This window comes from Podarcis cretensis, assembly GCF_951804945.1.
Source record: "Podarcis cretensis genome assembly, chromosome: 1".
In the NCBI taxonomy this organism is placed as follows: domain Eukaryota; kingdom Metazoa; phylum Chordata; class Lepidosauria; order Squamata; family Lacertidae; genus Podarcis; species Podarcis cretensis.
Window position 1 is genome coordinate 49,296,285 of NC_137170.1, and position 493,857 is coordinate 49,790,141.

General features: G+C 41.8%; 3 protein-coding genes and 5 long non-coding RNA genes across 22 annotated transcripts; 5 read left to right on the forward strand and 3 right to left on the reverse strand.

The window, feature by feature from the left end:
- Positions 1–4,308: 4,308 nt before the first annotated feature.
- LOC307221618 (serine/arginine-rich splicing factor 5-like) lies at positions 4,309–21,997 on the forward strand. Of its 2 annotated transcripts, none has more exons than XM_079986306.1 (9): positions 4,309–4,462; positions 4,858–4,915; positions 5,517–5,653; positions 9,701–9,771; positions 11,400–11,492; positions 13,408–13,480; positions 19,196–19,269; positions 19,669–19,779; positions 20,528–21,997. In XM_079986306.1, exons 3-9 carry the CDS (start codon positions 5,528–5,530, stop codon positions 20,775–20,777), a joined length of 798 nt encoding a protein of 265 aa, XP_079842432.1. In that variant the 5' UTR covers positions 4,309–4,462; positions 4,858–4,915; positions 5,517–5,527; the 3' UTR covers positions 20,778–21,997. The 2 variants fall into 2 exon arrangements, with proteins under 2 accessions (XP_079842432.1, XP_079842433.1); XM_079986307.1 differs by lacking the exon at positions 4,309–4,462 and adding an exon at positions 4,560–4,702.
- A 4,609-nt stretch (positions 21,998–26,606) lies between these two features.
- On the reverse strand, positions 26,607–58,905 carry LOC307221626. Of its 3 annotated transcripts, none has more exons than XR_013841431.1 (6): positions 58,293–58,905; positions 42,818–42,959; positions 41,577–41,720; positions 38,564–38,628; positions 29,430–29,647; positions 26,607–29,285 (listed from the first exon to the last, which is right to left on the reverse strand). It is a non-coding gene; the product is annotated as an uncharacterized lncRNA (long non-coding RNA). The 3 variants fall into 3 exon arrangements; XR_013841433.1 differs by lacking the exon at positions 58,293–58,905 and adding an exon at positions 46,813–47,035; XR_013841432.1 differs by lacking the exons at positions 29,430–29,647; positions 58,293–58,905 and adding an exon at positions 46,813–47,035 and having other exon boundaries at positions 38,574–38,628.
- LOC307221634 lies at positions 29,645–53,393 on the forward strand. 3 transcript variants are annotated; one of them, XR_013841436.1, is made up of 4 exons: positions 29,645–30,344; positions 32,757–32,823; positions 47,050–47,160; positions 51,708–53,393. It is a non-coding gene; the product is annotated as an uncharacterized lncRNA (long non-coding RNA). The 3 variants fall into 3 exon arrangements; XR_013841438.1 differs by lacking the exon at positions 29,645–30,344 and having other exon boundaries at positions 31,622–32,823; positions 51,708–51,768; positions 51,894–53,393; XR_013841437.1 differs by lacking the exon at positions 29,645–30,344 and having other exon boundaries at positions 31,622–32,823.
- A 127-nt stretch (positions 58,906–59,032) lies between the features above and the next one.
- Positions 59,033–64,365, forward strand: ZFP36L1 (ZFP36 ring finger protein like 1). Its single transcript, XM_079986291.1, has 2 exons — positions 59,033–59,241; positions 61,743–64,365. The coding sequence occupies exons 1-2, from the start codon at positions 59,185–59,187 to the stop codon at positions 62,694–62,696; spliced, it is 1,011 nt and encodes a 336-aa protein (XP_079842417.1). The 5' UTR covers positions 59,033–59,184; the 3' UTR covers positions 62,697–64,365.
- Positions 64,366–70,247: 5,882 nt separating this feature from the next.
- LOC307226738 lies at positions 70,248–212,655 on the forward strand. 10 transcript variants are annotated; one of them, XR_013843550.1, is made up of 8 exons: positions 70,248–70,988; positions 73,101–76,723; positions 76,950–77,057; positions 123,941–124,213; positions 128,647–128,711; positions 155,854–155,896; positions 159,405–159,457; positions 164,173–166,400. It is a non-coding gene; the product is annotated as an uncharacterized lncRNA (long non-coding RNA). The 10 variants fall into 10 exon arrangements; XR_013843555.1 differs by lacking the exons at positions 70,248–70,988; positions 73,101–76,723; positions 76,950–77,057; positions 123,941–124,213 and adding exons at positions 94,867–95,816; positions 96,469–96,634; positions 163,166–164,040; XR_013843556.1 differs by lacking the exons at positions 70,248–70,988; positions 73,101–76,723; positions 76,950–77,057 and adding exons at positions 94,873–95,816; positions 96,469–96,634.
- LOC307226759 lies at positions 109,916–111,074 on the reverse strand. Its single transcript, XR_013843562.1, has 3 exons — positions 110,892–111,074; positions 110,668–110,747; positions 109,916–110,044 (listed from the first exon to the last, which is right to left on the reverse strand). It is a non-coding gene; the product is annotated as an uncharacterized lncRNA (long non-coding RNA).
- RAD51B (RAD51 paralog B) lies at positions 139,764–476,113 on the reverse strand. Its single transcript, XM_079995582.1, is given in 12 exon segments — positions 139,764–145,112; positions 273,101–273,179; positions 290,937–291,046; positions 345,091–345,187; positions 464,956–465,139; positions 466,914–467,033; positions 468,514–468,650; positions 472,296–472,412; positions 473,842–473,870; positions 473,873–473,951; positions 474,153–474,267; positions 476,080–476,113. Coding segments are annotated over 12 exon segments (1,209 nt in total). The 5' UTR covers positions 476,091–476,113; the 3' UTR covers positions 139,764–144,981.
- Positions 182,176–190,195, forward strand: LOC307226756. The gene is made up of 3 exons (XR_013843561.1): positions 182,176–183,612; positions 184,012–184,103; positions 189,664–190,195. It is a non-coding gene; the product is annotated as an uncharacterized lncRNA (long non-coding RNA).
- Positions 476,114–493,857: the final 17,744 nt, after the last annotated feature.

Here is a 493,857-nt window from a genome sequence, read left to right on the forward strand (position 1 = left end):
AAAGGTATCTGAGCCTGTGTAAATGATCGGGATTCTTGCTGCAGTACTGTAATTTAATTGTTGTTCCAAGAACAAGATCCCTATTGAGCAATAATCTGCAAATTCACACGGGACACCTATATTTGTCTGTGGTTATCCAAGTAGCACCAAGGCTGGTTAATAAGAACTTTGCTTCAGAGTACCCTCACTTTTAAATTTTGCTGTGATGGTATCAGTTTATTATTTAACTGGAAGGTCATTACAATATTGTATACAAATCCAGCAGCAGCAATAAAATTAAATTTGCTTCTAGCAGGCCTTTTATGCATGTTTTAAAACATATTTGAGAAATTAGCTTCTTGACAATTCACTACCTTTCTGCACATACCCACTTTAGCTGCTTTACTTTCATACTATATGTATCTCAGGTGAACAAAATGATTTCTACTCCGTTCTCTCATTGGCATTTGGTCTGCAGCCTATAAGGTCGAATATAAATTTCCACTAACATCTTTAGTATTACTGGAGAATCTCTTATTCTCTGTAATCCTGCACCTTGCTGAAATTCCCTCTTCCACCCAGGTATGTATATGTGTATACAGTATATACCCACAGGTCTCAGGGCAGTTAAAGATGCAGAAACACTCCTCTTTTTCACCTGTCCATTATGAAATCTAAGCATCCAAAAGGCCCTTTGGAGGGAAATATATATTCAGTGCTGCAGCTCCACTGGCACAATAGATGTGCGCAAAACAAAGCTGCTTCTTCCCCTCCTGCCCGCCACCCTGTGTTCATCCTCAAAGTCCGCTCCAGAGGGTTGGGGGACCCTCTGGAGCAGATTGGGGATGGGGGAATGAGAAGGAATGGCAATCCCTAAGGCTGAGCATCAGAAGAGGAGGAAACTGGGAGTATCATCTGATAAACCTCAGCTGCAGAGAAAGGCAGGTGGATAAAAGGAGTAGTAGCCAGAACTGGTTTGAGGCCTGTGGGAGGGGCAGAAGCTGAGATGTTGCTGATAGGGAATTCTAGGAGCTATGGGACAGGGTGGGGGGGTAGCAGAAGCTTGTGGTCCTGCTGGGTGACCAGGTAGCTGAATAGTACAGACCTGCCTGCTAGAACTAACAGTGGAAGAGCCAGAAGGATGTTAGCTGAGCTGTTTCTACTGAGCACGGGGGTGGGCACTGCTGCATGCCATATGCTGCCATGCATTTTTACCCATCTTCTGAGAAGTTGAGCACAGGGATGCTAACATCCCACTACTATTTTGAAAGGTGAGTTTGGTGAGACTCCATAGTTGTTATTATTAATTATCAGTCATAAAATTTATGTGTCACCAGATCACACGGATGTTTACAGTATAAAAATACAGAATACATAACATAATAACAAACACACACACACCACACACAAATTCTCCAAGCAGACAAACATGCAGGCCCAGAGCAGAACCTAAGCTCTTCTCTACTCCCACTATCTGGCCCCTCAGGAGGCCGCGGACCCCATTGCACCTTTGCTGACAGGCTGAACAGGAGGCTGAGGATACAATATTTCCCACCATGTACAGATAATCTTACTGGATTAGGCAGTATCAGTCAAAGGGGTCTCTTGGACAGAGGGCAGCAGTAGCCACTATTAAACAGTGTCCCCAAGTATGTTGGTGTTACCAGTTGGGCAGAATTTTGCTAACCTCAGGGTGGCGCTGTGATCTAAACCACTGAGCCTAGGGCTTGCTGATCGGAAGGTCGGCGGTTGAAATCCCCACAACAGGGTGAGCTCCTGTTTGCTCGGTCCCTGCTCCTGCCAACCTAGCAGTTCGAAAGCACGTCAAAGTAGATAAATGGGTACTGCTCCAGCAGGAAGGTAAACAGCATTTCTGTGCGCTGCTCTGGTTTCACCAGAAGTGGCTCAGTCATGCTGGCCACATGACCCAGAAAAACTGCAGACAAACGTCGGCTCCCTCGGCCAGTAAAGCAAGATGAGCGCCACAACCCCAGAGTCGTTCGCGACTGGACTTAACTGTCAGGGGTCCTTTACCTTTTTATAAAACAATCAGTAAAGTTGGGGTGAAAATTTGGTAAACGGGGGGGGGGGGGGAGAGACACACACACACACACACTGTCAGCTCTAGGTGCCTGGCTCTGCTTATGTAAACCAGCAATTTCTTTCCTCATTCCACACTATCCTGATCCACCAGATTCTATCTTTACAACCCGTGATTTACCAGGCACCAATCATAGACCGGTATTTTGTAATTTAAAATTTGGCAATGCTATAATGCCAGCATTTACATTTCCCAGTATAGATAGATGACTGCCAGTTACCCCAATGGGGCATAAATAAAGTGCTTGTCTGTCTGTCTGTATCTCTGAGGCCAGAGAAACCGCACACATCCTCTCTTAAGATCTCAGCACATTGGTGAGCTCTGCTCACCTGCAGCCTGTCATTTGGTGGCATGGAAGTAAAGAAGCAAGCTTCCAAGTACGCCCTCAATATTATGACTAGGTGAAAATGTGTAACAGATTTCTGTGGTATTTGTCATGTGGACCTAGAAATGTTTGGAGTTGCCTTATCAAGTCAGACAACTGGTCCATCCAGTTCCGCACCGGCTACTCTATCAGGGCAACAGCTCCCCAGGGTTTCAGACAGGCACCTTCCCAGACCTGCCTGGAGATTGGGAACTTCTGCATAGCAAGCAGCACTGTGGTCATTCCCCAATGCCTATAAAAACAAGGCCACCTTTGTCAGTCACGGAGTACTTGGCTGCACACGTTGGTGAAAAGGAGCCATTTCTGTGCAGGGAATCAACAAGAGATTCTTATCACAGCCAATTCATATAAACTTGGGCAGAGAAGCCACTTAATTGTGGTTGTACTATCACATGCTGCATTAGTACAGTCTGTGACCGGCAGGACCCATGTGGGCCAAGTGAATGTTACACCACACACCAGTTATTACATTTATTGTCCATTTGGCAGGGTGGTGATATGAAAAGTCTCTGCCAATCCACAGCTTACGCAATGGTTTGCAATGGGTTGGGAAAAAACAATATGGTGGCATCCTTTTATGGAGCAACCTGCTATGTATGTGGCAACCAGTTATGTTTTGGAAAGCCAAGATTTAGGTTTATTAAATTTGTATATTGCTCCCCACTAAAAAAAATCCCTAAGTGATTTACAGTAAAAAAAAAATGCAATGAAGAAATTTTAAAAATGGTATTTAAAAACTGATGTAACAATATCATACAATATCACTGACGTTGCCGAAATGCCTGGGAAAACAAAACTGTCTTTGCCTCGTGCCAAAACTGGGGAAACCATTCCTCAGAGGCCACATACCTCAGAAAGATCTGAAGTAGTCTTGATAAAACAAAGCAAAAAAAATCTTCTGACCTATTTTGATAAGGAAATGCTGTGTTGCATATTTAGCTTTTAGTGATGTGGAAATGTTGAAAAGCTTGTGTGCCAACTGTGTTCATTAATATGTAATGAGGCACAACATCTTGTTTCTACTCCCCCCACCCTGTAATCTTTCTTGCGCAACATTTAGCCCAGATCAAAATATCAGACAGGTGACAATTCTCGTGCATTTGCCTTCCTACGCCACCCTCAAAGCATTAATGCAAAATAGAGAGAAAGGCATTTTATAATCATTTGAATGAAATTGCTTTGTTTTGATTTAGGCTATTGGTCTGTGAGCATCTGCAAGGGGGGCAGTCACTCCCTCTTCCCTGGGATGAACCACAATCACTAGATTCCCAGCTTTTTTTCTTTTTTAAAAGGGTATATTTATATAGAGCTATATAAAATCCCACCCCCCCACCCCTTCCCCAAGAGCTAGGGGCAAGTAACAATATATTTATTAATCTGCCATGCCTCTGGTAATTATATAGCTACAGTATTATAAACAAAAGCCCTTTGTATCACTTCAGGAAGAAAACGCAGCTCAGGCTTTCAGCAGGGAAGAATTCAAAGTAAGCATTTTTTTTATAGCTTGAAAGCACCCAACAGCAGCGAAGGATAAGGATCTTAGCTTGCATACGTAAACACTGCACAAGGAGAGCCCGGCAGCTGCTCTGGATGAATTAGCCTGGCAGAGAAGCATGGTTTGTATCCCCGCCCGCAATGACGTCCTGAAATGGCGCAATCGCCATTCGCGAGAGCTGATTGCCTAACACTCTCCCTCGGAAGGACAACACCTCCCGGCCTGCCTCTCTACCAACCCCCGCTCTCCACGAGGCCCCTTCGCAACGGCAGCCGCCTACAACTCCCAAGCGGGGCAGCGGGCCCTCCATCCGCGTCCAGCAAAGGCGTTCAAACCGCGGCCTCTGGCGCGTTGCCTTCTGGGAGTCGCAGTCCGCAAGCCGGTTGGCGAGAAAGGGGGCTTTGCGCAGCCGCAGCCGCCTTCTCCGCGGCTCCTCCTCAGGGAAGTAGCGCCGCCATTTTCTCTGGCGGACTGAAGCGAGCGTCGCGTCCGCGCACGGGAGGTAAGCGAGTTGAGTTGGACGCTGGCACCGCCGGCGAGTGCGCGGTTTTCCTCACCCGGGAGAGGGGCCGAGCCGGAGCAGGGGCGGGTGGGAGAGCGATGCTGCCCGTGGCGTCGGGGGATAAGAGCCAGCGGGCTCCGTTTTATCTGCTGTGGTAAACGGAGCGGAGCCAGGCTGCGAGGCCGAAGCTCCGCCTTGCCTGGGCCCTGCGCGGCGCCCGTTCCCTGCATTGGGTCCCGGGTGAGGACTCCCTCTCCCCATCCCCCGCCCCCCCAGGCGCCCCCTCGTCTTCGTCTCCACTTCTCTCGAGCATCTGCCGTTAACACTCTCGTTCTTTTTCCCTTCCCTTTTCCCTCCCTGCCTTCTGCTCCCGAACCGCTTTTGCATCTCTCCAGATCGGGCCTTGCAAGCGCATCTCAGCAGCCGAACTTTTCATCCATTTCCACTCAGAAGGTAATGATTGAGACGGACGATAAAGGAGCACATTTGTTTTTGTTTTTAACCCACCTTACTATCTCCCTCTCTGGACATTTATATTTTTATGTGCACGCGAAATGCCTTTATTATTCCGCCCCCCGCCCCTGGTTTTTTTTTTTTTTTTTTTGGTAGGTATCTTGAAAAGGAGGCTGAACGGCCTCTGATGCAGGAACATCATGAATCCTAAACTTGTTATCTGCTAAGGTGTTGCCTTATCTACTACCAGCTTCTTCTGGTAGAGCGTAGTGGCTTTTGAGTTACACAAGAGCTCAGCTTGAAGGGTTTCTATGCTCCAACACCAGTGGGAGTTGGCGCCAAGTGAGAGATGGTTTTAATTATTTATTTCTATGCAGTGGATGTTTTGACTACATGTTTTGAGAGTGTGCATTGGGTACATTTGTGATAAAACTATACTCTAAAGTTGTTTGCATCTATATTGGTGTGATATAGTGTTTTAAGAAATATGTTTTAAACACTGTCCTCAGTTGTCTCTTCTGTCCAACATCTGTGGGACTGAATTTTAGTATTGATATAATAAAATACCTAACGTGAACACAAAAACTTAATTTTTTTGCAGCTTAGGCTAAAATGAGTGGCTGTCGTGTCTTCGTTGGACGTCTAAGTCCACATGCTCGGGAGCGAGATGTGGAGAAATTTTTCAAGGGATATGGCCGTATACGTGAAATCAATCTGAAAAACGGCTTTGGTTTTGTGGTAGGTATATTCATATTTAAATATTTTCCTCCCAACCTAGATGACTGTAGGCAGTTACATTGTAACATACAAATCACAGGAAATCTGATTAGGCAAAATATCAGAAATGTTAAACTTCCATCTTCTCTTTAACCTTTTAGATCTTTCTGTAAATGGCTCTTAATATGTGCAGACTTCCTCTTTGAAATTGCTAATATGGTAAAATGGAAGGCTGCTTTTTAGGTAAGAATGAAATAAATTAGCTTTGCAATTAATCATAGCCGTAGGTTGTATATGCCATGGTTCCCTCACCTGAGCCTCTCCCTCCAACCCAACATTTCTCTCTGCTGCCATTACATTTTCCTTCCTACCCCAAACTCGTAAGAAAAATAAAAATATGGAACTTAAACTTAAGGTAAATACTCAGGATGGTTGGTTAACGCTCAAAGTTTTAAGTCGGGGAGAGAAAGGGGAAAACTGACAGCTTTCTTAATAGAGGTGAACTAGCCAGGTTTGTGTGGTTCTCTTTTTGGAATTCTCTGTTACATGTACAAAACAAGAGAGCATACTCTGAACACAAATTACTTACATCTTGAGGGATTCTTAGTATTCAGAAATTCCAGCAACCATTAGGTGATTCTCCTTTCAATGAGAAGCACAACATGGTTGGTGGGACTCATGTCGTCTTCCTGACCCATGCTATCAAGCAAGAGGAGAGAGGAACACAGAAAGAAAAGCAGCAATCTTCTTTTTTGTATTTGCCTATCCAAGAAAACTCAGTGGGGCTGTGGGGACTTGCATTTTCTCTTCTCTTGCTAGGCAAGCTAGGCAACTTGCCCCTTTGCAAGTAAAGGATACCTGGATTCTTTCCTCCTCTCTCTGAAATAGACAGAAAGGGAACAAAAATCCACCCAACTAGTGCACATCCTGATAAAGTTCCATTTGGGGGGCAGCATGTGTGACTTTATTCCCCCGCTCAACAAGCAGGAGACAGGGAACCTAGCTTGCAGCTGTTTTTCCCATGCAGGAGGGGAGGGAAGTAGTTCCATGTGCCACCTCCAAAATGATAGGTAAACAGCAGAAATCTAGTTATTTCCCCTTTTCTGCAAGGCAGGAAGTTGAATCCCACAGATGGGGTCTTCAGAGCTCATGAACAGTGTTAGAAACAGAGATGTGAAAGCTAGGAGTTACCGTATTTTTCACCCTATAGGACGCACCGGCCCATAGGACGCACCTAGATTTGGGGGGGGGGAATAAAGGGGGGGATTATTTTTTTTCCCCAGGCGCGGGGCTGGGGCGGGGGAAGCCCGAGCTTCCCCAGCCCCCAGAACAGGAGCCAGAGTGATGCCAAAGCTGAGCGCAGCTTTGGCATCGCTCTGGGAGCTTGTGCAACCTTTGGGAGCCCGGCGTGGCTTCGCACCGGGCTCCGGGGGTTTGCGCAGAGCCCGGGAGCGCAGGCAGCTCTGCGCAAACTTCAGGAGCCCGGCGCGGCTTCGCGCCGGGCTCCCTAGGGCTGCGCAGAGCTTTCTGAAGCCTGGAGAGGGAGAGGGGTCGGTGCGCACCGACCCCTATCGCTCACCAGGCTTCAGCAAAAGCCTGTATTCGCCCTATAGGACGCACACACATTTCCCCATCATTTTTGGAGGGGAAAAAGTGCGTCCTATAGGGCGAAAAATACGGTAAATGTCACCTTAAGCCTAAGGTTATGGGCGCCAGAACAGAATGTCTAGGTAGGTGTTTTTTATGCAAAGCTGGAAATGAATGAACTGCAGCAAAAAAATCATATATTTTCCATATGGTTTCATCCTCATCTGAAGACTGCAAAAAACAAAGCTATACTTCCTGCCCGCCCTCCTAATATTCTTATGTGGGTCACTCCAGTCTTCAGAGAGTGGCTCGAAGTCGGGTGACAGAAAAAGGTCTTCCTTTCTTTCCACTTTGCAGACAAGCCCTGGATTCCTCCTACACCCCCTTTCCTTCATATAAATAAATCTTTTTGGCACCACAATTAGCACACATTACAACTGATGGCAGAGACACCCACCTTGAGTGTCCAGTTCACAAACCTAAGACTTCATTGTCCTTCAATGATCCCACTCCAAAATTGGTTTCGATTTTAAGCATCACTGTGAGAGAGTGAGGTAGATAACACTTTAAAATGCACTACTTAAACCAAACCTATTTAAATCAATCTGAGGCTATAGAGTGCAAAACTGCCTTTCTGTAAGGCCAGCTGAGGTGGAACCTCTCAGCTTGCCTGTAATGATCTCTTGGAAGTCCAGCAGGGAGGATTTTCTCCTCCCATGCCCTCAGTGCCAGCAGCGGCAGTTTTAATCTTAAATATTAGGTGCAGCACTGCACCCAGATCTCAGAAACTGCTTACACTAATGAAATTCCCTGTTGCAAAACGTGCCTAGAACAATGGGAGTTTTGAACGCTGCTTATGGAGGTTGCATAGGTAGGCTGCGTTCACCCATCACAATAAGTAAGGGTTGATGGATTATAATGGTATACTGTGAATGTGCACTGTGCTGGTACCTGCAGCCTGATTTCTCCCACTTCCCTTATCTCTTGACATGAGAGAGAAAGGGAAAACCAGGAAGCTGCAATTGTTGTGACTTCAGATATGGGATCCTGATTTGTCGTTCCCAAACAAGGCAGCATCACTGCAGGCCTTTGTTGGCTTGCAGATCCTGACTTGTTTGGGAACTACAAACCAAGGTCTCTAGTTAGATATCACAGAAAGCCAAGCTTATCTACAGGTTCATGGGTTACTTCTCCACTCACATCAGGAAAAGCAGTCAGGCTTAATGTACCACCACATTGCTCGCTCACCATGAATCATAAGCAAATCTGGCTTCTTGTGGGAACACTGACATGGTTGTCTTGCCTGGAGGCAATATTTACTTGCCCCAGGTGAGTAGTAATTTTTCTTTTGACTTACACCATCTTCATCACTAGATTTGCCCATATTTTCTTTTGACCATAAGTCTAAATCACAGCAGCAAACAGCAGAACTAATGCTTTATTCAACCTGCATGCCATTATGCAGAATGTACAGTTCTCCAAAGCTTGCCAATTAACTTCAGGCATAGGTGGATGAAGTGGGAAGCATAGGAAAATATCAGGTGTTTTTGTAGTCCCACACCACTCTGTTAGGCAGCTGTAGCATATTGTGTGAGGCTGTTTGGTCTGAAGACTGATAGGAATTCATCACTAAACCACTTCTTCTCATCCCGTGTGATTTGACAGCATGACATGACAGCATAGGTGTGCATGCTGCTGGACACAAGTCAACCTGTATCATGAGTCCATTCTCATAATAGCACATCATTTCACCTGTATTTGGCAGATTTCCTATATAATGAACTTGCATCGTACAATGTTACAGTAGAGGCAAGCATTCTACTGTATTGGGTGGTGGTGGTCTTCTATTTTATGTTTTATTGTTTTTCTTATTTAAAATATTTCTACCCTTCCCTATATTTAAATATTTCTTTTAGACTACAGGGCAGACACATGTAGGCTAGCTGAACTAGTGTTCCACAAATGCCTAAGCAAATAGATGTTTTAGTAATTTAATGGTTAAGTAGGTAAGTTTTAATTTGTTACTGAAATGAGTCAGTAGCTTCTGTACCTCAGGGGGGAGGGCATTCCTGACAAGACCCATTGCCATGTTGCCACAGAAAAGTATCTTCTGCCAGAGGAACACGTAAGATGAACTCCACAGAACTTCAAGCATGGGCAGGCTTGTTCAGGGAGAGATGACCCTCCTTTAATTAGTTTCCAAGTTAGGGTTTGCAATTGTTGTTAACTTTCTCTCATATTCAGTACTCTTGTGCTGATATATACAAGTTGGGTCCAATGCATCTTTAGAACCACCTGAGCATGTATAGCCTAGCCCACTCACTAAGATCATCTGGAGGAGCATTGTTAATTGTCCTCTGTGTTACAGAGTCATGACTGTAATAAGCTGGAAAAAGGAATGGAAAAAATCCCCTATTAGGGCAATAAGATTTCACTCTTAAAGAACTGAATACATGATTCATTCCTCCTTTTCCTTCTTAGGAATTTGAGGATCACAGAGATGCAGATGATGCTGTTTATGAACTGAATGGTAAAGAACTGTGTAATGAAAGGTAATCTTTAATTATCGTAGAATTGTAGGGTTGGAAGGGACCCTGAGGGCCATCTAGTCCAATCCCCTGCAAAGCACACAACTAATTGCAGATAAATTGCAATTATGTCTCCTGCAAGTAAATTGGATGGTCTGCTGCATTTGATTTTTTTTAAATCTCTAGTGTGCTGCTTGTGGGCGCAGAAGGCTGGTAGCAGATCAGGATGCAGGATTACTGCCTTACTTTTTCAACTGCTTTCTTTGAAACTGAAGAGCAGAAAAACTGGTGCCTACTGTTAACAAAAGAGACCTCACAAGAAATAGGGCTTCCTTTGTTTTTGGCAGATTACTAACATCTGTTCATCCTAGATGTCACTCCCTATATTTATCAGAGCATTCTAATTTGTGTAGTTGGTAACCCTACCAAATATACAGTGTTTTGTCAGGGGCAACTTACCCTTTCTATCTCCTATGCCTATTCAGTTTACATATATGCCTTACTGAGACACTAAAAGGTTATATATTTCATTTTTTCAAGAGAGGCAAGGGGAAAGTTTGCACTCAATAAAATACTTTTTTTCAGCATCTCAAGAGTGGAACTGGTTTTCCATATGTTGTAGTTTGACCTCTGCCCATCTTTGGGTTTGTTTTATGGCTGACAGCTATCAGCAGCTTCATTCATTTAACTCAGTCTTCAAATACGTTCTAGAGTCAGTTCTTGATAAAAGGGAGGAGTTTTGCAATGAGAAAAGCGAAGTCCTAATTTGCACAACATCCTTGTCTCCCCCATGAAACTATATTCCTGAGCATCATTTGTAATTTACCAAAAGCAACTGGACTAAAATTACTATTGTAATTTCAGAAATAAAGTCATTCTAAGCTTTTTCTGTTTTTACCGAGTTTTCTAGTATTTCTATTAAAGCTACATTGCAAACTTTAAAGAAACACAGGCATCCATAGTTCACTTGCCAGGAACTCTTTGCCAGGATGCCCAGCAGTGTGCATGCATGTGCATACTCTTCCTAAACTCATTTGCACTACAGGTTGGAGAAGGTAAGAAATAGGGATATTTTCATGTGCAAGATGTCTTCTCCCTCCAGACTAGGCAAGCATTAGAGTTTGGGAGGGAGTTGGAGTCTTGCCTATGTATGCAAAGACTTGGTAAGCTAAGAAGAATCAGGCATGTCTCTCCTGCTGCTTCTTAATCATCTTTATTCCCCAGCAGAAATGAGAAAAACACCTGCCACCCCACCCAGCTCCATGTAGATGTAGGGTTGGTGGTAAGCACAGCTATTGCTTTGGCCTTCTAGCTAGCCTCTGTCAACCCCCAAACTAATGCAATTAAAAAGCTGGAAGAAATATGTGATCCTCTCATATTCAGTCATCTTAAATTGTGTACAATAGATGGATGTATGAGGAAGTTAAGATTTGGCAAAAATGAGAGGTTTTTTTGGTTACACACGTCTGAATAGACAAATATTTGCTTGTTTTCAAGTACCTCAAAATAGCTACATTTCATTTATGGAAATGCTTGGAGGAAGATGCCTATTTGCTTTGTGTATGTTTCCAGTAGAAAAAGATTGATGTGCTAAAGAAGCTATGTCTATTTTTCATTTAATATTAATATTTCAGTTTCATTTAATATTAAAGGGTTACAATTGAACATGCCAGAGCCCGAAGAGGGGGTAGAGGCAGATACCCACAACGGTTCAATTATTACCAATCCTATGGGGGTGGATCTAGGTAAGAAATATGTTCTTTTTACTGCAAAGTCACTTGTTAAACAGTTAATTTTAGACTATGAACATTCTCCATACACTCAGGATTCTTAACAGTTCACATTTCTAGGGGTAGCTGCATAACATTTTAAGGTGTTCTTAATGAGCTGTGGTTATTTTCCCTACCTTTCATTACCTTTTTAGTAAGACCAATACAAGGAATCTTATGCTAACAATCTTTTCATTGAAATTGCTGAATTCCATCTACCACCTTCAACTATAAGAAGGAGAGGTGTGTGCTGTTGAAGTCATTAATTATTGCTGCACCTTGCCTAGTGGGTGTATGGTTAGCACTTGATAGCTTTCATGCCCATTAATATAATTATGATGCACAAGTAGTGTACTCTCATGCCAGCAGCCAGAGTTTGTTATAGTTTGGTTTCAGCCTGTAGTACATTGGTCCTGTACAAGCCTTACTGAATGGAATGGGCTTTGTGTGACTAGTGCTTAATGGACTGTGCCCCTCTTTGCTTAACTTTGGCTGGGAGCCTAGGGGTCTATAGACAAGAACTACTTGTATAAGTTAGTTGTGCTCCAAGGTCAGTAGAACCTACAACAAAGCAAATATGATGTCTACATAGAAGACACTATAAGGCCAATATTTGTTTGAAATACACAGTCATTATAGAATGTATTTCTGTGATTCATGTCGGACAGTATATGTGGGGAAATAGTACTTTAAAATATGTTTCTCTCACATTAAACTATTTCACTGTATACCACATCTGCTGTTAAGACATCTGTTCATGAAATTGTTTAGACACTGTATTGATAATAATTGCTTTGAAATAAAATTTGCATTTTTGCATTTCATTCAGAGGCAGCCTTCTTGCCGTTCTCGTGCTAAACAGAAACCAAACACATTGGAAACTACTAATTTTGCATATTGAAGTATGCTGTTTAGATTCTCTTTTCTTTAGTGCAGTGATGTTGCTGCAGTAAGAGTGATCCAAGGTCGAGGCTAAAAGTGAACTTTACTAAAGTAGGATATGTGACTGACGTTCATGGGCATCTTGCATGGTAGTTACGTTCATGACATCAGGCACATGGTGCCAGACAAGAAGAGACTACTATTTCCAGTAGTGAAAAGTGGGACTCGGCCTGCCAGTTGGGGGATTCTGGAACTTCTTTTAAATGCTCTGAAGATCTGGATATTCTGAAAATGTGGGGCATTTAGAGGTATGCAAATGAAATGGAGTTGCCTCTGCTTAAATTTCCAAAAGATGCACTTGTTGTTGGTTGAATTTCATATTATATAAAAGAGCCATCATTTGGAGTGGATTTTGGTAGCTAGCCTGAACAAACTAATGTACAGTTCTCCAGTTGTTCATACTAGCACTTTATATTATTTGGGGGTTTGATGACAGTAAGCCAGATCTTTTATTCATGTAAAATTGGGTAGATAGTGCATCAGCTCCCACAGCTTATTGAAGTGCTATTGTGCTGTAGTAAGCGTGCAGTCTCCACAGCCTCATCCTCCTGGGGTGATTCATGCCTGTATGTTCATCATTTGATGTGTGTTCATAGCATATAGGGACTTTGAAAAATGTTATGTTAGGTGATAGCTTTGAAAGCTGTTTATATGCTGTCTGTTGCACACATGGGGTCATTGACTGATGAACACACTTGCGTGAACTGCCCCATAGTCATTTAGCATGTGTCTTGCAGTATGTGTATATATTCCACTTGCTTTCCCTATTACACACAATAAGCAACTGCCCGGTAGCCTTTTCCCCCATTTAAATAGAACACAGTCAAATTTCTAAAACATTTTCTGGTTTACTGAGCAATGTGAAGCAAACTGTCCCAGCATAATGCACTTTCATTTTCTGCATGAAGTATAAATGAACAAATAATGGAAAAATGTGTTTCTCTTGTAGCCAGTATGGACCACCTCTTCGTACTGAACATAGGCTTATAGTTGAGAATCTTTCTTCACGTGTTAGCTGGCAGGTGAGTTGGAGTTGACCTTAAATACTTCTTTCTTCTCAAAAACAAGTCGTCCCCTTGAAGGAGACACCATAAAATTTAACTTTGCAGCTAAAGCAGTCAGAACATTTTTATTAAAACTCAGGCTTAAAGTTCTTTGATTTGCATACCAAAAAATAAGCATTTAAGCAGCATGTTTTTATTTTTAAAACTGAAGAGCTGATTAGTGTTTCTTGGACAACTATAATCCTCATCTAATAAGAATTGTGAAAAATCTATTTTAAGACATAATCTTCATAATTAAAGGCATGTCTCAGTGGGAAGGTCTGTAGTTTGTATCTGGCTTCAATAGAATGAACAGAATGACTGCATGGTTGAAAGAACTCTGTGTTCATAATGCAGGAAATTTTATGTATTACTTAATTCTAAAAGAGGTTTGTGGCTTTCATTGCATAGCTGGTGTGTGTGTTAAATAACATTCAACATATACATAACTTCACATTTAAGTATTGCCTCTATTTGGTTTCCTTGCAAAGACAATGCTTTTTTACTCTTCCTAACTGTAAGGGGTACATGACTAACATAAACCTGAAAATTTCATGCCACAAATTAGTTTGCTTTTCAGGTGCCCACAGGACCCTTGTCTTAGAACACCAATTTCACATGCAGATTCAAAATATTTATTCTGAAATTGGATTTCCTCACTTTCAGTATTTCAGCTTTCTGGCATGTTTTCCATGCAAGTGTGGATGTGCTTGGGTAGGGAGAAGCCTATATATACCATCTTGAGTGAATATTATTCAAGTATTTTACCAGGTGTATACTGGAAAAAGTTGCTATCATTTGCTAGGTGGCACTTAGTCTGGCAGGTTTGCTATACCAAATAATCCCTGAAGTTCATTTTGATTCTACTCTTTAGCAAGGCAGCAAGCCTTCAAAGTACACCAGCTTCTGTTATCATTAGCCAGTGAATCTTCAGCTGCTTCACATACCTTTCATTCTAAATATTTAGTTGTGAAACAAAAAATGAGATTTCATTGAGCCAGTAAAGTAGAATGTAAATGTAGAATGTATTTTTATTAGATTTATTTATAATAGGTTTAGGCAAGTAGCATATTGTCAACTTAATAATCTGCTTTATTAGGTTATGGTAGCCTTCATTTTTAATAATATCTATGTGTAAATCACTTCCTACAAAGGAGGAATCTGCAAACTAAAGACTTCTTTTCTGCTCTTTGGCTTGCATGTATGCTAACATTTGTTGAGGCCCTGAACAATATTTCACCTATTAACTTCTGGGTATAATGGTTGTATCCACAGTGAAGACTAAATTTTTTGTTTAAAAAAAAAAAGCTGATTCTGGTGTCCTGAGTTCTCTTGTGATTTCCTTTTGACTAGTTGCTGTTGTGCTTAAATGAGGGGCAATTATTACCTTGATCTTAGCACTACTGTCATCAGTGCATGATTTGTCACTTTACCTAACCTCAGTTTTGTCTTCATTTTAATTTGTAAATTTCAACATGGAGAATGCCTAGCTTTTTAACAGTGCTCTAAACATGTGTTCGTCAAACAGGGCTTTCTTTGGAACCCAAAGGAAGAAGGAAAGGGAAGGAACAGGTTGTAAATAATTGCACAGTTCAGGAGCAAGATAGCTGTCAAGAGAATAATTGCAGCAAACTATTTAGCATACTGCACAATAGCCTTAGCTGAAAGTAAAGAAACAGGTTTACTAATATAGGAAATAAACCTGAGGCAAGTTAGCCTTTGTTAGCTGATGTAGTGAATTGTAAGAATAATGAAGAGCTTAGTGTAGGATGGAGAGGTCCACATGGGTGATGAAGGGAAGCCTGGCATATACATTTGGAGTTCTCTATTTGTGTGGAAATACAGAACTCAACAGTTGAGTCCACTGTAGAACAAAATACATATATTGAACTACTTGTGTAATTTGACAGGATTAAAATTGCTGCCTTTCCAATAAGTTGCTCAGGGCAACCTACAGAGAAGTATAAAACGTGAGATGCATAGGGTACCAGTTTTTCAGTCATTTGACTTACGATCCTGAAGTCTTTTGATATCAACACAGGACTTTTCCCATAGATCAGCATTACAGATCCCTTTTTGCATTTTAGGAAAGTTTTATAAAATAACTGGGTGGGCCTGTGTCTGGCAATTCATTATTAAAGTGCCTAAATTTGAACCAGTCTCTCTCACTCATATGAGAGATGCATGGGAAGAAATAACTAAAGGGAGGAGAGTTGAGCACACGTGAATCCCGATACGTTGCATTTGTTTTACAAGTAGCTGTGTGGAATGGCCCACTGGGAAAAATCCTGGGTATGAGTCCAGTGCCACTTATTTTTAAGAACTACTCAATTGTATCTAGAGGCCATCTCGCTGAGTATTCAGTTTCCAATAGAAGCCAGCCAGATACCTTCATGCCCTGCTTATATATTTCTCAGAGGCAAAGACTGTTATTTTATTCCCAATATCAAAAGTATACTGTCTCTAAACATGAAGGTTCCATCTGTCTACTATGAATAGTCTTCCATTTATTTGGTCCCAGCCAAGTTTCAGTTGCCATTGGTTATAAATGCATGTCACTTTTGTGACGCTTCATTCTGAGGCTTGTATCTCACAAAATTTCCCAGTACACTTTCTGGTGTTGGTAAATGCTGTACTTGTATTATCATTTGCAGCCATTGGGAAAGCTCATCAGGTCATTTGAGAGCAGCATGTATGTGCTCTGGTGGGCTATGTCTAATACAGCTACACTGATGCTGCCTGGTGGGTGGGTGTATGATGGTGTGGTGCAGTTCTTAATTTAATGGAAAATTCACTGATGTGATAGCACTTCCATCGCTGCTTTTAGACTGCTGTTTATGAAAAGCAGCTTGTATGAAGGCACTTCAAACCTTGCCTGGCTCTGCAGAGGTGAAATTAAAAATAGCCAGAACCATTTAGTAAGGTACTTCACACAACATCTTGCTGAGTGGAGCAACTTCTGTGTGATTCTGTTTTGAACATCTACGGTGCTGTATCCAAGTGAATGAATCAGGCCTTGGTGCAAATTAAGGCAAGGCAAGCAAACAAGGTATGTTTCTGTTCTGAACAGCATAAAAGTCATCACTTTGCTCCTGAGGGTTTTACATCACAAAGCAACATTTTCTGTTCAAATCTGTTTTGCTGCCATGATACAAACTACCTGCTGGTTTATGGGAAAGTTGTACTTTTGGGATAGGTGAGATTACGATTTGTATGAGAAACACTAAATTATTGCAGGCATTGGTTTATCTCAGAGGTTACTTAGTGCTTACAGAAACATGTTTTCTGAAAACATCATGACTTTATCCTGAGGAGATTCTGGCAAATGTTGTGATCAGAAACAAAAAAAATTGCCATGCTGCTTCCATGGCCATTTCTTTGCCTTCACTAACTAGTACATAATGTATGCCTGGCTTCATCATTTCCATAAGCTTTGAATAGTAACAGGAAACACTTTTTAATGCATCCTTTCCCATATCAATGAAAAGCTGTTTTCAAGGTCCATTGAAATCAGTTTCTGGTTGTCTTGTCTACCTTAGTGGGATTTTGAAAACTAATACTCATCTGCTCACTGTAGCAGTTGCCCTCAGATAAGTGCCTGTCCTGTGTCTTTTTACTAGCCCTTTAAATTTAGAGCGAAAAGTGGCAAAAGTGTACAACTGGGAGCAGTAGCGCAGGCAAGGTTGAAGTTGAGTCCTGATGTTCAAAACTTACTAACTAGCATCTCATGTTCCTAGCATGCAACCAGGCAAGCTTTAAGATGAGAGTGCATACATCTTCTTTTGAAGGCCAGCACATTCTGGTGTTTAAAAGTGTTCCAATCTCTTCCTTATTGATTATGACTTCTAAAATTTAGAATCCCAGTAACTTTTAATAGCACATAGTTTTTACTGCTGATTTTCCCCTAATGGCTGCAAGGTCTCCATAAGCCTAAAGCTAGGAAACTAGACCCCTTGGCTTTCTGTAGAAAGTTGTTGCTATACAGCTACTTTAGTCTTCTAATCTAAGGTTCGTCTAACTAAGTTCTCAAGAAACATACTTGAGCTGTGAACATCTGTAGAGACTATTTTGCTTGATGTTTATAGTGTACGTAATCTTACAATAGACAAGAAATCAAATTTCAAATACATGGTATGGTTGTATTTTTAAATTTAGATGCCTGCCTTTATAGGTTTATTCACCTGTACTATCAAAGCTAATTGAATTGCATAAGGATTAATGAAAATGTTTTTTGGCTTTGTCTCCTATTTACTGTGGATATAATCAGTTTGAAGTATTGTGAACATCATTTTGTATTGTATGTTGTGAACTTTGTATTGGGGAGAGTTCAATCCTACAGATGCTGAGTACCCTGATCTTGGCATGCGCAAAACTTTTGTGCTCATTGTGCGATTAGAAATTTCACCATTACTGGATTTTACATGTTGGAGGGTGTGCATGCATAAATATCAAGCAGATTTTGGGCTGGAGTGCTCAGTATGTTGTAGAATTGAACTCTGCCATGAAATGTCTGCTATTAAACTTATTTCATGTTAGGTTAAAGGCTCAGGTTTTCAGACTGTTTTATTCACATGTTAGTTTGTAAAAACTAAATTGAACTTTATTAAACACTAAAGTAATTGAGGCATCCTGTAAACTGTAGCTCAGTTTTAGGCTTTTTGTTTGTATTTTTTTTCACAAATATATATCTAACCAAGTTCATTTTGAACCTCTTTTAACAGCCTTGCTTTGGGTTAGCCCTCGTTTCTCTTGTGTGGAGGAGAAAGAACCCAAGAGGTTGGGGTTCCTAGTGGCTGAATTTCTAGGGCTTGGCCTGTTCTGAGTTTTCCCTTTGGTACCCATGACACACCTATCTTGGCGATGTAGATCTTGGTTGGCCCACAGCTCGATTGGCTAGCACAGGTCAACCTCAGGTTCTAGAGCCGCTTCCGGAGACTGTGTCCAGTGCTTTCAGGGTCTCTGGTACATCTCCCTGAAGCACATTGCTATGGTCCATTCCTCTGTCCCTCCCATGTAAGGGAGTTCCTCTTGGTCTGCTAGGCAATTATTGGACAAGCGACTCTTTGCTTAAGGTACCTGCTTATATCATCTGACCACTTGTGGTATGTTGTGGTAAGTAGCCTATGGCTATAAAATGTCAGCTATTCTTTGGGGCACTTTGTAAAGGTTAAGAAATAAGTCATAAACAACTTATTTTAAAATATCTTTAACACTTAGTTGTGTAGTGTTGCAGCATAGACTCAAGCTCAATTACATTAAATGCAAGTCTCTGTTAAAATAACACTGAGGTTGTGACACGAACTGATGAAAGCAGAAAAGTTGCGCTTCTGCCTTTTGACAGCTTGTGACAGAATCTTAGCATTAACTTAATAAAGACATTTGTGTTTAATTTGTATAGACAAGAGGAAGAATGTTTGCAGGCAAACCTTTTAATATACAAGTAAACTGAGACTTCATTTATGATCAAATGCTTGCATTTAATAACACCATTTGTGACATAGTTAATATATGTGGTAATCCTTTAAATGGTATGTTGCCATATCTGAGCAATGTGATTAGCTTAATTTTTCTCATTATAGCTGTAATATATGGGAGTTTACTATAATTGTTAGCCATAACAAGGAGACCTGTTTAAACACGATTTTTTTAGTTCTATGCATCATTTTCTAAGCTGAACTGTGACTTTTACTGCAGGATTTGAAAGACTTCATGAGAAAGGCTGGAGAAGTTACCTTTGTAGATGCACACAGAAACAATCCAAATGAAGGGTAAGATTTGAACTTTGCACCCAAGGTAGTTAGCTTGATTGGTTCCAAACGCAATGAAAGTGGTGTTAGTGTTGTTGCAACATACACAGGATCAGTAGAATAAAATGAAGCACTATACTCCTGTGCACTTCTATTTCCAGATTGGTTGCCTAGGCAACCATGCCACATTCTATTTGGCTAGGAATAAGTGATCATGTGGAAGTTCAAAGGAAGGTACAAGGAGCTTTATTTCACAATCTGGAATTAAGGGTTTGGGAAATTCACACCATTGTTTACTATAACACTGTTAATTTGAATATGAGCATTGAAGGAGGGCAGGATCATTGCTCTTTGGTAATCTAAGTAGAATAAGCTCTATAATTTTTGAACTTAAATGTCAATTTTGTTTTGGCTGTGCAGTGTGGTGGAGTTTGCATCATCCAGTGACATGAAGAGTGCATTGGACAAGTTGGATGGCAGCGAGTTGAATGGGCGCAGAATTAAGCTAATTGAAGATCGCAAAAGGCGCAGGTATGTCACCATATATGAAGATCTGATGGACTTGGCAAGAAACAGGGCAATCGGGGCAGGGGGTGGGAAGCAAGATGTTAGGAAAATGTTGCTGCCCCAAACCTTCTCAAGGTACGATTGAACTGGATCTCTGCCCAAGTATTTCCATGATGGGAGCCACAGGTAGTGACAAAAAATGCAGGGTGACAACACTTGGTATAAACAAATAATTTCTAAGTTTTATAACTTTATGGAGATAGCCAGAGTGATCCCCTCCCCAGGTTTGCTAGACTCCCACTCCCATAAGCCCCAGCCAGCATGGTCAATTGGCAGGAAAGGGAGATGGAGGACACCACCTTGGCGACCCCAGTGTATTTAGTTAGAGAAATTAGAATGAGAGAAATTGGAGTACAGACTGAGGGATCTGTATTATGCCTGCTTTCTACACTAAGCAAGCTTGTTTACTGTACAGTGGCACTGAGATAGGGATCAAAAAAGAGCCTTGAAATTCTCAAGATTTTTTGTAGACTTTTAAGTATGAGAGGGAGTCAGGGTGAATAAGCTACTTTGGGCTGTAACATTGCCTGTTGGATGAACAGAAGTCAAAAGTTCCATGTTTCTCTAATGTTAGAGGAGAAATACCACTATAGATGGCATTTTAAAAGATGACCCCGTTGTGTAGTGGGAATATGCAAGACTGGATAAAAAAAAAATTATGAATATGAATACTGGATATAGACTGTCATAAGATCTGTTCAATCTTTATCAGAAGCAGATCCCGTTCACGGAGTTATTCAAGATCTCGCAGCAAGTCTAGATCTGCAAGGTCTTCCAAGTCAACAAGCAAGTCTCGTTCTCGAAGCCGTACCCCTGAAAAGAGGGGCTCTCGAAGCCGCACACCTGAAAGGAAGGGCTCAGAGAAAAACCACCACTCTGGCCCGCAAAATTCCTCTCCATCTCCTCCCCCAGCCAAGAAAAGGTCTCGCTCTAGGTCGAGCTCTGCTGAAAGCCGCAGTTAAGGTATTTTGAGAGGTGTATAAATATTTCATTTCTAAGTCAAATTTTCTACAAGCCTGAATAAGATGCAAATGGGGGTGGGGGGAGGGACAATTCATCAGGTGAGCATAGACCTCTGAAGAGAGTATGTAAACTTGCCCTCTTTATAGAGTTAGATAAATTGTAACCAATAATAAAAGCAATTTAAATCGGCAAATTATAATTACCCACATGTACTATGTACTTCTCTAGGTGAAGCCTTACTGACTCAAGCAGTACACATCTGGGAGTTTTGTCCTTATTGTTGAATATGATAAATTTAAGACATGGACTGTGGTGCCACTTTTCAGAGTCCTTTGGCTGTGCTTCTTGTTTGCACATAGAATATCTTCTAGTTAACATTGAGTAAATCACCATGGATAGTTCAGCTGACTATTAACATGCTGTTTTGAAAAGTCCCATGCAACTTCCCAATATACAGTTATCCTTTAGTAGTGCACAGGTGGGTATCTGAATTGTGAAGGAATAATTTTTCCTTATTCTTAACGAGTATTTACATTTAAAGTAGCAAGCCAGGGAATGTGTTTTAATGTGTTATCTGGTTAAGCAGATGTTGCTGTGAAATTTTTAATGCTACTTTAGAGTAAGGTCTAGTCAAGAAGTACATCTTCCACACCAAATTTTATCTGGACAGGGTTACAAAGTTTCATAACCCACTTCATGATATAAAAAATCAAAACATAACGGATACTTTAATGCAGAAACTTAGAGTATTTAACCTGGCAGTCTTGCAAAGGCATTGTTTTACAGAGATACCCTTTGTGAAATAAAAATACACCAGTTTTACTGAAGTTTTTATTTTAATATTACAAAGAGAGCGACCAGAGTGTGACACTTAAATACTGCAGGTACATGTAGTATCAGAAGCAGTAAATTGTCAGATTTAATAGGGGAAGGTTGTTTCCAAACTGTCAAAACAAATTTCCAGTCAAGCTTCATGTAATGTGAATTCATTAATGCTAAAGTGTAAAAGGGCATTTTCCTTAGGTTTACAAAACATGATTTTGTTTTTGTTAGTAAGTAGTACTCTGTTAATCTTTAACAACTTTGTGATCACTAAACTATCTGGCTTCCACATACCTAAATGAGGGAATCTGCTTCAAATATTTGTAAACTGAACCCTAAAATGTTTAAATGTATTGGTGTGATACAGTAAATACAATAAATGTTTCTCCCCTGCTTACTGCAGCTTCAGCGGTCTTTCTGTGTTGCTCATTAAAGCTAAGTTTGTAAACTTTTTTCTTTGTTAGCAACAGTTTTATTTTCAATAAAATTGATACATAATAAAATGTTACTTTGTTGGATCATTGTTCAGACTCATTACCAAACAGAGTTACTCCTCTCCAGTGTTTATTTCCATTATCTTGGATTAAATAATTTTGAAAGATTAAGGGAGGTGTGTTTATCCGTGTAAGAAAAATACTTGCTTATAATAATTGAGTCCCAGCCTGAATACCCATAACACTCCAGGATTAACTTTTTTTTAAATGCTCTGTTTGTTATACACACTACAGGAAACTCATTTTTTACCAGTATCTCAGTTTATGGCTATAGACTTCTGCATGTAACACATGAGCTAGTGAATGCATCGTGACATCTCTCTCTTACCATTTAAAAGCACTTTGTGGGTTAACTGTTTTCATCGGTGTCATTTCCTTATTGGAAATTGATATGCCACTGCTACTATTAACAGAAAAAAAGCTGGGGGTACCTCTTTCTTTTCTCCACTGTACCTAAGAGCAGCAAGGGGAGTGGTTTAATCCCATTCCCAACCTGCAAAACTGATCCCAAGGGAAGTTGAGGTAGCTGCTCATAATGTCTGATGCCTTCATTTTGAGGATTCAGTGTTGTTCCCAATGGACTCCTAATTCAGAACAATAATACCTTCTAGCCTTCTTCGCGTATGTACTCTTCCCCCGTCCCCTTCATGTGTTGAGCAGGACATATGCAAGGAACACAAACAGTGATCCCGGTCATATGGCGCGTCTATATACACAAATGTGTGCTCCTTCATATACAGTGGTATCTCGGGTTAAGAACTTAATTCGTTCCAGAGATCTGTTCTTAACCTGAAGCACCACTTTAGCTAATGGGGCCTCCTGCTGCTGCTGCGCCACCGCTGTGTGATTTCTGTTCTCATCCTGAAACAAAGTTCTTAACCCGAGGTACTATTTCTGGGTTAGCGGAGTCTGTAACCTGAAGCGTCTGTAACCCGAGGTACCACTGTATATCACTCAATTTGTGGATAAGGCCTGGGCCCACCACACGTTAGTATGTCAGCTGCAGTGTTTTGGGGTGTTCTCCTCCTGGGGTTGGAAAGGGGTTAGTTTAACTTCTGGTTAAAACGGAATTGCTGTGTTGTGAAATGATGTCTGTATAAAAAGTGTAACCAACATGAAAAGTTTGGAATGCTCTGCTTTAGAAGTCACTGAACTCTACCTTCCATCAGCACCAGCCAGTAATCCGGGATGGATAGGATGTAGTCCATCTGTTGTTGATGTCACTGCCAGAGAGAAGGTATCTGAATTTTGCGCAGTGTCTTCCCCTCCAGAGAAGCATAAAATGCTTGATGTATCTAACAGGGTGGCTAATTTTTTTCAAATCACACTTAGCCCCTTTTGCAAATCAGATTGGAAATATGTTGCGTCAATTGCTTTTTTAGAACCTAGAACCTGCTGTACTGCAGGATTATGAATTTAAAAGGTGGCTTTCTTCTGATCATGCAAATATAACCAGGATATTGAACACTGAAGATTTAACACTAATTCTCCCTTTGGAAAACTTTCTTGAGTTGAGACTTTTTTCAACATACCTATGATACACACATCTTTCTCAAACTTCTACAACTTTTAGTTCGAATACTTGCTTTGTAAATCTGTGCAGGCTTTGCACTTCTTTTCAGTAAAGCAATTTTGTGGGTTTTAATTACCAAAGCTGACAGCTTATTTTGTTAAAAACAGCAATAAGGCTGATTTTCCACCTAGGAGTGGGAGGTTTGCACTGAGGGGAAGCTGTGCTGAACAATTTACACCACTAGGGGATGCTCTTGATTTTTTTTCTAGGCAATACTTTCTTTTGACCCGGATTTAGGTACATAAATCCAGAGTTGGGTTTAGGTTTCAGATATATATCAAGCACCTAGAATCCTGGAATCTCATGTATATATAAAATTTAGAGAGGACGTAAAAATGCAATAAGTAATGGATGGTTTTTATAGAAAGCTGTTTTGGGAGTAAGCTGCAAATAAACCATTAATATGAAAGGCCTGAGTGAGAATCAATTTTGTTTGGGTGAAATCTAAAGGCACATTTCAGTCACTAGATGGTGTTCATGCTGCAGCTGACTGATCACTATTGCTATAACTCTTTAAAAATAGCATGCAGGCTGTAAAGTTCACCAGTTCTGTTACAAGCGTTTTAAAAAATGACCCAAAATCAGGTCCCATGGATGGCAATAGGAGAATTAGCCACATGCTTAACTTTGGCTGGACTGCTGCACTATATATTTGTACATGTGCACATACAGCCTGGTTCTGTTTGTGTTGACTCCATAGTTCATCAGTAACCAAGTTCAATGGGGCTTGCTTCCAAGTATAGGATTCTAGCAAACGTACTTTGACCCAAGTCCTGCTGAGTTCAGTAGAGCTCCCTTCCAAGTAGCGCACTGTGAGAAAGGCATATATGATGTTGTAGTTTGACTGGTCTTGGACCTAAATTAGACATGGCGTTAATTATGTAAATGCAGTTCCCAAACTAAAGCACTTCACACAACACTGTTGGGATCTGGGGCAGAGTCTTGCCTCTCCGATGCTCAGAAAAGCTTTTCTATTTGAATGTAATTAAGGCTGTTGCTTATCTGAAATTCAGTGGTGGGAACTGCAGTGGTGAAATTGCCACACCTTCACTCCTCATAGCTTAGTGTAAGGTTGTTGTCTGATGGTTTGTTCTAGGTCATAAAGGATTTGCTAGAGTACTAGAAACAAGTTTATTAATCCAGCTCTGCATGTGTGATGTTAGGGTGGCTGGGACTTGTTGCTTTCTTCAGTATGGCATCCTCTTGATTGTGCTCAGCTTCCTATCTGTGGCCCAGCTACTCCCTAGAATGTTCTGTCGCGGAAGCTCTCTGTGTATTTGGTCATAAGTTTAAACCACTGGGGGATATCCCACAGCAATTAGCTTTGACAATTTCTCAGGAGCTCTCCCTCTTTTCCTGCTGTGGTTGACTCGTAATACAATTCTTGCCTCACCTTGTCCTGACCCTGCAAGCCATGTCTTGAATTACTCGAATCTGTCCTGGCTGAAATGTTTTTCTGCCCAGTCCCAAGTCCTTCAAATCGTCTTGTTCAGTCATTTGGCTTGATATTTATCCTTGCTTTCCAAACAGGTATTCTCTTTTAAGTCTCCTGTTGAAGATTTGCTACAACAGGTAACGGGCTTGCTTGCTTCTTAGAGTAAGGCAGCAAACTGCTTGAAGCAACTTAACTCTAAGCATGAATGAATTTGCTGTTTGTACTTTACAAGACTGGCTTCCATTACCTCAATGCATGTTTGTTTATATGTATCTTTGGTTTATAAGCCGATGCTGCAGGGAAACTGATTTGCATATTTTATTATAACAATGCAGAATAAGAAGCCAAGTCTACCACGGTACATTGGTATCTCGGGTTAAGTACTTAATTCGTTCCGGAGGTCCGTACTTAACCTGAAACTGTTCTTAACCTGAAGCACCACTTTGGCTAATGGGGCCTCCTGCCGCTGCCGTACCACCGAAGCACAATTTCTGTTCTCATCCTGAAGCAAAGTTCTTAACCCGAGGTAATATTTCTGGGTTAGCAGAGTCTGTAACCTGAAGCGTATGTAACCTGAAGCGTATGTAACCCGAGGTACCACTGTATATGTAAACGATAATATCAGTAAAATCATCCTCTTTCGTAAAAGCAGTGATTTCTGCTGAAATTAAATCACATTAATATAAATGAAGGAAACCCTATATTAAAACAGCTTTCCCTTTAGGCTAGAAACGCAGGGAAAAACTGAAAACTTTTACATACTGTATATGCTATGGCAGGGGTAGGCAACCTAAAGCCCATGGGCCACAAGCGTCCCACAGGGGTTGTTTAACCAGCCCATGAGCTGCCCCCAAACTGAGCCGCCCGCTTGGCGAGCCCCCGTGGGCTGCGCTAAACCAGCGCGGCACAGGAACTCACTTCTGCGGCGCCAGAAATCGCGGGCGTGCACACATGAGAGCAATCCGGCCCTCTGAGGGATCTCCGCTGGAGTGAACCGGCCCAGGCAAGGTAAATCCTGTGCTATGGCAACCCATCTCAATGTTAGAGTTTCATATAGATCTCTGATGGCAGGAGCAATGGGATTCTCTAAACTTTTCTATTATCGACATAACACACTAACCACATTTAAGTCCTGCCCTTCTTATAAGGAACTCAAGGTGCCCTGCTTTTCAGACTGGGTTCCTTCCTTTGTTTATGGCCATGCTGGTCAACCAGAAGTTAAGAAGATGTGGAATGTATATAATCTGTTGATCTAGTAATCCCATCCTTGGCTTTGCAGCTACATTAAAGCACTGCTACATTAGGTATGGAAGTACCCCTAATTCTAGTATGCAAGAAAGAGGCCAGATGTGAAGGATGTGAAGGAAATAAACAACTATACAGTATGACATTTAGAAGACATCTATAGGCAGCCCTGTTTAGGGAAGCTTTTAATGAGAAAGTTGTCTGCAGAACAGAGTTCAACTGGGTTACTTTTAGTCAAGGCCATCCAGACATTGCAATAAACTTACCCCAATATTGTTATTCCTCATAATAATACTGTAATAATAATTTTTTAATTTATATCCCGCCCGCCTAGCTGGGTTTCCCCAGCTACTCTAGGCGGCTTACAACACATTTAAAAACACAACAAAACATCAAACATTAAAAAAGCAAAATATCCTATACAAGCCACAAACAAACCAATAAATCAATATAAGTCAACAACAATAACAATAATCTTACACTAACCTGGCATTCTCTAAGTGTGTGTGTGTATAAATTTATTGCTTGTCTCTCACCACAAAGTCCCAGGGTAGATTACAACAATATACAATAAACACAAGTAAAAGAGTTCTAAATAAAAATAAAACAGTATAGATTAAACAGTACAGATTTTGGACTTCAACACCCCATTCGTCCCAGGAAACATGGTTATAGAACTGAGGGACCTTGGAGACTGGAGGAGACTGCTTGACCTCATCAATTTAATGTGACAAATATTTCTTTCGGATGTGCCCTCATCCAACCCGTATATGCCACACCACATAAGCTAAGTTTGCAAGCCTCCCTCTCTCTTTCTGTGATGTTTAAATCAAAGAAAGAAAGAGTAATCATGTGAAACTGATTAGACAAGGTAAGCCTATTTGATATTATCATTTCAAAATGTGTTAAGCAGCTCTTAGGATTCCCTTTTGATAGCCTGGGATGAGCTGAGTACAGCTGGGTTTAGAGAACAAAATAGCCAAGCCCATAGCTTAAACCAGGGGTAGCCAACATGAAGCCCTCCTGATGTTCATTTAATCCACAAAGTTGGAAGGGAAGCTGATGGGAGTTGTAGTCCAACAACATTTGGAGGACATAATGTTGGCTACTCCTGGTTTAAACTTTCTGCGTCAGCGTTCTGCCCCATTGCTGATCAAATCTTAAGGGGCCTTGCCTAAGAAATGCTTGTGTTTTCATTACAGTGCCACAGCAAAATCAGAATAGCAGTCAAGATTTCTAAATGATAGTACCCAATTAGAATGTGTATGTAGACATTTATAAAATGAAGATAATTGGGTTAAGTAGTCTACCTTGGGGAATTTGACACATCTGCCTGGTTCCACCCATTCAGAATCACTGCATATAAATTACCTCACTCTAGCAAATAACTGCTCTCCTCACATTCTCTTCTCCCTCTCTGTCCTCAGACCCTCAGCGACCTCTTTTATGATGACTACTTCCAAATCTGCCTTCCATCTTGGCTATGTATACTTGAAGGAGCATCTGCACCCCCATTGTTCTGCCCGGACTCTGAGGTCCAGCTCTGAGGGCCTTCTGGCAGTTCCCTCATTGTGAGAAGTGAAGTTACAGGGAACCAGACAGAGGGCCTTCTCGGTAGTGGCACCTGCCCTGTGGAACGTCCTCCCTTCAGATGTGAAGGAAATAAACAACTATACAGTATGACATTTAGAAGACATCTATAGGCAGCCCTGTTTAGGGAAGCTTTTAATGACTGATGTTTTAATGTATTTTTAATCATTTATTTACCGGTATTTATTATACATACATACATACATACATACATACATACATACATACATACACCAGAGCTCCTTTTTGCCCTTATAGTGTTATGGGGCCAAACAGTCATAAGGGACATCATTAGCATGTTATAAAGTATTCCCATTTAAGTGCCTGCCCTTGAGATAATAATATGCCTTTCTCCAGGAGGTTTTTTGGTGGATTCCACAACTTTGGAATTCCCTTCCCAAGCAAATCCAGGAGGCATTTTCTGTGAATTCATTTGGGCACCAGATTATTATTATTATTATTTAACTTAACACAGCTGTTCTGTTCTGAAACTACTATAGTTTCAATTATAGTAGTTTTAATTTATTGTCCATTTTAGTGTTTTAATTTGTATAACTATATTGCTTTTTAAGTTACTGTAATTGCTTTTTAATACATTAAAGAATTTGAGTCGCTGCAGAGTTCTGGCCATCTCTCTGCCACATGGTGATGATAAATATCCTAATTTCCCCAGTCAAACAATCTCCTCTCTATTTTTCAGTTACTGATAAAATTATTTTTATTCTCCTTTCGCCCCCCTCTCCATGATCCCAGTTGTGGGTGAGTTGTGACTCTTGCTGCCCACCTAATGCAGAGCCAGTTGTTAAAACCTGTCTTTTTCTGATCAACATTTCTAAAATCTGACCTGTTGTAGACTGCATTTAAATATGTGATACATGTGCAGGTCAATTTTGTTCAAAGATTGTCCTCTCCATTGCAGCCCCCTGCTCCTGCCATTCCTGGTTATTTCTTTCTTGGTGCATTTGAGATGTTATCAATGATGAACTAGTCATTCCAGAGACTAGTGTTGTACAACAACTCCCTGTTTATAGTGCTAATACCACTTGAGGCTCCACATAGAGGTCCGCTTTCACTTCTAGCCCTTACCATGAGGTGGCCTTCTGCTTGTATAAAAGTTCACAATCAAAGATGCTGTTTGCATCTTTGTACACAGGCCATGCTAGAGGTCACTACACGCCTCCTTAAGCAAACAGGGATCCACGCCAGCTGATAAATCATTTACAAGAAGAAGTCAGAAGCAAAGAGCTGGAGATTAAACAGGTCACTAGGTGTCCTGATGGAATGACGTGTTGGAAGAGCTGAACCAGCAGATCCTGGGACTGCAACCAATAAGTTTCCAACAAACGGGCTGAAATGCACAAGAAAAGAAAAAAGCACCCTTTAGAGATTGGTTAGAAAGAAGTATTACTGCCAGCATGGATTAGTGGCTTAGCATTGAACTCAGAAATCAAAGTTCACGTTGTTACTCAAATATGAAATCATGAGTGCATACCCTCCAAGTGTCCCTATTTTCCAGGGACAGTCCCAGAATTATGAAAACCATCCCAGCTTCTGATTTGATCCTGGAATGTCCTATTTCACCACCACCAGTGCTGAGCTCGGGGAGGATGAGTGGGTGCTTGTCCTCAACGGCGGCGGCTGTGAGGGGGCATCCCATTTCTTCTCCATGGCCACCACTGCTGACCTCCTCCATCAGGCAGCTCATAGCGGCTGCTGGAGAGTAGGTGAGGAGGAGAAGGAAAGGCAGCCACCACTGAGACCCAGCCCCACTTGGCTCCAGTATGCAGTCATGGGCAAGGGCTGTCCTGGGTGCGAAGAAAGGGGGAGCAGAGAAGACTGCAAGGAGTCTTGATATTTTTTAAATGATTTGTGTGTCCACGTCTAATCTTGCCCCTTTCTAAAAAGTATTTATTAGTGTGTGATTTTCTTTTTGTAAATCTACAATAGAATAGAATAGAATAGAATAGAATAGAATAGAATATGGATTAATGGGTTTTTTCAAGACAGTGGAAGGTGTGCGTTCCATTGGAGTAGTGGTGGTGAAAATGCTCGTTTTTGTTGTTTTACAAAAAACTGAGGGTCGAGGAGGATCATGTGTGCATGACAAAAGTCCCTATTTCCATCTGAGGAATGTTGGAGGGTATGTGAGTGGTTTGGGGAAAGTCACTGTCTTGCAGACTCAGAGACCTGTATGTTAACAGGACCCCTGGTGGTGGCAGTGATGCACTATCTTTAGGCAAGCAAGCAGTGGCCTGGTATGGAATTAAACTCCTTTGCAGCAGGCTGTACAGCAACCCAACAAGCAGGCCCCTTCCTTAAGAATCTTATTCAGATCTCCCCACTTGCATCTTGTCACAGTAAAAGTCAATAATATTCATGGCCGCTGTGATCCAAGCAGATGTGAAAGGTAAGTCAAGACCGATGTAGGAGGGTGTCAGCAGAAAGGAGAAAATCAAACCGTTTTTGTCTCTCTTGTTTCCGGAACATAATTATAAACTGCCGTGATGGTTGTGAGAGTCGCTTCTTCCCCCTCCTGAGCTTGACAATGCAATGGAGAGTGGGTGGGTTGAAGGAATTTGGAGGAATGCAGGGCAGAGGGAGAATAGGGGAACACGAATGGCAGCTTCCAGAGCAACAGCTTGCAAAAAAAAATAAAAATGACTGTTATGAACTGAAAATATGGAAACAGCTGCTGAGCACAGTGCAACATCTTCAAAGATTTGTGCAGGCAGGGCTAGGCTCCTTAGGGGAAAGAGCTTTCAAAAGTTCGGGAGTTGGAAATGCCCTCAGGTGCAGGATTTCTTTCTTTTTTTAAAAAAAAGGGGTGGGGGGAGAGGATTAAAATGTTCATACCTCACCCTTCCTTACAAGCCAGAACCATTAAATAAAATAAAAGGCTGTTAATGGTTCTCATCAAACAATGCAACCCTTCCTCTCCTGTCATAATATCCTCTCCACACAGACACACAAAAGAAACTACAGCAAGGATCCAAAGGAGATGCTTGTAGAAAATGTTGGTTTTATCACCTGGGCAGAGTATAAAGTTAGATTACGATCACAATTAATATTATTCATGTAGTGCCAAAAATGTGCGTGGTTCTTTCCTAAGTAATCAGGGCAGGCTCTACGGTTGTGCCGCAAGGAGGGTTACAATCTAAAATCTGATACAGGAGAAGACCAGAGGGAGTGAGGGTAGCAAGGAAGGAATATGCATTTTGTTAAGCTGGCATCCAACTTGCTGCTTAGGAAGAGAGGATGAGTACATTAACTAGAGGTATCTGCTAAAATGATCAGCAGTGAGGCTTCATAAAATAATCGTAACATTTAAAATAATCAGTGCTGTATCTCAAAAATGCCATGGTGCACCCGTAGCAGCAAAATCGGATGCCTTCATCTGCCCCACCTGCAATAAAACATGTCTCTCCCTGATTTGGTCTCTACAGCAGATGCTGTAACTCTCCCAATGGTTTGGTTTTACCCCTGAAGGCACAATCTTCCATTGTCTCCCGAGACAGACAGATGCCAACAACAAATCCTAGAACTGAGTTAATATCTTTTTGCTGAACGAGAGTAGCACACATTGCATACAAACATATATTTATTGTGTGGTTCCCGTTCCCGGAGTTGGAGGTGCAGGGGCAGGAATGGTACCCAGGGCCCCTCACCCTCAAGGGTTGAACATTCCAGTTGAGACATTGGGCCAGGGTGTAACAAGAAGGGGGCTTCAGGTAATTATGCAAGCCCCCCACCCCCTGGGCTTCTGAGAATCTTTTAAAAGAGCATGTTCTTATCACAATCAAAGTGAAGGAAGTGATATTGTTGCATACCACACCAATCTGAGCAGTATGAGATTCCAGGGGTTCTGGGCGCATACCCAGGCTTCGTGTTTCCTTCAGAATGAGGCACAGCAGAGACTGTGGTTTCTTTATGGTATATGGTTTATTTACACATGTATACAAACTGAGTCTGTGATGGAGGGGCTCACAGCATTAACGCCCGTGTGGCTCTGTCTCTCTGTTTCCAGCCTGCAGTTTTTGCATCCAGCTTCTAGCTCACACAACTCAACTCTCAACTCTGGCCTTATGTCTTTCTAACTAACAGACAGTTGAGGGAGGGAGGCCCACCCATTCCCCCTCTGCCACAGAGCCACTGTTACCCTATAAGGACCTATACTTTGGGGGCCGTTACCAGGCTGACCTGGCTATTCCAGCAATGGAATCCTTGCTGGTTCCAGGAATTAGAAGTTGCGCTCAGGCATACAGCCTACCCTGTCCCCAACTCACAACAATATGTTTCTATTCAGAAGTTTGAATTCAGGAGTTAAAATATTGAGTAGGTGTATGATTCCCATGTCTAGGATTGCCTTACAATAATTTTCTAGGGATCCGAGGAAAAATCTAGTTGGGCAGAATCTAAGAGGAGGCTCCCTCTGATTCTTTGGTTTTTTTAAACTAGATTTTGAACTAGTGGAGCATGTCTCACTGACTCCTCACATTTTGCTTCATTCCCTCCACCTCCCCAATTTTCTAATAGGCTATTCATCTCCTCTTTTTTAAAAATAGAAAATGAGGTTTTAAAATGTTGGACTCCATGGTATATTTCCACATATTTCCTCCCCCACATGCCATGTTTATTATGTCTCAGTAGAAATGGCGATGGGCCTTCCTTGAATAATGGCTTTTTACAGCCAAGGCCCTTCATGAATGACAACCCAGACATTTGTTATTCTGAATAGCTTGTACGTGCAGTGCTAAATGTAGTAACTTTGATACAAGTCTGGGTGAAGGATTTATGGTTTGTTTTCTGTTTTAATTAAAAGAGCACTGAAGCATCCTGCTAGAGTTAAGAGGGTGATACGGACTTTGGATGGAGATCTAAAGGAAGAAGTATGTCATTTCTGTTTCTTGAATGTGCCCCTTTAATTGTAATCGGCCACAAGCCAGGTAACCTATTAAACCCTTTGCCCCTTGCACTGCAAGAGGATAAGAGCATGTAAAATCCAGTAACTCTTTAACTAGGAGACCAAGCATTACTTCAGTTCAACAACAAATACTCTTTTGTTTCTTTGGCTCAAAGTTGCCGACCAGAGTATCTGCTTCACAGCCCACAGTACCTGAAAGAGCATTAGCTCTGCCAAAGAGAGACTGAGATACAACCTACCTCTTCCCCTTGCTTGGTGACCCTTCCTCTGGAGATCCTTGTACTCAACTTGTATTTCTTACTTGTCCCTCACAAGACAAAAATACAAACAATACCGACTTTCTCATCTCCAGATTTTGGAGTGTTTTCAGCAGCCCTTCCTTATGGCTTAGCTAACATAACCCTGTGGGGTGCCTGGAATATAGCCCTTTTCGGCCCTTGAGTCTGAAGTGTTTGGTCAGTGGAGATTAACATTTGGATGAATTCTGTCAGAAAAGGAAATGAGAGTGGAAATAGCCACAGTTTGCATGTTCAGTTTACATGTATTTGTAACGTCAAATACAAGAGGTATTTACTATATTTCTTTTTTTTAAAGTCCACAAATGCCTCCTAAGCTGATGCTCTAAACCACTACACTGATAAACTAGCCTGCTTCCCCCCATTCTTTAACTTTGCACACGCACCCTGGAAAAAGTGCTGTGGACAGCCATGTATGCTGCAGCTCCAGAGACAAGGAAGTGACTGAGACTGAAGCTTACAGGCCATCCTGGCCTAGGGCTGTGAAGCCAGAGCCAGATATGAGAAAATAAGGGCGGAATCGGGTTCAGGTTTGGGTTAAGCTCTATTTAACTAGATGTGACTTAGTTTTGAGCAGAAATGTATAGAACTGTGCTGCAAATCACTCGTTTGCATATCACTCAAGAATTATACTCTTGTCTTCTCTTTTAAGATACCCATCTTAGGTAAGAGGAACAACTTTCTTCCCTCTTTTCTCCTCTCTGTTTAGAAATAACTCTAGTTTGTTGTTGTTGTTCAGCTTGTTGGCTTTCCCCTTTCTTATTCCAGGAATCATTGCAGGGATTGGGGGAAGATGAGCTAGAGGCATTGCACACTGCTTTAGACCATTCTCTCTCCTCACCTTTCCCACTGAGCCTCTTGGGCTTGCCGATTAGAAGGTCAGTGGTTCGAATCCCCACAACGAGGTGAGCTCCTGTTGCTCTGTCCCAGCTTCTGCCAGCCTAGCAGTTCGAAAGCATACCAGTGCAAGTACTGCTGTGGCAGGAAGGTAAACGGCGCTTCTGTGCGCTCTGGCTTCTGTCACAGTATTCCGTTGGCAACATGACTCTGAAAGCTGTCTGCGGGCAAATGTCGGCTCCCTCGGCCTGAAAGCGAGATGAGCGCCGCAGCCCCATAGTCGCCTTTGACTGGACTTAACCATCCAGGAGTCCTTTATCTTTTTACCTTGCTACCAATACAGTGGTGCCTCGCAAGACGAAAAGAATCCGTTCCGCAATTCTCTTCGTCTAGCGGTTTTTTCGTCTTGCGAAGCAAGCCCATTGACGGCTTAGCGGATTAGCGCTATTAGCGGCTTAGCAGCTTTTAGCGGCTTAGCAGCTTTTAGCGGATAAGCAGATAAGCGGCTTAGCGGCTTAGAAAAGGGGGGGGGGAAAGTCGGAAAAATTTGCAAGACATTTCGTCTTGCGAAGCAAGCCCATAGGGAAATTCGTTTTGCGAAGCGCCTCCAAAATGGAAAACCCTTTCGTCTAGCGGGTTTTTCATCTTGCGAGGCATTCGTCTTGCGGGGCACCACTGTACAACACCAGGTCCCATAGATCCTTCCAAAACAAGAGGCTGCTGGGAGGGAAAGTCTGGCTAGCCAACGTGGTAGCTTCTAGTTGTTGCTGAACTCCACATCCTATCAGCCCAAGCCATCCGGGCTAGTAGTCAGGGATGATAGGAGTTGTAGTCCAACAACATCTGGAGGTCTTAGCTGTCAACGTTTCCCCTTTTTTAAGGGAAATTCCCTTATTCAGAATAGGATTCCTCACAAGAGAAGGGAAAAGTTGACAGCTATGCTGGAGGGCACCACGGTGGCTGTCCCTGTTGTAATATGTTCCATATGTTCTCCAGGTGGCTTACAAAACAGTAAAAGATATGCATAATAGAAAATTAACATAGCATTCCAAATCAAAATAAAAGTGTCAGTAATAATCATGACTGTCAAAGATTATTTTTTTTTACTCATTTAAGGTGCAGGGTTTTTTTAAAAAAACAGGCAGGCATAGCAACCAGGAGGCCAGCTGAACTGGGAACACAATAGGCTGGGGATGAATGGAAGTTCTTTTTGCACCAAAATACCAACAAAAATATCCTCCTAAGCATGCTATTTGCACTGGGTATAAAGGTCTCATGGATGCCAATTTGTCCTCATCTCTGCTTAGAACAGTGGTTTGACCAAAGCTACCTAATGTCTTTATGACTTGAAGTTAGATTTGAACTGGGGACTTCCCAGTTGATACTCAAAGCCACTACACAACATCACCTCTCAAACACTGACTAGATTATCTAACTGATAACAAGAAGAGTTTTGATTTTAGCCTGCATACATCAACCAGACACATGCATGTTAAAAGTATTTGCCTACAACTGTAGAAATACATGGGTCTCATATTTGAAACAGAACGACTATGGATTTCCAGAGGTGTTTTCAGAGTATGTAAAACTTCCCCGCATGTTGGAAATCTGCTTACAGCAGCAAATACATGAGAACCTAACGATGAAAGAGAATGGCCTCTTAAAATGGAACTGTTTCACTCACACTGTGAGTCAAAATGAGAAAGCACACAGAGCTGCGGAAAGTGAAGAAGGTGTTCAATAAAGTTATTCGAATCATTAAAAAAAGGACTTAGTGTGTGAAAAATTAAAAACAAAACAAAACACTAGACCTAAACAAGACGTGAGATGGCTGCTGTGTTAAGTTTCTTGAGAACAAGATCTGAAAAGTAGGTAAGGGAATATCAGGGTAGGTCCCTCTTCTGTTCATCTAAGCTTCCAAGTTATCCAGAACTCTTTGTTGGGCTACCTCACCTGCCTACTTACATCTTTACCCAACATTTGCCTCCAGCAAGTACCAGTTACAGCAACAGGATTTACTTCCAGGCCTAGTGTCGTAAGATCTGGGTGCCAGCTACTTTCTAATTTTGCCTGATAAGGGATTCTGTGCAGGATCAAAATTCCCATTCTCTTATCACCCCTTTTGTATATTGTGGATAGTGTTCAACACAGCACTAAATCTCTTAGAGATTTCTCCTTGCATAATGGAACTTTCTCCATTATTATTATTATTATTATTATTATTATTATTAACTGCCCTTCATCTGAAGATCACAGGGTGGTTCACAACATAAAAACACACCTCTCTTCCCTCATGCACCCCCTAAATCTGTTTGTTGTGGGTCCTCCAACCATCCAGAGCAGATTTGGGGGTGTGGGTATGCAGTGGGAGAAAGAGAAGGGAACTTCCTGTTTCACTAATAGTAAACCAATGAAGCACACAACTGTTTCATTGAACCCTGCTCACAATTCATTAAATCTAATATATGTTTTTTAAAATTAAAACAGAGGGCCAGTTCAATACATGGTGGTCTTCGCCCAGCAGATGCAGAAGCATTTCCTCTGACAACTATAGAATCCATTATTCTGACTTTTCTTGTCAAAATTAGGCTTGTTTGCAAAGAGTAGTAAGGCCAACTCTGTTTTTATAGGTGCTATTTTGGTTAGCTGAGAGCTCACCATAGGTTCAAATATACCGTATTTTTCGCCCTATAGGACGCACTTTTCCCCCTCCAAAAATGAAGGGGAAATGTGTGTGTGTCCTAAGGGGCGAATGCAGGCTTTCGCTGAAGCCTGGAGAGCGAGAGGCGTCGGTGCGCACCGACACCTCTCGCTCTCCAGGCTCCAGGAAGCTATCCGCAAGCCTTGCGTGCCCGGGGGAACTCCCCCCGGGTGCGCAAGGCTTGCGGGCGGCAGCCGGCAGCGCGGAGCACGGGGCGCCCTTTGGAGGACGCCCCGTGCTTCGCGCAGGTGTCCGCAGCCTGTCGCCCTGCGGGCGGGGCGCCCTGAAGCAGAGCGCCCCGCGCGCCGGACAGACATCCACAGCGTGGGGAGCCCTGCAGGAGTTCACCGCAGGGCTCCCCAACCTGCGGATAGCAGCCTGCCGCCCGTCGGGTGGGGCGCCCTGAAGCAGAGCGCCACGCATGCCGGACAGACATCCGCAGCGTGGGGAGCCCTGCAGGAGTTCCCCGCAGGGCTCCCCACGCTGCGAATAGCAGCCTGCCGCCTGGCGGGTGGGGCGCCCTGAAGCAGAGCGCCCCGCGCGCCAGACAAACATCGGCCAGCCCCACAAGCTCGGGGACAGCGGGGAGGCGCAGCGCCGCCATCCCACTGTTCCCCGACCTGGTTTGGGGGGGGGGGAAATAAAGGAAAAAAAATGTCCTTTATTCCCCCCCCCCCAAAAAAAGTAGGTGCGTCCTATGGGACAGAGCGTCCTATGGGACAAAAAATACGGTATATAGCAATGAGTCAGGAGACATTGGAAACTTCAGGGTAGAATTGTCTCTTTTCCATTCTTATCTCATTGGCATCCAGTAGCAAGCCAGGTAGGATCTTCCACACATAGGAATGGGCAAATCTGTCAATTTGGTTTCTCTTAGTTTTTCATTTTTCCATTCTTAAGTTCAGTTCCACATCAGCTTGAAAATTATTAAGAAATAAGTCCTAATGAAAATTCAGTGTTTTAGCATGAATTTCTCCTACTATACACATATTTGTGCAATTCTGCCTACTATACACATTTTGGCAAAGCAATTTTCACTATGCATCTTTATACACACTTCATTCCAGTACATGCATTTTTGGACACGTTACTTGGCTAGAGAACCGCTTTGCAAAATTCGGATAAGTGAATTTAAACAGCTGTGTTACTGTTTGTGCATTGTTTTGGAAAGTACAGATTAGGCAGATGAATTGAATTTGTTTCCCTACACTGTCACCCCTTGGAAAGACATCCATCAGGGACTGATTTGAATGAGGGCACATGCTTAGACATCACATGCAGGTGTCTGGTTATGACTATACCATCATATTGAAAAAGCATAATAAGCATTTGAAAAATAAGCCCACTTTGCCAAATCCCCACATACTGAACTGACTGTAGTTACTAGCCCCAAGTTAAGCATATTATGTTCTATGAACCAGGCATGTTCATGTTATACTGAGTACTGGAGCCGAGGGGGATTCTGGGACAAACTTTTTACAGTGTTTGAAAGCAAGAATATATTATATTACCATATGATCCAAGGCATTCTCCCTGCAGAAAAACACAAAAAGTTATTTAATGAACTCTGACCGAAGAATTTAAACATGGCACCATAAGCTCAGGTTTCGCTTCCTAAAAGAGAAACCAAATACAGAAGTGAAGACTTTTGAAATAAAACACAGGCTTATGGTGTGAGGAGCAGAGTTGTAGCCACATCCTGACTGCTCATGCTGTTTATAACCGGTGAAAGTCCCTCTAAAATTAACCTCCCACTGACATAACCCAAGCGTTATTAATTTTGCAACATCAATAACTGACATTCCTTCTCCCTTCTTCCCGGTTGCTCTTCTTATCTAGAGTCACAGAGTTTTTAAACAGAAAGGGAATACCCTTTCTCACCTGGTCTGTCATTCTTTTTGCATAAATCATATGTCACATTGACACACAGGAGACACTATAATACACAAAACACATGTTGCTATAGATCCAGCTGGTAGTAAATAAGAGCTCCAAGAATGTTTAGAGTTTTATGACACAGAAGCACACTTGGTTATATGCCAATGGTTTAAAAATGGGGGGGGGTTATTATTGTTATTAAATATCTTATCAAAAAATCACTCAGTTGCAGATTTTAAAGAAATTCTGAAAATTGACATTTATATTAAAACTGACATTTAATATAAGGGCCCACTTTCTGAAAGGAGCCCAGCGGTTTCCATGTCTAAATTCTCTAACAAAACTGACAGTGGAGTAAAGGCACATAAGTAGTGTTATGTACTGAAGTTCTCACCCTGGGCCAGCAGGGGGATATTGTAGATAGTTATGCAAATGAAGAATCGAAAGTGACGTTCAGTGATTGGATAGTTTTAGAAAGTTGTTACAGTAACGTGGTAATAGAGCTCTATATAAGCAGGCTGACTGAGCCCTTCAGTTCAGTTCTGTCCTGGCCTGTGAATAAATAAGAGCTGTTTGAAGAATCGCTATGTCGTCTGATATGTTCACCCACAACTTAACAAGTAGTGCTTCCACTGATAATGCAGATCAACATTCACTTTAGTTGGGAACCAATTTGGCAGTTTAAGACTTCTCAGAGGGGGATCAGCACACCACTGGCCTTCCACAGTGTCAGTAGCAAACGGCAAACCTCCGGATGTTTCTCCCAGTGAACTTCCAGTGCAGCCCTTCCGCCAGGGATGAAAGGAGAAACAGACTCTTAATTCCTGGGCTTGGCATTTGAGCAGCTGTGGCTGCAGGAATAGGAACTGGAGAACTGGAGCAGGGACACACATGGTTCAAGGAATGGTAGGATGCCAGGTCTTGAGCCAGCCCAGATTTAGGATAACTTCTTCTTTGGCAGGGCATCTGTTCCCTTCGCACAACAAGATTCATCTAGTGAAGCTTTCCCCATCAAATTCTTGATTTTTTGTGTAGATATTAAAGACATAGCAGAAAAGTTAGTACCCTTACACTAGGCATGTCCAAAGTCCAGCCTGGGGGCCAAATCCAGCCCCCTGGTCAATTTAATCCCCCGCCAAACAATTCTGAGTGCTTGCTGTTCGGCTTGTTCTGCCCAGGAGTCAATGCATCGGCAGAGAGCTGTAGCTCTCCAGCATCGACCCTTGAAACTGCCCACCTGCGCCCTGTTCTGTTTTCTGGCTGCTGGCTGGCTTGCACAGGCATCCTGCATGTGGCTCTCTATCGTGGCCACTGTGCAGCTCGCTCTCCCACCTGCCTACAGGCTCTTGCAAGGGCTCGCCATGCGAGTTGCTTTCATGCCCACAGGCGCTCTCGCCTGTTTATCTACCCCTCAACAACTTTGGGGTAAAATCCTTAAAAGAAGCCCAACGACTTTGACCGGCCCTCATGCATGTTCACTTCATCAAATCTGGCCCTCTTTGAAAAAAGTTTGGACACCACTGCCTTACACTGATCATGGGCTAGATTCAACTAAGTTGTTGCACTAGTGGAGGCAGCACAAACAAACTTTTCCTTCCCTTCCCCCCAGCACCCCCCCAAAAAATCTCAGGAAGGTCAGGAGAACCCCCCAGGAGAGCAGCTGGGGGTGGGGAGAAGAGTGGGGATTGTTCAGTAAAGGTAAAGGACCCCTGAACAGTTACGTCCAGTCAAAAACGACTATGGGGTGCGGCAATCATCTTGCTGCATGCCGAGGGAGACGGCGTTTGTTCACAGACAGCTTTCTGAGTCATGTGGCCAGCATGACTAAACCGCTTCTGGTGCAATGGGACACCATGACGAGTGCCAGAGTGCACGGAAACACCATTTACCTTCCCGCCGCAGCGGTACCTATTTATCTACTTGCACTGACATGCTTTCGAACTGCAAGGTTGGCAGGAGCTGAGACAGAGCAACGGGAGCTCACCCTGCCGTGTGGATTCGAACTGCCGACCTTCCAATCAGCAAGCCCAAGAAGCTCAGTGGTTTAGACCACAGCGCCACCCAGTATAAGAAATGCTTACACTGATTGTATTAGCATGACATTGAATTCCATCCAATGAACAGGATTCAGCTCAGTTTTACTCAGAATATTTCCATTTAAGTCTATTAATGTTACTCTGAGTAAAATTTGGCCGAATACCACCCAATAATAATACAGTGGTGCCTCGGGTTACATACGCTTCAGGTTACAGACCCGTCAGGTTACAGACTCCACTAACCCAGAAATGTTACTTCAGGTTAAGAACTTTGCTTCAGGATGAGAACAGAAATCGTGCTCCAGTGGCACGGCGGCAGCAGGAGGCCCCATTAGCTAAAGTGGTGCTTCAGGTTAAGAACAGTTTCAGGTTAAGAACAGACCTCCAGAACGAATTAAGTTCTTAACCAGAGGTACCACTGTATCAACATATAGGGTGGCATTCAACAATATGTTAAGGTGATCATTCCGTTGGGGCAAGCATTGGAATTGCGCCCCAACCTCTCCACATGCTGTTCTGGGGGTTATCCCCACTTACAAAATCCTCGGGTTAGGGGATCCTGTAAAGCAGATTTGGGGGTGGGGTGGCAGAGCTACAGAGGAGAGGAAAGAGACGTCCACTCACACAACATTGGATATCAGCTATGGGTACCAGTGCTTCCCACCCTCTTCATCCTACATTTTGAAACATCTAAAGGAATGAGGAGTAGATCAATTCTAAGAAATATAAAGAAATTAATGAGCTCTTCATCATCGTTTTGCTCAGGTCTTGATGAGAAAATTGCACCATTGAATCAAAAGCTTGATGGCTTCAGATCCCTGTGAAAGCTTGGTTACTTTCTCAATAAACACATGGTTGAGTTTCAAGAAGAGAAAGTCTCTGTCTCACATGGAAACTTAACTTGAAAAGTACTACTATTCACAGGGGACTTGAGTTTATTTCTGTGCAAATGTGTGCAGGAAATACATACCCAAACAGTGGCTGCAGGAGGAAGTCTAAGCCAAAAACTCCACTGCAAACAATTGCCCATTGTACAGGTGAACTATTTGAAATGAACTCTGTGAATCTGAAGTCATTCAGTGTCTTCTTAAGCTTTGAGAAAGAACTCTTGTCACTGGGTTTTCAGCGTGCCATAAAGAAAGAGACAAAACAGGTCCAACCTGGTCTATCTTGTGTGATCTGTGAGTCATTCTTGTAAATCTTATTAGTCTGCTTCAAAAGACTCTTAACATCTAATAATGAACAACAAAGAAGGGGAAGGAAAGCAGCAGAACACACCATCTTCTCTGCTATCACTTATCATGAGCTCATTTTGTCCTGGTTATCAATTATACTGCCAGAAGTTCAGCCTCCATTTAATTGACTTGATTCAGCTTTCTTAATATAGGTCTGCAAGATGCCTTATCAGTGGTCTCACCTAGCAACTGTTTCCCAGCAAAGAAAATATGCCCTCCCTGACTAACACTTCTCTGTGGATTGAAGTACACCTGATAATTTTAATTAGCCGGTTTAGAAAATGCTGAACTCTCTTGATGCACCGCTTAGGCACTCCCCTGCTTCCTCCAGGGGTCAGCCAAGCCAGTGGACTGGGCTGAACATGAAGGTGAATCTGTAACCTTTTGGTGATGAGGAAGTCAAGCTGGCCGGTCACACAGCTTGGGTCTTCCTGCCTGTGGCTTACAAGGTTGCAACCCAGAAATCCCACCTGCCTCTTTAACAACTCAGCAGTCACAAAAAGAGGATGCAGCTGCAGCTTTCCCTCCCACAGTGCCATTGCGCACCCTCCTACCTGCGACTAGAGCAAGGAGGACTCTGGTTTTGCCTCACAGCCGGGAGGGGTGGTACCGCAGCTGCATCCTCTTCTGCTGCATCAAATCTTTAAAGCGACAGGCAGATCTCCAGTTTACAAGCTGCCACCCTATGACAGGCTGTCTTCCAGCTTCTCTTAAGTGATCCCTGAAAATTATGCCTTAGAAAAAGGTGATTCACCTTCAATAGACTCACCTGCTCTCTAGCCAGACTACGAGAGGGCTACATTGCTTTTATGAGCTGGGTAAAAAGAATAAATCCCACTAGACGCAGCTTCTGTAAAAGCTGCAGCATTGCAATGCAGCAAACCAAATGCAGCCCACCCTCTTGAGACACATCATGCTGTTGCTGCCTGCCTGGGACTGTAAAAACAAAGAAGGGAGAAAGGGCAGGTCACAGTACCTTGGCTCATTGGTGAATCACAGGCCTTGCGTTTCCTCTTTCAATGTTTTTCTTCTTCTGGCTTTCACCAATTCCTTTCATCTTCTTCTGTATGCCTTACCTTGCGAGGCAGAGCCAGGTTAATCTATTTTACACTGCAAAACTAAAAATACAAAATGTTCTCAAGTTTTGCAGTCACTTTTGCACAACAACAGGCCTCTGTCGGTGTAAAATGAGAACGTTCATTTTAAGCACATCAGCAGATTGTATCGCTTTAGATAGAGCACGTTGTATTACAACTCTTAACTACTTCCATTTCTTTATCGCAATTCTGTGCCTACAGCATTCTTGCTGAATAATCACAAATATACATTCAAACGTAGAGGTCCTGACAACATACAAACATTCAAAAGCAGTTGTGTGGTTTTTTTTAAAAAAAACCCTATAACACACATTCCCTGTAACATTACTTATAATTTGTGTTTGCCATCATGGAGTTCATCTTCTTACAGAGTGTGTTACACACTTTTTCAATTCTTTGCTGATCTACCATGACAACAGATAATAATCATAGGGTTGTTTGGCCGAGTAAAATCTGAAAGCCAGTTCTTGCACTAGAACAGAATCCTATTTTAACTCCCCGAGATACCATGATGCCCTGTATCTAACGTTCACCACACTTGAGGTTATACATCTCAAACTATGTGTCTTAAAATGTAAAGCAGACCAAGAATTGCCAGGGCAGGTGTGAGCTCTATCACCACCTCTCTCTGATCAGTTTTTGGGAGTTAAGTAGTCATCAGGCAGGGAATTGACAACCTAGGCTTTTGCTGTCAGTGCACTGCAAGCAACTGTTGATATGCACCCACCAATCAAGTGTACAGAGTTCTGTCTGTCACATGCAGCTTCTCCAGTGACCCTTCCTATGTGTCAGACAGGGCCATAGGCATCCATGCCACCTTCTCAAGCCCCTTACCTTTTCTACCCCGAAAAGCCCATTGTGGGATGCTACTGTGCCACCTCAAGGCTTTCGACTTGGCATCTCACTGCCATGCTGTAGGGTTCAGGGCTGCTTTCCAGCTTTGGAGGAAGGAACTGATCCTGAGGCAAAGGCCTGGTGGCTGCTCTGGGGGCCTGGTACTGGATTCTACACTCTGCTGCAGGCTATCAGCAGAGCATAATGCCAGGGCGTATGCCAGCTTCCACGAGTTGTTTAGCCTAACCTACATACGCCTGCACAAAACGGTGCATTTCTGGTACACTGCCAATGTTTTGTTCTGGGCCATGGGTATTAATGCCTTGCATACATAACTACTATTTTACTCTCCCATGAAAACAAACCAAGCCCACGTTATTGTCAGACACCTTTTTCTCATATAGCCACCCAGCCCTTATTACAATAACAATAATTATTATTACATACTCCCTTGTTATTATGCACTGGTACAGGTAGCTTTTTTCCCACACATTAGTAGCTTTGCAGAGCTCCCATGAGTCACTTAGGAGTCTTTCTCAATGTCCCAGGACTAATTGTATGTGTTCTCTTGAAAGTTGCAGCTACTTTAAAGTAAGAGGTGCAGATAACACATCTCTTACATCATGTCTCCATCATTTTAATGTGGCTTGTGTCTGGCTTAGTCACCCACTTGTGCCATGACCACTTGTGCCATGACTTGTGCCATGACCCACACAAACAGAATAAAAAACATGGGCTGTGTATCGGGGCAACCCACCGTAGCCAAATATTAAAATGAAGATGGAGATCTTGACTTTTTTCCAGTGTGTGTAGACATTTTCACCCCGAGTAAATTGAATGGGCATGAAGCAACTTGTTTGTGGGCATTGGTCATGCCGTGTGTCTATTCAGTAATGGCATTGCACAAATGAGGGTACAGAATGGAGCATCCTGAGAATTACAGCTTTTGTTATTAACGAAAATTTAGAAGGGAGTCTCAAGGATCCTTAAAGCTGCAAAAACAGGTTTCAATGCATGTGAGCAATACCTGGTGAAACATCAGAGATCATGATGGGTGAATTGTCCTCATAGCACATTGAAAGATACCATTAAGCTACTCACCATTCATTCATTCATTCATGCAGGGAAGAAAATGACTGCACAGACTCTATTAAGCCATAAGCATTTCCTTAATCTGTCTCTCTTAAAATACTGTACCAAGGTTTCATCTTGAGGGCATGCATGCAATAAATAAATTATGAAGGAGTAGTACAAACCCAAGTTCTATGCATCTGCAAGTAGTTTCTTTCTAAACAGAGTAAATTTGGTTTAATTTGAACAGGGTTTCATAAGGCTCCTCTCTGATCTCACAGCTTCCTCACTGCCAAATGTCAAAATCCTGCTCCAAATCCTGGAGGCAGTTCTAGACCTAGTAAAATATATATAGTTTGAAAATATTTAAACATTGGCAAAACTGACAAGTTCTTTCACTTGCCTTCTTGGAAATTGCTGCAGCGTTCTTGCTGATGTTTTAAAGAGCGCCTCTTGCTGGCAAGGAGATCTAGTGTGGAAAATTTCGGCACAAGCAGGATACAATTTTGTCAGGATGGAATGTCCTATGGCACCATAAAGCCACCGCTGCATTTTAGGTTTATGAATATAGGCTCAAAATTATATCCTGCCTCTTCTCCAAGGAACTCAGGTCAGCATATTTGGAATAACCCTATTTCATCCTCACGACGACTTCATCCTTTTTATAATTTTTGATCAGTTGTATTTCATGTATTTCATGGAGTAATGAGTTATCAAGTGATAAATGAGTGGAAGAGCTCAAAATTACTACCACTATCTTACTGACTTTTCTAACACAACTGCACAGCTTGATTTTACCAAACATTGTTAGCTTGCTTGGAGTTTTGCAGTGAATTTTGATAAACTTTCTGGGTTTGGGCAAAGCATTTTTAATGTTGTTTCCAATATTTCTAGTCAGTCTCAGAACTGAAACCCAGCTCTGGTTCTTCTGTCACAAAGCACCAATCTAAACCCTCCCTTTATATCAGGGGTCATCAACCTAAGGCCCGTGGGCCGGATGCGGCCCAATCGACTTCTCAGTCTGGCCCACGGACAGTCCGGGAATCAGCATGTTTTTACATGAGTAGAATGTGTCCCTTTATTTAAAATGCATCTCAGGGTTATTTGCGGGGCATAGGAATTAGTTCATCCCCCCCCCCCCCAAAAAAATAGTCCGGCCCACCACATGGTCTGAGGGATGGTGGACTGGCCCACGGCTGAAAAAGGTTGCCGACCCCTGCTTTATACATAAAGATATAACTGCCATGTTGCTTGCCGCAACCCATTTAGAGATCTCCTTCCACTGGAAAGGCTGAAAAGAACCAATTCTGACAGGATGGCAAGGGAAAATTTGGGACCTGGCTCTTTCCAAGCATCTACCACAACACACAAGGGCTGTTCAAGGCCAAAGAAAACATGCTCATTTTTATACAATATGATCCCCATGACGTAAACAGAAGTGATGTTAATGTAAGACCTCAGGCCACCCTGTCCTGACATTGTTGTGTTGCTTGGAGTTTTCCACTGAGTTTGGGGATCTGAGTGACAGCCCTTCCACACATAAGCTGTAGTAAAGGTAAAGGTAAAGGTACCCCTGCCCGTACGGGCCAGTCTTGACAGACTCTGGGGTTGTGCGCCCATCTCACTTAAGAGGCCAGGGGCCAGCGCTGTCCGGAGACACTTCCGGGTCACGTGGCCAGCGTGACATCGCTGCTCTGGCGAGCCAGAGCCGCACACGGAAACGCCGTTTACCTTCCCGCTGGTAAGTGGTCCCTATTTATCTACTTGCACCCGGAGGTGCTTTCGAACTGCTAGGTTGGCAGGCGCTGGGACCGAGCAGCGGGAGCGCACCCCGCCGCAGGGATTCGAACCGCCGACCTTTCGATCGGCAAGTCCTAGGCGCTGAGGCTTTAACCCACAGCGCCACCTGTGTCCCCTCATAAGCTGTAGAGTAGCCTACAAATAGCTTATAGCCATGTTGGCAACACACCCAAGCAGATGGTCATGCAGCAGTGTGAAGCATGGATTGAGTTGTCATTTTCAGCATCCCTCTGAGTTTCTCATTTTTCAAAACTTAGGTTCAGTTTGCTGTATTTCTGCATCAGTTTGCAATTTTTAAAAGAGTAATCAATAAAGTTCATCAGCATTTTAGTATTTATTTCTCCTAATAAACATATTTTTGTAAACAATTTTGCACAATATAATTCATTTTATTGTTTATTTCCAGTAATATTTGCATTTTTATGCACACTTGCCCTGAATATATGCTTTCTGAATACTTTTTTGTTGTTGCTGGAGAATTGCATTATGATATCTGGAGAAGCACAAAATTCAAAAGGTACATGCATTTTTAGTTTGTTTATTGTTTCAGGAAGTGTGAATTTAACCCCTCACCCTGTCTAAAGCAGAATCATAGTGGGACCTATAAAAGTAGGGGAGTAAGTTCATTGGCAACAGCTCTGTGTCCCCTAATCATTCCTCCTCACTCGCCATACTGAGATGATCTCAACACTCCGAAGTGCACTTGTTGAAAAGCAAAAAACAGAAGGTGGCGCTGGAGGAATTGAGCTTGTGCCACACCTTCAATCTGTTTCTTTTTCTAAAATGACCTATTTTATTGTTATTGTGGATTATCAAAAGCACTTACGCAGCCCTGTGAACTTGTGTAGGGCTTGACAAACAGATAAGACAAGCTCCCTGACCTAAAGCTTTTATGGTTTAAGTAAGAGCAAGACAAACACAAGATAACACATGGGGACAACAACACTGGCAGAGCAGGGTGTAAGGATTATTAGGAGAGGGAAAGGGTGTGTTTTGAGGAGAGAACCGGAGAGGAGGTGGCTATGAGATGAAGATATCAGAACTAGTGGCGCAGCTATACAGCTAGTAACACATTTGCAAAGCTCAGCAGTGTCCTGTATGATTTCAAATTGGATGGGAGACTGCATGTTGAGATTTCCTGCATGGCAGGGGGTTGGACTACATGAGCCTTGAGGTCCCTTCCAGCTCTACAATTCTATGATTTTATGAAGTGCAGGAGGCACAGAGCAGGATTCCTCAGAATTGCCCGTCTTATGCTCAATGGAGTGGGTGTAAAAATGCATAAACACTACAGAGTTGGGAAAGCGCAACACTTTTATTTAGTATGTAACACTTCACAGAAATCCACAGGTAAAGAAAGATAGGCCTTTGCTCCCCAAATTACAGCCTAATTTTGACAGCCAGGAAGACAACTGTGAAAGGTGCATATGACAAAGGCAACCAGAAATGTGTAGGACAAGTTGCATGTCTTGGGCATGTGATCCAGGTGGGAGGGATTGGTCTGTATGCATGTCCTTCCCACCTCTCTTCTCAGGCCTAGGTCATACATGATTTTGTGGTCATTCCACCAGCACAGCAGCAGTGTATCCCTGGACCCAACAAAAAGTAATATCATGAGCTTGGGGTGGTACGTTGTATGCCAAACCCCTCTAATCCCTGGATCCAGCAAGTGTTAAAAACTAATCAAGCCTCCAAATTCCTGGAATAGCCAAGATAGCTTCCTGGTTAGGTGAGAGGGGATTAAGGGACTTGATGTGAGATGGCAAATGAATGGGACACCCCTCCCTTAACAGAAAAAGTCAGAGCTGAAGGCAGAGAGTTGGAGTGATGTGAGCTAGAGGAACAGCAGAAAACTGGAAGACAGGGAGACAGAGCAATGTTTGATGTTTGCTTGAATCCAAAGCTGCAGCTATGGGAGAAACAAGACCTTTTGGGGATGTTAATGCTGTGAACTCCTCCATCACAGGCTTAGGTTGTATATATGTGTAAATAAACCATATATCATAAAGACACCAGAGTCTCCACTGTGTCTCATTTCCTTTTTTTTTAAAAATAATTTTTATTAACCGACCAATCAAATCAAATAAAATCAAATCACATCACATAAATTCCGAATTACAAAGCCGAATTTTAATTTTTTTTGTTGGGGGTACCCATATTTCAGGTTCCGAAGGGGATTCCAATCATCTTCTTACTGCTACGTTAATATCCACAAATCTGTCCAAATAATGTTCATATTTCTATCCAGTCCTATCTTGCTGTTCCCACGTCTCATCTTATTCATATATTTTTTTTTTACTTTGTGATCTCTTCTGATAATCTCCTTAAGCAAGTAAACACCAGTTATAATCCTGTGTGAATTTTTCCGTTCATCCAATCACCATATCGAGATGGTTTCCATATATCATCACTTCCATAAATAAAAGCACTCTTTCCATCATTAATCTTTGCAAATCTGTCGCCTTCTTTTAGTCCTCTGAAGAGGCTCGCCTGCAATATGAAAGCAGATCCATTCCTCCTCCCAGACATAAGTCTTTCGACAGAACTTGCCAAAATGGCGACGCTGTTTTTTACTGCATCATCCCAAAGCTCTTATACTTTCCACGATCTCCTTAAAACATGCTTTTGGTTAGAAAATTATCTCCACACAGTCTTAAATCATCAGCTTAGGTTATTTAAGTGGCATTTCTGACTTGTGGGGGGGGGATTCTTGGTTAATCACATAGAAAAAAGAAAGGAAAGCCCCCCCCCATCCAGTCCCGTTGCCAACATACCGAGCCTTGGTGTGTCTTCTCATGATATATTCCTGTTTATCCGACCCATCTTCTTTATCAGAGATCTCTTCAATTAGCAGTCTTTACTCCCCATTCTTCCTTGAAATATGTGCATTAGCTTCCTCCTAATTGTTTCTTTTGAAGTTGCTGCAGCTAGAGGCGCGGATCAGAGACAGCGCCCAGGAGAGCCGAGGTCCACACAAGGGCTTTCTGCCTAGTGCCCCCACCCCCTCGAGTTCGGGGGTGGTATAGGGCACAGCAGGCAAGGGCAGTCCCCCCCACTCGCTTGGGGGGGGCGGGAGGCTGCTTACTCCCATCACAGCCTCTTAATTACCTTGTGTGGGTTGGAGAGATGTTATTGTCGGCCATCTTCCAATGCGCCCCTAGTGGCACCCCCCACTGTGTCTAATTTCCAAAAGGAAACACAAACCCTGGGTACCCCTGGAATCTCACACCGCTCAGAGATTGGGGTGACATGAACAGTTAGTATAGGATTGCTCAGTAGGAGAATTTAAAAAAAAAGAGGAAGGAAAGAGTACCCTGGCCAACTCTTGATCATTCAATGTGCTATTGTTGTTGCTCATTATACAATAAGACATGGAATGAAGCAGAGGCTTGGATTTGAAGTACAGTGGTACCTTGGGTTACAAGCACTTCAGGTTACAGACTCTGCTAAACTGGAAGTAGTACCTCGGGTTAAGAACTTTACCTCATGATGAGAACAGAAACTGTGCGCCAGCAGCGCGGCGGCAGTGGGAGTCTCCTTTAGCTAAAGTGGTACCTCAGGTTAAGAACACACCTCCAGAATGAAATAAGTTCATAACCAGAGTTGCAACTGTAGCCCAGAGTGCCTAAAGACCTCAAACTGGACCTGCCCCCATGTTCTGAACACCTGACTATGCCAAGGTTGCAGAATTCAGCTTGCAGAATTCTACAGACACTCTCTTGCCTTGCCTTCCATCCGCCTTTCCATTCTTCACACCTTTATTACAAGAGCACATCAGCTTTGTGCAACAACAGCTGCCCCCACAAAGCCAGAACACACAGGCACAAGGAGATTAGAGGGGAGACCTCTATTTTAAAGGAGCCCCCCCCCTTCAGCTAGTGTGATTACCACAACTCATGAGTTTTGCTTTTCCTGTTTTTAAATACCCCGCCATCCTTTCAAGCTTTTGCAGGAGAAGACATTCACCTACCTTCCTACTTTGGTTGCTGGTCCAAACAACCCTGCAACTATACTCTGATGCAGTTCCACAGGCATTATTCTGACCCAGCCTTGAGCCACATTCAGGTGGGCCTCTGTGCCACATCCTGCCCAGTGCCTCATCATTTGACTGCTCCATCCCCATGCCATACAATTTAAGCCTTTTGGTTAGACTGATGCCATTTCTTTAAAAAAAATATGCTGTGCATATACATGTCCCTTTGAAAACAAGAGACGCACACAGTGTCCTCAGAGCAGCATCCACTTTTCTACATCAGCATCCTTCAATGCAAATGTTATTAAAACAGCATTTCTGTCTTTTATGCATACATACCAAAAGTGAGAGAGAGAGACTAAAGTGTGTTTTAAGTGGAACGTGTGAAATAAGTCTTGGGATTTATTAGTTTCTAGTTGGTCCCAGATATAAGTCTCTCAAGATGACAGGAAAGATCTAAGCGTCTCCCTTTTGAAATAAAAAGAACATTCTCTTGGGAACACACATGCCATTGGGAAATACTGATAGATGCACATGTGCAGTTAGATGTAAGACGGTATTGCAATCCGTTTAGTTCACTGGTTACAGGAGGAGAAGCAGCCTAACTGGTAATTACTGTGGGTTTGGCTTTTGCAGGATGAAGCTAAAATGAAACTGGAAACGTTCTCATAGGTACTTTCCATCAGTGATTTGCTAACTGAAGAAACAGCGTGAGAATTAATGGAGATACATATAGGAAAGACACAGTAGAAGTGGGGTCTGAGGGATTGAATTGTAGAAATTAGTGTGGATTGTTAAAATATTGAGTTAACATCCAAAGAAAACTGGCTTAGGAAGCATTTTGATACAGAAAATGAGAGGCTCTTCTGTGCTATTTGCGAGAGGATGGTGGAAAGTGTAAGCACTGCAAAACAGACTTCTTTGATGCTACATCAACCTACTTCCTCTTCAGCAGCCAAAGAAGTGGTTATTGGTAAAAACAAGTTGAAAAGTTAGTTCAACATCCTACTCTATAGACACATTACACATTACTTGCATTTATATTTCCAGTGGAAACCTTAACGTGCCATTTACGTTCTGTTTATGTACAGGGCAGCATATCAAAATGACACCACCGTATTTTCCAGTTATCTTGAGACTGCCACCACCATAGTGAGTTTCACAATACTGCTATATTACACCTTGCCCAGGAAATCAAAGTATTCAGCAACCATTACAGTGTTTCACAAAATAACTGAACCCAAAGTGCTTCATGTACATTTGCCTTGATCCAACAGGAGGTGACAGAGGAGACACAAACAGGTGCTGCATGTCATTTCCCCCAGGCTAAGGAGATCAGCTATCTGTTTGAGGTACAAGCAGTCAATCAGATTCACTTCCCTCTTTCCTAGAATGAATGATGCTACTGAAGACAATGCAACAGGGGCTGCATATGCATTGCCCAAGTACTTTCATGTCCAGGAAATCTTCATGCACCACTTATTTGTAAACCTTTTGTTTCCTGTTAGATTGGGACAAACATCTTTATAATCATTACAACAACCCTGTAAGAGAAGCCAGTGTAAGTGTTCACATTTTATGGAGGGGTGGGTGCTGAGATTGAAGGAACTGTGGCTTGCCTAAAGCTGCCTTATGAATTCACAACTTAGGCAAGATTAGAACAAGGAGTTTCATGCTCCCTGTGCTAAGTCGCTCTGTTACCCCAACCTACATTATGGAATATGGTTGTATGGCCTGGTCTGGAGAAGGGGATCTATTTTTTTGTGTGACCTGGTTTTTGGTGACTGTACAGTACTATGCTGTCGGATTGCTAGGTTGAGTAATGTGGGACTGTTTTAAAATGTTATATATTTATTTTATTGCTGTGCTTTATGTCAACCATCTTGGGGAGAATTTCATTCCTGAGAAGCAATATAGAAAATAATTAAATAAAAGTATATGAACTAGGGCAGGCATAGGCAAACTCGGCCCTCCAGATGTTTTTGAGACTACAATTCCCATCATCCCTGGCCACTGGTCCTGTTAGCTAGGGATGATGGGAGTTGTAGTCCCAAAAACATCTGGAGAGCCGAGTTTGCCTATGCCTGAGCTAAGGCCTTACAGCTTCTGAGAAACTGTTTGACCCCCTTATAAGCAGCTGGCTCATAACAACTTGTTATGAAGTTATGTAATCTTATCTCGTTCTCGTTACTCTTGTATTACTCATAGGTATAAAGTCAAGAGATTACAGCTCATAATGCTTGTCTCGTGCTGTCTAAGGATTCCTGCAAAGTAATGGTATTGCCTACTCAGGCTTCCTGCTAACAATATGTACAGGTACACACTCCCTCCTATAAATGTTTGCACACTAAGCTGCCAATAATCTTTCCTCCACGGCCCTCCTCCTTCAATACTTTTTTTCACATCTACTAGCTTTACCTAACAGTGCATGTAAAAAAGTAATGAGTTCCAGTTTGACTCATGCTGGTAAATTCATACTGGTGTGACGCAACGGAAGTACAGCTAACATAAGAGGCAATGTTTGTTTTTCTTTAGGGCACATACTCTTTTGAAGGCGATTGGCCATCTTACAAAGATGATGGGCAGTGGCATGGAAAAAAGAGGGAACCTGATTGGCTAGGGATAAATGAAGCAATATTTACCTAACCCTGAAAAACAAAAAGGAAACAAGAGGGGACTTCCAGACCGTTGCTATTTTAAGTCAACAGTGGGATTCAGTTGCATACTGGGAAATTCAGGTTGTGCAACTGTAGTTGGTTGGGAGGTCTTCCAAAATAAACCCACTTGCCAAAAAAATCAATTTTTTTGCAATAAGGAAAGTGAAGAGGGAATGCACTGGAAAGTGTGGGATAACGTTTCCTTGACACAAAAGATTTGTCCACACATCCTCTTGTCCCCTGCCTAGAAAGCACGGGTCCAAGAGGTTTTCCACTTGTCCCATACTTTCAAGGCATGGGTCCAAGCGGTTTTTTATTCGTTCAACTGCTTTTGGGAATACCTGCTGTTTACCACTGAATCAGAACAAACGTCAATCTGCAGAAAAACTGCTTGACATTTTTTTCGATTCAGCAGTAAACAGTGGGCTTTTCCAGGGGAATGCAGTGGGACAAGCAGATGTGTAGACGAGCCCCATGTCATGTAACCTCCCTGGAAACAAATCAGGGTGAATGCTCAATAAACAGGTGGTCTGGAAAAGCCCTACAAGTTCTATTGTGACATAGAATACATTAAAAGCCATTATGCTGGGCCCATGTGATGCATAAAACTAAGGTATCCACATGTTTCCACCTGTGGGGTAAACAGCAGCTGGGAGTGTTGATTTTAATTGGGAAAACAGTGGACTGTGGTCCCAGGCCAGTTTCCCCCCCTCCAGTGGTTACACACACACACACACACACACACACACACACTATCCTGACTGTGGATATCCCTTTTGGTGACAGGTTGTGCTCTCATGTTTTATTCCTGTTCCATTAGGATATGCCTGGTCAGATCAGCCTGCTAGTACCTAAACACAAAGCCTTGTGGGACTACAGATGTATCCCTGGGAAATCATTGCAGCAAATCATACAAAATGTTTTTAAAATAGTAAATATAATTTGACTAACCTATTAAGATCGAATGTGACTGGTTCATCATTCTTGTGTATACACACAAGATCCATTTTAGTGAGATTTAGTTAGCCACATTATACCTGGTCAGGTAATCTGTCCATCTAGTTTATTATCTCCTCAGAGTCCAGGCAGAGGCCTTTTCAAATCTTCTGCAACTTTACAGTGGTACCTCGGGTTACAGATACTTTAGGTTACAGACTCTGCTAACCCATAAATAGTACCTCGGGTTAAGAACTTTGCTTCAGGATGAGAACAGAAATCGCGCGGCAGCGGCAGTGGGAGGCCCCATTAGCTAAAATGGTACCTCAGGTTAAGAACAGTTTCAGGTTAAGAATGGACCTCTAGAACGAATTAAGTTCTTAACCCGAGGTACCACTATATATCATTTTAACTGGAGACCTAAGGCAAAGAACCTGAAACATCCTAGATGCAAGGCTCTGGGAGCTTTGCCAGCAAGCAGCTTTGCCTTTTTTTGTTGCCCTGCCCTCTTATTCTAAACTGATCTTGACAGGCAGAGATAGGCCAATAAAAATCCAGGCTCAAATCATTTTAGTGGTGAAGTAATTATCTGTTCCAGCTTCCTCCTTTGAATTTAGCAACTGTTGGAAAGTCCCTGCAACGATAGCTCTAAACTAATGATTAAAATAGCTTATAATTATATATTAAAAAGGTTCTGAGCCCAAGGAACAAGCATGGGGCACAGAGCCACAAAACAATGGCAGAAGAGAACCTGCTCCAGTTGTTCCATTTATTCTCACTTTCAGCAACAGAATACAGCTTTTTTAAAAAAAGAAAGAAAGAAGAAAATTGGTTGTCTCTTTAAATACAGGAAACGTACATTGCTCACATACTTTGCTCTCTCTCTCATATTTTGGTTATCTTTGGCTGATCAGCGAGGTTAAGGAAAAGGGAAGATGAGTTTCAAGCCGTGTTTCCGAAGTAGCACAGGCGACAATGAATATACATATATAAAGAGTGACTCATGTTGGCTGTCTACACTTGTAAGCAGTGCCGTGCCAATGCCAGTTCACATGAGCTGGCATAAGAACATAAGAGGAGCCTGCTGGGTCAGGCCAATGGCCCATCTAGCCCAGTATCTTGTTCTCAGTGTGACCGACCAAATGCCACTATGGTTGTAGTGCAGGTGGAAGGAGATTGTGAGCACACTTCAGAAGCGTGCAAGGCTGAGTGTGTCCTCCAGTTGTGTTCACATAAGTAACTGTTTATGTTAGATGGCTAACCAGTGGCCTGTTAGATGTTTTTAGACTACAACTCCCATCAGCCCCAGCCAACATGTTCAATGATCAGGGATGATGGGAGTTGTAATCCAACATCTAGAGGGCCAGAGTTTCTGTTATGTATAAACAGTAACATCTATGTTCCTTCGAACTTAATCTGTTCCAGGAGTCCGTTTGACTCCCAAAACCATTTGAAAACCAAGACATGGCTTCCAAGTGGTTGCAGGAGCTTCCTGCACTAAATCAGAAGCCATGGAAGCTGCGTTGGATGCTTGGCTTCTGAAAAATGTTTGCAAACCGTTTGGGAGCCGATTTGTTCCAGAGCCAAGCCGTTCCAAGTACCAAGGTACCACTGTATTGTGATTATACAGCATTAATTTAGCCAAGCTATGAGTATGGGAGCCCCTCTCCCCAATACTTATCCTATGTAGGCCGCAAGAAAATATGAAGCATCCAAGGAAGAGCCTTGTGTGGGACCACAAACAATTGCAAAAATAAACTGAGGCAGGGAGGGGTGTGTGTGTAGAATTTGACCAAGGCACATTTGTTGGAATCCCTATTTGCTTAATTTCAAATCTGTACGATTACCACAGCTGAGTCCTCTTGGAAGTTTAGCACATTTTGCAAGCCAGAGCTAACTCACAAGGAAAATCCATAGCATTCATTCCGATTTACTTCTGAGTAAACTTTTTAAGGTTTGAGCGCAAGTTTGTAAAACAGAGTTGAGTGGCCATCTGTCATGCATGGATTCTTTAGTTGAGTTTCCTGGGTTGGACTATGTTATGTACTGAGTTGAATAGGATCCAAAATGCAGCAGTCTGATTGGTCCTAGAACAATGCAGCAGTCTGATTGGTCCACAGGAGCCACCCAATCCAGCTCCAGGTGGAAGTGAATCCACAACCTGCTTGGCCTACAGAAGAATCCCGGAATTAGCCAATCACGTGCAGCCTATTGTGTAAATAATGTATATAAAGCAGATATTGTGGGGGGAACTTCCATTCCTCCTCACCACTATGAGCTGAATAAAGAGCATGAAATCCACTCTCGACTGCCAGTATATTTCAGACTAGATGTCCCTTCGGGCTCCCTTTCCAACTGCATGATTCTATGAACACGTAGGCTTCACATTCTAGCTGCAGGCGCGGGAACGGCTGCTCCTTTTCGGGCTTTACGCGCCACACGTGGTAAGATCCTTCCGCCTCTCGGGCCTCTCCGCACTTCCGGAGGCGGCCATGGCGAGGAGGAGCTTGCCATTGCGCTCCCCAAAAGGGAGGAGCCACTTCCGCGTCCTTCTCGGCTCGCCTCCGCCCCTCCCCATTCGAGCAGTTTCCATCGCTTGCGAGGTTTCCCGGACAAAAGGCTTAAAGCGCGGGGGTGAAAGGTGGTAGCCCTGCAGCAATGGCCATTGTTCACGCCACCCACACAGTTTCTTCCTCCTTCCCGCCTCGTTCCCTTGTCATCTGGCAACTGGCTGTTATTGGGAGGGAGGGAGGGAGGGAGGGAGCAAAAGTTTCGGAAAGAGTCCCGTTTCCCTTGGGAGAAGCGGGGCAGCGCGCAAACGCCAAAATGAGCAAACATCCTCTTGCTAACTAGTAACACGTTTGGAGTTATTTATGTGAGAGCGAGCGCGGGTTATTTCCTACAGCGGAGTCTTGCCAGTTTTCCACAAAACGGAAAAAAGGCGTAACGCAGGGAGGGAGGGAGGGAGGGAGTGCGAGTCAACACGAAGCGACTCAGCTTGTAAAAATGCAAAGACGGCGGAGGCGGCGGCAGCAGCAGCAGCAGCAGGGCGCTGTTAAAAATGGAGGCAATCAATTTCAATCAAAGCAGGCAGCTGCGAGCCTGCCCAAACTGGAAGGCTCTTCCGAGTTGGAAATCGCAGCTACAGCCCATACAATCTAAAAGGAGCTTCAAATGTTCCCGGGGAGGTTGGGGGGAGAAAAGAGAAAGGAAAACGGGGGAGAGAGATCTGCAAAGTCTCGCTCCGAGAGCAAGTGGCCTCGTTGCGCCGCAGTGGAAAATGCACTGGAGGCGCGCTCTTTCATAACAGCCCCTGCATTTTGAACTGTGGTGCCATAAACATCTGAGGGCTTGTGTGGGTGACCCTTTGCTGTAACATGAGCACATGGAAATAGGAAGGGGGGGGGGAGGAAACAGTGGTATTTCCACTTCACTCTAACCTTCTGTTCCACAACTTAAGGGCAGCGAGAGAACTGATTTAAACTCTAATCGCCTTTCCTTCCCAGATGCAAATCGTAGAGTTCGGCTGAGAGTCACGTTCCAATGCATGTGTCTTTTTTCCTAAGCGGAATCCCGCCAAAAGAAAAAAACGGAGGGCACCATCTGCTAAATAATTAAAAGAAATGGGGGCGGGAACAAAGGAGAAAGATGAAAGCGGTACCACTGTAGAAAGCCCGTCGTTCAAAACATCCCCTCCCCCAATTTGTAGTTTCTCAAGCGTGCAAGACAGAGAAAGAGCCTTTTATAAGACCTTTCTAAAAAGCCGGTCGCCCTTGCAGAAACAATTCGCCAGTGTTGGGATCAAAATCAGTAGCTGAAAACTACCGCAATGGGGTCTGTAAAAAGAACAAAAACGAGGATTCTGTCGAACAGAAATCTCTGAGCTGAGCAAATACCACTAATTCACTATTCTAAATCCAGTGTTGTAAAAAGTAGGGCGAGCACTCCCTGTCCCTTACTGATGCTTTAGTTTTAAATTCATTCTCCGCGAGGAAGAACTTTTGCAAGTTCTTAGTTTTAGACACCAGGCTTACGCACGCTTACGCGGAAGGCAATCCTTTTTTTTTTTTTAACAGAACTTACTTCCAAGTAAATGTGCCTCAGATCACACAGCCTTGCCCTACTCAGCTCACATAGAAGTGAGCCCAACTCCAGTTCACTCGGATTTCCTTCCGAGTAACGTAGTCATAAGGTTTCAACTGCCATCAAATATACTTCCCTTTACTTGTGCGCGCTCGGTGTGAAAAGAAAGTCTAAAGTTGACTCCCAAGTTTTTGCTTTTGCTTCCCTCTAAACAACATGGAGGAATGGAGGAAATGAAATAGCGAAGACGGGCACTGTAACAGCGCCCCAGAAAGCTGCTTCAAAGAAAGACAAAAAGAAACGGGGCTGAGAGCAAGGAAATTTTGCAAGGAAACAGTTTGATCCCGCCTTTAAGGAAGGAGAAGGGAGGGCAGACCGGAGTGGTTGAAGTGAATAGCGTCACATGTTGCATTCAAGTCCTGACAAAAGAGTCTTATCGAGTCCTCCCCCCGTTTTCTAATTAGAGGTAACTTGCACAAACACTGTACTTCTAAAAAAAATCCCCCCTTTTAAAAATAACAGAGATCGCCTTTAAAAAGACCCTCCTCCCCCTTTTCGCCCTTCTTGAAAGTTTTTCGCCCTCCTTGAAAGTTTTTATAGGTTTGACCGCATGGGTGATTCAGACTCTACGTCAGTCATCTTCCCTCCGCCTTCTTCCTTATTTAAATGAATTTGGAGCTCCTCCCACGGGGTAAGGTCTGAAACTTTATAAATTGAGCTTTACGCAAAACTCTTCTGGAAGGAGAGAGAAGGGAGAATTGCTGGAGCTGGAGGGGGCTAGAGGAGTACCCAGGGAAACTGGAGGCTGTGCCTTACAACACTGTGATTCATTTTATTTTTCTATTCTAATATACTTATTCCACGTCTTCGCCCCTCCTTTTGGTAGCTGAAGATGTCTACAGCCCTCGTGTCTCCAACCATCTTCGAGCTGAGTGAAGTTTTATGCAAAGTAAGTTGTAGCCCCTATTATCTCTTAAAACTTCTCAAGGGAATGGTCTCTCACTCTGCATCTGTCACCAGCCCCCGTCCCGTCCCGTTTTTGGTCCAATATTCAGCGTTTTAGGAGCCTAAAGTTTTGCTGGGTGTTGCGTGTTTTTAAGCAACGCAAAGTTTTGTTTGGGAGTTGGTCTGGAGCCTTGACGAGTTATTTAGGCTGCAATTCTGAGCACGCTTACCTGGGGGTAAGCTTCATTAAACTTAATTGGGCTTACTTCTAAGTAGGCATACTTTAGATTGCTTTGTTAGGGAGATTTGCCTAGGAAGAAGTTAAGGTAGGTTATTGCGCCAAATCTAGTAAAATGCTGTTTAGGGTGCTGTCACAAACTAGCCGCCTTCGCTTCCCGTGTTTTTGACTTTGTTGGACTCTGGCTTTTCTTCCGTTTTTTCAAGTTTCAAATTTGGGTGCCTTCTCGAAGAAACTTGTTAGATGTTTTCAGTGACTTGCTGGGATTGCATTCCGAAATGGTTGCCATGCAGTTTGCCCTCCTGCTTTTTGGCTCAAGTTTACAACGGCTGGTCCTTATTCCTTATAGAAGATTGAAAGCCATTCAAATGTATGAAAGCTTGTTTTTAACGTGTGCAGAAGTGACCGGCCCTCTTATTTTCGTGAACCAGAAAGTGTGTTTAAGACGGCAGCCCCTTTTCTTGTGGGAGTTGCCCTTCATCCTAGATTCTGTGCAGTACTTTGAACTAAGGCGTGCCGTGGTTCAGTTTAGACTTTTGCTCATGTTGTGGAATGTGAAATTTTACCAACTTGTGCATAGGGAGCCGAAGGTCCCTATTGCATTTCAGATAGCAAAACCAACCTCCGGAGTTCACTGGAACTCTTAACGCGTGTCTTGGAAAGTTTCTTGCTTGCAATGACTTGCTCAGCCGCACGTCTAATTGCTTACTCGGGGTGGGGAAAGATGGCTGTGGACACTTTTCCCCGCAAGTGGGATCTGTTGCTGTTTTTCACGTCTACTGGCTTCTCCTTGGTTGGAAAGGAGAAAATCGGGTGTGTGTGCGCGCGCGCGACTGGATGGAGATGTGGAACTGGGGCTTTTGCAAAAGAACGTTTGCAGGCAAGTCACCGGCCCTTCCCGCCTCTAGTTCTGCAGTTTGCTGCTTCTTACAGCCAGCAGTTTACCAGGCTTATCTCTCATTCCACTCACGCGGCTGCGTTTTTCTCTTTCAAGCGGCCTTATCTTTGCATAGCCGAAGTCTTTGCCTGTATGCATTTCTCCTACGTTTATAACCAAGTTGGAGGAGAACTTGCTGGTGGGTGAGATCAGTGTTGTGGGAAAGTTAACAACTATAACTAGGTTGCAAAGCACTACTTCTTTGAGAACAATGTCACATTGGAACGAGTAGTTTAAATTCTGAAGTTGCACAGCTGATTGTGCTTTTTCATGGACCCCTCATAACTTCCAAAACAGAGCAAACCTGGGTGTTGGTTTTCCACTTACCATTAAGTGTGTTGAATATGGATGCACAACAATGACTTTTTAAAAAAAGTCTCATAGAGTAAACATAAACCGGACCAAGCCCCGAGTCTTGCCTTTTACGAAGCATGTCTCCTTCCTTGATGCTTTCAAGCAGTTTAAAACTGAAGCTGCAGACTCTTTCCTGCCAAATGGCTAATTGCAAAGGAATCCTCTTGCGGTTATGGGTGAATTTTGCCATGGATCACATGAAATGCAATTCCTGTGCAGGAGGTGGAGCAAGAGGGATGGGATTAATTTAGATTAGTAACTAGCATGTTTCCCAAAGTCTCACGCCTCTTTTCAGCTTGAGTCTTACACACTTCCCCCACCACAGATTTTTTTTTTTTTACTCCAGAGTGGGATCTGTTGTATATAGCAATATTATTATTATTAATTATTATTATTATTATTTGTTTGCCTCTATTCACTTCTCTCCCTCCTCCTCCATCCTTTCTTACTGGAAGGGGCATGGAAACAGGGGTTGAAGAATGTGCTCAGAAATTTGGGAGTAACTAGGTTAGGCCTTTAAGGCATAAATTGCATAGTGGAAGTATTGAATCCATGCCTAGCTCGGAAAGGAGCATGCTTGGGGGATGTGGCTGCTTAAGGAATAGTTGGATAGGCCTTCGCCTAGGGCAATGAAACAACATGTATTTCATTGTGGCATTATGCTTGGATGGAACAAATGAACCTGAAGCAAAAGCTGTTGTATAGCAGCATTGTTTACTGTGCCGCTTTGGAAGTATTTTGACATACTGTATAGCTGTTCTCTGATAGAAAGAGGCTCATCTTTTAGATTGTGCCTTTCATTTTCCTTGACCCAACCTGTGGCGCAGAACAGAGTCTGGGGGCTTTGGGAGAGCCTATTATGCACATAAGGAAACTGGGAGGGAGGCATAGATGCCAGGTTTTAGGCTGCATCTTGCTGAAAGGTTCTTGAGGAAGTTGGGTTGTTGACTGGCCTCTCCTTTTCCCCCTGCTATAGAGTAACAAGATGCTGAACTACAGCCCTTCTGGTGTCGGAGGGTGTCTCTTGGACAGAAAGGCAGTGGGAACCCCAGCTGGCGGGGGTTTCCCCAGGAGGCACTCGGTCACCTTGCCCAACTCCAAGTTCCACCAGGCCCATCTTCTCAGCAGCCTCAAGGGGGAGCCAGCCCCAACTCTCGGGCCCAGGGAGAATCGCTTTCGGGACCGCTCCTTCTCTGAAGGTGGCGAGCGCTTACTGCAGCAGAAGCAGCCTGGCGGACAAGTCAACTCGAGTCGCTACAAGACGGAGCTATGCCGCCCCTTCGAGGAGAACGGGGCCTGCAAATACGGAGACAAGTGCCAGTTCGCCCACGGCATCCACGAGCTGCGAAGCCTGACCCGCCACCCCAAGTACAAGACGGAGCTCTGCCGCACTTTCCACACCATTGGCTTCTGCCCTTACGGGCCTCGCTGCCATTTCATCCACAACGCTGAGGAGCGCCGCGCTGTAGCCAGCGGCCGAGATCCTGCCATGGCCGACAGACCCCGCCTCCAGCACAGCTTCAGCTTCGCAGGCTTCCCAAGTGCCATTGCTGCCAACGGGCTGCTGGACAGCCCTACTTCCATAACCCCTCCGCCCATCATGAGTGCTGACGACCTCCTGGGCTCTCCTACTCTGCCTGACTGTGCCAGCAACCCCTTCACCTTCTCCAGCCAGGAGCTGACCAATCTCTTTGCTCCCAGCATGGGGGTGCAGATGCCTGGTGGTGGTTCGCCCACTGCTTTTCTCCTCAGACCCATGTCGGAGTCCCCCAACATGTTTGACTCGCCTCCAAGTCCTCAGGACTCTCTCTCTGACCAGGAAGGCTACCTGAGCAGCTCAAGCAGCAGCCACAGCGGCTCTGACTCGCCCATCCTGGACACCTCGAGACGCCTCCCCATCTTCAGCAGACTCTCCATCTCTGACGAGTAACCTGGTGTTGCCTCTCGGCCTCTTCTAGCCTCTCTTCTTACAATTTTAAGCTTGTAATCTCTCTCCTTTCCACCTCAGCCCCCACCCCAAAATCATCTTAACATCTCTGGGTTAGATGTTAATGCAAAGATAGTCCACTTGCCTAAAGTCCACTCACTGGCTGAAACCACAAGTGCCAAAATTACAGCAAAAAGTGATAATCGTTTACAAATGTAGTGCCTTTTTTTAACATGTTCACTGTGACTATATTACCTCTCCAGCTGCAGAGGGCACCAGCAGCCTCCACAGAGCTCTGTGCATTTCCAGATGTGCAGGGAATATCCGGAACCAGCAGCTCCTATCACTGGCCATGATGCAGAATCTTCTTCCTTTCCCCGCCCCCTTTCTCTAGCCAGTGTTTTGTAGACATATGGCATGTGGACACCTGTTAACATCCAACCCTTACCACCTTTTAAAGACTAACCTTGCCTGAATCTACTCAGGTCAGCCAGAAGAACAGCTGAGAATGGACAGTAGCTGTCACATGCATGGGACTTGGTGACTGGAGAGGGAAGCCAGATGGACAATGAAAGACTTGCTTTTGGTGCTACAAGTTCCCCGTGTGTACATGTGACACCTTCAAAAGCGAAACAAAAAAAATGGGGGGGGGGTGTCTAACGGTGTTCATTCCACACATGCAAGTTCTGTGTAAACAAAGTTCCAGTAGTCATAGCTTTAATGGTTTTGCTCTAGATTACAATAGACCTATCCATAGAGCACTCACGCCAAGCTTTTTATTTTTATTTTCCTGGGTTTTTAATTTTGTATAACTTTTCAGAAATTGGAGAGCAAATTTTGCTTGTCACTGCACAACAATATAAAGCTTATTTAACTTATCAAAACGTATTTATTGCTGAAACCTATGCTTTTTTGTTAATTTTGTTCATATTTATCTGGATGAATTCATAGAATATATTCTTTTATGTTTAAATTATGATCTTCCATATTAATCTTAAGATTGTGAAGTCTTTTTCTTTCCCCCTTCCCCACAGTTTAATATATTATACTACAATGACATTTTTTGTAACTTTACACTTTTTTGGTTATTTTATTTTTAAAAAATGAAAAATTAATTTAAAAAAAATGCAACAGCTGTGTTTGGATTATTTATTTTAGATCGTTCCCCTTTTTGTGTCAGACTGCAAATTGAGTTTAATGTGCTTCTTTGCCTCTATGCCCCAACAAGGCCTTTCCTGGATGGGATGAAATTCTGACCGCACTGCTGTCATTGAAGGCTTCGTCAATGACTTCAGTAGGGTCACGATTTCACTTCTGGCCTCAAGAATGTATACGCACAAGCTGTGCTGTGAGACGATAAAATGGAAGACTGCTTGCTTCCTTTTTTGTAAGTACTTAAAGGAAAAAAAAAGGTCTACCCTCTGGTTTCAAGTGCCTATCAAAAGACATTCCAAATGCAGTTTGTCTTTGCATTTCTGTGTTCCAAGAATGGAGTGTTTCCTCATTTAAGGTAAACTTTACTGGCACAAAGAACACATTGAATGTAATTTTTCCCATTACTGTTCACTACATTGCCTTTTTTCTTTCTTCCTTTGTGTGAGTTTATTTAAAGAATCTTTTGTAACGACTGTTTGCAGTTTAAATCAATAAACCCCAAGTGTTTTTTCAAGAATTTGATAGTGAAATTGGTTTTCCTTGCAGAAAAGTTCAATAACTCTTCAGAACGAGGTCCAGTCTTGACAAATCCTCTTGCACCAGAATAGAAGTTAATTTGCACAAGAAGTCCTGACTTTCCTTATGATCTATAAGTGATTAGGCTGGGCTAATATTTATGCATCTTATCTTTGGCTTGCACTTCTGCTCTTGGATGGGCTATTTTTATATAAAATAAAAAAATTCTTTCCAGTAGCACCTTAGAGGCCAACTAAGTTTGTTATTGGTATGAGCTTTCGTGCGCATTCACATTTCTTCAGATACCACCTCTGAAATGTGCATGCACACGAAAGCTCATACCAATAACAAACTTAGTTGGTCTCTAAGGTGCTACTGGAAGGGATTTTTTTATTTTGTTTCGACTACAGCAGACCAACATGGCTACCTACCTATTATCTATTTTTATATAGTAAGTTATTAAATAAATACTGCTTCAGGGATTCAAACATGTTTAACTCCTGCTTTGAGAGCATATTGTGTTGGCCAGAAGAAAACAGAAAAGTATTGTCAAAATGCCAAATAGTTCAACAAATAGCAGAGTGAACGCATTGGGTGGTTTGCCTTCTAATCTGAACTTTATCTTGAGCTTCCAGGAATTGTTGAAAGCATGTCATTGCCCTCATACACTTCCTTTATGTGCCAAATGTTCAAGAGCCCCTAAGAACCTCTCTCCACCTGCCTCTACACAAACACAACTCCATTATTTGTTCATTTTGCTAAATAGGAGTACCAAGCTTATCGGCACCTTGTGACAATTTCTCAAATGTCTCAGGCAAGAAAAAAAGGGTTTCTTAATGCAACGCATGCGCACACATTCTTCCAAACTGCTGGATTTGTCTTGCAAGCCTCTGGGATTTAGTAGTCCCAGTGTCACCGTGCAATAACAAAGGGACAATCCAGAGCTAAAGAACAGGGTAGGGGTGGGGACTGCTTCAAAAAAATGTTAATGGGTAACAAAAGTGACAGGAACACAAACCAAACATGGTGCTCCTGCACTCTCAGCCCTTCAACAGTAGGGTTTGGAAGAAGATGCTGCTTGTCTGAATTGCCTTTATTATCTTGCAAAAATAACAGTATTGTGGATTAACACTGACTCCACTAGATACATGAACATTTTGGTTCAACTAGGAAGCAAAACAACTTCTAGAGTGGGGAGCAATGTTCCATCTTTGCAGAAAAAAATACTACTGTGGCAACTTAAAAAACAACACAGGTAAATTGCACAGGCTTTCATAAGAATCAGAATTGTAGAGTCGGAAGGGATCGTAAGGATCATCTAGTCCAAGTCCCTGCAATGCAGAACTATGCAGCTGTCCCATATGGAAATCGAACCTGCAACCTTGGCATTATCAGCACCACACTGTAACCAGCTGAGCTATCCAGAGCTCATTTTTTCAGATGCAAGAAGTGTTGCCCAATATTGGCTAGGGGAGGGTCAAAAAATTTAAGAGGCACAGTAGGACTCTTATGCCTGTCATAGACTTAAGCTCACCTCTTGCAATTCATGGCTTCTTGACAATTTTGTGATAGAGTAATGGCAAGTGACTGTTAGTCACCCAGGAAGTTTCATGAAGAAGGATGACCAAGACAGCTGATGATGAAAAAGAAGGGCTTGCTAGAAAGGGTGCTGTGGAACAACAAGACCCCCCCAGCACCTAAAAAGGACAAAGAATGTGTGCTGCTATTAGCGGATGGGCTGAAGAGTCTGAATCTCCCTGAATGACTAATGTGAAAGGATTTGGAAGATGGAATGTAGGTTGAAAAGTAAAGATCTGATTAAAAGATAATGGATGTCCAGAGCTGAAGAAAGTAGAGCTTAAATTGCGCCTAAAGACAGGAAAGTATCCAGGAAGCAAACAGGCTTTTGTGGGTCTTTGAGTCAAGGGACATCAGGTTACTTTTGCAGAGTTGCATAGCAAGAAGAAACATGCTAGCTGTGACTTCTACAGTTACTACAATACAGTGGCCTGTTGGCATTTAGGAAGCAGAAGCGCATACCTCCAACATTTATCCGATGAAAAAGAGGGCCATCCTAGTCTATTATTATTATTATTATTATTATTATTTTATTTATTATTCCCCACTCATCTGGCTGGGTGGCCCCAGTCAATTCCCTATACAGGGCTGCCTTCAGGTGTCTTCTAAAGGTAGTATAGTTACTTATCTCCTTGGCTCAGGTCACATAGCTCTATACGCTTCAAAAAATTTCTGATGAAAATAGGGTTATCCTAAGGGAAAGTAGGGCATTATTGGATCAAATCAGAAACTGGGACAGCTTTTGTAAATCCGGGACTGTCCCTGGAAAATAGGGACATTTGGAGAGGTACTGAGAGGTGATGCTGTGAACTGAATTTCACCTATAGGCTGAACTAAACAGTAAGACTTCTAGTATTCTGCTTCTAATACAAAGTGTTTCACAATTAAAAGGTAAGTGAAAAGGTTTAGCTTGAATTCAAGTGAAACCAGTGTCTTGAGGAAATTTTAGTAAATAGGCCTTTGACTTGCCTGGTATCATAACATGATGATCTTCCCGCTGTGGTTGTCTTCCAATACAAGAAGGGACGTGTGCTGCAATAAACTTGGATTTCCAAAAATGACAGCTGATATGTATAAGAAGCTTAAAAGGAAAGGGGACAAAGCTGATTCTGATAAGTCCTTTCTGTCAAGGCAAGATAGAACAAATGCAGCCTTTTAGAAGCAATTTGGATCAAACAGGAAAGGGGCCACCATTTCTCTGCATGTGAGAAGCCATAGCACATGAACTTCCAAAAGTAGCTAGTGGTGTATATGTAGGAATTGGATTAGCTAGAGAATCTTGCTTGAAATAAGTTAGGGAGTCTGGGGGGAAACACATTTCTCAACTCTTCCCTTCAAACACTCCTTGAAATGCTGGCTGAAGGTTCCATGTAAGAAGGAAAAAAAGTTCTGTTAAGATTGTGCTGTTCCCTTCGTTAAGGGGGAGTGCTGGTTCACCCCATGCATGACAACAAAAAAGGCAGATCTTGGGACTTGGTGGACGACTTCTGCCCACCCACATGCTTTGCTGGTGTTTGCTGCTGCAGATTGCAATGGAGCAAGGTATTTACTTGCACTGCATTTCAATGTCTTAAAAGGCCTGCTGTAAACCAGATTGCATTACCCAAGAGCATACCCCTCAACTGTCCCATTTTAAGTGGGACATCCCGGACTTACAGAGGCCACCCAGGCCTCCTCTCAGCCCACCAGCCCTTGCCCTCAGCACACTCATGGTGTGCAGGACACAGCAGATGTGCCGAGCGAGGCAGGGGAGAACGGAGAAGGAGCCGCCAGACTCCTCAGGATGCAGCCTATGTCCCCCTGTGCCCCCGTGAACTCGGTGCGCCAACCACCTCAACATGGTGGTGAGGAAGCACCAAGGGTGAGGCAGCGAGTGGAGAGGAATGCTCCACAGCAGCACAAACGGCACTCGGCTGTGACGTGCGCCCCGTCGTGGCTGGGAGCTAAGCAGGTGCCCACAGGCCCTGAGTGGCAACAGCACTGCCTTGAGAGCTGCTACCTCTGTCCAACGTTGGAAGAGAAGAAGGCAGGATCCAGATCTGGCTCTCTCCACACCTCCTCGCTGCTGACTGGCTGCGTTCCCCACCAGTAGCTGTCTTGAAGGAGAGTGTATCCAATCTCAGCCTCAAGAAAACCTGCCTGCCAGGGTGAGTTGGAGATTCTGGCCTTGGTGACCCCTGGAAACCCTTCTGCCTCTGTGCTTCTATGAGTCTATTATTCTCTTAGTGCAACTACAGATATGGTCAGGGAGAGGAAGGGGGTACTGGAATAGGCAACAGTATTATCTGAGCATGTGCAGAAGGCATTTCAGTGCAAGATGCACTTGGGTGGGCACTCTCGTGTGAGTTACATGATCCGCTTGGGAGCGTGGCCCCAAAAGTTGTGTTTCCTGATTTTCTTCTGCAGCATGTTGGAGGGTATGCAAGTGTGTAAAGCAGCACAGGCTTGATCTTACAACCGCTTGGTTGACTAAACTATGTCTGGTCTCTACCAAAGGCTACACTTATTCCCTAGACAACCTTTGTTTTAAATAGGTCTTTAAAACATCCTAAATGAATACCTGCTGTGCTCAGACTGAACGCTAAGGGCAAGAACAGCTGTTGATTTATGGCCTCCCCCACTAAACCATGGGGGTTCTAAAGGAACCCACTGCAGCGTTTAAACAGAGCCAAAGGCGTTGAACACAGTTCTGCAATAACAACAGAGGAAACGGGATTGTGGGTCGGTTGCTGCCAGGCATGATGTGGTTTTATGACGTTTCCTCATGGGTATAACAGAACTCCTATTTGCTGTTGCTGTTTTATGGGGCAGTCTGGGTTGCGCTGGGTTGTTTGCACCGCAGATCTTTTGAATTCCACCACTTCGTTCTCAGGTTCCTTCCTCCACCCCCAACCTCCACTTCTTGATTCTCAAAGTATTATTACCTGCCAATCTTTCTTGAAGCAGTTTCACTCTAAACGACTACTTCATATGAACACTCAGAGGAACATGAGAGCTCTTGCCTCTTCAATACCTGCTACAAATCAGCCTTTTAGAAAATAGTTTCATCTTATATCCCCTACCACACACCCCTTCTTGCTCAATACACAGAAGTGAAACCTGCAGTTAACTGTCTTAAGATTTTTTTCAACTGTCTGTTTAACATCTGGCTGCCATCTTCACCCCCACAGCAATCAAAGCGTGCCATAGCAATTGGCATTTCCTCACTTTCTAAAATAATTGGAACCAGGAAAGCCATCGTTGGGAAATCTGTAGCCACCCAGATGCTGCTAAACTACAACTCCCATCATCCCTAAACATTGGCCATGCTGGCTGAGGCTGATGGGTGTTGGAGTCCACTAACATCTGGAGGGCCATGTTTCACATCCTTGCAGTAAAGTCATTCCGTTTTTAATATAAAAAACTAGCATGCTGTGGTACCGACACAGGGGCGAGTGCTTTATGATGTGAACACATTCTTGGGTTTGTCTGTTTGTTTCTATAGCAGTTTTAATTTTCAAAGAGCTGCAGTCTATCACCTTCAGCATTCTTTAGCAATGCTCTGAGAGCAATCACCATTACTTCCTGCTGGGAATTTAATGCAGGTCAAAGCTTAATATTTTCTCTGCTGGGTTGCACTGCTTCTCTCGCACAGTCTGCTTTGCCCTTCAACCACAAAAAGAAAGCATTAAGAACAAGACAGAGGCGTACCATAGTCTTGACTGCATCTCAGAGAAGTACTTTGGCAGGTTTAACAACAGCTCCTATATGCTACAGTTTCAAGAGCACAGGAAAGGTGCAATGTTGATTTGTTCATGCTCTTTCCATGTAGCACCACTTCATAGGGTTCTTTAAAATGCAGTACTGATATTTTTTTTTTGCAACAGGGATGTTGGAAATAATCTAGTCCAGCCTTTGCTGTGGTGCTCTCCAGGTATTTTGGATCACAACTCCCACCCGCCGCAGCCAGGTCATGGGTGCTCGGAGCTGTAGTTCAGAAATGCCTGCAAGGCCGGCAGGTTCTTCGTTCCTGCTTTAAAAGGGCAGTTGTGAGAAATGCTGAAATCATGTACATGAAACACTTAGTGAAAAATATGTAATCTTATTGTTATAATATTTATTGGTAATTAGGTATTTTTATGCCTCCCTTTAATCAAACTCTCAAGGGAGTTTACGAGAAGGAATAAAACAATTAAAATGCAAGTGCAAAAGAAGCATAGTTAACTAAAAGGATACACACCTCAGAGGGAAGCTCATTCCATAGGTGAGGGGCCACCACAGAGAAAGCCCATTCATGGGATCCTACCCCATAAATATCACTAGGCATGATATTTTTCTTCCCCACTGGCATCCTGGAGGTGGCATAAGCTGTATAGACACTATGTATTTAAAGTACATGACTTTCCCTGAAGAATCCTGACATTGGTAGTTTGTTAAGGGTGCTGATAATTCTAGCACTGTGAGGAGTAAACTACAGTTATCCCCCTGTTCTTTGGGGGAAGTCATGTGCTTTAAATGTATGGTGCAGACATAATCATAGGATGGTGCACCACTGACTTTTTCTAAAGGTGTGGATCTGCTAATAGTCAGCTTCACATAAATATTATTCTCCTTTGGCCCTGTGATGTATTTTTATGGTATGGATGAACCACCGGGCCTTCTGCTCGCCAGAGGAATAAAATTAATTCTACAGTGAACTGCGATGACAAGTTCTTGACAGATTTCTTAATACTAGAAACAAGTGTTCAATATGTATGACAAATAATTTACTGCCTCTTTTATGTGTAGCAAAATGCTTGCCCTCTTGTTAATGGACTTCATCCTCTTCCTTTAGTTTCCTCTCAACCAGTTTTGAATAATGAAGTAATGCTAGTCTGGGTAACTTAATATAGCTATAAGATAAGATTTTAACCAGGAAATGCAGTGCAATGAAGATCATTCAGAGGCCTGTGTAAAATGTGTCATTGTTTTTTGTCTACATCGTTTAGAAGATTGATGCCAAGTGTTTATGGTTGCAACTGAGATCGGCGTAGGAGTCTGTTCAAGTCTTGCTTGGATTCAGATGCAGTAAGTTCACAAGATATTTCCCCATTCCCTTTGACTCTCTTGCCTTCAATCAGCACCCAGAGCAACACAGGGTGTGTTGGATTCTGGGTAGGTTTGTTTGCTGAAGGGCATCTGCAACTGCAAGACATCAAGTAATCTCTTACAGGTGTGAAACAGCTACCACTGGCCAAACACCAGAGAGGCAACACTCATACCACATCAGACAAAAAAAGTTGAAGTAATTCGCACATTCAGTTATGAGTCATTTGGATGATGAATTCCACAGTAGACTGATGCAGCAGCAGCAACAGAATCCTTTAGTGACTTACAGACTAACAAGTTTATTGTGGCATGAGCTTTTGTGGACTAGAGGCCACACTGCTGCTCACCTCATTCACCAGACTTCATCGACAACAAACTTCAAAGGAAGCATTTAGTATGAAATCACAGAACTATAAATTATAGCATATTCAATTATGTTAAGGCTAAATCAGAAATGTGGGTTTCTCTCCCCACCACCGTAGGTGTTTAATCAGAACTCATAGATGGAGAGACAGTATTCAAACCAGGGACTGCTGCTGTAAGTTGGTGTCTCTGTTCATTTCTGGTACAGCAGGGATGGGCTCCCTTTTCATTTCATCGCCTTTTCCCTTGTGGCCCACTCTCTGTGGGGCTGCATGCTGATTGTGGGCAGGGCCAAAACAGGCACACATGCATAGCCTGCAGATGTACACAAATGTGTAGACTCTCACCTCCCTTCAGCATGAGCTTATTTTCAAGCCAAGTCGCTATGAGGGGGAGGCAGCAGACAGATGGGCAAGTTATATCTGGCCCTGGGGCTACTGGTTCGCCTCTCCTGTTGTCCACATTTGAGTTTCGCATGGAAATGACACAGCTCAGACAAACTGCTATCTCTTATATTTCATGGCCTTTAACCCCAGTATTTACCATTTGTGTCTCCCCCTCCCCCATATGCATATCTGTGTATGTCTGCCAACACTCCACACATCTGAGAAACAGCACCGTTCTTAAAAGCCTATACTATAATAAATCTGCTAGTCCTTAAGGTGCCACAAGACTCTTTATTGAGTGTTGAGCTATCAAATGACAAATATGTGAGTCAGCTCTTGTTATGAGGGCAGATAAAGGACTTTGTATAACCTTGCAGATATATTCCTTACCCTAACCACGACTAATGTTTCAAGTATTCATATTTCCCCCCAGTCTGTCTTGAATACGGATGACAACCCTACAGCAGAAGCCGCCTTCTGTCTAGCAAATGTATAGTGACCTGAGAAGGAGAAGGAAGGGTTAGCGTGAGAAAGAGAGAGATGAAAAGGGGAGGAGGTGGGAAGGTAGAAGTTGGTAGTCCTGAGAAGTATGTCCTACATTCAGCCGATCATAATCTATATTGGATCTGATCTATTTCCTGGATATTAACACCAGGTGGGGCATGTCACCACATGACACAAATATTTGCCTGCTCTAGCATGCCCTGTTCCCACACGTTAAGCTCACCCTCCTTGCCATGCAAGGCAGAATCACAAGGCACCCCCCCCCCCAGAAAGCCACAGAGAACTGTATGTTCTCCTGGATGTTTTTAACCACGCACTTCCTCTTATTGGTTTATTTTGTTCCTGTGCTGGAGCTGAGGCTTGACTGGTGGATGAGAGCGTGGGGTTTGTGGCACTGACTAAACACACCACTTCAGGCAGAGGGCTGCTTCAGCGTGCATGCGCGCGCGCACACACAGCTACTGTTGTTTCCCTTGCTTCTAACCCAAGCTGCAGCTGTCCCAGAACAAAACTTTACAGAGAAGAGGCATACCAGGCCAAACCCAAAGTCCCTGTAGCCCATTGTGTTATCCCAGTAGCAGCCTATGGGAAGAAGGCTGCTGGCTTCCAGGAGAGAAATTCCCAGTTGTGCAATGTTATTTTATGGAAAAGGAAAAGAAAACAATTATTTAGCCCGAGGAGAAAAAGAATATATTATGCAAAGTTTATTATAGTTAATTGCAACTTTGGTTGTAGGAAAATTGTAACTAGGTTAAGATGACCTAGAAATGTGCACTTCCTTCCTTATACCAGTACTTAGCAGTCAATTAACTAATCCCAGTTGTCTTTGTCCATGGAGTTTTCTTGGCTGGGATACTGGAGTGACTTGCCAGTTCCTGCTCCAGGTGGTTGGACAGTGTTCCCAAAGCTACCAGCATGAGTTTGAGTAAACTGCGGGAGGCAGTGGAAGACAGAAGTGCCTGGTGTGCTCTGGTCCATGGGGTCACGAAGAGTCAGATACGACTAAACGACTAAACAACAACAACAACAACAAATCCCTGGTCCAAAGACAATGTCTGTGCCCTTCACAATAGCATGTAATAATCAGGGCTGGCTCTACTATTGGTAGAGTGAGGCAACCACTTCTGGCCACTGACTCTGAGTGCCATAAAAGGATAGCGAATTGTTAGTGATTTGATTTTTAATTATTGTGTTCTTCCTTCCAGGGAGAGGCAGTACCAAAACAACTTGGTTCACTTAGGTAACTATACAGCTTGATTTGTAAAAGGGGTACGTCAGACAGCAAAATGTATTGGTCTAGCCCTGTGCACTGATACCGGCATCCTTGGAATCAGATGAAGTCCCTACTTCTTGACTCAAATAGTAGACCTATTCAGCTTTTCAAGATCACCATGTAATAATTGAAGTTCCTCAGAACTGAACTGTCCTTTGTACATTTGGCTTGTCATTGCAGTCAGCTCACAGCTCTGCTTAAGCTTTGTAACCATCTGAACCGTACATGTAAAGCAGTATCATATTAAAGTCATGGCTTCTCCCCCCCCCCCAAAAAAAAAAAAGAATCCTGGGAACTGTAGATTGTTAAGGGTGCTGATAGTTGTTAGGACAGCCCTATTCCCTTCACAGAACTACAATTTCCAGTGTTGCTTGGGGAGAAGATTTGACATCAGATTCAGCAGTCCATTTTGCCCTCCATTCGGATATTGGCCAGATACAGATGATCATGATTAATCCTTTTGCTCAGTCCTATTTTTCCAGAAAAAGAGGTGCCAAAACTCACCATGAACACTTCCATTGTTCTCTTATAATGGCAATGGCGCCCACCTGAGAGGTGCTGGAATGGAGTTCTGGTGAGTTCTGGCTGAAAAAAAGGCCCTGCTTTTGCTAGTGCATGCAACCTCATTTCCAGAGCTGGTAACTATAGTTTCCAAGTTTGGATGAAAAGACAAACTATGACTAAGAACAGACTTCCTGCTTTTGATTGATTGCACTGTAAACAGAGGAGCAAAAGTGGCTTTGTGAACAGGCAGAAGACTTGTTCATATTGTGTTTTATTAATCTGAGATATGATCATGTAAATGTGACTGCTGTTAACTGGTCAAAGCTATTTACCGGTTTTGTTATTCTAAGCTGGGCTTGAACTCCACAGATGACTTACAGTAACTCTTCCAACCAGTTCCATCCCTAGCCCAACAATCACACAACGCACCCTCAAAAGCCACAGCTTTTTCAGTTGTTCTGTACCATACAGCTAAAAACAACCTTTAAAAAAATAAGACTCAAAAACCAAATAATTTTGCATCTGGAAAAAGATCTGTGTATAAAATAACTCCAGCAAATTAAAAGGAACACCAGACTTCATTCCCCATGTCATTTTACTAATACAGAACTTGCTTTCTAAGGAATACTATTTGTTGTATAATACACTTGTTGTCCATAGTTTTCCTACTGCTTCTTCTGGAATTCTAATCCATGGTCTGAGGAAAATTAGGGCGTTGCACCTATCTACCATTCCCAGCAAGAGGGTGGCAGGGCTGTTGCTGATTCATTGCCTACAGATTCACATCTTCTGCAGCATATAGCTCAAAGAGGTTAGCAGACTGACTTCACACATTGCAGAAGGTGGGAAACTTAAGTATTAAGATAGCAGCAGCAAGTGTTGAAATATTCACCACTGTAAACATTATAGAATTATGCAGAGTCTGGAATATGAAACAAATAAACTTCAACTACGTGCATCATTTTCAAAATAACAAAAGTGACTTCCTCTTCTTTTTGAGTGTAATCCAAAATTGCTTCCCTCTATGCAACAACTTATGAATAACTTTAGTTCCTACTCCAGATCACCAATAATACAAATGAAGCGCCTACAATCCAAGCTCAACATACTTAGTGTGTGGAGTGGCCAATTCTTGCAATTGAATTTGAGGAAGACAGAGGAGTTTGTCCTGTAGGTAACCAATCTTACCACTGGATCTCTCAAAAAAAGGGGAAGAGGTAATAAAATGGCAAATGCAAACACAGTAAGTGTGAAGTGATGCTAACAATGACAAAACCGCTAAATTCTGATTATGATCACATGACAGAAAATTTTTTGAAGGGAGCTTTAGCATAGTGACTAGCTCAAATATCAACTTATTCATAGGCCCCCATCTGCAATGAGATCATGGTAGTCTACTTTACAGTGTTATCGTAGATTACTGAGATAATTATGTGAAGCATACTGAGCTCTCAAAAATCACTATATAAATGTATGTATTATGCAGGAATATATCCCTTTCCCCCTCTTGATGGCCTATTAGCATAACCTCCCTTAGCTAGGCATTATCCCTGATATGAGGTATTCCCTTTCTCAGGCATTAAGTGTACCTTGCACATTTCAGACCAAAATAGCAGATTCTCTGCTACCTGATATACACCTTGCGCACTATCAAGTGATCAGGAAAGAAGCAAAACAGGTACTACAAGGGCAATGACAAAGCAAACACCCCTCATAGATAAACTCTAAGTAGACACACCCAAGTCTCCAGGGCTAACAGCCCCATGTAAACTGAGCATTTCAAAATAATGTGAATTGGATCCATAAACAGGCTGATAACCACTTTACTTATTTGATCTGGTATATATGATATAGATTCTTCCTCTCTCCCCTGCAGTTTCAGGCTATCTGCAAAAATGTTGACTGAACCTCTGACAGGCCACCATACATGTCTGGTGGGCAACCTTGCACCTGCACAGCTGCTGATCTTTAATCTGAAACCAGCACAGGCTTGGTTAATGAGGCTGGAAAAAAGGGAAACAGTATGCCCTTTTTTTTTGGTAAGGACCTTCAGGCTAGACGTGTGGCTCCCAGAGATTTTACAGGTGACTGTCCTGCCTCACGCCCAGCAGATAGAGGCTCTTGTGTGCAAGTAAGACAGACATCTTTATGCATGCAAGTAAGAGTACAGGATTTGGCAGCAGACATAGTGTTCAAGAGTCACAATCCAGGAATCAAGCAAGACATTCAGAACTGGACAGAAGCATCAAAGGGGTCCCAACAGTTTCCACACAGTTGAGGCACAGCGGGCAGAGCCCTGTTCCAACTCCAGTTCCCCCCAATCAGCTCTGTTTTTTTTTCTACCTCCTCCTGCATTGGGGCATCCTGACTCAATCCTGTGTGGGAGATTTTTTTGCAGTCAAACCTAACAGTGCATATCTATGCTAGTTAGTAAATGAAGGGGTTAAGGGCCACAGAGTTGTAAAGTGCTAGAGAGAGGAAATGGCTAGGTCACACCCCCTCACCTTTGGGAAAGGAAGTTGTTTTGTTTGTTTCCTGTTCCTCTCTCACTCTTCTGTCTGAACTATGTAACTGACCACATGCATGAGATTGGGGCTCCCTAGCTCAGACTCCATGCTTGAAAATACTTTTTGTTTTTTTGTACTGAAGAAGCTTTTACCTGTGATGTTTCTGCTGTAATTACTGTAAGTAAAGCTTTGAAACTTAGGAAAGTTTGTGGTCTATTCACTCTGAGAAGGGTAGAGGCAGGGGGAAACTGTAAGCACTTAACACTGGGACATTTAAAGGTCTAACAACTTATATTTCCCGCACTTTGTAAACACTGCATAGATTTGTGTTTTAAGCTCTACTGGGGGCTGTTCTGGCTAAGGAGTGAGCCAAGCCCCTCCCCCATTTATTTTTTTAATTCAGAGGGCGAGCTGGGGGCAAATGTGGAACTTCAGGAATAATTGGTATTCACCAGTTATTTCCCAGTATCCTGGTCCTGGTAGCGCTTCGTGGTTCCTGACATCGATTCCTGTAAGTAAAGTAGGGGGACAGATGAGATGGTTAATAGCATAAATAAAATATTAGTTCTGACTTTTTCTACATTTGAGTTGTTTCTTTGCAGCCATTTCTTTCTTAAACATTTTTGTGTGTAGTAATCATTAGCGAGGAACAGTTTGCAGAAACCCCTTAGAGGGAATGAGGGTGAAGGAAAGAATGAAGTAAACAATACAAAATAAGGAACAGTGAGGGGAAAAAGGGAAAAAATGTTGGCAATGACCTCACGCTAGCTAGCACCACTTGCATGATATCTAATCGAGAACTGGCTTTAAACAGCAAATATTGTTTTAAAAAAGTTTTTCAATTTCCTGAAATCATGAAGGAATTAATAGGGCATCTTTGCTGCTTTTTAAAATTATTTTTATTTTTAAAAAACTGGCACCAGAACACTTCAAGATATTTCTCCCCTGCTGACGCTGCCCCAGGCTGTTTACAGCAGTTAAGTTCATAACATGGAATAGTGAATTGTTGGAGTGATATTTCCATATAGCAACAGTGAGGAGCCTGAGAGCTTCCACATGTTTCTTGACTCTAACTCCCATCAGCCCTAACCTATTGGCCATATTTAGGGCTGATGAGAGTTTGCTTTATTTTATTTAACAGAATTTGCATACCACTTAATTGTAAATAAAACCTCTTAAGTAATTCACCACACACACACACACTCAAATATATATACATTATAAACTGCATACATTATAAAATAAGTAAATTGTAAGCTAAAATTACAGCTTAAAATATGTACCAACTTTACATGTCTAGGTAGTCTTGCCTAAGCAAAAATGGCAAGACTACAAGCAGGGCATCAACAAGAATATGGTAAAAGCTTAATAGCAACGAGTAGGGAATTCCAAAGTGTAGGAGCTTTCACACTAAAGGCTCGATTCCTTACAATGAACATTATGTGGAACTTGTAAAAGTGCCAGTTCTGCAGATTGAAATGGTCAAGTGGCACATATCTGGTTAGGTGATCTTGCAAGTAAACAGATACCAAGCTGTTACGAGCTTTACATACTGATTCTAACACCGTGAGTCTGGCCTGGTAACAAATCATCAACCAGTACAAGAATCTGAGGAGGGATGTTATATGCTCTCAGGGTCCCACTCCTGTCAGCGATGAAGCTGTAGCACTAACAACAGTTTCCAGACTCAAGTGCAAGGGAAGCCCCACAGAGAGTTGGGATTCAGCAACATCTGGAAGACCACAGATTGTCCATCTCTGCCTCACACACCCACATTCTGTGCTGCAACCCAATAGCAATCACTGCACTAGTTAAGGAAATAACTGCATTTTCTCTAGTGGAAAATCACAAACGCCATTGGGAAAATGAGGCAACAGAAGCAGAGCCTGAAGGGAAAGTGTCTAGATGGCCCACAGCAAATGGGTCACAACTGCATTTAACATTCTAAAACATGGTTATTTGAAAGGCCTGTAAGAAAAAGAAATAGTTTAACATTATTAAAATAAACAGGCTTGAGGAATTCTGCAAGATGGAATTTTTTTGTTGCCTGCTCTTCAACCATGATCACCATTCCTTGGCACCGACTCTGTTGCTGCCATGTACATACCTCAATAATTTCAGGTTTTTGTGCTGTTGGCATATTTTAAGCAGTGCAACACACACTGGTTGTTGAAGGACATACTAAACGTGTACATAATTTACTGGAACAGGGATAAAAATGGAATTATTTCTTAAAGGAGGCAATCACTTTTTAAAACTACAACAGACTTTGAAGTTCTTATGTGCAAAATGTCTTACAGTCCTTAATCCTTTGTAGATGTAATCGTCATTCAACCTTTATAAGCAATGTACCACCAGTCTGCAGTGTCTTTATGAAATATGGTTTCTTTACACATATTTCATATATCAAGCACACAGCAAAAGGCACTTTTTCTTGTTGCTTGCATCAGGCCAACCGTAATCACTACCCCAGAAGCTGCTGGGCAGAGAGTCTTATGTTTTGCTGATGTCTTGCCATTATCAAGCAAATCAGGCCACGTTCAGCCCTTTGTTTCTTCAATGACCCACCCCCAGTGAGCCCAGTTGCCAGGCTGGCTTCATGAGGAAACTATCCTGTGATTATTTCCAGCCCTTGCTAAATTCATGAATCTATGAGTTTGCTCAAATTCTTAGCCAGTGTTTTCCAAAGTGGGCAATTCCGTCCCCTGGGGAGTGCTGGAAAGATCCAGGGGTGCAATAGTAGTTGCCTCGGGTGCACTTGGGGGATGTTGAACAAAAATAAGGGGACAGTGGAAGCATAAAGAAAGAAGAAGAAATTGAAAAACTGTTCATGCAAGTTTCATCTGTTGTGTAATGACGCTTACTGCCAGGTCAGACGCTGTTGCAGGATGCAACAACGCCTCTCCTGGATCTGGCAAGGGAATTTCCCATGCTTGGGTGAACGCTTTTCAGCTTCACTCAGGCCTGGGAAGTGGATCACAGCTTGCCTGCCTATTTGACCAATGGTAGGCAGGCTGTGACGCCGGCCCTGTCCCTTTGCTTAAAGAAGGTAGATTCCAGGGGGGCACTGAGTATTATTATTTTTTCTGAAAAGGGGGCTAACTCTTCACTGAATGTAGAGATGGCCGGGGTGGGGGGTTTGCTCTCCCCCCAAACTCATAATAGTAATAGTAGTAGTAGTAGTAAACTCATAATAGTAATAGTAGTAGTAGTAGTAGTAGTAGTAATAATAATAATAATAATAATAATAATAATAATATATTATTTATACCCCGCCCATCTGGCTGGGCTTCCCCAGCCACTCTGGGCGGCTTCCAACCAAATATTAAAATACAGTAATGGATCAAACATTAAAAGCTTCCCTAAACAGGGCTGCCTTCAGATGTCTTCTAAAAGTCAGGTAGTTGTTCACTTCCTTGACATCTGATGGGAGGGCGTTCCACAGGGCGGGCGCCACTACCGAGAAGGCCTTCTGCCTGGTTCCCTGTAACTTGGCTTCCCGCAGTGAGGGAACCGCCAGAAGGAAGACAGCATAAAGTGTCATTTCCCAAGAACTTGGCAAAGCTTTTTCAAACCCTGAGTCAGGGATCAGTGAGTGCTCTTCCAATATTCCAGTTGATGCAATGTTACATTGAAAAGGCCAAGTATATCTATCCCTTTGCAGGCAGCAGATGAACTCAATAATAAGGGAGCACAAGACAATCCTCTGGCCCAAACCTAGCAGCAAAGGTGCTAGAAAAGTGAGCAAATGTTTATCAAGGTGCAATGGCAAACCACACCAGTTTGTGTGGTGAGTGAGCAGCACACTTTTATATGTATCTCACTTGCAAGTGGTAAGATTGCAGGAACCAGCTTGTTTTTCAAGGAGGAAGTGGGTAGATATTGTCGTAATTAGAGTACATGTTTCTTCTTGTGGATACATAACCCATTTTGCTTGTTAAGAATTTTGTTCGGGTTCAATTATTACAAGAGCAGAGGTGTGTTAGGTTTGTTCCAGTGCCCTAGGTAAATTATTATCATGCCTATTGCAGCTTTTTCCATGCCCATTGCAATATTAGTATTGAATGTTTCCTAGTTCCAGGAATTTAGCTGGGGTTTAGCAGTCTCGATGCAACTAGGGGTGGGGAAAGGGGATTTTAGGAACAGACAGTGAGATTTCCAGGAAGGTTTGGAGTACTGATAGTTGTTTCTTTTTAAAATAATTACTGATTTGTGCTGGGGCATGGCTGGGATCCAAAGGATCACACATCCCCCCGTCCCCTAGCAACCCTGCAAACGAGAGGAAAATGCAGACATGCTTTTGGGCCCTACCTCAGGAAAAGAGCCTGGGCTTTGCAAGCCAAAGGTCCCAGATTTAGTGCCCTGCAAGGCCAGTGAAAGGTTGAGCTGGAAGCTGATGTGAAAGCCATCTAAGGTCGTAAGAAGATCCTGCTGGGTCCTGTTGCTTTGGACCATTGTGGCAGAGCACAGCCATCATGGTTAGAAGCCTTTGACTGTCTAAGACTCTTGAGCAGGGTTGGGGAAATTCAAACCAGGGTAAGGCCGCTGACTGACTCAGGTGGCAGAATCCACTTGGGCAGCAGATTCCGATGCCAATTTTTCTTCCCCCTTGTTCCTGATGTAGATCTTCTGTCACCCTTTCTTCCTTGGTTGGGGGGCGGGTTTCCATTTTGGGATCTGCCTCAGGTTACAAAATGTATTGGGCTGGTCCTGAGCCAGGGGGTGCAAGATCTCTGGCCCTTGAAATTCAGCAGGCTATGCCCCCTCCCAGGCCACCCTTCTCACTGGCCTGCTTTGAACCCTCCTCAAGTGCATTTGCCTTACTGGAATGTGTCATTGAACTGTGATAGTGCCTCTTGCTTGCCTGCATGGAGAGTGAAGAGTTTAGTTTGGGGTGTGTGCGTGTATGTAGAGAATCCTGTGGTTTTTACGTGGCAGGTTTGTAGCCTATTGTACAAAGGTAACGCCGGTGGCGCTGTGGATTAAATCACAGAGCCTAGGACTTGCTGATCAGAAGGTCGGCGGTTCGAATCCCTGCGATGGGGTGAGCTCCCGTTGCTCGGTCCCTGCTCCTGCCAACCTAACAGTTCAAAAGCATGTCAAAGTGCAAGTAGATAAATAGGTACTGCTCCAGCGGGAAGGTAAATGGCGTTTCCGTGCGCTGCTTTGGTTCGCCAGAAGCGGCTTAGTCATGCTGGCCACATGAACCGGAAGCTGCACGCCGGCTCCCTCGGCCAGTAAAGTGAGATGAGCGCCGCAACCCCAGAGTCGGTCACGACTGGACCTAATGGTCAGGTGTCCCTTTACCTTTTAAGAGTCGCCCACTTTTGACTCCACCTACTACTGGCATGTGCCCCCCCCCATGAGGGAATGCAACCCTTGAGTGGAACACAGTTCCCCACCTCTACTCTAGAGAGCCACTGTGTGTCAGAAGAAACAATATTGGGTTATATTGACAGTCTTACCTCGCATAAGGTAGTTTCTTGTGTTCCTATCTTCCAAGCAGCTTTACTCTTTCAAAAGGCACTGTCAGGCTACAGTTATACACTCCTGTAGTTTGATCTGAGTTGAGTGAAACCAGTGGGCTTAACTTCCAAAGAAACATAGATGGGATGAAGATCCATTATGCATGCACTTCAGTGAATATGACCAATTTCTTGATAGGCTGTGCTTAGAATGTACAATCTTCTTGGCCATCACCAGCCAAGTGTTAAAATATTCCGGCCAAGAAGCATGCATGCTTAGGTGTTCCAAATTCAGCCCACAATACTGCATTTAGGGACCAGATGCCTCATCTGCAGAAAGGAAACTGGACTGTTCAAGCTGCAAATTATCAAGTGAGGCTTGACACTTGAGTATTGTGTTAACCTCTGTGGTGCTTGGGCACCTTCTGTTGTAAAACTTTTTAGAATCAGCTCCAGAAAAAGTGGGAGCTTTGATGTTCCACGTTTGCTGAACTCTCAGAGAGAACCACCTAAACCTATTAAGGAAGTTATCCATTATTAGTGTTAAGAATGGCAATATATCAGTGTGTTTCAGAAAATAACAGCTATTTGATGAAAATAACCGTTAACTTTGCAAAACACCCCTGGGTAGTCCATTATCTGTGTAAGTTCTCTTTTCATATTTTGCAGGAAGTGGTGGAAAGTTGATTTGAGTCTCCTCACACATTTGCTCTTCACCACTTCTTGTGACATGCCCAGCAAGCAAAAAACACTATGCCGAGGAAGTAATCCATTACAGCCTGGTTGAGTCTGCCCTTACATTTTAACACATTTTGGGTGCTTTAGTCATGCTTAAGGAAGTGGTCTAGGCTTCTCTTGCAAACAGAATATAAGTTCAGATTGTTCACAAGTGGAGAAACTTGTAGCATATAATGAGCAGTGGGGCTTCCTTCTGGCTTTGTCTCAGGCAACATGGTTCACATGTATACATGTTGTATTTATAGTCAAATTATCCCTTGGGTATATTAAATACCATAAGAGGGACTGAAAGAAATAAGCCAGAAACCCATTTTCTCAAAGTTCTAGTGAGAAAGGCCAAACTGTTATAATGAGGTATTTTAAGTTGTTTTTATTAGCCTTAAATAATATAGACTTACTCTACATAGAGGACTGTTTGTTGCTCTTTAGTCTTTCTCAGAATTTGAGATATGTAGAGTTGGTATTGACCAGCCCAAAATAATTTCAAGAACTGGGAAGTTAACTAGGAACTGACTGAGACGTTTGAGTTCCTCCCGCTTAAAAAGGTAAAGGGCCAGTCGTGTCCGACTCTAGGGTTGTGCGCTCATCTCACTTAAGAGGCCGGGAGCCAGCACTGTCCGCAGACACTTCCGGTTCACGTGGCCAGCGTGACGAAGCTGCTCTGGCGAGCCAGCACCAGCGCAGCACATGGAAACGCTGTTTACCTTCCCGCTATAAAGCGGTACCTATTTATCTACTTGCACTTAGGGGTGCTTTTGAACTGCTAGGTGGGCAGGAGCTGGGACCGAAAGACGGAAGCTCACCCCGCCGCGGGGATTCGAACCGCCGACCATACAATCGGCAAGTCCTAGGCACTGAGGTTTTACCCATAGTGCTTAAAGATACCTTAATAGGCATCCTATTCAACCAATGATGTAAGAAATTCCCGTACCATTTATTATGGATAAAACAATAGGGATCTATAGAAATGTAACTGCAGTTTTATCAAAATGGTAGAATATCAGTCTTATGTGAACATTTTAAAAACCCGAAACACCATTATAATCATAATCAGATTTTGCTGCAAGAGAATGGGGATCATTTTTTTAAATATCAAATTGTGTTTTTCTTCCTTTTGTTCTCTCAATGCAATCAAGGTGTCTGTTTGATTTTGGGCATTGTGGCTTTGAATGAAAGAGTAGTCTCTAACATTTTTTTTTAATGTACAGAATGTTTTTTTCACCATTCAGGAAAGTTTTTGAAACTCTACTCTCATATGTGCTGTAAACATAGGCTGTAAAGCAGCAGCTTCTCTGCTGGTAGCGGAGGTGATGGGATGCCCTTGGGGGCTTCTGCCGCCTGAGGCAGTTACTTCACCCTGCTTCATGGGTGGGCCAGCTCTGAGTGACCCTCGGTGAGGATCTTCCTGAGGCAGCTGTGGCCCCAGAGAAGTAAATGAAACATGGCTAGTTCTCCTCTCCCATTCCTAGCTCCAGAATAACCTGCAGAACGTTTTGCCCTAGGGCAGCTGTTCTCAGTCTGTGGGTCCCCAGATGTTGTTGGACTACAACTCCCATCATCCCTGAGCTCTGGCCTTGGTAGCCCGGGGTGATGGGAGTTGTAGTTCAACAACATCTGGGGACCCACAGGTTGAGAAACGCTGCCCTAGGGGATGGTCAGAAGCAGAGAGGAACCACTTGAGAGAAATGGCCAGGCAAGATGGCTTACCAGGTTTGGCTGCTAACTGCAGCTCCTGTGAGAACCTATAAGGAAGGTAAATCATTTCCCAAGGAACTGTACGCATTTGGGCTAAGGATAAAATAACATGGGGCTTTTCCAGATAATGGTGTAATTGCTCAATAGATGTGCTGTTGTAAGCCACCTGTTGTAGAAAGAACAAAAATCACCCACTCTTTCATATAATTCATATTTTATTGTTGAATTTTTTTTTTTAACCTGAGCTTGCATACCTATTGTGATGGTCAGCACTGTGTGGCAATGAGGCAGTTTGAGTAACACAGACACTTTCTGGATAGTTTTTACCACAGGGACAGAAATCCTCCATCTTCTGTACGACCATGGCCTTTGGTGAACTCCCCCCTCCACTTTTTTTGCATTTCCTTACTTTAAAACATATTGAAGGTCCGTGCACTCCCCCTCTGTACTGCTCAAGACCAAGAGTGCCTATGAAGCTGTTTAAAAACCAAAAATAGAAAGTGCCGAACAACAGCAAGGATTGGGACCGAGATGGCTCTGGTTGCCCTAACAGATGATCTTCGTAGACAGCTGGATCGAAGTGGGTTGGGGCTGCTGATTCTTCTAGATCTGTCAGCAGCTTTCGACATGGTCGATCACGAACTTCTGGACCACCGCCTTGCCGACGTGGGGATCCAGGGCACAGTCCTTCAATGGCTGCGCTCGTTTCTCTCTGGTCGGGGACAGAGGGTGGCGCTTGGGGGGGAATTGTCATCGCGCCACTCCTTGGTGTGTGGAGTACCTCAGGGTGCGATACTCTCCCCGATGCTTTTCAACATCTTTAAGCGCCCCCTCGCCCAGCTTGTCCGGAGTTTTGGGCTGGGTTGCCATCAGTATGCTGATGACACCCAACTCAATGTGTTGATGGATGGCCATCCTGACTCGGCCCCAGACACACTGACCAGATGTTTGGAAGCTGTGGCTGGATGGTTATGTGGGAGCCGGTTGAAGCTAAATCCTTCAAAGACAGAGGTCCTGTGGCTGGGACGGGACGATATGGGATTGGGGGGGGGACAACTCCAATCTCTTGCGGGGGCAAGAGTGCCAGCACCGTCCATTAAGAGTTTGGGTGTAATCTTCGACACCTCCCTTTCCATGGAGGCGCAGATTGCAGCTACAACAAAGGCGGCATTTTTCCATCTCCGCCAAGCTAAGCAGTTGGCTCCTTACCTCTCTCGCCCTGACCTAGCCACTGTGATCCACACGATGGTCACCTCCAGACTGCATTATTGTAACTCGCTCTACGTGGGGCTGCCCTTGAGACTGACCCAGAAACTCCAGCAGGTGCAGAATGCTGCAGCGAGACTCCTTACAGGGTCTTCGCTGCGAGATCACATTCACCCGGTGCTATACCAGCTGCACTGGCTCCCAGTGGAGTACAGGATCAGGTTTAAGGTGCTGGTTTTAACCTTTAAAGCCCTATACGGCCTAGGACCCTCGTACCTACGGGACCGCCTCTCCTGGTATGCCCCACAGAGAAACTTACGGTCTTCAAATAAAAACATCTTGAAGGTCCCAGGCCACAGAGAAGTTAGGCTGGCCTCAACTAGAGCCAGGGCTTTTTCGGCCGTGGCTCCGATCTGGTGGAACACTCTGTCACAAGAAACCAGGGCCCTGCGGGACTTGACATCTTTCCGCAGGGCCTGCAAGACAGAGCTGTTCCACCAGGCCTTTGGCCAGGGCACAGCCTGACTCCCTCCCTCGGCAATCTTCGCGGAGCTCTCGCCCAGTGGTTGCCAGTGGCTTGAATTAATTTTATAATGAATGATTTTAGAGTGTTGTTTGTGCTGTACTTTTGTACTGTTTTATTGTTGTTAGCCGCCCTGAGCCCGGCGGGATATAAATAAATTTTATTATTATTATTATTATTATTATTATTATTATTATTAATCTGTTCCAGTTAAACAATGCATTCCCTTCCTACAAAGCAAGGCAGAAGGTTAGGGCCCCTCTCTTATGGAATAAGCTATTATTTCAGCTGCTGGTCAGTCTTTCTTTGTTAGGGAAATGCTTGTTAAAAGCAATGGGTGATTGGCTAATGTTTCCTTAATGGGAGGGGCTAATGGTTAGAAAAAGGCCTCTTGAAATCCAGAGAGTGTTAGCAATCAGGTTTGGGAGGTGGAGACCCTGCCCATGCAAGGAAAGGGGCTGGTCTAAGGTACCTGTGAGGAGGAAGATGCAGGGAGAGAAATAGGAGATGGCTGAAGGAATCTTGAGAGGAACCTCTGACCACTTGGGAAACAAAGGAAGAATACAACAGTATGTAGCTCAGTGTAAGCTGCTGGGGCATTTAATCAGTGTAGGATAAAGCTTTGAAGTCCTACTAATGCTAGTGGTGGGCAGTCCCTAGAGTTCTGGTGAGATGCTAGTGGATCTCTAACCATTGCAATGCCTCATTTCTTCTCCAAAACACTGAAGTCAGCAAATGAAACTCTTTGGAACTTGTCAACATTTTTGGTACTTCCCCTGTCTCAGTGAAAAATGTCACTGCACAAGCAACTCTTTTGACATTTCAGCACTTTCACTTCCAGTCAAAGGCAGAACCAAGAAATGAAGATGCAATAAAATAAACTTCAAAGCACAGCAGTATCTCCACGTAGTTCAGGAGGGGGTCAGTCCGATGGGCATAGAGAGGTAGATCCCTCCCGTAATTTTATAATAAAAAATCATAATACATAATATGGAAATATAACATGAGAATATAAGCAAGGAACCTTGTTGAAAATTACATTATTAAAGTTAATTAAAGCATCAGCTCTGCTGAAAGACTGGCTCCATTGGGCTGCTACTCTTCCTGGACTGCTTCCATTCCAGCTGGTCATTATAAGAAGAACTATTCAACTTTAAGAATTGATGCCTGAGGTTGCTTTCTTTCTCACCCTCTTCCTTCCCCACCCCCTTTTCCTTTTGTGTCATGCCTTTATAGATTGTAAGCCTATGGGCAGGGTCTGTCTCATTTCAGTTGACTGTTTGTAATATGTTTTGGAGCCATAATCTTTGGAGGCTATCCTCCAGATGTCCCCCCTCTCTTCTTAAGTGAGGCAGATGACAAGAGAGCCTGCTTGGTTATGGTGCTCTGTCTATGTGATGCTCTCCCTAGCATTAAAAACAACAACAACACCCCTCAAGGTGGCTTGCAACACATATTTATTTTGGGTGTTTGTATCCCCATCCTTCAACAAATTTGCAGGCTTCCTTACAAAATATTTTTTAAATAAAAGATAACAGGAGAATAAACAGTTTAAAAATTAAAAAGACAACAGCAGTTAAAAATAAGAGGGAGGAAAAAATATATCCAAAGGGTCAGTAAAACAATAATCACTTGCCAAAAAAGGATTGTTTCAGGAAACACCAAAGAAACATGAGAGAGTAAGTGAGTGAGTGAGTGAGTGAGTGAGTGAGTGAGTGAATGAGTGTGGGCATCCTTAGGCAGGACATTCCAAAGCCTAGGCACAACCTCAGAGAAAACCTTTTCCTTTGCCCACACTAAAATCATCTCACATATCTGCAGGACACAAAGTACAGCCTGGCTAGTTTAATAAGCAAGCAGAGGTGATAGGTTTCCAGGTATCCCAGTCTTAAGCCATTTAGGGCTTTAGATAATAGTAATTGCAGTGTTTTAAAAAATGTTTGATTTGCAAACTGCATAACAAAATATGGATAAGTAGGAAATTTGAAGAATAGGTGTATTTTGGTTCTTGTATTGTTTTAGAAAGTGTGAATTTTATAGATTTAACTTTAAAGTGTGCACTGAATCAATTTTTTTCTCCATCCCTATCTGTAACCGTAGTCAAGTCTGCTTTCTCTAGAAACAAGTGCAGCTGGCAAACCAATCTAGGTTGGGTAAAAGTCCTGCTGCTACCTGGATATACAGGAGCAAAACCAGATCCAGGAGAACTCTCAAGCTGTGAACCTTAAATTTTCAAGAAGAGTGCAGCCCCATCTGACGAAGATCAACAGATCTGCTAACCAGGAGCATCTCTGTCTGCTCTTGCCTTATCTTGTTTGGATTAAACATCAGTTTGCCTGCCTCCAGTCTGTTACAGACCTCAGGCACTGATTCTGTACAGGTGTCCTCTCACTTATGCGGGGCTTATGTTTCAGGGCCTCTCACGCATTTGTGAAATCACATAAAGTAGGGAGCACCCTCTAAAAAGCCTCTGAATGCCTATCTTTCCCTACACTCCAGCTCTCTCTCTCCAATCCAGACCAAAATATCTAGAGTTGAAGCTCTGGAGGATACGCAGGAAAGCAGCAGCTGCTGCTGTGCTACCCCGCACACCAGCTGTTCGGCAGGAAGGCTGAGCAGCCTAAACAAAGCCCCGCTGCGGCCTCAGGTCTCTTTGGGGCTTCCTCTGCCCTCACTGACATCCTCCTTCGGCTCCAGGGAGGATTTCCTTGTGAGCCACAATGACTGTGATGGCCTGGGAATCCGATTCAGAGGCTGAACCGGAGGAATCCCAGCCTGCACAGGAGTCCCCACCTCCAGGGCCGGCTGAACTGGGGCAGGGCCTTGATTCTGAAGCGCCTGCACCTGTGCTGGATCCTCAGGAGCAGGCACCAGGTGAATCCACTCTGGATCCGGAGGTGGTTGAGGACTCAGTGCCTACAGGTGAGTCTCCCCCTGGGTCCAGTAACCCTTCAGCCTCTCCTGAACTGCAGAGGCTCAGGGCAGAGAGGCGGAGGGAATTGGTTTCTCCCAGGAGGAGTGCTCGCCTTAAGGCCAGGAGAGGTGGGTCTCCTGGGGGCCGGGACTGCCCCTGGCCTCAGAGAAGATAAAGGCCAGTCAGCCCGGTCCCAGGTTGCAAGAGCAACGTCATTGAAGAGCTGTTTCGGCCAGCACCCAGTCTGGTTCCCCCAGAGTTCCTGTCCTTGCCCAGCTCCTCGCCGTGGACCCCGCTTCACCCGTGGAGGACTGTCTGCCGACCCTCGACTCAGGTCCTGGACATTGCCCCACGGTAACCTCCCCACTGGACCAGCACAATGACTCTCCAGCTCTCTCCTGCCATTTCATGGTATGATTCTATTTATTTCCTGGCGCTGTGCATATATGCGCGAGAGTAGAATGCATGAAAGTGGGGGGTAGGGCTGGGCGATGTTAGGCTTTCAACATCGCGGTGTATCATCAGCCAAACATCACTGTTTGGCGATATACTGCAATGTTGAAACAAGCTGCACAGGCCCCAGCCTGCGAGGTGGCAGGTGAAACTGCCACAGCTCTCACTGTGGGAGCTGAGGCACTTTCACCCCAGCACCTCACAGGCACCCCAGCTAGCCCCGGCCTGCTACTCTGCTGGGGGGCAGGAAGACTCCTGCCACCCCCACCTCCCTGCTGAGCGAGCCCCGGTGTCTCTGCTGCTCGTATATGAGCGGTAGGGACATTGGGGCTCCCTTGCGAGACTCAGCGGGCGGGAAAGCTCCAGTCCCCCAACTGAGCGAGCCCGCCAACTCCCCAAGATGGAGGGATTCCTGCGACAGAGTCTGACAGGCTCCGTTTACAGGACTCCCTCCATCTTCTCCAACGCGACGGGGCGGGCGAGCAACCTCTTTCTTCTGGAGCTCACCCCTGCCCCCCTGGTAGAGCAAGCCCCCTGTCCCTCCAGCGTGTGCACAAGCTGGAGGGATGGGGGGGCCTTCTTTGCTCCTCAGCCGGGCAGAGAGAAGACTCCCCCCCCCAGCTGAGGGAGCCCTGATCCTGCTGCTTGCACACAAACAGGAGAAGGATCGGTGCTGCCCAGCTGGGGGAGCCCCGATGCCTCTCTAGCTTGCATGCAAAACATGAGAAGAAATGATTGGGGGCAGGGGCACTTTAACAGAGACCCCATCCTGCCGCCGCCTTGTGCAAGCTGGTGGCAGGTTGGGGGCTCCATAAAACTGCTTGGCTGAGGCAAGGGCAGCTGCACACTCCTCAGCGGAGTAGTTTAAATAAGCGGAGGGAGGAACAAGCTGTATCAGCACCTCACCAATGCAGCTTGTTTCTCCCTCTGCAGTGGTGTGAGGGCAGACCATGATGGCAGTTTCACTCATAGGCAAATTGCTGGTGAAACCGCCACCGCTCCTGAGTCCCTCTACCTCTGCCTCCAGCTCCCAGCTGCAGCTTGTTTCTCCCTCAGCACACTGAGCGCTGGTAGCAGAGGGACTCTGGAGGTGGCGGTTTCACCCACGATATACTGCTGAGTGAAGCCGTCATCGCAGTCTGCCCCTCATATTGATATATTGCCCAGGCTTAATAGGGGGTGCTTGTACTTCAGTGGCCTTCTGGGAAAAGATAATTTGAATTTGCTGCCATCAATGATTTTACACTGAAGTATTTAATACATTTGTTAAATTTATAAACTGCATGTATCCCACAGTAAGTCACCATAAGATAAATGCTTATCTTAAACAACAGAAATTCCCACATATAGAGAGCATAATATTTGCTCTTGGATGCATTGTGGGAGTGAGGATATGACAAACACTTTATATAAGTTTTAATCATGGGATCTCTCAGTTTTATAATAGACCTATTAAACAGTTGCAGAATTGAGAAACAGTATTTTAAGCTATCATGTTCTAAATTATTACTAATACAGTGGAACCTCGGTTGTTGAACGTAATCTGTTCTGGAAGACCGTTCGACTTCCGAAACGTTCAACAACCAAGGCGCAATGGGCGGTCGGCCATTTCAATGGAGAAAATGGAGAAACGCACCTTGGAAGCCATTCGACTTCCGAGGCATGTTCGAAAACGGAAGCAATTACTTCTGGGTTTTTGGCATTCGAAAACTGAAACGTTTGGCTTCTGAAACACTCAAAAACTGAGGTTCCACTGTACTTCATGTTATACCTGAAGCTCTTTGGCCCTGGAAGCCACTGCTAAAGTGGTCACTACTACCATGTATCAGGGCCTACCTGCTCTGTAGATAATAGAGCACTGTTCTCTAGGCCCCACCAGGCACTAGAATAATTTCTATGTAAAACCTCTTCTTTTTATTTAAACTGTGTTTGCAGCCACAATCCTGCTTTTGTGCTGTTCTTTTCAGCTAATTAGTGAGCCTCTGCCAGCTTGTTGTCCATCGCGAGGAGTTCACTCCTTGTTGCTAGGGCACACTGACATGCACCAGTGGTACTAGTTTCAAAGAGATGTGGGGGACTGTAGAGAGAAAGGGCTCATCAAACAAAATGTGTTCTTTTTTCTTTTTTTTAATCCATCCTTTTTGGCAAGGCTGAAAAGTTTGCAATGGAGGAAAAAAAACTGGGTGAATGATAAGGCCTTAAAAAGCTCATTAATTTGAGGCAAGCTAAGCTATGCTGGCAAGTTATCTTATCCTTCCTCAAAATAGACTTTTATCAAAATGGGAGAGCAAGGACCTAAAAGGGTTTGTGCCTTAAAAAAAGTAATTAGTTCCTAAGGATTTTGTTGTTGCTAGTAATATTATTGTGTGGGTGGGTGTTTAAAGATAGAGCTGTAGCCTGTTGAAAGTGCTGTCCCTTCACAGCAACCAGCAGTGTCCTAACTTACTTTTTGTCTTATAGCCTGGTCTAGATTCTAGCCACTTAATGAGCCAATGTCATCACATTCTGTTAGCATCTTTCATTATTGCTAATTTCACATGCTCATAAAGCACATGCTAAACCCCCTCAATATTTGGACATCTAACTGCTGTAGTGCTTTTGACTTTCCCCCACCCCCATAACAGGAAGAAAAGGCCCTGTGATTTAAATCACCATCTTGTTTAAATCACCACCTTTATAGGGATTCTGCTGTAACCCAAATCTGACACATGGGTCTCTTGTCCTCATGCCAAAACTCCAAGTCCTCAGAGAAAGGGTGGATACCAGCATAAATGACTGAGGACTGCTTCTCAGTCCATTTGGGACTCATTTTTCATGAGTGGTGAATTATTTATTTATTGTCACAGTGAATTGAAAAATGGAGGGAGTGTTAAATTGACCCCTGGGGATTCCACCGTTAACACAAACCACAGCTTTCTCACACACCATAGCTACAAATAATCGTTGCTGATGCATTTTCAGTCCTGTGCTAAACTGGAAATTGGGCCCAAGTCCAATATCGAGAGCTTGGAGGATTACTTCATTATCTTTTATGAGGAAAGGGAATAAAATATGGCAAAAGGCAAAAAACTGATATGGTGTGTGGTGAAAGAGCTGCGATTGGTTAGCAGCTGCAGGAAGGCTTGACTTAAAATGGGGCCATGGCTCTAGGGGAAGATGGGCAATCTATGCCTATGTCATCCATGGCACCATGCCCAAGATAGAGCCAGGTAGCTCAGTGGTTGTGTGGTACAGAAACAAAAACATGAGGAGGTGATGGTAGGCTGTAGAGTTAGCCAAAACTGTAAGTAGTCATCCCAGGACAGTAGCATTTGGGCAGGAACTGGGCAGGCTTCAGCAACTGGGTGAGGAGCTACAGATAGGGGTAGGGAAGTGGAGGGGGGAGAACAAGACACAGTGAAGAGAACCCATTGATATTTATGCTGTAGAGCTGTGCCCCCACCATGTCATCAGGGGAAGTAATGCTTCGTTTCCCCATGTGCTGTTTCCATTTCTTAAATTAGACTCCTGGGCTGCTATTAGCTAGGGGAGAAGAAGACAGATAGAATACAAATACCTGACTTTCTTCCTCTTAGTAGGTTTTGGGGGTGATTTAAATTGGGGAAAAAGTAGGGTTGCCATATTGTATATTTGGAGCAAATTTGTTGAACTTTTTTGGCAAAATCTCAAAAATGTTTTGGAGGCATTTTTTGGCGAATTCGCAAAAAAACCCCTACATTTCCAACATGTGTTTCCATATGCCCAGGTTTCCCCGGACAACTTGGACGGTTTTTGGAAATTCCGCCCAGATGCTATTTCGGGTGGATGAATCTCAGCTATGTCCAGGAAATTCCAGACGTATGTCAGCCCAAGGAAACAGCATGGTAGGGAAAGCTTTCTCCCAGTACTGCAGCTCTGATCCAACTCCCTTTTCCTGGCAGCTGCTTTTAAGTGAATACCAAGACGTCAGGAGATCAAATCCTGCACCTCACATCTTTGGTCCCAACAAAACAAATGTACTGAAAAGAGTGGGGAGGGGAGGGAGAGTAAGTGAGAAGCTTCTAAAACATGGTCTGTTGTCTGCAGCTCCTGAAGGAAGCCCACACAAAGAGAGGGTGCTTTTTAGGGGTTCTGTCTGCTTTTGACCGTCTGCTTTTTTAATGGCACCATCTCCCTCTGAGCAAACAGGAGTTTGGGCCTGGGGCCTGCCATGGACCCCTGATAGGGATCTCTTCAGTATTTATCTCTTGACACTCAGCACCCATTCACCTGTAGCTGTACACAAGTCACCACCACCAGCCACTACCCTTCTCTTCCTAGTCACAGGGTCCTAGTTCTCAGCTCCTCCAAGAATTTCATTCCATGTTCAGACAAAGCAAGAAGCAAGTTGTGCAGGTGAACTGTAGAGGTGTCTGCCTTCTCATGGAATGCAGAGTGTTATTTACGTTCAACAGATGTTTTAAGTTCAGATCTTTAAATAGGCAGCCCCTCCTTTTCGTTAATCCCTTCTCCCTTCTCTGCTCCTATAGTTTACCCCAAGCCATAGGAACAAACAGTGTCCCTTGTTGCATGAGGAGGACAGGATTTTCCACATGGCAGCTCAGCCTGAGAACAGTGCCTGAATGTTTGATCTCATTCAGGTATCAGACATCCCTCCGCAGGCTGCTGTAAAGCAATCCGTTCCAGCTGAAGGCTTTTCTCTGAAGGAGGATCAGTTGTTAGAAAAGACAAGCTGAAGCAGGGAGCTGGAAATTCCAGGAGAGAAAAGACGCCACATGCTAAGGATTCTTTACTTCCTTCATGTGTACACACAGAGGGAGAGGGAGAGGGAGAGGGAGAGGGAGAGGGAGAGAGAGAGAGAGAGAGAGAGAGAGAGAGAGAGAGAGAGAGAGAGAGTTATGAAACCCACAAGCTTGCCTACCATGCAGTTTATCCATATGATCAGTCACGGACCAATTTTCAAAATTAAGTTCTTAATTTTATGTTACTGCTCATGGCCAAATTACAAGTGACACTGAGTCACATGTAGTTGCCCCTGCTAGCTAGGAGTTTTATTTACAAAAAGCAACCATGGGGGTGGACAGAAGAACAGAAGAAGGAATTGTGTGTGTGGAGGGGGGCATGTTTAAGTTTTCCTTTCTTGTTATTTTCCACAATGAATGTCAAAACTCCCCCCATCTGCTTTCTCCCTCACAGGAGGAAAGATACGGATTTCTGCCCTTCTCCATCTCTCATTCCCTTGTAAAGTCTAATTCAAACAATCACCGCACTGTGTCTCTTGCCATCCAATGATGGGAGGTGGAAGAGGGAAAATGCACAGCACAGCTGATTTCAGTGTAATTCACACTAGAAAAGAGATAGAAAGCAATCAGCGTCAGCTCTGTCTTTCTTAAAATATTTAATCTGGCCTTTAGTATACATGCATTCTGCCTTTTTATGCAAAACAGGATTTTTTTAGGGTGGTAGGGATAACTGGCATATATGCTTAGACATACAGCAGCTCATTTAAATAAAATAAAATAAAAGTTTGCTGTTTTACTTATATAAAGCATGAGGCGTGCATTTTATGGTAATACAGTCGTTCCTTGGTTCTCGAAAAGAATGTGTTCTGGGAGTCTGTTCTAACTGTGATGCTTGGCTCGTGATATACCACGATGTTGAAAACCTAATATCGCCCAGCCCTACTAGAGAGGGCTTCATCACTGGTCCAGATCATGACTGGGTATGCTGCATGCCACTGCAGGCCTGCCCAAAGTGAATTGACACACTCACCTGTGTACCCTGAGCTCATTCTGGAGCTTTAGTTAGACAACCTGTTTGTCAATAATAATTAGCCTTTACTGTTCTCTGGACTTAAGTGCACACCCTGCCCCCTTGATTATTTTTATTTTTAAGCAGTGATTAGTCTTCCTCTTTGTCTTTCAGTGCAACCACAGTTCAAGTCCCTTAACCAAATATTTAGCAGTCCAGCTTCTGGGCATGTAAGGACCTGCCTGAGATCTTGTTGAGCAGTTGCCAATTAATTAGACAATGCTGGGCTGATCAGACCAATGGCCTGACTCCCTATAAGACATCTTCACAAAGTATGCACTGCAGAAGAAGAAGGGAAATGGGAACCGGATTTTGAGAAGTGGAATGCACACGATTGGGAGTAAATGCAGCTGTGTGTACTCTGTGCTTTGCTAGGGGTTTACTTATGGGGTAAAGAAGAAAAGTAAGCTGAACAAGGCTATCGGCAGAAGGAGAAATCTGAAGGATGAAAGAAAAGTGATGCAGTTTAAAGGAAGCATCCAAGGAGTAAGGAAGTTTATGTAAAGCTTGATAGCATTAAAAGAGGGAAATGAATGATACTTTTTAACCCCTATATGCAAACCCCTGGCAAATTGCATAGTACATGCATCTGTATTTGTTTACAGTTTCGTTGTATCCTCAGTCTCTCAGGTTACTTCCCATTCCCTCAATTGCTTCCCTTATTTTCAATTGTGTGGCTATTTGAAGCTGCTGTATTTAACACTTTATTATGAATTGTTTGCTGCCGTGAGAATTTAAGAATGTGATTGGGAGGCCCTGTGTAAGTAAAGCTTGCTTATTTGTTTATTTATAATAGTGCGGAAGTGTGGGGTTTAATTTTGATGTACAGTTAGTGAATCATACTATTGGCTCCTCTGTCCCTGTATTGTGTGATACTATGAGTGGCAGTTGCTTTTTAGGGTCTTATGTTGGTGCTTCTAAGATTAGTTACCTGAGATCCTTTCAACTGGAGATGTCATGTATAATTCTGAAGCAAAAAGTTGTACTTTTAAATACCTGGTAAAGTATAAGAGCTGAGTTAGTAGATTAAACCAAGACTACTAAGAGATATATCCCCAGTGTCTTCTATGATATTCACTGACACAATTTCTGAAGGTCATTTTGCAGATCAAACACAGCTTTATTGTCCCCCCTACAGATGCATTGTCACCATCCTACAAATGCTGCTCCTCTAAGTGGCTGCCTGTATCATTTGTGTGGTCAGGCCTGGCCCATGGCAAGCATCTCATCTGGCTGTCAAGAAGGATAACTAACCATTGGAGGGTTTTGTGAAGAGCCTTAATATGGCCAAGGCAGCTGGAAAGGTAAACAAAGAAGGGCTGATTCATGCAACCATTTTTAATGTGGTGAAGCCACCCAATTTATTGAGTTTTTTTGGCATGCTGAGCAGTCTTGGTCTGGTATCAGGGGAAGTTCAAGAGCTGCCATTGTTTTATTTACTTTATTCCAAAGATAGAACCTCATGTTTATATGAATACAAGATGCCTTGTAAAGTTCCAAAAATAGTCTCCACTTTCAGCTGAATATATCAAGCCTATTCCCTAGAAAGGGGCGTAGTCGTAACTGTTTTTCCCGTAATTCCTGGTGTGGCCAGGAAGCTAGAGTAGAAGTTTGGCTATGCAGTGATAGTTTTCTTTCTTTATTTTTTGCCCTTTAAAATATTAAAATTAATTTTAATAATTTTATCCCTCATAGATTTTATTGCAAAAATCTATACTGAAGCCTAAACCTGATCTGTATGTCTCTTTTCCTATCTCATTGTCTTGTCCCCAGCTTATTATAGTGTCTTCCTGTCACTATTTCCCCTAAAGTGTGGTGTCTTTTGAGTTACCTTGTGGTGAAGATCCACAGGGAAGATGCCATCTAAGACTCAGGGAACGATTCAAATACTGTGTACCTCGGTTTAAGAACAGCCCTGTTTAGGAACTATTCGGTTTACGAACTCCGCAAAACCGGAAGTAGTGTCCCAGTTTGCGAACTTTATCTCGGTCTAAGAATGGAATCCAAACGGTGGAAGGGCACTGGCAGCAGGAGGCCTCATTAGGGAAAGTGTGCCTCAGTTTAAGAACAGTTTCAGTTTAAGAACAGACTTCTGGAATGGATTAAGTTTGTAAACCGAGATACCACTGTATGTTGGAACGGCAGGTGAGCTGAAAAATGCAATTTTGCCAAATTTATCAGTTTGTGATTTCTCCAATTTGGATTCTGCCTACAGTCCTAATTCTGTATTTAGCCAATGGTTTGTGCATCTTGTCACTTGGAAATGCTCCTGCTATTAGCTGAAGTGAATTGTTTCCTTTAAGCGTTTTACCCTATTTTATATTTGTGTTTTAACTTTAATATACAGTAAGCAGCCTTGAGCATATGTTCCTGGACTACAGGGTAAGCTATAAAATGTAAAATAGGTAAATAAGGTCACAGAGCCTGGGCACACAAGATACTAAATTCCATTGAGCCCTCTGCCCCCTGTACACACAATGGCCCACACACAAGTTTCTGAAGCCATGAGCCTGAAAACCACATCTGAAGATGTCTCAGCCCTTTAGTTATATTCCCTTATTTACATATCTCGACTTGTGCAGTACATGGCTTGTGTTTACTTTGTTGCCATGCCTTGTTTTTAACTTTGGCTTATGGTTGATGCAATTCTAAAACAAAACTAAAATCTCAACATGACTTATGAAGTACTATCATCATCTTTTAAAATTCTGGGATTTAGCAGAATTGTTTTTACAGTAATTGACCAAGATGAAAGATGATGCAGATGTGTCATTTCACCTAGGAACTAAATGGCTGACTCTGTAACACAGCAGGGCAAGAACAAAAAATGCTGCATACCAAGGATGAGGGTTCAGAGCCAGGGAAGCAAGAGGATTCTCTGCTTTGGAGTCCATTCTTTGAAATGTGTGATTTTTGTCCTTCACCATGATCCCAAAGGTGTAGTGTGACTCACCCATCACTGTAGGAACTGCAGTCTCACCTGAAATCCACTTGCTCTTGATTAAGGAATTCAGAAAATGAACTCTTCTCATCTTCTGCAAAACTAATTAGCATTAAATAAGTAAATAAATAAATTTATATGTATACCGCCCTATACCCATAGATCTCAGGGTGGTTTCCAACATATCTGTCACATTTTATTTGTACTACTAAGTCTTGATGTAAATAACATCAAAAGTGCTTGAGAAGGAAGCTGATGATTCATATTCCCTACTATTACACAGTTGCTGCTGTAATATAGGTGGCATCTTCTGGGGTTGAGTACATTCTTTGTATGCAGAAGATCCCAGATTCAATTCCTGGTACATGGCCAATTAAAAGGGGAGGTAGTGCTGGGAGGCAGGCACACAGCGCACTCAAAACGGAGAGCCAGACACCCCCCGTTCAGGGTGGTAGTGCCAGGAGGCAGGCTGCACCGGCAAATAAGCTTTGAATTTTAAAGGTGTCTTATTTGCAGGTGCGTCTTATATTCAGGCCAATACAGTATTACTAAAATTTCTATATTGCCCTTCATCCAAAGATTAGAGGCCAGTTTACAATATAAGAACACAAAAATGCATGACATAACAAACAGAAACAATAAATCCTTCCCCATGGTTTAAAAGGCCATAGATTATTTAATTAGCTGCAGGCCTACAGGCCTGGAAGAAGAGGAATATGTTTTCCTGGCACCTAAAGATATGTAACGAAAGTGCAAGGTGAACCTCCCTAAGGAGAACATTCTATAAGTGGGGAGCTCCTGCCCTCTGGACCTCTCGCAGAGGAGGCACACAAAGAAGAACCTCAGATGATGATTATAGGGGCTGGTTTAGTTCCTATCAGGAAAGAAGCCCTTGAGACACTGCAGTCTTTACCAGTTTAAGGCTTTATAGGTCAAAACCAGCACTTTGAATTGAGCCTCTAAACTAATTGGAAGCCAGTGCAGTTGGGCCTGGATTGGCGTTATATGCAAAATCCATCTTGCTCTGGTGAGCAACCAGGTTGCTGAATTCTGCGCAACTGACATTTCTGAATCATCTTCAGAGGCAGCCCGATGTATAGCACATTGCAGTAATATAACCTAGAGATTACCAGAGCATAGATGACAGAAGTTAGGCGGGGCATGGCTGGGCCACCAGCCAGTGCTGATGAAAGGAACTTCATGCCACCAAGGCCACCTGAGCCTCAAGAGAGAGCCATAGATCCCTAAGTCAATGGAAACTGACTGGTTCCCTTATCTTACTTGGTTTGGAGGCATAGGTTTTGACTTGGTGATGGTGTGGATTATTGCCCCTCTCTGTGACCTGCCTGACCCTCTGGCATTACCTTCACCATCCCCACTCTCTGATGAAACTGACAAGGTGGTGGAAGAGGTGGGAAGACATGGATATATAAATGCTGCCCTGTCACTTTCTTTTAAACATTCAGATATTACTACCTGCATCAGTGCTGATGCACACAAAGGCTTCTTTAAAGAAACCCCTCTCTTGGAAGCAGTAGCAATAGTGGCAAGAAGGGAGAAGAGCAATTAGAGAGAGAAGAGGGCCACTGAGTCCTCTGTTCCGCTTCATTCCTTGTGTCCCTTAATGTTGAAAATTCAGTATGCAATTTATTGTCCCTACAAGGGAAAGCAACTCACACAAATGCATCACACAAGGTTCCCAGTGCAACTAACTGACTGTGGATCTATTGGCATGTGAGTTCCCAGACCATGCATTACAAACTTGAGGTGGGCTGCTGGAGTGAGGAAAACACAAACCATGCACATACCATACATTTAAAACACATTTCCCTTCTCCAACAATTATGGGAACTGTAGTTTGCTCCTCACAGAGCTACAAATCCTACCACCATTGACAAACTACCGTTCTTAGGATTTTGGGGCGGGGGGAGAGGAATGTGCTTTGCATGTATTGTGTGTTCATAGTCACATTCCCCAAACATAATAATAATAATAAATTTATTATTAATACTCTGGGCTGGGTTTCCCCAGCCACTCTGGGTGGCTTCCAACAAAAGATTAAAAATACATTAAAACACTTATCTTCCCTCCCTTCTAGCCCAGCAATGGGATCCTGCCTGCTTAGTAGGTGCAGGCTTAGCTGAGTGAGACACAGCTCTCTCCCACGGTGCTATGGCTGAGGAGGCACACAAGGGCAGCACCTTTTTGTTAGAAGGTGGGAACTAGTTAATACGCAGCTGCCATCACTCTTGATTCACCAGAGCCTTAGTTTGCTAAGGTCAGTGAGTGAGGCTGCCAAGCAGGCTTGAGATTCCACACACCTCTTCCGATAAATTAAGTTACTGGCTTCCAGGACATAACTGCTGATAGGAAAGAAACAGCAAACAGTGTGGCCATGCCAAAAAGAAACACACAATCCAGTAAGTTATATCAGGATAGTTTCTAAAACAGTTGGGCGTATGAATAGAGAGGTCACTTGGACCTATCTTTAGAATTCCATTGGGTACACTGAAGGCCAAGCTAGATGATACGTTAACTTCATAGCCATGCCCTTAAGTACACTGTATCTTGAAAGGACCTAATATGTTACTTACATATAGCACCCTAAACAACACTGGGCCAGGTTATTGGAAACACTGACTTCCTATCTATAGCCCTATAAGAGCATTATAAGATCAGTCATGCTGCTGCTCAATGATTACTGACTTGTAATGCAAAGGCAGGCTTTCTTATTGATTGTACAGGATCTATAGAATGTCCTCCCTGTTGACATTTGAGATTTGAGAATCTGTATTGGCATTCCACCAGCTCTTGAAGACACATCTGTTTATACCAGCATTTCCCGATCCCTTGACCTGGATCTCCTGTTTTTGCTGTTGTATTATTTTTATGATACTGCTTTATGGTATGTTTTAATCATAGATTATAATTAGTATATTTGCCTTTTATATTTTGTAAACAGCTTATAAGTCAGTTTAGACATGGAGCAGCATATAACAACAACATCAACAAAAATAATAAATGGGGTTTTTGGGGGGGGGTTAACAGTTTTCCTCCCACACTGGTCCCAATCAGATTGGTACACCTGTGATTGCAATTTGTGTAAGGGGAAAAAAGCAAATGGGAGTCCCCCCCCCATCCTAATTGTTAGCATGCAGAAAGGGGGTGAGCCAAGTCAGGTCCTTGGCAATGGGCAAGCTGCCATGCTAGGTTCCTGATCTGAATCAGGCCTTCTGTGCTTGCAATTTGTGTAACAAAAACAATCCTGCACTTTAGAGCATAGATACGAGCTAATAATATCATCTCGTTTGACCCCCTCAAAAATAGTGAGGGTTATTACTTAATAAATAAGGGCTCATCGGGAGAAAGAGAAATGAAGGTTTTTATTCTGAGCTCCCACGTGCCCTGTGATACCTCAAGGAAACCATGGAGTCAAAGGGAATTTAGGTTGACCAATTCATGTATGCAAATGCTCACCTCTGCTTTTCTGCAGCAATGTGGCATCAGGAGTTGGTAGTTTGCAGGGAGGAAGTGGTGGAGAGGTGAAGATGTGATTAAACCTGGTGCGGGCAACCTTTGGCCCTTTAGATGTTGCTGAACTACGAGTCCCATCAGCCCTGGCAAGCGTGACCAATGGGCAAGTATGACAAGAGTAGTAGTTTAGCAACATCTGGAGGGAAGATTGTCTTCCCCTTGCAGCTTCCCCAGCTGTTTTTTCTCCTGTAGCCCCTTCTCCAAATAACACTTTGAGTCTTTGGAGAAGGAGCTGCATCAGCTAGCAAAGTACCTTGAAGGCCATGTTTATACTTCAGCAACAGCTATACCACCATTATCTGCTAGTTAGGAAATGTACCGGTACCTTTCCAATTCCAGTTTTGTCTGTGAATACAGAACATGAACACTTGCCCTCAAATAGTTGCAAATATGGCTTTCTGTGCTGAATCAAAAATGAGTTTGAGTAATAAAGAAAAACCCAGCCTCTTAATCTGTATATCCAATTTTCGAATCAGAGGCGAGCAAGGGAGGAGCCGGCCTCTTCCTTTCTGTTAACTGCAATTTTTACAAGGCTACGGAGTGGATACAGTTTGGCTAAAGTTGGTGGGAGTTTAGGACAGGGGTTGTGGATTTAATTAACACCCCCTTTCTTCCTGCTCCCTCAGTAATTTGAGCACTGTGTATCACTATTCTAATCCAGGACAATTAACAGTAACTTTTAAGTGTTTTTATGTTCTGAACACACTTGAAAATAAATACTGATTTAAGCCCTTCTTTCAGCTGAACGTTTGCCAAAAGCCACATTATTCACAGGTCCCACTGTACATGCAGTTACTCAGCTCTGTCCTTTGTCACCTATAAAATCAAAAGCTCCAGTTTCTTCCATTCTTTCACAGGGGCCCCAAAGTGTCTGGGACTTGGCTGTGGGAATGTAGGGGTGTTGAGGTAAACATAAACCCTTTCCTAGAAGCTAGGCCTCATAAACACAGACAGTGGTTGATGGAATAACAGCTTCACACTAGGCTGGATATAGGGATTTGCCGCTAAAATGTTGCTACAGAGCTCAACAGCACTCAATTTACAAAACCTGAAATCCGTTTTATTTGAGATCCAATGGAAATTCTAATTTGGACCCTAAATGGAATCCACACATGCAAATAGGGCATCTGCAGTAGAGATGATGGTTTGTTTGCAGATTCCAACATGGCCCTATAATGAACAGTAAAATAAATACAGACAGTTTGAGATCCATAGAGAACAAGTAGTTGACCCAGTGTCCTTTGCAAGAGAAAAAAAAAGCAGCAGCTAATAGCAAACTTCTGGAGCTTGTTGATCCTGTGTCAGTATTTGCTGCAAGTTCCAAATTGTGAAATCTCTCCACGATGTGGGACAGATGTTGTGGCAAAGAAAATAAAAACAAACAGACATCAGGCTGGGAAAGGCAGAGACTAAAATGACACCATGTTCTAATTCCCTGTGGGACAGCTCCATGCAGCTTTCCAAATGACTGGACCAATGAGCAATTGGAGACTGAACAAGTCATATAAACAGAGCAGCTCAAGGTCTGCAATCAGTTCTGTGGAGTGTCTACAGTGTGAGCAGCAATTCCCGAAGGCAGGGGAGGAGGAAGGAATATCTTTGCTCCGGTGTCTTCTAAATGATCCTGACAATGCTGTGTCCAGAGCTGTTTGCGTAACAAAATGTACTCAAGTGGATTTTTTACAAAGCGCACTCTGGTTCCTATGGCAGTAGATCAACAAAAGGATATTCAATTAATTCAGGCGAAGGAATTCCCTCTTGCAGAGGAACTAATTCAGAAGTGGAGGTAAGATAAGGGCAGAGATGTACCAAAGGGAAATAAATGGGTTTATTGTCCTTCATTCAGAAGAGAGGTATAGAGGAATCAACAGCAGCTGCAGCTAAGACAAAAAGAGGAAAGACTGAATAAATAGCCCAAAGAAGATAAGGACATTACATGCATCCTTCAGTCACTTGGACCTGGAAAAGTGACCTGAAAATACCCTAAACTTAATATTAATAAACTCCCTCTCTCATAATACTAGGATCAGGGTCCTCCAAGGAAGCTGAGTATTGGAAGATTCAGGACAGGACAAGAGGCAGCACATACTGAAACTGAATAATTGGCTGCCACAAGATGGTGTGGTGGCCACCAACATGGACAGCTTTAAAATGGGATTAGACGAATTCACAAAGGATAAGGCTGCCAACAGCTACTCCTCACCCTGGCTAAGTGTCCTTCCCCCAGTATTGGTGACAGTATATTCATAAATAACAGTTGCTGAAGAATTCAAATAGGGAAAGTGTTGTGCTCAAGTCTTTCAGGTGGGTTTTCCATAGACGTCAGGTTGGCCACTGACATCAGGAATCACAAGACAGAGAAGCCAGTAGGAGAACACTTCAATCTCCCAGGACATTCAATACAGGATCTCAAAGCAGCTGTCTTATTACAAAAGAATTTCAGAAACAGACTTGAAAGAGAAGTTGTTGAATTACAACTTATCACTAAACTGAAAACTATGGAGAGACATGGTCTTAATAGAGATATTGGATTCCTGTCTCATTATATATGCTAATCATCTGCATACTATCCCTTGCTTTTTCCTGTAGGACTAATTGCAGTTAACAGTCATCAACAGGTTTACCATACCCATTGAGTCAATCACCCATCTCCTACTACCCTCCTGAGAAAAACCCCACCCCACCCTCTCCTCCCACTATATATAGTGGGACTTCTGGTGACTTCTGTTTTGGTGTATCTGAAGAGGTGTGCATGCACACGAAAGCTTATACCAAGAACAAACTTAGTTGGTCTCTAAGGTGCTACTGGACAGTTATTTTATTTTATTTTATTTTATTTACATATTTCGACTGTGTCAGAGCAACATGGCTACCTACCTGAATCTAGGTTGGCCACTGTGAGAAGAGGATACAAGGGCCTTTGGTTTGAGTCAGCAGGGCTGATGTACTTAACTTTAATAAAATATAGAGATCTTCTCAAAACACTTTCTCAAATGGGTTTCTCATGTTTTCTGATCAGTTTGAAATTGCCGTTAGAACAGTTAGGAGCTTTTCCTTTCCAGCAAGAACCCAGCCACAAATATAAAGGGAACATTCTGAAGCTGAAAGTTTGAAAAGAACACAGGGAAGATATTATTTTACCTGAATTGTTCGTTTCATCTCCAACTACAGCTTGTAAAAGCTTAGTAACAGCAGGATTGTGTTATGTGGGGAAAACCAAAAACCAACCTTACTTAACCCATAGTTACTTAAAATATATCCAACAATCAAAAACAACTGCCTTCCACTCTTATTAACTTAATGACAACAAATTATCTAGTTTAAATGGCCCAATGTAGTCAGGTTAACAATTGACCAATCTGCTGATCAAATCAGAATGCTGGTTGTTCTAGACAGTGGCTTTGCACCACTTCAGAATGGAAGAGGGGAAATTGTGTAATTGTGTAAGCCTTTGTAAAATAAAACTCTCCAAGTTGGACCCAAGCTAAATTAGTTGAACTTAAGGTAAAGGTAAAGGTACCCCTGCCCGTACGGGCCAGTCTTGACAGACTCTGGGGTTGTGCGCCCATCTCACTTAAGAGGCCAGGGGCCAGTGCTGTCCGGAGACACTTCCGGGTCACGTGGCCAGCGTGACATCGCTGCTCTGGCCAGAGCCAGAGCCAGAGCCGCACACGGAAACGCCGTTTACCTTCCCGCTGGTAAGCGGTCCCTATTTATCTACTTGCACCCGGAGGTGCTTTCAAACTGCTAGGTTGGCAGGCGCTGGGACCGAGCAGCGGGAGCGCACCCCGCCGCAGGGATTCGAACCGCCGACCTTTCGATCGGCAAGCCCTAGGCGCTGAGGCTTTAACCCACAGCGCCACCTGCGTCCCCCTAGTTGAACTTAAGTGCACTTAAAATCAATGGGGCAAGTTAATCATGACATACTGTAGTTTCCCAAGACGTCAATGGAATTTAAGTTAAACTAACAATTTGGATCAATCCTTCTATATACAGCATGCCAGGGGAAAGAATCCAAAACTAGCCTTTTCCACTGGAATATGATTTCTAGCTGCAGGAGATTTTTTTTACACATAGAAGCATTCAAATATGTTCTCCCACCATCTGTATTTTGAGTTCCATAAGTGCTGTATCATGTGCTGATTCTGAACATGTAAATCCTTATCAGAATCACAGCATCACCATCACAGGACCTGAAGAAATCTCGAGAGCAAATTAGTTCAAGCTTCTATGGTGAAGCAATGTTTGCAACAACTTAAGCTATCTCTCACTGATGCTTAAAGGTAAAGGTACCCCTGCCCGTACGGGCCAGTCTTGACAGACTCTGGGGTTGTGCGCCCATCTCACTTAAGAGGCCAGGGGCCAGCGCTGTCTGGAGACACTTCCGGGTCACGTGGCCAGCGTGACATCGCTGCTCTGGCGAGCCAGAGCCGCACACGGAAACGCCGTTTACCTTCCCGCTGGTAAGCGGTCCCTATTTATCTATTTGCACCCGGAGGTGCTTTCGAACTGCTAGGTTGGCAGGCGCTGGGACCGAGCAGCGGGAGCGCACCCCGCCGCAGGGATTCGAACCGCCGACCTTTCGATCGGCAAGTCCTAGGCGCTGAGGCTTTAACCCACAGCGCCACCTGCGTCCCTCACTGATGCTTAACTTCTCATAAATGCCAGTCGGTAACTTGAGAACTTTCCTAAGCAATGTATTCCATCACCGTCACCAACAGCAGGCTTTCCATAGGCCAGTAATTTCCAGTTCTGGATATATTGTGGAATCTATACCTTTTACAGGATATTCTACTTTCCTTTTTTTTTTAAAATATTTTTTATTAACTGGCCAATCACATCAAATTAAATCACATCATATAAATTCCGAATTACAAAGCCCAATTTTTAAATTTTGTTGGGGGAACCCATACTTCAAGATCCAAAGGGGAATTCAGATCATCTTCTTATTACTGCGTTAATGTCCAAATCAGTCCCAATCAGTCCAAACAAAGTTCATAATTCTATCCAGTCTTATCTTGGTGTTGCCACATCATATCTTGTTCGTATAATTTCTCTTTTTCCTTTACGATCTCTTCTGTTAGTCTCCTTAAGCCGATAGCAAGTGTAATAATCCTGTGTGGATTTCCCGTTCCTCCACTAAGTCCAGATGGTTTCCATATATCTCCTTCGTAGATAACATCACTTTTTCCATCGTAAATTTTGGCATTTGTCGCTCTTAAGTCCCACCGAGGAGTTGATTCACGATATGTAAACAACTCTATTTCTCTCTTTCTCCTCCCAGACCCAAGAGCTCCCACAATGCCTCACAAAATGGCGAATGGCATTTTTTCCTGACTGCGTCACTCCAAAACTCTTAGCTTTCCAGCTTCATCTTGAAACATTGCTTTGGATCGAAAGTTTATCTCCACACAGCCTTAAATCCACAGCTTAAGTCCTTAATTTTTGACTCATTAGGGGAGGGGGATTCTTGTTAAGTCACATAAAAAGGTAGAGGCAGGTTTTTTCCCCCCTCCCCCCTCAGTCATTACCGTATCTTGACGTTCTTCTCGTATTTTATTGTTGTCTCTTCTGTCAGCAGTATTTACTCCCCTTTTTCCTTGCTGTATGTGCAATTAATCATGTCCAAATTATTTCTTTTAAAGATCATTGCAACCAGCGGCGCGAATCGGGGACGGTGTTGAGGAGTGCCGAAAATCCCACAGGAGGGCTTTGTGCCTAGTGCCCCCACCCCCACAAGTTCGGGGGTGGTATAGGGCACAGCAGGCAAGGGCCGTCCCCCCCATAATCCTGGGGGGGGGGTTAAGGAGGCTAATTACCCCCATCATAGCCTCCAAATTACCTCGTGTGGGTCGGAGAGATGTTATTGTCAGCCATCTTCCGATGCGCCACCTAGTGGCCCCCCGGATGTTCTACTTTCCAGTGTATCTTCTCTGGCCAGAATTCTTGGACCGTGTTAGCTAGGGCTAATGGGACTTGTAGTCCAAAACTACAAGTTGGGGTAGACTGACTTGTGTCTTTCTCTTTTAAGTGAAGCTTGACGTGAGACATTACTCCATCTCAGGCCTAAAGAATACAAAGCCCCAGTTGTTTCCAGTGTCCTAGACCTAGATCTTTTGTGTCTGCTAATAGGACCCAAAATAATATTTGACATTTTGCAGCAATGTCACATTGCTGACATATTTGTGCTCACATGATTGACTCTACTCCCAGCTTCTCTGTGCTGCTGTTTAGCTATTTATCCCCAAACTAACGCATTTTGATTTTGTGTGTGGATGAAACTTATGTTTTATTTTCCTAGCCATTGCTTGTTGGTAGCAAGCATGCTTTGCCTTGGAAATTCTCATGTTTAATCCTTGGCATTGCCATCTAAAACTATATTGGGCCTTGTAGAGCCACTGCTAGTTAAATAGACATGCTGGGATAGATGATTCTGTGGTCTGACTTAATACAAAGCCGCGTCATATAATACCCCCATTTATCAAGAAGATCACAGAATCATAGAATTATAGACTTGGAAGGACCCTTAGGATCATCTAGTCCACCCCCTGCAATGCAGAAATATGCAGCTGTCCCATATGGAGATCGAACCTGCAACCTTGGCATTATCAGCACCACGCACTAACTAACTGAGCTATCCAGTTGGTGGATTTTACTGCAAGCCTCCCAAGTCATTTCAGCCTACTAAGCTTTATTGTCAGCTATTGATCTGAATGGTTTCCTTTTTGGCTACTCATCATAGTATTAATATCACTGTTAAATACTAAATTTAGGAAAACATGAATCAATATTAGGGCTTGTTTGTATGACGAAGAGCTTAATTTGAAACATTTTTCTTAAAATGATGATAGTGTTGGGAAGCATGTATGTTCGGTTTTTTTCTTTAATCCTCTTCTTGTCTCTCTGAAGTTTGTCATTTCCCAAACGCTTAAGTACCATCAAACTACAACATCCCAGCAGCCCATCAGTCCACATATATCTGCATGCAGTGATTGATACTTAAATAACTCAGGGCAATGTCTCAGCACATGAGACAAATCTATAGTATTTGCAAATGCTGATGTATAGATGCAGATTTGGGTCTCTGAGCACATTAAGATGGTGAGTGGCTCTGGTTTCACTGGCACTGTGCTTTGGAGCATGCCCAACAACCCTGTAGATAAAGGTATTTTTAAATACGTTTTAACAAAATGAAGGAGGGTGAAAGGAGTCCTGGGACCAATGCAAAAGACCCTGGACATGCTTAAAGCCCCTGAGCCATATTCTAATAGTACCCTTAGTATACAGAGACAGAATCATGCAAATAAGGGCCTGTAGTCAAATATATTGTGCTACGACACCCCTATGTACTTCTCCATATTGGTGCACATATGAAACATATCTGGTTAACAGACCACACTTTCTTCCTCCCTATGTAAGAGCTTCCACTGAAAGAGGAAGAGCGAGCAACAAAATGAGCATGTACTGTCTGGACATCTTTTACTTGCAGAAAGGGGAACTTATGTGTAACTTGCATAGGGAACTTGGGGGGGGGGTCCTCTTCACTTGGTATATCCAGCCAGATAACCATGAATAGGATTACCTGAAACACATGAGGCAATCAAGCCTAATGCTGCCTCTAATGGAATACAGTGGCATTAACTTGAGTGAATTCTTCATTGATTCCATGGTGATAATGTTGCACATTGCATGCATACGCTTGCTTCCAGCATTTATCTTAAAAAAAAACCCACCCCTGTACAAATGAGCTCCATATCACAACAGATTACAGGGGTGCACCCAGCATTCCTTTCATAGTTAAATTGGGTTGCATGTTTTACCAAAACTTTCAAAATGGGGTGCTTAGTAAGTAAAAGGCATTTTACATGCTCATCACTCTGGAAAGCCTGTAGGCATATATGTATCCTCTCCACCATGCATATAGTGTGTGGTGTGGCTTATGTGCCTGATCTTAGAAAAAAGGGTACAGGAGTCATTTGCATATGAATGTATGCCACACGTCATATGCAACATTGCATCCATCAAAGTCAAGCAAATATGCACATCCCATCCGACACCCTACCACACATCTAGTCCCGAGAATGATGAGCATCTGAACTAGCTCTTACTTTCGTGATGAATGAGGGTGGAATGTTTTTACCCTTCAGAAAACCTCTCTAAAGCCATTGCTAATATGGTTTGCATCCAATAAAATTTGTACAGATTTACAATTGCTTATTCATTGAGCATTGAGGCTGACCTTAAGAAAAGAGAGAAAAATCACACATGCAACCAAAAAACAAAACAAAATGCAGCTGGCCGGTTTAAAGTCAGCCAAAGAGCAGCCTACTTACTTTCTTCCTCACATCAGTATAGCATAGTTCTGGAAATGACTTTTATATGCTATTCATAGCAGTGTCTATATTTGTGTGTTGTGGAAGAAAGTGGAGATAGAACGAAAAAAATATCCAGTTATAGTTATCTATCCATATAATCATAAATCATATTTCCTACATTGTAACTTATTCCTCTTGCCTTTATCCATTCGCAACACTGTTAATAACAATGATAATTATATAATCTTCTTTAACTCTAGGATTCTATTCAGACTTCATAATCTTCACAAACATCTGTGGAGTATCCTTATCTTCTTTGTTATGCAGTTCCCGTTAAGCAAAACAAACCTTGACAATATCCATTTTCCCATGCTTAATCTTTTGGCTACTGCTCTGGCTTCCTAGTCCTACTAGGCCTACTAAATACTGGAGCGACAATGAGCCTTATACCTGTGAGACTTTAAAATTTTATCCTGCAGAGGAAGATAACCTCTTAACAAAATACTTAATTCTGATGAAGTGTCAACAACATGAGAGTCAAGGTTACCTTCTTCCTCTCTCTCCCAATGTATCATCTCCAGAGAGGAGGTAGCAGATTCTGTGCTGTACTTGACCCTAAGAGTGCCACTGTCAGAGAAGAAAATACTTTTGTTATTTGGTTGTTTGTTATGTAATTATTATTTGTTATGTACTAAGGACAATTACACACCACCATTCTAGCTCAAAAATTGAGCCACTCAATGTAACTTACAGGACAAAGTAAAAACAAACCTTCCAAATGGACAATCTACTGAGGGTGAGTTTACCAGGCAGTGTTTCTTGGTATGAGAAAAGGGACTTACAAAGGTATTCTACTCCCTCTTTTTATGAAGAAGCTTAGGAAGGGATGTACTGTAACAGGAAAAGGAAAAGCTTCATGGGTTAGCAAAGCACAAGTTGCAAAGAGTGCCTCTATTTAGTTTGGAGAGGCTCCTTTAAAAGTATATTCATATTCATGCTGATGTAATACTTAAAATGGGTGCTTGACAACATCTACAAAACATGTCAAATACGATGTCCTACAACATAATTTCATTGGGTATTTCCAGAAAACTTGTTTATTGAGCAGGTTAGGGAAGGTTAGATGCTGCTGCATCAAAGCCAGTTTTACCCCACAGTTTCCAGTGCATTTTCCTATTACTTTTCTTTTTGCAAAAGTCTGATCTTTGAGGGTAACTGATTCATTTCACAATACCTCCCAAACAATCGTAACTGCACAACCTAAATTTGGTGGTATGTGGCTGAATCCCACCCCAAAATAGCAACTGGCTGGAATCCCCTTTTATGTTTTAAGTGATATCAATGGAGGTGCTAAGATGCATCAAGTTAATAAAAAGCCCACCAGGAGGGAAAATTAAATATGTCACAAATTTCTGCATAGTAGAATGGCATCCTATAGATAGTAAACTTTGTAAGTTGCAAATTTAACTGCTATGATTACAGGAAGGAACTAGCTAATTCTAAGGTCCAATTCATTTGTGCTCTTTGGCTTCTTTTTCACATTACTGCACTTAGGTAGTGTTAGATTCTGGACTTAACGGTATTATGCCACACCCCCTTTGAGACGATAATGTGTGGAAGGCCATAGCTCAGTGGCAGAGGACCTGCTTTGCCATGCAGAAGGTCACAGTTCAAACCTCAGCATTTTCAGACAGGGCTGGGAAAGTCCCCAGTCTGAATCCCTGGAGAGCCACTTCCAGTCACTGATCACTGCTGAGCCAGATGGACCAATGGGCGTCCTATGTTATTCAAAATGGATTTTTTAGTTAGTTAGGTAGTTTTGTAAACTGCTTAGAGGTTTTCCTATACTCAAGCAGTATATAAATTTTGTTAGATAAAATAAATAAAACAAAATGTGGAAAGCCAGCACTGTAATAATAATAATAATAATAATAATAATAATAATAATAATAATAATTTATTACTTATACCCCGGCCATCTGGCCAGGCCTCCCAAGCCACTCAAGGTGGCTTCCAACAGGATATTAGAAACACAATAACTAATAAAACATTAAAAGCTTCCCTAAACAGAGCTGCCTTCAGCTGTCTTCTAAAAGTCAGATAGTTGTTTATTTCCCTGACATCTGATGGGAGGGCGTTCCACAGGGCAGGTGCCACTACCGAGAAGGCCCTCTGCCTGGTTCTCTGTAACCTCACTTCTCACAGTGAGGGAACCGCCAGAAGGCCCTCAGAGCTGGACCTCAGTGTCCGGGCAGAACTATGGAGGTGGAGACACTCCTTCAGGTACACTGGGCAGAGGCCATTTAGGGCTTTAATGGTCAGCACCAACACTTTGAATTGTGCTCGGGAGCCAATGTAGGTCTTGGCGGCCACTCCCAGTCACCAGTCCAGCTGCTCCATGTAGAGTGCATTGCAGTAGTCCAAGCGGGAGATAACCAGAGCATGCACCACTCTGGCGAGATAGTCTGCGGGTAGGTAGGGTCTCTGGTAGACAGATGCGCTGGACACAGAATAGACCTGTGCCTCCATGGACAGCTGTGAGTTCAAAATGACTCCATTTGGGGGCCTTTCTGCTCATTCTTCAGAGTGGGTGCCCTGGACTTCCGTCCCAAAGGCTTCTTCTTATGGCACCACTGTTTATTTGTTTAAGAGCTCAGAGGCTGCTTGTGTGACCAGTGTAAGATTGGCGGAGGGACCCTGCAGTTCCAGTTACATTGGAAGGAGATAGGGCACTTATGATTTCTCAGACACATTGCAAGCTTAATTAAAGCAACAGCCAGCCAGTGGGAATTTTGATTCCCTAAGGGCACAGTTAAAAACCCCACCCTGTTGCTGGGTCTTTGTGGATCCACTGCCACACCCACAATTGCTCATGCCTGCTGCAATTGAAGGAGGGGATAATGATCAGACCTGATCCCTGTGCAAATTCCAGGCTGGCACAAATATTAGGTCCATATTGGAACTGGATGCTGTTGCATGATAGTAGGGAGATTGGCTCAGGTTCCAATGGACTGGTTTGATCCCACCCTGAGAATGCCCTATTGTGGGGCTTTTTGCTGGCCTCCACCATTGGGCGTACCACCAGTGGGCCTCCTGCCCACCCATGTTTGGTAGCCATTAGGGGGAGATTGCTGCTCATAGAGCTCATTCTGATTGTGGGTGGTAAGATTTGCCTAGCACATGGAAACAGGTAAACTGAAATCACTCTGTTTTAACAGTTAAGATTATAGACGGTCACCCAACTGCAATAAGATACCCACTCTCGTCTCATCTATACATGCACATGAATACTCCTTGGTCTTAGCTTTGGCAGCACATAAGGGATGAATTTTGGAACACAGGAAAAAGATTGTACAGAAGCGTCCAAGGGAGGCCTGTACAGGGATGAGGTGACGCTGTCTCATCCTGTGCCAGCTGTGCTCTTAACAAATCTTGTGCAGTAAATTAGAGCAACCTTGGGCCTGTTGCAAGTTATTGTGCTAGGAACTCTCTCAAGGAAACATCAGTCTGGAATTTGCAGTGTGGGCCCTGAGAGATAACATCCACTTCCTGGGAAAGCACTAGCATGGAATAACAATTAACCCCCGTATTAATTATTGCATTATTCTCTTAATAATAATACATTGGCTGAGTGTTTTATGAAGCTTAAATAATGAGCTGTAATCAAGAAGAGTATTAGTTTATCATTACTGGGGTGTGTGAGAGAGTTGAGTATGCAAGCTTGCTTTTCATAGTTGGTGACATGCTGTGCTGGAAAGGCTGAGGAAACAGATTAATGGATAAGGCGCAGGCTCTCCCTGGTCTGCTAAGGCATTGCTTTAAAAAAGAGAGTTCAACATAAGGTTGTTGCTAAGGCTGCTGAACTAATCGGGGCTCAACAACAGGAACTGTGCTGCAGTAACACTGAAACTAAGCAGGTGTGGACCTGGTCAATAAACTGGGTGAGAGACTTTTGTGAGCCCCTTGCAACATACTTCTTTTAAAGGGAGGGACCCCAGCCAAAGTGGCAGAGCACATGCTTTGCACTTAAAAGGTTCCAGGTTGAATCCCTGCCATCTCCAACCAAAAAGGAATGGGCAGCAGGTGATAGGAAAGGCCTGGGTCCCTGGAGAGCGGCTTCTCCTCAGGTAATGCCGGGTTAGATGGACACGTAGTCTGACTTTGTATAAGGTAGCTCCCCATGCTTCCTGATCAAGGAAAACTTGATACAACTTGCTTCTTCTCTGAAGCCCGTCTGCCTGTAGCTGGCAGACAGACCACTGGCAGCAGCACCCGCCAGCAGTGGGGTCTGTTGCCAGTTAGCAGGCCATCCAAGCTGAATACCATCACCCTCCATGTGTGGTGGCTGACCATGGGCTTCACAAGCCTTCTGTTTCTGCTACCTGGAACTACAAAAGCAAGAGGGCTGGTCGGGTCCTACAGGATCACACTACAAGGCTGGTGGGCTGTGGTCGACTTAATAATGCAGGAACAACATGTTACTATAGCAGTTGGATTTTTTTTTTTAATACCAGAAACCATTTGTGCCATGTGGTATGACAAGTAAGTGACATTTACACACCTAGGGGAAATTCCAAACATGCTACGTTAAGGGCTGTCTCTCTGTGTGGTTTAACCAGCCATCAGCGGGCTTGTAGCTGGATTGGCATCATGACACCAGTGGAGGAGGGAGTGTTTAACCCATTACCCCTGCACTGTGCTCCTGCTGAAAATGGCTCCCCAAATCTGCTGTTTGCCCTAGGAGGGAAGATGGGGGAAGTGGGGAGAGGTTTACATTTTAAAGCCACCACCACCTGTGCTCTGGTCAGGGTGGTAGGGGCCTGGAAATCATGCTGCATGAACACATTTGTTTTTTCATTATGCAGTTACCTTTTGTCCCAGGACAAAACAACAACAATGCTACAATAGTGGCAACACAACGTTAGGTGCTGCTTAAAGCAAAAAGGAGGAACAGTGGATCCCTCCCTCCCATGCTTATAGGGGACTAGAAGTTGATATCAATGCCAGACTAATTAATATAAAAGAAAACACCATGAACGTGTGAACAAGGATGGTATTTGGACCACTCTGTGGCGAAAGTACAGGAAAACTCCTGAGCAAGGCCCAAAGCAACTGCCTTCAATGGGTTAACACAGGATGTATGTGTAATTTGGCACACACTATGTATAAACAGGAAAGGAGCTGAAATGGCTGGCTGCACTTCAAGAACATATACTCTTCAGTGAAAGATATTTCCCTCCAAAGGCTAATGAGGTAATCTGAGTCATGCTGAGTTCCCGCCCAGGCAGAAATTCCCCTACATCATGACCAGCTTGATTGCAGTGACCTATTCCCAGGGAAGCAGGAGCTGTTTGTGTGCCATCAGCTGATAAGCAAGGGTTAAATCCTGCTTAGTTCAGCAGCATTCAATGCAACCCCCTTCCTGATTCTGGAAGGGATTTGCATCAAAAGTCCTGCTAAAATGGAGTGGGGTGGAACTTGTTTTAGCAAGTTTTGCTTGCTGCCACTTGTCAAATTTGGTCCATGGCGCTGATCCTGATAAGGTTGTGGCCCAAGGTGCCAAAAAGATTCCCCACCTCTTCATTATAATATTCTAAACCTAAGTATATAGAGTTTTATTTGACAGTGGCCCAGAAAGCCTATCCCATTCTGGTCACTCAGTGAAATCCAGATGGAGTATCTGCCACCTATGTCCAGACTATTTATAATATTAAAAATTAGTGGAAATTCTTATATACCCATTGGAATTTCCCCCCTGCTGTTGCTGACAGGACACACAATTTTATTAGTGAATGAGCCCTCCATATATACATACACAGCCACACAGGGTGAAAAGCAGGGTTAGCCAGAGTTCCTGGTTGTGTGGAGGAACACCTATGTGTTCTGCAAGCATATAGGGCTCCTTTGCACAAATGCCAAATGTGTGGCTGACAAGAACATCAGTGTTGCAGGTGCATGGCTCTCTCATGTTCAGTGTGGGTGTTGTCTGAACACTCCTTTACTGAACTACAATTAGATTGCAGCAGCTGGACCGCAGCAAGTGCAGTCTTGAAACACATGTGGGGATTGGGAAAGGATGGGTGTAGCCACTGCCAGTTAGGCAAATGCAAGAGATTAATGAGTGCTTAGGCAGCAAGTTTTCAGAACTTCCCTTTGCTCTAAACTCAAGAACCCTTCTTTGGCTGTGCAGACGGGATATTGAAAACCTGCTTGTAGTCATTTGGGTCGCTGCACAGCTGCCTGCATGGAAAAGCAACAGAAAGCAGCACAGCCTTGCCATGTCTGGAAACGTCTGATATATGGAGGACATGTACACAATATAAAACCCTCTCAGCCACATTAAGGTTGCTGGATAGATTCCAAGGTTTCATCTGCTGCTGTATGTGCTTCTTGAGTGTTTTGGTACTCACAGAAACCTCAGACAGATGTCAGCGATATCTCGCCAAACAGATAACAAAGCTGGGCAGCCAAGTTATTTCACGGCTATAGTGACATGTTCTGGCCAATGCATTCTTTTTGAGAACCAGACCAAACTGAGCCCTTGGTCATCTGGCTAACTGCAAAGGGAATGCTGTATAGCATTCTCCCCAGGAGGGTGTGTCCGTGGGACAGGAAGAACGAGGCAATGGGCAATTCCCCAGTGCTTCCCCCCACTGAGCTTATGAGCCCTGCCCTCCATTCCTCTCCCTCAACAGTCATTCACAGCTGTTTGTTTTTTTTAAGTTGATCAATTTTCATATTTCTTTTTTTGGAATGGGTTTGGATAAACCCACTCCAGACAGATTAGCTAACTGTATGCTTAGCCTCACTTTCCAGCATAGCTCAGGGGTCCAAATACCCTGGATTATTTTGGTTTTTTTAAATAAAAAATTATGTTGCGGTTTGCTTGTTCTGTACCTCCCAACCAACTTATCTTTTGGTTTATATAATTACTACTTGTTGTTAACTCATGAATATGCCTCAGATTTGGGCTTCCTTTTTGTAAAAAAAGAAAAGAAAGAAAAAGGCAGGTATAGATTGAAGTGTGACATTGAAGTGCATCACAAGCAAAGGAAGGAAGATGTCCTGCATAACCAGAGTTCCTTTCCTGAACTGTTTTTACCACAGGACAACTAAGGAAAGAAAGAAAGAGAGAGAGAGAGAGAGAGAGAGAGAGAGAGAGAGATATTTTGGATGGGCTGAGATGATTTAAGTTCTCTATTTGTAGCAAGCATCTAGTGACTCAAAACAGACACTGAAAGAGTTCTGAAGGGGTTAAGAAATAAGAGGTTGTTATTGCAGGAAGTTCTTATATTTGGAATAATATCCTCCCAAAGGAACATTTTGATATTTTCTTGGGATCAAGGAGTCCATATACAGTATACTGTACATGACTAAACACCAACAGTAGTGACAGGAAAGCAACAGCTTTAAAAGAATGCATTGTTGCACTTGCTATCTGATAACTATTAAGGAGTCTGGGGTCTGGATGGAAGATGGTTACGGGGTCAGAATGAGTGTTTAATGTTCCTTTATGGTCAGTGAGCAAGCTGTGCCAGCCACATCATTTGTTACTTTTTGGAAATAACTGATAAAAGCCCTAGGATTGCTAGGTCTGACATAGCTGAAGAGTCTCCTTGAATGTAAGGAAGACAACTCATCTTCTTACCCATCCCAACTAAAGGTACAGGCTAGTTGGTATAGGTGTGTCTGTGAAGCAAACAATAGAGCTGTGTTTTGTAGATAGTTGGAAGGGAGAGCTAAGAGTTAGCCGTGATCTCTAAAAGCATATTGAGGTGCTGCTGGAATGTCTCTTGGGGGATCTGATTAAGGGCAGGAGATTTGTTGTTTGTAGGAGTGCTTACTCCATGTACAACCAAACTTCACAGAAATGTCTGTGAATCTATGGATCTCTTATCCAAAAGGCAGCCAAGCACCTTTGACTTTATTTAATTATTTGTCATTAAGATTTATAGCCCATCTTCCATTTGAGTTATCAGATTGGATAACTCCTCACTGCTCAGGAAAGTGGGGAGCATGAAACAATATATTGTTATTTAGCAGCAGAGTAGTATTACTTCTACAGCGTATCAACTGCTAAGCACCAGTAGAGCATAAAATGAGTCATGAAACAGTAGGGAAAAGGGCAGGGAGGGAGATTCATTAATTACATAGAGGTGGAAATCAAAGAGGTTATAAATCTGTGTGACACTAGTAGTAAAGTAGGGCAGAAAGTCTAAAATTGCATAACATTTGCAAGTGAAACATGGCTCTGCTCTAATGAACCCGACAGAACTGGATGTGGGATGTCAAGCTAAAAAGAAGGTGCTGCCAATGATGTGGGTTAGCCTTTGCCAACCTTGTACCCTCCAGCTCTTTTGGACTACAACTCTTATCGGCTGCAGACAGCACTGGAGTTGTGGCTCAAAATACCTGGAGGGCACCAGGTTGGTGAAGGATGATGTAGGTAGACCTTCTGTGTCAAGGAATGACAGTAGAACCCATGCCAGCCCTCGTACACAGATAGGGAAAGCTGCTGTGGACAACCATGAATGCCAAAATATATTTCTGCCCAAATTCCATGCCAGGATAGTGTAACCAGGTCCAGCAGGTCATGCGGCACAATGGCAGTTTCTTGGGCACCTCAGTTTCTTGGGCACCATGGATAAAAGTCAACCATTACAAGGTGCCAATGTGGAATCCTTCTTTCTCCAAGAAAGACAGATTCAAAGATGGTGAGAAAATTTAGCCAGGAGAGGAATAGGTCTTAACAATTCTGGCAAAACACATACAGTGGTACCTCAGGTTAAGTACTTAATTCATTCCGGAGGTCCATACTTAACCTGAAACTGTTCTTAACCTGAAGCACCACTTTAGCCAATGGGGCCTCCTGCTGCTGCCGTGCCGCCTGAGCACAATTCCTGTTCTCATCCTGAAGCAAAGTTCTGAACATGAAGCACTATTTCTGGGTTAGCGGAGTCTGTAACCTGAAGCGTATGTAACCTGAAGCGTATGTAACCTGAGGTACCACTGCACTCTGTTTTAATCACTGCATTACACAACACACAATGCACTCAAGAGGTAATCAGGAAAGTGGCGTTGGACGCTTGCACATCAAGGCTTCTCTTTCTTTGCATCTGCCCTGCAGCCATCCAGGCACTCCCAAAATCTGCTTTCGAGGGTTGGGAGACCCTCTGGAGCAGATTTTGGGGGTATGCTGGAGGGGAGGGGGAGAAGAAAAACCAGAATCCCGGTTGCTGAAATGGATTTCCATCGCACCAGCAGGAAGAAATAATTGAAGCTCTCCCATTAATCCCAAAGCTGAGTATATAAAACTATTTATGATATGCAATTTATTTGACAAAAAACACAAAAAGATATTCACAATCTTAAACAATCAGTTAAATATAATACAATAGGTAAACAGGCTCAAGCATGACCTGTTCCGAAAGCACAAGTTTCTCCCTGTGTGTCTGCTGTACGTGGCTCCCATGTCACTCCTACCATATTTAGATTTGTTCACCCAAAATATGATGCGTTGCCTGTATCTCAGGTTGAAATCACTCTGTTGGCCTATGGCTTTTCTGTTTACTGACACAGTACAGTTAAAGCAGAGAACTCACGGCTCCATGATTTACTTTAGAGTCCTGTGTTAATCCATCCACCAAGCTCCCCCCCCCCCGCCCCTTCTCCTTGGTTTACTACAGTCTCTTCCAACTCGTGATAGCAGCATGGCCTCTGAGTGACCCCAGATTAATGTAAATATTTGGCTTTCATTGGAAGGAAATGTGACATACATTTGGGATGGAAGCTATCCAGAGGCTGCAGGCTTTGGAGGCAGCCTTGTGGGAAAGCAGGCACTGTGGTGGCCTCTGCAAAGTATTTCGCTGCTGAGTGTTTCAGAATTCTCATCCCCCCCGCCCCGCTCTTTACTGCAGCAAAGAGCAGCTTTCAGGCTACAGCAGCTTGACTTTCAAGTGCTAAATGAGCTGTTTTTCCAGGGGGCAGCCAAATAATTCTCCATATGCTGGCCAGACACAAGAGACTGGAGGGCTCTTTGCTGGGCGTAGTGTGCACCAGGGAAAATAGCTTCAGAAAGAGATAGCATCTCTGGCTGCTGTTGCCGGGGAAACTGAAGATGCACTCACATGAACAAAGGCAGCAAATGTCCTTCTTCGACATTCCTGAAGGGATTATTCAAGAAGCACATGGCTTCAATACTGCCTCCTCACTGCTTGAGGGAATCCAGGCAGTTCAGGCAGCACCAATAAAAGATAAGCAGCACGAAAGGAAGTAACCTGTCCAGGGCTTTGGTGCTACCACAACCAGTTGAGACTCATGGTTGCTAAGCCTTCTCATCTGCTCTGACCAGCCACAGTCAGACTACAAGTTGATTGTGGGTTATGGAGATGTGGACTGAGCCTCTGCTTCAAAATGCCTCTGTGCGCAAGAGCACTCATTCCTCCTTTTCTCATCCAAGTGGATTGTGTTCAGTCATAGGAGTCTCTTCTGTGCTTTGTTGGCACAGCTCAGTGGCAGAGCATCTGCTCTGTATGCCGAAAGTCCTAGGTTTTGGGAAAAACTCCTGTCTGAAACCCAGTTGAGCTTCTGCCAGTCAGTGTAGACAGCAGTGAGCTAGATGGACCAGTGGTCTAACTCTGTATAAGGCAGCTTCCTATGGGCCGTATCCAATACTGCTGTTCCAGTTGTGCAACAAACATCTGTTTGCACAGTGTAACTTCTATCTCTTCCCCCCTCCCCCTTAGTATTCCCTCAAATCTGCTCCAGAGGAACCAAATCTGCTCCCATGGAACCAATTTTGGAGATGTATAGGGAGAGGAGATGGAGATGAAGAGGAAGAGGAAGTTCCTGTTGTGTGAGAGGAATGCTGGATGCAACCCTTCGTTCCTAACCCATTTCATATGCACCCACCTGGACCCTGAGCTCATCCTCTTAGGCCCTCTTTCGTGTCCCTCCTCCTCAAGAGATCCAGAGGGTGACAACATGAGAATGCAGTGGCTCCCTGTTTGTGGAATGCTCTCCCCAGGGAAGTTTGCCTGGCGCCTTCATTACACACCTTTAGGCGCCAGGCAAAAACATTCCTTTTTAAGCAGGCTTTTGATTGACCTGATCAACATCCTATACCCTTTTAAAATGTGCCTCTTTTTGGAGGGTATTATTGGGTTATTGTTTTTATTTTTATTTTATATATTATGATCTTTCTTGGGAACCTGAGACTTCCAGGTGAAGCACGATATATAAATTCAAACAAACAAACAAATCCTTCTGCATACTCCACTTTTTAAAGTCATAATATCCGTTGCTAACCCATTACGTACTGCCCACATCAGTAGGTGGAGTTTGAAGGAAGGTATCCGAGTTATGTTTTTCTGTCCCCTCCCTTCCCTCCCAATAATCACTTATTTCTCACACTCCTTTACCTTTTCATGTTCTGCACAGATACTTCTATACCTCTGTGTACCTTCATTGGGGGCCGGGGGAATCCCAGCAATTGTGCAAGTGCAAATTTCACCAGTCTTACCTAGCCAGTTCTGTTTCACAGTGGGCAAAATGGTGTGTGGGAGATCCATTTCTTTAGTTTATTTTTTAATAATGAGGTATTGCATAAGAGTGTACAAGTGATACAGTGGTCTTGTGCAAGACCTCAGTATTAACTTTAAACAAAACAAAATAAAAAGCCTGACCTGTGTAATTGTGATTACAATCTTCCACATAACCTCCCACATTACCTGTAGAAATCTTGAGAGAATATCTCTTTCAAACTGAGCATGTAGCAATCAATGGAAAGGTTTTTTTCCCTTTGGTACTGTGGACCACCAGAGGCAAAATGGTTATGTTGTGCTCACATAAGGAGCAAGCAGAAATAGAATCATAGTTGGAAGGAACCCAAGGGTCATCTAGTCCAGTGTTTCCCAAACCTGGGTCTCCAGCTGCTTTTGGACTACAGTTCCCATCATCCCTGACCACTGGTCTTGCTAGCTAGGGATGATGGGAATTGTAGTCCAAAAAAACCATGGAAGACCCAAGTTTGGGAAACATTGATCTAGTCCAACCCAGCAATGCAAGGGCAATAGAGAAAATCCACTGAAATGTCACAACATATGACAAACTGCCTATTCCGAAAAATGCAATAATGAGTTTCCACACCAGCAATGACTGCAGATACATAATGGGTTCCTGGATTTTCTGTGGAAAGGGGAAAAAAATCAGATTAATTGTTAAAAAAAACACCCAAAAAACCAAAACTTATGGGCTGGCATTTTGATAACAGCACATGTGGATACTACAAAAAACTTGTCAGTGGAAACAGCACTGATTCCACAATAAACTGTTTGGAGGTTCCTTTTTATGGTTATCTTTCAGTAAAAAAGCTGAGCTAAACATACTCAAGATGGAAACACATATGAATCCATGCTCAACAGGTGGTTAAAAGACATACATTTTCTGCTGAAGTAATTGTGATTTTTTTCTGACAATGCAAGTGGGAAATGGTTTAAATACCCTTTGACTGTGTACAAGAAGAGGCAGATATGACATTCAAAGCCAGACCTAAATTTAGAGTACTGGTTTTTTCTTTTCCAGGGCTTATGCTATTTCACAAAGGGAAGGTGATGGTGTTCAGGGATATCTGGGAGTCATGCCCTCTGTTCTGGAAAACCTAATCCCAGATATATGCTGCTATCTTTGTGGTGACTCAGTCATGAGAAAAGTGCACAGGCACGTGGACTAACACATGATTTCACTGAGTTTTTACATTAAAAACAGGTTGCAATCCTTGCTGATCTTTGTCCCAAAGTAAGCCTTCATGCAAAAGGGATGCAGGTTGTTAAGTTGTGGGCGAACATATCAGACGACACAGCAATTCTTCAACAGCTCTTGTTTATTCAGAGGCCAGAATAGAATAGAACTGAGGAGCTCAGTCAGCCTGCTTATATAGAGCTCCAGGACAGTGTAACTGTTGCAACTTTCTAAAACTATCCAATCACTGAACGTCACTTTCGATCCTTCATTTGCATACAAACTATCCAATCACTGAATGTCACCTTCGATCCTTCATTTGCACAACTATCTACAGTATCCTCCTGCTGGCCCAGGGTGAGAACTTCAGTACATAACACGGGTGATGCTGTGGCCTAAACCACAGAGCCTAGGGCTTGCTGATTAGAAGGTCGGCGGTTCGAATCCCTGCAACGGGGTGAGCTCCCGTTACTCGGTCCCTGCTTCTGCCAACCTAGCATTTCGAAAGCCCGTCAAAGTGCAAGTAGATAAATAGGTACTGCTCTGGCGGGAAGGTAAACGGCATTTCCGTGTGCTGCTCTGGTTTGCCAGAAGCGGCTTAGTCATGCTGGCCACATGACCCGGAAGCTGTACGCCGGCTCCCTCGGCCAATAAAGCGAGATGAGCGCCGGATCCCCAGAATCATCTGCGACTGGACCTAACGGTCAGGGGTCCCTTTACCTTTACCTTTAAGCCTTCACGCAGGTACAGGAAAAGGTTACGCTGTTTTTAAGCAATGCAAGTCATGATAACAACCTGTGCATAGTCAAGTGAGAATATTCACATTATGTTATATATGGGCCGTCGCTTCATTAGCTAACTACGAATATAAAAATGTTTCAAGCAGACATGTTTGAGGGGCGTGAAGCCCTGTAGTACCCCCTGAGAAAGAAATGCTGCCCCAGAATGCATTTAATGTTCAATCTGCAAGGAGTTAGAGCTTCACAAACCATGGACTAACAAAAGCTAGGCTAGACTTGGCAAGAGGTGTTTGTACAAGGACAGCTGGAAAATATCCTCCTTCTTTTTCTGTTTATCAACAGGATATTGATGCTTGAAGACTGCTCCTTGTGAAGACTCCTTTTCCTTGACAGAATAATAAGCAAACAAGTCTTAGCCTGCTGCCTGTAGGGAAATGGGTTTTGTTATGGAAGGAGAGCGCCCTGCGCTAAAACAACAAACAGAAGAATGGCTGTGTTTGTTTTTCCATATGCTGGAGGTGAGGGTGCAGCCACCACAGGCCTGCCTTCATATCCTCTCCAACTGACAGAGGAGGGTGAGGCAGAGACATATACAAACAGAAAGACTTTCCTGAAGTAATTTAATAGAGGATGATATTCCTTAATCCTTCCTATATAGATGGCCTCACCCAGCCCGTATAAAAACATTGTATACATGAACTCTGACACAGATGTTCCTCCATGCTTACAAACCTAATTCACAGGCTTGTTTCCTCACCAAGCCTAAGTACCTGATTTAATTATTGCACAAAATAGTCGCTCATGATATGCCTGGCTCACACCCAAGATAAGCCACTAACGTGTATCTTCTTTGATGGTCAAAAGCACATTCATTATAATAACTATGCAAATATGCATTTCAGACTATGCACCACAATTTTTTTTTAAATCAAAAAAAAATGTGCTACAATCTTCTAAATAAATTAAAGCATCTTATATAATTCAAACTATAAAAACGTAATAAAGCATAAATAATTCAATGACTTCAATTACACTATAACAGTACAAAATACAATTTAAAAGAATAATAAATTGAATTGGCAGTGGGCAATCTTTTTGTAAGGGACGCAGGTGGCGAAGGGACGCAGGTGGCGCTGTGGGTTAAAGCCTCAGCGCCTAGGGCTTGCCGATCGAAAGGTCGGCGGTTCGAATCCCTGCGGCGGGGTGCGCTCCCGCTGCTCGGTCCCAGCGCCTGCCAACCTAGCGGTTCGAAAGCACCTCCGGGTGCAAGTAGATAAATAGGGACCGCTTACCAGCGGGAAGGTAAACGGCGTTTCCGTGTGCGGCTCTGGCTCGCCAGAGCAGCGATGTCACGCTGGCCACGTGACCCGGAAGAGTCTCCGGACAGCACTGGCCCCTGGCCTCTTAAGTGAGATGGGCGCACAACCCCAGAGTCTGTCAAGACTGGCCCGTACGGGCAGGGGCACCTTTACCTTTACCTAATCTTTTTGCAACTGGCAGTTCCATTCGCTCAGGGACTGCGTGCTGGATGGGGGAGGCCAAATTATGCACATCCACACTCTTTTTCCTGTCACTTCTATTTATCAACATATTTCTATCCCACTCACCACCCTTGGCCAGTTGCATAAACCTGCTGCTACTCTAGGCAGATTTCAGGATCTTCTTTGGCTGGTTGGGTAATGGTGGTGGGAGGGTTCAAAGGTGGAGCAAGTAAAAGCATGTGTGGGCTTCTTAAGAAGTCCTCAGGTCTGTTTCTGATATTTTACACCCCTTAGCCTTTTATCTCTTTCCTTCTAACTTGAGGGAGGCTCTTGATTGGCATAGGAAGGCATGCTGGAATAATAATAATAATAATAATAATAATAATAATAATAATAGATTTATTTATACCTCACCCATCTGGCTGGGTTTCCCCAGCCACTCTGGGTGGCTCCCAACAGAATATTAAAAACATGATAAAACATCAAACATTAAAAACTTCCCTAAACAGGGCTGCCTTCAGATGTCTTCTAAAAGTCAGATAGTTGTTTATTTCCTTGACATCTGATGGGAGGGCGTTCCACAGGGCGGGTGCCACCACCAAGAAGGCCTTGTTCCCTGTGACCTCACTTCTCACAGGGAGGGAACGCCAGAAGGCCCTCGGAGCTGGACCTCAGTGTCCGGGCTGAACAATGGGGGTTGAGATGCTCCTTCAGGTATACTAGGCCGAGGCATAGGCTTCAGACCCCAACTGCAAATGCATATTCTCTTAGGAGCAAGATCTGTTTCTCCAAAGTTCACTTTGTCATCCATGTACACAAAAGTCTGTTCTTATAGGTCAGAGGAAAAAGATTGCAGATGAACAAAAGTCTGCCTATTGTAATTATTCAGGCATATGTTTCTGGCAATACTTGAAATGTAGCTTTATTTTTCCCTCTTGCAAAATATGGTATGTCTGATTGAATTACAGTAATTAGCCCTATGGGTGCACCTATAGATATAAATGAACATATACACTTCTATGTTGTGGGTCTTGCTTCTGCACCCATTTTGGTTAGTTCCAGAGACGTTGGAACAGGCCAGACAGTAAATTTTCCTTACCCCAGTGCAACACAATTAAACTTATTAAAATGATAATAAAAGGCACCTCTATCTTTGTGATGTCCTTTGGAGAGAGGCCAGACTTGCATACCAGACTGGTACATTGCCTATCTGGAACCAATATGGTTATGTCTCTTGTTATAAAAAGAAAACCTTGAATTGGTCTGACTTTTATCAATCCAGCTTTGTAGGTTAGTTAAATAAAGAAGTTTGGTTCACATCTGAGCACAAGTATCAGAGTTGAAAATAGCATTTGCTCTGAAGACAACACATTCTTGTATAATTTAGGTTTTGATAATATGTTGCTGTAACTTCTGTCCAGATATGTTTTTTAAAAATAGCAATTGTTTGCATTTGATATAGTTTTATTAGACGTTGCTAATTTTATTTTGTTTTCATGATAGTAGATTATGTTTAGTCAAAATAATGGCAGAAATTGCGGTGTATGCATTTTTTTCATGTACTGTACAGTAGTTGAATATTTTGTGGAGTATAGTCTTGTTTTTATTTGATAACTGAGAAAGAAAATCTCATTGAAAGGAAAAAGGGATATAAATGTCTTCACCTTTCAGCATCGATCACTCTTTTAGGAGGCCCATATCACCTTACGCTTGCATCCTAGCCTTGTTGCTTCAGCTAATTCTAATTTAATTAGGGTTTCTCAGCTCTGCATCAGTAGTAAATACTTTAGATTTGTAACTTTATCTTGCATTTTAGAATGTTTCTAACCTTGTTCATCTTCTTTTCGGTAATGCTTGAATAAGTCCTACTGAGAAAAGGAAATGTATTTGGTATAAAATTTTCCGTGGGCTGATATGAAGGAGGACTAATTGTCTCCCTTAACACTGGAGTAGTTGTAGAGGGAACTGAGATGAAAAATCTAATTGTCAGACTTGGTGTCTGCTGCATGGAACTCAGGCTCAGATTTCCCCTTTGGATGGAGCAAAATTGTCAAATCTGCAGAATGCCTCTCACCTCTGAGTGACCACAGCCAAGAGTCTACACACATTTGGGATTAATCAGGGAGAAGGGCTTTCAGGTCAGCGGTCATAGTTTGCTTGATGGTTTAAGGCTCTGCACATCTCACTGAAGACAGGAGAAACACACTTTACTTATGGTTAATTACTGCAGGCAAGCCTGAATTACAAGAATTGCCAGTGCCAATGACTTCTTTCTCAAACCATCTTTCTGTTCTCTCCCAGTGTTATGGGAAGAGCAGTTCTAATGTCAGCCTGGGCAGCAGCCTGAGAATCTGATCCCTGGGTGGATCAATGGGTGGATCCAGTTGATCCAAAACTACCAGTGCCCCACCCAAAATGCCCTGTTCTGGAGTTTTCCACTGGCCACCATTAGCAAGAGAACCACTGGCAATAGCTTCATGCCTGATCAGGGGAAACTGGGGGCCGTGCCACAGCAGAGTGTCCTGGACAGCACATTTCTCCACTGATGGAGGCCAGCAGAGTCTCTCTCTCTCTCTCTCTCTCTCTCTCACACACACACACACACACACAGCACCACCAGCGATGGTGTGTGGGTTTTAGGATTGCACTGTTCGATTTTAATACTTCAGATATTTATTACCAAGTGTTATAGCAAAGACCAACTATTCTGTGGAATTGTTCATGTCAGGATGATGCTCCTATTCAGAGGATTACATGCAGAAGATGATAAAGGGAGCAGTGGGGAAGGGAGATACTGTTGGGCGGGGAATGGAATCCAGGTCCCTGTGAACTCTGCTCCTCCCCCCAACTTTCAGGGACTTGATGACCAGCTATTTAGTCATTTCCTCTTAAGATGCTTCCAAAGTGCGTTACCATGTTTTATGGGGCTTTATGGTTTTGTCTGCTATCGTAATATTTTCATATCTGTGTGTATCTATGCAATGTGGCATTATCTTTTTGTGAATCGCTTAGAGGCTGTTTTGGTATATAAATATATGAAATAAGTTAAAAGTAAAATAACCAGTAAAAACAATTTGTTACTCCTACTAATAGTAATAATAAGTAAATAACGGGACTGTGCAACTTACTTTAAACCCACTTTAAACATGCAACTGTCAAACTGTGATGACAGAGTGATCAGCAGATGCACAAATGTATACAGATATCATTCTACGGCTACGCAAATGCATCTTGTACAGGAGGGCATAATCTTGTCCATGCAGAGGCCAGCTTTGTGAATTGCATTTCTAATATAAAAGTTATGCAACAAACACAAATTTACCACTACATAGCATACAGATACATGTAGCAGGTTTAGGTTGCAGGTTCCTGCCATCAATACACAGAATGCCAATCAAACATTTGTTCTCGGTATCTTTTCTCCTGTTCAGTGGTAGATGGGAAGCAACTGATAAAGAGGATGGCTTTTAATGGAGGAAAACACTAGAAAGGAAAGCATTAAGAAATTGTGTCCTCTCACCACCATATGGGCCTCCTCCTCTTTTAGGTTACATCTTTTTTTAAAAGAATCTAGGGGGAAAACTGCATGCAACTTGGTATCACGTGAAATTCATCCTTCTGCGGTTGGTCAGGTATGTTTGTATGCTTCTTTCGTTTAACACAGACATAAGCACATACAGTGGTACCTTGGGTTACATACACTTCAGGTTACATATGCTTCAGGTTACAGACTCTGCTAACCCAGAAATAGTGCTTCAGGTTAAGAACTTTGCTTCATGATGAGAACAGAAATCATGCGGCGGTGGTGTGGCGGCAGCAGGAGGCCCCATTAGCTAAAGTGGTGCTTGAAGTTAAGAACAGTTTCAAGTTAAGAACGGACCTCCAGAACGAATTAAGTACTTAACCTGAGGTACCACTGTACAGTCATACCTCAAGTTGAATGTGCTTCAGGTGCACGGAGCGCGTTACTTCTGGGTTTCACCGCTTGCACATGCGCAGATGCTCAAAATGATGTCACGCGCATGCGCTGAAGTGGCAAAACACAACCTGCGCACGAGCGCCACCGTGCCTTATGTTCCATTCAGGATGCGAACGGGGCTCTGGAACGGATCCCATTCGCATCCTGAGGTACCACTGTACTTTATTCATTGATTTATTACATGCCTATTCCATCTTTCCTTTTCAGAGTTCATGCCCAGCATACATGCTCCTCTGCCCGCCCTCACTTTATTTTCACAGTAACCCTAGATTAGAGTCAAAGATAATGAGTACCTTAAGGTCACCCAGCGAACTTCATGGCTGGCTGAGGATCTATACACAGGTCTCCCTGCATCCAGTTCAATACAGTACTCTAATGACTGTGCTACGTTGGCCCATTGCGTCATTCTGTGCCTGAACGCATTTCTTGAAGCCACATCTCAAGCAACTGTAACTCCACCCCACTGCTTACCTTCCACTGCAAAGGGATTTTGCTACTGCCCCACCACCTGTCTTATAAAAAAGGCTACAAATTTTCAGACCTCTGGGATTAAAAGGAATGAGGGACTTGTCACCACCTTGGCATGAGACTTCCCCAATGGGAGGCAACAAGGTGGTGGGAGGGGAGTTCAGCGCACTTTGAAATGCAAATTATTTCACACTTTGGTGTTATGACTAATTCAGTTCTAAAATGAGCAGTGAGTTATAGCATGTTAATGGCAATGAGAGATGAGCCAACAAGACACCCCAGAGGGTTTGTGAGTGACAGAAACCATCCCTCAGCACTTCTGCATAACTAAAAGCTGTCTGGATCAATAGAAAGACTCCAGTTACAAGAAAGGGGGCATCTTAAAAATAACTTGTTTTGCCTAACAAGTGTTTTCTAAAATTAGATATGGAAAGTCACTGTGATTTTCCCAGTAAGAACAAGTCTGTGAGAATTGGCGGTTGAATAAGGATAACTGGGAAGTTATTGATTTTTACCTCTTTTTAGAATGAGTCTCCGGTAACCTGACTTTTTGCCACAATCAGGTGTTGTTACAATGCAGGAATGTAGAAAGTGGAGTTTTCCAAGGGTCAGTATTGAGACCAGTGCTTTTTAATATGTTCATAAATGATTAATAGTCAAGCAGTGAGGTAGCCAGGTTTGCTGATGATGCCAAATTGTCCAGGGTGGTTAAAACAGAAAGGGATTGTAGAAATCTCAAAGGATGTCTCAAAACTGGGTGAATGGGCAGTAAAATGAAAAATGGAATTCAGTATGAACAAATGTAAAGTGATGCACAGTGGGGCAAAAAAATCCTAATTTCACACATACACTCATGGGGTCTGAATTGCTGGTGACTGACCAGGGATGAAACACCTTAGGGTTGTAGGAAAGAGGTCAATGCAGATGTCAGCCCAATGTGTAGCAGCTGTGAAAAAGGCAAATTCCATGCTAATAAATGTTACGAAACGAACTCAAATAAAACTGCATAGGAAATAAAACTCTGGCTCTATTGAAACACCTTTGTTGTATTTCTTAATCAATACTGTTTTGTCTATAGTAAAAGAGAAGAAATTGCAAAGTAGTCGAGGAAAATTTTCTCATTGCCAACTTTCTCCTTGAGTACTCGCTAAACAGCCCAATCCTGCAAACTGCTAAACAAATGCTAGCAGCTAGGGCTGTCAGCTGGTTAAAGATTTTTAGCTGATTATACAGTGTTAAAATTTGTTAGTTATCAATAGATTGAACTTGCATAAATTAATATATGTGAAGTGAACACTCTGAAGTTTTAATCTTAGGCAAGGTGCCATATAAAAAACTAGGATGAAGCATCCTAGGTTTCTCAGTGTTTACAAGTGAAAGTCAAATTAGTGATCAGTCATGCTCTATAAGCTGAATGCTTTAATTTCTGCATACAATGGTCTTCATCTTTCACTGCAATATGGGAAGTGCCCATATTGCACTCGCTGAATGGTTCAGATACTGTATGTGCATGTAGCAACACGTGTAAGGCCCATTTTGGAATGAACACTGAAAATACACAATATGAATGCCATTTGGCAGGGCAGATAATAGAATCATAGAACCATAGAGTTGGACGGGATCACGAGGCTCATCCAGTCCAACCCTCTGAAATGCAAGAAACTCTTGCCCAATGTGGGGCTTGTAGCCATGACCCTAAGATTAAGAGTCTCATGCTCAACTGATGGATGGTATGATTATGTTTCATTCCAGATATTAACAGCACCTCAAATTTATGAGCTCCAGTAATTATGATTTATGAACCAAGCAAAGCTTCTACTTAATTTAGAAAACAGGCAAAGCCCTTGCCCAATTCATGAACTCTGAAATACTCCCCCCCCCCCCATTCATAAAAGGCTTTACTTATTACATGGTTTAAGCAAATCCATTGCTGCTCTCATGAATTAGGCTGAAGCGCTGCTTAAATCATGCACAAATTTCACAAATTAGGTCAAAGCACAGGCCACTTCCCGGAAAACACAATATTCTTATCCATTTCACTGGTTAAGTGGTTTTACCCATTTACTGTCAACATTTAATGTAGCATAATGAAAACTTAAGTATTTGTGAGGTTAAAGACATTTCCCTTTTCTTGCCCTGGCATGTGAAATAGTAGCACACAATGTTTCATGCAGCAAAGCAAGATTACCATCTTTGTTGTGGGTTGTTCAGTCCTCCACTACAACTCAGTGATGCATTTGTGTTGTATACATTTGGGTTCCCTTAGAGGGGAAAGCATCTCAAGGAGATATAATTGCAAAGAAGCAGGATTTCTAAACATACACTTCTGTGTAGCATGTAGGCTCTTAATCACGTTTCCCTTTCTGCATGGAAGTGAATTGGCATTAGAGAGCCCTCAGAGTCCATGACAACCAATGATGTGGGGAAATGAGGACAGAGAGACAAAGCAGATGGGGAGTGGAAGGATATGACGGTCTACTCAGAAAACTATCTGTCAATGCCCTGGGTCACAAAATATTTATTATATGTGTACCCTGCCATTCCTTCCAAAGGAATCCAGAGCAGAAAACAACAGAGGAATAAAACAATACAACTGAAAATAAAATATGAAAAACAGTTAAGAACATCTAAAAACCTTATCTCCAGTGGCCTGGTTTGCACATAATGCTAAGTTATGGTTAAGATTATTCATACTTAATGTTAACCATGGGCGCCAACTCTAAGGGTCCCAGGTCCCTTCAGTGCCCCCAATCAAATATTTGTGGGGGCTCCCCTTCCCAGTTGATAGGCATTGTTGCCTTTCTTTCTTTTCCATGTTTAAACTTCATTTGCCAACCAGCTCTGTTAAGGAACTTGTAAAGGGTTGCTATATTGCAAGAGAGCTGGCATTGGGCAAAAACCTCAAACATCATTTCTGCCAACCCTTGTGACTGGAGCAGAGAGAGAGAATGCAAACTGCTTTCTCCACGGGGCGAGTTCATGGAGCTCTGCTAGGACAAGAGCGGAAATGGCTCCTGGTTGCTTTTCATTAAAAAAATAAAATTAAACTAGGACTCCTCTCAATTAAATCCCTCCCAAATTCACAATTTCAACCACATAAGACACACTGTAAGAGCCAGGGGAGGAGGGAGAGGTTTCTTTTCTGCTGTCCCTTCTTCCTCTCCACCCTCCCTCCCATATCACTATCATTGTCTGGGTCCCCCCCAATATTTTCTTCAAGTGGATGCCTCTGATCACAGTTAATAAACCATAGTTAAAGCTGGGATGTCTGGCAGACATTCACTTAAAACTTGGTTCATAGTGTTCTTCACTCACCCAGGAGTGAAGGAAGGCGTCGTGACACCAGGGGTGGGGGTCCCTACGTAGGGCGCATGTGCTGCAGCCGCAAGCAGACGATCCCGGCATCATCCGTACGGCGCTGGAATGGCGGCACCAGCAAACCGCTACACAGCGCATGTGCAGCTTTGCTACCTACAGCGCCGCCGCACATGCACTGTACTTAGCGGTTTGCCAGCAGCGGTGCTCCAGTGCTGTACGGACGGTGCCAGGATCCTCTGCTTGCGGCTGCAGCCGCGAACGGAGGATCCTCCACATGCGGCTGGGGCTGTGCGATGGCTGCTTGCGCTGCCTCAAGCCCCCACGGGGTGACTTCTTGTCACCTCCACAGACATGGCACCCGGGGCGCACCCCCCCCCCCGTTGCGACGTCACTGCACTCACCACTCTAGCTTTTGAGAGATGAAGGCTCATTGACTATTGTTAAGGCAGCCTGAGTTCACATGTAATGCTAAGATATGGTAAATTCTAACTAAGATTTATAAACCAGCAATAAAAACTATAAAAACTTGGTTAATGAGAGACCTTTAACCATAGCTGATAAACCACAGTTAAGCTGCTTGGCTGAGTTCACACATAATGCTAAGCCATGTTTTAATAAACAATAGTTAATAAACCAGGATTTAACATTATGTACAAACTATGTCAATATTTCCTATTTGAGACAGATCAGTTATGAAATGTTGAGTTTGGGATTCCTGAGCCATTATTTGTCAGTTGAATGTACCTGAATCCTCAAAACTGAAATTGGGATTTAAGGTTTGAGAAATGCCTCACAGATCCTGCTTCAGAACTGTCAGTTTTTGCAAAACAAGCTGCCTCGCACTCAGTTCATGGAGACAAGTACCTATGTCCTCTCTGATTTTCTTTGTTTGCATGTGAATGAGAGAGAAGTTAGCTAGAGCACAAGATTGTGAAATAATGAGAGCCCTGCAATTAAAAGACCGCAGTCAGATTTCATTAAGGGAATTTTGCATCAGGAAGCTAGCCAATATAACAAGTGCATATAAAAATCACCAATCATTGCTTTGCAACCTTGTATTCACAGATTAAGCATGCAAATCACAATGCATGTAACACATACACAGATTGCAAAACAAGTAGGAACATATCCTTCCAGTAAATGAAGATAATATGTTTCCCTTGCCAATGAAGTTCAAAATAAAGATCCCATGAAATGCACTGAGGAATTCTGTCCCACAACTGTGGAACAACCTTCTTCCTTGGACCCCTGCCAAGCTCTGAATAGCATTGCAAGTATTTGTTTGGGCAGGTATTTGGTGCCAAGGAAGGGAGGGAAGGATTAAAAATATCTATGTATCAATTGTACTTATTTGACCATCTGGTGGAGAATAGGACCTGAACCAATGGATTCAGGTTACAAGAAAGGAGAGTCCAACTAAACATCAGGACTAAACATCTGGCAGTAAGAGCTGTTTGACAGTGGAACACACTCCATCAGAAGGTGGTGGACTCTCCTTCCTTGGAGGTCTTAAGCAAAGGTTGGGTGGTCATCTGTCATAGATGCTTTAGTTGAGATTTCCACATTACAGGTAGTTGGACTACATGATCCTTGGGGTCCTTTCCAACTTTACAGTTTTATGATTCTATGACGTTTGTTTAATGCATTGTTTCTAACTTGGAGCTACTTGGGACAAGGTAAACACACAAATTAAATAAAAATACACACATCCATGAACTCTGCAGCCTTTGCTTTTAGGGTATTACATAGCCAATCCAAATTTTTAAATGAAAATCTATGTGGCACAGGACACAGTGCTCTTTTACTGACTTTTCAGGTATAAGTGATTAGGATAAGATGGGCATAGAGGGAGGAGATCACTATAGCCATCTTCAGGCATTCACGGCAGATGCATGTGGGCTTGAATGTTTTGGGGGCAAATATGTGTGGGTGTTTTGGGTGAATATGCTTTACAGGGAGGATTCTGAGCACATTCAGCTGACTGTGTTTAGAATACTGTATGTATTTAGATCTTCCCTCTCAACATGGGGAGATCTGAAGCACAACAGGCACTTGTGGAGATGTGGGGGGCAGGGCAGGTGTCCAGGCCCCTCTGCCCATGCTGAAGCTACAGACATTTAGGCAAATGCCTAAATAGGACTACTGGGAATAGCGATGTGGAATGTGGAGTTGTCCCTCCTGGGAAAATCCTTGGTTTTTACTGTCAATACCAGCATCTATATTCTCATTACAAAGCAGTTAGGGAAAAAACCATTAGAGGGGAAAAAGTTTTAGTTGTAAGGGAATTTCTTAACATTCATTCATTCGTTTGTTTTAACGTTTTTGCATAAACAAACTTAGCAGAATGTCTATTTTTTTTTCAATTCCAGTGAAGGCTTTTGTAAGAAGTAAAGCTGTAGGAACTGTTTCTTTTTAAAACAAGCGCCTCTGCTGAAAACACATAAACATTGCCCATAAGGTTTGGATGTTGTCATGGAGTCATTCATCCACATAAAGGCTGAAGATATGTGATATACTCCTAATTTGCCCTTTCTTTCACAGTGCACTAAGATCCCCTCATGTATTTAAATATGGGAGTATCCTTGTCTTCCAAAGCAGGGAGAGGAAACAAATGCAACCCTCCAGCCTTCTCTTTCCAGCCTTCAGAACTCTTATTGCAGCCACATCCCTCACTGCCTCAGCTCTTCAAGTGCTTTTGCCTGGCTGGAATGTATCATTAAACTGAACAGAGAATAGAGGTTTGTGTCTTTATACAAACCTCTTGCAGCCTACTGTTGAAAGGTAAGAGTCACGTCTGTATCCCCACCAAGTTTTGACTATGGCCTCACCTACCACTGTCATTCTGCCTTGGAAAGTTGCCCACAATGGAATGTGGCCCACCGTCTGAGAAAGGTTTTCCCACCTCTGCTCTAAGAGTTATTGCCTCTAGAATAAGCAAAGCTCATGGAAACTTCCTTTCTGCTTTGTTCACACCGAGGAGGGATTTTGAAGCACAGTCTCGGAAATGAACCAATGTTTAACAGCAAGAGGGTTTCTTGACTACTCAGTCATTTCTCCTACAGCACGTCCTGGGTAAACCAATTCATATAACCACATGGCTATCATTTGATCAGCTTTGACCTTCCTGATGGGTACTGATTCACATACTCCAAAATCTCTAACCATAATACCCGCAGAAGCAATTATTGATAAGGGTAAATGCATAAGGCTGTGGATAACATAGGTGGCTCAAGGCTTAAATTGTTTCTGGGCAGAGTAAGGATTCGGTGTTTCTGTTCTTACTGGAGCAAGGCAATAAGGTTCTTCTTGTAGCTTTGGGCTGATGTGTTCTCAAAGGCCCCTGAGACTGAGATCAGTCTTACCAGACGGCTCTGGCCATGTTAAGATTCAGATGGTCATGTACTTCTTTGGAAGCCTTTGATGTAATTGACTGATTAACCTGAACTATCAAATGTTTCAGTAGTGTTAATCTATTCAATTGCTATTTTCTAAAATAAAAAGGGGGAGATGTGTAGACAGTGGCATTATATGGTTTAGTAACTAGGGTGGCACTGGACCTAGTTGTAACTGAGTGGAGTTAGGAGTTTCTTGTTGCAGAGAGACACAAAGTTTTTGTATAGCTTTTTTGCTTTCCAGACTCAACACAAATAATGTTTGAAGGCACAACATACAATTCCACTGTTGATACCAGATTTAATCCTGTCATCTGCCTGGATAGGATGGGAAACTTAATGGAAACAATATATAAACTGCTATGAATATTTTGGAGAAATAGCATATATGTGTAAAATAACTAAATACATGTTATTGGTTTTAAAACTAGTGTAGGATTTCTATTCATCAGTTCCAATGAGTGCTCTGAGACTTTATTCTTGAGGTTGTGATCTACAGATAACATTTACTAATGGAAAAGTAAAAACTATTTAACTTAGTATTCTAATTTCTTCTTGTTTAAACAAGTCATCCTCTCTACTGCATTAACTCCTGATACATATTTAAAATATCACTCCATCATCTCACAGCTTCCTGTTTACTAGACCAAACAGGCCCAGCTTCCCCACTTTCTCATGAAAACTTTTCAGACTTCATTTGAAACTGTAAGAATAGAAAGTAGACCCTCTGTTCGAAACAATGTAAATTCGAATTGTATATTCTAGGCCACAACCATTCTTCTTTAATGACCTACGGAGAATTGCTTTTATTGCTGTTCATATGAAAAATGCACAGTAGGAGAGGCTGGTTCCTGTTTCATTTTCATTGCCCATGCTGCCAATTTCTTCAGAAAATGCACCCGTTATTTGTGTTTTAACTGCTTCCAGCTGCACTTCCATTCCTTTGACAATTTGTTTTTGTGAGGCTGTGGATATTTTTGCACATGAATCTTTACTCACAAGCATGGGCATAGCCAGGATTTTTGTTGGGGGGAGTGGTAGGCCTTTTGATGGGGTGGGGCGCAGAACCTCAGTTAGCTATGTCTTTTTACTGATTTATTATTGATTTGGGGGGGGGCAGCTGCCCCCTGCCCCCCCCTTGGCTACGCCCATGCTCGCAAGAGAAGGATGCACTGTAGAGTTTGTAATCTTAAGACTGTGAAGTTGTACTTGTGTATGCATATTTCACTATAGGTGCCACTGCATCATGGGTGTTCGAATACTGAAACTGTTGAATAGTTTTCAGTAAGGCTGCTAAGATTTTTGGAACAGGGTTCTGAATTGTCAGCATGACAGTATTTGAACCGAAATAAGCTTTGAGTGAATTTCAGCAGCAAATTATGAACCCATAGATGTTGTACTATTGGACATTGGAGCTTTCTTTCCTTTTGAGGATTTACTCATTGGAAGTACAATGCATGTCAGCCAATGGGGTAAAAGGGAGTAAAATCTCAGGGGACTGTGCATGAAGTCACTAGACATAACTCAAGTACTGATGTTCTTGCAAGAGATAAGTCAGGTACAAAGCGGAATGGGCAAATGAAGCTTAAAGAAGCAACAAAGAGAACTGTAAAGCTAAGCAATCATCTGCTAAATACTCTGCTCAGGCTGGTATTTCCCTGGCTATCAGGCCTAATTAAGAAAACCTTCGAAAGGGAAAATAGAAGGTTCAGTTGGAAAAACTTAAACTCACATATTCTGTCATGTGAGCTGAAAGCCTTTTGGCAGCTGTAGCTTGGAATTACATGGGAATGGGAGGGAGCAGCAGCTATACGTGTGCAAATTAAGCCGAGGAGTACACACTGCACATGAAAAGGAAAGCAGACTCTATTATGAAGAAACAATCCTGCAGTTTTGTGAATTACTTTCCCTTTTTCTAGAGCGGTGGGCTTGTTAAGCCTGTTGGAGCAAAGCGTCCTGCAGCATCTTAAAAGACAACAAATTTAGCATTGCACTAGCTTTCATGGACTGGAGATGGTCATATGAAGTCTTAGTAAGCAAATGGCAGACCAAGCAAAAAGCGGGGAAATAGCAGGACTCTTGTGACACGTTAAAAACTAACAATTTATTACGGAAGCTTATGCCACGATACAATTATTAATCTTTTAATGTGCCACAAGTATCAAAACTTTAAGTAAGGCCCAGTACTATGTTGGTGGCCAGCAGTGATATTTTTTTCTTAGAAAAAGAGGTGCTGAAACTCACCATAAACATCTCCTTCGTTCTCTTATAATGGCAATGGCACCCACCTGAGAGGTGCTGGAACTGAGTTCCGGCTGGGGAAAAAAAGCCCTGGTGGCCAGCATTATATACTGACAGCAGACTGCTCCACTTAGCAGTTTGGCCACTGCATTCTGCATTAGCTTCAGGACCACCTTAAGGGCTGCACCACATACAGTGCTTTGCAGTAATCCACTCTTGAAATACAGTGGTACCTCGGTTTAAGAACAGTCCTGTTTAAGAACGATTTGGTTTACAAACTCCGCAAAACCAGAAATAGTGTCCCGGTTTGCAAACTTTACCTTGGACAAAGGACGGAAGCCGAATGGTAGAAGAGCACCGGCAGCGGGAGGCCTCATTAGGGAAAGCGCACCTCAGTTTAAGAACGGTTTTGGTTTAAGAATGGACTTCCAGAACAAATTAGGTTTGTAAACTGAGGTATTACTGTAATACTGATACAGTGGTACCTTGGGTTACATACGCTTCAGGTTACATACTTTTCAGGTTACATACTCTGCTAACCCAGAAATATTACCTCGGGTTAAGAACTTTGTTTCAGGATGAGAACAGAAATCGTCCTCCGGCGGTGCAGTGGCAGTGGGAGGCCCCATTAGCTTAAGTGGTGCTTCAGGTTAAGAACAGTTTCAGGTTAAGAACGGACCTCTGGAACGAATTAAGTACCTAACCTGAGGTACCACTGTACTACTACAGTACTACTACTAATAATAGTACACTTCCTAGCAGTGAAAGGCTGCCAGTTAAAGGACCAAATACTAAATCTTGAGCTTGCAGTAACAACACCAGCGAGGGAATGGCCCCAACAGAGTTGAGCACGTGCCTCAAAAAAGAAAAGAGCCTAGCAGCTACAGCTGCAGTTGCCAACCTTCAGTCCTGGAGATATTATGAGAAGTGTGGAGCGATTGCTAGCAGCCTACATGGATTTGTTAAGGGAACTAAGCTGCTCTGGCATGTTCTTGTTTGTCGATGTTATTGGCAGGGGAATGTATTAGGCATAATTATTTTGTTTCACACCCAGGCTGGACATTCTCATCACTACCTATTGAGAGATGAAGTCTCTGCTGGCTCTGTATGTCCACAGCTGACAAACAAATCAAGGCCAATTTATAGGTAAATTGAATTTCAATTACTGAAGTTGATACAGTTGATACAAATCCTTCTGGAAGTTGTTCACTAACTTGAGGCTCCTAATCAACACTTGTGACACCTGAACATTGAACCATGTTACCACAGAGGGACACAGAAACATATTGATTTTTAATTCTTATTTTTTGAATGCACAGATGCAAGGCAAATCTTGGGGACTGTGCACATCGCTAGGATCTAGGCTCCAACAAGGCATCCCATCAAGTAACACATTACATCTTTATGTGAGAAATGAGACAGGCCCTTTCCACAAAATCCCATATCCCCCATCGTGCTTAGGACTCTTGGTCTCATAAAAGTGCAAGCAACTTAGTATGAAAATAAACTCGCTGTATAGCAGTGACATCAAGTGCAATTTGAGGCTGTGTCCCTTCCCCTTGCACTCCATTTCACTTCGTTGTTGTTTATTTTCCCTCAGGACAAGACTTTTTATTTATTAGGACTGGATTACATAGTACTTACAACTGCCATCAGATCACTTTGCAGCTGGATCCTCTTCAGTACATTTATTTATTTATTTAAAAATGTTTTTTATATATATATATATACTGTGGGGAGACAGTTTTGTTCCAGAGTTTGAATATTGTAAAAATAAGCAGTGGAAGGAAGAATATATTATCTTCAAATGCCTACCACTTTTATCAGAGCTTGTAGCAAGGATAATGATACTAGGCTCAAATCTTTGGGCTTCAGGATCACAAAGATAGGGTCCAATTTGAAAGCAAGTCGAGTTGTGGCCTGTACTTTGACAGCCTTTGTTTTTGCTCTTTGTAGGTGCAAATTGTCAGAAAACTGCAATTTCCTGTTCAAACATGCCCTCATCTTGCATGACATTAGGACTCTAAACTTTAGAGCAGAGGTCAGGGGTCAGCAACCTTTTTCAGCCATGGGCCGGTCCACCTTCCCTCAGACCATGTGGTGGACCAGACTATATTTTGAAAAATAATAATGAACGAATGCCTATGCCGCACAAATAACCCAGAGATGCATTTTAAATAAAAGGACACATTCTACTCATGTAAAAACACGCTGGTTCCCAGACTGTCTGTGGGCTGGATTTGGAAGGTGAATGGGCTGCATCCGGCCCCTGGGCCTTAGGTTGCCTACCCCTGGCAGAGGTGATAAGGACACAGGCTGGAAAGCTTGTGCCTACAGCTGAGATGAAACCTGGGACACCTGAACCTGTGAATTCACTCTGGCCCCTTGGGCAGCTGGTTCCACTCTGTAAGGCAAGTGTGCCCTAGAGTTCCGGGGAGACGTCACAGAGCTGCTATAACTATAAGATCTGTAAGATTGCCCTCTCATGCCTTCTGGAGCTGTGCTTGTGTTTTCATCTCCCTTTTTTTGGTGCTTCCTTGAAGCAGACTTAACAGAGGCCCTAACCACCTTGGAAATAAAGCCAGCGTGCCTCAAAGATGGCCAGAAGCAAAGGTGCTGTGTTTCTCCCAAACCGCTGCACACCAGGGAATTTGTGGCTGGCTGTGCCTGCTGCTTGCACTGATTTCTTAAGGCAGAAGGCAAAGAAGTGGCCAGTTAGGCGATCCTGCCCAGAATGAGGGTTGCAGGACTCACCAAACAGAGCAGAGCTGGTTGGAGCAAAAAGATACAGTGCACCAAACAAAATGGCACTCCTTTTTTGATAGTTTAGTTAGGAGGCTTGCCAAACTTCCTGCTCTAAATTTTTTTGCCGTGGCCTAGTGGAGAGTCAATCTCTGGCTACAGCCTTCTCTCCACTCACAAGAAATGGATAGTGGACAAGGGAGGACAAAAACCTCACGAAGAAGATTGAGATTGGGACAAACAAATGGAGGAGATTTTGTTTGGCTATTTGAAGAGGAACAGGCACAGGAATGAAAAGCTGAAGAGGCAAACCACTGGGACAACCACCACACAGGGAAACTCAGAGGAGTCAGGAAGGAAAACACAAAGAACAACCCAGACAGCCCAAGACACTGGTCTTCAACTGGTGGGTCGGGACCCACTAGTGATTTATGGACTGATTCAAAGTGGGTCACAATAGGAGCACTACCACCATGCAACTATATAGTAACAGATTAAGAAATGTGTCCCCAAATGCATGTTTGGGTTAAAAGTGGGTCCTGGTTATGAAAAGGTTGAGGTTGAGGATGCAGTAGAGGAAGAAAGAGAAGAGGAGACACAAGAAAGAAGAAAACACTAGCAGATCACTTAAAATGCCCAGCTAAAGGATTTTCCCAAGAGAAGAAAAGACCCAACCGAAAACAGCAGGGTAACTGAAGGGCAGAATGATTCCACCCCTTAAAAGAGGAGGTAAAAGGCCTCGCCTGTCAGGTCCAAATGGGAAGTGTCACCCTCACAATAAAATGTTATCCAGCCTAATAGAGCCAAAACATGTATGCACTGTACTGTAAACAGACTTGTACAAGGCTTACAAAGCATGCTTCATGGAAACGACAAACAACAAAGCAGGAATGACAAGCAACAAAGACTGTAATGGACGTTTGCAGATATAGAAGTAGCCTTAAGATTTAAAATGGGGACAGAATATTGTCTAGAATCTGAGGCATGGGACTTAAAGGGGGTGGGGAAACTGCTTTTCTTCCTTTTCTGCCAAAAATCTGCCAACAACTTGGTGTAATTTCAAGTATCTCACTCAGTTTCTCTATCTTTAAATTATTTTATTTACAAAGCAGTGAAGGAAGGGATAAAACTTTAAATGATGAATGTTTATAAATATACCAGTCCCTTGGGTGAAATATCTCCAGAGAAAATGACAGAGGAAAATATTTAAGAGCTTTGTCCTTGCAAAATCATTATGTTCTGACAGTACAGGAGAATCTAGTTAAACAACTCTTGCATTGTAGAGGTTTTTGTGTGTGTGTTTTAATTTTACGTACACTCTATACACATTCTCTCTTTCTGCCCTCCGCCCCCTGAAGATTTTAGGCTTACACAGACCATGGTAGTTCCCCGGAGACCTAAACATCCTTCTGTGGAATTTTCCTTGCCATTCAGCCTATTGTGCTACTGAAAGGTCTTGGAAGTAGGCATGTGATCATTTGGGGGATGGGGGTGGGAAGAAAAGGAAAGGAAGAACTTCTGTGTCTCTGAATACTTCCACAAAATATTCACTGGTTATCTAGTTCAAAAGATGTTCCTGCTCTATCCAGTTAAACAGTTAAAGGTAGGCTATGTCATCAAAACAGGAAGCTCCCTTTTCCTTTAAGTTACTCAACCCGTAACACAGAAGGTGGGGAACATTCCCCCATTCAAGAACTAATTTGCATTTTGTTAAAAATGGGGGCTCAATGAAACAGAACAATGCAGTTGGTAGCTGTAGCAACGAGTTCTTTGTGACTGGAAAAGACAGCCAATGTGAAGATATGCTTCGAAAAGATTATCTTTGGATTGACACTATCCTGTCTACGTGTGCATTAAAAATAAAAACTTTGGCTCTATTGATGGCTTGAAAGACAAAGAGAGATAGTTTCTGCTTAACTAAATGGGTTTGTGCCGAGTAACAGTCATGTGATGATATGTTGAGCTCTTTAGCATGCACCAAATTCTCCCTCCCTACTTGAGTAAAATAATTTCCTATTCATTTCAGTGAAGGGGCAGTTCTGTGCTTCCTTTGTGTTTCTCTCCACTGAAATGAATGGGAAAAGCCTTACTGTTTACGTTACTGTCTTACTGTCCCGAAATAGCAAAACTGTCCATTCCTCATCATTTTGAGAATACTCGGCACCTAGACAGTAGCCTAGCCAGGCTGAGTAGTGGATATATTTCTCCAAGAGATCTCATCTTAACCATGCTATCTCATTTTCACCTTGCAGTTAACTCTCACCTACCAGCCAAATAGATTTGGCTTGCCTTAGGCTGGGACTGAGGTTTTGCTCTACAGGAAAAGCCTACTGATATGGCCAATTTGCAGTTTCCACTTCAGCTATGAACAAGTTGCTCTCTTCTGTAACAACCCAACACACTGACTAGTGCCATGGGTAGGCAAACTAAGGCCCGGGGGCCGGATCCAGCCCAATCACCTTCTGAATTTGGCCTGCGGACGGTCCAGGAATCAGTGTGTTTTTATATGAGCAGAATGTGAGCTTTTATTTAAAATGCATCTCTGGGTTATTTGTGGGGCATAGGAATTTGTTCATTATTTCTTTTCAAAATATAGTCCGGCCCCCCACATGATCTGAGGGACAGTGGACTGGCCGCCTGCTGAAAAAGTTCGCTGATCCCTTGTCTAGTCCTTTGTAAAAACTAGTAGCAGATAGACTGTTTACACTCCCTTTGCTTTTTTTTACTCCTGTGACTAAAGTATGGAAGACAATGTAGTCCCTAGGTAGGATATTGCCTGGCCTTCTTGGGGTGTGTAGGTTGGCTCCTGTGTGCTTAACCAAAGTGAAAGAAGCAATCTAAGTGGATCCATTTTAAAAGCAGGTATCTTTCCATCTGAACTCTATTGTAACATGGCAGCTAAAAAAGTTCTCTTAACATCATCTCTGCCATAAACCTACTAGGTGACGAGCCACTCTCTTTCTGCTCCATATCTGCAATGTGGGGAAGATAATGCCGATCTACTATACAGGAGTGTTGTAGCAGTTACATCAAACTAATATTCATGAAGTGGCTATTTGTTACTGTGGTTATCGTTAACTCATAGCACATTGACTGCTGGACTGACTTTGCCACCAAAACGGGTCTTCCCTTCATTTCCACATTTTTCTGCTGGTGAGATTCAGGATGACACCACAGCTGAGTGTGGCTTGAATTGGCTGGATGTTCCTCTGCAAAACAGCCATGTGAATATATCCTTCCTCTCACGTATGGGCAAATTCTGTCATTTTTTCCTATTAGTTTGGTATATCCTTTAATAAAGCAAGATTGAATGACATTAGCTAATATTTGTATAGTGCTTTGAGAATGGAAACCAAGTAGTGGTGATTCATGTTGATCTTTTAGATTTTACTGGTAATGTGCTATGAAAATCATGCCGTACACATTTTGAAGCATTACAAAGTTCACTGCAGCTTCTCAGATCTCAGTAGATGAGCTTTTGTTGCATCAGACAAGAGATAGGGATCAATATAAAATGTACAGAAAAACACACAACTATTAACTGAAGAAGGAAGTCGAGTGTGCTACTTTCCAATATGCAAATGTTAATTGAGGAGAATGTGTAAGATTACAGACTCCGGAGTTCGTTATCTATTTAGAAAAATCTAGTAGCCATCACATGGAACAGTTGCTTCAGACCAAGAAATAGTATTTACACTTATCAAGCACGTGTTCCCTGTTCTAGTTGCTTGCAGTCCTGCATATTGTAACTGCTGATGTGTACTAGGGAGTCTCACTGGGGAAACTGGATAAAGCCATTTCAGGTTCATTTTTAAAGGTGTCTTTCCTCACTTTTATGGGTTGCAGCGCTGGACTTGTTCCTTCCCAACCGCAATATGGTTGGTCCTTTTGATCTGAAACATACAAGAAATAAAACCAGTTTCAGTGACAACATGATGTACTGTGCACAACTGGGTTTTTTTTAAAGGAAGTTTGAATGATGGCATTTCTGCCTATAAAGAGATACTAGATTCTTGGCCCACTCAGAAATCAGCACTATCTAAGACTGCAACATAATGAATTTTCTTGTGTTAGCTAGTTTCCATATGCTTCCTTATCTATCTTCTGCTTTTGATCAATGCATTATCATTTTTGCAAAGGCTGCCCAACTGCTCCAAATGCTTAAAACACCAGACCACTTGGCAGGGAGTTCACCTGAAATAGCATCAAATAAAATGAAAATGAAAAACTAGAACTGTGTTGAACAAGACACTTTGTCCATTTTGCATGGCTGTTCTCTTCAACACTTTTGGCAACCTATACTTGTAATAACCTGATATAAGATGAATATATTTATTAGTCACTCCCCCCCCCCAATGAAGGCAACTTTTAAAAATGAAGATTGAAACCAATGATAAATCAGCCCCAAATACACAAATAATATATACATATAAAGATCCAACTCCATCCCAACCTGCTAAAATTAAGACCCAAAGGCCTGTGTGATTAAGAATAATTTTGCTAATGATGGCATCAGGCATGTCTCCCTTGGGAGGGTACTCCATAAAAGAGAGGCGCCACCACTGACTGGCAACCCATATGCTATAGTACGCAAGTCAAACTATATTATTATAATTGACCTCACACCAGGCGCCAAAGTAAAGGGGGATGCTTAGAAGTGCAAGCTTCTTCATTAGCCATGGCATCTAGTATTAAAAGGGGTTAAATTCCACAACGATGACACTGAGATTAAGAGGAACAAGCCAAAATTTAGATATCCCCACTGATGATGATCTAAGCAACTTCTCTGTTCATGAGGCAGACTTGTGGGTGGTAACTGGCACGTCTCTGTTGAAATGGATGAAACTTTGCTGATTTTTATCAGCTAAGGATGTAGACCCAGGTATGTTCACTACATATCTCAGCTCCCAGAGAATATGTGCTGATGGCAAACTGCCCTCTCTGCTAATCTATCCAATCTCTGTATTAGAGATTTTCTGAAGGCAAAAGTATTTACTAAGGTTGCACGGAGGCAGGAGAGTTTAAAGAAATTTATCTTGCAACCTATCACCAAACTGCCCTGGTACAATGTTCAGTATTATAGGGTTTTCATCTACCTTGAATTTTACAATACTGGCCTGGTTTAGATGATAATCTTCCTTGGTCATCTCCCATGTTTAAGATTGCAACATCCTTCTCCACCCACTGGGCACAGTTGTCCTGACAGACATATGAGCAGGTTTCTATAGCATGTATGTGCATAAATCTAATGCACATAGGTTGGAGCAGTGTGATGGATATCTCAGGTGGATAATCTGGGAACTGACCACACAGTCTTGGTCTGCATGTTGTCTTTTATGCATGACAATGCCATTAAAATGTTATACTCATGCGTGGTGGACTTGGCTGGAGTATTGGAGTACATTGTCAGCAATATGCTCTGCTTCTCCTTTACATCTGGAGGTGTGGCAGTGACTGTGTTGAACCGTTGTTTTGCCTCAGTAATGGACTGAATGAGAGTCAACAGACTGAAGCTCAGTCCAGATAAAACTGAGGTACTGTTAGTGGGCAGTCCCCTAGACCAGATGGACAAAAGGTTGCTTGCTATTGATGGGTTTATACTGCCTCTGAAGGAGTGGGTACACAACTTTAGGGCACTTCTGGGCTCTTTGCTGTCGCTTGAGGCTCAGGTGGCCTCAGTGGTGTGGAATGCCTTCCATCAGCTTTGGCTGGTGGCCCAGCTTCATCCCTTAACTGGATAGGGATAGCCTAACTTCTGTTGTCCATGATGTGCCAACTCTAGGTTAGATTACTGCTATGTGTTATATGTTTCAGAAACTATAGCTGTGCAGAATTCAGCCATCAGGTTGCTTACCAGGGCAACATGTTTTGAGCATATTATACCAATTCTGGCTCAGGATTAGTTTCTGGGTCTATTTCAAAGTGCTGGTTGTGACCTATAAAGCCTTAAACAGCTCTGGACCACAATAACACAAGGACCACCTCTCCCCATATGAACTGATCCAGACATCATCATCATAAACATCATGAATTTGTATACTGCCCTATACCCGTAGATCTCAGGGTGGTTCACAACATATAATTACAATATTAAAAATCAAAACAAAATCATTATATGAGGCCCTTCTTCATGTGCCTCCTCCAAGAGAGGTCTGTAGCATGGCAATGCTGGAATGGGCCTTTTCTGTGGTGGCTCCCCAATGGAATGCTCTCTCCAGGGAGGCTCGACTTGTGCCTTCATTACATATCTTTAAACACCATGCAAAAACATTTCTTTTCAACCAGGCTGATTAACATTCTATGACTTTTTGTTTTTTGGGGGGGTGTGTGTTATTGGTTGGTTTTTGTTTTTGCTTTATTATGTACCTGGTATTCTCACTTTGTATTCTTCTCTTGTGAACTGTTCTCATATCTTCACACGAATGGTGGTATACAAATTTAATCAATAATAATAACATAAGTGGGACAGACATACAGTGGTAACTCGGGTTACATACGCTTCAGGTTACAGACTCTGCTAACGTAGAAATAGTATCTTGGGTCAAGAACTTTGCTTCAGGATGATAACAAAAATCATGCTCCGGCAGCGCGAGGCCCCATTAGCTAAAGTGGCGCTTCAGGTTAAGAACAGTTTCAGGTTAAGAACGGACCTCCGGAATGAAGTACCGTATTTTTTGCACCACAACACTCACTTTTTTCTTCCTAGAAAGTAAGGGAAAATGTCTGTGCGTGTTATGGAGGGAATGCCTACGGGTGGTGTTTCCTTGCTTTCCTCCTCTAAAAACTACGTGCGTGTTATGGTCGGGTGCGTGTTATAGAGCGAAAAATACGGTACTTAAGTACTTAACCTGAGGTACCACTGTATTGAGTGGGCAAGGGAGGAAAGCAATTGCTCTTCTCTTGCACAGGAAGCAGATCAGCTGAATTATCCAAAACATGGCTGGTACATGGCCTGAGGTGCAGTAGGAAAGGTGACTGCTCAAACGTCCCTTGAAGGAAGATGCTGAAGCCTGTACTAAAGGTACCCTCTAAGTCTAAGATCATCCACTCACAGCTATGGGCAGCTAAGGGCAGAATAGCAACCTGGAAAAGCATTCAGTTCTTATCAGGAGAAAAATATTCCAGGTGATAATGAATGACTGCAGATTAAATCTCTTTGTTTGGAAGACAGCTTAGTCCAAAGAGAAATGTTTGCTACTAATAATTACACTGCAAGGTGACATAGACCTAGGCAAATATGTGCTGCAGCATGCTGGATTTCTTCAGCTGATCATTCAAACAAGCTCCATTGTAGTGCTGAAAAGTAAAGTTCCCCCAAGGCCCCCCACAGGGCAACATGCACCTAGATGAGCTCATCGCTATTGTTCAGGAACAAAGCACTGAAGTATGTCAATAAAGCTGGGTAAAGATGCTGTTTAAATGAAAAGGCATTGAGTCACAGGGCCCATGGTGAATCTAATAGTGAAGCCCTGTGTCCAATGGAAAGTTGGGGAGAGGGTAGCATGTGGACTCTGCAATAAGGAAGGGAGCAAGTGTGTTTAAAAATAAAAAATGAAGCACTTGTCTTCTTTGCTGTCCTCTCAGCATTCTCAGCCATATCACCAGCCAGTAAGACTATGAGATCATCATACTAGATTAACTAGTTATTGACCAAAGTACCTGGAGTCTAGCAGCTAACCTGAAGCTTTCGCCTTGTTCAAGTATCAGAACTAATGTTTCAGACATATTGCTAGCACTGCCACTGCTAAGTAGGGATAGCTGTAGGGCAACCATAACCCAAAAGAGGGATCAGAATTCTGGTCTACTAAAGAGTTCTGAAGTAAGACTTTTTCCTATTGCCGAAACATCGTAATGGGAGTAACCTTAGCAATGAGCTTAATGTCCTTCCCACTGGAAAGTTGTAAAACACGTTGTTTTTAAACACCACTGCGAAAACAACAACAACAACAACAGATTAACTCTGGAGAAGATTCCTGAGCTGGTTGGGCCAGGGAGAGAGAAATGAGAGACAAAAATAGAACACAGGACTGCTTGACCTATTAGGTGTCACCCAATGGTAATTTATTATTGTAAGCAAGATCTCTATCAGAATGTTAACATTTGCTGTGGGTTCTGCTTTTATCTGTCTATGGAATAAAGAGGCTACTCTGAGATTGTAGAATAAGACGGACTCGGTGACCTTTTCATGTGCCTCAGTTTGATTGCTCTAGCTACGACCAGTGGGGAAATTTATCCCGCTTCAATAGAGCCCATTAAACTACATCTTGCAAAACCTTTACCTGGTTATTTACATAATTAATTTTTTTTGCAACCCCATTCGTCTCCTCTGTTACAGTCAGCAACAAACTCAGAGGCATAAAAACCCCAAACTTATTAAGAAATTTCTCTGATGCTGAGATGCGTGGCGTTTGGTGGCCGAGTCATAATAAAAGTATGCTGCATGTGACCTAACCATTGGTTACGTGTATGTAATGACCTCACTCCCACATGCTTGCACAAATGACAGTATGAGCAGTAGTGAAGGCTTTAGCAGAGCAGCACAGCCACTTAAGCAGTTCAGCACTCACTTTAAGAGAAAAAGCTTTCTAATTTCCCCACCCATGTGAATAGGAAAAGACTGCTCTGTTAGTGTTTTTCCTAATGTATCTCAATCCTGGAGTTTCTGAGAGTTATGTAGCATCTGATCTCTGACAGATTCGCTTGCTGTTTACACTGAGAGGTGGTGTGTGTGTGTTGATGTATAAAGAGCTACTAGCCTATGGCTTGCATGGGAGAAACTGGTGCATAATATAGGTGGTTTGTGCCAATATAATAAGCTTGGATGTAAAGAAAACCCAGAGGAACGTGCAAGGTAAAGTGGGGACTGCACAAATATTTCAAGGTACAAATCATATGGAAATCTTGCCAGGATATACTCTAAATGTGTGCACAAGCCATCAAAATGTTGGGGGGCAGTACTCTAAGGAAAACTAAATGGTCTAAAAGTTTGGAATTTGGGCAACATAAGAAGACTTAAAGAGGACCCAAGTGGAAAATCATTATGGAAAACCATATACAGGTGGATGGATCCAATGAGAAAATGACATGTGCTTTCTGCTTAGATGAAACATGTGGGAACTGGGGCATATGGTATTCACGAGACATTAGATACTGTCTATGCTAGATGATTCAGCACTTTTCCCCCTTTGGCTCAGCTCCAGCATAGGCTACAATGGCTTCTGAAGCCAATAGTCTTGATGCTTGCTTGGAAAATAAAACATAGAGTCTTTTGATGCTTGCTTTGACAATATGATAGGGCTGCCATACATCCAGATCTCAAAGGCGTAAATGACGTCCGGGGGAAATTTCCGAAATGTGGCGCTTAATCCTGTATCTTAGGCAAGTCAATCTTTGAAACAAACAAACAAACAAACAAACAAACAAACAGCTCCAGAACTTTGGGGTTTCCTAAATATAATCTCAACAATTTTCGGGGTGTCCTGGTTTTTACTTTTTGAAATATGGCAACCCTACAATATGATGAGGGTCAAGGTGGCATATACAGAGTAGACAAAAGGAAAGGTGTTAGTGGCTCTTTCTAATTCGTAAAGCTTTTCATACAGTGTTGCAAGCCCACTCTGAAAGGTTCCCTCAGCCCTCCGTGAGCACTGTGTACTCATGGTTTATCTTATCTGGAACATACTTGCACAAAAATGCAAGGGTTTGGCAGGGCTTAGGCTCTGCAGTACGCACTGGAACAAGCCTGGCCCAATACCTGTTAGAACGAGGATTAACATTATCTGAATATTAAACCTGGCCCCATTTAGAAATGTATGAATAAAACACAAGCAAAAAATGGCACATTATCAAAAGTGTTTTATGTTAAGAAAGAAAAATGCTTCACCATGGCCCAGCCTAATTTGCCTTCTTAAGGCACAATTCTAATCATGCTTACACAAAAGTCAGTTTGACCAAGTTCAACGAGAGTATTGCTAGACTGGAGTTTACAGGTCAAGCCTACAACTCTTGCACAGCGCCCACACCATGTCATCTTTATCAAAATGCCAGTCCATACTCTTTATTTCCTTCTTTCCTTTCAGTTTAATCCAGATTTCCCTGTATATGGAAAATCCATTAAGTAAAAATAAGCTATTATACATCTCTAGTCACTGTTGGTGTAGAGGCTCATTAGTACAATTTTGTGGGGCGTGGGCAACAACAACAACCACAGCAAATGAAAGTGGATGCTCAGACCCGCCAAGTGTCTCTATTTTCCAGGGACAGTCCAGGATTTACAGTAGCTGTCCCAGTTTCTGATTTGATCCCGGAATGTCCCACTTTGCCTTAGGATGTCCCTATTTTCATTGGAGAAATTTTGGAGGGGATGGATGCTGCTCCCCTCCCCTGCAAAGCACAAGTCTCCATTTTGCCAATCGTGAAGCAAGATTGAAAACTAAGGGCTGGTAACATTTGCCGTTGCGCTCTTCTGGTGTCTTTCTCTGTTTGTCTTTATTTATTTAATGTGCTTGCACAAGTACACAAATACCTGTGTGCATGACCAGAATGGGCAAGTGTATTGAGGAGAGGGGCAAAATACACAGCATGGATACGTTCCTTCAAACACCACCTACTGTGTGGACAGTAAGTGGATGAACAGCAATGCATATCCATAACTTGGGGGGGGGGGATGTGTGGAAGTTAACATGCCAGTCGTACAAACACTAAAAACGATGCATTTGTGACACAAAGCCCTGTCTGGAGGTATCCTTGCCCCATGGTACGTGCGCTTAGGATCAGTGCCTTAGTAAAAGAATCATTCAGCACAGTATATTATTTTATGTTTAATAACACTTTGTTATAAACGTCTTTTTTCCATGGTGTAAATATTCCACAATCTGGCATGGTTTTCCTTCCTGATTAATTATGCCATTTCCCCCTCCAAAAGTCTGTTGAGAAATTTACTCTTTTATATTCCTTAATTCTTTGCACAAGTTCACGGAATCATAGAAGAGTAAGTTGAAAGGGACCCCGGGGCCATCCAGTCTAACCCCCTGCAATACAGAAATCTTTTGCCCAATGTAGGGCTCATACCCACAACCCTGAAATTATGAGTCTCATGCTGTACCCACTGAACTATCCCGGTGCAGATTCAACATACTATTTTCAACAGTCTGCATGCTGTGGAAAAACACACACGGAAAATACAGATATAAGCAGATGGTTGCTAGCTGTAAATGTACCATATTTTTCGCTCTATAACACGCACCCGACCATAACACGCACATAGTTTTTAGAGGAGGAAAATCCATAGACATGCCACCCGTAGGCATTCCCTCCATAACACACACAGACATTTCCCCATACTTTTTAGGAGGAAAAAAGTGAGTGTTATGGTGCAAAAAATACGGTAATTCTAGTCATTTGAACTAAGATATATTAAAGAAGAGTTTGGATTTAAGAGGCATACTCCTGGATGGATGAACTGGTAACAAGCACTTGCCATTTTAAAAGCCCCACACAGACATGCCAGTTTTAAGTAATACTTCTGAGAGAGACCAGCTACTCCAGCAGAGGATTTCTAGGAGCAGAAATCAGGAAATGGTTAAGTAAAAGCAGGTGGAGCACTTTGAGAGCAAAGCAGGAAATAGCAGTGTGTCTGAATGCATTCAAAAGAATGTCTCTCCCCCTCAGCCTTTGGGCAGCTGCTGTGACTAGCTATCCACCCACGCCGCCTCCTCCTCCGCTGCCCTTATCTCTATCGGCCCCTGAAGACACACAGTCTTGAAGGCCACAAACACCATTGGCCTGAGTAATCCTCTGCAATTCTGAGCCAGGCCCTGGGAGCATTAGGAGGAAGCTGCCTGGAAGGCAGAAGAAACAAGAGACCCACCCAGTGCATTAAGGGCTGAATGAGCAAGAAAACACCCTGTAAGTGCCAGAAGCTGTTCCTGAAAGAAGCTGCCTAAAGCCGAATGCTCCCAAAAAAACAAAACAAAACGAATATTCAGGAAAATTATAGCACATTTGGAACAGGCTACTTTCAGTCTTACAGGGCTTTAGACGTAAGGAATCACTTTCTTCTAAAAACAACGCTCTCTGAGATGGAACCCAGGAACTGTTTGTTTTTCCCCTGTTTGGAATATGTTTTCTTTCTAATAACAGTTTAGAATGACGAATATTCATAGTCCAGTCGTACCTCAGCTCCCGAATGCGTTGGGAGTCAACGTTACAGCAACTGAACGATTGAAACTGGAAGTGAGTGTTCTGGTTTTCAAACATTCTTTTGGAAGCCAAACATCCAATGGGGCTTCTGCAGCCAATCAAAAGCCATGCTTTGGAAGTCGAACGTTTTGGATGTCGAACAGACTTCCGGAACAGATTCTGTTCGACTTCCAAGTTACAACTGTAACTGATAACTGCTACATCCATCAGATGACAGAGCAGCAATTGCAGCAGCAGAAGCTCCCAAGTTCTAAATATCTTGCTTTCCCACCTCAATCCACCTGTATTCATTGTAAAGTCAAGATGGCTGTGTCCCATTAGTATGAAATTCAATATGGGGAACCTACCTTGTGAGAAATTTGTCTAACTTTCAGAGAAAGCCAATTAAACATGGTTGAATTAGTGTAAAATTTTCGCTTCAAACTTCAGACATTCCACTGACTTTCTGCCCCCGAACACCAGTGTTCATTTCTCTCTTTGCCAGCTAAGCTACTGTTTTTTAAAAAGAAAAGAAAAGGGATATTGCATGAGTGAGCCTTCCACTGCTTGGAGGGAGGTTAACTTTATATTCCCAAGCTTTCAGGGTTTTAAAGCCCCCAGTTTAATCTGTCATTGTACTTGTCAAGGCAGGAGGCTACCAGGGCATGGATCCCTGTGAGAAAGCCATGCGGGTCCAAGAATGGCCACAGCTGGCAAGCTAGGTGTAACTGGAAAAATGGTACTTGGCTTACTGTGAACTTATGTTCCCAGTGACACATGGAGGGTAGTCCTGTCATTCTCAGGCTTGCTCAACAAGCAAGATCAAGAGTCTTCAAACTGGTCCTCATCTGGGGAAGGATCCTATGTCTACCCAAGATGCCACCCATTTGGGCGATGCCACCCAAGTGCATGAGCCTTCTAAGGAGTTGCTTTATCAATTGCCAGGATCCAACCTTTCCTCATCTGAGGTGTCAACAGGTCTGTCAAGAGAATACAAAGATGGACCTTGGCTTCTTTAAGAACTTCATTATTTCCTAAGGAGGATGGGAGCTTGCATCATTCTATATGGCACCGTCATGCTCTAGAAGTTGTTGGAACAAGTTATCTGCCAGGGAGATTTCACTACCCAGCTTTAGCACGGAATTCTGCTTTCTATGGCCCAGGTCCAGTGCCCCTTGCTTGCTGTTACATGATGCTGTGCTTCACACTGCAGACGTCTTGGCAAAGACTGGTGTGTCTGGGTGCGTGCGTGCATGCATGCACACATCATCTGATTACTTTATTGGTAGTGGTGATCAATTGCAGCCCAAGGACTACATGTAACTTTTATATGCCATGTGATACATGTGTAGTCAGTTTTTCCTGTCTGGAAAATAGCTGTTGTGTAATTTCTGTTCCGCTTTTCCAGCTATTGAGTGCACCCATTAACTGCTCTCACATAGCCAGGGGCCAGGGGTATCGTGCCCCCATCTCAGTTCTACTCCAAAATTATGCCACTGTGGCCATGCTCAATAACCATGCAGCTTTCCTAGCAGGCTGCATTCTGTGGGCTCATCTGTTTCTCCTCCTAGCTACAAGAGGTATCTGTGGTCTCCCAGATGTTGCTGGACCACAACTCCCACCATCCCTGGCAACTGGCCATGCTAGCTGTGACTTATGAAACCTGGAGTTAAACAACATTTAGAGGGCCACAGGCTCCCTATCCCTGCTCTGCACCTGGAAATGGACACCTTGCCCCAGGGGCAAACTTTGGTAATTTTTGGTAATATGGCGTCCTGAGTGAGCCCAAAATTTGGCACCCTCAAATGGGTCTTCTCAATTATGGATCTCCTTCATTTTGTGCCTCCTCGGCTCAGCACCCTGTGCTGGGGAACTGCCCGTACCCCTCTAAATCTGACACTGCTCATTCACTTCTGTTCAATGTCTCCACTCTCTGGGTAGATTAAAGGTAAAGGTAACGGGACACCTGACAGTTAAGTCCAGTTGCGAACGACTCTGGGTTGTGATGCTCATCTCACTTTACTGGCCGAGGGAGCCTACGTTTGTCCACAGTTTTTCCGGGTCATGTGGCCAGCATAACTAAGCTGCTTTTGGTGAAACCAGAGCAGTGCACGGAAACGCCCTTTACCTTCCCGCCGGAGCGGTACCTATTTATCTACTTGCACTTTGATGTGCTTTCAAACTGCTAGGTTGGCAGGAGCTGGGACCGAGCAACGGGAGCTCACCCCGTCGCGGGGATTCGAACCTTCCGATTGGCAAGCCCTAGGCTCTGTGGTTTAGACCACAGCGCCACTCGCATCCCCTGGGTAGTTTAGGAAGGGTCTTTATGGTGTCTGCGCCTGATATAAGGAACTGCCAGTCTCACTGCTGGAACCCTTGAATAATGTGTGGTCCTCTTCTCTTGGGTTGGGATAACAATCTAATCTCAGTTTCTTCTTTCTTCCTCTTTTCTAGGGCCCACAACTATGATTGAGGTCAACACTCCCTCACTGTCCCAGTACTTACCACAGATACCCCTGAGGTTCTTGTAGAAGAATCGTGACTTAAAATTTGAGAACAAAAGCTATCTTGCAATTGCATGGAAAATGAGTTCAGCAAAACGTAGCAGACCAAACCCCCCCCCCCAAACTTCTTGCTTGCATAAAATCCCAGATTGTGCTTCTGCAGTTCACTTTGTGTCCATTCTGACTTAAAAGAGGCTTTCAATAGACTTTTGAATGCAAGGACTAAGGGAGGGTGAGAAATTAGAAAACTTTTCCTTAAATCTTTGCCCTCTTCAGAGCAAGCACAGACATGGAGAGAATGGCAGATATGCATGGGAAGCTCAGTACCTCTGACCTTGTGACCTTTGAGTCCTGTATTCCAGGAAATGTATTCTTCCTTTGCCTTGCCCCCCTTTTTTTAATGTTTGTATTTACTAGGCCCCTCCTGGGATCCCCTGGTCTTCTCTTTGCTGATGATCCTGTCTTGTGGCTTTAAGGGAACACAGCTATTTGTGGATCAGCATTCAGACAACATGGTTAAACATTGCAACAAAACGGTCAATTAAATGTTTATGAAGTCTCCCACAGTTCTGCCAGGGGAAAAGCAAGCAAACAACATTGTGTAATTCAGACTCATTCATCCACTTGCCTGAAGCTCCGTGACACAGTGAAAGATTATCTTGCATTAATCCTGGCTAAGTTAACTCAGTCATTCTTCACCCACTACAAGGCAAAGGACTTCATCAGAATCCTGCCTATCCAAACATTTGTTTTGCCCATTTCAGATTTTTTTTTTTTTAAAAAAAACCCTGCTAAGTGAATTTTTTCATTAAAAAATTAAAAAATTAAAAATGAAACTGCATTTGCTTGAGAAACAAGTAGCTTTTCGGACTATATGCTTTCAGGTATGTCAAAATGGAATTGTTCTTTAAAAAAAAAAATATTACTTTTCCAACAATTTAAACACTACAAAAAAGAATACAATACAATACAAAAACACTACATAACACTAACACATTCACATTAAACTAACAAAACAAAAACAATTTAAAACACAAATAATTTCAGTATCTTATCTTTCATTTACTTATTTCCGTGACCTCCTCACACCTCCCTTTTTGTATTCCACTTCTGTTAATTGTTTCAGCAATTCCTTTGCATCTTCCTCTGTTTTCTATCCTATAATTATCTTAGCACATTCTAACCTTATTTTTTTTCCTTTAATACTCTATTAATCTATTTATACTTAATTCCTTATAACATTCCTACTAAAGCCATATAACTTCATTCCAACATTTTTCTAGCATTCATTAATTTTACAGTATTTCCGTAAATAATCTTTAAACTTTTTCCATTCTTCTTCCACCGACTCTTCTCCCTGGTCTCGGATTCTGTCAGTCATTTCCGCCAGTTCCATATAGTCCATCAACTTCATCTGCCATTCTTCCCAGGTGGGTAAATCTTGTGTCTTCCAATACTTCGCGATGAGTATTCTTGCTGCTGTTGTTGCATACATAAAAAATGTTCTATCCTTCTTTGGCACCGATTGGCCGACCATGCCCAGGAGAAAGGCCTCTGGTTTCTTCAGGAAGGTATATTTGAATACCTTTTTCATTTCGTTATAAATCATCTCCCAGAATGTCTTAATCCTTGGGCATGTCCACCAAAGGTGAAAGAATGTACCTTCAATCTCATTACATTTCCAACATTTATTATTGGGAAAATGGTAATTTTTTGCAAGCTTGACTGGTGTCATGTACCACCTATAAATCATTTTCATTAAGTTTTCTCTTAGGGCATTACATGCCGTAAATTTCGTACCTGTGGTCCATAACTGTTCCCAGTCAGCCATCATAATGTTATGTCCAACATCTTGTGCCCATTTAATCATATCAGATTTCACCATTTCATCCTAAGTGTTCCATTTCAACAGCAAGTTATATACATTCTTGACAAATTCTTAATTTTTGAATCTAACAATTCTGTTTCCAATTTTGATTTTTCCACCTGGAAGCCAACTATTTTGTCCAAATTGTATGCCTCCATTATTTGATAATAATGGAGACAATCTCGCACTTTATTTTTCAATTTTTCAAAACTCTGTAATTTTATTCTGTCTCCATCTTGTTCCAAAATTTCCCAATATTTCGGCCATTTGGCCTCCATATTGAGTTTTTTCTGTGCCTTCGCTTCCATTGGTGACAACCATCTTGGGGTTTTCTTTTCTAACAAATCCTTATATCTTATCCAAACATTAAACAATGCTTTTCTAACAATATGATTTTTAAAAGCTTTGTGTGCTTTTACCTTATCATACCACAAATAAGCATGCCAGCCGAAAGCATTATTAAAACCTTCTAGATCCAACACGTCAGTGTTTTCAAGAAGCAGCCATTCTCTCAGCCAGCAAAAAGCAGCTGATTCATAATACAGTTTAAGGTCTGGCAGGGCAAATCCACCTCTTTCTTTAGCATCAGTTAATATCTTAAATTTTATTCGAGGCTTCTTGCCCTGCAAAACAAATCTGGAAATATCTTTCTGCCACTTCTTGAAACAATCCATCTTATCCAAAATTTGCAATGTTTGAAACAAAAATGGAATTGTTCTGCCATGTTGCACATATTAATTTTTTGTTGCACAGTTGACAGTGGAAAGACAGTTTTTCTGGGATTTTGAAGAATTTCAGGGGGTACCTGTTAAAATTCAAATAAAAACTTCAGAAGTGCAACTCGTGCAGAATTGACTGAGAATGGGTCGGGATTTCCTAATATATTTTGGAACATGGCTTCTTCTTCTTCTTTAGCCTGCTCATTTTACCAGAAATGAGATTTCTGCACCCAGAAAAATGAGAGTATGTGAATCAATACAGTTGTACTGATTTTTATTTTAGTTATTACACTGCTGTAGACTCAAGTCCTGTTGCTGATCTGCAGTTATTGCTCATCTTCCAGCCTTGAAACATTGATTACCACTTTGATGAGTATATTGGCATGCTGATAATTTTCACAGTTGCTTCTGTATCCTATATTGTAGTGTCCTTACATAATATAAATATTGCTTGGCAAGGCTTATCCTTTATTTGCATCCAAAGGTATTAGAATGCTAGGAGGAATCATTATTAATTTCTTTCCACTGCAGTCTCAGCAATATTGCAAAGCTGTGGTTTGCACCACCCATTTTCAGCCTGGTTCGCATGGTGTGCAAGCCAAACTATGGTATACCAAGACCACAAGGATGTGCAGGCTCCTGGAGACGAGCCTGCAGTACTTGCTCCTCTAAAGTTCTTTTTACTCTGTACTGTGGAGCATGTTGATTTTCCACACAGCTGAAACACTCTCTTTTATATGGTTAAATAAACAGAATATTCTGAACTGCATGAAAGGAAGGCCAAACTAGACATGAAGTGGGAGATCCCTGTTTGGATCTTCTAATGTCTTTCATTTTGCTATTGTGTGTTTGTTAAATTGGGGTTCTTGTATTGAGAGAAAGGGGTTAACCCTTCCCATCATTCTGTTTCCCCAGATAAATTTTCCCCAAGTTTCCTCAAGTTGCTATTGGGCACAGGATAGAAAAAAGTATCTGTGTTTATTATTGATTTATTAAAATATTTATATATCACTATGCATTAAAAAAATCATAGTGGTTTACAACCACACATATATGCAATGAAAACCATGCACATATTTAAAATCAAATATCAACTATTACAGAAATCTGAAATCTGAATTATTAATTGCCTGCACAAGCCTGGCAGCATATGAAAGTTTTCAGCAGACATTTAAAAAGATTAAAACAAGAATCTCTATTGCCTGAGCATTCCAGAGGACTGGGTCAAGGACAGTAAAAGCTCAGTTTCTTGTTGCCATCAGATGACCCTTGCCAACTCAGAACAACCAACAACACAGCCTTATATACAGTGCCCTGCAGTAATCCATCATTGATCAGGTAGTATCCAGTCAGGCCCTATGAACTGGAATTAATCCCACAACACTGGGTTTGATGTTGGGTTGGACATGTCAGCACACGTTGCCACAATACCAGTCTCTAAACCACTGTGGAGCCGAGCAGCATTGTCTTCCAAGTGTTTAGCCAGCCAGGCAGACACTATGTGCTCCAGAGGTCTGCCCTCCTCTGAACTACATGGAACAACTCTGCTGGGCAGTTCCTTGATGATGCTGTTAGGCTGGGTAACTCCAGGATAAACTGAAATTGTCAGAAGGGACAGACTTCTGTCTGTTAACACTATTTCCAAACAGAATGCTGCTGTGACTCCAACATAGCAATGCAATGGAGGCAGCAAAGTAGGATCTCTTTGCTGTTCCCTCAGCCATGTGGCAGGCCCAATTATAAGCTAGAGCACATGTTTGGTTGGTTCTAGAGGGAGATTGATGCCAGTTATGCTCCAGCCCTCATCCAGTCTGTTTCATCAACCATGACAGAGCAAAGTGAGCTTTACAGTGTTTGAAAGAGTCCACAGGAGAGAGACTAGGGCCTCAGCAGGATCACCTGCTCTATCCACTGGAAAGCCTGTCAGAGCAGTCAGGAATCTATCAGGTTCCACCAGTCTCTTGGGAGTGGGCCATTCTAACTGGTCCCCCACCTGGGAAGAGAGATTGACTTTGGAGGAACAGCACAGAGGAAAGATTCTGTGCTGCAGCCTAAGTCAGCTCCCTCCCCTGCCACTGCTTTTAGGCTAGGAAAAATACTTCCACATCACATTCAGTTTAACCAGAAACAAACACTCCAACAGTTCCTCCTTTCACTTCCAGTTCCTGAGAAATCACTGCTCTATTTTGTCCTTTAGTGAAATTTGCAGGGAGTCGGAGATTTATTTTTTAATGCTACTGTACTCATATATCCCCCTCAAATCTGTCTATATGGGCAGCAGACATTGCTGAATGTGTTTCAGTTGCAACTTTTATATAATTAATACAACCAACCCAATGTGAGAATAAACACATTTTTAAAAAGGAAACTGTTATATTAAACTAACACAACTATTCCATAAGCTAGCGTAGGGCAGGATATTGCCAAATGCATGACTATAGCACAATAAAGGCAGAACTTTATACCAGAGGGATGCAAGATTGACTCTGTTTTCATGGGGGATATGGGTGGGTTGTGGAATTATGCAAGGGAAGCAGTCTGTTGGATGGCCATCTGTCATTATGATGTAGTTGAGATTCCTGCACTGCATGGGGTTGGACTAGATCAGGGGTTGGCAAACTATAGCTCCCAGGCCGGATCAGGCCCGCTAGGGTTCTAAATCCGGCCCGCCTGGCCATTTAAGAACCTGCCGCGAAGCCGAGACTCCAGGCGATGGCGACGGAAGAGGCCGAATGGCTGCATCTCTGCCAATAAAACGCTGCGCCTGGTTTATCTCAGCGCGGTGCGGGGACATCTCTGCCAATCAAACACTGTGCCATGCTGAGGTAAACCAGGCACAGCATTTGATTGGCAGAGACGTCGCCACTCGGCCCTGGTGCTCCTGTGGTTGCTGCTGCTCTGCATCCCCGTGAGGGGCAGCAGCGGTGTTCCTGGAGGACAGCCGGTCTGGGCTAGGGCTCGGGGCCGCTGTGGGGCTCCCATTGGCGGCTGAAATGACAGTGGAGGACGATGAGGCCAGCGGCAAAGTGGCCCAGGCGGCAGCCTTCACCTCCGGGGAGCAGGAGGACGAAGGGGTGGAAACACTTGCATGGGGCGGCAGCTGCAGTGAGGCACAAGCTTTTCCTTGTCTCCATCTCCGTGTTCCTTGAAGAGGTGCACTGGGCAGTGCGCGCCACACTTGGCCAGCTCCTGCAGGCTCCCGGCTTCCGAGGTGCCCAGCTCCCACAAGCGTGCCAGCCCACTCTCCAAAACTTCCTGTCCAGCCCCCAACAGTGTCCGAGGGACAGTGAAACAGCCCTGTTTAAAAAGTTTGAGGTCCCCTGGATTAGATGGTCCTTGGGGTCCTTTCCAACTCTACAATTCTGTGATTCTAAGTAACTAGGTCAGCATAAGGAGTGAGCTACAGAGATCAGTTTGTTTTTAATCTGATTTCTCCTTTTTATTCTTAATAAAAATTCATATAATTTGGCTGTTGGGTGCTGAAGTGTGGTTTTGCAAAACACTATGGTCCAGATAATATCCCACATACCTGGCCACTGGGCATATGCCGCTAGGGCAAAAAAGGAGGTTTCATTGAGAAAAGAGCAGGCTGCATGAAATCCTAGGGTGGGAGAGGCAGCTGGATGCCAGCCCTGTTGTCCTGAGTAAACTGAGAGGAATCTGGCTAGGAAACACAGAGTGCATTGTCTTGGGAGCCTGGGTTTTAGTATTTTACAGTTCTGTCTCATCTGGGAGCTATAAGTGTGAAAGGGAGTGGTTGTGGCAGTGAGTAGCTGGCCGGAGGCAGCTGGCCAACCCTACAGGGCAGTTTTGCAGCAGTTGCACAAGGAAGGGCATAAGTAGGCTCTCCTAGCCTTTCCCCTTCCATTATAGAACAAAAGCTTGTTCTTGGTCTACAGCTTGAACCTGGGTTTGGACTTCCTGCTGATCAAGCCCAACCATGGCTCAGCACTGAGCAGCAGGAGAACCTGGAGAGGAAGGCAGCAGCTGCAATCTCCTCTCCTGCAACCCACACATTACATGCAGTCTGGGTTTATTATATTTTGCTTGGGAGGGATGAGAAAGCTTTGAATTTTTATATCTTATTAAGTATTTTTTGTTTCAGGGAAGGTTGATTACACTGACAGAGGAATAAGAATGTATTTCTATGTTGATAGTTCCACCCTTGGGAACTTGAGCTCTTAAATCATCTGCTTAAATATGCATGTGTGCATTTCTCTTATGTTTTTACCACATGCAAAGGTTGGAAAAATAATCTGTGTCTTAAATAAGAGGGGGGAAATGGAACAAAAGCAAACAGCAAGCAAAAGAGAAAAAAGAGAGGACATGCATACAGTGAGAAGAATGTCAAGAGTTAATCCCTGGTGTAATACACTGGAGGGTAAATTCATGTTGTCAGAGGAACAGTTCATGCAAGATTTATGTGTCCCCCCCCACCCTCCGGTGAACTTTAAGGTAAACCTCAGCCAGCGACTGCTGCATTCCTCATAAACCCCTAGCACAGCCCGCTGCTGCTTTTCCAAACTGCTTTCTCATTATTCAATAGCACATTTTTCCACAGCATTCTGCTCTTGTTAATACTTGCTTGCTGCATTTTTTTTTTAGTTCTGCTGTAAAAACACCTGTGTTTTATTAAGACTCAAAAATTGTGTTCCGCCTCCTTATTTTGACTGCAGTGGCATTAACCCTTTCAGAAGTATGATTTTGAGGACTGCTGCTGAATCCAAAAAGAAAGGCGCTTAAAAGAAGAATGGGCCATCAGAGAAAGTGACACAGGAAAGCATGGCTTTGTGTGGGGCTGGGGTAACTATGGCCTTGTGTAATGCTTGCTGCCATATCACATAGTGCAGCTTGGGTGAATGAAGGAACCCAAAGGTGTGATCTTGCAACAGAAGGAAAGGCAGGGATGGGGCTAGCAAACTGCAAGTTGACTACGGCCTGGTTTGCACATCATGGCAAGTCAAAATATGGCTTACAACAGGTGTGCAGAACCTTTGGCCCTCCAGAGGTTGCTGAACTACAATTCCCATCATTCTTGGCCATGGGCTATGCTGGCTGGAGCTGATGGGAGTTGTAGTTCAGCAACATATGCTGGGTCAAAGATTCCTTGTTCCCTGCTTACCAAGCCTACTCAAATGTGTGGGTTCCCATAGAGGCCCCTATAGCTGATTTGTTCATTTGTCTCTTTTTTTTACTTGTACTGAAACTGGGACTCATGTTTAAACTCTCAGCTCTCTGGGAGCCTGCATGCTTGTGTAGTCCCAGTAAACCACCATCTGGCTTACTGTGACATGAGAACCAGCTCAGTGAAAGGAAATCTGTGGTGATGTGGGACAGGTGAGAAAGGAGGGCAAGGCCTCAGAGGCTGTGGAGTCATTGTGACATTTTAGTAAAAGTGAGCTCTGAGAGAAAGAATGCAAAAGTGCTTAAGGGTGATGACCTAATCTTTGCCTTCTTAGTACAAAGAGTCAGATGGGTGCAAGACAGAAAGACGTGATCCTTGTGCTGTCAGATCTGTTCAAATCAAACAACCGCATGCACCTAGAATCAGGTACATAGTGCTGCTCCACCCATTTGGGTCACAGAAGGGGAAAATTGCAAAACCAGCACCGGCTACATCAGCAGCACCACTCAAGGTACAACATTTCTCATAAAAGTCACAAGGAACCTTTTCTGTTTTCAGGGAAATACGCCTCCTGTAGCAGCAAACAGAAGCAGGAGAAAGTCTTGTGCAGATGCCTCCTTACTGCTGGAGTGCAGGAATGTTGGCAAAACGAATTCTTCTTGAGATAGGATGAGTCCAGGACTCAAGGCATGAAGGAGCCACGACAAGAACTGAAAACCTCTCACCTCCAGTTCCTTGACAGCTTAATGGATGTAGGTAACAGAAAGTTTTAAAAGGTAATAAAAACCTTGGTGGCTTGAATGTTTTGTTAATTCTGTTCTGAGTTGTATCAGAATTACAGGGTAGTATTGGCACCTAGTTTTTGGCAGTTGTTCTTCTCTCCACCTTTATAACTATTGTCTTCAGGCTACAAAGCGCATATTATGGTGTTCACGATAGTCACCTCTTACTAATTTCTATGTGACATTCTTTTACTCATATCTATAGATGTTCTACAAAAAAAGAAATTTACCTTGTAAAAGAAAGTTATGCCAAAGGGCTCATATTCCAAAACTGCAAAAAGGGGATGAACAAAAATGAGCAAAATCAGCTTTGATGGGATTTACCAGCAGAGTATATAGTAGCATAACTCAGAGAGGTTTCAGCTCAAGGGACATGGAACTCATCTGTTAGAACCATTTATACATGTATGTGTCTGAAGACTAAAATCACAGTGCTCAATACATGTAAACAATGTTCAAGCCTACTTCAGTGTGACTGTGTATAAACCTGACTTGCACTTACAGAACTTCACTCATTGTCAAAGCTGTAATTTGCATTTGCTTGTATACTGTGGTTTGGAACCATTATATGTCAGACTTGAAGAATATGCGCAAATTAAGGTAATCGCATGCTATCACCACTAATTTACATACAAATGTAAACATCCAAACTCATGAAATATGTTGGGCCCTGTTATTATGGAGAGTAAACAGCAATGACTCGCCTGTTATTTACACAGCCACCCAAACAGGGCATTTTCTTCCACTGTCACCCAGCTGGGCAACACAGCAAGGGGTAAAGAAGTCAGTGTCTAACCTATGTTCCGAAATGGGCTCATAATCATGCTTCATAGGTGGCCTGGCCACCTGGATTATGACTCGACAGTAATAGGGGGTTTGTTATTGCTGATGTTGTGGTTGTTGAGCCATGTGGCATTCTTTTTTCCTTTTTAAAAATAAGGCGGGGGGGGGGGGATGGAGCCACTTAGGCGTTCTTTTCTCAGAGCTATGAACATTTTTCTTCCCACTACTGGAATGACTCTAGCTACAGATGATTCTTTCCTCCTCAAAGAACTAGCTATGAAAGGGGAAAGCTTGTTGTATTACAGGTGGCAACCATTTTGCATGCGTCCAATTGAAACAACTGCCGACGTGCAAGTCCTTTTGGATCCAGAAGAGGGCAGAATGGGGGATGTAACAGGGCAGAGCGGGCTTATGCATACTCTGCCAAAGCGTGTGGGGGCCAGGAGTGGAACCCCCATGCAAAATGGTTGCTACCTGTAGTCCATTTTATTTTGTTGTATGTAATCACTTTTATGGCAGATTTGCAAGAAGTGTCAAGTGTTGTAAAGCATATTGTACTGACCTTGAGGATAAAGTCATCAAGCTGCTATGGAAGGTAATCTGAAGTACAAATCTGAGTGAGCAGCACTCATTTAATTTCACCGTTGCCCCATATTGTCTCAGCATTATCTCTGTCATTACACTTGTTTAATGTAGCCAGGATTAGCTTCTGATGAAAATGTCACACAATCAGGGCTGTAGCTGGGGGTGGCAAGTATGAACTAACATAAAAAATAGACTTTGATGAAATTATTACTGAATTTTCTTCAATTAAAGGGAGAAAAATAAAGTTATAATCACATCAGACTTCATTGAGGAGATTGCTACTTAAAGCCAGAGTTGGCCTAACTTGACTTTCATATTTTTTCCCAAATAACAACTCTTGTGAATAAAAAAATGTAACTTGTGACTTGTGAATCATAATAGTCTTCTTACTTTATATTAACCAAATAAACACAGATATTGCAAAAGTAATGCCATTTTACATCATATAGTATTATAATGTAAAGTTATTATTCTGGAACAATTCAGTATGATATTGTTTGTAGATTTCATTTAGGCCTATCTGTGTATTGTTTTTACAACTGAATTACATTAAAAAAAACCCCTGTCAACTCACATCAAAATGTCATTTTCTTTGCTGAAACCTTTTATTAAGAAATAATAAATTAAATATTGGAATTTCTGTGAAAGAATTCATTACAAGGTTAACTGCATGAGGAATTGAATGGGTGGCTGGGGGTGGGTTTGAGGAGAGGCGGAAAGAAGAGCTAATCTGTCCGTGGCTAGGAGGCACAATCTGGACATTTCTGCTGGGGCAAAGATCACCTGGCTACAGCTCTGCACACAATAGCAAAAAAACATTTTCTAGGTGATGGGGTACAATGATATAAATTAGCTAGTTACAGTGAAGGGGGAGGTAAAGACAAATGCCCTTGAGGAGGAACAATATGATCTTGTCCAGACAAGGCCAAACCTTCAAAAGCTTGTTCCTCTTGCAAAAATACCAGGAAGTAGAGTGCAAACAGGGAGTACCAGATGAGGTATGGACTGTTCATGCAGAAATCAACAGCAAATGACAAACAAACAAAAACCCCACCACTCAACCCCCCCACCCACTACTCTGCTTATTTGTATGCACTCTAAAGAATGCAGCTCAGCAACAACAACAATGGCACATAATTCTTGCAAGCAAAAGTTGTTCCCATGCCTACCAGGTATAAGAAATGAATCAGTCACTACATTAAAAAAAATAATGTTAGTAGGTTAGGAAATAAGCATAATCACCTATAATTTAGACATGCCTAAAAGAGGACACACAAAAAGTCACAAAACTGCAGTTTAAGACAGCCACTAATTTGTGTCATAATGCACAGCACTTAGTGGAGAAGAAAGAGGCATTCACTTACACTGGCTACTGTGCTATGGAGCATGATGGTTATATACATATTGATGTGTGAGAGTAGCTTAATGAGCACAATTCTATTGCTTGTTAACTTTGAAGTAGGTCCCACTGTATTCAATGAGAGTTATTTCTTAGTAACTAGTGTTTAGAACAGCAGCTTTAGTTTGTGCTACTGGTCTGGACTAAGGTTACCAGATTTTTTCCAAAGAATCCGGGGACACTTTTTTCTTTTTGAAAAGAGAGAAAAAAAAGTTATTAAAAAAAGATTTTTTTTTAAAAAAATTAAGAAGTCATATCTTCTCTTCTGTGGTCTCCTCTGTTGCAAGGCCTTCCTCTGGGCTCTGGCCTGCAATCTTGGAGTAGGATCAGGTTGGGCCTGGGCTCGGCCACGTGTCCTTGCCTTCCCAGTGCTCTCCTAACTATCCTCAGTGGCGGCAGCAGCAGCGGCATGGCAAAACCGGGATTCCCCTCTTTCTTCTCCTTCCTCTTTCTCTCTCTTCCTTCTCCTTCTTCTCTCATCCTTCTCCCTGCATCGGCTCTGGGGTTTTCCTGGTCCCAGAGCACCGCTGGGCAGTTGGCCAGGCACTCTCACTTCTGGCTCGATTTGGGTTGTGGGGGGGGTGTCAGCAGTTCCCCCAGTTGACGCGTTCCCTCTCCGCGTTCCCTGGTTCCCTCTCCGCAGTGGCGGTGGCAGCAGCAGTCTCAGCAGCCCGGAGCCAGCCTGGGAGCGCAGTTGGCTCTGGCTGGCTTCAGGAGCTGCTCATTGCTCTGGCGCCCGCCATTTTGCCTCACCGGAAGTCCCCATATGATGTGTCTTGTGCCGTTGAACCAATCACGCAACATTCATTCCCTACTAATAAACCTATAACACTTAAAATATAAATCCGGGGACATTAAATGAAATCCGGGGACACTGAATGAAATCCGAGGATGGATTTTGTTCGGGGACAGATTTGTAAATCCAGAGTCTGTCCCCGGGAAACATTGATGTCGCCCATTGCCCCGCCCATTGCTTTCCCCAGGGAAACCCAATTTTATTGTTGAATCAGAGCAAGCAGCAATTTGGGTTTTCCGCAGATTGTTGTTTGCTCCAATTCAGCGGCAAACAGCACCGCCAGGGGTGGGTGACAACCCTGTCAGACACAGACCTGGAAAGCCTGGTCCTGTGCCCAGAAATGCAGAACAAATATAAGTATGGATGGGCCCTCAGGGGAGAACTACGGACATTGTTTAGGTAGAGTTGATGCTCCTGAAAACCAGCTGAGAACTGGGATTGTGAGTGTGTCAACATGTTAAGAGACTTTGGCTGTCTACACACCCTCAAAACACATTCAAAGCACATTCTTCTCCTCAAAGGGTTCTGGGTATTGCCTGTGTCCACAGCACCTGGTTTGGGACTCAGACTAAGTAGGAGTGAGATGAAAACCCCATTTCCTATGGTTGACAGAAGGATGGAGATGTGAATCTGCATGCTAGTTAAGTTCACCCTTCCTAATGCTTCTGTCTGCCACACCGCCACTGTCTTGGGTTTGCCAGTGTGAGGGGAGAGAGGGACTTGCAATCACTACACAGACTTATTCCTCCTGGTATCCTCACAGAGCTTCTGCTGCCTTAAGTACCAATGAGTCTTAAAGAGTAACTACAGCTGAAAATGGAATCCCTTCCTCTTAGGTCTCTGCTCTAAACAACTGAAATACTGGGAGGCTTGAGGCAGATTCTGCCTCTGAGGAAAACATGGGAGTCTGTTCAGACCTTTCTAGAACCTTGGTTAGCTAATCTGCCCTACATTGCATATTGAAAAGTGAGATATGGGAGCACTCCTAGGCTGTATAGAAGTAACTTTGGAAATGGTACTTGGAAAATGAATTAGCCGGCAACTAATCTGCTCTTATCCGTGTTTCTGTGAACTGGATTCTTTTATTCTGTCTTCCAAAGCTGAGATTTTAGCAGATTTCAAACAGAATAAAAATAAAACAGAAAATAGGCATATTTGGACTGATTACTCAACAGGGGTCGTTTGTGACAGGAAGTGCAGCTGTGTGACTAATAGGCCTGACTTTTTCTTGGCTTCTTTCCCCTTCAAAATTCTTGTTTACTGCTTGAGTTCTAAAAAAAAAAGAAAGAAAAAAAAGGCAAAAGCTAGCAATATTCCAGGAAAAAATGGTCTGTGCAATAAGCAAAGGCAGTAAATTTTACAGAAAATCAGGGCTACAGAACACTCCTCCAAATATTCCTTCCAGGCTCCTGACTCACGTCATCTCTCCCCCTGCTTTTCTCAAAACATATGTCTAGCAGATCCCTTTTTCTCCTGAGGGGAGGGGAAGCATATGAATCATATTTTGAACATTTAACTCTGGAATTCCTGAGAAGAAAACTAACTCCAAGGAAACAAAGGGACTTTGTGCATTTTGCACTTTATCCATTGCTATTGCTGGTTCCTAGAAGTTTGAAAGCACCTCCGGGTACAAGTAGATAAATAGGGACCGCTTACCAGCGGGAAGGTAAACGGCGTTTCCGTGTGCGGCTCTGGCTCTGGCTCTGGCCAGAGCAGTGATGTCACGCTGGCCACGTGACCCGGAAGTGTCTCCGGACAGCGCTGGCCCCTGGCCTCTTAAGTGAGATGGGCGCACAACCCCAGAGTCTGTCAAGACTGGCCCGTACGGGCAGGGGTACCTTTACCTTTTAATAATCATTTTTCTTTAATCAGAAGTTGGAAAACACTTTTGCACACTGTGAAGACAAGAATCTGATCTTGATATGATGGGAAGGTTCATAGCATCACATGAAGCATAATCAACAAAGCTGATAATGTTATTGGTGTAAACTAAGAGGTAAAGAAATGCCAAGGTATAGCATTGAACGCATGAGGGATCAAAGATATGAACTGTGGTGAGGGAAATTTCCAGGAGTCAAGAGTGCCTATGGACATTTCCATTTACCCCACACTTCCTTAGAATTTGCATTGGATCAGTGGCACTGGTCTGAAAGCTTTTCATAGAATAGAATCATAGGATCATAGAGTTGGAAGAGACCACAAGGGCCATCGAGTCCAACTCCCTGCCAAGCAGGAAACACCACAAGAGCACTCCTGACATATGGTTGTCAAGCCACTGCTTAAAGACCTCCAAAGAAGGAGACTCCACCACACTCCTTGGCAGCAAATTCCACTGTCGAACAGCTCTTACTGTCAGGAAGTTCTTCCTAATGTTTAGGTGGAATCTTCTTTGTTGTGGTTTGGAACCATTGCTCCGTGTCCGCTTCTCTGGAGCAGCAGAAAACAACCTTTCTCCCTCCTCTATGTGACATCCTTTTATATATTTGAACATGGCTATCATATCACCCCTTAACCTCTTCTTCTCCAGGCTAAACATGCCCAGCTCCCTTAGCTGTTCCTCATAAGGCATCGTTTCCAGGCCTCTGACCATTTTGGTTGCCCTCCTCTGGACACGTTCCAGTTTGTCAGTGTCCTTCTTGAACTGTGGTGCCCAGAACTGGACACAGTACTCCAGGTGAGGTCTGACCAGAGCAGAATACAGTGGCACTATTACTTCCCTTGATCTAGATGCGATACTCCTATTGATGCAGCCCAGAATTGCATTGGCTTTTTTAGCTGCCGCGTCACACTGTTGGCTCATGTCAAGTTTGTGGTCAACCAAGACTCCTAGATCCTTTTCACATGTACTGCTCTCAAGCCAGGTGTCACCCATCTTGTATTTGTGCCTCTCATTTTTTTTGCCCAAGTGCAATACTTTACATTTCTCTCTGTTAAAATTCATCTTGTTTGTTTTGGCCCAGTTCTCTAATCTGTCAAGGTCGTTTTGAAGTGTGATCCTGTCCTCTGGGGTGTTAGCCACCCCTCCCAGTTTGGTGTCATCTGCAAATTTGATCAGGATGCCCTTGAGTCCATCATCCAAGTCGTTGATGTTGAATAAGACCGGGCCCAAGACAGAACCCTGTGGCACCCCACTAGTCACTCTTCTCCAGGATGAAGAGGAACCATTGATGAGCACCCTTTAATTTATGTTCCAAAGTAGAAACTGTCAGGTGTAAGACCCACATGATTTGAAGAACTGTTACAAAAATTAAGCCCTAAAAGGAACACAAGAATGAAATGAAAATCTCTTCTGGGGTTCTGATCTACTTTAACTGAGGTTATTCAAGAGGGAAACCTAACATAACATACTTGCCATGCAAAAACCACTTGAATACTGCCATGGATTTCATCGAGTATAGATTTTGAAGACTAAACAGAAATAATAGAAAAATCTGCTCTTGGTAAAACATCGCTGGTAGAGGAAGTCAGAAGAGTTACATTCTTTCTGGTTTGTATACTCTTTAGATGCAAACATAATGAATAAAGCAGGATTGTCTCTATTTCAAATTAGCTCAGAATGTATGCTTCATGCACCACTTAATGGCAACTGTTGCTGAGGGGGGAAATTCATGCAAGTTTATAGAGCACTTGGACAGAGCCACTATAGAAATACAGAAGACTAAAGTGGCCCAACTGTCCCATTGAGGGATATTCAGCAGGGGTAGCCAACATGGTGCCCTCCAGATGTTGTGGGCTACAACACTCATCATCCTTGACCATCGATTGTGCTATTTGGGGCTGAGTTGTAGTCCAAAACATATAGAGGGCAGTGTATTTGCTACCCGTGGTGTAGGGCATGAACTGAAGTTTAGAAGCAAATACATTTATATTCAGCAGTAACAAATGATTCTTCTTCTTATTTCAGTTTGACCAAATATTTTAAGTGTTTCTCTTTCAATGCAATGGCAAAAGATTGCAAAGAGCTCAGAACAGTTGCATTTCAGTCAAAAGGTGGTTGCGTTTCTCCAGCAGCACAATGATTCAGGGGCATACATCTGGTAGAGGGCTTAGCGATTCTTGAAACAAACTATGGTATATTTAAGATAGAATAGTATGTTCTACCTGAAGGGTACAGAAACTCACATTTGCCTTTAATCTCTTCTTGTTTTTTCTGCCACAATCAGACTTCAATTCCAGATGTTTCCCTTCAGGCTGGTTTGGAGCATGACAGGGTTGCTATTTTCATAGAATAAATAGTCTGGGATGTACATACAGTTACAGTCTACACACTCAAATATGCCCATTCTTGGAGATTGCTAACATTTCATTTCTCACCGGGTGGCTAACATATGGGCTGCCAGCATTTGGTGTAGCATTTTCCATGCACTGCATACATTCCAATGTACAGTAGAAACTGCGTTTCTAGGGGCTTAGTTCCAATGAGCTTTCAGTTGCTATTGACATACATTCCCTTTTTTGAAAAGTCCTCACATTTAGTTAAGAAATGTTCAGGAGAAATAGGCTGTCACTTTTCCAATAGCGAGCTATTTTTGAAAAGTCTATTAAAATCACTTTTAAAAGGCAAATACATTGATTGCTGAAACACCTTCTTGTCAATCTGGCAAGAGTAAAAGTACGTTTATTGTCTCCATCACCATTAAGAGATCAGGTTTACTGTGGCCAGTTCAAGCCTTGGTAAAACTCCATGGCAGTCAAATAAGAGTTGTGGCGTGGCTGAATTCTCTGTGTGTGTCAGCTGCCACATCACAGAGTCTGATGTCAGGGCAGAGGTCTGAGGCAATCAGGTGGCAAGCCATAAAATATGGTTTTTTTAAGTTTAGTCCTGTTTGTTTGTGTTCTGAATATCTGTGTCTGATGTAAACACTTGAGCAGCCAAAAAACTTCCAGAACAAAGCCTGTAAACAGCTAGATGTGATCCAGTAAAGATTTACTTGTCCTATATGTCTCACCATGTACTCACCTGACATTTTTCCCACCAAGAAAAGCTAAGAAGGGAGTGAGCAATGGGAAGAAAAGTAATAAGGATATGATGGATTTGCAGGATACCGCCTCCCCCTGAAAAAAACCTCCACACGTTAGTGGTGTGGTAAAACTGAAGCAGTGTTATTTTCCCTTCTTCAAACTGGCACAATTTCCAGCATGTTGATGATACTGAACCCATTTCAGCTTTTGTATGGGGTCAGGTATGTGTGTTTCATCCTTATCTTTTCCCTCACTCTTTCCAGGCACAGTCCACAGACTTTAAAGATTCGTGTCCGCAAACCTTTTTTCCCTTCTGAAACTTTCCCTGTGAAAACATACACTTTAGCACATCAATTCAAGTTTTCTGCAGGTTGCTGTTTGCTTTGAGTGGGTTTTCGCAGGGAAAGCTCCAGAGAAAAAAAAGGGGGTTCACGGACATGGATTGTTAAAGACTGTGGACTGTGCCTGGAAAGAGCGCAGGATAAGCCCACAGAGTCCACAAACTAACACCAAATTTTAGGGGGGGAGGGAGAGAGTTGAAGCGAATCTGCAAAAATAATAATAATAAATAAATCCCCTCAGATTTACCTTTGAATTTTGATGGTTACTATTCTCCAACTATGAGTGCTTGGCAAGTATTTGCTCTTCAGCATCAGCATTTGACTTTGCAAAATTTTGCAGTAGCAGGCAGTATTTGCCGTCTGACACGAAGCTGCAGTCATTACTTTATGATGCCAGATGTAATGAGAAGGTGAATCATATACCACATAGCACAACACTGAAAAAGGGGCAAAAAACCTCTCCCTCCTGATTTGTTAAATAACTGATTTCTACATATCCCAGAATTCTCAAAGCGCTTCAAATGTTTTTCTTCCTCAGGTGATACTCTTTCTCAATAGCTTCATAAACATCATATGTCCACATGAGCAATGTAATTTTTGTATATGAGGGTATACCTCAGTAGCAGAGCATGTGAAGAAGAAGATCCCAGAAGGTCCCAATTTCAATCCCTGGCATCTCTAAGTAGGGTTGGTCAAATCCCCTGTCTGAAACCTTGGAGAGCTAAAGTCAGTCAGTGGAGACAATGTTGAGCTAGATGGATCAATGGTTTCACTTAGTATAAGGCAGCTTCCTGTGTTATACAATAGATACACAAACAGAAAAGACTGCTGTCTCTAAGCAAAACTATTATTTTGCACTCAACATCTGACAATCCACTTGACAGTGTTGGGCATGTGGCAATCAATGTTATTGACAGCAGATATGTAGTTATCATCAGTATTTGACACCTGACTTTCAACAGAATTTAGAGAACTGGATATTAACTTCATCCATCTAGTCAATCAAAACAGTTGAATTTTGCCTTCCAAGTCCAGCACTCGAACCATGGACTACAGTGGCTATCAAGCTAAGAAATGGCCCACTCTGAGATTGCTCTAGCTGTAATTTTTGAACGGCCTTCAGAGAAACCAGATTCCAATTACCTTGAATTAAATGGACTTATAAATGAAACTCTTTGGCTGTTTTGAGTTATATTTCCGAGAAAGTTATCCTTAAAATGTGGCATAAGTTTCTTTCCACGGAGCTATCATCTTGGTGTTTTTTTCTGGAATTCTTGCTACAGCTGCATGATCCCTTTTGTTATCATTGACAGGCCAATATTCCCAGAGGCTCAATTTAAGAACTGAGAGGTACCAATGCTGAATCCTGCCTGGAAGCCATTCACCTGGATTCCATGCTGCCAAATTCCAGGTGTGTGGTTGCTGGCTGTGATCACCTCATGGTGAGGGAAAGGTACCCTACAGACACCCAGAGGCATTTTATTAGTTCACGTGTTCCAGGGATGAGTCCAGGCATCTAAAATAAGATCTGAGGCTCAGCCCTAGCTCAAAGTAAGCATTAAGTTAGTAAATTAATAAGTTAGCAAGTTAGTAATCTGCAGAGTAGTTCAAAATCTCTGGGCTTTCGTGCTGGCTGTAGATGCAAAGCCTGGCACTGTTGGATTGTGCACAAATTCACTGATGGATATGTGTTCTAGTTTTTTGATTTGTAATGTTGCTATTGTACAACTCCAATTGTATAATGAAAATATACACGTGATGTCTACCCAGTGCAAAGCAGCTGTGAAGAAGGTGAATTCCATGTCGGGGATTGAAAATGGTAGTGTTCATTACCACAGGATAGTTACCAACTTGGACAGCTTTAAAAGCAATTCCCCTTGGCATCTGGGTTGGCCATGGGGAGAACAGGAGGCTAGACTAGATTTAGTGTCGAAGGCCTTAGTCAGATCAATAAATGCCATATACAGTGGTTGGTTTTGCTCTCTGCATTTTTTTTTTAAGCTGTCCAGCGGAAAAAATCATGTCCACTGTTCCCCTAGAAGATCTAAAACCATTTTGGGATTCAGGAAGGGTCGCCTTGGATATTGTTGAGAGACAGTTTGCTAAGATCCTTGCAAGAATTTTCCCGGCTGCAGCTAATAGAGAGGTGCCTCGATAGTTTCTCTAATCGGTTCTGTCACCTTTTGTTTTAAGAGATTGATAATTTTGGCATCCCTAAAATCTGCTGGGATCTCCTCTCTCTTCCAGATTTTTTTGATGAGTTTGTGCAGATGCCTGATAATCGTCTGCCAAAGCAACTACTCTATTCCAAACTTAAAAATGGAAAGTGTAATGTTGGTGGCCAACAAAAGAGGTTTAAAGACTCTCTCAAGGCAAATTTTTAAAAATGTAGTATAAACACCAACAACTGAGAAACACTGGCCTGCGATTGCTCCAATTGGAGAATAGCCTTTACCAAAGGTGTCATGGGCTTTGAAGATGCGAGCTAAAAGGAAGGCACGCTTGGCAAACCCTCACCACGATCAACTCCTGCCCAGAAACCAATGTCCCCACTGTGGAAGGGTGTGCAGATCTAGAATTGGCCTCCACAGTGACTCATGGACTCACTGTTAAAACCGTCTTTATGGAAGACAATCTTACTTGGCTACGAGTGATCGCCAAAGAAGAAGAGACTAGATGGGTCTTTGGTTGATGAAGTAGGCCCCTTTTTTATATTCTTATGATCACAGCTTTAAACTATCTCTGTTGCCAGCACTAGCTATTTGGATACAATTATAATTTTCTCCCAAATAGAGTTTTCCAAGTGGCAAGCATTTTTGAAAATTGTATTTTTTCTTCCTTCAATTTCCCCTCCCCATTTTTTTGTTTTGTTTGCCAACACCGGTATTGGTGGCAGTTCTGCCATTTTAAGAGTTGGAGAAGCGAGGTTCTTTTGCACGTACTCATATGCTACAGAGGCCAAGACCAAGACTTCCTCAAAAAGGTCAGTTTCATATAGAAAAGCAAGCAGGCTAATCGCCTCCCCTCGCTGCCTTTTCCTAAGGCTCTTGGCATCTGGCCCTGTTATGTGCAACCCGCAGTTTGACCAATGCTTCCTCTTGTTTGCTACTGCATACTCAACTAAACTGTATAACTGAAGGGAAGCTTATGCCAGTTATTAGTGCTGAGGCAACCCATGCCCCCAGATGAGGGGGTAGTTTCATGAAGCATTTCCTTCTGGAGCCTCTGCTCTCAAGGGAAAAAGGTTATGTGAAGGGCTTTTCGCTTGTCTCTTATTAACTGGTTGTTGTTGTTGTTTAAAAAAATGTAAATACTAAATTTTATTTTTTGTTGTTGTTTCAAGATTTAAATTAATTGCAGAAAAAATGTGAGGTACCTGTACCTTTTATTCTTCTAAACATTCCCTGTGCATTCATAGAGATGGCAGTCAAGTGGCACATCAAACATTCTCAAAAACCATTCTCCTAGGCTGCTTCTCCCTCATTCTCTTACACCAAGTTCTGCACATGATCAACCCAAACAGCCAACTTACAGACTCACCAACAAAGTGTGCCACAAGATAGATTGGCTATTGGTAACGGTCCCTCTACAGCAACCAGCTTCTCATATACACTACTTTTCTGGGCTGTAATTACTCCTATGTTGCTGCAGTATGTGCGTCGATACTGCAACCACTTGGGTGGGGCCAATCATGTGGTCTTTCCCAACCAATTACTTATCTGGTTGAAAGGACATGTACAATTGGTGCCCCCTACCTACTTGGGGTCGCACACATACACTACAGGAAAGCAGATCCCATACAGTATTAGAGAAGTGTGAAGGGGGCATTGCTGCTTGTAAGTCCAGATGGAGAGAAGGAATAGTATTATTTTCCTGTCCCATCCTTACTGTAGAGTAAGAAAAAGTATTAACCACTGCTAAATGTTGGAGCATCACTTGAATATTAAATAAGGAGTGCTTACTACTGAAGAAGTATAGCTGTACCATGTTGGGTATGCTTCTAAAGGCAACAAGACATTTGAAACTTTAGTATATATGAAGCAGACACCTGATTTATAACTGTTTTTTTTTTTTTACCTTTTTCTCCCCACCACCCATCATTTGCAATAATATGATAAAGTACAAATTGATTAGCAGCTACAGTGGTGCCCCGCAAGAAGAACGCCTTGCAAGACGGAAAACCCGCTAGACGAAAGGGTTTTCCGTTTTGGAGGCGCTTCGCAAAACGAATTTCCCTATGGGCTTGCTTCGCAAGACAAAATGTCTTGCGAGTTCCTGCGGGTTCCCCCCCTTTCCCCCCCTTTTCCTAAACCGCTAAGCCGCTTATCAGCTGATCCGCTGATAAGCCGCTTATCAGCTGATCGCTAAAAGCCGCTAAACCGCTAATAGCACTAATCCGCTAAGCTGTCAATGGGCTTGCTTCGCAAGACGAAAAAACTGCTATACGAAGAGCCTCACGGAACGGATTAATTTCGTCTTGCGAGGCACCACTGTATTAGAAGCCCTAAAAGACATGGAATATGTAGTATGGTGATGTGCAGAAGAGTCAGTACAAAACAAATGTAAGCTTGCTGCACGTAAAGGGAAATAATGTCACTGTTATTGTAACTAGAAAGTATGTTGGGCAAGCCAAGCAACACTGAATCTAATCTTCTCTGGCTGCTTTTCTGCTCCCTAGGCTCTTCATCTATCTTTATCTCCCCTGTCCCCCAACTGAAAAAAAATAAGTACTTTTTGAGTACAAGCAATAAATCAAAAAGTCTCTGGTGTTCTGCATCAACTCCTCAGATTGTTTAAAATCCAGAAACTAACATACAAAATAAGACTGTAGAAACAGAACAGGCAGTAAGGAATATGGGACCCAGGAGCACAACAAAGTTTAGCATGTGGAAGGGAGAATGGAAATAAAACTTGGTATAAAGGAGAAGAGATCACAATGTCCTTCTCTGAAGTATCACAGATCATATTCTGACATGATATTGAATGCAAAACTATTATTCTAGAGATATAACTGACTGACTTTTGGAAGTATGGAGCCTAGTTTAGCACAAATGTCAATATAAAGTTTTCCAAGATGAAGCACATACCCTCATGGGACAGGACACTGAAAGACCATAAAAGAATGGGAGGAAAGTATTATTTGCTAATTATATAAATTACAGACCACTCTTAATTTCAATATAAATCCCACAGCAGATTGCAATAAACCATTAAGACCAACAAATATTGTTTAAAACCTCAGTACCAACCTTTTCAAATCTCCTATGGGTTTTTAGAGTATTATTTGCCTTTTGCTTTTGCTTTGTTTTCTGTGTGTGATTTTGTTAGCTGGAGAAACAAATATTTAAAAAACGCACACTTGACGTCAGTTCAACACAGTTCAACATCAGAGGCACACATCAAGATCAGTGCATCTGTGAGGGCAGGCCAGTCAATTCCACCTTCAATTGAACAAATGCAGATGCTGTGAAAGATCGTAGATGCCTAGCCATCCTGAAACATTCCAAAGCTGACTGAACAAAATGACCAGTTGCAAAGACATAAGCCAGGGGTGCCTGAGTATGTGGCTATTGGGGTATGGAGCGGGAGTCTTCCTGGTAGAAGGTGGACAGGGAAAGTAAGGTTCACCCCCGAATGTGGCTAAGGCAGAGGGAATGGGGAGGGAAGCTTTATAGCATGGTCTCTCTCCATATGTGCCTGTCTATATACTAATGTCTTCATCAGAGAGCCTTCCCTGGGCTTCCCCACCTTCCATTTTTTAATAGGTAGCTAGATACTTTCTCTTTAAACTGCTGCCCCCCACCAGACTGAATACTTGGAGAGTATCCTATTGATGAAAAAGTATGCAAAAAAGGGGAGGGAGGGCTGCAGAGATAGTTGAGGCAGGACCCATTGGGGTTGAAGGAGTAGGGGAGAGGGGGTTAGGAAAGGGGCCAACAAGAAACCTGAAGAGGGAGCAAGCAAAATGAAGGAGACACCAAGAAGACAGTGAGCCAGGGGAAAGCCTCATATGTTGTTGTTGTCGTTTAGTCGTGTCCGACTCTTCGTGGCTCCTTGGACCAGAGCACGCCAGGCACTCCTGTCTTCCACTGCCTCCCGCAGTTTGGTCAGACTCATGTTTGTAGCTTTGAGAACACTGTCCAACCATCTTATCCTCTGTTGTCCCCTTCTCCTTGTGCCCTCCATCTTTCCCAACATCAGGGTCTTTTCCAGGGAGTCTTCTCTTCTCATGAGGTGGCCAAAGTATTGGAGCCTCAGCTTCAGGATCTGTCCTTCCAGTGAGCACTCAGGGCTGATTTCCTTAAGAATGGATAGGTTCAATCTTCTTGTAGTCCATGGGACTCTCAAGAGTCTCCTCCAGCACCATAATTCAAAAGCATCAATTCTTCGGCGATCAGCCTTCTTTATGGTCCAGCTCTCGCTTCCATACATCACTACTGGGAAAACCATAGCTTTAACTATATAAAGCCTCATATATGGCTTGGCAATCACAAGGGTTGTGTGCAGATGGAAAGAATTAGGAGTGGAGAGGCAAAGGCACAAATTCAGTGAGATGGTGTGTGTGTGTGTGTGTGTGTGTGTGTGTGTGTGAATTTCACATGCCAAACTCAGACAACTAGCCAACTTTTGGATATCAGTAAGATATATTGCACTTCAGTTTGTAATTTGTCTTTGAACTTTTACAATATATCTACTATATATTTTGGAAAGCTTGTTTGTCCAGCCACTATGCATTTGGACACCTTAGAGATTGTAACCAAGCTTTTCATGATGGTTCCTGAGATCAAGATGCAGGTTTTCCCTCTATGTTTGGATACAACTGGGTGCTATTTTGAATCAAGATGGCAGTCTGAACCTTTCACAACTGCAATGAACCATTGGTTTCAGAATTACACTGAATTTTTGGTTTCATAGAATTCCTGGGAAATGCTGGGTACAAGGTTGCTAGTTTTCTATAGTTTTCTTGAACACCCTTTAGGTTCTAAACATGTTGTGACCAGTGCTTCCCCTCCCCCCCCCCGGGGTACTCAAAAGTACGCAGTACCAGCTCCTCTTTTTTTGTTGTTAAAAAGTGTAACAACTTCATGGTGAGAAGCGGCACCTATTTTTCTAGAAAAGTAGTACTGATTGTGAACCATCTAATAACCCAGCAGTAATGGGACCAGTGTTACAGTGAGCAGGAAGAACCACCAGGACATAATGCTAGCAAACAGCAATCCATTATTCAAGGCTTACATGCTTTAGGGAGTGAGGGAGAAAGGAATATGGTTTTAATTTCAGGCCTTCACTTTCTAGGTGCCCCCAAGGGGCATACACATTTCCTATATAAAGTTCAGTCTGTTTGCAATTAAGTCTTCCTCCTCTGCTTATTCCTAGCTAAATTAAAAATAGTAAAATCAGGATAACCTTGGACTTTTTGACATAAACAAGGCCACTGTTTGCAGAGGTATAAATATACTGATCAGGTTTATGGGTTTTAGAAGGCTGAAGCAGCCTTGTGAACTTTTCATGTTGAACGAATGTTATGTTTCAAAGAACTAATAAGCATCTGTGCCTCCTTTTGAAACCTGAAGGCTTTTCAGTGAGAGCAACTTCTTATTTGAACTTCAAGTGTAGTCCTGTATAATACCAGCCCTGGAAGCTAACTTCATTTGTCTGAAACAAATAAAAAAAATCCTTCCAGTAGCACCTTAAGAACCAACTAAGTTTGTTATTGGTATGAGCTTTCGTGTGCATGCACACTTCTTCAGTAGTGGTATCTGAAGAAGTGTGCATGCCCACGAAAGCTCATACCAATAACAAACTTAGTTGGTCTCTAAGGTGCTACTGGAAGGAATTTTTTTATTTTGTTTCGACTACGGCAGAACAACACGGGTACCTACCTGTAACTTCATTTATCTAAGCTCGCTGCAAATACCTCTTAAGTGAGTTCAGGGATTTCTGTGTATGGTCTGACTAAATTTCACCCACCATACAATATTTCTCCACAAAATGTTTCAGCAATATGCACCCCACAATATGTTTGAGCAGAAGGGGGAAGATGTTCTGTCTTTTTGCCACTTCTGTCATAATATACACTAATAAAGGTACTCAATTCTCTGAGTGTGTATCCATATGGACTCAAAAGACATGACCCACAAACTAGAGGGAGGTAGCACCATGCTTAGGGAAACCCCAAGGTTTGCAGATGTACAAAAAGTATTTAAGGGGGAAAACCTTCCAAAGGGGTTGTGGGAGATTCTAAAACAGCCTAATAAGGAATGATCTCAGTGGTCATGGAGCGCTGGTGTGAATGGTGCACATAATAATAATTTCAACTTCTCTTGTATTACTTGAACTTTCAGGATAGACAAAAGTACTTCCTTGTGCAAGACATGTTAAATTCTGGAGGAAGCTTTACCAAGATATAGTGATGATTGCCAACTTGGACAGCTTTCAAAGAGGATTGGGCAAACATAAATCTATCAGAAGGTATCAGGCAATATGCCTCTAAATATTAGTTGATAGAGAACACCAGCAGGAGAAGGTTGTTGCATGCCCATGGGCATCTGGTTGGCCACGGTGAGAACAGAATGATGGACTAGATGGGGCTTTAGTCTAATCCAGCAGGGCTCTTCTTAACTTCTTAGCCTAATTTTCACCCTTTGCTCTCAGAACAATCAAGTGACACTACCATTTTTTACTTTTTGAAACTCGAACAGCTTTTAGTTTTACTCTTAACCATTTATCCTAGATGAAGAGTCTTGGTGGAGTTAAAAAACTTCATTTGTTTCATTTAAGCAATTTGAGTTTGCCTAATAAAGGATACATCATGACATTATTTTCTTTCCTTTTTTCTTTTCTTTTCTTTTGGCTGCTTGTGATTTTCCAGTTGGAGATATAAACTCCGGAAAGCAAATTGCAGGTAGGGTGAATTTCTTCTGTACCAGCACCTCTCTGCCTCGTGCCTCTCTCTACCCTCTCACCCCAGGCATTCTTTGCTGCTCTGTTTATATTCCAGAAACCATATGCCAAAAAGGAATCCCCTTTCAGCAGTAAATAGGTCCAGGAGAAACTAACTCAGCAATAGTCAAGCAAGAGACTGGCTATATGGGTATAACTTTCTATTTTTTATGACACTATTTAGGATTAGGGAAAATTAGAAAGAAAGGAAGTTTTTTTTCCCATTTCCCCCCTTTTTGTTGAGCACAATTGGCCAGGTGTGTTTCTCTTGGCAACTCTTTACTAAGCCTTTTGAAGGCCTATGGAGAAATGTTTCCTCAGTCCCACTTTGTATAAATACACATTTAGATATTAGTGCTTCTTTAATTTTTATTGTTCAAGTTCTATGGAACTCCTTGCTACAATAATTCAGAATTCTGTGGTGACTTTTTTTTTTTTGCTGTGACCCATTCCCCTAGAATGCTTTAAAAACCTCCTAGTAGCTTAGTATAATAGGTTTAGGCGTGAGATTGACTCTCACACTGGAGAAAGAATGAACTATTAGCTAAGATGGTTCATTAAAGGGATATTTTGTACATTAAAGTACTGACGTTTACTATAGGGTCTTGATTATCATTTCCAAGAACTCAATAGATTTGGTTGCTGAAACCTGCCTATAAGAGGCATTTACTTCAGGTCCAATTACCTAAAGCTCTAACCCAGCCAAATTCACTCAAAACTCGGTCCAGTAACTGGATACAATCTGCTTCTGACACCAAATTTCCTCCAGGTATACTTATGACTGCCTGGACAGTTTACCTTTACACATCGACAGCCTGTTAGTCTAATACAGCCACTGGCTCCCTTCCTTTGATATTGAACAGCAAAGTATAGTTATCACACTGGGCAGGACTAGCTTAGACCTCAGCTATCCCACTTTGCCTCAGCTTTTACTGGTCTTAGCCATCATCAACTGACTTACCCAACTGGCGTTCTTTCTCCACACTTGACAGTTAACTGTCCTTTTTTCACTGACTAGGACCGCCAGCCAATCAGAATCTCGTTCTTCTTGAAGGAGAATTCAGTCTGAAGAAAAGTAGAAATTTGCTTTCCACTCAGTATCACAGATGCCCTCTCTTCCCTGCCATGTGTTCCTGAAACCTGGGACTGTTCCAAATCTTAAACATACTGGAAAGCATATCCTTAGGCCAGCTGTGATCTGATCATGCTGTAATGAATGAGAGAAAACAAAAACCAACACAGAGCTGGGCAAACAATAGGGCTCCTTGTTCTAGCCTGGAAGTGATCTTCATCCTCCATACCCCTCTCTCCATCAAAGCATCCCGCAAAAAGCAAGATTCTGAGAGGGTTATGCAATATGCCCTGGGTGATCCTTTCTTGACTAAAGTGGCTTGTGTTGTTTTGGAGGTGACACTCCTTGCATTGGAGAACATATGGGAATGGAACTATTATAGATCCTTTAAAATATGATCATCAAAGCAGTCATTATTTCTGCCATTTATAAGCTTTGTGGAGGTGTTCAAGGCTAGGGTTTTTTAAACTTCTAAAACAAGGACTAGAAATGATTCTAATCCTTCTGTAAATCATCTGGAAATGATAATTTTAATCTTGGATCAGAACTGTTCTGCGAAAATCCACAAATAGCTCAGTACTGTTCTGATAAAATCCACAAATTTTGGAAGGGCCCAGAATTCTATTGATGTGGCATATATTATACATTCTGAGACAGATTTATCATGGCAAATGAATATATTGACCTTTTTATATAAAAAAAGGTCTGAGAATGCTCTTTTCTCCTCATTCTAGCCATCACAAAGGATGCAAGATCAATAGGGCAATTCTGTGCATGTTTACTCAGAAGTCACCAAGTTCAGTAAGACTTACTTCCAAGTAAGTGCGTATAGGATTGCAGCTTATTTTCTTCTCATCATTTTGAACTGTAAATGTACTAAAACTTTAGGAACTCATTTGTAAACTAACTGTGCCTTTTTGAGCCCTACTCACCCTGTCGTCAACAGAAAATGCTAGAAAACACTGTTTTATCACTTTCTTCTGTATCAAAATCCTTGAAAACCACGTATCTGTCCTCTCCATCAAAACAGACTACAACTCTTTCTTTCCAGAGATGGAGAAAACATCCCTTTCTTAATAGAAATAACAGAAAAATAGATATTGCTGCCAGCCTGTAATACTACTGTTGATTAGAATGGAACCCGTTAAAAATGGCAGGAAATGCTTCTATCTGCAATATTACACTATTTGAGATGCGAGCGAAGTCTTTGACTCTTCAGCAGTTTTGCCTGCTCCCAGCCTCTGCATAGTTTCTGTATGAAGTTTTTACACCTTCTGATGCTCAACCCTTTCCTTGCCAGGGTTCCTACAGTCCTCAGCCTCTTCCACCCATCCCTTTCTGAGGCATTTTCTTTTTAACCTTCCTTCTTGGTCCACTGTTTGTTAGACCCACTGCTTCCCAACAGCATCAATCCTCCCTTCCTCCAATGTAGTAGTAGTCACACTTTGATAATTCGGCTGCCACTAAAGATGGTAGTCAATGGAGGACTGGGCCTGGTCTCTTGATGTGGCTGCTGATAGAGGCCAGGCCAGGCTTAATCTGTGTGAGATAGGTGCAGAGATTCCAGGCATAAATGTTGGTGCAAACCAGAGTCATAAGTGCGGAGAGCACTAGAAGCCGCTTGTGCCTACACTGCTCAGATCAAACTGGTCCCTCTTTTGAAAGCTGCCTCCTAGCGGTAGCTAGCATGAGTACATATTCTCCTCAGCTATTTAGCCAGTATGAGCACATACTCACTTCCTCAGCTACTGCTTTGTACCTCAGTGCACTGGAACACAGGAAGTTGCTAGTTCTAGGCTCTATTTCCATTCAGTTCCCCAGCGCTCAGCCTTCCTGTCACATGCCAGAAATATACTCTTATGCCAGTAATTTAGCCCCTACACTTAAAAACAAAAAACAGTACTCAAGCAGTGCTTCTTCTTTAGTTGTCAGTTATTTGGTTCTTGAATTCAATATAGTCCATTTCCTTTTTTAAAAAAACAAAAAAAAAAGAGTGCATGCGTGCAGGAGGAGAGAGGGAGACTTGAATTAGGCTGGAATGCTGAAAAGAAGCATGCCAAGGTCAAAGCATATGGAAAACAGACAGGAGGGCTATATATAGTACACAATGACTTGCACTAATTTATGTGTTAAATAAAAAAAAGGGAAAAAGGAGAATTCAGAATTGCTTGGAAAATGAATGAGAGATGTAATGGAAAAAGAACATTAGCTTAGGGAAGGAGCTGGAAGTTATTTAAGTGACTTGCTGCTATAAAGGCTGCTGTGGGGAAAATTGCCACATAGAGTCAGCAGATGTATTGAGAAATAATATGGACAGATAACGTATAACTGTGCAAATGCTTAAGTCTGAAGGAATGTAAAAGTATTTCCAGATCAGAAGGACACTTAGAACATTCACAGTATCACACGTACAATGGCTATACATACCCAACTATGTGTATCTTGTGATTACATGCAAGGCTAAAAAAAAAGCCCAGAATGTTGTATTAGTTGCAAAATTCAGGGTCCCGAGAAAGCTTACTACTTTAAAATTTACATAGTAAGCTGCCAGCTCTTGTGGCTGTGAACATAGGCTTGAAAGGGAACCCAATTTGTTGGAAACTGATACCATGGGTCATTCAGGTGAGCCTATGAAGACATGCCTACCTTTACTTCCCACCACAGCCTTTACCTATATGGAAGAGAAAACTAACTGTGGTCCGGTTTTCTAGTGAAGAGGCAGCATGACACCCATGATTTGTAGCAAGACGCTCCTAGAACCTTTGGTACTCAGTCCTAACTTTAAACTCCCAGGTCACCATGAACCTTGGTGCGAAAGCTCTGATTCCTTCTTTCCTCTCTGGAACAGATTGGTGCTTCAATCTCACTTTCTCATTTCCCTTGATCTTGTTCTCTTGCCTCTCTGTTCTGCCCTCATATACTCAATTCCACCTCATTTACATTTCAAGCTTGCCCCACTATAACCTCTAAATGGTTCCTCTTCATCCTGGAGAAGAGTGACTAGTGGGGTGCCACAGGGTTCTGTCTTGGGCCCGGTCTTATTCAACATCTTTATCAACGACTTGGATGATGGACTCAAGGGCATCCTGATCAAATTTGCAGATGACACCAATTGGAGGGGTGGCTAACACCCCAGAGGACAGGATCACACTTCAAAACGACCTTGACAGATTAGAGAACTGGGCCAAAACAAACAAGATGAATTTTAACAGGGAGAAATGTAAAGTATTGCACTTGGGCAAAAAAAAATGAGAGGCACAAATACAAGATGGGTGACACCTGGCTTGAGAGCAGTACATGTGAAAAGGATCTAGGAGTCTTGGTTGACCACAAACTTGACATGAACCAACAGTGTGACGCGGCAGCTAAAAAAGCCAATGCAATTCTGGGCTGCATCAATAGGAGTATAGCATCTAGATCAAGGGAAGTAATAGTGCCACTGTATTCTGCTCTGGTCAGACCTCACCTGGAGTACTGTGTCCAGTTCTGGGCACCACAGTTCAAGAAGGACACTGACAAACTGGAACGTGTCCAGAGGAGGGCAACCAAAATGGTCAAAGGCCTGGAAACGATGCCTTATGAAGAACGGCTAAGGGAGCTGGGCATGTTTAGCCTGGAGAAGAGGAGGTTAAGGGGTGATATGATAGCCATGTTCAAATATATAAAAGGATGTCACATAGAGGAGGGAGAAAGGTTGCTTTCTGCTGCTCCAGAGAAGCGGACACGGAGCAATGGTTCCAAACTACAAGAAAAAAGATTCCACCTAAACATTAGGAAGAACTTCCTGACAGTAAGAGCTGTTTGACAGTGGAATTTGCTGTCAAGGAGTGTGGTGGATTCTCCTTCTTTGGAGGTCTTTAAGCAGAGGCTTGACAACCATATGTCAGGAGTGCTCTGATGGTGTTTCCTGCTTGGCAGGGGGTTGGACTCGATGGCCCTTGTGGTCTCTTCCAACTCTATGATTCTATGATTCTATTGCAGCCTAGGGCCCTCCCCTCTCACATAGTGGCAGTAATTCTCTCTCTTTATCTCTCTTCCTTCTCCTCTGTACAATTAGGCAAATTAGCTGATGGCCTTGGTTGTGCCTTATCTAGGTAGCCCCAAGATCTTGGATAGTGTGCTTCCATTGACAATACAAGTAAATATTAATGTAAGGCTACATGTATGATCAGAGATGCATGTTAACAACACAGGAATGCTATACTGAGATAGAATTGGGAACTGTGGTGTCTCACAATATATCACATTGGAGCTGGAAGAATTCTGATATTAAGAGCACTCTTTAGTTAAAAATAATAAAACAGCAGGAACAGTAACTGTCCTAAGCAGCATTTGCCTAAAGAGTCTACCTGTGGCTACACCTGCATAGGCACAGGTCACCTTTTAGCCAAATACCAATCTTCTAGAAATTTCTCTTTGCTTTTTCTTTTGTTTCCACTGGCTAGATCTGAAAATGACTCCATCCTTACTTGCTTTCCAATTGTAATGAGAAAGTCAAGGTATTTGATTTAAGGGAAATTTCTTAACCTTGGCCCAAATCCAGAGAAAATTGGACATAAATTTCATGTGCAATAAATTAAGGGTCCCAGAGCCACCGGTTAATGGTTTGTTTGATTTTGTCTCCCAACCCTTAATTTTTTTTTAAAAAGCTCTTTAGTCCTATGGTGCTGCATCCTAAACTAGGATGCAGATTTGAAACCATTCTGCTGAAGTCAGCAGAAGGGGATTTACTGTAATTGCTTCTAGAGCACTGAAGGTGAGTCAGATTTGTTCTCAACCTGTTTCCTAAGAAATGTGTACAGACCCAGCTGGGTGCTCTTTGTAATTCTGGCAAAGGTCAGCTCTGTCTCTTAGGATACTTAGTGAAAAGGAGAAAATTAGAAAATGAAACATAGTGTAAACAGTTCTCTGCATTGTTTCAGAAGCAATTAATGGTGTTTCCCTTTTACTACATCGACTTCAATTGGCTCACTAGGTTCAAGTTGCACAAGTGAGCACAAAAAATAGCATTCTTTTAACAAGATAAAAATACCTCAGGTTACAAACACCTCGGGTTACAAACACTTCAGGTTACAGACTCCACTAACCCGGAAGTAGTACCTTGGGTTAAGAACTTTACCTCAGGATGAGAACAGAAATAGCGTGCTGGCAGTGCGGCAGCAGTGGGAGGCCCCATTTGCTGAAGTGGTACCTCAGGTTAAGAACGGTTTCAGGTTAAGAACGGACCTCCAGAACGAATTAAGTTCATAACCAGAGGTACCACTGTATTCCTAGGAATATTTGATATCTAAAATTCACCCACTTCATTTTGAAATAGCTTGTTGTTCAATCCAGTTTACAACAGGACTTAACACAATAAAACCAATGTTAAAAACTATTTCTCTAGAATCTTTTTGCTGTACAGTTGTACCTTGGTTGTTGAATGCCTTGTTACTCAGATGTTATGGCTCCTGAACGCCGCAAACCTGGAAGTGAATGCTCCAGTTTGTGAATGTTTTTCGGAAGCCTAATGTCTGATGGGACTTCTGCAGCTTCCAATTGAGTGCAGGAAGTTCCTGCAGCCAATCAGAGGCTGCGCCTTGGTTCTTGAACAGTTTCGGGAGTCGAATGGACTCCTGGAATGGATTAAGCTCGACAACCAAGGTACGACTGTACAGGTAATAAATAATTCCACCCCAGATGCCTTTGCCTGCCATCTAAAAACAAACCAACCCATAATGATGGGCTAATATGAGTTTCCCTAGTAAGGAATTTGACACCGAGAAGGCCCTACTCTAAGTCTCAACCAAGTTAACTAGGCCAAGGTGGGGGGGGGGGGGAGAGCAAGGTTCCTCAATAAATATTCCAGTGCTCTGAGAACACTGGCTTATATAGTGAGCCTTTAGATACGGGAATGATGGAAGGCCTCCTCTGACTTTGCTGCCATATGATTGTTGACAGGCTTGAGATGTGGACAAAAGCCCTCAACTCTCCATTCCTAAATGTGCTTCAATTAGGATCTCTAGGAAAGAGAAAGCTCTACAAACTATCTAGTAAAATATATTTTCTTTCCTTTTAAAAAAATACATGGAAATCCCTTTGCCAGGAACTCCACATGATTTTGCTGCCTGTGGTTGAGAGAAGATCAGTCTGGGTATGTGGGGAGCTATTATTCCCAGATTAGGTCACTGGAGGAACAATCTGACCTGGAAGATGAGCATAATGTGCTAAAATCACCAGGGTTAAGGAAGCAGAATTTGTTCTTCTTTCATTGGTAGAAGTGTTCTCAACATGCCCTCCTTTAAAATCAGGGCAGCTCAAATGTTTATTATTAGTGGCATCAGGTCCCAATGCCTCTCTCTTAGGTTCTGATTCCTACCTTATTGTATTATTATCCAAGTTTGCAGCTGCAAAGGGGCATCGTCTCCGTAGAAATGCATAAGCTACCATCTCCAAATTTTCAGTATTTGTATAAAAGGAAAAGTCCTCTTTCTTATGGAGATGGAGAGGAGGGGCGAAGATGTAGGATTCTATGTAACAAGACAGCTCTAAGTTCTAGAACCGTTTACAATTTACTGATTGAGTTCATTCACTAATACCCTGTCCTATAACCGTCTGTTTCCTTTCTCCAGGGATGGGGGAACATGTGGTCCTCCAGATGTTGTTTGATTCCCACAGCCACAGCCACCATGGCCAATGCTCAGGGGATGATGGGAGATGCAGTTCATTAATATCTGGATGATCACATGTTCCCTATCCCTGCCTTACCTCTTTCTTTCTCATTCTCATTTTCTCCTACTTTAGTCCAGGGGTAGGCAACTGAAGGCCCGTGGGCTGGATGCGGACCAATCTCTTTCTCAATCCGACCCACGGACGGTCCAGGAATCAGCGTGTTTTTACATGAGTCCTTTTATTTAAAATGCATCTCTGGGTTATTTGTGGGGCTTGCCTGGTGTTTTTACATGAATAAAATGTGTGCTTTTATTTAAAACGGGGGGGGGGGGGGAGAAATGAATGATGTATAGGATTCTAGAGATATCTCCCTGAGTTTGCAGTGATAAATTTACATCAGAAATTCTTCAGGCTGTGGTCATCGGAGAGATAACAACAACAACAACAACAACAACAACAACAACAACTAAACTTAGCCTTTCATTTACCAGTGAGTGATTCAAGCCTCTGGCCCAAGATCAGTAAGCCTTAAATTTATCTCTCAAAAGAAGCACTACATTATTCAGAGCTAAAATACTGGGAAGGCGTAACATCCACCCCCCCCCATCATTATAGAAAAAGAAGGTCTTGGTTGGTTACAAGAGTTTGACATGCCTTTTCTGAAAAGAGGTCCGCATCCATATTTTTAAAAAATGTTTGAAGTGAACGGGCCTGTCTCTAAAAAACAGCTCAGAACAAGGGCTGCCCCAACAGTCAAGCACCACACCCAAATGGATAGACATGTTCTATTCCGAGGGTTCCTCAAGAAGCTTCATCACGGAATACAATCTGCTATAGTTGCAGTTCAGAGGGTTTCCCCTTAGGCACACTCGGAAGAAAATACTGTTATACCTTTTGCAGGTCTCCAATTTTCTGCCTTGTTTTTAAACGAAAATATTCATTTCCTTTATTGTTAATTTACAACAGCACTTCACTGACTTATATGGAAACACCCAAACATATGTGTGAACTTACAGAGCAGATTGCAACCTCTCATGCCTCATAAGCAGCTTGCTTAACAACCTTGCTTCTCTTTTTCTATATTAATATGAGTCAGTTAACAATCATTGTGCAACATTTTGTTTGCAAGGACATCTGAAGCAATTGCTTAAAACTGTACTAAATTTGCACAACAGCAAAAGGCTAGCTGCAGCCTGTGATCAACCCTTGTGTGAAGATGTTGGGACCCTTCACCTGCCCCTTTGTCCAGCTATACATATACTGAAATAATCAGGAGATTGTGCTGCTTTCAAACTTAACAGGGACTTTTCTTAAACATTTGGTAGATTCTCTCTAAAAACTGAGAAATAAATAACTTAAAAAGTTATCACTATCCCTTTTCTTTTTGCTAGTCCTGGCAATTTCCATAGGAATGCAGAAAACATTCCATAGGAATGTATATTGAAGCAGTGACCCCAGCATTCAGCTTCCTGATAATTTTTTTAAATATCAAGTTTCTAGATCTTATGATCAGCAAGTGGCTGATGTTGGGTGTAATCTTAGAAACTTAGAGGTGTCTGGAACAAGATTTCTAGTTACTATCTTAAGAGCAGGGTTCAGTGTCCTTTGTCTTTCCTGAACCATAGCAAAACCAGAATTACCAAAAATTGTATGAGTAGAAGAATAAATTGTAGAAAACAAGGGAAAATATCCATATTTACTTTACATTATCAGGAAACTGATTTTAGGGTTTGGGGGTGGGGAGTTGTTGCACAGACTTTGGATTATTTTTTAATCTGAACTACACGAGTTACAGCAATGTGTTGATCTAGAAGCCTTAAGTTTGAAGGGAAAATCTGCCACTATTTTACTATAGAATCTGACTTATGCCATTTATTTGGAAAACTTGGTATAGTACTATCCATGTTGGGTTGCTTAAAAACAGTATGGATGGTTACACTGACATATATCTCAATGCACATTAAGACACAGGACAGAGAAAATGTGCATTAGATCAGTGAGGATGCAGCTAAAAAAGTGTGTGGGGGAAAGACAACTCCCACTAATTCCACTTTATCCCTACAAGCTCCTGTGCCACCTCCAAGACTGTCCTCAGAGGAGATCAGTGTAGGAGGAGGTAAAATGAAATCTGCAAAAGCTGCCTCCTCTGTTTGGTTACTTAGGATAGTCCTGGCCGTGACCAGAACTCAACTCATAGGATCTCTGGATCCAGCTCATGGTTCTCTTTTTATATACAGATATAAACATTTTTCCTAGGCTATATCATATAGATCTTCATAAATTATTTTATGAAGTTTCTCACTCAAATCCTACCATTCAAATTGAAAAGGGAAGATCCTTTCTTGTGAGCATACCCATCCCCCTCCATCCTGCTATTAATTGCCAGAGATCATGTCCTCCAGGCTCTTACGCATTCTTCAGAAGCAGAAATTGTGTGCGTGGGGAAACTGGCTTTAAAATGGGCCCGGAATGCAACAAATAGCAGGTATTATAAATTCCCCGGAGGAAGACACCTGCAGCTTCGCTCCTTAGGGCTTCAACCTCACCCTTTAAAAAAATTACTGCAACCTGACTACTACTCTGCCATCTTATTTAAATTTTAAGAACAAAGCTTATGAGAAAAATCAGAATTCCTTAGAACTTTCCTTTGTATGGAAAAACAATTTATTGTTTAAGTAAATAATTAAGTCTCCCCCACCTCTTCTGCTCCTATTTATTCCCAAGACAGTGAGGCTTCAGATAGACTATTTTGTGGGAATTGCTTCAGGTGTACCCTTTTAGAATATTGCTGTCTTTGCAAATCACAGTCTAACTAGCACCAGCAGGTTACAAGCTATAGGAGACTTGTCCTTGGTGATCATTTTATATCATTTCAAGCACATCCCTAATAACAAATGCAATTTCATCAAGTTTTGGAAGAAAAGAAACAACAGATACTTCAGTTTCTCACTATCCTTTGTTTTCGGTCAATATGGGGCCAATTCACACAACCACTTGGGGGGCTTCTTTTGAATCCAGGCATGGTATGAAGAAGCCAATTTTATAAATTCAGTTGGCCTGCACCCTTTCATTCCTGTTTCTTTCCCCATAGTAACTACTATACTTTTGCAGCATCCACAGACACACAACTCCATTGATATCTAAAGTCTCTTCCTTCCCAAGTACACTTCATGCTAAGAAGGGGGGAAAGTTGCTGCTGTCCTCTATGTGCTGTTGCTCAGTGTTTGCTGTTTCCTGGAAAATAATAAATAAATATGGTACCAATTCTGACTGGTTCCATGACATGGTGCCAGACACCAAGCAATAATTCGGATGAGGACAAAGAAAATGGCACAATTTCCTGCACCAGAAGCCTCCACAGTTTTAATACTTCTGCTGCCAGGCCAGAATGGAAAGCAAGGCTTGATTGCTATTGCCTTGCCAGGAAGGCTCATAAGAAGAAGGAACTGTGCCAGGAAGGGTATTACAGATGGAAATATCCACAGAATCAGAAGTCTTTGCCTAGCTGGAGGAGTCCAATAGAGGAAATTATGAAAATAAGGCGTTTTGTTATACAATATTGTATCAAACAAGGATGGCTGGATAACTTCCTCAGCCGTAGGCACAATGAGTGAGGAGGCTATAAAAGAGGGAGGAAAAACTGAAGGAGTGTTTCTGAGACCAATCTATTGAAAAAGACACTGCAAATATAATTTTAAGGGACTTGGTTCTAAAATGTAGAGCATGCAACTACAGAATCCCCATCTCTTCCTTTCAGAAAGTAAGAAGGAGTGAGAAGAATGGGACATGTCATAAAAACTGCTGAACCAGCTCACTGATTCCGCTCACACCTCAAGAAAAAAGGGGGAAAGTATCTGTAGATCCAGAGAAACTGACTGAATCTGCCATCATGGACAAAAACATACTCTTACCGGTGCTGAACCTTCTCCCCCAAATAAAAAGGGCTGTGGCATCTCCAACTTAGTTACACAAAGCACTTTCTTTCTATCTAATAAAAGAAAAAAATGACAAACTATTATGGCCTGTGAGTAGATTCTGAATGTAAGTTTGTCATTTGGGATTACCAGTGCTTCAGCAATTGGCCAACATGCCTGCTATAGGAAAGGAAATAATTAATAGCTTCCCCTCCCTGTAATCACTGCAGAAGGAATAGATGAACATGGGACGGGGGTGGAATTACCCCCTAATCACCAAGTGCTGCACCCCAAAGGCCTTAGAAAAGGCTGTCACATTTAAGCTATGTGAATTTAGGGATCATGGTGGACTAATTTCCTAATAAAATAAACACTTTGCCTAACAGTACCTGCAACTGAAAAGCGCATTTATCTCTAGCATGGTAGCTAGATGTTGGTATTAGATGGAGGAAACTCAAGGCTCAAATCCCTCCTTAGCTATGAAGGTCCTTAGCTATGCCAAGGCAGTAGTTCACAGGATATGGCATAAAAGCTTACAAACAGCACTGTAAGATGACTGATCCCTTGCACAAAAGAGGTACTGGAATAGTACTCCCCATAGCTGTCAACGTTTCTCTTTTTTAAAGGGAAATTCCCTTATTCCGAATAGGATTCCTCGCAAGAAAAGGGAAAAGGTGACAGCTATGGTACTCCCCCCTCCCCAATTATTAAAGCAGCAAGGAGACTGCATAATAATTGGTAAATAATAGTTTTGCAGTGCTATTCTTCCAGAAAAAGAGGAAGATGGTAGTTCCCGCCAGTCCCAATTTTAAATTCTGGCCAATCAAGCCAGGCCTTGGAGGTGGGGCTTGGGAGCAGACTGGAGTGGAGCAGGTTTCACTCTGGTCCGCTCTTTGGCCTTAAAAGGCCAGCTGCCCCTGACCTCAGGACTGTGATCACCCCCTCCCTTCCCTCCCTCATATTCATGCTTTGGGGCTTGTTCTATAGTAAGAAGAAGAAGAGTTTGGATTTGATATCCCGCCTTTCACTCCCCTTCAGGAGTCTCAAAGCGGCTAACATTCTCCTTTCCCTTCCTCCCCCATAACAGACACTCTGTGAGGTGAGTGGGGCTGAGAGACTTCAAAGAAGTGTGACTGGCCCAAGGTCACCCAGCAGCTGCATGTGGAGGAGCGGAGACACGAACCCGGTTCCCCAGATTACATGACTACCGCTCTTAATCACTACACCACACTGGCTCTCGTAATGGTTTCTCTTCTAGACTATGCAATTATGGCTTTGCTGTGGTTCTTTAACTGTTTGCTGTGGTTCTCTTTGGAGCCAGGACGGAATTTACCGGCAAACAGATTGGCCCCATTTGCAGGTTTTGGCTTCCCCACAGCAATAGTCACAACTTTGGTGGGTCTGGGCTTTGGGGTGGAATCCTTCGTCTTACATTGGGGTGAAGTGGTGCCTCATCCCCACCTCTGAACAGCTTAATCACAGGGGTACCCCATTGGAAGGGTCTAGTTGGAAGTCTCTGTCCAGAAGCCAAGGCGTGCGGCCGATGGGCCATAGAGCTTCTTTCAGTGTGATGGACCCAGTATCCCATGATCGACTCTCATGCCTCAGCCCTCCACCAGTAGGCTGGGAGGATCACACACCCAATACCTAAGTCAAATCTTACCTACATCTGGAATTGTGGCCAATTTCAAATCCCAAAACGTTTCCTTGTCCAGGTTGTTCACCTTAGACTAGGTCTTACTCCCGGGGAAGGGGCCACTGTGAGTGGGACCACAATTGAATCCTCATCTGTTATACTGGCACTAGGAGAGTGAGTAGCAAAGTCTTGCAGCATTTTGTCTTAACATGTACCGTATTTTTCGCCCTATAGGACGCACCGTCCCATAAGGCGCACCTAGTTTTTTTGGGGGGAAATAAAGGGAAAAAAATTATTTCCCCCCAGGCGCGGGGCTGGGGCAGGGGAGGCCCAAGCTTCCCCCGACCCCAGTCCCCAAACAGGCAGCTCTCTGCAAGCTGTGGGAGCCCAGTGCTGGCTCGCGCTGCTTGCTGAGAGGTCCACGAAGCCTGGACGCGCTGATCTCAGCGCGCGCAGGCTTGGGCATGCAGGCAACTCTCCACAAGCAGCGGGAGTGCTCCTGCTGCTTGCGGAGAGGTCTGTGAAGCCTGGAGAGCGAGAGGGGTTGGTGCGCACCGACCCCTCTCGCTCTCCAGGCCTCAGCGAAAGCCTGCATTCGTCCCATAGGACGCACACACATTTCCCCTTCATTTTTGGAGGGGAAAAAGTGCGTCCTATAGGGCGAAAAATACGGTATGTCAATTTCTTAATGCCTTCAGAAAATGCTTCTATTTGCCTCATGGTAACTTCTGAATCTTCCATCTGTTTCAGTCTGTCTAGATCATCACCATCATATACTCTGATATCTAAACCAGGCTTAAACCATTTCTTTGATCCAATTCCAGATTACTGTCCCAAATCCATCAAACATGCATACACTTCCCCATCTTCCTGCTTCTTCTGCCTTAAATTTCCAAAATTACTAAAAGCAACTTTCTTTTCTTCACTTTAGCTGTGCAGTGGTACCTCGGGTTACAGACGCTTCAGGTTACAGACGCTTCAGGTTACAGACTCCACTAACCCAGAAATATTACTTCGGGTTAAGAACTTTGCTTCAGGATGAGAACAGAAATTGTGTGGCAGCAGGAGGCCGCATTAGCTAAAGTGGTACCTCAGGTTAAGAACAGTTTCAGGTTAAAAACAGACCTCCAGAACGAATTAAGTTCTTAACCCGACGTACCACTGTAGCTGTTAAAAGGACATAATCTGGAGGTTCCATGGCTTCACACTTTTGCTGATGGAATTCTTGACCACCTTAGCAAGGTCTTGTTCGGTGGGATGTTCAGCCATAGTCTCTACATTGAATTGATGTTCCAAAACCAATAGCCCTCCATGAACACCACTCCCTCTCAAATTAGGAGTACAGGTGAAACTCGGAAAATTAGAATATCGTGGAAAAGTTCATTTATTTCAGTAATTCAGCTTAAAAGGTGAAACTAATATATGAGATAGACTCATGGCATGCCAAGCGAGATATGTCAAGCCTTTATTTGTTATAATTGTGATGATCATGGCGTACAGCTGATGAAAACCCCAAATTAACAATCTCAGAAAATTAGAATATTAAATGAAATCAGCAAAACAAGGACTGCAAATAGAGCAATATTGGACCTTCTCAAAGTAGACGCATGCATATGTACTCAGTACTTGGTTTGGGCCCCTTTTGCATCAACTACTGTCTCAATGCGGCATGGCATGGATGCTATCAGCCTGTGGCACTGCTGAGGTGTTATGGAAGACCAGGATGCTTCAATAGCAGCCTTCAGATCTTCTGCATTGCTCGGTCTCATGTCTCTCATCTTTCTCTTGGCGATGACCCATAGATTCTCTAGAGCCCATGAGATCAAGCGCTCACAGACTCCCCATGAATGGAGAAGTTAGGGACTGGCAGTCAAATATGCCATTTGAATATTCCAGAGCCTTGGAACCTACTATAATGCCGCCCACCTGTCCTAAAGCAGCAGCCAGCATCTCACTTGCATCACTCATCATTTTCTGGATTCTGCAAATTCCCAAGTCAAAAGCAGACCAGGACTTCCCCCAAAGTAAAGGCCTCGCCCCTCTATTCAACTTTACAAGATTTTCCCTTTTTTCTCTCCCTTTCTTCACGCCTAAAAGCTCTCTCTGTCTCGCACCATGCCAGTAACCCCAAAGCAAGATAACTGAACCATAAGGAAGGAATATCAAATTAAGGCTGCAATCTTATACCAATTTAGCTGGAAGTCAGCTGCACTACACTCAATAGGGCTTACTTCTGAGCAGCCAAGTATAGGATTGTGGTGCAACCCAGACGTAACCTCCTATCTTCACCTCCTTCAAGATAGATCTGTCCAGTGTACGAGACACTGCTCTTATCACTAAGGATAGGCCTCTAGTGCATAATGTGCAAATAGCAAGGAAATCATCCTAGTTTTTTTAATCTTCCCTATGGAATTACAAATGTTTGATCTGTTGAACTCATATCCTGGCACATGTTTGCTTCAAACTATCTCAGTACATTTCTGACATACTTAGCTTTAAGTGTACTAATGATGCCAAGGTGAGATTTGTTCGTTTTTATTTAGATTTATGAATTTATAAATCTAAATATAAATTTATAGATTTATATATCAGCCTTAATTGTAAGATTCCAGGATTTTTTATTAATTTATTTAAGCTGTTCATATGACACTTAATCCCCAAAGTTTGTAAGTGGCATACAGTGCCTCCATTTTCTCAGGGATCAGGCTCAGTATACTGGCCCTCATCCAGTTCACCACTGAGCCCTGACAATGGTCCAGATTGTGTTCAGCCACCCACTCCCACCACTCAGATGTTTTGGAGAAACAGAACTATGTGTCAACAGTGTATTGATGACACTGTATCCCAAGACACCCAATGAGTGCTCCCAATGGCTTAATATTGAGCGATGGCTGAGGAGCACTGGGGAAAAGATTGTGCCCTGCGGCACACCATAGCACAAGAATCATGGATTTGAGACACAATCACCCAGCGCTATTCTCTGGACATGGCGCTGAATGCAGGAATGTAAAATACTGCTGCCAATACACATTCCAAAGAGCTGCTCCAGGAAGCTACTGTGGTCAGTGGTATCAAAAGCTGAAGAAACAGGAACAGAGTCACATTTTCCCTGTCCTGCTGTTGATACAGGCCATCCGCCAGGATGACCAAGGCTGATTCTCAAAATCATGCCTGAACCCAGATTCAAATGGATCCAGATAATCGGTATCCTCTAGGAAGTCCTGCAACTGCCTTACTAACACTCTCTTCACCATCTTACCCAAGAAGGGGTATTTGTGACGGGGCAGAAGTTGTTCTAAACCACAAGGTCCAGGGTGGGTGTCTTCAGAAGCAGACATACTATTGCCTGTTGAAGGGAAAAATACACCACTCCATAGCCATGTCCTGGAGCCGCCTGGGCAAGCCCTCTGACTGGCTTCCACCAGCTAGGATGGACAGGGATCAAGAGAGCAATAAGCTGGTTGCAGCACTGCAATGGTCCTGTCCGCATCACCAGGCTGCATAAACTGAAATAAATCCCATAAAGTATGGAAAGGTGCTGCATTGTACACTTTTACTGGAAACAGCCTCAGAAACCCCTGATTTAATTAATACAGATTTGAACTTACTAATTCTAAGTCAAGCTTTTCCTTATTTCCTTGAAATGGGTTGAGGGGAGATATGCAGAAGAGACAAAAGTGACAATTCCCATGTTGCCAAGTCAGAGGAGCTGCAGTAAGAAAACAAAGTGATGGGAAATCACATTCCTTCATCCGTCTCACTTGCGACTAGCTGCAAAGATAACGCATTAAAAATAGATGCGTCCCATTTCTGTCTGCGAGTAGCACCGTTCAGCGAGCAGCACGGTCAGTTTGATCAACGGGGAGCTGAATGCAGTTTCTCAGGTCTTCATAAAATGCTTATCAATGCTACAGCAGTTAAAGGATTTAATACTTCTCCCCCCCGCCGTACCCACACTAACCCACAACCTGCACTCTACTGTGTACATTAGCTGGTGCACAGCTCCCTGCAAGCCAGCTGGGGAAGGGAGGGAGGGAGGAGGTCGGGCTTTCAGTGCAGCTTCACACTACAAAGGGCTCCTTTGTTATTCTAGCTCTGTTTTAAATATCTGATGACTATTCTGAGCCATGTCAGTGCCAAATTCCCCTGCTTTGCTGCAGACTCTGCACAACAGCACATTGTGGGCAGACTGGATGGGGAAAGGCTGCTAGTGTATGGGTATCCCCCATTCCTTTGCTTCTCAGGCAGGTTTGCTCATTATCTCTGCCATCTTTTTCTCTTTTCTCTAATCCCCCATAATACTACCTGGCTGCTTTGGGAACAGAGACGGAGCCAGCTCCTGATACAGCAGTTTACCCTCACATAGTGTGCCAAGATGGGTGTAGTCGCTTTTCTTAAGCTAAGGAAGGCAAAACAACCCAAGTGTATCCATCTTGCACGGTACAACTGTGTCAATACTTGTTGAGCCTGTACCATCTCTTTTGTGATCTTGACAGGAGATTTCCTAGGGGAACTTAAGTGCTGAATTTGGCAGTGATTTAGGAGGTTGTATTTCCTTCAAGACTGCCTTAAAGACATCTCCAGATTCCAGAACCAGTCTGCTCAGCAAATAACATCCTTCAACTTTCAATTAGGATCGACAGCTTTGTGAGTTTGCTTCCAATGCAATGCGGTTCTAGGTGTGAGCTTCCCACATTACGGTTCTTATAAAACCTAGGCAATACACCACCACGTATTCACATTCATCAAAGTATGCTAGGCACCAATGTCACAAGAAAACACAGATGAGGACGGTTTGTTATGTATTGATGCATGTGGATATTGGCATCAAAGTGTGGTATGGCCTCAAAATGCATCATGAAAAACAACAGCTGTGATGGAGGAAGTTCAAATGACACTAGTGGGCAAATGCTGTGGGGCAGAAGTGATCCAGAGGCCCCACCAAGGCTGATTTCATATTGTTTATTACATTTGTATACTGCCCATATAACTAAGTTCTCTGGATGATTTACAGACCAGTATACACAACCCAAAATTTAAATAAAAACACTAAATCAAATCAGCAAACAAAAAATAAGTAAATCTAATACTAGCACAAACACAGCAGCATCCCACTTGTCTGTTTACTGAGAGGAGGAGTACTGGGCCAGGTGACTGAACTGCCTCAGGCAGACCTACCAGACTCAATTCAATAGCGAAGTTGCCTTTTGGAATTGTTCTGACACCTGCATTTCCAGCTTCTTTTACTAATGCCCAAATAAAACTACATTTCTCAACAACAGTCACAACTCTCACCTTCAACTGTGTATGTGGAGCAATGGCATCTGGAATGAGACGCAAAATCAGCAATGGAAAAGCCTCCAAGGTTTACAGCTAGTGATGCACAGATAAATCTATTTCCAATCTGTTTTCTAAATCTGCTTTACCTTATTTCTGCATATCATTCGTGAATTTGAAGAAATCCTCATGGAAATTAATTTTTAAGTACAGGCAACAACCATTTTGTGTGGGGGTTCCATTCCTGGCCCCTGCCTGTGTTGGCAGAGTGAGTGTAAGCCCACTCTGCCAAGTTACATCCCCTATTATGACCCCATGACCTCTTCTTGGTCTCCACCTTACCTCACTGCTGCCATGTCAGATGAGGTGTGAGAAGATGGGATGGATGTGGTTTGGGTGATCTGTCAGGGAATGGGGGTGTTTGTTAGTTTGGATGACCTGTGAGGGAAGAGGGGCATGGTTTGGGTAATGTGTGAGAGAAGGGAGAAGGGGTTTTGGGGGGTGAGGTGTAAAGGGAGTGGGTTGGCATGGGGAGTTGTGGGGGTGATAGGTAGGCAGGGGTGGCTACAAAGTCAGTGAAAGCATCTTCCTCATTTCAACTGAAAATTTCAATGAGAATGTCAAAATCCACTATGTGACACATCAGGAAATACTGATACTGTAAAAGGAATGTATGATGCTGCATATGATCTCACTAAATTTGCAAATGTAAAATTATTTTATAAAACCAACTCACGGAGAGTTGGATTTATCAGTGGTTAACAGTCAGAATGCTCATTCCTTAGAGTAACAGTTTAAAGTGCAACAGATTAGTAATGGCAGGGAACCCTGCACATAGCTAAAGCCTTCTGATGCAGGGCCAGTATCAGCCCTCAGAATTTATGGGCTGCTGCCAAGGCTGCAATGCCCAGGCAGAGCCTAGCAACTACAGTTTCTTTGGCATCTCCTTTAAAAAGGTTTCCCTCCACTGGTCCAGTGTCTGAGCCCCTGGGTCTAAACGCCATTTTAATTTTCCGCAATACTCCAATGTAGCATCACCCAGCAAGCATTGTGGGAAAATTAAAATGGCAGTTCATAGTCAGCTGGTGCTGCTTGAACTGAAGCTGTGCCTGCCACCACTGTCAGGTAAGCCCACCAGGATCCATCAACAGAAGAGGAGACTCACCAATGGGCATTTTGCCCATGATACTCCCCCCCAAAAAAACCCCTGAAGGGGCCTTTTTTAGATGTGATAGCTTATTAAACGTGGAATACTGGGCTGGAGGCTGTGAGTTCAGCCCAGCATATGCATCCTTAACACCATGAACTGGTCTGAAAAGTGGGTATGTGAGATCCAGAATGCTGAGATACCAGAGAAAATTAAAATTGTATTAAAAATGTATTTGTGTGAAAGTAATCAGTGTAGCACTGCACTGTTATTGCTCCAACAGTCTTTTGTGTTTCCAAAATCATTTTTTTCCTATGAGAAAGAACACAAAGTATAGACTTGATACTCAGTACTTAACTCCTACTTCTAAAAACTTGAATTCACACAAACCTGTTTTTCATTTAACCTATTCACCTGAGGCTTCCAAGTTGCTCAATTATTGCAGATAAAGGCTTTTCATTATTTGTAAACAGTACTTATCAAAGGGAAGGAAGCCCTGGGGTTGGTAAGAGTCTGTGGTTACCAGGTACCGTACGCTGTGTAAATTCACCCCAGGGCCTCTTCTCACCTTACACTTGAAAAAAAATAAACCCTGCTTTCTCAGAAGTTCCACTTGTGTCTGTTATTTATTTGTAAAATGTACAGCCAATGCATAAATATAATACATGTTAAGTAGAATTTAGACTAGAACTATAGAATATAATCCACTGCCCCAGTGAAAGTACCCATGACGCCCAAAGATGTTTTCAAATGGTAGAGCTCAGTGCTTTATATGAATAGGAAATAGCTTTGCTGTGTTCCATGGCGAAAAGAGCATAGAAACAGCTCCAATTGCAGTCAAAGAATTATTGATTTCTCGTCAACCTGTTAAAGTGATTAAAACTTGCATTCCAGATATAAACCTTTTGATGTTGTAATGAGATTGTGACAGAAAAGCTCTTGTGCTAATAAATTTCTCACTTTCAGCAAAGTGCAGACTTCACTCATGTGTGCAGAGGAGGAAAGGAGAGAGGATGCTGAATCAGAGGACAATTATGGTGGATTTCTCGCCAGCTCTATGTACCAGGGCTCCAAAAGCGATTCAGCAGCTGATGAATAATTTGGCTAGTACAAGAAAGACATTCTATGCCCATGAGCCATGCTTCCTTGTGGGAATGTATTCTTTATCCTTTTTTAGTTTTAGCAGAATGTTTCAGCTGGCATCAAATTAATTCATAGTCTGAACTCACCCTTCTTCATAAAATCATCATAGCGGGATAAGGATCTCACTGTTAGCATATAAACAGTTTGCAGTGCATGTAGACATTTGATGTGGATGCAAACTCATTAAGAACTGGGTGGCTAGAGTTGCTATCAGTTGCTCATCTGACACCAGAAAGCTCTGTCTAAAGGCTACTATGATCCACAGACCAGTACAACTAGCTAAACTTGGCTAGTGAGGTTTTTGATATATAAATTTTCCTTAAAGAAGGAACTGCAGCTCCCCTGCATAGCCACTTTTGGGAACTGGGAGAGTTTCAAAAGCAGTTTGTTGACCAGGGACTGCTTAAAATAATAATAAAAAGAGTCTCACTGAGGAAACTGAAGTCCTTGGGCACAAGTAACAGCTATCTGGATTGTGGCCACGATCAAATGAAGGCAACCCAAAGCAGCAGATGAATCCATCACAACAGGGATCTTGTTTTGAAGACTAATACGTCAAGCACTGCAGAAGAAAATGCCAGGAAATGTGAGACAGAAGCATTGTTTCTAAAGAGAGTACTTTTAGAGGCTTCTACATGACATTACAAACTGTTTATAAAACTATATTAGCTGTGAGATCCTTAGAGGGTCATCACAAGGGAATGTTTGCTTTTTAAATAGACAAGAGTCTATTTCTTTGCAGAGAGAAAAAACCCATAAGCATCCATATGGAAAAATCATATGCTTGCATGTATGAAAAAAACACCCTCCTCCCTCCTTTTGCCCTTCCATGTACCTCTTAATTTCTTCTCCATCTGCTTCTCTGCAACTGACTTCGACTCTGACTGAAAATAAGAGGACATCTAGATCATCATGAAGCTGATCTGCTGTTTAATAACCAACCTAGATTCACACAAACATGAGGCCGAATTCAAACACTAGAATAATCCTCACCACTATCCATAAAATCCATGGTTTTCTGTTATCTTGAGAAAATTCTTAGCAGGCAGAATTTGACCCCCGCCCCCCAGTGACACCCACCAGATACATCAACAGGAAGGGTAAAGGTAAAAGGTAATGGGCTACCAGCCGATGGTGGACTTTGCAGGCCTCAGCCAGCCAGCCAATTCCATCTTACATATTTGCTTTTGTTAGGGCTATCCAGCTCTGCCACAATGTTTCAGCAATGTGCAGACCCTGCCCTAAGCAAAGTAACTTACAGGATGTTGCCCCGAAAGGGTGCAGGGGGACATCCTCCTTCTCTGCTTCTCAGTAAGGCCAGCTCCCCCCCCATGAAGATAGCAATCCCAAGAGCCATTACTGCACCACTGGCGGGACTGAAGCAAACTAGGAATCATAAGGAACTTTGCTCTTCATAGCACAGCTCTGTCCTGCTTCAAGCTGCTCTTAAGAAGATTGTGTTAGTTCCTTGAAAGGAGAAGCACGTCTGAAGAAAAGAAAGCAACCATACTGATTACTGAAGGTTAACACCGGCAAATTAAGAATAAGAAACTCCTTAAACAGTATTAGTTGGAGAGAAACAAATCTGAAGGGAGGGTAGCAGCTCCTGAAGTCTCAGTTTTGAATGCCAGGTACCGCAGTATGAACAACATTACACACACACAAAACAGAAAGCCACCACTATTGTTTCATGTTTTCCTACTTCACTGAGCTTATGACCACATTAGCATGGGAATACTACATTTTCTAAATTACTTTCCATCTGGCAAACATTGATTCCTCCACCCCAATGTTTCAATTTGAGCTGCAATTAATATATGTAGCACTTTCCTTTAAGTAACATCAACAGCTTATGCAACACCTGATCTTGCCAAAACATCAGCAAAAGTTGCTCATCAGCAAAACACCAGCATGCACAGCTATGTGAATCTATTTGTTACTCAACAAAGCCAGCAGAGGGTGCACAAAATACTAGCCCCTGCATGTACAGACTGAAAAAAATAACAACTGCTTACACACCACATCACTTCTCATTTTCTGATAAGCAATGTAAATTACTGCTAGATGAATTACATCCAATCACAGCTCTTCATAGAATCCACAGAGGAAAAGAACCCATTGAACTGACCCGCTGCAGGGGAACGAAGAAAAAGAGAGATTGTTGCTTATAATTCTATTTTTAAAAACTTTAGAGAGATAACGGATGTCCTGTGGCAATAAGGGCTTGCTAAATACCCACACAGCCAGAACGGAATTTTCCTGTCTTACTGCTTTAAGTGAATCCAAGTACATAAAATGGAGGGGACCTGGAATTTAAACTTCAATAGCAAAAATTAAAAACGTTAAAAAAAAGTAAACCAATAGCTTTTAAAAGGCTGCTTAATTTCATTAGCTAGAACTATTGAGGGAAATCTTACTCTCAGACAGGGCCATAACTAGAGGTGCTTTAAATTGGTGGTTTTTGCAATGTGGAATGAATCTCTACAACAAAGAAAATGTGCAAGCACAGTAAGTACAGTGTGACAGAAGTTTATATTTTCTGTGAGTGCGTGGATCAAAAGGCCGCATTCAATACCAGCTCTCCAGATTCTCCCTTGACACCCCATAGTTGCCTTTGACTAGACTTAACCGTTCAGAGGTCCTTTGCCTTTTTTACTTGTAGCAAAAGAGAGGCTTCCACCATACATCTTAAGTTATGATGTATACAAGCGCTTCCTATATTGTGTTCTTCTGTATTGTGGGAGAAGCTGAAGTTCAAATGGCAAGATGGAGAAGTGTGCTTTCTGATCACTTGCTCCCCCCTCCCCAACAAGCCTATTTATGGCGTGCCTGCAGCAATTCTGAGTCACAATGCCATGTCTGAGGGAGGCAGAAAACAAGCAGCCACAGAATGATTAGAGGAGGAAGCAGAACAGGAGATAAAGGGAAGTGTGGGTGTGACGATTCTAGGAGAACAGAGGAGGATTCTGGGAGCCCACTTCTCTGGGCTGTTCACTTTTGTGTCTCAAGAAAGCACCCAGTTGCCTCCTATGTCAAACAACTCAGCAGGGAACATAGGGGAGTTTTTCCTGCACCTGAGTTTGTCTCCAGAACTCATACTGGCAAAGTCAGCTGTGTGCAAGAGACAGTAACACAATAGTGAAATCTACAGTTATTGTAGAGGAATGGTTTTAGGGTTCCGTGACAAGTCAGACCAGAAGGGGAAATGGTGCTGGTTACATGTTTCCTAGCTTGAATTTTGCCATGCCCACCTCCACAGATTTTGTAGAATGTTTCAATTAAAATAAAAGTGTTGCTTTAAAAAGATGAATGCTACTTTTTCTTCTCTCCAGAAATATGACAGGAGGCAGGTTTTGAATAAGCAAGCAGAGCGTACGCCTTTCTGAGCAGCCCAAAGTAGAAGACTGGAGAGCTGCAATGGCTTAGATTTAGAAGGAAGGGAGAAGCAAGTTGTGTACAGGTACCAAGACTCTATGAATACTGATTTCCTCTCACCCAAAATTTCTGTTCCTGCTATATTTGGAAATGCATTTGGTGGAAAAATGTAGGTAAAAATGGCAAGTCAAATATACAATTGTCAGCAATTCCGGCCAGCTGTAGCTTTATGAGAAATGTACTATGTGAACAAGGAATCAGGTCTTCATTGTGTGTGTGTGTGTGTGTGTGTGTGTGTGTATGAGAGAGAGAGAGAGAGAGAGAGAATGTGTCTACCAACATATTAGCATGTATGTTTTTGAATAACAGTGGGTCAAAAGGAGACATACATATTTAAAAAGAGGTTTGCTTTGGAATATCAAATTGTGGCTCAATCTATTGGTCTGTAATTTTGATCAGACAGAGTTTGCTTGGAATAATGTGCATCAAGACTGGTCCAACCATTTTGCCTGATAAAGAGCAGTTTAAGCATCAATTGAGGGTTCACAGATTACTTAATGAAATATTGTAGCCTCATTGCACTAAATTGTAATTATAATTTACTAGAGATATAAGACAGGATCTGATCTGTCAGCAAATCCACTGGTCACCATACCCACTAGCTGCTGCAGCTTTCAAACAGATGTGTTTACAAGCCCCAGATGCACTGAATCATTACCCTAAAAGCCATGTGGGGATTTTGCTGGTCCTCATGACAATTGCTGCTGGTCCAATAGATAAAACAGGAGAAGCTGCACAGATGACATGACAGCAGTAGTGTCAAACAGGGCACAACAGCATGTCAAACCCCTATGTCAGGAAATTTCTTCCTTTGAGGTACTTCCTGTTCCTGTCCAACACTTGTGTTGGAACTGTGGTTGCTGGAGAAACTGATATCTGGAAGCACCAACTGTGCCACTAATCTTTCCGTAGAGGATTCTGTTACTGAGCCTCACATAATATATATGTTGAAACAGATAGAAAAGTTATGAAAAGTAACAAAAATCTTACAGTAGTACTGAAAAGAGGATCTAAGAATTCAAAAGTGTAGTGAAACCAGTCAATTCTAACAATTACCATAGGAGATGGCATTTTCCATTTGAAATTCAGAGTCTAGTATATTTGAATCAAATAGGGCCAGACTAGATCTCAGCACATAGATATGAATGTGTACACTTATTCTGTCCTTTGGGCCTAACCTCTCACTCCTCCAGCTGGCAGATCCAGGGACTGCTGCACTGGGGGAAAGAGAAGGAACAGTTTGTCACATCAGATGGAAACAACTGCTTTAGTTTTCAGACATTTTCTGTCCTCCTAAAAATCAACTGAGAAACTAACTTAAATGCCAATTTTACAATCCATTCTGTTTGTGTTCTGCTCAGCATCACCTCAGAGAGTCTTTAAAAAGCCTTCTTTTTCTAAACCTTCTTTTTGAAATGGCCTGTTTTTCAGAAGTATACTATATTTATTAATGAACTATTACTATAAGGTAAGCACACTGCACTGGACGTAAAGAGCAAGACTCAGCTGAATGCAATATGTCCAGTCTTCTACGCACACCTTGCTGAAATGAATGTAAGTTGTTCAAAAACAGTTTTCTGTGGAGGAAGCATTCCTGGAGGTTGGTTCCCAAATATATTTATAAGAATTTCGACAGGCATTCCCTGAACACATACAAGGCCCAGTTATCATTATTGCTGTCTAGATGTTTTCTTTTAGCGTAGGGAAAAAACCTCTTACAAGGGGAAAAAGCTGCTGTTTGATTATAGGAAGGCAGCCTGAGCCCAAGTCACATGCAACTGGCTGTCGCTGCAGGGTAAGCTATCTGGTTCTCCTCTTCCGCTATGTTTGGCATAGAAAAGCCCAAGCAGTGACATATTTCAGATTTGCCCTTCTTCCCCTTTCCAGTTTTCCACTTTTCTTCTGGGAGAAAAACTATGGGACATATGTCATCTCCTGTCCTTTACTCCAGGTTATTGTGAGCCAACTCACTGAATCTCCCAAAGTGGATCTTAAGTTTCCAAAAGGATGGCTAGTGTGAAACCAAAAAGGACCTTTCACCTGCTCCACTGGCTTGGAGCTTTGGGTGCCTAGCATTGACCTGTCCTGGCCTCTGGCCTCTGACCCCTCCTTCTGACCCTGCTGGATTATTCCTGCTGCGCTTTCTCCAAGACAAGGCCCCTCGGCAGTGGCTTTAGTGTCAGGGGCAATTGTGAGACCAAATAAGAAAATATCTCCTAATGACTTGCTATTGTTGAGGGGCGTAATCAATACTCTGGGCGCCAAGCCAAAGTGGCAGAGGAGAGGATCTTTAACCCTATGTATGCTGAAGTCTGCTGGGTGGGGGAAGAGAGCTATGGCAGATAAAAGAGAGGGTGAATCCACATCTCAACATTGTTCCAAGATGCAGGATAATTCACATTGGTGATTCTGCCAGTCTGGATGTGAATGCTAACGTGTTGCATGAAGGTGCCCATCTTGCTTTCTGACAAAAATACATACTGTGCATTATATCTTGTCAAGAATCATGTCCCTGGCATGGCATTTTGGATCTGCCTGTGTATCTCAACATAAGGTGGTTTCCTTTGACCTGTAATATTGAGTTGAGGGGCCCCAAAGCTGAGCTCACTGGCTGTTGCTGTTTTTAATGTACCTTCTCCAGTAAGTTAGGGTAGCAAAAAAAGCAAGTGTGTAACATTTTCTCAAGAATCTACAGGTAGCTTGGGATTAACTAAAAAAAAATCTCCCTTTAGTTACCTTTAAAGTACATTTTCCCTCAGTTTCTACTTTGATGTTATTTGTGCTAGGTAAAAATCAGTGGAAAACCGTTTTACTTTGAGGCAACTTTACCTAGCACTTCAGATACTATGAATACTATAAACGCTACATAAATTATAATTGAACAAAACAGTAAGATGTAAAGTCAGCTGGATTCCTTCTTAAATTTATTACTTTTCTTTATTATTTTTTAAAATAAAAAACAAATATTCTAAAATAAAGCATGTTTACCAAAATATAGGAACTGCTGCAAAATAAGAAATACTGAAAGCAAAACAAGGCAGTTGATAAGTTTGGTCACAGGGTTATTAGAGCGCTATATTTGGGGGGGGGGGTGTGTGTGAGAGTGAGAGAGAGAGAGAGAGGGAGAGAGGGAGAGACAGACAGACAGACAGACAGACAGTGCCTACCAGCACCTTAGCATGTCTTTTTTTGGACAAGAGTGGGTACAAGATGAGGCTGATTCTTTAAAAAGAGGTTTGCATTGGAATCTCAAATCATGGCTCACCAATTTGCTAGAACAGGGCTAGAGGTCAGGGTCTGAAATTTTAAAGTTTCAAGCTATCTGAATTAACCTGAGGTAATTATTTCACAAGAATGAGGTACAAATTTATTCATTTGGTTCTGCTGCTTATCAAAATCTGGGAATGCTCATATCTAGGATTTTATTGAAGGCAAAGCAATAGAGCCACAAAGGGGAGGTAGAAAAAGAAAAGAAAAAAAGACAAGAAGATGATTACATTTCATCTTATGGTGGTATCTTTGGTCTCAAATCACCACCTAGTCTTACAAAACTCGTAACTTCCTGGTATGGATGAAGCAATCCTAAAATGGGAACTATGAGAACAGCATTCTAGCTATAGATAGAATAAAGGCAATATATCACAGACTGTTTGAGAGTATCTCCTTGCTCAATCTAGGTTTTTGCAAAGCAAAGTGTCCTTCCTTTCAACTTGCAGAGCTAAAACTAACATGCCGAAGAGCAGGATCAAGAGGCGTGCTGGCTGTAGGCATGGGGTCCAAAGCACATGTAGGTTAGGAGAGAAGCACCAGAGCTAAATGCTGCCCACAAACCCATTCCTGCATGAAAGCAGAGGGAGTTCAAAGTCTTTTATTACTCCCCTCCCAAAAAATCATATCTGTATTTTTACTTACAGAGTGATGGATGTACTTTTTGTTGAAATTGGGTCAAAGCATTTTACCTTCTCCTGTGTTTAGAACTATTTGCTGTGTCAATTTGTGCATATATATATATATATATATATATATATATATACACACACACACACATATATATATATATATCATGTACATCCTCTGAGCTGGGGGCTGAAGTCATAAACTGACTTTGGCTCAAACCACTTTGGCAGAGTTCTTCTTTACATGAACAGAGGAAGCGTTCTGCACTGCCTTGAGGACACCAAGCGATTTCTTCCTGTGCTGCTGTAAGTTGCCAAGAAGTCCCATTCTGCATAACTACAGAAGCAAAGAGATGCCCTGTAACCTTCCTCACACCATGATGATATTATATGGCAGAATCCATGGTTTTCTCCATGAGAAGGCTGCAGTGTTGCCGAGTCCTGTGACAGCAGAAACACGATTCATTGATTTTTTTTTCCTTATTAGAGACATTAAGGGTGGAGAACCCCCAGGACTTTTTACCTTGTCCAGGAGACTTCCACCAGCCAAGCCACTAGGCCTCCCTGGACACACCCCTCCCTGACCTTGCTCCACGCCTTCCTTGAGTGTGTTTGTGGCTGGAATGTGCTCCTAAATTGTGATACTGCCTCTTGCTTGTCGGGATGGAGAAAAGAAAGATGTGGGTGTTATAACCTTTCACTTTGCATGGCTGGAATATAACCTTCTGTACAATGTTAAGAGTCACATGCACTGATCCATGCACTTTCCCCCTCTGGCCTCACCCCTGGATACATGCTTAGGAATCCGTCTTGATGTGTATGTTTAAGGCCTTCCCTTCCCACAAACCTACACACATTTCCCTGAACACAGTTCCTAGGAGAAAACAAGAGTTTAGAGAAAGGCTGACGGACACACACACACACATACACACAAAGGCCACAAAAGAGTTGCCACATTTTGAAGCTTTCAAGCCAGTGGAATAAACAAAGTGGTGTACTGCTCTGCGAGGCGGCCTGGACATAAATAAGATAAAAGTAGCAGGGCTGTTTAACATGTCAGTGCAATATCTCCACTCATTTCCTCACAAGCTGTGCCCAGATTCCAACTGTTTATTGTGTATTGTTCATGGTCTGAAGCATCACTTAGGCGAGAGTTTCTGAGCTTTTAAAGTCAGCAGCCAGATGGGTGGGGTATAAATAAATTATTATTATTATTATTAAACAATTAAAAGAAAAATATTAAGATTGAATTATGTTTCTTCTTTACTATTCTTTTCAGCTAGGAAGGAAACAGCAAATTTGAACAAATCTGAGCCATTTAATGGCCCCAGCTGAAGACAGGCTGTTCCAGCACTGCTGACCTTGGCTGTAAACTCCAGTCTCCTGTCACCTCCATTAGTGCATTCTATATCTGGCCTCCTGCCCTCTTAGCCTTGAACAAGCTACATATGCTTCTAACAGTCCTGAGTGAGGGGCTCAGGTTACATGCCGGAGAACCAGCAGCTGATCAGTGCTCCTCACAGTCCAAGGAATAGTGGAGAATGAGCTTTGCCATTGTTCCCTCATTCTATTCCTGAATCCATTGTTTGTAATGCAATATCACATCCATGGCACTAGAGGAAAAGCAGATTTAATTCCTCAAAGGGCGTTACGCTCCATGAACCTTCCTCGTGATAGTATGGCTCGATGCAGAAAACAAAGTCATAGTACAAGCAAATCTTTCTGACCTAGCTCTCTCTTTCTCCCAGCACTCATGTAAATAGGAAGAGTCACTCTTCCAAGAGGCTATACCTGGCTTGTTCACTGAGGCCCAAGGCCTTCTGGAATTGTAAACTCTGAGGGCTTCTCCAGATGATCAGAACCCTATGTGACCAATTAACAAAGTTTACTCTCAAGTTGACCTATTTTATATACAGTGGTACCTCGGTTTAAGAACAGCCCTGTTTACGAACTATTCGGTTTACAAATTGCAAAACTGGAAGTAGTGCCCCGGTTTGCAAACTTTACCTCAGTCTAAGAACAGAAGCCGAACAGTGGAAGGGCACCGGTGGCGGGAGGCCTCATTAGGGAAAGCGCGCCTCAGTTTAAGAATGGTTTCGGTTTAAGAACGGACTTCTGGAACGGATTAAGTTTGTAAACCGAGGTACCACTGTATTCACTATCTCTCCCCACTCCCTACCCTGCCAGTAGCTTACAATCTATTAGACTGACAAAGGGAAATCGGAGAGGTATCTCTTCTGGCATTCACCACTGTTTTTTCCTCTCTCTCTCTCGGCTAATGAGTACAGTGGTACCTCGGGTTAAGAACTTAATTCGTTCTGGAGGTCTGTTCTTAACCTGAAACTGTTCTTAACCTGAAGCACCACTTTAGCTAATGGGGCCTCCTGCTGCCGCCGCGCCGCCAGAGCACGATTTCTGTTTTCATCCTGAAGCAAAGTTCTTAACTTGAGGTAATATTTCTGGGTTAGCGGAGTCTGTAACCTGAAGCGTATGTAACCCAAGGTACCACTGTATATCCCAAACAGGAATGGATATCAGTGAGTATGTTTTCAGCATCTATACCAAACTTCCCCAACCTGGTGCCCTCCATATGTTTTGGATTACAAATCCCACCAGCCGCAGCCTGCACATACTGTTGACCGCAGCATGGTTTAGTGATATGAGGATGAACCTCAGCAAGCCTGAGCAAAGGTGCTGGGTCTCTGTGCCTTTCCTTCCTCCCGTGCATCAGGGATTAGGCGACCTGCCAAGATTACTTAAGTTTCAATGCATCTCATCTTAGCCTTACAAAGAAACCAGAAATCCCGATTTGAAACAAAGTCTAACGAATTTCATAATAAACCAACTTCAAACTGTGAACCATGAAGCCAACTTTTCAGAGTTTGTTTTCAACTGGGATTCCCAATTTGTATGTAGTACTAAACAAATATTCAGGACTGAAAATAATCACAAAAGTTCTGCTTCCAGCCATGCAGGAGAATAGTGTGCAACACTCTGATCAGGCTCACTGAGGATTCTCTGAATAGTGCTAAACCGTGAGTTAGTATTATGTGTGAAACAGCCCATTAAGATTCTGGGATCCACACCTTACTCCCTCTCTGCCCCCTTAACCCTCTGTTTTATTGTTCTGTAAAAACACCTACTACAACCATTAAGAAAAACAGTAATAAGGCAGAATAAAATAAAAACCATTAAGAAAAACAGTAACAACAGTAACAACCACACCCCACTTAGCTATTCCTTTGCATTGGGATATTACACTATTGGTGTTAAAGTATATAAAAGGGTGGAAAAGCAAACAAACCAATGTTTGTGTTCACTCTTTTTTTTATTTAGCAAAATTTATATATTGTTTATAATAAAACCTCTAAGCAGTCTAGTTGGTCCAGTTCAATCACATAATTAAACAGAGAGAGATACTTGGCAGCAAAATAAAACCTAATGCAAAGGTAACTTGAGCCTTATATCTGCCACATTCTCAGCATCTACAGAAAGTTCATCTGAATGCTATTCAAGTTTTAATTAGGGAACTCAAGCAAAAATTTAATTGGACCTATCTGAAATATAACACAGTGCTGTCTGATGCCCTATAGCTTTGCTTTTTCTATCCCCTACGCTTTCTTTGATGGTTACTTTCTCTGTTCTATGAATGTGTATTTGCCTCCCTTTCCCTGTAGCGGCCTTGGTTTGTTATTGTGGGGTCAGTAAGGAGTGCATATATGTGCATGCTAATTACTTGAGTGGCATGTGATTGATGGCTTGCTAACTCTGGTTTGTTTTGTATAGCAATATTCTGACTTCCTTCCATCTAGACGTAGCTATTTTGAGATGACAAAACAATGGAATTATTACAAAAATACTGAATGTGAGCTTTTTTTTGTTTTACATAAGAGAGAGGTTGGTGATGGTGGTTTGAAAGCCAGGTCACAGCAACACTCACCCTGTGCTTGAATGAGTTTCATATGCTCTCCAGTTTCAATGAAGAACTGAGGCTCTAATGCTACAGGAGCTCTTGCTTTCTTTGGCAAGAGTAGCCTGGGCGCAGCATGCTCATGTGGGAAGCTGTAAACTGGGGTCAGAGAAAAATGCTGGCCCTGGACAGACATTGGCAGTTGCTGTTACAAGCAAGAGCTGGTCACCTTCAGCACTGAACAGATGTGAAAAATTCACTCCACCCTTTAAAAAAAAAAACCAAAAAAATCTACCTCAAAACTATTTTTGCTGGATTTACACTTATCAAATATCACGTCTCCAAACCCAAGGATTTATGTAGGATGATTTCCAAAAACACACAAATTTCTAACACAAGATCAAACCTACCCTCCAAGGCAGACAGAATTTCCGGCCTTTTTGCATAACACTCCTAAATCCTACCCCTTCTCTCTCAAGGAAAATACAAGTAAAAGGCATGGTTCAGGGTAATATTATAAAAACCCACAAGCCTTCGCCCACATGTGTACTCACTAGTTGTAAGGCAGAAATTTGGAGTTATATGAAACTTAGCAGTTGGACAATTTAGGTAGCCAAAAACTACAACACAAGCATTGGGAGCCGAGATGGGAGTGGGCCAACTTAAAGTTTCTCCGAAATGCCTTATCCAATGAGCTAGAGGGAATCTCCCAGTCCTTCCTGAGGTCTAAAATGGTGGAGTAGGAATCTCTGGTGGGAAACAGTTCATTGAGTATTCCGCATCACTATGAATGGACCACAGTGGGCAACTCAAGCGTCTTGAAGGGAGACAATGAAAAAAGGAAGTTCAGTAACTACCACCCTTTCCAGAGCTATTTCCATCTACAGGGTTTGTGCAGTTTATAGTTTAGAAAGCATTTTAGGATGTGCAAGTAAATGACATACACAGTAATACCACTTAATATCATATATTCTTACTCTGGGACTGTGTCATTCAGTACTGATGAATTTTCTGTCTGGTAGGGGGTTTGGGGATTTAGAGATCAGATAACACAATAATGAAAACACAGTTCTCTGCACAGAAGAATCCAAGAGGTTGCATAAAGCAATGTTCCCCCTCTCTCTTTGGGGCTTGCAGCAACAGAGGACCCAAGCCCTCCAATCCAATGTTTTTCCTTTCTCTTCAGGAGCCTGTGATGTATGGAAATTTGGGGCTCTGATTCTTTCAGCTCCAGCAGGCGGTAAAGAAGCTAGAGGAAAAATGAAGGGAGAAATCTGCAGATGAAAGTCTGAGGCTGTGTTTTCCTTTCCAAAGTGCTGCTATGTTCCCATAAGCTTGTGGCTTCCTGCATCCTGCTGCAGTATTAAAAAAGATCCTTTCTATGATATCTTAAGAGGCAAATGTCCAGTACTAACAGGACGCCTTTTGTTCTCTTCATTTCTAAGTGGACTTTAACCCAGTTACTACAGAGTGAGTCACTGTATAAACAAATAAAACAAAAGCTCTTCTGTTTTGTCCCCCTGGACAGGTCAGGGACACATTAGGCTCTGCTCTGACCCTCTTTGCCTCATAGAAGCAATAACTAGGGATGGCATCACTAAACAAGAAACATGCTTAATTGCTGTTCTTTTATAGATACATTTTTTAAAAAAAAACAACAACAACACCTAAATGTATCCCTACTAATTTCACCATTGTTGATATTTCAACAGAGTTAGGTTTTTATTAAACCAACTAACATGGGATAAAGTTACTCAAACAAAATGCACAATATTAGGAGATGGAAAAATTTGTCTACATTGAATTTGAGTATGGAAAAACTTGCCCAGCAAATGTTGCAACAGATCTGTCACAGAACTGTCAGTTAAAACTGAACCCAAAATTAGAAAATTGAGCTATTTTGCTAGGGAAAAAATGCTGGCTCAGAATGGATAGGGGTTGAAAAAACTGGAGATGGAAAAGAGCCCTTTTTCGCTGCAAGCTAAAGGAAGACAAGTCAAAAGGGTGCTTTAATAAGAACCCAGGGAATACTGTGGGCTCCCTGTCTCCATCCTACTTGATAAAAATGCCTATTAAGGCTGATATTCTAAGCTATTCCACCTGGAGTATGCCTCATGGACAGGACATGTATGCATATGATTGGGCTGCAGAAAGGGTGGGGAAATGGATCTGGCTGGTGGGCCCGATCACTATGTCCTTCATAGGCCAAATCCAACTGGTGGGTGTGGCTGCCCATTTGTCAGTCACCTGGATGTCAGCTGACCCTTTTGTGTGTTCACTGTGTGAAATCAAATCATCCAGGTAAATGCACAACCCGCAAAATGATTTTCAAAGCCCTCCACAAGACCCAGCAGTCACAGGTTTTGCAATGCCCTTGCACAGTGAGAAACAGGATACTGATCTGGATGAAATTTTGGTCTGATTCAGGAGAGCTCTCCTTCTGTTCTACCAATTTCAATACTACTCTGAATGATGCATAACATTATAACACAACATGGTATGTGTTGCTCTGGTGCAGCTGATGGTGCAGCCCACCTACAGCCCTTCGTGATGATGTCACAGCAAGGCTTACGAACAGGCTGCTGATTATTCCTTTCCTATGAACTGTGGCCCTTGATCTTTGTGTTGAAAATACTGTGTACTAGCCAGAAGCTGATGTTGAAATTCCAAATCCCTTGCTCGGTCCTGTTCAGTCAGAGACTGGTTGAATTAGAGATTCCATTCAGAAATGAATACATGCAAGCAGGATGCTTTACATTCATCACATGCTCAAGTGTGACACCCCCTCCCCCAGTTAATAAACATATTAGCAGGCATTTTGGAAACTTGTTGGCTTTGGGGGGGGTTGGAAAAGTCTGGCAACAGATTCGTCTGGAGCGAAGCTTATCAGACAAACTTGCCGCTAATTTTAGAGCTATACTTTATTTTCGTCAAGACATCTGGCCAAGCCTGGTTACACCAATGGATTATTATTTCCCCTATGTGAGGCCTGGAGAAAAGGGATAGCCTTTTTACAACTATTAATTGGACAACGAATGGCGGTGTAACTGTAAAGGCCCATAACAAGAATAACCCCTTTGTATGCCTGGCTTGTTTCCCACATTTCAAAGGCTACTAAGCAGCAGCATCTTTGCCCCTGGGTTACGGAGAAGGGACAGCCTTGTGCTTATTATGGTGGCTTTCCCTAATGATCTGAAACATTTTAAAAAATGCACACAGGGATGTGCATGTTTAGAGCTTCTGCGGCCACAAGGTCAAACACATTTAAAAAACAAAACAAAAAACCACTACCGAAAAGTTTGGCCCTACAGTACTGAGGGAGATCCATTTGTCCAGTGTTCCCTCAACCCATCCCCCCACTGCAGTATGAGGCCCTGCTTTTCAACACAATTAAGCAGAGGGCCAATAGGATTTGTGCCACCCTTTCTTCCACTTGGCTTCACTGCTGAGAAACAGCCTTGGTCGGCAGGGAGGTGGGAGTGCTGTCTGAATAGCCTCTAAGCATTCATTATCTGGCTCCTAATTACACGGCCGACATACTGTTGCCTCTGCCTACGTGGGAACATTGCATCACATTAATCAGCAGGGGGATATGCCAAGATGAAAGGGCCTCCTTGTATATGCTCTTTGCTGTGGAAAGCGGGGATGAGGGTCGGGGGGGGGGGGAGAAGGAGCTTTATCAAGTCCCTGGGCAGAGAAAACACAGCAGGTGAACTGCAGCTCCATCCCTAGCCCAATTCAGAACCTCAGCTTGAGTTCGCCATATTCCCATACTGGCCTCCAAAAGTAATTCACAAACCTACTTTTAGTGAATGTGCGCTGCCAAGGTTATGGGACCAATAGTCCCAGAGGCCTCTGGAGAAAAGTTAAAGTACAGGCGCCAATAAGCCAGGCTCCTCACGCCACCCCTACAGAGTGGCTGAGCCTTCCTTCTGAGTCAGAGTGGAGTTGACTCTTCAATTCTTTACTACACAAGAACCATGAGAGGAGACATTCATCAACTGTGAATGCACCTGTGTAGCATGAATGAAAGAATAATAAAAAGCCCGGCTGCACCATCTTGCTTGCTTCCCTATTATTAGCAAATTTTCCAAGGTTTAAGGTGGCTTGAGTTAATAACTTAAAGCAAAACTTAAATAATACAGAAAACACAGGTTTCTCGGCACCAGAAACACCCAAATGGACTAACCAGCCAAACCAAAAGCTAGACAGAAGAAATGTAGGTTTGCTGTTTTGTTTTTAATTATTTACTTGTTTTTGTCCTGTATTGTATTCTGTGAACTGCCCTGAGATCTTACAAAGAAGGGCGGTAGATAAATCTAATAAATAAAAAATAAATAAAACAAATCTTGTCCCGCAGCCTGTTCTCACAGTGGACCAGCCCATGAGGAGCCAGCAAGCAGGACCTGAGCACTACAGGGGTCTCCCCACATGTGCTCCCCAGCACCTGGTACTCAGAGGCATGCCACCTCTGGTTTTAGAGTTAATATATAGCCATCATGACCAGTAGACATTGGTATCTCCCATGAATGTGTTTAAACTGCTTTTAAAGCATGCTTTTCTTGTAAACTTTTGAAGCATACAGTGGTACCTCTGGATGTGAACAGGGATCCGTTCCGGAGCCCCGTTTGCATCCTGAAGCGAACGCAACCCGCGTCTGGGCTTGCGCGGGTAGCGATTTGCTGCTTCCACGCATGCGCTTGACATCATTTTGACCGTCTGCGCATGCGCAAGCAGCAAAACCCGGAAGTAATGGGTCGTCGCAGCGCACAACCCGAAAATACTTATCCCGAAGCTACTTCAACCCGAGATATGACTGTACTTTGCTCTTCCCCTAGCATGTTCTCCTTTGCTCACCTAAAAAGCCCCAAACATTGATACTTTTCCTCAAACTAGAGTTGTTCTAAGACCTTGATCCCTTTTTCTGTACCGAAACATGCTCAACAAAAGTATTACTTGGCTAACAATACCTACTCCCAGTGCATAGCAGCCTTGAGCTTCGGCAGTTTGAAATTAGATCCCGGATATCTCTTTATGACATTTATATTCCACCTTTCTTTCAGGGACCTCAGTGTGAAATATTTATACACACACACACACACAGACATTACAAACAGCTTCAGGAGGAGGAGATTCAGAATAGAAATGGCATGCTGGAAGCAGTGAAGTGCCCCTCCTGCTACCACTTCTCTGCTATCAATACCACCGCCTGCAACTGTTTTTCATGGGGAAGGCATCAAGTCTCCAACACACACATGTACACGAAACATGAACTTAACCCCGCACCGATGAACAGTGTATGTTCCCCCCATATTTGAAAAAGTTGGGGATTATTGGGGGGGGGGGGGGAATCTATGTAACCCAAAAGTTCTACAGTAAAGCACAAAAAACAAATGGCAAGAAACTCCGATAAGTTATTGCTACAAAACCCTCCAGATAAAAGTTCTACTTGAGAAGAGATACCATTTAGTAAGTTTATTTCTAAGCATATTTGTTAAAACATGTGGAGTTTCCTTTTGCTGAGGAGTGAAACCATTGGTCCATCTAGCCACTGCAAGCTGTTTTCCATGGTCTCATGCAGAAATTCTATCACCTGCTACGTGAGCCTTTTAATTGTGTGACGGGTGAACAACCTGTGGCCATTTAGATAGTGTTAGACTATAATTCCCAGCATCCCTCATCACAGACCATGCTGGCTGAGGTTGATGAGAGTTGGAATTCATCACATCTCGAGAGTCTCATCCCTATTTTAATGGGTGATGCCAGTGATTGAAGAGGAGCTCTTCTGTGTGCAAAGCATATGCTTCACCACTGACCTTTCCATCGTCTACAGCAGAGTAGATCCCCCACCCCTGCTCTAGAGTCCTTCCAGCAATAACCGCACAGAACATTGCCTGTCATCCCATATGCTATTTAAAAAGGGCTCTGACAGCTAGCTCTTCATTACAGGTTAGATCCCCCAGTCTGTTCAAATCCCATCACTATTTATATGTTAATACTGTTCTCTCATAAGCAGTAAGATTTTTTAGCACAGGGAAGAAAACTAAATCATATAAATGAAATGTCAGCCAAGGAAGCAAATACACAAACTAGTGTGAGCCAAAATCCTTTAGCAAGCAAGTCAAGGTTCTGGACCCCAGGGAGCTGGGAGAATTCATCTTCAAGAGTGAAAACTCAAGAAGACCTTTGGTATGATGTCTCTGTAAAAATAAAGTTTCGTGTTCTTTGGCTTCTCTGCTTATGTGCTGTTTCGGTGTTATTGGAGACAATGTTCTTGGACTAGACCTCATAGCTTGGCATCTTCTGCTGGATCCCAGATATGGAACTATCCACATAGCAGTCTGGTCTAAAAGATTCAAGCAAGGACTAGGAAACTAGAAATGCCTGAGTTCTAGTTCTGGCTCTCAGCTGTTTGGGTACTCTGTTCTTCACACTCTTCCCCAGTAATGGGAATAATACTGTGCAGGCAGAAAACTGGATAATAAGCTGTGCTTGTAACGTGCATTTAAAATGTGGTAATGGAGTTCTGAAGCTTGATTTCATTTCATCAAGCTGAACAAACTATTGGCTGTACTGCAGTTGTTCCTCATTCTGAGAACATGGAATGCTTCCTCAAACAGTAATATCTTGATTCCTAGTGAAATGTGCCAAGTTTACTCTGACAAAACTAAAAAGCTGGGCCATTTGGAATTCCACAGCCAAATTCATATTTGCAAAGAGAAATTTGCCTTGGAGAAGTGGTGGTGGGGAGATTCTGTGGTGGAAGAACCACCACTTCTTCAGCCCTGCTGTTTGGTCTGGCAGGGCAGAAAGTAGGGATTCAGCTCTCCTAATTTTCTGTCCTTTCCTGTCCTTAAAAAAATCCCCTTCCATTGACACCAATAAGGGGAGGGGAATAATCCAGCTCCAGGCTGGCATAGGTTTTTTTGCCTTTTTCAGGAGCTGTTGGGGGAATGAAGGGGCTTTAAATCCAATGCATCCCATTTTTGCCTCCACCACCCTGAAAAGCATCGCCAACATAAGAGCAACAGTGGTGAAGCTTTCCATGGTCATACTAGGATGCCTTCACCCACAGAGAGGGCACTCTATCCTTAGCTGCCCTGTGAGGGAGCAGGATTGTTCCCTAAATGTGCCTAATTTTCAACAAACGGTTAGAATTTTAATTCAGGCTGAAACTGAGTTTAGGGATACTTTTATATGTGACACTGAAATGCTCCATTCCTGTCTGCCACTTTTACATGAGGAAGTGTTTGAAATATGACTACCTGAAAATTCTAGAAGTTACCAATCCAGCGAGAAGATTTACAGTTTATAGCTGGTAAAATAATAGAAGCCACAACATATATCACATATCTCTTCTCACTTCAGCCTGGGAAAATCTGAATTGAACTATGTTCTGACAATAATAAAATTATCCTAGCTCTCCTTTGGGAGACAAACACATTCCAGGTTTGTGGGAATTCTGAAAGTCTGGGACCATAATAATGGGAAAAGCTTAATTCCATAGTAGGCTTCCCCAGAGTTGGGTCCATTGCAGAAGGAACAATATCTAAGCAGTAAGCCCCTTGCAGTACTTGTCCATTTTCGTGTACTAAAGGCATCAAGCATTAATCCTTGGGAAATAGGTATGGATTCAGATACTATTCTAAAACACTGCATCAGGATCAGCATTTGAAGAGTTTAGAATGTTCTTTTCTAATCTTTAAATATGTATGTGTATGTATACATTTCTCTCTCTCCCCATGGATAGTTGCTGCAGTTTGCTTAATTCTGATGCCCCCTTTTCAAGTTGTTACAAATTGTGGCAGCCACACCAACAAGCAACAATTCATTCAACTGATGTTTACTTAAAATTCTGGACAGGTTGAAAGTCCAGATGTGCATGTGGGCCATGCTGCAATGTTCATGTTTACAATTTGTTATGCACCCAGAGAATGCACCAATTTAGTTTATATTTACTGATGATTGATGCCTAACCAGAATTGTCTTAAACTAGTTTATCTCCTATTGAAGAGCAGAAGACTGACTAAATCATATGGAAACAATTATTTTCTGGATGCAGTATGAAACCTCATATTCTATACTGACATGTTAATAAATAAAGATCAGTCTTGGCTTGAAAGGCTAAGAAATGCAAACTACATAAGAGGATACCTTTTATTGGACTTATTTATTTCTTGCCATTATTTGAACAAGGAGATTAATTTATATTGGATAAAGACTACCTTTATATGCATGCTCTACTACACTTCTGCATTTAATATCTAGTAATTAAAATCAGTTTAAGAGATAAAAAACTAGGTAAGAGGATAGAGTTTGTTGGTCAAATGGCATGCAAGCTCTTGAATGAACAGAACTGAAAGCTAGCACATTCCTCCTCCATTGGAAACTCAACCAACAAACTTTACCTGCTTTTTAATATGATTTTAATTACTTTTAAATAACTGCAGAGGTGTAGTACAGCAAATGCGGCCCTCCAAGTAACTCTATCTGGCCCTTGGAACCCTCTCCAAGGTCATGCCTCCTCCCCCCAGTCTATGTGCTGATGGAGACATAATGGGCCAAGATCCCCCATTGCTGGTCAAGTAATCAAGAGGGCACAGTGGGTCTGGCTGCTCCCTTCTCCTAATCTCTCTCCCCTCTTGCCTGTAGAGTCCATCATCCACTTTAACCATAATTAAGCATTATTTCAAAACTGATATGAAACATGATGAATGCTAGGATTAGTTCACTTTCAACCAGAGACTTCACACTCAGGCTTTATGTCCTTGTTAAAAGCAAAACCTGTAAGGATAACCATGGTTGTTTGAAATAACTGTACCATGGCTAAGGCGAGGATGAAGAATTTGGGCCTGACAGGGAAAGACTGGGGGAAGAAACCAACAGGAGCTTGGATTATTCCCTGCAAGATGGGTGAAGAATTGGAAGTGTTACATGCACAGCTAGGAGTGAGATTGTTTACGTCTGCTTTTAGGAATATCAGTTGAATAAAAATGTGGACAATCTATGAGAGAATATTCCTGAACTTCTGAGTATACATATTTAATATGTGTGTGTTATGGGGGTGGGGTGTTTCTGTTGTGTATATATCCGCACAATCCAGAGAGACTATGTGGATCCACTTCATAGGGATATGTCTGCCAGAACATTAATAAGGAAAGGGCAGGAATGTAATCTTACATAATTCATTGCTGCTGAGAAAGGAGAGAGGGTGAATGGAAAAAACAGTTCATAAAGATGCCAGTGGTCTCTAAGCAGAAACAGCTGTTGAAGTCTCTCTTTTTTTAAAAAAAAAAAAGAGGTCAAGCCTTCAGCAAAGCCAGCAACAGGAAAGCCTGCAGTTGATCATTTCTACCTTCATCTACGCTATGGGCTGTGACCCTTGGGATCAATATAGCTGCTGATGCAATAATTTACAAAATGCATTGAATTCATTTTCTGAAGGTGGGATGAAGGCACAAGATTGGGGATTCAATAGTTGGTAAAAACATAGTAGTGTATTCAGAGATAGTTGTAAAAGTGCTAAAAGCAGAGGGAATAAACAGTAAAAACCCCCCACTAATCTACTCCAGGGATATCCAACAGGTCGATCGTGATCTGCTGGTAGATCCCTACGATGTTTTTGTTGATCGCAGTCGATCGCTGGCCCCCTTCCAGCCGCTCGCCCCGCCCTCCACTGTTGGAGAACAGAAGACGGAGTTTACAAACTGAGGTTGTTTACCCCCCCGTGATCCTTGTGTGAGTTGCTGTTTCTCTTTCTCCTCAAAATACTTTTAAAATGCTGCGTTCCCTCTCCCTAAAATAAGCAAAGCAACTTCAGCCTCCTGAACCCCCTCTCTAAAAATCCCTCAACAACTGTGACCTGAACCCCAATAAAACGTGGCTTTTCCCCAAACCCCTAAAAAACAGGGATAGATCACTGCTAGTTTTTAATTCTGTGAGTAGATCGCAGTCTCTAGGAAGTTGGCCGCCCCTGATCTACTCCATCCTAGAGCTGTCCTTTCCAGTGTTCTATCCAGTCTAATGTTAGATGTGTTAAATGAGAGTGTTTTCTCCATTTTCCCTGGGACACTGCATTAGCTGCAGGATCTCCCTTTGCTTTCTCCATGGTGGCTCTCCCTCTGTAATATTTAATTCTGTATAATGTTCTCTGTTACCTGTCTAGACATCAATGTTCCTTCCATACAAGCCTCCTTCCTCTGAAGGAAGCTCTTCTCAACCCTGCCTCCAGAAAGGCACCAGTCTTCCCCCATGCTTCAGGACTGCTCTCATTTTTTTAAGTTCCATTCTTCCTTTGCCCTATTTGAACATATGAAAAGCCATACACATTTTTTTAAAGTTTTGAAATGCAGCCTGAGGGGTAGATTCATAACACCACAGGAGTCAACAATGCCCATCCTCCGTAACTGGAGTTTCCCTGTTTGAAATTTATCATTCTCAGTAATAATAAAAAATACTCTGTGGCTTTACCTACCTGTGAGCAACTGTCAACTATTGCAGTCCACAAGACCATTCCACTTTATTATTTTTAAATTTTGCTGCCTCAATTTTCATTTTTTATTTTGATGCTGTTTTAGATCTGCAAGCCAGCAGCCTCAAAGCTCAGTTGGCACTGGGCCACCTTCACTGAAATTCCTTCCCAAACATTTGATTTTTTATTTGGATCGGTTATTTTAAGCAGGAAAAAGGCGTCACTAAATGCTAATTGAATATTCATTGCTAATACTGTCTCCAAACTGACATGTACTCTTTGAATATTTCTCAGTCTGATTACTATGGACCCATATGATGATTTCTTGGCCAAGAACTGTTTCGCTTTACGATCTCTCTTGAGACTTGGATGATTATGACTTGGCTTTAGTTCCAGAGCCATTATAATAGACAAGACCCAGCCTTTCCATGCACTGACAGGAAGGCATGACACTGTCAGCAACTTACAGTTTCTTGATGACATTTCATTTCCTCCATGGGCACACAATTTGCCTTTCAGGCATAGCATAACATTGAAGTGCAAGAACAAACAAGAACCTGTGTGCATCGTGTCATTTCTATCACAACCTTTCAACTGGTCCCAACAAGTGGGCTAAAAAGTTTAATCAATTTGGATGCATGAAGTCCCTTTTCTACTATTAGTGCTTTTTTGTTAACACAAGAAGCAGTAAAACCACTGGTTAACGTTTAAGGAAACTTTTTAACTCGGTCAAAGCTTCTAGAAAATAAATGGAGGCCCCTCTGACATTTTATCTCTCGGATGACAGATTAAAAATAGTCCTATAGATCAAAGGCACAATGCATTCTTTCTTAATTCTTGTCAAACTTTGCATCAGTCTAGTCTCTGAAGGAAGGAAGGTTGCAATGTCTTGTTAGGTCAGTCATTAAAATCAAGGAACCAGAGTCACCAGAGACCATAAACCAGGGAGAGATTCTGCCATCCATCAGAGAGTATGACTTCTGACCCCTTTAATTCCTTTTCACTCCCCTCCTCACTCCTGTTACCATAAAGGGAGAGCCACTCTGGTTTATGTATAATATCCTGCCATAACAACTAGTAAAAAGCACAGCTCTATGTTGGCACTGATCCTGCCTTTGTCTGGCTGCATTCATTGTCCATGGGAACATAAACCAGATTAAAAGGGTTTTTAGAGTATAGCAAGTCACAGAGCTTAAGAACTGTTCTGATTCAGGATAAATTGGGTTTCCTGAAGTGGCCTTTTTTTCTAAATAATCTGCAATGAAGACAATTAAAGTTACACACAGAAAATCTAGCAAATCAAAATTCAGGTTCCTTTAACTTTCTTTAGCAAATACCTTGATATGTACAGAGAGAGCAAATACACTTGTCAACTCAAAGTACCACACATGTTCATCTGTATGGAAGGGGACACTTTGACTGCTTATGAAGAAGCCAGATGGGAGCTTGTCTGAACTTTTCACTTTAAAACATTCAGGAAAGGGTTTGCAAAGGAGCCTACATTCCCATAGTGTGACCTCAATACAAACGTAATAGAATTGGTAAACTTGGCTGTATGAATAGGTCACAAGCGTTATTTTATTGTGCTCAGTATTTTTTGTATGAATTGAAGAGGAGTGGAAGAGAGGGCATTTTCAGGGTGTTTAGACGGTGCTCCCCACTTTACGCAATTTCACTTATGCATGTGGGGGCCAGGGACGTAACTCCTGCATAAGTGGGGAGTGCCTGTATTTTGTTTTCAATACTGTTCCCTGAGAAGCTAGTTTCCTATCTCTTACCTTGAACCTTCCCAAGGTGCAAGGAAAAACAAGTCAATTGAGTCCCAGGCTTTGAAGGGGAGGGGGGAGCGGAAGAACACAAATTTTGAAGAAGGCTGACAACTACACTCACCATACATATCCTCCTTGTCTCCCTTCAGCACTCCCCAGTTCACACCCACACCCACCCACCCACACACACACACACACCAAAGGTACCATGAAACTTAAAACTAGGCTGGGCTGAGCCACTATTGCTTTTCACTTCATCTTAAGAAGGAAACCAAAGCTGCTAAGTCAGAGAATGGATCACTTCCAAGAACCTCAGGAAGGAAGACTTATCAAATGACCCCATCCCAGTGCTGGCTTTTTTGTTTCTGGTGGGGATCTCAGTAAATATCTGGAAGTTATCTGGAAGATGCCTGGAAGAGAGAAGCAAGATAATTTGGGGGCCCATACAGCACATGGTTTCCGTGGCCTGCTTTTCATTAGTCCTGCTTTGCAGCCACTCATCTCCTGCAAATCTCATCACACTCTGGCAAAGCACCCACAGCATGTTAATCTTTTCATTTAATAGCAAAGCTGCTGTAATCTTTCTTCCTTTTTCCTTCTTAAAGGGCAGACAGTAATAATAATAATAGTAATCAGGCCAAAAAGACCACAGTCCTGCTCCTCTTACTGCTCTCTCCTCCCCAGCTCTTTTTCAAATCTAATACTTGATGCATTCCCATGGTTGACCTGTGCGTGCACACTTATTCTGGTTGATAACTACCAGCTGCAATAGGAAGCTTGTGCTGTGTGCAGTGTTTAAGGGAAGGGTATATCTGGGAAGGGAGGGGGGGGAGAGAAACAGTGTGCCCTTCTGAAAACATCTATGCCTTTCAGGAGAATGAAGCTGTCTCTCATGGACAAAACAGAAAACATATTCCAGATACCTAGGTCTAAAACTCTTGCTTTCAGCTCTGCCATTATGGGCTTCAAAGGAGTCACATGGAGCAATGTTGGCCTTTTATCTTGAGAAAGCTGTTTGCCTCATTACTAAGAATGAGGAGAGATCACCCCCCGCCCCCATGTTGAAGGTTTGACCAGCCTGAGACACAGATCTCAAACTCCAAAGAAGAGTGATTTTGGTACAGTGGATTCTTTGTCTTTTATTAGCAAGAATCTTAAAAATGTCCCCACTGTATTATCAAACTGGCACAACCTTTGGTGCATACTATTGCTGCTGAAACATTACTGAAATTGCTCTGCATAGTGGCTTCCTGTGTATAGGTCATATACAGGCCCTTCTACACACCTTTTGCCAAATACCATGAGTGTTTTATTTATTGCTACTTAATTACATTACTTAAAATGTGGAGCAGTAGTAATTTTACTCAGCAAAATTTATATACTGCTTGATTATTTAAAAAGTCATAAACCAAAAATCCTCTCTGGTTTACAATATATTAAAAAAAACACATTAAAACTATTGATTAAAACTGGTATTAAAATATTCAAAAGATTATTAAAATCAACAATAACTAAAAGGAACACATGTAGCTTCTACATGTCTAGAAAGGCTTGCTTAAACAAAAATGTTTTAAAGAGGTACCAAAAAGAGCACAGCCAAGGTGCCTGCCTGATGACATCCAAAGTGCAGGTGCTGCCACACTAAAAATAATCATAGGATTGGACTTCCGGTCGGCGCCAGCGTTTAATGGCGGTCCGAGCCTCGAGCTCCGAGGCAGGACTGCTTCGCTAGTTCGGGTCTTACCCGCTACGGCGAGCGGGGGACCCTTAAAATCGCAGGCGCGGAGCCTGTGAACAAAGGAGATTCGGTGGGCACCTTTTGCGCCCCCCGGTACTGTGAAGGAGCCTTTTTAAAGGCTTCTGAGCGGCATCGGGGCAAGCGCGGTGCTGAGAGTCGTCACCCAGCTAGCGGAGTGAAGCCGTGTCGCCATGAACGGAGAGCGCCGATTCCTTCCTGTAACTGAAAATTGACTACAACACCCGTGAGTAAGACTGAGAGATTGACGGGACACTAAAACTAGAAATTTGGCTGAAAACGGGAAAGGCATAAACTAAGGAAGTCTGCCTCCCCGGAGCTGCATGAGAAACAAAGCAACGAAAAACTAAGCTGCATTTGAAGGGAAAAATTTTTCTTTTTTTTTAAGCTGTCAAACTGACATCGGACTTAAACTTCCCCCCCGACAGGCAGGAGAAGGGGGGAAGGGATTGGGACATTGTTAACCTGCTGGAAAATTACTGGGAAAATAAGACCTTCCACTGCCAAACCCCCCAGGTCGGGCTGCCTAAACAAGACACCGGGATGTGAACTGTCATTTTAAACTTTTTAAAGTGGGGGTTTGTTTGTAACAAAGTTACTGGACTTTAGATTACCCTGCTGCACCTTGGCTACATTGAAAGACAGAGAGTTTACAGTTTGGACATTGGAAATTACTGGCTACTGTTATACTTTCTTGCTCCTTTGTTTTTCCTTGCCATTTGGATACAATTGAATGCTCCCTCTAGAGGGTTTCAAGTGAAATTGTTGCATTGAAAAAGTAACAGTGGGATTTTCCACTTGGAAACTATTTTTGTGAGAACGACCTTGAGGATATGAGTGGCCCAACAGAAGAGATAGTAACAAGGCTTAAAGCAAAACAATCTCAGAAGAAAAGGGGTTCAATATCAGGAACTGCACCAGCTGCACAGGAAAAAGCAGCAACAGCTTCTATGGATCCTATGACACAGGCACTCCTTAAAATAAATCAATCTCTGGAAGCACTGACAAAGCTGTCGACAGAGAACTCCAAAAAATTGACAGAGTTGACAGCAAGACTAGATGTTAATACAGCCAGCGTAACGTCTAATACAGATTCCATAAATAGATTAATTCAGGAGAGCTCTGAAACACGAAAGATTGCAGAAAGTGCAAAAAATACTGCTGAGGAGACAAGGGAAAAGTTTGGGCCTATCATTAAAAAAGTGAATGAGCATGATGCAGCCCTCTCTTTACTGGAACTTCAGAGGAAAGAGAAAAACCTAAAACTAAGACTGGTTCCTGAAGGGGAAGGGGACAACCTTGTGGAATTCCTTACAGAGAACTTTATATCTTTCTGGCAAGAGGAATGGGCCGAAGAAGACGAATTTGAGATAACAACAGCCTTTCGACTGGGCAGGAGACAGGACAAGAAACCAAGGGATTGTCTAATTACACTGAGATCAAAGGAAGAAAGAGATAAAATACTGAACCTACATTATCAAAAGTCATTGCTGATCCAAAACAGTCAAATACAGATCTTTAAAGACATTCCCAAGTACATCTTAGAGGTGAGAACCCTCTACAAAAATTTAGCTGACCTGCTGAAGAAAAATACTATACCATTCAGATGGGAGTTCCCACAAGGATTGTCCTTTAACTTTAAAGGAAGGAAGATCAAAATAAAAACAATTCAGGACAAAGAACAGTTTCTGGAGAGATACGTGGAGGACCTGCAGAAAGGAACTGTAGAGGAGAAAGAACCACCTGACATAGCAAATCTATCATTTGGACTTTTACCACCACCATCGGAGGAAGAACAGAAGCTTGGAGCAGTTGGAGGAACAGGTACTTAAACACAAAATGTCTCTGCAACTTCTTAGCTGGAATTGTAACGGCTTGAACCTTCCTCGGAAAAGACGACAAGTTTTTCACATTTTGAAGAGAGAACAATTAGATTTAATATGTCTGCAAGAAACCCATATTGCCAGGATACACAGGAAATTATTGATAAATAAGAGGCTTGGTCAAGAATTTATCTCATCAGACAAAGTGAAGAAAAGAGGTGTGGTGATCTATGCAAAGGAAAAATTGGCTCCAAAATTGATATTTAAAGATGAACAAGGAAGATACCTGGCAACTGAAGTACAAATTCAAGGAGAAAAGATTTTGATTGTTGGAGTATATGCCCCAAATGAGGGGAAGGCTGAATTCTTCAAGAAGCTGCATGAGACACTAGTTGACTTTATAGACTATAAAATCGTAATGATGGGAGATATGAATGGAGTTGTCTCAACAAACATGGATAAAGCACAGAGACAAGTGATTTCAAAAGAAGGGAGACTACCAAAGATTTTTTTTGAAATGACTGAAACTATGGACTTGATTGACATCTGGAGAACAAGGAATCCTCTAGAGAGAGAGGGAACTTTCTTCTCTGAGGCAAAAATGACATGGACAAGAATAGACCAAATTTGGATTTCTAGTAGTCTGGCGTCAAGAACAAAAAAAGTAGAAATCTGCCCAAAAACTTGCTCCGACCATAATGCCGTGAAGATGGAGATGAAACTAACAACAACTGGATCCTTTAGATGGAGAATGAATGACACCCTACTTAGAGATGAAGAGATTTATAAGAAGGCCCTTAAAACATTAAAAGATTATTTTGAGATAAATAGGAAAACAGAAGTGGAGAAAAGAACAATTTGGGACGCAAGCAAAGCCGTGATGCGAGGTTTCCTAATTCAACAGAATTCTATAAAGAGGAAGAAACAAAATGAGAGGAAAGAAAAAATCTTAGAAAAAATAAAAGGAGAGAAGAAATTGAGGTCTAAACCAAAGTCCCATGAGATTTTGAGAGAAATAAAGTTTTATCAGATGCAATACATGGAGCTCATGAACCAACAGATAGAATGGAAGATAAAGCAAATGAGACAAAGAACTTTTGAATCAGCGGATAAATGTGGGAAACTTCTGTCATGGCAATTGAAAAAAAGGCAGAAAATGAACACCGTGACAAGTCTAGAAATGGATGGAAAAATTATCCACAAACCTAATGAGATAAATAATTGTTTTCAAAGTTTTTTCAAGAAATTGTATGCACAAGGGCCAATTAATGAACAAGAAATAGAAGAATTCATCAGAAAATACGGTTTACCAAAAATTCCAGAACAAAGTAAAAGGATCTTAAATGAGGAAATAACAGAACAAGAAATAGAGGGTGCCATTCAAAATATGAAATTGGGAAAATCACCAGGACCAGATGGCCTGACGGCTAAATATTACAAAATGCTGAAAGAATGGTTGATACAACCACTGAAGGAAGTTTGCAATGAAATTCTGATGGGGAAAAAGGCACCTGAATCGTGGAAAGAGGCTTTCATCTCACTTATACCGAAAACAGAGACTGAGAAGAACCAGGTCAGAAACTACCGCCCTATATCTTTACTTAATGTGGATTACAAAATTTTTGCAGACATTTTGGCAAAAAGATTGAAAAGAGTGTTGATAGAGGAGATTCATAAGGACCAAACAGGCTTTCTCCCAGGGAGACATATGTCAGACAATGTGAGGAACATTATAGACATTTTGGAGTTGTTAGATGTTGACATTAACAGGAAGGCAGTTCTGATTTTTGTGGACGCGGAGAAAGCCTTTGACAATATCTGTTGGACTTTTATGAAAAAGAATCTCCAAGGGATGGGGGTAGGCCAAGGTTTTGAAAACGGTATAGGTGCAATATATTCCAAACAAAAAGCTAAGTTAATTGTAAACAATGTGGTAACAGAAGAAATACCCATAGAAAAAGGTACACGGCGGGGATGCCCAATATCCCCTCTGCTTTTTATATCAGTCCTGGAGGTTTTGTTAAATATGATTAGAAAGGACCAGTTGGTTAAAGGAGTTCAGGTCGGAGTTAGACATTACAAACTAAGAGCATTTGCAGATGACCTAGTATTGACCTTGCAACAGCCAGACACTAGCACTAAAAGAGTATTAGAATTAATTGAAATATTTGGTCGAGTAGCAGGTTTTAAATTGAACAAACAAAAAAACGAAAGTGTTGGAGAAAAATTTAACAATGGAAGAAAGAGAGAGTTTTCAGAATGAAACAGGCTTGGAAATAACAAAAAGGGTAAAATACCTGGGGATAAATTTAACGTCCAAGAATGTGAACTTATTTAAGGATAATTATGAAAAAAGTTGGTTAGAAGTAAAGAAGGATCTGGAAATATGGTCAAGGTTGAAACTTTCCTTGTTAGGCCGAATTGCTACTATTAAGATGAATGTATTGCCTAGAATGCTGTTTTTATTTCAGACGTTGCAGATTTTGGACAAAATGGACTGTTTCAAGAAGTGGCAGAAAGACATATCAAAATTTGTCTGGCAGGGCAAAAAGCCCAGAATTAAATTTAAGATTTTAACTGATGCAAAGGATAGAGGGGGGTTTGCCCTGCCGGACTTAAGACTTTATTATGAATCGGCAGCCTTTTGCTGGTTGAAACACTGGCTACTTCTTGAGAACACAGACATTTTGGATCTGGAAGGGTATGACAATAGCTTTGGTTGGCATGCATATTTATGGTACGACAAGGCAAAGGTGTATAAAGGCTTTAAAAACCATATTGTAAGGAAAGCATTGTATAATGTTTGGATTAGATACAAAGATTTGTTGGAAAGTAAAACCCCTAGGTGGGTGTCACCAATGGAAGCTAGAGAAGTAAAAAAGCTTAATATGGACTCTAAATGGCCAAAATATTATGAAATTTTAGAATATGATGGTGAAAGGGTGAAACTTCAGAGTTATGAGAAACTAAAGCCCAAGGTTCGAGATTGGTTGCACTATCATCAGATAAATGAGACATTTAAACAGGACAGGAAAATAGGATTTCAGAAAGAGAGGTCAAAACTAGAAACAGAATTGTTGGAACCCAATACTAAGAACTTATCAAAAATGTATAACTTGCTGTTGAAATGGAATACACAGGATGAAACGGTGAAATCAGCAATGATTAAATGGGCACAAGATATTGGTCGTGATATTATGTTTGCTGACTGGGAACAGTTATGGACCACCGGTATTAAATTTACTGCATGTAATGCTTTAAAAGAAAATATTATGAAAATGATCTATCGGTGGTACATGACCCCAGTCAAGCTTGCAAAAATTTACCACTTGCCTAATAATAAGTGTTGGAAATGTAATGAGACTGAAGGCACCTTCTACCACCTTTGGTGGACCTGCCCAAAGGTTAAAGCTTTCTGGGAAATGATCTATAATGAAATTAAGAAGGTCCTTAGGTGGACTTTTCCTAAGAAACCAGAGGCTTTTCTCTTGGGCATGGTTGGCCAAGTGGTGTTAAAGAAGGATAGGATTTTCTTTATGTATGCCACTACAGCAGCAAGAATTCTACTGGCAAAGTATTGGAAGATGCAAGAACTACCTACTCTGGAAGAATGGCAAACAAAGGTGATGGACTTTATGGGACTGGCCGAGATGACGGGCAGAATCCGTGACCAGGGGAAAGAGACAGTGGAAGAGGACTGGAAGAAATTTAAAATATATCTTAAAAACAATTGTAAAATTGAGGAATGTTAAGATGTCAGGGGGTAAGAGGTAAAGAATTGCAGCAGTAACTAAAAAACTAAAGGAAACTTTATGAAAGGGAATTAAGACAATGGACTTAAGGGTTGCTAAAGAATCATTAAACAAGGATGCAGGGATGGGGAGGTATGGGGAAGTCAAAAGAAAGAAGAGTATGAAATGATGAATTTGAAGTTAAATGGGTTTAATTGTTTTGTGTGCCTTGTCTGTTTTTTGTTTTTCTTTTGTTTGTTCTGTTGTGTTTTTACTATTTGTTTGAAAAACGAATAAAAATTAATTAAAAAAAAAATAATAATCATAGGATTGTAGAGCTGGAAGGGTCACAGTGGTCATCTAGCTCAACCCCCTGCAATGCAGGAATAACAGCTAAAGAATCCCTGACAGATCAACTTCTTACAAGAGCAGAACGAACCTGTAACAGTGCCAGTTTTGAAGATCAAAGCAGTCGAGTGGGACTATCCCTCAAGTAAACTGGTCCCAAGCTGATACGGGTTTTAAATACTATACCTTGGTAATACATCATGCGTATGATTATGATTATTGATGCTGTTAGTACAGTGGTACCTCGGATTACAGATGCTTCAGGTTACAGACGCTTCAGGTTACAGACTCCGCTAACCCAGAAATAGTATCTCAGGTTAAGAACTTCACTTCAGGATAAGTACAGAAATCGAACGGCGGCAGCGGGAGGCCCCATTAGCTAAAGTGGTACCTCAGGTTAAGAACAGTTTCAGGTTAAGAACAGACCTCCAGAACGAATTAAGTTCTTAACTCGAGGTACCACTGTAGTGTATAGCTTTCGGTGTGGAATTTGTATTGCATTTTTTATATCGGTCGTTTGTTATTGGGTGATTTCTGTTGAAAGCGGTATATAAATGAACTAACGTAAATATTTAAGGTAACTAGTAATAGAGTACAAAGAGGCTGATCGCATGTGAGACAACGCATGATGCATTCATAGGCACAACGTACATGCATGCAGCAATTTCAACCAGATTTCCAGTGACTGCCAAAAGCCCTGTGGTTGTCCGAATCAACACTAAGAGAACATTTGTGGTGTTCACAGTTACACATTTTTGAGAATGTCTCTCTTAATTTTTTTTTTTACACCAACACACGGGCATGTACGTACATCTATGTTCATAGTGTTAGTGCTAACCAGAGACCATTTCCTTTTATTCAGCTGCCATGAAAACAGCTTTCAAGCTGTTCTGCATTCTAAAGGAAAAATGTTTGTCAAGTTGGCAGAACATGCGCTGAGTGCAGGAAGGTGCTTGGAGCTGGTCGTTAACCAAGGTTACACAGGTGTTGCTGCTTCAAACTGTGGAGAAAAACAAATTATCGCTTGTTTGAAGGGGAGGGGAAAAATATAACTCAGTGCTTGGATCCTCCTACAGCAGAGAAGTCTGACCGCAAGCTTGCTTCAGCAATGCTGACATCCTTCAGCCAGCCAAACATCACACTGAAATTCTTTAGTGAGTTGTGGTTTCCAGATTCTGCCATATGCAAAGCTGAGGTCTGCTCAGTTCTTAGAACCAGCAACTATTTGTGTACGTTTTGGTAAACTTTTAGACTCAGCCATGCCAAGGTAAATCTCAGATGCTAATGGGTCTGGGCTTTGAGATATGTTATACAGTCTCGTAAGATTTCACAGCTTTGTTATTTAAAACACTTTCCCCACCCCCATAAAACCAGACACCGTTTCAATATACAATGGAAAACTGGAAAACTGAGTATACTTTAGAAACCACCACATACTTACTCTAACAAAAGTCTGGAGCGAGCCTGGTTCTGTTATTAGTGTAAATGGGCCTAGAGCAAATCATACCACTAAAAGCCTTGAACTCTGTGGACGTTTCGATTTAAGCTGAGCTGCTATTTACAGAGACTGCTTCTGGCATTCCCTCTTCCATGACAGTGCAGGAAGCAGTCCTGACAACAGAAGGGATGATGGGCTGTGGGAGAACAGGTATTGACACCCAGTGCTTTGGGGGGGGGGGGGCGGCGCAGGGTACGCATACCCCTAAATATTTTGTGAATTTAACGGGAGAATAAACTTTTTTTTTTTTTTTAAAAAAAGTTTCTTCTCTACCATGGTGAATCGTCAGTTCCGTTACTACCCCCGATGGCGACTTCATTTCCTGTCATGGTGTTTCCTGAGTCTCAGACGGAAGCGAGCGTTTAATGTGTGAAGTAGGAGTTGGAATCTAGCACGGTGATTGGTCAGTTTCGTTGTTACCACCTCCAATGGTGGTTTCCTTTTCTTTCCCAGTGTAATGCATATTCTTTGTACTTTTGTCCATTTACTGTATTTATTTTTTCCTGATTTGAACTATAAAGTGGTGATTTTCTTGAGTCAAAATGAGAGTATCCCTAAACATTTATTTTTTTTAGAAAAAAAGCACTGCTGACACCACCCCTCCCAGGAAGATCACAAACTGCTTCCCAAGTTGCTGGAACCACCATTCTCCACCTCCACTTAGTAGAACTGGAAAGAAAAAAGTTCAGTGCCCAACATTAGCCTGTTATTAAGAGTGTACAATCCTTTTTACCTCAGCTATATCTGAGCAGCTGATCTTAAGGTACCAAACAAATAAAGTAGCACCTCCAAAGCAGAGGTTCTTTTGAAGTGGCCTCTTCTTTCTCCTCACAGTACTTATTTTTCACTGCTTATGAACAGGAGCTGCAATGAATTTTGCCACAACTTTGTTTACTTAGCACTTCAAAGGCCAGAAGTCTTGTAAATGTCAATATCCTGCTTGCTTAAAAGAATAGAGCAAAGCTGGGTGTGGGGGAGGAGAAAGGAAACGTCTTGTGGTTCAAAATGCAAGGGCACATACAGTAGTAGGGTTTAATTCTTACTCTATCAGTCTTGACGTAATGTTGCTCTTTCCTTTGGCGATATAAACTTGAAAGAAAACGTATCATGTTTACCGTTCGCCAGATGAAATGGAAGGTTTTTTTGCGCAGTATTATAAACTTTATTTTAAACAACACAGAATAAAGTAAGGTTGGGGGAAATGGGACACTCTCGGTGACTTGGTTCAGAATTCCTGAGATTAACAGTATATAAACACAGGCACCATCTTCCTATGCTATGAATATAAGTGGATTTCACTATTCTAAGGCACCTATAATCAGAGATAATTAAACTATTAAGCCTTTGATGTTTGCAAATATTATTGGACCATTATAGTGAAAGTTAAAGAGAATCATAGAATTCCTTATTTGAAAGGTTCTTTTAATACAACATGCAACCTTGTACTTGGGGCCCAGAACACATTAAGCCCACAACAGGGGGCAATGTTACATTTACAGAGCATTCCTGCAAGAAGATCATAAGCTACAATTAGGTGTGTAGTCTTAGTCCGCCATGTTGTACAAGTGTACTTTTGCCCACCTCATCACCATACTCTCCCCAGGACTAAGCACAGCCTTCTTGGAGATTTAGTCTCCCATAACAGCAAAAAGTTCTCAGCCCTGTTTCTACAAACATGTATTTACATCAGGTGTGTTGGGGCACTCGCTTAAAACACCTTTTTTCTCCCCAGCCAGGCTTTCCTTGAGGGGTGATCCAGATAAGTAGAAGGGTTGTAGTTCAGACATGGTGCTGAACTACATGCTTGGTCTATAGGGAAAGATGAGTGGGACCCCATCTGAAACCATGGAAAGCCACTGCCAGTCAGTGTAGAGAATAATAAGCTTATTGTTACTCATGCAATTTTATTGATGATTTTATGTTGTTCACCACTTTAGTATTTGTTTTTATTTTGGCTGTTTAATAATTTTTTTTGCATAAGAATAATAATTAAAAGAAAATCAAAACCAGTCACATGACAATTATCATTAAATGACATTTTACTTGGAGAGCCTCATTCTGCTTAAAGACACACCTATTTCATATGTACTGGAGGCATGAGGGCCCTGGTTTCCCAACAGAAATAATATGAAAATAATATTAGAAAACAGCTAACCCTGTTTATGCTGTGATTTTTTAAAAAAGAGAACTTCAGTTTTAAGTTCTGTGATGCCAAAATCTGCTCTTGAATGTTTATTCCCATATTGAATCACACCTTTGTCTTCCTACTCACTGACACCCAGGTCTGCTACTGTCTTTCATTTTATATATTTATTTCAAAATGCACAAACCACTCTACATTAAAAAATACTCAATAATATTAAAGGATAGAGTACACAGAAAAATCAAATAAAAAATACTATAAAAGTGAGAAAACAAACCACCAGGGTTTCTTGCCACCCATCTCCTGTTTCACTAGATCTCAACCACAGCTTGACGCTTTGCTTAATACCTGTTAGTATTCTTCGCAAAGATTCATTGGACAGAAAAACCTTCCTAAAATAAACGCTGGAACAGAGAAAATTCTATGACACCCCACTCCCCAAACTATAAGATGATAACATTGAGAGCAAAGGCAGATTTAGAGGAGAAAGACTGGTTTGGTTGTACTGTGTGCAGAGTTTCTGGGGCGCTGCAGCAGGCACTGCAACTATGAAGTCCAATGGAAGGTGAGAGGCGGATTTTGGTGTTGCACAGGGTGCCACTGAAATTTGAGATGCCAAGGTCTGCCACTGTTCAGAGACTTAAAACAGTATTTAAATTTTCTGTCCTGAAAGAGTAACTAATACAGCAATTTTACATAACACACATGCACCCTATCTACCTGATACAGTAAATGAACGTTTGCAACTAATGCTGTCAGTTAATGAGACAGATTTTGTAAGCTAAGTGTTCAGAGAACATTACAAAATGTATTTGCGTTTGATTAAATGCTTTACTTCTCACAGTCTGCTGAGAGTGTCAGAGAGCCCTGTTTCTCCACACTGACAAGTAGACATTTGTTTTCACCATAAACTGAAAGAGCAGTGAGCTAATTCTGTAACTGGTCTTTATTAGCCCATCATTTGTGACTGAAAATAAGTTATGTCTTCAGGTTCCTGCTACCAGTTTAGGAAAATAAAAGGAGCGACCATGAATTTTAACAAATCTAACAGGAACTTAGTGATTGCTTTCGTGAAAATAACTTGACCCATGACCTATTTTTTCAAGCCCAATCCCAGACTCCTCCAGCCAGCTGTCTGGAAACCACAGTAGGTTCTTGAAAACACATGAGAAACAGTTGGTTCTAATATCGAGGGGAGGAAACTGGAGGAACAAGGTGGCTACTTATGGCAGAATGTTATTTTTTCTTCAGTGTCTGCCTGCATATTTTTCTAACATGTGTACTCTGTCACTTTTCTATTTTTCTTGGGTAAATATCTCTGATTTGAATGAAAAGGACCCGGGGGTCTTACTTCTTAGAACTGCACCCCACCTTGATATGTTGTTTTTGAACTGAGGTTATACACCCCAGATACAGTGGATGCATTTCAAACGGGGAGTATAGCTATTATAGATGCTGGTTTTACTAATACTACTCCATATGTTTTAAGAAGCAATGCTTAGGGTTCTATGGCCTAAATATCACCAGATGCAAGGGGCACCTGGAAGCGGATTCTGCTATCCTATCTGAAGAAGATCGAATGTCTGAACTGCTTTTAAGAGACAAGTGCCTGCCAACCTAGCAGTTCAAAAGCACGTCAAAGTGCAAGTAGATAAATAGGTACTGCTCCGGCGGGAAGGTAAACGGCATTTCCATGCGCTGCTCTGGTTCGCCAGAAGCGGCTTAGTCATGCTGGACACATGACCCGGAAGCTGTACGCCAGCTCCCTCGGCCAATAAAGCGAGATGAGCGCCACAACCCCAGAGTCAGCCACGACTGGACCTAATGGTCAGGGGTCCCTTTACCTTTACCTTTAAATGGATGACAAAAAGCCCCTCAACACATTCCAGATATTGCAGAACCTCCAAGTGTCCCTGTTTTCCAGGGATATCCTTGATTTAGAGAAGCTGTCCCGATTTCTGAATTGATCCCAGAACCCTTTTCCTTAGGATGTCCTTATTTTCATTGGAGAAATGTTGGAGGGTATGGAGTTATCCAATCCCTGAGCTGTCTGAAGGCAACCCTATAAAGGGAAGTTTTTAAAAATATTTAATGTTTTATTATGTTTTTATACATGTTGGAAGCTGCCCAGAGCGGCTGGGGCAACCCAATAACATGTGTGGGGTATAAATAGTAACATTATCATGAAGGAATGGGACATCATTATTTTCATCGGAGAAATGTTGGCGGGTATGATACCATTGCAGATTAAAGGTTAATTAATGTTAAAGTCTTCTCTTTGGTCACAAAGAAGCAACACTCCATTGGAATGAACAGAACCTTTGGTGTTTTGCTGGTGGACTTCATAAAGACCGATGATCGAGAGAAAGCACTTGATTGCACACTACACTGCCCATCCCCAATCGTTGGTCATTCCTCAAGTTGGCAAGGCTCACCTGACAGCAAGATGGGACCAAGTCTTTAGTGTCATCAACCCCGTCCTGTGGAATGCTCTGCCAACAGAGATTCAGGAGGTGCCTTTTGTTTTAACCTTTAAATGTCTGCCGGAGAGAGTTCCTGGTGCCAGATAGAGAGGCTGAGGGTGGCAGTGGTGGTGGGTTTTGCACATTCAGGCCCAGGCCTCAAATTTCCCTCTCCTGGGTAAAATGAGACCTCTGAAGGAAACCATTTATGCCTAACAAGCCAGAATTCAAGTGAATTCCGAACTTGTTTATTTGTTTTTTTAAAGACTTATCATTGAGAAAGATATTACCAATGAACAATTTCAGTGGGAGTTGGACCACACACACTTCACAGACTTGAAAGTCACACCTGGAACATGTAAAGTGGGATATGAATGCATTTGCATGTTTGTATTTTATTAAAATTCAATATCCCACCCCCTCAGTGCTTTTCAGATATGGCTGTTCCTAAGTTTTACTAAGTTAATAATAAAAAATACAAATATATATATAACTAAATAGAAGAGAACCTACTTATTGCATGTTACCCAATCAGGGGGAATACAACATGCTCTTCAACCAGTGCGTTCCACCCAAGCAGTTTTGTAATGAGAACAAAAGGAAAGAATTCAAAAACCCATACGGTGACACCAAAATTCTACAATAATCTAAAATTCCTTTCTCCTGTTCTTGCTAGGTAGGTTGTTATCCTCCCTGAAATGAAGTACTGCCTCTAGTACTGCATGCCTGCATATCAAGGCAGAGTCTTATTTGCCTCCCAGTTATTAAAAGAGGTTTCAAACAAAACCATTTTAGTTCTAAGCTTTATTCCCCTCTCAACTGTACCGAGGTAATACAAACCAGTGTAAATCAAAGTGTGTTCCTGCCACAAGACCCGCCCTGAAACTGTTTCCAAACAGGGAATCTAAAATTACCATATTTACAGCATCTGCAGTTGAGCCAAGTACAAATCAAGATGAATAGCTGTGACGCACAAGGTAGAGTGTAAAAGAATGCAGCTGGGCCTGTGAACAATATAGGCCCTTGGTGTTAAAGCCCCTCTAATGCCTTTCACAGAGCACAGAAACAACAACAAAGGGAGAGAGGGGGAGAGAGAAAGAAAGACCAAAAGCAAAATTCCAGTAAGATGAGTGAAAACATAGCTCAAATCCCAAGCTGCTCTGCTAATGGGCAATAGAAATAACATACAAAGGAGCAAGTAGGGAATTCAATTAATTAGCAATGTGACTGCACTACAGGGAAGAGGGAAAGAAAAGAACACTGGCAGTATCAGAAACTGCCTCTCTTATTACGTGTTAGAAGAAGGAGTTTGGAGGAAACTCAGAAGCACAAAAAACTAAGGATTTCTATGAAGCAGGCCTCCTTCTCAGGACATCTTGCAAAATGCGTAAGAAGAGTCTGGACAAAAAAGAAAGAAAGAAAAAAGAATCCACAATGAGAAAGAACATTATATGAACTGTTTTGAAGGTTCTTCATTCGAAATAGTGAAATATCTCCCCATGCTGTTTGGTAGATTTCAGCTAAACTTGCTTTCATGTACTACGTTTAGGATTCAGGCAAAAAGGAAGTAAACAAGTAAATCTGCTAACAATCTAAGGCACTCACTCTCAGGACTAATACTTTCTAGGTTTTCATGTCTTTACAAATTGATTACCAAAGATGAAATAAGCAATTCTATTCAAAAGGCTGGTAAATTATGACAACTATGTATTCTACTCTATCGAAAACAGTCCTCTATTTGAAGGCGGAGCAAGCCGATCGGGCTCCTGGGGCGGCGTGCATTCCCTGCGCCCTGTGGGGCCTCCGAGGAGTCTGTCTGCCTCCTCCCACTCAGCCACCCTACAGCTGAGGAGGAGGCAGTGGGCGAACCATTTGGGGCAGCATGGAGCCTGTGGTTGCCCAAGCCACCACGTCACTCCCAGGAGAGACACGTGGCTCGGGCGTGCTACAGGCCCCACGGTGAGTGCCGCCCAGCATTTTGTCACCCCCCTCAGTGGTGACACCCAGGGTGGCCCGTCCCTACCGCACCCCCTTCCTCCGCCCCGACTACCATAGGACAATTTCCCCCTCTTTGATGGAGCCATCTATTTGAAGGGCTTTCAAATCAAGGATGGACTGTATTTCTATTTAAATTATAGTGATTATTTATGAATTTGCATATAAGCACATGCAAATGTATGCTCTCTTTGGTGATGCATAAGTGGTCACCTTAGAAACAATGAAGGTAGGAATCAGGAACTGAGTGCCTGTTTCCAGCTCCTCTCCTCCATGAATTCACCTCATCCTTAAGCAAGCTTATTTGTTATGCTCGCAATAATCTTACTGAAGGCAAATGCTTCACAACTACCTATTTATCTGTCCTCGGCTTATGTCAACTTGCCTGATACATAACATACAGAAAATAACCCTGAACAAATTTCAGTACCCTCAGAGCTTAATATAGGTAGCAGTTGTTTGTTGTTGTCCTAAACCCACTTAATTTGGAGTTAAGTCCCATTTAAATGAATGGCTCTTCCTTCTAAACAAGAATTATGGTCAGATGGTGGGATGGTAAGTGACCTACTGAGTGAGCAGGCAGGCAGACTAGTCAGTATGTAATGCAGTAATTACAATGCAGTCCTACCTACATCTACTCAAAAGTAAGTCCTATTAAATTCAAAGGGGCTTACTCTAAGGTAGGAGGAATTAGGTTTGCACTCTTACTCCCAAATAAACAAAAGATCTGACTGAGAAGCTGCAATAAGCCTAGGCTTTTTCTCTTTACATTAGTGAGACACAGATAAAAAGTATATGGGCCCAAACCCCTTGTAGCCATTCCATGACAAGGTGAAAATCAGCACCTGAAATTATTATTTTATTTAGGTGGCAGTTCTACATACTTACTCTGCCACCAAATTAGCACTCAAAGCATGTAAAGGTAAAGGGACCCCTAAGCATTAGGTTCAGTCATGACCAACTCTGGGGTTGCGGCGCTCATCTCGTTTTATTGGCCGAGGGAGCCGGCGTACATGTCTCAAAGCATGTACAACATTGTAAAATGCTTTAAGATGCACCAAACACTGATAGCTAATGAATTACTAATTTAATAGTTACATTTTTAATTCACTCTTCAGGAAAAAATGTTCTCCTGACCTGGCCCAAAACAACTAAAATTCAATTCACAAGGCTACTGTTGGGTGCTATACTCATATTTATTGATATAAGGTAAAGGTAAAAGGTAAATAACTCCTGGACTGTGAAGTCCAGTCAAAGGTGACTATGGGGTGAAGCTCATCTCGCTTTCAGGCTGCATTTGTCCACAGCATTTGTCCACAGACAGCTTTCCGGGTCATGTGGCCAGCATGACTAAGCCGCTTCTGGAACAACGGAACACTGTGACAGAAAGCTGAGCACATGGAGGACTTCCGGGTTAGCGCCATCGACTAATGGCGGATTCCCTCTGAGCTCCGGAGGGAACCGGCTCCGCAGGATCGGGTCTTGCCGTGGCGGCGACGTGGGGACCCTTAAAAATCACAGGTGCGGATGCCTGTGAGCGTGGTGACTCGGCGGGCACCATTTGCACCCCCCCAAGCTGCGAAGGAGCCTTTTTAAAGGCTCCGGAACGGGGATGGGGTGCGGCGCGGTGCTGAGAGTAGACTGCTTCTTCTGCGGAGTGAAGCCGCAACGCCATTGTCGGAGAGCGCTGACTTTTTTCTTTGAACAATTGGACTCTAAAGCAACAACCCGTGAGTAGTACGGAAATTGGAATTTTAAGGAAATTTTGACGAATTAGGCACGAGCGGGGAAGGTTTAAAAAGGAAGTCCGCCCCCCTCTTTGTAAATAATTTAAAGCAAAGGACCTGCTAACTAAGGTCGAGAGAATCTTTTTTTTCTTTCTTGTAAAAGACTTTAATTTCACGGCTTGGTATTATAAGAAATTTTACTGGAGGATGAAGAATTATTTTGGGAGATGAAGTTCCACACACACACACCCCCGGACCCGGGAGAGTCCTGCGAGAGAGCCTGTTGACGAAGTATTGAAGAGTTTGACAGCTGTCAAGTTAGCTGTCAAGACGGAAAAAGGGAACTTTGTTTCTGTTGCTTCTGCTGGCTATATTTGTTACAATTTGTTGAAAATAAGGAAGGGTTGATACAAACTAACTTATTTTTTGGATTTAAGCTGAAAGGAACATTAAGGAACCAAAATCCCTCTAGAGGGGGTTTAGGGACATTACAAGAATGGCTGGAGGAGGGAAAATTCAGGCTGAATTGGATAGAGCATTTGTTCTCTTGGGAAAGTTACAAGGCCAAATCGATGTTTTGGCTACAAATGTTACAACTCTGAACATAACATTGTTGAATTTGATAAGGATTTGAAACAGGAAGCCTATTCAATTGGACAAATAGAGAACCTTGAGAGCTTTGAGAACATGGAAAAGGAGACATATGTTGCCCCTGAAGAGAAGGAAGGAGGAGATGTAATTCTGCAGATGTCAAAGGAGAGCTGTAATTTGAGGCCTGACATGATGGCAGCAAAGCAAAATAAAAACTTGATGTGGAAAGTCTGGCCTGAATTGGAGAGTGAAAAATTGAGAGATCTCCTTATGTGGAGATCTGAAGACCGAAGGATTATAAATTTGATTAAGGTGGAAGTTGGAGCTTTGGGGACATTTGGACTGGAAAGGAGTATGAAGCAAGAGTTGGAATACCCCATAGGCTTTACTTTTAAGTATGGAGGTCTGGCTGGAAGAAACATGGATCCTGTTGGGCCGGAGCATCTCCGAGATTTGGGGTTCAACATTGAGGACTATCAAAGAGGCCGGCAGAGAGGAACTGAGAGAGATTTAAGAGCCTCAGACGTGAGATCTCCAGGCTAACAGTATATTGAGACTGATGGACACTTGCTGGGGACTGGAACCGGGAAGGGGGTGGGTGGAGTTTGGGAATCCAAAGGGTATATAATTGTAACTTTTTTTTGTTTTTATTCTGTTTTGTTATTCGTATGAAAATTGGGAAAGTCGTGGAAGGGAATTTTGGTCGACTTTAGGAAAAATGTTTAAGAATGAGTATTGATGTATAAGTATTGATGTTTAAGTTTGGATAAGCTAAAACTGGTCTTTAAAACGATCTAAATTAAATGAAAATAAGGTTTGTAAAAATAAATTGAGGAAATGGATGAAAGAGAAAAAATAAAATAATAACATGTTAAAATAAATTATCAAGTTAAAGTTGAGAAATAAGTAAAAGGGATTTGCTGAGCTAATAATTTGAATTGGAATACAAGAAGGGGAGGTGTGATGAGGTCTGAGAAGCAAGTTAAAAGAAAATAAGCAATTGAAATTTTATGTGTTTTTAATTGTTTTTAAGTTTTGTACTTTTGTATTTTTGTCATTTTTTGTTTATTTTTGTTTTTGTGTTGTTATTGAAAATGGTAATAAATGTTCATTAAAAAAAAAAGCAGAGCACATGGAAATGCTGTTTACCTTCCCACCACAGCAGTACCTATCTATCTACTTGCACTGGTGTGCTTTCAAACTGCTAGGTTGACTATTGATATAGTGCCATCTAGGTGCTATGGTGCTTTACAATGAATGAGAGCATAGGCCCCAAGGAGCTTACAATCACACAAAAAGGCACAAGGGAGACAACCAATGAAGGGGAGGGAAATGTGAGCAAGGGGAAGAAACTAAAATGAGACTACTACTAACATAAACATTCGGAACATTCAGAATAATCTTCAAAGGCAGCCTCACATACAACATATTATAAAAATCTAATCTGGAAGTCAATGTTCATTTCCAAGGCAAAAGGTTTTCCCGAACACCATTAAGTGCACCAATTCCAAAATTAGAACAATTAAAACAAAGTTCCTTCATCTTTGTAATAAAGACTTAGCTCATATTTATATTGAAGCAGCTGAGAGTAGCAAAGAATGATTATTTGATATTCCGGCGTCAGCTTTACTCCTGGTCCTATTCATATATATTTAATCACAAAGGCTAGTTAATGAAATGTGGGGCTTTGCCCTATCTTGACCCTCCTGTTATTTTTATTTTGGCTCAGCGAGCCTTTTGTTTTCAGGTTATAACAGAACAAGCAACATGTTCTCTCCAATGTGGTGTTTAAATTGCCTTATTACTGGCAGGCTGTGATGCTGGGACACTGTTGGCATGAATGCTTGCACATGCCATTTTGCAAAACTACTGCAAGCACAGACTACGTTCCCAGGACTGTTGATCCAGTTGCTTCTCTTTTGCTTTTTCACTGATTGGAGGCCATTGGGCACGAATGAGCATGTTATTGAGGAAAAGAAAGTAGCTCAAAGAGCAGTACTTTGAAAGATCAGTGCAGTTGGACTGCAATGGTTTTATAGCAAACCTCTGTTGCAACCATCTCTATGCCTTTTGGCTGTTAAATGCATATATTTTGTAGAAGCTTTCTCTCCTCTGCCAATGCTCTTGGCCTTTTGCTAAAACAGGAATTTCACTTACCACAGTTTTCCGTGTATAAGACGCCCCCATGTATAAGAGGGCCCCTATTTTTTTTGAACCCAAAATTAAGAAATCAATATTTTAAACATCAAACAGAACAACTTGGATTTTTTTTAAAAAAAAACATTTAAAGCACAGGCACAGGCGTAGGCAGGTGCACATTCAGGTAGCAGGGGAGCATGCCCCACCAACACCCGATCCACAGTTGTGAAGCAGCGTATAGCAAGTAAATTTATTGTGAGTAGGGACAGCTGCACAATGTTTGAAGGATGCAGAGCCATATATTTCACAATGTCTATCCAGTCTTTGCAGGGAAGTTTGAAGCTGTGTAATGTGGTACTGACTTTCCCATGACAAAATCCAGAAGTAGAGCCGTAATCAAGGACACCACCTGGGATGAAGTGCAGATTTTCCAGCTGTTCACAGTATGTTTAGGGGCATGTTCTGCAAAAACAGCTGCTCAGGGATAATAGGAAAGCAATTGTTCTCTTAATACAGGTAGTTTAAACAAAATAGTTCTTCTTAGTTTACAGATTAATACTCTACATATTGGAATTACACCGTGAGAATCCATTCAGTCGTGTGTGTTATTTGATTCCTTTACCTAATATGTAACAGAGGTTAAATTGACTTTTTAAAATAAAAATGCAGCTATTAGATAGTTGTAATTGTTTTAAACATAAATATTGCACTAGTCTAAGAATATATTTATGCATTTCCCCTCTATAAAGAAGGGCATTGCTCAAATACACAGCACTTTTGAATTTTACTCCCAGTATTTGGATGCATGCCTTTTGCTTGCTTACTTGATTTATTATTTTTTCCACTATGTTTTGGGGCTATACACAAATGGCAACAAGGCAAAGATTCTAACTTATTAATCACTATGAGAATACTAAACAAAAATACCCACAATCCTTTTCTTCACCATTAAGATGAACACATGACAGATCAAATCTGCAAGTGGCACAATAATGCATTATGTATTGCTTTACTCTTGACTCCAATACAGCATTTTTTGTTTCCGTTGCAACAATCCTAAGGTTTATAGATAAACTGGCCAATGTGTACCTTTATCTCTAATTGTTTTTAATGTTGTTTTTTAATGTGGTGGCTCTGTTTGTGCAGGCTTGCCTGGTGCCATCATTATATATCTTTAGGTGTCAAGCAAAAACTTTTTGCTATAATCAGGCCTTTGGCCTGTAACTATCCGTGGCCTTTAAGAACTGAGTGGAATGTTTTAAATTTATTTCTCTTTCCTCTTAATGTATCTATGTGAGGTTTATCACCTATTTGTTGGGTTGCAAGTTGCTTTGCGTTGCCCAGTGGCGTAGCGTGGGTTATCAGCACCCGGGGCAAGGCAAGTAATTTGCGCTCCCTAACCCATGGATTTGCGCCCCCTAACCCGTGGATTTGCGCCCCCTAACCCGTGGATTTCCCTAACCCCCAGATGTTGCGCCCGGTGCGGCCGGCCCCCCCCTGCACCCCCCACGCTACGCCACTGGCGTTGCCCCAGGTAAGATAAAGTGACTGAAAAATACACTAAAACACTAATAAAATAAAATAAAGCAAAGCAAAGCAAAATGAAATGAAATATTAACCCTGGGATCGTAGGGTGAAGGGTCGGCAATAAGCATACAAACAAATAATGTGATCATGAACTCTTTGATTTATCTTTTTTCTTTATTTATACAATGTATACTTTCAGCACTTAACTCATATACCCCATCATTTAAATTTAAATGTTCTCCCACTAAATTGTATTCATAAAGGCTTGAACATTTGCAGAGCAAATGCAGACATAGTTTTGGATTCTACATTGAATGAACTTAAGGATGTTCACGGAAGAAAAGTTTACCACCCCCTCCTCTCTACTCTAGCCATCTGCACCCCCTGAAAAGCTTCTTTGGGAGGTCCTCCAGGTCAAGGTTGGATGGGGAGGTGGCGGCAGGCACTGAAGAGGAAAGGAGTAGCCCAACACTGGAAGAAGGGGTCACCACCAATCTTAAATGAAGGATGCTCCTAAATGCAACGGAAGCCTAGTACATTTCATGGTACCCATGGGGAAATTTGAGCTTGTCTGTTAAGCCAGGCTTACAAATGCTCTGGTTTTATATACTTGCAAGCTGTATCAAGCAAATCAATTAAAAAACTGACAGTTTGCATAACTCTGCAGCCATGGCATCATGACTGCTCTTACATGATCACACTAGTTTGCACTGCAGATCTGTGTGGGGATGTGTGTGGGGATGGAAATTAAGTGGAAAACAAACTCACCAGATGAAGACAGCAAAGGAGTAAATAAGGAAGAGCACAAAGACACAATCAAATTAATACCATGGCCTTCCCAAAATGTTCAAGATGGGCCACAATAATAAAAAATAGAGTATCTACCACTTGGGCCAAAGGTAGTAGAATAGGTAGCATGATATTTGCTTCCACAAATATTTGGTTTTCATCTCTAGATAGGGCCAGCTCCAGTGGCCAACATAATCAGGCAACTGCTGAAATCCACTCCATTGCAGGGCCCCCAATGCTGACCCCCAGAGCCTCCTGGCCCTGCTGCTCTTCCTGCCACTGATGCTGCCTGTTCATCTGCCCCCTCCTCACCAAGCACAGAATACGTGACAAGTTTCAGTAGATGAAGCAGCAGTATCTACAGGCCTTCTGCTCTCCCTCTGGGTGGTTGTGTCACTTTGGCCTAGAGGGAAAGGGTGACAGTTGAGAGAAGGAGGTGGGTCTGCTCATGGGAGAGCGCACTGAGTGTACACGCTTCCCCCAAACCCTGGAGCTAGCACTGCTGGCAGTGCAGAACTGATGCCCTAACAGTGCCATAACTACTCTTCTTCTTTGGCGATCACTCGTAGCTGAGTAAGATTGTCTTCCATGAACATGGTCTTAACAGTGAGTATGTAAGTGACTGTGGAGGCCAATTCTGGATCCACACGTTTTTCCACAGTGGAGACATAGGTTTCCGTGCGGGAGTTGATCATGGTGAGGGTTTGCCAAATGTGCCTTCCTCTTAGCACATTTCTCCCTTTCATTCTGAGTTTGAGCACCTTCAAAGTCCATGACATCTTTGGTAAAGGCTGTTCTCCAATTGGAGCGCTGGCAGGCCAGTGTTTCCCAATTGTCAGTGTTTATACTACATTTTTAAAAATTTGCCTTGAGAGAGTCTTTAAACCTCTTTTGTTGACCACCAGCATTACGCTTTCCATTTTAAAGTTTGGAATAATAATCGATAATCAGTCATCTAAACAACATGACCAGCCCATTGAAGTTGCTGTTAAAGAATCATTACTTCAACACTGGCATTAGTTTGCCTGTCTTCCCAAGTGATATGTATAAATTTTTGGAGACACTGTTGATGGAATATTTCAAGGAATTGGAGATGGCGTTTATAAGTGGTCCATGTTTCACAAGCATACAGTAAGGTTGGTAGTACAATAGCTTTGTAAACAAGCATTTTGGTTTCCTTGTGAATGTCCTGGTCCTCAAACACTCTGTGCTTCATTAGGGAGAAAGCTGTACTTGCAGAGCTCAGGCGATGCAGATTTTGGCACCAATGCCGGCCCTTGTGGAAAGATAGAAGTGATCAACACTTTCCAATGATACACCATTGAGTTGGACTTGTGGCACTGCAGAGGGGTTGTTTTGTGCTTGTTCGTGCAGCACTTTGTTTTTTGGATATTGAGAGAGAGGCCAAGCTTTTTGTAAGCTTCTGCAAAGATTTTTAGGATGGTTTGGAGGTCATCCACTGAGTGTGCACACACTATGTTTTCACCAGCATACTGAAGCTCTATGACAGAAGTTATGGTAACCTTACTGTTTGCTTTCAGCCTACTCAGATTAAGAAGCTTTCCATCTGTTCGATATATGATTTCTACTCTGGTGGGGAGTTTCCTACATAATGTGTAGGATCATGGCAATGAAAATAAAAAATAGTATTCTCCACAGGTATGCAGCAAACAGGAATTGTTACACAATAAGCTACCAATTATACAGTACCTCAAGAAGAGTACCACACAGTCCTTAACTGTTAAGCACACCAAGCCATATTATATAATTAGAAATACTTAAATGCTGCATCAATAGCCCCCCTCCCCTCCCCAAATATTGCTTCCCCCCTTCTTCTGGCACTTATTAGTGTCTTAAGTAAACAGCTGTCTTCCCACATGCTGGCCAGAGCCAAAATAAGCTACCCCTCCAGATGTGAACACCCAGACACAAACATACTGCTTCTCTCACAATCTCTTTCCTCTGTAATATGAGACATGTTCAAGAGAAACTGGGTAGTGTTCAGGATACTGCAATGGAAATGCTTGTCTTCACAGTCTGGCATAGAGAGGACTACTGTTCTTTGCTTTTTTTAAAAAAAAATTAAAAATCCTGCTCTTGGCAATGTTTGTTTTTCTAACTCGTTCCCAGAAATCTCTTGGGGGCTTCATACCCAGAAAGGAATAATTACTGCATTACCTTGGCCTTAGCCACAATGTCAACCTTGTTAGGCCTGTTCTGTGGAAACAGGCAGATTCAAACACCTGCTGCTGTTGCATTTATTTGATAAGCTTCATGGTTTGTTAACATAAACCTGATCCCACTGACCTGAAAGAGGATGATAAAGGATGAGAGGTGGAAGGGACGGAGAGCTCTAAGATCTTATAACCCTCCTCAGCTCAAAAACGAAATATTCCTTCCCTGTGCCGTTCCCCTGCTGCTAGTCTCCAGTATTTCAAGCCAAGATGCTTTGAAAGGTTGGTGTTCTCCCTGCAGATTTGCAAGCAGATGTGGAAGAGGCTAGGATTCCCATACTTTATGAGGGATTAACCAACAAGCACAGGATCAACAAGGGGATTGTTGTAGTTGCGGCTGCACATGGGGCTTCCCAAAGCAGACAGAATGGCTACACACACTTGATGGTATGGTGGTATGCTCAGAAAGGCTGACTTAATAATGCAGCCCATTTGTAAGCAGCTAGGGAAGAGTGATGTTGGGGACTGGGGAAGACTAAAAGCAAGAGATGAAAAATTGTGGTGGAAGAGATGGAAATGTACATTTGGCTTGTGTGTCACAAAGGGTGCTTGTTTTGTACAGTAAAGAGGAAATGAAATAATGCTCCCACCCACTCTGCCACATAGATAACACACACGAATCTGTCCTTCTATAATTGACGGCAATTAAACAGAAATATCCTTCAATTTCCATTGCTTAAGGCCCAAAAATACTTTAAGAGGGGGAAAAAATGGAATACAGTTTGTAGGGAGAAGAGAGTTGGAAGACTATATTCCCTAATATACTATTTGGTTTTCACATGTTATGTTTATGATATAGCAACTCTAGCAACTGATTTCAAGTATTTGTTTGGTAGGTAAAGCAGTGGTTCAGACCAAAGAGTGCACCTTCCTCATTTAGAGAAAAGGTAAACAATAAAAGCAGCTGATTTAAAATAATATACTTGAAAGTTGCTGTGTGATGTTTGATGGTTAGTGAAAAGGTTTTAATGTGCAGTTGAAATTCTCTGCTCTTAAACAATATAAACAAGCCTGTTTAATTATATATGTCAAACACTCACAAACCTTCAGAACAGAAATCCAGGTTTTTTTCATCAGTGTCAGCCAATCCTCTCTGAAGCTGGCCTCTACAGCACAACCCATGCTTTGTGTTGAGTAGCTTAGCTTCAGGAAAAGAATAAAAATCAATTAAAGCCATCTTTCCCACTATAGCTCCCACCTAGGAGACAGAGGCCAGTTCAGACCAATTCAGCTCAGTGGGGTTTTTTTTGTTTCATTTCCTAAATTTTGGGCACAAGCCATTATTAGGCTGCAGCAGATCTTCATCTAGATGAACATATTTTCCTGTAGAAGATCTCTCTCCTCTTCAGTTTTGAAAAGGATTACACAGTGTTACATAAATTGAATAAAAATGAAGAGGCAAGCACTGGAAATTTGCTTTCCATTTATTGAACCTCCTTGCTGTCTATATAAGGAGAGAATGGGACATAGTAGGGAAATACTATGCCTAAGTGGTCTAGGTATGGGACCTGAACTACGTAATTTTCTTCCTCCGTGCTTACATGTCACATGTTGACAAAACTGGCAGTGGGGGGAGAGCTCCATGAAAAACCCCTTATTTCTACTTCGTTATGGATTTTTCTTCATGCCTGGTCACAGCCATATTTCCTCCAATCTGTTTCTATTCTGGTGCCAGTTTTTAAAGAACCTGGAAGGCTTTTTCACTGTGTGTTCCAAGCAAATGGGCTGTGAACATAATGATATCACAGCACTGCGTAGCCAGTCGGGTTTGGCTACAAGATGTCACTAAGTGTAAACCAAGTCCTCGCATTGTCCTGCATGAGGGAGGGAGGGAGGGAGGGAGGGAGGGAGGGAGGGAGAAAGAAAGAAAGAAAGAAAGAAAGAAAGAAAGAAAGAAAGGGAATACATCCCTGCTACCCTGACAGCAGGGCCAGTACTCCCCATCTTGCCTTGCAGGGTTTTTGTCCACCAGTGCTGCAAGACACTACCCTGTTTCAGCCTAATAGTTAACAGATGACTAGTTGTGGGAGTTTATGAACAGGGATGCATGGATGTGGTCCTGTTGCTTTAGCTGAATTCCCTCGCTGCCGCCTGTGTCCTTCTGACAAAAAGGTGCAAAGATTATCAAAAGGCGGGAGCACATTTCATGGGGTGTGAAAGTATTCATGAAACGTGTTCCCACATTGTGGCTCAGCACAAGTTGCCAGTCAATTATCTGGCTTTTTTATTATTCCTGGAGAAAATAAATAAATAGTAGCTCTTATATAGAATATAAATAATAATAGCCTATGATTAGAGGGATGCACCATAGTTCCTGTAAAGTGAACTTGTGATTTTACAATGGTATAGTAATCTGTAAAGTAATAAATAAATAAATCAGCACTATTGCTTAAACTGCCTTACAAGCAGTTTCAGTGGAAAACCCAGGGGTCTCTGTTTTGAAATGAGAGGTCAGGCTTCCTAGGGACAGCTCCTTCAAGATGATCCTCATTAAATCATAGGGCTGAAAGGCTTCATCTAGTCTTATTCCCTGCATGGTGATTGGACTGAACAGGCCAAAGCCAGCTATAAAAAATGTTTATTCAAGCTCAAAGGTCTGGCTCCAGGTTCTTCTGAACCTCTTCACTCTGGCAGGATGCAATCACAAGAACAATGAAGGAGGATAGGGATGGGGTGGGAGCAAGAGAAAACAGCAGGGGGCAAGTGAGATAGCAAAGGAAGCAGGATGAGTTTCATCAGCAAGAGAGTGAAATGTCACATATTTTGACATTTGGAGGCAAGTCAGTGCTTTTTTTAGTGTTTTGATGAAGACACAATACAGGATTCTTTAATTATACACAAACAGAACAAACTCCTAATATTTTTCCAGTTTGGTTTTAGCCAAAAAGATAGTAGGTAGAGTTAACATCAGGGCATATTTTCTTTTCTGCCTGACCAAATGCTTACTTCATTTGAGAAAGGATAGCAGACAAATTGGTGGAAGCTTTATTTCATTCTCTAATTGTGTGTGGGTGTGGGTAGCTGTGGGAATTACAGACAGCTGGAAGAACCCTATGACAAAAAGAAATGTACTTCCTGCTTGTGTTTTATTTCATAATGAATGCTATTCTGAATCATTCTCAAGCTTCTCTCTTCATCTGTTTTTGTCTTGTGTGTAACAAGAGGTGCCTCAGCAATAGAACCGTTGTTAAAGTGTCTGGCTGGAGGGTTCACTCCTTTGCCTCACACTTCTGCAGCTGTTGAACTCCAGTGCCTGACTGTAAATAAGGCCATATTTCATGTGTCTTCTTGGAGTATAAGAACAGCAGACTTGTAAATCCAGATTCATTTGCTGGGGGGGATTTTTAAAAAAAAGTTCTTTAAAATAAACATAACCTCTTTATTTTAAATGAATGTGAGATGACAATTATTTGAGAACTTCCTTAATCTGATATGGGGAAATATTTATTCAGTGATGTGAATATTTCAACAGTGCAATCCTATGCAGCCTAATCAGAGGTCTCTCTGAGTTCAATAAGACTTACTCCCAAATCAGTGTGCATAGGAATGCCGCCAGAGCCCTCCCTGCTTTTGTTTTCCACTATACTCCTGCAGGTATTTGGTAATCTGAAAATTAGGACTCTATGTTTTTCAGTAACAATCTGGTAGATCTAACAGTCTCAGAAAAAAGTTGTATTAAACTGTGGTGTATACATTTTAAAAATAAAGCCTTTCCAGAGGAAAATGACCATTTATAATTGTTTCAGTTTTTCAGTTTGCTGTTATCTCCATTTAACTAGTGCACTTTGAAAGTCTTACTTAAATTATGGGTTCTGTTCCTTTCTTAGGGTTAGTTTGATAAAAGTCTGAATATTTTTGTTTGTTGCTTTAGAAGCCAAAATGTGGCTGTATTAAAATGTAAAGAGAAAATCAAATTCATATTCCCAACCTGTTGAACCACCTTGTGTTATAGCTTACTCAGAAGAGATCAAGAAGGAACAGATGTTTAAAAGAATGTATAAGAAGGGGAAATCATAAGCACCTGACCTACATACCACACAACACAGATAGGTTGTGTGATGAACCATAAACCCAGGAACTGCTCAGTGTGTGACAAAGGAATCTGATGAAAATAAGGGTCTGGCTTCTTTTGCGGGGAGAACTGCTTATATCTCTTTTGGGGTCCTTCCTGTTGGAGGACACAGACCTGTCATCATCCTCTGATTCAGTTGACAAGTCCTTTGCAGTACAGCTATTTCCACAGCCGTGCAGAACCAAAGACAGTGAGGACCCTTCAACCAGTCAGCCAGCTATCTCCTTCAGGGAGGCAGAGCTTACCACACTCCAGGTCTGTCCAGGCTACATTAGGCTTCAGTTGGTTTTAGCTCCATGCAGAGACATCTTCTGTGGCTGCCTTAATAGGAGAACGTCTTAGACAGCACAGGTCCACTGGAGTTGTCCAAGGTCCTGCTCTTGTTTGTACTCTGCTTTGAATTGGATTGGACACAAAACTGGACAGGCCCTAGGAAATTTAATCCTTAAGAGGCTGAAGATCTTATATCCCATGACTCTTAGTTCTGTAACTTGGATTCACTTTCATTCCATTGCTCTGATTAAAAGTATGCTTCTTATGACTTTACTTCACATAAAAATGTGCATGGTCTTCTAACACAAAGCTTCATACTTAAAATGCCCCCTTCTGGATACTAACTAAATTTGTTTTGACCGACTAAGTGTGCTGGTTTGGATCTTGTCCTGTCCACCTTCAGTGCTATCTAAATTTCCTCGTACTTTCAAAATGCAACATTTTAAAGCAATTTTTCATTTGTTTCCAGAAAACTAAAGCCATAGGTAAGTGGTCTTGTAATGTTCATTTAATTTTCCAGTTGGTAGGAGTTTTATTCCCATGATTTATGTTGAGCTTTGTGGCTTAATTTTGGAACCACAACATCCAGACCATAATATTACACATTTGCATTCATTCTGCCAAATGCCTCAAACATGGCACACACATAGGTTGATCTACTTTCAAGTGAAGTTAGCAATAAAAAGGCATATAAAGCACTTGTCAGATAACTTACTTTTTTCACAATCTCTACATATAGGGTATTTGACCTGTCTTACAAACATAATTCTCAGGTGTTGTATCTAGGATTATTTCTTGTTTTCTTCCAGGTGCATATATTTTCCATTCAGTCAGTTAAAACAAATTTATAGCACATACCAATATATTTTGACACTCACACTACAAACCTGTATTTCTGAGACTCTTAGGAGATCAATTTAAGCACCCACAATTGGTGGAAAATGCTGATCTGTTCTTTACCTGGGATATCACTGACTGCTAAAGCATATGCTGCTCATTTGAAAAATGTGCACCTTCTAGATATAATATACAGTTCACTAAATCACTCAGGTTAGAAACTGATTGCCAAGGGAACTACAGGTATGAGAGTCTCCAGAGTGTTTCTGACCCACCCAATCATCATGTTTCTGGTAAACTGAATGCTATTAAGGCACATATCAGGGCAATCTTATACATGTCTACTGAGAAGCAAGCCCTCTAAGTTCAGCGGAACTTACTCCAAGGTACATTAGTATAGAACTTCAGCTTGAGAGGTAGTTTTTCTTTAAGTTCAATATACTTGACTTTAATCTCAATATTTTGAGTAGTATGACTAGTTAGTACTGATGAAAGATTATAGTGCAAAGTTTTGCTCTTCTTCAGTCTTAGTGTAAGTATAGCCAAGACTTCCAAATTCAATCTGATAACTAAACTCCCTGCCTTCCTTTTGTCCACATTAAAAAAAGCACTCCTGTAAAATATCAGTGTCGGATGTCCTAATAGGATACTTTCCTGGGCTCCAGTTGCTGACATTAACTTGCAGTCTGTTTTGTTTTCAAGGAAACTGTGAATGGAATGTTTGGCCTTTTAACCTCAACATCATCTCTTTTTGCTTCATCATTTTTAGCACTCATGCAGTGCAAGCCTATGCATGGTTACTTAGAAGTAAGTCCTAATAAGTTCAACGAGGCTTTCTTCCATGTTGGTGTGCATAGGAACAGGCTTAAACTGCAAGTAGGTCTGCACTGGATCTCAAGAGATACATCTCATCAAAGGTTACTACCTCCCACATTGAAAAAAAACCCTGTTGTTTAAATTATCGCTGATACATAGTTATCCAGCCTTTCCTTTAAGTGGCAAATCATCAAGACTTCATTATTACATCTTACATGAACTTATCTTCCTATAACTTAAAACTGTTATGTTTCTATACATGACAACTGCAACAAAGTCTTCCATATATTTGTGAGTGCATTTGTAAGCATGTAAAGTTGTTAAGCCTGAATTTTTCCTTTTATTTTTCATCTGATTCTAACACTCTTATGATACAGATTACCTTTTACATTCAGTAGTTTATGTATGCTTTTGTGAAATGAGAAATCTAAAAGTGTTTCAATATTTATAAGAAAGATAATCAAACTCTTCTTTTCAGTTTGTACCATGTTCTATGCTGCATGCATTAAACATTTTAAAATGCAAAGATTATACTAAAATACATTTTGGTAAATATCACTGAGGAACACCATTTGCTAAAGATTCTTCTGAATGATCAGAGCAAGCAAAAGCATTATTTAGCTACAAGGTTCTTATAGACGTGCTCCATTTGCTGTGGCATTCTGCCTGCTATTGTATACTCCAAAAATTGGTCTGGAAGAAGGAAGTTCATTCTAACACCCATTTCTCTTCAGGGGAGCTTACCTCATGTTTTGAGAACTGGGGCTTTTAAAATGTCATTTTAGATGTAAATTGACTTCAGGATTTTACATAAATACTCAAAAATGATATGTTGTAGAAAGATACTGCATAAAGCACTGGAAGGAAAGCATTTCCTATCAAATTACAGCTAAACCACAAATCTACTGGCTTTTCAAGCTGGCATGCTACTGTGAACGACTAATCAACCATAATTTTAAAGACAGAGACAATGAAGAAATATCGCTGGCCATCAATATATAAACCTTTGTTTCTTGGCCGGTTTAGAGAGCGATTGACAAGAAAAAGTGATAGATGAAAGGGCTGGATGAGGAAGGTTTCTAATGAACTTCCTCCTGAATCATCTCTGTCTCTAAAAGGATGTGCCAGCACACCACAGAAACTGAAGCAGGAATGAAAGAGGAGCTGAAATCTGTCAGGAATGAATGGGGTGCTGAAATTGTTCATTGTGTTCCCAGGGCTCAGTAAGCAAGTTTAACCCTTCTTCAATGGATGGGTTTGATTTGTGTACATACAGTGGTGTGCTGATGTTTCCTGTGCCTTTGGGGGATACATCAATTGGTGTGGCCTCTGCCAAATCACGCAGCTGTGACCAGCTAGCGGGCTGCCTCTCTCTTTCTCCTGTTCAGACTGGTTGTGGAATTTAACTCATTTTACACTTAACTTTCCAGGAGAAATCTGGAGCAACTTCCCTCCCTGCAATTTGCCTGTGAGTTTCCCCCCTCAAGGGAGTAAGAAATCTTTTGAAATGAAAATGAAGCAGGCTCGCTGGTGGCTATATAGTTCAGTCTTTGTAGTGCTGTGGTATGTGGGAAATTGAGGGGCAGCTATTAGTTCCCCAGTGCCTGAACTAGGAACATTTGTGAGCAATATTTGGGAAAGAAAGAACTGTATTTATTCCCCCCCCCCCCGCAAGCAATCACTTTGGCAATTTGACAGTTTCTAAAGAGGTGCTATCCAATCATTGAATGTAATCATAAATGAGGGTATCTTGAATAAATTACTGCACTTGGTGATGACCCGCCCCCCGCTGCCACCATACTTGACTCTCTGTAAACTGCTCGGAGATTTATATAAATAATACTACGTCAGCCAGGTTTCTTGCTGGAGGATTCTCTGTATTTAAACCACTCCTACTCCTTATTTCTGTACGCCAAGGTGGGTAGGAGTTCTTAGAAATTAACAGAGAATAGTAAATTGTTGCAACTCTAAGTTCACCGTTGTTGCTACTTATAGATGGCTTTCCACTCTACGGCAGTTCAAGTATATCTAAGGAAACTTCAAGTTAACATTCCAAAGTGCGGTTCTATTTCCCTCTTGAACAGATGGTAAGGTTATAGGGAGTTGTAGGTTACAGTATCCTCATCATTTCAGTCCATTTTGTTAAGAAGAGAAAGCTGTCATAAGCAGGGCATGTCCAATGAAGGTGGTCAATCAAAGTAATACTGAGTTCAACAGGGCTGATTATTATAACCACTGGTGGTGTGGAACATGCTCCAGAAACATGGCCATTTACAGAGAGTCATCCATGACTGGACCTAATGGTCAGGGTTACCTTTATCTTTTTAATCAATTACAGTAAACCCACAGTGAGATCATGCCTAAGGCCAAAATCGTGTATAGCCAAAACACATTGCGTGCAATGGCAGGTGGGATTGCCAGAGTCTTTCTTCCTGGAAGCCCACCTCTTTTCTTTTCTTTTCTTTTTTGAAGTTTTCCCCCCAAGCGTATGAAGCTGAATGTGCACAACTTAATTGTGCTTAAGTTGCCAGTTTACTGTATATGCTTTGAGACAGTTGACATTAACCTAGGTCTCCAAATCAAGCAGTCACTATTATTCCTTAAACTTAATTTTTAAAAAATTTGCCGGAAATAACAAATTTACAACCACTCTTCGTTAGGCTACCATTCCAGCTTCCTAGTCCTTTGAATCCTACCCAACTGATATGAAGTACAAAGAAGGGAGGGAGGGAGGGAGGGAGGGAGAGAGAGAGAGAGAGAGAGAGAGAGACCAAAGAAGAAAAGCAGAAGCAGGGGGAAGAAGAGTAAGAAATGAGGGGAAATAATGATCAAATCTCCCTTTTATTTTAGGAGCTCATTTTCACAATTCTCCAGAAACTTGTAACTTTTAGAATTGAACATCAGGTGAATTTAATATACTATAAAATATTTATTTTATTTTCTAGCAATATCAAACACTTCTTCCAAGCACTGCTCAATATTGGAGAGTTTTCATTTCATTTCAGTGTTGGGAGGATTATTCTCACAACCACTAACCTAGCAATCCGTTCATTGTATTTCTTTGGGAGTGCCCAGATGGCTGATATGTATCCAAATATTAAACGATTTAAGGTAAGAATTAGATCCTGCGGATAAGGGTAATGTTTATTCAATCTCCCACTACTTTCCAGACTGGTGAGATGACAGGGCAGTGCCAGAACATATGGGATAAATTAGCCTGTGGCTTGTCACACTTCCAACAGAGATCATTTGTAGTCAACCTCAACCTCAAGAAACTTACTCAGGGACGAACAAATTCTCAGTAAAACTTTCTGCTGAATTAACTGAAGTTGCATATCAACAGCAGACAATTTAACTAATGTTTTTAATCTTATTTGTTCACTCAGTTTTAATTGTAGATGGTCTGTACCGGGCCTGATTAGTTTGTGTATATTTATTTATTTAGGTATTTTTTTCTGCCTTTCAGGGCTGGAAGAACGCCCAAGGCAATTTACAGTTAAGATTATATAAACAACTTTAAACCGTCCAACCAAAATACCATAGATAAAAGCAGAAGTAAAAATGATAGAGCAGCAAGCGAATTCAATTAAAATCTGTTTGGAATAGGCAGGTTTTAAGGCCCTTTTGAACACAATCAAAGAGGGGGTGAAACTCACATCCCTTAGGAGGGAGTTCCATAGTGACGGGGCCACTACCAAGATACAAACTTATAAATGAAACAATCAGACATAATACTGATCATCTATAGCAGCCACGTCCAATCTGGTGCCCTCCAGACATTTTAGACTACAATTCCCATCAGCTCCAGCCAGCATAGACTGTGTTCAGGGATAATGGGAGTTGTAGTTTAGCCACATCTGAAGGAAACTAGACAGGGAAAAGCTATAGATCTATAGATTCTTATTGCTGTGATTGTTTTTTAGCACTTGTAGATTTTAGAAGCACTAGCAATTAAATGTACCTTTATTTATGTAACATATATTTATACCTTGAATCAAAATTTCCAGGGTAGTTTACAATGACTAATAAACACACAGTGAAAGTAAATACTAAAAATAATTACCGGGGGAAGGCAGGGGTGGAGAGACCAGATGTTAAAAGCCAGGGAGCAAAAAAGCACCAACACTTTGAATTGTGTTCAGAAATTATAAGAACTGTTCATTATGAGAACAAATGTTTAAGGATTAGTAGCTGGGACAAGAAGCTGCAGTTAGAACTGGATATGGAACAACTGATTGATTCAAAATTGGGAAAGGAGTACGATAAGGCTGTATATTGTCTCCCTGCTTGGATAGTGTTCTCAAAGCTACCGGTATGAGTTTGACCAAACTGCGGGAGGCCGTGGAAGACAGGAGTGCCTGGCATGCTCTGGTCCATGGGGTCACGAAGAGTCGGACACGACTAAACGACTAAACAACAACAACAACAACAAGCTGAGTTTAATTTCTTTCCTCTTTCCTCCTTGTCCCTTTCCCCTTGTGTGTTGTGGTTTTTTTAGATTGTAAGCCTTCAAGCAGAGACTGTCTTGCTTTTATTGACTGCATGCAAGCCACACTGGTAACCTACTTGGTTGAAGAGCAGGGTACAAATGCTCCAAATAAATTGACCTGAAGCCACCTACAGACATTGAGCCATAATAGATAAGGGGCTAATGAGCTTAATCTTTCTCACACAGCCCTATTCTTATTTTGAAATCCCATAGACACCCCCTGAACATTACAAACTGGAGAGTAACTGCAGGATGATGGCATAATTAAAGAAAGAAAACAAGGCAGCAGCCAGCTCACCTTGCAGGGATGGAGAATGCAGGAAGGCCAAAAGGGGCAATAAAACTGCTTGTCTTTCTTTGCTGGTTTCACCAACGCTGTCAGCTTTGTAGATGTGGCAAGAATTCTGTTTGGCAGTCACCATCTTCTGATGCTATATGATGACCTAGAACACAGTTCCCTTGTCGGCCTGTGGGTGCCAGTATACCTGCCAGTACCTCCTATGGCAAACACACAAAGTCTTGAATATCCCCTCAGAAATCTGCAGTGCACAAGGTCAGATACCCACCTTTCCTTCTGTTCTGCACAGAGGAGAGGTACACAAAGCTTCTCTCTGTGAGCTAGTGCAACAGACCATTTTTTCCCCATTGATGTGGCAGATGATGCGGGGGCATGCCTGCATCCTTTGGTGGTCCTGTTTCTTTTCTCTGCTCTTTCAGATGTGGCAGCCATTTTGTGACCGGCCCCCATGTCATGTTCTCAAAATTCTAAATGTATCCACTGGCTAAAAACAGTTGGCAACCTCTGACATTGGATCATTTCCAGGAGACTCTGTCAGACTTTGTGTTTCTGAATGTGTTCAAAACAACCTCACATTGAGCATGGCATGATGTTTGCAATTAAAATTAATTTCACCACAGAACCATCTAGTAAAAAAAGCATTAAAAACCTAGTATCTTCTGTGCAACAACCAGCAAATTGCTCACGGAGGCAAGCAGGTCTAACAAATACCTAAAAATCATGCTCTGTTTTATGTTTCCATCCCCAGGAGGTTTTACTGACACAAAACATAAGCTCACATCAATACAGGACCTTCAAGGACGGTGTGTAAAAAGCCTCTTGGAAAGAAGTCATGGCAGCATTTGCTCCAGTGCTTTACGAAAAACATATGAGTGCAGCATAATTATTAAGAGAACAACAAGGGAAAGCTTCTCTCTGGTTATGGTTGTGGGGACAGTTTAGTTCTGAAAACCTTGAAGGGCACATGAGTCATGCTTTGGGGCTGAATTTGCAAAGCAAAGATCAATTCCTACATTTCAACAATATAAAAAACAAAGCAGCATCAATGATTTCATAGTCCACTACTGAAAATTTTAATCGCACACTGACATATTTCATATGTTTTGTGCAATACAGACAATTTGTAACTTAAACACATGCAAGTTGCACAATTTCAACTTTATATGCTTGATGGCCAGCCGGCTGAAATTGCACAAATTGAGCACATGGGAGGCAGAGAGCTTAAAAGATCTCAAGTCTGTTTACCAGGCCCTGGGAGGCTCTCGTGAGTTCTCAGATGGAAAAGCCCTGCACAAAAAGAGCTTTTAAGCCTTCTGCGTGTTTAATCTATTTTTTGTTCTCGCTTAGCTTGGTGAACTATACAAACTATAATTCTTCTTTTTCGCTTTTACTTTAATGGACCAGATGAGGCTAGTTCCCAGTGGTTCAAGGTGTTTGCAAACATCTTTTGAAATGGAAAAAAGAAAAGTGACAGTGAACCAAACAGCTTTTAAAGTTTCGTTTTCACTTTGGTTATTGTCAAACACACATCTAGTTTTTAGGTGTGCTTTTGAGGATCCCTTGAAATTGCATCTAGTTTTTTTGTCCATCATCTGGACATTAGAAGGAAGGCTGCAAAAGCCGTAGGCTGAACTGACTCAAGAGCTATTCCAAAGGGAAGGAAAATATGCAGTTGGGTGAGGGTTCATCAGAGCAAGTGGGGCACTGTCCCACCAAGCTCAGTCTTCCCTCAGCCTGCCCCAACTTGTCTGGTTTCTTAATTACAAAGGGTGGAACTGTCAGCATTTTCCTCCACAATCTCAGTGCAGTCCTTGTCAAACTCAGCCGTGAAATGGACGGGAGCAAAGTTAGAATTAGCTGCCTCTACCTGTCACAGGGTCTGGCTCTACTTCCTGCAACTGTCCCATCTTTCATTTACTTACTAGTGTGGAATAACAATGGTTAGCAGTGCTAAGTTTTGTTGGACGAAATTGTAAATTTTGGTTCTTCTCAACTTCTCAGTTATCAAATCTTAAATTCATTTCTGCAATCTATAATTTTTTTTAAAAAAAGAAAAATCCTCATGAAAATTTGTAAGCGTTTTAGAGCAACTTTTTGCAAGCAGCTTTGACTAAGACACATTATTGCAAGCAATTCCCTCAAGTGTTTTTTTTTAATGTTGTTTGCACTACTGTGTAATGCAGAATTTCCCCTACACACTATGATTTTAGACGTGAATTGCATAATTCAGAGAATTAGGAATATCACAACTGTGTCTTGGTTCACGTGCTGATTCAATAACTGTGAATCAGGTAGCTTTTCATAAAAATACAAACAAAATCAAATTTATCTCCTATTCCCTAGTGGTAAGCAGGGACCTTTCCCCCTTCTTCTCCTTCTCCCTGTCAGACAGTGGGACTTAAAGAGCAACCCAGGGCTTGAACTTTATCAGGGCTCTTTAAGTCCTGATGCCTGACAAACAAGAGGAGGGGAGGAAGGAGAAAAATGCCCTCTTCCCACTTTCTGCTGTTGTTACCATCACCATGCCCCCTTGCCAGTAAATTAAAAATGAGTGGGTACAGTGCTCTGTAGTGTGTGTATATATCTATAGTCAAAAGAACATCCTCAGCTTTTAAAATCAGTGCAGGATAAACTCGGGCAGAGTAAACAAATACAGTACATGAAGCACAGCTTTCAGCAATGTGTAATTGTATATGTGGAAAAGCTGGAATACACTGTATATGTAACAGACGCTACCTAAGCTTTAGCTCAGTCAATGGTGCAGTTAGGTAATTCTAGACTTGGAACTTAATGGACTTAAGGGGGCCCCTCTCCCTAGATTGGAAATGTGTATTATTTCAATTACTTCAAAATGTGGTAAGCTAACTGCTGCATTTGGGGCTCCTTTTGTTGCATGGGACTCTGGATATTTGCCCCAAAGTGCTGCCCTGACAGCGCAACTGAGCTCAGTTTGGTTAGAGAGCTTTCCTAAGCTTATTCAGACAGCAAGGACTGCATAGTTTCCTTACTCCCAAGGTTCACAAGTTTCCCTTGTGGGCTAGCTGAGTCTACTTAGTTCTCTGAATCCCTTTTTTACATATATAAAAGAAAAAAGAAAACCACCCTTGGGGGGCTTTTACAGAGCTCTTTCTGAGTAGCGATTACTGTCCAGGACTTGGACGAGAAGCAGAGAAACACTTTCAGCTTTTGTACAACCTGCTTAGCCATTCAACAAAAGGTTCTCCTTTATCAAACACACACATTTCAACACACAAAAAATAAAAGATTTACAAAACTCAGTTCACCTCCAAACAAAAGAGAAATCATGCAAACATTCCTTTTTGTATTAGATTAGTTTGTAAAACTAGGTATTTAATTAAATTTTGGTGCTTGGGTCTGGTCCAGCAATCCACTTAAGCACATCTTGATTTCATCTGCCAGATACATTCCCTTGAAAGCAATCCTAGACTGTAAAGGAGAGCAAGGAAGCCCTATAGATTGAATAAATTCTAGACTGTGGCTTTTGCCAGGGCAAAAGTTTAGTGACATTTTCCTTAGCCACACCTCCTAATAACATGCAGGAGGATACTTATGAGGCAAAAGAGGGTGCCTGCAGAACAATGTAAGCATGGAAATAACTTGCTGTGGTAATAATCCACCTGGGGGGGGGGCTGCAAGAACTGCTTTTGTGGTGGTGGTTGCTGTACCTCTTACATCTGTTTCGACTAGTGAAATGCATAAATTGGTTTGACTGGGCAGACACAATGGAATTCAGTGACTTGAATCATTTTAAGTTGTATGCTCTAACCATTGCCTTACAAAGATCCCTGATCCATTTTCATTCCTGTGCTACAGTTCAGATGTTGGCTAACACTCTCCTCTGGTTCAAATAGACCCCAGAAATGGCAACTTCTTATACAATCGTATCTGCATCCCTTTGTCTGTTACTAGTATGGTGGGTTAATGTTGCAATTAGTTTTGCAATTAGATTTCATTGAGCTTTTTGAACTTCCTAGGAGAATTTTTAGAAAAGCTGTGGTATTTCCAAGCTTTATCCAATGACTTTTTTTAAGACATGGGAATTTTACCACCAGTCCTTCCTGCTGACAAGCTCACCCTTGCAAGTGGGGGGAGGACAAGTAGTGGGGAGGGCTCACTGGTGACAAGGGAAGCCTTGGGTGAGGACTGCAGGGCCTGCTCCATTCCAGGGCCTTTTCCAGCTGGCCCAGGGGGCGTGGCCCAGGCATTTATTTGGAACAAACTTTTTGGGAAGGGTGGGAAGTGTTCTGCCATTCTTCCCTGTTCCAGGTGGTTAATGTGCTTTAAAATGTCCTCAAGCAGTCGGTGGCAATTTAAATTTAAATTTAAATTTAAATTTTTATTTTCCTTTTTTCCATTGTTGGGGGTGGGTGGGATGGATATTTAGTTGGGGATTAATTTTAGTATAATTGTTCTGTTTCTTTTTGTTGTTGTTGTTTTATTGGTTCTGTATAGTTTGTGTTTTGTTTTTAAGGGGCGGGATCAGGGCTGCCTGGGAGTGGGGCCCCAGCCAACACGATGGCTGGGACAAGTTCCACGGGGGAGGAAGCACTGGGACATCCGATCTCGGTGATCATGGGCAGGAGGTGGAGTTACGCTAAGACCAGACCATGTCATTACCGAGGAGGCAGGTTTAGTCGTTGTTTGAAGACTATCCCTGCCTCCGGGTCTGGCCTTGACCAGATGGATACTGGAATCAACAGGGGAAACCTACATGACCTGAAGGTGTTGCTGTGTAATGCCAGGTCAATGATGAATAAAACCACTGCCATCCACAACCTGATTGTGGATGGAGGATTTGACCTGGCATGTGTGACAGAGACCTGGTTGGAGGAAGCAGATGGGCCTGTCCTTGCCGCTGCTTGCCCACCAGGTTTCTCTTACGCACAGCAACCCAGGTTATGTGGGCGGGGAGGGGGGTTGCAGTGATTTTTAGGAAGTCACTAGCTTGCACCAGGCGTTCTACTGGGAAGATCCAGTTTTCTGAGTGCATCTTCTGGAAGTTGGGCAATAGGGGCAGTACAGGATTCCTTTTGGTGTACCGACCTCCCCGCTGCACCAAGGATTCCCTGTCTGAGCTGCTTCAGGTCGTGGCGGATTTTCTCCTGGAGACACCTAGTTTGGTTGTCCTAGGAGATTTTAACATCCATGCCGACACGACCTTACAAGGGGCTGCTCGGGACTTCGTGGAAAGCATGGCCTCCATGGGGCTGTCCCTGAATAAGTTTGGCCCAACTCATAGTCATGGACATGCCTTAGACCTGGTGTTCACCTCTAGTGACGTGGGTGATCTGACACTAAGTAAAAGTGAAACAAAATAAGTGCCATGGTCAGATCACTTCCTGGTGCAACTGGACTTCTCCGCGACCCTTCCCCTCTGCAGGGAGGTGGGACCAATTCGGATGGTCCGCCCCCACCACTTAATGGATCCAAATGGTTTCCAGAGAGTGGTAGGGGATGCTTTATCCCATGTTGATGGCCTTTCAGCTGATTCCCTGGTGGCCCGCTGGAATGCGGAGTTAACCAGGGCTATCGACTGTCTGGCTCCGAAGCGCCCTCTCCGATTGCATGAAGCCCGGACAGCTCCGTGGTTTTCTTCGGAGCTGAGGGCGATGAAACAATCGCTGAGACGGCTAGAGCGTCGGTGGCAAAAAACTCACTCTGAATCTGACCGGACACAGGTTAGAGCTCAACGTCGAGCCTACCAAGTGGCGATAGCAACGGCGAAGAAGACTTTCTTCACCGCCTCTATTGCATCTGCAGAAAATAGTAGCAGGAGACTCTTTCAGGTGGTTCGTAATTTAACGGAACCACCTTTACCACTGGGGCCTTGTAAAGACCCCAAGATCTCCTGCAACGATTTTGCAAAGTTTTTTGCAGATAAAATCACTCATATTCGGAAGGAGCTAGACACCACCGTGGGAGCAGTGCCGGGGCGGGAGAGTGCTAGAGCTCTGTCTGGTCAAGTTGCATGGAATCAATTTCAATCCGTTACCCCCGAGGATGTGGACAGGCTGCTTGGACGCGTGAAACCAACCACCTGTCTCCTGGATCCTTGCTGGGCGATGGGCTCTGCAGGGTGGTGAATGCTTCCCTCTGTGAGGGAACATTCCCAGATCCGCTGAAAGAGGCGGTCATTAAACCGCTTCTTAAAAATCCATCTTTAGACCCGGCCAGTATGGCCAACTATCGCCCAGTCTCAAATCTTCCTTTCTTGGGCAAGGTGATTGAGCGCGTGGTCGCTGAACAACTCCAGGCACGCCTGGAGGATGCGGACCATTTGGATCCCTTCCAATCGGGATTCAGGCCTCATCATGGGACTGAAACTGCCTTGGTCGCGCTGGTTGATGATCTCCGGCGAGCTAGGGACAAAGGTGAGAGTTGTTTCCTAGTTCTGCTGGATCTCTCAGCGGCCTTTGATACAATCGACCATAACATCCTTCTGGACCGTCTAGAGGGGCTGGGAGCTGGGGGCACTGTTATACAGTGGTTTCGCTCCTTCCTCCTGGGCCGTGTTCAGAAAGTGGTGGTGGGGGATGAGTGTTCAGACCCCTGGGCCCTCACTTGTGGGGTGCCTCAGGGTTCCGTCCTCTCCCCCATGCTTTTTAACATCTATATGAAGCCGCTGGGAGAGATCATCAGGGGGTTTGGACTGGGTGTCCATCAATATGCAGATGATACCCAGCTCTACCTCTCCTTCAAATCAGAACCAGTGAAGGCGGTGAAGGTCCTGTGTGAGTGCCTGGAGGCGGTTGGAGGATGGATGGCGGCTAATGGATTGAGGTTGAATCCTGACAAGACAGAAGTACTGTTTTTGGGGGACAGGGGGCGGGCAGGTGTGGAGGACTCCCTGGTCCTGAATAGGGTAACTGTGCCCCTGAAGGACCAGGTGCGCAGCCTGGGAGTCATTTTGGACTCACAGCTGTCCATGGAGGCGCAGGTCAATTCTGTATCCAGGGCAGCTGTCTACCAACTCCACCTGGTACGCAGGCTGAGACCCTAACTGCCTGCGGACTGTCTCGCCAGAGTGGTGCATGCTCTGGTTATCTCCCGCTTGGACTACTGCAATGCGCTCTACGTGGGGCTACCTTTGAAGGTGACTCGGAAACTACAACTAATCCAGAATGCGGCAGCTAGATTGGGGACTGGGGACGGCCGCCGAGACCACATAACACCGGTCTTGAAAGACCTACATTGGCTCCCAGTACGTTTCCGAGCACAATTCAAAGTGCTGGTGTTGACCTTTAAAGCCCTAAACGGCCTTGGCCCAGTATACCTGAAGGAGCGTCTCCACCCCCATCGTTCTGCCCGGACGCTGAGGTCCAGCGCCGAGGGCCTTCTGGCGGTTCCTTCATTGCGAGAAGCAAAGCTACAGGGAACCAGGCAGAGGGCCTTCTCGGTAGTGGCGCCCGCCCTGTGGAATGCCCTTCCAGCAGATGTCAAAGCAATATATAACTACCTGACATTCAGAAGACATCTTAAGGCAGCCCTGTTCAGGGAAGTTTTAATCTGTGATATTTTAGTGTATTTTTGGTTTTTATGGAAGCCGCCCAGAGTGGCTGGGGAGACCCAGCCAGATGGGCGGGGTACAAATAATAAATTATTATTATTATTATTATTATTATTGTAGACTTTATCCTTAAGGCTTGGACACAAATAAGTACGTATACCCCAAAACATCATCTCTTATCAGGGTGCACTGGATAGGGAGGAATAGAGAATAGAGAATTGCAACTCCCATGTACCCCGGCAAGAAAGGATACTTTGGAACACCTGGGAGAAAACCATCAGCACTATTTACATTTTGTTAATGAGATATGGAAAAAGTGAGAGATGAAGAGATAGGGAAGAATAAATGATGAAAAAGTGAAAGTGAGAAAAGGCAAATGGCAAAAATAAGGGACAGAAAATGGGCAGACAAATCTAGTCACAAATTAAAAACAGGCCCCACGTTGTACAATGGTGTTAAAGAGGGCTCCTAAATTCTAAAAGGTTTACTGAACTCTACAATACTCTTAGGATAATAATATAAAAACAATACTGCTGAATAACACCCTTAGCATGAAGAGCACTTAACAAAAAATGGTCAGACTGAAATGCAGAAGATGCCTCATTTTTCCACACACTGATGCAAGGGTTTCCAATCTGTATTGTGGGGAACTCCAGGGTTCCTTATAAGCCTGCCAGCAGCCTGTCAATTAGAAGCGCTCAGTAATGGGCAGATAAACCTCCCTGAAAAACAGCTTGTCCAGCACTATAGATCTTCCCTTGCAGTGTGCAACTGTGGGGGAATGTGGACTGATTATGTTCTGAGCAGGCTCTCAGTTTCCAGGGGCCAAAAGTGAGGCCGCAGGACTCCTGGCCGGCATCCAGCATGATGTGCGTGCCTAATGCCCTCAATCTTTTGAAACATGTGGACATCAATGTAGAATATCCCTTGAAGGAAGAATGTTTGAAAAGTAACACGGCACAGATGCATACATTTTAGATCACTGGTAAGTAAAATTCCTCTCTCTGGAAGTTAGTATAACAATCAAGTGCCCCCAGAAATCTACTACTCCCTGAGTTCAGTTCTATTTTCATTGATATCTGAACTGGTACATGCTTTCACAAATGTCGCCGTTTCCAACAACTGGTATGAAAATCAGTCTGCTTCAACAATAGCTCTACTAGTAAATGAAGATACAAAGGTGTTTATATGAAAGTAACTTCCGTACTCTCAATTTCAACTATTACAAGCTGTTTGTCTGACTCATGGCTATTTCCTTTCCTGACACAAACACATCTTCCTTTTCCTCTACCAGCAGGATATAGTAACTGGGGGTGAAAGTGAACTACTCCTTACTCATACACCACCACCAAAACAAGCAATTGACTGGTGAATGAACCTGACTGCTGAAAAATGTACATATGAACTAGAACTAGATTTCAAAGAGATTACTCAGTCTTAAAGGGCAAGGCTTGCAGCTCTGACAGAAAAAGAACTTTTAAACCTGAACATCTGGCCTCATTACACTGGAGTCACTGGAAAGGAATATAAATATGAAACTTTATTAGTATTTTAAAGTATTTTCTGGATCTTAAAAATGTGGTTTAAACCAGAATTTGTGTAGTAATGCAGATTTTAGGTGACACATTTAGATCCACGTTTGAGGATATAATCAGCAATGTGCAAATCCAGGCTTTTGATTTGTCCCTTTATATAAATAACAATACTTACAAAATTAGAATTTCAAACCCAGGATTCTCAAGCATCAGAGACTTTGAGTAAGACTCACTAGGGCTTACTTATCTTTTCCCTTGTTCTCACAATATACTTGAAAAGTAGTTCAAAATCTAACTCAACCCTTTGACCAGCCATCCTTGTCTTCAAATTGTTGAGCAGCATTTCTCAAGAGTGAAAGCAGCAATAAAAGAGCCACTGAATAATTGGATTCTTTTCACCACTGAGCACTTCAAGTTTACAAAGGCACAGAAGTCTCCCACTGCAGTGCTCTTGGGCAGCTTGGCGATCTCCTAAAATGATATAAGAGGTGCAGTTTTCCCTCCACCCAAGTCTCACCAAACAATTTTCAGTACTTGTACCGAGACCATGAGATCGAAAGAGACCAGGCAATAGAGCAGCAATTTACATCAACAAAGGGGATTTTGATGCACTCCTCCGAATGAGGCAGCATTACCATGTTAATAGCTTTTTCACTCTCAGCCTTCTTTTCCCTAGGACGCTAGAGACTTTTGCAAATGGAGAACAGTTCCACTTTCCATTTTAACTACAAACAATAGCAGAGTAGCTCCTTAAACTGCATCAAATAGCAGTCACTGAAATCTCTAACTAGCCATCCTCTCCTGCCATTTTTATTAACCACCAGGCCCAAGGAACAAAACGGAGAGAAAGCAACTTGCAGTTTTAACTCTATCCCCACCTCCAAATCCCCTAGGGATGGCAAGAGGAATTGCCTGCAGAGCCACTAAATCAAACTTCTTTACTATGTTCTGTGTGTGCCTCCTTCCTGTCACCCACAATTAAAGAGGATTCAGGTATGTTTTCTAGTATTGGTTTGTTTGTGGCCTCCTGGTTAACAGAGCTGTGATGGGATCTCCCCTCCCCTCTCCCCTTAAGCTTCATTTTTCAGACAGCTGTTGTTCTTCACTAGTTCCCACACTCATCCACTTGTTCCCTTGTCACATACTTTGAATGTGTTCTCCTCCTGACACTGACTGCCTCACACAATAATACACAATAATGAATGAATGGAAATGTTGCCTCTGCTGTCAGACCGTGGAATACAGCCCATTCATTAGCACTAAAATGTTCTTCTGCCACCAGCGTAGATATCATCCTTTTTACCTGACACCTTTCAAGAAGCTTCCTTTTAGGGGTGGGGGTGGGGGAAAGTTTTCCCTTTTATGCTGCTTCTCGCAATCTTCTTAGCTGGCTGAAAGAACCCTAATATGGCCTTGTCTGGAAGTTACTTTTCTCCCATTAACCTCTATGTGCAGGCATCAGGGATAGATTTTGGACTGGCACACTCCCCCACCCCATCATCATTTTTTGTTAACAAAACGGGTTGGATTTAGTAGTGCTTAGAGTAGACCAACTGAAATCAATGGGAGTTGACTAAGCCCAATATAAAACCTATATAAAACCTATATAACCTTCTGAACCACACCACTGAAGATAAACATGCAGCCTCTTGGTTGTTCTCCTGCAATAAATGACTGCAATAACAATAGGTGTAGCAATACTGTCAGGCTGTCACCACATATACAAGGCAAGACCATTAGAGGAAGATTCCACATTTATTCAAACATATATAAATATAATGATCTGGAACAAATATAATGATCTGGTCAAAATATTGTGCCAAGAAGATGCCATATTGTTTATTTCTGCCTAGCTGAAGAGGAAAAAGTCTCTCAATAGGAAATGTACTTGATGTGCAGGTGATGCAAGAACAAATGTAAGACTTCTGGCATTTCAGTATGCAAAACTGACTCATGGTCTTACCTTGGAGAACGAACCCTGAATTTTCAATTCTGTACAGGAAAGATGTGAATGGTGCAATCGGGGACTTTGCAACCAGAAGCTGCAGAAACAAAGACAAAATAAAATAAATAAATAAATCCTATTTTATACTGCTACTGATTACAATTCCAGTTCACAGAGAAAGCTTAACAATAGCAACCATCAAAAGTCTAGGCTATTTTGTAACAGCAGCTCTGCAAATACTACAGACGTGTACCACTTTTATTTGCAAAAAATGTACCTTTAGCCCTTTAGATTCAAAATATTCATATTTTTATTCACATTTAAGTCATATTTTCCAAAATACCACACCATTTGAATATGCCCTTCCACTCTGTTGTATATGTTTCAACAGACAACAAGAAATGCTCTAAACATCTGTGTGTTCCAGCACAGAAGGAGAGAAGATAGACTATGGCAGAGCAATGAGACCCCACATAGAAATTTGCACATTAAGAAAGGAGCTGAGTCAATCCTTGTTCCCATGATGGCTTTGGTTTCTTAAGAGTACTTGCTATAAAATATTCAATTGTCCAGGTCAACCCAAGCCCATACAACCAGCCCCCTATATTATGATTTGCACACGGAATGGTTGCTGGTAGTTCATGTGACTTGCTGCTGCCATTCCTGCAAAAACATGTCTGCAGCCCAAATCTGAAGCAGATTTCCTCACTCATTTCTGCCTCAGGAAAAAAAGGGAAAGGAACTGGAAAGCAATTTCCCAGTCTGTGGTTTTCACAGCGGCATTTCCAACTTTGTAGCCCTAAGGGCACCATTTAACAAGGCTGCTGATCCAAAGCACATTCTGGTTCTTTTCAGAGCTCCGTTTCAATTAAAGTGATGTCATACCCATTTCACCAATGCCCGGAAAATACACCAGACTTTACTACTTTCTTCATTTTTAAGTATGCATGGACAGAGACATTTCAAAAATATCCATACGGCCTGTGAACAGCACTGTCAGGGCCACTCTTCTGTCCCACAATTAAAGTTCTCCAGCAATATACCTTATAACCCTGCTCTACTTTGAGCTATGATAAAATCTGCCATTTCTTGTTGTCCATTAAATAACACAGTTCAGATGTGAGAAACGTATCTTTATCACTGCCATGCCAAGCAGTGGCTTGTTTTTGGAAGTTGCAGTCCACAAACCAAAAGATCCCTTGACCCTAAAGTGCAAGTGAAGGTGTTCAGCTGTTCTGAAACTCCTTCCGTAGAGTTTTATGCAGTGACAAGTACCATATGGGCAAGCTGCTACAAAAGGAAGTACGAAGGAAGGAAGAAATCTTCATAATGGTATTTTTTCATGTGCATTTTAGGGCCATTGGACAATTGATGTTATACCGTTTATATACTGGATTGGTAGGGGTGAGCACTAAAGAAATCCCAAAAGGTTAGCTACTTTCTCACTTTTTTATTTGGTTAGTGAATCTACATGGAATTAGTCAACAGACAGCCTGCTCCAGAAGATGAACAGTTAAAGCCCAGTGGAATATAACAAAAAAAAAATTCCTTTGTAAACCGAACTTGAAAATAAAGGCTCTCATAATTGTCCTCTATATAAATCTAACAAACTCAGCTCTGTTTTATATGGATGATAACAAATGGACATATCCTCATTAAGCGGCAAAACAAAAGGCAAAGAGATCAGCACAGATGGCATGATGGGGGGTGGTTATTGGGTTGTTCTTGTTTTTATATTGATTATGTATTTTGTGGTTTATATTTTGATTTTATCATGTGAACTGTCCTGAGACCTGCAGGTATAGGGCAGTATCCATATTTAATAAATAATAATAGTGTTGGATTAATTTTTCTATTTAAAAAGCCATCAAAGAAGGCACTTCATCCTTCACTCTGTATCAGACCATTTTAGAGTCACACAGATGTACAGTAAGTAGCTGAACCATTGGAGAAGAGTTCTCAGTGCACTGTATAAAGACACAATTCCTGTCTGAGCTCCATTTTTGCCCACTTACAACAGAATTCTTAGTGCTGATTCACGTAGTTTATAATGACACCTAGCGCAACACTGAATCTCTTTTAAAACAGACTTCCCCTTTTTTAAAGCAGAGATGAATAATGAATTCAATTCATTATAAACTTTACAAAAATAAAACACAGTCTACCTGAAGACTTGGGGGGGGGGGGCGTGCACACGCAGACAAACAACTGGGGTCAGCATTTTAATTCCTAGTAAGATTGCTTGTTGTCTGCAATGTGAAGGATCATTCTGCAATAGAAGAAAATGCGCTGGGCACCACTTATAAGTACATCTGTAGAGATCCTTACAAACAACCTCTTATTCTTGCTTATTTATAACATCTGTTGGCCTGCATGTATCTTCCCTAGCTACTGAGGTATGAGGGTACAAGACAAACAGAGGAAAATTTTGAGTAATGTTATGCTAGCAAAGCCATCTCAGGATGTGATATAAACTTGGTGACCTGTTGCACGGTGGAAATCTGCAATGCAAGTACTTTCCCTTCCTCAGCATAAGTTATTGTTCTTCATGCAAAGAAAAGCTGCTGGAGAAGGAAGGAGCGTGCCACTTGTAGCCATGATGCAACCCCCAGAATTCCCTTTCCTGCATTTAACCTCACTGAATGAGGCAATAATCTTCACCCCAAGTCACTGGGGTTGCCATGTACTCTGCTCATGAGGCTTCCGGCAGCGAAATTGTAAGGGGAAGTTCCGTTCTTTACTTACTGGTAGAAATCGGAATAAAATAAAGAACAATCTGTATAAAACACAAATTTCAAACGGCAGACACATGGCATTATTGAAACAAACATAATAAAAAGCCCTTTTGTCTTGCATGGCTCCTCAGAGGAACAACACATCAGTAGACTCAACCACAATATTATGTTATGCTATTGAAGTATTCAGATATGGCATATGGCAACCATCTCCATTTCATAGTGTTCCCTGTCAACTGCCTTGGGATGATATGGGGAACTTTCGTCTTGACAATCCTTAAATGATGCCTAGGCAGGTGAGAAGAGAATGCAGAACAGAAAATAAAAGAAAAACAAGAGCGAGAGTGATAAATAAAGAGATAAAAGAAACACAGGCACAGTTCTTTTTGCTTTAGCAAGGAGGAAGTTCCAAGCAGTGTTCCTTGTGCTGCATTAGTCATAAATGAAGTGAATGGGAGGGTGAAACCCCATCTCTTTGAGCAAGCCATCTTGGTCCCTATGGCAAACGATCCTGCAAATTTTTTTTCAAGAGTTATGGCAATGGTTCAAAAAGTTGCCCCGTGCTTAGAACCCATATGTATGACTGTAGAGATCACAAAGAACAAAACCTTATCCTTAAATTTCACAAAATTAACTACCCAGTTCTGAATACTATTAGAATTTTTAATCTGCTATGAGATTTTAAAACCACAACTAACATTATTATTGTTAACATCATTCATAAATCCCTTTCCCAAAGTGGTGCATAGAACTTTGTTCAGTTAGTTACTCTTTACTTTTAAGCCCAACTCTCTAATTATCCAGTTTGTAACTACATTTGCATGGAAGTGCATAGCTGAAAAGTGAGAAGAAATGCACCGAATCAGCAATGTCATTCAACAAGGGATGTGATTATCTTAGAATGTTCAATTAGATTCATGAACTAATAAAACCACTGCTAAGCAAAACAAATCTTTCCTCCGATTGTGCCAAATGTCTGGGACAGGCAATCCTTATGCCAGAATATCCCTTCTTATTGTAGATGGAGAAACATTGTTTTTTCAGCTGCTTCAAGAAAACAGGAAAAGAGCCAGTGAGGAAAACAACTCCATTGGCTTTTGCATCAATTCAAGAAACTTTACTTTCCCCTGTTTGCTCACATCTTCTGTACCATGCAGGGGTTTAATCTGCTGTGCCAGTACCAAAGCAGAGCAAAAGGAAAAATATTGAACTTGGAATTCAACCATTCAACTGCTAGTTCTTATTATGATCATAGGAAGGAAGATGTATTATATTTACAGATTCAAGCCATTGGTCCATCTAGCTCAGTATTGTCTACAAGGACTGGCAGAAACTCCTTGAGGTTTCAGACAGATATCCCTGGGGATGTCAGGGGTTGAATCTGGAACCCTGTGCATGCAAAGTGTGTGGCCTTCTCCCAGATTCCCTGAGAACAGGGTATAGGTAACAATATTTGCCCAAATGCAGTATTCATGTTCCTAGCAATTAAGTGTGTGCCCAAATAGGGCAGCCTTGGGTACTGTTTAACATCACTAAACCCATATAAACCCATACCCAACAAACTTTCTATATAAACATTTTTGCCTTTAAGTGATAAATCACCAGGCAGATTTAATATAGAATGCTTAACCTCACTTGGAAATTTACAATGCTCTGGGAATTCTGCTACTGCAGTGTTTCCCAACCTTGTGCCTCCAGCTGTTTTTGGACTACAATTCTCATCATCCCTTGCCACTGGTCTTGCTAGTCAGGGATGATGGGAGTTGTAGTTCAAAAACAGCTGGAGGCACAAGGTTGGAAAACACTGTGCTACTGTACTGGTCACTTCATTGCAGAAGTGCAGGAATCCTGACTCTGTGTCAGGATGGTCCCTGAAGCGGTGGTGAGGCTGCCTAGCTAATGTTCTGCGCAAGTTTCAAAAAACTGTCTCTAGCTTTCATGATTGTTTTCTTTAAATATTTATTTTTCCAGAATACACACATGACAAATACAGTCCCCACCACACATGTGCACACCAACGTGTGCATGTCCCCCCCCTGCTTATTCCCCCCCATATATGTAGAGTGTTTATACATTCAATGATTCACAGATTTCCAACACTTTGCTATTGTTAGCCTTGCTGCTGTAAATGAGAAAACCAACAAGTCCTTATTTTTTTGACAGCTCAGCCTTTCCCATCATGGTAGGATAATAATGCAATTTGAGGATCTGGAGTGGTTTGTTGGAGTGTTATGTGGCTAGCCTCTTCAAACATTTCTTTCCCAAAGTGCTGGCCCTCTCCTTCTGCATCCTGTTTCGAGGGGTTTGCTGGCTACCTGCAGAAGGGATGCCATCAATGGCAGATTCTGCCCACCTGCCATTTGGGTGGGAACACTGGGGCACTTCTTGACACTGGAGGCTGGCAGGGCTGAGCAGAGACATACCTCCATTCCATCCAAACCAACTCCAGCATGGCAAACAGGGGGTTTTGATCACTTTGCCTGTGGCCATTGGTCTACAGAACTATACAACTTTTAGAAGACATCTGAAGGAAGCCCTGTTTCAATAAGTTTTTAACGTTTGATGTTTTACTATGTTTTTATATATTAATACACATTGAAAAATTGAGGACTTAATCTAGGGAGCTGATTTATGCTGAACCTATGCAATTTTTGACTACAACAAAGGTTAGCAAGGTATGCGACTGGCAGGAAGTGGGAACACCTGTCATTTATAAGACTTTGGTTTCTGTTCACTGAAGTATACAGCCTTAAGGTATTCTTGGATCCATCAATGCACCTGGATTGTCAGGTTGCTTCAAACTTAGCAACGGCCGTTCATCCCTATTATCATAACCTTGACACCTATAATAAGCTCTATGTACCACTACCCCTTAAGGACTGTTTTTAAGTTGCAGCTGGATAGGAAAATAGTTCTTATATACCTCACATACAATCGCCTTCCCTCTTGGATTCCTTAGAATCAGACCATCTAAGAGTTGATACACCATTTGGGCACTAAAAGTGATTACTATGTACACACAAAAGAACACTCAGCAGTTCTACATTTGGAGAAATCCTGATGGAGGTACAACAAAGCCCAAGCACAAACATTTTCCAGATGTTTTGCATTTGGTTGCCATAACCAAGAATTGGAAACTTTAATTTAATACATTTCAAATCTGCTTCAAAAGAAACACAACAGTATTCAAACAATACACAATACTGATACAGTTTAAAAGCATTAGAAGAACCACCATTCATAAAGCTCTATTACAAGACAGAAGTACTGTTTTTGGGGGACAGGAGGCAGGCAGGTGTGCAGGATTCCCTGGTCCTGAATGGGGTAACTGTGCCCCTGAAGGACCAGGTGCGTAGCCTGGGAGTCATTTTGGACTCACAGCTGTCCATGGAGGCACAGGTCAAATCTGTGTCCAGGGCAGCTGTTTACCAGCTCCATCTGGTACGTAGGCTGAGACCCTATCTGCCACTCGCCAGAGTGGTGCATGCTCTGGTTATCTCCCGCTTGGACTACTGCAATGTGCTCTACGTGGGGCTACCTTTGAAGGTGACTCGGAAACTACAACTAATCCAGAATGCGGCAGCTAGACTGGTGACTGGGAGCGGCCGCCGAGACCATATAACACCGGTCTTAAAAGACCTACATTGGCTCCCAGTACGTTTCCGAGCACAATTCAAAGTGTTGGTGCTGACCTTTAAAGCCCTAAACGGCCTCAGTCCAGTATACCTGAAGGAGCGTCTCCACCCCCATCATTCTGCCCGGACGCTGAGGTCCAGTGCCGAGGGCCTTCTGGCAGTTCCCTCATTGCGAGAAGCAAAGCTACAGGGAACCAGGCAGAGGGCCTTCTCGGTAGTGGCACCCGTCCTGTGGAACGCCCTTTCCAGCAGATGTCAAAGCGATAAACAACTACCTGACATTCAGAAGACATCTTAAGGCAGCCCTGTTCAGGGAAGTTTTTAACGTGTGATATTTTAGTGTATTTTTGGTTTCTATGGAAGCCGCCCAGAGTGGCTGGGGAGGCCAAGGCCAGATGGGCGGGGTATAAATAATAAATTATTATTATTATTATTATTATTATTATTATTATTATTATTATTATTATTATCTATTTTTTAAAAAGAGTAATGTTCAACTAAGTCATACTCAGAGTAGATCCATTGAAGTTGATGGACTTAAGGAACTGAACTATAATGAAATATTACATTAGTTCTCAAATTTCTCTTATAGGGACGGTCTTTTTTATATATAGATGCCAAATATTGCCAAAAGACATCAATTATAGTAATATAGGACCCCAATTCCCATCTGCATAGCCCTGTGCATGGTTTTCCTGATATGTTACAGACTACAGCTCTGTTTACACTCACATGTTGCAATTTCCATTCTTGGTTATTTGCAACCTTTGCACAAATCTGTGAACCAAAGCAGAGATATGTAGAACAGATCAGGCAAGCAATGTAACTTGATGTGACTAAGAGAGATACTAAAGATTGATCTAGAACAGGTTGATGAAAGAAAGTCAAGACCATAAGAGTCAAAACCAATGCACAAATATTGATATCTCCAGAAAAATATTTGCTTCTTTATAGGATTTAGGTCCCATACCTTCAACATGAGCTTATGTTGCCAGGGCAGCTAAATAGAATGAAACAATAGAATAGAATGAAACAAAAAAGGGCATCATCATCACCATACATATAAATAATAAAACCTAATAAAACTATTTATTGAATTTAGATACTGCCCTTCTTCCCAACTAAGCACATTAAAACAATCAATTCAACAACTAAATATCCACAAATCTATGAAATAGTTCATCAGATTTAGAGAAAAGATCCTGAAGGCTTCTTCATGGGGTGTACAACCCTGGAAAACCTTACTGTTGCTTTTGAAGTCACTGCCTGGCATTTGTCTCAAGCAAAGAAGGTGCAATGAGAAAAGAAAACTAGTAGACATATTGCAGGCTCCACCTGATCTATTCAAGGTTATTGTACAAGAAAAGAAGGCAAGAGGGGGCTTCGACAATTCTCCTCCAGCAGCCTCATCAACAGGGATTAAGGAACTTTGACTAAGCAGCTGAAAGAATGAGCAATTAACTCCAGCGATGCAAGAAGCAGTCAGCTAAAGGCAAATGGATTTGTCCAGTTTTCATCCTATGGAAAGGAGTCTGTGGTGGTTCTCAATGGGGCTTACAGAGCCAAATTCACACAGCCCCAAGACTGAGGCATATATTTGCAGTCATAAATGGCATGACTGTAGTTTGTGTTCCTGTTCCTGTTCACTGTTCATCCATGAATGCCATGTTAGAATTTGTCCGCAAACAACCAAATCACACACTTATTGGTGTGTGCTGCAGTGGAAAATTTTGATCTCCAAAGCTCAGTATGTTTGAAGAGAGGTTTTTAATTAAAACCAGGTTAATGGGTCACAATTCAATAAAACCCTTTATAGAGCAGTCTAAATGCATCATACCTACCCCACAAGAAAATCCTGTCCAACGGAAGCTGTTTAGAAAGGGATTTCCTCTCTGCTATTTTATAGAACAGCAGCAATGGCTGCTTGGGGCACTTTATGAGAAGTGGGTCATAAATCCAAACCAATTAGTGAAGACAGTACACAGGCAGCATTTGTGTTGAGCATACATCCCACACAAGTACACTTCAGGAGGCAGGGATCAGAATAAACAGCAGCAACATGAAAAACATAAGTCACTGAAGTGGTCCCTTCTCCAGCAATCCATGACTACATTTCCTTGCCTTGCTTGTTTTGCCCCCATCTCAGTTTAATACATACAGAAATTATAGATTGCATTAAAGGTATTTGCATAATGCATATTGTTGAGAAAGTCCTTTCCCAGTACAGGTATTAACTTCTTAATCTTCCAAGTAAAATTCACTATTATTGCTGTTATTTATACTGGGTGGAATTGAATGTTGCACTAATATGATCATTCCATCATTACAAAACATTTCTGTTAGCCAGATGGAATGATCTCCTCTGACCCAGAATGCTGTTCTAGAGCTTCCCTCAACCCCCACACCAAGCCAATTTGGGGAGTGGGGTGGGAGTAGGAGAATGGGGGAAAGCAAAATTGTGCTAGGGGGACTCATTTGTGCTGGCTTCTCCTAGCACACCTATTTAGTTGACTCTGCCCCAACTGTTTATTGTTATTCTACGGTGACCTGGGATACAATTGGATGAAGGGAAGTTTAATTCTTTCAACAAAATAAACAAATAGTGCACTACTGTAATATAAATTTATTTGGCCACTTGTTTGGAATGAGATAAACTAAAGGATAAGATGCAGCCGCCACATTTCCTGATCAATAATGCTGATTAGGGATTCACACCAAGATAAAATACATTCATGTATCCATTAAATCCATTTTTAAGGAAGGACGTTCTATTATGTTATTACTAAAGATCAAAATGTCCATAGTATAAGCCTTATAAAACTTTCCCTTTGCACTCTTTAAAAGTCCTCAGATTTGAGGACTTCCAGTGGCAGCCGGGAACATATATACATACATTTTGTTTGCACTTAGGTATCATAAGAGACAACAGTCATTGATATATATTCTCTATCTGTGTTTCTTTCTTCTTATCTTGAGGAGTCTATGCATACATGCAGTATTTCTACTGAACAACAATATATATGTAAGGAAGTCAACATCTGAGACCGTGGTTCATAATAACCAGCAAGCTATTCTGTAGTTCTTTCTCACAAGCTGGAAGTGTTGGGGCTTTTTTCACGTGATGACAGATTGACAGCCATGCTGATAAGCATAAAAGAAATCATGCCAGTGTCCCTCACCATCACTCTTTCACAAAGGGCAGTAGTCAAACTTTCTCTTACTCTCTCTCAACTCCTCACTTATACAACAACACAAAATGCAACTTAGCAAGCCCCAGACTCCAGCCAAGAAACCAAGAGATTATCCTACATCACATCTTAAAATATTTTCACCCACAGCACTGTCTACAAAATCATTTTAGGATAAAACAAAAACTCCACTACCCCTATTCCATATTGACACACGCCCCAGAAATAAAAGAGTAAGTCCAAGGTGAAAAGCTAAAGAAATAGTAGAGAACACACATTAAAAGCCCTGAATGTGAAACATGTTTCAGGTCACTCTAAACAATAATAAAATAAATAGTTGAACTGGGGCCTGATGTACAAATTCACCATGAGTTTCCAGAAGCACACAGCAAAACTAAATTAGACATTCCTTGGCCCAAAAACAATATGGCTGGAAGAACATTTGGAAGTTGCCCCCTTGTATATGTGGGTTGTAAAGTAAGTACTGATGACAAGCATAGCACTGAGCTACAGAAAGCAATAATTTAATAATCACCTGTTCTTGGTCTCAAGCAATATAGTTCTCTTTGTAGGAAATGGGAATGTTGCATTGATGTATCAGCTGCATTGCTGCTGGCTTACAAATCATACCTCGTTAGGGACCAACAACTCACAGAGACCTGGATTTATGTATAATAGGAAGTCAAGGCTTATTAGCTTGTTTATCCCACTCATAACAAGGGAGTAGAACAGGAGCAATGAGGCAGCATGCAGCAGCATGTTCCTCATTCATGATGGTAAACTACAATAAGCCAGAAACCTGGAATTATCCTTATGTGTCAATGTGGAAAATAATTAAAATTTTCACAAACTACATCAAAAACTCCAGGATATGTGAAATAATTTCTCCCCTGTTCATATTCTCTTTTGTTCTAAATTTGCGTTGCTGGACAGATCAGGAATTTATCATCCATAAAAAGCTGCTAATATTTTAAATAAGCAAAGCGGCAGTTTGGTGTTTCTGCATCCAGACTATTTGGGTAAAGCACTGTACCTGAGTTGTAGAGATTTGTGTGCAGGAGGTCCAAGTTCCAGTTCCTAGCATCTCTCCAGATAGGGCTGTGAGATACCCATCTCAAATCTTAGAGAGCTGCTGCCAGGCAGCATAGACAATGGTCTGATTCACCATCTGTTTTTAGAAAAATCATCTTTTGCTTTGAACTGAGTTAACAACAACAACAATTTATTATTTATACCCCGCCCATCTGGCTGGGTTTCCCCAGCCACTCTGGGTGGCTGCCAACAGAATTAAAAGCACAATATAACATCAAACATCACAAACTTCCCTGAACTGGGCTGCCTTCTAAAAGTCAGATAGTTGTTTATTTCCTTGACATCTGATGGGAGGGCGTTCCACAGTGTGGGCGCCACTACCGAGAAGGCCTTCTGCCTGGTTACTGCGCATAGTACTGTCCCTTGCTGGCTCAACTAAGTTTTACCTATTGAAATTAATGAACATGACTAAGTTATGTCCATTAATTTCAATAGGACTACAGTGGTACCTCAGGTTACATACGCTTCAGCTTACAGACTCTGCTAACCCAGAAATATTACCTAGGGTTAAGAACTTTGCTTCAGGATGAGAACAGAAATCATGCAGTGGCGACGCAGCGGCAGCAGGAGGCCCCATTAGCTAAAGTGGTGCTTCAGGTTAAGAACAGTTTCAGGTTAAGAACAGACCTCCAGAACGAATTAAGTTATTAACCCGAGGTACCACTCTACTCTGAATAAAAGCTTAGTTGAATACCACCTAATAGCTTAGTTGAATACCACCTAATAGCATAGCATGTCCCACTGGCTCCCACTAGTGCAACTGTTCAGTTGAATCCATACCGATAAGTCTCAGGTCATCATTGGGCCTTGGCAGTCTAGAATATCTCTTTTTAGCAGGTATCAGACTGGGATAGTTATAGAAAACCTTTGGTTACTCTGTTGGGGACAAAACACTCAAGTCCCAAACCAATATAAACTGCATGTTATGTTAACACAGAGATTTCTGTGGGGAAACTGAGAAAAGTGAATAAAACCATAATGCCACTGTATTGCGTTTCCATTTTATTTAGTGTCGTTTCTAATCCAGTTCTTAGACAGAACTGTCCACTGATATCTGAGTGCGTAATGGATTAAAGTCAAAGACAAGTCTAAAATAATGTAAACATTTGCTCCTCCATAAAAGCCCTTCTGAAGAGAAGTGGGACATAAATCCAACTAGCCTGCAGTGCCCTGACAGTGTTTGCTTTACATATACATCCCACACATGTCCATTAGGAGGTCTGAGTCCTGATAAACAACAGCAGCGTAAATCAACATACCGTGCAGATGGATTTGCAGCAATGGTTGAGCACTTTAGGTCAGTCTCCTAGCTTCTTCCTTTCTTCCATGCAATAATTTCTGAGGCCAGTGCTTCTCAAATGTTGAGATAGTGAGCCTTTCTTAAAGGGGAAGGGAAAGACCTGCTGGGGCCTCCACACAGGCTAGCTGCCTTAACTAGCCACTATGTGCCGTGTCAGACTCCCATGGCTGGCAGACAGACAGAGAGAAAGAAAGCCTTAGGACCATGTGAAGCCCAGTTCCTCACAGAAATAAGAAGCTCACAAGGGCCATCATATTTGTCATTTGTTACTCCCAACAATTTCAAACTGGAAAATAATCAAGCAGTCTCTTTGTGGATGTTAGGAAGGGGCACAATAGCACTTTAAGCCACTTGTTCAATCAGTGTGTTCAAATTTGGACTAGAATTGGGTCAGTCCTTTGCAACAAATCATACTGCTTATGTTTCCAGGGTAGAGATAATATTTTGTATTTTCACACAGACATAAAATAGCTCTTTTAAATATTGTTACCTCTTAGATACACAAAATTAATTTCTCTCCCAGGCTTTTGTGTACCTTAAGAAAGAAAAGTGTTTGATAAATGAACACTGATGGCCAGTTGATGTTCCTGTAGCCAAGAATGTAAGTTATACTTACCTGCAAATATAGGGGCTGAAATCAGCATTCTGCTCGTGTGTACATGTGGCTGAAGAACCCCCCCCCCCAAAAAAAAAACCCTGTTTGGCAGTGTGAATGTAAACCAGTGAAGGAAAAACAAGTTTGAATTTGTGCAGCTGGCTGGGAAGAAAAAGACAGCTCTCCTGAAACTTCCTATGCTCAAAGAAATAAGGAATGAATACATATTGTTTGAAATGCACCAGGGTTTTAATAGTACTCTGATTAACATAATTATCTTATTTATCAGAGCTTGACTGTTATGCATGCTGCTACAAAAATATTAAGAGAAAATGAAGTCCCACTTCTTTCAGAAAGAACTACGAAACAGCTGCAGCAAAGAAACTCCTAACAGGGGAAGCTGTTTTTACTTGTAGATCCAGCCCCCTCCTTTTAAGGACAAACAATTAGTATATTTTGATGGAAGAGTAATAAACTGAATAGAATATTGGAGAATTAAATCTTCAAAGAGAAAAACAACCCCAGAAAGTTGCACAATTATTAAAATCCATGTCTGCTTCTAGAACTGAATGTCCAGTAGTATTTCAATTCACAGTGAAAGGAAAAGGAAACCAAAATTAAGAACAATATATAAGGGTAGAAAGTAAACTGATCAGGAAGGGAGCATTGAAGTTTCTAATTAAAGTTTTGCTGGTAAAAGTTACTGATCTGTTCATAACAGACATTCTGAAGTAAAGGAGAAAATGTTTTGTTTTTCTTTTGAAAAACCTGAAGTTTTGAGAAACTCTACATATATGCAATTTCTTATCAAGTCTACTCCTACCTTACTGCATTAAAAGCAAAAAAATACACTACGCATGACTTGAAATAAGTATGCAAATTTCAGCATTATCATGCATAAAGAGAAGAAACAGATATTTTTAAAGACTAGCATTTGGTTAAACTTCATACCAGCACTGAACTCATTGTGTATCATCATCACACATGGTGAGTGTCATAGTAACCGCAGACAACATTAGCCATTCTAAACCTATATATTTTATAGGGTTGAGCAAAATGTTCTCCAGAAAACGTTTACATATCTACCAGCATCCACGTGAGATTCTCAGGCCACAAGGGAGTATTCATCTCATACTACTAAAATCTAACCAGAGAATTTCAGATCCTCCGGTCAATTATCACTTCCATTTCCTTTCTTGCAATGTCTTCATTTCCTGCATATCAGATAGGCATTTCCTCTCATAAGTTCTAATAGTTATCATATCCCAGTCTTGCTCAAAACACTTGAGATCATTTTCAGAATCCCAATTTATCCTTTCACATCTTCTTTATGCCCACCTTGTCTATAATTGTTGCAGTTTCAGTCAACACATTACATAAAGGACCCCTGACAGTTAAGTCCAGTCACAGACAACTCTGGGGTTGCGGCGCTCATCTCACTTTACAGGCAGAGGGAGCCAGCGTTTGTCCGCTGACAGTTTTTCCGGATCATGTGGCCAGCATGACTAAGACACTTCTGGTGCAACGGAACACCTAAACCAGAGCAGCACACGGAAATGCCGTTTACCTTCCTGTCGGAGCGGTACCTATTTACCTACTTACACTTTTTAACGTGCTTTCGAACTGCTAGGTTGGCAGGAGCTGGGACCGAGCAACGGAAGTTCACCCCACCGCAGGGATTCAAACCACCGACCTTCTGATCGGCAAGCCCAAGAGGCTCAGTGGTTTAGACCACAGCGCCACCCGCGTCCCTTTAAAGGAACACATTACATAGGGTTGCCATATTTCAAAAAGAGAAAATCCGGACACATAAATTGTTTAGCTGTTTTTTTAGTTTTGACCAAAATTGAGCTTTTCAATGATTTTTAATGAAATTCGCCAAAATCTACACTTCTGACATGGGCTGCCATACATCCGGATTTTCCCAGACATTTAAGTGATTTCTACCCAGACACATACAAGGGCTGAATACTGGCTATGCCCAGGAAATTCCGGACATATGTCAGCCCTACATTACAGCAGACTCATCAGGTATGTCTTATCAGCTGTGGCTCCAGAACCTCTTCAAATCTCATCAAAAACATATTCTGTACCCCTCCATTACCCACACTCACATAAGGCTGAAAAGCAGAATCTAAATATTCATATATATAATAAAGTGTCATCATTAAAGAACTTGGATTGTAAAGTTATTATTTATCCTCCCCCTGTACTTCTATAGTCTTTCTTGTTTGCTTTTACAAACTTGCTTTTAAGTAAAATAGTTAATACATTACTTCTTTAAAAACATTAGGATGAGTGCTACTATCTCCCCTCTCATTTCTAGCTATTTTGATTTGTAACACTGCAACACTATCAAACACTATTATTAACACATGGCAACACTAACATTTGGGATGCTGGGGGGCTTCTTTTTTGAAAAATGTCGAAACATCTGTAAGCACTTCTAGAGTAAAGAATGTGTCTCTCCTGCAGTTGAATAAATATATAAGAAGAGCTGAAGAATCATTAGGCGTAAAAACGTAATTTTTCAGTGTATAACCTTTAAGATATTCAGAGTTAGACTTTGCGGAAAAACTACTGTAGCTTCATTTTTAGGTTTTAACATAAGCCATCCCCTGCTACTACCAGTCAAGTTGGTGTTTGTGTGACAGTCAGGATGGTGGAATGCTATTTATATCGCACTAATCAGAGTAGGGTAAAACAAGCTGGTCTCTAACAAAGAACACTGGGGAAGTGATGTCTGGCATCAGTAGGCCAGGGAAATCTTATGCTTGGGCTTATAACACATCTCAATATTGTACTGAGAGCAGAAGACTGCTAATCAGACAGCTCCTGTAACATTTGCTGACACCTAAACATTTCGCTCTAATCTCAAAAAAATTATTTTAAGAATAAATTCCACAAGCAACAAATGAAAACATAGGATTATTAACCTCCATGCACCCACAATTTTGTATATGTATCAGATTTGTCTTTTCACAGCTTTTCCGCTTAAAGTACATATGAACACCCAAATAGCCTTTGCTGGTCAGTTCACACATTTACCTAATCCAGCTCTCTGTTTTGCCTATGCTAACCTTCCACGGGATCTCAGGTAGTAAGCAGCCATTCTATAAAAGGAACCACTAGATGTGGGAACAAAAACATATGAGGCTGAAGGCTCCCCTGAATCTTCTATAAGCAAGGGTCTAAATCATAAAATAGTAAAGTATATTGTGCAATTTTGGTAGTGAGCATTCATCACAAAAGGGGGCATAAAAATTGACCATGCATTAACAGAGCTTGGGCAGAGTTTAAACAGAGTTTAGATTGTAAGCCATTTGAAAAACTGCATTCAGTGACATAGAGCTCAACCACACACATGAAAAAAGATGAAAATGAAATCAGGTGTTTGCTGAAAAGTGTGTTCTTGCACCTTGTCTCACTGTTTGAAAAAAACAAACACCCCTCAACAACCACCCCCAGAGTAAAATGTTTTTAAACATTTCACTTGAAAAATGTGTGATCTGTCAATTAAAATAGTGGGTGTTTGGTCTGTTTTAATTCCTGGGAGTTGTTTACTATGAGAGGAAAGAGAAAGCAGCATTTGCAGATGGAGATGATAAAACCCTATTCACAAATACCTACAGAAATAAAAAAATATCTTTGTTGGAAGCCGCCCAGAGTGGCTGGGGAAACCCAGCCAGATGGGCGGGGTACAAATAATAAATTATTATTATTATTATTATTAACATTTACTTCTTAAAATGTAAAACGGATGTTTGACATAGAAGTACACGAACAATAGGAAAGTGCTCAAATCACAGTCGTCTATGCCTACACATGCTGTAACAACCCCAAAATTTCACCTTCTAAACTAATAAGCTAAATCTTAAGGCACTAAAATAAACTCCATAAACACTTTTGAAAACCAAAGGTGGCCCATCCAAGAGCATAGATAATTCAATTGTTTTTCTCAAGCCGCAGAGAGTACTACTAGCCATGGGAAAGTACTGGAGAAACAAGTTTCCCCCATATACTTATGTCTTAAGATGCATGAGAATCTTGCAATAGCAACATAACACATGCAGCTATTTCTAAAAACTATCAGACATGTTTCCAGACATGTTTGAAGATCCTTTCCCAGATATAGATGCATGCATTACATTCCTACCCATGTGATACATGCAACTACCTCTTTAGTAAAGAAGACATCCATGTGTTGGGTCTGTGTGGGCCACACCAAGAAGCATGGCTAGGTAAGATAGAATATCTACCAATGATCAAGACTAGTGAAAAAATAGTGAGAGGTTAGAATGACCTCCATATCTCCCCACATCAAAATGCTTGGATGGTGGCAATGAGCCATCTGGAGTCTCTGGCAGCAGAAGTGCATGTGCACCAGCCCAGGGGAAAAGGAGTGACCATAGGAGAACAAAGGCAGGCATCATCAAAACAATTGCAGGGCAATGGGGATTTTTTCTGAGACACTTAACTGACATCAGTGGCTACTAGACATGATGACCAAGCTCTGCCTCCACAGTTGGAGGGCAGCAGTGCTTCAAAATACTGTAACTGGAAACCACGGGAGAGAAGAATGCTCTTGTGCTCACATTCTGCTCCCTGGTTTCCCACAGGCATCTGGTTGAAAACAGGGTGCTGCACTAGCTGGGCCACTGGCCTGATCTAGCAGGCTACTCTTACGTTCTTATGTCGTTGACATCAGTTGCCTTAACTGCCACGGTGGCAAGGTAAGGCAATCTGCCTTGTGCCTGGCTCAGTCTGAGTACTATAGATGAGCAGATATCAGATGTTACCAACAGTTGACCTTAGACTGCAGATTATACACTACATAGGCAGACCAGTTCTGTTCCAACTGCAAGCTCTGCCTTCAATGAAAGACGCATCCTCAGTTAAAGGGGCCTGGCCCACTCCTTTTACTCCAAAGGAGAGAGGTAGACTGTGGTTGTACTGTGGCTTCTATATGATATCATTGGGCCAGAAGGGCACCAGCACCACAGGCTTGTCTTGTGGAATTTCATCCTCTGGCTTTGAGTCCTTGACCTCATCCCTGAAGAGGATCATAGCAGAACTAAGGTCAGAGGAAGCTTTTTCTGAAGTCAACCCCTGTATAGATTCCCTGTAGAAGAGGAGGAAGGTGAAGCAAAGAAATAAAATGTTTTTGCCCCTCCTTCCTTCTTATTATAGGACTCTCAGTTGTATCTAACTAAAACATGACAACTACAACTTAGAATACCTTCTCTGAGTAGAATGTGTCTGTCATATACATTACTGGAGGAGTAACATTGCTTCCCCTGGTGCCTCACCTGTCTTGTCTGTGAATCCAGATACTGCAAGATGAGTCTTGTATTCACGCTATGACTCCAAGTATTCCCTAGTGCTGCAGTCACATAGCCAGACTCTCCATTTCTAGAGCCTAGAATAAAGAAGACAGAAGCATTGATATTATCTTCTTGTAACTGAAGTAAAATGACATTTCATATTTTAAGTCGAATGCATTTTCCAAGATAACATTAGAGTGAAAAACCAAAAAGGAGAGATAAGTTGTATTCATGCTATATCGGACGTGCTTATTATTGACAGCTGCTTATACAAGAATTAAAAACAACAACTGGCAAACATTTACCATGTCTTGCAAGGAGTTATGACAGCTGCATGTACTTTCCATGTCATATCAGACAAACCAGTGCATGCATCCCATAAAGGGGAATGACCTGGGCATCAAGGAAAAGAGAGGCTGGGAAAGGCCAGATTCAAACAAAGACATGCTGGAAAGGGGTGTACAAGACACCATCCAACAGTTTTAGGGACTCCATTCTGGATTTGTGTACTGTTTACTCCTTAGTATATTACCAGCAAATGATAAGACCAAGTATTTAACATGCCCAAACAATATGATCAATGCATCTTCTAGTTAATCATATCCTGTTATAACTTCTATTTCATTTTTTTTCTGATTTTCCAATTATTTTTATTTTAAAACATGACCAGAAAAGATGAAGCATGCTAGTATTTTCTGAGCTGCACCTCCAGAAAATGTTGACTGCTCTACTGTATACAGTGGTACCTTGGGTTATGAACTTAATTCGTTCCAGAGGTCCATTCTTAACCCGAAACTGTTCTTAAACTGAGGCGCACTTTCGCTAATGGAGCCTCCCGCTGCTGCCGCGCCGCTGGCACGCAATTTCCATTCTCATCCTGGGGCAAAGTTCTCAACCCGAGGTACTACTTCTGGGTTAGCAGAGTTTGTAACCCGAAGTGTTTTTAACCTGATGCGTTTGTAAACCAAGGTACCACTGTATATGACAAAGTCATGCATGGGTTACCTACCAGATGTATGTCAATTTAAAAACAACAATCCTCTATTTCACATTCGTACACAAAGTCTGTTGAGGTACACATTTCAAATCCATTTCCATGCTTCTTATTAAGTGTTTTGTCTTGGCTCTCTTTCCCAGTCACTTTGATATGTTTTTTTCTGGTTATATCCAAATGCATAATAATATGACATAGTTTTCTCAAAACTTCTTTTTGCAGACTATTAGATTTTCAGATTTTGTTAATTCTCACTCCTTTTTAAAGGATTCCCCACAAACACACACACTCATATTCATTCTTTCACCTCAAACCCCTGAACTTTCAAAAATAAAAGGCTCATAACCGTGTAAAATTAAATGAGGCTTCTCCATTATATAGGTACTGAAGACTTTCCACCATGTCACCAAATGAGCAGGGATATATGAGACAAAGGCTGATTCATGAGAAAAATCAACTTTTCCAAAGTTCTTATTTCTGCACCTCTATCAACTCTCACATCGTGAAAATTGCAATCCAGATGTGGACGTGGCTAGGAGACAGTTAAATTTAGCATGCAAGCGAAGGAAATATATCATTGCTCTCGGCATTCCTGTACACACCCAGGACTCCCACTTATGTCAACAGGTAGGCTGAGTGAGCAGTGGAGGCAGGTTCAGGGGGCACAGTGGTTAGAAAGAGTGCAGGCACATAAATTCCTCTTTCCTTATTTCTGGGGGGAAACACTTGTGGTACCAGGCTGCAGCAGCACCTGCCTTGACAACTGCTGGCAGGACTATTTGTGTGACCCTCTGAGCTGCTCACATATATGCTTTAGCGCAAGACAACTATTTTGGGGTAGAGCAACCTCCCTTTTACAGGGCAACTGGGGGTGGGTGGGAAGGTTTCTATTTAAAATAGAAACACTATACCCCTTCTGCAATCTCTGCATGTTGTATAAAACAGAGGGAAGTAAATCAGGAAGCGGCAACGTGTACTGTGGAGGAAACTGAGGAGGTCCCCAGGAGAGTTCAATGGCAGTTAAGAGCCAGATATTTTGCCTCTTTTAGCACCAAACACCAGGAGACAACAGATGTCTCAGGGGCAGGAAATCGGAAATGGGAGGGAGAGAGATAGGAGCTCAAATATGTTGCTTAAAAATTATTCTATTATTTCAACTGTGAAATGAATTTTTAAAAGACCATGAAAGAAGATTAACTGGGCATTTTATCACACATATCCCTTGCCTTATCCCATCTTCAACTTTACTGACATTTTCTAGAGACCCAAATAAGCCCTGCCCCCTCTGTTCCCCAATCCACAAAACAACCATCATACCAATATGTTGGCCCTAATTACAACATTTCGGGCTTTTTAGTTTTAAAAAAGGGCAAGTAGTGAGGGACATGGTAGAAGTATATAAAATTATGCAGGATTTAGAAAAAAGGGGGTAGATATTAGTTTTTCTGTCTCTCTCATAATACTAGGACCAGGGTGACTGCTGTAAGATTCAGGACAAAAGGTTAGTAATTCTTCACACAGTTAAACTATCACTGCCATAAAATGAAGTAATGACAGTATGTGTCTGAATACCAGTTGTTGGAGATCATTAACAGAAGACGATTGGGTCCTGCTTTGGGGCTTCCTACAGGCATTTGGTTAGCCATTGCGAGAACAAAATCCTGTAGTCTTTGCAGTGGGGCTCTTCATGTGACCCTCTTAAAAAAAACAACAACTGGTGGGCACCACCTTAGATGAAGCACTGCCCCTTCTCTGACACAGGAGGCAACACCGCTTTTAAGTTAGTGCTTGGAACAAGATACATAATTATTTTTTAAGGAGGCGTGCTTTTTTCCTTCAGAATTATTGGTTTCCCTCATGGTTCATGGAAATTAAATCAATAGTATCGATAGATTTAAACTGAAGTTAAAAAAACAAACAAACCAGAGGGACAATGCTAATCAAATCAATTGAAGGAGTTTTAAAGAGAGCTAAACAAAGCATGTCTCCACGCATGTGGTGCCCTTCACATGTTTTTTGCCTCACACTCTCCCTTCTCTCCATTCCCCAGTATTGTTTCAGATTAGGAGGTACGCTTGACAGTTTTGATGTCCAAAGGGATGATCTCATTCCCTGGACTAGCCGGCCAAGGTGCATTCCGTACCCAGGACATGGCGCATGCTTCATTGCTGATCCATGAGGAACTAATAAACAAAGGTTTGGGGGGTATGCAGAAATCTATTCAAACATGTATGCCAGCACTACATATATATATAAAAAAATGACATATAACTAATCACTCTGCAATGCATTGGCTTGAGAAAAATAAAACACAGTGGGGGGTAGTGGATAATAATACAAAGATGCACATACTGTTCAAATAAACTGAATTAGGAGAGAAATTCTTTCTCTGCATCACCTGCTCACCAGACAATCCACAATGCTCTGTGGATGCATTGAAGGGCAGAATCTTGTTTATCTTATAGATAGGAAGGAACATAGGAAGCTGCCTTATGCTGCACCACTGGTCCATTTAGCTCAGCACTTTCTTCATGGGTTGGCAATGATTCTCCCGTTTCATACAGCCTTACTTAGAGATGCCAGGGATTGAGCTTGGTCCCTTCTGCATACAAAGTAGATGCTCTACCATTGAGTTATGGGCCCTCCCCAACATATGACTTTTCCCCATTCCAAAACAGCTTGATAAGCCCTGGAAAAGCCTGACTCATTCTTTTTAAAAAAAAAAAAAAAAATTGAATGATTTTATGTTACAAAAAACAATGCAGCCATACTACCACTAAATATAATTAAGAAATAAAATTTACATACATCAATATTTAGTTTATTTGTTATTTATCGTCTTATTTCCTCCCAAACATTGCATACAACACACATATGTGCAGACACCCACACACCCACACCCACACCCAAAATGATAATAATGAAAGTAAATATTTTCCCCCTTTTATCTCCCAAAATATTTTCTTCAACTTTGACTTCCTGTCAAGTCCCTTTGCATATATTTTATCTTACATTTGAATGTACACAAAACAATAAACCTTTCTATATATTTTTTTCTAATACATTCTGAAAACATAATAAATCCTTAATTGTTATCCGCCTCCTTTTAGTTCCTTTATCACTCTAATGCTAGCACGGAGTCAAAACTATTATTGTATTTTTGAACATATCTTCTATAACCATCCCATTTTTCCTCAAATTTTTGCTTTGACTCATTCAAGGATCTTCATGATTTCTGGTGATTAGGAGGATAGTAGTATTAATGTGCTGATGACCAACAGCTATTCCTCTCCTTTCCACCTGAATCAGATGAGGTAGTAGATATGCTGATAGATATGAGGTAGTAGGTAAGCAGTTATGCACTTATGAGGGGCAAATAAACTATGAGTGAATCCCAGTAAGAGGAAGGTACAGGCTTTTTGGGTGCAGGGGTTAGGAGGACAGCCTATTTTGGATGGGGTAGCACTTCGCCAAATGAAGCAGGTATGTAGGCTGATAGAACTATCTGATCCATAATTGTAACTGGAGGTCAATATGTCTTCAGTGGCAAGGAATGTCTGTTTCCAGCTCCACTCAGTTTGCCTGCTTTGGCAATTCCTGGACCAGGAAAGCCTGCTATAAGTAATGCACCCAGGGATCCTCAATTATTATTTTTTAAAAAAATACAACCACGGGGTGATGGCGAATGTAACTTGAGTAACTTAAGTCCATGAGCTTCAGTGGGTCTACACTGAGTATGAATTTGTTGGATACCCCCATATTTTTGGTTGCTCTTGAAAATGTTTTAACTTTTGCTCCCTTTCTCCATTTAGATCACAATCCTAAAGAAATATGTGAATATTTGCTGGGAAAATGACTTTTTCATAGATTCCCACCCCCACACCCTGGTATAACCAGTGAGACTTAATGAGGCTTTTCTAAACAACAAAAGATCTAAGCCAAGCTCCACCCTGAAAATAATAGGAGCTCTAGATTTAGTATTAAGAATAGTAATGTGAATTCTCTACTGGGTCAATCACATTATGTTTGTTTTTAATTTCAGGATCCTTGGAAGTGGCATGCAGGTTTACTGTCATCACAACATGTTTTGCATTAGGGAATCTCAACTCCTGGCGTCAGTGGGTTCATGTGGATTCCATTTTGTTTTGAAACCCTTCAGTGAGAGGCCTCAAGCCAGTACTTAGGCTCTTGTCTACTAAAGAACCAAAAAGAAAAAGAAAAGAAATTATCCAGCTGTTCTGAATCCTAGCCAGATGATCTACTAGATGCACCAACCCTGAGTAAAATGATCAGGTTTCACAGGCTCTGTGGAGGTGGGAAGACAGCTGGTTGTTTTATAGTGGCAGAGAGAGGCTAATGTTAGGAGTTGCAGAAAACCACAACCTAAAAGAATTGATGAGATTCTCTCTTTTCATTTGAAAGGAAAAAACTTCTGTGGTTAACAATAACAAACATTTTAACTTCCAATATTCTAACTGTCTTCTCTTTCTGTTTTTTTATAGTTACTCTGTTGTGTTGCTTTTGCAGCAATGATGGTGCAGTATAAGAATGTATAAGAGGATATGTCTCTATAAAACTCTGGTTTTCTCTTTCGTTCTATTCTTCCTTTGCCTTGATAGGATCCTGCAACCAATCCTGTTTACAAATATATTCCCCTCTCATCCTTATTTCTTGAATTATAAAACAGTTCCCACTGCAAAATCATATTTACTTATTCATCATTTAGAAAAAGAAAAGGAAGAATTTTCTTTCTTGTCTGTACATAAGAAGGGACTTAGGACATGGAAGTCCCAAATAGCATTTCTGAAAACTAGCATAGAAGCATAGAATTTCAGAGTTGGAAGGGACCCTGAGGATCATCCAGTCTACGCAATGCAGGAATATGCAGCTGTCCCATACTGGGATCAATCCTGCAACCTTGGCGTTATCAGCACCACACTCTAACCGACTGAGCTCAGCAGAATTGCAGTGTGGACTGTTTCTGTTCAGGGTTTTAGCCTGCCAGCACTTTCTTCTTTCAGGATACTTCATCCTGTTCCTCTCTCCCCCAAATCCAACAGGCAGCCAGTACTCATTGGCAACCCAAAATACTCAGTCCCAACTGAGCCATTTTGGGCTCCCCTCACCCTGCTTTGTACTTCTGCAAGCCTTTCAATTCGTCCAGGCCTGCTCACAGCATTCTCTCAGGTGTGTGGATGGTGTCATTTTAGTTACATAAAGCGCAACACTCAGAGAACTGAGTTTTCTGAAAATTTATTATGAGTGTTACTATGAGCTATTACATAAAATTCTTCCCTTAGGAGAGAATACAATGGTATTAAGCATATTGGATGTGGTGATTGTGAGGGAGTGGAATGCTTGAATTACATATGCTTATGTCCCTTAAAGCTTGAGGAAGAAACAAGAGAGGTTTGAAACTGTCAGTGCAAATTCAAACGCCTCTGCACACTATGCTCAAAACCTCAGGGTAATGCATTTCATTTTCCCACGCCAGTCTCTCTCAGCTGTTATGTTATGTCATTCTTTGCTGCTGTTCACCCATCATCTGGATTTGCCATTTTTACAAATTCCACAAGCTAAAACCTAGAAAGTTGCCTAACACGCATAAGCCTCACAGTAAAAATATTTAAAAGGAAAAAAAAGGTGGATCTTATACACCCACCCCACCCCACATACTGATCCATATTACTGTTTATAAAGTGCTTAAACTTAGGTATATTCAGCAAAGGTAAAGTTATAAACAGAAAGGAAAATTTTTCCATCTGCATATACAGTGGTACCTCGGGTTACATATGCTTCAGGTTACAGACTCCGCTAACCCAGAAATAGTACCTTGGGTTAAGAACTTTGCTTCAGGACGAGAACAGAAATCGCGCAGCGGCGGCACGACAGCAACGGGAGGCCCCATTAGCTAAAGTGGTGCATCAGGTTAAGAACAGTTTCAGGTTAAGAACAGACCTCTGGAACGAATTAAGTACGTAACCAGAAGTACCACTGTATTGAGTTCTATTAGAAAAGTTGTTGCACCAGCATCTGTAGGGAACAAATTTCTTTATTTATAGGTAATGATTGCATTCATCTTCTGGGGAGATACATGTTGAATCAAACTATGAGAAGGATCGTTTTGCAGACTGAAATGAGTTCATCAAACATTGCTCATGTCAATTCCACATGGATTTCAACTTGTTGCAAAAGGAAAATATCTCAGTGTGATTAAAAAACTAAACCCTGACCTGCAGATTCATCCTTCAAATTAATCTTGAACGGTGCCCTAAGTGGAATTAGGCTTCATGATTCTTCTCTGCTGAGATGAAAATGATTTGCAGGAAATACTAGTTAGAGAGGCCACAATTCCAGTGGGGTCTACAACAACTAGTCCAGCCCATTTCTCAGAAAACCATGAAAACCATGAAATCTCATTAGTCAGTATCATGCACAGATATTCCATATCCCCCATGCAGCCAGGACCTGTTAGGTCTGGGTGTTTTCCAGTAAGGTAATTGGGCCTAAGTGTCTCACTGAGGAGCAAAATGAAATTGCCAGCTGGAGTCAACTCCAGAAAGGCAGTCAAGGCACATATAGGATAGGTGAGAATGAGGAACCGGTGAAAGGCTTGATGCAACAAGGAGTCTGTGAGCTCCAGACAGGAGGTACTTTCCGCATCAAGCCTGATTACAAAAGGAGAGGCTTACACAGAAGTTTGTATAGGGACGGAATGGGGAGTAGCCATTCATGGAAGGGCTAAGAGCTGGTGTAGCCGAAAGAGGACTATGGTCCTCAACAGAGAAGAATGGCACGAGGAGCAAGGATCCAGGTTAGCCTCTGGCAGATAAAGCTGGTACTTTCAACTTCTGTTCACTTCTAAATTTGACAGGGGAACCCTGACAAGACATTCTTTAGATGTAAATTAATATCCCCATGTGTATATTTCTGTTGTAATTACCACAATAATTCTACTGCAAGCGTTAGACAGTAGAATTGTTGGGACTTCTCTTGGTTTGTCTTCACTGCTATTGCTGATTACTGAGAAGAATGAACCCACATATCGTTCCAACTGATTTAGATTTTTTTAATCTGGTTGACACATCTGCCAATAGCCACATTTTACAAGAATTTTCAAAAATATAGGCTTGAGGCACAAAAGAATTTGGACACCTGAATTTTGCATGTCTGCCAACTGTACTTTGGTTAATTACAGGCACAACTTGAAAGCAATTATTTCATCTTGGATTTTAATCTAAATGCTAGTCCAAATTGTACTTTGTGCAAGTCACAATGTTCAGAACTATTTCCTCCCTGTGCTTGAACCATGGGACTATTTAAAATCCAACCTTTTCAGCTGCAATATCACTTTCCCCTAGTCAAAAGTAAAGGAGTTCCAACTAGAATCATAGCGTAGGAAAGAACGAAACCAAAAATGTAAGCCTAGATATGAGTGCTAACATTGACCGGGGAGTTGGGGAGGGGAACGATCCTATTCACATCTGCAATCTGACTTGACTGTCTATCTAAATAGACATTATTTAAAAATAATAATAATTTAAATAAGCAGATCTGAGACAATAGTAACATCATTGCCGGATCCAAATAATCAAATGCCACACACTAATACCACATTCACTCACACAATAGAAGCATTGTTTCTACCTTTACAAACAGATACCAGAACTCTGCCATGAAAAGAAAAGAATGTCCTCCAAACTGAACAGGTCTGATTTACAGACAATATGGGAAACAGCCCGTGCAACTTTTAAGGCAGTAAACATCTTGCTCTTAATGTTAAAGGATCTCAAAGAAGCAGGTTACAACTACTCTCAAATAAACTTCCAATACTCTTCTATTAGTGTGACTGCCAATTCCCAAAAAGACAGGCAGAAAATAAAATGAACCAAGTCATTCAGGGCTGATTTGTGTGTAATAAGTACAGTGCAGCGACTGCTCTTTGGTGGCTTCTTTCAACGTTACTTTGGCAACATAGGAGTAAAATAATAATGTGAGATGGCAGAATTACATATGCCATCATCAGAGGCCAGATTGTGAGAGCGAGGCATAGGAAAACAGCAACAAGGTCGCAAAAACCATATTGCTTCCATAACATCAAGAACCAGAGTTGAACCAAGGTTTCGTAGAAGATATTTTTCTGAGAAGCTTTCTAAGCTTTTTCTTTTTCTGCTCTCCCTAGAAAACAAAGGCCACTTTGCAGAATTTTCTCCAAATATTTTCTACCATTTTTTGTGGCAGCAGGTATACCTTCCTTCCCTGTCAAGCCCCAGAATAATGCTAGGTCCAGGAATGTGCAAAAGATGCAAAATGGTGGGAAGACTACCAACAAGTTATTGCTGCTGATACCACTTGCAGCAGCGGGGGCTGGGGGGTGGATAGATCGATAGATTGATAGACAGATCAATAGATAGATATAGATAGATGATAGATGATAGATAGATAGATAGATAGATAGATAGATATGATAGATAGATGATAGATAGATAGATAGATGATAGATATAGATGATAGATAGATAGATGAGGCTGTGCCACTGCTAATGGTGCGCCCCACTCTCAATAAACTATTGGAGTATTTCTCCTCTAGTCGTTGGGACTATTCCCAACTAGAAATTTGTACTGTGCCTAAAAATAAGGCCCTGAAGAGGCTTGGGACCATTTTTGCAATTCTTCCACAGCTGTCATCACCACCATCACCACCAACAATAAGGACTTGTGTGTGTTGTCTCATGTTGGGCAGTATCCAACAAAGTTGTTCGTTAGGGCAAGGACTTATGGCTATGCAAAGGAAAGTCCCCATCTCTTCTCCAGCCCCTAAATCTGTTCCAGGGGTTCCCCCAATCCTCTAGAACAGATTTGGGGAGGAGAGATCGGGGACATTGCATTCCACAAATCTTAATCTTTGTACTAATGGAACTACTTCACCAGATACTGCTCATTGTTAGGAAATTTATGTTGAGCACAATGACTGCCAAATCCCAGGAGAGCAAATCATCTTTAGCTATATGACAACTTCACTTCATGGCCAGGCATAATCCACTTTGAAATTTCCATACAGTCAAAGCTGATTTTCAGTTGCCCAACAGGACTCTTAACAAGACTATAAAAATGCAGTGTTTTTGCAGCTTCAAAACAAGAAATTTAGAATGTCAGCTTTGTTAATAGTGTATGTATACATTATGGTCTATAGGGACTGGTGCCATACCTCTCATAACAACAACAAACACAGCCCACATCTGTAACATAATAAGAACCATCACTGCTTTAAATAAAGTAATTCCTACACAGCCACATGAAGAGAAAAAAGATACTGAATGTTTGGGCTGTACGGTTTTTGTCTCTCCTGTGAAATATTGATTCCCCCCTGTCACTTTTAATGTCATTTTTAGCTAGTTAAAAGTATAGTTAAGGATGTTAGAGTCCAAACTATTTCACAGAAACTTTTTTTTTTTTTTTTTTTTTTTGTAATAGAGATGGGGAGAGGGAGGGAGGGAGGGAGGGAGAGAGAGAAGTTTCAAATAGCAACATTGTCCAAAAGGGTGAAAGGGAACAGATGGCCGTGGAGAATGCAGACTCAAAGCTCTGAAGAAAAGGCCTATATTGACAGATCTTGCTGTTTCCTATTCAAGCATGAACGCTCTGGCATGGAGAGTTAAGACGATACAAGGAGCGACCTCTGTTCCCAGCAACCCGCTACGGGCAACTGGCCTCTGAAGCTTTCTGAGAAAAACAAGGAGACACAGACAGACAAACAGATATGGCAACAAGCCCAGCTCTCAGCTATCAGGGAAAAAAATAGAAAGGCCAGAAGCAGCTGCCTTTTCCTGGCTCCAGAGCAGAGCTTTAGAAAGAGCATTTCTAGCCTTTCACATCTTCCTTTTCAGAGCCAGCTTCTTCCAGGGGTCAACCTCAAGCTGCTGGTCTTTGCCCCGAGCCGAGGTGAAAAAAAGGACAGATCAGAACTTGTCTTGCTCATTGAAAACTGCTCTCTTTAATCATAAGAACTCCCTCCAGCAAACACAAAAATTTCAGACATAACCCCCTAATGATAACGCTTGAGGTTTTGTGTGTAACAAGCCCTGGGGATTTAAATTTAAAGAATTTAAAGCTGCAGTTCCCACACTCAGGTTTAACTGAGCCCATTCTCTAGTATGCACCACACAGAGCTGGCCCCCCTCCCTCAAGCACAGTGCTGGGAGAGTCCTGGGAATCCCATCACTAGCAAGTGTCGTGTGTGTGTGTGTGTGTGTGTGTGTGTGTCACCCTATCACCATAATATAATCACTGTTGTTTTCCTGCAATGTTGTTGAGTACATTTAAAGCAAACATCCAAACTCAAACCTTAGAGTGCAAAGATTTTTAAAAAATGAATGCACACCCATACCTCAAAACTGTCAGTGGCTTGGAGCACCGCAGGGAATTGAAAGTGCCTGCACTGTGTTTTTAAAAAGAAGCACTGGTTCATTGTATCTTATCCTTTCCCTATTGTATTCTCTCTGCTGAGAGCACAGGAAGTATCTGTGTGGATTTGGCCTGAGTTTCTTGCTACTTTGCCAATTTTTAAAGACTTTCCTTTTTCACAGTACTCTTTCATCCAGGAATGTCCAACCTGCTCAACACCGAAGCAAGCATCTGAAATATCCACCATCAGATATATTACAATAAACCACATGGGCTAGAAATGTAATTTAAAAAAATGAAATGTGAGATTCCCCACCTGCAACTTTCTCAGCCTCCTCAAATCCAACAGACAGGAAAAATGGAAGTCTGTTTACCATGAACTTCCATTTCTCCCGGTGCTTCACAGAGAGCAGTTCTGACCACTGGGATATAGCAGAGCAGTAAAAAAATATAGGGTGGACTTCTGCAGACGCCTGTCAGAATGTGACCACCTTCTGTAGCACCCTATGCCCAAAGGGCACATCTGGAGAAGAGAAGGTGTCAATTCTATTATGTTTAGCAAATGCATGGAGAGATGCCCAGGTAGGCCCCTCTGCAACTCTCAGAAATGGAGAAACTACCAATGTAAGCTGATGAGGTGGTTGCTCCCCAGAGAAAGTGTGCAGTTTGCCCCTCCGGTGCTGCCTTCACCAAAGGCTGAGAAACCTCAACCCAGGGATTCCTACAACCACGTGAATATGGATGATAAGGTGATCTTGGCCCCAAGGACCTCCCACAAAATGCCACGAATAGTGCTTCTAACTTCCTGAACCCTGCCAGATAGGAATGAAAAGCCCTACAAACATCTAGTGTGTGTCATGCCATCTCCCCCAAATTAGAAGGCTTTGGATTAAAAGAGAGAAGAATAAAAACAGAAATAACCTTTGGAATAAATGTTGGGTCTGGCTTACAAAGCACCTTGTTCCTGTGAAAAATACAAAGCTAAGAATCCTGAGACAACGCTGCTTACCTAAGATGATTCCCCCCCCCCCAAACCATTTCGTGTAACAGAAATTTGAGCTCACATGAAGCCGTAAGTTCAAAGGGCGGACCCATAAAGGCAGTCAACACATAGTTAAGGTTCCAAACAGGAAACCAATGGACCATCAGAGGATTCCACTGACACACCCCTCTAAGCAACCATTTGAATGTGAGGGGAGAAATCCAAGACAGGCAGTCAGATCACACTGAGATCCAACCAGGTTACACTGAACTGGGAGTCCTGCTGATTCCACATACACAAATCAATACAGTCCTCAGGTGGGGGCCCTAGCCATACAGGCAAACATCTGTTGCAATAACTTCTCTGTGAAGCTCCTCAAGACTCCCCCCCGGGCACCTGTGCTGGACCACCCATCAACAAAGCTCTTTGCAAGATGATGTGGTATGGCAGTCTGGAGATGTCTGGATTCCATAATCTGAGTCTGGTAAGTACTAAGGTGTGTAGATGTGCGTGTGAAATGAGATCTTGGCAGGACACCATCATGCCCAGAAGCTGCACCAGAACCATCAGATCTATGGTCAGTGACACGAGAACTTGATATATGGGGAGGGTCCACTTCTCCCCGAGCTCCTCCAAGTGGTGCATGCTGAATGTCCAACTAAACCTTGGAGTGGGTGACATGCTGAGTGGGTTCCAAGGAACTCTTCTCCCAATTTATGATGAAGCCATGGATTTGCAGGCATTCCAGTCTAGTATTCTGGTCCCATCTGCATTTCTCCCTCAAGGTGAACCAAAACAAAAGAACATTCAGGTATGTCTGCACCCACATGCCCAAGATCCTCAGATATGTCACAATGGCCACCAAGACCTTCACAAATACTCTGGGGACTGGGGAGAGGCCCATAGGGAGGGCCCAGTGTTGAAAATGGCGAGCTATGCAGCTGAAGTGAAGGAACTTCGGGACTTCCGGTCGGCGCCAGCGCTTAATGGCGGTCCGAGCCTCGAGCTCCGAGGCAGGACTGCTCCGTTAGTTCGGGTCTTACCCGCTACGGCAAGCGGGGGACCCCTAAAATCACAGGCGCGGAGCCTGTGAACAAAGGAGATTCGGTGGGCACCCTTTGCGCCCCCCGGTACTGTGAGGGAGCCTTTTTAAAGGCTTCTGAGCGGCATCGGGGTAAGCGCGGTGCTGAGAGTCGTCACCCAGCTAGCGGAGTGAAGCCGCGTCGCCATGAGCGGAGAGCGCCGATTCCTTCCTGCAATTGGAATTTGACCACAACACCCGTGAGTAAGATTGGAAAAGTAACGGGACTTTAAAAAAAAAATTGGCTGAAAACGGGAAAGGCAAAAATTAAGGAAGTCTGCCTCCCCGGAACTGCAGAAGGAATAAAGCAACGAAAATCAAGCTGCACTTAAAGGGAACCTTTCTAATTTTTTTAAGCTGTCAAACTGACATCGGACTTAAAACCTCCCCCCAGATTGGCAGGAGAAGGGGGGAAGGGATTGGAACGTTGTTAATCTGCTGGAAAATTAATGGAAAATTAAGACCTTCCATTGCCAAATCCCCTGGGGTCGGGCTGCCCAAACAAGACACCGGGACGTGGACTGTCAAACTTTGAGAAGTGGGGACTTGTTTGCAAAAAAGTTATCGGACCTTAGATGTACTTTGCTGCATTTTGGCCACATAGAAAAATAGAGACATTACAATTTGGACATTGGAAACTTTTGGCTACTGTTATACTCCCTTGCTTCTTTGTTTTCTTCTATCTCTGCCATTTGGATACAATTGAATGCTCCCTCTAGAGGGCTCTATCTGAAACTGTTGCACTTGAAAAAGTAACAGTGGGATTTTCCACTTGGGAATCAACTCTGTGAAAACGACCTTGAGGATATGAGTGCCCCTACAGAAGAGATAGTAACAAGGCAGAAAGCAAAACAATCTCACAAGAAAAGGGCCTCTATATCAGGAACTGCAGCTGTGCAGGAAAAAACACCAGCTTCTATGGATCCTATGACTCAGGCTCTACTTAAAATAAATCAATCCCTGGAAGCATTGACAAAACTTTCGACAGAGAATTCTAAAAAATTAACAGAGTTGACAACAAGGTTGGATGTGAATACGGCTAGTGTTGCATCGAACACAGATTCTATAAATAGATTAATTCAGGAAAGTTCAGAAACACGAAAGATTGCAGAAAGTGCAAAAATAACGGCTGAAGAGACAAGGGAAAAATTTGGGCCTATTATTAAAAAAGTGAATGAGCATGATGCAGCCCTCTCCTTACTGGAACTTCAACGTAAAGAGAAGAATTTAAAATTTAGATTGGTGCCTGAAGGGGAAGGGGACAACCTTGTGAAATTTCTCACAGAGAACATCATAACTTTTTGGCGGGAGGAATGGGAGGAAGATGAGGAACTTGAGATAATATCAGCCTTTCGATTGGGTAGAAGGCAGGACAAAAAACCAAGGGACTGCCTAATTACATTGAGATCAAAAGAAGAAAGAGATAGAATATTGAATTTGCATTATCAAAAGGCATTGGTGATTCAAAATTGTCAGATACAGATTTTTAAGGACATTCCTAAATACATTTTAGAGGTGAGAACATATTACAAGAGTTTAGTAGACCTGCTGAAGAAAAACACTATACCATTCAGATGGGAATTTCCACAAGGATTGTCCTTTAACTTCAATGGAAGGAAGATTAAAATAAAAACAATTCAGGACAAAGAACTATTTCTAGAGAAGTATCTGGAGGATCTGCAGAAAGGAACCGTGGAGGAGAGGGAACCACCCGATATAGCAAATTTGTCATTTGGACTTTCACTACCACCATCGGAGGAAGAGCAGAAGCTTGGAGCAGTTGGAGGAACAGCTACTTAAATACAAAATGTCTCTGCAACTCCTTAGTTGGAACTGTAATGGTTTGAACCTTCCTCGGAAAAGAAGACAGGTTCTTCACATTTTGAAGAAAGAACAATTAGACATAATATGTTTGCAAGAAACCCATATTGCCAGGATACACAGGAAATTATTAATAAATAAGAGACTCGGTCAAGAATTCATCTCATCAGACAAAGTAAAGAAAAGAGGTGTGGTGATCTATGCAAAGGAAAAGTTGGCTCCAAAATTAATATTTAAAGATGAACAAGGAAGATACCTGGCAATTGAAATACAAATTCAAGGAGAAAAGATATTAATTGTGGGAGTTTATGCCCCAAATGAAGGGAAGGCTGAATTTTTTAGGAAGTTGCATGAGACATTAGTTGACTTTTTAGATTATAAAATCCTAATGATGGGAGATATGAATGGAGTTGTCTCAACAAACATGGACAAAGCACAGAGACAAGTGATCTCGAAAGAAGGGAGACTACCAAGGATCTTTTTTGAAATGACTGAAACAATGGACTTGATTGACATTTGGAGAACAAAGAATCCTTTAGAGAGAGAGGGAACTTTCTTCTCAGAAGCAAAAATGACATGGACAAGAATAGACCAAATTTGGATTTCTAGTAGTCTGGCGTCAAGAACAAAAAAAGTAGAAATCTGCCCAAAAACGTGCTCCGACCATAATGCGGTCAAGATGGAGATGAAACTAACAACAACTGGTTCCTTTAGATGGAGAATGAATGACACCCTATTCAAGGACGAAGAGATCCATAAGAAGGCCCTTAAAACATTAAAAGATTACTTTGAGATCAACAGGAAAACAGATGTGGAAAAAAGAATAATTTGGGACGCAAGCAAAGCCGTGATGCGAGGTTTCCTAATTCAACAAAATTCTATTAAGAGGAAGCAACAAAATGAAAAGAAGGAAAAAATTTTAGAAAAAATAAAAGAAGGAGAGAAGAAGTTGAGGTCCAAACCAAAGTCTCATGAGATTTTGAGAGAAATAAAGTTTCATCAGATGCAATACATGGAACTCATGAACCAACAAATAGAATGGAAGATAAAGCAAATGAGACAAAAAACTTTTGAATCAGCGGATAAATGTGGGAAACTTCTGTCATGGCAATTGAAAAAAAGGCAGAAAATGAATACGGTAACAAGTTTAGAAATGGATGGAAAGATTATCCACAAACCCAACGAGATCAACAATTGTTTTCAAAGCTTTTTTAAGAAATTGTATGCACAAGGGCCAATCAACGAGCAAGAAATAGAAGAATTCATCAGAAAATACGGTTTACCAAAAATCTCAGAACAAAGTAAAAGGATCTTAAACGAGGAAATAACAGAACAAGAAATAGAGGGTGCCATTCAAAATATGAAATTGGGAAAATCACCAGGACCAGATGGCCTGACGGCCAAATACTACAAAATGCTGAAAGAATGGCTGATACAACCATTGAAGGAAGTTTGCAATGAAATTTTGAAGGGGAAAAAGGCACCTGAATCGTGGAAAGAGGCTTTCATCTCACTTATACCGAAAACAGAGACTGAGAAGAACCAAGTTAAAAACTACCGCCCTATATCTTTACTCAATGTGGATTACAAAATTTTTGCAGACATTTTGGCAAAAAGATTGAAAAGAGTGTTGGCAGATGAGATTCATAAGGACCAAACAGGCTTTCTCCCAGGTAGACATATGTCAGACAATGTGAGGAACATTATAGACATTTTGGAGCTGCTGGACGTTGACATTAATAGGAAAGCAGTTTTGATTTTTGTGGATGCGGAGAAAGCCTTTGACAACATTTGTTGGACTTTTATGAAAAAGAATCTCCAAGGGATGGGGGTAGGACAAGGTTTTGAAAACGGTATAGGTGCAATATACTCTCAACAAAAGGCCAAATTAATTGTAAATAACGTGGTAACAGAAGAAATACCTATAGAAAAAGGTACACGACAGGGCTGCCCAATATCCCCTTTGCTTTTTATATCGGTCCTGGAGGTTTTGTTAAACATGATTAGAAAGGACCAGTTGGTTAAAGGAGTTCAGGTCGGAGTTAGACATTATAAATTAAGAGCATTTGCAGATGACCTAGTATTGACTTTGCAACAGCCAGACACTAGTACTAAAAGAGTATTAGAACTAATTGAAACATTTGGTCGAGTAGCAGGTTTTAAATTGAATAGACAAAAAACGAAAGTGTTGGAAAAAAATTTAACAATGGAAGAAAGAGAGAGTTTTCAGAATGAAACAGGTTTGGAAATTACAAAAAGGGTAAAATACCTGGGGGTAAACTTAACATCCAAGAATGTGAACTTATTTAAGGATAATTATGAAAAATGTTGGTCAGAAGTTAAAAAGGATCTGGAAATATGGTCAAGGCTGAAACTATCCTTGTTAGGCCGAATCGCTACTATTAAGATGAATGTATTGCCTAGAATGCTGTTTTTATTCCAGACGTTGCAGATTGTGGACAAGATGGACTGTTTCAAGAAGTGGCAGAAAGACATATCAAAATTTGTCTGGCAGGGCAAAAAGCCCAGAATTAAATTTAAGATTTTAACTGATGCAAAGGATAGAGGGGGGTTTGCCCTGCCGGACTTAAGACTTTATTATGAATCGGCAGCTTTTTGCTGGTTGAAACACTGGCTACTTCTTGAGAACACGGACATTTTGGATCTGGAAGGGTATGATAATAGCTTTGGTTGGCATGCATATTTATGGTATGACAAGGTAAAGGTGTATAAAAGTTTTAAAAACCATATTGTAAGGAAAGCATTGTACAACGTTTGGATTAGATACAAAGATTTGTTGGAAAGTAAAACCCCTAGGTGGGTGTCACCAATGGAAGCTAGGGAAGTAAAAAAGCTTAATATGGATTCTAAATGGCCAAAATATCATGAGATCATAGAATACGATGGTGAAAGGGTGAAACTTCAGAGTTATGAGAAACTAAAACCTAAGGTTCGAGATTGGTTGCATTACTATCAGATAAATGAGACGTTTAAACAGGACAGGAAAATAGGATTTCAGAAAGAGAAGTCAAAATTAGAAACAGAATTGTTGGAACCCAATACTAAGAATTTATCAAGAATGTATAACTTGCTGTTAAAATGGAATACACAGGATGAAACGGTGAAATCAGCTATGATCAAATGGGCACAAGATATAGGTCATGATATCATGTTTGCTGACTGGGAACAATTATGGACCACCGGTATTAAATTTACTGCATGTAATGCTTTAAAAGAGAATATTATGAAAATGATCTACCGGTGGTACATGACCCCAGTCAAGCTAGCAAAGATTTATCATTTGCCTAATAATAAGTGTTGGAAATGTAATGAGACTGAAGGCACTTTCTACCACCTTTGGTGGACCTGCCCAAAGGTTAAAGCTTTCTGGGAAATGATCTATAATGAAATTAAGAAGGTCCTTAAGTGGACTTTTCCTAAGAAACCAGAGGCTTTCCTTTTGGGTATGGTGGGCCAAGTGGTGTTAAGAAAGGATAGGACTTTCTTTATGTATGCCACTACAGCAGCAAGAATTCTACTGGCAAAGTATTGGAAGACGCAAGAATTACCTACTCTGGAAGAATGGCAAACAAAGGTGATTGATTTTATGGGACTGGCCGAGATGACGGGCAGAATCCGGGACCAGGGGAAAGAGACAGTGGAAGAGGACTGGAAGAATTTCAAAATATATCTTAAAAATAATTGTAAAATTGAGGAATGTTAAGATGTCAGGGGGTAAGAAGTAAAGAATTGCAGCAGTAAACAAAAAAACTTAAGAAATATTTACGAAAAGGAATTAAGACAATGGACTTAAGGGTTGCTAAAGAATTATTAAACAAGGATGCAGGGATGGGGAGGTATGGGGAAGTCAAAGAAAAAAGGTTATGAACCGATGAGTATGAAGTTATACTGTGTTATATTGCTGTTTATTATCTGCGTGGAAAATTAATAAAAATTATTATAAAAAAAAAAAAATGAAGTGAAGGAACTTCTAGGATGAGGAACTGTAGTTAGGCCTCCTACGATCAATTAATGTCATCCAGTCATCCCTGTCCAGAACCTGCGCAATGGAACTCAAGAGTCAGAGACTTCAATTTGAAGCACTTGTGGCTGATATGTTTGTTCAGCCACTCAAATCCAGATTAGTGTGGGTGTGAATCTGGGAGATCAACTTGATCTCAAGAAGGTGATGGATTGCTATCCCATAGGCCAAGTGTTTTTCTGCCCAGGAGGACTGAGGTGTTGGGGAAAAGTACTCACTTGGAAGACTAACAATCTCCAGAGCGTAGCCTAGAGTGAATGTCTTGAGGAGCAATCTGTATGTTATCATTGAACTCAAGATGTGAAAATGTAAGAAGCTGGTTTCCTATGACCCCGGGGAGGAACTTCCCTGGTGTCAGGAGGAGGGGTCTTTTGGGGCCAATTCCAGAATCGGGACTATGAAGAAATGGCTGCAGTGGATGGGAATGGTAGCCTGGAAGACCTTGACCCTGAGGACTTAAGCTGGTTGTGCCATTATGGCTTGAAAACCAACTGCATTCCAAAGCTTTTAAGATGGCTTTTGGCTCAGAAAGGACTAACCCTGCTTGAACTTGCAGTTCTCTTCCTTAGATGTTAGTAGAGCCTTCTGCTTGTCTAAAATTTCCATCAGCTAGGACTCCAAAGGCATCCAAGCTATGGCCTCCAAAAGCTGCTGTGTCTTATGTGTGCACTAGGTAGCTTATGTGTGCACTAGGTAGCTTGCCCCTAATATCTAAAGAACTACAAAACAGCACTCCATGGTTAAATGCTATTAAAATGGTCCATGCAATAAATTTCTACATTAACTGCAAAAGGGGCAAAGACTAGTTTATTATTAACTTGATGATGATGATACATATTTAAAGATTTTTTTTTCTCGCTATCACGATTTCCATAGGGAAAAAAGTTTGACCAATCTTACAGTATAACCCTTATTTCAAAGGGGGTGGGGGGGGAGAGAGAGAGAATGCATGAATGAATGTGTTAATACCGATGCAAAAAGCAGTGCTTGCAAATTGGGTCTGTCTTCCAAATCCCAGGACAGGTGGCCCCCAAAGTATATTCCCACACATTCCATATACCACATCTGCTGTCTAAATGCATTTTTAGGTCCCTGTAAGAACAGTCAGAGGTTTAAAATGTGGGATGTATAAATGTTAACTGATCTCTTACAACATCTATCTGCACACAAGTATCCTTGTCACTTCAAAGTAAGATTTATGTCATAAAAACATTTAGCCATTTATATTTTAGCATTCATTTTATTATGTTAAAAGCAAACATATAAAAGGAAAGTGGTAAATGATGGCCATTAAGACCAATTCATTGAGAGATGGGCCTTGCTTATTCATTTTTGGAATGAAGAAATAACAGATGACATTTCCCCTCAAGTTTTCCTGCTGCTGTTGTTCTTAATAGAGCACTATCAAATATTTAAGCTTTTCTTGTTTCCTTTTCTCCTTTCAAGCAATTATTATTCATGCTTTCTTTCCTTTCTCCTCTATTAAATGTAAAGAGACAAAAATAAAATAAATAAAATCAAGCAAAACTATTCGCTATGATTCTTCTTTCTGGAAAATCAGACATTTATGTGTTTTTCATACCATTTTACTCACTGCTTTACATTTTGAACAAGCTGCTTATATATATTTACTGAGGGGGGATTCTTCCCCCTGCTCACTCCACTCCCCACATTAACCCCCTAGACTTTCCCTTTCCTACCCAATGCAACTACTAACCCCCTTTTCACCTTCCCATTCCTATTTCTGAAGTCACTTTGACTCTGCACTCCCACTTTGTACTCCTGCTGTCAACTAAACCCCCATATCCATGCCTCCCCCAGTGCAATCTCCCTCTGCACACAGACCACCCCAATGATAACCTCCTGCATTTTCCACTTCCCACAGAGTGCAACTCATAAGCACTCTATTCACCTTCTACGCAGGTGTGAAGCAGCCATCCACTTCTATCCTGCAGCCCCATTTCCTTGCTTCCTCCTCTGCAGTCCCCTTTGCACACACACCCCATGGTGACATATGCTACTGTTTCTTTAAGAGGAACAGAATCTGATGAGCAAGCCTGTCAGAGAAGAAGCTTCTAAGTGTGTTCAGCCCAATGCACTTAAAGCTCTCTCTTCAGAACTTCCCCTCAGTGAGATTGTTGAAGTGGGCACACCCAGTGCATATGGGAATGTTGGGAGTGGAGACTGTATGTGTGCTCCCAGTCAGTGCCTTGCACATGTTTTTGCTCTTATCTGTTCAAGCCAAATGCCTGGCAAATAGCAACGGGGGAGAAATTTGGTTTGGTTCACATCTTAATGTTAACATAATGTCAACCCAGTCAGATGGGCAAGGCATTATTTATACTCCGCCCATCTGGCTGGGTTTCCCCAGCTACTCTAACATACCTAATTCACACTTTCCCAAACAATATATGACCCAAAGCACAGTTATCCTTTGAAATTTGCACTGTTCCTAATTTTGTGGTACATTTCTCCAACACAAAATGTGTACAGAGATGCATTATATTTGGGATATTGCTTGAAACAATTGGCATAGGAGAAATGTGAACTGATGAATTTTTCTGGGGGTTCAGAAGAAACCCTAACCTTCCAAACTGATGTGAAACTGTGGTTAACCAAATTTAGGATTAGAAAAATTTGAAACTGAGGGAAACAAAAATGGACAGTCTCTAAAAAAAATAAATGTCTGTCTCTACTGAAAAGTGCTATGTTATGTCAGTCAGCTTGATCAAATGTGCCACGGCATCTTTTCTTAAACTTTTAAAAAACAGTTTCATTTTTTAAAATATTGGGACCCTGCATTTCTATACTGAACAACTTGTGCACAGGAGCAGAAAAAGCTGTATTAATTGCAAAGATGTTATTCAAATATAATATGTACCTTGTAAGATCTTTTGTGCTGTTCAACTGTGTTGAGGCTGTCTGAAAAGTATGCAACCCAACAACTATGTGGAATATGGGTTAATTACAGACAAATAGAAATTCAGAAACCAAACTCTTCCTTTCCATGTTTCAACCCTACCAAGTCACCAACTGAACAAACATTTGTCACAATAAAATGTGGATCTCTTCCATTCATCCTACCCAACCAGTACATCTTTGAAGCAGAGAGTGACACCATTTAAGTCAGAACAACAACATGTGAATGCTGCTTTAGGAAACAATCAACATTTGTTTAGAGGGAAAGTGTGCCTCAAGCTGAGAACAGAATGCTCCCAGGGTGTCTGAATTGCTGGACAGATGTTCCTGGATATCAAGGAATGGCTGTGCAGCCAATCAACTATAAACACACATTTTGTAATACTTTAAAAGTCTCTTTGGTCTTTTGTAGAATCTGTCACAGGAACCAAGTAAATATGGTAACTTGTCCTTCTTTGTTGACTTTTAAAGCACTCTCAAAAATATTTGAGACACAGGAGGGGGCAACAGTGGGGTATGTGAATATTTGTAGCCCTGTATGTCAGATATTTGGCTGTACTGAGAAATAACTGTCCTATTTATTCACAAGGCCAGATGTGGTGGAGGCAGCTCTGATGCAAACTTCCTTTGAGCACTTTACCAAGGATTTCAGCCCTGACCCATAGAGACTTTCTCTACGGGAGGTGAAAGGCAATTTACTTTCCAGGCTTAGATCAGATGCTGGCTCTGCCAAATGTGACAAATTGAATTTGATGCTTTGAAGACGCAAACTTCATGTTTCTGATCATCTAAAAAGGGAAATGTCTTACCATAAATTCTCATTCTTGATAGTGGACAGAGGGCAGTCTTAGCCTTCTAAAACACTCCATCCTAGTGGAATATAGAGTTGCATTTGCTTATTCGGGGAGAGGGATCTCCCTCCTTCCAAAACAGAGCATTCTGCTAAGCAGAATCTCCTGACACTAACAAACAAACAATGCAGATGCCAATGTGGCAACAGTACAAATGTTAACAAAATACAGTTTAAAGAAGTGAAGTGGGCTTTCCTAGGCACTCCTGCCTTATTTTCCTCACATACCGTATTTTTCTCACCATAGGACACACTGGACAATAGGACGCACCTTGTTTTAGATGGGGGAGAACAAGGGAAAAAAATTCTCCCCCTCTCTGCCCAGCGCCCCTTCAGCGAAGCGGCAGGAGGCGCTGCGCAGAGAGGGGGAGAATTTCCCCCCTCTTGTTTTCCCCCTCTAAAACAAGGTGCCGTTTAAGGTGCGTTCAGTCACCTTCAGGCGGCTAGCTTGGAAGCCTGGAAAGCGAGAGGGGTTGGTGAGCCTCTCGCTCTCCAGGCTTCAGGTTCCTTTCGACCTGCTCTTTGGGGCTGGCGGGGGGAAGCCCACCACCAGCCCCAAAGAGCAGGTCGGGGAGCAGCGGAAAGCTTCTATGGCTTCTTTAGCCCCGCACACGCTCTCCTGGCTGGAGAGGTGGCGGGCGGCTAAAGAGGCTCCTGCCATAGCCGCGCGTCACCTCTCCAGCTGGGAGAGGGTCACGGGGGGGGCTCCTGCCATAGCCGCGCATCACCTCTCCAGCTGGGAGAGGGTCACGGGGGGGCTCCTGCCATAGCCGCGCGTCACCTCTCCAACCGGGAGAGCGCGCGCGGGGCTAAAGAAGCCCCCGTGACCCTCTCCCGGCTGGAGAGGTGACGCGCGGCTATGGCAGGAGCATCTTTAGCCACGCGCCACCTCTCCAACCGGGAGAGGGTCGCAAGGCTATGGCGTCTTCGCTCCGTAGGACGCACACACATTTCCCCTTCATTTTTGAAGAGGAAAAGGTGCATCCTATAGAGCAAAAAATACGGTATGTTTATGGCCTGGTTCAGATGAAACATTGAACAATGGTCTAGCATGACATAGACAATCTTTGGGTTCATTTACTTCCCATTAAAAGCCACAAGACTGGAAGTTTTTGCTTCTATTTCCTAATATCCACTGATTATCATTACCTCTGAATTTAAATCTGTACTGCTCTTAGCTATAGATTAGGAGGAAGAGCCAACTTCACAAACCTTCATTTGTTTCTCTAGTTGAGACCAGTTACATTTTTGTTGGGGTTCTGACATTAGTCAAAACGGTGGGGAGAGGGCTGGATTATGACTTGCTCCTTGTGGCTGAGGCAAAGAGAGAGTAGAGGTTGCTTACAAGTCCAAGGGCTGCTCATGCAATGCTGAAAGAGAGGCATGGGCTTCTCGCAGATGTGTGGTTGGCCACTGTGATTTTGAATTAATGTTCCTTTGGTCCGATCCAGCAAGGCCAAATGAGTTTCATTTAGGTAGATTACTCTCCGTGTATTCTCCCAGAATAGGAATTTACAGTAAATACAGTAAAAAAAACCTTTTCTTCTAAGGTGGATAGAGGGGAGTATCACCTCCCAAAGGTGTAAGTCATGTTACAACTTATGGATATCCTCAAAATGGCAGCATACTTTAAAGTACCCTTCTCCCAAACGCTACTGCCCAGATGAGTGAAGATTAATTCTGCAGCGTCTCATGAAATTCCCAGTCAAGAGTACTATTATAAGATGACACTTTAGACAGATAATTATGAATAGTATGCATGGGTGGTCTCTTCTTTTGCAGTATGATCCCAAAAGGATGAAGAAGCAACTGAATGCGTACTGATGCACAGGAACCTCGCCTAGCCCAATTTCTGTGACAATAAAGTGGTACCTTGGGATGTGAACAGGATCCATTCCGGAGCCCCGTTAGCATCCTGAAAGACGCAACGGCGCGTCTGCGCGTGCCGCGTTTCGTTGCTTCCAGACATGCGCGTGACGTCATTTTGAGTGTCTGCGCATGCGCGAGCAGCGAAACCCGGAAGTAACGCGCTCCATTACTTCCGGGTTGCCATGGAGCGCAACTCGAACGTGCTCAACCCGAAGCACATTCAACTCGAGGTATGACTGTATTGCCCTTGAGTGATCTAGACTTAGAATATACAGTAGCTTTGGAAGTATTCCTGAAACGACCAAGCCATAAACACAGTATTTGGCAAACACAGAATTTTAAAAATATGGTGGACTAGAAAGAAAAGGCAAGCTTCCATTGGGATCCCCCCCCCCCCACATCAGCTTGTTGTTGCATAAACACCATACCATGCTGGTGTTTATACTGTGAATGCTAAGTAATTGGAACGTGTGAGATTACCTTTGCTGGAATTAAAGATGACTACCATAACTCACGTAGGGACGCGGGTGGCGCTGTGGGTAAAACCTCAGCGCCTAGGACTTGCCGATCATCAGGTTGGCGGTTCAAATCCCCGCGGCGGGGTGCGCTCCTGCTGCTCAGTCCCAGCGCCTGCCAACCTAGCAGTTTGAAAGCACCCCCGGGTGCAAGTAGATAAATAGGGACTGCTTACTAGCGGGAAGGTAAATGGCGTTTCCGTGCGCTGCGCTGGCTCGCCAGATGCAGCTTGTCACGCTGGCCACGTGACCCGGAAGTGTCTGCGGACAGCGCTGGCCCCCGGCCTCTTAAGTGAGATGGGCGCACAACCCTAGAGTCTGTCAAGATTGGCCTGTACGGGCAGGGGTACCTTTACCTTTACTTTACCATAACTCACAGTCACTGATAATATGTTCTTCATTTGTTCCGGAGGAGATTTATAGCCCTTTTTTTTTTTTTGAGTCACACAGCAATAAATTTTTGTGCCTTCTCTATACCTACATGGCTTTGAGACATAAGCTCAGTAGTGCTAACGAAATCCTTAATTAAAGCTAATCTAACAGTTTGTTTTTAAAGGCAATTAGAGTAAAAAATCCTTCACTTTAGCTTCCTTCTTCAGAACAAGAGGCATTCACTAAGTTCCTTTGTGCACAATAATCATTTCATTATCACCTCTCTGATTGTTCCTCCTGTTACACTCTCTCATTATCCAACTTTTAAACTCAGCTCACTCCAGCAATTATTATGTATGCCAGCAAAAAGGAAAAGGAAAGGGAAAGGAAAGAGTAGATGCCCATGTGGTAAGACTTGGCCTCTATAATAGTTTCTAAATCAGGGTTATTGTTTGGCTTCAGGAACAAAGAGATCACTGCTGTTGAACTGACAGTTAACTTTATCTACCCACTGTTTAAAATTGCTTGCACATCTCAATTCTAGAGTCTTGTTGTATTTATTATTTTGGATTGCTAAAGGTACAGATGCAAAATAGGTATAGGAAAAGAAACATACTTTTGTCAACTCAGAATTCTGATGGCCCTAGTATGGGATCCAACATACTTCTATACTTTTCAAGACTGTTGAAAAGTATATACTGAATGTACTGTTTTACAGGCATATTTATAAAATATTATTGATCAACAGGGCACAAACTACACATGAGGAGCTGCAAAGAAGGAATACCAAAACATTAACTATGTTCCATCCTTGTTATTTCAAAAGGAATACAGTGGTACCTCAGGAAAAGTACTTAATTCATTCCAGAGGTCCGTATTTAACCTGAAACTGTTCTTAACCTGAAGCACCACTTTAGCTAATGGGGCCTCCTGCTGCTGCTGCGCCGTCGGAGCCCGATTTCTGTTCTCATCCTGAAGCAAAGTTCTTAACCTGAAGCACTATTTCTGGGTTAGCGGAGTCTGTAACCTGAAGCGTATGTAACCTGAGGTACCACTGTAAATATAATCCAAACAATGTCATCATTTTCAGGGGAAAGGAAATTTTAAAACGTGGTATCCAGTTCAGGAAACATTGGGAAATTCACAGTTAAATTAACACCAGTGTTATTTCCTTTTATATCTGAATCAGACTCATTAGAATAAGCAAAGGTTGTGCTAATCAACTCAACTAACCAAATGAAGGACAGATAATGTAACATTTATTTACATATATACCTGAAGGAGTGTCTCCACCCCCATCTTTCTGCCTGGACACTGAGGTCCAGCTCCAAGGGCCTTTTGGCAGTTCCCTCACTGCGAGAAGCAAAGCTACAGGCAACCAGGCAGAGGGCCTTCTTGGTAGTGGCGCCCGCCCTGTGGAACACCCTCCCATCAGATGTCAAAGAGATAAACAACTACCTGACATTTAGAAGACATCTGAAGGCAGCCCTGTTTAGGGAAGTTTTTAATGTGTGACATTTTAATGTATTTTTAATCTTTGTTGGAAGCCACCCAGAGTGGCTGAGGAAACCCAGCCAGGTGGGCGGGGTACAAATAAATTATTATTATTATTATTATTATTATTATTATTATTATTAAAACCTTTCTGGCTCTGCATTCTCAAACTGTATTTTTCCCAGTGAACAATTCCTACAGATCTGACATATTCCACCTAATGACAAAGAAGGAGCAGCAAATAAAGTGCCAAATGATAAATCTGTGTCATAAAAAGATTATATATTCTGAGCCTCCTCTATTACAATTGTAAATCCAATTTCTTAATTAGGCTGAATGTAAATCTTAAAAAATTTAACAGGCTGAAGAAGCCGAGTATTTTATTTTCTATGAGAACCTAACATAAGCATGCATATGCTCATCTGCAGAATGGATATTTGCCTGAATTGGAAATATGACCGTAGGCAAATATATATGAAATATTGCTACGTACCAAATTCAGTGAACAGAAAATTGTATTGTACCCAATGAAGTAAGGGGGAATTAGTCCACGTGCAGTCTTCATTTCACATCAGATAGAATTTTCCATATTTGGTAAAAGTGAAAAGCTATAGCGTTGAAATATTCTAATAACTCTTCCTCCAGGTCCTCCTGCCCCCAGTTCCCGGAAGTGGGGATGTGAGGAAAAAGGGGTGCGTTAAAGAATAAAAGGAGTGCAGCTGCAAAGGAGGAGGATATAGGGAGCAGGGAGTGGGCACCTATACAGTGATAAAAGGTAAAGGTAAAGGTACCCCTGCCCGTACGGGCCATTCTTGACAGACTCTGGGGTTGTGCGCCCATCTCACTCAAGAGGCCGGGGGCCAGCGCTGTCCGGAGACACTTCCGGGTCACGTGGCCAGCGTGACATCGCTGCTCTGGCGAGCCAGAGCCGCACACGGAAACGCCGTTTACCTTCCCGCTGGTAAGCGGTCCCTATTTATCTACTTGCACCCGGAGGTGCTTTCGAACTGCTAGGTTGGCAGGCGCTGGGACCGAGCAGCGGGAGCGCACCCCGCCGCAGGGATTCGAACCGCCAACCTTTCGATCGGCAAGTCCTAGGCACTGAGGCTTTAACCCACAGCGCCACCTGCGCTGGTACCTCGGGTTAAGTACTTAATTTGTTCCGGAGCTCCGTTTTTAACCTGAAACTGTTCTTAACCAGAAGCACCACTTTGGCTAATGGGGCCTCCTGCTGCCGCCACACCGCCGGAGCCCGATTTCTGTTCTTATCCTGAAGCAAAGTTCTTAACCTGAAGCACTATTTCTGGGTTAGTGGAGTCTGTAACCTGAAGCGTATGTAACCTGAAGCGTATGCAACCCGAGGTACCACTGTACCATGACCTCTATTTGCAAGGCAGTATAAATTCACCCAAATTCCAATCTGATTTAAAGCGGTCTTTCCAGTCTTCAAGGCAACCCACTATGACAAAATTTAAAAACAATAAATCAAGAAAAAGACAAAAGACAAGAGTAGGAAAGTCCATAGATCAGATCCTAACAGTCAAAAACTTTACAGCAGCAAAATTAAACTAAACAAGCATTTTCTTTAAAAAAAACACCCAAGTAGCAATACTGGCAGGTGAACCTGTTTGAAGAAGGCATTCCACAGCGTCTATTCTATAGTCAAAAATGCCTCACCAACTTCAGACAAACGTCCCTGTACTTGCACTGACAGTCATTTTCTGGTTATTCCTTCTGAATATTGTACTGAACTTTACTCAAGCAGAATTTGTGAGCAGCCAGAAGGAAAGACTGCAAAACCTAGATAGGACATCCACTCTCTTTCAAACAAAGAAACAAAAACCCAACTTTCTCAAAGTATGTGTGTGTTTTTGGGAGGGGTGTAACCAGCATTTGAGGGACCCCCAGATCCCAGACACATAGGGAAGCAGGCCCATTGCCTTGAAATAATGTTTTAAACATGCTCAAAACCTTTCACTTCCTGTCAAAAACACCAACTCCAAAGCTCCCATAATTCCAGTAGGGAATTATGGTTCTGAGCATGTTGCCCTGCTATAGCATTCAAAAAACAACAACTAATCATGCAACTCTAAGTAAGGATTTAATTGAAGCACATCAGACAACATACAGTTTTATTTAAAAAGTCATATATTTTTGTACTATTTCGAGGTTTGCATCTCTCTCTCTGTTCTATAATTTTTATGATGATCTCTTCTCCCCGCACACACACCCCCCAGTGGATTACAACAATAATGAAAAGAATGACAAAATAAATATAGTATCAAAGAACAATATAACCACAAAATAAAAGCAGCAGAACCAGCAGATAAGCACCGTTAAATGAATTATATGCTCAATAAAATCCTACTGCTCCTAAAAATGATATAAAACATGATCAAGGGAGGATATGCTTTGACATAAACCCAAATATAGCTCCCAGACACATATTTCCCACAAAAATATTTCTAAGCCAAGGTCATTACTTTGGGAGTGACTTTTTATTCTTCCCGCCCCCAAAAGGAAAAAAAAAACTTTAGATGAAGCAAAATCCCCTTCTTAATATAAACTGGGATAAAATAGCTTGCTCTATAGGGAGGTACCATTTAATTTGTGAACACGTCTTTTGTCCTCAAAGTATAGTGCATCAAGGCATACACACACCCCTGCAAAAAAAGAAGAAAAGTAACTCGCTTTCATATTTAATCTCCAAATTCAGGGTTAGGGTTAGGGTTAGGGTAAACGTATTTTGAAGAGCTAAGGTTTCATTATTTTAGCAACATACACTGAGTGTACACTAGGAAATACACTTAGGGATTACATGCTAATCAGGGGAGTTGTATCTATATTTTATTATTATTATTATTATTTATTAAATTTGCCTATCACCCTTCATCCGCACTGATCAACATGAAGGCACAGCTCACACCCCATACCCTTGGATCCAGTATTTCACAGTGTCATCACATATGCAGAAAGTTTGCTTTTTACAAAACTTGCAAAAAAGAAAATATGTAAAAAAAATTAAAAATTAATATCTGTGTAGATTTTCAACTTTTGATTTCAGCCAAAGCAGAAACATGAAGTTTTTTGTAAACAGATTATGCAGGTATGGATAAAATATGACTAATAATCTGAAGTGGGGTAATGTACTAGTTAAGAGTGAGCAGTGAAATAGGAATTCTCCAGTTCAACTGGCACCATAACAATGAACTCACAGGTGGCCAAAGGCAGGCTCAAAAACATACAAATACTAAGTATTAGTACTTATTACAGCTGGGTGCTGCCTAATAGTGTGGAAGTAAACTGAACCGCAGGTTAAAATGGTAACTTGCGCACCCTACAAAATGCAACTGTTTCCAGTTAATATACAGGTAAAAATCCGTACTGGGAATCTACAGTTAATACTAGAGGTCAGGTCCTCACCATGAAGGTTGCTTCCCATGTGCATCAATATCTGGAGTCCCACACTTCTTGCTCATACACTCATCTTCTGGCAAGAGTGACAGGAGAGCAGAGCAGCCTCGAGCTGGAGAAGGGTTGGGGATCATTCCTGGAACTGCTCAGTGCAACAGTGGAGACTATCCCTGCTCCAGGCTGGAGAGGATGTTTGGGCTGCTGCTACTGGTGGTCGGCTAAAGCACTGAGCATTTTAGCTAAGGACAGGGTCCTCAAAACACAATTTTGGCTTGGCTACCAATGCTAGTCAAGATTTCTGGACCTCTGTTTAACAGAGATGCCCTGTCGAACACATTCCCCAGCACTTCCAGATATTAAGTGCCTAGAACATACTAATCTTAAATTAAAGACCTATGACATAGATATATTTTTCACTGCATCTCACAAAGTCAGGCACTTCTCAGAAGGGTTATCTATAACCTTTAACCCCTTAGATTCTGCTTTTATATAAAGCACAGCTTATTTATTTATCTATGGTCTGATAGGTTACACTTTCTACGAACACACATTATACAAAGGCCACATTGCACACTTCAATCAGAAGATTCATGATTTCATATCCCAAAGCACTTGAGAATGAAATGGTACAACAGCAAGCTGCCTGTTTTTTAATTTAGACAATGAAGTTACTAATGCAATTATATATTTGGTAGAAGCCTCAAGGCAGTCAGAACAGCTATCCAATTACCCAATTCAGAGAGATGACTTTTTCTTCAAACAAATCCACTTCTATGAAATTTTGCCCTACCAATAGCTTTTTGTTTCATTTGCAGAAGGTCATGGAAAAGGCCATTATCTTCTACTGGCAATGGGGGTTTAATTTATATGTTACCAACATAAGGACCATCCCATTTTAACCAAAAACTGAGACAGCAAGACCACTGTTCAATTACTAGTTCTAAAACTTTACCAATGCTGAGAGTGTTTTATAACACCACCTATGTTTCGATTATTACGATATGCTACTCTCTGCAGAAGCTTCCATCAGCAGTGCAAAGAGCAAGAGCAATAGAGGAAGCTCTGTCCAGCTTTCAGATAGACAAACAACTACTCAAGATTTTGTACTTGCAATAGCTGGCAGCAAAGTTCCATCCAGTATATCCAGGAGAAGGTAAAATGAAAGAGGAAGGAGGAACAGAAGGAGGGAAGTTATAGAATAACAGCCCACTCATATGGCAAAGTAGAAGAGGGATAAGAAGAAGAACTGAAAATAAGAGGAATAAGCCAGCTGAGAAAAAAGTGAGAAACAATAATGACACTTTTGGATCTATATGATAGTCACAAGAATCAAATAGTCAAGTCCAAATCCGCTCACCTTCTTCATAAGCCCTCAGGCGGTGTATGTTGTGTTCTAGCAGGTCTTTAACCTTGGGGAACTTTGGGGACTGTCTTCTCTTCAAAATTTGGAATTGAAAAGCCCAAGTGTATGTTCTGCTCAATATGGATTACTTTTTATCTTGTTCTATGTCAGGAACCCCACACATCAAATTGAGTGCGGTCATTGAGTGAAAGTGACGAGAACCACAACTCTTATAATTGCCTTCCAAAAGACTTTACCATCAACTATTATCAACTGTTTTAAAATATTTTTATTCAGCACCAAAGATGTTGATGTGCCCCTATGACCCCACAAGATATGTCATTAATTTCTTTTTATTTCTTTTTAAATTTGAGGGGGTTTTTTTAGTATTGACTGCTCCAGTGGGTCTTCTGCTGTAATACCATGATGCCAAAAGTTTCACTTTGTTTGTGTGGTCCCCAAGCTACACCCCTCCCCCCGGGCCTTTAAAAACTTTGGGGGGGGTGTTTTTGTTTAAATTGCTGCTCCTTTAGGTACCATGCAGTAGTGCCAAATGGTTTTTGTGACCCCCACTAAGACCCTCCCAAAATTTCTCCTATTAAAACTATGTATTATTATTTTTTCTGAATTTAATGATGAATCTTATTTATTGACTCAAACATATATACTGCTTGGTTGTAATGGAACCTCAAAGTGGTTTTAAATTGCTTAGGAACCTCAGTGCTTCCTACAGCAAATAGGTAAAATGCAACTAGGAACTATGACCCAATCAGGGTTCCCAAATGAATTACATGAGAGCTTAAATGGCCATAGAAATGTGTTAGATCAGATATTCATAAAGTTTCTTTCTTCTGACATGCTTAGCTCTCAAATGCTTCTAAGGAGGACAATGTACTTGGTAGAGAACAGTTAGGATGTATTTTAAGAAAAACATTTTTTCCCCTTTTGATTTCAACCAAATGTGCTTTTTCATAAGTGCATTGAAGAAAGTAGAATGTCTCATAATTTGGTCAGCTAGACACAGGAATCCAGTGTAAAGAGAATCATTCCAAAATCAGCCATAAAATAAGTTCACAAGAAACTGCAGAGGGCTTCATAATGAATGACATGCAAAGGAATACACACACACTGCTCAGCTCTCCCAGCACTAGTAAAGAGACTTATTTTAGATGAACAAGCCCCTTGTGAAAGATTATTCCCCTGCCCACCACAGTGTCTAGTAAAGCTGTGGGAAACAAATGACCTCCGAGCCACAGTGCCGTGTATAACTCCAAAAGAAAAGGAGAGGGGGCGAGGGGGGTTGCAGGAAGAGCATAATCTATGCTGTACTGTCTTCCAATGGTAGCCCTACTGTGCGGTCTCTGGGCACAGCAAAACATGTTGTTTATGCCATAAAATGTCAAGATATAGCCTAGACAGCAATAAGATTCCACTGATGGTTTCTGAGAATATATGGCAGTATTCTGACGTTTCAACTGGAACTGCCCTCTGAACCTGCCCAGCTCACATTTCAGTGCTAGGAAAACACATCACCCCACCCCGGCTTTCAATTATCTACATACCACATAATTAAGAGATAAGGCTAGGAATAAAATCTTAATGATAAACATGCCTTTCATTTAAAGAAGGCACTTTCCTATCAATATGCAATAGTGCAAATGTTTGCCTATTTCTGAACGGAGGGTGAATCTATGATCCTTCCAAAAACTAAATTGCTACAGAATAATTCAGTACATGCTTGCACAGAATGTGACTATAACACATGAGAAATGAAAGAAACAAATTAACACTACAAATTAACACTACTATAATTAAGCACTTTTAAGCCCTATCACTTTTACTGGTGAATAAAGCACATGTATGTCCTATGGAAGAATGAAGCATTTCTCCAGCTGATAGTAGTATTTAAAGGAGTTTAACTTTGACTGCATCATGAACCAAGTTTTTTAAAGAATGTCATAGCAAATATTGGAGTTAATATAGTAAATTTTGTTTGTTCATTCATTCCCTGCTTTTCTATATTAATATGTACTCAAATAAAATCTATCCAGTGGGACAGGGAAGACAACAAAGACATGATCAGCTCTATTCACAGGAAGCAACTGGTTGAATATCTATATTTGCTTCTATAGCATGTTAAGGAAAAAAAAGACTATTTACTGCACTTTAAATTATGGTTGGGAATAATGGCTCATATTTATATTATATACATAAAGGAGGATCAAAATACACATTTTGGTACTGAATAGTCCAAAACATTAGTTCACAATAAACAAGGGGCTCAAGCACTGAAGACATCTGAAATACAGAAATAAAACACCCAAAAGTCCACAGGAGATTCAGGATGTGGCCTTGGATAAATGAAGTGACTGATGGGGAGCCTGTCACTTAAGCTAATACAAAAGATTTCATTCATGAAGCAAATTCTTCACAAAACTTCAGTAATCCATATTACACACTTGATACATTCTGAAGACCATCCTGCCACTTCCCAGTGCTGGCAAAACAAACCTCTCCACAGAAAGAGCACATTCTGTGGTTTAAAAGCTTTAGAGAGCCACAATATCCAGCTTCCTCAAGAAGCATTCTTCATAAGGTTAGCTGGCGGTGTTTGTTCCTTGAGGAAGTTGTGTGCTGTGGCTCTCAGGGCTCTGAGAAACTATTCAACCGCTGAACTGAATGTGTGTGAACTGATGAAGAGTGCTCTTGAGGAAGCCGGGCACTGAGGCTCTCAGGGTTTTAAAGTGAAAAGTATACAACTCTTAAAACCTTCTGGGCACATTTTCCTCTCTCACTGGAACTTTTTACTCCTTTACTACTGTTTTCGCCAATCATGAGTAGAAGTGTAATAAAACATCCTACACATTAAAACCTGAAACCAATTCTAGCTCCAAATCTTTCTTTTTTAAGAGAGAGAAATTAAAATCATGCGGTTGCAAATCCCGTATTTGGGGATTCTAGGCATTTTAACATGGATGGTAACACGTCAATAAACTATTCACTATTTTGCATGTAAGGCGTTTGAGGGGCGAGGAGGCAGAAAAACAGATCTGGAGTTGCGGATAGTGGTAGTAGTTGCATAGTATAAAGATGCCTGGATTACAAGAGAAAGGAAAGATTCTCCTGGGGTCATACAGTAACTACTGTTTACCTTACTGGATAGAGAGGCTTCTCTGGGCCACACAAGCTGTGAAGAGCTGAGCTGCTTCCTGCTTATTGCTTACGTATCAGCACAGGACCCAAGGAGTTCAGCAGCCTCTTGAGAGGACTTCATCAGGAAACCACAAGCAAAGGGAGATCTTTGGAGATCTTAAGAGATGGGCAAAAGTTACTAAGGGAGGTTAGAGAGGCAATGGGGCATTTGATGAAATGGGTAGAATGCCCAGGGAACTGGGAAGCAGAACTTTCACTGGCACCTCAGTAAACCCACCACCAAGCCTAGGCAGGGTCAGGGCCCAAGTTGAGGTGCAAGTGGCTTGAAACAGACTATCATAACCAAAAGTCAGATTTATGGGGGGGGGTGTTCAAAATATATTGTAGTCCACAAAGACTTGAAATGGTCCACATGTTGTAAAGGTTTAACTGAACTGATACTTGTCGGATTGGGTAAATTACAATAAATGACCATTTTATTGGTCCACCACGAGGGCCACCAAGGCACGCACTTGTGCCACTTTCGGCCTTGGAAGGGGGCAGAATGGATTTATGCGCGACTGCTGATGTGTGCACTGAGACGGAAAGCAACCCCCGTGCAAACAGGGATTTGCCTATAGCAGATTATTGTAAAATAAAACTGTATTGATTGAGCTTTGAATAGCTGCTTGATTTCTAGCTATTGATCAATTAACCGATTATGTGCATCTATGTAATTGAGAACGGTTCACTGACTCTCACCAATTGTTGAAATGAGTAAAGCAGTCAGGAAAAATAAGGGGATGGAAGGAAATCAGTTTATTTCTCACGGGAGTGGAGGAAAGAGGGGATAAATACCCATTATCATCATATAGAAATAGTTCAGAGACTTCCAAATCAATGGCGATAAACCAGAGCCTAGATCAGACCAGTTTTCTACATGGTATCCTTCCCAAATGAGGAATTTCATTTTAACCAGCACATGATAATCCCTGCATATCAAACTACAGTATAATATTTTTAGAAAATAAAGCTGAAGCAATTCCCTAGTGATTCAAGTGAATGGAGAGAGAAAAATAACCTCAGAAATGGGACAAACAGTAATTATACACAACCTAAAAAAGAAACTGCCAGCCCACAAACTAAACAGGAAAGGAGTAAAATGCCTGAAATTCAGACACTAGAATAGTACTGTAGCTGGGTATTTTCTTCTTTGGAGAGTGAGTGTGTGTCACACAAGGTACTAGGGTACACCATTACGAGCAATATTCTAGGTACCTTAGAAAGAACAAATGTGCAAATACATAAATAAAATTAGCTTGCCTCCCTTCTTTTCAGCTTGCCCCTAAAACAAGAAAGAGGAACCTTTGGCCCACAGACCTATTTAGGCCTAGTGACAGAAGTCATTTGGCTCCTGAGATTGTTTCCGCAAGCGATACCCACCTGATGTCATATATGATGTCAAGTGTGGGGCAGGTAAACATGTGGCTCCCTGCTGCAAGTGACACAATCACTCTCAAGTATCCTCTCCCATTGAACAGAGCCCATTTGCTTCCTTGCTGTTTACCAGAAGGCTGGAGCAGTGTGGGATACATGAACACAAGCCACATGCATCTGACTCAACACAAGCAAGAGCTATTTTTTCGAGCCTACTCTATGGTGGTGGTGATGGTAAAGAAGAACTACTTTGGGGGCTACAAGAGAAACTGGGAGGATCATGCTGCCTGGTACATCTCCCAGCACAAGTAATCCACCCATGTTTTTTTGCAATTAACAAAAAAATTAACAAAACCTTTTTAACCAGAGACAACAATGGGAAAAGACAACAAAACAATTCACCTACAAGATCACCTTTAAGTCTCTTAAAAACTGCTGTCTCTCAACAGGCTGTGGGTGGGTGTGTGGGTGGTGCTAAGCTCATTCTTTTCCATCTACTTGTAAAATGAAAGAGTTCAGATAGCAATCTACTCCCCCCTCATTGCACTTAGAGGGCCAAACTACACATTACGTTATTGCATTTAACATGAATATCTTTAAAAACAAAATTGCAGACTTGGGGGAGAGGGGAGAACCAAGACTGGGACGATGACAGCCAGAATTTAACCTTTTTCCCAGCTTTCCCCAGTTTTTGATAGCCCCTCCCTAAAGTCCCTATTTGTATTGAGAGATAAAAGCTTCCATTGGTATCCAGTATCTTCAGGCAAAGCTCAGACAAAGTGCTAATTGACTTAGTTATAGCTTTCTCACAACAACAAAAAGAATATGCAAAGGGAAACTAAATTCTCTGCAAGGCATATTTGCCAATGTATACCTCCTGTTAATTTTTTAAAATAGCATGTTAGGGTTTATTGACTGAATTAAAAAACATGGAGTCAGGAAAGTAATTTGCTACACTGTTTTATGAATGTTGGGATAAAAAGCAATAAAAATGTATCTATACTTAAGCTGCAGTGGAAAGAAAAGAAATGAAATCAGAAAAGGCAAAGGCATTTTATTTTATTTTATTCAGAACCTAATACATCCCTCAGTGAATTGTCCAAGTTCAACAGAGTGACAGTCTGTTACAGGGACTAAGGAAGGTATTTGAAGCAGCTTACTGTAATAGCAATTTGGTACATAATATGAGCTCTGTTGCTGAGGTCAGCACAAATTGATTTTAAAAGAGACAGTTTAAGCCTGACTGATCCTGCATTCCTACCTTACCCAAATCTGTCTGCTGAAGTTGAGAAATATATAAGTAGGACTACAGTCTCTGCCTGGCTTATAGCTATGTCTATGAAATGCCAAATTAATGGTTCTCTATCCTATATTCATACTGAAGGATAACCCGGACTTTGGAAAAACAATGTAAGACATGTTTATTGCTTAAGTGATATCTAGAGCAGGGAAGAAAACATTTGTCATTTTATCAATGAGCTATTATAAATCTGCTCCCAAAAGTCATATAAAGTAAATCCAAGATTACAGACGGGTTCTGGAAAATGTAGCAGACTGGAACTGCAGGACCTTCAGTTGAAAAGTTTCTTTTAAAGTGACCAAAATGTGATTAGAATGTATTCTATGTTTAATAGAACAGCTACTTTTGTGTAAAAGTTTATTCAGTTCCATCTACATTCCAAAACACATTCAACAATGGTACACAGGGTTTCCTTCTAAACAGATACAAGAAAATACAATAATGTGCACATTTCAAGTGAAATTTAGGGCCACCTAAACTGCGGGGGAGGGCTCCACAGGGATATAAACGAGCATAAAAACTGTCTTATTTTCTGTGCAGGTATTGGGAGCCTACTGGCAAGTGCCACACACACTCACTCACAAGAAAAAGGTAATATGTGAAGCACCTCTTCGTTCACATTCACAAGGCAATGGAAAATTCAGCACTGCATCATTCCATCTAGCAACCCTCAATTTCAAAGAAGGGAGGAGGGGCAGAAACCATACTATCTACATTGCAATGCCTCCTGGGTATCATCATACTGGTCATGTCAGAATGCCATTTGCAGCAGATTCTATAATCCACAGTGGAAGGCAGTTCTAGGGCTTGAGTTTATCCAGCATTAACAAGCCCTAATAGTCTAGTTCTGCTCAGACATAACAAACGGAAATGTCTTTAAATTATCCTTCCCCTGAGACATGATTTCATAAGAGAACAAACTCTATATATGTATGGAGAAATTTCCAGTGTAAACATGTGGTGGATTCTAAAAGCTGCAGCCGGAGTTAGGATATGGATATGCCAAATGCTGAGTGCAAGATAAAATTTCAAAGTGACTGATTTCTTTCTAACTCACAGCATGTACTTGGAAGTCTGAAGAACACATGGAAGGTGCTTGTGAACCAGGGCAGAATCAGCTCCATTTCTTACTTTTCCCCATACATGCAATGGATGAGCTATAGAAGCTGCCAATCTAACAGGTCATTCACCACCAGCCTCAGACTCATATCCACACCCTACAACTGTGCTTTGGAAATAAGCACAAATTGCTCTTGTGGGCTGATTTGGTTACTGCTGTCTAGTTGTAGCAGAGGCAGTGCACATTCACGCTCTTGACATGATGAAGGAAAAGTGAATTCACACCTAATTCAAAGGCCCAGCCTCTGTATTTTACATCTTAGGATTACTACTTGAAACCAGTTACCCTGAAATGTGGCATTATATATGCCACATTAAAGAAGAAAAAACAAGGCAATGTGAGTTTTATGTAAATCCTCAAATATATATGTTAACCCCCCAGAAACCAAAAGCTTCTCAGGCTCTACTGGCACTAATGCAAATCCAGATGTGTGCATGTCTTTAAAGACCCATACTTGTTTCCTACTTGTTCAGTCATTTGTTCATTAAAAAATCCTAATAGCAGCTAACTCTGCCATTCAAGCACAAAAATAGTATGACCGTCTTGTGTCACACTCAACACATACACATGCCCACACATGCCCCCCCCCCCAGGCTTTTATGTTAAGTAAGAAATATTTTTATTCAGGAGGTAACACTACAGGCTTGGCAGGAGACACAAGAGTTCAAGAGTAACAGGTCAGGAGGAGACACAAGAGTTCAAGAGTAACAGGTCAGGAGTACAGGAATCAGGCAAGATGTTCAGAAATGGATGAAAGCAATGAAGATCTCCCAACAGTTTCCACATCACACCCACCAAGCTTTTAAAGACAACATGTGGTACTCACTCATGAGTCTTGCTTTGTGGGAATGCTGGGATTGCAAATACCAGCTCCTCTGCTATGGGTCTGCTTCCTGTGAGGGCAGGTTGTAAGCAACAATACCATACCCTCCTGTTGAGGCTTCCCATTGGGCACTGTCTCCTCCTGAGTTACCCCCTCCCTCAGTTGCTCACAACCCTCCCCAGCCTCTGCTAAAACTATCCGCTCTGCTGCATTCATCCCAGGGATCATTCCTCCTGTGGTCACTGCTGTGGATACACAATATGATGGTCTATCTCCAGGGATTCCCTTATCGCAGGGTTATTGTTTCCAGCCTTCATGTCATATTTGCAGATATCTTTGTAATGGTTGGTCTGCCAACAGGCCTAGTTCCCTGTACAGAAAATCTTTGGGGATCCTGTCATCTGTGTACATGACCAAGCCAGTGTAGATGTCCCTGAGACAGAAGTGTGAACATGTTGGGAATGTGGGCTTGGGACAGCACATCTTTGTGCTGTCCTACCATGTGATGCCCAAAATCTTCCTAATGCAGTACATACAGAAGACATTGAGGCATCGCTCCTGGTGGGTGTAAGTTGCCCACAACTCACTTTCATAAAACAAACACCACCAAAATTAGCACATCTAGCTAAGCAATGGCTCACCAATGATTACAAATATTTTAGTTCAAAAATCACCTGCCTTTTAGCCAATTAATTAAATGTACTCACATTTATGTATGTTTTGCATTTTTACAAAACTTCAACCTGTGCTTTCTGAGAATATTTGAGATAGCTCTTGTATATTCATTTGTGCAAGAAAGGTGTGAAAATAAACAAATCACCTGAGGAGTTGTAATTAATTAATTACAATTAATTAATTGTTGATTGCCAGCCTTGGGACTGCAGCAGACAGGTGTGTGCGATAACCATTTCGTCTACTACCAAGGTCCCAAAGAAAATTGTCTCCTATGACAACAGTAAAGCCTGAAATGAAAGCTCATATAGGAACATGCATTAAAGGGGGGAGGAATTATTCTTTTCCCCATGGTTCTGACAAAATATGCCCCCTATAAAAAAATAATAAATACTCTATGAATAATTTTGTATATTATTATTAAGAAAAACTTCAAGTGATTCAGGGAATGCCATCATTATTTTTTCATTTTCTGCCAAGTGGCCACATTGGAATAAAATGCTTACTCAAGAAATAAGCAAAGGTACTCTTAATTCAGCAAATCAAAATTTGCCCTCACTGATTAAACTGGCCCTTACCTATGGAAGCTTTACTTGATTCTTCTATAAAAACTTGTATCCTGGGTTAAATAACAACAGCTAGATCATACCAGCAAACCCATGGATTTATTTATTTTTTAAAGAACGTTTTACTGGAAATGATACTCTGGACTGTCACATAAAGTAAAATGGTGAACATTTCATGACTGTGATGGCTGCTGGAATGCTGGAAAACACTTCCGCACCATGAATAATCACAGATGCTTACTGAGCACAATGAAAAATATCCCCACTTTCCCTTATCTGCATAAGAAAAATGATAGAGAGGAGCAAAGAGAGGAGCAACTCAAGAGGAAGAAAGATCCATTATTCTATAAACTGGCACCCAGCCTAAAGGAAGCTGAAATGACTACTTCACTGTGAGCTGTTCTTTGCAGAGGCAGTTATTTCTGAAAGAATCTAAGTTGCCCTAGATAGTTTTGACAGATGACAGGAAACTAAATCCAAATGAGATGCCAGTTACAAAGAGATAAACACGAGAGCCACTGTTGGACAATTATTGGACTCTCCATTCAGAGGCAGCAAGATCCCAGAGGATGCAATTGGCAGGGGGAATATCAAAGCGGCAGGATGAGCTGGGAAGGTCTCCCAGAGATTTGCAACCTGATTTGAAAGAATTTGGACTCTTGCCCACAAAAACTCACGCCACACTGAGCTAGTTAGTCTTTGAGGTGCCAAAGAGTGCTTCATCCCAAGAAGGGGGTCACTTGTATCCCTTCCTTCTGCCACAAAATAACTCCACTAGCTCCTTCTCCAGCAGCACAAAACTTGAGCCATCAGAAAGGGCAGGAATAGAACAGACTGATAGCAAGAGTGTTTCACTCTCATGTTCTACTTCAACTTATGTACTTTGAACTAATGTTGGAAATTCATTAGCAGGCTGTAGAAGCCATTTCAGAGGGAAATACAGAGGAGGACAGAAATTCACACTGCATAAACAACGAAATGACACTGAGCATACTTAAGCCTTTGGGCACAGGTAGAGCAGTTATCCAGATCCTAGTCAAAAGATTACTTCTGCAGGTAGGTTTGCCTGTCTTTAGATGCTAGGTGACAGCATATCCTACCATCTGCTGGGCCATTCTCCATGGAGAAAGCCTTTTTAACAATGGAAATCAAATGGTAGTCAGGAACTAGTAACTACTGTAAGAAGAAATTGTGTGTGTGCTTCAAGCTACAATCCTAAACACACTAATTAAAAATAAGCCCCATTTAATTATCTAATTACTACTTTTGAGTAAGTGAGCATAGGCCTGCACTGTTAAAATAAAGCTTTCACTTTTGAAAAAGCTCTTTAGAGCAATTCTCACTCTCCTGGTGTACCAAGATTTGCTCTATATAAAGCAAATCAACAAATATATTGTAGTAGTAATAGCAACTGAAACAAACTTTAAGTACCTACTTAAAATGTTTTCTTGTGGGCAAGCCTATCCAGATACATAAATACTTGCATGTTTTGATTTCTTCACTGTTAATTTTAATTGTTTTTAATGATAATTTTAATATTTCTTGTAAACGCCTCAGAGGTTTTATTACAATCAAGTGGTATGTCAATTTTGGTTAAACCCAGGGCTTTTTTGCTAGAAAAAAAAGGTGCTGGAACTTGTTGACCTTTTTTTAGGTCAACCCAGTGAAAGCTGTTGCGCTTTTCTTAGGGGAGCTTTTCTTCTTCACCCTCTCACCCCACCCATGGCCACTGCACAGCACCAATCGCCGTGCTGCCCACAGCCGCCCACAGTGCGATGTACAGAGGCGCCAGAACTCAATCCTGGCTGAAAAAAAGCCCTGGTTAAACCAATAAACATCTTTAGTTTCCACAACCTTAAAGAATCAGAAAAAAATTAACCCAAGGTGGTAAGATAACTAGCTACACAGTTGATCCAGATCACCTGCTCAAAACAAAATCCAACTGCATTTTAGCCATACAGAATGGGTACCACATTGTGTTTAATACTTAGGAGCTGGGTCAGATGGCCTCAGTTCATATCTTGTCCCTGCTAGGAACACAAGGGGCAGCCTTAGATCCCACATCTAGTGGTGATTACTAAAGCTCCCCTTCCATCAATGTGAATAACACAATTAAACAAAACAGGGTTCTGACATTATAAGACTCATATTGCTTATAAAATGGTACCCGTTAAGCAAATAAATTGATACTTGTCATACGTGTTCTATGGGATGACAAATGCACCAGATTCCAAACTGATCCATTATAAACTGCAACAGGTACAGTCATTTAAAAAGTGCTGAAGACTGAGATACCTGACCCTTTTTATTCTGTTTTTTAATATAATCATATCACATATTTCTTTTCAATTTTGATGAAAATTACTGCATGTGCAATTTAAATTTTGAAGTGAGAATTCTGCCAGGACTCCAATATATGCAGAGGGAGCCACCTAGTGGATGCTATGTGCAATGCCTAATCCCTTACTTACAGAATATGACAATGCGGCACAGTGATTAGTTCAGTGGTTCACCAAACTGTTGGGGCCAGTGAGTACATTGGGAAACTTGAGAAACGGATGTGAGCCCTGCCTCCCAACCCCACAACCACATGCACTCACATGCACCACAACAACCACACCCACTCACTGGAATAATATGCACACACATTTAACAAAACCTAGCATTTGAATAAACTTCTCTGTAAAAAAACAGAAAAATTCAATTCCCAACAAGCCTGCTTTAACGGCATCTCATGTTGGCACAAGTTCCATAAAACCAGGAAAATGCAAGCTAAGGCTGATGATCAGTAATCATGTTGTGCTAGGTCAAAAATTATGCTTGCTCTCAACTTGTACCTCCATGCACCCCCATGTTTATTCAGGCCCAAGTCCACATGGTGAGGATGATGTCCCTGGGACCAGTAAATATGAAGGAGCTAGGCCTTACTGTACTGTAACATGAACTGACCCATTACCAATAGCTTAAACTAGTGGGGATTTTAATCACAGAAAATGAAGCAGAGCTGTCTGCACATGACCATCTCTGTCATCAGTGATATCATAGGCTCTATTCAAAGAGGTATGCATTGAACTTGGACCATCACATTCCAAGACGGCATCCCAAATCACTGCTGTATGGAGAAAGAGTTGCCTTTTCCCTGGCAACACGGCAGAAGTTCAACTGATCATGAGCTGGAGGGGAGGAATTCAAGCTGGATGACACTGCACAAAGGAAAGAAAGTCACACCCAGATTCATATACTTTTGACAGTCTTTTCTAGCTTAAGAGGTGGTCTGCACCTTCAGGAAAATCGTGTGCTAGAAGCAGGAGCAACCAGTGCATTGGGGCAGTGCCACGCAGCTGCCCTACTGACACCAGTGTCAGAGCCATTTATTTGGATGGCAAAGGGTGCCAGCAATGTGCAGGCATATTGGTGGGAGTGCAGTATGGACTCCGCCAGTGCACCTGCACAGGCCCAGCATCAACACTGCCCTGCTCCATTCCAGTAAGCAGTTGAGATGCCAGTGTCAGGAGGGCAGCACGGCCCCACTGTGCACCTGGGAGGGGGCGTGATATCAGAATATTCCTCAACTTGTAAAAAGAAACCTATTTCTCCCTGCATAAAGAAAACTAGGGGATCAGGGAACAGGCTGGACTAGAATCCTGATCTGTTAGCACTCTGCAGGAATGTTTTTTTTTCTTAATTAGGTGACGGTGTAACATTCTTCTTTTCTCTTCCTTGCTTTTGGAAGTAACAGTAACACTTTCAATCTACAGCATGGAGACTCCTTAGGAAGACGAGGGAAGAACTGGAAAAATGTGTTCTCCCCCTCCAGTTTTAAGCACATTTCTAATCCATAAAAGGAAGACACATACCAGTACAACAAGTCATTTCCCTCTTTCCCTCTTCTTGTGGAAACTTACTGTAGTCCTTTGCAAGACCATGAGGATAAGCCCTGTCTTAGGCAGGGCTCAAGCTGTTTAGTTCTCTTTAGATCAAAGCTAACCCTCTAAATTATGCACAGAAGGTAACAGCAGAGAAACAGTGCGAGGACTGGAGCAGTAGTGCAATGTGCTCTCAGGATTTAACACTATCTGCAGCCTCTAAGCTGTTGCCAAGGGCAGTCTGAAGTTATGCTCATTCTGCTTTACAGATCAAAACTTTTGGAGAGGGGTTGGTTTGGGGGAGGGGAAGTTGCTTAAAATATTTTTAATAGTCTCAAAAACGGGATGTTGAGCTTTCCTGCACATACCCATTATATTCTGTGAACTTACCCTTCATTCTCTCACACCCAGCTCATGTCACAGCTTGCAATTAACTGATACTGCATAGCTCAAGTGCACTGAAGCTTACATTACAATCCTCCTTTCTTTATAGTCTCCCCTCAGACTATAATGTTATGACAGGCAGATTTCTGAATTAGCAGGGAATGGGTGAATTCCTTTCTGTAAATATTAAAACCTCATAGCTGTACTCATAGATGTGCTCCTGCAGATTTCAGCAACAGATGTACCCAGCAGAATTACAAATGGATAGGCAAGCAAAATGTTCTGGCGATAGAAAAGGAAATTTTGCAAGGAAGGCTTACAGATCTGGCTGGTTTAAGCACAGCTGGAAAAAAACAGTTTTACTTTTACAAAGCAGGACAGAACTTAATATGTTAAAAACACCCAGGCTCTGCTTTGTATAATAAAACCCTTGGTGTGTTTTAAAAACATCTGCAATTCTATGCATAGCTATAATTCTTTTTTCTTCTTTTTTATTATCCCAAGTATTCATGCTCAGTAAGATGTGCGTACGTATTGTGTTGTATTCTGAAATCATTCTTCAATACTGTAGTCATCTTCCGCTAACCTGGCCCAGTCATTTTATTGCACCAGGCACATGACTCTGTGATTCAGAGTTGTGGAGGGGGAAAACAAAGGAGTGTAACGTCCCTGTAGTAAGGAGGAGCCTGACTGGAAAAGAAAATTTATTCAGTTTGTACATAAAGATCCTGGTAATAACTAACAATGGGAGGAACATGCAGAAAAATATATGGCCATTACTTTGCGGTCTGGTTAAATTACTGTGTTCCGTAAAACTTGCCCGAGATTGGCAAAGTTCCTGCAAGTCTGAATTTCAAAGATGAGACAAGGGCCTTTGTTTATTAATGTTGCTGGACTGGTTTTGGTGTGTGTGTGTGTGTGTGTGTGTGTGTGTGTAAAGGCAAGTGTACAGAGAATATTCAGACTGAAACACAAACATTCACCCTAGTTCCTGTTCACTGAAATTTCTAGAGTGGCTTATGGAAATATTACCAGCTGTGTCTCTTGCTACAAGCTGGTACTGTGTATAAGCTTCACGGAAATTAAATAGTTTGCTCATAATTTGTATCCGTAACCTGATCTTTTTTTCTTTTCTTTTTTAAAGACTCAATCCTAATTATATGCCAAGAGAAGATAAACTCTTCCATCTGTCCAGGATAGCTGTTTGAGACAACAGAGCATATCTAATGCACCACATTTCTTGGGTAATCTAATTAGTAGTTTTTGAATTGGATTCAGACTTTGACTTTGGAGTCCTTCACATACAGCTTGAATTCTGATGAAATTCTACAGCTCTTTAGGCCCAATTCATACAGTATGGGCAAGCACTGAAATAGCATAGGAAGCAGCCTTATAAAAGGTAAAGGTAAAGGTACCCCTGCCCGTACAGGCCAGTCTTGCCAGACTCTAGGGTTGTGTGCTCATCTCACTCTAGAGTCCGGGAGCCAGCGCTGTCCGCAGACACTTCCGGGTCACGTGGCCAGCGTGACAAGCTGCATCTGGCGAGCCAGCGCAGTACACGGAACGCCGTTTACCTTCCCGCTGGTAAGCGGTCCCTATTTATCTACTTGCACCCGGGGGTGCTTTCGAACTGCTAGGTTGGCAGGCGCTGGGACCGAACGACGGGAGCGCACCCCGCCGCGGGGATTTGAACCGCTGACCATGCGATCAGCAAGTCCTAGGCACTGAGGTTTTACCCACAGCGCCACCCGCATCCCTTAGCAGCCTTATAGCATTTGCCTAATTCAGCATTAGCTACATGGATTGGCAATGGCTTTCCCAGATTTCAGAGGTGTCTTCCAGCCCTATCTGGAGAGGCCAAGGACTGAACCTGGGACCTTCTACATGTGAAACAGAAGCTCCCCCACTGAGCTACAGCCTTTCCCCTAAAGTGGAAGAGATGTGAAGAGAGACATAGAAGAAAGGAATGGTGGAAGAGAGATGTGAGCTCTCCCCACCACGACGCAGATAGCCTGCCATGTGAGCCAAGACCTCCACAGTACTGGCCAGTTGTGAAAAAGCTCCTGTTTTGATTACTGCCTACACATACACCATTCTTTTAAGAGCACATTACTTACTCACATGGGATGTTACCTGCACGAGGGAGGGGAGGACCAGGGCTTTTCTTCCTTTGCACTGTTTTAGCACTAGCCTCCAGTAAATGTATGAAGTGGGGCTCTGTCATTTCCCAGAAATCTGTATATGGGAAATAACACCCTTTAGAGAGGTTTTCAAGACTTGTATCAATTAAGCACATTTCTGGCACTTTCTTAATGGCATACTTTCCCTGGAGTCAAAAGCTGCTCCAAAATCTGAGGTCATCTGTTTAATATAAAAGCATAGGTTATGGAACAACAATTTCAGGTTTCATCAGCCAAGTCCCCGTGGCTTTGAAGAAAAAACAACCTAATAAATTTGCTGTCTTATGAACAAGATAAATTAATTATTATGCTCCTTTTAAAATGGTTTCAAATTTCATTTTCATTCCTCTATTGCTCCTATTTTTATTTTAAATCCATCACTGCTCATTAAGTTTTCAACTTTCTTGTTTGACTTTGTTGCTTGCTGTTCTTGCCTACCAAACATCTGGAGTGGATTTTGACAGCTGGGTTTAAAGGAAGAACTGTAAATGATGCAATAATTTTAAAAATTAAAGTTATTTATAGCAAGACTGAAGCCAGAATTGTGTTTTAAATGGTTGAAGTTTCAGTTGGTGGGTCTCTAGGAATGTGTAGTGCATGGTCTTTTGCTGCTGTTTTCTTAAGAATTCCCTGGGTGGGATTATGTAATTCCCCATCTTCTATAGGAACCCTTTCGTTCTGCACGTCCTGTGCCTGAAGCAGTTTTACTATATCAATATGTGAAATGTTTTCTGTTGGATTTTTTTCCCTTGTAAGACAAGTCCAGGAATACATTTTGGATTGTTAGAATCAGGATTCATGGATTTAATTCCCAACTCTGCTTTTAAACAAGCATGGTACCAAGGGGATGTGGTATACGCTGTGTAATATAGCTCTACTAATTAGATGATGCAGGACTCTTGGATAAGCTGCCCATCAAAATGCTGATGGCGCCTAACCCTTTATATTTTATCTGAAACGAGGTCTTGTGATCTTGGTGCTTACTCACTGTATGCTTGGCTACAATGACAGATTATTGGATATAGACAAATTTATGGAAGCTAAATGCAAACATAAATGAAGTAAAGATGGTTGCCATGCCTTGTAACTGGAAGAGAGGTGAAGAGGTACCTATTATGGGTGAGTCTGAGTGTCCCCTAATCACTGAGGTTCACAGACTGGATCCAGCACTACGTCTGAAACATGGTAAAGAATGCTTTTCAGCAACTTCAGAGTTAGAAGGCTTTTAACCATTTCTTCCTGATTCAGGTCTTACGACTGCCATGTATGCCTTTTAAACACCAAATTAAAATGCTCTAATGGAGCATTGGTACACAGCTGCAGCTAGGGAAGAAAGCTATGAATCATCATCACCTGATGGTTCCTGGAAGGCTATCACCAGAGTGCATGGGGGACTGCGTTTATCCATGCGATAAAACATCTTTTATCTATTAAGCACAAACCAGTTGGAGCTTTGCAAGCCTCAAATCAAATTTTGGGGGTGGGGAGCTGATTCAAGTACAAACAGGACATAAGGACTGCCTTGCTGAATCAGAACAAGGACCTATTAAGTACAGCATATTCTTATTCCAGCAGGACTTTTTTCTTCTTTTCATTCTTTTTTATTGAAACTTTAAACTTAAACATGTTCAAAACAATACAAGAATGAAGCAGCACAAATCAGCAATCGTACAATATAGTACTACCCAAGAGGATAATGTGAACAAATCACAGACAAGTAATCACAATGAAAGGAAGTAGGAAGTGTCCTGACCAGTGTGTACCGGCAATGGGTAGGGTTGGGGAATACAGCAAGCATACATGCATTCATACCATAACAATATACAGAATGAATATAACTACCAAGACTTCCAAATAAAATCATATTTCAATGGAATGTGCCAACCATATGTTTGCTTTGTCATATATGTCATGAAGAGCCACCAGGTGGCCTGTCCTTCAACAGGTTCCTTGGCAGCTTATAAAAAGTTAGTATTAACAGCCTTCATAGCATGCACACTAATTAAATCAAATCTCAAGTTTCACTTCTGTTTTTCATAACACTGTTTTAAGTAGCAGTTACAGGACCATGTTCAATACAGGGACAAACTTGTAGAAGGAACAATGGGTAATTCATTAATTGGCAGTGTTGAAGCTACAGCATGTTCTAAGAAGAGTTGCAACCTGCTTCCATCTTTTTCAGTCCAAAAAAGCTGAAACCATTGACAGATGCCTTGAATAATGTGGGAGCACCACCTTCTCTACTGAAGGCCAAGCTGTCTAGAGAGTGACTCCATGAACTCCAAAAACATTTGGACTTAATTCCTTCTTGTCTTACATCTCTACATTTTTAATGGCGTGTTTCTAGGTATGCATATGTAAGACTTATTTGAAATGTGATCGTCCTCCTAGATATCCAGTGTATCTATAGACCTTCAATTACTGTTAATTGTTAATTACTGTTTTTCCATCTAATGCATCAGCATAAATCCCTACTAACATTAAAGCAGTTGAATTGTAGGGTGGGGGGAATTATAGATACTGGGTGGCTGTACAGTGCTGCAGCAAAATGAAATCCAATACTCCATCCATTAGCAGAAACAGAGTGTTGTCCGTTTAGACTACTCAAAGTGATAACCAAAACCAGATATTTATTACCACTCCAATGCATTTAATCTCATAAAACTAATTCCAGTGGATTTTTGGCTACAAAGGCAGTCTAATCATTTATGACTTGTTTAAAACTTTCTAGAAAAATTGGATATTTGATAAATTATGAATCTTTTAGAGCATACCCCCAATGACGCACAGAGGCTATTGCTATCATCAAAAGAAGCTTGCAATTGATTTGAAGACTTTGTGCCTATAACAATGAAGAGAAAAATTCAGCAACTGTCAAAATGTGATTATTCCCTCAAGTACATGTAAGTTTCTAACACGCTGGAACACGTTATGCTTGAGAAGTTTGTTTAAAGAACTGATCACAACCAAGCAAATGCTCAGTTCTTTGTGCTCAGCACTTTTGTTAAACTTAGTAAATGTTACCATAGCTCAGGGATGTAGAATTCAAGTGTGAACAATTTTTTTACTAACACGTGAGGGTTGTGTCACTACTTTTACCAAAGAAAAGTCTTTTTCTTTCAGTTTTTTTATTTCTTTAAACCATTCTGTTAGTCCCCTTTTCTCTCAGCACCCCACAACATAATTTATCTTCTCTCTGCATACCCTGCCTCCTTTTCTCACTGCACCTTACAGTGTGCATGCTCTCCCTCGCTGCTTTTTGCAGTAACGGGGAAATGCACTAGAATGTATGAGATAACAACTTATTGATGCAGTGCTATGTAGCCTCCCCGTAAACAAATCACAATGGATGCTCAATAGAGTTGAAGTCTTTTAACCTTGCTGCAAACTTTTGGCAAACAAATCAGGATGAATACTCAATCAGGTCACTGCAAGTGACATTTTTATACAACCTTCCCCCCAACCGAAAGAAAGGGTGTGTGTTACCCATGTCTTTTTTATAGTTTGCTTATCCACAGGTCTCTCTACAGCTGTATTCATATTATTCCCCTCTTTTTCTCCTTCCTTTTGTTGATTTCATTCTCTCTCTGTGTGTGTGTGTTTCTTTCCCTTCCTTCCACACACACCCAATCTCCACTCTTGCTGGAGTTCAACAGCACCAGCACACTCTACTAGCAAGTCATACAATGAGGCAGTGTGTCTTGGGTTCAGCTGACCATTTCAGTGATCTGCTGCCTGATTTTCACAGCAGGGACAGAAGAGAGCTTAAAGATAATAAATGCCTAGTTTCCTCCCTATCCAGTAAGGCTAGAGTATGTTTCTGGATGTAAAATAAGAAAGCAGTTCTGGTTGCACTTTGCCGTGTTATGAACTGCACGGGGCTTATATGGGAGGAAGGATAGCATAGAAACACTACCACCACCACCATTAATAATACTACTACTACTAATATGCTGCAATTAAGGGGTGTTTTTTTGTTGGTTTCTTTGGCTGATGATATGTGCACCACTGCCACAGCCTCTCATCTTGCTTAGATCAGCTCCAAGGCACAAAAAACTCATCCAATGCAGGGTCCTCACAGAAAGGACATAAAAGCTACTAAAGTGGAAACAGCAGAGGCTATACATTGACCTGAACACAGAAGTTCAAGAAGCACTTTGTCCCAAACTAACTCTAGTCTATTTAACAGCCCAAATTCCTGTGCCAAAGCAAGCCTTGTTGAATTCAGTGAATCACTGAGGTTCACTTATCAAAGCGCTAAAAGAGATGTGTAGCTATAATATCACCATGTAAAGCTCTTGAGACCAAAAGAGAATGATTTATAGGCCCTGGCAGTGCTTTTTTTTCTGGGGGTACTCAAGTGTACGTAGAACCAGCAATTTTTCCTAGAAGAAAAGCGCTGGTTAATTGTGTGGCACTAAGTGTAACAACTTCATGTGAGTACAGGCGCCTTTTTTCTAGAGGAAAAGCACTGGGCCCAGGAGAGAGGCAAACTGTAAAGCTAGCATCCCTTCAGCCTTCACAAGGGCACCTTTATTGCGTAAATTACTACATCTCTATGTTGCAATGACATTACAGGAAAAGGTAAATTGTCACTCCACTTGCGTATGACCAAAGCCTTTATCCCACATGAAAGAAAAGAAAATTGAACACAGTCTAAAACTAGATCTAGCCAACATGAACATAACAAATCCGACTTTTATAGGTAAACATTTGAGGGTGGCAGCTGGTCAGAAGAAGTCTGGGCAAATTGTTTTCCTAGTTTCTTTTGAAGATGTGTGAAACCCATTCTGGTTCCCTTATACTGAATTAGACTTGTTGCACATTTTAGTCCTGCAACCGGTCTTTCTATTTAAATAGCAGCAGAGCCTGTGGAATGAAAGAGTACCCTCATCACCCTCAGCCTGTTATAGACATATTCTCCCAAATCAAGACAGAATTGATTTTGACATTGTTTGAATACCTATATTATCCCTATAACTCGACACATTACAGAACAGCAAGTATATTTGCTGCTGGGTGTACCTACGGCAGGGAGCCATGCCCAGTCCCAGCTCCCTAGCACACATCTCTGCGTAATACCTGCATTTACAAACATGGATTTTTCATACACATGCGATACACTTTACTGTATGCACACAATATAATATGCAAAGTGATCCTTGGTTTCAAACTATGTCCATATATGGAAGGTATATGCAGTTCCTAGTCAATGTTGGAGCCTGCTAGCAGGTACTCAATCGCAATGTAGAAAACAGCATATTAGTAGCAGAATTTTCTAATTGCTTTTAGGAAGTTTTTCTTTTTAGGAATAAGTAATTCATAAAATATATTCATACTTTCTGCCATCAGGTTTCTATTGAATTCCTTGTCAATATTACTAGAGCACATCTTTCAACTATTTCTCTGTGAAACTGTTTCCTAATGCAAGCTGCAAGATGCATCGTTTGAATGAATAGATCACAGATAAGGTAAAGGACTCAGAAAATTGCTTTTAATTCTGTCGCAGACTCTTGTAATTTCACTTTGCCCCAGTTCTACAATAGGCATGCTGTAAGGGTAAAAGCTATAAAAGACTTAAGATAGTAAATAATTTGATACTATAGTGATAGGTGCACATGGTTAGATGGAAGATAGTGCACCAATTGCATCATTTCCATATCCTTATCTGATGCAGGTTTTTAACAAAATTAGGCTGTGTTACATCACACACAAGTTTCTACAGCATGATGAAGTATTTAGGTCTGCACTGTGCTATACAATATGTGAAACAAAATCATTGCAGAAACATGAGTACAGTGGTGCCCCGCAAGATGAATGCCTCGTAAGACGGAAAACTCGCTAGACGAAAGAGTTTTCCGTTTTGGAGGTGCTTCGTAAAACGAATTTCCTATGGGCTTGCTTCGCAAGACGAAAATGTCTTGCGAGTTCCTGCGGGGTTTCCCCCCCCCCCTTTTCTAAGCTGCTAAGCCGCTTATCCGCTAAGCCGCTAAAAGCTGCTAAACCGCTAAACGCGCTAATCCGCTAAGCCGTCAATGGGCTTGCTTCGCAAGACGAAAAAACCGCTAGACGAAGAGACTCACGGAATGGATTCTTTTCGTCTTGCGAGGCACCACTGTATTTATTCTTTATCCGACAGAGCCAACTTGTTCTTTCGAGTAGCTGATAATTACGGCCATTGTCTCGTGTTCCTGTATCACATTAGATCAGCAGAATGACCCAACTATTCCCTCAACTACCTTGCCTCTAACAGTGATAGGAAGGTTCTGTAATTCACCAGGTTGGTAAGTACATAGCAATGTTTTGAAGCATGCTACCATACAAAATGTGGGGTAAACAAACCCTTCTAAGGTTCCAACATGCAGATTAATACCATTTACTGGTCTTAAAGAATGAAACTCTAAAAGTTGTTTGAAAGGGGCTTTGAATTCTAGCTACATCTTACACTAGGTCAAATAACCATATTTCTATTGCTACTTAAATATGAAAAAGAGACTTACGAGTAGTAGTGGAGATTTGTGTCAGGGTCAAGTTTCAACTGTAATAAAAAGGGTTGCTTACCTTCAGACAGAGAGAAGTCATCAGCTGGAGACAGCAGGTCTGCCTGTACAGCAAGGCCATCGCTCAGCCACGTGGTAATCTGATTCGTCAAGATAACCTGCAAACAGACATGGAGAAGGAAAAAGTATTAGAATTACAAGAAGAATATACAGTGGTACCTCAGAGAAGAATTGGAATGTATATAGGCAGACAGGCAACCCTCAACACCCACCCTAATTTTCAACCACTTCAATTCCTTCCTATAAATGTTGGATCAACTATAGTAGCATCATAATAGACTGCTGCAGAAAGCAAATCCTTTCAAGCAATCTTTTCAGATTACTTATGGGCTTCACATTACACCTCATATCTCCCAGGTACGAGAAAGGGATGCCTTTGTTGAAAAGGAGTAATGGTACAGAGAAATGGTATGTAGGAGCCAGGATGGGAAGTGATGAGTGTTTAGGGCCCGGTTGGTGCGGGTGTGCATAAAATTCAAAAAAGCAAATAAGAAGGCAGTTTAAGAGCCAGATGGGTATATACAGTGAGGATCCGGGAATATCTGTTAAGCTTAGAATATAGGGTGATGCATGACTTCAAAAAAATCGGACAGATTTAGTGAATGCGACAAACTGAATTGGGCCACCTCATCATTTCAAGTGCATGCTGTATAGAGCCAGTGAGGTAAGATGACATTGCTAGTCCCAGTCAGTCTGGGCTAAAAACAAATAAAGAATAAAATACCATGGAAACAAAATATCACCAGAACTATCCCATCTTTGTAGATCAATGTTAGAGCACCTACTTTGTATGCAAAATGTCAAAGGCCCCTGGTATCTCCAGGTAGGGCAGGGAAAGCCTCCTGTCAAAGCTTGGAGAGAACTGCTTGGAGAGAATCAATGGTCTGGCTTAGTGTAAGAATTGCTGCTACCGTGATAGTCTGGAGCACCAAATATATCCATGTTGTCTATTCAAGAGAGTGATTCTCTCAGGATCTATCAAGATTCAGGTTAGAAGCCTTCTGATCTATTATGCACTGGGGTCCCATCTGCTGTTATGAACTACAGATAGAGCAAGAAGGTAGAGTATTGTTTTCTACATGGCTCCAGCACATAGCTGTCAACTTTTCCCTTTTCTTGCGAGGAATCCTATTCGGAATAAGGGAATTTCCCTTAAAAAAAGGGAAACGTTGACAGCTATGCTCCAGCACCTCACCACCAGTTTCCTCTTGAGCAATCCTGGCTATAAAATGTATAGTGTAACTAATTCTAGCTCATGCCTGAGCCTTTGCCTGGGCAAAAAAACCAGACCCTATTCTGAACATGACTTCATAGTTGTACATCTGTATTTCTGCCAAGCTTACTTGTCCCTCCTATAGCTTCCCATCTGACTGATCCTCTATCAGGTTGCCGCCTTCTTAGCATGCCTGTATCAGCCTACATGCTTGATCCAACCCCTGCTTCTGTGGTAGGTAGTGTACAGAGATGGAATAAAGAACAGTTCAATATGTTATGTGTCTGCAATGTTGCAGGCTGATCATCCTTTCAGTCTGGAGGAGGCAAGATACCTTGCTTTATTTAAAGAGATCAAACAGCGACACATACATATTATAAATTTGCAAGGCTGTTGTCATGCTGCAGTTTCCTTGACTACCAATAGGTGATCAGGGAAACTCCAGCGTAGTGACAGAATAGCAGGCAGGCAGACGAGAAGCAAGCAGTATAAGTGGCAGGCAGCCCAGGTGAAATGACAGACTGAAGAACCCCTCTCCTCCCATTAAACATCACTGGAGAGGCATTTGGAGGATAGGTGGTGCTTTACAGAATGGTTTGCCAACCTGCTCTCTGAAGCACCTTACACAGGTCACTTTGGGATGTGTGATTTGTTTATCAACAATGCTGAACTAAGAGCTACCCTGACAGCTACCACTGAATCTACTGAATGACTGCCCATTTTTGTTACCATGAGATGAACCACCTCTGCTAGATGAAGTGGCTAATTGGATAATGTACCACCAACAACAATTAAATTGAACATAATGCAATTCACGAGTTTGATGGGATAATACAGGCACGTTATATGTAAACATCAGAGCTCCATAGGCTAACCAATGAAAGAAAAAAGGGCAAGAGTAAATTGGTATTGGAGGATGAACAGGAAGTTCAAAGCCCAACCAGAACTTTGAAGCCCTAATTTTACCAAACCTTCCCTGCACAACAATATATTAAACATGGGCTAAGATGGTGATCTCCATTAAGTGTACTATATAGCCTTTTACACTCTCAGAACATCTTTCCTTTTGTTTAGACCAGTGATGGCCAAACTTGGCCCTCCAGCTGTTTTGGGACTACAATTCCCATCATCCTTGATCACTGGTCCTGTTAGCTAGGGATAATGGGAGTTGTAGTCCCAAAACAGCTGGAGGGCCAAGTTTGGCCATCACTGGTTTAGACTCTAATATAAACCCTTTAAGTCTAGAGTTGCCACAGATATCTGAAATCCAAACTGCATTTCACCACAAATTTTCAAGTTTACCTAAAAAAAATCCACTACAGATTTCTCTGGGTTCCTGAAGGTCTCCAAATGAGCTATGCTTCATGATGTATTTGTGCAATAGTGAAGTAATGCTTAGAAGCTGCTCCTGCTTGACACAATTGAGGTAATTTGCACCACCCACACTAAGTTGAAGGTCATGGAAAGAAGGGCCCAGTTCATGCCCTACATTTGCAGGCTTCACAAAAGGCTTCATACTGTATTATAGGCTTCATACAGTATTACAGTGTGGAATGCTGGTTTGACAGCCACGGACAGGAAGTCCCTACAGAGGGTGGCAAATACAGCACATATCATGGGCTGTCCCCTGAGTTCGCTAGATGACAGCAGGAGACCGCTGCCTCAGGAGAGCGAGGAAAATTCTTAGGGACAACTCACACCCCGCCCAGCACCTCTTTAATCTCCTGCCTTCAGGCAGGAGATACAGAAGTATAGTCAGCCGCACCAACAGGTTAAAGAACAGTTTTTATCCATGGGCTGTTGGACTGCTGAATGAAAAAAAAATAGTGGTGAAATTGACTTCTGACAAGCACACAGAGTGCGAACAAGACTGAGTGTGTGTGGGAGAGGGTCATTTAATTTCACTGCACACAGATGGTGTAGTGACAATAAAGGCTTATTATTATTATTATTATTATTATTAGCCCGTGAGTGTGCTTGTCCCAAACCCCAGCGTACTCTGAGGTAAGTCCTGATAGTGCTCACAGTCCAAAGGGCAATGCTAGAGATGCTCAAATACAGCTTCAGGTCCAATGCAACGAGAAAGGTTCTAAGTTAACCCAAAAGGCCAGGTTCCTGTCTCTGAAAAAGATCCAGGGTTGGAATCCTAATCAGTCGCAAAATCAAAGTCCATTGGAGTTCCCAAAACAACCAAACCGTGGACCATCAGTGGTGAAAGTTCAGCAAACAAAGAGTTGCTACCTTGCTTCCCTTTTATTCCTGCCAATCTTGTTTGATGCACCTGAGCTTGTTCCTGCTGAGTAGCTGTATCTCTCCCCTTAATGAAACATGTGATCCTCACCTGTCTTGAGCCTAATCAAGCTAAGTGGCCACAAACCTCCTCCCAGACTTAACAAATCCCATGATCTTCACCTGATCAACTAGTAAGCTGGGCTGTGGTCTCTCGCCTGCCTCAGTCTCTTAAAAGTGCACTTCCTGCAGAGTCCTTGTGGCTCATGAGGAGACCCTCCCCGGAGCCCAAAGAGAATGTCAGTGAAGGTGGGGGAAAGCCCCAAAGACACTGGAGGTACAGCAGGGCTTTGTTTATGCTGCTCAGCCTCCCTGCCCAACAGCAGACACTTTCCCACATGTCCTCCAGCCTCCTGCCAGACCAGAACTTGAATTCTAGTTGTGGGTATTTTGGGTGTGAATTGAAGAGAAAGTGGTAGAGTTCGCGTTTAAAGGGTCTTTAGAGGGTGCTCCCCACTCTACGTGATTTCATTTATGCGCTCAGGAGCCTGGAACATAACCCCCGTGTAAGAGGAGTCACCTATTCACCTATTCCATATTCACATTGGTTTAATGGGATTAGGACCACAGCAGATTCAGCATTGAAGCAGTCTCCACTGACAACAGTATGCCAGTTCCAGAATCCTAATGCAGAGCCAAAGAAGACGGAAATGTTAAGCAACATCCAACAGAAACAGATGTGAAGAAGAGGAATAAGACATATTTCAGATTAATGTACATGTCTGTGCACACTTACACATTGTGGCATGGTATAAAGTTTTTATTGGCAGATATTTGCACTGACTACATTATTCACAAATGTCAAAAGAACCCATGAGTGATGTGGTCATCCCACATTTGCTCCACTATAAACACTGCACTATGCCATTGTGTGCTTTTTGTGTCCAGTGCCTTTCTGTGTTCGGTAGGTTGTTTGTTTGTTTTTTGAAAGCACACCACAAAACCAACAATTTAAAGCACCTAACATAAGACACCAATATACAACTGCATTAGTTTAAACGCACACTTTGTGTAAATCTGTAGTCCCTGGCGTTTCAAGAAGAAAGGTGTCCCAGAAACTGATTTATGACTGCTTCTACAGAAAGGAATAAGCAAGCTATTTTTGCAATGCATTTTCTCAAATACATCTTCTGCCCTCCCCAGGACCACACTGAAACTACTAAATATTACTCTGTCATCCTTGTAAAACTAGTTGAGTAAATAAGGCATTTTCTGTAAACTTGTGGTCTCAACCTCCTTGTTGGTTTATTGCAAAATTAAAGGGAACATAGTACAGAACCATCAATCAGTAACCAGCAAAGGTACAGAGGCTTTGGAATGCATCGGAATTAAGGGGAAGGGGGAAACCTCACATGAAATGGCTATTATGAGAACAGGGCAAAATTCCCCATTTCACATGTAGCAGCATTTAGGAAAACACTAATTAAAGGCTTCCCATTGAGATGGGAGAGTTAGTACAAAACACTTAGATGACTCCAAAATGGCTTTCCCCTACATTAGTGCATGTTTCTTGCTGTTTTTAGTGCCCAGGCTGCCCAGGAGGACTCCCCTGAGTGAGTGCTTGAGGGCCCTGCTCTTGCCACTTACCATCTGGCCTAGGGCGGGGCCTGAAGCCTCACAAGGACTGCTTGCTGCTTGCTGCCTGCTGCCCAGGAGGACTCCCCTGAGTGAGTGCTTGAGGGCCCTGCTCTTGCCACTTACCATCTGGCCTGGGGCGGGGCCTGAAGCCTCATAAGGACTGCATGCGGCTTGCTGCCTGCTGCCCAGGAGGACTCCCCTGAGTGAGTGCTTGAGGGCCCTGCTCTTGCCACTTACCATCTGGCCTAGGGCGGGGCCTGAAGCCTCACAAGGACTGCTTGCTGCTTGCTGCCTGCTGCCCAGGAGGACTCCCCTGAGTGAGTGCCTGAGGGCCCTGCTCTTGCCACTTACCATCTGGCCTGGGGCGGGGCCTGAAGCCTCATAAGGACTGCGTGGTGCTTGCTGCCTGCTGCCCAGGAGGACTCCCCTGAGTGAGTGCCTGAGGGCCCTGCTCTTGCCACTTACCATCTGGCCTGGGGCGGGGCCTGAAGCCTCATAAGGACTGCGTGGTGCTTGCTGCCTGCTGCCCAGGAGGACTCCCCTGAGTGAGTGCTTGAGGGCCCTGCTCTTGCCACTTACCATCTGGCCTGGGGCGGGGCCTGAAGCCTCACAAGGACTGCTTGCTGCTTGCTGCCTGCTGCCCAGGAGGACTCCCCTGAGTGCCTGAGGGTCCTGCTCCTTCCTGCCACTTACCACCTGGCCCAGGGCGGGGCCTGACAGGCCTCACTAGGACAGTTGTTGTTACTGCCGGAGGGGCAGAGTGTTTTTAAAATGTTTTTAAAAAAATTTTTACATGTGGGGGGTGGGGGTGGGATGGATGTTTGGTTGGGTTTGGGGATTATTATTTTTTAATTATTTTTTTGATGTTTTGTAATTTTTACATTTTTTGTTTGTATTGTTTTATTGGTTTTGTTTGTTTAAGGTGTTATTTTGTTTTTAGGGGGAGGGTTCAGGGCTGCCGGGGAGTGGGCCCCAGCCCACAAAATGGCTGGGGCATGTTCCACAGGGGGGGATGCACTGGGACAACCGATCTCAGTGATCACGGGTAGGAGGAGGAGTTACGCTAAGACCAGACCATGTCATTACAGAGGAAGCAGGTTTAGTCGTTGTCTGAGGACTATCCCTGCCTCCGGGTCTGGTCCTGACCGGATGGATACTAGAATCAGCAAGGGATACCCACATGACCTGAAGGTGCTGCTGTGCAATGCCAGGTCAATGATTCATAAGACTACTGCCATCCATGACTTGATCATGGATGGAGGACTTGACCTGGCATGTGTAACAGAGACTTGGTTGGATGAAGCAGATGGGCCTGTCCTTGCCGCTGCTTGTCCACCAGGTTTCTCTTACGCACAGCAACCCAGGTCATGTGGGCGGGGAGGGGGGGTTGCAGTGATTTTTAGGAAGTCATTAGTTTGCACCAGGCGTCCTATTGGGAAGACCCAGTTTTCCGAGTGCATGTTCTGGAAGTTGGGCAATAGGGGCAGTACAGGATTCCTTTTGGTGTACCGACCTCCCCGCTGCACCAAGGATTCCCTGTCCGAGCTGCTTCAGGTCGTGGCGGATGTTCTCCTGGAGACACCTAGCTTGGTCGTCCTAGGGGATTTTAACATCCATGCCGACACGACCTTACAAGGGGCTGCTCGGGACTTCGTGGAAAGCATGGCCTCCATGGGGCTGTCCCTGAATAAGTCTGGCCCAACCCATAGTCGCGGACATGCCTTGGACCTGGTGTTTACCTCTATGGATGTTGGTGATCTGACACTAAGTAAAAGCGAAACGAAAGAAGTGCCATGGTCAGATCACTTCCTGGTGCAACTGGACTTCTCTGCGACCCATCCCCTCTGCAGGGAGGTGGGACCAATTCGGATGGTCCGCCCCCGCCACTTAATGGATCCAAATGGTTTCCAGAGAGTGGTAGGGGATGCTTTATCCCATGTTGATGGCCTTTCAGCCGATTCCCTGGTGGCCCGCTGGAATGTGGAGTTAACCAGGGCTATTGACTGTTTGGCTCCGAAGCGCCCTCTCCGATTGCATGGAGCCCGGACAGCCCCGTGGTTTTCCACGGATCTGAGGGCAATGAAACAATCGTTGAGACGGCTAGAGCGCCGGTGGCGGATAACTCATTCCGAATATGACCGGACACAGGTTAGAGCTCAACGTCGAGCCTACCAAGTGGCGATAGCGACGGCGAAGAAGAATTTCTTCACCGCCTCTATTGCATCTGCAGAAAACAGCAGCAGGAGACTTTTTCAGGTGGTTCACAATTTAGTGGAACCACCTGCAACATCGGGGCCCAGTACGGGCCACATGTTCTCCTGCAATGATTTTGCAAAGTTTTTTGCAGATAAAATCGCTCAGATTCGGGAAGAAGTAGACTCCACCGTGGGAGCAGGGCCGGGGCGGGAGAGTGCTAGAGTTCTGTCTAGTCAAGTTGAGTGGGATCAATTCCAATCTGTTACCTCCGAGGATGTGGACAGGCTGCTTGGACGAGTGAAGCCAACCACCTGTCTCCTGGATCCTTGCCCATCCTGGCTTATAAAAGCTAGCCGGGAAGGACTGGGCGATGGGCTTCGTGGGGTGGTGAATGCTTCCCTCCGTGAGGGAGCCTTCCCAGACCCGCTGAAAGAGGCGGTTATTAAACCGCTTCTTAAAAAACCATCTTTAGATGCGGCCACGATGGCCAACTATCGCCCAGTTTCAAATCTTCCATTCTTGGGCAAGGTGATTGAGCGAGCGGTGGCCGAACAACTCCAGGCACGCCTGGAAGAAGCGGACCATTTGGATCCCTTCCAGTCGGGATTCAGGCCTCATCATGGGACTGAAACTGCCTTGGTCGCACTGGTTGATGATCTTCGGCGGGCTGGGGACAAAGGTGAGAGCTGTTTCCTAGTTCTGCTGGATCTCTCAGCGGCGTTTGATACCATCGACCATAACATCCTTCTGGACCGTCTTGAGGGGCTGGGAGCTGGGGGCACTGTCATACAGTGGTTCCGCTCCTTCCTCCTGGGCCGTGTTCAGAAAGTGGTGGTGGGGGATGAGTGTTCAGACCCCTGGGCTCTCACTTGTGGGGTGCCTCAGGGTTCTGTCCTCTCCCCCATGCTTTTCAACATTTACATGCAGCCGCTGGGAGAGATCATCAGGAGGTTTGGGCTGGGTGTTCATCAGTATGCGGATGATACCCAGCTCTACCTCTCCTTTAAATCAGAACCAGTGAAGGCGGTGGAGGTCCTGTGTGAGTGTCTGGAGGCGGTTGGAGGATGGATGGCGGCTAACAGATTGAGGTTGAATCCTGACAAGACAGAAGTGCTGTTTTTGGGGGACAGGAGGCGGGCAGGTGTGGAGAATTCCCTGGTCCTGAATGGGGTAACTGTGCCCCTGAAGGACCAGGTGCGCAGCCTGGGAGTCATTTTGGACTCACAGCTGTCCATGGAGGCACAGATCAAATCTGTGTCCAGGGCAGCTGTTTACCAGCTCCATCTGGTACGTAGGCTGAGACCCTATCTGCCTGTGGACTGTCTTGCCAGAGTGGTGCATGCTCTGGTTATCTCCCGCTTGGACTACTGCAATGCACTCTACGTGGGGCTACCTTTGAAGGTGACTCGGAAACTACAACTAATCCAGAATGCGGCAGCTAGACTGGTGACTGGGAGCGGCCGCCGAGACCATATAACACCGGTCTTGAAAGACCTACATTGGCTCCCAGTACGTTTCCGAGCACAATTCAAAGTGTTGGTGCTGACCTTTAAAGCCCTAAACGGCCTCGGTCCAGTATACCTGAAGGAGCGTCTCCACCCCCATCATTCTGCCCGGACGCTGAGGTCTAGCGCCGAGGGCCTTCTGGCGGTTCCCTCACTGCGAGAAGTAAAGCTACAGGGAACCAGGCAGAGGGCCTTCTCGGTAGTGGCGCCCGCCCTGTGGAACGCCCTTCCAGCAGATGTCAAAGCGATTAACAACTACCTGACATTCAGAAGACATCTTAAGGCAGCCCTGTTCAGGGAAGTTTTTAACGTGTGATATTTTATTGTATTTTTGCTTTCTATGGAAGCCGCCCAGAGTGGCTGGGGAGGCCCAGCCAGATGGGCGGGGTATAAATAATAAATTATTATTATTATTATTATTATTAGTGCACTCCAGCAACACAGTAGAGATAATGAGGTAAAAGCAGCAGTCATTTTCATATGGCCAGGACAGTTACTCAGCATGTTGCAGAGGAATTGTTTTTTATTTTTATTTTATTTTCTATTAATCTTCTCTAGGGCAGCAACTTAATTCCTATTTGGCAGAAGGGATTGTGCATCTCAAAACCCTTAGCTATGAGTTTCTCCAGCCCAGAAATGTCAGCGCACTTAGCAAGCAGTGCTGCTGTGTTCTATGACCTGCTGATAATTGGTTGAAATAATAATGCCTGAAGTCTATCCTTTGGTGGAGAAGCAACTGCATACAGTATTGCTAAGAACACCAGGAAACCATTTACCAACTCATCATGAGAAAGACATCATAGCGATGCACTTGATATGCTGAGCTGGGGCAATGGCCAGTATGTGAGCGCAGGGAGAGCAGCTGTGTTCAGCCTTGCACCTGCTGCAAATGACAGGCAGGGGTTACTGACAACACATAACTTAAGACTAGACATTGGATTAGCAACTTCCTTTGGCTCTGGGCTCTCTACAGGTAAAATCTGCTCCATGAGCATTAATAACAGCTTGCCACACATGGTTGAACAGTTGCCCATTACCTCATCCAGGCTTACAGTAAATCACTGTGATATTAGCACCTTTCAAAAGAATTGGTGGTCTTTACACAATCACATGGCTGGGTGTTTGTAATGAGAAAAGCTAGGTTCAAGGTAATAGTTCAACCATACAACATCAGACTTTCAGACAAAAGAACATATCCAATTGCTATAATCACAGAAATAACACTGTCAGCATTAGAGCTCCTCCTTGCCAGTGTCACTGGAGTTGGGAGTTTTCTGTAGAAGATGGGTGCTGGAGGAACTGTTCAGAGCCTCACAACAATCTCCAGTGTTCTCAGAAGTGTTGGCCAAAATGGAAAAAGGAATATTTTATTCACTTCCAAAACAATGCAATTCAAAAGGCTTTGTCTCACTCAAATTAGCCCATTACTTCTCTAGCTGTCATTCATCTATATTTACACCCACTAATCCCCAGGTAGTTGACAGGGAAGCATGTGATTGCTTTTCCAGCATATGGTAAACCACAAACCTTGAAATTCACCAGACAAGTCATAATGTCCACATTTCCATATTCTTGTGAGATGCTACTAGATTTTCTCAGTTTGGACAGGATAATAGCACTGAAGCAATTATATTCCATAGCACATAAACAATTCACATAAATAATACTGCATCCTAATAACAAAACCTCATCCTGAGCAGACCACTTATTAGAACACTAAACTCTAGCACCTTTGATTGAAAACTCAGGGTTCACAAAATTGTGGAAAAGTTGCACCCACATTGACTAAATATGGCAATTCCACAATATGGTTTAATAAGGAAGTAGAAGTACACTGCATGGCATAACGTGGCATAACACTGTGGAAGACAGGAGTGCCTGGTGTGCTCTGGTCCATGGGGTCACGAAGAGTCGGACACAACTAAACGACTAAACAACAACAAAGAAGTACACTGGAACCACTTCCAAGTCCAGCAGCATGCATAGGCCAAGACTAGCTCCAGCCACAAAATCTGCATAGCCAAATTCAACACTTGAGTGCAAGAATTACAAACATATAGGTTTGGGGGTTTTTAATGCATACTTCCCAAACTTTCATTTTACTGCTGAATTTAAATGTAAGAAGATGCCATACAGGTGGTATTATTATTATTATTATTATTATTATTATTATTATTATTATTATTAAATTTATATGTCTTGCAAGCATGGGAGTATGCTTGCTGGGATGATTCACGTACAGTGGTACCTCCGGTTGCGGACGGGATCCATTCCAGAGCTCCGGTCGGATCCCGAGGTTTCCGCAACCGGAGGTGCCTGTTCTGCGCATGTGCACGGCATGATAGAGCGCTTCTGCACATGCACAAGCGGCGAAACCCGGAAAAATACTTCTGGGTTTGCCACTTTCGCAACCCGAAGTTTACGTTACCCGAGGGTGGCATATGCCGACGTTCTACTGTATTATAATGGGAGAAGTGCTGTAATGCCCACATGACTCACTTGGCTTTCAACTGTATCAGTGTTGAAAATGTAGGTTGTCAGTAAAGTAGCTAAAATTGCCTGTGGCACATGGTCATGAAGTCACATAAGTAGCTAACTACTTGAATCAGCCCACCTCAACAGGAGTGAGACAGGAAAACAACATCAATTTCATTCCTCCCAATTTTTAAAATAATCCAGAGTCACTTGAAACAAACGCAATATATTTTGGGGATGGTGGCAGCTATTGACTGCCAGTCTCTCTTTTTCCTTTAAAATGGCTACTAGCGTGTTAGGATAATGATCATGCCTACCCACATGAGATTACAAAAAAGAAACATCAATCCACTCACACCATCTAAATTGTGTGATTGGTTCCACAATTAATTGTTGCAAAGCTTTTGTGGACAACCTTCTGTTTGGGACCAGAGTTGCTGTTTTCCTCAAGGGGTTGGGCTTTCCACTTCTATGGCCCAAGAGATGAAGCAACTGTCTACCCAAGACTTCAGCCCAAATTTTCCCTACCTACCAACTCTTCTTTCTCTGCAGCTACTTTGTCACTAAATAAAAAGTGTGGGGAACTTCTGGGGCTCTGATAAGGAGCCCCCTGGTTTGTACAGCCAAACCTCATGTTACGTTTGCTTCATGTTACGTTTCTTCAGGTTGCGTCCCACGGCAATTTGGAAGTATCAGAAAGGGTTACTTCCGGGTTTTGCCGCTCATGCATGTGCAGATGCGCAAAATGATGTCACACGCATGCGCAGAAGCAGCGAATCGCCACCCGTGCATGCGCAGATGCGCTGCTGCGGGTTGTGTTCTTTTCATGTTGCGAATGGGCCTCTGGAACGGATCCCGTTTGCAACCAGAGGTACCACTGTACACTGATGCTCTACAATGTGAGCTACTTGAGGACACTGAAGGTCCTTTAGATACAAGCATGGGCCCATTCACCAAGCAGTTCATTGGTTCTCCTAGACCTACCTATAAATGCTTCAAGCTGACTAAGATCTTGCTTGCATAGTTCCTTAGTCTTGCTCCAGGTCTCTTCCAGCCTGTTGCCTGCCTGTCTTCTAACTTCCAAGCATCCTAATCCATTTGTCCACTCTTTCTGCCTGCTTCCTACCTGCATACTTATCTGAGCATATCCCTAAGATGTTTAATTCATACTCTTGTCTGCAACAGATTTTGTCCTTCATGTTGCATACCTGGTCTCAACCCTGCTAAGTCTTGCACTCCCTGTATCCCTGGTTCCCTATGGCTCAGAACTGACAGAAGGCAGCTTCTGAAACAACTTCCCTAACAAGGGCAATTGAAGAAGGCACACCAGAAGACAAAGACAAGGAAAGGGCTGGGGGGGGGGGATTAAACACCAGTGCAAACTGGCCTCTGCATTTAGTTCTGCATTAGAGAGGGAAAATACCACATTATGCAATTCGCTTTTAAGCGTTTTCTGGGAAGTGCAGAGACTGTGCCAAAGGCTTAAAAATAATCACAAGAAATTAATAAGAGTTCTACAACAACCAGGGAAAACACAAAACAACACACAAAAATGTGCTGCTCCCAAGCAGCTACATGTCTTCAAATTGAAACTACCACCACCCAGAAATAGCCTCAGGGTATTGCCTTTCCTCCTCTATGAGCAAGGAACACAGCCAACACAAATGTAACCTTCAAAACCTACCCTCCTGCCCCCCGTGTTGTTCTACTCCACCAAAAAAAGGTCTACGTGCCTTGAGGGACTGCTTCATATCCAAACAGCCCATGCATTTGCTGCCTGTACAAACCTGTTTGCAGAGACATGCGCAAGACATCCCCAAAGGCCAGGGCGGATCAGATTGCCTTGCCTCTTCCACATCCTGCCAGACTCCCAGGGCTTAGGGGTTAGTTTCAACATGCTTTTCCTATCCTCTAGAAAGTTGTGAATAAAAGCACAGATTTCTGAATGGAGATTCTCCATCCAAAAATGTGAACTATCTAAAGTAGAATGGACAGTCTGTACTGTACTTGATTGGTCAAGATACTCTTCATTTAGAAGATGCAAACGTTTTATTGGTATTTACACAGGGTGTTGTTTTTTCACTACAGACAGCTTGAGGTGGGAGGAAGCTATTTTGCACACAGTATCCTGAATAGGTGTGCTTATGTTAGAAAACCAAACAGTTCACAATGCTATTGAACTGCTGCATTCTATAGCTCTGTATTCCTAAGTCTAGTGTTGATTGCTGGACAATTTGTGGCCCTCAAATGGTTAAGATGTGGGCCGTACCGTAAGGTTGTACAATAGTAACTGTGTCATATGAAACAATGTGTAGGTACATTTTATGGCAGGAATCCACCTCTAAATGTAGCACGTATGCACATACCTAAAGAATTGGGGGGGGGGTGTCATAACACCCTCCTGCATACAAGCTTTGCCGAAATGCACTGTAAAACCATGAAACATCACATCTGATTAATTCTTACCAATTATATGTTTTGAACTGATGTTTGTCTGTTTGCTATGCATTTGGGCACCTCTTAAAATACAGTAACCAAGCTTTGTATGATGGTTCCTAAGATCAAGAAGCAAGCTTTCGCCTACGTTCCAATGCAACTGAACACCATTTTGATTCAAGACAGCCGACTACCATCTTGATTCTAACCAAATTTTGCATAATGATTCCTGACATCAAGATTTTCATCTATGACAGGATGGAAATGGATGCCATTTTCAAATTAAGATGGCAGATAGAATCATTCAAAACTGCATTAGTTTTAACCACGGATTTCAAAATTGCTGAAGACGTTCTTATTTAGACACGCCTACCCATATGTTTAGAAAGTTTGCATGGCTACTGTTCAGAAATCCACAAGTCCCACTCTCCTTCCCTATGTCAAAGAAGAAGAGAGAGCTTACACCAAAATACCTGCCCAAGCAGGGGGAGAGAGAACAGAGATAGCGCCTGTCTAATACAGGCAGCTCCCCATTTATGTGGGAGTTATAATCCAATGCACCACATGTGCTGGTGAAATTGCAAGCGCCCCACTCCACCCTTTTTGTGACGTTTCAGCGACGTCTTTATGACCTTTCTGGGTCACTTCTGGGTTTGACCCAATGCACGTATACACGGTCGTTGGAAGCTTGTAAATGGGAGACTGCTGTATTCAAGAGGAGAGGATTCTAAAGGGTAGATGCCACAATAATAAAGGACTAATTCCTAAAGGCAGAGTGCAGTGATCAATGGCATATAAAGAGCGATGTGATCTTTCTGCACAAATAGTATGTGCATAATTTTAAAAAGTCTAATAGAGTCCAGAATACATATTTAAAGAAAAGCTAACACCTTATACTTTATGTCTGATGAAACTCATGGCACAATTTTTTAAGTTTGTAAAACATAGTGTAAATGTAAAAGATTTTTCACTGTAGTGAAAGCAGCCATTTGCAAACTTTAACTTCACCTGCAATTACAGATACAGTGGTACCTCGGGTTAAGTACTTAATTCATTCCGGAGGTCCGTTCTTAACCTGAAACTGTTCTTAACCTGAAGCAGCACTTTAGCTAATGGGGCCTCCTGCTGCCGCTGTGCCGCTGGAGCCTGATTTCTGTTCTTATCCTGAAGCAAAGTTCTTAACCTGAAGCACTATTTCTGGGTTAGCGGAGTGTGTAACCTGAAGCGTATGTAACCTGAAGTGTATGTAACCCGAGGTACCTCTGTACACCGTAATGCTCACTACAAGTTATATTTTTGTGGTGCTTTATATGGCCTTAAATAGTAATTTATTGTGCACATGACATGTAGCTTGTAAATTACTTTGGGGAAATAAATTATTTAAAAGCTGTATACAAACAGATAGCAAAATTTGGATGGTTCTTAACAAAAGAGAGGCCATGTATATACATTATATATAAAAATCAAACTTGTCTGAAAGTGATTCTTACTGGTTATGCTAGTTTGAGGTTTATGGCATTAGCTTGACTCATATGGCCCTTTTCTAGATAAATTACTTCAGTTAGCTGTTCATGGTTTTCCAAAGCCAACAAGGCCTTGTCATGTTTTAAAATAAATCCTAATTAACTTGTTTAGCAAGGAGGCTAGATCATGTTGTTCCATTTCCAAACTTCACTGAAGCACAAGTGGGAAACACCCCACAAAGAAAGAGTCCAATGAAAACATAAGAGCCCTGCTGTATCAAACCAAAGGCCCATCTAGTTTAGCATCCTGCTCTTCCAGGGGCCAGCCAGATGCCAAGGGGAAATCCATACATAGAACCTAAGCACAATTGCTTCAGGATTCTCAGCACAGGGTATAAAGAGACAGACTGATTCTGATACTGGGGCTAATGGGTAGTCATAATGATTAATAGCCTGCATATTTTGTAATAGAGCTTCATTAACTCTAAAGGTTAGGAAAGTTACCAGGATGTCTCTGTTTTCCTAATCTTGATGCTGTTTCTGCTCCAATTTGAACAGCTGTTTCTATACAGTATAGAAAAGTTATTTAGTTTCTCACATTATGTGGTGTACTGAGGTGGCCACATGAAAGATGCCTTGAAACATAAATGGGGCATAAAAAAACTACGGATCACATAGTTACTTGACAGATGTGTCTTTTCTGGTATGTATGTGTGTGTTTTGTAAGTAGGCAACAAAGCTGGAGTGTCTTTACCAGCTTCAATTGGCTGCCCAGATGCAATGCTATCTGTACAGGGATAATCTACTTTCAAAAATCTATGTTCTGGTAACTTTTATGTTAGGACTGTTGCAATGCATTATATGTGGGCCTGCCTTTAAAGAGAGTTCAAAACTATAGCCACTGCAGAATTCAGTGGTCAGATTACTGAGACCAGAAGATCTGAGCATACTGCACTGATTCTCACCCAACTGCACTGGCTACCAATTAGTTTCTGGGCTCAGTTGAAAGTGCACAGGACCCCAATACCTCAAGAACTGCTTCTCCCCACAAGAAACAGCCCAAACACTGCAGTCTTCATCAAAGGCACTAGTTTTTCTGCTATACTGCAAAACACAACATATGCCTCTATCTATGCTGTTTTTCAAAGATCAGCCAAACATGTATCAACTAGAAAACAGTTTGGCATTTTTAAAATTAATAAGGCAAAATCCCCTTAGCTATTGGCTTTTTCCCAGGATTATGACGGAGATCTTATAAACTATATTTTACTTGACATCTTGCCCATAAAGATTTCCACAATTTAATTTCTGAGTAAGTTTCTCCCGTCATAAGGGCATTGACAATTTCACTTCCATGCAACAAGGAGGTTTGTTCCCATGTTACTGGTATCAGCTTTCATATGAAAACAGAGAGACTTGCTATTTCCTTCTATGCAATAATTGCTTTTTCTTAGAATGCCTCCAAATCATCCTAGACTTATAAGAAAGTCGCTGCTTTTGCCTTTCTTTCTCCCTCCTTTACATTCTGAGTAGATATAAGGAATTAATTAAAAGTTAGCAGTCTCTTCATGGTTTAAAACATTAATAAAATCAGATGCGAGTCATGTTTCTGCTCCTACTCTTCATTCCTACTGTCACAAACTGTGGCAACTAGGCAAGTCAAGCGATCTTTCATACATCCTAGAATCAAATCACACTTTCTCTGCCATTTCTAGACATTCAAATGGCTTAGGAAAGAAATTCCCAAGCTACCGTTCAAAACCAGAGAGTAAACTGTAGTTGACCTCTGTAACAGACCAAACCAAACCCCCAAGTGACAGCTTCTTCAAGTGTTCCAATGCTGATATGGATGGGAAATCTGATGACAGCTGAAATGTCAGCTGACTTTGTGGAAGGAAAGGTCTGTCAGCTGTTCCCCAAAGACATCCATGATGGGGGGGGGGTGTTCCATAAGATTTCAGGCAGTAACATGCTTTGGGTGGAGATAAGCAATCACATTTTGTGAAGAGTGAATTTCTGAAGAAATTATGGAAAAGAATACAAATGCTCAGGAGAGCTTGGAAGAGAGTCCAAGTATTTTAATGTGTACATTAACCTTAATTAGGAACCTTTTGCTCTTATGATGGTTTCACAATACTAATTGTGGAAAGCGTATATTAAAAAACCTCTTAATTGAGCTCAGAGCGGGTGCTTCCTAACTGAATATTCTTTAGTTCCAAAGTTTAGGCAGGTTCCTTGAACTGTGTGTTGCAGGCTAATGCAGGGCCTGTACAGTTTCATGGAGGTTTAGAAACCAGGTTTTGGACATTCCTGCCTGGTTCAGACATAACAGTTATAGAATATTATACATCAGGGGGTTGAACATGTTTTGGATTGGAACTCATATTATCCCTGACCATTAGCCATGCAGGGGCTGATAGGAAGTTCCTAACAACAGTTTTGAATGGATCCCCAATCCTATATTTGTGCATCTGGTTCTCCCTGCCTAAGTGCAGAACCTTACATTTGTCCCAATTGAAATTCATTTTGTTAGCTTGTGCCCAGTTCTCCAGTCTTTAAGGTCATTTTGAATTCTGATTCTGTCTTCTGTGGTATTAGCTACCCCTCCCAGTTTGGTGTCATCTCCAAATTTGATGAGCATCCCCTCAATTCCTTCATCCAAGTCATTTATAAAGACGTTGAACAACAACAGGCCCAGGATAGAGTCAATAAGCATATACAGTGGTACCTCAGGTGAAGTACTTAATTCGTTCCGGAGGTCTGCTCTTAACCTGAAACTGTTCTTAACCCGAAGCACCACTTTAGCTAATGGGGCCTCCCGCTGCTGCCGTGCCGCCGGAGCACAATTTCTGTTCTCATCCTGAAGCAAAGTTCTTAACCTGAGGTACTATTTCTGGGTTAGCGGAGACTGTAACCTGAAGCATATGTAACCTGAAGCATAAGTAACCCGAGGTACCACTGTAGATAGATGTCATCTAGCTGAGAATGTGTACTAAGACTTTTCAAAATCTTTTGACAAGGTAATTCACCAAAGTCTCCTGAGTAAACTTAGAAGACATGGAATAAGAGGAGACATTCTCTTGTAGATCAGAAATTAGTTAAATTGCAGGAAGCACTGAATGAAGAGATGTAAAAATTGGAGTCCCTAAGTATCAAGACCTGTGCTTTTTAATTTGTCCACAAACAATCTAGACTAAGGGGTGATCAATGAGATGGCCAAATTAGCTGATGATACAAGTTATTAAAACAAAAAGAGATTGTTAAGAGCTCCAAAAGGATCTCTTCAAACTGAGTGAATAGGTAGTAAAATGCCAACTCCAATCCAATGTCAATAAGAAGTGATGTTATACCAGGTCAAAAAAATCTTAAATTCAACTATACACTCATAGAATGTGAATTGGTGGTGACTGACCAGGAATGTCATAGTGGATGGGAATATGTCAACCCTGTGTATGGCAGCTGAGAAAATATAAACAATCATGCCAGGGATAATTGGGAACGTAATTGAAAATAAAACCACCTATATCATTATGTTGTTATACAAGTTCTCTTGTGCTTGGGTCCTGTGTGTAGGTCTCCCACAGGCATCTTGCTTGCCACTGTGGGAACAGGATACCTGGACTAGATGGGACCTTGATCTGATGAAGCAGACTGGATCTTAAATGTTCTTAAAAGGGTTGAACTACCAATCTAGCCTCCCCAAACAACAAAACATGGAATTATGTTGTACCTGTCTCATCCACCTACCCACCTACCTAACCAACTCAGGAAATAATAGGAGATTTTAGAGTTTATAAGATGGGGAAAAGGCGAAGGTTAAACTCTCTCTACCAGAGCACCACTTTCCAGAACTTCAAAGCAGTAGCATGGGGCTACTAATTGATTTTTTGAAAAACACTTTGGCCCTTAGTTCCTAGCAACAGAGTTTTGATTGGACTACCTACAGCCTAATGTTGACAGAGACTGGAACTCTTGTAAACCAGACATGCTACAAGAAAAAAGAGCCATGGTTTCAGAATTATTTTGTCAGAATCATGGCTGGTAAGAATAGTATCTCATGCCTTAGCACGACTGAAAAAATGCAATGTGTATTAATATGCTGATCTTACCTGCAGCCAGATCAATGTTCCCATTTTAGTCTGTTATCATGTACAATGGGGTGGGGGGGAAGCACAGCTGGAAGCCAGGCATGAAGGATCAAACTAGCTGGGGGGGGGGAATCATTAAAATCTAGATTTTAGATTCTAAAGAGCAGAGAGTTTGCAAAAGGAAAAGAAGAAAGATCAAGTGTGTCAAAAGCTGGTGAGAGTTCAAACAGAACAAGAACAGAAAAGAGGCTCTTCGATTTAGCAGCCAGGAGGTCACTGGAGATTTAGCAAGAACTGTTTTGGTAGAATTAAACGGACGGAAACCAGACCAAAAGGGGTCAAGGGAGCAATTGGAGGAGAGAAATGTATTACAGCGGGTGCAGACCACACATTCAAGTAACTTGGGAGACAAAAGGAAGGAGGGACCAAGTGGTGCTTTCTGAGGATGAAAGAAACAGTGGTGTGTTTGAAAGCTGTGGGAAAGTGAGAGTCTGACGAGCAGCAAAAAAGGAGAAATGGTGGCCTGTTAGAAGATAAAAGAGGGCAGAGGAAGAGAAACAGTGGAAGAAAGAACACAGAAGATGTCACTAAGAGAAGCAGGATGGAAACCATTTAAAAGGGGAAAAACTAGAGCATCAACGGGAAGGTGGGGGAGGAAACTCAAATGAATCGAATCGTTCTAGATCTATAACAGAAAATGAGATGCTGAACAGAAAGCTATAAAGTTTTTAGAAGAGAATGATGAGCGGAATTCTGGGGAAAGGGAATAGTAGTTTTGCAAAGATTGCCTAAACTGAGCTGCTGGCTTGCTTAAATGCACTTGTGTCCTGGCACATACATCTCCACTGCTTGCAATCTGTAGCCCTGATGCAGCAAACATTGACTACACGTTAATGCTGCATGTGTATAGGCAGCACATGGCAGTAAGTACACTGTGACAGAGGATCTGTGCAGTACTTACATGGGTTTAGTAATTTGTGCATGAGCAATGTGGCATTTAAATCACTCCCAAGGTTAGTTATGAGACAAAGCAAGACCTTTTCAGTCATTGCCCCAACACTACAGATTATTTTGTCACTGGAATTCCTATCAGCCTGAACTTGCAGTTATTCAGAAGAGCAAGTAAGCTTCCTAACATTCATTTCACACATTATGCTTCGTTACTGTGACTATTCAGTAGACAGCTGAAGTCACTGAGAATCCCTGATAAGTACATCTGTAAGGTCCATGCGCCTGACATATTCATAAACAATATATTCTTTTTAAAAACCTGAGGTATACAAAGTTAATTAAGTTACTCTGTGAATTAAGAACTACTAATGCTGTTTCGCCTGCCAACCTAGCAGTTCGAAAGCACCTCCGGGTGCAAGTAGATAAATAGGGACCGCTTACCAGCGGGAAGGTAAACGGCGTTTCCGTGTGCGGCTCTGGCTCGCCAGAGCAGCGATGTCACGCTGGCCACGTGACCCGGAAGTGTCTCCGGACAGCGCTGGCCCCTGGCCTCTTAAGTGAGATGGGCGCACAACCCCAGAGTCTGTCAAGACTGGCCCGTACGGGCAGGGGTACCTTTACCTTTACCTTTAATGCTGTTTCACCTGGAAAAGTAAAGAATTTGTTTTTGTCCTTTACAAGTGACAAGTGCTAATGGTGTATTATATAATTTTAGAACATTTATTTTTGTAACTTGTCAGACTTATTGGTAGGCAGGGAAGTGGGTCATAAATATGTAAATTAAATAAAATTCTGATTGAAAGTAACTATAGAGCTGTGAGGAGAGAACCTTCAAAGCAAGATAAAGAAAATCATTGTGGTACACACTGTCAAAAAAAGTCTACAATGAATCATCTGACAAAACCAATTGTGAGTATATTTCATTCTTCTCAACTTTATGTTCATTGAGTCTGACAGGGTGAACTGAAAAATTGGCCCTTTAGATGTAGCTACTCTGCCACCTACTGTTGCTTTCATGGTTATATTAGAAGTATTCATGAAAGTAAGAAAACAAAATAAAGAAGCTTATTAATAAATCTACTTATTAGTTTTATTTAGGACAACACATAATTTAGTACTGTTTAATATTTTCTGTTGAAGAAAAATAAAGTACTAAAAGCACTTGCAGAACTATGTATGTTATACATTATAAATCTACTCCTCTATTATTTTTCTTTTCCTGAAGCACAGTTTTCTGCACTTATTGCATCTCTTATGCAGAAAATGGATGACTGTCTCCATAATACTGAATTGTAAAGTGTTTTCATAACCCACAGGGAACATGGACATCGAAGATTCAACAGTTCCCAAACATTCACCAAGTTTAACCACCAACGGAATTTCGTCTTTATGCATCCCAACATCCTAATCAAATCCCTCACATCACACCCTCACAAAACTATTAGACTAGCCTTGCAAAACACACACACACACACACACACACACACACGAGGGGGAGAGAGAGAGAGAGAGAGAGAGAGAAAGCTCCCTCATCCCAGTGATGGCTTTCAGCCCACTATTTCAGAATCATGGTCTTAAAAACTCCATGATACTCTTTAGGCTTTTGACAAACTTTACACGCATTCACTCACATTCACTCGTCTTTCCCCACGCTATCCTTCCCTCTCTGATTCTGTTGTTTCATTACCCTTGTTTCTCTCTCCCAGCCCTTGTTGAAATTTATAATGTAAGCTCCTTAGGATCAGGACCTGTCCTTACTTGTTTCTGTTACTTGTATTTTTGTCCTATGTATAGAAAGTACAAGAACAATCTTTTTTCCCCTGCCACATATCTTGCTGCTTCCAGCTTCTTAGCATCTGCAAGCTGAAGGCACTGCCAGCAAGGCAGTGAAGGGTTAAAACAGTCTATCTTTCATTTACAGCTCCATTAAAGGCTTGTTGTTCAGTGTTAGTTTTGGCAGCTAACAACTGCTATCTAGAGTAAACATACACCCTCTCTCCAAAGTCTTTGATTTCCAGCTGCCTGTTAGAGGCAACACTCCCACTTCTCTAAGTAACACATCTATAATAGCATCAGATTCCAACACAGGACTTAAAGAATTTCATTTCATCGAGTATACAGATTAACTGCCAAGACAACATCCCACCTACAGCATTTCTCCAGGAGGTATTCTACGAAACCCCAAGAAGAAAACGCTGCAGGAAAACAAGCCACCCAGTTTACATGGCAGCACGACTGACAGACAGGCTTTCCAGCAATTCACTAGAACTGCAGGAATGCAGAGGTGGATTTTCTGGTTGGACTACAGAGGTCAACTACAGTTGATGCACCTTATTTACTTTAAAACTATAAACCATTCTTTCATTCATAGCTGGATAGATTTAATGGCCACAGTGATCCATAAGATGTACTTTTAAACCTTTTATTTGTCAGAAATTTAAAAAGTCCATTGCCGGATACCGTAGAAGCTGCTGCCAAATTAGGATTTGGCGCTGCCCCAGTTGCCAACCTTGCAAGTTTTAAAAAGAATTAAAAATTCAAATAGGAAGCTGCTATCTTAGCTCCTCCCTGCTCCTCCCTTCTTCAGTCTGGCACCAGTATAGCATGCAAGGAAGCTTTCTGGAGCTTCCAGAGAAGCATTGGCCAGACAGAGATATACAGAATCTGCCTACAGACCCATGAAGGATCTGCTGTTTAGGAGGCTGAAAGGACATGCTGTAGCACCCTCCTTCCAAAGGCAGCCTCAGCTGAAGCCAAAGTGTGATTTTGTAATTCTAAAGGAAAGCAGGTGGTGTTGACTATGTGAATACTCTGCAAATCTCTTGTAGATGGGCATTTAGGGGGAAGGTCACTGGGGCTGCCACAGCCCTAGACAAGTGAGCCATGATTCTGGTAGTTAGAGGCATAAACTAACAAGACACATCCTTCCACCCATCCAGTTAGCGTAGTGGATGAGACTCTTTTCCAATCAATGGAGAATCAAAGGAGCAGCCTGGTCTGTCATATGGACGGGATACAGTAAATGTAGACCTGCAGTGCGTTTTCAAAAAAGGGCAAAGTGCAGCTCTAAGGTTGGAGCTGATCTATTTGGTGGAGCATTGACCAGAAGATGAGTCACAAAACAGAGACTGAAGTTGAAGTTCGGTTGGGACCGCACCAACACAAGTATACACAAAGAGAGTTTTTCTCATGGACTCATTTCAGTAATATATGGACTGCTTGGCTTTGAGATACTGAGTTGCACATGTCATTATTATTTTGGCATTGTATATATTATTTAAGATTTCATGTAATAGAAGGTGTTGAAATGCTGTACATTATTGTTAATGAGTTTTTGTAATTGACATACAGAGTTGTTTAGCTTGTGACCTACAGTGCTTGACAAACATCAAGGGAGTGCTACGCCTTTTCTGACAGATGTACCGGAGAAGGGCAGAATGACAGAAGGATCAGTATTCTATAAATTCTGTTTTTAAAGATAATTTTTTCAGTTGACTTTGAAATGTTGCAACTGCCCTAAGCTTTGAGGTAACATATTATCAAATATAAATAAGCAAACATCTGTTTCAGCTAATAACTGTAGATGGGTGCATTAGGAGAATATTAATGCAAGTGTTTATCTTACATGTTTGCTCTTGTCTATAAAGACTGATAAATATTAAGCAAGCCAAACATTTGTCTGACTAAATCTACTCTATTTTGTTAAACTCCTGTTCTGGGCTCACATCTTTAATAGAGCAAATAAATATTGCTCAAGGTTTCATTTCTGTTCAAAAAAATCCAGTTTCAAAGAGCAGTATAGTAATGCATACTAATTTCTTTGCCCCACAGAATTCAAGGAAGTGTGATATGGAGAATCACAGTTAGCTTTGTCATTCCCAGTCGAATATATCAAGTATCCATTTACATCTTGGTGTCAAGATCACAACTTTCAGCAACGTAATCATCCTAACTACTGTGCAAACAGTATCCTCAGAACACAATTAGTGCAATCACTGCAACTTCCAGCAAGGGGGAAAGCCTCTTCACTCTTCTGAAATGTGGAGTATCCCTATTTTTCACCAAAAAAAATTCAACAGATTCTGGCACCACTTGCAGCCTGTGATTTGCTGAGCTGCTTCTCTGTTCCAAGATGGATCCAAGCAATATTTCTTAACTACCAATAGGATTCTATTTCACACCTAATGTTGCATTCAATGTCGCAGCTACAATGAATCTGTCATTGTGAGTCAAGCACAAAAAGCACCTATGAAAGAAACATTCACTTCCTCTCTAGCAAAAAATCTACAAACAGATGAGATGAATGTTAAAAAGTGAGTCAAGTTGGCACCGCAAGGTAGTCATGACAGAACAGGGTGGGAGAGGAGACTGAAATGTCACACCTTGATTTGTGTACAAAAGACATTAGGGACAGTATCAGAGCTCACACCAAAGCAACGTAAGCTACTTCTCATTTGCTTTGAACTTCCAAAATAAGGTTGCTGTCCTGCAAGAAAACATGTGCATGGAAATTCAGGCATGTGTAGGGGCATAGGAAGTTGCTAAATAGAGTCAGACTATTGGTCCATATAGCTCAGCTTTACTGATTGGGCAGTGGCTCTTCAGGGTTTAGACAGGATGTCTTTCCCATCCCTATCTGGAGATGCCAGGGATTCTGAATGCAAAGCAAATGCTCTAATACCGAGCTACAGGCCTTCTCCTCCTAGGGGCTAAAAATCAGAAACACAAAGTCCCCAATTCAAATGTCATCCCTATCAGGAACTCACTAGGTAAGCTCAGGCAACCTGAGGCCAGTTACTACCTCTCAATCTCAGCCTCAATTTTAAATGAAGATATAATTATACTGACATATTGTGCTACAGTATAATAAGCATTACTGACATTGGATCTCAACTTTGCTTCTGCTGGCAGGTGGAGATAAATTTCGCTCATTTCCCCCTTTGCCTGCAGAAACTTGCACCCTCTGAAAATCTGCTCCAGGTGTTAGGGGACCCTCCAGAACAGCTGGGAAGCTGCAAGAGGAGGGGAGAATACACAAATCATCTTCTGCCAACAGCATCCCTCCACTGGATCAAAAGTCTTTTGTGGACAGAAGGAGCCCTTCTGTTTGTGGGTGGCCGAGTCTGGATCCAACCCATATTATGCAGACCACACTGATCATGCTTTCTATTGTTGATGACAGCTTCAGAGGAAAGTCCAAACTTAGAGTAAAATATAAATGACATCCCTTAACTATCTCCTAATGTAGTCTTGTGGTCTCACACAGGAATCTTCCTGACAGCTGCTTCAGGATCAAGCCTTTCCTCCCTCCCCACCACCACCACAAAGTCAGGGAACTCCTGACATGAGCAGGGACACCAGAGGCCTTACTGGCAGTGGTTGGCTGCCAACTGCCCACTTAAAATTTCCCACAATCTCATGATGATGTGTTGCTTCAGAACACTGCAATAGATTATTAAAAGGGGGAGCAGATATCTAGAGGTGGGGATGAACAAGCGTAGGGTGGGTCCAATCTGCAGGCATCACCACTGGTGTTCTCTCAGCAGACGTGCACTTGCTCGTCCCAAAAACAGATATAAGACATACTGCTCTGATCTGTTGGGTCACAGTCTTTATAAAGTAATTGAAAGTTTACAACAATCTGTATAAGATAATACCCAGCAGTTATCAAAAGTTCTACACTATATAGGCAACCATTGGAACCCTGTGCATTTGCTTTGGTAATTACTTTCTAAGAAGCTAAAAGTATGTCTCGGGGAGAGCGGGTGAAGTCAAGAAAGACAGCTGTGCACTGGACACTTGGGATGAATTTACATAAAGACCCATGTGAGTTTCGTTACCCTTAACTCTATTCCACATAAATCTTTGATCACTGGTAAAGAATTTTCATTAACAGAGCTTGGCTCACTTATTTTCTGGGAAGTCCTTCTCATGTGGCTGCCCTTCTCTGGCTGCCCTATGGTTCCCTTTCTGTTTTGTTTCGATTAAAATAAACTTGTTCCCCTCCTACAGAACTGGAACAGTTTGTTCCACCCTAATGTAGCTGAGGGTGGAAGGAGCAACTGTTCTGGAGACTAAATGGATTTTTCTTCTTCTGCAACTAATTTTTGTATTTTGGCACTTGGAGCTATAGCACAGCAGCACCTCATGATGCAATATAATAAATACCAGCCAAAATATAGTGTGGCTGATATTCCCATACATTTAGCAGACATCTTCCTTCTTATTGTGAAGGAAACATGTTTAAAACAAGAAAGATCAAAATATGTCTGCTAAAAAACTAGGTTATATATAACACAATACATAATGATTTGGGTACAACCTATCCTGGCTTTCATGCAATTTATTGATGACACCTCTCTAGGCCAAAGACATGAGAATTACTCTTTTTTTTTCTTGTTAAGTCTCCCATTTATTTGCAAAACCAGGAATGTATTTGCTGAATCTAACAAAACATACAACTTAATTCAGGCCAAGGTTTGCTGATCAGTATATTATAAAGTTTCCTTCTGGGAAAAGGCAAACAGAAACTAAATAAGAGTAACTATTTAACATGTACAGCTTTGCAGTGAACTGGGGTTTTGAAAAACAAAACACGTCATAGTACACATGAAAAGGTTTTTCAATTAACATTGCTGCTTTGAAACCATGACTACACCACAGTAGTCCCCTACAAGACTCTGCCAGCATCTCAGTAGTAGCCCCTGAATAGATACCATTGACAAACGTCTCATTTTTCCAAAGATCTATACGCCTTTGTGATCAGTCCTGCCTAATTTGGAGCTCAAGCGCCCCCCCCCAAAAAAAAACCTGGGATCTATTTCCTTCAGAATTCCACAAGAAAGGGTATAAGAATCACTAATCAACAACAAGAGTCAGGAAAAGTGCAATACTTCAGTAAACCTTGTCAAAGCAGAAGTGCAGCATCTGCAAAGTGAGAGGTTTTCCGTAAGTTGAAAAGACTTCAATCCCTTGCTGATTTGTGCTCTGATTTAAAAAAAAAATAAAAAGAGAATAGACCAATGATGATCATTTATTTTGACAGCACATCTGTTCTCTTTGGCTTCACTGTGCAACTGCCCTAGATAAAAGTAAAATAACTGAGGTCTGGTCTACAGCTGAGACATTTTTCTGAATGTAATCCTCAGTCATGTTAACCACTTTATCCACACATAAATTAGGTGGTGGCATAATCTGAGATGGAAAATTTAGAATTCTGATTCTACTATGCCCAAATATCTATGCTGAATTTTCACCGATAAGTGATATTTTGACCTATTAATCAGGAAACCGCTGGTCACAGTCTAAACAAACAAGCAGAGCACACTACTCCTTCATGAACAAAAATGTGATTCATGTAAACTAACTAACTACTTAACTTCAAGGGATGCCTTTGATGCTAATTTTCTTTTTAGTGGACTATCATCATACATATACTGGTTCAGAAAAGCATAACTTAAGGCAACTTAAACTGATTATTTCTAACAAAGTTATGTGTCTACTAGCCAGCTTCCAAGATTTTCTTAATGTGCATCTGTACTAGTAAAATATTATTCTCACATCTTAAGATATGTATCTAGGACTTCACTACAGTTAAGGAATACAACTGGTGAGTCAAAGTTTTATAGGCCTCAATTCAGTGAAATACCGCTGTGTAACATTACTTTTAAGTGTGCTATTAAGTTTCAAAGGACCTGCTAACATTTTAAACCTTGGTTGAATAAAGGTGAGATTTGTCCTTTATATTTCTGTTATAGCCCATATCCGTGACTCCTGTAAATAGGAGGACAAATACAGGACAAATCTCACCTTTATTCAACCAAAGGTTATCAATCAGAAGAATAGTCAACTTTTAGTTTAAAATCTTTTTTGTTTGTATGTTCACAAACAAATGTTTCACAGGAGGGACATATACATGTAAATGTGTTCTTCTTGAGAGTAGACTGATTTGCATGTAACACTAAACCATGGCTTAACAAAATGTGTCCAAGTTGAAATAAGGTTGAGCAAAAAAACTGGACTGATGGGCTACTTCTCCTTTCTTCCATGCAGCCAGGAGAAGGACTTCTGCAGCATTTAATTTCATTATCCATGAATCCGGTATTGCCATTGCATATAAACCAGAGATTGTGGTTTAAAGCAAACTCCAGTATAAACAAACCAGCTTCATAACCATGGTTTGATGTTGACTTGTTTAGAAACTGACCAGAGTGGAGGCTACACTGGAACAATGCTAGATAAAAAGATAACTGTAACCTACAGTGAACAAGGGGTATTAAGACAGGAATGGGGAAACTTTTCCCAGATGCAAACTGAATTATCTCAAAAGATAATCTATTGAGGGTAGCATGTCAGCTGTGGATGGAGTCAGAGAATTTATTACACAACAAATTTCTCTGGAACTGGAACTCAGTTGTACAGTCTACGCTATGGGAGGCTTTAAAGGAATGAATATTTGTTGAATGAAATCTTCTTCAATTTGTTGGCAGATTCACATGGTCTATATAAAGACCACACTTTTTAAAAAATGTCCTCAAAAAATATATGCAATAATACACATGAAAAGGAAGCAGAAAAAAATCCCAGTAACATTTTAAAATGAAGTTTAGGCTTCTTTACTCTGGAACATTATGAGATGCATTTGGGGGAGAAGAGGTAGGGGGGAATCAGGAAATGTTGCAGCCTCCTCCTATCACCAGTGAGATCTCTCAGATGGATCAAAATTCTTTTGTGAATGGAAGGAGTCCTTTCATTCATGAATGGAAGGTCTGTATCCAACCCAACAAGTTTGTATGTCAAGTAGGTGTCAAATCAATCTATCAGAAGAGGGCTGTGAATCAGAACCTGCAATGCAAGCTCAGAACTTTTGGTTGGGACATCTTTGCACATTCTGGAGGGCAAAATGTTACAAACAACAGAATTCTACTAACTATCCTTATAAGTATACTTTCCACATTACTGAATTGTTTCAAAGGTTATTCTTCTGAAAATATTTCAGGAACTTTAACTTCAGTTTCAAATTTAACACAATGCAGATTCTGAAAATGCAAATGCCTTTAAAGAAAGCCATATGGTGGAAAGTATTGTACTTAAGTTTTCCATTAAAACTTGGAAAGCCTTCCTTTCTGACTTGAAATATACAAGGGGTTCAAAATTAGAGTGCATGATCACCATCAATCAGAAAAATGAGCCTGTGAAAACCACATCTTTTATTATACCTATACAAGTGCTTTCTAAATGAAATAAATACACCCAAAATAAAGTCTGCATTTGTCTCTCTAATAATAATGTTAAGCTGATAATTATGATAGGCAGCATAGTTCCAAACATTATGTTTATCATTCCCCTGTAACAGGCAGAAACAACATGAAACAGCTTACCCTAAAAGGTAATGTATAGAAACGTATGGCCCAAGGAGGCATACATGATGCAACTCTTCAGCACAATTTAAGATTTACAGAATATTCTGAGACAGTTTCATTAATTAGGCCAATGTATCAGTTGACATTTAAACAACACAAACCTCATCTCAAAAACCAAAAGGAGGGGGTAAAGTAGTGGGAGGGGCCTGCCCCCTTCCCTTAAATCTTCTTCAATAGACAAAATCACAGCTTAAAAGTAGATGGTTGCAGGCACTTTTTAAAGATTGTGGGAAAGTTTATTTTAAGAAAGACCACACAAATAGCTTATGTATTCACAAAGCAAAATAAATATCGTAATGGTTGTGAGATTCAAAGGAAAGTAACAAAAGTAATCCGAAGATGGTTGGGATTATTTACACACATAAGTTTAAGAGCTGAATACTTACGATGGTCTAGGTCTAGGGTAATAATTCAAGAAAAAACACACACATTATTTATTCTTGCGATAAATATAATGTGGGTGTTGCTACTGGATAAGAAAAAAACGAAGCCTTCAATTTTATGTTAAGGGTAAAGAGATAATGGAAGACAAGCATCTGAGAAATATAGGAAATAGCAATAATTTTAAGTTCTTGAATAAAGATTGGTTACCAAAGCCTGCATCATTATTTGTACCTGAATGGAGAGCGAGGTTACAGATGGAGAGGAAATGGGTTGAAAGTGCCACAACCTTACTGGCCGTAGCTCATGCAGTTTCATGTGGCATACATACCAGCAAGGATCCAGACATCACACGACCCAATTTACATCAGCAGGCTGATACGATGGATAATCTCACCCCTGGGCGTGTATCAGGCATGTGTGACCTGAGCTAGACTGGACCTTGAAGCAACACTTCAAGGTCCCCATTTATCCCAGATATGGATCCTGCCAATGCCTCTCACATGGTTGTGATGATACTATATTGTGGGTTTCCCCATGGTAACCTCCCATAGTGGCCGGCCAGCATAGCAAATGGGAGTTGTAGTCCAAAACATCTGCAGGACAGCAGGCTGGGAAAGACTGCTATAGAGAAATGTAATTTAAGAAAGCCCAAATAACATTGCTATGGGCAAAATGAACCCCCTATCACTTACGTTAATCGTGGATGCAGGTAATATTCCTTCCCGTTTTCATCAACTGGAAGCTAACCTCTGCCCATAGAAAGCTTAGAAGTTTTGCAAGTCAAGGGAAGTAGGAGGGTAGACAGTGACAAAGGGTAGCAATTACAAAGTCCGTGTCTGGTCCATACTGGTTTACACAGAAGTAAACCAGAAGAGAGAGAGATTCCCTCTTTGGCTCACTCAGCAGTTCCACACCAGTTGGCACAACTGAATGACTCCTGGGGCAAGGCCTAGGATGCCATTACATAACTGCCCCACAGAAAAATTCATTTTTAATTGAACACTCAAACTCCACCTAATTTTAGTGTAGAATGTTTTCAACCATCCAACTCACAAAAACTCTATTTGAGGAGTTATGACAGCACCACAACCAAGTAACCAATTTCTGAGAACATCCCACTGGGAAAAGAAAACAGGAGTATCTTTTTTTACCTTTTAAATCCATATGCTCTTTGAAATATGTTACACATTTTATTCTTCATATAACCTTAACTTTTGCTGCTGTGTCTAAATAATATAATTCTCACGCTGTCATTCTAAGTTCCATGAAATCTGTCTTTAGAGTTGAAGAGAGTAGTAAAGAAACTCCAAGAGTATAATATGGTTCCCACAGAGAGAAATATCTTATGTGGGATGTGGAGCAACAGGCAAGCATACAACTGAGGCACATAATGGTGCACAACAGGATGTGGCAACCTGTGAGGTAAAAATTTCTCAATGCTTCCAGGAAAGTTTCCCTACTGTGCAGTTATAGAAACATGTTGGGATCATAAATTGCTACTCAGAGAACTTCTAACCTCAGTTTTAAGTCTCTCATCCAAATAACCAACACAGGACAGAATTCACAAGCATTCAACATGTCATAGGCAAAGAGAGGCTTAAGTTGACCTTGCAAGGAGTTTAACCTGTGGTTCCAAAAAGTCTGAGCCATACCCTGAAAATCCACTCTACCTCGACCACTCCACATTGGGTGTGTTGATGGCCTACAACTGAAAAATATATTAACTGTAAATTACATTGGTTTTCTTTACTTTCTTTTTTTAAAAAAATCTTTATTAGGATTTTGGTAGTTAAAAGGAAAGAGAAATATTTACAAGCTGTTTAGATATTTTTCTTGTTGCGTTTTACTCTTGGAACCTCTATGAGTGTACTGGAAAAATGTTGATAGTAGTTTCATGTATCTTTCCATTTTGAATAAAGACCACTTTCTTTAATGTTCTTTTATGTAGTTTGACAAAATGTTTTGCAAGTTTATTTAAACCTCTAAAGCCTTCTGTGCTCATCACTAACCAGGAAAAGGCCCCTTTGGCTTACTCATTAGTACCATAGTTGGACTCAGGTACAAATTATTTTTTTGGTACAAGCTTTGATGGGCTTTAAAAAATTAACTTCTATCCAAACTACCAAATATTTAATTAAAAGAGATATTGAGGTGTAAAAGTAAACTGCAGAAATTGTCATACATAGAAAATATTTTGCTATGACCAAATAATGGCACGATATATTAAAAATGTAAGAGAATCGTATATTTGCTATTAGGCCTAACTATATTGTAGACCACAAAACATAAAACACAATATTTATATAGTATTAAGTCAACAAGTCCATTTCTTTTAACCAATATCTTGATCACTCAGATGAAAGCTGGGTATATCCTACTGTGGGAAAATATGGCAACACAACAGAAACTGGTTCAGAAACAATATATATCAAATATAATAATAATAATAATAATAATAATAATAATCCCCTTCATGGATCACTGCCTTGCCGTGGCGAAGAGGCTTGAATAACTCAGAGAAGCTATGAGCTATGCCGTGCAGGGCCACCCAAGATGGACAGGTCATAGTGGAGAGTTTTGACCAAACATGATCCACCTGGAGCAGGAACCGGCAAGCCACTCCAGTATCCCTGCCAAGAAAACTCCATGGACAAAGACAACAGGCATATAAAAGTTATGACGCTGGAAGATGAGCCCCTCAGGTCGGAAGGCGTCCAACATGCTACTGAGGAAGAGCAGAGGACAAGTACAAGTAGATTCAGAGCTGATGAAGCGCCTGGGCCAAAGCCGAAAGGACGCTCAGTTGTGGATATGCCTGGAAGCGAAAGGAAAGTCCAATGCTGTAAAGAAAAATATTGCATAGGAACCTGGAATGTAAGAACCATGAACCTGGGTAAGTTGGATGTGGTCAAAAATGAGATGGCAAGAATAAATATTGACATCCTGGGCATCAGTGAACTAAAATGGACGGGAATGGGCGAATTCAGTTCGGATGACCATCACATCTACTACTGTGGGCAAGAATCTCGTAAAAGAAATGGAGTGGCCCTCATAGTCAACAAAAGAGTGGCAAAAGCTGTACTGGGATGCAATCTCAAAAATGATAGAATGATCTCGATACGAATCCAAGGCAAACCTTTTAACATCACAGTAATCCAAGTTTATGCACCAACCACTGGTGCTGAAGAAACTGAAATTGACCAATTCTATGAAGACTTACAACACCTTATAGAAATGACACCAAAGAAGGATGTACTTCTCATTATAGGGGATTGGAATGCTAAAGTAGGGAGTCAAGAGATAAAAGGAACAACTGGCAAGTTTGGCCTTGGAGATCAAAACGAAGCAGGGCAAAGGCTAATAGAGTTCTGTCAAGAGAACAAGCTGGTCATCACAAACACGCTTTTCCAACAACACAAGAGACGACTCTACACATGGACATCACCAGATGGGCAGCATCGAAATCAGATTGATTATATTCTCTGCAGCCAAAGATGGAGAAGCTCTATACAGTCAGCAAAAACAAGACCTGGAGCTGACTGTGGCTCAGATCATCAGCTTCTTATAACAAAATTCAAGCTTAAACTGAAGAAAGTAGGAAAAACCACTGGGCCGGTAAGATACAATCTAAGTCAAATCCCTTATGAATACACAGTGGAAGTGAGGAACAGGTTTAAGGATTTAGATTTGGTGGACAGAGTGCCTGAAGAACTATGGATGGAGGCTCGTAACATTATACAGGAGGCAGCAACTAAAACCATCCCAATGAAAAGGAAATGCAAGAAAGCAAAGTGGCTGTCCAACGAGGCCTTACAAATAGCGGGGGAGAGAAGGCAAGCAAAATGCGAGGGAGATAGTGAAAGATACAGGAAATTGAATGCAGATTTCCAAAAAATAGCAAGGAGAGACAAGAAGGCCTTCTTAAACGAGCAATGCAAAGAAATAGAGGAAAACAATAGAATGGGAAAAAACAGAGATCTGTTCAAGAAAATTGGAGATATGAAAGGAACATTTCGTACAAAGATTTCCATAATAAAAGACAAAAGTGGAAAGGACCTAACAGAAGCAGAAGACATCAAGAGGAGGTGGCAAGAATACACAGAGAAACTATACCAGAAAGAAATGGATGTCTCGTATACCCCAGGTAGTGTGGTTGCTGACCTTGAGCCAGACATCCTGGAGAGTGAAGTCAAATGGGCCTTAGAAAGCACTGCAAATAACAAGGCCAGTGGAAGTGATGATATTCCAGCTGAACTATTTAAAATTTTAAAAGATGATGCTGTTAAGGTGCTACACTCAATATGCCAGCAAATTTGGAAAACTCAGCAGTGGCCAAAGGATTGGAGAAGATCAGTCTACATCCCAATCCCAAATAAGGGAAGTGCCAAAGAATGCTCCAACTACCGCACAATTGCACTCATTTCACACGCTAGCAAGGTTATGCTTAAAATTCTACAAGGCAGGCTTAAGCAGCATGTGGACCGAGAACTCCCAGAAGTGCAAGCTGGATTTCGAAGGGCCAGAGGAACCAGGGACCAAATTGCAAACATGCGCTGGATTATGGAGAAAGCTAGAGTTCCAGAAAAACATCTACTTCTGCTTCATTGACTATGCAAAAGCCTTTGACAGCGTCGACCACAGCAAACTATGGCAAGTTCTTAAAGAAATGGGAGTGCCTGATCACCTGGTCTGTCTCCTGAGAAATCTCTATGTGGGACAAGAAGCTACAGTTTGTTGGTTTCTGCTCTCTTCACTGTGCAGCGAAAGGCTTGTCACAAGACAATGTTTACATTCCACAGACAGCATTGCTGTTATGTTTCCCACGGGAAAGGAGACTGGATGTGACGTACACTGGTTTCCTGTTTTTCACTGTTCTTTGCAGTTCAGTGTGATTCTCTCTGAGCTTCAGAGGAGAGAGGATGCAGTTTTCTGCTCCGGCAGAGACAAGATGGTTTTCTGTAATCTACCAGCTTTGAAATGTAAATAAAGCAATAATAGAGCATGTTGGCACGTAGTCCTCATCATTCCGCTGTGCACTTGGATGCTACAAATCAACATTATGGTTATGGCCCAGAAGACGCAGTCATTGGAATTCCGGAAAAAGGATCGGAATGCAGAGGGACGGATCGGACGGTATCTGCGCGTCAAGATGATTGATGAGGTATGTGCTACTGCTCCGGGCAGCCTGCCAGCTTCTAATTAATGGCTTTATGGCTGGACTTTGAACTTTTAAAGCCGTTTGCCGGACACAGGCAACGGGTCAAAGGAACAGCTCCTATGCTGGCGAAATCGGAAGTAACTTTTAAAAGTGCTTTTGGGCTGAAGCAGCTGCTGATAACAGTGACGCAGCATGATTTAGGGCAGAGAGAAAGCACTTTTGAACTTGCCTTTGGAATGAGGCTTGAAGCAGCACAGACGCAGCTTGTATAAAGCAGCTTGTTTAAAGCAGCAGATATGATGCAGAAGGCTAATGCCAGAGTCATGATGGCCCTTCAGGATGCTTGTGGGGTTCCCAAGCTCAATAAGAAAAATTATACGGACTGGGTTATCTATGCAGAGGCTATTCTGCGGAAAGAGGGTCTGTTTGAAGTTATTACAGACACCCCCCCAGCTCCAATTACAGATGCATGGAAAGCTAAGGATTCCAAAGCAAGGGGAACTCTTACATTGATAGTATCCCCAGAAGAGCTCTGTCTATTGCGTGATAAGACCTCAGCCAGAGAAATTTGGGGCGCTTTGAGAGAGGCACACTTGAGGACAGAAGCTGGATCTACTATGTTTTATTTTAACAAGCTGCATAATATGGCTAGCTGCAGAAGGCTGGCTGATGCAAGTGGGGAATCTGATGCCAATCAGCCACATGCTCAGCTCAGAGTAGCCTGTGATACTGCCATGATTCAGAATGAAGCAGATTGCCAGGGTGATAGCTGCATGGGAAAGGGGGAGTCTTCACAGACGTCATCCCAGAGTGCAGTGGAACCACCAGATGGCGCCAAAGCTTTGAAGGCAGTGAAATGCTACTCCTGTGGACGTCTAGGCCATATGAAGAGGGAATGCAAATATCCCAGGGCCAAGACAGAGCAGCGCAGCGAAAGCTCATCGCGTGGAAAAGGCCAAAGCAGAGGCAAAGGTCCGGTGTCCAGGACAACGCAGCACAAAGCAATGGTCTCACGCTTCACTCCAAAAGTTGCAGAGGTCCAGAAGACGTCTAGATCTTTCTTCGTTGTTGATTCAGCGGCAACGCACCACATGTGCAACGATAAGCGACTGTTCGTGTCTTTTACACCGCAGGAAGGTGCGATTCACCAAGCGGATGACCACACAATTCCCAGTAAAGGCTACGGAACTGTTGTTCTTCACAGTTTGGACTTATCGATACAGAATGTACTTTATGTGCCAGATGCCAAACATAATTTGCTCAGCGTCGGACAGCTGAATGAGCGAAACATTGACGTTTCCTTTAAGAACAAAAGGTGCATCATCACAAAGAAAAATGATTATGTATTGTATGCTGAATATGTTGATCGTTTGTATGTTTTGTATTATGATGATGTTGTGCAGGATGACACTTGTTGCATTGCAGGTTCTAACAAATGTTTGCATGCAGAATGTATTCATGATTTTCATCGAAAATTTGGACATTTGGGTTTTGAGGCAGTATCTAAAATGCCTGCCTTGGTTGAAGGTATGACTATTAAACCCTGCAGGTACCACATGAAGTGCAAGGCATGCGCAGCAAACAAGGTGAAAATGGCTGCGAAAGGTAAGGTGTCTAGTAGGCAAGCTACAGAACCATACCAAATTGTTCATGCTGATTTGGTCGGACCACTAGCGCCCTCTTTGGGTGGAAATAGGTACTTCATGGTTCTCATTGATGCATTTTCCAGGTATATTCATGTGTACAATCTCAAGCAGAAATCAGAGGCTTTTCCTAGGTTCAAGGAATTCTGTGCTTGGTTGGAAAATGTGCATGGTAAGAAGGTAAAAATTCTTTTCACAGATCGCGGGGGGGAATTCACTTCTCAGCAGTTTGAAGTTTTTCTGTCTGAGAAAGGAATTCAACACGATTTGTCTAGTCCTCGCTCGCCATGGCAGAATGGACTTGCAGAACGAGCAAATCAGACATTGCTTCAAGGGTTAAAAACCTTGCTACATGATGCAAATCTTCCAGAGAGTTATTGGGCCGAAGCTCTCTCATGTTTCACTTACAGTTATAATCGCAGGTTATCTTCAGCGATTGGTTGTACCCCCTATGAGAAGATGTTTGGCAAGAAGCCATACATCAAACACATGAAAATTTTTGGTTCTGACATGTGGGTTCACTCACCACAAAACTCCAAGTTAGACAAGCGTGGTTTGCATGGTATCTTTCTAGGTTATGAGAAAGGTTCTTACAGAATAAGGATGACTGACTCTAAGACCATTAAGCTCACAAGAAGTGTTGAGTACAATGCCAAGTGGGGGGAGAATGTGGGAATTTTCCAATGTTATCCTGATGACAGTGATGAGACTGAGGATAGTCAAAAGCAACCACAACCACCCACACCCACTGATGAAAGTTCTGATTCTGAGACTGAAACTGATTCTGAGTCTGAAACTGAATCGGGTGATTCAGAGGATTTCAAGAGTGCGAAAGCCTCTATGCGACCCTCTGAAAGCTCTGATCAAGAATTGGAGGAACCATTGTTCACAATAGGTCGTTTTTCTCCTAAGAAGGAAGAGGAGAGTGTTGAAGACTTAAGGCTAATTCGCAGGTCACAAAGAGCCACAAAAGGTAGACCTCCAAAGAGATTTGCTGATGAGTTTGCTAAGATAGCAGTAACAGCTGTTAAAAGCTCCAAGAAGGTATTTGAACCTTCAAGTTTCCAAGAAATCCAGGATTTGGATTCAAAGGAAGCTGAGCCATGGTTAAATGCCATGAAGGCTGAGCTTGATTCCTTGGAAAGGAACAAAACATGGGAACTTGTTCCAGTAGTTCCAGGAATGAAACTGCTTGGAAGCAAATGGGTCTTCAAAGCGAAGACTGATCAAAATGGCAAGATAGTCAGACACAAAGCCAGATTGGTAGCCAGAGGTTTTGCACAGGTACCAGGTGAAGACTATCACGAGACCTACTCACCCACAGTAAGGTATGAGAGCATTAGGCTTATGCTCAAGCTAGCTGCAGAGGAGAATTTACACATTAGTCACCATGATGTGAATACAGCTTTTCTGTACGGATCTCTAGATGAATCACTTTATATGCTTCCACCTGATGGCGTACAGGTAAAACAGGGATTTGTTTGTGCTCTGAAAAAGTCCCTTTATGGTCTCAAACAAAGTGCACGGTGTTGGCACACAAAACTCACTGAAGTATTGTTTTCTCTAGGTTTTAAACAAGGGAAAGCTGATCCTTGTGTATTTGTCAAAGAGGAGGGGCAAAAGAAACTGTATTGTTTGTTTTATGTTGATGATTTATTATTCTTTTGGGACGATGTCACAATGTACAATAACGCCCTAGCTCAACTGAAAGAGCACTTTGACATGAAAGATCTTGGTGAGGTAAACAACTACCTATCTCTGGAAATAGAGAGAGATCAAGATGGTAACATTCTAGTACACCAGTCACAGAAAATTGCTGATGTGTTAAGCAAACTAAACCTGATGGATGCTAACCCTGTAGACACACCGATGATAACAGGTTATCAGGTAGATGACACTGAAGAAGCATTTTCTGACACTACACTGTACAGAAGTGTGCTAGGCAAGCTAAACTTTATTGCCAGATGTTCAAGACCAGACATTGCTGTTAGCTGTAATTTGCTAAGCAGACAAGTCAACAATCCTACTGTTAAGGATTGGAAAGCTCTGAAACGCATAGCGCGGTATTTGAAAGGCACTATGCATTACAGGCTGAGATTTAACAATCAGAAGTCTGGTGGTCTTGAGATATTTGCAGATGCAAGTTTTGGAAGTGACACTACAGACAGGAAAAGCACGTCTGGAGTTTGCTACATGTACAATCAGGGTCTTTTTGATTGGTCATGCAAAAAGCAAACAACAGTTAGCTTAAGTACTTGTGAAGCTGAACTGAATGCACTGTCTTATTCACTAAAGGATTGTGAATGGTTGTTACAATTGTGCAAAGACATGAAAATTCCTGTCAAATGTCCAATCCAGGTTTACCAGGACAACAAAGCATGTTTGGCTTTGCTGAATTCTGAAGGTTGTAAGCAAAGCACGAAGCACTTGCAATTGAAGTTGCAACATGCTAGGGAACGTATTCAGAAGGGACTCGTAACGGTGTCCTATATGCCAGGTAATGAAATTCCTGCTGATGTATTGTCCAGGATTGTATCAAGGGATCAACACTGTACCTATGTGCAGAAGTTGGGTTTGTACTGATATTGTATGAACACGCTGCCCAGTGGTGTTCACAGAAAGGGGGAGGATGTTGGTTTCTGCTCTCTTCACTGTGCAGCGAAAGGCTTGTCACAAGACAATGTTTACATTCCACAGACAGCATTGCTGTTATGTTTCCCACGGGAAAGGAGACTGGATGTGACGTACACTGGTTTCCTGTTTTTCACTGTTCTTTGCAGTTCAGTGTGATTCTCTCTGAGCTTCAGAGGAGAGAGGATGCAGTTTTCTGCTCCGGCAGAGACAAGATGGTTTTCTGTAATCTACCAGCTTTGAAATGTAAATAAAGCAATAATAGAGCATGTTGGCACGTAGTCCTCATCATTCCGCTGTGCACTTGGATGCTACAAATCAACACAGTTAGAACTGGATATGGAACAAATGATTGGTTCAAAATTGGGAAAGGAGTACAGCAAGGCTGTATATTGTCTCCCTGCTTATTTAACTTATATGCAGAATTTATCATGCGAAAGGCTGGGCTGGATGAATCCCAAGCCGGAATTAAGATTGCCGGAAGAAATATCAACAACCTCAGATATGCAGATGACACAACGTTGATGGCAGAAAGTGAGGAGGAATTAAAGAACCTTTTAATGGGGGTGAAAGAGCAGAGCGCAAAATATGGTCTGAAGCTCAACATCAAGAAAACGAAGATCATGGCTCCTGGCAAATAGAAGGGGAAGAAATGGAGGCAGTGAGAGATTTTACTTTCTTGGGCTCCATGATCACTGCAGATGGTGACAGCATTCACGAAATTAAAAGACGCCTGCTCCTTGGGAGAAAGGCGATGGATAGTGTTCTCGAAGCTACAAACATGAGTCTGACCAAATTGCGGGAGGCAGTGGAAGACAGGAGTGCCTGGCGTGCTCTGGTCCATGGGGTCACGAAGAGTCGGACACGACTAAACAAAATAATAATAATAATAATAATAATAATAATAATAATTTATTTATACCCCGCCCATCTGGCTGGTTTTCTGGCTGGATGTTTACTGTTACTCTGCCTTCTGATCCTAGCTCTCAAAGCCACTTACAAATTAAACAGTAGCCATTAAAAAGAAATTAAACGCTCTGGAAGCTCTCATGAGATCTCACAGGGCTGACCAAGATCTCATGAGATCTCATGAGAGCATCCCGAGGCCTTGTGCAACCATCACAGAACTCTGTAAACAAACCATGGGGCTTAAAAAGCTATTTCCACAAAGCGGTTTGTAGATTTAAGTGGCTCTAGTACAGGTACCTCTGGATGCAAACGGGATCCATTCTGGAGCCCCGTTTGCATCCTGAAGCGTATGTAAGACACGTCTGCGCGTGCGCGTTTCACCGCTTCCGCGCATGACGTCATTTTTTGTATGCGCGACGAAACCCGGAAGTAACACGCTGAAGCGTATTCATCCCGAGGTATGACTGTATCAGTATTTTTTGTTTAGAACAGCTCTCCTTCTTAATAACTTAAGTTATTATGGATGCAACCACCGGGTTCTGGGAGAGGAAATGTTTATTATTTTCTGAGAAATACTGTGTTTGAGAGGAAAAATTTATTAAGGTGACCGAAGTTTGAAATCTTGAATGTTGCTTTAAACTTCTTTTGACATTGTGTTTTAATGTTAGAATTCACCCTGGAACCTTACAGCAAATATACATTTTTTTGTCAGAAGTAAGCTATATGAAATTCAGTGGAAGCTACTTCCAGGTAAGTGTATTTAGGCAACAGCTTTAAAAGCTAGAACCCATGTGCCAACATTCCTGTGCCAATAATTATAAACAGAGACTGACAAAGCATAGGAGAAAAGAGGAAGAAGCAAGGCCAAGAGTTGACAGTTTCTGAAGTTTCTGTCCAGTGAACCCAAACCCTCCAAGCGTCCCTATTTTCCAGGGACATCCCTGATTTAGAGAAGCCTTCCCGGTTTCTGATTTGATCCCAGAATGTCCCGCTTTTCCTTGTTGTTGTTCAATTGTTTAGTCGTGTCTGACTTTTCGTGACCCCATGGACCAGAGCACGCCAGGCACTCCTGTCTTCCATTGCCTCCCGCAGTTTGGTCAAACTCATGCTGGTAGCTTCGAGAACACTATCCAGCCATCTCGTCCTCCGTCATCCCTTTCTCCTTGTGCCCTCCATCTTTCCCAACATCAGGGTCTTTTCCAGGGAGTCTTCTCTTCTCATGAGGTGGCCAAAGTATTGGAGCCTCAGCTTCACGATCTGTCCAGTGAGCACTCAGGGCGGATCTCCTTAAGAATGGATAGGTTTGTTCTTCTTGCAGTCCATGGGACTCTCAAGAGTCTCCTCCAGCACCATAATTCAAAAGCATCAATTATTCAGCGGTCAGCCTTCTTTATGGTCCAGCTCTCACTGCCATACATCACTACTGGGGAAACCATAGCTTTAACTATATGGACCTTTGTCGGCAAGGTGATGTCTCTGCTTTTTAAGCTGCTGTCTAGGTTTGTCATCGCTCTTCTACCAAGAAGCAGGTGTCTTTTAATTTCGTGACTGCTGTCACCATCTGCAGTGATTATGGAGCTCAAGAAAGTAAAATCTCTCACTGCCTCCATTTCTTCCCCTTCTATTTGCCAGGAGGTGATGGGACCAAGTGGCCATGATCTGAGGTTTTTTTATGTTGAAGGTGTGATACACTGAATTAGTGGGAAAGGTGATCCGGAAACTTAAGAGTACTTTGTGGTCATTCACAGACCAACTAATTTGTTAAAGTTTGGTATGCTTTATGTAACATAAAAGAATATAACAGGAATCCTTATGCACATTATACAAGTATTTGGACTGCTTAATGAACTCTTTATGTGCATGGCATAGATCTAGTTTTCTCTTATGATTATGACTATGTTTGCATTGTAACAACACCTAGGACCTGAGGGTGAAGGACAGGTAATTAGTAAAAACTGCTGCTGCTGCTACACAAGATTGTACTGTATATGTATTGTCCTTAACTGAAGCTGCAAAACTTGTCCCTTCCTCTTAGTAATGAACTGGGCTTTGTCCAACCAATGACTGAACTCAGTTACCAAGCAACATCTGGGTTGAAATGTAACTTTACTGTACACAGAGCATGCCATACAGTTTGAAAAGCAGGTATGCTGCAACTGCAGGAAATCCCCATGCTGGCTCATGTAAAATTCAATCTATAGTGAAGGAACAACAATGCTATCTGGCAGCAAGAAGCAATAAAATATTTCCCAATGATTCTCAAGGTTTCACAGCACATGACTGAATTTTCTATTACATGGTCAAGATAATTTTACTGTTCCACCACACTGAACAAATAATTACTGATTTTCATCTGATAAAATGAGTGGCTGGGGAAACCCAGCCAGATGGGCTGGGTATTATTATTATATTATTTTAATTCATATAACTACTTGTTTTTATTTTATTAACTCTTATTAATTTTACTAAATGCCACATGCAAAAGCTATACAAGAAAATACTAGCTGTCATTCTGTTTTCATTTGTTTACTTAAAAAAATAATTAGTAAAGTATCTTTAAAATGTGACTCATAATAATTTAGCATTACAACTAATGCTGAACAATCGTTTCAGATTAATCTAAATCATGACAAATGGAGTATCATTAAATGCTGAAAAATTAAAAAGTTTAGTGACAAAAATCCATTTTCTCTTCCCATAATCTAGAGAAAGGGTCTGACAGTTGTGGAAGGCAAAGTTTTGTGGGGAAATCTATCTTTTTAGTTGATGATGTTGAATTTCTTTTCAAATTAATGAAGTACTCTGAGGAGTGGAACTCTTTGAGCTTTTTAATTTCAAACTATGTTTTCCATGTTCCTCTTTGCCCTCATTGTTAATAGCATCGTTAAGAGGATCTAAACACATACAAAATATGAGCACCTTGTAGGGATTAACAGACCAAGACAAAAAAGTATTTGCTGCAGCTGGGTTTTTAAACAAAACATCTTATAGAAGCAAATCTGCTAAATGCCAGGAAAGAGCTTATTTTATTAAATGTACCCCAATGAAAATAAAGATTTAATGGAAGAACAAGAAGCTAGCATACATTTCCAATAACAGAGTATGTTTCTAAACATTAAGTTCCAGCCTTATTTTACTAGTTATAGCCACAATGGGAAGTGCCAAATAGACATTTATAGTCACACATTTACAAACACTGGGCTATGCTATATGAAAAGACGGTTTTCTGGACACCAGCCAATGGGAACTTCAGAACTTCACGGCTTTAAACGGAGGAAGAAGTTTAGACTCCAATAAGAAGCCTTCGCCCCCTGAAGGATGGTGTCATGGAAATCAGCACTCACTCCCAAACAATTTTCCTGAAATTATATATCACCAATGGCGTCAGAGGTATTTTCAACTTGCCAGATGTTAAATGAATGAAAAGAGATTGTTTCCTTTTGCCATCCCTTTCTTAGTGCGATGGGATTTGCTTCTCAGCATTTTAGTATCTCCTTTCCTACCAAGGCTTCTCTATGTTATAATGCTAGCCAGAATAATACTTTTATATATGCTACGGGGAAATCCCATAGCTTTCTCAGTTCAGCTTACAATTTTTCTATTATTATTAAAAAAAAATTACAAAATTCATATGCCACTTGATATTAAAAAACCTCAAAGTGGTTTGCAAAAGACAAACATTTTTGTCCTTTTTCTCTTTCTGTTTTGTTTTCTTCCTCTTTATTGGAGTTCTTTATCACTTTAGAATCTGGATCCAGACTACATTTTGATAATATGTACTTTATTCTGTGTTCATTCCTTGAACACTACCGCATGGAGATTGGTGTTCTTTCTTTCAGAAAACCCCTTGCCCTGTCAGCCTACTGTAAGTTCTGGGGTGGATTGATCTGTAAAGGCATTCTGAAATCATCATCAGAAACAAAGACTAGATCTGCCATAAACATTACTCGAGGTACTTTGCAGTCTATAAGCAGAGGTATCATGTGCAAAGGTATCATAACATGTATTAAGATGTTCCTACTCTTTCAGTCTTTACTGGCTTGGGTAAAAATGGTCTCAAGGGCAACGTCCACGCTTAGGCTCTACATGCGTTCAAAAGGACAAAGGGACTATGGTCATCAGCTTCTAAGATCAAACAGATTGCACACACATTAGCAGTTGTAGAAGTTAATCTGCTACTACAATTATACTGCCGGAGTTCAACTGTGTTCCAGCAATGTCAAGGTTGTGCACATTTATCCAGTGAAGAAAAGGGGTTTGCGATTTACCATTGCAATTTATCTTTGTGTGAGTAGAGCACACAGCTATCAGTACTAAGCGTCACAAACCAAACCAGAAAAGGCTGAGGTCATTCCATGACTGGATATCACAACTTTGAGGAGGATAGGCAGGAATTAAAACCCCTCTTGCCATCTCCAGCTTGCATAAAACTCTAAAGCTTTCGGTACAATACAAACAAAAACTTCTGGTCTGCCATGCCTGATTTAGGTTTGGATGTTGTAATGGTTCTAGGGGTTGCTCGTGCGTAAAATCCACGCCACACCTGGCTGGGTTGCCTGAGTGAATCCTTTTTGTCCGGACAGCCACTCACCCATGGCTGTCTCAATCGCTGGCAGAATCCGTCAGTGGGCGTTTCTTGAACTTCTTCCAGCAAAGAAGCTCTTTGATGCCTAGTCCCCGCCTACTCTCCCTGCGCGGAAGCCTTCTGCACAGGGAGGGTGTGGGCAGCGGAGGACCCGTGCTCTTCCCGCTGGTCTCCGGCGAGGAGTCATGGAGCCACCTCGCGGATTCCCCCACCTGCCCCCCTTCTCCACTGGTGCTACGCTGATTTCCTTCCCCAGAAGATGGGCTGCTTCTCTCCCTCCCGGGACGCTCTCCGGAATCCCTCTGGAGCCCTCCCTCTCCCTCTGGCTCTGATGGCAGTTCCCTGACAGATGTTTAACAAATGCAGAAATAAAGTGGGTCCAGTTGAACTTGTATTACAAATTCTTCATTCCTCATAAAGTCGCCTTCCTGGAACACAAAAAGCACTCAACAGGCACACCAGCACAATAAATTGGGTGATTAAAACTTTTTCAGGTGTTACTTGGAATTCACTGGCATAACACAATCAATATACAATGTTGATGTTTCCTAACGAAAAGAACAAACAATTCAGTAGCAAAATGGAGAACACTGATAGTGGATACCAGGAATGAAGCAATTTCCTTTCGATATGGTTTGTTCATTTAGTTAGTTTTCTTTCATGTGTTTACATTTAAATAAAAACAAGGTTTGGCTTTACAGTTCCAGTTCTACTGCCAGTTGACTGCCTGGGGACTGGCGTCTCCTTATTCCTCAGAGGACTATCTACAGATACTGCCTGAAGACTGGCACCCTCCTCCACATGAGAGGACTGTGGAGAGTGCTGCAGGGACCAGCATCCTGGGCGGGCGGGCGGCACTGGGAACACGTGCTGCCCCAACTAGGCATGCACCAAAGAGAAGACACTATTGGGCACTGCCCCTTTGGTAGCAGCACTTCAGGGGTGAAATGTGGGTGTGGGCCAGCCCCCTTGTATTAAAATTATTGTTTTAACTTGGATGGGTGCTGTTTTATTTGGAGACTAGGGTTGTTTAAAATTGTTTTCACAGTTATATGTTAATTCAAATTTTTGTATTTGTGGACTGGAGTATGTTTAAAGGCTTTTGTTGGGGAGTGTATTGTTTATTAGTGTATAGACATTACTACTGTTGATCGTTTGATTATTTTTATTATGTATTTTCTGCTTTGTGCGTTTGTAACTTTGTGTTGCGAACCACCCCGAGCCCTATGGGTATAGGATGGTATAAAGATAAATGTACCCCTGACCATTAGGTCCAGTCACAAACGACTCTGGGGCTGCACACTCATCTCGCTCTATAGGCCGAGGGGGCCAGCGTTTGTCCGCAGACAGCTTCCAGGTCATGTGGCCAAAATGACTAAGCCGCTTCTGGCGAACCAGAGCAGCACACGGAAATGCCGTTTACCTTCCCGCCGGAGCAGTACCTATTTATCTATTTGCACTTGACATGTTTTAGAACTGCTAGGTGGGCAGGAGCTGGGACCAAACAACGAGAGATCACCCCGTCGCGGGGATTCGAACCGCCGACCTTCTGATCGGCAAGCCCTAGGCTCTGTGGTTTAGACCACAGCGCCACCCGCGTCCCTACAGGATGGTATACAAATTTAAATAATAATAATAATAATAATAATAATAATAGTAATAAAAAATATATTTTATGGTATCGGTTAACTCTGTTAGGGCTACTTAAGACATTACATCTGGGTGTGGGCATTAAGCTTATACTTGTTCCCCTCCCTCCAACCCCTCTTTGTGCATAGAAAGTAAGGCCTAGAAAAACTGAAGATAATATTCTTTTTAAACACTACATTGTATTCCTGTGGTAGTTGGTCAGTCCCATGGATGAGATGGCTATCAGAATTGTCCCTCAGACCACTCTCTAGGCCTCTGAACATAACAGAACTATCAAGTCTCATCCCACCCACCAAAAAAAAGTAATGTAAAATAATATCAGAATAAGGTAAACTCTCAGCAAACCATTTCAGAATCTTAACATTCACATTCTCCTTTATGAAGCCTTTTTTGGGTGGCGCTGTGGGTTAAAGCCTCAGCGCCTAGGGCTTGCCGATCGAAAGGTCGGCGGTTCGAATCCCTGCGGCGGGGTGCGCTCCCGCTGCTCGGTCCCAGCGCCTGCCAACCTAGCAGCTCGAAAGCACCTCCGGGTGCAAGTAGATAAATAGGGACCGCTTACCAGCGGGAAGGTAAACGGCGTTTCCGTGTGCGGCTCTGGCTCGCCAGAGCAGCGATGTCACGCTGGCCACGTGACCCGGAAGTGTCTCCGGACAGCGCTGGCCCCTGGCCTCTTAAGTGAGATGGGCGCACAACCCCAGAGTCTGTCAAGACTGGCCCGTACGGGCAGGGGTACCTTTACCTTTTTAAGCTTAAAATAGCATAATCAAAAAGCAAACAACAGCAGGCAACCATGAGTTCAGTCCCTAAGATGTTAAGAATTAGTATTGCTCAATGTGAATTCCTTAGCTGCTGTGTAATAGTGTTCCTTTTGCTCTCTAGAATTTAGACTGTAAAATGGAATCTTATTTGACATCTGTAAAATGCATTTGCTTCAGGGATGTTAAACAAAAGCAAACATTTTAAAATACGAAACTGCTGCCATGGAGCTGTACTCAACTCTAAACTATCTATTGCTCTAAGGGCAGAGAATGCAAATCTCCAAAAGGTAGAGAAGTGACTACAAAATTGTAAATTATGAGGTTTGTATGACCAAGTATTTTCAAAAGCAAAGCTTTCATGGCAAATTTGAAATGAACTAGTCAAAGCTGATAGAAAGTACTAAATTGACATCTGGAGCAAAAGCAGCCTCTAGTTCACATGGCAGATACACTAATGGCTGTGACTGCTGTCTGTTGTCTGCCAAACTCTGGAGAATTGCGATTACTCTGAAAGGCTGGTCTCTTAAGGCTCATTCAGGCTTGGTCTTGCTGCTAAAACTGATGGAATGTTATCCACTGTTCTTGTTTTAACGTCACCTTCCTTTTTCAATACACACCTTGTCTTGATTCTTGCATTAGGAATAGTGGATGCTCCCGACTACTGATACTAATATTTGTAAGAACTCTATCAACAGTTATGCACAGGCAAGTACTATGAATTACTTCAGTGAGGTTTAGCCATTTTTGTCGTTACAACTTTGTAGCCTTAGGATACTGTCATATGGTTGCTTTCGTAGGTGATGAGTGCCCAAGACATGCAAACTATATAAGGTCTGTGCTGATCCCTACTATGGAAATGTAAAGTATGGATGTTACAGCAATTGTGGCACAAAACCAGAAATGGCAGGGCCTCTTCCTATGTATTCCACATTGTCTCTCTCCTGCTTTGCTCATCCCTATCATTTATTGTGGGAAACCACATTGGGAAGTGCTTTTCAATCTTGTATCTGCCACAAAAGACAGTGTCACTGCTGTGCCTTGTACGCTGCACACCAGACCATAAGTGGCAGATGAGTAGTTAGTAATAATAATAGCTTCAATGACTGAAAGAAAAGGATTGAATCTAGGCATTTGATTATAAGAATGCTTTATAGAAGTACAATAGGTCCATTAGATGGAGGTGTTTCAAATCTTTAAAGAATAGATTTCCCTATTTCTTTGTGTGTGTGTGTGTGTGTGTGTGTGTTAGGTTGAAACTGAAATTGTTTTGTAAAAGTGCACACATTGGCTAGTATACTGTGGCCTGGTAAAAGTGTAGTTTTCAATCACTTATGTCAAAACCAATCAGAATATTGATCGTACCATATAAGGTGCATATGTAAGAACATGAAAAAATGAGCTTTTGTGCAACAAACGTATTTGGGATGAATTAGGTTTTAAGTCAATTTGTATAGCTTGGTTTGGGAAAGAACTGTATGAGGGAGACTTCTAAAGTTTTTGTTCTTCTGGCTCTTATGTGTTTTCTGTGTCTTTGTGACTGGACGGAGTAGTGATGCAGTTAATCTTTCCTTTCTTTCTTTTTGGTGAAAAATAGGTTGAGGAAATGCTTTGTTTTCATGGGTAGTTGAGCAACTGCACGGCAAAATCTGCGCCGCTGCTTGAGCTTGGAAGATCCCAGCAGAAATCACTGGCAAGACTGTCTTGCAGGCCAGATTGGCACTGGGTCACTCCATGCCACATCACCCCTAGTTTACAAGGTATTGAGTATCTCCTAACACCTCCTCCCACTTCCTGTTCTGCTTGGCGGAGGAGGAAGCGAAATGCAGACACAGTCTGAGCAAAGTCACAGAAAAGCAAACCCATTTAAAACATTCTTGCGGCTTTTCTTCTTTTTACATGCTGGCAACACAAAGGAAAAGAAAGGTTGCTACTGGAAGAGCTAAGAGAATGTATAAAATGTACCAAGTACACTAAGGAATAAAGACAGCATTCTGTAAAGGACACTGTAAACACTTTGCAATTCTTCCCATTTTTAAGGGGAGCTAATCTTGGCAGGTAACACTCTACCTTCTTTGTTTACAAAGTTAATCTGCCAGATTTGTTTACTTTGTCTCATTTACTTAAGACAAATACACTGAGAGACTAAATGTCTTATCCAACTCTGGGAAAGGAAAACCAAATGGAGGGTTGGCTTTATTAGCAGATAAAGTGCAAACATCCATAATCTTACCAAATGAACGGTGAAGACCTTTGCCCACCATTTACTAAAAAACAAAATTAGCCTTGAGTGGCAAATGCTTATCAGATCTGAGAACATTAATCACAGCTAGTACTTAGCTGACCATAGGGTTAGCCCTTTCCCAAGCACCAAGCTCTACACTTCGGAGATCTGAATTCTTATTAAATACAACAAGATCCACTTTGCATATGCTGTTTGCAAACCATCTACTTTTAAAAGAGGGCTAACAAACTTTAAATGTCATCAGATTCACACCAAGATTTTGCAACATACTCGTTTAGATAAGGTTTTTGCGGCCTGTAAAAAGTGACAATAGAATGATCAGGAAAGGCATGGCAGACAATGAAAGTCCAACTCACTAATAGTATCTGGACTGCCCTTCTTTCTTCCATCTGCAAATTTCAACTTGCTCACCCTAAGAATCAGGTATTTTGGGACATGAGAGGTGATAGCAGAGATATTATTTAAAAGCAGAAAAGAAAGCAACAACCCCACAGAAGAAACTATAAATCTATCCTCCATTTGTAGGGTAGTCAAGACCCTGTCAGTCAATAGGAGAGCATTTTTAGTCTCTCCAAAACTGTAATTTTCAACTACAGTGGTACTTTGGTTTTCGAACAGAATGCATTCCAGGAGTCTATTGGACTCCCGGAACCATTCAAAAACCAAAGTGCTGCTTCTGATGGGCTGCAGGAGTGCACCAGACGTTTGGCTTCCAAAAATCATTCAAAAACAGGAACACTCACTTCCGAGTTTCAATCATTCGGGAGCTGATTTGTTCGGGAGCCAAGACATTTGGCTTTCAAGGTACGACTGTAGTTTTCAGGTGCTTTTTATGAAAATGGTAACAACTACAGCAATTATTCTTTTTTATATAGCTGTTGACCAAAAAATTCTTGGGCAAATAAAAGAGAGGGGGAACACCAAGTGTTACAAAATATCACTCATTGGGAGTCCAATGAAATTCTTTATGAAGGGTTAAAGCAATGATTGCAAAATGCATGGGACTCACAATCAATATTTTGCATAGTACCTGGAGTTTCCCCCCTCCTTTATTTGCTCAGTAATTGCACTACCCTGGTTTGTACTAAACAATGGTTGAGAACACACTGAATTCTGATATTTGAGGGAATACACATTATAGAAACATTATTATTATTTATTGTGATTTATTAAATTTATATACCACCCTTCATTTGAAGAGCCCAGGGCAGTTCAGAGCAGAAAAATACAAAATAAAAATACAAAATACATAATAAAACAAAAACAAACCAATAACTCCCCCCTCCAACAAACACATTTTAAAACCCATGAAATATTAATCAGCCGAATGAACGCCTGACTGAAAAGAAACTTTTTTGCTTTTGCCTACAGATATGTACTAGGCACCAGGCGAGCCTGCCTATAGAAACACTTATTTCTATACATTTCAATATGCGGGAAGGAAAGATTTGGGGGAGCGGGGTATAATCAGTGGGTTTGTTTCATAAAAGTTACATGGAAATAATCCGTGAAAAGGGAAACCCAAGGGTTGTCACTCCTGATCACTTGGGGGTCTCCATTCTATGCATATGCCTGCTGCATATTATTTATGTTTAATTCTTTTTATATTCTGCCCTGCTTGCCCAAGGAACCCAGAGCAGCAGACATGAAAGTGATAAAATGATTACAAGTATTACTTATTTGTGTAGCCAAGGCCATTACAAAAAAGACATAAAACAGAATAAAACATATTACACAGTGAAAATAATTATTAAAACCAGGCATTTCATCAGAATGATTGAGAAAACAATACAGTTAAAAAAGCACCTATATTTAAAAACATAAAATAATTAAAAACAATTAAAAGCATCTAAAAATGCAGAACAGGCACGTAATTTCACAGCTGATAATTTCAAGGTTGCCAGGAACAGTATCTTTATCAAATGCCTGGGTAAGCAGGAATGTTTTTACATCTCTTCTGAAAGTTAATAATGAGAGAAACAGATGCAATTCACCAGGGAACCCATTCCACAAAAAGGGAACAGCCACCGAGAAGGTCCTGCCATGACTCACTATCTACCCAACAGCAAGTTAAGTAATTAAGGACTGAGTCTCTTTTCTTGTTTAACACAGCATGGCAAGCAGCTTGTACTGTTTGTCAACTGTTATGCAACATCCTCAGTTATACTCCTAACACATACAAATAGGGAAATAAACACTTTGCTTTATAGAGAATAAACTACATTTACATCTAAATGAGTATGGATCTTTACATGGAAAAAAATTACCTGACAAAAAAATAGAGGAAGAAACTTCAACCGTAACTCTCCTAAAAGTTAAAAAACAGAACAAAAGGGACTAGAATGTAAACACAAAAAAGAACAGTTAAAGCTTCAGGCTTTCTTGCAGTTCACCAAAAGCAAAGCATAATTTGCTGCCCAAATCAATTTCCTCTGAATTAGGTAAGAGAATCCCCTCAGATATTCCTAAATCCCCTTCATCCTGATGTCAAAAGACAAAATATTTAGGACTACAATATACAAAACTAAATGTTCTTTTCAGCAGAACAGTTATGATTTTGTAAAGAGAGCCAGGGCTCAGCACACTTCAGCAATAACCTGCTCTGAATGGGAAAGTGTAGCCTTGGAACATATTAATATTTTTCCACTTATCTAACCATACAAATCTATGAAGTTTCAAACAATTCAGTCCTTATTAATTACCACACTACCACCAACAAATAATAAAGGAATACAATTCCGTTCTGAATATAAATGTGATTCAGTGTTCTCTGTTTTATCTTTAGTCTAGCAATTTTTAATTTGGCTGCATTATACCACCTTAAGGATCTTGATCATCAAAAGTCTGGGCCAGATGTTCTTTTAATAATATAGCAAAATATTTCCCATGTCGTAACATTAACTATGTTGAGATCAAAATAGTTTGCATTTAACTCTCCTTCATTGGAGGATTTTTAAGCAGAGGTTCGCCATATGTCACAAATGCTATAGTCGACATTCCTGCTTTGCAGGAGGTTGGACTAAATGACCCTTGGGATCCCTTTCAATGCTATGATTCTATGAACTCCTTAAAGAAAAGTTCAGTAGTTTAATATATGTCAACATTTTCTTCAATGTTTTAATAATGATACCACAAGACAATTTTTCGGAGTACAATTTCACATTTTTACATGAAATATTTACAATAAATAATAAGTCACTTATTACCCCTTATTCTCTCTTAATAACTGAAAGCCTGCTTGACAAATAGCAGTGATGTACCAGTTGTGTAGATGACACCAGATGAACTATTTCAAATAGAGATGTAAAACATCTGGAAATTTGGAGGGGGGGGGATATAAAAAAAATTTGCAACATTTTTAGGGTCGTTTATAGATCAAAAGCCAATTTGCTACTTTAGAAACATAACTGTATTATGTTATGCCTTAAAATTATCATGTTTTGTATATTAAAAGTACAGTTTGTTCAGACAATAAATACTCATTGAATTTACTTTTTATTTTGCTATTTTAAACAGAGCTGCAAGCTGATGAACTGTAAGGAACTAGGCATCTCTTTGGTTTTACCAGTTTATGAAGGCCCAGCAAAAAAACAATAAAAACAGAAGAAACTGTCAACATTACATTCTGCAACCCTCCAGTGTCAAGCTGACATAAAGCAGTCATTTCCATAAAAAAGGGTTGAGAAAAAGAGGAGGGGAAACTAAGACTCAAAGAATACTCATTTTCTAAGTTATCACTATCAGTTTCTGCTTCTTCATATCTGTCATCAAACAATCGCAAATTTGAGACCTATCAAGAAAATAGGAAGGACAGATTCTACTATACCAACAAGAGGAAGCCCACAAGTAAAGAAGGCACTAATCAGACTTCCTTCTCTTATTATGACAATGACAGTGCCCCCTAGAGGCAGAAATGCATTTGGCTCTTGCATTTGAGATACTGTACTGTATTCAATTGTACTGTGTACAATTCAGGCCTTTCTTGTCTTCGGCGTACAGGAATTTTATGATCTGATACTGTTCAATAATCTAACATAAAAGTCTTCTTGTTACGTAATTTTTAGAAATCATTCTGGGGGAATAAACATATAAGCACCTTGTCTTCTAAGTTTTATTCATGATTCTGAAAGAAAATATTTCATAATCCACCCCCCATTTTGGGGGAGGAGAGGGTGACCTTGGAAAAAATGTGGGGAGGGGCCTTGAATTTTTATTTTTTTTTAGTTTGTCCCCACAGGTCTTCACATCTCTAATTCCAAGAAAATGCACAAATGAACAGCAGATAAATTCATAATTTCAGCTGAGTCATATCACCTGAGAAAGCATCCTTGGAAATTTTAAAGAAGTACCTAAGAGGTTCAGGTAGTTTAGTCTCACCCTAAGCATAATCATGTGCAGAGTCCAAACAAATGAATTATATTTGAGATGGAAATAGTGACACATTCTACCACACACATAAAAATCAGGAACAGTGTAACTGTTCATTAACTGTCACAGGGGTATGTAGCAGTACTCCAATGTCATTCTACAAAACCGGAATAGGCATAGCTCCAGGATCGAAATGAACCCTGAAATAAATCAGCTTATTCCTGGAACTCAGTCCTTTTGATTAATTCCCCACCAAAATTATACCTTGATAATTGGAAAACTTAAAGCACAGAAAATTACTCTATTGTTCTACTCCGCATAAGGATATATTTTAAAATTTTACAGATTTTTTAAAAAAACCAGCATAACCTATCAGGTAGCAGAAAGTGCTGCAAAATAGCCACAATTCTGCTCTGAATCTGAAAATCATAGCTAGTTTCTAGTAATGTGTTAGTACATTTAGGAAGACTGTAATTAAACTATATGTTTATGATTCTTGGCAGGCAAGCACCATCTTGTTAAATATCTTTAAATTCCAATATCTTGGTGGAGGCAGCATTTACTGTTTACTGCTGCTTTGGTTGTTAGGGGTTACCCACAAAGTTTTTGTTATTCCATGACATCAGCTGCATTCTGAGGGACGTGTGCCAGTGAATTTCACCACACTGAAAAAACAGCCAAGCTTGGCTGCACCTGCAGGCCAGCTGAGCAGAGGAAAAACTGAAGTATACAGATTAAGTGGGATTTCTGATTTGGTTCCTAATGAATCAAAATTCCTCAGGTGGGAAGTGGAAGGAGCTTTTCTTTGGTTCTTTTCTTTCATTTCTCAAAACACAATTCTTGAATGCTCTGAAGTGATACACATCTGTCCAAAAGCAAAATGCTTCCAGCATAACGCTTTTTCTTTAAAGATTATTATTATTATTAAAACAAATCCCCAAATTTTAGTGCATTACACAAATCCTGGCATATTTTTAATGAAACCATTTTCTAGCTGGGGTGGGTGGGAGAGACGACTCTTTGTGTAGTTCTGGCTTGCCTTGCTTTTATTATGTATTATTTTTGAAGATGAGCCAAGTCACACATATTACAGTGGTACCTCGGGTTACATATGCTTCAGGTTACATATGCTTCAGGTTACAGACTCCGCTAACCCAGAAATAGTACCTCGGGTTAAGAACTTTGCTTCAGGATGAGAACAGAAATCGCGCAGCAGCCGCGCAGCACCAGCGGGAGGCCCCATTAGCTAAAGTGGTGCTTCAGGTTAAGAACAGTTTCAGGTTAAGAACAGACCTCCAGAACGAATTAAGTACTTAACCCGAGGTACCACTGTACTTATTAAGTATTGCCAATACCATCACATCAGCAATTGCAACAAAACTGAGTTAAATGGGGAAAGTAAAAGTTATCACAAATGCGTCCAACAGAATGGAGGTATTAACTTGCCACGTGAAACCAATCAATGAAACTGTAAAATGAGCCTATCTAAGGAAAGAATTCCATAATCTGGACAACACTACTGAGAGAACGCTATCCTGTGTAGCTACCACACATCAGGCAACAGGGGAGGATGGAACAAAGCAAATAAAATTCACTCGATTGCACAGGTAAGTTCTTATGAAAGAGGTTTCAATCCTGGAACCAGTGCTTTGAAACAAGCTTGTAAACCAACTGCACATGCTGTTAACAGCTCTAGGTTGCAGGTCTCAACACAGCTTACTTTGGTTTATTCTAGTCTTATCCAAAGTAGCTCTCACAGCCCTAAGAGAAGGAGTTGTCCCTGTTTTGAATAGGAGGGAGACCATGAATTCTGTTATGCTTGCATGTCATGGCTTAGCATGAACACAAATGTCCTGGCTTATGAGATCACAGTTGCTTTGTTCCTTTCTCAGTCTTGCCAGTGTGGTATGTCACCTGAGCTGATGTTTGCTTTAGTGTATTCTTGAAACATGGGATCATGGTTAAGGTTTCTCCTCCATAACTTTGATCCTTAACCAAGGTTTGTCCTATAGTTAGAGGTCATCGTTAAAACACAAATCCAGGTTTGAACCACACACTAAGGCAAACCTTGGCTTAGCTGCCATCCCACACTAACTTAAAATCCTGGGAAGTAGCAAAGTGAGTGTGAGTTCCTCTCCAGAAGCCAGCATGTTCACACAGTCATGATAAAACAGGAGTTGCCAACCTTTTTGTACCAATGGGCACATTTTGATTTTTGATGGCATAACACAAAATCAGAGAGTACAGTCATTTCATGTTTACCATAGGACATCAGCTTTATAGCTTCTAATGAGTACCTGATCTCAGATGAACCCACCACAGGGAGGATGGATCCTGGTTCTTACGGGGAAAGGCAGGGGAAGCTACAGGGATTCCAAGGACTACTAAAAAAAAGAAAAAAACAGGAAAAGTGTGCTAAAGGGAGGAGGAAACAGCAGCTTTTTAGGACCACAGGGTTTGCCTGGTTTCCAAACAACTCACTTCCCAGTGACAACTCTGACTTCACTCATTAGCCAAACACAGACAGGGGGAAGCAGCAAAAGGCTGACTCAATTCATGGAAATTGCACATTTTCTGCACATTTTTCTTCATAACTTTCTAGAAGGGCTAGAGACTTACTTTAAAATAAGAAAGAAAGAAAGCTCAAAGTCTGGGACCACTGGCTGGGCAGCACCAAGGAAGACCTTGCTGAGCACAATAGTACCAGCAGGCATTGAGTTGGTGACCCTTATGGTGAACCATACTCCAGTTTGTCATGTGAACCAGACCACTGTGACATGGAAATGGCTTCAAAGATGGTGTATGTGTTCTGAATGAAGTATTTTTAAAAGGAGGGCCCAATAGGAGGAGTGACTGGACAGGGGAAAAGAGAGAAAGGGGTGGCAAGCTGTTGAGAAGGGAGTGTCAGGAAGAGAACAATGCATATTTCTTACCGCAGGATAAATATTTATCATTTAGCTACTAGTAATCTTGTAGTATCTCATTTAGTAGCTTGCTTGCTTGATATTTAGGATCCTTATATCCTTTTTATAGTTAGAATCATAGAATCATAGAGTTGGAAGAGACCACAAGGGCCATCGAGTCCAACCCCCTGCCAAGCAGGAAACACCATCAGAGCACTCCTGACATATGGTTGTCAAGCTTCTGCTTAAAGACCTCCAAAGAAGGAGACTCCACCACACTCCTTGGCAGCAAATTCCACTGTCAAACAGCTCTTACTGTCAGGAAGTTCTTCCTAATGTTTAGGTGGAATCTTCTTTCCTGTAGTTTGGATCCATTGCTCCGTGTCCGCTTCTCTGGAGCAGCAGAAAACAACCTTTCTCCCTCCTCTATGTGACATCCTTTTATATATTTGAACATGGCTATCATATCACTCCTTAACCTCCTCTTCTCCAGGCTAAACATGCCCAGCTCCCTTAGCCGTTCCTCATAAGGCATCGTTTCCAGGCCTTTGACCATTTTGGTTGCCCTCCTCTGGACACGTTCCAGTTTGTCAGTGTCCTTCTTGAACTGTGGTGCCCAGAACTGGACACAGTACTCCAGGTGAGGTCTGACCAGAGCAGAATAAAGTGGCACTATTACTTCCCTTGATCTAGATGCTATACTCCTATTGATGCAGCCCAGAATTGCATTGGCATTTTTAGCTGCTGCGTCACACTGTTGGCTCATGTCAAGTTTGTGGTCAACCAAGACTCCTAGATCCTTTTCACATGTACTGCTCTCAAGCCAGGTGCCACCCATCTTGTATTTGTGCCTCTCATTTTTTTTGCCCAAGTGCAATACTTTACATTTCTCCCTGTTAAAATTCATCTTGTTTGTTTTGGCCCAGTTCTCTAATCTGTCAAGGTCGTTTTGAAGTGTGATCCTGTCCTCTGGGGTGTTAGCCACCCCTCCCAGTTTGGTGTCATCTGCAAATTTGATCAGGATGCCCTTGAGTCCATCATCCAAGTCGTTGATAAAGATGTTGAATAAGACCGGGCCCAAGACAGAACCCTGTGGCACCCCACTAGTCACTCTTCTCCAGGATGAAGAGGAATCATTGATGAGCACCCTTTGGGTTCGGTCAGTCAGCCAGTTACATATCCACTGAGTGGTAGCATAGTCAAGACCGCATTTTACCAGCTTCTTTACAAGAATATCATGGGGCACCTTGTCAAATGCCTTGCTGAAATCAAGGTAGGCTACATCCACTGTGTTCCCTTCATCTACCAGGCTTGTAATTCTGTCAAAAAACGAGATCAGGTTAGTCTGACATGACTTATTTTTCAGAAATCCATGCTGACTATTGGTGATCACAGTATTCCTTTCTAGGTGCTCACAGACTGTTTGCTTAATGATCTGCTCCAGAATCTTCCCTGGTATTGATGTCAGACTGACTGGGCGGTAATTATTTGGGTCCTCTCTTTTCCCCTTTTTGAAAATAGGGACAACATTTGCCCTCCTCCAGTCTGCCGGGACTTCGCCTGTTCTCCAGGAATTCTCAAAGATGACTGCCAGTGGTTCTGAGATCACATCTGCCAGTTCTTTTAATACTCTTGGATGCAGTTCATCTGGCCCTGGAGACTTGAATACATCTAAACTAGCCAAGTATTCTTGTACTATCTCCTTAGTTATTCTGGGCTGTGTTTCCTCTGCTGAATCATTTGCTCCAAATTCTTCAGGTCGGGTATTGTTTTCTTTATCGGAGAAGACTGAGGCAAAGAAGGCATTGAGGAGTTCAGCCCTTTCTCTGTCCCCTGTTTGCATTTCACCATCTTCTCCTCTGAGTGACCCCACTGTTTCTTTGTTCTTCCTTTTGCTACAAACATACCCATAAAAGCCTTTTTTGTTGCTTTTAACCTCTCTAGCAAGCCTGAGTTCATTCTGTGCTTTAGCTTTTCTGACTTTGTGTCTACACGTGCTGGCTATTTGTTTGAATTCCTCTTTGGTGGTTTCCCCCCTTTTCCATTTTTTGTACACATCCTTTTTTAATCTTAACTCAGTTAAAAGTTCTTTAGATAGCCACCCTGGCTTCTTTAGGCACCTTCCATGTTTCCATCTCATTGGTATTGCCTGAAGTTGTGCTTTTACTATCTCCCTCTTAACAAACTCCCAGCCATCATGAACTCCCTTTCCTTTTAGTATTACTGACCATGGGATCTCACCCAGCACTTCCCTAAGTTTAATGAAGTCGGCTTTCTTAAAGTCAAGAAATTGAGTCCTAGTATGCTTGGCTGCTCCTTTCCGCTGTATAGTAAACTTCAGAAGAGCATGATCACTCACGCCTAATGATCCTTCCACTTCTACCCCACTAACCAGGTCATCAACATTGGTTAGGACCAGATCTAAAATGGCTGTTCCTCTTGTTGCTTCTCCCACTTTCTGGACAACGACCAGGGACCTCGTACCTACGGGACCGCATCTCCTGGTATGCCCCACAGAGAAACCTACGGTCTGCAAATAATAACATCCTCAAGGTCCCAGGCCTCAGAGAGGTTAGGCTGGCCTCAACTAGAGCCAGGGCCTTCTCGGCTGTGGCTCCAATCTGGTGGAACGCTCTGTCACAAGAGACTAGGGCCCTGCGGGACCTGACATCTTTCTGCAGGGCCTGCAAGACAGAGTTGTTCCACCAGGCCTTTGGTCAGGGCGCAGCCTGACTCCCTCCTCTGGCAACCTGCACAGAATTTTGCTTAATTGGTTGCCATTAATTTGATTTTAATGAATTTTTATAATGAAATATTTTTAGAATGTGTGATTATTTGATTATTGTTAGCCGCCCTGAGCCCGGCTTCGGCTGGGGAGGGCGGGATATAAATAAAATTTATTTATTTATTTATTTATTTATAACGAAGTTGTCTGCAAGGCCAGTGAGGAATCTGTTTGACCTTATGCTCTTGGCTGAGTTTGACATCCAACAAATATCCAGGTAATTGAAGTCCCCCATTACATGGCTCAAAAATGGAAACAAGAAGAATTACCAACATTGGAAGAATGGAGATGGAAATTGATAGACTTTGCTGAATTAGATAAACTGACAGGAAAAATTAGATATCAAAAAGATCACAAGTTCACTCAGGACTGGAGAAAGTTTACGATTTATCTGGAAAACATTTGTGATGGACAGACAACGCTAGTTGGATTTAAAGAAGCTTTGTGAGGAGAAAGGGTATTGTAAGAGGGAAAAGAGCTGTAAAGATTCATAAACTGGCAATACAACTATAAAGGAAATGCGAATTAAATTTAAAATTATGAGGATTGCGGAGGGAGCTGGGGAAAGTCTAAAAGAATTTTGTATTATATTGAATATGAATGTGTTTATATAAATTTGTAAAAGAAATTTTTTTTCAAAAAATTAATAATAATAATAAAAAAGTCCCCCATTACTACTATCTCCCTTCCTTTTGCATGCTTGGCCATCTGTTCCAGGAAGGCATCATCTATGTCCTCCGTTTGGCTTGGGGATCTATAGTAAACTCCCACAATGAGGTCACTGTTATTCTTCTCTCCCTTAATTTTGACCCAAATGCTCTCACTTTGGCTTTGAGGTTCTAAATCTTGGATCTCTTCACAGGTATACACATCCCTGACATATAACGCCACTCCTCCTCCTTTCTTGTCTGGTCTGTTTCTCTGAAATAGATTGTATCCCTCCATTATTACATTCCAGTCGTGGGACTTATCCCACCAGGTTTCAGTGATGCCTATTATGTCATATTTAGTTTGCTGTACCAAGAGCTCAAGCTCATCTTGTTTATTTCCCATGCTTTGCGCATTAGTGTACAGACATTGAAGTCCATTAATCATTGCCCCATGTCTCTTATTTAAGGATTTTTTCCTCCCACCACTAGGTCTGCGTGCTGTTTGCTCCATTTGGTCTATGACATTTGGATGATCATCTTCATCAATTGATAGACTCCTACCTTCAGGGGCACTGTCTCCCTCCCCCACATTAGTCAGTTTAAAGCCCTCCTGATGAGGTTTCTGAGATTTTTGGCAAAAACATTCCTCCCAACCGTTGTGAGGTGCAGTCCATCGCTTGCCAGAAGTCCATCTTCAAGAAACTGCAGTCCGTGATCTAAGAATCCAAACCGTTCCTGTTTACACCATTTGCGAAGCCATCTGTTCACTTCCACTATTTTTCCCTCTCTTCCTGGGCCACGTCATTCAACTGGGAGGACAGATGAGATGACAATTTGTGCATTTAATTGCTTCAATTTCCTGCCCAGAGCCTCGTAGTCTCTTTTGATCTTCTGGAGGCTATTGCTTGCAGTGTCATTGGTTCCCACATGAACCAAGAGGAAGGGGTATTTGTCAGTGGGTTTTATGATTCCTTGCAGTCGTTCAGTTACATCTTGGATCTTAGCCCCGGGGAGACAGCACACTTCCCGAGACATCTTGTCAGGCCCACAGATCACTGCTTCTGTTCCCCTCAGTAGGGAATCCCCTATCACCACTACACGACTCCTCTTAGGTCTAGTCGGGGTTCTTCCATGAGCTGTCTGTTCCAAGGTTGCCTGCACATTCCCTGAGTACTGACTTTGCTGCTCGTCTTCATATACCTGATCGACTGTAATGAGGGAGAGATCCTCAAATGGAGTCTGCTCTTCGTCTTCCATGCTAGGGAAGAGGACCTCAAAGCGATTGTGTATTTCTAAACAATCAGAGCGAACCCTGGGCCTCCTACTTCTTTGAGTCACGTTTCTCCATATATCTGGCTCCTGTGTTGGTGAACTAGCCTCCTTCTCAGGGGAGTCCCCTGTCTCCTCCTTGGTGGAGACGGTGTGCTCTGTTGCTTCCAAGAAGAGCTCCAACTCTCTAATTCTTTGGAGCATAGCTACACGTTCCTCCAGTTGCTGGACTTTGTCTTTTAAGAGGGCAATCAACATGCAATTGCTGCAGGTAAAGCTGCCTGCAACCTTTGGTAAGATGGCAAACATTGTGCAGGAACCGCAGGCGACTGCAGCTGTTCCCTCACTCTCCATCTTGAGAACGTGTCGTTGGGGGTGGCTACAGCGGTCCTCCATCATAAGAAGTGTGCAGACAGGACAAATAACTCCCCCCCCCTGCCCTACAAGCTCTGATAAGCTCCTCCCACAGCTAATCACCTGCCTCAACAGAAACCCTGCCCCCTCTGACCTTTGCACAGGGAGAGCAGCTAATCAGCCACAAAGAAACACACACACACACAGGAGAAAACCCTTTTTGCTCCTTCTTCAGATGCTGCCCTGCAAGCTCAAGTTATCCTATGCACTTTTAGCAAATAAAAACCTTAATACATGTAGCAAAGTTTATCAGCTACAATAATTCAAAATGAGTACTAAAATGAGTGGGGAGAGGGAGTCAATTATGTCTTCATTTATTAAGACAGAATGACGAACTATGGTAATAAGAGAGAGACTTGACATGCTTTACAGAGCGTCCCCAAAGCTCTGACGGGGATTCATTGTGACTGTTCATAAAGCAAATTCATTTATTTATTTTATACAGTGGTGCCCCACAAGGCGAACGCCTCGCAAGACGGAAAACCCGCTAGACGAAAGGGTTTTCCGTTTTGGAGGTGCTTCGCAAAACGAATTTCCCTATGGGCTTGCTTCGCAAGACGAAATGTCTTGCGAGTTCCTGCGGGTTCCCCCCCCCTTTTTTCCCCTTTTCCTAAGCCGCTAAGCCGCTTATCAGCTGATCCGCTAAAAGCCGCTAAACCGCTAATAGCGCTAATCCGCTAAGCTGTCAATGGGCTTGCTTCGCAAGACAAAAAAACCGCTAGACGAAGAGCCTCACGGAACGGATTAATTTCGTCTTGCGAGGCACCACTGTACCTTACACACAATGTGACTGCTTCAATAAACTTTAAATTCCTCTACCATCTCTATTTTATTGCAATCAGCACTAAACAGAATATTTTAATAGAATAACCTCCTCTTTTGTTATTCTGAACCAATACGTGTATTTACATTAGGAAATAACTGTAATCTCAAAGTCACCATACAATGAAATAAAATCTTAAAACGGAACATTGTGGCATGAGAATAAGAAACATGGCAGGCCAAAGAATACTGAAGTTCTGAACATTTAAGACACAAATTGACATATTCAGCTGAACAAACAGCTGCTAAAAAGCTCCCTGTAGAATCCCTCAACTTCTCCCCACCAACAAAAGCCCTCGCTTCACCTCTCTAAGGAAAAGGTAATCACCAATTGGCTCAAATGGGGAACACGATTGGTTCAGCAGGTCTGTTTCCTTGCTAAGAATTGTAACTCTGTCATCTGCTTCAAGTCAGCAAACTGAAACAATCTGCGTGTGATCATTCAGCTTCCCTCCTTCTCTATGGTAATATTTGTACTGCATGTTAATATACTGCAACATTCCGGCACATCAGTCTGGTGAAGTAAAAGTATTTTCTTAGCTTGGGATATTATCTTAAAAATAACTTTGCTCATTAAAAAGCTTTTTCAGAAAAAATGATGTTTGTTTCAAATGTTCAAAAACAAGGTAATGCGGCTTCCTCTAGCTATTTAAGTTTTTATGCTTCTAATGTAGTAGAAGAAACAAGATGTGCATCTAAGTGCTGACCTGTGTATTCAGCAAAATCACACAGCACAGGCTTCCTAGGATGCTACCATGTAAAACTGCAGATGAGAAAGATAAATCACATTTGTAAGTGCTCTCCAACATCCAACAACGCAATTAATTTAAGGCCACCTGGTGCTTTTCCTGGTCTGTACTACTTCCGGCTATAGTTGTGGGACTTGGATGTTTAAATGTCACCCCATGCGTAGAAGTCCCTGCACCTATAAATCTAGCACATCAAGCACAGAAGAACAAAACTGAGCCAAGCCTTCCCCCAACATGCTACTTTTCTAAATGAAGGTCATTTATTTTGAGAGCGGAATTCAGATGCAGAACTCCCTACTGGCAGCCTAAAATGTTACAACCCAGGAAACTCTTTATCAGTTGATGCTGCTGAATGGAATGTACAAACTGTCCCTTCAAAAATCCAAGCATCAGGGAAAGACCAACCTTAGAAACTCTTCCATGGTGTGCCAATTCTCTCTATAAATGAACTTTTAACAAATGTTCAAAAATGCAATCCCCCACCCTGTAAATGATAGGAGTCATTTCTGAAACTGGTTGGAGTGAGAAAGTTGTAATGCCAGGGAGAAACTAAAATACATCTGTTTACTGGTAAATAAGAGTTTTTACTTTGGAGATAAGTATTAGTGCATCTTAATTTCTTCGGGACATAACTTAATGAAGTATTAGTAGGCTAAATAGTTGAAAATAACACTGGATATTCTAATGGCAATAAATCTGAGTGTTGAATAAGAAAGGCTTTTTACCAAGAATTTTTGGAGGTCAGGTCATGTCTGTTGTATCAAAGAGAACAGCATTTGAAGAAATTGGCTGTTCTTCCTTTTGCATCCGCTGGTCTCGTAAATGTTCAAAGTTTAATTAAGTCATACAAAACTTTTAAAAGACAACATTCCTGGCCTGTACATTTGTATAAAGACTCTACTGAGGGAAGCAGACATAATGAAAATCTAACCCTATCTTACAACTTTTCTACTTTTCCATTTGCAGTTCAATGCCCCCAGCTACAGCTTATACTTTTATTTGTAAGGCATTTTATGTTCCACTCATATGTCTTCTATTTAGAGAGATATCATCTAGAACTGTAATTCAGATTGGCACACTGTTTACAACTGAAAGGTCTGTAGCCTGATTCCGTTTTCATTTGGAAAGTCCCACTTTATTGGTTATAATGTGGTGTTGATAATGGCAAGGTTACAGATTTGATCCCTGTAATGGACAGCTGCATATTCTTAAACTGCAGGGAGCTGGACTAGATCAGGGGTCAGCAAACTTTTTCAGCAGGAGCCGGTCCACTGTCCCTCAGACCTTGTGGGGAGCCGGACTATATTTGGGGGTGGGAAATGAACGAATTCCTATGCCCCACAAATAACCCAGAGATGCATTTTAAATAAAAGGACACATTCTACTCATGTAAAAACATGCTGATTCCCGGACTGTCCGCAGGCCGGATTTAGAAGGCAATTGGGCTGGATTGGGCCCCCAGGCCTTAGGTTGCCTACCCATAGACTAGATGATCCTCATGGTCCCTTGCAACTCTATAATTCTATGATTCTATGAACTTCCCAATACACGTGACTGAGATTACAGCATAACACATATATCAGTTTTTAATCAAATAATGCAGAGTGGGTAGGAATATAGGTAAAATGAACTAATTGAAAGATGGGAACATGTTTTAAGAGGGAATTGATGGTTAAAACAGAAATTCATACATCTCAACAGGCAGTCAAATTACTCAAGCATAATATGACTCTTGCAGTACTACAGAGGAAGAAGATAAAATGGTTCCATAGGAAGGAATATCAGAAGAAGTGACTATAAAACAATACAAACCCAAACAGCAAAAAATGTGACCAGGGCACAATGGGTTGGAATGTTTGTTAGCGGAATAATTTTTTAACTTAGTGAAGGATTCCTGTGTGAGAAAAGAGAACTGAAATAATATGTTTGCTTGAGCTGTTGAGCACAATATGTTTGTGGAACAGTACCATAATTAGAATTTCATCTGCTCACACATCTCTGAATCTGCTCTGCTCTTTGGAATCTAGCCCCATTTGTATCTACTTTATATTAAGATGTATTAAATATTTCAATTGCTTAATTACATTCCCACATTCCTTTTAACTATTTTATATGTGGGAATCTCTTGCATCAAAAACTTGTATCTGCATAGTCAGCAATCTTCTTTACATATATGAGCACTCATTACAATTACAGTTTTATTAAGAAACAAAGCACCAAAGCCAAGATCTAAAGAGCTGCATTTCATGAGTCCTCAAAGGTTTGGGGCATCATTTCCCTTCACAAGTCAATAAGCTGCTTTTGAAAGTTGTTTCAGTTACAAAGCAGTATCATTGTGACTATGGCATGAGGAAGGGAGCAGAGTTTGAGAAAAACAAACTCAAAGTCCTTTTGCATGTGTATGCCCCAGTATTTTGTTATGCTTTCAGTGATTCCATTTTGGTAAGATCTCAGTAAGACACATCTGATTAAATAATTAAATTCAATTATCCAGGTGTGCTGGTTATTCATAAAATATCAAAATACTAAAAACTGGCTACAAACATTTCTTAAAATGCAGGAACTTAATGAAGGGACTTTCATTTCCAACTATCAGATATATATTCTAGGTGGAAGTATATACACAAAGATAGTTGCAAATCATCTCAGAGATTAGCATTAATGCAACCCAGGTGACACAGGTAAAACTCCAAAAATGTGATTACTTGAGGGTAGATTTTTTAAAAAAAATAAACTACTGCACAGCTAAGATAGATCTCATCACTGATTAATTCTGAAGACATTTTGTATGGCACTTCTAATGTAGGTACAACTTTTTGGCCAAGTTTAGTCACATGGGTCCAGATTGAATAAATAATGCATGGGTATATATATTTGTACCAATACTAATGCACAGACTAGGTTTTCCATTGGTATGTCCCTCCTCCCAGGAACTGGATTTAGAGAATTCAGCACAACTACTTTGAAATAACTATTTCATATTCACCATTTAGGTTTGAAGACAGGACATAGATAATGACTCTAGTCCAGTAATTTATATCCTAGCAGAACTCTTGCCTCGGCAATATCACCCCTGAAAAACCATCAAGGCCATTATTACATAGGCACAGCTCCATATCCGCAACTCCACATCTTTGTAGCCTTTTATGGTGATTGGTAATAGGCCACAACTCTGAAGCTACAGGCTACATCGTAGTAATTATTTGCGAAAATTGGCGGAAATGACCTTTGATGTGACCTGTAGTAGAGGAGTGCCAATTATTTACATAAAGACTAACCATAAATTCTGAATACTACATTTATTTGCATGTGTTTGTGTGTTTAGCCTATTACTTTACATCCTTCAATCTATTTTATTGCACTCACTTTTTCTTAGCTTAGATCTATGACTTCAAAGTAGTCTGGTAGATATTTCACAGCACTACCAAGATAAGGCAACAGCATTGAGCTAAACACGGATGAGAAAACTACGAAAACAAAACTGTTGTGTCTGCTCCTTCTCCAGCTTTGCTGTTAATATAACACAGCTGTCAGTTTATTCCTTTCTACTAAAAACAACAGCTATACTTAATCAAGAAAATTATCCCTGAATCATGGAACATTAAAAGCAATAAAAAATTAGACAAGAGGTAAAGATGACAAACATAAGCTGGAAGGGCTCTGGCTTGTTGACCATATTATTTTTGAATGCATTTAAGAACAAAAATTGTGGCCTTCCAGCAATGAAAGTTACACAAGAATAATAACGACAACACAGAATTATTAATAGAGTAGTTGCATGTATTTCTGTACATTCGTAATCCACATAGTATAGAATGACTGACAGACTGATTTTTCAGCCACAAAATAATTTGCTCTAATCTGAACACAAGGTTATTATTTTTAACATCACAACCCTTGATATTTTTAGAGGATTTCTTTTGATGAGCACATGAACCAGGAAGTATCATTAATTTTCAGAACGTCTACAGTGTGATGCCATCTACAGACCGAGAAACAACAGTGACAATATAAACAAAGAGGATGACAAAGGAAGAGCTGCTGTCATCATGAACAAACTGATCTCCTCTACATAAAGGAAGCTGATCAGCGAATCTACAACACCACATTCATTCATTCATTCATTCATTCATTTCTCTTATTCTCAGTTGAGGAATACCAGAAGGAATTACACAAGCTGATAAAGAAATTTCCTGCAGATGTGCAGGACCAAATCCATAAAGCCATGCCTCTGTCAGGCTTCGGGGGCGCGGCTTCCTCCCTCCCTTTGGCAATGGATAAGCAGAACAAAGCAAAAATAGTCTCTTACCATTTAAAGAGATTTTAATGAACACAGCGAAAGAACAAAGAGTCCATTCTCAGAGTAAAGGTGCTCCCAATTAAGGTTTACACCCATCCCCCCCCGAGTCACACAAGTCACTTCCTCATCTCGCAACCCGAGCTCACAACCACTTTGTTTTCTGCGCTGCCACCTTATCTGCTCAGTGTGACCTTGGGCTGGGCAGATGTAGGCTTTCCAGCAAGAGAGAACCTGTTAACTCTCTCTCCCCCAGTTCTTCTTCTCCTAGCTGTTCAACACCGAGTTTGTCCCAACTTTTGTCTTCAGGTCTATGCCCCTCTGCGAACCACTGTTCCAAATCTATACTGTCCCACTGCTCCTGGGAAGATTTAGGATCCTTATTAGGAACAGGGGGTGGGGAAGGCTCCCACCATTCCTCATCAGTGCAGCCCTTCTCAGCACGGTCCCTGACAGCCTCAGACGCTGAAGAAGCATCTTTATCCAATACCCAAAATATATAAACTAGGCTATCCTGGACACCCTATAGTTTCAGAGAGCAGTATAGCATTCAAAGTACAGGGTTATATGGACTCAACCCTCAAACTATATGTAAGCAGTACTCCCAACTTACATATAGGACAACACTAACATCCAAAGGAAACTACAGTCTATTGACAATCTCTCAGTTTGGGGGAGCTCTTCTGGTCAATGGCACTGCAATGGGCACTTGAATAGCTTCACAGTGGGCCAACATCTTTATAGATGCCTTCTCATCTCCTATTCACAAATGCCTATTCTCTACCTGAAACATATTGGTGACATTTGGGCTCGTGGACAGGACGCAGTTGTACAGTTCCACACAAACTTCAGTAACTTTCAGCCCACCATTAGCCTAAGGCTAATCCTGTAACAATCCACACAAATGTTTCACTTTCTGGATATATAAATCACCACCTTATGTAGGAAACACATTGACTGCTACACATATTTACAAGCTTGCAGCTTTCATCAGAACACATCACAAAATCAGCTGTCTAAAGCCAAGGCCTTCAATACAACCATATCATTTCAGAGACTCATTGGGCAGAGACCTACATCTTACAAATTTATGTTAGGTATTCTGTGAACTGCAATACTGACTCACTGTAGTGAAAAAAACATAATGACAAGCCCAAACTGGTACCCAGAAATAGTCTATTACAGGACAAATCTAGAAGGAAGAGAAAATGAAGAGACCATCACTTGTTATCACTTCCAGATCTCAGCTGAAACTACACAAAGTTATCTTCAACAGTCCATTCTGGCTGATACTTTCCTCGTACAGGGCTTAGGAAGCAGACCTGTACTTGCCTGCAAACTGTCAACCAACCTAAAATAACCTACTGTGTGTGGACTTTAGGTACAGTGTAAAGCATAAATCTACGAAATAAAGAGAAAAATACATAAGCTATTTCATTTTTTAATTTTATAATCATTATATTTACAGCACCATTTTGGTAATAATTTCAAAATATGGTGCCATGTTTAACATTAACTTTTTCCCTTACTGTACAGATTGATCTACATTGATTGCTTCCATTGATTTAATAATAATAATAATAATAATTTATTTCTACCCCGCCCATCCCAGTAAAGTATATATATATATTTTAAATAATATTTATTACTTTCCCAATTTAAACACTACAAAAAAGAACAATACAATACAACTACAATACAACACAAAAACACCACACAACACCAACACATTTAAACTAACAAAACAAAACAAAAAACAATTTAAAACACATCAAATAATTTCAATATCTTATCTTTCATTCACTTATTTCCGCGACTTCCTCACACCTCCCTTTTTGTATTCCACTTCTGTTAACTGTTTCAGCAATTCCTTTCCATCTTTCTCTGTTTTCTATCCTATAATTATCTTAGCACATTCTAACCTTATTTTTTCCTTTAATACTCTATTAATCTATTTATACTTAATTCCTTATAACATTTCTACTAAAGCCATATAACTTCATTCCAACATTTTCCTAGCATTCATTAATTTTACAGTATTTCCGTAAATAATCTTTAAACTTTTTCCATTCTTCTTCCACCGACTCTTCTCCCTGGTCTCGGATTCTGCCAGTCATTTCCGCCAGTTCCATGTAGTCCATCAACTTCATCTGCCATTCTTCCCGGGTGGGTAAATCTTGTGTCTTCCAATACTTCGCGATAAGTATTCTTGCTGCTGTTGTTGCATACATAAAAAATGTTCTATCCTTCTTTAGCACCAATTGGCCGACCATGCCCAGGAGAAAAGCCTCTGGTTTCTTCAGGAAAGTATATTTAAATACCTTTTTCATTTCGTTATAAATCATCTCCCAGAATGTCTTAATCCTTGGGCATGTCCACCAAAGGTGGAAGAATGTACCTTCAATCTCATTACATTTCCAACATTTATTATCAGGCAGATGGTAAATTTTTGCAAGCTTGACTGGTGTCATGTACCACCTATAAATCATTTTCATTAAGTTTTCTCTTAGGGCATTACATGCCGTAAATTTCATACCTGTGGTCCATAACTGTTCCCAGTCAGCCATCATTATGTTATGTCCAACATCTTGTGCCCATTTAATCCAGCTGCAAGATAAAGAACTGTGAGACTCTGGGACTGACCTTGAATCTTTTAAGTGCTATGGCAAATGGAAAGGAAAAAATAGACCAGTCAACTGTAGAAAAAACATTAAGGTCTGGGAGGACTTTGCAGCAACCCAGGAGAGGCTCAACACCAGGCCTCCCTGCTTCTTCTGCGGCTGCTTCTGTACCAGTATACTCAAAACCAAAAGGAATGTTGACAGAAGACGCCTTAGCGGTTGTATTAACATCCCAGTAAAGTATATGAGAAAATACATTTTTACAACTTATGCAGCGAATGCATTTGCATATCTTTTTGCTTCTGTGCCACCCAATGCTGGAAGCAACTTGTTTGAATAAAGTACCTAGACTGTCTTGTTTATCATTCACATTTGAAAAAGCTGCTATTGGCACTTATTAAAGAATGTGATCTGGATACAGTAGCAATACTGCAGGCTCCTCTCTTCTCCTGAGTGCATGGTCTTATCCACAGTCCACTTAAACATAGATAAACAATCCATTTGAGCTTCAAGTGGCATGCTGCACAATGCTTGGATCAACTGATTTGATGACAAGCTCCTCGAAAAGCCTGCTCTTTATCTAAGAGAGATGTTCTTTGAAGGAAAACAACAGGCCCATATAGGTAATGGACCTGGGCACACACTGCAAAATGAACAAGAACAGGAAGAGATAAACTGCACTGTGGAATGACCTGCAACAGCGTAGTTTCTAGTTGCAGTTGAATATTTATCTTCAGATAATCATATATCTCTAAGCTACACTTCCAACTGCAAAATAATTTAAAATGGCAGCTTTTAGGTTTACACAGCTGCTCAACTAACGCTGGAAAATTCTGTTTTAAAAAGATACAGCCTTGAAATTTCCTCAACTTACTTATTCTAATTAAGCACATTTTTGTTCAGCTGCTTTAAGGAGCACTAAAATTTATTACAGTTTTCCTTTAACAAATAGCCTCAAGAACCATTGCTTCCTGCTGAACAAGACCGAAGGCCGGACGTTCAACCCTATTACAAGCACCATATATAAACACATAAAACTCCTCATAAAGTGACTGATGTTTACAAAGCAAAAGAGAGAGAAGTGAATGAATGCGCCCTGCACTGAAGTCACCAAGCTGTTATTAAAGTTTAATCAACCCCAATGCACTTTATCAAACCTTAAATCATTCACTATCCCCACCAAGATGTTTCAATGGGTTTCTGTGTCGCGGGCCTGCAAACCTTTAAAGTGGTATAAGCATCAGGTCCTCCTGCAGAAGCCTGCTGGCCATGCCATGAATAACAGAAAGCAGGAAAAACAGTTCCTAAATCAAATATGCGCTCTTGGGAATAAACACAGTTCCAAATGATGTAATTATAACAGTATGTCACATGCTGTTTCAAAATTAATATACCATTAAAAATAAAGAATGTGTGGGTAGGAAATATAAACACAAATGATATAATGTTAGTTTGATGCCAGCTGCTGTCTGTTTTCAATCAGCCCAGCTGTTGAAAAACTATTTCAGAGGGAGGAAAAGTCTCACTAAATCAGGGAGATTTTTGTTTAGATCGGATCCCAATGAACCAAGATCATATTTAACCATGTAATACAAATAAAGTCATCCAGAGTACATATATCGTCTAAGAACAAGTCAAGTTTGGTCTCGAACTGAACTACTGCTGCAGAAAATTTATCAACTTGATAGGTTAGTCTAGGGGAAATATAAATAGCCATACAAATGCACAAAAGATGAAGGAACAGGAATCAACATGCTGATAGACAAAAAGGTCCAGGCCTTCACTTTTAGACTGTCTGACTCTCGTTTTGCCCACATGGACTACTTATTTATTGTATGGATTTTATATCTTGCCAAGTAATCCTAACCAGATCCTCAAGGTACCCCAGTAAGAAATATTAAATAGTATAATAAGCTAATAAAAGCATCACGTATGCAATAGCTTCAAAAAGTAGGTACAATAAAAGTATTCACAGCTCTATCATAAACTATTAACAGAAAATATAAAAACATTTTGCCAGCCTATGAAATATATCTGCATACATATACAAAACAAATGTTGCTAGCAAAGATGTGCCAGAGAGGCCTCATACTAACAGATGAATGAAATCCAGTATCTCATCACCGAAGAACTGTTGAGAAGTCATTACTTGAAAGACATCAGGGGAATTTTTCCAACTAATTAGTTATAACACTGGCATTGGATGAAGTGTGCATGAAAGAAATAAATAAAGGAGAGAAAGGAGTGAAACCTCAAACTAGAACCTGAAGAATGATCTTCTGATACATTTACAATTGTTTCACACATTTTGATAGATAAACTATAAAGGACACAGTGCACTACTATAACAGAATCTTAGTAGATTAAAACTATGGAGAGACCTGGTCTGAATAGAGACACTGGATTCTTATCTCATTTTACATGATAAAGCTATTTTTGGCCATCTCATCCCTTGCTTTTTCCTGTAAGACCAATTGCAGTCATTAACAATCGTCAACAGGTTTACTACACCTATCAGCCAATCACCCATTCCCACCACCCTTCTGAGTAATACCCCTCCCCACCTTCTCACTATATATAAAGGTCTGGTGACTTCTGTTTCAGAGTCATGCACACAAAAGCTCATACCAAGAACAAACTTAGTTGGTCTCTAAGGTGCTACTGGACAATTTTTTTATTTTTTTATATGAATCTTAGTAAAGTTAGTGAGATGTCCTTTAACATCACAAATGAATTCACAGGACACAGAACCATAACCACTAGATCTGAACTAAAACCTTAAACTTAATTCCACATTAGGAAAAGTAAGCTGAGAACCGTAAATAAATATTGTTATTATAGTAAAGTACTGACTGTCAAGGTTCCTCCTGGGAAACAATGGATAGTGGGGAGGGGATAATTAATTCCAACTGGCACCTGATCTAAAAATTCTGTACACAAGTTGATCCAAAATATAATTTTGTCAACAGTGTTGTTTTTATTAATTGTTCTGAGGGCGATCATACATCAGTAACAGTTTACTCATTATATATACTACGAGTGATCCAGCATTCCGCATATGTAGTACAGAGAGGTAAGTGTGTATGATGTGAATGATTGCAGAAGATATGAATAGTTTATTAATGCACTTAACAGAGGAATATTTTGTCACCTCCTTGTGCAGTTTCTGTATGTATTTAATTTTTCCTACACACAAAAGCTTTGTTTGAATTTGCAAATTTGCCTTGTCTGACATGTAATCACTGGGTTGTATTGAACAATGTGGAAAAAACTATAGCCACTTTAAATTTATGATATCCAGTGCAGTGGTTTTTCCCATGGAGCTCCTGGAAAATTCTGAAGGTCTTGGAGGACCACTTAATGATTTTTCTGCCTGTTGCAGCAACTGTAATATGCTGTTCTAGATGCTGTATTATTTTAATTGTATTTTAATCACTTCTTTTATTTCTTATATGTTGCATTTTATTGCATGACAAGTTATATGTATATGATATAGTAAATAAATCTCAAAAATCAAGATTCAACTTCTTAGTTACAGCCTCCCATTAACTCTGCACTCCATTGCCTCCTCAGCATCACTTCTGGTCTGCATTGCTCACCTTCCAGGTAGATTTCCGAGTCCTACGAATGACAGAGCAGCTGCAGTCATTTGAGACTTAATCATGTTCAACATTCTTATTTTCTTTACTTTTCGTCCACTAATACACGTGTCAGATTCTATTTTTGTTGTTGTTTAGTCGTTTAGTCGTGTCCGACTCTTCGTGACCCCATGGACCAGAGAACGCCAGGCACTCCTGTCCTCCACTGCCCCCCGCAGCTTGGTCAGACTCATGCTGGTAACCTCGAAAACACTATCCAACCATCTTGTCCTCTGTCGCCCCCTTCTCCTTGTGCCCTCCATCTTTCCCAACATCAGGGTCTTCTCCAGGGAGTCTTCTCTTCTCATGAGGTGGCCAAAGTACTGGAGCCTCAGCTTCACAATCTGTCCTTCCAGTGAGCACTCAGGGCTGATTTCCTTCAGAATGGAGAGGTTTGATCTTCTTGCAGTCCATGGGACTCTCAAGAGTCTCCTCCAGCACCATAATTCAAAAGCATCAATTCTTCGGCGATCAGCCTTCTTTATGGTCCAGCTCTCACTTCCATACATCACTACTGGGAATACCATAGCCTGTATTAATTTCATCACATGTGAAAATATAACCATTTTTCAAAATATGTGGATAAACAGACAAACGAGAATGTTTTTCTGTAGTTTCCAGCCAATAAATTCATCTGCAGAACTTATTTACGTTTCACTCTGTTAGAAGCTTGTCAAGTAAGCCGCCATATCCAGGTTGAATTAGTTCCCTCTCCTTCCCCCTCACCATTTAGTGCAAAAACCTGAAAACTGTTCCACTTGACTGGGTTCAGTCAATAGTACAGCTAGAATTTCCAAGCATTTCCTCACAAAGCTTAATTCAAGTGAAACAATATCAGATTCTCACCCCACCCTAACAATGGTTTCAGTGTTATCGGATGCAACTGTCAATGCACTTGTCAAATGCTTGCAAAGTAAAACAAATTTTAAGAATTTACACAGACTTCCTAAGAATGTTTTCTCCTCATTATATTTTGCACTTACAGTATAAGGCTAACTCCCTCTTTGGATACTGAGTATCCCATAACTATATGTCTTGAGAGACAGAAAAAGATTACACATATGAAGTTCAAAACACAGAGAATGTTATTATCCTACACAAAGTTCAATTCCCATGCATAGCTGTCAACGTTTCCTTTTTTTAAGGGAAATTCCCTTATTCCGAATAGGATTTCCCTTAAAAAAAGAGAAAAGTTGACAGCTATGCCATTAAGTAGCAGTTGTGAAACATGAATCCCCAAATGCTGCCTTTATCGATTCTAATCATGAATATATGTTTGGAACTTTGCCCAAATTGTCTCAATTTCAGCAGCTAAGATCTCTCTCATGACACAAACCCCTACAATAAATATAAGCTATTAGGACTAGCTACTGTGGCACATGGGTGGCGCTGTGGTCTAAACCACTGAGCTTGCCGATTGGAAAGTTGGTGGTTTGAATTTGCCCAACGGGGTGAGCTCCCGTTGCTCTGTCCCAGCTCCTGCCAACCTAGCAGTTTGAAAACATACAAGTAGATAAATAGATACCCCTGTGGTGGGAGGTAAACAGCATTTCCATGCGCACTGGCACTCGTCACAGTGTCCCGTTGCACCAGAAACGGTTTAGTCATGCTGGCCACATGACCCAGAAAGCTGTCTGTGGACAACGGCGGCTCCTTGGTCTGAAAAATGAGATGAGCACCGCACCCCATAGTCACCTTTGACTGGGCTTAACTGTCCAGGGTCTTTTACCTTTTACCTTTACCATCAAACTTACCCCCCCCAAAAAACATACCTGTGTAAATTCTAGTTCTCTCTTCACCTATTTTGGTTTAGCTTCCCCAGAATGTCAAATGGGGATTAAATGTCAATACAGATATGGCCTCAAGTTCATCTTCTTTACTATTAATGGATGATAAGACAACTGTAAAATTTAAAGTAGTTACTTAACTAACATGTAACATGAGATATAAACCAGCTTTATCTACTCTTCTGGAAACTTGTCTTTGATCAACTAGAATTATCCCTATGCAGATGATTCTGGGGAGCTAGGTGACTCTTCTTACGGCATTCTTGAGATAGTAATATTTCTGTTCCTACTTGTGAGTCAGCTTATATTTCATAATGTGACATGTAAAGTCTTTCCATTAAACTTTCCATTTTTGAGACTAGGTTCTTCACACGCAAAAAATATTCTTGTGGCTATCACTACAAAGCTATCACTACAAGGTTAGTTTTTAAAACAACAAAACAAAACAAGAAACTTTCCAGCTTTTCCAGGGGTATTAGTTTTGACATTTGCAGCTTCAAAGAGCTGTAGGCATCAGAATACACCACCCCAATCTCCAAGCTGTGTGAAATTCCAGAGTTTCCAGGTTTTTACTCAGGGTCTGTGTTTCCTTTTTGAAATGAAGGACAGTGGAGACTGTGATGTGTTTATGATATATAGTTTATTAACACATATATACAACCCGAGCCTGCGATGGAGGAGCTCCCAGCATTACACTCCAAGAGGGTCTGTCTTCTCTCATAGCTACAGCCTTGGATTCAAACATAAATCAAACATGCTCTAAATTAAAATGTGGCTCTGGCCCTCTCTCCAGCTTGCTGTATTTTACAGCCTGCAACATCATTGCAAAAAAAAAAAAAACCAACAACCCCATCCTAAGCTCTCCACTCTGCTTCAAAGAGTCTCTTTCTGCTCCAAGGTGGCTTTCACCTCTGGAAGCTAAGGCCCGAAAAAGACCCAATATGGAGGCCAAATGGCCAAAATATTGGGAAATACTAGAAAAAGATGGAGACAATTGGAAATTGCAGAGTTTGGAGAAATTAAAGGATAAAGTGCGAGACTGGTTACACTACGCTCAGATTAAAGAAGTTTTTAAAAATGACAAAAAGTTAGGGTTCCAGGTGGAGAAATCGAAATTGGAAACAGAACTGTTAGAACCTAAGGTACTTTCAAGAATGTATAACTTGCTGTTAGAATGGAACACACAAGACGAAACAGTTAAATCGGCTATGATAAAGTGGGCACAGGATATTGGGTATAATATCATGTTTGATGACTGGGAAAGGTTGTGGACCACTGGGTTGAACTTCACTGCTTGTAACGCTTTGAAGGAAAATGTAATGAAAATGATATATAGATGGTATATGACCCCAGTTAAACTTGCCAAAATATACCACCTGTCTGATAATAAATGTTGGAAATGTAAAGAAAATGAAGGAACATTCTTTCACCTCTGGTGGACGTGCCCTAAAGTGAAGGCTTTCTGGGAAATGATATATAATGAGTTGAAAAAGGTATTTAAGTATACCTTCCTTAAGAAACCAGAGGCCTTTCTTCTGGGTATTGTCGGCCAGAGGGTGATAAAGAAGGACAGAACTTTTTTCTTGTATGCAACAACGGCAGCAAGGATACTCATCGCTAAATATTGGAAAACCCAAGATCTACCCACACTGGAAGAATGGCAGATGCAACTGATAGACTATATGGAACTGGCTGAGATGACCGGCAGAATCCGAGACCTGGGAGAGGAGAGGGTTGAAGAAGATTGGAAGAAATTCAAGATTTACCTACAAAAATATTGTAATTTGGTTGAATGTTAATAAGGATGCTAGATCACAAACAATTGAGCACCACTAAAATAGTTGGAATTAGGATGATAAGTGAGATTGAGGAAAATATAAATTTTTTTTGGAGATTAATTATATTTAAACGAGCGGGACATAAGAACGCAAAAAAAGTTGATAAATTGCTGGCAAAAAATTATAATGATGTAAGTGGGAGTGGGAGACGTGAGGGAGTCCAAAGAAGTTATGAAACTATGTTATGAAATATGTTACATTGTTTACTAATTTTGCATTGGTATTTAAAAATTTCAATAAAATATTATTAAAAAAACAAAAAAAACAAAGAGTCTGTCTTCTGCCTGACTCAGAGCTGGAGGAGGGGCCTCTCCCATTTTTCTTCTGGCACAGTCCTTGCCTTCTTAGTGGTCCTTCCCGTTGTCCTCTTTTAATGACCCATCTCTCCAGGCAATTACTTCATCAGGAAGCCAACCTGTCTTATATTTTAACATGGCTTATATTTTAACATTTAATGGGCAAATGTGTAGGTCTGGCACCCACAAAGTCATGACAATACTCTAAAAGCATGCAGTCTTTTCACACCCAATGGCAGAGATAAAAATTGAGTAGTTGGTTTCCCTTGTTTGTCTTTTTGGAAGGAAGGAAGGATCATCTTTTGTCTTCCTTTACTACGTTTTATGCTTTTAGCTTCTACCTGATCTTTTATACCCCACTGATCCTTTAGCAAAGGTTACTGCTAAATCTGTTTAGTTTTTCTTACATTTATATGTGCAGTATTAGTACCGCACCTCCAGATAAGGAGCCAGTATCAGGCTACAGGAGATTTATACCTTCTCTAGCCAAATCTCTCTTTGCACGGTAATGATTTAAGCACTTGACACCACATTTAAGTACAAATAAATAAATAAATAAATAAATACATGACTTCAACCATTATTTTGACAAAATGTGTGTGACTATACAGATTGCCCTCCCTGTCTTTAGCCATGTGGACCCATTTTTGCAATTCTATGCATCATTACTCAGTGGTAAGTCTGACTTCCATTGAGTTCAATGGGACGTACACTCGAGGAATTGTTTATGGGATTGCTGCCGTAGAGAAATAAAATGGTACACATTATGTGGAATTTACTCCAGCAAAAAGAAAGAGTATTAAATATCCATTTAACATTTTAAAAAGACAATAAAAATAACCCATATTGAAAGATAATTTCAACATCTAACAAAAATAAAGTTCCTGATGCTGAGCAGCAGAAGGAAAACGATACTGATATTTCCCCTCACTATTTAATTAAGAACAATAAAATCTCAATGTGTTTGAGATTTTAACTGCCCCCACAGCCCTCTACAGCCTCTATTATTACGTATACAGGGCAACCAAGGTTGAGCCTCAACACAGTTCAAGCTTTCCTTAAGCAGAAAAAGCTGTTCCATTAGACATAAACAAATCTGCTGGCATGGCAATAGTAGTCCTGCTATAATTAACAGAGGCAGATGTAAGAACATGAGAAAATTTTCAAGCAAGAGAGAAATATGAAAAATGCAGAAAGTGTTCTGGATGAGAAATCCACTCTCTGCCTCTTCACAGTTCCAGCATCAGAGAATGTTTCTAAAATCAACACAATGGCCAAATCTGTTTTTAATGGTAGGGCTCCCTACCACCACACACACTCACACACAACATCAGGAGCACTCCTTCAAACTGGCTGACTATAACTCTTGTTGCCTTGCTTTTCACTTAAGAATTCAGCACAAGGTAATGCTTTGCTTCACTACGCTTCTTTACTCTAGCTTTTCCCATGAAAAACTTGGTAAGGGTTTCTTAAGTACACAGATAACAGTGTAGTAAGGGAAGGATGCACACTTCCCAAAAAAAGTTATCTTATTGTTTGTAAACTATACACACTAATTGAAAAACACAATGAAAAGTGCTGACATGCACTTTGCAAGACAGATTTTCCCATATTACTAGTCATCTTCTGAGAAGTGTGACATTATAGATCTAAGAATACAAGGATTAATTTCATTCAACTGCATGGGAAGTCTGAAATGCATGACAAGGGGTGGAATTCAATGTCACGCTATGGTGAATGTTCCATCAGCACAAGAATTGCAGCCTGCCAGTTGGAAGGATCCCCCTACTCCCCCTATGTATTGTTCTGGCGGTTCTCTTCACACACCCCAAAGCCAGTTTTGGAGGGTGTGAGTACAGGAGAAAGAGAGGGGGGAAGCTTCACTGCGCAAGCAGAAGCCCATGTGCAGGGTAGACTATGGCCTACAATGTAGTCTACCTGTTGCCTTTACTGCAGGTGTGACAGATGCAAGTGTGGGTTTCAAACCAAATATCGCTCATCTCTCTCTCAGGTTGCAGCAACTGTCAACCTACTTATATAGTCATTAAAAAAAAATTATAGATAGGCATTGATACAATGTGCAACAAGCATTTAGAGAATGATTCCTGTCCTTGCAAAGGTATCTTCATTGGTAGCCCATCCTACATTCTCACTCTTAATTAATTTGACTATACTGCAGCATACTGAAAAGTTAGCTTCCTCTTGGCAATAAAACCTAAAGCAAACAACTAGAGCAGTTAACCCATGGAAAGCTTGGTGGTAATATTACTCAGCAAGATTGATAAATATGGAAATAGTTAAAATGTTCTAACTTGTTAGACTTTTGCAGGCTATTTAACGCACTTCTTGGCATCAGCACACACAAACAGCTAACTTGGCATGCCTGCAGCACAAAACATCACAAACTGAAAGTCAAAGCTTTCCACAACAATAGAAATGAAGATGACATGTAGACCAAAACTAAAACTGAAGTGCAAGCTTCGTTGACCCCATCCATCCATAGAAATGAACTTTCATTTATTTGGGTCAGCAGCCAGGCTTGCATGTTCACCCCTAACTCTGTGATTTTTAAGCTCATTTAATCAAAGTGCATCAGTGCACTACATAGTCACATGAAGAAGATCAACAATTTGTACGGGGATTGGCTGCTACAAGCACAAAACTACTGAAAGGCCTACAGCGAACTACTATTAGCATGGTCAGGCATGATGTGCTACATTCAAGTGAGTTCAGGTATAAAAAAGAATAATACTCAAAACATAAAGGACTGTTATGCCCCAGATAAGAGGTATAGTTTTCATATTCCTTCCTGAACTCTGAAAACTAAGGAAATCACTGCATAAAGCAGCAGAGGTAGAGAACCTGCGGTCCTCCAGATGCTGCTGAACTACAACTCCCATAATCTCTGGCCATTGGTAATGCTGGCTGGGGTTGATGGGTGTTGGAGTCCAACACCATCAGAAGGGACACAGGCTTCCCAAGCCAGGAGGAAAGGAAAAGACATGCAGAGGCTCTAAATGACTGCATACTGGCACCAGGCAAAAATGTTTGCCTTCACCCAGGCCTTTGTGAAGGGCTGAGGTAATTTGCCAGCTGTAAAGTAGTTGCTGTCTGCTTCCTGAGTTACTGTATTGCAGTATGAGGTTTAAAATTGCTGCTTTAATTGTCATGTGATTTTACTGTTTTGTTTAATTGGTATCGTTTGTTTTATTCTGTGGTCTATCCTAGGATCAGTAACGGATGAAGGACAGTACACAAATGGAAATACAGTGGTACCTCAGTTTTCGAAAGTCTCCATTGACAAACATTTTGGTTTATGAACGCCGTAAACCTGGAAGTAAATGCTTCAGTTTTTGAACATGCCTTGGAAGTCGAACATGCCATGTGGCTTCCGCGTGTAATCAATCTGTGTTCAGCTAATCTCAGGAGTTCTCTTGCAACCAATTTGTTTTTGTGACTATCTGCGCCTCAGTTTTCGAACATTTCAGAACTCGAACAGTCTTCCGGAATGCAGTATGTTTGAAAACTGAGGTACCACTGTAATAGATTGATATTATTCTTCTACTGAGGTTATAGTGCATAAAACGAATTTCAGTGCATTAAGCCTTTGAAGTAAATCCGTACACAACATGGAATGACACTGTAATGGAAACATATAGCAAGGTTACTCATTACTTCAAAATAATTGACTTTTTTTCATTTTAATAACCATGATTATATCATAGCTGCAGTTTCCTTAAAAAGAAAAGAAAAAGCTACTTGCAGATTATATGCATGCCAAATCTTCATTCTAGGCTATGTATCAATTGCCAAACTTTTATAGCATGTCTGTTATGCTTTGCCACCTCTTTTAGTGTGATTTATGAATGATTCAACAGTTACAGACAGAAGGAGTCATAAAGAGCAAATGGAAAAATGAATCCATTGAAAACACCATGTAGCACCACCTATGTCTATGATATAAGAACCTGTCTGTAGAAAAGCTCAACACACCAAACTGTTTTTGCAACAAATGTCTATAAACTCTTGGTTATCCATGTTGCACATCAGCCTACAGCTTAAAAATGTAATGCTCTTTTTCACAGCAGTAGGTTATTTCTCCCCCACCCCCACTACTGAGCAAAGCCAAAGTCTATCAATAATGAAATAATCTAATTAGGAATGTAAGAAACTGCAGTGCTCAGACAGACTATTTGCTTATACTTTCCAGTATCATCTACTCTGATTGGCAGTGGCTCTCCAGTCTCAGACAGATATTTCCCATCTTTAATACAGTTTAGATGACAGGACAACAGTAGGGTTGCCATATGTCCGGAATTTTCCGGACATATCTGTAATACCGCATTCGTTAGCAGTGTCCGGGAAGAAATTGGCCAAATGTGCAGGAAGATATGGACGTATGGCAGCCCATGTCAGATTTGCCTTTAAGAGCTCAAAAACTGCATTTTTGTGATCTTACCAAAAAATGTTTAACAACTTTTATGTCCGGATTTTCACTGTTTGAAATATGGCAACCCTAGGCAACAGGAGATGTGGAAATGTGCTTCTGCTTAAGTTCACTTGAAAAAATCATTATCTAATTGATTGCAAACATTGACTGCCTAATTTGTATGTTACGACGTTTTTGATATTATACTTACTGTAATGTTCTTTAATTTTTTATATTGTTATAATGTGAGCTGCTTTAAGCTCAACACTGTTGCTGGAAAAGTGGAATAAAAATATCAAATCAAATCAATCTTGATTGGAAACCTGGAAAAAGGTAGGAAAATCTCTCAGCCTGGATAGCTCAGCTGGTTAGAGCATGGTGCTGAAGACGCCAAGGTTGCAGGTTCAATCCCTGTATGGGTCAGCTGAATATTCCTGCATTGTAGGGGGGTGGAATAGTTGATCCTCAGAGTCCCTTACAATTCTATGGTTCTATCTTATGCTGGTTATGGGGCAGGGGCAGAGAGGCTTATCACTGGTAAATGTTCTTATATTTGTTGTTGTTGTTTAGTCGTTTCCAACTCTTCGTGACCCCATGGACCAGAGCATGCCAGGCACTCCTGTCTTCCACTGCCTCCCGCAGTTTGGTCAAACTCATGCTGGTAGCGACGAGAACCTGCTCGCCATCCGTAAATAATCAGTCTCACGCCAAGATGGGTTGAAGAAGTCTGGCTGCAGCTCTCCCTAGAAGCTGCTGTAGCCCCAACCTTTATTGTGAGCCGAAGAAAAGATACAAATTCAAGGAGAGAGCTTTGCCTCAGTCAGCAGATCAAAGACAATACAATACATTAGTCTCATGTTCTCACACCAGACCACGTATTTGATCAGGCTATGCTACGTAGACCAATCATCGGGCAGCATGAGCTCTTCACGCGTTGATCATGCTCCAAGCAATGCTTTCTGCTATGAAATCATCCTTGCGATAATAAACTTTTGCCCATGCTCTTATGGACCAATGACCATATTCCCACAGGTAGCTTCGTAGTTTTTTATTAATAATTTTATTGTGTTTTTCAGATATGTACATATCCTCCAATTCCAGGGATGTCCCTGATTTAGAGAAGCCATCCCAGTTTGATCCTGGAATGTCCTACTTTTCCTTGGGATGCCCCTATTTTCACTGGAGAAATGTTGCAGGGTATGGAGTTATCCGACCCCCCGAGCCATCTGAAGACAATTCTGTGAGGGGAAGTTTTTTATCTTTAATGTTTTATTATGTTTTTATATACATTGGAAGCTAACCAGAGTAGCTGTGGCAACCCAGTAATATGTGTGGTGTGTAAAGAGAAATTTATCATTATGGAATGGGACATCCCAATTTTCTTCGGATAAATGTTGGAGGGTATTATGTATGCAGTTCTTGTATGCAATGTTTGATTGTTTTAGAATTATAAAAATGAGTTAATAAGCTTCTTATGAATTTTCAAACAAGTTTAATCCCTATCATTTTCATTCTAGATTTTGAAAAGGTACTGTTACACAATTTAAGCAACAGCAAATAGGATTTAACAATTATGAGTCATCCTAGACATGACTTAAATCAAAGTTATAATTGAATCCAGAGGAAGAGCTTAAAAGAATGACATTACATAATAATGAGCTTAACTCTCTAGCTATAAACTCATAACTAGCTGAAGTCAACTATAACTTATCCCATAGAAGATTGGTGCATTACAGAGAAGATACAGCCTCCCTTGAACACACAGACTATACAGTGTGATTTGGGCTGTAAAACTATGCACACTTACCTGGAAGTAAGATCTACCGTATTTTTCGCCCCATAGGACACACCGCCCCATAGGACGCACCGAGTTCTTTTGGGGGGGAAATAAAGAAAAAAAAAATTATTTTCCCCCCAGGCGCGGGGCTGGCGCGGGGGAAGCCCGAGCTTCCCCCGACCCCAGCCCCCAGAACAGGCTGCTGCCTGCAAGCCTTGCGAGCCCGGCGGGACCTCCCGCCGGGCGCGCAAGGCTTGCGGACACCTTCCCGAAGCACGAGGCGTCCTCCGGAGGGCACCCCGTGCTTCGGGATGCAGGCAGCCGCCCCAAGCCTCGTGCGCCCGGCAGGACCTCCCGCTGGGCGCGGGAGGCTTGCGGATACCTTCCCGAAGCACGGGGCTGTGAGGAGAATCGGAACTTACAGGGTTAAACAGTTCTGTGTGACGTCTCACATTCTGAGGCGTGGTTATGTTCACATACGGGAATTTTTTCTTTGTGTGTGAGTCTTCTTTCGGTTTTGACTGAGAGGCGAAAGATGCCGGCTCTGTCGCCGGGCTGATTTACGATGTTTTTCTACGCATTAAAAGACTATTGGAGATAAGAGAAAAGCCTGCCTTCAGTCTGATTTATTATCCACACACGGCAACAATTTTCTCCCGCTGCTGAACTCTGCTAGGACTATGCTAAGAGAGCCAAGGGAGCTGAAGTTGTTTTCGATCGGCACGGACGTTCATCTGGCGCAGCAGAAATGTACTGGGCGCCATCTTTACTCACACGGGGCGTCCTCCGGAGGGCACCCTGTGCTCCAGGATGCAGGCTGCTGCCCGCAAGCCTTGCGAGCCCGCGGGAACTCCCCCGGGCTTGCAAGGCTTGCGGATAGCTTCCTGAAGCCTGGAGAGCGAGAGGGGTCGGTGCGCACCGATGCCTCTCGCTCTCCAGCCTTCAGCGAAAGCCTGCATTCGCCCCATAGGATGCACACACATTTCCCCTACATTTTTGGAGGGGAAAAAGTGCGTCCCATAGGGCGAAAAATACGGTAATTATATAAAGGAGTTTGCTTCTGAGTACAGTGGTACCTCTGGATGCAAACGGGATCCATTCCGGAGCCCCATTCGCATCCTGAGCAGAACGCAACCCGCTTCTGCGCTTCTGCGCGTGTCACGATTCGCCACTTCTGTGCATGTATGTGACGTCATTTTGAGCGTCTGCACATGCGCAAGTGGCGAAACCCGGAAGTAACCCCTTCCGTTACTTCCAGGTCACCGTGGAACGCAACCCAAAAACACTCAATCTGAAGCTACTTTAACCCGAGGTATGACTGTAACAGGTATCTAATTACGCGTTTAGTCTACAGTATTGGAGGGACGTGGGTGGTGCTGTGGTCTAAACCACTGAGCCTCTTGGGCTTGCCGATCAGAACGTCGGCGGTTCGAATCCCTGCAACGGGGTAAGCTCCCACTGCTCAGTCCCAGCTCCTGCCAACCTAGCAGTTTGAAAGCATGCCAAAAAGTGCAGGTAGATAACTAGGTACTGCTCCGGCGGGAAGGTAAATGGCATTTCCATGCGCTGCTCTGGTTTCGGTGTTCCGTTGTGCCAGAAGCGGCTTAGTCATGCTGGCCACATGACCTGGAAAAACTGTCTGCAGACAAACGCTGGCTCCCTCTGCCTGTAAAGCAAGATGAGCGTCACAACCCCAGAGTTGTTTGTGACTGGACTTAACTGTCAGGGATACTTTACCTTTACCTTTTTTTAAATACAGTATTAATACTATTAATCAAGTATATTAATCCATCAGCATTCTGATGTAATTTGTAACTACTGAAGATTGAGTTGCTCAGTATTTGATTGTTGAGAGGAGGGTCTGCTTTCTTTTTCTTGACCATTCTAATTCAACATATTTTGATAATCGTTTCTGTTTAAATTATTAAAATTCCACAGAACCCAAGCAGAACAAAGAAGAGGGTTATTTCTGTACACAAACACAAGCAGGATAGCATAATATGGCCTGCTTTTCTGAATTTTCAGTCTGTGGCTTACTCTTTTCAGCTCTTTCAAAATTATTTTTAGAAAGCACAAATGACTTTTTTTCTTCATCCGCGCTGTGTTTTGGGTATGTGGGTATTGATTTACCAGTGTGTCATATTATGGATGACTATTTTGGACAAGAAATAGTGCCACATATATGCATCTTGTAAAACCAAGCTATTTCGTATCTTGTTGGAAATTTGTAGGATAATTCCTGGCAATGATTTTTATAATGGGCTACCATGGAATATATTTGAAGAGTTACTTTATGAAGATGACTCAGAATCTAGAGCTTGAAGAAGAGCTGACTGAATAATCAGGCTTCGAGCAAGTGCTGTCAGCAACAAAGGGTGGGAAACAAAAAATGAGAAAACCAGAGCCTGCCAGGAGATGTTTGAATGGATTGTAGAGCTAAGAACAGGACTTGTCTCTTACTGATTATTTCACTATTTGTTGATTTGAAATAATTTTAGAAATCAACATTACTTTAACTCCTATGAACATGGTCAATTCCTCCATGTCAGCACTGCCTGTGCCAGAAACTGGAGAAATATCAGTGTGGGGAGCTAGAGCTTCCTCCCAACATAGCTCAGGACTTGTGATATTACTTAAGTGGTGCGTGGAAAAGCAATAAGAAGTCCTGCACCCCAAAGGTAACATGAGATGGAACTTTTTATGAACTGAAGAGGAAGCTTCCAATAACCATATTATCGTATTGACCTGAATATAAGCCACACCCGCAAATAAGCTGCACGTTAAAAATTGAAGGTGGGGGGCGAAAAAAAAACAATACTAGGGCTGCTTCCTCAGGAGGAGCCGTGCCTTCCCCCCCTTCCCCCTTCTTTCCGGCAGCTCAGGAGAGGCTTGGGAGTGGCGGCCGGGCTTCGTGCCGTTGCCCCGCACTCCGAGCTACTCTCTGGGGACAGGGTGAGAGCCGCGCAGCTTTGTGAATGGCCTCCCCCCTTCCTTAGGCGGCTCAGGGGAGACTTGGGAGCATCGGGTGGGCTGCTCAACCCCCCCCCCAAGAGCAGCCTGGGAGCACAAGGCAATGGCGCTCAGCCCGCCCGTCGCTCCAAAGCCTCCCTTGAGCCGTCAGAGGGAAGCGGGTGGCCACCGGCAGAGTGGTGTGACTCCCTCTCTTCCCCCCTTCTTTCCGACAGCTCTGGAGAGGCTTTGGAGCAGCAGCCAACCACATTCCTGGGCTGCTTCCTGGGTGGGGGGAAGCCAAACCACTTTGCCGGCAACATAAGGTCCCGAATATGAGACGCATTTTAATTTTTCACGATCGGAATATCAAAAACAGTGTGTAAGCTTTCAAGTTTCCAGAGGTCTTCATCAGCATGGATTGTAAATTGGGAGGGGGACTTCGTCTGGTAAGAGCCTTAAAGCAGGAAGTGGTAGGCATTCAAATGAGACTCTTTTAAATACTGTGCAGATATCAGGTTGTACTGAGGCCTACTCCAAAGAAGTATAATCATGGCTGGTTCCACATCTCTGGCAATAGAAAAACAGTTTCTCAAGTCTATCTCCATACTTAGGTAGCCACCTATGAACACACAGGTTCATTAATAGCAGGTGGAAAACAGTAATAAAGAGAAACTAGGCAGTTTTTATATCAACAAATGTAGAAATTAAATTTAGGTAGTGGATTGAGACCAATTGCTTGAAATGTGTTTAATGAAAATCATAAAACCATAGTTGTTCCCTAAATGATAGGAGCAATTATTTGTCTTTATAAGTAACTTGACTGCCCATTCCATTATTGATCTATTGATCCCAGCTATCATTGCCGGTTCACAGAGCAGTCAGTGTTCTCAAGACGATTCAAGTATTAAAAGCTAAGGTCTGCTCTAATGTTGTATTTCATTATTTAGAAGACCAGGGAGCACATAATAGATTCACCTCTTTTAAAATCAAAACTGTATAGCCATAAATAATTTCATTCTTCTCCCTTGAGGCACTGAAGTCTGGCAATCATCAGGTAAGTTTGACATATGGTCAATTATTCAGCTAAGTGATTTCAACTTTAGATGAAGTTAAAGTTGCTCACTATTTGCTGGTGAAAAAGTAAATCTACATGCTCCTGGTAAATCTGTATGTTTGTATGTGTGAGTATGTACACATACACACATGTACATGGCTATGTAAAAGAAAATTCCCTATATTGTTGTTGATCACTTTGTTTACTAAAGTACAAATGTGGGGCCACTTAGATTGAAAGTTTAAATTTACAAATTGAGAAAAGCAGCAGTTTTCAGAGCTTCAGCCACAGAGATGGGAACAAGCAATAAATGATTCTTGCATTCTAAATTTAGCTCAGGGTCAAGGTAGAACAAAGGGCTGACCATCGGAATGCATTATTTTTTACACTGCAAATATGTCACTTTCGAATAGCATTATTTTGTACATACATAACTGAAATCCTTATTATGAATCTGACACAAATTTCACTGTGCAATCCTGAGCTGGTCATATAAAGTTATACTTCAAAAACTCCACTCACAGTAAAGTTCCCTGCTGTGGTGAACTAAATCCTTAATAGATATATTAAGGTTAAAGAACTTTAACAAATTTTAATCTTTTAACCATCTTTACTGTTTTATACTTACCTATTCAGGAGCTGTACTTAATTGCACAGTAAAAAAATAATATCCCATAATGTTCTGTAATTTCCATTATTATGTGGTGCCTCTCAATAGCTGGCACAAACATAATTTTCTATGACCACAAGGGGTTCTGAATCACCATCTGAACAGAATATGATCTTCCAGGATTAAGAGACTCTCCAGGTGTCTACATAGATACGTCTATTTGTTTTTGGGATTCGCAACAACCTATGATGATTGATAAAACATTTACCATTTTCAAATTGTGGTGTCAGTGGTTTATTGGTTTTGGCAGGAAACTATGGAAACTGGTATGAAATAGCCAGGATGCTTTCATATTTCAATGCACTGGAGTTTTTCAAGGAACAGTTCCTCTTGTAAATTTGTCTGCACTTCATTTAATCAACCAAATTTCCAGCTGTTAACAGTTTGTTCTTCTCTATCCCCACCACAATATAAATAAATTTTGTAAAACAGTACAGAAGCAGATTCAGAACTGGACAGTACAGAAAACATATAAGTGCAATTAAAGCTAACCATGAATCAATTATGATAATGTGATGAGCATAGGGAAAGCTGTTTTTCTCTTAGTATGTGTGTCTATCTCCTGAACTAGGTTAGCACAGCAGAGTGCAACATTATTGAACATTTTAAAATACACTAAATGAAGTTATAATAAACAAACTTCATCTGAAAAAGCTGGAAGAGGCAGAAATAATCTGAACAGAAATATTCCCCCTATTTCACTCCTGTAGAGTTGCCATATTTCAAAAAGTTGCAAAGTTGCTGAGCTTTTAATTGGGGGAGGGGGGGTTGTTGTTTTTGCATAATCTAAAAAAAAAGAAGACTGTAACTATATTTTAGGAAAATTGCCAAAAAGCATCACTTCCGATATGGACATTTTTGCCACTTTCACAAAATTCCACCTGGACGCCATTTTCGATGGTCAAATCCCTGACGTATGGCAGCCGTACACTCCTGCAAACATTCACAGGTATCCCATTGTTCTTGCCTCTCACCAGTGACAGCACTGGCTAAGGAGTCTGCTCTCAGTGGCAATCATATGCACGTCATGCAGAGGTGATCAAACCTGTCTTGAGGATTTACAGTGGTACCTCAGGTTAAGTACTTAATTTGTTCCGAAGGTCCATACTTAACCTGAAACTGTTCTTAACCTGAAGCACCACTTTAGCTAATGGGGCCTCCTGCTGCTGCTGCGCCACCAGAGCACGATTTCTGTTCTCATCCTGAAGCAAAATTCTTAACCCGAGGTAGTATTTCTGGGTTAGCAGAATCTGTAACCTGAAGTGTATGTAACCTGAAGCGTATGTAACCCGAGGTACTACTGTAACTAAATTCTAGATGTATAAAAATGAATCTAATTTGGCATCAATACATCAATATGAAAACATCTGGGAAGAGAGAAAGTGCCAGTCAATACTACATATGCATGTGCTTAAAGCAGGACTATTGCTAAGACTTAATATGCTATTTTTAAAAATTGCACTTTTAGAAATCTACTGTTAGTTCTTAGTCATACTTTCTCATATGTGGATAGAGCTTGAAGGTCCTAGGTTAGGCTGCAACACTAAACCCCCCTCCGACATTGGGCTTTGGGGACCAATGGAGTCTCCACTGCACCCATAACCAGGCTGCTCATGGTGAAAGTAGCAGAAAGTGAGGGTGAGTTAGGACAATTGGGCCTGATCCCAGCTCTATCCGAAGTGTGGTGCAGCAATTGGATCCTGAAAAAGGCTGATGCAAGCCAGCAATGGCTGTGAAGCGAGTTTGCGACCCAGTGGATCCTGGGCCGCATCAGTCCCACCCTTGGAACACCTTGGTTGTGAGTGTTCCACTGGCAGCAAAATTGCCTGTGTAGTCAAGCTTACAGAATGATGGACCTGTCAGCTGCTTACACTTGTGTTGACCATCCTTTGGAACTCTGCAGTGCCCCTTGGAAATCAAGACTAATGCTAGAGCAGTAGGAATTACTATTGTTAAGACCAGGAAGAGCTGCTAAGATTTGTGTCTTCTCCTCTGGTACTTATGCATAGACCAAAAAATCAACAGGTTCTTAGGGAGCCTAGCTGAAACCCTGCTACCCAACAGCTAAGGTGTAGCAAGCCTGGGAAAGCTGAAGTACTCATCCAAGGAGTCCCTCAGCTGCCAGCTCCATCTACCGGCTTGTTGCAGGCGATTGATAGTGACTCTCCTCTTTCCCTTCCTCAGAGAACCACTGATCTGCTCTTCTTCAATGAATAACTGTAAAGTCATACTACTTCTTTACTGATGAACATAGGGTTGTTCCCTATGAGCATTTGGTAAGACCTTTCAAGACTGAAATCTGAGCACATCTCCCTTCCAAAATGAAATGTGATAAAAACAATCCAACTGTGACTAAAATAAGAACAAAATACAAGAAAAACTCAATCCTTCTACATTTTAAAATATATTAGGTGAATCTTTTTTAAATCTCCCAGGGGCTTTAAATATTTGAGGATTTAATTGAGCGGATGCACAAAAATTTAAGGAAAACAGTTCTGTGGTATTTCTCAAGCTCCCCTGGCACCAGATGGGGAACTCTTTTTACAGTTCATCTACCTTAAATAGGAAGCATTGGTTGCCTAACTACTTACCCACTTTATGTTTATATTTCAGTTTCATAGGATTCATTGTAGAAATAGGATACTTTAGTGACCAATTCATTTGAAATGTCTGCCAGAGCCATTTTTATAACATAAGGTTTACTTCCCCCCCAGGGTACTTGTTTGCCCAGAGATAATTCTCCTGTCTCAAAAAGATAATGTTACTTAACCCCACTTTTTAGCTAGAGTGGCTTCCCATGAAGCAGAAAGAAATTACAATGGTTCAAAATAATTTAAAGCGGAAAAACACTGAAAAGTACTAAGAGTTCTTTTTCCCAACATGGAAATTTGCTGAACTATGCACATACTGCCAACAGACATTCATGCTCGCATGCACATGTTGTCATGCATATGCATGCTTTCAAACAGAGATTAAACTTGGTACCCCAACCCCCCAAAATAGCCATGTCTCTGACTTATCCTCATCCAGATACCTGCCCTGTCATAACTGGAGGAGATGGGTACTGAGAATGCCATTTTCCAGTGATTCAGTTCCTATCTGGCTGACTAGTTTTAGAACATTTTACAAGGGGACCACTTTTTTTCCTCCTTGGCTTGTATACTACGGAGTTCTGCAAGATTCCCTAATGTCCTCCATGCTATCTAACATGAAAATGGAAGAGTATGTCCAGAGATTTGGGGTGAAATGTCATCACAGCTGTCTCTTTCAATTCCATCTACTTCAGGTGAGGCTGCTGAGGTCCTAAACAGTTGTCAGAAATCATTAATGGGAAGGGTGGAGGGGCAATAAACTGAAGCTCAATCTGGAGAAGAGAGGCACCATAAGATGGTGATATAGATGACAAAGGAATTAGAGTTCAACCCATTCTAAATCAGGGTCACATTACCCATGAAATACTAGGTTTGATCTATTTCTTTAGAGGGGTAGTAATAGTCAGCTTTGTGGATAACTGGTCAGATATCTTTGGTGGTCCGTAGAAGTTATCAGCTGCTGCCGATTCTCCATATGTGGCTGCTCTTGAAAAAGGTGAGCTGATTACACTAATTCATACCCTGGTAACACCTACTAGCCAGGACTACTATTATGGGGCTAATACTAGATTACTGCTACACAGGGCTGCCTTTGAATACTGTCAAGAAGCTTAAAACTGGTACAAAATACAGCAGATAGGTTGCCAATTGGGTCAAGCATTTGGGAACATACCTTGCTAGTTCTAAAAGAACTACACTGAACTACCTGGGAACTGCCCGTTCCCAGGCTTTAAGGAACAGATGTTGGTGTTCCTTTAAAACCCTAAACAGCCTTGAACCCGGATACATGCAGAACTACCTATGGTAATCTGTTTCCACACAAAACTGTCCAACCGTTACACTTGTCTTCAGAGACCCTGATGTTTCAGCAACAAGCTATTCAGTAATTCTATCAATTCAAATTAGAATGCATTTAGTAGGTGCATAATATTCAGAGTTGGTTTGAGAATTCTCAATGCTAAACTGAATCTGAATTAAGAATGACAATCCAAATGCAAACAAAATTGGCAGGGAGACAGAAAGGGAGACTTACATGCTGAGCACATAGACACACCAGAATTCTTAAAACATGGAGAAGGGCTTTAAAAGTGCCAATATAGGGGAAATGGTCTTATCTGGGAAGCAGATCATGATCAACAGACAAAATTCAAGGGTACAGCAACCCGTGTTTCCTTACTGAGCAATTCAACACTAAAAATGGAAGTTTGACTACTAAGTGTAAAGTAAAAAACAACATGTAGACTTAAAAAAGAAAACCTCACATCATTTCAGGTTTCATACTATTCCATTACATAGTATGAACTTTTTTCAGATACCTAGTCATAATTTCAACTTTTGAAAATAACTACTTCAGAATTAAGTTTTACCTGATCTGTGAACTTTAGCTGAAAAGTCTTGAATTATTATTTTTTAAAAAAGCTTTGCAAATATGCTAACTAGCTGCAGCAATATTACAGCTATTACTTTGGGAACATCTGATAATGATATATTTCTGATGCAGTCTTACTGCTGACCAAGCTGCTCACTCAGTAGTATTTTGGCTAAGGTAACTAAAACATTTAAGAAATAGACATCATAGCAAGAAGAGTAACTAAAAACAGAGGGAAGAGGAATTGAGATTTCAGTAGATTCAAAACACTTAATGCCGCGGTGGGGGGGGGCTGGCTTTTCACACCACTATTTCCCTCATAAACATTCTGGTGGCATTTCTCAAACTTCTCTTGTCCTTCCCGAAAACAAAAATTAAGCTTAGAATGGTTAATATCAAAAAGCTTGTGATAAGTATCACCAAAGAGTTTTGAATCAAAACACATATAAAAGAACAAAATGTGACAATGCTGACTGGGAAGATTAAACCAGTCAAAGTGAACTTGCACTTGGGCAAGCAAATGCATGTGTGGTCAATGCAGCAGACAGAAGGAAACTGCCAGTTCCGTAAAGCTTTCTCTCCAAATAAAAATAAAAAATACTAATAAAGATTAATAACCATATAATATCTGCAGTTTTCTAGCACTGGATGCTGATGTTAATATGGCACCTAGGGTAGGGCCACAGTGCAGTGGCAGACCATGTGTTTTGCATGTGAAAGGTCCCAGGTAGGACTGGAAAGGACTCCTGCCTAAATCCCTAAAGAGCCTTTGTTGACAAAACTATGCCAGACGGACCAGTAATCTGTCTAAGTATAAGGCAGCTTCCTGTTAAACAAGCAGAACTGGTAAAGACACCGGGTAATCCAAATACTTCAACCCACATACATTCTCACGTTGAACACAGGCACAGGCACCAAGCTATGGGCTTCGTCTTGGCATGCATTTATAGCCTCCAGTTACTCCAATGTCTGTCTTTGCTCACTAGAGCATTTCATCAAAACGAACATTCATCAAAAGGTACTTTGACCCTTACTTAATGAGGTATGGAGCTAGGTGTCAAGTATATGGATGACACCCAGCTCAAAAACTCCGGGTGATCTCTCCCAGCTGCTAATTAGAAGTACTACTATACACCAGGGGGTCCCAAGTGGAGGTCTGCAATCTTCATTTGGATGGGCCATGCTGCGTTTATAAAAATACAATTAAAAATCACACTGTATGCCACATGTTATGCTTGCTACAATTGGCAGAAAAAGTATTAAGTGGTCCACCAAGACCCTCAACTATTTTCAAATGGGGGGGGGGAGAATTTGGGAACCACTGCTATACACCAACTTACATGTGGAAACACCTTCTCATCAAAAGAATGAAACCACTGGAGAACAAACCTGCCCATCCCAAAAACAGGATTTAAGCCAGACTGAAAGGGATTGATGAAGTCATCCAAGAACACTACAAAATGATCTGCCACCAGTCACTCCAGAATGGAAGGCCTCTGACTAGATCCACCTTGTTCAAGTGTGTGTGTGTGTGTGTTCAGAAAGGGATGGATTGCTTAACTCATTTCAAACAGATGAGACCCCATCTTCCTACAAGGATTTACAGGGAACTCCCCATTTACATGGGAGTTGCGCTCTGAGGCACCGTGTGCATCAGTGGAACACATGTAAGTCTAGCCCCACCCGGCCCCCTTGTGGTGCTGAGAACGGCTTGCCTGTCAGCGGTTGTGCGCAAATCGGGAGATGCCTGTACAGTGGTACCTCGGGTTAAGAACTTAATTCGTTCTGGAGGTCCGTTCTTAACCTCAGATTGTTCTTAACCTGAGGTACCACTTTAGCTAATGGGGCCTCCCGCTGCCGCTGCGCCGTCGTCGTGCGATTTTTGTTCTCATCCTGAAGCAAAGTTCTTAACCCGAGGTACTATTTCAGAGTCTGTAATCTGAAGCGTCTGTAACCTGAGGTACCACTGTATTCATAGTTCTAACCAGCAGTCAAACAAAGATCCTCTTAGGAGAACTTCATCAATCACAGGATTTAAAAAGACATGTATAAGTCATCACAATAAACAGCATCTTGTCAACATCATCAAGGGGTAAAGGATAGGCTGAAATGATCCCAAAATAAACTCAGTATCAATAGCAGCATCCATCAGATTGAACAGAAGTGTGTGTGCTCCTAGACTCATAAAGTTATAGAAGTTGGAAGAGCAGAGGAAGTAGTAAATCACAAACATTCTTTTAAAATAAGAAATCTACAAACTTCTTAGTCTTAAAAACTTGGCCTGTAGGCGCATTTGTTGTGTTTTCCAAAAAAGTGGTGTAAATGAGCCTATTAAATTCATGCTATTGATAAAGGCAAGACATAAATCCCGCCCCCTGCCCCCACCCCCCAAAATGAGAGGGGCTCACAAATGTTTCACCACATTTTTGCTGAGTTCATTGAACAAAATTCCAAACTCTGCAATATCTACAAATGCTTGTCACATATCCAGTGAGTATCACTCAACGTTCTCAAACACTAACAAGAGTTCCTTTAAGATGGAAAAAAAAAATCTTAAAAGGAAGCAAGAACTGATGAACCATTTGTTCTAGTTAATTTTGTCATCAGTAAACATTTTCAGAGCTTAGCCCTATGGGCATGTTGAAATCAAACTAAAAAGATTAACTCAGAAGACAAAACAAAGAACCAGTGGCCACACCTACGCAATAGCCTGGCAGGGGAAGAGTGTCTTCTCAAAGCAGCTCACTTTTTTTATTCCTTTGTAGTTTTTAATCCCTGGCCAAATCAGTTTTATTTCTTTCCTAATCTCTCTGATCATTATTAATTCCAGTGCTTTAACATTCACACCTTCCTCTTTCATTTCCCTTCTATGACGACATCAAAAAGTTGACTGGACAGTCAAGGAGGAGGAGGTAACAGTGGCAATGGTGAGGTGGTCCCAGGATTTTGGCCATTCAATAACCATGGCCCAATGGGAAAATTTATGGAAGATCAATTGGAAATTCACAAACTGTTACACGATTAGAGAGAACTTTAAAAAAATGCAACATTGATGGTATCTAACACCATGGAAACTTTCAAAAATGTATAAAAATGTGTCAAGTAATTGTTGGAGATGCGGAGACTCAGGAACATTCTACCATATGTGGTGGACATGTAGGAAAATACAGGTATTCTGGGAGAGTATACATGCAGAACTGCAAAAAAAAATGCTTAAGATCTCTTTCAATAAAAAACCAGAGGCCTACCTCTGGGAATAACAGATTTGGATATTCCACAAAAGAGGAAGGGTATCTTTTTATATGCGACGGCAGCAGCAAGAGTTTTGATTGCAGCAAAATGGATTTGTAATGAAATCCCCTCTATACAAGATTGGATCCAAAAGCTGACAGAATATACCGAATTAGATGGTTTATCAGAAAAAATAAAGAATAAATCAAAACAGGAATTTGTTTCTAAATGGGAGGTTTTCAAAGAATATCTGAAAAATAAATATAGTAGTTTAAATTCTGTTGCAGCATTCAAGGAACTTCAGTAATAGTTGCTAGGTAGATAGAAGAAATTAGATTTATTGAGAATAAGTTTAATTATGAAAAAAATGTGTATTGGCAATAAGTAATATGAATTTGAAATATGGAATAGACGGGAAGTTGGGTCTTTAGTGTTAAGACCTATAGATGTTTTATTGTTTGCCAAGAAAATTATGTGCCTATGGTTATTTTTGTAATTTGTGTGTAATTTGGTATTTGTGTTTTTTGTGTGTGTTTTTTCTTGTTGTATAAATAAATATTAAAAAAAAAGTTGTGGGTTTTTTTAATGCTTGGCATTTAAGACTGAATGTGCTTTAATATGGTCCTTCGAATATTACAGTACTAAAGCTTTACCGTATTTAAAGGTAAAGGTACCCCTGACTGTTAGGCCCAGTCACAGACAACTCTGGGGTTGCGGCGCTCATCTCACTCTATAGGCCGAGGGAGCCGATGTTTGTCTGCAGACAGTTTTTCCGGCTCATGTGGCCAACATGACTAAGCCGCTTCTGACGAACCAGAGCAGCACACGAACCAGAGCAGCACACAGAAACACCATTTACCTTCCTGCCTGAGCAGTACCTATTTATCTACTTGCACTTTGACGTGCTTTTGAACTGCTAGGTGGGCAGGAGCAGGGACCGATCAACGGGAGCTCACCCCGTCGCAAAGATTCGAACCGCCAACCTTCTGATTGGCAAGCCCGAGGCTCAGTGGTTTAGACCACAGTGCCACCCGCGTCCCCTACCCACTGTATTTATTCGAGTCTAATGCGTATCTTTCTTGGCCAGATTACATTGAAAAAATTAAGGTGTGCATTAGATTCGATGGTACATTATATCTGAGTAAATATGGTAGTTTTGCAGACCAGGATTGACCATGCCTCAGTCCTGAATGACCTCTCCCTGAAACATCTCCCCCTCACATGCAAAAAAGAGAGTGCAAACCAAAACTTCACACTTGCTCATCTTCATCACAACACCCCTTTTGTGATATCTGAACCAAATTGATGGGCTGCAATTCCTTTTCAGGCACCATAGAGTTTCCATCGGTTGGTTTACAGTGTTTTCTCCATATCAATAAATACCATATGAAGTGGTAAAGTAAAGGTAAAGGTACCCCTGCCCATACGGGCCAGTCTTGACAGACTCTGGGGTTGTGCGCCCATCTCACTTAAGAGGCCAGGGGCCAGCGCTGTCCGGAGACACTTCCGGGTCACGTGGCCAGCATGACATCGCTGCTCTGGCGAGCCAGAGCCGCACACGGAAACGCCGTTTACCTTCCCGCCGGTAAGCGGTCCCTATTTATCTACTTGCACCCGGAGGTGCTTTCGAACTGCTAGGTTGGCAGGCGCTGGGACCGAGCAGCGGGAGCGCACCCCGCCGCAGGGATTCGAACCGCCGACCTTTCGATCGGCAAGCCCTAGGCGCTGAGGCTTTAACCCACAGCGCCACCTGCGTCCCTATGAAGTGGTAGCCTCTTCCTTCAAGTAAGCAGTCTAAATGCACCAGTATTTGTGTATTTTTACTCCTAAAACCATACTAGGTTTCATTTATTACTGTCTTAACCTTGGAGGGTCATTCCTCACAACTTTATCTGATGTCAGTTTTAGTCCTCAATATTTCATCTTTATAGTCCCTTCAGTTGTCTGTTAAATACTTTCCTCTTCCAACAAGCTTTCTAAGTGGAGACCCCCTGCATTTAATTTAAAGCTTTCCACAGTCTTCCCCCATCTTCTTTGCTTCCCATTATAATTTATACCAGTAAACTTTGATCCTCCAAAACTATCACTCTCAATAGCCTAAAGATTGCTTATGCTCTTTAAAATGACTCTATTCAATCCCCTTTACTGTCCCCAGTGAATGGAACTCCCTCCCTGAACATCTTCATGGTGCTACTTGCCTCTCTTCAAATCCCTTCTCATAACCCAGCTTCTTCAGGGGAGCCTTTAGTTTAACCACTTAAACTAGGCATGGCCTGAAGCTGCACAAGGCCACGACCTAAGCAGGTCCCAGTCATGTCCATGCCTTGATGGGAGACAACCTGGGACCCACAAATAAGTTGCCTTAGGGATTACATGGTGGAAGAAAGGCATGGTATAATTGTAAGAAATAAGGAAACAAGTACTTAAAAGCCACAGGGCAGAGGTGCATGGCAGAAATACTTGATGCACATGTTAATTTATATGTGTAGATAAAGGTAAAGGTAAAGGTACCCCTGCCCATACGGGCCAGTCTTGACAGACTCTGGGGTTGTGCGCCCATCTCACTTAAGAGGCCAGGGGCCAGCGCTGTCCGGAGACACTTCCGGGTCACGTGGCCAGCGTGACGAAGCTGCTCTGGCGAGCCAGAGCCGCACACGGAAACGCCGTTTACCTTCCCGCTGGTAAGCGGTCCCTATTTATCTACTTGCACCCAGAGGTGCTTTCGAACTGCTAGGTTGGCAGGCGCTGGGACCGAGCAGCGGGAGCGCACCCCGCCGCAGGGATTCGAACCGCCGACCTTTCGATCGGCAAGCCCTAGGCGCTGAGGCTTTAACCCACAGCGCCACCTGCGTCCCTCATATGTGTAGATGCTTCTGAGCAAATTAAGATGGTGGGTTTCTGGGGTCTCAGCAGCACTGCACTGAGGCTCACCTAGTCCATGTAAATCTTCATGATGGATGAAATGTTTTTTTTTTTAAAAAAAAAATCCCTTTCTTTCACAACTCTAAGGATATCTGCTCAGAAGAACAGTGATTTACTGTTCCTATTGCCATAAGGTTGGGAACGTTTTTACTGGCCCTGCTCCTGTGGTTTTAACAGTTGCCTGACACACAGAGATTTAGTAGGTGAAGCTTTTCCTGGCACAGAGATGGAGAGATGGTCTTTAAGGATTCAAGCTAATTAATAAACTGGGAATCAAAGGCAGCCAAAGAAACAAATGCTATAAAATTGAGGGAAAATAGCAAAATTGGAGAAATGCCAGAAAAAAAGAGCTAAAAAAGAATGCTTCAACTGATAATAAGTTTATGAGAATGGTAAAGTGTGTTCATACTGGTACACTGTGAAATAAAAGAAGGTCCCAAAATTTCTTGAAGAAGAAAGTGGAGGCAAAAAAACCCCCCACCTCTTTTATCAGGCCTAAGAAATGAGCGCAATTGAGCTATATAGAGTGACAGCATGGTGATTCAGAGCTCACATCATTAATTAAGATAAACCAGATCAAAGGGAGAAAATCTGTGCAGGGAGTACCAGTTTCTCTCTCTTAATTATTCCATCTGAAATGGCATAGGACCCTAGGGCTCCCCTAAGAACTTTACTTTCACATTCCAGACTTGTTCAGCTATGGCTGAAATAAGCAGCTGTGGAAGGCTGTGTGGAAATAATAGCATGCGCATACCGAGAAAGCCCCCTTGTGTACCCGATATGCACGCATGTAGTCAGATGGCAGAATGAACCTACAAAGTTACCTTACATCATTGGTCGATTCAGCACAGTACAATCCACTCTGACTAAAAGCTGCTATCCCAGGTCTCAGGCAGAAATATTTCCTAGCACTGCTTCCCCAAATCCTACTAGCACATGGATGGATGTCCTGGACTCCAAATCCTATCTGCCCCAGACAGCTTGGTTAATAGTCAGAGATGATGGGAGACATAATACTCATTCCACATTCGTAAGAACTCAACTGATTACTGTGGCAGATCCTACACTTTGGAACTCTCGGCCTATTGAGATCAAGCAGGCACCTTCACTGTACTCTTTTTGGTACCTGCTAAAAACATTACTGTGTAGACAAGCCTACCCAGATGCTTAGAATATTGAGGTAATTCTAACTGGTTTTAGTACAGTGGTACCTCGGGTTACAGATGCTTCAGGTTACAGACTCCGCTAACCCAGAAATAGTACCTCGGGTTAAGAACATTGCTTCAGAATGAGAACAGAAATCGTGCTCCGGCGGCGCGGCAGCAGCAGGAGGCCCCATTAGCTAAAGTGGTACCTCAGGTTAAGAACAGTTTCAGGTTAAGGATGGACCTCCAGAACAAATTAAGTTCTTAACCCGAGGTACCACTGTATTTTATTTTTTGTGTGTTTTACAGTAGAGTTGTGAGGTTTTTCTTACAATCAAATGATGTATATACATTTTATGTAAACAAACAAACAAAGTAGCTCTACAAAATCTAGTTCCCCATCTCTATTTTAGTGGGAGATTTCAGGGGTTGATGCTGGACTTTCTTCAAGGAAAGCATGTGCTCAATTACTTGACCTCTGCCATAAAGAGGTCTCCACACATGGTTGATATGGTAAATAAAACATTCAGGTTGCATGGAGTTTGCAAATTTGATTGGAGCAGCAGAAAAGCTGGGGGACATTTAAGTGTGTCTTCCCCCAGAGCTGCTTTTTTCTGATAAAAAATCCCCTTGGCCATCATTTGTCCCACAAGAAGCCTGTATCCCAGCACCTCAAGGCAAGCAGTAGCCAGGAAAGGAAGAGCTGAGCAAGAAAACAGGTCAGGAAGAAAAGGGTTTAATACCATTAAAAAAACAAAACACACACACACACAACACTGAGACAAATAAAACTTTGGCGGATCCAAAGTTTGGCTCAGAATCAAAGAACAGTCTTTTTAAGGTACAAAGGAAAGGTTTGAGACCAGTTCAGAAGTTACAGCCCCCATGTGGAGGCTGCCACAAATGCTTCCAAATGAGGACCATGTTGATATAGGGGTTGCTACAAAAAGTAGATTAATCATGAGAAATTCCACACCAGCCTCAGTGTTCAAAGGGAGTGTTCAGTTCAATGCCAATGGAGTTGCTCTTCACACAATCAGGCCAGTCCACATGGTGGATAACTTACAAACATTGCAAACCCATGTAGAACAATAAGCACCGCACAGCCGTGGTTTTGGTGGCTTTTATTCAGGGCCCACCATTGAATTGGATGTTATTAACTTCTGTACTAACTCCTTAACACATACAGTGACCAGGATCCAAAGCAGAGTCCACCAATGCTTTTCAATCCATGCTTCCTGCTGCAGCTTTTGACACACTATGAAAAGCCATTATTGAGGATTTGGGAAATCTCTGGAACAACATCCAACACACAGTGAGAAGCTGCAGTGGAAAGAGAAAACGGGCAGAACTGGCACCTCCAGGCACCTACACTGAAATGTTTTAGTCATGTATACAGAGATTCTTCTCCTGATGTATGTTTTATTTACAACCCTGAGTTTCTCTAAGAAATCTTTTTACCTTGTTTGGGAAACAACACAAAAGCTGGATATTCTTTGGCTTCTCAAGTGGGGCCTTGGGTAAATGAAAAAGTAAAATGTTTATTGTAGCCTTGTGCATAAGCTCACAGAAGTTACTAGCATGCAGAAAAACAATAAATTATTAGTCTGCTAAGAGGCGAGTGGGACGCAGGTGGCGCTGTGGGTTAAAGCCTCAGTGCCTAGGACTTGCCGATCGAAAGGTCGGCGGTTCGAATCCCTGCGGCGGGGTGCGCTCCCGCTGCTCGGTCCCAGCGCCTGCCAACCTAGCAGTTCGAAAGCACCTCCGGGTGCAAGTAGATAAATAGGGACCGCTTACCAGCGGGAAGGTAAACGGCGTTTCCGTGTGCGGCTCTAGCTCGCCAGAGCAGCGATGTCATGCTGGCCACGTGACCCGGAAGTGTCTCCGGACAGCGCTGGCCCCTGGCCTCTTAAGTGAGATGGGCGCACAACCCCAGAGTCTGTCAAGACTGGCCCGTACGGGCAGGGGTACCTTTACCTTTACCTTTAAGAGGCGAGTATCCTGGGTTTCCATACTGATAGGTGAAGAGGGAAAGTCCTCTCCTTCTGTGGCCACCATGGAAACACAGGATTCCAGTTTCTTAGCAAATTGGACTTTTAGAAATGCCTTTTATTAAGAGGATGGTGTTAGAGGGTCAGCTTTCCTACTTCCATGATCTGGACAGACCGTCAACTAGTGAAGGAGAAACAGAGAGATTCATCCTTCCTCCAGCACCCCATGTACACACCTAGAGTATCTTGCTTCCTATGGCTACGAGGCAAGCTGTTAAATGCAGGGCTGTTTTATTCTATATTGCCCCAGTTAACCAAATAGACTCATACAATAACCTGGATAGTTGAGAAATCTTAATGATAACAGGGAAAAAGCATCCAGAAAAATAGTAAAAGCAAAGAAAATTCCTAAACTATTTACATTTGTTGACATTCATACAAAGGGTAGAAAGTAATACAGATCACATAACATAAGCAACGTTATTATAAACTTTAAAAAGAATTAAGACTGAATAGGCAAAAGAAGACCCAGAAACTCAGACCAGTCGCCACAGCACGCCACTGCAGAGATGAACAACCCATTACATTTGATAGCCACAGAAAAGCTTTGAAAAATGAAAAGGCACCACAATGAAAAACCTTTAGAAAACTCTTTGTTCACACTGAGTTAACAGAAATACTTTCAAAGTAGGCAGAACCTAATGTAAGAAAAGCTGGTGTATATTACAGAGGATTACAGATCAATCCATTCCACTTTGTTTTGCGATTTTGAGAAATTCGTATTAGAGAAAGTGTGGCCACTGTTAAGCAAGTCAGAAAGACCAGGAAATGAAGCAAGAAAAAATAAATGAAAGAAACTGATTGAAAGAACAGATTACAATTGCAAGGCAAATATTTGGCAGGCTTTAAAAGGGAAATACACAGATAAATTGCACCAATATATTTATGGTTCCAACTGATCATGTATTACATTTTAAGAGACCAATGGAGCATAAAACCAAGGGCTGAGAATAGAGGTTTGTTTTGGAGCGGGAAACATCTAGACTGCTTATCTTATCAAAAGCATAAGCTTTCCAGTTTCTTTGCTGATGAAATATTGCCTACTCAAAAATAGTATGCCTCAGCGCTTAACCAACTTTAAATCTCTTTTCCATGTGCATAACCAAGAATAAAGCGCCACCTACAGTGTCTGTACTTCAGTTCAGTATCAGTGCTAAGAAGGAAGTGCAGCTAATCTGGGAACACAGAGCAGAAGTAACATGTAGTTTTATGACAGTAACTCCCACCTCACTAAATATTTTATGTTTCAAGATTTCAGCCTTCACATTAAATTGAATAAATGGACCGCGCGGTTTCAGACACCATTCGCCAAAAGCTATATATGGCCAAGTAACTTAACCTGTTAACTGAGGGCCTAGGCCACTGCACACATCCCTTCCTGGTACTTATTTTCGCTTGCTGTACAGTGGTACCTCTAGTTACGAACTTAATTTGTTCCGGAGATCCTTTCTTAACTTGAAACAGTTCTTAACTAGAGGCGTGCTTTCGCCAATGGGGCCTCTTGCTGTCGCTGTGCCGCCAGCACACGATTTTGGTTCTCATCCTTGGGCAAAGTTCTCAACTCAAGGTAACTCTTCCAGGTTAGTGGAGTTTGTAACCTGAGGCGTTTGTAACTCGAGGTACCACTGTACTGTACTGTGAGCAATGCAACTTGAGAGAAGGGAAGTATATATTCTCCAAAGGCACAAAGATACAATTAAAAGGTTTAGAACAGAGGGGAAGCTTGGCATTTATTTATTTTTGCAACATGCAGATCTAGTTGTAGCCTTTCCTAAACTTGCCTGTGACAAAAGTATGTCACCAAGCAGCCATGAGCAAGTCTTATATGTTGGAAGGGGCTCATATAAAATACATGCAGCCTCACACAATCTGCTTTATAATATCATCTCATACACAGTTGATATACTCAATATGCTTCTCTTGTTTCGTGCTCTTCCCGGTTAGTACTGCTGAATCATACAGCCCAGTATTTTGATATGCTGATGTTCTGATAATTTGTCATTTTGATAATTTTGCGCACAGAGCTGTTTCAGTATATTGACACAGGCCACCCCAATCTCTGCTGAGTGGTGCGAGATTCATGGGGCCTGGGCGCAAAAAGACACAGCCACAGACACACCAGCATCATATGCTTCAAAGAGGCATTATCAGCACTACATTCATTTTTATTGGTTTAAGTCAATTCCATCCTGCCTCCTCATTCATACAAAAATCCGTATTTAAATATGTTTTATCACATCACACATATTTAAACAGCATTTTCTCTTGGTGTATGCTCCTGTCAATGTATTTTATCCTAAAGTATGCATTTTGCTATTTTTTTGAGCACAGAACTGTCTCACAAATTTCAGGCAAGTGTAAAATCCAAAGGATAATTACACTCCAATCTGCATAGTAGTGTTGGAGTTCAAATTAGATCAGTCATCTTAAAAATGAGACACAAACAATCATAGCCTGATGGCACTGAAAGCCACCAAGACATCCAGGAAAACTAGCACATCTCACTCCCTAGTTGGCCAGCAAAGGTCATCCATCAGGGTGAGCAAACCTGTTTCTGTATCAAACCCCAACTATATCAGAGTTGACATTAATCTAGATAATCAGTATCATTCAAGAGTGACTAGAATTGTGTAGCCATCAACTGCTTGAATCCCTGGACTAGAAAAAATAATCTGACAAACCTCTGGGTGCAGTTTGCCCTTCCTCTAGGGTGGATGCACAGCCACATCTTTACACAGAGATGCAAGACCTAATCTGTCAGTATGTACACCTCCACAAGACATTACAGGCCAGAATTAGCAACACTAAGAAAGGAATTCTGTGTTGCGCTATGACGAGCCTTTCAGCGATGCAACCATTTCTCTAGCTTGCTAAAAGGATCACCCCTCTCCTCCCCCATGTGCTGTTTCGGGGTTCTTCTGACCCCCATAGCTGAATGGGCGGGGGGGAGATCCCACTGCGCTAGCAGGACTTGTTGCACTAGTTCTCGCTAGACACAACTTATCCTTGTGCTTCAATCAGTGAAACTAATCCAACAAAACCATCAATAGGCATTGCACAAATAAATTCAAGTTGCTACAGATACAATCAACTTTATCTTCAAAGTACTTATCAAGCAAGAGAGCTAATTGTTCTTTTGTAAAAGTGTGATGGCCCTGTTGGGGAAGGCCTCAGAACAGCTCTGTTGGATGAGGCTATAAGTATGTGGTTGCATGCCAGAATTGCTTCTCTGCTGCCATTATTGTCACAGGCTACATACACGCCATACATTTAAAGCACGCACACACACACACACACAGAGCAAGGAAACTGTAGTTTAAGGATGCTAGGAACTGTAGCTCTGTGAGGGGTAAACTCCACTTCCCAGGATTCTCAGGGATGGGGCAGAATGTATTTGAGTAACTTCAAGATGATCTCTTACTTCTGCCCAGTTATTTTTGCTTCAACTTATATGAAGTGATTGAGCTTGCATTAGGATTCTACACGAAAGCTTATACCCAGAACAAACTTAGTTGGTCTCTACAGTTCTACTGGACAATTTTTTAATTTTTTTATTTATTTCGACTGTGTCAGCAACACAGCTACCTACCTGAATCTGAAGTTCCTTTGAAATACTTTCTCAATGTGTCATTGCTTTGAAATAAGTGGATCATTATGCTAGCTTTGCCTTAGGAAAAGGAGAATCTAAACTTACAGTTCCAATAATGGTCCCCCCCCCCCCCGCAGCTCTGACACTATGCATTCCTTTGGAGGCCTTTTCATTCATCAACTTGGAATTAGTTACATGATAAACATGCACCACCTAGTGGCTCTTTCCTTCTGCTTCTTTTAAAGTTTTTTTCATCACAACTGGGGACACCACTTTTATGAAAACAGGATCTTCTGAAACGGAGACACGCTGGAGACACTGAATGTTTCAAGAGATGATGTACAGATTGCTTTATAGCTGTAGTTAACGACTAAACTGTAGCAATAGTTAAGGAGAGTCAATGGATTTGCTATATATTGCTGAACTGTCACCAGCATGCATTCTACATACAGAACTGGTTATGTCACACTTAGATCCCACCTTTTCTCCAAGGAGTTCAAATTTTCTCCTCCTCCCCATTTCATCCTGCCAACAACAATGGGAGGCAAGTTAGGCTGAGAGAGAGTGGCTGGCTCAGGGTGTCTCTGTGGGCTTTATGATCCAAACTCCAAGAAAGAAGATTCCACCTAAACATTAGGAAGAACTTCCTGACAGTAAGAGCTGTTCGACAGTGGAATTTGGAGTCTCCTTCTTTGGAAGTCTTTAAGCAGAGGCTTGACAACCATATGTCAGGAGTGCTCTGATGGTGTTTCCTGCTTGGCAGGGGGTTGGACTCGATGGCCCTTGTGGTCTCTTCCAACTCTATGATTCTATGATTCTATGTCTTAAGTGAGGGTTTGAACCTTTGTCTCCCAGGTTGTACTCCAACACTCGAACCATGACACTGCACTGTTTAGGCTGTTCTAATTCCTACTATAAATCTATTCACATTCTTGTTTAACAAAAGCTACTTGAGCTGATTTCCACATTCTCTACTTTGCCCCCCAGCAGCTGATCGGGCTAGGAGGCACTGGTAATCTTCCCCATGACCTGCTCCCTGATCTTTTCACTTGGAAATGTCGGGGTCTGAATTTGGAACCCTTTCCATGTAATGTACATGCTGTATCACAGCATAGTAGAAAAGCATGCACTTTGCACACATAAAAACTGCCACATTTAACTCCTAGTACAGTGGAACCTCTACTTACAACCATAATCCATTCCGGAGGTCCGGTCATAACTAGAAACGTACATAAATAGAGGCACACTTTTCCATAGAAAGTACTGGAAAAGTGAATTGATCCATTCTAGACAATGGAAAGCACGGATTTTACTGCCTAACGAGACCATAGATCCATAAAATGGATTCATAAGTTGTCGTCCAAGATCCTTAGCGATTTTCAAATGGTCCAAGGAGAGGAAAGTTGGGGAGTCACTGCTGGAGAAACATGATTCTGCATTGTACAACGAAGTACAGTGGTACCTCGGTTTATGAACTTAATCAGTTCCCGGTGTCCTTCCACCGTTTGGATTCCATTCCTAGACCGAGGTAAAGTTCGCAAACTGGGACACTACTTCCGGTTTTGCGGAGTTCGTAAACCAAATCGTTCATAAACAGGACTGTTCATAAACTGAGGTACCACTGTAGTTTGCTTTTCCACTGAAGGTCAGTTAACATGTGATGAAAGTATACCTATTTAAAACATTGTGCTTACTCAAAGCTATTTTTTTAAATAAAAAAAATTCAAAACATCTTATTAATAGTAGTGTACCAAAAAGGGCACAGAAGTTTCAAGGAGACTCAGACATAATAAACATGTTTTGTACATTCAGTGTTAAGAGAAATATGAAATCTACTGAGAAATTGGTTGGAGTACAGGAGTAAGAACACTGGCAAGCTTCTGCTTCAAGGTCCCAGCATCAGACTAAAAATATTATGATCTTTGAAACAGGTGTTTTGATAAACCCAAGACAATGACAACCAAGGATGTCAGAGAAAACAAACATGCAGTAATGCAAATGAATATGCTATTTTCTTCCACTGCAGTGCTACTATATAATATTTAGACTGCAGGATCGAAATCTGAGAATTGTCACATAAGTGCACTAGAATTACTATTTAAGGTTTTTCCTGCAAACCTCATTGCTGAAGCAAAGATATCTGGATGCTACCATCTTGTTCAACAGCTGCTTTCAAAACATGTTAGATGGCTTAGCCATGGCCTGTTGGCAGATGAATATGGAACTGTTAATTTAAAAATCTGGTATTGGATACCAAAACTTGCTAACAAGTAAATAAGCACAGATACATAACAACCCGAAGATACAGATAGAGATACAGCATAACACTGAATTAAAAGACCATTGACATGCAAGGTCAAACAGCTCAGGCAGCAATTTGACTGTTTTTTAAGCAAAAAGGAAAATACTCCTACAACTTCAGTTCTCTATCAATTCTTGCAGAATTCCAAAGCAACAAACCTCAAACTTCACTACAAACTCACTAATGAACTGAGTTGGATTCACTTCTGAGTAAGCATGTCTAGAACTGAAATTTGAGTGACACTTAATCTCGTCAAATCAAGGGGAACATTGTGTGGGTTTCTAACTTTGTAAGTCTTTTTTCCTCTAACTCAAATTAGATTAGAAAATGTAAGCAATAAAGGGGAAAGCTGCATTTGAAGCATGGAGCCTTCATAACATGGTGAGAGACACATATATTTTGTACTCTGATAACTTCATTCAAGTATCAAATATAATGCAAAATAGCCTTGTTCCAGGATCAGAGGATGAGATCTTCTATATGTTCGCAATTATTCTAATCTAAAGAAGCTAAAGATTACATTTTTAAAGCATATTTGAGTTCTTGCATTACTGCTTTTTGCACAGACAAGATGCCTTTTCTCCACACCTGCTGTATACCTTTAAATAGTTTCCCATACCACAAAAGTTATGACTACAGGCTGGAGTGTAGTAAGTGCAAGGACGTGAGAAAAGACATAAACACATTCATTACAAGAATGCAGCTGATGACTATCTGCCTGTGCCAGATATTTTCTGGCCCAAAATACTATCATTTACAGTTTACAACTAACAAAGGCAGAGTCAGCTTTGATTCATGCCATTCCATGATCAACCAGCCAATCACTTATAAAATAAAAGCACTTGCATGCAGAAAAGTGCCCTGGCAAAGGTTTATACTTTCAGATTTTAGAAACATGCTTCAAAGACAAGGTGATTTAGATTTACTGGGTTTTAGAGTGGAGGCCTCCCAACGCAGTTTAAATAAAATTATAAACTATTAATCCACAAACACACATTAAAAACAGAGCAATAAAAAGAAAAGAAAAACTAAAAATCAAGTAAAACACACAATAAAACAAATCTAGGGTATTGCTTATAGGTGATCACAATATAGAACAATGAAACAAGGAGATATAATATAATGAATGCGATGAGAAATAAAATAGAATTAAGTACAAATCAAGAAAAAATAACTTAGAGCACATTAAAAGGCCTGGGCGAATGAACAGTCTTTATTTGATTCTATAAACGTATCAGACTTGGCACTAGGCAAGCATCCCTGAAGAGAGAATTCCACTACCAGGACACCATAACCAAGAAAGCCTCCACTTGGTTCCTTGCTCATTGACAAAAATATGTGGAAGAGTGTGCATGTCTGTGTGCACACATTCCTGGCTGCCTGCCTTCTTGAGAGTGTATGTGCACACATGATGCAAGTGTGCATTGGCCACTTTAGCCATGTCCATAACTGACATGTGGCCATAAGTGGCTTCAGTCAGCTCTCAATGAAGTCCTCAAGCCAGCCCTGCTTTGCATCCTTGGGCCCTAAAGGTCATATGAGAAATTTGAGATGCAGGAAGGTGGGAGGCAAACATCACTAAAAAAAAGAAGAAAGAAAAAAAAGACATGGTGTAGCTCATTCATATATTTGCTGGACAGTGTAACTCAGCAAAATGGACACATTCAAAAATATCAGCAAAATACCAGAAAATTGATCAAAGAAAATCTTTCCTGTTACTAAAAACTCAGATATCAACATTTCAAACAAGAACTGTTGCATTTCTGAGCATTTTCATTTGGTCCTAATTAAATTGCAGACTGGCTGAGGTTTCCTTCAGCACAACCTCCCATCTGTCTTATTTTTCTACTACCCAAAATATTAACCAGAGTCTCAAGTGGGAGAAAGTTACACATAGCAATGAAAGAAAACCCACCAGCAGTTTATTAGAGTTAAAGCAAAACAGACTTTCTGGAGTTCTGTCTAAAATGCCAATTTTTGACCTCATTTTTGAATGTGGAACTTATTTTTACAGAATTTAAGATGCAACGCCATCTCTTTTCCACTCGGTGAAATCTTTTGAGGTGCTTGATAGAACAGAAAGTGTCCGTTTCCCACTATTACCTTATTTACTCAAATGTAATGCACACCATTTTTGGCCAAATTACATTGCAAAAATTAGGGTGCGCATTAGATTTGATGGCACATATACATTTTCCAGCAAATACTTTTTTGGTTTCAAGGTTTTGAATATTGAGGTGTGCATTAGATTTGATGGCGCATTAGATTTGTGTAAATACCATAGTCAGAATGTCTCCCCCTGCCAGAGTTTTATTGTACATTTATCTTATATGTGCCCATCTTGGCTTATTTAAGCTTGCTGAGATGACCAAGTGGATCAAGGATATGGTCAATGTATCCTTGAAGGAGAAAGTGTTCTTGGCAATCCTGAACAAGGCAGTGATCCAGCCACTCCTGAAAAAGCCCAGCCTAGATCCATTGGTTTGTGGAAACTACTGCCCAGTCACAAATACATCCTTTTTAGGGAAACTGATTGAGAGGTTTGCAGCAAAACAATTGCAAGTACTCTGGGATGAAGGAGGTTATCATTACTCTTTTCAACCTGAGTTCAGGCCTAGTTATGAGACTGAGTTGGCCCTGGTCAATCAGGTATATAAGCTACATGCCCAATGGCCCCTTAAACCAATTGCCAAAACAGAATGCCTAGTTGACATTTTGGGGGCGGACAGCTTGAAAGTCTCCTTTTTCAATACAATTTTTTTGGTTCCTGAAATTCAATCTCATTGTGAAGATAAAATATAATGGATAGAAATCTACAGGATGTGTTGCTGTTGTGTGAAAACAGTCACGATCCAAGGATCCCCAGGCATGCACCTCCAGAGGGTGGAGACGTCAGACGTCATCCTAGCACCCAGGCATCTTCACTTGGTCCCAAGTGGCCAACAGCCTGGTGCAAAATGCTCCTGGTGCTTGGCAGAGTGCAACCCTGTTGTGTTTACTTGATCTTTCAGGAGCTTCTGATCCCCTTGACCATGGTATCCTTATGAAATGACTTAGTGGGATCGGTATGGGAGGCACTGCTTTAAAGTGGTTCCAATCCTATCTCAGAGAATTATATTTGGAAAGCTGCCAGAAGGAAATGCAGCCCCCAAAGCTTAGAAAGGTTCCTCAGCCCTGCTTTACAGCCAAACAAAAAAATAACAGAGGTAGTATAAAATTAGAATGCAGCAGTAGCAAGTATGAGCTAGGAGTGATCAAGCAAATTTTCCAAATATTGTAATTTTTTTAAAGTTAAGAAGAACCTTTTGTTACCTGCTAGATGTTTGTAATTTAAAAGGGAAACAATCCAGATCTTAAAACATGACTTGGAAGAAGTGGGAGCTGACTTAGGCACACTTACCTGGGACTCCACTGAACTCAACATATAAGATCACACTGTTATTCCATCTTAAGGTGGCAATCCCAGGAAACAATCTCGCACTCTCTCTCTCTCTCTCTCTCTCTCTCTCTCACACACACACACACATTGTCTAGCACAGTGGTGTCCAAACTTTTTTCAAAGAGGGCCAGATTTGATGAAGTGAAGGGCCAAGGGCCATGGGGGCCAACCAAGGTTGTTGACCTTTTTTTTTTTTAGGAGGATTGAAATTGTTGTTTTATTTTTTAGGATTTTACCCCAAAGTGTTTTTTAGAATTGAAGTTGTTTAGGCCCCCAGATTACTTAAAATAAGATTACAATAAAACAGTCATTAGTGGTACAAGCAGATACAATTGTTTTAACATGATGGCACTGACAACACCTGTCCAACAGCTCTAACCGTCAAACTGTGTGTAAACATACGTGCTTTGAAAGCCCCAACCTCTCCTTTAGAGACCACGGCCTGTCCTGCCACTGTATTACTTTAAATTGCAATCCAGTATTACTGTATTACCTCCCTTTCTACACTTTTCTGTGGCACTGAAACAGGAAGTATTGCACCAGCTTTTTCATTTCTTTTTCTCAACAGCATTATTTTTTTATGAGCATGACTCTTCCAAACGGAACATTGTGTCAAGACCATAAACTGCAAAAATGTGCATTCTTGAAACACTCGGCTTGAAAGCAGACAGATGTCAGCAAAACTGAAACTAGTTATAAATTCATTTAAACCGTAACAGTTTTCAAAGTAAATGTTGTGTTGCAAGATAATAATTTTAACCGCTATAAATAAAAGAGAATTTTTACACAATGAAATACTGTTATTCAGATAGGCTGGAGGACATTTCACCCTGCTACAAGGGTAAAGGGAGGGATAAAAGTCACTTCCTGAAGAAGAGGGCAGGAGCTAATCGAACTCTACATGGCAATTTACTACAATTTATCAGTGAACTTTTTTTCCTCTCATGGGGAGACCAAAAGCCTGTTTGTAAGTAGCAAGACAAACAGACCTGAACCGATATGTTCTTTTTATTTTCTGAAGTCTGCTTTATTCCCATGGTCCTCTTCTTCCTTAGTTACTCTTAATCAACTTTATATAATTTGGCTGCTGAGGTCTGAGGTTGTTGATGCTAGACTCTAAGGGTTAGTGTAATCTCCCACAGGCTTAGACCCTGGGCACATACTTCTTGTGTGAATAAGCGGAGTCTGACAGGAAAGCAAGCAAGCTGCTCTGATCTCTAGGGTGGGATAGACAGCTGGATACCAGCTCTGATTCCCTGTGAAGAGGAGAGGGATTTGGCCAAGAAGCACAGAATGCACTGTCTCCAGGCCTCTTCACATGTAATTGCCTTGGGCTCCCAGAAACCACCCATGTCTTGAGTTGAGATGATGCCCTAAAAGGGAGGGTGATGGCAGCATACCAGATAGCTATGGGGCAAGACTGGCCTACCTTAAAAGACAGTTGCACATGGAACGGTGTAAACAGATTTTCCTAGCCTTCACTTTTGTTAAATCCACTATGAATTTAATGGTCCCAACTTAGTCATGTTCATTAGTTTCAGTAAGTCTACCCTGAGTAAAGCTTAGTTGAATAACACCTCATAAAACAGCAAAAAACAACTAGAAATAGTTTTGTAGATTGCCATGACACAAACGTAAAAAGCAATTCAGAAATTTAAAAAATATTTAAAAGCCCTCCACCAATTTTATGGAAGTTTAAAAGTAAGTTACGAATGCAGCAAACCCGGAAGTGTTTGCTTCCGGGTTTGCCACGTACACACGCGCAGAAGCGATCTGCACACATGCACAGAAGTGCTTTATTGCACTTCGTGCACACGCAGTAGCGGCACTCTACTTAAGGACTTTTCGGGGTGCAAATGGCACCTCGAAACGGATTGCATTTTTAAGTAGAGGTACCACTGTAATTTAATCCTTTTTTAAAAAAACTTTCTGACTACATTTTCGTTCAAGTGTTCAAGGCAACATATTTAATCAATCTAAATGGAGTACAGACACCAAACACAAAATTACTATACATTTCCTCTGCTGTTTTATGAATTTAAACAGTGATTCAAACCTCCTTTTAAACTGGCTGTTTGTAGTATATACAGGGTTAAAGTATCAAAAGGATACATTAATAAAGTAAGCATCAATGCTTAACTTTTCCATTCATTCAGCATCTCTGGAAAACATTAAAAGCTTCAGTCTTCTTAGCATTCTGTCTCTATGTTCTTAAGGAAGGGCAAAGTGCAACATCTCTGGATTGCTTTCTATAGCTCAAATTTACAATGTTAATCAACTGAAATGAAATAACTAAAAGACAGAGGTATTAAGAACTTCCATACACATTATGTAACTTTCCACTTTGCCAAGAATGCATCCTATTTGCTCTAAATGCAAACAGAAATGTCGTTAAAGTCACTTTTTCAAAAACCATTTTCCTGGCTCCTTTTTAAATGTGTATCACTGAGTAAGATGGTCTGGGCCATTACCTTTGCACACAATTTTAAAGGCACGGATTAATGTTTTAGTATTTCAAGACACCTGACAAGTTTTATAGCAGGTTTCAAAAAATAAAATCAACCCCTACCATACATCATACATTGTTGTTGTTGTTTAGTCGTTTAGTCGTGTCCGACTCTTCGTGACCCCATGGACCAGAGAACGCCAGGCACTCCTGTCCTCCACTGCCCCCCGCAGCTTGGTCAGACTCATGCTGGTAACCTCGAAAACACTATCCAACCATCTCGTCCTCTGTCGCCCCCTTCTCCTTGTGCCCTCCATCTTTCCCAACATCAGGGTCTTCTCCAGGGAGTCTTCTCTTCTCATGAGGTGGCCAAAGTACTGGAGCCTCAGCTTCACAATCTGTCCTTCCAGTGAGCACTCAGGGCTGATTTCCTTCAGAATGGAGAGGTTTGATCTTCTTGCAGTCCATGGGACTCTCAAGAGTCTCCTCCAGCACCATAATTCAAAAGCATCAATTCTTTGGCGATCAGCCTTCTTTATGGTCCAGCTCTCACTTCCATACATCACTACTGGGAAAACCATAGCTTTAACTATACGGACCTTTGTTGGCAAGGTGATGTCTCTACTTCTCAAGATGCTGTCTAGGCCTGTCATTGCCCTTCTCCCAAGAAGCAGGCGTCTTTTAATTTCGTGGCTGCTGTCACCATCTGCAGTGATCATGGAGCCCAAGAAAGTAAAATCTCTCACTGCCTCCATTTCTTCCCCTTCTATTTGCCAGGAGGTGATGGGACCAGTAGCCATGATCTTCGTTTTTTTGATGTTGAGCTTCAGACCATATTTTGCACTCTCCTCTTTCACCCTCAATAAAAGGTTCTTTAATTCCTCCTCACTTTCTGCCATCAAGGTTGTGTCATCTGCATATCTGAGGTTGTTGATATTTCTTCCGGCAATCTTAATTCCGGCTAGGGATTCATCCAGCCCAGCCTTTCGCATGATGAATTCTGCATATAAGTTAAATAAGCAGGGAGACAAAATGCAGCCTTGTCGTACTCCTTTCCCAATTTTGAACCAGTCAGTTGTTCCATATCCAGTTCTAACTGTAGCTTCTTGTCCCACATAGAGATTTCTCAGGAGACAGATGAGGTGATCAGGCACTCCCATTTCTTTAAGAACTTGCCATAGTTTGCCATGGTCGACACAGTCAAAGGCTTTTGCATAGTCAATGAAGCAGAAGTAAATGTCTTTCTGGAACTCTCTAGCTTTCTCCATAATCCAGCGCATGTTTGCAATTTGGTCTCTGGTTCCTCTGCCTCTTCTAAATCCAGCTTGCACTTCTGGGAGTTCTCGGTCCACATACTGCTTGAGCCTTCCTTGTAGAATTTTAAGCATAACCTTGCTAGCGTGAGAAATTAGTGCAATTGTGTGATAGTTGGAGCATTCTTTGGCACTGCCCTTCTTTGGGATTGGGATGTAGACTGATCTTCTCCAATCTTCTGGCCACTGCTGAGTTTTCCAAACTTGCTGGCATATTGAGTGTAGCACCTTAACAGCATCATCTTTTAAAATTTTAAATAGTTCAGCTGGAATACCATCACTTCCACTGGCCTTGTTATTTGCAGTGCTTTCTAAGGCCCATTTGACTTCACTCTCCAGGATGTCTGGCTCAAGGTCAGCAACCACACTACCTGGGGTATATGAGACATCCGTTTCTTTCTGGTATAATTCCTCTGTGTATTCTTGCCACCTCTTCTTGATGTCTTCTGCTTCTGTTAGGTCCTTTCCACTTTTGTCCTTTATTATGGAAATCTTTGTACGAAATGTTCCTTTCATATCTCCAATTTTCTTGAACAGATCTCTGGTTCTTCCCATTCTATTGCTTTCCTCTATTTCTTTGCATTGCTTGTTTAAGAAGGTCTTCTTGTCTCTCCTTGCTATTCTTTGGAAATCTGCATTCAATTTCCTGTATGTTTCACGATCTCCCTTGCATTTTGCTTGCCTTCTCTCCCCCGCTATTTGTAAGGCCTCATTGGACAGCCACTTTGCTTTCTTGCATTTCCTTTTCATTGGGATGGTTTTCGTTGCTGCCTCCTGTATAATGTTACGAGCCTCCATCCATAGTTCTTCAGGCACTCTGTCCACCAAATCTAAATCCTTAAACCTGTTCCTCACTTCCACTGTGTATTCATAAGGGATTTGACTTAGATTGTATCTTACCAGCCCAGTGGTTTTTCCTACTTTCTTCAGTTTAAGCTTGAATTTTGCTATAAGAAGCTGATGATCTGAGCCACAGTCAGCTCCAGGTCTTGTTTTTGCTGACTGTATAGAGCTTCTCCATCTTTGGCTGCAGAGAATATAATCAATCTGATTTCGATGCTGCCCATCTGGTGATGTCCATGTGTAGAGTCGTCTCTTGTGTTGTTGGAAAAGTGTGTTTGTGATGACCAGCTTGTTCTCTTGACAGAACTCTATTAGCCTTTGCCCTGCTTCGTTTTGATCTCCAAGGCCAAACTTGCCAGTCGTTCCTTTTATCTCTTGACTCCCTACTTTAGCATTCCAATCCCCTATAATGAGAAGAACATCCTTCTTTGGTGTCACTTCTATAAGGTGTTGTAAGTCTTCATAGAATTGGTCAATTTCAGTTTCTTCAGCACCAGTAGTTGGTGCATAAACTTGGATTACTGTGATGTTAAAAGGTCTGCCTTGGATTCGTATCGAGATCATTCTATCATTTTTGAGATTGCATCCCAGTACAGCTTTTGCCACTCTTTTGTTGACTATGAGGGCCACTCCATTTCTTTTACGGGTTTCTTGCCCACAGTAGTAGATATGATGGTCATCCGAACTGAATTCACCCATTCCCGTCCATTTTAGTTCACTGATGCCCAGGATGTCAATATTTATTCTTGCCATCTCATTTTTGACCACCTCCAACTTACCCATGTTCATGGTTCTTACATTCCAGGTTCCTATGCAATATTTTTCTTTACAGCATTGGACTTTCCTTTCGCTTCCAGGCATATCCGCAACTGAGCGTCCTTTCGGCTTTGGCCCAGCCGCTTCATCAGCTCTGGATCTACTTGTACTTGCCCTCCGCTCTTCCCCAGTAGCATGTTGGACGCCTTCCGACCTGAGGGGCTCATCTTCCAGCGTCATAACTTTTATATGCCTGTTGTCTTTGTCCATGGAGTTTTCTTGGCAGGGATACTGGAGTGGCTTGCCGGTTCCTCCTCCAGGTGGATCACGTTTGGTCAAAACTCTCCACTATGACCTGTTCATCTTGGGTGCCCTGCTCGGCATAGTTCATAGCTTCTCTGAGTTCTTCAAGCCCCTTCGCCACGGCAAGGCAGTGATCCATGAAGGGGACATCATACATTAATCATACATTAAAATCATACATTAAATCTAATGTATGATTGACTGAGGCAAAAGCTACAAGAACCAGAGCAGTCAGAGACAGAAGAGTTCACAGATGGATCACATCTCCCCGACACATTTTTTTTCTTAAATTACTCAATACAGTATGCTTCCTACACTTACAGAATGCTTAAAAATTCTATCATACTAGGCTTCTTGGGGATTATTCTTCTCTAAAATTGTTCTTAAGGAAAAACTTGTCTAAAAGCAAAATATTGCTTTTGACACAGATTTAATTAACTCTGCTCAAAAGCTACCTAAGATTTTGTATTTTTATATTTGGCCCTGCTCTTCCTCTAAGGAGCTCAGGGCAACTTACAAATATTCCTAATGTGATCCCATTTCCAGACAGTTTACAGGGCCAAACTACTTTCAGCATTAGAATGTCAGACCATTTTCTGACCCTCTTATACGCACACATGGCGGTGGGGTAGAAGTGCTACTCTTTATATGACAAATTCTGAAATAAACCATGAGTAGTATTCAATGAAATCATCCTGTTCATGCAAGAACTTCTGCTTACATAATGGAACTTCCCCTTCCAGTTCTCACCCACCCACCCAAATCTGTTCTGGATACTCCCTAAACGCCCCAGAACAGAGAGCAGGGGGCACTCAGGAAGAGGGGTGGGAGGAGAAGTTCCACTGCATAAGCCCTTGTGTGAACAGGGCAACTTTGCCCTGAATCCAACATTGTGCTTTTCTGATAATTCTGTCAGTGCAAGCATTTTGGCTTGCCAGACAGAACAATCCCAACTCTTCTCCCCACCACACACTATCCTGGGGATTCTTTCAATCCCCCAGAGTCAATATGGGGGGGGGGCACACAGGGTGGAGGAGGCGGGGGGGGGAGGCCATACTGCACAAGTGAACGTCTTTGCACAGGGCTTCCACCGAGAGGACTCAGTTGAACCTCACCCCATATCACTTTAACTCAACAAATCAAACACAGTCAAGAATGCTAAGACTGCCAGGAGGTTCCCTACATCTCCCTCAAATACTCTGACACGTGCCTGTCCCCCAGATCAATTTGTCAGATGGAGTGTTATCATTTTCAAGTTGAGTACTTTCCAGTTTCTTCCTATGGTGCTGTTACATTTAAAGTTCAGTTTTCTTTTTCTTCACTGAATAGAATGTTTTGTTCCAAAAATTCACCTTCTGCCCAATTGCATTAATTAAGATGATCCATAGAGGCCCCAAACCATGGATAATTTGGAACAAGAGAAGGAGAGCCACATCAGACTCTTGCCACATCAGACTTTGCACATCTGATTTATGGAGATCCTTGTTTGCCTTCCGCTGCAGTGTCCAGGCCTTCCTGTACAGGCAGTGTTGGGTCTTTAATCAATTATATATATTTTTTAATTTTCTCCAAGTAGCCACCCCTACACTGCACAAAAAGGTAGCATATATATTATGTATTAAAATAATTAGTAAATTTATAATTAGTAAAGTACTAAGCATATCAGCTGAAGGACCAGAACCACTAAACATATGCCAAATGACTAAAGATGGACACACTATATTTCATTAAAAGCAATGTTCAAATTTCCAACCCCAAAGTATCTAGTAACTCTAGATAAAACGTAAGTCTAATAAAGTGGTCTAATAAATTGTGAAACATTTTCTAATAAATGTGGTCTAATAAATTGTGAAACATTTTCCATTTTATTATGATGCAATACAACCTCAGTCCTCATTTGCCAAGTTCAAAATATCTCACTGCTTAGTCAATGAAAATTCAACACACACAAATTTCAGTCCTTGGGAGAGACAACAGCAAATGCCTGATGATGCCTGATGATGCCCAGCCAAATGCCTGATGATGAAGCATGCCGCAATATCCTCATGATATAAATCCACACAGAAGAGATGGGCAACCCATCTCTTGTATCTGCCATCCAAACTACTAACAACTTTGCACTTGAATACATATGCATATGTGCACAAAGTAAAAAGGGAGAGAAACTTACTGGTATTGAAAATTCTTCAGCCAAGTACTTCAGTATTGATGCCTCCCTACTCAGTAAATTGCTCCTTTGCTGCAGATTGCCTTGAAGTTTTGTATCAAACTCTTTTCTGACTACAGAAGCAACAGAGTCAATTACTACTAGTTTGACATTCTTTGAAATAATTTCTTCTTCCAAAGATTCAATCCTGAAAGCAAATTGAAGCATTCATTTAGCAATGATACTATACCAGGATTTAGAGTGTGTTAGGTGCCATGAGACATGCAAGTCGCAAAGTTGGTGCAGAGACCTGATCTTTCCCTTTAAACTCACTCATTGAATCCTGCATGCCAACGCGGTTGAGAGCTATACCTGTGAACATGGACATATCTTGCAGGCTAATTTCTCATTTAATCAAGCAAACCTTGTTCTACACTCATGAACATTGACCGGTTAATTTCAATTCATTTACATGTGAAAAGGATCTAGGAGTCTTGGTTGACCACAAACTTGACATGAGCCAACAGTGTGACATGGCAGCTAAAAAAGCCAATGCAATTCTGGGCTGCATCAATAGGAGTATAGCATCTAGATCAAGGGAAGTAATAGTGCCACTGTATTCTGCTCTGGTCAGACCTCACCTGGAGTACTGTGTCCAGTTCTGGGCACCACAGTTCAAGAAGGACACTGACAAACTGGAACGTGTCCAGAGGAGGGCAACCAAAATGGTCAAAGGCCTGGAAACGACGCCTTATGAGGAACGGCTAAGGGAGCTGGGCATGTTTAGCCTGGAGAAGAGGAGGTTAAGGGGTGATATGATAGCCATGTTCAAATATATAAAAGGATGTCACGTAGAGGAGGGAGAAAGGTTGTTTTCTGCTGCTCCAGAGAAGCGGACACGGAGCAATGGCTCCAAACTACAAGAAAGAAGATTCCACCTAAACATTAGGAAGAACTTCCTGACAGTAAGAGCTGTTCAACAGTGGAATTTGCTGCCAAGGAGTGTGGTGGAGTCTCCTTCTTTGGAGGTCTTTAAGCTTGACAACCATATGTCAGGAGTGCTCTGATGGTGTTTCCTGCTTGGCAGGGGGTTGGACTCGATGGCCCTTGTGGTCTCTTCCAACTCTATGATTCTATGACAATTACCAGTGTACTTCCACGATGCATGTGTTTTGAACATGTGTGTTGCTTTCACACTTTAAAGCATACATTTAAACGTGTTGTGTAAGGCTACATTGTTTGTGTGTTTTGGTATACTTCATTAAAATAGTCCATAAACCATTAATATATCTTAAAATATAAACTAAAAAGAATAAGCAGAAGGAAAACAAATTTATTTGCAATAATATTTGTAATAGCTCTTCTTTCAAAATAATAATCTTATAAAAAGGTTGTTCACAGGCAATTGCTTTACAGGGGTCAAATGTTACAAGTGCAAACATATACTGCTACCAAGATATCAAGAGTTTTCTGTACCTGAATAGTTCTAATAGAACAGAGAAGCCCATTGGTTATAAGCAAGGCTTTCTAAACACTCAGTGCAATTTTGCACAGAATCTGCTTTCTAGCACTGACTGTGGGTCGACATTTTCCATTTCATATTTCGGTAAGGGTCTAACCCTCTGTAAAAGGGCAGGTACAAGTTTTGCAAGCAGAAGGTTCCAGGTTCAATCCCTGACATCTCTAGTTAAACAAAAACATAGCTACCTACAAATATGCAATCCTAACATATAAAAGCCTCACTTCCTTTGTTTATTGTACACACAGCACACAGAAACACTTAGAAAAGTAAAGAACAAGGTACAAAAATAGTTTCCTTTAGAGTCAGCAAGTGTCAATGTGTTTCAGGCAGGAAAAACATAGTAAAATACTGTAATGCTAAGCCTTAAGGCATGTTATCATTCTGTCCAACCATTATATATTCTGTATAGAATGTTTTTTACACATCTAATGCACTGCTGGACCCCAGAAAGAAGTCCTACCTTTTCAACACACTGTGACAGGTGAATTCCCGATAAAGATGAATTCTGCTGGCAATTAAAACCAGCTTTTCTTCTGTGGCAAAATAATCAGGAAAACGGTGCCGTGCCATCTCAAGAAGCCTGTTAGGAACCCAAAAGACATGTCACTGACATTAATAATAACAATAATTTTATTATTTATTTATACCCTGGCCATCTGGCACAGAGGATGTGCATCTGAATTCAAGAATGTTTTTGCAAACTTTCAAGTTCATTCTCAGAATTTCTGAAAATGAAGAGAAAACACATATGCAACAAACTAAGTTTCTTAAAAGGTGCATAGAATTTGCAATCCACCTTCATTACACTATTTGAGGTTATGAGGCTGATTTTCAATGGGAGGCAGATTTTCTACTTTGTTGCATTCCATAAATGCTCTCTGAATAAAGAGAGCTCAAATTAACTGATTTTGTAACAAAGTCCAAAGTCAACTCCTACAGAGTGTCATGTTAGCTCAAATACATAAAAGGAAATGAAAATACAACATGGAAAAGCAGTAAACATATGGCAGCAACAATGCTTCAAATGAGAATACTTTAGATGCCCTGAAGGTGTCAAAATAAACTTCAACAGGCCTAAGTTTGCAGCCACACACTGCACTTTTCAGATTTGCCAACAGGTCTCCCCTTACAGCAATAGCAGAGACAGTCAAGTTCCAGAAGACTTTAAGCATACGAGACCTCAAAGATCTGGCACCATGGTGGGAGTGTAAGAAAGTGAAGGGATTCTGGGAGATGATATACAATGAAATGAAAAAGATGTTAAAATACACATTTGTAAAGAATCCAGAGATTTTTCTTTTAGGGATTACAGGAAAGGAAATAAGAAGAAAGGACTGTAAACTTTTCCAATATGCAGTTACAGCAGCAAGAATTCTACTGGCCCAGAAATGGAAACAAGAGGAAATACCGACAGTAGAAGAATGGAGACTGAAGCTGACAGACTATGCAGAACTGGACAGACTAACTGGGAAAATTAGATATCTTTGAGACCAAAAGTTCATCAAGAACTGGGGGAAATTTGTCGAATATCTGAAAAGAACGTGTGATGTGCAAACAACGCTAGTGGGGTTTCAAGAAGCACTGTGAAAGTTGAGATATATTGTTAAAAAGAAATAGAAGTGGGAGGGAAGTTTAATGGCAATATAAACAGAAGAAATGCGTAACAGAGAGGTATATATGGATGATTGTCAGAGAAGCTGAAGGAAGTCCAAATAGAACTAAATTTGTGGAAATTTCGATATGATTGTTTATCTGTGTTGGAAAATTAATAAAAATTATTATATATATAAAAAAAACAAAGATCTGGCACCATATGTGATTTGCCAGAGCAAGATACAACAGGGCACCTCAGGCTTACAAGCTGCTATGCCTTCTTCCACCTTCCAGAGCCATACAGGATCTGGACTCTGTATATGTTTATGCAAAGGCTGGATGCAGATGACAGATCTGACAATACAAGGGTTTCAGATTGCACCCTTGCAATATGCGTTGACATATGAAAAATGCCATAAAGAGCGCTCTCTCTTTATATATGTGTGTGTGTGTGTGTGTAAACTTACCTTTCAGCACTGAATGCAGATTCTGTATCAATATATATAACTGCCCCATCCAATCCTCCCAAGCTGGTGGGAAACGTCGCCAGCAAGCTCATCATAATACAAAACTGAGTCTTGCCACAACCTGATGGACCAGTTATCTAATAACAAAAGAACACGTATGAAGCAGCATCATACAGAAAAGACAAAACCGTTGTTGATTTTTATTTTAGCCAACGGCACATTATTCACTTGCGACTCATGTAACTTAGCATTTCACAGTGTATCTCAAACTGATGGCAATGATAAGTTGAACCTTAAAGGTTCAGCTTCTAATCCACAAACACACTTTAGTGGAAAAACAAGCAAACCTGTGGCAGGATAACAAAATTATATATTAATTCTGTGAGATATTTTTGTAGCTTTTTAATATTGCTTTTGTGTATATGGGCAATCCTCATTTTGCATGGGGGTTCCACTCCAGACTCCCATACATGTCCATATAGCGCACATAAACCCTCTTCACACCCGCCTCACCCCTTTTGTGATGCTTTGGGACTACTTCCAGGTTTGCTGCCATACACATGTGTGCAATCACTCGGACACACCTAAACCAGGAGTATTTATTATTCCATGAAGTAGTATATTTGCTTTATATACCGGGGTGGGGGGATGGAGTCTAAGAACTGATACACTGGGCACAATCCTGTCAAGGGTAAGCAATCTTATAGAGTAATTCTATAAATGGCTGCTCAGACGTTAAGACCTATTGAATTCAGGTTAAGCACATATATGATTGCAGCATCCAAGTCACATTGATTCCAATGGGCAAGTTGAGTAAAACTTAACTCTGTCCCACCAAGGTCAGCAGGGCTTAAAAATATTTACCTTTGGCTCACTGTATCCATAAATTTTGAATCTGCTGAGGGAATGAATCCACCAAGCAGTAATATGCTGACTCTTTAGAACAATGTAATTCCCAAACCTGTTGAGAATTCATAGTTCATCTTATTCCAATTTTAATTTGAAATCAGGTGTCCGCCCATGTAATAGAGACCTCACTATGATAACAGCATTCAAATTTTCCTCTTTGGAAAGAGACACTTTTCTTTTTCAGTTAATGGTATGTTATTTGCAGAACATGAGTTGATTGACCGCAAAGAGTTACTTACAATTCAGTTTCCAGTTTAAACCACACTAGTGGTTTGGAAAAAAAGGTCCCGTGCCAACAGAGTTTCCTGGCTCTTAGAAAACAAGCACAAGATCTGGCAGCAGAGGATATCACTTAAACCTTTACTTTACATGGCTCATGTAGCTGAGTTCCAACTTTCCAACCACCATCATTGTTGGATAATGTAAGAAGAAAGACAGGTCAACTTTTTCAGAAAGATTTAGCTTAAAAAACGTAACCACAAAAAGTAGGGAATAAAACACTATTCCTTTGAGGTAAAAGTGCAGGCTATGCATTAGCTGTCGTCCCAAGTTTAACATAAACAGTCGGAGAAGAAAATAAGCTAAACTGAAGCTACATTTGATCAAGATGGAGTACTGCACTTTAGGGGGGCTCATCTGCAATCTCAGCTTCACAACAAAGTAGTACATAGCAGTGACATGCCGCAAATACTGCCATATGCATCCTTCTTTAAATTATTATTTAATGCATTTATATCCCACCATTTTCTCCAAAGAGCTCAAGGTGGCATCCATGTTTCTTCCCGTCCTCATTTAATCCTCACAAAAGTCCTGTGAGGTAGGTTAAGCTAAGGGACAGTGACCAGCCAAAAGTCAGCCAGTGAGCTTCATGGTCAAGCGAGAACTCTGGTCTCCTAGGTCTTAGTATGACACTCAAACCACTATACTACATCAGCTTTCAAATTGTTGCTGTGCATGATTATCACACAGGCATCCACATAAAAAAGCTTAATTACACAATGGGAACGCTGTCTGGAGTTTGATGCAAGATAAATATAAGCATAACTTTTATGCTTTGTTCACAAAGCAATTCTTCAAATAGTTTCTGCATTCTGACATTCCCCCCATGTATTCTTCAAGATGATTATTCTAAAACATGGGAAACATTTGGCAGTGTTAGCTCGTCTTCACTGAATTCTCCAGGGTGACCAAAACTGCTAATGGATATTACAAAAGAACATCTCTTCTATCCATTATTGTATGAAGTATCTCACAAATGGCCATGTCAAAATTCTGAACTAGAAAAGTAAGTACATTTTTATCAGGTTGATGAGTTCAAAAGAGCTGCTTCCTGTCAGATGAACAGGAAAGCTTTGCAAAAGACACTTAACCTGTGGAGTTATTTTAATACTCTCTTGTTAACTATCTAAAGATGAAGATCCGTGTAAGACTGGAATGAGAGGGGCTCTTCATGTGCTACATTTTTCATGTAGGAAAAGGTAGGAAAACCCCATGTCTCTACTGACAATTATCACTACACACAGTAAAACAGACAACTTGGTGAGCACTGAGACAATCTATAGGATGCTTTTGCACTTTTTGCCCTGCAATTTATTTTAGAAACTTTATAATGGTACTTTTCACCAAAAGATTCTTAATGCAAGGATTAGTAGTTCAGATGAGTTTGAGGCTTAAATTTTGAAGTTGGTTTTGTTTTGCCTTTTTACAGTCAAGCAGTATATACATTTTAGGAAATAAATACATGAATTTGGGTGGGGTGTGGGAAACACCCTTCTCCGCGGGCAAACCTGGGCTATAAAACTCCAACTTGCCCTCTCTTCATCAGCCTTTGGCCACCTGCTAAGATGTTCTTTTTTCAGCATTTGACCTAACAAGTTGAACATTTTTTTACCGATCTGCTGATCATGTTTGCTTTATCTGCTGTGCCACTTTGCTTCTCCCCAGTATTTTTCACTCCTGTGTTGCACTAAGTTAAGCTAAGGTTGGCTTAGAATGTCATCCAAACCCAGGCTCATGGTTATGTTGTCTCCTTACGTTCTTGTCTAAACCTTGTGACTAGTGAGGAGAGAGCTTAACTACAAGCACAGATTCAGATGATAAACTAATCTAAAATCTGGCTCAGGTCAGTGCAGTGCTGGAGTAAAAAAGACCAGGGAGGAACAAAGTGCCTACAAGCTACTCTCAGGGAGCCTGAACATTCACATGATCCCACTGTAGAAAACAGAAACACTGGTTACATTCAGATGCACCACAAAACCATGGTTAAGCCAATTAGTTTGTATATGAAATGTGTGCTGATGCACACAGCATAGCTGTTCACACTTTGCTCCTTTCCTCCAGCAGGAAAACAGACCACAGAGTGGCTGGCTTCATATTATGTCTGAACCAGCTTCTGTGGTTTGTTTATCTCAAACAAGCCACCATTGGGAAGCCAGGAACAAACCTTGGCTTCAGAAAGTGGCATGCTTGAAGCTAAGCAAACCACAAGGGCTAGTGTATTCATAACACTAAGCAAGTGCTTCATGGCTTGTTTTCCTGCTGGAGAAAGTGAGAAGCAAAGTGGGAACAAGCAAACTATGTAGACTAGAACACAGATCATGGCACAGACTAATTTGTTCATACATGGTTTATGGTTTTGTGTTGCAACCAAGCATTGCAACTGCCCCTAACCTGCTCATAAGAGTACTGATGTGTGCAAGAGAGAGCACACAAGAAAGTTTACAGTGCACATTATTGGAACTATACAGAACCAGTTATTAATGTACAAAAAGATTCAGTTTGTCACATTTTAAACTTATTAATGAATAGTCACCCCTTTTATGTAAAACATAAAACAACTCTTCTATTACAGAAAAAGAAGCAGCAGCTTTTACCTCTGTAAGAGAGCCACAGGCAATCCCACCACGCAATATTTTATCCAGATCTCCCAGTGTTGTGGGCAAGAATGCTGATGGAGGGTTGGCTGTTCTTTTCATTTTCATTTCATAAACCTACAATAACCAAAATCAATTAGAAAAAGATGTTGCGATCAACTGGTAAGAAAAATGTCTGGTATTTGTTTGCTCCCAAGCAGAATTTCTTAGTGCTTGGCAAAAAAAAAGCCATGTACTTTCTCATCCTTTAATGAGATTTTCCCCAATCTTCCGACCAAACCAAACACCACAAAACAATATTAAAGACTGTTGTGTCTATCAACATTTTTATGCTACAGCCTTCAATTTATATCTTGTATCATCGTGCCAAGCTTTAAAATATTTTCCCCTCTTTGGGACAATATGCATCATTTAATTTGCAAAGTACCACTTCAGAGAAAATATTATACTTGTGGTTAAGTACAGCTGGAAAACATACACACAGTAAAAACCACAAACCAAGACAAAACTAACTGGTTCCAAAAAGTCTGGGTTCATTACAAGGTTTACTGCACAAATCCAAACCTGTCTGCTTGGAATTAAGTCCAACTGAACTCAATGGGGCTTACTCACAGGTAAGTGTGTATATAACATTCCCAGCTTATTGAGATTTTTGTACAGAGTTGTGAAGCTTTTATATATATATTTTAAAAATCTAATAAAGTGTTTAACATGAACAACAGGTACAAAGCAAGCAGGTTCTTTTCCAAAAACCCTTTGCTTTGATGCAACATGTTGGAATTGCTTGAAAAGGTTATATTTGAAAAAGGAAGGCTTTGTGCCTCAGATTAAGATTAAAAAATAAAATGTTTTCAATACTAATGCAAACTATTACAAACCTAAATGCAACCTAAATCTCAAAGTATTGATGCCCTAACAGATTTTGGTAGAAGGCAAATGTTTGTTAGGAGATTTGTACGCATAGCTAATTGTACTATAGACAAAAAAGACTAAAACATTACAGGTGGATAACACAGAAAGCTATGTGATGTTGCTTGGATGTCCTGTAAAAAGTAACTGAACAAAGGATGGTAACTCCAGAGAAAATGAATAGTGCAGGGGCAACTAAGTCCCTCTTCCAAAACACATGAAGCAGTTTATTTGTTTGACATACAAGTATTGTGCCATTTCTCTGCCATATACTAAGGAAGCATTTCCTAGTACAAATATTCTCAAGAACAAGGCTCACTTCATATGTTACTTCCTTCCTGTGAGCCTTTCTATAACGAGAAAACCTTTTTAAAGCTAAGCACATTTATTGTTAATACCTGAAGTATAGTGTCCCCCACAAGTAGAAAAATGTGTCAGGAGACACACATAGCAATAACAATTAGAGTCATTCCTATCCTGGGATCATATAATTGTAGAGTTGGAAGGAACCATGAGCATCAGCTAGTGCAACCCCTGCAATGCATAAATCTTTTGCCCAGTATGGGGCTTGAATCCACAACCCTGAGATTAAGAGTCTCATGCCTACACACCAAGCTATCAGAAAATGAATACTTACAGTTTGCATTCTGGGAGCACAGGCTTGGCTGTGTGAAGAAGCTTCTGCACATTCCAGTAACTCTGTCCAGTCACTTTCATTAACTCCAGTAGTGAAAGACATAAAAAATCCTGAAACATTACCAAACAAAAATCTGGGAGAATTAAGAGTGGAAATGACTAAAATAACTTCACATATTTAAAAGCAATTTCTAAAACATTTATTTTCTTCTGCAATTAAGATGACAAGAGTTCAAAGATTGGTCTTAATCATGCCATGTATCCTTTAACATAACATCAGAAGACTTTATGCCTCTATTAAATTTGTCTCACCTGACAAGTAGTGATCTGATGTCGACTGAGTCTCTTACAAAGCTCCTGTGTCAACCCTGCTCTTCTCAGTTTCTTACTTGCCATGTTCATATATTTCGTGACAAGAAACACAATCCTAGGTCATAATAAATGCAAGATTACTTGAAACACTATGTTCAAGAACAATGTGTTCACATCCTCCCTTAAGAGTTTTGCCATCATTCTACTGAATTTATTACATCTCTTATTCAATATAATGCTGAATACGAGCACATCCATCTCACTTAATCTGTTGTTTTTCATGAAGAGTAATAAATCCAGTTCTGGCCCCTTTCTAGCATCAGTTACAATGCAACCAAAAGATGCCCAGAGACCTTTGTGGCCCTCAGCTTACACAAATGGCACTGGAATGACACTCAAAACAAAGCAATCACAAGTATCTCTTTCTGGCCAGCAAGTTCAACCAGGAGCTTTCTTTCTCCCAACTTGTACTCAGTGTAGGGTCCTTGTGTTTTTAAAGTTTCATGCTTAGAAACAGGGCTTGAAACCAGTATAGGATAGTCCATTGGGGTGAAAGAAGCACCACTCACCAACCTCACTCTTCCCTCAACCAGCTCCCACCTGCCTGTCTTCTAACATACATTCAGTTCAGTTGTGGTACCCTTGGTTTTGCCATTCTAAAATTCAGCAGGACAAGGACATAACCAGTATTTGTTGGCTCTGTCTTGTCATTGGCTTTGGCTTCACATACTGTTGACCTCCCTGCCTTCCAGCCTAGTAATTGCTCTCCCCTTTTTACAAGCAATTTATTGGTACCAGCCTAGCAATCCCAATGGGCACCAGTCCCCACTGACTGAGAGGGATGGTCAAGTCTTCTTGCAGACAGTGTCCTGAGGTGATTCAAAGGCAGGCTGATGTTCCTGGGAAGCAGAACTGTGATTCTGATTAACACGTATCTCAACCCAGGTCATCATGGATTGAATCTACTTTAGGTTCACGTGAACTTATTTACTTGGAAGCACAGCCCATAGCTTTCAAATAATATTTTGATCACAGCTATTCTTAAAATAATTTCAGCTGTATCGTATTTATCTCAGCCTCCCCAAAATGTCTAATTTTTATAAAAGAGATATGCCAGGGATCAAGGCTATATGAAACCCATTCCCTTTAATACTAGATGCCCAAGGATGGCTGTGGTGACGCAAGTGAGAGAATGGTGTTGTGCACCCAAGTCTAGTACTTATAATACAAATATAAGTCCTAGGCTTATGTGCACAGTATCATTCCCTCACTGCTAGTGATAATTGTCAGTGTTTTCATTCTATCATATTACACTAGTTGGTTGTGTTTTTAAAAGGTCATGATTTTATCACAGGTGACTGCACAACCTCTTGAGGGTTCAGTTGTTTATTTCATATGCATGGGTGTAGCCAAGTGGGACAGAAAAGGTCAGCTGCCCCCATCAAGTAAAACAATAGGACTACTTAAGTAACTGGCCAATCACTTCGGTCCTGCCCCCCCCAAAAAAAAAATCATGGCCACACCCATGTTCATATCTCTTTTTAAAAAAATGCAAAACCAACTCTGTATCCTGCATTTCTCACTTTAGTTCATTTTATTCCATCCAGGGTTGCACATTACGTTTCACCCTTCATTTCTCTCTCTCCACCCGAATTATTCCACATTTACTCCCAGGTAAATGTTGGAGAGAGAGAGAAAAAGTTCACAAAATGTCAGGAATGCTAGTTTTGGAGGATAAAACTGTTTTCCTTGTGGGGTTTGATACATTTTATAGTGAAATAGTTTCACTAGTGCTTCATAAGGGGCAAGTGTTCAGTCTCTAAAAGTTTATTTAGAATGATATAACTTTTAATGTCACAAAATACCAAAGGGGGAGGAAACCGTTCAGACCCAGTGATGCCACATAAGCACAAGTTGAAATACGTACAGACATGCCATCTGTCAAAACTACACAGGTTACTACAATTACCACAGCAGCTGGCAGGAAAAGATTCCCTCTGAGAAAATATTGTGTTTTGACCTAGGAACTAATAGTCGGTACGTAAATCTTGGTGCGTTGCTAAATGAGGAGAGAAGCAGCTTTGCCACAAGATGATAGCCCTGCCCATTCCTCGTGGAGGGGGAGAACACGCTCTAGCGAACAATCGTATGCACACTTCGAGGTCTCACTGCGCGCAGCGGGATATACTTCCACAGCGACATATATAGGATTGCGCTGGAACCCCCTATAGGGCAGTAGGGTGGAGTCCACGTTCTGGGAAAGCTCCAGCTTGGCGGCCTAGGCACTGCTGAGAGAAGCGACGGCGGCCACAGGCGGAAGCAGCAGCCAGGCCTTCCCAACGGTACGCTGCGCGCACCCTCTATTTCCCTTCCACGCTCCTAGCATACAGCGTGCACAACACATACCCAGGATAGGGCGGCAGCAGCAGGAACTACCTTCGACCCCCGCACACACAACATGCACACAACACGCACACAACCGCCACACACACACCCCTGGGGAGGAGAAGTGGCAGCCAAGAGACTTCTTGACTCGGCCTGCTAAGGAGAAACGCGGCGGGGAAAGCGAACCCGTCGCCGCCACCGCCCACCGCGCGCCCCGAATCCTAACCTGGAAACTTTTCAAAGTCTCCCACTTCTCCACAGGAGGAGGAGGAAACATCCGCCCAAGAGCACCTAGGGCTCTGATTGGTCTCCGGCTGAGGCGCTTCATCCAGTCATTTCTGGCAACGGGGCCTACGCCAACGAAAGGCCTTCTGGGAGCTGTAGTTCAATCTTATTCCTCGCGGGTTGAGCAAAACGGGTTCGCCCAAGGGGCCTGATGTTTTAAAACTAATAAAATATGAATGGGTCGCTGCTTCTCTTGTGTTCGGGACACCCCGTTGTTGCTCGCCGTGGCCGCTAGAGGGTTAGATCTGATTTTGGGAAGCAAAGTTTCCGTCTTCACACTGTGCCGTGTACGAATGAAGCTATGAATTACTGGCGCGGGACCGGGGTATTTCCCTGTTTTCCAGAGGCCGCGTTTAGCCATTTTTTAAATTTGAAAGTTAGAAGGCCAGCTGAAGAGATCGTGATAAAATGAACTTGAAAACTCAAACAAATATAGAATCACATCACGAATGGAAGAGCTTAGCTGAAGAAGAGAAATCCCCAAGAGGACAAGGGGAGACTGGAAAAGAAATGAATAGCCCATAAAAGAGCCGTGTCAGATATGGAGAGAAGCAGCAGTACTGCAAAACGCAGCAATAAGTGGAAGAACAAGGAAAAGGTGGCGGAAAAGAGAAGGAGCTCCTCCTGGCAGGAGAGTAATTTGTAATAATGGATCTTAAACCAACATAGAAAAGTAAAAGTAAAGGATAGGGTTGTGTGCACAGTCACCTAACCATTCTGCTATTGTTCGGTTGTAAGTTGCTTTGGCATGCCCAAGGCAACCCAAAGCAACTTAAAGGTAAAGGGACCCCTGACCATTGGGTCCAGTCGTGGCCGACTCTGGGGTTGCGGCGCTCATCTCGCTTTATTGGCCAAGGGAGCCGGCGTACAGCTTCCGCGTCATGTGGCTAGCATAACTCACAACCAAACAAACATACAAGAACCCTACATAGATACATTAAACCAAGAGGACAAAGAAATACTGTACTGTACATTAAAAACATCCCACCCACTTTTAAAAGGCCACTATATTTAAAGGCCAAAGACCTGGTTATAGAGGAAACTTTTTGCCTGGCACCTAAAGACCATTGCACCAACTAGATGTTACAAAACTAACTGGTCTCTGTAACGATGTAGCACCCTGCTTGTGGTTAACGCTTAGCTGGAATGAAATATTCAACGCAGCAATAGAGAAATTAAAATAGTAATTTATTTGTCAGACAAATAAATATGAGGCACAGTGGTATATGGTTACCAAGCTCTGGCCTGGCCTCTTGCCATTCTGGCCAGCACTTATATTTCCTTAATCCAGCCCCCTTGCTCCTCCTGTGGCTGCCTCTGTCCAATCAGCCTGGTTAAAATTCCTATTGGCTGTTTGCTAGAACCAATCACAAAAGATACACCCATTTCCTCTTGCCTTTTATGGAAATCAAAAAGCTATATATTCTTCTATCTATAAATGACAAATAAGTAGTAATATATCTTACATGTGTCTCAACAAGGAATCTTAATTACCAGCTCACCTCTTGCCCTCCTTGCCCTATTGCCTTCCAAAACAGATGATTAATCTTGAATTTTTATCTTAAACATATGTCAAGGATTTTGAGTTCACATCAACATTGAGAGATCTCCTTCATTTGAAGGTTTCTAAACAAAAGGCCTGACAACCATATATCAGGAGTGCTCAATGGCGTCTCCTGTCTGGCAAGGGGGGGCTGGTGGCTGATGGCCCCTGTGATCTCTTCCAACTATATGAAATAAGAATCTAGCATTTCTTAAATCCTTTGCATAATTATATTTAAACTAATATATTTAATACATAAATAACCTTTTAAAAGGAAAAGAAATCTTAAAAGGATCTTAGTTTAAGAAAGAAACAGCTTTAGAAAAGACTTCCCAAAAATGTTCTGTTTCTGCCAGCCAGACCAGTTGCTTTTTCACTGCTCTTGACCTTTTAACCTTAGGAAGAAGATATGGCTCATTTTACTATTTGTCCACCCTTAATTTGTAGGGTCAGTGTAACCTTGGCTGTCAGCCTGTAATTCCCTTTTTACGACTTTGAGAATTGTTTTCTACTATAAATCAGGGGGCCCCTTTGTCTAGGAGAAAAACATTCTGCCAAGGTTCTTAGGCAGCTGGTCTTCTGCCTGGCATAAAACATTTGAAGATCTTTAAGCTCATTTTTAAAATACAAGCCCTGATTAAACATATAAGCTTTAATAAAAATTCAGGCTTATGATTAGATGCCTCAACGCCACACCATAACTTGATGCCACATCCATTGCAATCTCCTACCGCACAATGTGATGGCTTGGCTGCTCACTGGGGCCTGATGTTGCAACCATGTTCTGCTGCTGCTGAAATAATTTCACTGACTGCCAATTAAACACCATACTAAGTTCAAGATGCTGGTATTGGTGTACAAAGTCCTGGTGTACACAGCTTGGGACCAGAGTACAGTACCCAAGAGATTCTCTACTCACTAGATACCAAATTGATCACTGTTCTGCAGGAGAGGGCATCCTGAAGATCCTATCTAGAAATATTCATCTTGTATTTGAGGTGAGCATTACAAATCACAAAGGTTCATGTTAAAATGAAGGAATTACGAACCACTGTGGTATGGTTAAAGCTTATCTGGCCTTAATGACTCACTCATTTTAGTTATACAGTGGTACCTCAGGTTACATACGCTTCAGGTTACACACTCCACTAACCCAGAAATAGTGCTTCAGGTTAAGAACTTTGCTTCAAGATAAGAACAGAAATCGTGCTCCAGCGGCGCGGCAGCAGCAGGAGGCCCCGTTAGCCAAAGTGGTGCTTCAGGTTAAGTACAGTTTCAGGTTAAGTACGGACCTCCGGAACGAATTAAGTACTTAACCTGAGGTACCACTGTAAATTCTCCAACTGCAGCATTTAGTACAGTATTTTGCTTGTTTTTGAATATTATGGGACCCCTGCGGCTAATGATTCTTAGATTCTACAGTAGTAAAACAAGTACTAACTGTACTGCCCTGTACTGCCCTGCTAAACTGGGACACTGAGGGCAGATTTTTCCCAAGAAAAGCAAAGAACAACAGTAACAACAAAGGGGAGATTTGCCAGTGGCACAGTCCATTGACATCAAACACTCCAATTACCATGAAGGAATCAAAAATAATTAGCTTAGCAAAGGACAAACCAGATGATGGAATATTTTAAATCTCTTCTTATCCCATCATTTGGAAGCTAAAATAAGATGACTTTGCTGTGTTTCTACAACTTAAAGGGCACATTACCCACATTACAGGGACGGGGAAAGAGTCAACAAAGCAACTTGACCGTTGTGCAAAAGAAAAAGTAGTTATTGTAAGTATTTTTGTGAAACTTGCCTAACAAATAGTCTATCCACTTTAGTTAGAAATCCAGTGTCATAGAGTAGCTGGATGCAGAGCAGTGGTGGGAGGCACCAGCAGGGGGGTCCCCAAGGGAACCCCCCAAGGGAAAAAGGCTCAGAGCTAGGGGATTGATGGTGAGATGGCAATGAGTGTTCAGAGAGAGAAGAAGGAGCAGACCGGGAGGAAGGGGTGCCAAAAGCTGAAGAGGTAACAGGGTTTAGTGAGCAGAAAGAAGCCAGGGCAGAGAGCAGTCCAGAATCAGAGGTAGAAGCTGATGCAGGAGAGAAGGGAGGCCAAGAGGCAGAGATGAGGCAGACAGGTTGGTGAGGAAGCCAGGCTGTCTCCACCTCCTGCAATAGGCAGCTCCCCTTCCCCCTGGTCTCCCAGAACCCAAATAGGTATGAAGAGGGCAGAGCAAAGACGGGCAAGATGAAGGAGCCTCAGATTGCTTGGAACCAGGTTAGGAGGAAACTGAGAGAGCTATGGGAAGGTGGAGACCTGTAGTCCTCACAACTGCCTCATTGGGACAAGATCTACTGGAGAAAGTTGCTGTCTTCACTAGGCCTGGCCTCCCAAGCTGTTTTGTTTCTTTGAACAAATAGAGTTAACTTCACTGGTACTATGTGAATTATTACTGACCTTCTCCTGACACCCTCCCTGACATCCAGGGGGAGGGAGCAAATTGGGAAATTCGCTTCTATAAGCACAGCCATGTAAAACTGTTCTGAATTAGATAAATATTTTCCTGCTCACCTATCCCTGAACCTTAGCTATCTAGCGCCTTAGGGCAATTCTCATAGAATTCAGATGTAGGTGAGCTCAAAGGTGATGACTTGACAGTAGAGCTTGGAAAGAGTTTCGTTTAACCTTCTCTTTCCTATGTTTAATGGAGAGTTAAATGGGGAAAACTGGGCCCAAAGAATGTGCATTTCGTAGCACATAGCACATAAACATAGTTTCATACACACAGCATACCAGGATACTTCATGCTGTTAGGGATTCTGCTGTCTTCACAATGGAAAGAGTCCTGTGGGAGACTTAATTAGGATTGGAGGAAGCATTTCCCCCCAGTCCTAGTAACTTCTCCAAGGACTCTTACTCCAAATGGATTTGGTGTCTTGCAAAGCTAACAGCATCCTGGGTGGAATGCATGCCAACACCCTCTTCAGAATACTATAAGCTCTTAGGGGAGGGATGTGGAACCTGTGGCCCTCCAGTTGTTGCTGGTCTCCAACTCCTTCCAGCCTCAGCCAAAATAACCTATGGACAGATATGATGGGAGTTCGAGTTCAACAACAACTGGAGGTACACATGCACCAGCAAATCTGTTGGATAAGTAAGCAGGGCAGCTGATTTCTGAGCTATAAAGCAGGGACCTCTTGCAGAGAGGATGAGTCTGCATGCTTTTCAGCTGAAGCTCAACAGGATAAACAAGAGGTCTTTGGGATTATTCTACATTTAGCCTTGACTCCTTTAAGAGGATTGTTTTCCAAGATCCTATTTGTTTCCCTTCTCTTGGTTAAAGGGGAAATAGCACTTATCTGTCTGTGGCGGTCACTTCTAAAATAGACCTGCAATGTCCTGTTAGTTGAAAAGGGTTTAAAATAGTCAAGTGTCGATGAAAATTAACAAGTCACTGGGTCCAAATGGAATACACTTGAGAGTACTGTAAAATTGCATTACTGTTGACAAGAATATGCAACTCTGTTCTCACTAAAATAGGCCTCCTTAAAGGAAAGTTGCAAAGCAGCCAATGTAAAAACTGATTTTTAAATTATTATTTTTTAGAAGGAAAGCCAGGAAATTACAGTCCAGTAAACCCAACATCTGTTCTGGCTAAACTGGAGAAAGCATTATTACACCCAGAACTGTTGAACACATATATAAAAAACAAGTATTGGTGGGAAATAATTAGCATAGGAAAGAAAACTGACTTCATGCCCTGATTCTGAGCCCTTTGTAGGCATCAGGTTTAGCTATTGTAGAGTGATTGGAGATCAACAGCAGTCTAATGAGTGCCACCTTTTCCCCTAAACAACCATACCCTCCAACATTTCTCTGATGAAAATAGGGACATCCTAAGGAAAAATGGGACATTCCGGGATCAAATCAGAAACTGAGATGGCTTCAGTAAATCTGGGACTGTCCCTGGAAAATAGGGGTACTTGGAAGGTCTGGACATCCAGTGAAAAATGGGCATATGTGTGTCTATAAGTTTTACATGAGTGGCACTTTTGCTGAGGACATTTAGCTTGTGTAAAACAGTCTTGAAAGAAATACTTTCTGTTAGTTAATGGAATGGTTTAAATGTATGTGAAGTGTACAGAATCTTGTCTGGTCTGTTTTAAGTGGCCAGAACTGAATTGGAATTAGTCTTGAATTAATACATACAGTATTGCTTAGAAATATCTTAACATAAATCTGAATGAGCAATAAACATATGGCCAGGAGATGGCAGTGGTACATAATTCAATAAATGAACCACAGAGAAGAGCAGAAAACATTTTATATAGAGGGAGAATATAAACTCACTTTCAGTAGTGAAGTGAAGTACTGTACTTTCAGCCTCAGAAGTCTAATGTACACTAAGGAAAAATATTAACTGAGATCATAACTTTTCTGATTTAATGATCAGTGTAGTTTTTGCCATCTGCCTTGTCCATTTAAGGAACATGTAATGTTGATTTGCCTTATGTCTCTCTGACATAGCCACTTGTTGGGTATTATTATTATTATTATTATTATTATTATTATTATTTTCATCATCATCAAAATTTTCCTTGAATGGAATGTAGGCATTTTAAACCAGCTGTGTGAATCAGCTACTATGAACCCAAATAGCTACGGCCTTTACCCAATGTTAAGAAGCCATATTCTCTCATATGGAATTTAATGTAGATTTTATCAGTTAACTAACTAATTGATCCACCAACACTCATATTTAAATCAAGAAGAGGAGCCATAGCTGAGTGGTCAAGCACTTGTTTTGCATTAAAGCAACCCCAAGTTTAATTCTCGCATCTCCACTTGGAAGGCTCAATTTAAAATGCAATATTAAAAGCAGTTGAAACAAATGTCAATAAACAGAATAGGGTGGAGTAATTATAAAATAGAGTATATTGGTGTCAAAGGCCAGGGTAATTTATATCCATGGCAGCTGTTTCACAATACTAGTTTGCTGCATAAATACTCAGTTCAGGCTGAAAAAAAATGGTCTGCACATATTGAAAATAACACCAGTTTGTGAATTGGCCCTTGAGACAAGCATGATCCTACTGCATTGCAAATTGCAGGAGCAAAGGGTCCTGATGGACTGTCTCAGGCAAATTGTATTTAGACAGATCTGCCATTAGTTGCAACCATTATATACAATAGATTACTATTATTAATAATAGTAATAGTTATAATCTATTACTTGGAGCTATACATATTTTTCTGCTGTTACTTTCTCTCTCTACCACTTCCCAGACCGTTGTCCTGAATTTATAAGGTGAAGTACATTTGCCTGATGAGCTGACATGACTGGAATGAATACAAGTTAGCCTACTATCGAGCCTACTCTGAGGCTATGATGGTAGCACTGAAGCATCTTCCCTTGCCAGCATTATGTCTTCACAGTGGCTCGGGGATTCTTAACAAGCAGACCCAGTAGAAGATCTAAATGGAGGACACCATCTGGTCCAAGTTTGTTGGATGATGTTCAGTTATAAAGGCCTGAGGACATGGACAAGGCACATGGCTAAGTTCAACCAACCAACCTGTATTCCTGATCCTTGCCACTCTTGACTTACTGCATCTAGCAGGGAGGGAGTATCTAGTTGGGGCTGGTAAATGAGACAGGGGGGCAGTCCCAGCTATCTTTAAAAAGGCTGTAGTAAAACTGTTCCTGAAACAAAAAACTATATTGAACTTGAAAAAAGTTAGCAACTTTCAGCAGGTAGCTAGCCTTTCTTTCCTAGGCAAAGCATCTGCCAAGTCAGGTGCTAATTGATTTTTTTAAAATTTATTCAATAAATTTTGATCGGATTTAAGGCCCAGTTTTTCTACAGAAACTGCCTTGTTCAGCCTGTGTGGTCACCTTTGCCAGGATCCAAAGAATAAGACCATGCCCTTAGAAAACTATCTAATCTGTCATTTATTTGATGAGTGCTATTTCTTCCTGCCGCCTAGTATTTTAGTATTATTTATTTATGTTTTATGTGGTTTTATGGATTTTTTCAAAATGTACATTGCATTGTGGTTTAATTATTATGCTGTGCATCAATTTGGATGCTTTTTTTGGCAGAAAAGTAGTTACACATATTGGAAAGAAAACTAAAATAAACGAAATCCATTAGAAGACATTTGTTTCATAATGACCCAATGAATCAAACTACATTTTAATCCATTATCCAAGACATCCTCTCTAGAGTTACGCTTGCTTCTCTCGGCTGCAGTCTTGCATATTTTTTATCACTAAAAAGAAGAAGCAAGCTAAGTACTTCAGCGGAAATTGCACCAGAGGAGGAAAAGGCAGAGAGTCAGCTGATCTAGAACTACTGACTCTGTAACAAAACAGGGTTTCTGCGTGGCCTGCAACAGTAAAGTAGACTCAGAGTCCACGTGTTTATCTCCATATGAGATCTGACTATTGAGGTGCCCTTGACAGAGAAACTGCACACTTTACTCAGCAGATTATCTTGGAACAATAAGTTCTCAATCCAGGACTGAGAACACAAGAACGTACTCATTTTATCCCTGCATTTTAATAAGTATATTTAATGCATAAAGGGCATTGCTGTGGCCTTCATTCACTCCATAAAGTGACCTAATGATATGTATGTCATGGTGCAGAAGGCTCACTAAATATTTTTATTAGGAACAAAAGAAGCTGATCTGTTATCCAACCTGCTGCCCCCTGGATGTCAGTGCTGGCTCAGGTTCATGGGAGTTGTAGTCCAAAATATCTGGCAGGCACCAGGTTAGGTGAAGCTACCTTAGACCATTGATCCATGTAGCTCTATAGTGTCCTCACTGATTGGCAGCAGCTTTCCTGGATTTCAAAGAGGGATCTCCTGTCTATCCTGGAGATGTCATGGATTGAACCTGGGAAAACTTATGCATGCAAAATGTATGCTCTGCCACTGAGCTACAATTATTTACTCAAGGGAATGGCTTACCTACTGATACATGAGTCAAGTCTTACTTCTGTCATTGACCAAGCAAATTCCAGCTGCTGGGCCCCATTCCCTTGCCTCAGAGGACATCAGTGAGAGCTGTTGCCTGGTAGGTGGAGGCTGAAGGGAAACACCACTGAAGATCAAGGATGCAGTCAGGAAATGCCACCTGACAATTCCTGGCACCAGTCTTTTTTGCCTACTACGTATGCCTTTGGACTTAATTTTAGTATCCAGCTTGAAACAGAAACACAGCCCTAGCAGCTACCTCTGGTTACGAACATAATTCGTTCTGAAGGTCCGTTCTTAAGCTGAAACCGTTCTTATCCTGAGGCGCACTTTCACTAATGGGGCCTCCCACTGAATGCGCAACTTCCATTCGCATCCTGGGACAAAGTTCACAGGCAGGAGCAGCTACTTCCAGGTTAGTGGAGCTCGTAATCTGAAGCGTTCATAACCAGAAGCATTCGTAACCAGAGGTACCACTGTATTATTGCATCTCCCATTCTGTCCCACAGCTAATTTCTACTGAAGGAGGGCAAGGTCATCTTGAAGTTTGCAAAGCCACAATAAATATTGGATGTGGAATATGAAGCCCTTTTTTGTAGTCAAACAGCTTTCTCTTAATCCTTCTTGTTCTCAGTCCTATAGCCAGAAAAATAATGCAATCTTTGTTTTCCTATAAGGGTTTTAACTTCTGCTCTGGAAATCTGCGGTTATGTATTTTGTACAATACCATATGCTAACAGAGGAGAAATTGAAGTTTTTCATTGAAGTTAATTTCTATGTTTATAGAATTAAGCTAGATGAACCAAAGTCACTTTGTTGATCAGTTCCAGCTTTATACACATTCCTACCTAAGTCAATCAGAGATCAAAAGTTACATTTGTTTTTCTAAATCATCAATCTGCTGCCATATTTCCTGCTGGAACACCTTGAAAGCAGAACCTTTGATAGAGTCAGGTAGTGCAAACTTCTGCATCTCTACTCAGAATTCAGAGAGACTTACTCCCAGGTGTGTGTGTGGGATTGCCACCTGAGATGGTCATTGGCTGAATCTCCCCCTTCCCCCATGAAACACACCCTTCCTTCTCGGACTGTACTTTTTTCAGTTGATGTGGCCTCCTCTATGTATTAAACATATTCCCCCTTCACCCAAAGGGCCTGCTTGAAAGGGAAAGAGGTATTGAAGAAGAGTTTCTGTAAAACAGAAGATCCACTTGCTGCTTTGTGTTCCTGCAGTATTTATTAAACTACAGCTATACTATTAAATACCATTTTTCTTCTAGTTTTAGGCATGGATATTTTTAAAAAATCTCCCATAAAGTTATATTGGGAGGATAGGAGTGAGTTTATACTATGTTCAGCTATCTATGTTTATTCACCTGGCTTTGAGAGCAGACATCCATGGGTTTTATTTTTAAACGTTTGCCTTATCTGGACAGGAACATGTGTATATGGATTTATGACATTGGCATTTGCTTTCTCACTTCCCTTTTGCCTCAGAGTTAAGGGGTCTAATTGTACAAAATAATCTGTGAAAGGCTGAGACAAATCTATCTCAAATTCCATGGTACTAAACTATTGAATCTATTGTTTTTTTTAACAAGCAACCACAACGGAAGAAAGAACAGAAAGTAACCACGTGGGCAGGACCCTCAGAGCGAAATACTCCTCCAAACTATGGTAGAAGAATTTAAGATAAACAGTTAACGACTCATGTGAAATACAGATAAGAGAAACAAATCCAAATGGATCATGTCAATGTATTTGTATTGCCTGTTCTCCTGTGATGGTTTTCTTACTTGGAGATAATGATGGCATTTGCACATAGTAATAAGTCAAGACCCTTGACTAAATAAAGCATACTGTGCATGAGTTGTGCACATGCACACAGCCTGAATACTCCCATTTAGCTCCTCCCTTCGTGCAGTAGGGTAAACAAACCAGGATAGAATCTAGACACATATAAGAAACAATGTGAAAATCCTTTTTTTAAAAACGTTTTGAAAAATATATTGACTTTGCCATAGCTCACCATCACCATCTAGTGTAAGGTATAATGCACTTCACAAGACACTTAAAACATTTTATTTGCAGCTGTATAGCTGAGTCCTGGAATGGGATAGCTCAGTGTTACAACTGAACCCAGGATCGTGATTTATTTCTCCCTAACAAGCTAAGATTTGTTAGCCAAGGCTGGCTAGTGATATTTGCTTTTTATAAGGAAATAATCCACAATCTCATATTAAAACATAACTCTGATCTCATTGTTTTGTGTTGTTGTTGTTTTGTGCCTGCTTGTGTGAAGGGAGGCACAAAACAGGATTCAGGAGGTTATTTATTAAGCCAAAGTCCTTGATTTATTATGTGCGAATGCAGCCAAAGTCGATAGAGAAAAGCATGTGCATGGTCACTACTGAAGTGCACTTGTTGCAACTCCACGAGTTTCAAGAAAATAGTGGGTGTTGAAATAAATTTTTGCAGCTCTGCTCTTCCTATGGAATATTCTACTGAGATAACCTTGTTGTCCTTTATTGACTCCTGTACCATTTATGGGCACTCTTATAATGCTGCCGCTAGCAAACAGGAGGACAGGTGCTGAAAAAGTACATGCTGATGCATGGACTTCCTGCACAGTTCCATAATGTTATTTTCCTTTAATACATTGTGAATAGCTTTCTTGGCTTCCAGTCTTTGACTGGAATACTGCATATCAGTGTATTCTTGATTTTAGATTTCCTTGTTAAAAAGCAAAACACTATAACAAAACACTAAAAACAAAAAGTAAACACTATCCAACAGCATTTCTGTGACATAGCATTCCATTATCTAATAATATTTACTACAACTAGGCAAGTAGTACTCTGACATTTGCACAGGTTTACTATTCCAATATTCTTCATGTTACTAATAGAGAACTTCAGGGTGCAAGTTAGCACCAAAGCACTCTTTAACACTTGCTGGCAACTATCTCCTCAGTTGAAAACATCTGACTTTCAGCCACATTTGTGTTGCTCCTGCCACTGTAGTCAATAGGTCCAGCTCCAAGGGCCTTCTGGCAGTTCCCTCACTGCGAGAAGTGAAGTTACAGGGAACCAGGCAGAGGGCCTTCTCGGTAGTGGCGCCTGCCCTGTGGAACACCCTCCCATCAGATGTCAAGGAAATAAGCAACTATCTTATTTTGTAAAGACATCTGAAGGCAGCCCTGTTTAGGGAAGTTTTTAATGTTTAATGCTGTATTGTGTTTTTAACATTCGGTTGGGAGCCACCCAGAGTGGCTGGGAAAACCCAGCCAGATGGGCAGGGTATAAATAATACATTATTATTATTATTATTATTATTATTATTATTATTATTATTATTACGCCCCCACCCAAAAAAAATCCCCCACACCTAACCTAGCACTATTGCTTCCACAAGGTTCTTTTCATTATGCGTTCAGAGCTGTATCTAGATGTTTTTGTGGCACCCAGCAGCCATCTCACCTGTTTTCTTGGTCCTTTGAAAGTAATGGCACACAACAGATGGTAAATAGAGCTGAATTTACACAGCATCACCAGCAAATCCTTATGCCCACTGGTAATTTCCATCTCATACCCTCCAACATTTCTCCAATGAAAATAGGGACGTCCCATTCCATAATGATAATTTTACTATTTATACCGCACACACCTTACTGAGTTGCCCCAGGCACTCTGAGCAGCTTCCAACATAAATAAAAACACAACAAAACATTAAACATTAAAAAACTTCCCTATACAAGATTGCCTCCAGATAGCTCAGGGATCAGATAACTCCATACTCTCCAACATTTCTTCAGTGAAAATAGGGACATCCTACCATACCCTCCAACATTTCTCCAGTGAAAATAGGGATATCCTAAGGAAAATCAAACCATCAATGTCCCTGGAAAATAGGGACACTCAGAGGGTCTGCAGTCGGTGTGCTCTACAGAGGAAACTGGAATGTGCTTTACAAGTTATATAGCTTCAGAGAGGTCAGAAAGACTAGAGCAGCCTTCCCCACCTGGTGCCTTCCAGCTAAAGCACCTTGCCAATGTGGCCAATAATCAGGAATGATAGGAGGAGTTGTAGTCCAAATTATCTTGAGGCCACCAGTCTGGGAAAGCCTGAACTAGAATATTAAAAAGAGAGAGAAAGAGATTTCTTAGATCTGTCTGACCAAATTAATCAGCTGAGCAGAGCTCACCTTTCAGAGTAACTGGAATGGCTGCATCTGTTAATTATGGGAGTATGAAAAAGGAGGATGCCATACTTAACTACATGTATGATGACCACAGCTAGCAATGGGTTGTTTTGCTTTATATGTTGAGCTTCTACTAAAGCACTAAATGCTTCTGTGTCTTATGTGACACAGGTAGGTAGGGCTTTGCTTTCAGTCAGGTTCTAAACTGTTAATAATACACACAAACAAACAAACACACTCCCAAGAGTAAATCCCTTCCTCTTAGGATCAGTAATCTATGTCATTTAGGTAGAGTAGTTTGAGAAATTTATTTTCTAGTACTGTAAGGATTTTGGGGATCATAGCCGTAATGTTCTAAAGATGTTAGAGCATTTTCACAGACTAGGCTTCAAGAGCTTTCAAGCCTTTCCCATGCTATTATTCTGAAAAGCTGTTCATGCAGAAGAGAAAACAGAGAACAGGAACTTGTAATACAAATGAACATTCTGATCAATGTGGATTTTGCATTTGCCTCACAAAGTCATTGAAGGAAGAGCTGCTTTGAACCTCCTGTTTAGTAAAATGTCATTTGAGCTATTTGTTTAGCTGATGTGTTTCTGTGGTGGCACCTGCTCTATGTAGCAAATTGGGCTTAGATTGGGTGGCCTGTTCTTTGTGCGGGTGACTGGCTTGCGCTGCATTGCAGCAAGGGAAATTAACTAGGCGGCCTTTTGTTTCCTCCCAGGTCTATCTATAATTGTGTGTTTCTGGCATCTATCTCCTTGTTTCATCCTGTTCCCCTCAATGTACCCGTGACTATATTAAATAATTTGTTAGGAGAATAGCTAAGTATCATATCTGCTAGTGTTAGGGGTGTTCAATTAAGATCCCAATCTAGAGTGTGAGATAAAGCGTCTCATATGAACTCATCACAGAGACAAGGATTTGCCGTAGGCTTGTTTCAAATTATACACATATGCACAAAGACATAAAGCAGGATGGCTGTGGGCCATAACTATATAAGTTGGGACCATCATTCCCATGAAGGCTGGAACAAGTCTTCCTCCATTGTCTCTGATGAAGCACTACTGTTGGCTGGCAAGCAAGCCATGAAGGAGCCAGGCCCTGTTGCCAGGGTCAACACAAGGACTCCATGTGGTTGTGGTACTGGATGAGGAGAATTACCAGCACCTGACTATAGCCAGTCTGTTTCAGTGGGACACCTCCATTTCTAGGTGAGACTCCAAAATAAAAAATGAAATCAGTGTCTTCTATTATTCCCACACACTTTTTTAAAATTCGTAAAGCCCAAGTGCCTATGTGTATTTTAGCATCTATGAATTGTTAAGTGTCAGAAAGGAATGTCAAATAACAGATATCTTTAAGTTTAAAAAGGCACTTACTCAATACCTTAAATCATGAATTCCTTAAGTTATCCCTTGTACCCTTTAAGCATCCTGCTGCGCTCGTGGTCCCATTTCGCTGACTGAGGCAAAACAGGAAGGTGCCGCTCTGTGTGAACAACACAGGCTGTTTCCTGCCCCCCACCGCTGCCATTGCTGCCACCACGGAAGTCTCGATTACTGGGATCGTGCAGCTGTGGCTTCCAGGTTCCAGCTAGAGCCCTGCAAGAACATGCTGGAACCTGGAAGGCGCTGCAGCCAGTTCTTGCTTCTCCAGTGGCGGGGGAGGGGCACCCACAAGGGCTCCTTTTGGATTCTGTTGCCTGAGGCAACTGCCTCAGTCTGCCTCATGGACAGGCCGGCCCTACAAAAGGGTCGCTCTTCTTTCTGAATGATTTAAGCATGGCAAAGATGATTATGATCTTGAAAAAACAGCCCTGGTCCAGGGGGACTGTTAGATGGGAAGAGATAGATGAGCAAGTAGATGGAGCTTGGAACATCACTTCTGAGTGGGCTGGGGGTCAGAAGTAGCTTGGCGCAATTGCACCAGAGGTCCACTTGCCTCTGCCCACAACATGCTTCTCTTTTCCAGCTACATGAATTATACATATGATTAAAAAAATTTTTTTTAACTGAATAAGTCTTTTTTATTATTTCATGTGCTCCTTTGTGGGGGGGAGGGGCCCTTTTTGAGGAACTGTGCCAGACCTCCTGGTCACTTGGAAGGGGTAGAGATGGGCAACAGCGGTCCACTTGTGACTAAGGTTTTAAAATGTTTCTATTTTAAAAACAAGCTGACATTTTTTAATGGAAGAAGTAAAAAGCCACAAATGTAAAAGCATATGTGCCCATCAGTGCTGGTCCCATCATGGCTACTGCCTTGCCTTACTTGAAAGAGGAGATGGATGTCGAATGCAGAAGCCAAACAGGTGCAGACAGAGTTTAATTGCAAAGCAAAATTCCCAGTGCATTTTGAATGTGGTAGTTCTTCCATGGGGAGAAAAAAAATTAAAAGATGGAAACAGAATTTTTAGTCTAATTATAGGTTCCATTAAAGTTGATCATCTGGTTTGGTAATGGAGCAAGTACAAGAACAGCATTCTGTTCAGGTTTGCTTTTCACAGAAAAAGATGCTTCTTCCAGGCTTGGCCAAAAGAGAAGGCTGAAAAAGTGAGGTCATCAGAGGGAGAAAGGCAAGCAGACCTATCCTATGATCAGAGGCAGAACGTTGAGCATTATGCCAGGGCTGACAGAGGCATAAAATAGTTGTGATCCTATGCTCATTCAATAGGACACTGAAAAAGCAGATTGGAGAAACTGCTGAAACACTGGTGCAAGCAGCATGACAGCATAATTGTTCTGTCCCCAGTAACCATGCTGACAAGGCAGCCAACAAACACCATAGTCTAACCATGACAACCCCTAAGATTCCACAGCTAGTTGGAGGGCAATCTACACAGTTATGACAGCTTTGATCAAAGTTCACTCCTGCATCACCACAGTTTTCCTCACAGACGGCCGTCAAGATAGGATGTTGCTCAACATTAGCCATGTGAACACTTGAGTCTTTCATGTTATCCAACAAGGTATTGCCAACACTTGCACCAAAATGATGTACATCTGAGCCCTGAAATATTATTTGGCTTCCCGGGCCAGGAAGATTATGGGCTGTTATGAGAGTTACCTGATTGAAATTGCCTACAGTTTCTCCTTTTGACCAGTAGCCTCTGTAGCTCAATTGGTAGGGAGCCAGTGCCAGTTCTACAGGGCTCCCAGATCAAGCTCAATGGCCTCTAACCATTAGGCTCTTTGGCCCAATCTGGGTCTGAATATGTTACATTTCAACTAAATATTGTTGCTATATGGAATCCTGAAGGTACTGCTTTTTCCTACATGTTCTAAGACCGTGGCAAGTATGCTACCATTATACCTTCTGCCATGTTCCTGTACCAGTCTGCTTGCTCTCCGTCCTGTCTCATGGATGCAACAAGCAGAACTGTAGTTTCCCCCCTTGCGGTGGGTGAGGAGAAAAGTGAGCAAAGGAGAATGGGTTGTGGCTGCATATTCTACTGGCTTGGAACTTTTAAAAGGAAGACTTGGAAAAGGCATGATAACTGGCTTGCAATCTGACAATTCTCAGTTAAAAAACTGTCCACCATATTTAAGATTGTGTCAGAAATTAAATTAAAGCATCTTGTGGCTAAATTCCAGAAGCACTGTGTATCCCATGCTACATTTAAAACAGGTACTGTTGAGTATACTCCCGCTACTCATTAGTAAGATCCTGTTGTTTTGTGGCTTAAGTATGGTACCACTAGTTTTATTTGTGCAAACCAAGCTTTTTTGTAGGAGGGGATATATATACCAATGGCTCCCCCCAGTGCTTGTCCAATGCATTTTGCTAGTTGGGCTGGAACAAGAAATTGCGGCACACCTGCCCCCATATTTGGGAAGTTCCTGATCCTCTCCCAGAACCAAAAGTTATTTTTTCCAGAATTATACTCCTTTTCTCTTTCACTTTCCTGTAAGCAAGATCCATTTTCTGATCACTAAATTTTCTGATCACATACAGCCCAGTCCAGTGCAAAGGGGTTTCGGATTGTTCTGCCATTCATCAAAAGCTGCGAAAAGGAATTATAAATTTGGCCTCAGTTAACTTATGTTATGTGCCCATTTCTCAATTCCAAGAGTGCATAGTTTGTTGAACTCAGGCGAGTTACCCACTTCAGTGATTTTATGATTAATTAAATGTACAACTTTGCTTTTATTTTAATGAACCTTGTATTCACAATCCAGATGCGTGAAATGAAAATTTTGTTCTTCAGAATTTAAATGAACATTTCACACTTGCTTAAGATCATCATCTGGTATACTATTGAGAAATGCTGTATAGGTTTATAGGGAAGTTTTTAATGTTTGGTGTTTTACTGTA

Excerpts from the sequence above, each read along its gene's own strand:
- LOC307221618 (XM_079986306.1), top strand. The coding sequence starts at position 5,528 with ATGAGTGGCTGTCGTGTCTTCGTTGGACGTCTAAGTCCACATGCTCGG. Across the intron at positions 9,772-11,399 it reads AAAGAACTGTGTAATGAAAG|GGTTACAATTGAACATGCCA; the intron begins GTAATCTTTAAT and ends TTAATATTAAAG. Across the intron at positions 19,780-20,527 it reads GAAGATCGCAAAAGGCGCAG|AAGCAGATCCCGTTCACGGA; the intron begins GTATGTCACCAT and ends AATCTTTATCAG.
- ZFP36L1 (XM_079986291.1), top strand. The coding sequence starts at position 59,185 with ATGTCTACAGCCCTCGTGTCTCCAACCATCTTCGAGCTGAGTGAAGTT. Across the intron at positions 59,242-61,742 it reads TGAGTGAAGTTTTATGCAAA|AGTAACAAGATGCTGAACTA; the intron begins GTAAGTTGTAGC and ends CCCCTGCTATAG.